Source organism: Panthera pardus, unplaced genomic scaffold (genome assembly GCF_024362965.1).
Source record: "Panthera pardus isolate Hobbes unplaced genomic scaffold, ASM2436296v1 HiC_scaffold_26, whole genome shotgun sequence".
Taxonomy (NCBI): domain Eukaryota; kingdom Metazoa; phylum Chordata; class Mammalia; order Carnivora; family Felidae; genus Panthera; species Panthera pardus.
Window position 1 is genome coordinate 14,010,325 of NW_026526832.1, and position 497,952 is coordinate 14,508,276.

At 41.3% G+C, this 497,952-nt stretch overlaps 1 protein-coding gene and 2 pseudogenes across 8 annotated transcripts; 2 read left to right on the forward strand and 1 right to left on the reverse strand.

Annotated features, from left to right (window-relative positions):
* Positions 1–38,822: 38,822 nt before the first annotated feature.
* Positions 38,823–437,752, reverse strand: LTBP1 (latent transforming growth factor beta binding protein 1). 8 transcript variants are annotated; one of them, XM_019447769.2, is made up of 34 exons: positions 437,175–437,752; positions 436,066–436,136; positions 392,351–392,648; positions 300,399–300,568; positions 273,892–274,059; positions 231,379–231,603; positions 229,721–229,995; positions 208,797–208,899; positions 203,637–203,708; positions 182,113–182,235; positions 171,423–171,590; positions 168,426–168,653; positions 166,343–166,365; positions 162,924–163,023; positions 162,325–162,423; positions 151,300–151,425; positions 149,942–150,067; positions 149,413–149,535; positions 145,592–145,711; positions 134,037–134,159; positions 129,342–129,464; positions 126,854–126,976; positions 120,584–120,706; positions 114,838–114,963; positions 87,184–87,309; positions 83,528–83,671; positions 70,416–70,592; positions 69,561–69,647; positions 67,526–67,654; positions 66,705–66,845; positions 65,324–65,494; positions 45,008–45,130; positions 40,922–41,071; positions 38,823–39,844 (listed from the first exon to the last, which is right to left on the reverse strand). In XM_019447769.2, exons 1-34 carry the CDS (start codon positions 437,660–437,662, stop codon positions 39,663–39,665), a joined length of 5,154 nt encoding a protein of 1,717 aa, XP_019303314.1. In that variant the 5' UTR covers positions 437,663–437,752; the 3' UTR covers positions 38,823–39,662. The 8 variants fall into 8 exon arrangements, with proteins under 8 accessions (XP_019303314.1, XP_019303324.1, XP_019303335.1 ...); XM_019447779.2 differs by having other exon boundaries at positions 300,450–300,568; positions 437,175–437,751; XM_019447790.2 differs by having other exon boundaries at positions 168,426–168,494; positions 437,175–437,751.
* LOC128773706 (U2 spliceosomal RNA) lies at positions 355,049–355,172 on the forward strand (annotated as a pseudogene).
* A 45,460-nt stretch (positions 437,753–483,212) lies between the features above and the next one.
* LOC109265869 (39S ribosomal protein L11, mitochondrial-like) lies at positions 483,213–484,462 on the forward strand (annotated as a pseudogene).
* Positions 484,463–497,952: the final 13,490 nt, after the last annotated feature.

Consider the following 497,952-nt stretch of genomic DNA (forward strand, 5'->3'; position numbering starts at 1 on the left):
GATGTATCATTTTCTGTATAAAATACCATCAGCAAACATGTGTCACCTCGTTCATTTCCCAAAGGAATGGCTTAAAAATAGAATTTTCTGGGGGAAATGAGGGATAGGGCAGACCACAGGAGCCACCAAACTTATTTCTTTTTATTCAAAAGTAGTTGAAATACTTTTGGAGGCAAGGTTCAACAAAAGGAAGTTATCAACAGGTGAACAAGAAAAGCACACACTTTTGCTTAAAAGAAATTATGAAGTTGAGTTTATAGACTGGTCGCCCATCTGTATTAAAGATTATCCACGGTTTTGCAACTGAAAGATGTTTAACTTCTCTCATGATTACATACAACATAAGATAAAAATTAGATATTGCTTTTCACATATCAGACGGACAGGTCAAAATTTTGGTATTGCCTAATACCATTCAAGTGTGGAGGAATAAGCATCCCCATAACAGCTGATGGAAGTATAAACTGGCACAAACTATGTGGAGGGCAGTTCTCAACTTCTTTCAAAATGTGAAATTCAGATACTCAAACAAGATACTTAAACACGGTTGATTTGGCAAAGTGGGAGTGTGGATCTGGAATGTGGGGACAGATCAGTTTGTGATATACATATTTAGTGCCCTTTTATTTTTTGTAGCGTGCACCCATGCTGTAAAACCTTATTAATTTTAACAACAGAACTTTATTGTTTTTTAATTTTTTAATGTTTATTTTATTATTATTTTTGAGAGAGCATGAGCAAGGGCAGGGCAGAGAGTGAGAAGGAGTCACAGAATCCGAAGCAGGCTCCAGGCTCCGAGCTGTCAGCACAGAGCCTGATGCAGGGCTTGAACCCACGAATCGTGAGATCACGACCCGAGCCAAAGTCAGACGCTTAATCGACTGAGCCATCCAGGCTCCCCAACGACAAAATTTTAAAAACTGTTATTACTTAAGATCCATCACATGATTCTATTAGTTACCTATTGATTATCATTTTCTGTCAGTCGTTCCACACTTACTATCAACAATTTGTTCTTTGTGTTAGGGGAACACTTTGAGAAGCAATCCAGGAGAAGCTAGAGAATCTCTTGATTGGAGAGGCTACTCGGCGTGCTGCACGTGCTGTCTAATGACCAGTAGACTCAGTAGCACAGGGATCAGACTCTCAGGGGCAGGGCCCAGCAACTATCTTAACCCCAGGTGATTCTGGTGCTCACTGAAGTATGAGAAGCAGTGGCCTATAAAATTATTCTCCTTACTAATATCCCACCTTCTAAAAAGGATTTGGTGACTATAGTTAATGACACTGTAATGTGTATTTGAAAAAAAATTTTTGAACATTTATTCATTTTTGAGAGACAGAGTGCAAGTGGGCAAGGGCAGAGAGAGAGGGAGACACAGAATCTGAAGCTGAGTTGTCAGCTCAGAGCTGGATGCGGGGTTCGAACCCACAAACTGCAAGGTCATGACCTGAGCCGAAGTCAGATGCTCACCTGCCTAAGCCATCCAGGCGCCCCTGTGATGTGTATTTGAAAGTTGCTAAAAGAGTAGAACTCGGGAGTTTTAGCAGAATAAAAACTAAAATTTTACAAATATGTTTGATGGCAGACGTTAACTCGACTTACTGTGGTGATCATTGCATAATATGTACAAATATTGAATCATTATGTGGTAACCTGAAACTGGTCCATTATACTTTGATTAAAAAAATAAAAATGAACAGGATTAGACAACTGATTTTGTTTTACCTAAGAATAAGGAAAACTTCTAAATCCTTTTTATGCTGGTGACTCCTATTTAGAAGACTAGAAGATGGAGTGCCAAAGCGTCAGACTTCGGCTCAGGTCATGATCTCATGGTTTGGGTGTTTGAGCCCCACATTGGGCTGTGCACTGACAGCCTGGAGGTTGGAGCCTGCTTCAGATTCTGTGTCTCCCTTTCTCTCTCTCTCTCTCTGCCCCTCCCCTGCTTGTGCACACGTGCATGCACTCTCTCTTAAAAATAAACATTTAAAAAACTTTTAGAAGACTCGAAGAGTTTTTACATACAATGTTAAGAAGACACATTAATTTCCCTATTGCTGTGGAGAAGCCAGCTGAAGAAGCAAAAGCAGTGAAAAAACAAGCTGATGGTATTTAAGGGAGAGACAAAAGCTCTCTCTCATTTGGGGTAGTCTTGATAAAAATGGATCAAGTCAAAGCCAACTTTACTAATATGAATGTTTGAAAATTACAAGTTGCCTGCAATAAGATGAAACCAGGGGCACGTGGGTGGCTCAGTCAGTTAAGCATCTGACTCTTGATTTTGGCTCAGGTCATGATCTCACAGTCTGTGAGATCGAGCCCTGCATTGGTCTCTGCGATGACAGCGCGGAGACTGCTTGGGATTCTCTCTCTCTCTCTCTCTCTCTCTCTCTCTCTGCCCCTCCCCACTTCAAACTAAATAAATAACCATTAAAAAAAAAAAGATGAAACCAAAGAAAACGTGAAGAAATTAAGTCTCTAGATGAAAAAAAAAAAAAGTCCCATTCCCTGCTTTTGTTTAGTGATTTATTGTTTTTGGACCCAGCCATTTCTTGTTCATTTGTAGCCTTAATGCAAAGCCCTGTATATTAGAAAGAATAGGCTAAACAATGAGCTCAGCAAGATCTGGTGAGGGAAAAGCAAGAGCATATACATTCCCAGGCAGAGAGGGGGAGGAAAAGATTTCTTTAAAAAAGAGACAGAAAGTGAGGAGTGAATGGCCCTGTTGTAATGGCAGAAAGGACGAAAGAAGTCCATGGTGGTCAGGATATAACAGCTGCAGTGTAGTGAAGCGGCTAAAGGGGACACAGGCTGACGTTGGCAAGAAATGGGCAGACACAGGGTAGTATGTTTCTAGGAGAAAACCATGCTCCCATGTGCAAAGCATGAACTCTGATTCAAACACCAAGTACATCTGCCAGGCTTCCATTGTTCACCAGAAACGTTACTTCTCTTTTTGTGAGGAAGTATTTTACTTCTCACAAAGAACAGCTTCACAGAGCTCCCCATATAGCCCATCTCTAGAAATGAAGCATTAAAACATTTTATGGGAACAGAGAGGCTCTGTGCTCCTAATCTAAAATTAATGATAGATTCTCTCAAAAGGCATTAGGGGAAAAAGTCAAAGGCCTCATGGGGAAAGGTAATGTGCGGCTTTCTTCCACTATTTGGGTTTTGCAAGTAGAAGAAAATACATTTTTTTTATTGTAGTCACCTACAAAGAATTTCAGTGTATACAATACAGAGGAATCCCAAGCCAAAGTCGTCAAACAAAATGCAACAAAGATCTGCATATTTTTGTTCAAGCTGAATGTACTGCACCTAAATGCCTTATAGATACCTTTAATAAAAGCCTGGCTTTGTTCACAACGTGTAGAAGTGCTAGGTGACGACCACACGGTGGGGAACTGTGTTCCTTGGACTTGAATTGTATCATACTAATGAAAATGAATGAGAACTCCTGGAAGGATGAATTGAAAGGACGCAGGTAAAGGATGGACCTCTGACTGTAGTAGGATGGGGTGCCTGGGTGACTCAGTTGGTTAAGTGTCTGACTATTTCAGCTCAGGTCATGATCTCATGGTTCGTGGGATCAAGCCCTGTGTCGGGTTCTGTGCTGACAGCACAGAGCCTACTTTTATTCTCTGTCTCCCTCTCTCTCTGCCTCTCCCTGCCACAAAAATAAATAATAAAATAAACTTTAACATTAAATTCTAGTTGAAACACTGAAAAGATGGTTGAAGTTTAGGAAGGAGTTCTACATTATAAAAATAAGACATAAAAGTTAACCATTCTTTGAAGGAACAAGAATACTTAGTGGGATAGAAATAAAACTTTCCCATTAAGGTCATTAAAATTGAATTGTGTTCACCAGTAGTTTATTTTTACTTAGACTATTGTCAGTAAACAATAATATCATAGTTACTTTGCGAAATTACAATAATGCTGGCAGAAATCAAACAGTTCAGACTATCTCGCAGGAGAAGCCCAGCCTTGGTGAAGTTCAGTGGGAAAATCTAAACCAGATTGCCTTCCTTCACTGGATTTGGCTTTGACCTCTATTGGTATTTTGTCACTGCCAAGCACCTAAAATAAAACAGTGCTAGTTTCCATGTAATGAAGGGGGAAATAAAGGATCCCGAGACTATCCAATAATAAATGCCTAGAGCTTTATCAGTTTTGTCAAGACTAAAATCTGATGTCATAGTAACTAAAGAAGTTATAATTGGTGCTGTGGTAAAAGTTTTCCTATTAATGTTGAAACAGGGACACTTTCTTTTTGCTGTTTCTGCCAGTTGTGTGTCCCTTTGGGCAAAGCCTTTGGACTCAACCATAAGGTAGTTTGTGAGCTAATCACTGTTGGAAGCAGGGAGAAGCAAAGCTGTCACTGGGAAGAAATATGCAGAAAAGAAAACAGATGACTGTAGGGACAGAGCATGACATACTTCTGAAGCAGCGGGGTTGGGGGGGGGGATAAGAGATTACCATAAATTCCAAGAGCATTGGTGCCCAAATATTACCTTATTTTTGTGTAACATTTGGAGAGAAGGAAGGAAGGAAGGAGGGGAAAGAACATGGCAGTGAAATTGATTTGCCAAGCAAAAATTAAAATTTATTGCTTTGATAGTCACTCTGGTCTAGTAAAGGCCAAGTGGTAGGTTGGTTGATAATTTAATAGTGCATACAATTTCCTTGCTTAAAATACAGTATGTTTGGCCTGGGTGACTCACTTGGTTAAGTGTCCAACTCTTGATTTCAACTCAGGTCATGATCTCACCACTCGTAGGATTGAGCCCCGAGTTGGGCTCCGCGCTGAGGGCACGGAGCCTGCTTGGGATGTTCTCTTTCTCCCTCTTTCTCTGCTTCTACCCACCTCAAAATAAATACATAAACTTAAAAAAACATAGTACATTTGTTTGAATTCACGATACAGTCAATATGCTCCACAATCTCCTGAACCGTATCATTATATAACTAATGAAAAAGGTTCAGAATGGGTTTACATTGATATGGTCAAGGTGAACATGATCACAAGCCTTAGAATTTAACATAAATCATGGGGTGCAAATTCACCCCAAATAGATACAGCAATTTAAAATAAGTGAGTCTTCTGGGGCACCTGGGTGGCTCAGTCGGTTAAGCGTCCAGCTCTGGCTCAGTCATGATCTCGCAGTTCATAAGATGGAGCCCCATGTTGGGCTCTGTGCTGAGAGCTCAGAGCCTGGAGCCTGCTTCAGATTCTGTGTCTCCCTCTATCTCTGCCCCTCCCCTGTTTGCTCTCTCTCTCTCTCTGTCTCTCTCAAAAATAAATAAATATTAAAAAAATTAAAATAAGTGAGTCTTCTGACCATATCCAATATGACAAAGAGTCTGTCTCTTCCTTGCTGGCTTTGAAAAAGCAAGCTGCCATGTTGTGAGCTGCCTCTGAAGAGCACCACATGGCAAGGACGTGGGGGTAGCCTCCTTCTACTGACCAGCAAGAAACTGAGGCCCTCAAACCAACAGCATGCAAGGAATGGATACTGCAAACAATCACATGTGTTTGGAAGCAGTTCCTTCCCCAGTTGAGCCTCAGATAAAACCACAGCTCTAGCCAATACCTTGACTGAAGCCTTATAAGACTCTGAGGAAGTGGACCCAGCTAAGCCATCTCTGGCCAGGCAGGCTATGGAAGAGTCTCCTATCAAGATGGTTTACAGTCATATGTAAGGTAATCTCATACATATAACCATGTATATTCCATTACCTTTGATGCATTCAGTTGGTTAGAAGCAAGTTACAGGTCTTGCCCAAACTCAGAGGGTGGAGATCAAAGGGCGTGAATATCAAGAGGTAGGGGATCATGGCAGCTGCCCTAGAGTCTGTCTGCCACAATGAATAAAACACACAGAAAGAAGAAACAAATACATGTAATGTGTGGTATGTTACTAAAGAATAGTTAGGACAATGTTACCCAAAGACAGAATAGACAAAACAACTTCTTAATTTTTCTTCATTCAAAGCAGTGGGAAGTGTACGGCCTTGAGAAAGAAGCAAGGCATCTCTCTACCATCATGCACTTGTGAGCAACTCAGTTACTTGAATGTCCTTAGGATCTATCCTTGAGGTCCTTTTAGTTCTAAGCTTCTGTGACTTTCGACCTGACCCTCCAAGTCTCTCAAGATGTTTCAGAATGCCACAAATCCTGGTTATATTCATACCAAGCATTTGGTGACCTCTGTGCTACTGTGGACATCATAATAAAATGATACAGGGAAGAAAGAGAATGTATATTAGTCCCTCAGAAAAGTTAAAAGCCAAATCGACTGGGGTGTTACTACCTGACCCAACTTTTGATTCTCCATTTGAATGTTTATAGTTCTGCCGCATGATGTCATTCTAAAAATACATGGAGATAAAACCATTATGAAATTCACTTTGCATAGGCAAATTTTGAGCTACAAACTCTGTCCTCTGTGGGGAACAAATTACATTTCATATTACATCCAAGTAATATTGAGTGCATCAAGAAATTACTCTGGCAGCATAAATTCACAGACTCTCAGGGTCAGAAAGCCTTCACAGACCACCGCCCATCTCATAGGCAAAATTCCTCTCAAGCATGAAGAAAAAATTACCTTATTAATTTCCAAGTAAAAAGCTGCCATTGAACATTTTTGTGATATCATATATGTAAATGTTCCACTAGAAACAAAATTATGAATTTTATCTAAATGAGGCAATTCCAAATTGCTTTGCTCACTAGATAAATGAACTTCTTTTTCTTCAGACAAAAAATTAAATTCTCAAGTACATGGAACTTTAAACACATATTCACAGTTATTCTTGTGTGGACAGACTACACAACGAAATACATCATAATGCTGTCTAATACTTCATTAACAACATAGATTAAAAGCTGTAAGGGGCGCCTGGGTGGCTCAGTCGGTTAAGCGTCCGACTTCGGCTCAGGTCATGATCTCGCGGTCCGTGAGTTCGAGCCCCGCGTCGGGCTCTGTGCTGACAGCTCGGAGCCTGGAGCCTGTTTCAGATTCTGTATCTCCCTCTCTCTGACCCTCCCCCATTCATGCTCTGTCTCTCTCTCAAAAATAAACAAAGGTTAAAAAAAAAATTAAAAAAAAAAAAAAAAAGCTGTAAGTCAGGTTGAAACCAGGAATGAATGCTTCATTTTCATTTAAAGGCTGAAGAGGGATAAAAAGTTCAAGAAGGAAATGACTTTTTAGAGTTATATGAGATCAGAGGATCTGAGAGCCTGGATTTCAAAACACTAAACACTAAAGCCACATATTTTGAACTTGCATCATATTATAGCTCCTTCTTATATGGCTTGCTCAAATACCAAGTATTAATGCACGATTAATTCTGAAAGAAACCACATGCTACAGATTATATTTTATTTGGACAAGGGTAGCAGATACTTTTTTTATTGTGTTTTTTTCAACCACAAGTAAGTCCCTACTAAGTACAAAGCTCTGAGCTTGAGCCATAGAAGAGAAAATAAAATTAAACATTTGGCCTTTGCCCTAAAAGCAGCATACCTTCCAAAGCAGAATTTCTCAAATCACGGTACAAGGACAGCCTGTATCAGAATAACATAGAGTTGACTGAATATGCAGACTGCTGGGCCTCAGCCTTGGAAGATTTCCAATTCAGTAAGCCTGGGGTAAGCCTTGGAATATGCATTTATAATAAGCCTGTGATTGTTAACTGCATACTGAAGTTTGAGAACCATGGATCCCATGTTTAAAACATACATTCTTTTTTTCTTAAATGTTTATTTATTTTTGAGAGAGAAACAGAGACAAAGCATGAGTGGGGGAGGGGTAGAGAGAGAGTGAGACAGAGAATCCGACGCAGGCTCCAGGCTCTGAGCTGTCAGCACAGAACCTGAAGTGGAGTTCAAACTCAAAGACCTTGAGATCATGACCTGAGCTGAAGTTGGACGCTTAACCAACTGAGCCACCCAGGCACCCCTAAAACATACAATCTTAACATACATTCTTACTAGTACAAGTACTGAGTGAATTGTTATTATAGCTGGAGCCAACATCAAGGTTCCAAACTGGAACACATGTTAAGGAGTAAACGTCCTTTAAAGTCAGCTCTAATTTGTGCATAATGGTAGCAAGGTCAGTTTGCAGCTCTTAGGAAAATACCTGAATGGAGGGAACTTCTTTTTCTGGGCACTAAAAAATTTTTTTGGTATTTTTTTCTATTGTGGTAAAAAAATACCTAACATAAAATTTCCCATCTTAACAATTTTTAAGTGCACAGTGCAGTTAAGTGTATTCGTATTGTTGTGAATCAGATCTCCAGAACTTTTTCTTGCAAAACTAAAATTCTATACCCCAGAACAGCAACTTTCCCTTTTCACCCTCCCCCAAACCCTTGGTAACCACAATTCTACTTTCTGTTTCTATGATGGGAGGACCATTTTTGAAACCCAATCCTAAGACAAAGTACCAGATCTGAGCAAGGAGAGCTGAGTCCAAACATCAAAATCAGGGGTTACATTTAAGAAATGAGATCATAAAGCAGAAGGAAGAAGCAAAGCGGACAGACCGATGTGGAACCAGAGGCATTTTCCAGAACTGAGTTGATCCAGTTTGGCCTTCTGGCTATGGGTGTTGGGTGCCATAGAAACATGCTCTTTGAAGCCACATGAACTGTAAGTCACTGTCAGCTATCAGATACTCCCCCTACATTTGGCGAACAAATGAATATGACTAAAATAGGTGGGAGGGAGGTCAGGTAATGAAGATTGGGGATTATAAAGAATATTTTCCACTTTGAAAATTTGCTGCAGACTTAGGAGATGGTCAGATCAGTGGTAAAACCCATTGTGATGGTTTGCTAGGTTTGGAGTGGTAGAATGCCCTTGGGGCATTGTGGTCTCTCTGATCTGGGCACAGTTGTCATAAGTATTATGTGTCAAAAGGCACCATTCCAAATGCAGAGCCATCAGAAGTTCTGGAGGGCCATGGTTAATGCTTTAATAGGCCTTAATGATCTAAAAGAGTTGGGGAGTTGGCCTGAGGCAAGTCAAGGACTTAGATGAAGGTGTTCCCCAATGCATTAATCTGAGGGACTAGACACCTCTTTTACTGTGTATGCTGGATGGCTCCTAATCTCATCCAAAGAAGCATGGAAAAAGTAGAAAGAACCTAGATTTTATAGTCAGACACACCTGGCTTCAAATTTGACTGCCTCTTAACATCTGGATGACCTTTAAACCCTGTCAATATTCATTTCCTCATGTATACCTCAAAGTAGAGAAATACCTACTTTTTAGAAGAGTAATTATGCAATATACTAGCACGATACCTGGCCCAAGAGCAGTCAATAAATGGTTGTAATGGTTATTGCTATTAACAATTGTGACAAGTTGTGTCCTTGCTTTTGTTATCAGAATGCCTGCAAAGTGGTTTCTGCCACCCCCTATTATTTAAATCTGCAGGATAGGAAATTTTTCTCAGCTAGTTTGGCTGTCTTGCCCATAATATAGGTGGAACTGAAAGAAAGAAAGAAAGAAAGAAAGAAAGAAAGAAAGAAAGAAAGAAAGGGAATGAAGGGAAGGGAAGGGAAGGGAAGGGAAGGGAAGGGAAGGGAAGGGAAGGAAAGGAAAGGAAAGGAAAGGAAAGGAAAGGAAAGGAAAGGAAAGGAAAGGAAGAAGGAAGGAAGAAGAATGGAGGAGGGAAGGAAGGAAGAGGGAGAGAGAGAAAAAAATGGGGTGGAGAGGGTATGAGGGAAAGGGAGAAAGGGAGAGTGTGAGAGGGAGGGAGGAGGAAGAAATGAAGGAAGGAAGGAAGGAAGGAAGGCAGACAGGCTCATTTTTGCTTTGTCTTAAATGATGTAGACCCCAACCACCAGATTTTTCATCACAGGAAGTCTGGCCCTTAAAGGTGACATATTTATATCTTAAACATGATTTTTTAAGTATTAGAATATTCCATTAAATCTGTTTTATTATCTTCTGTGCCCTTGCAAGTGAAAAAAAAAAATCCAGGTGTGTCTTGATATAGCAAGTCTAATGATGTAATGCCTGGGTGCACTGCCTGGGCCAAGGCAAGCCCCCATAGACATTTCCCATTTTTAAAAAATATTTATTTATTTTTGAGAGAGGGAGAGAGAGAGAAAGAGAGAGAACTAGCGGGGGAGAGGCACAGAGAGAGGGGGAGAGAGAATCTGAAGCAGGCTCCATGCTATCAGCACAAAGCCTGATGTGGTGCTCTAACTCACAAACTGAAATCAGTACCTGAGCCAAAGTCAGATGCTCAACTGACTGAGCCACCCAGACGCCCCATAGACATTTCCCATTTTGGAGTCAATGTTGTGGCTGGACTGGCCCATGTGGTTCTTATTATGATTGCAAGACACACCTTAGCAATGACCATTAGGGAGTTCTGGAAAAACAACAACAACAACAACAACAACAACAACAACAACAACAACAACAACGTTTACTACTCACAAGGTCTGGAGAGTTCATGTCAAACCTGGGGCCACAGAGCAAGATTATGGGTAGAGAGAGAGCATGCAAAGACCTGGGGTTCTGCTTTTATTGGAGTTAAGGGTTCTGAAAAAAGGAAACTTCATGGGTGAGATGGCCTCTTTTTCCAGTTGTCTTGCTAGCAGTATGTTTACTGGAGTTGGCTGTTTTTGAAGTAGATGGCTCTGCAATCAAAAGCCTAATGTCAGGCATGTACATTACAATAAACATTGTCAGACCTCTGCAATACCAGGGGCCTTTAGAGTGTCTGGAAACCAACCCTGGAGCATCACCATGGCTCTTTCTTTGGCTAAAATCTTTACTTCAAACTCTCGGATTGGGTTCTCCTTGAGACTAGAAATGTGGTGCTTCTGGGCTCATATCTTCACAGTGACCAGAGAGAAAAGGGGCTCCCTTCTTGCACTTCTCATGAGAGAACTTCTGTGGCAGCACTCTGACTGGCTTGAGTACCAAGCCCACTTCTTATAAAAATCACTGTGACCACAGATGAGGTCATAGGACTGGCCCAGCCTGTCTCATGACCATCCCTAGAGTCAGAGAGGTTGACTGCTGGAGAGGAAAGTGGGGAGGGATCTTGACAGGCAAAACAGTGGGGATCCAGAGCCTGCCATTCATTCCCATTCAGTACCAAAGGCATTGGCCCCAAAGACTGGGGGAAACTCTAGATCAAAGTAGACCAAAATAAAGATGACAAATTTTCAGTTCTCAGAATTCAGGCCTGATGGCTGGAATCTAAGCAAAGATAACTCTTCTCCTTCTTGGGTTGGTTAACAGGACATGAAGAGTAAGAAAGCTCAGGAATGAAGTTCTAGGTCTAGAAAAATCTGGGAATTACCTGATGGCCTGAACAGGGAGTTTCTACCAAGACTAAAATCATGAACTGCATTAGCTAAACAGAAATTAGCTTGAGAATCCCATTTCTGATCTACTGATCTGAGTCTGAATCATATACTCACAAAATTTATGTTCACCCAGAACCTCAGAATGAGGTTATTTAAAAATAAACCTTATTTTAATAGGTTTAATAACCTCAGAATGACCGTATTTAAAAATAGGGTCTTTGCAGATGTAATTTTTGGGAATCTCAAGATGAAATCATCCTGGATTTAAGACTGGACCTACATCCAATGACTGGTGTCCTTCTAAGAAGAGAACACACAGAGATAAACTCCCTATGAAGATGAAGGCAGAGACTGGTGTAATGTAGCAAGAAACAACTCAATGAACACCAAGAAACGTCTGGAGCCTCCAGAAGGTAGGAAGAGGTAAGGAAGCATTCTCCTGTAGAAACTTCAGAGGAAGCACAGCCCTGCCAACACTTTGATTTCAGATGTCTAGCCTCCAAAACAAAGAGAATAAACTTCCATTACATTAAGGTACCCAGTGTGTGGTAATTTGTTACAGCTGGCCCAGCCCAATGCCAGTTTCTATCAAGTGCACCAAGAATGGCTTTCAGGTTACCAAGCAAGAGATGCCCTCAGCCCTCTGGACAGGAAGCTGGATGGGGTTTGAGGTCAGCTGTCTCCTAGAAGAGCAGGATCTTCTGTTTGCCCCAGTAGGCCACAAGCATTATTATTTTTCAAAGAATATTTTTAATGTACAGACATGTGAAAAGTGTTGGAAGCTCCATGAAATACTTGTCTGGAAGCATGGCATCATGCAGGCCCATGAGTTCGTCTAGTATCCTGCTTACCAACGTTCAGGAAATGCCTAGGGAAATGCTTGGGGAAATGCAAAGACCACAACCATTACTTGGCACAGAGATATAATTGAGTTAATGCTCTCCAAGACCCAGACAATGTTCCCTACTTTCTAAACGTATAATTTTATGGAGATTCAGCCAGAGAGTAGGTCTCAGCGTCACTGATTAGAAAATGGATACGGGTCTGGAGAGGAATTCTCTAGAGGCAGTAGTCAGCAGGGAGGAGCTAGCATTCTTCTTCATTAAAAAGGGCATTGGTTCTTCTGCTCGGGAGGTGGAGGGTCCGAAGAATTCTCAACACAAGTTTGTGTCAGTGGAGACTCAGAAACCCAGCAGAGCCATTGGGCAAGGGCATGGGTCCTGTACTGTGTAACACAGTGAAGATGCTCTGTGAGAGTAAGGCGGTTTCTCCTCGTGAGCATGAAAGCATCCCGGTAAGAACTAGATGTGGTTAGGATCCAAAGGCTGAGAAGCATAGGGTAGGCAGGGAGATACATGGAGGTCAGAGTGGCTAAGATTGCCTTGATAAAGCAGAATGTGGCAAAAGTAACAATGCATGACCTCCCAGGTGAAATTTAAAAAAGGAAGGACGTTTTCTGCTGGCTTCTTAGGGGACAATTGCTCTAGGAACCTTCAGCTACCATGTAACAAATCTAGATACTCTAAGACCACCATGTGGAAGAACCACATGGAGACACACACACACACACACACACACACACACACACACACAGAGAGAGAGACAAAGAGAGAGACAGAAAGAGACCAAAGGAGTTCCAACTGTTCCTGCCCCCAACTATTTGAGTCTCCCCAGTCCAGGTGCCAGAATCTTTCAAGATGATACCAGCCTCAGCCACCACCTGATGACAGGGTCAGGAGACACCCCAATCCAGAATGCTCAGCCAAGTTGCTTCTACTTCTGACCCACTGAAGCCATGAGGGACAACAAGTGCTTGTTATTTTAAGCCACTCAGTTTTGGGGTGATTTATTATGCAGCATTCGATAACCAGACCAGAGCCTGAGAATAACAAACTGCTTAAGAAAACCCCCAAGATTCCGGGAAAAAAACAAGTTTCTCTGAAGAAGGGCATGGAGGTGGGTAAAAGATGCAGTAGCAGAGAGCTAGTGTCTGCCATCACCATGCTGATACGAGCTAGGAGGGTTCCTGTCTGAAGACTCTGTAAGTTACTCCTGCAGCATCACGGCACCGGGAACGGGGGTGATGCTAACAGTTTGCTCACCACTGCCCAGACAAGGGCAGAGTCTCTGAGAACCGAAGCGGGAAATGTTAAAAATGTCATTTGCCACTGGTGATAGTGGTGGGGAGGGGTTGGCGGAGGAGGAGGAGGAGCTGGCCAAGTGGTCAGGGTTAGGGCTAGGGTTCTAGAGTGAGGGTGTACAATCTTAAGTTTTTATCTTTTAAGTCCAAACGCTCTTCCATACCCTGCTTTGTGCTGCTGGCAATGAAACTACAAAAGGCATTTCTGTTTTTCCAGCTGGATTCCTTTGATGGTCTGTAGGGGGCACTCAAAGGAGCCTGCGAGGACTCGCTGCTTCCTGTCCCTACCCCTGTGATGTCACCTCAGCAGAGCTTCTCACCCCACCAGAGGCACCACCTCCCCCAGCAACAGCTGAATCCACTTTTCAATTACGTCCCACTTCCATAACCAGGGTACATAACCATACCCCTTCAGAGACACCAGCCCCTGTGGACCAATACCACATCCTCAGAGATTGTTTTAGCTCTACAGGTGATTCTTTTTTTTTTATTTTATCTTTTAAGTTTTTATTTTAATTCCAGTTACTTAACATACAGTGCAATACTAGTTTCTGGTATACAAAACAGTGAGTCACTGTTCTGTATAACACCCAGTCCTCCTCATAACGTGTACTCCTTGATCTCCATCACCTGTTTAAACCATCCCCCCTGCCCACCTCCCCTCTCATAATCACCAGTTTGTCCCCTATAGTTAAGACTCTGTTTTGGGGCGCCTGGGTGGCTCAGTCAGTTAAGTGTCTGACTTCGGCCTAGGTCATGATCTCACCGTTCCCGAGTTCAAGCCCCGCGTCTGGCTCTGTGCTGACAGCTCAGAACCTGGAGCCTGTTTCAGATTCTGTGTCTCCTGCTCTCTCTCTGCCCCTGCCCCACTCATGCTGTCTGTCTGTCTGTCTGTCTCTCTCTCTCTCAAAAATAAATAAACATTAAAAAAAAAGACTTGGTTTCTCTCTCTCTCTTTATTCCCCTTGGCTCGCTTGCTTTGTCTCTTAAATTCTACATATGAGTGAAATCATATGGTATTTGTCATTCTCTGACTTACTTCAAGTCACATTACAAAAAGCTATAGTAATCAAAACAGTATGTACAGTCTCAAAAGTAGACAAATAGATGAACAGAACAGGAAAGAAAACCCAGACATAACCCCACAACTATATGGTCAATTAATCTTCAACAAAGCAGGAAAGAACATCTAATAGGAAAAAGACAGTCTCTTCAACAAATGGTGCTGGGAAAACTGGGCAGCAATATGCAGAAGAATGGTACTGGACCATTTTCTTACACCATACACAAAAATAAATTCAAAATGGATGAAAGATCCAAATGTGAGACAGGAAACCATCAAAATCCTAGAGGAAAACACAGGGAGCAGCCTCTTTGACATTGGCCATAGCAACTTTATTCTAGATATGTCTCCTGAAGCAAGGGAAACAGAAGCAAAAATAAATTATTGGGACTACATCAAAATAGAAAGCTTCTGTACAGAGAAGGAAACAGTCAACAAAACTAAGAGGTAACCTACACAATGGGAGAAGATATTTATAAATGTCATATCGGATAAAGGGTGAGTATCCAAAATCTATAAGGAATTTATAAAACTCAACACCAAAAAATCAAATAATCCAATTAAAAAATGGACAGAAGACATGAACAGACATTTCTCCAAAGAAGACATCCAGATGGCTAACAGACACATGAAAAGATGCCCATGATCACTTATCATCAGAGAAATGCAAAACAGAACTACAGTGAGATATCACCTCACACCTATCAGAATGGCTAAAATCAAAAACATTATAAACAACACGTGTTGGCAAGGATGTGGAGAGAGGGGAACCCTCTTAACACTGTTGGTGGGAATGCCAACTAGGGCCACCACTCTGGAAAACAGTATGGAGGTTTCTCAGAAAGTTAGAAATAAAACTGCCATATAATCCAACAATTGCACTACTGGGTATTTATCCAAAGAAAATGAAAACAGTAATTCAAAGGGATACATGCATGCTTATGTTTATAGCAGCATTATTTACATGAGCCAAAGTATAGATGCAGGCAATTCTTTATATTAAAATTCCCCTGGTCACATATCTGGTGTGGTTTTTGCCTCCTCAATGGATCTTGGCTGATATAGAAGTGTTCCTTTCAAAAATAATCTGTGATAGTAACTTAACTGAGGTTTAAATACCAGGGAGACTAAGCACAAATACCAAATGTGAGGACAAGATACAGGCTTTGGAGAAGTAATAATAAAACACCAGAAGGTTGAAACTGGGCAGAGACAGAATCAAAATAACAGTAAGGCAGGAACAAGATAGAAGGTTCAGGGTAATTGCTATGAAGATGATTGATTATTAACCCACTCCACCCCCAAAGGACTACATTGCTATGGGGCATAACTCATTATCAGGGGGTAGGCTGTTGGACTGGCTTAAAAATCCCAGCAAAGTGGACATAAATTGTCTAGATTTGGGGTTGGTAACTTCCAAGGGAAGTTTGCAAAATGATTCCTAGTGTGTTTTGTCTATGATCATAGTATCAGAGAGACATGGAAAATAGTCCTTTTGGTCTCATGGCTCTTCCCTAGCCCACCACATCTACTCCAAGGACAAAAACTGCCTTGAGGCCAAAGTCGTGAGAGCACTTGATCAGTGTGTACTCAGAATTGCTATCTGAACATTGTCAGGTACTCATCACAGAGGCTTCTCAGCTTCAGACTGGTCTATGTCATGGAATCTCAACATCTCCATGTGACTGTTCCCAGGCATCTCAAACTCACCACGTCCAAGATTGGATTCCATTTCTTTTTAATTTTCCCCATGGGACGTAGGTACGAAGTACTAGCTCCCTTCGACACAGCCACCCAAACCAGAAATCTAGCATCATCCTAGAATCTTTCTTTCTTCCTTCTCTCTTCCTGGTTTCAGACCATTTGGAAAATGTGTTTGACATATCAGTGAAAAAGATGAAGTCTTGTTGCCTAGTTGGGCAGGGCGGGGGGGGGGGGGAGGGGAGGGGGGGGAAGAGAATCAGTAAAAGATAAATATGAGGAAGACTTTTTATTCAAATGTCTCTTATAGAAGGGAGTCATGAGCAAGTGATAAAATGGGAGCAGGACTGATGATTAGGAACATGGGGGGAGAGAAATCTCAAGATCTCCAGCTCTTATCTGCAGGAGGCCTATGAGAACAAAGTACTCTATGCGCTGTTTGATTTTTGCCTGATTCTGAAGTGCAGAAGTCCCCTGGCAGGAAACCCTGTGGAGACTACAGACTAACCCATCCTGCCATTGTCAGCCCCAAGAGGGGCTGAGCAACGGGAGCAAAAGGAAGTTGTTTTATTGTTTTGTTTTGGTTTTGTCTTAAAGAGATATCCTTCTTAAAATTTGTGTTAAGGCCTTGACTAAAGATGTAGAAGGTATGCAAACTTGAAAGAGACAGCAATCATACTGGATGACAGAATCAGAATCTCAAAAGATCTAGACAGGCTAAAGTAAAGGGACTAATGGGAGAGGTGAAGTTAATTGGAGCCAACGTAAATGCATCGTCCAAAACAACCACTTGCACAAGTTCAGAAAGGAGAGCTCCAACTTAACAGGAGCTCATACTCTTCAAACTTTTTACTGATGTTATGTCAATCAGGATAAGCTAATTGCTATAATTACAGTTCCCCAGCCTCTGTGGTTTTAAAATATTCTATGGAGGAAAAAGTTCCAAAGGGATGCCCATGCTGGCTTAGTCAATTGATTGCTTCTAGAATGTCTTCAGACATTTCCATTAATGTGTGCCCAGAAAGATTTTAGAAATTCTCTCATTTTACCTAAGGCAACATTCATATTGGAGAAAAATGTTTTAAAAAGATTCCTGCAGGCGAAAGAAAGATAAAATCAAAATGAATGTAAAGAAAATGGCAGAGCAAACCCGTCTACTGGGACTACAAAGACTTCATCAGCCACACTATGGGTAAATAACGCCTTCAATTACAAAACTATCAAGAAGGCCATTTGAAATACGGATTTACATCCACTGCCATTAATGGTAAAACTCTCTCTTAATTGGCTAGCATATTATGTCTTGAGATACCGAGTAATAACAGGAAGTTTGGTGATGAGCAAGACAACTAAAAGCTAAGCATCCAGAACAGGAAGACAAATTTTAGTTTTTCAGAGACGTTGAAAGTAATTTGGAACTCTGATATATAATTAACATTACATTAAATCTTAAAATCATTAAGGCTTTTCACAGAATTGCAAAAATAAAAAATAAAATAATGTGGCACAAACCCAGTTCTTGACAAAGCTCACAAAATATACAGATAATTGCTTTTCTAAAGAAGCTTCTTTTGAGGTTTTTCACTTTGTAATGAGGAACAAAAAAGCCACAAACCCTCAGGGTCCCTGGTTCATCCTGCAGGAGTTTAAGAAAAAAAAAATGCTGAAATAATTGTAAAACAAAAGACTAACAAACTAAAAGGCATTCCTTTGTCAGCAAATTTTCTGGAAAGTCACATAGAAAACACTGCTGAAGATATGAAGAAACAAATATTAAAACAGATTCCTTAGTATTGGCCATGCATTTGGGTGAAAGTGCAAATGTTTGTAACATGTCTCAGCTTATGGGATTTGTTAGATTCTGGTTTGGTTTTTTTTTTGTTTTGTTTTGTTTTGTTTTTTTTGATGGTTACATTCCCGAAGAACTGCTTCCCCTGAGGCTTTTTAAAGAAAAATCCTACCAAAGACTATCCCAATGATAAATGATTTCATAAATAAAAGCAATGATTTCTGGGAAAACTGTTGAAGTATAACCACTGAAGTCAGAAGAATGAAAGGTATTCCTGCAGAGGAAATAAAGGAAGACTTTGGGAAACCTTGATAGGGATGCTCCTCTCCGTGATTTTACCCGATGCTTCATTCTCTAGGCAGGGCAGCAAAGAAACTGATATGGGAGCCGCACATCATGCCACCTGATGTCACTGATGTTAGTTTTAAGGAAAACTTTTAAAAACAGAACTTTACAAGATCATAATGAGACAGCGAGTCTGTTGAGACTGCATTATGACTCACTTTCTTCTTCTGCCCAGTTCTGGTTCCTTTCCTTCCCTTCCATAGGCACTGGTCCCAAGAACACTCCCTAACCTAGTTCCTGTAGGCCGATCTCCATCTCAGAGTCGGCTTCCTGGGAAACGCAACTTGTAACCCTGGCAGGTCCAACAAAACAGACATTCACATGGGATTCTGAATCTGCCACCCACAGGCCAGCTTGCAGTGAGGATCCTGATCATCAGAAGGAGGAGGGTTGCTGTTACATGATGGGACAGAAAAGAAAATGATGGCATCCTGGTGATCCAATGGGATGCCTCTTGATATTTCCTTGCTCATCTTGATGATAAGTGAACAAACACAACAGTTGTGTTGAAGAAGGGCATGGAGATCAGGAGCTCAGAGGCCAACAAGTAAGCAAGCCATCTACTCAGCAAGGATGGTGGCTGAGAAGGAGGCAATCTAGAATTGGTGGTAGACGGTGGAGAGTGATTGTAGCCCCAGTTGCTTGCGCTCCAACTGCTTCTACCTGGGGCTGCCATTTACCCTGCTAACCTTCTTATCTGTTTCTTCTAGGAAAAGAGGTCCAACAGGATCCTGGAGGAACTCTTCCCAGAACTGACAGGGAGAGTTGGGTCAAAGTAGCACAAATGGTAAATCAGAGCAGAAGCTGTGATGTGCCATTCTGACTGCTTTAAGACTGAAACGAAGGGCTTATTCCTTCACCCACTGAGAGTGTGATTGGCTGACAGTCCTCAGAAATGACCCTAGGCTGGAGAGTTCTGCCTTGTGCAAAGACATGCCTCCTTCCCCAGAGCGGCTCAGATCCAATAACTGGTCAGTGTATTACTAAGTCAGATCCCTCATCTTATCTCAGGACAACACTGAGAGCTCAGCAGAGCTTCAGGGCTTCCCAAAGTTGGCCTCGTCTTTTTTGAGACTGCATCAATTTCTTCCTCTCTCCAATATTGACTGCTTCCTTCTCTTCCCTTCTACAGTGTTGATCCTAAGAGTGCTCGCTGTAAAATTCCTGCACGCTACTCTCCATCCCAGAGTCTGTTTCCTGGGATACCCATCCCTCAACAACATCATTGGGATACCTGATGAACTGTGAATATGAACTCCTTTGATAATAGGACTGTGTCAATGTTAAATTTCCTGAGTTTTGACCACATACTGAGTTAAATAAGATAATGTCCTTGTTCTTAGGAAACACACTGAAGTAAATAGGGGTAAAGATATAAGATATCTATGACTTAATTTGAAATAATTTAGAAAAAATTGTACATGAAGAGGTGGAAGGTCAGAGAGAGTTAAAGATTAAAGAAAACAGGGTAAAATGTAACATTGGGAAATGTGGGTAGAAAATACAGGGGAGTTATTTATATCCTTCTTTTCTGTAAGTTTGTTTTATATCAAAATGAAAAGTTACAAAAATAGGATGACCAGACCTTACCTAAGTCCTAGTAGTTGATTTGCTTGGTAGGGTATTGGTATTAGTGGTTTCAGTTTTTTGTTTTTGTTTTTGTTTTTTGTTTTGTTTGTTTTTCGGTTATTGTTGTTTTAACTCCCCAGGGTTTAGAACTATTACCATCATGGGAAAGGTCAACATGAAACAAATAATTTCAATAAAATAAAATGTGATGAGTGTTAATGAGAGAGGAAGTACAGAGTATCAAAAGAAAACATGCAAAGAGGGCGTAACCGGGGCGCCCGGGTGGCGCAGTCGGTTAAGCGTCCGACTTCAGCCAGGTCAGGATCTCGCGGTCCGTGAGTTCGAGCCCCGCGTCAGGCTCTGGGCTGATGGCTCGGAGCCTGGAGCCTGCTTCCGATTCTGTGTCTCCCTCTCTCTCTGCCCCTCCCCCGTTCATGCTCTGTCTCTCTCTGTCTCAAAAATAAATAAATAAATGTTAAAAAAAAAAAATTAAAAAAAAAAAAAAGAGGGCGTAACCTAGTTAGCTGGGTCAAGGAAGGTATCCTTAGAAAAGTGACAGCTGACACCTGAAGGACCACTTAGAAGAAGTATTGATAAGAAGGAGGGAGTATTCCAAGCAAGAAGAACAGGCTATGGGAAAGTCCTAAAGGAAGAAAGAGGGAGTTACCATCATGGAATTAAAATAAGTTAAGTGGGAGTGGGTAACTGCTGACTGGAGATGGCATGAGGTGAGCCTGAGGAGGTCAGCGGAGGACACGTGGAGATTTAACTGGAAGACAAAGTCAGGTCACTGAATGGTTTTCAGCAGGGGACTGACTTGATCAGGTTTATATTTTTGAAACATCTCTCTGGCTACCAGGCAGAGAATGATTGCAGGGTGGCGAGCATAGGAGCAGGCAGACCAGTCAGGATGGACTGTGAAGACGGGGAGATGGCTTAGACCATAGCAGTGCAAATGACAGAGATGGGAAGTGGATGGAATCCAGAGATAGGTAGGATGTGGAATCAATAATACCTGCTACTGGGGTGCCTGGGTGGCTCATGTGGCTGGGCCTCTGACTTTGGCTCAGGTCATGATCTCACAGTTAGTGAATTTGAGCCTTGCCATGGGCTCTCTGCTGACAGCTCGGAGCCTGGAGCCTGCTTTGGATTCTGTGTCTCCCTCCCTCTCTACCCCTCGCCTGCTCACACTCTGTCTGTCTCTCTTTCAAAAATAAACAAACCTTAAAAAAAAAAGTTTAATAATACCTGCTAATGACTGACTGTGGGGGATGGGGTGCGGGGGAGGGAAGGGTGCCTTTCAGATTGTAGGTTGGACAACCAGATAAGTCAGGGAACATGTGAGCTCCATGGAAGCAGGGGCCTTGTCCATAGTGGGTGCTGTTATATTCCCAACACTCAGCCCTACTCTGTAGATGTGTCTCTGTGAGTCCTCTTTTGAAAGCCCACTCTGGGGACAATATAACCTTTCATTTAATTCTGAAGGTAAACAGTGGAAAGATAACTCCTGTATCTTTATTTTGAGACCATCATTCTCCCTAGTATTTAGAAGTCTGAAGTCCCCATGAGACTTTGTTTAATCAATATCTCATCGCTTTGGACCTAATTTGATTTTAAAATGACATAATGACTAAATATTGACCTTAACTAATGGGGGAAATTGCCTGACTTTGTGGTCATACAAATTTCCTTATCCTGTTTTGATCACAATACACATAATTGTTTTTCCTTCTTTTTTTTTTTTTTTTTCACCTTGAACTTGAGCACAACATGTCATAGCCATTTCATATTAAGGTGTTCTGGCAAAAGTTAATTCTAAAAGCATGGCATGTTTAAGTGGACAAGCAGGACTAGTTAATGAGAAGGGGGAAAAAAGAAAGAAAAGAAAGAAAAAGAATAGAGAGAAATCCAAGGATTTTTACTGCCATCCAGTGGTGGTATCTCAGACAAATATGGTACTAAACCCATGGTTAATCTCTGTTTTGCACAAAGTCCCAAATGCCATTCATTCTAGCATAGGAATTAACCAATAGTGCTAGCTTGCCATGAAAATCGTATTATGTTTTCCTGCTTTCAAAGTAATAACTTCAATTGGTCTCTTGCGGTCCTGAAGAAGATCAGAGGATCCTTAACAACCAATTTACTTTGAGAATATACTCAATGTGGGGAGAATCTGGCTCATTAAAGCCCTCGTATTTTTATATTTTTAATGTTAATTTATTTATGTTGAGAGAGAGAGAGAGAGAGAGAGTGCACAAGTGGGAGAGAGGGAGAGAGAGAATCCCAAGCAGGCTCTGCACTGTCAGTGCAGAGCCGGACCTGGGGCTCAATCTCATGAACCTCAGCCAATATCAAGAGTTGGACGTTTAACTCAAAGAGTCACCCAGGTGCTCCAGAGCCCCCGCCTTGATGACACACCAAGCCCCTGCCCTGTTCTCCCTAGCCCACCCTGTATACAGACCCTTATGGAGAGTGATCATCACTGATTCACCTTTTAGTCCATACTAGACATTTCCAAGTCATTTGTTATCTGTGCTCTTATAATTGTGAGATCCAGGAATGACAGACTGTTTAGAGTCCGTGGAAACAAAAGAAAAAACTGGCCAAACCCCAACTCACTGATTTTAACCAAGGAAGAGCCTGGGCCAACCCACTGCGGGGGGGGTGGGGGGGTGGCGGGGAGAATATTATCATGATTTAGAATAAAAGAAAAAATTGGCCCTAGCACATCATGTAAATTTTATAGAAAGCACACTTTTTGGCCTTGACACACATTACCAAGTTCACATGAAGCTCATAAAAGTGTTAATATTTCCTACTTTTAAAACATACATATAGTGTTCTCTGTGCTCTAATGATGTGGCCTGTTAACCAAGGTCTGACCTTTCTGTGCTGTAAATCCAAGCCCACCCACCAGCTTCTCCAATAATCTTGTCATAATCTCTGGTAGTGATGTCATTCCCTGACACTGAAAACAAACACTACCCAGATTTCTGTTTCCTTTCCCCTGTAGGTTCATTGTCCATTGTAGAGGTGCTGATGGGCAGGGGATCAGGAGACCACAGGGTTTTTGCTTGTGCCCCCTGGCTTCAGCAACTGGCTTCCGAGGACTGGCCCAGACCAAAAAAACATTTCCTGAGAATGCTGTACAAGCTCTGCTTAAACCGTTCATAAGGATATGAAGACCAAAGCACAAAGCTGGCATCCAATGAAATGTCAATAAATATTGTATTCACTGGTAGCTAAGAGGCCAATTTTACAAGCAAATTTTGGAGGGAAATGTAGAGGTAAAAATTGAAATAGTTTTCATCTCACTTGTTTGTTTTTTAAAGATAGTCTGTTTAATGTTTATTCATTTTTGAGAGCGAGACAGGGCACGAGCAGGGGAGGGGAGAGAGAGAGAAGGAGCCACAGGATCCGAATCAGGCTCCGGGCTCTGAGCTGTCAGCACAGCTTAACTGATGGAGCCACCCAGCCACCCCCTCATTTCACTTGTTTTAAAGAGATTTTAATGTGGTTCTGTAGATACAGTATGCTATATACAGGAGTCCAGATGAAAATCATTGGTTATAGTTATACAATAATATTCTACTAATACTGAAAAAAAAAATCAGATGGTTAAAAAGAAACACATTAGTGACTTTTGGTACCAAGTAGGCTACAAAACAAAACAAATTTACTGGTAAATGAAATCCCACATCCCACACGGAATACTGTATAAATTAATATCAATACCACTTCCAATGAATCCTAGAAGCCAAAAGTAAGTCACAACGCGAAATGATGCCGACTATGTTTTACAAAAACTAATGCAAATCAACTAGCAAAACAAAATGCCTAAGAACAATTTCCTATACAGTAGCCAAAGGAGTCAGGAAAAACTTGGTATAAACCTTACAAGGAAATAAATGTGAAGGAATACCTATTTTATACTCATACAAAGAGTGAAGCTACTATTTCAGTGAATGTAGCATACGGTAAACAACAAAAAGAAAACGAAAGGATTCTAATACAAACAAATCTGATTCTAAGATTATAACAACGCCTCCAATGGCTCACAGATAACATTCACTTTGCTTTGATGTTGGGTGACACTATGCTCTATCACTAGGGGATCTCATAATTGGCACTGTCTTCCTGTTTTCTCTTCCTTACCCTCTCTCCATATTGTTGGGACTTGCATCTTTAATATGGGTACACTGGTGGGTGGGGTAGGGGGGATATATCCTGCCAGAGCAGATAAAGTAACTGTCCTTTCTAAATTTGAGGGTACTGCATTTGGCTGTTCTATGCCTTTGAACCAAATATTTCCTAGACAAACCTTCTGGAAATACAATATACTTGTGGTTTTAATTTTGTACCAAGGAATGCGCTTGAAGTTGTATACTGTTTAAGAGAAGTTATGATTTCCAGTAATTGGCTAACTGCCTGCTTAAAGGGGGGATAATCAAAGATTTTATCTCAATCAATCAATGAACTTTTTTTTTTTTTTTAATAATCCTAAGTGACCTGGGTTTCTTGGATGATGCACTGAGTATTCCACCCCAACAGAGGCCATTTCAGGCATATTTCAGCTTAGAGGTTTACTCTTGAGTTACATGAGATTTCTGCAGGCAACAAAACTAAAAAATTTGTCTTTAGCTGCAAATAATTCAATAAAATTCAATATTTATTTTCATATTAGGCCCACTAGCAAATCAGGAACAGGAAGGAATATCCTTCAGCAGATAAAAGCATACATAAAGACACTTTAGCATTGGGGTGCCTGGCTGGCTCAGTCAGAAGAGCTTGTGATTTTTCACCTAGGGGTCAAGAGTTCAAGCCCCACGCTGGGTTTGGAGAATGCTTAACTAAATAAAAAACTTAAAAAATAATAATAATAAGTGGGCACCTGAGTGGCTCAGTCTGTTAAGAGTCTGACTCCTGATTTCAGCTCAGGTCATGATCTCACAATTTGTTAGTTCAAGCCCAGCGTCTGGCTCCACACTGACAGTGCAGAGTCTGCTTGGGATTCTCCCTCTCTCGCTCTCTCTCTGCCCCTTCCCTGCTTGTGGGCTCTCTCTCTCTCTTTCTCTCAAAACAAATAAATAAACTTTAAAAAAATAGTTTAAAAAATAATAAAAACACTTAAGTATCATAAGTATCATATTTAATATGGCAACAATAAAAAGATTTTCTTAAAACCCACGATGCCTGCTATCACCATCACCATTCAGACAAGAAAATTAAAAATATAGACTGGAAAGGAAGAAACAAAACAATAATTATTCGTAGAAGATTCAAGAAAATCCTAAAATAATCTAAGGATCAATTGTTTGAATTAAGAAGACAATTTAGCAAGGTTATCATCAATATATAAAAGTCAACTATATTTCTAGACATCAGAAACAAACTACTAAACATAAACTTTTAAAAAATAGAACATTTCCAGAAAAATACCAACAAAAAATAAGATACTTAAGGAAAATCTACCAAAATGTTTGTAAAGCCTGAATGAAGGAAATTATACAATTTTATTGACAGACATTAAAAAAATCTAAATAAATGTCATGGACCAGAAGATTCAATACAGTAAAGCTGCCATTTCTCCCCAAAATGATCTATAGAATCAATGTAATTCTAAATTAAAATCCTAACAAGGTGTTTTTGTTTTTGTTTTAACTTGACAAAATGATTTTAAGAGAATGAAAAGAAAGCTACAGACTGGGAGCAAATCTTTGACAACACATATCCAAAATATACAGGGGTGCCTCAGTGGCTCAGTAGGTTAAGCATCTGACTTTTGGTTTCATCTCAAGTCATGATCCCAGAGCCCCACGTCAGGCTCTGAGCTGACAGCGTGGAGCCTGCTTGGGATTCTCTCCCTCTCTCTCTCTCTCTCTCTCTCTCTCTCTCTCTCTCTTTCTTCTGCTCATACACTCTCTCTCTCAAAATAAACATCAATATATATAATAATATAATATATACATAATATAATATATAATAATGTAATATTATATACATTTATATATAAGATTTCTTTGTGTGTGTGTATATATATATATATATATATACACACACACACACAAAGAAATCTTTAAAGCAAACAATAAAAAAACAACCAACCCAATTAAAAATGGATAAAAATTCTAAAGAAGAATACATAGGAAGATATATCGATCACAAATAAGCATATGAAAAAAATGTTCAATAACATATGTCATCAGAGAATTGCAAAATAAAACAACAAAATACCACTGCACACCTGTTGGGATGTGGAAAATCCCAAACACTGACAATACCTTATTGTGGCAAGAATGTGGAACAGCAGGAACTCTCGTTCACTGCTGGTGGGAATACAAAATAGTATAGCCACTTTGGAAGACACTTTGGCAGTTTCTTACAAAATTAAACATTGTTACTATATAATCTAGTAATTGCACTTCTTAAGAGAAATCAGATAAATATTCACCCACATGAGTTGAAAACTTACTATCTACCCAAAAACCTTTATAAGAAAGTTTACAGAAATTCTATTCATAGCTGGCAAAACCTGGAAGCAATCAAGATATCCTTCAGTAAGTGAATGGATAAACAAACTGTGGTGTACCCATAAAATGGAATATTATTCAGCACTAAAAAGAAATAAGTTGCCAAGCCACAAAACTTAAATGCGTGTTAGTAAGTCAAAGAAGCCAATCTTAAAAGTCTACACACTGTATGATTCCAACTAGACACTCTGGAAAAGGCAACACTACAGAGATAGTAGAAAGATCAGTGGTTTCCAAGGGTTTTAAGGGGAAAAGACAGAGGGATGGATACGTGGAGCACAGTGGGGTTTTAGGGCAGTGAAACTATTCTGCATGATACTGTAATAGAGGATACAAGTCATCATACATTGGTCGAAACTCCTAGGAAGCATAACACAAAGGGGATACTCTAATGAAACTAAGTGACTTAATGTGTCAACAGTGGCTCATCAACTGTAACAAATGTATTACACTAATGCTAGGTGTTAAAGGGGAAACTCTGGGGTAGGGGTGGAAGTCAGGGTGTATTATGGGAACTCTCCAAACTTTCCCTCAATTTTTCAATAAATGTGAAGCTGCTCAAAAAATAAAGGCTGCTGTTTTCTTAAAAAAAGGTGAGGGGTGCCTGGGTGGCTCAGTCGGTTGAGCGTCTGACTTCAGCTCAGTTCACGATCTCACGGTTCGTGAGTTCGAGCCCCGCGTCGGGCTCTGGGCTGGTGGCTCGGAGCCTGCAGCCTGCTTCCGATTCTATGTCTCCTTCTCTCTCTGCCCCTCCCCCATTCATGCTCTGTCTCTCTCTGTCTCAAAAATAAATAAACATTAAAAAAAAAAAGGTGAATATATCCCCCCCAAAAGGTGAATATATTCCCAAAAAAGAAATGTGGAAGAATTTACCTGATATCAGACATGACGGATTAAGAAAAGGCTAATAATAACGTGATACTGATGCAGAGAGAGATCAGAAGTGATAGAATTGAGCAGAGAGCTCAGAGATAGACCCCTGTGTAGGAAGAGACTTGATCTATGACAGAGCTACCTGTGCAGATCAGTGGGGGAAAGCATGAGTATTAAATAAAACAATCAGTTCCAGGGGTACCTGGGTGGCTCAGTCAGTTGAGCATCCAACTTCAGCTCAGGTCATGATCTCACAGTCTGTGGGTTTGAGCCCCGTGTCGGGCTCCGTGCTGACAGCTCAGAGCCTGGAGCTGCTTCTAATTCTGTGTCTCCCTCTCTCTCTGCCCCTCCCCCGATCGGGCTCTGTCTCTCTCAAAAATAAATAAACATTAAAACAAATTAAAAAAAAAAAGTCAGTTCCACCCAGAGGGATACACCCTGAAATAATGCTTCCCAGTGCTTTTCAAATGTTGCAAAATGCTTATTTCATATGATTCATTTGGCATCCTAGGGTAAAAGGGAGGGGATGTGAGGCTTCTAGGTAGAGCTTGATGGAAAAATTAATCAAAATTTCTTTATGTTATCTAATAATTTTAAGAAAAATAAAATAGGGAGTAGCAAGCACAAATTAAATATTGAAGAATTTTCTTGCTACTTCCTAATCAAGTATTTTTAAAGTTTCACTGAAAACTTGACCTTGTAGCTGCAAACATTTTTATGTTTTATCTTTTCTTTAAAAATGTTTTTTAATTAAAGAAATGTTTTAATGTTTATTTTTGAGAGAGAGAGAGAGAGAGCATGAGCAGGAGAGGGGCAAAGAGAGAGGGAGACACAGAATCTGAAGCAGGCTCCAGGCTCTGAGCTGACAGCACACAGCCCCAGGCGGGGTTGGAACTCACCAACCAGGAGATCATGACCTGAGCCAAAGTCGGATGCTTAACCAACTGAGCTACCCAGGTGCCCCTGTTTTATCTTTTAAATGACCTCTTGCAGCTCCTGATCCAGATTTTTAATGGCATCTCTCATATTCCTAAGCTATCAACAGTGACAAATTTGTGCAAATAAATGTTAAAACTTTAAATCTTCTAAAATCATTTAGAAATTTAAGGCATTTAAAATTGAATTCAAAGCAGCTCCTCCTGCTTCACATAGGCAAATGTAATTTTAAATGTCTTGTCATAATGCCAGTGTTTCTAGAATCTAATCGATCCTTTTCACATGAAGTCTATTCAAATGTTGAAGCTCTAACTTGCAGGAAGCCCGTGTACAGTTAGAGCAGTTACCACATGTTCTCAGGAATTTAGGGAAACGTAGGAACACCCAGCTTTTCAGAGATTCTTCCAGAGATTGGATATGCCCCCAAATAGCTTTGATAAGCCATTCTAAGGGTGAATCATTTATGTAATCACAGTTAACAGGATCTGGCTGAGAAAGAGAAGCCATTGTGACAAAATGGAAATCGAAGAATTAAATAAACAATTTTTGATGCGGTAGGGACCTCAGAGTTCACTTTACTGATGTAAAAACAAAGTTAGAAGAGAAAGAGATAGACTCGTTTGGGGCCTTAAGGCCTGCTGTGGACACAGGCAGGTGTTCTAAGACACCGTATCTCGTGCTCTTTCCATAAGACCAGATGCATGTTCTGTGACAAACAGGAAGGGGCAGTGACGTGGCTGAGTTATAGCTTTTTCTTTTCCCCTAGTGACATTTAAGACCAATAAAATTCCATTTATTTCTTCTTCTCCCTAAGGCTTCTATCCCAGCTCTTCTCCCACCCCCCATACACCCCCGCCAGGCAGAGGTAACTGGTTCCTCCTTGTTCCCATAACACTGAGTTCCAGTTTCCACGGGATTACTCACCTCATCGGAGCACGGTTAGCTGGGCTTGCATCTCTCTTCTGAGCTAGCTGTGGCATCAAACACTACAAGTTGTTCTTCTCCATATTCCCAGGGTCAAGCACAATGCCTGGTACAAAATAAGCATTTAGCACATGTTCACTGAATAAATGAGCTAAAGGCAACTCCCTTTGGCCATTAAAATCTTAACAGCGGCTACTTAGTGCCTATCCAGTTGTCCTACATGGGAAAGTTCTGTGCAAACCATTTCCCCTTTTGAACTGTTTTCCCTTCTGCTCCCTGCTCACATGTGGGAGCAGGGTGCACCTTGATGAGCACACAGCATCCCCAGGATTCCACCTGTTAGGAAATTCTCCATTTTATAGAAAAGGAGCTCAAGTGAGCATTTCTCAATGCCCACCTCCTATTTCCTTATGAGGGTCTCATTATCCTTCTTGTTTTTGGTCTTTGGTCTTCCAGGTGGTGAGAGGAGAGGACTGTTTCTCTTCCAAGAGCAGGACATCCCACCTGGGGCTGAGGAGCAACGTGACATCCTATTTTGTAGGCGCCCGGGGAGGCTCTGGGGATTTTTAGAGCTCAGAATAGTAATTAAGGCCACAAGGGAAGGAACCAGGGAGGATAATCCCTATGGAGAGGAAGAGAGAAGTCTGCTTACAAATAGTTTGCTTATTCATTGTCCAAGAACAGTTGAGTCTGGGAATGGACGGAAAAGCTGAGATGCCTAAAGATTGAAAGAAAATTTTACAACGATCTTAGGAGGTAGAAAAACTTTCTCACTCTGGCCAACAATCCTCACAGGATATGGCTTCCCTTTGACTTCTGAAGGCATCACCTACTGCTCTCCCTGGTGTTCCTTCCGCTGTAGCCACACTGGCCTCACTGGTCCTAAAGTTCCCCAGACGCTCCCACCCCAAGGTCTTGGTACCTCCTCTACTACAGAGGAACTCCTTCCCCAGAAATCTGCACGCCTTTCATACCCTCACTTCACTGCGGCCTTTGCTCCAATATTATCCCCAGAGATGCTTTCCCTGACGTCACATACCATAGCCTTCCTCCACAATCCTCCATCTATCTTCAGAGTTTTTATTAAAATAACATTAGAGTTGATATTGTCCCTTCACTACAATGGAAGGTCCATGAGGACAGAAATGTTGTTTATAGATCACTGCTGGGTCCTAGCACCTACTATGCTTCCCAGCACATATTAATATTCAGTCAATCTTCATTGAGTGAGTGAGTGAGTGAATGAATGAATGAGTGAATGAATGAAAGGGATGAGGTTCATGTACCTGAGACCGACCTTCTGTTTCAGACTCTGCGACCTGGGACTCACTATGCTAAGTAACCAGGAGCCTGATAAAGGGTTTGCCCTGAGAGACTCTACAGGAGAATCTCCTCTCCACTCATTTTTATTTTCTATTGTAAACAGAAAAGTGTGTATTTTCTTCCTAAGCAATGAGAAATTCAGGCATATTGGGTAGAAGTATGGGCTGGGAACTCAGTCAATCCCTGGGTATTATTCCTTATGAAACCCTAAGCAAGGCCCTTAACCTCCCAAATTCTATAAATATGGAGATGAAGTACAGTTCCCATGAACATTAGATGACAGGCTTGCCACAGAAGTAATAATCAATGAATAGTAGTTTTGGTGTTTGAAAAAGAAGACCAGAAGGAGGTGGCCCAGAAAGGAGTGATTAATGAACCCTGCTGGGGGTAGGGCCATGCAAATCCCAGTCCCAGGACTGTGGGGCTCTGGCCAGGGTAGGTGATCTGCTTCTTGTGGGAAGAGTTCTCACTTATAAAATGAGGGCAGAAATCGAGGGCCTCTTACAAACACATGCATGAACCTGGCATTTCCCATAAACGTGCTAGGAGAGCAAGGGGATGAAGGCTAAAGAAAAGCTTATGAGGGATTCAGCTTTCAGAGGGGATTCCATGACACTGGGGAAAACGAGAGAGCCTCCAAGGGGAAAGCACTGCTCTGTGGGTTGGCCTGGAGAAAACCATCCAGTGTTGTTGAGTGGACAAAGGCCAGAAGGACAATGCAGGCCAGGTAACTAGGGTGATTCCAATGATATTCCCAAGGAAAGACTGCCACAAGGAAAAGCGAGCTGAGGCTGTATCCCTGGGCGCCCATCAGGGCAGAAATGAAGGGTAGAAAGCTCCAGAGCTGAGTCACTCTGGGCACAGGGCCCAAAGGATGCCAGATCCACTGTCACCTACCGTTGAGAAGGGGACAACTGAGGGACCCAGCAGTTGCTTTGAGGCCCTGCCTGGTCCTTCCCAGGTCTCAGTTCTATATTGCCCTGGCTCCTAAGGACACTACTGATTAGTTAGGTTTGGCTGTTGGCATTGTGCCTCCAGGGTGAGTACATACCAACAAGAGAAAAGGTCTTCTCTTTTTAAGAGCTGGATGGACCTATAACAAGTAAAGAGACTGAATTAGTTTCCCCCAGAAAAGAGCCCATGAGCAATTTAATGAATTCTATCAACCATTTAAGGAAGAATTGAAGCCAATTCTTCACAAACTCTTTTAAAAATAAGAGAGAAGGAAATACTTCCCAACTTACTCTCTGAAGCCATTACTATTGATACCAAAAGCAGACAAAGACATCAAAAGAAAACTACAGATCAGCATTTCTCATGAACATAGACACAAAAATCCTCAACAAAATACTGGCAAATTGGATCTAGCAACATACAAAAAAGGATTATGTACAATAACCAAATGGGATTTATCTTAGGAACTCAAGATGAGTTTCACATCTGAGAATCAATTAATGTAATACTTCACATTAATAGAAAACAAAAACCACATGATCATCTCAATGGACACAAAAGAAGCATTTCACAAAGTTCAACATGGCTTTGTAATAAAAACCTTAAAAAACTAGGAATAGAAGGGAACTTCCATAACCTGATAAAAGACATCTATGGAAACCTTCAGTTAAATCAGACTTAATGTTGAAAAACCAATCAATCAAGCAATCAATCAGTCAGACAATGTTGAAAGAGGGAATACTTTCCCCCCTAAGAATCAGGAACAGCACAAAGATGTCTGTTCTTGACACTTCTAGTTAACATTGTAAAGGAGGTCCTAACTAGGGCAATTAAGGAGGAAAATGAAACAAAAGGCATCTAGATTGGAAAGGAAGAACTAAAACTATTTGTGGATGGCATAATCTTGCATATAGAAAATCCTAAGAAATTCAATGAAAACTATTAGAATTCATAAATGAGCTCAGCAAGATTGCAGAATATAAGATCAATATACAAAACACATTACAATTATTATAGTAGTAATAAGTAAACTGAAATTGAAATTAAGAAAACACGGGGGCACCTGGGTGGCTCCATCGGTTGGGTGTCCAACTTCGGCCCAGGTCACAATCCCACACTTCGTGGGTTGGAGCCCCGCATTGGGCTCTGTGCTGACAGCTCAGAGCCTGGAGCCTGCTTAGATTCTGTGTCTCCCTCTCTCTCCGCCCCTCCCCTGCTTGAACTTTGTTTTCTAAAAATAAATAAACATTAAAAAATTAAAAAAAAAAACCTTCCATTTATAGTAGCATCAAAAAGAAGAAATTACTTAAGAATAAGTTTAACAAAATAATGTAACTTTTCTATTTTGAAAACTATACTACCCCGTTGAAAGAAATTGAAGGCCTTAATACATGGAAAGACATCTCATGTTCATGGACATAATACTGTTAAAATGACATTGCTCTCTAAATTGATCTACATGTTCAATTCAATCCCTATCAAAATCCCTGTCTGTGTCTCAAGATTCTGGTGAGGGTGGGAGAATAAATCCCCAGTTAAACTTGGTATTTAAACTTGTGGGGCAGTGTGGCTGATTTTTCTAAGAAAGGAGCCACAAAAAAAAACCCTAAACATGAAAGACTGTCTTAAAGGAGAATGATTTGAGAAATTGTTAAGTCTGTCCTTGAAGGTGTGTCCTTTGTTATGTGATTAACACATCTTCCCTCACAGGGACCCCTCCTAGTCCTACCTTTTGAGACTATAGCTTTCTCTGCTGTATGCAAGGGTACTCTGAGCCTGGTGCCTTCTAGACATGGCCTATTTCTCCTATTCGGATGCTGCGTGCCCCCAGTTAATTGAAACCCAAGTATCACCAGGAAAGCCCTGTAACAAAAGAAGGCTGGCTTTGGAGTTTATAAGATCTAGGTTAAAATTCATACATATGCCAGTTTGGCCAACTCAACTTCACTGATCCTGTTTCCTTTCTTTGTAAGAAAGGATGATTCAGTGGTGCATTGGTAAATGTTTTAATAATCAGCTATTTGCCAATTTCTGTTGTGTAAATACTCTCACCACGACCAATTCCCAGCCACCAAAGTGGTTGGGAGTCGTTATGTATAGTTAGCTGTCATGAACTGGTAACAGCCAGCTCCAGCAAGACCTCTCAGTACTTAGGTTAAGGGCTGTTGTTTAAATGCACAACATACAAAAAATAGTGTTGTACTCTAATAGACCTTCAGTAAATAAAAATATCTACTGGTTAAGGTGCTCAGAAAGTCAACATTTATTTTGGGCCCACCTGGAGGAGTGAAGCTTGGGCTAGCCAACTGAGGAAAGGGTGGTACAATAGGGGAAGGAAATAGGAAAAAAGAGAATTAAACTAGGATCTTACAGAATTACCTCTGCCTAGGAGGGCATTAAAGGGTTTGGACATTCCTGAAAAAAGTATCATGATTCCTGGAGCCCAGTGAGCACCTCTTGCCCAATGAACAAATGGTTACTTAGGTGCAATCTCAAACTTTATTATGCATCAGGATTTTCTGGAGGGCTTATTAAAACACAGATTGAGGTGTGGCAACCACGGAGTTTCTGTTCCAATAGGTCTGAGATAGACCCGAGATTTTCATTTCTAACAAGTTCTCAGGTAATGCCAATGTTCCTGCTTGGTGACCACACTTGGAGAAACCTGGAGTTATGGCAAGGAAGGCCAGAGGAGCTAGACAGGAGTTTTCTCTGTCTTGGCATGTATCTCTGGCTCTTTCTCCAGAGTTTAGGTCTCCATGATCTTCCTCATGCCATTCTCTGCTACTGTGGCAAAATTGACTGATTATATATTTGGCAAAAATGAAATATGTGTGGCATCTCTGAAGACAAGACAAGTTGAGTTATGTGAATTCCCTTGTTGATCTTCTTAAACACTGACTGCACATCTGCTTTGGAGAGCACTTGTAGGAATAAAGACATTGTTTTCTTTACCACAAAAAGCTCTCTGCCTAGTAGTGCACTAGAGACCACAGGTTGGGGGAAGGGATTGGGAGAGAATGCGTCCCAGATGAAGGGCCAAAGAAAGGTGAGAACCCAGGCTGTGGTGACCAATATGGTAGTCACTAGCCACACATTGCTATTTAAATTTAATGAAAGGTAAAATAAAAACTTGGGTCCTTAGTTACACTAGCTACATATCAAGTACTCAATATCTCCATGTGGTTACTGGCTGTCACATTGGACAGCTAAGATATAGAACATTTCCAACTTCACGAAAAGTTCCATTGCACCGTGCTGATCTAGAGCACTAATGAAGAGAAGGCAGAGACTGATGATGAGGGAAGCAGTAATATCCTGCAGGAAGTGAGTTTTTGCCCCATCCATAGCAGGCTGGGGAGACTTTGGAGAACATTTAATGACTCTCCAATTTGTAGAAACCACAATATTTTTGATTCAGTGTCCATAGCTACAAGGAGTCCATGGGCTCCTGTCCCAGCCCCCAGTCCTTGCTTCCAGCTAGGTCATTGAACGAGAGGTTGAAAATCAAGAATGGCAGTTGGAAAGAAGTATTTGGCTGCTTTTATAGTCAACTCTTTATTTATCCTATAGCTTCTTAGTCCTCAAGCTCAATGTCACGGCCTTTGCTAGGAAAGCAGGTTGCGTGCTCCCAGACTGAGGTTGCCACTCTGTCAAGGCACAACCTACCCATCAGCTGAGTGTGGCTGGATGATGGTGGACAGAGCTTCTGGCCTCTTCCCACTGAGTCACCAAGGCCAAACTACTCTGATGTTAGGGCCTCCTTTCTAGGTCCCTGTGTCTCGGGATCCTGTACAAGGTTGGAAAATAAAACCTGAGGTGTACTCCATATTATGTGGGCCAGTGTGGCCATTTTTCTCCAAAAATGAGAGGATCCAAGAAAACCTTGAACTCTGAAGACTTAAAACCATTAGTCTTGAATGACACTTAAACACCTGATGGAGGTGAGGCCATTTTGTTCTCAGACCAGCAATCTTCTCTCCCACCCACTTTCTAATACTTCCTAGTCTGATCTTGCCTCCAAAATCTCCTGCCCTTTTTGCCCCAGAAGGTTTAGATGACTCCTGAATTTACATATACATTTCTTAGTCCCTCCAAAATCTTTTGCTCCATCTGATGCTCCATCACAGCAACTTCTTCCAGGAAATTATTTCAATGAACAGGCAAGAGTGTCCAGATTGTGGGGAAATGCAGAGTCTAAACCAAAGTGTATCCAAGGGAAGCCTCAGGCTTGGAGGAAAGCAGCCGGGAAGGGAATCAAGAAGGAGTCTAGACTAATTCACTGTAGCCAAAGGAGCGTGTAGAAGTGTCAAGGTTTTAAAGTGTGGTCAGTGGCACGGAGCAAAGAAGAATCATTCTTCACCTGCACACAATGAATCCTGGCTTATAAAGCTTTTTAAATGTGATCATATTTGGATCCCTTCTACACTCCTGTGGGGTATAAGGGCAGGTGTCACTGTCCCTATCTTACACATAAGGAATGCTGTTCAGAGAGTAACGAGAGAGTGTATGCAGGTTTCAGTGAATTCTTATGTATGTGGATATGTTGGGGGTGGGGGATATCAAGATAGATGACCAGTATCCTATTGGATTTTCTGTGTCTGGTCACAACAAGACAGCAAAGCCTGTCCCAGTTATACTCAGAATCATGATAAAAACAAAAATGCTCTTCATAAATGACTTGGGAGATAACTGCTCTTCCTCCAGTGATGGCCATCCTATGCTCTCAAAGAGAGAGGAAAGTTGGTGAGAGGAATCTCATACTCCTGTGATGGTTACAAACGTTTTATCCTAAGTTAAGGAAGTCTTTTCCCTGAGGTGTCTTTTGTCGTATCAGACTGTGATACCTCCCTTTAGTTTTCTCAGAATTGATTCCCCAACACTGGGATACTGATCAACGACAGCCATTGTTTTCTTCTTCTTACCAAAGATTTGAGCAACAAATCGTAGATGATCTAGTATATACATGAGTTATTCCTACTTGAAAGCTGAAGAGAATGTTAGAATCATAGTATTTTAATGCTGGTATTAAAACAATTCCTAAAGCCATGGTGACGGTTTGTTTCCACAAGAAGGAACACGTAACATACACATATTGTTTTCTTGCACTGTTGACCCAAATGAAATGTTCATGAGCCTTATTTTTAAGCATCTCAGATTCATCATTTCTGCCAATATGAAGATATTAAGATTTTCCAGGAAAATTTAAGTACAATTTAGAATAAGAAAGTCCTTTGTGTGTGAAAATACTAAAGTTAAATTACGGTATTCTTTTGATCACATAAAAAAAATTTTAAATAAAAATATGGATGGAGTTGTGTAAAACACGTTCAATATGCTTAAGGGCTTGGTTTGCTGGGTTTGTATTTAGTGCTTATTTTGACGAACATGGCAGATTGCAAGGACGTAACTTCCAATGACATAGGCTTACATCAGATAGCCAGGTCTAGTTTTTTTGGAGTAGAGTTTGACATTTATGACAAAAGAATAAAATGTTATTGTTGGTTTCAGGTACACAGACTCATTCTGTGGGTGGACGCTGGCTCAGGCAGCTGGAAAATACATGTATTAGCACACCAGATTATATAACCAGTATAACAATCCAAACGCACTGTACTATGTGCCTGCCTCTTCATGGCCAATGAATTTGAACCACTGCCACAGCATCCTATACCTGTGGGTTTAGAGGACAATAGGCACGGAAAGTAAAATCGCAGTAACTACTAAAAGGAGCTAAAAGAATTGTACGTTACAAAAACAAAATGTTTTGGGGCGAGGTGTACAAAACTAGTAAAAATAAGGGCTAGACAGACCTGGAAAGAAAGCACTGTGGAAATGCATTCAAAGCAAGCACGCCAGCTGGCCAGCAACATCCCAGAGCACATCCATTTCATCGATAGTCTTTGTGCTTTTCAAACATCCGTGACGACTCCAACTATGCTAATATTTGGAATATAATTCAAGACCTGTGCCAACAAGCCCTTTTATTCAAAATGCTGCATTGCATCTTGGGGATACAAATGCAAGTTTTTCCTATACCTAAACATCAGCTGAAAATGTTGAGAGGTCCATTTTATGATGCTTGGGTGTTGCTCGAGCTCGTCATCACCGCTACAACAAATGACCGCTCATGTCATGGTGTGCAACAACACACATTTGTTATCTTACAGTTCTGTAGGTTAGAAGTGGATCCATGTTACTGGCCTGAAATCAAGGTGTCGACAGAGTTGCGCTTTTTTCTGTAGGCTCTAGGGGAGAATGGCACCTTCCCTTTTCCAGCCTCCAGGGGCAAGCCACATTCCTCGGCTCATGCCCCCTCACCTCTTCTTCTGCCTTCCAAGCGGGCATGGCGGGGAAGTCTTTCTCACCTACATCTCTCATCTCCCCCCAGACTCTGCTTTTCTGTCTCCCTTTTCCACTCTTGTGATTACATTGGGTCTTTACGGGTTATCTCTCTATTAAGGCCACTGATTGGCAACCTTAATTCCATCTGTAACCTTAATTTCCATTTGCCGCATAATGCTCACAGGTTCTAGGGACTAGGACACGGCTATCTTCGATGTGCCATCATTCTTCCCACTGCAGGTATTCGACACCAAAAGCCTGTATTTCAGGAAAATGTTAAATGAGATTTTCGGCTGGGTATCCCTACACATGGTTCGTTGTTTTTCTTTAAACTCAGATGCTTTCCTTAAGTAAAAAGTAGGTTCTGAAACTCACTTTAACAATCACAAAACCATACAGACGTGTATAAGCAGGGACTAGAACCTCGCAAGCTGTTTTCAGGGTTCCTGTGCTATCTAGCTGTGATCTGTATCTGTGCCCTGCTTGCCAGGGTTGCCGGAACAGAGTACCACAGACTGGGTGACTTAAACCGCAAATTAATTTTCTTATCATTCTGGAGGCTAGAAGTTTGAGATCAAGGTACTGCAGGGTTGATTTCTTCTGAGGCCTTTCTCCTCGGCTTGGAGATGGTGGTCTTCTCCCCGTGTCTTCATATGGTCTTTCCCCTGTGTGTGTCTGTCCTATCTCTTCCTATAAGGACACCAGTCATATTGGGCTAGGGTCACCCCAAAGACCTCATTTAACCTTAATTACCACTTTAAAGACGCCCGTCTTCAAGGACACTCACATTCTCGGGTACTGAGGGTTAGGACACCAACATATGAATTACGCGGGTGGACGCCATTCAGTCCCTACCAACATCTAACAAATGTAATAATTAACCTGTGAAAGACTCTATGCTACTAGAGAACCGTTCATAAAAATAAATGAGGTGGGGGGAATATGACAGGTACTCATTGACAGTTACTCCCAGGTAGAATTTTTTTTTCTAAAAAAATGGTGATTTATTTTGCTTTAACATACAATGGTAAATATATCGGGATCATCAAGTTTTCAAAAAATTTTGCTGGGCTTACTTTACACATTACAATACTAACATGAGCTCATTAATTCTTCCATTTTAATGCGGGAAAGGATCCAATTGATGCCTACTAGCAGCTTGGCTAAGAATGGACATTAAAATCAGACGATACACTGTAAATATAAAGTATTTTCCTCGAAATGTGTAGAAAAGTTTTGAGACAAAATTGCTGCCTGCTCCACAGGACAGACAGTTTGGATTTTTAAAAATGCTCCAGACCGGGAATAACATAACCCTGTGTAACAATACTTATAATACAGTTTAACAATATTTTATCAAAGACTTGTGCCCTTGAGCTTGAAAAAAAAAAAATCTGAAGAAAAACAGCAGCCAAGGAACTGCACAACCAAAAAATGAAAATTATATAAAATATTTCCACCACTATTTAAATGCCAAATTTAATCAAGCAATAGTAAAAAAACAAAAACAAAAACAAAAACATCATAATACAACCTTCTGTTTAAAATAACAGCACTGTTCCGCCTCTTTTCCACTGAATTTTACATATGAACAGACTATATATACTGGTTTTTCAGAGAAATGTCCATTTGGTCTGTCACACCAGTCAGGCTCACACTGGATCCTCTCCTCTTCTTTACGAGGAGACGCAATTCTGTGATGGTTCCGTGTTTCCGACATTCTGGGGTAGGTGCAATGTCTCAAGTATAATACATTTCTCTCTTTTCCTTTACACAGTGCAGAGTATACGGGCTTAGGTTATGTAGATCCTCTTTTACTCCAGGTCGCTGTCTTTTTCTAAATTCAAGGCGGTACTCAATGGTGTGCAGTAGTTGGGCTTGTCCGAAGGCACGTAGCCAGGCAGACACACACACTTGTAGGAGCCCTCGGTGTTGATGCACTTGGCATTCTTGCAGAGAGACATCCGGTTGTTCAACTCATCACATTCGTTTACATCTGCAACAAGCCAAACCATGCAGGTGAAGACGTTCCAGTGCCACCCCAAGAGGAAACGTGGCCTACGGCTTACCTGAGGCAGCAAGGCGTCTGGCCCAAACACAGCCAGGCTGTTCTCCGCTCTCCTCACCCCCGGACCCCCACCCCAGCAAACTGTGCAGTCTTTCTCATTATCATCGGTTGCAAATACATGCAAGATAAGTAAGACTTTCTAGATCTGAAAAAGGTAGATGATCCGGAAGGCTCTAGAATTTCCTTCCCTGTATTTAACACAACAGGAACATTTTGTCAGCTTGACATCTTATAGTCAAAACTCAAGAAAGCTGGAGGAATTTTTCCACTTCTAAATTCCTTTCCACAGGTACAGAATAACAGATCTGTCTAGAGGAATACACTAAAGAAGCAAACAAGTGAGCAGAGAGCCTTCGGGACAGCCCCTGTAAAGGCTCAAGTTACCTTCTCAGATTTCTTTCCACAGGAAAGAAATGCACTCTAAACACCTGTAATAACCCAGGTTACCTATTTTCCAGACCCACCGCAGACAGAGACAAACAAAACTCAAGTGGGGAAGGGGGTTGCTACCGGAGGGAATGGAAGAGACACAGAAATAGGAAAACCCTGTAAGTCAAGGGCCAGGCCCTGGAAGATGGCATTGAGCACGTGAGGAAGAATTAATGTATGCTTACCAGTTGTTCAAAAATAGAAGCAAAGGCAATGCGAGAGACAGAGAGGAAGAGGTAGTTGTGGGAGGAACATTCTCCAAAATGATTACCATAAAAGTTTTTTTTTTCCCCAGACATCTACACTCTCTTACGCTTGTGTCAGGTACTGGGGGAAAACACTATTTGCTGCAGTCAAAAGCTAAAGTTAGAGGAGTCAAACTAATTACCTAGAATGTTCTGTCCTCTCGAAGTACATTCACACTGTTGTGAAACCATCACTGCCATCTCCAGAACTTTTCTCCTCTTCCTAAACTGAAACTGCAAATCTATCTTACATGTACTCGATTATAGGAGATCTGGCCACAGGGCACCTGGGGGAAAGAATAACTTCCGAGAGGGCACACATCATCCTTACCAACACAGGTCATCTTGGCCATATCCAAGTGATACCCATCAAAACAGTCACAGGTATAACCTTCCTGCACCCTCACACAGCGGCCATTCTCACATCCATTGAGGATGCCACATTCTTCAGCCTGCAACTCCTCGAAGCTATTTAAAAAACCTAGAAAGGAAAAGACAGGAGCCAGGTTAGAAATTTGCAACCTCTTTCACTGTCTTTTAAAACTATAGGATTACTGGGGCGCCTGGATGGCTCAGTTGGTTAAGCATCCGGCTCTTGTTATGGCTCAGGTCGTGGTCTCACAGTTCATGAGAGTGAGCCCCCTGTTGGGCTCTGCACAGACAGTGTGGAGCCTGCTTAAGATTCTCTCTCTCTCTCTCTCTCTCTCTCTCTCTCTCTCTCTCTCTCTCTCTGCCCACCCCATGAAAAAAATTAAATAAACTTAAAAAATTCTTATAAAAAAACTATACGATTATTAAGATTGTGGTTCATCATATATTCATATTTTAGACACCTATTTCAGATGCCTTAAAGTTAGCAGTAAAATTTAACACTGAATGTATCTGTACACAGCATTATGCATAAGATAGTAGAAGCTTTATATATCGTTTGTCCATTAGTAGCCCTACATCTTGAATTCTGATGTTCTAAATTAAAAGCATAAAAAGTGACTGAGTATGGTTTTTGGGTTTGCTCTTAATAAACAGAAGTGTTTATCTAAAATTCCAAATTTCCTGAGTTCTCAGTAGGGCAAATGTCAGAACAACGTTCAGGATGGAAACAATGGAAGTGACTATCACAGTTCAGCAGACATTTGCTCAGAACATCCATGAAAATTTGAGGCGGTGGTTTTTCACTTGGAGTTCCCCAAAAAGCAGTGAAAAGCTGGGCTGGTCTTGCTGTGTAACCTGTGTTTGTTTGCTCTAGCTTTGGAATGAGCCTTACAAAAGGGCTCTCAGGAGATCAAAGGATAAAGACAGTAAAAGCGACTTGAAACATCCTGATAAATGAGAAAAGTATATCATACTTGTGGTTAGAAAGTCAAAATTATTTTTTTAAGGAAACAAAGAAGTTCTTGTTTGGCTTTTTTTTATAGTTTAGGTATCTTTAAACTGATTCAGAACTAGCGTTTAGTAATATAAACACATGAAACAGGCATCAAGAGTATTTAGCTCTCTTTCTAGAAAGAAGAGTTGTAAATATAAATCCACAGTGATACAAAAACACTGTTGATGTGGGCTCCCCCTTCAGAACCTCATCACGTTATCAGCTTTAAAAGGAAAAAAAAAAAATCAAAATATGACCATAACTCTGGCCTCTGAAGTAATTCTCCAGCGGAACTGCAGGGGGCAGCAAAATAACATTGTTTAGACAGGGCTGTAAGGTTTAACTCAGTGACTAAAAATTAATACATCCATGATAGCACTTTTAAAAATTTTGAAGGGGAAAAAAAAATTACACACCATTAAGAATATGTCATCAGGGCCCCAAAGCCAGTTTGAGAAATACTTAAGAAAATAAAGTCTTAATCTATGATAGTATTTTCAAATTCCAGGTATCATGGCAAAATCGTTTTGACTTTATAACTGCTAAAAATTATTACAGAAATTAAAACATGGAATTAAATATTGAAAACTCTACACACATACATCAAGCAGACTCCGAAAAATACTTCTACACGAGTCAGCAAAGGACAGCCCCTTCTCAAAATGTGGTGGTCTCCTACTTTTGTAAATAAAGTTTTACTTGAACACAGATACCCCATTCGCTGACATGCTGTCTGTGGCTGTTTTCGTGATACCCTAGCAGGGCTGAGTAGCTGCTTCAAAGCCTAAAAAATTTATTCTCTAGTCCTTTACAAGAAAGAGCTGATTTCTGCTCTAGGAGATTCTACTTTTATAAAATACTGCCTTAACTAAAAAACTGCCTCCGGTTACCAGTCCAATTTTCTTAAATAACCAGAAGGCAGGAGATTAAGAAATCTCAGCTTTCTTTCTATGTTGCTATCTACCCAATACAGTCATTTCTTTAGAAGGGCCGGAAAGTCCTTGCTCCCGGTCTGGGAAGGAGGAGCTATTTCTCATAAATTGCAATAAGTTTAAAGGCCATTGATAGAATCAGTGCTGGAGGCCTTAAAATTGCATCTCAGCTTCTTCTGTTACTAAATAGGAAATCGATGTGACACCAACATGTTTATTTCTTAACATTTGTAGTGAATTAAAAGAGTCCTGAAGCAACGTCAGCATTAAAAAAAGAAGGTACACGAGCCAGAACACTTCAACATGAAAATTCCTGGAATCTGGACTCTATCTAATGTGCTAGAGGCTGCACATAGAAGCTATGGGATTGGGTCACTGTTGTGTAGAGACTTAACCTGTTATTTTGGATTTATGGGGCAGGCAAGCTGGGCTTTCTTTCAACCTTAATATTTCTTCTCCTTTTCTTCTTTTTAAAGGTAAATGTTTATTGACCTATAACACAGTCACAGGTAAGTGTCAAAATTGTAAGTGCCCAGTCTTATACCTGCCAGTGTATTTCGACACATTTCATGAAATAGTGCATGGATGTATGTTGTTGATTAAAAGAAATAATCCAAGGTATTAGAAGTTATGATACTCTTGGGGCAGGGGGCCCGGCTGGGAAAGGGCTTCAGGGGCCTTCTGAATGCTGGGAATGTTCTACACCTGGGGCTGGGGGGGTATACAGGGGCATGTTAATTAACTCAGCTGGACTGATACAATGCTGTTTTCACGTCATTGTGCTGAACGATCAATGTATGCATCCATCAAAAACAAGAGGAAGGAAGGAGAAAGGAAGGAAGGAAACACTCTTTGACTCAGAACTGAAGCAGTGCCAAATGTAGCCACAAAGCTTGGGTTGCCCTCAGGAACCAGGTCACGGCTAGTGCGCTTCGTTCACAGGTAACAGGGCCCCAAGAAAGAAAAGGCGTCACTGTAGTCTGTCATTCAGCAGTGTCTCCAAAGTCCTAACTCCAACCCCCTGGCCTGCAGGGATTCTCCGTCTTGAAAATCTGGTGTAGCTTCACACACTGCAAGGAGGGCCCCTCTGTGAGATTTGGACAAGGCGGCTGGAAGCCGCATTTCCCCATTGCCAGTCCTGAAGGGGACACCACCTATCCTCTACCAATACTGTGTTGTGTATTTGAAAAGCTGTGGTTTCCCCCATAGAAACCTTTAGCTTGCACGGCTTCCTCATCCAGGACACTCCCGGTTAAACACCTTCAGACATTTCTTCCTTTCTTTCTTTTTTAAAGTTTATTTATTTATTTTGAGAGAGAGAGGGAGAGAGACAGAGAGACAGACAGACAGACAGCACAGACGCAAGCAGGGGAGGGGCAGAAAGAGAGAGAGAATCCCAAGGAGGCTCTGCACTGACATCGTGAAGCCCCGCACAGGGCTTGAACCCACAGGGCCCCCGAGATCATGACCTGAGCTGAAATCAAGAGTCGGACGCTTAACCGAACGAGACACCCAGGCGCCCCACAGACATTTTTTTTCCTAAATGGGAACAGGGTTCACACAGGCACACTCCATCTCCCACAGAAAATCTCTGCCCACAAGACCAGGAGAAGCCACCATGCATCATTTCTTAATAAATCCCATCATGAGTGGATTCTAACAATTTCTGACCAGAAGAGCAATTTTTTTGACCTCCCACTCTAAAATACCTGTAAAGATCAACTTGTTACAGTTAACATGTCATTTCCTTATATGAGAAACAATGTCAATTATAATCAGGCTTTCAAGACAACCCCGACCCTTAAATTAGACCATCACGTAATGAGTAAAGAAATGATTTTGTTATGGATCTTAGAAGATGATTTTTTTTCTTTAAAGAAAGTAAAAGTAACAGCAGACCCTCCAGCATGCCAATAATTTGATCCAATATTTCTGAACTTGAACACGTATAAGGAGTATGCACAGGATGGATAAAACTGACTTTCCAATTCAGCAGGTCTTAGAGTGGGGCCTGAAAGCTTACATTTCTGACAAATTCCCAGGGGCTACCTTTTGAGAACCAATGACTAATCTTTAGTCAGTCACTTTAGTTTCAACATAACTGAAAAATTTTGCTTACGGTCCTGAATAAAATAGGGATCAGTTTCTGGAGCATACTGTTCGCTGAAGTCAACCAAGGCATCCCGTCCATATGGCCGCCGGCGTCCCGTGACGGGGATGTTACACAGCTGGGCATAGTCATCTAAGAAGGAAATGAAAAGCAATGTGAGACGTCATCACTGTTTGCTGACCCCCTAGACACACCCACTCGCAGCTCAGAGCCACAGAAACCGGCCAGGGCACTGTCCACCATACGCTCCTGTCTCGCACACATGTGCACCACTGATCTTAGACCTCGTCTCCATATTCTTTATGGGAGCTGTATCCACCCACGCACAATGAAAAGCGAAACAGCATAATTAAGATTCTACACTGAAGACCAAAAACAGTAGCTGAACAGTTGGCAGAATGTAGCCCAGGAGAGGAAGGAACTGAAAAGTGAGCCAGCGCTCAGAAAGCTACAGGCCTTTTGGAAGAATGGTTTTACCTGAAACCAACAGGTGTTACCATTTTAAAGGACTGGTCATTCTCACAGACAGGTATGTTTTCACTCAAAAGAGACAGAAAAGTTGTAACTCTGGTGATCCAAAAAAGACGTAACCAAGTGAGGATGCCAGTAGGTACCATTTTATTTTAAGAGCAACTTTTAGAACTCTAAAATCAAGGCCTGGTCTGTATGAATGTAGTATTACAGTAACAAGGACCCAGCCACCACATGGGACACTGGTTTTTCATTTGTTCCAGGGTTACTGAGTTTTCAAAGCATTTCACCGTCCCAGGCCCTTGCCTGAATTGAGGGGCAGAGTTATTTGGCAGGTCTAGAGAAGAAAGCTTTAGAAGGGATGGCTTCATGTTCTCAATACATGTTGTATGGAAATATACTGTCCAAGGATTTATCTGGCATATGGAAGAAATCCTGGGGCTCCCCAGACTTCAGTAGCTCTTCCAAAACTGTGAGATGCTAGTCCAGTGGCCCCAGGACTGGATGGACACACTCAGGACAGTCACACAAGGCAACAACCACATCTGCCTGGACCACAGACTGGGGGGGTGGGGGGTGGGGGAGGGCTTTACTCTCTTTTGTTTCCTCCTGTGACATATGAAAATAAAGAAATGCATTAGGGCTTTGGTGTGACCTCTCAAGGCTTTCTTTCACCCCCTACCCCCACTTAAAGGAGCCAGAGGTGCATGTGTGTGTGTGTGCGCACACACTCACACAATTCTCTCCTAGAATTGCACAAAGCAAGCACAAGGCCAGAAAAGACCCTGAACACTGAATGGAGGGGGAGGGGTGATGGTTGCCCCTTCCTCAAATTCTCCTTGTGTGGAAGCTTTCCAGGAACAACATACAGACCCCAGACACCCAACACTTTTGCCTGAAATCATTTCATAAGAAATATTAATTTCATTAAGGAAACAGGTGAACCTGAAAAAAAAAGATCCTTGACTTGCACCCTTCCCTCCAAAAAAACCACACACAACTGGAAGCAAAGAGAACACAAACGGTTGTCAGTTCTCCTTCAAGTTTGAAAAAGAATTAGGGATCTCCCTGTGAGAGCAAGATTGCTGAAATATTTACAAGTTTCAAGAGCTGAGGTCATTTTCTCTCATGGCTTTTTTTATATATGTTTGTTGCACATCTGAAAGGGAGACTGTTCGGTATTTTATATCCAAGCAATGGCTGTGATCAAGAGGAGATATTAAAAATAAGTTCATGTTCTTATTTTGTAAAACTAAATCCAGAGAAGGCTGAGCATGGTCCTATACACATCTGCATGTAGAGGAAACCTCGCTGAGACTCAAGGTCGGGAGCTGGTGACTGACACAGAGCTGTTGGGCGCCGTCTGGCCCTTAGGTCTGGGTCTTCCTCTTCCACCATGAAACGAGCTGGTCCCTACCCTTCAAGCTCTCACCATCTAGCAGAGCAAAAGAAAGGGCCCAAATGTGAGAGTGAGGAGGAGGAAGAGCTTCCTGGAAAAGGTGGCGTTTGACCTGAAATTCAGAAGACAAGTAGGATTTCCTTTGCTGGAAAAGGTATTTTGTATTCATTTTAAAGAGGTTACCCAAAGGCATCAAGAAAGAAGCTGTAAGCTGTGTTTGGGGACTACCAAGAGTTTCCTAAGGAAGCCTTCTGACTGGATCCAGGCTGGTAAAGGAGAGCAGACGAACGGGGGTGAAACTTCAGGGACCGCCATATCTTCTTTCCCTTCCTTTCTTCCTCAGCCATGCATTTTTAAGATTCTAGAACTTACTGTCCTTTGTTGCTTTCCTTTCTCGAACACATTAAGCATTCCCAATTTCAAAACAGCTTCGGTCAGTTTTCAAAACTGACTGATTTCTGCACGAAATGTACGCTCTTTTGTATTTGAAGATGCGCTACATTCCCATCATCACCAGGACATGCATTTTGAGTTATCTTTCTGGGAGCATGGATGGGTCTACCCTAATCCATCCATGCTGCCCCTCCTGCTGTGCACATGTGCTCTCATTCTTGGCCAGGGTCAAGGGCGAAGCGAGTGTGGGGTAATGGAAGGAACATGGGCTCTGGAGGCAAGAAGCTGGGGCTCAAGTCCTGACTGGACCACTTACTTCCCAGCTTAGCAATTTGGGGCAGACCTCAGTTTCCACACTTGTCACATGGGGGTAATAATTCTTGTTTGCCTACCTCTGTATTACTGATGTATGAAAATGAGATACTGCTACGGAACTGTTCATAAATTCTGAATCATCAAGAAAATGGAAGTTCCGATTTCTCTCATAGGTAAAAATCTCTAAGTCTCTATTGAACACTGGAAATAAATGAGGATTTTCAAAGACAGCTAAAGAAGCAATTTCAGTATTAGCAAAACGTACAGGTAGTTGTCAGCAGGCAAAGAAGTGTGCAGTACATTAAGACCAATGAAGGTCACTCTCTAGATGTTTTAAAATATTGTTTCAAGATTATTTGGAATTTTTAAATACATGGAGAGGGGCACCTGGGTGGCTCAGCCGGTTAAGGTGACTTTGGCTCCGGTCATGATCTCACAGTTGGTGAGTTCAAGCCCTGCGTCATGCTCTGTGCTGACACCTCAGAGTCTGGAGCCCACTTCAAGTTCTGTGTCTCCCTCTCTCTCTGCCCCTCCCCCGTTCATGCTCTGTCTCTCTCTCTCACAAGAATAAACATAAAAAAAAATTTTTTTAATACATGGAGAGAAACTCTTGCTCAGTAAACAGAGAAAGAGGTCTTCATGGGCTTTGTCTCAAACAACTGGGGACAAAATCATTTACTGCCTTGACAGATACAATTATTTGGTCAGGCAATGAGAGCAATAGCATATTGTGACACCAGACCAACAGAACTCAGAGTAGAAGGCACAGTGATGTCCAACAATTCTTACTGTATGCCTGAATCCTTCAGAGATATCTCAAGTAGACAGGTTTCTCATCATCTTCCAGGGGAGCAACTGGAATATCACAGAATTTTCTGAGTCTTTGGCAAGGCATCCTCCTCAGGACCTGAGCACGTGTCTATTTCTAGAACGTGCTGGGCTTCTGTGCACCCCAAGCTACAACCAGAGCCCATTCTAGCCTTGGTGATCAGCTAGTCCCGTGGCATGGTTACACTCTAGCTGAGGGACACAGTGAATCATGGTTGGCAGAGAGTACGGAACCCACTTCCCACGAGAGCGCACGAGCCTCTACTGGTTCTCCGTTTCACCTAGCTCAACATGTGGGGATGAACACATACTCTCCCTAGGGTCTTTTTCCTTCTCCACAACACCCTTAGGCACATCAACAACTATTAATCGCCTAGCTGTCTGGGGACCGATACAAAGGAATAGTTTTGCTCACCAGAGCTTGTGCTCTGGGAGGCAAATACCACGTATGAGCCACAATTTACAATGTGTTCATCCAGGATCCGGCCAAATATGAATGTGAAATGAACAGGAAATGGAAATATTCACACCTCAAAGCCTCCCCCCCCTTATGCATTCTTCACCTCCCCAACGACAAATGCTAAGCTCTTGATCAAAGCTATGAAAAGACGGTGTGGGACACCGTCACTAAGTAGTCTCAACAAGATCCAGGCCATTGATCACAGTCCTTTCCCTGGCATGGCAGATTCTTATGACAGATGGTGCTGCTTTGATTTTAATTTTAAATTGAAAAAAAAAAAAAAGTTTAAAAATTACCCCCTGGAGCCACTGGGTCTGGGGCTTCTGCTGTCAGCAGCAATGGGAAGCACAGCATTATATCCTGGCAGGAAATCTCCCTTCCTGATGACAGACACATCTGCAGGGCTGGTCTGGACAGTCACATGTCACCATGCCACTCTGGCATGTGAGGACAATGGGAGGTGAAGTTTTAGTTCTGACTGAGGCAGATTAAATTCAGCTGCTTTTAGAAATGAAGACGAGACTGCATTTCATTCTCCACACATCAAGGCTAAAAACTCAGGGCTCCAACGTTTGAAGTGCATTATTTTCAAATACAGGAGAAACAAGGACCGATTCTTATGCGTTAAGAAAAATGGGTCATGTTTTGCTCCAATGTCGAGACCAGGTGTTTTTCTTACAGACTTCCACACGTCTTATTGATTGATGATGGTGTTTGGAAAACACAGACACACAGCCAGGAAATGAAGGAAGAGGACAGGGAGAATGGAATTAGGATTTATCCTGGTGCTTGTGCAGCCAGCAGGACAATGGGCATTTGTCTTTGACTGAAAGTGGGAAAAACTAGGAGATTAGAAAAATGGGAACCATTTACAGAAAATACCATCCAGCACTGACGATAAAGGAACCTGAAAGACAGCATGCCACTGGCAGTCCACACCCTGTGGGTCGGCCACTTGTTTGAGTGCCTCTCTACTTACGCTCTTTTCAGAAAAAAACGTTTACCTACAGTGTCCAATGAACAGACAGTAGCCTGCTTCCTAGATATTAAAACTTGCTGCACTGTGAGAGGGAACAGGGTATACTAAAAAGAAAATGGACTCAGAGTCAAAGGCCTCGGGTCCTAGTGTTGTTTCTCTACTTTCTAGTTGCTTGGACTGGACGTATTTTTTTGAGTTTCATCCTCAACAGGATTAGGGTACCTGTCTTTGTGATATTAAAGGCAAGTCAATGTTTTATTCAGGGACTGACTCATTCATTCAACCAGACACAGAATATTACGGGGAGGGTGGGAGTGGGGACAGAGGAAGGTTATAATGACGCTATGACAAAGGTACATACACTGTGAGATGTACAGTAGTTTATCGGGACCACAGAGAAGGTCACCAGGAAGAGCTGGGGAAGGCTTCACCTTGGAGGTGGCATCTGTGGAGGCCAATAAGGTGAAGAGGAGGAGGGAGGTAACTCAGAGTCATGGGCATATATAATGGATAAGAAAGCTTTAGGGAAACACAGTAGCATGTAAACACTGGCTACTGTAGATCTCTGCCGAAGAACAGTGGGAAAAAAAGGAAGTTAGTGAACATGTACTACATGAAGTTCCCTCATGTCAGGTGCTGTGCGCTTTTGCGTACATTTTTTTTTTTCCTTGAAATCTCCGAACATCCTCTGAAATAATTGTAATTAGCTCCTTTTGTTTCTGACTTATAGTGTAACTTGTCCTAGTTTAGGTGAGAGATTCTAACCTGACTTAGTCTATCTGCAAAACCGTGTTTGATTCCACAGCTGCCCTTCAGAAACCCTGCAAAGAAAATTATGAAATCCATTCCCTAGACCTTAAGCACCAGGTAAGTACTTAGTTCAGCAATAAGCATTTGTGACTCAAATTCCAGGGAGAGCAATAACCATGAATGCTGATGAGCTCAGCCCCACCAGGGTCAGCTCTATCATTAGCAGGATTTATGTTTATTGAATTTGCTCGATTTATTAGGTGAAAGAGATCAAATTGCTTAATGTTCAATTAAATTGTACTTGTCGAGGACAGGGAAGTAATGAAGTCTAAAGTCTTGGCAAGGTTTACGTTCTGCAGGACTCCTGTAAATGTTAATGCTCTAAGGAAACTCATGGGCCACAGACCAACTGAGCTCCCCACCCCAGCAGTCACCTAACACTGCCCTTCCAAACCCAGTCACTCACTGCGTTTCCAACAGATTGCTGTTTATTTAGCCAGACTCTACTGGAGAGACAGATTTGTTGGGTATGAATGCCAAAAACTGGAGGCTCCCTTTGCCTTCTAAAACCTGGATTCAAAATTTATGCACTTGTAATGCCATTAAATCATGCCACACACGAAAACCCTAAAATAATGATTGATAACTTATGAACTTCTTATTAAGGATTGCGTGAAAAAGGTTTCTCCATTTCTAAATACCCAGGGCTTTGGAAATACATCGTTAAGTCTTACATTCAGGCAATCTCTGGGGAAATTGGGAATGAGGTAGCCTCTAGTGTTTGATAAGAGAGACGAGTGAACAATACAATAAACAGGCAAACAAGAGGAAAGTTCAGCGTGTTAGTTTTTCTAAACCGTTCTACTTTATCATTTTCTAACTGCCAGGGCAGATATATCAATTTATTTTCTTCTTTCCTGTTCTCTAAATATCACCCTGAAGTGATGATCCGAGAAGTCAACAATTAGAAAAAGCAGGTTACTATTATATATCAGGAATACAATGGTTTCTGTCTTTATTTTTGCATTAACCAAGTAAGAATTATTTTAAAACAGGAGCTAAGTACATCCTTAAGGGGGAGATTGTACAACATGGTGGATGTACTGAGGCCCCTGAAGTGTTCATTTGAAAATGCTTAATTTTATGTTATTTAAATGTCACTTCAAAAAAAAGTCAAAAGAGAAACAAAAATAAGACAGGAGAAAAAAATGTTTATATGTTAAGTCTAGAGTTCATCTAATCTTTCTATTTTTAACTGATAGAATGAGGAAACTACAGTAGTTGATCTCTGAGATCCTTTCTAGCTTACATATTTTATGATTCTGAAGAGAAGTTTTACTATTAGGCTGAAGGATCTAGAGAAGACAATTTGTCATGGAACTTTGTGGTGGGGAATAGGAGGTAATCACCACTAGGTGCCGCTACTGAGCTCACCTGGGTGGTTTCAGAATGATGGACAATCATGGAATTTAACACATTGTAAGCAGTCTGTCTTACATCCGTGAGGTCAGTCTCTCATTCACTTTTCTGCTGAAGAAATGGAGGTCTAGAGAAGTTCTAAAGGCAAGCCAGGATTGACTCTCAAACCGTAACATTTACTAAAACAAACTATTAAAATGTAAGGGTAAATATAATTGGGTTTTAGTGTATATTATTTTGACCTTGCTTATTTAAGTTTAGAAGCAAAGAAAGCTATATTAACATTTGTTCAAAACTCTTGATTAATATTCTGAAGTATAGATCTCAAGGTTATGAGATAAAGATACAGCTGAATCCATTATTACTTGAAGACCAGGTTCTAGGTAATAAGTAGAATATTAAACTAACACTAAACACAGTCAATATTATTATTCCACTCAATTATAGGAAATAAGACACTACAAAGGAACACTGAACTATTTTAAGATCCCTAATTCAGTTTTATGGTTTTCCCATACAATGCTATTTATCTTAATCTGAAATCACTTTTTTTACTTTCCCCTCTGGATCTATTCAGAATCAGATATAGTCTTGGTACCACTTCCTCCGGGAAGTGATTTCTTCAGCTATACTTTGTAGGTGCTCACAGATTACCATGTAAATGGTATCTTCTAGGGTTGAGCAGTGTACAACCAGCACAAATGTTCACAATAGCTCTGCTTGCCATGGAGACTTGAATCTCAGAAGGAAGCATAAAGAAGGCATGCTGTGTCCTAATCCCCCCCAGTGAGTGAATCTTTGTGAGGATACTAGCTATGGATAGGGAGCAAAAACAATGGCATCCCCAGCTTCTGCTCCCTGCCGATTTGTGTCAACACAAAGACAAGAACGTGGTAGCTTTCTAAGCACTTTCTAGATGCTTTTCTCCCATTCATCAGAGGCACAATCTGTGTGCTGCATGAAGGGACAGTAGATAAGCTTCCTCTAAATTTTGCCAAGCTTGCCTGCTCTGGCCATGAGGTCAGCATTTAAAAGGCACGGGGAGCCAGCAGCTCTGTTCTAGCCACAGCTGTCTCATAAGCTTAATTAAGAAAAGGTCAGAATAAGCACAGTGTTATTTGAATTCATAACCTCAAACATAAAACGGGGCTTTAAACAATTACGGGCAGTGATTTTCTCACAGTCCCACTCATCACAGTTCATTCTTCTTAGAGTGCATTTCAATTGTTCTTGTCACCGAAGAGGGAAAAAAAAATCCTAACAGCAAAGTTTATGTACAATATGTGAAAGTAAAATGTCCACTAAAGAGCAAATCACCTAGTAAAACCACTGGAAAGGTGCTTCTAGAAAGTGAACGTCTATGCGTGAGCTCTGATTTCAAGGGAGAAAGTGTAAACTGCTAAAACAATCTTATTTTTGAGATGAATTAAATCGCTTGTTAATTAAAAATAAAAGTGTTGTTCTCTGTCATCAGATTGTTCATTTTACACATACGTTTTAATTTCTCTACTTAGGTTCTAAATGAGAAAGCGTCTAAGAGGACATCAGTGAGACTTTAGTCAATGAAATTTACTCTCCATTCAGCACAAGTTATGTAAGAATGTGGCCAAATCCTCGGGGCGCCTGGGTGGCTCAGTTGGATAAGTGTCTGACTTCAGCTCAGGTCATGATCTCACGGTCTGTGGGTTCGAGTCCCGCGTCAGGCTCTGTGCTGACAGCTCAGAGCCTGGAGCCTGCTTCTGATTCTATGTATCCCTCTCTTTCTCTCTCTGCCCCTCTCCTGCTTGTAATCTGTCTCTCAAAAATAAAACATAAAAAAAAAAAAAAAAAAGAATGTGGCCAAATCCTTTCTTAGCACCTCAATACAGTACAGCTTTTAGGAAAAATAAGCACTGAGTACAAGTGACTCCCTGAAGTCCAAGCCATTCACAAACTAAAATTTCAGAAGTGCTCAGGACACCAACTGGCAATCTCATCCTCAAACCGTGCTCGCGTTTAACTGTTCTCTAATTGTTCTGGAGCCCTGGAGACCATGGCTTCCACCAGTTCTCGCTGTAGTTAATACTCTGGTTTGCAGTACAGCAAAGTCTCTGCAGCTGGTGTTCCAAACCCTCACTGGCTGTGACCCCAGGGAACTGGGTTTGGGAACTGCAGCTTGTTCCAGGACATGCCTCCAGAGTGCTGTCTCTGGCAATGTAGCAGGAAATGGAGTGTTCCCCTATCCTGGGGTTGGGTTTTCCCCCTCCTTTTAACTGTCCTTACTCTGAAAGCAAACCAGGTTTCTTTTGTAAAATGTTTTAAATCAGCGACTACAAAATATGATCCTAACCTGAAGGTGCCTGACTTGCCTGGGGCTCGCTTGTTGTCTAATGCACCTGCCAAAGGCAAAGTTGCTGTTTTGAAAGTTTATCTTTCTACTTTGAGAGAGAGAGAGTATGAGCAGGGGAGGGTTTGAGAGAGAGGGAGAAAGAGAATCTCAAGCTTGAAAGAATCTCAGTCTCACGAGCCGTGAGATCATGACCTGAGCAGAAATCAAGAGGCGGACACTTAACCCACTGAGCCATCCAGGAGCCCTGACAAAGTTGTTTTAAAAACTCACATTCCAGGGGGGCGCCTGGGTGGCTCAGTCAGTTAAGCGTCCAGCTTTAGTTCAGGTCACGATCTCACGGTCTGTGAGTTTGAGCCCCGCGTCAGGCTCTGTGCTGACCGCTCAGAACCTGGAGCTGCTTCTAATTCTGTTTCTCCCTCTCTCTCTGCCCCTCACCCACTCATGCTCTGTCTCTGTCTCTCTCAAAAATAAATAAAAAACGTTAAAAAAAAATTTTTTAATTAAAAAGCACATTCTAGAAAGCTTCATTTCTAGTATTCTTCCTCTGATACATTGCTATTTGTAGCAGGCTTCCCTGTCACTCATCCCTGCCTGCTTATTCCCTCTCTCAAGTCCTGTATCTTCTGCACAGCTTAGTTAAAGAGGCCCTGACCTGCTGTCATAGCCCTGTCCAGCTGGGGGCCCTGGCTAAGTGTTAAATATCCTACCTCCTCCCTGCCCTTCTCTAGCATGTGCCAGGGGAGGAGATAGAAATTAAAACCAATGTCCTTCCTTACAGTGCAGATGGCCCACAAACTGCAAATATTTAACTTTTTCACAATCTCACTTGTGATAATTTCATGCGCCAACCTGGCTAGGCCATGGGGTGCCCTGATATAGTTGGTCAAACCCTGAGTGTTTCTATGAGGGTGTTCTGGATGAAGGTAACATTTAAATTGGTGAACCTGAGTTAAAGCAAATTGCCCTCCATAATGTGGGCCTCACTCACTCATGAATTACTGATTCACTGGATCACTGAAGAGAACAGAGCATGTCTTTCCTCTGAGAGAAAATTCTCCATCCACTGTCCACTGTCTTCCGGCTTCTGCAACATCAGCTCTTCCTGCCTAAAGGCCTCTGACCTGGAGCCTTGGCTCCCCTCAAACCTTGCACGTCATCAGCCCACCCTGCAGATTTTGAATTTATCAGGTGCTATAATTATGTGAACCGATTCCTTATAATGAATGAATCAGTCAATAAATCGCTCTCTCTTTTATTGGGTCAGTTTTTCTAAAGAACCCTAACACTCCAGCCTGCCTTACAGGCACAAGGGAAGTTTATCATTGGTTCAAGCCATCGGGGTGGTAGGGAATCCTGATGGGGTGAGCACATCCCTTTGGGGAGACAGTATCTGATTCTTAAGGGGAGTCATGTGTACTTGGAGAAAAGCTTTAACATTTTTTTTTAATGTTTCTTTATTTTTGAGAGAGAGAGAGAGAGAAACGAGTTGGAGTGGGAAAGGGGCAGACAGAGAGGGAGACACAGAATCTGAAGCAGGATCCAGGTTCCGAGCTGTCAGCACAAAGCCCGATGTGGGGCTCGAACTCACAAACCGCGAGATCATGACCTGAGCCAATGTTGGACGCTCAACCGACTGAGCCACCCAGGAGTCCCAGAAAAGCTTTTATATATTAATTTTATCCGCCCTGTTACTCCCTTGAGTCCCTATAATGGAAGATACTGATTATAAAAGTAATAACATGAGGGTGACCTGGGCGGCTCAGTTGGTTAAGCGTCCAACTTCGGCTCAGATCATGATCTCACAGTTCGTGGGTTCGAGCCCCATGGTGGGCTCTGTGCTGACAGCTTAGAGTCTGGAACCTGGTTCAAATTCTGTGTCTCCCTCTCTTTCTGCCCACCCCACCCCCCCACTCGCACTCTGTCTCTCAAAAATAAACATTTAAAAAAATTTTTCAAATAAAAGTAATAACATGAGAAGCACTTGTGGTCCCCTGCTGACATGGGAGTGACGGGACGTGCCCATCATCTCATGCATGGATGTTCAGACTCACACCTGAGCACACACATCCCTGGTGTTCATTCTCCAATAACTGACCATCACAGTCATGAATTTTTCCACCCAGTGACCTCAGCTGGCCTGAGATGGAAACTCTATTAATGATGTATATTAAGTCTAGAATAGTAACTTTACTATGAAGGTTTTAGAATGAGGTTTTTGTTATTTCATATGTTTATGTTTGTAAGAACCATATCACAGGGAATTGGACAGACAGACCTTGGGATTTTACTTTGAAATAAAGCAGACTTTCGATTAGGATTTGTGTTGAATGAGTATTAAGAGGACTTGATCAGGTTGGTAAACAGTATTTGAATTTATTAAAAATTCAATTTGCTGCATCTTAAGTCTGATTTATTAAGATTTAGAAGAGCTGCTTAAGTGCTTAAGAAGAAAATGCTGAGGCGCCTGGGTGGTTCAGTCGGTTAAGTGACCAACTCTTTGATTTCAGCTCAGGTTGTGATCTCATGGTTTGTGAGATCGAGCCCCGTGTTGGGCTCTGCATTGAGTGTGGTGCCTGCTTGGGATTCTTTCCTTCCCCTGACACAGGCATGTGCATGCATGCCCTCTCTCTCTCAAAATAAATAAATAAACTTTAAAAAAAGAAGAAGAAAATACTTATTAGGACTGTGGGCTGCCCTTTCGAGTATATAGAGTGCTGGAGAGAAAATAAATACATAAAATTAATATTTTTTTTGAGAGCGAGAAAGGGCACAAGTGAGCGAGTAGCAGAGAGAGACAGCGAGAGATACAGAGAGAGGAGAGAGAGAGAATCCCACAAGGGGCAGAGAGAGAGAGAAGGGGGGAGAGAGAGAGAAGAGGGAGGGAGAGAGAGAGAGAGAGAGGGAGAGAGGGGGAGGGGGAGAGAGGGGGAGAGAGAGGGAGAGAGAGGTAGAGAGAGAGAGAGAGGTAGAGAGAGAGAGGGAGAGGGAGAGAGGGAGAGGGAGAGAGGGAGAGGGAGAGAGGGAGAGGGAGAGAGGGAGAGGGAGAGGGAGAGAGGGAGAGGGAGAGGGAGAGAGAGAGAGAGGAAGAAATGGAGAGGGGGAGAGAGAGAGGGAGAGAGAGAGAGAGAGAGAAAAGTAGGACTCCAGCTCACCTGATGTGGGGACTGAAGTCACAAATTGTAAGATCACGACCTGCGCCAAAGTCATATGCTTACGACTGAGCCACCCAGATGCCCCATAAAATTTATAAATGGAGACCAAAGTGTTCAGAGATTTAATTAATACAGTTTTGATACAGAAGTCACTCTCAAGGAAAATTTTATCTGTTCCTTGCTATATTTAAACATTCATCACAAAATAAAAATCAATATTTTATATTAAAAATATTGGACTTATAAGTAGAATGACAAAATGTGTAAGTTGGACTTAAATTCTTAGGAAAATCTCTCTTTGAACATTCATAGATTATACTCTTTATAAACATAAAATACATTATTTTGCTTTTTCTATTTAAAAAATTGATAAATTGAATACACCGAATGTTCATTTAAAAGCCAACATTAAATGGTCCTTTCCAGCCATAAAGCCCCCCTTAGCGGACACTCGTGGCTCTGGAGTCCGGAGGGGCACAGAAGAGGCAGCTTCACTCGGGGTCCTGCAGAGCTGTCTGACTCTGCGTTAGTCCCTAAACACTCTTCCACTTCTTCATTGTCTTTAACTCACGCCTCCTTTCAAAAAAGACTTCTACCATGGAATAATCATTAGCTCAACTCATTTCCTGGAACAGGATTTGATTTGCTAACACCTACAAAGCATGTACTGTAATCCAAGCATCTCACATGCATTTATCACATTTAACCCTCAAATGACCTATTGTTGCTAACTGCCATTTTACATGCGAGGAGACTAACGTAAGGACTAAATCACAAAGCTGCATGTGCATAATTCACTACTAAATTTTATTTTCCAGTTGTCCTTTTATAGTAACAAAAGTATTTTCACTGCTTTTTGGAGGGAGTAAGAGGAAGCTTTCTAAGTAAACCAATCCTTTTGATAAGAAACCACATAAATGGCTTACTTGCCATTCCGTACAGTATCCAATTCGATTTAGCTCCATGGATACGAAGAATTACATCCCAAAGCACTGGACCACTTACCACTCTACATATACACGGTATACATTACGTGTACAGGCATGGTAGCCAGACAATCTAGGAGGCCTTTTATATCTTTCCAGTGTGATTTTAATGCTCCACTATAATTTATTAACAGCTACACTTCCTTTAATCATAATATTCAGGATCTATGATCAAAATGATAAATGCTTTTGTACTCAGAGAGTATTAATTACCATAACCTCACAAGAGTTCTCAACTTTGGATAAAGGAAACTGAAGTAACTTGTCCAGTGCAATCGACAGAAGCAGTGCCAGAAACAGAACAAGATCCCTGGACTGCCTCAACCAAAGGCAGTGACCACTCACTGTGCCTCACATGTAGGATGTTCCAAAGTTATTATTAACATTCTTTGGAAACATATTTCTTGGAAAAGCCTTTAAACCATGACTGCTGAAAGGCCTTTTGCAACCACTGCCCAGTTACAATATTTTTTCAAGTTCAGTCCATGACTCAAATCCCCGTCTTCCTTCACACCTCCAAGGGTATTATGAAACTTCTTATATGGAGATATTTGGAAACATGTAAGAGCTGTGCATGGATATGGAAGAAATCACTAGCTCAACTGTTCGAACACAGATTCCAAAGCCTGTCACTTTTGCAAAACCATATGAAAATATTGGGGGTAGATAAGCTATTGCGAAGTATCAAAACATTTGCTGTTGCAACAAATAGCGCATTTATTAAATAAGGGAATCAAGGGTATCACGTGCATGTTTTAGATGCAACGATTAGGGAAAAAAACAATTCTAATTTAGTAACATAACTGTACACTATGTTAGTTTTGCAGAATCAAAATTTACATTTCATGTAAATACAACCTGTACATCTGTTCCAAAATTTGTTGGACAGTGCATAGCAGGTGTGAAGTAAATAATGGAATGAAGGAAGGAATATGTAAGTAATTTAACTAAAGCTGAAAACAGGCAAACTATAAATAATTTAAGATTGCATTTCAAACATGGTTCTTTTTCCTAATTGCATCTTGCATGTAACAGTTAACAAATTCTCTAATGACAGAATTGATTTCAAATTTTTCTTCAGCTGTAATGATTACAGTTTCCCCTTGGCACTCAAGTACAAGCATAATCCGTATCCCCAGAATCAGAATTTCTGCATCAACTGTTTCTATGTATTTGTATCTTCCAACTGTTCTCTCAGCAAAACTGAGAGGACCATTCCTCTGAATTTTGATCAATATTAGTGTTTTACAATTTTTTTTAACATGTGCCAATTTCTTTTGTGGCACTAGTTTCCTTCGAGTTTTAACTACTCTCACCTTTGTACACCTGACTTTCATTAAGAGTAACCGTAGAGGGTCCAACACTGTGGTGCAGTACATCATACCACCAATAGGTGGCACTCTCCCAACACACTAAGGGTCCTGTCGAATTTCCTCTTAACTTCAAAGTTTTAGATCAAGACTTTAAGTCTTTATGTTCAATTTACTTACAGTAGGTCTAATTATTTCAATAATTTACTTAACAGAAGTCTAATTATTTGAACAAGAAAGCCACAGACACTGGGAGCCCTGGGAATCTTAGATTCCAGTAGTCAAGTGTGTCTATTTTTCTTTCCCATGTGGGTTAGTGGGTTCTTATTTCCATGCGATAACGGCATCCTACATATCTTGTAATTCATAGGCACATTTTCCAGAAAATTGAAGCTTATGCTTTCAAGAGTAGCAATAAAAACATTAAAAGTTCATTTTACTTAAGTGCAAGGTATCACTAACTTCTATTTACCAAGAATAACTGCCCTACTTTAGTCCCTGAATTCATCAAATACATACTGTCAGTATGCCCGCCAGTGTGCTAGACTGTGATGGACAGCTGATGAGACATCAACTCTCATTTTGCTTATCTTACCATCTCGCTCTAAAGCTGTAGTTTCTCTAAGTCTTGTTTATGACACGGATAAAATGACTTGTCTTGCCTGACTTGGTTTTCCAAACACCTTTTTCTCCCAGAGTCTGGAATGATATAACATGATAAAGAGCTCAAATTCTAGGGTCCTCCCAAAGCAGTTCAGCCCCCCTGTCTCAAACCTTTGAAAAGCTGGAAGCAGCCAAGAGCACAGGAACGAGAAGGAGAGGAGGCCAGAACAGGAATATGGGAGCCGAGGCCTCCAGAGGATGAGGACGGGGAAGCTATCGGTGCACAATGGCTTCAACAAATTGTCCAATGTCATGTTGCAGGGCCTCCCTCAATCATCTGGAACCTCTACGAATGCCTGGTGTCTGGCCTCCATGACTTTAGCAGAGGATTAACATGGGATCCTAAGCAGCCCCAGAAATGTACTGGATTGCACAACTATGCAGGTCTCCTCGTGTCAAGTTGTCCTGATATAATCCGTCCCCCTCCACTTCCATCCCCTGCATGTGGTACCACTCCACAAGACGCCATCTAACTTTGGAGAACACGATTGAACAAGCCACTCCTACCTCCTCCAACTACCAGTATTCTCAGATGTAGTTGCTGCCTTAGCAAGAATTAGTGCCCATGACCTATTGCACCAGAAGTGTGAAAGCCTGTTCCAGAGCCAAAGCTTTACTTTACACTGCACTTTAATGCTCAAAGCTGATGACAAGTGCTACGATTTATTCCTCAAATTCCTCCAGCACTGTTTCCATCAGTAACTAATTGTTCCCCAAAGCATCGCTGAGCAACTAGGGAAACTGGAAGGTTCAGTGCCCGACAGGCTGGGATTCATCCAGGGCTTATATTAACCAACAGACAATGTGGTCCTTTTCAACTATCAAGATATCCATGAACGGCATATTTAAAAGGTTCAAGGACAGAAATTATGAGTAAACATGTTTTAAAATTCACACATTCTTTGTTTCCTCTTTGAAAAGTTTCTAACAGTATTAAAGTGAGCTTAACAAAATCAAGGTGGATGCTCTTAGGTGTCTTTAGAACCTTGCTGGTGTTGTCTGAGGACCAGTAGCATCCTTGCTAGGAATGCAGCATCCTTGCTGAGGACCAGTAGCATTCCTTGCTACGAATGCAGAATCCTGCCCCACCTTCTGCACTTAGAAACCAGAATCTGTTTTTTCATAAGATCTGGGGAGTACAGAGAACTGACATGCCCACTGATATTTGCAAAGCAGTTGTCTAGAAAAGCAAGGCTTATATGAGAGCAATTACTTCTGCATTTGTCTATCCTTAATTCATGCTCAGATGCTATTAGATAATTGTATGCTTTATAAGATCCTTGGATTTCAGCTACATTTGAAAATGCATTTGATCTGGGTCACTTAGCAGTAAGTAGCAATAGCTGTTGCTATCTTCCAAATGTGTCAAAGACTATTCTAGGTGTTCATGTATTAACTTATTCAAGTCTTAAAACAGCCCTGTAAGGCAGGTGAAATTACTTTCACATGAGGAAACAGAGGCACCAGGAGACAATGGAACAAGGTTGCCTAGATAGGAAGTTGCCAAGCCAGTATTCAAACTCAGGCAACCTGCCTCCAGAGCCTACACGCTGACCTCTCTGCTCTGGCTCCCCTTAGTGACTGTACTCCAGCAGAGATGCTCCATGGAAGATGGTTTGGTGTGGGTATAACTAGAATGTCAGGTGCTGATCAAGGCAATGGCAGTTGGTCAGAGGACCTCTGGAAAACCTTTGCTGTGGACCTTCTCTGTGGATTTATTCTGAACTCAGTATAGTTCTAGGCCCATAATTTTAGGGATATAACAGAAACACTCCTTCTGAGCTGCCTAACTTATTCCTATCCTCCGAGTAAAACATTTAGAACAGTAGTTTTCAATATGTGTCCCCTGGAACCCTGGGGTCCCTGAGAGATACCTGCAGAGACTAAGTAGTTATTCTCCCAACCAGTTCCCCCAGCAACTTTGAGATTAACGAATTTCTATATTAGAGGTTAAAATAACAATTCAGTTGACAAACTACCATTGTTTAAAAAACAAAAGACGGAAAACCACTGATTTTGAAGATTTGGTTGACTATATGCTAGAGATTCTTTTTGGAGATTTTATCCTAAGTACTGTGCATATGTTAACTAAAAGATTGTTGCAATGCTAACTATTGTAATTTTATAGTGCTACCATAATTAGCAATGCTAATTATTTTTTAGTTTGGCAATGGGTACCATATTTTTCCTGATATCGCATGCTCTACTAAAAATATTATATAGTATGTATTTGTTCACATGTTTGTTCAAATTTATATTTTAAAATGTTATGAAGTCTCAGCTAAAGAAAATTGATACAATATTCTAAAATTCATTTCTAACAGCAACATACTTGACTATTCTTCCAAAAGCTATGTCAATTAAACTTGACTTTCAAAGCCATTGGCCTGTCAGACTTATATGCAGTAAATACTTAAAATCATACTATTAGAACAGGGACAGAATAAAATGAAAATATGTGCAGAACCTTTATAAAGGAGTTTCTGTAACAAAAAGCATACACCATAATCCAAATGTTGGGGATGTGAACAGAATATATACAAAGCTCCTAAAAATTAATAAGACACCAAGTCCAACAAAAAATGGGTGAAGGAGGTGATAAACAATTCACTGACCAAGAAATACACATCACCTATAAACAAAGAAAAGATACTCAAATTCCCTAGGAATAAGGGAGGTGCATGTAAATATGCTTCTCACCCATCTGATAAAAACAATTTTAAAGACTGAGAATATCCAATGGTAGAAGGGTCTGAGGAAGGAGGCATTTCAAATGCTGCCATGGGGAGTGCAAATTTGCGCAATATTTTCAGAGTAATATAGTAAGTTTAAAGTGCACATACCTGCCAACCCAGCATTTTCATTTGTAGGAATTTTCTTACTAAGGCACTCCCACAGGTGTATATAAGATACATACATGAAAGTTCACTTGCAGCATTGTTTGTAGAAGGAAAGTCAAGATAGAAGCAAGCAGTGGGAGGGACAAACACCCCCAAAGTCCAGTGCTGCTGGTGACTAAATAAAAGTAGATGTATCCATAAAACAGTCTGTGCAACCACTTAAAAATTTATCATCTTTCCTCTATTCCAAGATACCATATTGTAAAATACATTCTGATATAACAGACATTATTAAAATGTAAAAAAATAGCTTGTGGCCATTGTTCAATGCCATCAATTATAAGATACCTCCCATTTCAGAGATGCTGAAGAGTGAAACAAAAAACGAAACGTGTCTTATCGACAATACGGAGTTCAGTTTTAAATAAGCTCTTTAATGTAAATATATGACAATAATATAAATATAGCTATATAACAACAATTAATGTGTAGGAAAAAGGTTTGCATGATTAAAAAAAAAAAAAAAAGCCCAACTGTTAAGAATGAACATCTCTAAGGAGGAGCAGAGTTCAATTGTGATGGGGTAGGTGGAGAGAGACAGAACCCCTTTGATTAATTCTTTAGAAGGGGTCTATTTTTGAAAAAAAATCAACCATAAAAACCACTGGCTAAGTACAATAGATCTGACATATATAAGAGCACTGTGAGAACATGTCTCAAGGCCCTGTGTACTCCCTTCCTATGGATTTTGCTTTCCTCTCCTTGTGGCATCTGCCTCTGGGGACAGAGGCCATAGTAATGCTAATAATCATTAGCATTAACTCCCTGTGTCCCTGTTCTACCTACATCCTCCCCTTCCTCAACAGCCCAACAGGATAGGCATAAACACCTCTGTTGTACCAATGAGCTGTGCTGGGTGAAGTTATTGGACAGTTCTTGATTCCAGATCCACCCTGTCTGGCCCCAGAACCCATCCTCTTTCCACTACCAGGCTACTATCATCACCATCTATTTCTTTATGTATTTGCTCTTTATCCTTTGCAAGTCTTTTCTCTTTTAAGGGATATTCAAATCATTTTCTTTTTTATGCTACATTGGTTTTAAGTTATCGCCAATCTGAAAGGCTATAAAACAGCTCAAAAGTTGCATTCTCGTGAACTGAAAGTCAATGCATTTCCTCTTTTCAAGGATTTTTTCTACTCTTGCCCATTCTGAGAATTTGTTCATTATAAACTCCCTCACTTTATGCCCACACGGTGTCTTTCTAGCTTTAACAACTCGATTTCAGAGCTAAAGACAAAATAATATACCCAACACTTTCAAGGGCTTTCCTTTCAAGAGCAGTTAAGTGGCGGCAGAGGTAAGAAGTAAGCAGTCAGTGCACAGGCCAGGAGTCACCAAATAGCCCAGACTCAGCACCTTTCAGTCTTCCCGCAACACAAGGAGAAGGGATAAACCAGGAGCCTAGCCTGCTGCATTTCCCATTTGAGCAAAGGTTTATCCTCGGAACTAAACTTGAAATGAAAGGACATTTGTTTGCATACATTTCAATTCCTTTCTACTCTCTTCCTCTATTGTTATAACTCCTTTTTGGTCTCTCTCACAAAGAGGCTGTCATAAAAACCAGGACAGACTTTCTATAGCCTCTAATACTTTTTGCTCTAAGTAGAAACTATTAGAAATGAGAAAGACTGTCGAGAAAAAGGAAGTATCGGGAAAGAGAAATTCTAAAGATCTATGTCACCAATTGCTAAGTTGCATTATGTTTCTTTGGGTCATTTATCATTCTTTGGGGAAGGGAACGAAGGTTTCAAAAATTAATGGCAGGGTCTAGACTGGAGGTAAACCAGGAGCCATATGTTTATGCAACCCTGCTCTTACACACACACACCCCTATCCCCACCCCTGATGAAAGTAAGGAATCAGGAGTGAAGATGAAGATACAGACGTGAAAGAACAGTCAGGATCCAAAGGAGGGAGGTGAACCTGTTCCCAAAGGCCTCCGGCAGAAGGAACTGGGTGAGGGCTCACCTGAATCCTTCATGGGGCAGAGGGCACACTGCATACCCCAGGCCTCTCCATACAAACAGCAGCATTCAGTGTAAGTTGTCTGCTTGCCAACAAGAGGCCGGCTACACACATACTCATCACTCAGATGTTCCCAGCACAGATCCTGGTAGACATCAGTTTCTTCTATTTGTTCTGAAAGGGAAAACATGGTTCCATGACAATTGCACTGTTATTCCTACTTCATAAACACAGCGGTGGAAGCCAGCGAGTCTCAAAGTTTCCATCTCTATTTCTCAGACTGACTTCCAAGTAAAAGTCTGAAGCCAGCCTGGTCTTTCCATGGATCAAACCTCTGTCATCTCTAACAGGGTGTCATTCCATCAGCTGAAATTCAACCTGCCCGTCATGTTCCAATTAAATCCCTCCGTCTGCAGCTTCCCATCGTTGTAGAAAGCACTGCACGCTCTTCCTTCTATAGTCCATAATCCTAAAGCACTGATCTCTGATTTCCCAATCTTTCCTTTTTTACCTTGACCCTTCTGTCAATTCCTACCATTTCTTTCTACGTAACACTTTGCAGATTCTTGCTTTCTCACTCAATTCATTCACCAAAGCCCTAGTGACACTTCATGCTACAGTACTCAATTCCAAAGTTTCTGCCCTTCAATTGACTTCATCCAAAGTGGTTACTGACAGGGATGATGGATAGCTCAATTAAGCCAATTAGGAGTGGTGCATCATCTCACTGGTGACAGAGAGGGATTCCAATCAATGGACGCCAGGGGTCCCCACCACCTTGTTGGATTCCATGGTCTGTTGGGCCCAGCCTCTTCTGTGTCCTTCAGTCCAGTCAAGCAAACCTGATTATCTTTTCCTGAACTCACATCTTCCTCAGTTGCTTTTGAGGGTGAAATGTGACGAACAGGCACAGAAGAGCTCTGCCATCGGCTCAGCCGATCTATATTCTCTTGGCGATTAAATATGTGTAGGGTACTGAATCTCCTACATACTGTTAGGCATCTTATTATTTTTCTTCTTATTCTCTCTCATTTTTAAAAACTGTTCATCTATTTTTAAGAGAGAGCCAGAGAGAGAGAGAAGGGGAGGGGCAGAGAAAGAGGGAGACAGAGGATCCAAAGCAGGCTCTGCTCAGTCAGTGCAGAGCTCCATGAGAGGCTTGAACTCACCACCTGTGAGATTATGACCTGAGCTGAAGTCAGATGCTTAACTGACTAAGCCACCCAGGCACCCCTTCTCTCTTATTATTTTTAGCATCTCATTTTAATTACTCCAAAATACCCAAGGAGTCAATTTTTCTATTTCCCAGTAGCTCACAGTTCAGTCAAAAGGAAAACCTTGACATTTATTTGGACAGAGACTTGCATCTCACATCCAAACATACCATGTGATTCAGTTGGTCGTATACATCTTTTTTCTGAAGCATCCAGGACCATTGGATGGGTACAGAAGCAGTTATAAGAGCCTTCTGTATTAACACATTGGCCATCAATACAACTATTGGGGTCCTGACATTCATCCATATCTTAAAAGAAAAAAAATTAAAGAAAATCAACAATCAGTTGTACCTCATACACTCACCAAACTTTATACACAGCTAAACTGAGTCTAGATTACAGAGGCTGCCACATTTTAATTAACTACACATCATCATCCAAAAGAGAACAGCTTTGGCTATAAAAATATTAAGTTGTATTGATTGGAACAATAATGTTTCCCTGCTGCTGCTGACATTAAAGAAAGAAAGAAAACATTTAGGAACAGGATATGCTTAGAAATTTAAGATAAAATGCCTCTTTATGATAGTTTTAAAACTATTTCCTTTTGCTATGTTTTTCTGTCTAGTGTATATGGTTTTCTGCTTAAGCCTTAAAGTCTGGGTCAGTATTTAAAAATGACTTTCACTTGCATGGTATGAGTGATGAAACAGGAGGCTCCCCAGACCGAAAGAACACTTCAGTTAAACCAGTGACCTGAATTATAATTCCACATTGAATATTAACTCTTTGCTTGAAATCTGTTCCAAAAGTAGGAAGGAGGTTTTTTTATTTTCTTAAATCTTGCTCAAAAAAAAGATCCATAAACCATTTACAGGTCTTTCCAACATGTGACTTAGATGCAAAGCAATTTTTTTGACTACACAGCATCACTTATTTTTTTCCATCTGTATATTTTCAGAGCACCCTGTATCCTCCTAATACTTACCAAAGCACTGCAATTTGACGGGATCATAGTATGTCCCCTGCTTACAGTAGCATTCATAACCAGGCTGAGTGTTCAGACAGAAGCCATTTTTGCAGATTTCTTGCCCAAAGAGCAGGCATTCATCTGCATCTATGGGGGGCAAAACGGTGAAAGAGAAGACTGAGCTTTGGTCTTTGAGTTAAAAACAGTCTAACGAATACTGGGCTTCAGTTGACTTAGATATTATAATATTCATAGTCCAAAGAATCTTCAGATACCACAGGAGAAAATTCTTAAAGTTAAGCCTAACTCACAGATGTAGAAACAGAATCTGTGACATTTGGGGAACAATGTCCAAAACATTATTGGAGGAGGTCTTTTTGTAAATATAATTTCTGGGTCACTACCTCCTATCCAATGAAATAGTTTATGAACTTCACAATGCAGCCAACAGTATTTTCTCAAGAATATACCTTTTAAGAAATGTGCCTTTCTCTAAATGTGTATGTTGGCTCATGAACTAAATGGGATGAAGAAAAATCCCCACGAAGAGTTTGATGGAACTTGATGAGTCTGTCTCGGTGATAATGACCAGCTAATGGAAGCACAAGTTCTGAAGGTCTTGGAAGGCCCATTTCTCCACAGAACGTAAAGTGCTCACCGTCTGTCTGCAAACCTCAGTTTACTGTGGTAAGTTGGGGACAATAGGAACATCTGCCTGACAGGAATGAAGCAATTAAATGACAAAATCCATGAAGAAGATTCCACAGACTCTCAAAAAGTGTTTATCCCTTGCTTTCATTGCTATTATTATTACCATCAGTTCTAGCATTTTAGAGCAAATGTCATATCATAAAAAAAAAATCATAGGCTTCATGGATGAATCACTCAAAGTTACACAGCTGGAAAATGGCAAAGTCAAGTCCATAATACATAGCTGTTTGGATCTGCAACTAATATTCCAACCATTTACAGCACTGCTAAGACAGGGTGAGGAGGAACTTATTTTTATATGAAAGAGAGGGCGACTTTATGGTAAAATCAGGGCTCTGTTCCATAATATGAAGTGAGATTTAACTATATGCCTGCAAAAACAAAGTATGATATTTGTGAACTTGAAAACTATTAAACACATACTACAAATCAAGGCTTCTTGTTATTTAATTGGACTGAATCATAGATTTATTTAAAAAGCACATATGGAATTTCTTATCCAGCTACTGAGTATCATTAAAACGGTAGTTCTCAAAAACGGATGGACAATAAAAATGTTTAGTCTGTTTTCTAGCCACTTAGCAGTTTTCAGTATTAGACTATAAAGGGAAGAAAAAAAACCCCATAGTGTATATAAGAGGTCATAATATCTCTATCATGGAAATGTCAAAAGTGAGTAGTTAACAAGGAAATACTCATAGATGTGGCTTAAATTTCACCAAAATAAAAAGATTGTGCATTTATTTCAGAATTATAGATTACCAGCATTAAATACACAAAACACATTTACTTTAGTTTTCTTCTTTTCCATTCCTTATGATGAATTGGTAGCCATTAGTCAAAGCATCTTAGCAAATAGTAGGATGAGTTCTAAAAAAAAGTCAAGAATCTTAGCTTTGTTGATGACCACAAAGACCAATATAATGATGGTCAAAATTATATGGTCTTAGCTTGTATTATTTATAATATACCTCTGGAATAAAAGCATAAATTTATTAAAATTTATTAGGCACCTCCTAGGTACAGAGTTTTAAGTATTTCTAGTATATTATCTCATTTAATCCTCACGATAACCCTTGAGACATCATTCCTATCTCCAAGATGAAGAGATGGAAACTCAGGAGGGTCACATGACATCCCAGGGCTGCGTGGTCTTAAGTATTCTAACTCCCAAGACCAAACGCTGCCCAGAGTTGACAGGTGCCTTCCCCTAGAAGAATTAAAGGCTTTCTAATCAGTTTCTATGATGAGAAGAGCTATAACTCTGTGGAGCCCAAGCCATGCTTTCACCGGAATGCTGATATGCACACGTGTTACAAATTCATTTCTGTTTGATTCTGACCTTTATAGTTCTCATCACCAGCATCATAAGAGGATTCTCCAGTGGGGACAAAGCCTTTCCCTCTAGGACACATTTCAGCGAATTCAGCTGATTTCAGGAGAGACCAAAAAAAAACAAAAAAACAAAAAAACAAACAGTTAAAAAGAGAAAAAAATAAACGTTCTCCATTAATGTGTGTTTTAAATTTTGAAATTCAGTTTTTGGTTTTTTTTCCCCCAGACTCCATTAACTTTAAGGCAACTCTTGTCATCTATTCTGGACAAATAAATTCAGTATAATTTCCAAAATTATGGATTAGGTGCGAATAGATCTAATGACTTTAAAATTTTTTACTTGTAATTAAAAAAAAAAACAAACCCTCCTAGTTCATGCACTTCTCATTTACCAACGTTTTGACTGATGTTATGACTTACTTCTCCATTACTGTGGTTTCTAGCATTTTAAAGGTTGAATAAGATTCCAGTCAGGCAAGATCTTAGCCTAAATATGCAAGCTCTAGCTACGGATAATGCGGGATCAGTTTTAGCTAAAAAAGACAGGTTTTAACTTAAAAATGGAATAAAACCGAATTGCCTTTCTGCCAAAATATCATATGGAACCATACTGTAATAGTGTATTCTGCGATGGACTGATGTTAAGTTTAAGAATTCATTTTGAGGTGGGATGAGGGGGATGGCTCCAGCTCTGAATGAAAACGTACTGTACGGTAATCTCATCTCAATGCCACTACGGCAGGTACCAGTCAATGTCATCCTTTCAAGGCTTCAATGCAGCAACCAAAATGAGAAGCTTCCAAGGCCCTGGACACCACGGGACCCAACCCAAGTGTGAACACACTGCTCAGCTGGTCCTTACCAGTCCCCACGACAGGGCAAGGGAAGATCTCACAGTTGTCTCCCCAGCCGGCACCGGAGGTACAGCAGCACTCTTGTTTGGTGACATTGGGGGCCAGCACATTATCGCAGAGACTGGCATCGTTTAGATTATAGTAGCATTCTTTCTTTTCTTCTTTGGGTTGATCATCATCTAAGTCTAAAGAGAGTGGAGAGAGTGAAAGGGGGGCCCTCTAGGACACACCAGATCAGTATCACAACAGAGCGGAAAACACAATAATGAAGAGATAGACGGGGGTGGGGGTGGGGTGGGGGGGGTGCCAGCAGCATTTCATTTACACAAAACGGCCTTCTGCTTCAGGTGTGGGTCCTTCCACTTCAAGATAAAAATGCACTGGAATCCGGAATTTTGATACATTTCTAACACACCCCAAGAGTGTAAATCTGTCAAAATCATTTTCTTTTACGTTAAACCAATTGCTATACTCCTATAAATTTGGCCGTGAGAAGAGTTTCCATATCTGCTTTCTTGCCAAACATAGGCCCATTCTATGTGAGCTATAACACCTACTTAAATCAATGAAAATTTTCCCCAACATTTGACCAGAGATGTGGGGCCACACAAAATATTTAACTCTTAGGTGGTTATTTGAATCAACAATGCCCCAATCTTTTCTGAACAGTACAAGACAGAGTATAATAACCAGGAAAACACTGCAATAACCCCAAATCTCTAAAATAACCTTTTGTTACTGAAAGTCTACTTAAAATGCTGCAAATATAGGACTTTGAATGAAACAATGAGTGCCAGCTAAGCCTTGGGGAAGAATTTCAAGGCTCGGTTCTAGTCCTGGCTCATGTGTGTTCTAGAGGAATATATTTTCCAACAGACTCAGTTTAACCCTCTGTGATAAAAGACAAAGTGATATGAGAGAATACAAACGATGAGAACAAAATTCACTTACTTTCAGATAATACTATAAATGATTTAATCCCATCAGATTTATAGCCTATGAACAAGACTGCGCTTTTAAAAGCTTTTAGAAGTACCGTATTTGGGGGCGCCTGGGTGGCTCGGTTGCTTAAGTCTGACTCTTGATTTTGGCTCAAGTCATGATCTCACAGTTCATAGGTTTGAGCCCACATCTGGTTCTGTGGTGACAGTGCAGAGTCTGCTCAGGATTGTCTCTCTCTACCTCTCTCTCTGCTCCTCCCCCACCTTCTCTCTCAAAATAAATAAATAAAACTTAAAAAAAGGTCAGTATTTTGAGAGTAGGCTTGTAAAGTGGTCTAATCTCTTCTCTACCATATGCTGCAGAGTTCAGTTACTGTGTATGATCCAGTCAGGACTTATTAATAGTTTTTATTTTATGCTATATCAAATAAAAAGCTGACTACTGCCGTGACAATTACTTAGATTAATTTCAATGAAATATTTTCATTAGAACACTTCTTAGATATGAAGGAACTACAAGGACAAAGGGAAAACATTTGCCAGTGAGGATAAGACCTGAAGGTCAACACCTACCTTTGTTTTGCAGTTGGTGCACAATTAATTAGGAAAGTTTAAGGCGTTATTTTCACAATAGTGCCCTATATACTTACTTTGGCAGGGTCAGATTGACTGTAAGGACTAGATTAATACGCCACTTAGCAAAAGTGTTCCTAAAATAGAATTCCACAAAATTCTATCAGAAAAGCAACTACCGTTTCTTTCCTCCTAGGGCAAGGAAAACAAGCAAAATGGCAAACAAAACTCTGATGTACACAGAACATCAATGAGAATGTAGAAGACCCCTTTCACACTTGATTGTGGCTGTTAGATCATTCTATCTTTGACATAATTCAGGCTGGATTCTAAGTCAGTGTCAATAGCTGATGGCAAATTCCAACCTTGAATACAGGTCCAGGAAAAAGAGGAAATGCTGATTTCTACAACAGATTATGAAGTGGTTTTAAGTCCATTTCCTTGGATGTGAAATCAGATAAAACTTGCCACAGCCCTCATCTCTTCTAGCTTTCAAGTGTGCAAAAGACAGAAATGTGTTGTGCCCACACGCAGAGAGCAGTCAACCACCGCTTCCTTCTCTTTACGAGGGGCTCCAAGCTCTTATAAACAGAATTCTTTGGGAAAAGGGCGTTTGAAGTTATTATTAAAATCCACCATGAGTCTTGCAGAAAAATTTATAAACTTTCCCCCAACACTTGTAAATTAATTGGCAGCCCATTACTAATGATTTTGCTCATTTTATTCAGTTGACCTAAAAGTACAGCTATTAATGTATGCATTTGGAAATACAAATCAAATCAGCAGCGTAATTAGCTTGTCAATCAAGTTTACAGTCTGTGCAAAGAGAGGGCTGAATAATTGTTTTCTTCTTGCGTTCCAAGTTGTAAGTATGTCATGGCATTTCTTACAACATGGAATAGTATACAGTAGGGCATCATGAAAACTGCTATATTCCTAAGTAATCAGACACCAGAGGCTTATATAGGAGATAGATATATATATATATATATATATATATATATATATATATATATATATATATATATATATATATAAACAAACAAACCTAGGCCTGTTTTCTACAATGTTTGTTATATTCATAGCACATAAACTAAGAAATAAAATTATCTTTTTCTTTTTCTTTTTTGGAAGGAAACTCACAAGTTTTTGTATAAGGGAGACAACCAGTAATATCATCCTATTATTCAGGTTTTACATCGGTTGTTACAAGTCTTGTTTTTTATCCCAGCAGTTTGAAAGCTCAATGTTTATACAGCTGAAATTGGGGGTTAGTCAGGCCCTCATCTGTGTTTGGAAAGAGATGCAAATTCTTTTCAAAAAAACCAGTCCACAAAGGTCATTTTGTGAAACAACAGCAATTTCCCTATCTTTCTAACCTTTAAATAACTAACTTCCTAGAGCATTTTTCCACTGGGGGGAAAACTCATCAGTAAACACAATGCAATGTGATTTCTTTAAAGAATCTCTATGAGTTTAGGTCACTTGCTGCCACAGGAAGAATGGTTAAATTGCCAAGCAATTTTAAAAGATCTAATCAATGGATAGTAAAGTGCCAGGCATTAAAAAGAATAAATTTTATTTTTATTAAAGATTTTATGAGTAACATGAGCCATACTACATACCTCATGCCACAGACTTCTAAGAAATATACTACCTCTCCTCCGGTATCTTTGGATTTGATTTTTCAATTTTATTAAGAGGTTGGCATCACATCTATGTATAAACAGCAATTTGCATAGTCTAATCCTAGGGGGTATGGAAGATGGTAAGAAGTGAGTTTTTTGAACTTTTACACATGTTTCTGAAACAATTTTTACAGAGGCCCTTTCTTGTGATCCACAGAGCAACTCCATGAAACAGTATGTGCAGGTTACAAAGCATCCTTACTTTCCAGAAGAGACGATTTAGGTTGGGTCCAATGTCTCATGCCTGTTGCCTTTCCGAAACCTCTTCTATGGGGCTCAGCTTCTTAGCGTCTCAACTAGCATGAGTTTGTTTTATTTATTTATTTTTTAACTTCTTTGAGACAAATGGGGAGGGGACAGCAGATAATCCTTGCTGGTGTAGAGTTTAGCCACCAGGTCACATAGAGTATAATCATGTTCCCTGGCTCTGAAGAGAAAGTCATGGATTGAGTCATATGGTGCCACTTATGAAGAGCACTTTCTAGAAACATCTTCTCTCTTGGTTCCTCAGAAAGAAGAAGATGTGGTGTTCATTTAGAGGATGGTTTCCTTCGGTCTAATCTTAGCCTTGCTGTCAGGTTGAGGAAATCTGCAACATTTTTCTAATTAAGGGAGACACGAGCATTCTAAATGGGCCCCTGTCTTTCAATTTACATTTGCAAAGTATTCTGAAGGCTTTTATGAGCTAATCTTCTTCATACCTTTCTGGGACAGTCAGGTTTACGACAATGACCAAAGACCCATGAGCAAATACCCATGAGCAAACAATGCCTCCAAGTAAAACACCTGCTAGAGTCCTAAAAAGGCATCAATTTATCTAACTCTGACCCTGGTAATGTTCAGTAAATTACTTTCAACTCAATCATTCACAAAGCTTTATTCCGTTTTTTATTTTAAAATCACCATAGGCACTAATGTTTTATACCAACTCATGTTTTTTATTGCTTTTCATTATTTTTTTTAATGTTTATTTATTTTTGAGAGGAGAGAGACAGAGCACAAGCAGGGGAGGGGCAGAGAGAGAGGGAGACCAAGGGAGACCCAGAATTCGAAGCAGGTTCCAGGTTCTGAGCTGTGAGCACAGAGCCTGATACCTGAGCTGAAATCAGACGCTTAACCCACTGAGCCACCTAGGCGCCCCAACTCCTGTTTTTTATGGGAAAAGAATTTTTAGCATAATATTCTAAGAAGGAATAAAAGAGAACTTGAAAATTCACATATTTCCTTTTTTTCCTAGTTTTCTCCAAGACTTGAAAAATAAAAAGTGTGTGTGTTTTTCAAGTTTATTTATTTTGAGAGAAAGTGAGAATGCAAGAATGAGTTTGAGAACAAGTGAAAGAGGGAGGGAGAGACAGAATCCCAAGCGGGCTCTGCACTGTCAGCACAGAGTCCCATGTGAGACTTGACCCCACGAGCCATGAGACCATCACCTGAGCCGAAATCAAGAGTCAGACGCTTAACCAACTGAGCCCTCCAGATGTCCCGAAAGTGTGTGTCTTTTAGGTGGAATTCAGGAGACAGCCATTGTTGAGTTTCAGAAAACAAGCACGGACAATAGGAGTGGGCTGAACAGGAATGAATGCAAGGAAAAAGGGAGAATGGGAACAGATGGTAACCTTGATGGTAAAGATATGGACCAAGTCAAGAGATTAGAAAGCCAAGCGTAAGAGAAAAAGCACTTGGAAGAGGACTCCTCCACCCAGTTCCTGTCCTTAAGTCAAGCAGATGGGGGAGTCAGGCTGTGACAAGGCTAAGGGAGCAAGTGTAGGGCGCCTAAGCCACACTCCACAGGGATAGGGTGGGCAGGGCTACCACAGAAGGCTGCCTGGAGAGCTAACATGTGAACCAACTTCTTCAAAAATAACTAGAGAAACTGGACAGGAGATAAGGTGGACAGGGGTGAGGAGGAATAAGAAGGACGACTGTACTCAGGTCTGGGCAGAGCGGGGTGAGGGGAGCGGTGGTCTGCGAAGGAAGTCACTGAAGGTGACAGAGAGCCCGGGAGGCGCTGTCATGCAACAAGCGACAGCCGTGTTCCTGATTTAGGCACTGGGTAGAGGACGATGCCACTGAGACTCACCTCATGGCCTCAACTTAAAAGGCAGGCAATAAATACCAGCCAGGTTGAATGAAGGTTCTTTGTTTTTGTTTCTTTTTCCAGCAAAGGAACAGAAGAGAACAGGGGAAGTGAGCCTGAGATAACAACAGGCTGGGGCTGGGCAGGGGGGAGAAAGCCTGTGATTCATGGAGACAGTACTGGACACCGGGAATGTCAGAACAAGACCGGGGTGAAAGAGGAGGCTCCTGAAAGAAGAAGGACGTTCCGTGGAGAAAGAAAAACGGGTGTGACATGCAGAGACGTGTGAGCAGGTGGCGCCCGTGGAGACAGAGAAGAGGCAGGATGTCACAACAGCAAGCGTCGTGGCAAAACGCTGTCACAGGTGCATTGTGAGGGCCTGTGAAGATGACTGGGACAGTAATGCCACATCTGAGGTGACAGGTAAAATATCAGGAAATGTTTAAAGGAAATGTACCAACCCCTCCTCATTGGGCCATATTTATAGCAAATGCCAGGGCCCCAAATGACTGCTGCCGCACCAGTATGGGCATCTCCTGTCTCAAGAACATGCAATGGCTCATATCCAGTTGGAGTCTGTCACTTGCATCAACTGCCATCAGTTCATTCAAACATGGACATCTCCTCACTTAAAAACTCAGATGTTATTTTACATCTTATATATAGCAAGTAAAAAATTTCATAAAGGTAAAAGCACAGTTTGGTAATTAGTAAATTCTTCTATGCTCTTTGAACGTGGGAAGAAACCTGATTCAACTTTTTTCCCCCCCAACAAATGAGTATGTTATCCCTAGCCTTACCTACATTTATAGTATAGATCTATTACAAATACACAGTAAGACCTCAGGAGTTTTATGGCATTTTACAATGTTTGCATTTTAAATACTATGCTCTCACTGTCTTTCATTTTTTTTCCTATCGAAGGTCTTTTTTTCTAATCAGAAATTATTTTTAAAAAACTGTCTCAACGTTAATTTATTTTACAGGTTAACTAAACACATAAAAAAAACCCTACTCCGCCAAATGTAACAGTTCAATGATATTATATGTGGTTTCCTGCCTTTAAAAAAATATGTACGTACATAAAACCTGTAGCGGACCTCTCTAGGAGGAGAACAAGGATGCTCTTTGAGTTCAATTGTCAGAATCAGGAGGATGATTTACACGTGTCCCTTGACAGCAGGGAAACGCTTTCATTCTTCTGTTCTACTTGTTATTTAACCGAAAGACATGAAGGAACCATCCGCCCTACAAGGAAGTATAAATAGATCATTCCTCATTCAACTGTGGCCTCCAATCTATCTCTGATAAAACGAATCAGTACTTAATTCTACAGAACTAGCTGGGAATGACACCATAAATACAGAGGGGATACACTCTTGAATGTCAAGACGCAGTTTGATTCAAGAGGTAGTGAGTGTCTGCCATAGGTGAGGCACTGAGCAAGGTTACAGGGGACGCAAAGATGAGTAAGGCAGAGTATAAGGGTCCTGCCGCCCTGCCAATGACTTTGGACTTCACGCTGTAGGCAGCAATAAGCAGCTAAAACTTGTGATGAGCACTGGGTGTTGTAGGTGGTGATCAATCACTACATCTTACACCTGACACTAGTGTTGCACTGAATGTTAACGAGCCGGAATTTAAATAAAACCTTGAATAAAAATAAATATAAAACCAGATTCATGTTTTGAAAACATCAATGGTGGCAACAGCAAGGAAGAGGAATCGGTGGGATGGAGGGAAGTCAGGAAGCTACCGCCATGGTCCAGGTAAGAGTTGTTGAAGGACTGGCCCAGGGCACTGGTAACACAGGAGCAGGGAGAGCTGAAGGACACTGTTGAGATAGAACTGGCAGAATGTTCTGGAGGCTTGGAGGAATGGGGAGAAAAATTAAGGTGTGATGTCAGGATTCCCAGGACTGATGTTTGGCAATTAATGAGTGAACACAGGTTGGAGAAGGGATGGTAATGAATTTGGTTTGGGGATAATTTCAGGCAGATATTCTGACAAGACACCCTGGGAGAAAGGGCCAATAATAGGCAGCTGGAAATAGGAGTGTGGCTCTGAGGACAGAGGCGGAGGCAGAAGATACTTGGCAGGCTGTATCACGTAAGTAAGAGTTGACTCAGAGAAGACGATTAAATATCCCAAGAGAAGAACAGAGAGTAAAAAGAGGCCTAAACATGCAACTCCCCGGGACATTATTATTTAAGGAATGGGCTGAGGAAAAAGAGTCTGGAAACGAGAAAGAAAAAGACCAGAGCAAGAGGGAGGAGGATGGGGGAAGGAATGTCCTAAATCAATCAGAAGGAAAGCAGGAGGAGGGAAGACGGGAAACCACGGTCAGTTGTTTCACAAGAAGGAATGAGCAGCGAGACGAATGGCTTTAGCATGTAGGTGCTCTCCACTGGCCCAAGGGAAAGGCGCTCTGCGCAGACAAGCCTGGGGGCCCTGGATCAAATGGGGGACAGTTCTGTGGAGGTAGGTGGAGCCTGGAGGTCCCCATCAAAGAATCTGGAGGCCAGCACAGTGACAGAGATTATTCCTGGGTGGTGCCACTGTGGGGGATTTTCATTTTTGATATATTTTCGTATAAGCCAATTTTCTGAGAAGAATATGCATTGTTTTAAATAAAATCACATGCATTATTTTTTTTTCAAAAAGAAAGCCAGTTTAAAAAAAAATGTTTATTTATTTATTTTTAGAGAGAGACAGAGAGTGTGAGCAGGGGAGGGGTGGAGAGAGAGGGGGAGAGAGAATCCCAAGCAGGCTTTGCACTCCTGATACAGAGCCCCACATGGGGCCTGATCCTATGAACCCAGAGATCACGACCTGAGCCAAAACTAAAGGCCGGACCAACTGAGCCACCAGGTGCCCCAGGAAGCCAATTGTTAGAGGTTGGAGTCATGGGGTCCTCGGCCTCGAGAAGGGGAATGGCAAAGTGGAAAAGATCCCGGGGTTAGGTTCCCGCACAGCCCTAGCTGTGGGACCCTAAGAAGAGCATTCAGTTTCTCCTTGGGCCTCGGCTTCCTGACAGGTAAATACAGGAGCTGGGCTAGAAAACCATGAAGGTGCTTCCTAGTTGTAGAAGCCTAGGCTCTACCTTGTGATGTGAGAATAAGCTCTCAAATACATTAGAGAAAAATGGATATTTAAGAAAATGCTGCAATAAACTGCATAAAGAACAATTCTTCTACAATGCAAATAATCACTCCAGTTTATGTTGTATAATTTCTGATCTCGTTTATTTGCTTTTCTTCAAGTGAGGAATACCTGCCTCGATTATAACATATATCTTTTTTGTGTTCTTTTCCTTATACCTTCTGTTTTAAAAATAAGCTCAGTTCCTACCCCAGAGTCTCCTCTGTGCACCAATCAAGACAGAGAGCAGCATTCTGTGGGTAAGGCTTGAAGACTGCAGTTGCCAAGACCACATATTTACTGCTTCTTTTAGAGTGCCCGAGGACATAAAGTTTTTATGGAGCAATTATCACAGGCACTGAGAAAATAAAAGCATCAGGCTGTATTTCATATCCATACCCTCTTACACGTGATGAGTGGCATGGACATTTTTTAGTTCTTTCTGTTGCAGGTGCTTTTAGGCAATGTACAACAATGTAAATCAGTGGCCAAAGGCCCAGGCAGTGAAAACCATTAGACCAGACCTAAAAAATATTAGGTGGGAGCCAAGAAGTAGTTTAGAAACAAAAACCCTAGGACATTAAAATTCAAAAGTACCATAAAGGCTACCTGGTACAATACCCTGCTGGGAAGGGGGTACCCTTCGACCAGTGGGTATCCCACTTGTTTTGGGACACGTCTAGGGAAACACCCGTAATTTCATGACCATTACCTATCCCTAGTTATTGGAAAATTCTGTGCACTGATCCGCAATCTGCTTTCCTGACATCACCCCTTGGCTCCTGTTCTGTCCTCAGTACAATACCACTGTGGATTGTGCTACTGCTCATTGGTGGGATCCCCTCCGACTGGGGAAATTTAGCAGCTTAGTAAAATTCATCTTTCTTGCAAATTCATCTTTCCTTTCCAAATTACTTTTCAGGAAGGATGAGATCTGAGCTGTTGGTCTAGAATGTATATAGTGAAATTATTCTGAATCTTTGTTAAAAACCCTCACTTAAATTTGGTATAAAAAGTTTTGTTCTGTGTAACGGCAGATCCTTTGATTAGAGTAGGATACAAACTCTTCTAGATGGCCCCCATTTAACCAACTTGTTGCGTTAACCAATGTTCTCTTGCCCTCTGAAAGGCACCCAGGCCTGTGCCCACAGCAGGTGGAATGCTCACAGCCAGGAAGCTGCTCTTGGGCAGAAGCACACATTTCCTGCTCTCACATGCTGAGCTGTACGCTGACCAAGACTCATCTGTGATTATTCTCAAACATTCTGTGCCAGTGTATTAATTACTGTAGTTATATAATTAAACAGTATATAGACCAATAAAGTATGAATTGCGAGGAGTTGTTTACAGAACGAGTTAAAGACTAAAGTTGATTCAGTAAATGGAACGCTATCAAATTAGGTGTGGATAAGACAACTGTAGGGGCACCTGGGTGGATCAGTCAGTTAAGCATCCGACTTCGGCTCAGGTCATGATCTTCCGGTTTGTGAGTTCGAGCCCTGCATCAGGCTCTGTGCTCACAGCTCAGAGCCCAGAGCCTGCTTCCGATTCTGTGTCTCCCTCTCTCTCTGCCCCTCCCCTGCTCATGCTCTGTCTCTGCCTCTCTCTCTCAAAAATAAACGTTAAAAAAAGACAACTACACAAAAATTGAGAAAAACGATAAAAATCTAGAGGAATTTTACACTCACGTACTTGGCAAAGGCCTTTAAATTCTTTCTCCCTTTAAAGTAGGTGGTGGAGATCATGCGTAATGTAGTTTATGCAAGACAAGCCATGCAGGACTCTTAAGAGTGGACTTGTACTCAAAACAAGTTCTCGGCCCTCCTTCAAAGATTGGCAAATGAATGTACATTGATACGCTTTAAGTGAAAATTTAAATATTTAGAAACTATATTATCTTTTCCAGGATTCCTAGCTTCAAATGCCTTTTCAAATGGCAGGTCAATTAAACAGCCCTGCTCAAGTCGGGCAGAGAAGTCTCCTCCTGCAGTTGACAGCTGGCCTGCCTCTCAGGACCCTGACAGAGAATTGCTCAGATGAAGATATCATCATAGACAATCTGAAGGCTGCATATAATCAGTTACAGTTCGCCAGGAACTCTGCAGATTGAGGTATGGTAGAGCTGCCAGAAACAAGATAAATTAGTCAGATTATACTGACATGGACCAATAAAAACAACTGGGTATGTATAATATTTAGCAGAAGCCAGAGAACTATGGGGAAAATATGTAAGAAACCATAAAAGAAAAGATTAGATACAAAGAGGAAGGAGAAACTATGTATCTATTGGCAGCTTTATGAAGCTGAGTATTCAAAACCAAGTTCTTTAAAAACGCAGGACAGTACTTAGTGAATTCTGACTGGAAGAACTTTCCAGAAAGAGTCAGTCAGTCGATGAGAGCAAGGACTCTAACGGAGGGAAAAAGGCAAAGCAAATGTTAGGGACTTTATTAAAGAAAAGCTTAAAAATAGGAGATGAGGAACAAAGCTTACAAAATGAATCACTGGACAGTTTTAAGCAGCAGTTAAAAAATTTTTTTTTCAAGTTTATTTATTTGAGATCTTGAAAGAGAGAGGGTAGAGAGAAAGGGAGTGAGAAAGAACCCCAAGAAAGCTCTACACCATCAGTGCAGAGCCTGATGGCGGGGCTTGAACCCACAAACCGTGAAATCATGACCTGAGCCAAAATCACGAGTCAGATGTTGAACCAACTACACCACGCAGGCGTCCCTAAGAAGCCATTTATGATGAACTACTCCAGTTCACCAAATATGATTCAGATGGTCTCACGATCCTATTAAGGTACTATTAATCTCCAAAACAAGAAATGAACAAACTTTAGGATCCCAGACATTTACCTAAACTGAATCTACGTGAAGTGAATGAACCATTCCCTGATGTTGCTGAAACATTCCAGCAAAAAAATACCTATCTAGGAAAAAACATAGTTAAAAAGGTCCACCATTTCAGAACAGATCATAAAAGGATGAGAAATAGATATCCCTTAAGTATTTGGATCATAGCTTACTATTTTAATACTTCATAGAGTACTCTGCCATTAACAAATGCCTTTTACATATAGGATTTTTTTTTTAAATCATAAAATTCTGTGAGGTAAATAAAACCTTTCTATTTTACAAGTGAGAAAACCAAACCTCATAAATGTGGAATGATATGCCCAAGCTTACACAGCTGGAAAATCGCAGACCACCATGGTTATTCCAATTTGAGGTAGTATAAGAAATTTGGAAAATAAAAGAAAAGGCTAAAATTTCCATTAATTCCAATAATTATCTATTTTATGTGTCCTCCTCTTCCCTCCTGCCACAGACTGTAATCACTGGAACAGCCCATTTTGTGACTTAACATTGTACTATATGCATTTATCTGGACTACGTAACGTTCGTAGGAATCATTTAATGAGTGTACAATATGATGATATGTGAATTATTTCAGTCAAATACTATAATACTATAATATAGTACACTATACTCTACTATAATAATGATGCTATAATACTATAATCTTTCAGTCAAATACTATAAATTCACCATCATACCATGGGTGAGGCACTCCTCTACGGAACTAAGGACAAATAGGAAAAGGCAGTTACTTAACCAATCGCATTATGGGCCAGCCAGGTTTTTAACTGTGTGTTTGTTTTTGCTATTTTAGGAACAACTAAGATGAAAAGTCTTCTCGCTACAGCTCATGTGTCACAGAGGTGGTCACTAGAACGAGGAATAACCCCTCCCTCCAGCAATACATCACCTCTTCCCCCTCACAGACAGTGTTTTTGAATTACACATTATATTGTCTTTTTGTGTAATTCTGTAATTCTGTACCCTTCCCCTCTATATCTAACAATTAAGAAGAATATGTGTATGTGAAGATATTTTTAAATTGCATTTCCTTTTACTTGCAAAGATGGTTATTTCATACAGAACAAGTGTGCCCTGTTGAGAAGAGTGAGAGCACTCTTAGACACATGGATAAAAACAACCGAGATTGAGCAAGAAAGTCAAATGGCCAATGTTTCATTTTATTTGGCTCTCAAGTAATCATTTGGTCTTTTGCTTTCGTTAAAATATAACCAGGCTATAGCTACATGGCACAAACTAAGAGAGTGATTTGGAAGTTGATTAATTTATCTGGAAAACCATCAGTTCTCCATTTCAATTCGTGCCCTGACGACACAGACTAAATCAAATTTTAAATGAACGCAAACACAGCCACTCTCTGGGCCAATTTCTGAAAAAACACCTTAAGTATTCCAAGTGGAAGTCTTTGTAGATCCTGAGAGGCCTATATGTTGCTTTTAATTTAGAGAAGTGTCAAGACACGTTTCTCCAAGGGCCAAGAAAGAAAGATTATGCAACCTAATGAGATGATGCCATATTAAACCCTGAGCTGATGGCTCTCTCTGAGTTTTAAGCAATTCCCAGTGAATGTTCTCATCATTTTGGATCCTTTACCCTACACACGGCGTCTCTGGGTTGGAAAGCACAAGAGAGGCCATCTAGCTCAGAGTTGTCACTGACCACATCCTAATTCACTGATAAGGCAGGCTCGGAAAAAGCATGGAAGCTTCCAGAGACAGCAGTGTGCCAGAACATTCGGTTATTTCTTACCTCACTCCCAGAGTGTTTGGCCCAAACCAGTGTAGGTACAAGTCCCCAGGAGGAGCCACTGTGACTTACCTCCTGAGGCCCGGGAGCGACACTCCCCGGTCATGGGGCTGTATTCCTGGTTTTCATCAGCACACACACAAAGGAAGGACCCTTCCACATTTTCACAGAAGGCTTCACCACATACCCCACTGAGCAGCTCGCACTCGTTCACATCTGGAAAAGGGAGCACAGATCAAGTCAGGTGTGTGCCTCACCCCTGACAGCTCTCTGTTTTACCAGCTGCACCAGGGCTCGTGGTGGCCACTGGTCACAAATGGTCCCCAGGGAGCAATCAAACCCTTCTAGTATTCTGGGGAAGGGGCTCCTAAAGGCCAGGCTGCACAGTTTGGTTTGTGTAAAAGGACCGTGAAAACACAAAGCAACGTTTCCAAATTCCAATTCCTCTTTAAAGGAATCAAGCATTGCATGTATACTCTGACCATGTAACTTTCTCTTCCTCAACTTTTGACATAATGAGGTCTTAAATGAAATGACAATGTACTCTGTTTTAAATTCAAGGAATATTAGCAAAACTGGCACTTCAGAAATAACATTTCATACATTCGTTAAAAAAATTGCTTTAAATCTACTCATATAACTAAAAACACAGTTCTCTAGCCGCCAAGATGTCCATAATTCTACAACCAGAATTCAGGTTGTGTATCCCTTTGGGGAATAAAGGAAAGACCCCTGTAAATATTCGCCAGCATACATTAATCATTCGCATGAAACAAAGTGTTCCAATAACTTATCACTGACCGTGCCTCTAAAAATTCTGTGGGTGTTCCACAGTGTAATTTCTATTTTGCTAAGTGTTTTTCATCTGGACTTTATACTTAATTAAAACACAGTCCAGGAATCTACTAATGAGTACATTTTATTCGATATTATACAAACACATAGCCCTAAAAAAAGGCTAATCCTAATGTCTGACCTTGCCCAATACTACCTCTTACCTGGTATCTTTCAAAGAAATTTTATTAATGAATGTCCAATTCAACAAAGTACCTGACTTGACATCTGAAATGCTCATGTATTTTATGCATTAAACATGTACAAACATCAGCTTTCGTGAGCGTGCTCTGAGATGGTTTATACAAAGTTAAATATTTGAGCAATTACCCAAATCATTCAGGGGAAAAGATCTTATTTTCACCTGCTATACCCAGTTAATTGGACAAAAAGTTTATGTATCTTGACTTATTTGGATAATTACCTCAGTTTTCCATTTCACTTTGTATATAAACAGATATTAACCTAATAAGCTGGGTTTTGCTTATGAAAAGGTATTATAACATGAAGGAAAGCAGAGAGTTGGCATATTTAATCAACCCAGACAGTCATAATTTAGACCAGAAAAATTGACTTTAGAAATGTGCCAGTTCATACTTATCAATTTGGTAAATGTCAAGTGGAACTTTCTACTTTCTAGCATGTATCATTTACACGACTATTGAGATCTCTCCCACCAGAATGAATTTACTCAATCCAAAAATATTTTCTAGTTTGTGTCGCTGGGCCAGGCACTGGGGAAATGATGGCCTGACTCCTGTCTTCATGGAGCTTACAGTCAAGTCAGGGAAGTCAACCAGATCATCTCACAGGCCACAACAGATGGAGCAGTGGACCTTACGTGAAGGGGTGGGTTAGGGAAAGGATATTGGAGCCAAGTTCCAAATGAAGGATGAGTGGGTAACAAGCAGAGCTGGTGGGGATTTGGGGGAAGTGAGGGTGCAGGAAGGATCCAAGAAGAGGAAACAGCATGGCCAAATTTTGGTCTCAGGGCTGATTCAACTCTTAAATTCTACAGAACACCCAGCATGAAGTACATATATTAGGTGCTCAGTTAATATTCTTGAGAGTGAATGAGCAAATAAAATGACACCTCTGAAGCCCAATAAAATGATAACAAATATTCCTTCTCTAACGGTGGTGTTTTGTAGGCTGAAATGACATGTCAAGATGGGTTTGGTGCACTCATCTGACTGGTTAGAAGTGAACATTAATTGGGGGCTCAGGAGCTGCGTGATGTCAGTGGCCCGACACCTAATATATCTCATCATGCAACAGTTAAAATTTACTGCGCACACACAATAGGCCAAACATTAGTCCCGGGCAGGGGAGACAGACAAGGCTCTCAACCACAGGATCTTGAGGCCTTGAGGAAGGTGGCTGAGGCAGGACACACAGACAGACAATTCCCCCTAAAGTGTGTAAATACTATGATTGCACCTGCTGAAGGTATGCTGGAAGCAGAAGGAGGGGTCAGAGCTGAGCTTGAGAGAGATGATGGAGCAGGGACAGTGTCTGGGAGAAGAGTGAAAGTATCTTCAGGAGTAAGTGGGATGAGCCCAGGCAAGCAAGGGGAGGTCGGGAGGCTCTTCCCTTCCCGGCAAAAGGAGCAAACAACAGCCCAGTGACTTCACAGTTGCATGGGCAACCACAAGTGGTTGTAAAAGGTGCAGAAGGAGGCAGTGAGGCTGAGAAGTGGGAGCCAGATCACAGGACCTGTTTAGTCAAAATATTTACACAATTTTTATGGCCCGTATTTTAGCGCAAAGGAGATTAAAGTCGGAGTTGGAACTAGCAATTATGACAGTGCTGGTTTAAAAGCCGTGACTACTCAAGTGAGCGATTTCATCACTAAACCTCCAAATCGACTTTGCTTTCCCCGTTTCATCTGCACAGGAAATGAATTAATGCTTTTAATTGCAGATGTTCAAACTAAGAAGTTGCTAACTCCTCCTCAGACGTTATCTGCTGTGAAAATGAACAGAGTAAGGGTAAAGAAAAAGTCTGATTGTCTGTGATGTTCTGAATTTAACCTATCTTCTTTCTCATTTAATGGTTCTAATTGCAAATGTTTCCCAATGAACGCTATTTAAGGAACTCAGAGCTGGGGTGGCTGGGTGGCTCACTCAGTTAAGTGTCTGACTTTGGCTCAGGCCATGATCTCACGGTTCGTGGGTTTGAGCCCTGTGTCGGGCTCTGTGCTGGCAGCTCGCAGCCTGGAGCCTGTTTCAGATTCTGTGTCTCCTCTCTCTGTCCCTCCCCTGCTCATGCTCTGTCTCACTGTCTCTCAAAAATAAATAAATCTAAAAAAAAATTTTTTTTTTAATTAAAAAAATCAGAGGTGATCAGAAAATGAAATATGAAATATGTTGTCTATCTGAGCATGGGCTGGATCCTGTTCTAGGACATCTGATGATATTCAAGATTCCTTCCAGCTCCGTCAATCCCAGACAGACCAAAGAAATATAGTTGCACAATCCGAAGCATCATTTTACGGGTGTCATTCCTGGAAAATGAAACTCTTGCCAACACTTTTCCTTAAATACACCGCCTAAGGAGGTACATCTTGAAGACAGACAAGCTACACCACACACCAGACTATTTCCTGTGCAGGAGGGACTCTTCCAGAAGGGCTCCGAACCCGCAGCTGAGTTTCAACAGATGTTCTTTTTTAATATATGTGAAATTCCAAGCCCTACTTCTCTAGTTCTTAATGTCCTGAACAATTTCAGAAGCCATCCTTCTGCGCATCCCCAAAATTGTGTGACAAAATCAAATGATGATGAATTCTGCCCAAATTACCTTGTTTATTACAACCTCTCCTGCTGTTGATTACATTTAAGTGGGGGAGAGGGGATGTGAAACACGTTGGGGAAAGAAATCTAAAAACTCACCCACACACCCTTGCCCATCCTGTGGGGCCTGAAAGCCCTGATAACAGAGGCAGCGGAAGGAGCCAGCCGTATTGTCACAAAACCCGTGACTGTCACAAACAGTGTTGTTTACACATTCATCAATATCTGCAAAAAAGACATCTGACATCAGACACAAAGCACAGACTGACAAACACCAGATATTAATGGATAGACAGAGGTGCTCAGCACACCCCGGTTAGCATGAGATGATCATGTTTACACAGAATGAACTTTTAAAACATTTTACATATCAATAAAATGTTTTGATGAAAATGTCTTCATAGACAAATGTTGGGCTCTGTGAGAAAACATTTACTTTGCCTCAGGAAATGTTTTCAAACGGAAATGACTGCTGTAATTGCCATGGTCATATTTTCTACATGTTTTCTACCCTTTATTTCCAAGGACAGTATACTCCCCTACAAGGGAAATACGTGAAAGTGTGGTCACCTTTTTGGATCGTGGCCCATGCTCACAGTTCTATCTGAGGAGGTGGGGCCAACAGAAGCCCTGACCTGCCTGGCTGTTTCTCACTCAACCCTACAGATGACCTTGGTCAAGTCTCAACAGCATTCCCAGGAAGGGAGGAGAGAAGGAGTGGGAGGAGGGCGAGGAAGACAGAGAATCTGATGAGTTCAGCAGAGTAACCAGCCGGTCTTGACTTATTCACAAGAGAATATCTGCTGTCACCAAGTTAGAGTCACTTAAGGTCCTAAGCATCAATCTGCTCCAACTAACTAGCAGTGGCCGACTTGTAAATTCACTGTGTTCCCTATAAACATGATGGTAGTGGTCCTGAGCCTTTTTTCCCCAATAAAAATGTTCTCATAAAAGTGATGTCTCAATTATAAACCTATAAACAGACTTTGAGATATACTTTTTTATCGTTACAGTGACTAATTTACTTCTCCCTTTTGTTCTCATCCCCCTTCTCCTTGTTACAGCCACACTCCACATTTCCCTCTGTTGGGTTCTGTCCTTTCTGCCTTTGGATTACATGGTCCCCAAATATAGGCTTTTGGAGAAACAATTAAGAAAATGCAATTACTGCATCCAAATGCATGGGAAGATAGCAAATGGTTAAAAAAAATGATATGCAGCCCTTGACAGAATTTAGTTTGGAGGAGTTAAAAACACTGAACTTTCCTCTTCTTCACTTTTCTTTAAAGTTTTAATTTAAGTAATCTCTACACCCAACATGGAGCTTGAATTCACGACCCTGAGATCAAGAGTTGAGCAATTTTTCCAATGAGCCAGCCAGGCACCCCTGCTCTTTCTAAATTTGTTAACTCCGAGTCAAGAAATGTTCTAGAAGAAAGAGATGAATGCAATAATTATTTGGTGGCTGTCTCATCTCCTTCCCTCACTTTCTAACATAATCAAGAGTAAGTTCAGAGACTGTATCACTTTTGAATTGTAAAAAATAAGTGACTACCCACTTTTCTTAATTTTCTCTACACAAACAAAGCTGTCCCTTCTCCTTTCAAGGCCAAAGTTCTTTCTCCCCTCCTTACCAGTCTCTCCTCCCTCTAGTCCTACCTGAAGCATCCTCAGTTACTTCTACCCTCACTGACTTCAAAAATGTTAAAATTTCAGGGGCGCCTGGGTGGCTCAGTCGGTTGAGCGTCCGACTTCGGCTCAGGTCATGATCTCACAGCTTGTGGGTTCAAGTCCCATATCAGGCTCTGTGCTGACAACTCAGAGCCCTGGAGCCTGCTTCAGATTCTGTCTCCCTCTCTCTCTGCCCCTCCCCCGCTATGCTCATTCTCTCTCTCTCTCTCTCTCTCTCTCTTTCTCTCTCAAAAATAAATAAACATTAAAAAAATGTTAAAATTAAAGAAAAACATATTAAAAGCTCTTGGAAAAGCATTAACTTACTGATGATGTCACCTACTGTGCTTTTCCATTCATTCCATTGCTGCAAAATGTCTCAAAAGAACTATCTACACGCACTGCCTTTGCTCCTCACCTATCTCATCAGTAAAAACAAGTAGTAACCATACTACTACCAGTGATATTGGGATAGTCCTAAAATTACTGTGAGGACTCAACAAAATAACATGTATAAAGTGCTTATAACATTGCCTGGCATGTGACGGGAAGCAGAAAATATAGGCCAACCGTTATTATCACTATTATTTCTCCTCCTCTTCCTTCATGACCTACAAACTCACTTTCTCCCTCTTTATTCAAAGAAGCTCCTCTGAGAAAGGCCACCAAAGGCTGACCTGTCAGTAAAGTTGATGGTCATTTTCCAGTCGGTCATCACCATCATCCTTGACCTCCAAGGCTGGCCAGCTGCCACCTTCAACTCTCTCTTTCATATCCCACAGTGAAATATTATTCTTGTTTGACTTTTAAAACTTTTTAATGTTTATTTTTGAGAGAGAGACAGAGAATGCACGGGGGAGGTGCAGAAAGAGAGGGAGACACAGAAGCCGAAGCAGGCTCCAGGCTCTGAGCTGTCAGCACAGAGTCTGACACAGAGCTCGAACTCATGAATTGCGAGATCATGATCTGAACGAAGTTGGATGCTTAACTGACTGAGCCACCTGGATGCTCCAATTCTTGTTGGACTTTTAACTGCTTTGGCTGGACCTCACCCTTTTGCAGCCTGAAGGTGGGTCTGCCAGGGCTTGGGCCTCCCTAGGACCTGCTGCTTCCTCAGTGTTGCTTTGTTCCACCCTTTCCAGACAATCTGGACTTCAATTACCATTGTCCCTGGAAGGAATTCCAAAGCTTCATCTCTAGCCAGAAGATCTTTCCTATTCTTAATCATTCCCATTTCATCTTCTGGTATAATCTCAAACTCATCAAGCCTAAAACCAAATTCACTATATTCCTCCTAAGCCACACTTCCTGAGCTTACTGACAAATCTCTCTGATTTCTATCCTTGTTTTTTTACCTCCATCTCTTACTTCAACTTAAACCAAAAACTCAATGACGTTATTTCACATCTAAAAAAATGAATCTCTCCTGCAACATCTAATACAAAGATGATATGCAGTAAGTCTGTGCTGATGGCTTTCCAATGTCAGCATAAGGCAATTTATTTACTGATCACAACAGTAAGAGTAACTACACAGTATCATCAAATTACTTAACACAGATCACTGTTAATTTTAGACTTACGGAAATGTTATTTACCTAAGAGATTATTTGCTGAGCCACAGAATTTAAGGGCTGGAAAGAAACTCAGAAATCCTTCACATTACCAATTATATACTGGTGATTCCCCAGTCTTTCTCAAAGGTTGACCTCTGTCCTTTGAAAACCATTTATTTGATACTACGGGACATTTTCATGATAAATGAACTTATTATCACCCTTCTCCTCATCTTCAGTTCTCCTACATTGTCTTTATCAGAGACTCCAACCAGTCACCCCAGCCAGAAATCTTAGGGGCATGCCTCCCTCTCTCCTCAGCCCTGTCCCTCCCCTATCATACCCTCTTATCTATCCCCCCCCCATATTTCTTATCCCCAGCTTTGCCCTCCCTCTCATCCATTCTCCACAACTGCAAACCTGTCAGTGAGACTCCCTTGCTCAGAATATTCAGTTATATCTTCTTAGCTAGAGGACACCAACCACTCTCCATGACTGAGCACAGAGGACCCTTCCTCCTTGGGCTCCTGGCTAAATATCTGGCCAGAGTTCTTAGCCCAACACTTCCTTCCCAATTTATGCTCCAGCCCTCTCAGCATACCAAAGTTTCTTGAAACCCCGTGGTCTTTCATTTCTCAATGACATGGGACCACCCCCCCGTCTTTCATTTCTCAATGACATGGGACCACCCCCCCCCTCCCCCCCAGCCATGCCCTGCCTCTACTAGAAAGTCTCTCCATTATCCGCTTTGGTCAGAAACTCCTCCAGGCTGATCAGGAATCAGCCCAAGGGACACCTCCCACACAGTAGACTCCATGGGCCCTCCTCTCTGCTCCCAGAGCATTTCGTGCAATTGCTGTGCCGATCAGGGCCACTTTTTGGGGTGGAGAACCTTCGACAGGCTCTCACCAACAACCTAGTGCCCTACTTCAATGAGACTGTAGATAGTAAAGAGGGAGGAAAGAAAACCAGTGCCTAAAAATCTGGCGGCTTTTCAGTCCAGATTCTTGAAGTAAAATCTCTTGCTTTCCCTTTTACTAATCCTGTGCAGTTACAGGAGATGATGACTTCGTGTTAATGACCACCAGCTCGGGAACTGAATAAGTGACCTTAAGGTGAACAAGTCCTGAGATGGTTGTGAATTACTGGGCGCCTTGCAGTCTCAGACTTAATGTACCAGAGATTAACACACAGAAAGTTTAGATGAGCAATATTTTGGATTTGAATGAATAGGAAAAAATAACGTGGAATGCCTGCTGGAGACGAGCTCTTCAGCAACTAATATTTTATGAAAATGATACACTCTAACTCTCCACAGTTTCATGTTTTCAACAAAGAGGTGAGGTAATAGCTTAATAAGAGGACAACATTTGTTTTACTTCTCTGATGACCTGTATAAAACAACATTATTTCATTAGAACTCTCTTTGATGATGTGAGCGCTGAGATATTTTTCCATTGTTAGCCCTGTCTGTGAACAGGAATGGCTATAATTAAGATCAACTCTATAAAAATAAAAATATGTTAGAAGAAAAGCCCTACCAAGATGCAAGTTTCATGAAATGGACAAGTGAAAGCCGTCTTGTTTTGTTGAAGTTGATTTTTGAATATGAAACTCAATTTTGAAAGATGCTAATAAGACAGGTTTTCTCTTTGCTTAATGAATGGCCATTCTATTAAATTACTGAAACCAATTTTGCTTAGACATCTGAAAAAGCCATACATGGCATTATCACCACTCATACTGTCTACCAGAGGAGTGACAAAGAAATGACTGTCCAGAAACCTCTTGACTGGCAACCCCGATGAATTAGTTATGTCCCCTGTAAGAACTGTTAATTTCTTGTGCAAGTTTTTGCTATTAATATTTTACAGAGCAAGGCAGATATAAATATTATGGATATGGATTCACGGAAGAATGACACAGACCAACGATAGTAGATCGCTGACATGAATCCTCTAATAACAACATTAATATAAATGCCAGAAAGAGAAACAGAGCATCATTCCGGATGACTGGAACTACCAGTGGTTCGTTTTTCAAGTAGCAATACTGTCAATGACTGGACAGGCCCACACTGTGAAGATCTTAACCTCTGACCCATTTGGTAGATCTATTTTCCTTGTCCATATGCTTTTTACTTGGTACATTTTATCAAAAGACCAAAGTTTTTCAAAACCTACTAATTATTATCGGGGATTTTATATGTAAGAGCAGAACTCCAACCATATTCCTCAAATTCCCAAATAAAGGTATAAATGGTGTCACCTTCCCACTTAGGTAAAGTGAACTATGAAATAAGGTCAAATAACGGAAAAGAGGCATGATTTTCTAAAAGGTAAACCTTATTTACCTACCAGAAAATTACAACTACATTCAGACTTCAACAATGAAATTCCTAATAAAACCTCAAGGATTCCATTAGACTTTCTGTACTATATCCCTCCAAGTATGGGTGTGGGGAGAAAGGAGTATTTGTGGATATTTTGTCAATGAAATGATTTGGTTTTCTTTCTCTCAAACACAGTTGTCAGCTTGTTGTGCTGCTTCTTCTTTCTTAACATGTCCTATCTTTGTTTTATTGATTTTCTCTTTCTTTATTCTGAGTAAGACACGACTACCTGTTGGAAGAAAGAGCTCACTAATGAGCCTTTTGCTGCCAGGACACTCTAGAGAGACAGATGACAGAAACAGGTCCCAGTTCTGATCATTCACTGGAAAATCTCCACAACTGCATGGTTGAGAAGAAAAAGCCTTCCTGTCATCAAACCTTTTGTATATGAATGATGGGGTTCATCTCAACTTGAAGGGACTTTGAAGATTATTCAGTTCAACCCCTTCATTTAAAGAACTAGAAAGCTGAGGCCTAGGGAGGCAAAGTAGCTTGCCTCAAAGTTACCCAGTCAGAGCTGGCAAAGGAACAGAGTCTAGTGTAGGAACAACCTTCTGAATCTACTTTTGTGGCTCTACTCACCACAGCCTCTTGTGTGGTTCTACTCATCAGAGCCTCTTGCGTCCCATCACGGTGATGGCTATAAAAGGCCAGGACAAGAGGACAAACAGAACCAAACTGTGAGTCCAACAAGCATACTGGAGTTTTTTCACTACAAAGATGGAAGTCAGGACACACTTTTTAACTTGGCCCTCACTGATCCAGTATCCTCTCCTCTTGCCCTTCAACAAGGCCTGAACACCAATTACCATCATACTTGAAACCTAAATATCCAAGGTACTGTAGGTCCTAAAGAGGTGATTTTTCTGGGAACCCTTGCAAAGAAGGCCCATCAAGCACCTAAGTTGTTCCAGCCACAGGAAATCCCATGGCCATGTCTAGCATTGCTGCTCTCTCAATTTCTTTGTAAAAAGAAATGACACACAATTTCAGTCCAGGGCTTCCTGACCAACTGCAAGTGGTTAAATATTTGGTGCCAGAATCTTAGGAAAATAAAGCCCAAAGATTTGGGGGTGGGGGGTGGCGCTCACACTGGAAAGGATGGAGGGTTCCTGCTTCAGGGGAAATGCAGACTTCATACTTCTTACTGAGAGGAACGGAAGCCGACCAGGAGACAGTAAATCCCAGCCAAGAAGTAGGATTGAACAATGTTAAACCAGCTGAATAGCTGCCCAAAGGAATTTTAAAATGGCATGGCTGCTGGCCCAAAAGAGATTAAGGTCTCTCTCACAGCAGAGGAGAGAAGCCAGGATTAAACAGAAGAGGGGTGCAAGGCCTAAAGAAAAAAATAAAATTTAGCCAATAGGAAATTAAAAACTGGATTTGGATATGGTCCAGACAATACAATAGGATATGGAAAGAGCCTTATAAAAAAAGGTCCACTGAGGTCTGGCAGCTTTGACAAGGCTGAAGAATATGGGCCTTATGTGTTATGGAAAATAACTTTGTTCTAGGAAATGGGGATGAGCCAGAAAGCAGCAAATCGATGCCCTTGTGCAGAGAGTGACTACCATGCCATTTTTCGACAGCAAAGGGTGGGCAAAAAACATGGGGCCTTGATGGTCACAAGTATGTCTTGAAAGCTAGTAGCCTAAATTAAGCAGCAAGAAATGACAGAAGTAGCAAATTATAATTCAATTCAACTTTCTAGTACATAAATTCTAGAAAACGAGACTAGCCCATGAGAGATCATTTTCTTCCTTCCCTTGAAACCCACTACTTGAAAAAAGATTTACTTAAATTATGCTTTAAAAATTACCCAGAGCAGCCTCCCATTTGATTTCTGGAAAAAGCTAGAAGTTCCAGAGAAAGTAAACCAAAATTGTGTTCTGATTTTAATCACTCATTATGTAGACAATGGATATTCACCATGCACAGTTAAAGACACCAGGAAAACCACCCTAAAATCACGAACATCATCCCAGTCCAAAAACATGGGACTCATCCTCAATTACCTCCCCACATCCAATCATCACACTCTTCTGATTTTCTCTCTTGGTTCTATCTCCATGCTCTCTACTCCTCTCAACTTTATCCAGAAGTTCCCTGCCTCCAACCTCAATTCCCACAGTGGCATTCTAATGGATTTTGTGCTTTCAGCCTCTCCAAATCCATCCTCCATAATAACAGAATAATTAACCTATTGAAACAGTCCAACAAACAATCCTCTGCTTAAACCTCTTCAGTTTTTCTCCATGGAAAACAGCATAAAGGCCCTTGACACATGCCCTCTGGAGCTCATCCACAGTTGGCTTCTCAAGACATATGCTTTTCTAGCTGACCCTCTGCCCCTGTATCTTCTATTCCTTCCCTCTTTCCCTCTCTATTGGGTCATTCCATCAGGACCAAACATTTCCAGTTATCGTCTTAAAAGTAACCAAGAGCCTCCTTGCACATAAGCCCTTTAGCTAGAATCATATTTTTTAGTCTTTTTAATAGTCAAGGTTCCAGACCTTTCTACACATGCTGTGTCTATCTACTCCATTTAGTTCTCATACATTCTTAGGTAGCTCTCATTTACACTAATCCACTGAAATGGCTGTTGATAAGCTCCCCATTCTGTAAAATCCAAAGGATTCTTCTTGACTGGTACCTTCACAGATCTCTCAGTGGTATTTAATACAAGTGACTACTGTCTTCTTCAAGTACTCTCTTTCTTTCTTCCCTTGGATTCCATGGTCCTACACGTTCCCGGGTTTCCTATTAATCCTGAGGCCACTCCCACACAACCTCTGTCTTTTACCTTACTCCTAAATGTTGGTGTTTCTCAGGGCTTAGTCCTGAATGCTCTTTTCTTCTTATTCTATGCTCTCTCTTGATGGCCTCATCCATTCTAACAGCTTGAAATACCATCTATATCTTATGACTCCCAGTTTATATCATCAGCCTAGACTTCTCTACTAAGCACTAGATCTAAATTGATCCAATTGCTTGTCTGATATACCCACATGAATATTTCATGGGCAGCTCTAATAAACTCCAATTATAACTGTGATCTTTAAAAAAAAAAAAAACTGCTTTATTTTTACCCCTGTCAGCAAATAGTACCAGCAAATACCTACTTGCTAAATCCAGAACCAGAAATGTATCCTCAATACTCCCTCTCCTTATCCTACATCCAACCCAACACTATGTTCTAACCCAATACCAGGTTCATTTCCAAAAGATTTCCTGAGTCATTCATTTCTCTCCATCATGCTGTTACTGCTCTAGACTGAGTACCAATATGTCTGGCCTGAACAACATCCTGCAAGAAACCCCCTGACCTTTCTCATGCTCCTCTAATCCCACTTCCAAACAGCACCTTGGGTGATGTGCACTTTAAATACAGTAAAACCTTGGATTGCAAGTTGTTCTGAGTGTGTCCTGAAAGATGAGTAGTACACGATGCCAAATGTCTCATGATCACAACTAAGTCAATGGTTCTTCTCTCACTCTTTCTCTCTCTCTGAGGGATGGTGGGTGATCATCTCCCATGCTTGGATGTTCAGTCTCAGGCTGTGGTGTTTGGCAGAAATCAGTGACTTTTCAGAACATTGGAAAGAGCCCACATCTGGCACTAGTAGTGTATTTTTTGTCACTTCAAAGCACCCACAGGCAGTCCTTTGCTTTTCCACACAAGAATAAAATTAGGAATGCTTTGCTTCATTCTTGGTCAGGCTGCCTGCAGATACAGACTCTTTCTTTCCTCTGGTGCCTCAGTGCCAGTTACATTAAATTCAGTATATGACAAGAGCTTATTAATACTGTACTGCAGTCAACGTCCATTAGTGATAGTGAAAGTCATCCTACACAATAGCCCTCCTCTCTCTTGTCTCCCTCACACCAGCCATGAAGGTTTTCCAAGGTAAGTGCAGGTTAATTTGTTTACTTTTCTTTATATTTTGTATTTTATTATTTTGTATTATACTACAGTACTGTAATCATTTTCACATGAATATTTTTAGGTTGTGGAATGAATCATCTGAGTTGCCATAATTTCTTATGGGGAAATTCATTCGGATATACAAATGCTTTGGATTACTAGCATGTTTCCAGAACAAATTATGCTCACAAACCAAGGTCTTACTGTATATAAATTAGAGTACTGAGTAAACTCAAATGTGTGTAAGTAAACTCAATGTGTGTTAAGAGGACACACATTGAAAAGGACACAATTATTTTATATACCTCTAGCTAATGGGGAAAAGAATTCGTCAAACTATGTTGCACTGCCTTAAAAAAAATCACACGCCTAGGGGCGCCTGGGTGGCTTAGTCGAGTAAGCATCTGACTTTGGCTCAGGTCATGAGCTCATGGTTCATGAGTTTGAGCCCCGCACCAGGCTCTGTGCTGACAGCTCAGAGCCTGCAGCCTGCTTCGGATTCTGTGTTTCTCTCTCTCTCTGCCTTCGTCAGCTAGTGCGCTGTCTCTCTCAAAAATAAATAAACATTTAAAACAAAATTTTAAAAAATCACACCTATAAGCAACATTCCAATATTACAGTATTAAAAAAAAATACGCACCTTTGAAATGATGAACTATTTCATCATTTCATAAATGTATTTAAGGACAGTGTATCACTGTCCTTAAAATTAACCAGTCTGTTTCTTTTACACCTAGAATGATATCGAAACCCAAGTTTCCTGGGAGGCTTTGTATACTCTGCCTCTTACTCTCCAGCCCATGAGTCACTGTGCCTCCTTCCCTCTCAGCACCTGACACCAGTCTTTTCCACTTCCCTGAATGTATCTATTACTTCCCTGCCTCAGTGTCCTTCCCTTCACCACAACTCCACCTGGCATGCTGCCCACCACCTGGCATCCCCACCTCACTCTTCCAGCAGGTAACTCACTCTTTAGAGCTCAGCTAAAATGCCATTCCGTAAGAGATCCTTTAGATGAAATAAATTAGCTTTCCCCCCTCCTCCTGGTCACCGACTCTTTCCTTGCCTTTATAGCAGCCGTAATGGTTTCTGGTCACATGCTGTCTGGAAAGCTTATTTGTGCATTTACTGCTTGCCCTGTGCACATGCACATCCTGGAAGTTAGAGACCATACCTGGCTTGCTCACCACCACATGCCCATAGCATGGAACCAAGCCTGGCACATAATAGGGGTGTAATGGCAATATGCAACATATTACTTGTTTAATACAAAAGCAAGCAAGGCTTCCACAATCCAGCCTGTGCCTACCTGCTTAGCTATATCTTATTCATCACTTTTCTCTTTCACATGTTCAACTGAAACTAATTTACTTAGTGTTCCTCAACCTGTTCAGTATTTTATGTCTCCAAATCTTAGCTTCCACCAGGACCCACTCCCGCCGCAGCTCCTAGGCCACATTTTTTACCTAGGGAACCTTTGTCTGTCCTCCAAGCCCTTCAAGGCTCAGCTGGAGTCTCTTGGAAGCTCGTGACCCAACTTTGTGTTGAAAAATGTGCCTAGTCACATAGCCTTCTCCTGCCCCTCACTAGACACTTAGGAAGACCCTAAAAAGATGGCACATGACATTAGCAACAAAGCCCAAAGAAAGCTGAGCCACTCACAGTGGGACAAAGAACCAATGAAGCAGTGGCACGGGGCTAGAAAAGCAGCTGGTGACACAACCATTTTCCATTCCTTCAAAAGCAACAGTCACGTTAAAGCTACGCCAAGTTTAAAAAGTTAGATTTATAATGTAGAACCTTGTATCTGAAATTTTCAGAGGCAAACATGAAAAGCTGTTCTAGGATGAAGATAAAAGAACTGAATGGTAAGAAAATGTTCATTTTCGTATCCAGGAGCATGAAGGAGTTAAATATAAAAATAGCGCCATAAAGATAAAATACTCTGAAAAACAGGAGGATACGATTGATCATAATACGGAATATGGCAAAGTAAAAAGCTGGTAAGGACATAACAGCATCATAAAATTAAAAAGGCACACTGAAGAATTGGGGAACTATCTATCAAGCATTGATAAATCAATATTATCCTTAATACACATAAGAAAAACACAAACTCCACCTCATACAGGCAAAAAATATTTCACAGAAAAGATAAATATAAAAGAAGGTAACCTCACTAAGAGAAAATGTATTATAATGAGATATTACTGGGGCACCTGGGTGGCCCAATCAGTTGAGTGTCTGACTTTGACTCAGGTCATGATCTCAAAGTTTGTGGGTTTAAGCCCTGCATCAGGTTCTCTGCTGATAGATAGGTAGATAAATAACTTTATACTTGTTAGCATTTTCTAAATTTTCTACAGTGAGCACGTTACTCTCAAAATCAGAACAATTATATAGTTGAAAACAACTATTTGAAGATACCAAAAGTAGAAAATCCGGATCCTCTGTCCCCCTCTTTCTCACTGCCCCTCCTCCATTCATGCATGCACACATCCTCTCTGTTTCAAAAATAAACATTAAAAAAATGAGATATTATTTTCTCCTTATCAAATTAACAGAAAAATAGGAACAGGAGTTTGTTGAGAGTGTCAAGAGCCAAGACTCACTGCATGGGGGTGGAAACAGAAGCCAGCAGAACATTTCTGGAAAGCAAGGTGGTCCCACGTATTGTTAAGACACACAAGATTGCCAATATCCTTTGATCTTGCATCAAGTGTCTTACAAGCTAGTCTAAGGACATGATCATTAACGAAAATAAATGTTTATATACAAGTGTATTCACAGAGCATTAAATAGCAACAACAAAGGAAACAGTCTATATCTCCACAATTAGGAAGATACTTTTACAAGTATATGGTATACTCATGTTATAAAATTATGTGGTCATCACAAATTCATTTTCAAAGGGATATAACTATCAAAAAATATAAATACTGTAATGCTAAGTGAAAACATAAAGGTAAAGACAGCCACCAGGGTGGCTCAGTTGGTTAAGCATCCGACTCTTGATTTTGGCTCAGGTCGTACCTCGCCATTCATGGGTTAGAGCCTCAAGTAAGGCTCCGCAGGGCCTGCTTGGGATTCTCTCTCTCCCTCTCCCCCTTGCATGCATGCTCTCTCTCAAATAAGTAAACTTTAAAAACTAAAGATAAAAAGTAGAAGATCTTACTTTAATACTTAAGCACTGAAAACTCTAAAAAAGAAATAGGCCAAATATTAACTGGTTGGTAGATAAATAACTTTATACTTGATAGCATTTTCTAAATTTTCTACAATGAGCACATTACTCTCAAAATCAGAACAATTATATACTTGAAAACAACTATTTGAAGATACCAAAAGTAGAAAATTCTTTTACGAGTGTATACCCAAGTATATGTTGCACTCTAACCAGAAAAAGCAAATGAGTATAATAAAACTATATACACAAAAATAGAATATTCATAACTATGCTAAAAAGAATTATAAAACTGAAAACATTAAACATGTCTTCCAATTGACAAAAAAACAGAATGTCTTATTTTACAATAAAGTATTTTGCTTGAAATGATAAAAATTACATGAGAAAAATGCTGCTGATAATTATTAACAATAGTATACACACATTCTGTTAAAAAAGCCACAGCAAACCTCAATAATTGCAACTGCAATTGAAATCAAGCAAACAAAAAAAAATTTAATGCTTTTTAATCTAGCCAAGTTTTGTTTCTTGCACACAAAGCTGTATTTGTTTAGTTTTCAAAAACTCTGGAGACTGCCCAAAAGTACAAATTTCTGAACATTAATTCAGACATTCTGTTGAATGAAAAGTAAAAACACTTTAGACCTAATCCCTTCCTTCAATACAAATGGTAAATTCCCAGCTGTAAATGTTTTCTACTGGAGACTGACTTTTCTATGGTATATAGTTAAGTATTGTATACAGTTTTACTTTTTATTATGTGAAAATAGATCTTGGACCAGTATGTTTCATATCCCAAACTTATTTTATTTTCCTTTCATCAACTGTTGAGTTAAAAATCATAGGGAAACATTCTCCAAAAAATATGCATAAAAAAAGCAGGGGAGGAAGGGATTGATATAATAATAAATACTCCAAAAGGCAGCCAAAAACAAAAACAAAGGAAAAAGAGATGAGACAAACAGAAGACAAAGAGAAAGGTATAGATTTGAACCCTCCAATACCAATAATTATGGTAAATGTATGTAAACTAAATTCTCCAATTAGAAGACAAAAATGGTCAATCTGGCTTAGAAAAAAAAAAAACTATTCTGCTTACAAGAAAAAGGCCCCTTCAAGATAAGAACATGAAAAATTGGGGAAAGACAAACCATACAAAATCTTATTGAAAGAGGCATATGTAGCTATACTGATAAAGTAGATTCAAAGACTAGATGCACAGGTAGAGACAAACATGGACCAAGGGTCAATACACCAGGAAGACACAAAAAATTCTGTATTTAATTCCATGGTCAGATACTGTATAAAACAAAACCCGGGAAACTAAAATTGTAAACAGATAAATCTCCATAATAATGGGAGATTATAAAAGACCCCTTCAGTAAATTATGTAACAAGCAGACAAAAACACAGTAGGGATACACATGATTTAAACAATTTACAAACTGAGCACTAATTAACATTTATAGATCCAACTGAAAAATAGACATTGTATTCAAGTACACAAGGAATATTACCAAAACTGACCATATTCTGCCCCACAACAAATTCCAAGGATTGAAATCACTTAAAGTATGTTTTGTGGCCAGAGAGGTATTAAGACATAAAAAACAATGTGGTGCCTGGGTGGCTCAGTCAGTTGAGCGTCCACCTTGGGCTCAGGTCATGATCTCAAGGTTCCTGACTTTCAGCCCTACAACTGGGCTCACTGCTGTCACCACAGAGTCTGCTTTGGATCCTCTGTCTCCCTCTCTCTGTGCCTCCCTCACTTGCACTTTCTCAAAAAAAAAAAAAGAAAGAAAGAAAGAAAGAAAGAAAGAAAGAAAGAAAGAAAGAAAGAAAGAAAACATTAAAAAATGTATATAAATAATAAAAGATTATTAAAAATTCCCCAAATGTCTGGTTATTAAGCAAAACATGTCTAAATAATTCACTGGCTGAAGAAAAAAAAATGACAATGGATTTGTAATACTTTTGTCTGAATAGCAAAAAATATATCAAAAGTTGAGGATGCAAAGTCATTCTTAGAAAGAAGTACATAGCCATAAATGTATATTAGAATATATATATATATATATATATATATATATATATATATATATATTACAGAAAAGAATGTTGAAAACCCAATGATCTAAGGATCTATCTCAAGAAGATATAAAGACAAATGAAGCCCAAAGAAAGAATAAACATAAAAGCAGAAATTAACATAAGAGAAAAGAGAAAAATCAACACAAGTTATTTTTTGCCAAGACTAATGCCTGTAGAAAGACTGAGAACAAAGCTGGGGCACCTGGGTGGTTCGGTCCATTAAGAATCAGATTCTTGATCATGGCTGAGGTCAAGACCTCACAGTATGTGAGTTAGAGACTGCACTGGCAGTGTGGAGCCTGCATGAGATTCTGTCTCTCCCTCTCTCTGCCCCTTCCCTGCTGCTCACTTTCTCTTTTCTTCTATCTTGAAATAAATAAATATACTTAAAGAAAAGAACAAAACAAAGAAAGCACAAATTAGTAAATAAAAAATGAAAGGCATCACTAACACATTTTACAGACATTAAAAAGAGATATAAAAAAGATATTAGGAACTACTTGGTGACAATGAATTGGAAATTTTACCTAAAATGGATAAATTCCTTAAAAAACAAAGTTAACCAAAATTCTCATGCAAAGTCAAAAAACCGAATGTTACTTTATCTTTTAAAAAATTCTTAACTGTAATTTTAAGACTTTCTTAATACCACCCTGGCCCCCAACACACACACACACACACACACACACACACACACACACACACGATAATCAAAAACTTCCAGGCCCTAATGACTTTCCTTATGAATTCGTCAAGGAATCTGAGAAAGAACTCACATCAATCTTATACATAACTTTTCCAAAAAAAAAAAACAACCCAGAGGAGGCACTTTGGAACTTATTTTATGAAACCATAACCACCTTGATTCTATAACTTCAGAGAACATCAGAAGTACATTCAAGGTCAAACTCTCTAATGATGCACATATTCTCAACAAAATGTTAGCAATATGGCTCTAGGGATATACTGTATAAGAAGGATACTAGGGGCGTCTGGGTGGCTCGGTCGGTTGAGCGTCCGACTTCAGCTCAGGTCACGATCTCATGGTTCGTGAGTTCGAGCCCCACATCGGGCTCTGGGCTGACAGCTCAGAGCCTGGAGCCTGCTTCCGATTCTGTGTCTCCCTCTCTCTGCCCCTCCCCCATTCATGCTCTGTCTCTGTCTCAAAAATAAATAAACATTAAAAAAAAAATTAAAAAAAAAAGGATACTATATCATGACTGTTGGATTTATTATAAGAACACAAAAGTCTTTTTCCCTAAAAAGGAAAATCAATATGGCTTCAATGTGTATGTGATGGTAGGCAGTGGAAATACCATCTTCAACCATGATTTACAATCATATGTCAAAGACAGCAGAACAAGATAGATGTTGCCTGGGTTCCAGCATGGTAGATATGAATCCTCAGCCCGAGATTACTTACGCTTGAACTGTTACACAGAAAAAAATAAGCTTTTATCTTGTTTAAAACAAATAAGCAAAAAAAACAAAAATAAAAACAACCAGTCCATGTAATTCACCACATTAATAGAAAAAAGGAGAAAATACAATTAAAAAAAAGAACACAATTATTTCAATAGATGCAGGAAAAGCATCTCTGATAATTCAAAACCATTCATAATAAAGACTCTCATCAAACCATAACTGAAAGGGAATCTCCAGAGAGCACATATTAAAAAAGCCTATGGCAAACATCAAAGTTAAAGAAATATTCAGTGCTTTTTCTGCTGAGATGAGGAAGGAGACAAGTAAGCTAGCTATCACTACTTTCATTGTAGTGAAGGTCCTAGACAGTATAATTAAAAAAGGCATAATTACTGAAAGAAAATAAATAAAACTAGCACTACATTATCAGTAGACAACATAGCTGTTAAGTACAAAAGCCAAAGGAATCTGCAGATAAACTAATAAAAATAACAAGTAAATTTAGCAAGCTCATAGGTCCAAGGTCAATGCACAAAAATCAAATTGTTATAAAGGTATAATACACCTTTTAAAGTTTATGTATTTATTTTGAGGGGATGGGGGAGAGGGGCAGAGAGAAGGAGAGAGAATCCCAAGCAGGCTCCACACTGTCAGCACAGAGCCCAATGTGGGGCTCGAACTCACAAACCTTGAGATGATGATCTGAGCTGAAATCAAGAACTGACTGAGCCTCCCAGGCATCCCAAGGTAAAATACATTTTAAATACCCTTCACAACAATATAAAAATACTGAAAACCTAGCAACAGCAACAACTCTGTCCAATACTACACAAAAGACTACCACAAAACACCAAAACAAATGAAAGAAAACCTAAATAGAAGGATATGTCATGTTTATGTATTAAAAGAGTCAATACTGTAAAATATCAAATCTTCCAAAATTGATCTATTGATTCAATGCAATTCCAATCAAAATCTCAGCAGATTTTTTTTTTTTTTTTTTGGTGAAAAGTGATAAGCTGATTATAAAACTTATATAGAAATGCAAAAGGCCATGAAAAAGTCTGACAATTTTGATTAAGAACAAAACTGGACAACTTAGAATTTACAGTACATACATTAGTGTCCATTATGAAGCTACTATAATTAAGACAATATGCTACTGGTACAAGGATAAACCAATCTAGGGATGGAATGAAGAAGAAAAAGAGTCCTGTATATTTACACGTGGTTCATGACAAAGTTCCCAGTGCAAATCAGCGGGAAAAGGGTACTCTTCTCAATAAAGGGTGATGATCCAATTAGAATCCATTTAGGAAATAATTAAATCTTGACCTCTATTTCACACCATACACAAAAAAAGTTTTAGTGCTATTACAGATTCCAAATTTTAAATATAAAACAATAAAGCTTTTAGAAGACAATATGAAAGAGTATCATAATGACTTTAGGGTTTGCAAAGATCATGGACACAGAATGTACTGATCTCAAATGAAATAATTAAAACACTGGCCTTCATTAAAAGAATTTTGGTTCATTTCAACTTACCATTAACACAGTTGTTGTATGGAGTACCTCATTTTGAAGAGGTCTTCTATGCAGAATTAGAGAGCTGAAATAATGCTCAAAAAGCCAACACGGTAGAAAAGTTGAACATCAACCCTCACAAAGGAAATGCAAATTGACAGGGTAGGAGAATACATTACTAAGTATGGCTAACCTTTAAAAGAACTGACAATACCAATGACTGACAAGGATGTAGGACTAAAACATGTATTAGAAGTCGGGGCAGCGGAAACTGGTACTCTGAAAACTGGCTGTATCTATGAAAGGGAGACATACACGTATTTTAGGACCTAGAGATTATACTCCTGAGTAATATTCCACAAGAAATTAGTGACTATATCCACTAAAAGCATGTTCAAGAATATTTATAAAAGCTTTATTCATAATAGTCCCAAACTGCAACAAACCAAGTGCCCATCAACAAAATATATACAGTATATTTACACAACAAAATACTATATAGCAATGAAGGTAACTGATATATTGCTACATATAACATAGGTGAAGCATACAAACAGAATGCTGAAGGTAAGAAGTCAGACACAAATGAATAACTCCTATATGATTCCACTGATAAACTGTTCAAAACCAGGTAAAACAAAGCCACAGTAATGAAGACAAAATAGTGGTTACTGCCCTAAGTGGGTAATGCGGAAGGGAATGGGGTAAAAATTAGGAAGAAGCTACATCAGGAGAGAGCAAGAGAGTGAGAGCCAGGATAAAGGGAGAGAATCCCAAGCAGGCTCCACAATGCCAGGGCAGAGCGCGACGAACAGTGAGATCACCCATGACCTGAGCCGAAATCAAGAGTCAAACACTTAACCGACTGAGTCACCCAGGCACCAGAAACCTTTTTTCTTTTTTAAGTTTATTTATTCATTTTGAGAGGGGGGGGGGGGCGATGATCTGATCCCGGCTCTTCACTGACAGCAGAGAGCTCGATGGGGGGGGCTCAAACTGAAGAACCGTGAGATCACGACCTGAGCAGAAGTCAGACACTTAACCGACTGAGCCACCCAGGTGCCCCATGAACCAAATCATTTTAGATTAACTGCTTTAAAACAAAATTCAAGAAGAGTCTTTCAGCTTTTATATTTCAAATTTCCCTGCTCATGGAGGGAAAGACCGACAGAATGGGGCAAGTGCGCTATGTCTCAGTGACTGAGGAAACTCACGAGGCTCAGGTTCTGTACGTGGAGAGGACATTTGTCATTAAACAGCTTCGAAAGCCTGCAGTTTGCACTGGGCACACATCTTCCCACTCACAGAGGGAGAGCCCGGGGTGAGGCAGAGGCAATGGGTGGGGGCCACTGCATGAGCCAGATGTTGGTTCGATTACAGTAACAATCTATTATGGGTTAAAATCCAAAACTAAGTGTCTGTGATACTTAAAGGAAAAATTCTAAATCAAGTTGAAAAACGGTACATTTTTAATGAGACATAAACCAGTCTTTTTGACAAAAGCGAAACCTGGATACAGAAGCCAACTACGCTTCTTTTAAGAAAAAGAGTATCACGGTGTATTTCTGAATTTAAAAAGCCATTTCTTCCTAGTTCCTCCACTATATGTACTGACAATGTTACAGAAAATCGGGAAAAGTGAATGAGAAGGACTTAAATTTGCTACAGGAAAGAAACATCTCTAAGACTTTCAAGGAAAGAAATGAGAAGAAAGCTTGAAAAAAAAAAACAAAAAAACTTCTCTGCCCCTGAAGATAAAGAATGAGCCTAATTTACTATTATATAACAGACTATCACAAAAAGTGAAGTATTGGAATGAATTCTCCATGGTGAATAAATTCCATGCCATTCAGAAAAGTTTCTTTAGATACAGGAAAGAGTCTGAACTCCAACCACATATTTCTAACCCAATTACTTGCAGGCACTAACGTGTGAAATGCATTTTGTGTTTCTACACTACATAAAGTTTTTTAAATGCACTATTACTTTGCACATATTTATTTATAACCAGTGGACTGTCTTTGCGTTAATTTAATAGTTGTACATTTTTACAACCAAGACTTTCTAACAAATAAACATCTTCTAACTTCAGAGTCATGGTGTACATTTTCTCTTTTCATATAGCCTTTCTCAGGCTAAGACGTGTTGCCAGCAGAGCTGGGAGAAAGCCCTAAGCACAGGCCAAACATATCAAACCCCAGATTCATCTTTTTGACACGTAGGCCCCAAAAGCAACATAAGATCAGCCAAAAAAATTCTCATTTTTTTTCACTATTCTAATTTTTCTCTTTCTATATTCAAATAGGAGGCCAAGAAAGATCAGTTATGAAACCACAGAAAATAGACAGCGTATCTCTAGAAATAACAACTCCAATATTTAAATGCAAATAGGCATCAGCATTAGCCATCGGTTTATTGGCAACTGACTCATGAAACATTTTGAAACTCGAAATACTTAGGGGGTGCCTGGAGAAAGTCAGTCATGTGGCATTCCTAGGGAAAACAAAGGGTGCAGAATTAAAGCAAACTATGTATAAATGAGTTACCCTGCTATGCTTCATATGGCTTATGTATTAATTTACATAATTAATAAATAAATTATAATAAATACATTTGGGGGTTAAAAGCACATAAAATATAACATAGCACCGTCTTTAGACCCAGACCTGATGACTCAGAACTATCAATTTAAATCACAAATACTTAGGTAATCTGTGTATTGTATATTTTGTGAGCACTGATCACTTAAAAACAAATAGATGTTAAATGCTTTAGATGTCCACATATTTAAAAAAATGGCAATAGATGGCAAAGTAACGAGGGTACCAATGTAAAAATTGCTAAAATACTAAGACTAATTCACATTCACGGAGCACGTTCTATGGGACCCGGCTCCATTCTAGGTAGATACTTACCAGCACACAACAACATATTTAATTCTTACAATGGCTCCATGTAGGTAGGAGCATCGTTTTCACTATGCACACGGGAAACCAAAGCACAGGAGCTATGGTAACTTACTCAAGTTCGCACAGCTTGGAAGCAGAGTAAGAGTCCAAGCCCACATACTCAGAACCCACAGCCTAACTGCTTAACCACTGCTGTACCCAATAATTATGCAGGGTGTGCTTTAGAGAATTAAGTCTTGAAAAAATAGGAAAGATTTCACAAAAACACACAATACGCTCGATCTGGAGTAATCTTGTTGTATCTATTTCCTGATATTCCAGGAGGAGTTACAGACTTCAGCCTTTCACTTAGTCACCATTTACCATGCTCTGATCATTCTCAATGCCATACGGGTCTGAACAAGACCCACTGCGAAGTCCCATCAGTCTTAGAGTCTAGGAGTGGGGTCTGACAATAAATAAATAAGAGAAATTAGAATAAGGTGGTTTAAAAAAAGCAAAAGGGGAATGGGAAGTTCTGGAGGTGAATGTGAGAAAGGGTGATCAGAAAAGGTTTCCTTGAGAAAGATACATTTGAATAAAGACCTCTAATAGAGAGGAGGTGACCATCTCTACACTTCTTAGTACGGTAAGTCTCTTTGTCTTAAGCTGTTCACTGCAGCCAAAAGCATTCTGATTAATACTAATCCTACCCACGGGTTTGTCATGCAGATTAAATGAGCAAATTGGTATTATGCACTTAGCACAGTGCCTGGCTCACAAAAACAATTCCGTAAATGCTAGTTATTATTATTTTTGCTATTGTTTTAATAAAGTCATGAAATCAACTGTAGGAAGAATCTCTAGTCCACTCATGTTGGGACTCCGAGACAACCACACAATATTCCATCAGCTGGATGCCTAGACAAATAACCGGTTCTGGAATCAATACATTAAGTGTTACAATTCAAGCCTAAAGTCTAGAAATACCTACCATTCACAACCACCTTCCATGACCTATAAAGAACTCCGGTTGCAGACATCAAAAGACTCACCGAAATAGATGCAGGAAGCCTGACGCCCTGGATGTGAGCTGGGTGGCAGGAAAAGGTGTTGAAGGGGCAGCTGACTATCTACAGACTTCACTTTCTGGCAGTTTCGTGTCGATTTTTTTGGCTGCAAGGAAAGTGTTTACTTCTCTGTCTATGCACGGATGATTTTCCATAGCTCTGGGGTTTTAAAAGGTCAGCAGTGATAAAAGGCTTAGGAAGAGCTCTTGAATTTCTGTGCTACTATTATGAATTTCTTTATAAAAATGTTGATATACGGAAGACAATCAAGCAATGCATGGAAAATATGTATTCCAGATCCAAAAGCAGCTTATTCCAGCAAAATTTCCTCAGCTCTCTCCCTAATGATTTAAACATCCATTTTCACTCACTTCTGCAGAAGTACATTCACAGGAGGAGTGAGCGTGAGGAACAGGAGCCTTTACAGCAGGAAGCCACTTCCCTTCTTCACCTGGAATGTTGTATGATCCCTTTCCTTTTTTTATATATGGGAGAAAAAGGATCTTATTGTTAACCTAAATTCCCTTTGTTTAGAAAAGAAACACTCAGGTTGTATTCTCACTAGATTTTTCAGTTTCTGACCATAAAGCTACTAAAAAAACAAAAAACAAAACAAAAAAAAACCCCAACAACCCTAAAAACCTTTGGGCCAACTGGCCAGATGTAATATATTATTGTGATACGGCACTTCAGTGTCTTACTTGGCTAAATCATTTAAAAAATATAGTTTCTCCTTGGTGACAGATACAAAGTTCTATCTCCACGCCACAAAGTCACCAATTGCGTGGCATACTGTCAACAATGATTTTATACTTTCCTTCTATACTATTCATAGAAAATGTACCTAAAAGTCTACAAACAAAACCATGCTTGCTCCTGATTACCTTTTATTGCTTTGATTTGGCAAGACTTTACCATATTTTCTGGCTCCAATGAACACAAAATTAGCCTAAAAGTTTGAACCTAACTTCTTTCAGGCTTTCTTTCTCACTTTTTAAAAAAATTTTTTTTAGTAATTTCTATACCCAGCGTGGGACTCAAACTCATGACGACAAGATCAAGAGAAACAGGCTCTTCCAACTGAAGCAGTTTTTCTTTTAGTTTTTCTGATACCACCAGTCTCAGTAAAGTTCAAGAAGCTAGCCATCCCCACCACTTGCCTTTGGTTACGTCTTCCTTTCAAATGAGTGAATTAGCAAGAAGTGGTTTGTAGAAGATACTCTAAAAACTTACAGGATTAGAATCTCTAGAGCTGCTGAACAACAGGACTGGATTCTCTGAATACTCTGGGATTCAGAGCTCAGGCTCCATGTTTTAAGAAGTCCCTTTCCAATCCTTAGAGTTCTCGAATTTGGATCAGTTTTAGAATTATTTTGAAAGTGGGAGAGAAGCTTCTGATTACATATTCTGTCTGAGGTATTATTTTGAAAAGCAATAACTATCCGGAGGAGGAAAATATGGGAGAATACAGAATTCATATTAAGGGTTTTGATTTTTTCCTTTCTGATGAAAAACAGGTCATTCTAGAAATGGCCTGACTTTCAAGATCAGAGGTTATTTTCGCTTAAATATTTTTTAATGTTTATTTAATTTTTGACAGAGAGAGAGAGAGAGAGAGAGAGAGAGAGAGAGAGAGAGAGAGAGACACACAGAGGATGAGTGGGGGAGGGGCAGAGAGAGGGAGACACAGAATGTGAAGCAGGCTCCAGGCTCTGAGCTGTCAGCACAAAGCCCGACGCGGGGCTCGAACTCGCAAACTGCGAGATCATGACCTGAGCCAAAGTTGGACACAACGGACTGAGACGCCCAGGTGCCCCCAGAGGTTATTTTCAAGAGCAGTTTTAGATACACAATAAAATTGCACAGAAAGTTCCCATATTCCCCCTTACCCCCTCTACCCCCTGTCCTCTCACCCAGGTGCCCTCACTATCAACATCCCTGAACATTTGTTATGGTTGATGAACACACAATGACACATCATTATCAATCCAAGTCCACAGTTTACATTAGGGTTTGCTCTTGGTGATGTTCACTGATTTCTACTCCCCAGTCTACACAACAGAATTGATGTTGGCAATAGAATAAAGGCCCTCAGCAGACAATCCCATGCCCTTTTATTTACTGATAGGCTATTATTAGCAGGTAGATGGGCAGTGTGAAAAAGGCACTTAATATGGTTTCATTTGTTACCCAGACACAATATTTTATTATTTCTCTAAGGCAAAATGGTCAAGTCAGACCTCCCCAGTTAGTATGGTTCCAGCTTTCCATTCCTTGCTCCAGGCCTCAGATCTCTCATACCCTGTTCTACTTGGTTTTCTCACAGGGTTTATCTCCTTCTAGCCTATTATGTAGTTTACTTATTAGTTAACTGCCTGTAAGCAAGTAGGAATTTTTGTTGTTCACCGATGTGGCCCCAGTACCCAGAACAGTGGCTGGCATGTAGTATTCACTGAATATTTGTCTAATGACTGAATGAATGAATGAATGAATGAGGATACCTTCTAAAAGACAGGGAGTGATTTTGGTTGTGGTTTGGAGGCCTAATTAGCCACGACTAACCAGGTTCTGCAAGCCACTGGTGCTATATTGCTGGGATCCTTCAAGGTCCCCGCTAGGCCAGTGTGACCATTCTAAGGTGTGAACAGGCTGGAAAGCACAGTGAGGTCTAGACATGTCTGATGTCCCCAACTCTACTTGTTGTATAAACTCTCATTCAACCTGGAAGCCCAATGGGGACAGCACTGTGGCCCCTGGCCAAGAGCAGCGTGGAAAGAGAGCCTTGAATGCTGTGATGCAAAGAAGCCAAGGGACGCTTCTCCACAGGGGTCAGGGGACAGGTGTGTGACACTTAGGAATCTGACCGTCCCAAGGGTCCCAATTTGCCCACTCACATACATTCTGGTGACAATAATGAAACCAAACTCTGGGTCAGTTTATAAATGGGATGGGAAATATTTTTCATGAGTTAAAACTCTACAACGACAACAACAAAAGGAAAAAAAACTAAAGGAGCAAAAGAATTGTGATTTAAAAAAAAAAAACATGAATAGGATAAATTGGGATACAGAACAGTGAACTCAGTGAAAGAGGTAAAAAGTTTTCTTTGCTTTCCTACACAAGATAAACACTCGGGCCAGAGGATGTAAAGGTGGTGGCAGGAGGAGATGAACCACAGTTCCAAGAAGAAAGCAAAGGAAAGAGGAGGAAGTCTGAACTTCTTTGACATCCATGCACGGGAAAGGAGAAAAACGACCCTTATGATATTTACAGCATGTGGCAACCTTTACTTATTTATATCCACAAAGCCTAACTACGCTATATTGTTTAAAGACAAAAACATAATTTTCTGGTAAGTATTATTTACTTACTTATCCCAGATTCTCCTCCTGGAACCTATGCTCCAAGTGGACAAGAACTATGTGTTTTGCCCTCAGAACAGTTACAGCGGGAACAGTACACAAGACAGGCTCTCTACCTCTGAGCAAATGACTACATGAATTAACAGCTCACCACATACTTCCCACTCCACTCCAGTTGAATTTCAAAAAACACTGTTGTTCTTCATGCCATGTAGGAGAATCAAGGTGTTCCTCCTTCCTCTATCAGGTACATGTTCCCAGAACACCACGTACACAAGGGAATGGAAGGATCCAGTGATGGTGTTTTTATTTCTATACTATCTGCCATGCTAATTGATAACTTGAGACAGTTTATGCTGACAGAGTATGCCTCTTCACTGTGGTTCAGTAATTGTGACCAGACGCCAACATCTCCCCTAAGCCACGGGAAATCGGGGAAGGGCCCTCCTTCCCTCAGTTCGCGGGATTCAGTTAGCCCAGCTTAGAGCATCGGGATTCAGTCAGCCCAGTTCAGAACAGGGGACGCCAGCCCTGTGTCCCCAAGGCTTCAGCTGCTTAAACCAGAAGCTCAGAAATGAGTTGGTGGATGGGCATGAAGAGAACCAGCCACTTCTCACTGTTCGCTCAAGTCCTATGTACATCAGTTCCACAGCTAAACCCTTGATCACATGGGCTGGCTTCACCCTACACCACAGCCAGGGGTAGAATCAGGACAGACTGCCACTGCCACAAGTTTCAGGCGAAGTCCAACAAAAGAAAATCTGGACTAGTTTAATGTAGTGGAGTAAGCCCATAAAAAATGAAAGCTTTGCAAAGCTTATTCTAGAAAGAGAATAACATGCCTACTAATTAGGTAGATTTTTAGTTACACCGCCATATATCAGCACCGTATTCTAAATTACCTATTTTATTACTTATAAAATTGTCCAGCTTCTGGAGTAAAAAAATATGGACCAAGGGTCAAAGAAAGTATACTAAAGTATAGTAATTTACAAAGTACTAGAGGTTTTCTAAAAACACATTTTACAATTCAAGTCTTTGCCAAGTAAATGCCTAACAAAATTAGAACTGCAAGCACATTAGAGTGATTATATAACTCTTGAGTTGCAGAAATCAGTATTTAAAAAGACACAGAATTAAAAGGAAATCACAAACTACAAAAGACAGAGTGGATGTGAATGTATTTGCTTTGGTATATTCTTCTGGAACAATAACTTTGACTAGCGAGCATGTGAAGTGACCTGCGCTGTTCTCTGAATGTAGTTTTTGCAGGGCACAATCATCGGCGGTTATAACTTGGACACTGTTCAGCGAGGGTAGCATCGGAAGCATCAAGCCTGCACCTTTCTGGAATGCAGGAAAACATGTGTCGGGTGTCATCAGTGACTCAGATAGGCTAGCACCCTGGACCCTCTGCCAGGGAACGCTGCGGTCTCTGCAGAACAATTATGTGTTCATGTGGTATATTTCTTAAGAACTCTCGTCCTAAGGTCGAAATATAAAATTAATGTAAAGCTCAAATCACTGCAGCATGGATTTCCTTGCAAACCTCTCATGGCCACCTTTAATGATGTTTTTCTCCATTTCCCAACTTTTGATGGCTTCCAAACCCCTCAAAATCTGCTCGCTCAAACCGCACCCCGCACTATCTCTCTTTTGCTTGAAGCCAAATCTGGCATCAGTGTTTTGTCTACTCAGCAGGAGAGCAATTTCAACAATCTCCTGCTTTTTATAAGATCAGTTTATTCTTCCCAATATAATAATTAGTTTCAGATGACCCTGGTCGCTGTTCCTCGGCATGACTCCACTGTGGTACCAGCAAGGAGAGCAGGCACTTCCTGTTGCGCTGTTTTTTTTTTAGGGCAAAGAATTTCGGTACTATCATGAGCCCAGCACAGAACCTTTGTAATTTATTTCTTTAAAACTTCAGCTGGGTTTTGATCACCTAGATGCTCAAAGAGACAGACCGAAATTACGATTATGGGAATCTCCTGTGTTTACTTTGAAAAAGGTTCAGATGAATTATTCCTCAATGTATCAAACTATAATAAATCATGAAGAACACACATCTTATGAATAAGAACAGTGCTGGATCCCTGCAAACACACAGAGGTGGCAAATAGGGAGCCAACATGCTTATCTCAATGTCTTATACCGCAATTAACTTTAAAGGCGATAATAAATACCCATGGGAAAGAAAATTGCCTGAGAGCTAAGGATGTTAGAGAAATACCTGGAAAATCTCTGTTAACAGTGGTAGAAAAATCATGCAAGACATGTTTACAACGATGAGGATGATCAATATGACCCCTAATCAAAACTGGCAGAGGACGGAATTCCATCAGGGAGGTTGCTCGATGTCTCCTCCAGGTGTACCTAAAATCATCATGTCCTGCACATTTCAACCAATTAATTCAGTACCAGAAAGGAATCATCTGTGAGTATTTTCACCAGCATGACCTTAGGTTATCCTACTTGTGAACCCCAGCAATCCCCGAGCCATGACTGCAGACAGGAGTCACCTTTATGCATACATACTTTGAGGCCTTCAATTATGAGTATCTCTTGGTGTCCTCCAGTCTTTGCCTGCTTAAATAGAAAGCAATCTCCTCTCTGCTTTAACATGAATTAATTGCATGACCCCTTATGGTTTATCTTACCTTCACATGTACGGCCATCTGCTGAAATTGAGAAACCCTGTTCGCAGACACAGTGAAAAGAACCATCTGTGTTTAGACACTCTCCATGAGGATCACAGAGTCCAGGCTGTTCACATTCATTAATATCTGGAATTGAAAAGAGTTCCAAATACGTGAAAAAAATTTTTCCTTTGGTTTCACATGATAGCAGACATACAGTAAGCAAATCCATCACAAAAGGGTCAGACACTTATTTTGTGGCACAACTATCCTGTCTGTATATATACCAGACCACAAATTGGATTGTTTTAAGAGAGAAACTATTTAGGTCAAATCATATGAATAAGCCAATGTTCAACCATTTTTAATCTACACAAAGAGTATTTTCGCTTTCATAGGTTCAACCTGGAGCCCCCCCCCATGTTCCCCCCCCCCGCCCCCATTTAATTTTAAGACCTGTTGGAGGCTTACAAACATTCTAACAAAAAATTTCTCTGAGAAATAGTCTTTACCAGTGAGCATGCTTTGTTCCCCTCGCCCTCCTCCATTTCCATGCACACAAATCCGTTCTAACACCAAGCACGCCACCTCCACCCCATCCTCTCCTACGATGTGAACTTTTTTTTTTTAAGTTTTTATTTTTGAGAGAGAATGCGCATGTGTGAGTGGGGGAGGGACAGAGAGAAGGAGAGACAGAGGATCCCAAGTGGGCTCCACGCTGACAGCAGAGAACCTGATCATGATCCAAGCCAAGCTGGATGCTTAACCAACTGAGCCACCCAGGCGCCCCGATGTGAACTTGAGGGCACAGATGGACACATCTTATTGACAGTGTTTGGCTCCAAGTGGCACTTTACATACGTCTGCCGAATATATAAATGAAATAGACTCCAATCTATATTTGGTTGAAAATGGATAAAAGAAATAAAAATACAAGAAAAAGAAGACCTTTCAGACCAGGGAAGTGTTCATTACCTGCACAGCTTTGTGATGATGCAATTAGGGAATGAGGATCAAATGCCTAGTGCAGAGCCTAACATACAGCTAAGGGCCAAAAAGTGGTAGCTATGATTATTTTTTTATAATGTTTATTTATTTATTTTGAGAGAGAGAGAGAGAGAGCGCAAGCATGAGCAGGGGAGGGACAGAGAGTAAAAGAGAGAGAATCCCTGATGTGGGGCTCCATCTCACGAATTACAAGATCATGACCTTAGCTGAAATCAAGAGTCAGACACTTAGCCAGATGAGTCACCCAGGTGCCCCACTGGCTATGATTATTAAGACTCATGAACAAATAATGCTATAAACTTGTGTCGGCCATCTTATACTCTGCTTGTCCTGAATGAAGAATGATTATGCTTCTCATGGCCAGGGTCATGATTCACTCCTAAACACTGATAGTACATGAAAGTGAAATGTTCATCAAACTAGTCCTAATTATTTTGGATAGCAGTGCTCACACTGACCACCTCAACAATCCTGGAGAATGGTTCACCTAATCACACTGGTACCTACACAGGCAACTACCTATTTGCACTTGTTTTAATCGTTGTTTTACTCAGCTGTGTCTCTTATTACAACGATTGCCCCTTGAAGAGAACTGCATAGTTGAATGGAGTCCCTAACTCCTACTACAGCACATTCATAGTATATTACGAATATTTGCCCACCACAAAATTTCAGTGATGTTCATTCTCTAATTAAACCATGATTGGTTGAGGAATTCTTAGTTAACTGGGGCCATGAATACTATCACAGGTTCTTGGCACCTTGCAGGCAGGAACCCTAGTAAGGCTTTTGCCCTACCTTCCTGGAGTCTCCTAAACCCTCCTTTACCTCTTGGTAAAGAGGCCCTTGATACATCTTTCTAGAAGTCCATCTCTAATTTAATTAAAAACACTTACTGAATGCTTTTTTTAAAAACAAATTTAATGTTTATTTATTTGTGAGGAAGAGATTGAGAGAGACAGAGCAAGAATGGGGGAGGGGCAGAGAGAGAGAGAGACACAGAATCCAAAGCAGGCTCCAGGCTCTGAGCTGTCAGCCCAGAGCCCGACACGGGGCTTGAACCCATGAATCGCAAAATCACGACCTGAGCCGAAGTCGGACACTTAACCAACTGAGCCACCCAGGCGCCCATCACTTACTGAATGCTTTCTATGAGAAGGCTGAACAGGCTGGGGCACTTGCCATTTTGAAGCTCACCGTGTAACGGGGGGCAGGAGCCAACACAAATAACTGCCAAGCTTAATGGGCACATGGGAAAGGTATGGATTATAAGCTCTTCCTAGTGACTTCTTGAACATGCCGAACCATCAACCCTACAGTTCTCCTCCAGAAAGTCATCCCTTTCTCTGCATCCAGGATGCAGGTGGTCTTCCTTTTACCTTCTCATCTCATTGTGTGACGGAAATGCTGGCAGTATCACTGATTTATTCACTTCTCTGAATTAATCCTTAACTCTTCACCATTCCATCCGCCATGTAATTCGCACTAGCTGGCCTAACCACCACTGAATCAAAATAAGAAACCAAGCAGGAATTACTCATGTTTTCTTAACAATACTCCCCCATTTTTATTATTGGCACTAATTTAAAAATATTTCAAGGAAGAGCAATGAATCATTTTCTATTAGACTATTTCTCAATGTGACTTCACTCTGTGAAATTCTTCACTTCTTTTATAAAATCTCTGATACCTTCTATGATTGGTCTCTACTTACTGGTAATACCTTACATTGGTCACCTCTTTTTAACTCTGACCTTCTGTGGGCTTTTAGTTGTATTCTTTCTTCCCAATCTGCTGCCCTGAGTTACTTCTATCTGTGCAACAAGGTTCAATAAAGTTCCACTGGCCTAGGGGTCAAGCCCAAGGTCCATATCCATCTGGTGAAACCCAAAAGGTTATCCATAGGCTTATTTTATCCTATGCCTCAATGTTGGCCCTTTAAACACTGCCAGCTTGCAACTCTGCACAGGGAATAATGTGCATAAAGTTCTTGCTTCAAGAGAAGTCACTGATTAACAAATAATTGTCTAAAAAGTTTGATGACAGGAACTGAAGACGAATTCCCAGACTTTTTTCCAGGAAACCGCTAAAAAAGAACAACATGAGTATCTGGAACTAGAGAAACATATGCATTCAATTTGGGTTGTACTTATTGAGGCATTTCTAAACTATGCTGCTAGTAACTCAGCTGAAAGCCAGACTATATTTAAGTTGGGTTTCTTTCATGGGTCCGAGATTCCACAGAAATTCACAGTTTGGCATGTGTAAGTCAAAACGCGAAACTGAAGTGTGTTCTGAATCTCAAATGTACGCTGTCACATTCCTACACAGACTATTAACATGGAATTTCCATGCTGTCTGTATCTCAGCATTAATTTTGCTGGGGGAAGAGACTATTACACTTCCAACTGAAAATGCCTTACTGAACATGGAACTATCTTCAGATTGTTAGGTAAAGTTTAAAGCTTACGTCTATCACACATGGTCATTCAAATATGTCCTATGGTTATTAGCACTGGCATCAATTACATTGTCAGCATTAAAACAAACTCTGAAATCTATGCCCATGTACAGAATGTGACTAGCCATGAGACTAGACAGAAGTAGACCAGTGACTTCAGGCAGAGTGAAAGATCACCAGGCTGTCTCCACTGACACAGCCAAAGGAGAGGATTTAAGACATGCCATTTAGGACATGCCATTGTAAACAGCCTCTAATCAGAGAAGGTGGGTGATGTAGCAAATTCATAGATAATATTCTTTAAACATTACTAAAACCCGTTTCAGGAATATTTTTCATTTTTGTGGATTTAAGTTTTTCAAGCACACATTGTAATTTATTCTGGAAAACAAGAATCACCAATGTGACAGAGCATGAAGTCAATTTAATAATGATTTAGAGTTCATAAAACATGTTTGGAGGAGTGACATATTTGACTTGATATCAAATCACAAATTTAATGTACTGAGAGAAGACAGTAGTGCAATTAATAAATCATATGACTAAATTACTTCCTTATGATTTGACTCTAGAAGTTTATGAAATCTGCAATATGAAATCACTATCCACTCACAGAAGGCTTGGTTTGCCTCTAGCAGGTCAAAACATTGTGGGGGAAAGGAATTAGAAAAGAACGAGGAGTTAGAAAAGAAAGTATTACTTTTAAACCCAAATGTCTATAATAAAAGCAGGATACAGTTATTTTTTAGGGGGCATCTCTTGGCATTTTTATATAAGCCAAGATCCATTTTAAGATGCAAAAGTTCCAAAATGTAAATATTCACACATAATTTTATAATTCAAATATTTCTTCTCTATTGTATTAAATCCAAGCACATTTAATTTCTGCATTGGAAATACTAAACACTTTAAATTCACCTTACTACATCAAGATGGCAAACAAATAGAGGGTATCACAGTATAGTTAAATCTTGGGATCAGTGAGTAAATTAATTTTAAAAGATCTTGAGGCCAGGGCTCATGTCTTTTGAATTTCAGTGACACACAGCTGGGTGTGTGGGTAATGGTACGGACACAGGGTAGAGTCATATTTCAGTACCACATCGTAGAGAGTACAGACCATCTACCCTGTCAAGTACTATACATCTGGGGCATGTGAAAGGAGACACAATTGATGACAATCTACAATAAGAAAGTCACTCATGTCCAGTAGCAGTAGATAAAGAGGAACTCTAACAATCCTTTACCTATATGTACTTTGGGATAGTAATGGAGGGGAGACAATGATGAAAAAAAAATTTATCCAAGGTAGCAGAAATGAATCCGTATAAAGGTAAATATAAATGAGAGCCTTCAATGGAAACAACAGGCATGGATTTATGAAGACTAATGTAAAGGAAAACTTGGGGAGGGGGTGTTTAGACAATCTGATTTTTTTAGTCGCAGCATTACTGGTAACTCATTGTGCTATACTGGGGGGAAAACACTGAATCTCACAGTCTTCTTTATTTTGGCTATAAATGAAGTAATAATCGGTAGGGCAATGTAGAGCAAAACAGCAGAAAAAGATCTTGGATTCGAATCTCAGCTCTACTACTTATTAGGGAGGAGCATGCTAATTAACTTCTCTGATCCTCAGTTACTCATGCACCAAATGGATATTTTAAAAAGCCGCCTGTTCAATTCTCTAAAAATCCCTGAGGTACCTACAGTAATCGGCACATAGTAGGTGTTTGGTTAAAGCTCTTGTGATTGGTGCTGTGTTCTTATTAGTACCTTGTCTCCTCTATACCTTTGTTTGGGAGATGAACTGTGATAGCCCTTTGAAGATAGGAAATCCTATCTTCTATACCTTTATACTTTTAACCAAATTATTAATGAGGTTTTTTAGGAAGAGGAAAAGCTGGATACTGGATAAAACAGGGATCAAGACAAGGAAAGATAAATACCAGCAATGAGACAAAATGAAATACACCCACGAAGGACATAAAAAAGCCAGACTTTATAATATAGCACCAAGATTGGCCCGTGGAAGGAACAGCAAAGTACAGGTGACCTCAGTTGCCACGAAAGCTTGCAAAGCTGGCACACAGTTCCAAAAGGCAGGAGTTTCGGTTACCATGGTGCAGTGCAAAGTGAGAACTTCTCATACTTGATGCAGACCCAAGAAAGATATTTTAATACCATTAACTGGCACAGCTCATTTATATACAAATGGGTAAAGCCACAGACTATATTCAGAAAGCATCACAGAACTGAACAGCTAGGTAAATTAGGACTTAAAAAACAGAGAAATACCTTGACATCCTTTATTGTCATTTAGCTGGAATCCATCTGGACACGTACAATCATAGGACCCTTCGGTGTTAATGCAGTCTCCTCCTTGGCAAACACTCTTGTCCTCCAAGCATTCATTGATATCTATAAGTCAATTAAAATAATTTTAAAGGTGGAATAAACTATATTTAAAAAAACTAAACATTACCCTTACACATAAAAATCACATAAATGAACATTGTTTTACATCTCACACAATACATGATTTTTAATGGAGGACAGATTTCCAACTATCAGAGTTTTTTGAAATGAAGTATTTTGAAAAGATTTTGGCTTTGAACAATAAGTAAATTAAAGTTTCAACATCAAATGAAATTTGCAAGAGGAAAAGTCAAAACTCTGTACTAAACAATTTACTTGTTTACATTCTTGGTGATAATAGGGAATAAAAAAGATTCTTCAAATACGTATTAAGAATATCTTGAGCATCTATTTATACAAGATCCTGTATTATGCATTACAAGAAAAATTTGAAAGTATTTGGCATGATTCATGCTCACAAAGAGAAATGATTGTTCAAAGAAACCCAAATTATATTAATCAAAATGAACACGAAATATCACATTGTTTTATAAGTTCAAAAAAATTCAAGCTAAGAGTTGTCAAAATATATAATCGCTTGTCAAAAGAATGGTACCAACTTCACCTGTCACATGGATTTAGAGAAGAGGTATCATAAAAAAACAAAGGTGGCTTTGCCCAACAGAAGGGATTTACTTGAGGCCCGGACAGCAGGGTGGAAAGTGGAGGAGGGGAAGAAGAGGAGATTTTGGAGGGAAAGGGAATCAGCAAGATCAAAAGCTTCACTGAAGCCACTTACTCAGCAGCTATCACCAATAGGTTTGAGGTTGACTGGATTCTTTAAATGTATGTATTTATAGCATATGTGTAACTAAACATGGTTTACGTTACCAATAATGAGTTCTGACTGTGAGCGTGTGAGACAATTAATGACCCCCCTCATGGCATGAATGCTGGGCAGATCTTTCAAGAGGGCTGTTTATTACCACATTTACTTCCAGTCAGAGCTCATTATCCCTAACACAGTCCATGACTCCCTCTTCTGTTGTCTGTGCAGGATTTCAATTATTAGCACTGCAGAAAGCTGAGGAACAAAAACGTCTTTGTTTTCTCAGAATTCTGGCATAGGATGGCATTTCTTGCAAATAATTATGATTGCTGTGAAAATGCATGAGAAGTTCCAGGAAGAAGTGAACATGGAGACCGCTGTAGTCTCAACCTCCCTCGCTGTCTCGTTCAAAATGCTGGCACACCAGCTTAAATTTTCCTCATAGAACCCAATCCACTTAACTAACTGGCTCCTGTACCATTCGTGAGTCAAATAAAAGAGAAATAAGAAAGCAGCTTATAATTTTATTCCACCAAAAGAAAAACAAGTTATACTTGTTTTATGCTTCCCCTAGATCAAAATGTTTCTGAATCCTGATCCTAAAACCCAGCCGATGTGACTTTGTCACAACTGAAGTGGGTTATCACTTCTTCTTTAGTGTGTTTTCCCGACTTCACTGACGTATAACTTATACACAATACGTGCATCTAATTTTAAGAATCCAGTTCGATGACTTTTGACAAATGTAGATACATTCTTGTGACCACGGTCGGAATCAAGGTACAGGCATTTCTGTATCGGTTTACATCTGCTGGGATCACTGTTGGATTCTTCTATCATTGCAAAATGCAATCATTTTTTAAGGAACTGTGAGAGATCTCTGTAAGAACGCTATTCTGTAGTTACAGACATAAGGCTTGTGACATTTCCCTTTGACTCTTTTGCCAGTCTGACCTTAAAATTTCCATTCATAATTAATCTAATGCCTTGGGTGTTACAACTGCCATGGAAGAGACACTAAAAGAAAATTATGCACGAGACAGGTAAGAGCATAAGTGTCCCCATGAAATGTGAATACGCCACAGAATATTTTGTTCACCAGCGAACTGACCCTTGCTAAATCAAGATTTCTAAAAGATTTCTAATTGAGAATAGGCTTTTAGATATAAATTCTATGAAAATAATTTATAAGCCCCAAATCTCTGATTTATTTTCAATAATGACTGTGCCAAATGGAGATAAATGCTAGTCTACTATGAATCTTTGCCTTAAAATATGCATTAAATGAATCAACTGGACCAGCCATAGGAAAAAAAAAAAAGGTGTAGGCATTTCCATCACCCTAAAAATTTCCTTGTGCCCTTTTTCTGTGTGGCTTCCTCTGATCAGCCCAGTGTCTTTGAGATTGATCTAAGTCACTGTGTGTACCAACAGCTCTCTCTTCTTTATTGCTTAGTACTGTGCCATATGAAGGTGCTGCAATTCGTTGACCCATTTACTTAGGATGAGTAGCTGAACTGTTTACAGTGTGGCTATTATGAATAAAGTTTTGATAAACATTCATGTGTACGTCTATGTGTAACCAGAAGCTTTCATTTTTTCCTTGAGTAAATTCCTAGGGGTAGAGTGGCTGGGTCACAGAGTAAGTTTACTTGTGATAAAACAGCCTCCTAAGGTGGCTACACCACTTTACATTCCCAAGGCAGGCGTAAGAGCTCCGGGTTTCCATATTTATCCTAACAGCTCTACAGCTATTCTAATGAGTGCTGAGTAGATGGTTGGTTTTGTGATTTACCTTTCTGTGTTCTGTAGGAAACTGAGATAACCAAGGAAAGGCATATTTGATTATCAGCATTATGTGAAAAAATCCCAATTCAAAAAAGATGAAGGAGAGTCCTGAGAACATGCATTTCATCAACAAGAGAAATACTCCATTACCTAGATGTTTGCCTTAGCATAACGGAAGCATATCAGCTTTGTTCACACTACTTTAAAATAATTTCATGTTCATGCATTTTTCAAAATCTAAGAGAAATAACATGTGAGAAAAAGAAACAATATCTCGTGTTTATAAATAACTGTATAGATTTGAAAACTCAGTGCATTAGAGTCTGATTTAATCTAAATTTTTTTCAGACCTGAATTCAGATCTTCAAAGAACAACAACAAAAAAAGTAGGTTGAATGTTAAAAGAGCCCAACACGGGATTGTCCTGCACCACCACCTAGGGTGGCATGAAAGATAGACAGAGCCCTTCTAGGATTTGGGCAACAGGCTTTAAGGAAACAAGAGTTAATCTTGATTACTCCTTCACTGCTAAATCCTAAATCCTTTGCATTGGTCAAAATCACCAGGACTCTCTACCCTGTTAAATCCCATGGTCAGTCCTGGCCTACATCTTCCCTAGCAACAATGTGTGTCAAACATTCATGTCAAAGTTCATGACTCCCTAATCTCTGAAGTGTTTTCTTCTCTTAGATTTTGATTTTCCTCTTTCCTCTCCTGCCACATGTTCTCAATCCCCTTTGCTAATTCCTATTCTCCTCTTCACTTATAAATGAGAGGCCAGGACTCCATCTTTGGACCCCTTCTCTCTTCTAGCCATACTCACTCCCTTGGTGATGTCTTCCAATTTTATGGCTTAAACACTATCTCTATACATGTTAATGATTCCAAACCCAGGACTCACCCCTGAATTCCACATGCACAGCTCCAACTGCCTTTCAGAGATCTTCATTCGGATACTCATTATAGACATCCCAAACTTAAAGTGCTCAAGTTAAACTCCTGGTCTCTTCTACAAAGCCTATTTCTCAGTGCCTTTGCATCTGCTAGTCCTTTGAACGGAATGGTCTTCCTATAAATAATCAAATGCCATTATCTCAAAGAAACTTCTGCTCGCCTCTGTAAGATCACCCCTCTCCCTCCACACTCCCTGTATACCCTCCTTTATTTTCCTCCATAGTGTTTACTGCCACTTAATGAACTATATGTTTTAGTTGTTTATCATGTGCATCATTAACTCCCTCACTAGAATGTTAGCTCCACAAAGGCAGAAATTGCCTGTTTGGTTTATTGCTGTATATCCTGTACCCAAGTCAGTACCTGGCACAAACTTGGCACTCAGGTATTTGTTGAATGAATGCATACATGAAAACATGAGTGATTCTGACTTGGAACGAAGTGTCATAGGAAACAAATACTAGCACTCCTTCTCACCTTTTTGGATTGGTCCACAAAGAGAAGACCAAGAGAGACGGGCCACAGAAAGAGTGAATCCTGTATCGTTCTCAGGTTTTGCAAGGGACTAGCATGGAGCAAACACTGTGACAGGGTAAGGAAGATGCTAAGGGAGGTATGGAAGGAGAGACTGTATCTAGAAGGGGAACATGTCCAAGGCAGAGCCTTCGATGGCTGCGATGCCAAGGCCTCTAATGACCAGGACAGCTGAGGCCACCCTTCACAGACTGAGTGGCTACCGAGCATGCTGGAGTAAGTAACACACAGAAATTAGCACAATCCTTGGGATTCTGACTCTGCGAGAAGGCCAGCAGAATTGTAGGGTAACACTGCAAGAAAACAAGGCCTTTGCCAGAGTTATTAGAGGAAAGTTACACATGTAAATACAAAAGCCAACAAGAAAGACGGTTCTTCCTCCCACAGCTGTGAGAGGGGTGTGAACAGTAACAGCTCAGTTAATTACAGCTACATAACACTGGGGAGGGTCAGAAACGCCACTAGTTGAGAATTAGCAGGCTGAAGTGCTATTATAGTTTCAAAGGGAGCACTGAATTAGTTGAATAGACTCCAGTCCTATTTATAACCTAGAACACTAGAGAAATGAGCCCTGACTTTAAGAGAAAAAGGACTGATTATATACTCCAAAAGAAACTTTCTTATTGAATATATGTTAACAATGATGAGCAAATTGACTAAAAAGCTTTTGTTTGGCTTTTCACACAACTGATGTTGATAGAATAAAAATTCCGGACTTCTGATGAGACGGTTACACATGAAAACAGCCAAAAAAAAAGGAGCATGCCTTCTACTGAGGACCAATCAATGGCCTGGTTACCCTCTTGGCCAGGTCAGAGATTTGGGCAGGAGAGATGCTGGGGGTCAATTTAGGTTTTCAATGCCTTAGCATGTGCCTTGTCACATACTTCCTTCTGGAATAGGTTGTTCATGACTAGCTCCCAGCTACACGCCCTCTTCTCCCACCTTGGAAAGCCACCATGTTGAACCACCCATATGTGCTGGAGTTCCCAATACCTGATTTCTCAAGCAAATTTCATTACTTTGGCTTATCACTTGTTTGCCTATTTATCAAGAGGTATGTTAATTATAACTTTTCACTGGAGTTATCAGCCCTTTAAAGAACACCATTATCTTAAGATCAAATCCTAGATGATTTACTGATTCAGCAGTAACAACATCTTAGGGCCTCTGAAACTGCCCCCAACTGCCCTCCGGAAAGGTTGTCCATGCTGGCACAAAGTTCTTTGGTTAGTAAAACAGCAGGCTATAAAGTATAACGGATCTTTCCCAACCAACAGGGACTGACAAATGAGAAAGCTATCATAGCCATTTTTCAATGTATGACACACTGTGCCACAAATATGTGGCATTTGTGTCACAAACCACTCACTAAAAACCTCATGTGCTTCTCTCCACAGTGGGGTTCAGACCCTCACTCACAACTCTAACTCTCCATGTGAGATACAACCCTGCCAAGCTCACATTCCTGGTTTCACAACTGACAGGGCTTACTAGCAGTACAACAGAGGATAAATTGGGAAAAAATGGTTAGTTGGGTAGACAGTGAGCAGAGACAATTCACATGTGAACAGGCTGGTGACAGACCAGCCCTGCAGCCCAGACCACCCCAGGGGTTCTGAGGCATGGCCAGGCAGTGGTGTAGTAGGTAGTTAACAATTACACCATGCTGTATACCTGGCGTATCTTTTAGACCTATTTAGGCAAAACGCTCAAAACTGAATTAAACTTTAGCTCTTAAAAACTTTTCAGGAATCTGGAAAATTAATTTGTGTTTACTTATTTGGATGCTGGACCTACATACACAAGGTGTTACCATTCAGAACTATATACCCAGGAGAAACCATCTAAAGCTGAGAGAAGCTAAGGCTAATTCAATTCTTTACTCCTTTAGTTGGCATAATTCTTCTAGAAAACAGTTCTAAGCAGTACAAGGAAAGCCTGCATTCTACCAGCTTCTTTTCATTATTTGTGTGACCATGAGGCAAATGTTTTTCCAGGGACCTAATGTCCTCAACTGTGAAGTCCAAAGGTTGGATTCAAGAAGTGAAGCCAGGATGATGTCCAGATCTCTCTAGGACTCTGCAATCAAGAGCAGTTCTCACCTTCACAGTGGTCTCCAAGGGTGGATGCTCTGTAACCCTGGTCACAAATGCAGAGGAAGGAGCCCTCTGTGTTCCTGCACTGTCCATTACTGCAGAGATGATGATGCTGACATTCATCAATATCTAGGAACCAGAGGGTAAAAAGAAACTGTAGAAGTGGTGCTTTAAAAATATTTTTAATCATGCATGTAAAAAAAGGTCTACAAACTATCTAGTTTATAATTAATTTAGCCTCTTCATTAAACTGATCTCTAATAAAAGGTCATGAATCCTCCAGTAGGGAAAATCCAGATGAACTTAAAATCTTAACCTGTGAGCTAAGAATCTGCACATATTCATCCCAATATTTACTGATGGGTGGCAAATGCTTTGCTGTTATCTATAAACCTGAATGAAGCTTCCTGAGTCTCTTGTACAGGTTCAAATAGAACACTCTTGAGTTTAAAAGCATTTATGCCTATAATAATCTAAAGCAGAGGTCAGCAAACTACAGCCCACTTCTTACTACTGTAAACAAAGTTTTACTGGAAAATAGCATCACATATTCATGTACTATAGCATCACTATATTCATGTACATATACATGTACACATATTCATGGTCTCCCGTACAGGAGAAGTTTGCCGAAGTGTCAAGTCAATGAATGTCTTCATTTCTTTTTCACGGATATACCTGTCAGCCCCCTAGCAATTAGACTTCCCTAGTTTTTCTTTCCTTTCCCTCTCTCCCTCTCTCTCTCTGAATGATTTGCTGGCCAAATCTAATGGCCCTTCCCTCCTCCCAGCCAGTCTGACATCTACATTGCCACTGAATCTCTCTCTTCCTTAACCCACATAACCTCAGCTTAGAGATGATTTGTTTTGTAACCTCAACCCTGAGCTCAGGCTAAAGCACACTCGTGTCCTATCCACACAATAGAAGACACAACGATACGTTACACGTATTCAGCTATTTTACTTCTACCCTTAGATTTTAAGTTTCTTGAGGGCAGGGACTATGTCTACCACATCCTTTATTACTTAAATGATCTAGTGTTTTACAGTGAACAAGCATTAATTCATGTTGCTGTTGACAGACTTTGTTCCTCACATCTGAGCACATTTATCTACTGCTGGCAATGTGATTCTAGAAGAGTTAACAAAAACATCAGTTTTCACAGCGACCCCTCACAACTCTGCTCTCCTCACTCTGCTTACAGCATCAATTTGATTATCATGGCATTTTGGCACCTAAAATCAGTTTTCCCCGATGGATAATCTGGTGGGTGGTTTTGCATGTGTCTGACTTATTTTTGGTACTGACATCACAGGCTCTTCAAAATAAGGGATGCTGAATAGGATAGCCTGATTATCTTATCTGTAGGCTTCTCTTATTATATATACATTTGCAGTACTTTATGCATGATGGGCATTTGATAAATGCTTGGCTAATTAACAATTAAGGTCAAAAGTCACAAAGTAAAGTATAAATACTTTGAGACAGACTTGCAGAATCCAGAACAAGTTATTTAATTTATCTGTGTACATGGATATGCTTGTGTGTGTTCTTCTCTTCTAGACTGGGTATTGTAATGTCTTTCCATGTTCAAGAAGGGGAAAATTGGGGACTGTTCTGATAATACTGGTAGATCTCGTTATAGGACCATCACATATTGTCTTTTATAATAGCATCCCAAGAGAGATTGGTACTCACTATTCAAAGTTTACATATAGACATGGATAGGATTTGTTTCCTAATAATAAACAAATTGGCCTTGTAGAGTGTATATTCTGTTCTTAAATGAAATTCAAATGATCTTTCTTTTCAAAAACTCAAGACACTTAATACTTGTCACAGGTGAAACCATAAATATCTTCAATCTCAGGAAGCATATACTTATTGAGAAGTAAAGTAACTCTGCAGAAGGTTCAATGAAATATATATACTTTTACTCTAAGGTCAACCACAGCAAGGTCCAAAATACTATCACTGGTGGGAACAGGATATATTTCACAAACCTTATCAGTGATATCAGGGGGATGCTACTTATTGCAATCTTGCTGAAAATTCTTGTTTGGTAAAATTTTTTTAAAAAGGAAAAATTGTGAAAAGCTGACTACACACAAAAACTAAGGTCATTAACATTCCACAGCCTAATACTGGGCTGATATAGTAACATTCTAATTGCTGAAATCCTAGTAGGTAAAACTTACAAATGAATTTAATGGAACTGATTTTCTGCAGTAAGGAATTACACAGAGAACAATAATTTTCCTTCCTAATATTAATGCTCAGCCACTGCTCACAAATACCCTATTTTTCAAATTTAGCCCTTTTCCATCCTGTGCTATGGACTTTTCTGACTTAAGCTGAGGTCCCTTGCTTTCTTGCACCATTAAGCAATCATCCAGGTTGTTTCTGAAAGACACACTCGCTTCACGGAGGACACTTTTTTCAGGGCAGGTGCCTCTAACTAAAATCACAGTAGGTCACGTAACCACACTCCTACCTTCACACTGGTCTTTTGCTGCTGACAGCTGGTAGCCCTGCCCACAGGTACACTGGAAGGAGCCCTCAGTGTTCTTGCACTGCCCATTTATGCACAGATTCCCCTGCTGACACTCGTCAGTATCTGTAAATATAAACAAGGACAATTTTTTTATATTAGGTCTCTATCTTAGCTAAACTCTGAGACTACAAATCAAGCTATAAGACCACATCCTAAAGATCAATGTCTAACTACTGTTTTCTTCTAAAAATATATTATTATTTTTTTAATTTTTTAAACGTTTACTTATTTATTTTTGAGAGAGAGCGAGCGAGTGCGCGCCAGAGTGCACACAAGTGGGAGAGGGGCAGAGAGGGAGGGAGACACAGAATCCAAAGCAGTCTCCAGGCTCTGAGCGGTCAGCACAGAGCCCAACACAGGGCTGGAACCCATGAACTGTGAGATCATGACTTGAGCCAAAGTCGGATGCTTAACCGATTGAGCCACCCAAGCGCCCCTAAAAATACCTTATTATTTAAAATGCATCTGAAAGTTTTTGCCAGGAGAATTCCATTTGTTGCAATCCCTCCCCTCAAGTACTACTAACAATTATCTGTTTCCTGATCAAAGTTGTATTTCTTATCCTGTCATGCAGCATTAATCTTTTGAATTATATCCTGATAGAAGTAAGGTGTCAGATTATCCCATGTTTCCTGAAATAGCTCCCAACACTATTACTGTAATAGGACCTCATGAAATCGTTTTTAATTTTTTAAGAGAAATTAACTTCACTAGCAATTTTTGTTTCACTTATTTATAAATAAAAGGCATCACAACACAGTAAGTCCTGACTGCCAACAGAGAAACAAAATAAGTGAGCTGAATTTCATTTGAAGAATTATTTTTTACCTTTCCAAATGCTCTAAGTCTATTAGCTTTAGGAGGGGTCGACAGCAAAGAACAGCCTACACCATATTTTCTTTCAGCACATTCAATTAAATACTTGAGATGTCAGCTTAAGATCTTAAGACCAACAACAGCTCGTGTAGCCTGTTGGATCTCATGTAACGTCTGACAACATTTTTAGTGCCTTGGACTCTTTCTGACTTTCTCAAAGAAGATGACAAATTAAGCATTCCCATGTGAAGATGTCTGCAGCGAAAATATACCGTCCATTCTAAGCACTGTCCAAGCAGACATCTTACATAAGTTACTCATTTATGTTGGGAATACTGTCAGAAGTAATTCATTTTAAGTAATGACACACACATTTGGAACAACTTGAGGTAATCCAGTTATCTTGAATAAGGTGATCTTTGGGTCTTTAAGATGACCAAAGGGGAACCCCTTTTTCTTTTCTGATGAGGCACAAAATTCCTATGACAAAAGAACGCTTTCTAATAAAATAGGCATGCAGGACAAAAGTCTTCTCTCTCTTGTGCCAAAAGATAAATAGAAAGTATCATTTTCACCAAGCATGATTTCTTTAAGGGGCTTTTTAAACATATTATTATGACAAATCCAGCCCAGAGTTAAAACAGAGACTATCCCTAGGTATTTATAAATTTAGGACATACAGTGCTAAAATGTATAAAGAGATAACAAAGACACAGATATACAAAAGATATAAAGAAACAAATACTGATTTAATATACTAGATGATATGCTTACAACCTGAAAAAAAGTTTTCAGGACCTTTAGCGACATGAAAACAAAGTTAATATTTAGCACTAAGGTGAAATTGGCAGTTGTTGCAATATTGGAAAAGGGGCAGATTTTTAATTTTTTTAATATTTATCTATTTTGAGAGACAGAGTGAAAGAGAAAGAGAGAGAGCAAGAGAGCACAGGCAGGGGAGGGGCAGAGAGAGGCGGTGACACAGAATCCGAAGCAGGCTCCAGGCTCCAAGCTGTCAGCACAGAGCCCAATGTGGGGCTCGAACCCACAAACCATGAGATCATGACCTGAGCCGAAGTCAGACACCTAACCAACTGAGCCACCCAGGCACCCCGGAAAAAGGATAGATTTAAGATCTGGGAAGAATTTACATCTTTGAGCTGATGTAGTTTGGGAAAGACTATGAAATTATTAGAGGAAAAAGGATGTTATACGATTTATTATTATAAAAAGGGTAGGCTTTTACTGGGAGTAAGGAAAATAATTAGTCCGTATGCAGGTTTCCAGAGCAGAAGATGGGGATCTTGCCTGATCCTATCCCAGACCATAATGCAAAGGAAAACTGGAATAGGGGCCAAGGTTAAATGCCACGTGGAGAGAATAGCCCTTTCACACCTCCAACCTTTGATTATGTGTTGCTTTCTCTTCCTCCTAAGTTCTTCTCCCCTCCATATTCAAAATTTTCAGACCAAGGTTAAACAGCAGCACCTCCGTGAAGCCTTCCCAGAAGTGTGCACACAGGATTAGCCACAGACTTCTTGGCTTTAACAGAGCCTTGTACACACCTTTAATGTGGTGCATAACAACGTCACTCTCTGTCCCGACATAATCTCCTTCTCCCCATATGAGCTCTGTTTCTGTATTACCACACGCAATCCTCACATCACCTGAGTAGGTACCATTATTGTTGCCTTTTTGCAGATGAGTAAGGAAGCCTTAGCAAATTAAGAAAACTTATCCAAGCCCACACAGCTTCTGAGTGACTGAATGAGGGTTTGATATACTACACTCCTCCTTTTTAAACTAAGCTCCAGACTTCATTTGGATTTCACAGGGTTTTTTTTGTAATACATCACCGATAACGTTAACTTCATCATGTGGTCCTCTATCTATAATTATAGTAGTAGGTTTGCGTCTTTTCCAGCCAATAAAAGTGCTTTGAGAGATTAAAACCTCTCAGCATCTGCATTTGAACACAGTGCCTGGAACATGCAGGTTCCTTGATATACCCGGAAGGAAAGAAGGGAAGGATGAAGAGAAGCTTTTGCAGCAGCCCAGGAGAGCGCCACACAGAGCGGAAAATGAGTGTTTCTATGGCTGCCACCAGCCGATGGTGGGAATTCTGGGGCGCTGGGAAGCCTTACTAGAGTGGGGCAGGATCATCTGGGATGACAGCAGCCAAGCGTAAGAAAGTGGTAATGAGTCATTCACCCAACATGTGTCTCCTTGGAGCGTTATTCCTCTAAAAAACCCAATCCCCGAATTTTAGAGATGATATGAGACCTGGAAATCCAAGTTTAATGTATCCAAGGCTGCAGAGCAAATCACCAGAAGAACTTGGTAGGAAGACTGTGGACATGGGCCAGCAGGAAAAGGACCTGGAGGGAAGGGAGATGAGGCCCCCCTACATGCTCCACTGGGGGTGACTGGTGTTCCCCTGCATGTAAGGGGTCAGCCACCCAATCCAGAGGTCTGGGAATCTGCTCCTGCCAGCGGGAGAGGCTACAATTCTTACAAGAGAGTAAGATACCTGTTTACTACTAGCTACCATAGTGAGAAATTAATTCCCACCCCACATCCTTCACTCTCAGTGAGACACTTCAGAAAGAAGTAAAACTTCACGTATTTCTTCCTTTCCTCCCCTTGAAAGAGCATGCTTGTAGGTATAAAGCAGAAGCAGAAGGAAACCATCCACAGATTTGACCACAGAAAAAAATTAAACTTAAAAAAAGAATTATGCAGAGGAAATTAGAGAAACTTTGGACAAATTACAACAATATGCCATAAAAAAGTGTATTTGTAATACAAAGACACAGGTACGTAGGTTTACACACGTGCTTTATATAAAGTGTTCATATATGGTGATTTAAAAACCTGATAAGTAGGAACAGATAGTAACATAAATTTACACAAGAAAAAATGTGCAAAATACATGTTGCAATATGAAATAAATGTTGTAATAATTAGAAGTCTCCAGGAAATTAATAGAAATAAGCATATATAATAAATATTCAATCTTTTAGAATTAAAAAATATATTTTTAAAATTAGAAATTAGCATTCTATCAAAATAATAAAAAAACATTAAAGATGTTTTATCCAATTATTCCACATTTATAAATAAAGAAATGATCCTTTTTTTTTTTTACACAATGAGAAGATGGAAAAAAATTATGGTTGTTCAACACATAAGCAGCAAGAAAATGCTGAAATAGTAATACACTGCACTATTAAGCAGCTTTTAAAAATAATGTCTGTAAAGTTATTAATGATATATAAAATGCTCATGATGTATATACTATTAAGTGACAAAACTTACAAAATTGCACATTAAAAATAAAGTGATAGAAAATATCTGTGAGATAGGACTAAGCATGAATGAGACTGAGAAAATTTTTTTTTACTTTTCTCTTTGCTAGATTTTCTACAATGAAGGTTTTCAATGGCAATTTTATTGAGATATAATTCACCACCACATAATTCATCTAAAGTGTACAATTCAATGGTTTTTAGTATATTCACAGAAATGTGCAACTGTAGTTTTTATAACCACAAGAAATGAAAAATTGACCTGTGGTTTATAGATGCTCTCTAAAACTATGCTGTTTTCCTTTATCTAAGTACGTATGGTCTGTATGTAACCACAGCGAAGAGTCACTTTCAAAGATACCAACAAAAATGTGCTCCAAGTAGCTCACTTAAAATACATGACAGGCAGCATAATTCATTTTTTTTTTGGTTCCCTTTTCTCAGCTAGTTACTCGAACAGATTCTTAAATGCAGTTCAAATAAAAGTAAGAAATTCGATCAGAGTATTTACCTTTACAGTGCTTGTGGTCTGGGGTTGGGCTGTAGCCCTTGTGGCATGAACACATATAGGAGCCTTCGAGGTTCGAGCAAGTACCATTTGTGCAGATCTGTGGGTCCAGACACTCATCCACATCTGAAGAATGTTGCATAAGGGGGGAGGAAAAACCACAAAGAGAGAAAAAAAGAAATAAAACATAAATAAAGTTGAATTTGGCTAAAAATAGAAATAGTCCATCTTCAAAGAAAGGACAGATTCTTTAAGACAAGCTTTCAAATTAGCCCAAAGGAGGAAAGGCAGCTCCGGTGTGAACAACATGTGGGATAGGTCCATGCCTTAATTTACTTTCTGCAAAGTAACTCAAAAAAGGAACTGAAGATGTCTATGAATGAATTCAGTGAAAGCTTGCTGTACAGGGGAGGAAAGAAGAGAGGGAGGTTCTAGAGCAGCATCCTCTACAAAATGAAATATTCCAAAGAATCAAAGATGTATCAAGGTCTAGTAAGGGAACTGATGAGTTCTGCAGGAAGGGAGGGTTCATTGAAGAAAGGATAGGACTCATGACCTAGAGAAACCACAGGAGCTGTTAACAGAAAGGAGGAAAAAAACCTCTGATACAATTTTCAAAGATGGCATTGAATCAGTATTATAAAAATCAATCTAGAGGACCAACAAGCCTACTGGGCAATTTGAAGGTAGGGTACAGACTGCAGAGGCAGATAAAATAATGGCTAATCTTTACCAAACACTTACTGCACAAAAGCACTAAAGGCTTTATGCTTATTTAATCCTCACAAAAGCCATCCAAGCTAACCATTTCACTGACAAAAGAACCAAGTCTCAGAGAAATTCAAACAGACTGTCCAAGGCCACATGGTTAGAAACTGGGGGCTCATATTTGAATCCAGTTAGCCTGACTCCAAAGATCATCCTTTTAACCTGTTTCTAAAGTTTATTTTTTTATTTTGAGAGAGCGAGCGAGCAAGCGAGCGTGTGCACGTGAGCCACCAAGTGGGGGGTGGGGCAGAGGAAAAAGGAAGAGAGAGAAAATCCCAAGCAGGCTCTGCACCATCAGTGCAGGGCCCAATGTGGGGCTCAAACTCACAGACCGTAAGATCACCACCCAAGCCAAAGTTGGACGCTTATCCGACTGAGCCACTCAGGTATCCCTTAACCTGTTTCTATTAACACAAGTTAAGTGTAGTGCTAGAAACCGCTGAAGAATTAGGAGTATGTTTGTTTTTATTGTTTGCTAACATAGCATTTATATAGAAAAGAATCATCTACGTGTTCATTGATTTCATTCAGCATTCATTAATCTCCTACTAGAATATTGTTATTTCATAAAGAAAAACTTGAGCTCTATGCCGCATTTGAGCACCTCTGGTAAGTCCACCGTAAGTCCCAGTAAGAAGACACACAGTGTAGCATGGACAACAAAAACCTTAAGAAGAACAATTTAAACCACTTAAGTGCTAAAATTACACACCACATCATGATTTAGGCTTAATTTTACAGCGGTCAATAACGCACAGCATCTTAATCTAAGGCAGACAAACAATAAGAAGGAAAATGCTCTTGATTCCATCCATTGCATTTTGCAATGCTCACCCTGAGAGCAGTAAAGCTTTCCACCCTCTTAAAAGGCAAAGAGTCACAAACACATTAACAAAGATCTCGTTCTAATTCAGCATTTCACAGTTCAGACTGCATTTGTTCGCATGACATTCCATTAAAACTGGGTTACGGCTTTCTGACAATGATATCGAGAAACAGAGTACAGTGAAACCTTGGATTGCAAGTAACTCGTTCTGCGAGCGTTCTGCAAGACAAGCAAACATTTCTAGCACAATTTAACTCGATAAAACGAACGAGGTCTTGCAATATGAGTAGGACGTGATGCTGAATGTTACATGATCACGACTGAGCTACCGTTTCTTGAAATTTGCTTTGATATACTTTGGTATGCTTTGGATTACAAGCATGTTTCTGGAATGAATCGTGCGCGCAAATCAAGGTTTTACTGTATTATCAAAATAAGGCAAAAGTGTGTGAGCAACCAAGCACACAGGCATACGTCTCACATGCAAACAGAGAACAGCCGGCGAATTAGCACTGCGTGAGTACTCTACCTGGCCTTCACAAAATCACTTACTACTACTGAACTGACCCTACTCTCTATGACAACAAAAATAGCACTTCCAAACTGTCTCATTGTCCATCTTTTTCTTGGTTGTCGGAGTCCACTTTTATGAACACTGAATACAAACAACTTGAAAGAAGCCAAACACTGGAGCCAAAGTAAATAATGGGACAGAAGGAGCCTAGACAGTAGGCATGTAAATTCCAGACAGTAACGTTAAAATGTCCCATCGAGGATCTGGATTGGCTTCAAAAATGTTAACAAGTTGAAAAATGTATGGACTGTTCTCTTTAGTTATTCATGCATCAGGAAATGTGACTTACAGGACTGCAGAATATAACAACAAAATCAGTTTCTAAGACCATTATTTTCTCTAGTCAAAGCAAATTAAGAGTGCAGATTATTGTTGATGAAATACTTATAAAATACTTGCAACTTTTAAGATACTTGAGTCAGTAGTACTGCATTGCATAGTTAAGAGTTAAGACAGTTGATCTTAAAAGTCCTCATCACAAGAAAAACAATGTTTTAATGCCATAACTATAAATGGTGATGGACTTTCACTAGAATTATGATCATTTTGTTATATACACAAATACTAAATCCTTATGTTGTATACCTGAAATGAATCTAATGTTACAGATTATACCTCAATTTAAAAAAAAGAATCTCCATAGAGTAGGAAGGTGTGGCCTCACTTGATGGACATAAAAGGAGTGAAATAAAGTCACCATTTTATCTTTTGCCCACACCTCTCTTAAACTGCAGACCCCCACAACCTCGTTGGTCAGTCTCCTGACACCTCCACTTGATATATCACAGGCACTTCTGAGTGTTCAGACCCAAACCTGATCTTCCCCATGTTTTCTTTATGCTGCTTTCCACATCAATACATTATGCCACTATCCAAATGCCCAAGTCAAAAATTGAAGTCATCCTATCCAGATTCCTTATTCTCCCTCTTTCCCCACATTCAATTTATTACCAGTCTTATCAATTCTACCTTCCAAATATCTCTCAAATACCCCTGCTTTATTTCTTTCTTACTACCATCATTTTCTCTCACATGGGTTACCATCACAGTCTGTTTCTCCACTTGGAGTCTTGCCCTCTCTAATCCACTATCCAGCAGGTAGCCAGAGTGACCTAAAATACAAATATGATCAATGGTGTTGCTCCTGGGATGCCTGGGTGGCTCATTCGGTTAAGCATCTGACTCTTGATTTTGGCTCAGGTCATGATCTCATAGTTACTGTCAGCGCAGAGCCTCCTTGGGATTCTCTCTCTCCCTCTCACTGCCCCTCTCCTGCTCACGCTATATCTCTGCCTCTCTCAAAATAAACCTTTTTAAAAAATGGTGTTGCTCCTTTAAAAACTGTCAATGGTTTCCAGTGTTCTTCCATTCAGTCAAGGACACAAACTTGTGGGGCCCTGAGTGTTATTGACAGAAAGCCTGCCACCTGCCCCCCCCCCCCCAGTTCTTACCCTGAACCTTCTAGAAGATCAATGCTATGGGAAACAAGGTAGTCCCTATTCAGTCCACCATCCAAGACCCACACCCCCTAATCCCTGCTACAGAGAGAGATGGTTAGGCCTTTGGTTTCTAAATTAGAGTTCAAGGGGCACTTGGGGGGCTCAGTCGGTTCAGTGTACGACTTTGGCTCAGGTCATCATCTCACAGCTTCTGAGTTCAAGCGCCACATCGGGCTCTGTGCTAACAGCTCAGAGCCTGGAGCCTGCTTCAGATTCTGTGTCTCCCTCTCTCTCTGCCCCTCCCCTGCTCACACTCTATGTCTCTCAATAATAAATAAACATTAAAAAAATTTTTTTTTAATTAGAGTTCGAAACTCATCTTACTCTGAGATTAGGATCATGGTTTTGTAGAAGTCACATTACCAAATTCTTATGAGGCATATACATAATGAGCTTAAAAGGGAAACATCATGAAAAGTATGGTGTCTGTAGAAAAATGTCTTCTGATCTCCCCAAGTACAATTTACCAATGGGCTTTTGGGACATAATTTGACATTTTCTATTCAATGAATTAATTAAAACTCCCATAGTAAGGGAATTACTAGGGGTTTATGCGGTCAGCACTTCATGGATATGATCATTCAAAAGTTTATGAATCCATCCCAGTATACTATCACCCAATCCAAATTCATCATTCTCATCTACAATACCCTGAGAGACTGTAACAGAGGCCTGTTGAAAACTAAATATGCCGTGCCTATAGGATTTCATGACCTGCTCCTCTGAGAAGCCCATCAGAAGAGGCGGTCAGAATAGCCACACATGATTTGTCCTTAGTGAGCCCTGGCTGATTCTTACGATCATCTTTTTCTTTTAAAATGTTTTACCTTATCATTTGCATCCTGCAGCCTACAGTTCTTTGTCAAGGTTAAGATGAAGTTCAGTGGTCATTAGTTCCTGAACTGCACCTTCTTTCTTCTTTGAGGGGGAAGTGAGGACATTAATCTCTTTCCAGATCTCTGGCAACTTTCCATTCTCCACAATTTGACAAAGACAACTTTCCACTGGCCAGCAAACCCACCTGCAAAGCCTCTCATTGCCTTTGGATGTAATTCCTCTGGGTCAGGAACCCTTTTGAAATTTCCCTTCCTCATGTCCTGGGAACACACCAGACAGCCTGAAGCCCCTCTCTGGGAAGCCTAACCTCTGGAGGTATAGAGGGTATTCAGTGGCTGACCTCACACAAGTCAGTCCAAGGCTGTGGTGCCACTTTCTACTTCACCTATCAGCTCCTTGAGGCTGGTCAGAGTTGATTCCAGAGCAAGAGTGCACCTGCATTACTTCCTGTACTTTCCAGGAAATGAATCTCTCAACACTGCAAGCCAGTCATTTTTCAGAGGCCATTCAGTCTCGTTTAATTCCTTAGTGGTCAACACAAACTTCAATGAATGAGCATCGTTTGATAAGGGAAGTAAACATATTCCATCACTATGGCTACCTGAAAGTATGAGATTATTCCCTACCCCAACCATGATATTAATTTGGTTATCCCTCAACTATTCGTTATACACAGTCTTTTAGAGTAAAGACGATGGCAGAGCATATTTGACAGAAAAGCAAGCATGGCAAAGTAAGGTACAGAAGCCAGTTAGGCAAGTGTTTTGAACAACCTGCACTCGAGGTACAGTAAATCCTCAGGATCTCAGACGCCCTCTGTCAAGTCTGACCAAGATATGCAGTAGCACTGCAGCCTACAAAAATATGTTACACATCCCCCAAAGACTCATCACTGCTGTTTAGGACTGGAAAAGAGCCAATGCTATATACATCCCAGATAAAGAGACAAAGATGATCTCAGAAAACCAATCCATTAATCGTACCGAATCACTGCTTTCCTACTTCACCTTTCCAAAAGAATATTTTGTCTTTCAGCAAAACTCAATTGGGGCTATCCGTGGTGCAGCCTGCCATCTCAGAGTCAAGAATCCCTGAGCCGTTATTATTGCTGCTCGCAAGGGAGGATTCGCACCCACATGGATCTCTCCTTTCTATGAACGTTTTTGTCTTCCTCGTTACCTTCATATTGTTTTGTTCTCTAATTTTCCTGGGTAAACAGGAGAGAGATATGAGGTAGTGTATAGAACAGAACACTAGTTTGGGAAATAAAAGACCTGGGATCATGTCCTAGATCTGCCATTTATTACCTATAACCTTAGGCAAGCCCATTACCCTCTCTGGGAATCAATTTCTGTATGTGTACTACAGGGAAGACTACCCTGAGGACCAAAAAAAACCCCCAAAAAACAAAAAAAAAAAACCAACAAAAAAAACCCACAACGAAGTCAAAGCCCTTTGTAACAATGTAAGAGAGGTTTGTTGTTATTAAAATAATTAGTCTCCCCACACAGCATGTTTCCTGCCTTCAAAAGTAGTTTCTTGTTTGCTTTCTTTTTTCTTTTTAAATGAGAAAGAGAGAGTGTGAGCAGGGGAGGAGCAGAGAGAGGGAGACCAAGAATCTGAAGCAGGCTCCAGGCTCTGAGCTGTCAGCACAGAGCCCAATGTGGGGCTCAAACTCTCAAGCTGTGAGATCATGACCTGAGCTGAAGTTGGACGCTTAACCCACTGAGCCACCCAGGCGCCTCTCTTGTTTGCATTTTTAATTTAGGTATAATTGACATAACATTGTGTCAGTTTAAGTGATGATTTGATATACTTATATATTGCAAGATGACTAACAATGTAAGCTAAGACCTCTATTATGTCCCATAATTATTTCCTTTTTTTGTGAACATAATCATGATCTAACCTCTTAGCAGCTTTGAAGTTTATAACACAGCATTGTTGACTATAATCACTGTAACACAGCACTGTTGTAATCATCAGTAACCTATGCAATAGATCCCCAGGGCTTACCTACCTGCCAGTTCCAAGCTTCCATCCTTAAACAACATCTTCCCAATTCTACCAGCTCCCATCCCCTGAGAAGCACCGTTTTATTCTGTTTTTTTTTTTTTTGTTTTTTTTTTTTTTGCTCGTTTACAACTCCAAATCTTCTCTGGAATCAAGCACATAATTAGGTGTTCGATAATAACGTAGTGACTAATTAGAAGACTTCTTTAGCATACAGTGGGATTAGGGATTAGGCTGGTGTTTGCACATTTAATAATATCTGCAAAAGGTGGATGTTCAGTTCTGTTGCCATCTTATACAAAATAAATAAATGTAGGATGAAAGTCTCCAATTTCATACAAGTCTATGAATATTCATGTATTCCATAAAGGTTAACAATGATTCCTCAAAATCTGAAAATAAATCCTAGTGTGAAAAGAACTCCTAGAACAAGGAGCTTTCCATGTTTACCGTGTAAGTTCTCTGCACCTGGTTTTCGTTAAGACTAAGGCTAACCCGTTGTCGAGTGGATCAAATAACACAGAGTTCTTCAAATGCCTAGGACCCATTACGTTTAGAAAACGTAAATCGGAGTCACAGAGTCACCATTAACTTAATTACGGTTTGACAGAGAAGGATTACTATGATAAAAATCTCAGAAATTTGTGTTCCCAGGTCACATGGTTTTTCACAGACTCAATTCTAAAGTAAGACAATAAAGTAAACTCAGCGCTGCCTGCATACAACCACCAGGTGATAGATACTGTATCTTATGAAGGTGAGCAAAGAAAGTGAAGTAGAAGGATGGAAATGGCAGTATTGCAGAAGGCGAAACATTTGTTAGGGATGATCAGTGATCCTACAGAAAAGCATGAGGATTCTTAAGCAATATATCCCAGCTAAACAAAAATGTCCAGAAGTTGAAAGGAAACTCTAAGATTAAGATTACTTAGATTCATAAACGAAGGCTCCGATGACACAGGGAGAGGGAAGAACTACAGGAAATGAGCTTATGAAAAGCCAAGGATAGTTACACACAGAAACTTGACATAGAATTTATTGGATAGGTATCAGTTATTACTGCCCTTCTTATATTTCAGGATTAAGGAGGTAAACGGGAGGATAACAGAGTTGGGGGAAGAAGGGTTATAACATTTATTGGGTTCTACATTGTGTCGCATGCCTTTCTACATGCTTTATATTGCTTATTTAATTCTGACAGTAAATCCAATGAAGAAGAGTATCTCAATACCCATTTTAAAGCTATTGAGACCAAGCTTCAGAGAGGTCATATAGCTCAAAATCTGTCTAAGTTCAAGGAAATATGATCTTTACAGAAGAGTTGCCAAATGTACCTTTACACAATTAAATATCAGAGAATCTCCTTTGAAGGATGGCTCTAGCAGGGTTTGAATCAGGCCTGTTCTTCATGAGTGAAGAGAAACCTGTTAATTGACTACCTGACAGGCTGGCTTCCCTCAAAAAAGGTCCTGGTTGAAGCAGCCAGTTGGAACTCGCCAGAACCCAGGGTGAAGAAATAATCATTAGAGGTGGGGATCAAGTGGGCAACAACTCCAGGCTGAATGTGAGGTCCAAGGAATACAATGTTGAATGATGAAAGTGGCTTTCAAGAGAGGACTGAAATCCACAACTTGAAAGAAGAAGCTACATTAACAGAGGAGCCAACAAGAGTTGCCAAAAAGAACCAAGGGATAGATATTTTGAAAGTGGGCAATAAACGACTGAGAATGAAGGATCATATGCCCTGAACTCAACACTAGGAAACAGCATGGTCTTCCAGACAACACCTGCTAACATCTGACCTGTTTCGGCCCCAGATGATTTCTGCTCTAATTCATAAATCAAGGAGAAGCATCAATCAGTGAGCCAGCTTACATGGCAGGAATACAAGGCCATTAATGGTTTCAGCAAGTTCACTGTTAAGTCAGGAAAAGAAGGAGAAAGTCTAACTGGCACCAAATCCCTGCAGAATATGAGTCAAAATAGCAATTCTCAATTCCTAATGAATCCATGTAACAGGAAAAAGAGCCAAATCAATATACAGATCAACAGGCTTTAGAAAAAACCATAAGCATAACGCCACACGATAGTAGTATTACATATGACCCTGTACAACTTTAATTGTAATAATTTAAAAACATTCAGTCAGCGGGAGCAGAGTGGTAGAAAAAGGAGGACATGAAGACTTATGGAACAGAGAACCCTGTGACGTAGGGATTATCGTCTCTACAGATGGCAACTAACAAATACCAAGTGTAAGACTTTCCTTCAAATGGTGAAATTTGGAATACTTTTAAGTCTTTAATGTTCTCATACACTTAAAATTGGGGGAAAACAGTCTCATCAATGCACCCTAAATTATCTGGACTAAAATGATATTAAAAAGCCACAAACCCATCACAAATAACCAATAGAGAAAAAAACAAATAGAAAGGAACACTGTATAAATAACTTATCATTTGATGTCTTCTCTGACCACCATAGAATCTGACACTCTCTGTATCCCTTAGGCAGATTTATTTTATTTTTTTCCCCTTCATGGCACTGAAAACACATCTGACATACGACATACTTTACTTGCTGACTTGTTTATCTGCAAACACAATGTAAGCTCTAGAGTACACAGGCAAAGAGGGGAAGGCATTTTTTTTATTTTCCCTTAATCTCCGGGGTCTTGAAAACTGCCTGGCTCTTGGTAGGCACTCAGCTGTTAAATTGAAAATAAATATATAATCAAATTGTTGCTGATTAGCTCAACTCAATGATCAGCTTAAGTAATGACTGCACCTTGGAAAAGTATTTTAGAGTAGCAGAAGTATAAAGGTGAGAACTAAAATGTAGGAGCCATCACTGGGTACTCATTAGCATTGTCAGAGCTGAGCAGAAGAATCTCATTCATTCATTAGTTCAGTAAGAATAGAAAGGCATGTTGCGACATCGACTTTTTGTCACACTCAACTTTTTAATGTGTGAAAGCTCTACTGCCATAAAAAATTAACACGGATCCGTTTTGATACAATCTGCAAAAGCCCTCCTGAGAATCTAAGAAGAGCTCTAAGTCCAGCTCTGAACAACGAATGGAACTGAAACATCATCATGGAGGAGAAGCCTGATCTGTAGATAAAGGCAGAAGGAAAAAAAGTACACGGTCTACTTGTCATAGGAATTGCATGACCTTAGCAATGCAAAACCGAAAAGTAGTGCTTGGAACAAGTGGCTAAGTGTATGACTTTGGGTGACTGACATGGTGACCTAGGATTTCTGCTTAGGATTCCACTAAGTCTGGTTGGCAAAGTCAAGTTACTTTTAAATGAGGTGCTGTGTTTCTGTCATTAAACTGGAGCAAAGTTGTCATGATTAGATTGACTGCACACATCCAGGTATGAGAACTCATTTCTTATGATTGCCCAATCTAGATAAATGCATTTGTATTGAAGAACGATCACTTGCCAATTTGGTCAGTCATATTTCATTAGCAAGTTCATGCATCAGGGCTGTGTTTATACCACTATGATGAATTTTAGTTATTGAAGGTAAAATTCAGGCTCTGCTCTTGGATTATAATATGCCTCAGTATGTGAAAATGAGAACACAAATGGAATCCTGACAGGCAAGTATGAAATTTATGCCAAACGGGAAAATTAAAACCAAACATAATGTTCTGACCAGTACCGATCACATCAACAAATGCAAATCAAATAAGCAATTAATGAACCCAAATCTTCCCTTCTCCCAAAGATCAACATCTCAATTCCAATGACAGAAGGAGACGGCCATGTACAGAGGCGTAGCTTATGCAACCTGGTGATGAGTCCAAAGCTTTGAAATTGGGACTCTTTCTGCCGAGCCTACTCATCCTGTCTGCTCTGCAACACCTAAACATCTTCCCAGAGGTGTACGAGTAAAGATGAGCATCTTAAGTAAGACTGAGAGGGTCCATCTAGCGTGTTCTGCCTCCTCATCCTGCGGCCAATCTTCCCTTGTTCTCTGTCTAGCCCTTCAGCTAGTGACTGAAAGGTGAACCTGACTGCTTCCTCCTTCCACAAGCGCCCTGCACAGGCTGTTTCCTCTGTCCAAACTTATCTCCTTCCCCTCCCCTTCCTCAGTGTAACCTCGATCAGGAATTTTCCCAGGGGCAACTCGTTCTATCGCACACTCTTAGAGCAGCAGAGAACCCTACTTCCCAGCACTGTCTTATTGGTGCCTTTGCATTTACTTATGAGATACTTATGAGTCTTCCTCGCCAGACAGTTCCACGAGGAAGGCACTTTTTTTGTACCTCAACGTATCCCAGCACACAGCACAACCCTGGGTATATACAGTAAGCTCTTCAGCCCTTGTGGAAGAAGGAAGGAAGGTATGAAGAAATGAGAAGTTTAACACACATGGTCAGAGTCTGGCATTGAGTGTAAAAGAGCTCAGCTTCTAAGGAAAATATTAGAGACAGAGACAGAAACACAGAGGAAAACCATTAAGGGGGAAAGCTAAGTGGAGCACAGCTAAAGAGACTGAAAGCAAATTTGATGCTTCTCCTCCTCAGTGCCTAATGTTGGTATGAAGTATTTAGTAAAGACTTCAGTGAATACACGTCAGAGACAAGCCATCAAGATTTCTCTTCTGCTTCATGTTTGTGCTGTATGCTTCCAAATTCTATTAGTGTGTGGTAAGCGGCCTCTTCTTAGGCCTTTTCTCTCTTTTTTAGCCTGTTGCCTCCACCTCTCCCTCCCTGTGGTGATTACTGTTTTATTTGGTCTTGGTTATTTATCACATCAAAGGCCATAATTTGCTTCACTCAGAATTATTTCTCCCAGGTAAAATCTCCCATTCTTTCTACCAACTTGTTTTCCCATTTTCTCCATGGTTAAAAGTGACTTTGAACTTTTCTCAGAAGTTTTCTGAGAATGACACAACTTTGTCATATTCCATTTTTTCTCTTTTTTTTCCATTTTGAACGAGGGATCACTTGGCATTACATCACTCTGTCAGAAAATGCACTAGGCAGAAAAAAACAAGACTTTGATAAGAACACTCTAGTACCTACCAAGACATTGCCCATTCCAGCCTCGAAACCCTTCTGTGCAGGGAACACACTGGTAAGATCCAGGAGAATTCACGCACTGCTCATCTGGACAAGTGCTTGGAGTTAAACATTCATCAATATCTGAAAAATTGGAAAAGTAGGTCACAAGCATTTATCAGAATACGGAAGCAAACATTCACTTTTCTGATGAAGCCGGGGGGAAAAAAGGTATGTTGTATCTACATTTTGGTGGAGAAAACCATAACTAGGTAAGTCAAACACTGTGCCTACACTTAACCACCACAACAATAATGCAAGGCCAGGTAGACCTTGTATAAAATATTTACACACATCCAAAGGAAAAACTTGGCTCCAGTTTTCCAACTGGCAGGGTTAGACCTCTCCATTGCTGGGAGCTGGCAGCTTCTTGGGGGCCATTTTCTGAACACCAAACCTTTGAAGGAATACTGCAGCTTGCCAGAAAGAAATATAATAAACAGGCATGAGAGTGACAAAGCCACATATCCACCTGGCCAGAGGTTCTCTCTGCAGGCAATGGATGCTCTAGGGAAATCCTTGCTTTGGCTTCATGGGCCTAAGAACACCCAAGGTTTGAATAATTTAAAACCTTTCACAGGCTGTGAACTCCTTGGAGGTGGAAACAGAACATTAGGAGAAAATGAACTCATCAAATATTTGCCAGACTTTCCAAAAAACATGGTGATATGATCGTATGCTAATATTTTCTAATAAAAATATACCTTATTATTCACATTCACAGCTAACTGGAGTTATTCATCACTGTTCTTTTCAATGTGAGGAGAAAAACAACACCTTAAATATGCTTGGGGCTGTGGCGGACGTAACTACTACAGAGGCTCTAGGCATTTTGAAGAATGGTAGAACAACAGAAGGGGGAAGCAGGATACAGGAAGTGGTTCAGGAGTTTAACAAGAGTGGGAACACCTTGGGTACCAGCCCCATTTGAAAAGATCATTTTTTTCTGGGATTGGAGTCGGAATTCAAATGAGTGTATTTACTGTCTAAGTGTTCCAATATAAGATACATATAGGACCTCCAATCATATGCAAAATATAAAGACAATTTTCAGGACATAAGCAAAAAGTGAAAGAAATATATAACGGATACATTCATCCATTCTGGGAAATTCTCAAAAATTATCTCTCATTATCACCAGACAAGTGTGAAAATACGCTTCAAGTAAAAAAGATGCTCAAAGGAAAAATGTTGAAGATGTTATTAATAGAATAAGCACCAAGTCAGTGTGGTAATTTTTTTTTCCTATCAGCAAAAAATCCTTGCCAACAGACAATGACACATAGTGGTGTGTGTGTGTGTGTGTGTGTGTGTGTGTGTGTTTTAGGTCAGATGTTCTGGGACTTCTTGTTCTACAGAAAGATGACGCCTGCCAGTTTCATTTTCCAAACAGCATTACGTTCTTCTCTGGAAGGATTTTTTTTTAAATAGAACTACAACTGTTAAGTCAGAGAAGGTTTTAAGGAAAGCTGGCCCAATAAATAAGATGCAATGCAGAGCAAGACAAGACAACATCCCTACATTTCCGGCCACTCTCACCTCTGTCTGCTCGTTCCCTCATCTATAAATTAGGTACTACCTGCCTGGTAATACCTCAGCAGGACAAAGTAAGGACGCATGAGATAATGTCTGTGAACTACAATAGACTCCTTGGAGACTGGGGCTGTTTGAAAGCAACTTTGTTAGTGGCAGCTGAGAAAATCTTTGGTGAGCCAGGAGCCTGGGGACCTTTGGTTCTGGTCCATGACGAAATTAGAAAACAGCCATGTTATTTGGCTCCTTCTTCTTTTCAAGCCATTTCATGGGGATAGAATTATGTATTATTTACTCAGGGAACCCTGGTAGTATTTCTGTGAAATAATTTCCATACACCAAATATTACTGAACAGTCTCCATCGGTTTCCTGTTTACGTACAGAATTTTCAAATTTCTACTCCTTCCCACTTTCCATCCTCGCACCATAGTTACTACTTAAATGTCTCAACTCCCCATCCTGAAACTGTAAGTATGACTTAACAATCAGCATGTGACTTCAATCAGTTAAGTATCTGACTTCAGCTCAGGTCATGATCTCATGGCTCATGGGTTCAAGATCCACGTGGGGCTCTGTGCGGACAGCTCAGAGCCTGGAGCCTGCTTCGGATTCTGTGTCTCCCTCTCTCTCTGCTTCTCCCCTACTTGGTCACATGTGCATTCTCTCTCTCTCAAAAATAAATAAACATTGAAAAAAATTTTAGAATCAGCATTTGACTTTTTCGGGGAGTGTTGTTTTACACATAAAGGCCTGTCAGGTAAACCACGCCATTTCTTTAAAAGCATTTCCAAAGCTATAGATGTACCAAGAAGGCCCATGCAAAAACAAAGTCATCAGGAAAGGGGGGAGGTTTCTAGAGAATGGTTCTTGAGAACTAATAAGGTGAAAGGCACCACACAAGATACCACAACACGCATTTATTCTCAGGACAGCCCTGAAAGTTAACTTTGTGGCTCCCAAGTTAACAATCCAAAGGGGCCAAGTCGCTGACTCCAAGCCATAAAGTGACTAAGCGCAGAAGTCAGGAGCTGATGCCACAGCCGTGCCCCCTCCCAAGGGGGCATGCTGCCTCTCCAGGGCAGAGTGAGGGTCCCCTATAAAAGGAGAGTGGGCACACTTCACCCCTGTTGTCTCATGGCCCTCAGCTGCCAGGGAAGAGACCTTATAGTTCTGTTGTGATCCTAGTTGATCAGAGATTCAGGAATGTAAAATGCTCCCGCGTCTCTCCAGATCAGAATGCAAGGGGCCTGGGGGAGAGGCAGGGACAGACTGCCAAAACACCGAATTAGCTCTCCCTCCAGGACCAGGTCATTAGATCCATGTAGAAAACCAATGCAGAGGAGGCAGGGACAGCTGAGGGCAGCCTGCCCCAACCTGTCTGTCCCTCCCTTGGTCTGGAAGTCGAGCCATATTAGAAAATGGGCTGATCTTCAGGCGGCCACAGGCAAAGAACCCCCGTGGAACCAGGACCATCCACATGGCCTGGCCCCTCAGAAAAGTGTTCAGAGACCCCTCTTCCCTTCCCCGGCACATATCCATGGCAGCATTCAAGCAGAAGTGCAACATATTTCTTCATGAAAATAATTATTTAAAAAGCACCATGGTGGTTTCAAAAAGAACCTGTATAACTGGGATACAAACATGAGCAGAAATATTAAATGGTTAAGCATTCTGGCCATACTCTAAAAGCTTCTCAGAACTTTTTTTTTTTTTTAATATAATACTAGCAAACTCATTGCCACAATCAATAATAAAGAAATTTTATCTAGCGTGGCTAGAATGCAACCTGGAGTTAGTCAGAGGGAGCTTTGGTACAGAAGGGTTTGTAACCAAGTCCCAGAACACATGTAAGACAAGCTGCGAGAAAGGAATGTAACAGGGCAAGAAGGGTGGAAACTAAAAATCAACAGCGGGTAAATCTGCACCATGTTCCCAGATGAATGATCCAGACGCTGTAATTAAGTCTGGGCTTACGCTACGATGCTCCGCAATCAATTGTTCTACAGCGATTCACTCAAACTACCAGGGAAGGCAGATGCTGAGGTGGACAAGGGGAGAGCAAAAATGGAAGACAATGGAAAACAATCCAAAGTCCCTGAAGCAAGTCCAAGAGGCTGTGACTGCAGAAGGTAGGAAGAGCTTCGATGAGCTGATATCATGCACAGGCTGGGGGAGGAAAGTCTCAGGTGTGGACCCAGCCCTGCATTTCACCATCATGTGTGCTCCACACTTCAAGGTGGCACTGACTCACCCTCACAACGGCCGCCCCGGGTCATGCGGTACCCGCTGTCGCAGTATTCACACCGGAAGGCCCCCATGGTATTGATGCAGTGTCCTTCCCCACACACATCTGGCCTCAGGCACTCGTCAACATCTATACGAGGCAGAAAACACGGTCGAGTTTTATTTCTCAAAACAGAATTTCAAACCTCTCCCATCTCCCAGGTCAGTTTGAAGTCAAGAATCAAACAACCGATTCCCACTACCATCCCTTTGATTTGTTTGACGTGTTTCAAAATTGAGTGGTTTTGATTTATGTGGGACCCAACACATTTAACATCTTGGGTCTCTGCACACACTTGACACTCTTCATTCCATAGCGTTGGAGAAAAAAACTTCCATATTTATATCCTTCAGTGTCTAGCAGATGACTATGTCATAAAAGGTGTTCAGTGATAAATTCTGGGTTGCCAGAATAAGCAGTTAAGATTGATGGGATCTTAGGGGAGCTAACAACCCAGATCTGGGAATTTATGCATCAGGAAGAACACAGCCATTACCTATGCAGTTAGGACCCTCCTCACTGGCCATAAATCCTGCTGGACAAATACACAAGAAACTTCCCTCGGTGTTTTCACAGTGTCCCTGGGAACAGAGCTGTTGGACCTGAGTGCATTCATCAATATCTGTTAACAAAAATACAGATAAAAGTATCAGTGTCGTGTAGCATGAAATTCTCAGTCTCCCTGTTCATAAAATACCAGCACACTATTCCCTGTGCACCACATCCTTATAACCGAGGAGACTAGGAAAAGGAGACATGATCACACGCCTCAGATACTTGAAGGATGGTTACTGGGAACAGGGAATACACTTATGGTATATTGTTTGAAAAGCTAAAACTACAACCCTCACATTGGTGTTTGTGAGAGACAGATTTAGGTCAACACAGAAGGACCCCTCTGATACATGGAATCACCTAAGCACTGAAATTCATGTGCAACTCCCAGGCCAGCTCAGCAGAGAGTGCCAGAAATACTGTAAAAGGGACTCTCCCACTGTGCACGTGGGCAAAGCTAGACTAGATCATCTCAAATGCCCTGTTATATTCTACGATTCCAAACAGAATACATACAATGTATGCAAATTCAAGAGAAATAGCCACGGTACAGAGTAGGTGGATACTCCCCTCATCCCACTCCACATATACATATACAAAACAAAATAACGTCAAGTCACACATCTTATGGACACTTAGCATATCAAAGTCATATTAACTGGGTATATGCCTTGTTGCTTTATATTTGCCTTCTAACTCTTAGTGCTGAATTTCCTTTTTCTAAAAAAGAGAGCAATTAAATTTAGTGTTAATGCACTGAAATGATTTCCATAATGCCATCATACGTCTTTCTGAGATACATTTTTTTCCAAAGAACCACATATGAGAGGCTGGATTTGTAAATTCATTAATAGCTTTGTGTTAGTCTACTGATTTTCAGTTTAGAAATTGCTTTTAGAAATCAGATTTTGAGCAATTACATGAATATAATTCTTTATTGCAGTATATAGTATTATTATTTTGGTTTTGCTAAATACATGCTTATAGGTAGTTATTTCTATTACTTCATATATTACATATTTTATTATATTATTATACCTAGAAATCTTTGGAAATTAGTTTACCTTTTTCCCCCTTTTATCTAATTGTATTACATTTGGAAAGGTAGGTAGCACTGAACCAGGAGGTAAGAGCAACCCAGGAGATGAACAAACCTCTTTTTGAGCTCTTTTAGTGCAGGGACAGAAATTTTTAAAAATTAAACACAGTAACATTTCCCATGATAATCACAGGGAAAATGTTCTTAATGTGGAAATGTTTTATCTTCAATAATTTCATCCATGAAAAAGTGTCTCTTACCAACACATTTCCTCTGTTGCTCACTGAACTTGTAGCCCTCATAGCATATACATGTATACCTCACAGGCAGGTTAATGCAGTGTCCTGCTCCACAGATGTCAGGGTTCACAGTACATTCATTTATTTCTTAATAAATAAGAGAGAAAAAAAAGACATCAACAAAGATTTCACTGTCGCTTGCAAACCATTCCTGTGTATTTCCTGATTAGCTTATCGTCAGGTATGCAATTAGAAGACACAGGTCACTTCTCATTTATCTAAAGAAAATAAAAACACTCATTCAAAAAGGTACAGGCACCCATATGTTTCTTGCAGCATTGTTTACAACATCCAAGATATGGAAGCAACCCAAGTGTCCACTGACAGATGAGTAGATAAGGAGGATGTGGTGTATATATACACAGTGGACTATTACTCAGCCATAAACAAGAGTGAGATCTTGCTATTTGTGACAGTGTGGATGTACCTAGAGGGTATAATGCTAAGTATCTGAAATAAGTCAGAGAAAGACAAATACCACATGATTTCACTTACATATGGAATCTAAAAAAAAATGAGCAAAGAAATAAAAAAAAAAAACAGAAACAGACCTATAAATACCCAGAACAAACTGATGGTTGCCAGAATGGGGGGAGGATGGGCAAATGGGTCAAGTGGAATGTGAGGTACAGGCTTTCCTTATGGAATGATGCTGCCACTGGGATGAAAGGCACAGCACAGGGCACCTAGTCCATGGTACTGGAATAGTGTTGTATGGGGACAGATCGTAGCTACACTTGTGGTGAGCACAGCATAACAAACAGACCTGCCGAAAGACTAACCTATACACCTGAATCTAATGCAACATTGTGTCAACTTGAGTTCAATAAAAAAGGTATGGTGACTTCTAAAATCAAGTATAAATTCATTTGATTACTTCATAATTGCTCAGTTAGTCACACCCAAGATCATCAATAATTCCTAATGAAACAACTTCTAACATGAACTGGAGTGGATAGCAAGTCAGAAAAAGGCCACCTTGGTGGGCGCCTGGGTGGCTGAGTCGGTTAAGCGTCCGACTTCAGCTCAGGACATTATCTCACAGTTCTCATGGGTTCGAGCCCTGTGTCGGGCTGTGTGCTGACAGCTCAGAGCCTGGAGCCTGCTTTGGATTCTGTGTCTCCCTCTCTCCCTGCCCTTCCCCCGCTTGCACTCTGTCTCTGTCTCCTTCAAAAATATGTAAACATTAAATAATAATAATAAAAGAGGCCACCTTGGGAATTTTAAGACAATCAAATCTTTTCAACTTCTAAGATGGCCCACAAGGAGTTTCTACCCATTCCAGTTCATTTGACATGATGGACTTTGAACCAACATGTGAGTTCTACTGATAAAATATATAGTAACTTTTTATTCATTAGCAGGCCAAATTCAGTTTCTAACAACTATGTCCAACCTCCTCCAAAATCTGTCATTAGTTCCCAAGAAAGATCTACCACTCCTAATCAAAGCAAAACTTCTGGGTGTAACTTACTCTTAATTTGCCAATTTCAACATCATTATATTTAGAGTGATAAAGTAGAATCTTCTTCCCAATCTTCTCTGCTAAATTCCCCCTTGTGCTCCTACTGACTGGTGCTTGAGACCTGCTTCTTCTATAAGGCCTGAGCAGACTGGCCTCATTCCATGTGGGTACACACTGTGGTAGAGACAGGGTCTCGGGAGTCTATGTTGGGTAAAGGCCATCAAAATGTGCTTACTTACCAAAAGGACATAAAATGGCCTTAATTACCTGAGGACTCAAAAGTGGCCTTCTGAGAGGAATTCCATCCCTTATATGATCTATTTTCAGTGAACTTTGTAATAAGGTATCATGGCATTGTCAGGCAGGGACAGTCTAGTTGGTAGAAGCCCAGGCTTCTAGACACTGAAAACACAAATCTGGCTACCCTTTCTAAGCTCTGTAACACAGGGGCAAGTTACTCAAGCATGCTAGCCCTCACTTTTCTGCAGGTGAAATAAATGGGAATAATCAGAGCATGAACTTGAGTACCAGGTTCAAAGAAGATAAATAACGCACATGGCCCAATGCCTGGCATATTGTACGTGTTCAGTAAAAGCCATTAAAGACCTAAAAGTGAGACCTGAAACCATAAAAATCATACAAGAGAGCACAAACAGTAATTGCTCTGACATTGGCCATAGCAATAGTTTTCTAGATATGTTCCCCGAGTCAAGGGAAATAAAAGCAAAAATAAACCATTGGGACCATGTCCTTCTACACAGCAAAGGAAACAATAAAACTAAAAGACAACTAACTGAATGGGAGAAAACATTTGTAAATGATATATCCTGATAAGGGGTTAGTATCCAAAATACATAAAGCTTTTATACACCTCAACACCAAAAACAACCCAAATGATCCAATTAAAAATAAGTAGATGACGTGAACAAACATTTCTTCAAAGACCTACAGATGACTGTTGGCCATGAAAAGATGTTCAGCATCACTCATCATCAGGGAAATGCAAATCAAACCACAATGAGATATCACCTCACACCTGTCAGAATGGCTAAAATCAACAACACAAGAAATGACAAGTGTTGGAGAGGGTGTTTTTGTTCCTCAAAAAGTTAAAAACAGAAATACAATATGATCTAATAATTCCATTATTGGGTATTTACCCAAAGAATATGAAAATACTAATTCAAAGGGATACATGCACCCCTATGTTTATTGCAGCATTATTTACAACAGCCAAACTATGGAGGCAGCCCAAGTGTCCATCAATAGATGAATGGATAAAGATGATTTGGTATTTATACAATGGCATATTATTCAGCTGTAAAAAAGAATGAAACCTTGCCATCTGCAATGGCATGGATGGATCTACAGGATATAATGCTAAGCGAAATAAATCAGTCAGAGAAAGACAAATACAGTATGATTTCACTAATATGTGGAACTGAGGAAACAAAACAAACGAACAAAGTGGGAAAAAAAGACAAACCAAGACACAGACTCTTAGCTATAGAGAACAAGTTGATGGTTACCAGAGGGGAGGTGGGTGGGGGCATGGGTGAAATAGATGGGGATTAAGGATACATTTGTCATGAGGAGCACTGAGTAATGTATAGAATACATGAATCACTATATTGTATACCTAATGTAACACTGTACATTAATTATACTGATATTTAAAATTAAAAAATAATTTTGGGGCGCCTGGGTGGCTCAGTTGGTTCAGTGTCCAACTTTAGCTCAGGTCACCATCTCATGGTTTGTGAGTTTGAGCCCCGCGTTGGGCTCTGTACTGTCAGTTCAGAGCCTGGAGCCTGCTTCGGATTCTGTATCTCCCTCTCTCTCTGCTCCTCCCCCACTCATGCTCTGTCTCTCTCTGTCTCTCAAAAAATGAATAAACGTTAAAAATAATTCTTAAAAAATTAAATTAAATTAAAAAATATTTTTACAAATAAGCAAAAATTTAAAAATGAAATAAGGGGGAAGAATTCTTGTAAGTAATCCATATACCTGAATTTTTTTAATTTGTAGATTTAAAAGTGAATTGTAAATGAATTAACAAAATACCTTTATGTATTAAAAAAAAAAAAGCTAGCCATTATATTATTAACAGCATTGTAAATGTTGTTCCTTTGGAAATCATTTAAGAATATGTAACAAAGAAGCTGCACATTAAAACAAGGTTGTCCTGGGCTATTACCTCATTGTCAACACAAAGTCAACAAGGCTTAAAATGCATGCTGCCAGGAGCCCATGCAGTCCAGTGTGAGAAGACGGTGGTCTCAGGCAGGGTAAGCTACATCAACCGCCTTGTTGGAAGCGTCTTTGGTTTGAGATGAGAAACAGGTGTGCTACCATTACCAATAACCTACCATGCATTCTGCAGGAGGATGTGACCATCAGAGCTTTAACAAACACTATGGAAATGACCTAAACGAGGGCTGCGGGCTGCGGCTGTGGTAGCTTTCCAAAACCCAAACCACATTCTTCATTTTTCATCAAGTGTTAGGCACTATGCTGTGACTTTGAGACAATTGGTGCAAATCATCTGGAAAGTCCCTGGACTTTACAAGGAAGCATATGAATACAGACCTGCGGTATCTACTTGGATGGCACACATCGCATTTACAAACTACTTATACCTTTTGTGAGCCCACATGTGCTAATTAATTCACTATCAGAAAAATAGAGTGCTTTAGTCCGTATAATGTAAAATGATGGAAAAAATAAAGTAACCCAGAAGGCTAAAAACATTAGTAATTAACATGATGGCTTAAACTTAAGTGGCAGTATACAAAAAATGAATTATAAAACATATATAGCATAATTATATAATCACTGGCATGATAGGAAAATGTTTATTCGTTAAAAGATATAATTGGTTACAAATATAGAATATGATCTAAATTATAAACTACACAAAAGACAAGAAAATAAATCTCAGGTTATGATTATGGGGATTGGTATTTTCTTTAGATTTTTCTGCATTTTTCAAAATTTCTACAATGAGCATTTGAATTACTTTTATAATCCGAAGCCTTCCTTAACAAAAATTATCCTTTCTTGGGGCACCTGGATGGCCCAGTCAGTTAAGCGACTGACTTCAGCTCAGGTCATGATCTCATGGTTCATGAATTTGAGCCCTGCATTGGGCTCTGTGCTGACAGCTCACAGCCTGGAGCCTGCTTCAGATTCTGTGTCTCCCTCTTTCACTGCCCCTCCCCAACTCATGCTCTGTCTCTCTCTCCCTCTCTCTCAAAAATGAAAAACATTTAAAAAAAATTTTTTTTAATTATCCTTTCTATGCCACAAAAATCTGAAAGGAAAAGGTCACCTTCTCCTGATTATAATCCTAGATACTCAGGTAAGATTTTTTTTTCTCTATGATAGGAATTCTTTAGAAGAACAGTGTGAAAATCACATCTCTAACCCTCTATTCCATACTGTAGGTAGATGCCTGCTCTGAAAATTACTGGTATTTACTTCTCTCGATTTTCTTTGTAATGACTAATCTTCCTTTAGAGTCTACTTTGCTATTTTCTTAAAACAAGAGACATATTGATCAGTTTGCAAAGAGAAAAGTTAGAAGATGAGTTAATATATTAGGGACAAGGATTCAGAACAAGTTCAAAGGCTATAAATCTGGGGTTTTCATATAATGCTTGAGCAGAACTCAGTGTCCCAAAGCCCACACACACCAATTTGTTGATAACCGAGTATTTGTAACTTTTCAAGCACAGCTTTAGAATGGAATATTTATAAGTGCGACCAAAAACCATCAAAAGTATGTGATGTTTAATTCAAATACGATACATTCCTATGCCATGGTGTGCCAACATATTTAAATTGTTTCTTCTGACAGCTCTAAAACAGGAGAAATACTTAAGAATTATACTCTTTAGTTTTAGGATGAAACCTTAGGAAATGGCCTTTCTTCCACTGTAGAATCTAAAATAGAGGCTCTGGGGATATTTATGAGGCATGTTTGAGAATCTTTAGCTGATTACCTCATAGATAAACTATATAGAGACACAGCTTGATAGTGTTGATCCCAGCTGGCAGGACACTAACATATATAAGAAAATGTTACTCTGACACCACTAGAGGGTACTAAGAGATACATCAAAGGAGTGGAGGGATATTTACTAAAATGTATTTGATTTCTACCCTGTTTGTCCCATTTTTTAATACAAGCAATGAATTAATGCAACTTTCATCAGTGCGGCCTCAGAGCTCCCTTCCGCCCATGTGCTAAGCAGGACTCCACCCTTCCAAACAGAGAGTCAGAACACCTCCAAAACACCTTAGAACTTTTAACACAAGTCTCCTAACTACCTCTTCCCATGCTTTCCCCTCTTATGAGATTTTCATTCTCTAGCAAGTACTGTTATACCAAAAGGCCGTCTTGAAAAACAACTGGCAAGTTCTTCTAATTTTTCCGAAGACAAAAGACAGGTCTTTTTATTTTTCCAAGAGGTCAGTCACACTTAGATATGTGACCCTCTTCCCACAGAATGAAGCAGTTTCTGTTGAAACATACAGTTCTTTGAGCAGATTGTATGTAGACATAAGCATAAGAATTACGGCAAAGCCTCACACAGGCAGCACTAATTATTGGTCTCTGGGGTACTCTAGGCTAATGAAAAGGTCTTGCCTTCTTTAGCCAGTTTGGCTTCCCAGAGAGATCAAGAGATTCTTCCCAGGAGACTCTTCCCTAACACCCATCACATGCCCCCGGGTCCTCAGGACCACCTGATCCTTCTCTACTATAAGTGCCTCTGAAGCAACTTCACTTTCTCCAAGTCAAGAACCATATTCTGCTTCTTTCACTAGAATTCCATTTAGAATCTTGGGAAAAGAGCTATGACCAAAAGCCAAGGGAAAACCAAATACTCTATTTATCCCACCACCAAGGCCAACAGTGGATTTAGGAGTTTGGTATCTTTATTATGTTTTTTTAATTAAACGAAAAATAAAGTTTTTTTGGCAAAATATGAAAATGAGTATGTTGATCTTGCATGTTTTTCCTCATCATATGATTACTCAAGTAAGTAAGTAAATAAATAAATAAATCCTGGAGATATTAAAGCATGATGATTTTATATGAAAAAAAGGAGTTCATTTTCCAACAGCATACATAGTTTATAGAAGCTGTAATGACACCAGTAATACGCTTTAGGGACAAACGTTTTTTTTAAAGGGGTCAGTTCTGAGTTCTGGAAAAGATCTGATGAGCCAATAGTTTTTATAATGTTTGGGCCACGATAATTACAAAGGTCTCCACAAAGCAGTCATGGAAGTCAAAAGAATAATTTCTGGCTGGTATGCAAGGGCTACGGAGGAAGTTTGGGAAGAGTAGGAGGAAGGCATCAAATGTTAGCTCATGGAAAGGTTTACAAAAATGCCCTGGCTTCCTAACTGCCCCACAATGAGCATAAACTGTCCCACAACAATTGAAACAGATGTTTCCACTTTGTAGATATTTGCCAGAGGTTTGATTTTCTAACCTATCCTTGAGCTATTAAGACACTATGTTAAATCAAGAATTTATATGCTGAAATGTATAATTTATTTGGAAACAGTATACCAGTAATGTTGCAAGCCACCAAATCAGCTGTTAAGAGTGGAAAATATCACACTTATTTCTTGCAAGTATGTGGCTCACTTTATTACATGTCAAAGTGTGTCTGAAGAAATCTGAAAAGGCTACTTCTAATTTCACAATCACAAATGTATCATCACTAAGCCATATGAAGCGGATTTTATTTATTTTAGACTCCTACGTATTATTCTATTCCTTTCCTCAATTTATGAGACAAACTAATAAATAGTGACAAACATGAGTTACCTCCTCTGTGTTTTAGGGGAAAGAGCCATTGTATAATACTCCTGACAGAACTGATCAGATTGCTCCCTCAATCTATGTGTCTGGCTCTCACATAAAGCCAATGGGAACATCTATAGTTTGATTTAAATTAAAATTGATACAAAACAGTCTTCTTGTTCTAGTGTAGATTACAGATTACAGTGTAGCTCTAAAGTTGCAAGCCATTTTAATTCAAATGCTCTAATATTCTCCCCATGGGCTGTTTCAGAAAGATTCTTCTACTATAGGAAGTAGGAACACCTACAAATGTTGCATAAAATTTTAACATCACTTTTTTCCTGGAAGGAAATATTCATGCTTCAAACATGTGATAGCAGATGTCGGGCCTGTATCTCTGCCAAACTCAAATTAAGCTGTCTTCTAACAACTTCTTAAAGCACAGCTACTTTCATTTTTTTTTTAAACCAGCTCTGTAGTTCAGTTGAAGCTAAGTAACTTCAATTTGTTATTCCTCACACAGCTGCATTTAAATGACGAAACACATTTATCTAGCCAGACTTAATTAACCTCTGCAGAGCTAGTTTGCAAGAAGTCTATCCATTGAAGTCAGCCATTGTTAAAAAGGCACAAAGCTGTACGTTCACATGGGAAAATACAAATATAGAGAAACACAGTATTTGGACCTAGTGAATTGTCCATGTATTGTCACACTGCAATTTTCCTTTTTAATAATGAGATCAACAGTGAAAAGATCCTTGTTGACCAAGATGTGCCAAGGTGCAGTCTCTTATAGATGTGTTTAATAAAGTGAGCAGACACATAAATGACTTCAGAATAGAGTAACTGTTTTAGCCATGGCCATTTAAAAAAAAAAAAAAAACACTATCACTTCATTTTATCATTCTAGAAGTGATTAGAAGAGCTGTTATTTCTCTACAACTTAACACAGTATGAAGAGGAAAAGCAAAAAGCAGTTGGCATCCAGTAAGTGGACAAGGCTGTGGCTCCGGGTGCAGGTGCCTTGAATGACAGAAAAATGCACTGCAGACCCTGATGTGACTGCACATCTCTGTGAAGTGCATTTCATCCTCGGACACAAAGATGCTTTTTATTTTTTATTTTTTACTTTTTTAAAAAAATATTTTAATGTCTATTTTTGAGCTACAGAGAGAGAAAGAGAGGGAGGAAGAGAGAGAGAGGGAGAGAGAGAGAGAGAGAGAAAATGAGCACGAGCAAGTCGCGAGAGGCAGAGAGACAGGCAGACAGAAGATCCGAAGAGGGCTCCACACTGATAGCGGGGCTTGAACTCATGAACAGTGAGATTGTGACCCGAGCTGCAGTCAGACGCTTAACCTAAGGAGCCACGCAGGCACCCCCAAAGGTGCTTTTTAAAAACACTTTTCAGTCTGATGTCTGAATTCAAATATCTAAGAGAACTCACATCCACATTTTTGAGAAAATGGACCAAGTTTTTAATATAAAAATTATATATATTTTATATAATTGTACCATCGTTTTTAACATAAAACCCTTATATATATAAGATTATAACCTGATGCTTTGATATAGGCAGGCACTGTGAAATGCTCACTATAATTCATCTAATTAACACACGAAGTACAATTTTTACTTGCAAATTCATTCGTGTCATGTTTCTGAGGAAGGATTATCTTAAGAGAGGCTGCACACTCCTTCCTCTATTAGCTTCTCTTGTTATACCCTGCCAACCTCATCCTGACCTTACTCTGGCATGATGCATTTTAGCGATCTCTTTCTGACTATATAAAAATATTTGTCCACTATAGAGTATATGGAAAACAGAAAATATTCTACAACACCCCAAACCTCTTGGATCCTACTATAAAAATAATCACTGCTAATATCTGGCATATTTTCTTCCAGTATGTTCTCAATATGTAAGTCTTTTTTATATAATTGGCAAAGTGCTCTTTCCTTCATTTTTCCATACTTCATTTTGTGTTTAACAGTATTGTGACCATTTTCTGCTAGATTTTAATAAAAATACTTCAAAAATACTGTATGTGATGGCAGCATAATGTTCCAATGTATAGATGTAACATAATTATCTATTTCCCTATAGTTAAATGTTTAGATTATTTCCACTTTTTCTCTATTATACCTGATGCTGTGGTAAGTATCCATTCATATAAATCATTGTCTCAGTCTTTGGGGACATTATTTCCTCACACTAGATATTTTAACATAAGATTACTGGGTCAAAAGTTCTGAACTTTTTTAAAATTCTTTTTTTTCTTAATTTTATTTAAATCCGAGCTAGTTAACATATAGTGCAGTAATCGTTTCAAGAATAGAAGTTAGTGATTCATCACTTAAATGTAACACCCAGTGCTCATCCCAATAAGTGCCCTCCTTAATGCCCATCCCCCATTTAACCCATTCCCCCTCACCCACCTCCCCACCAGCAACCCTGTTTGTTCTCTGTATTTAAGAGTCTCTTATACATTTTGCCAGTTTGTGCTTTCTAGAAGAGTTAAACCAGTTTACATTTCTTTCAGCCATGTGTTTTACCTCAATTTTTAAAAATATATATATTTTTAATTTTTAATGTTTATTTATTTTTGAGAGACAGAGTGTGAGCAGGGGAGGGGCAGAGAGACAGGGAGACCCAGAATCTGAAGCAGGCTCCATGCTGAGCTGTCAGCACAGAACCCGATGCGGGGCTCAAGCTCACAAACCGCGAGATCATGACCTGAGCCAAAGTCGGACGCTTAATCGACTGAGCCACCCAGGCGCCCCTGACCTCAATTTTACTCTAGTAAAAATTAAATGCTATTTTGATAATTATTTTAATTTGCATTTATTTGATTACTAGTTGACATTGCCTATTATATGTTTCTTGGTAATTTTTTTTCTATAAATTATCTGATTATATTATTTCCCCACTTTTCTATTATTTTTTATTGCTGATTTGTAAGAGCTCGCTTTACATTAAGGGTATTAACATATATGCTGTTGATCTGTTTCACATTATAAATTTTTATAATGTTTACTAGTGATTCAAGTTATTATAAAGAATTTTGAAAATACATAAAAATATATGGAAGAACAGATGACCCACGATCCCAGTAACTGGTGATGGTTGAGCACTTTGATGTGCTTTTTGTATCTTTTTCTGTGTTTGTAAACATTTAAAAAATAAAGCCAGAATCATACTGTGTTCTGTATTTCTTATTATGCCACAGGCATCTCTTTATAACATTAAATATTCTTTTAAAACATTAATAGCCGGAGCACCCAGGTGGCTCAGTCGGTTGAGCGTTTGACTCTTAATTTTGGCTCAGGTCACGATCTGGTGGTTTGTGAGTTCAAGCCCCACATCGGGCTCTGCAATGACAGTGTGGACCTGCTCAGGATTCTCTCTCCCTCTCTCTCTGCCCCTCTCCCACTTTCCAAATAAATAAGCTGAAAAAAAAAATTAAAAAAAAAAAAAAACATTAATAGCTATGGGATATTTCACTGTTTATGTGTACCACAAATTATTTAAAGATTCCTCCTTTTTAACAGTATTTAGATTATTTCCAAATATTTGCTATGATGACTAACACTGCCATGAGCAACTTCATACATTTGACATAATTTTGATACCCCATTTAAAAGGAGGCTCAGACCCACATCTCCTGCACAGGCTATGTAACATAAGGAACAGCACACCTACCCGTTACTTGAGTAGGTGCAATCACTTGGCTGGCACTTGATGTAGAAGCCTCAGGAGCTACTTCCACAGGCACAGGAGGTGATGTTTTTTCAATCACCACTATATGAGGAAGGAGGGATGAAAAAATTAAAGCCTGTTAGGTGCACCGAGATCCTATTTCAAAACGCAAGCATAATTTAGTCTCATAACATACCACAGTAGTGCTTGGATAATTAAGAACTGATATCGATCCCTAAAGCTCATGGTATTAATACATAGCCCCACTTTCAACATGTAGCAAGAATATATGTGAACAATTCAAAAGCCAAGAAAAATGACCCATCAAACAATGACCCTCAATAACGTTCCACATATAGAGCTACTCTTGGCCACAGAAAATACTGGAAAAACTTATCTTCCTCTTACCATTATAAAACTTACAAGACCATCCTCACACTAATATTATGAGTATATTAACATACTTAAGTATATGTCTCACACTGCACATCATTTATGAGTTCTAATGATTTATTATAGTTTAAAAACAAAGACAAAAGAATTCTTATCTCACTTTTTTATCCCAAGTACTCTTACAAATTGCACAGATCAACAGAGGTTACCTGGAAACTGTGGATGCAGGTGAATCGTTGAGATGCCTGGAGAGAGCTGGGGTTGCCCAGGCTCAAGTTTGGTTTTCTCTTGATCCAATGAAGGTATTTCCTGGGTGGATGTATTAAAAAGAAAAGAAAAGAAAAGAAAAGAAAAGAAAAGAAAAGAAAAGAAAAGAAAAGAAAAGAAAAGAAAAGAAAAGAAAAGAACTAAAAATAAGAATTATTTTTATTTTTCACATATTACTATATTTAGTTCTACTCTTAGAAAGGCAACAAATATCACAGGACATTGGACAAAAAAAGTGTGCAATTGTGTGAAAAAAATACATGTATGAACTGTAGCTATGCCCGCTACTCTAGCAAGTCTTTGGTTTCCCCAGCAATGCTGATCCATCCATACATCCTCACCCACTTCCTAGGGCCCAAAGCAAAAGGTCCCCTCAGGCATCTTACATGCCTTGGCTCGGGGAACCACATCTGGTCTCACACACGGCACAATAAACCTCAACAGACAACTAAACCGTCATCTCACTGACATGTGGCTCTGCCTTGGGAAGATGGCCAGCCACGCTTTGCAGGTTGCATAATGGGTACAGCACTCGTGTCATTAACTCGCAGCTAGTAACTCTGCACCTCCAGCTCTCAGCATAGTGATAGGCGGGCAGAGCATCAGAAAAACGGGGACCTGGAGGAGCACCTGGGACTTCCATATGCGGCCTGTTGCCCACTGCTGTCCTCCAGACCGGAGGTGAAGAAACAGACTGACGCCTGTGGCTCAGCTTCCAGTTACAGCTGCTCGGGCTACTGCAGACAGACCCATCAGGCCAATAGGGACAGCAGTGCGGGGTCAGTGGGCCCACGCCTTCACTTCCTTATAAGTATTCATCAGGTGACTTGGTCACAGCTGCCCTGTGCATCCCCTCCCTCGCTCCCTCCCTCTGCCATCTTCCAGAAAGCTCACTCCCCTAGTCTGTTTCCCTTTTAACTGCTCTCTTAACTTCAGTTATCTCCTCTGCTTTTTATAACCTAGATATCCTACCTGAGTAGCTCATCAAAGATCTTATTTTGTCGGCATGAGTGTTCATCTAACTCCGTTTAGATATCCCACCAGTACCTCAAATCCATCCCCTCCAAAACCATTCAGGCTCTCAATCCAAGGTGTCTATTTCTATGCTATGTCACAGCCATTAAACCATCCAGGTTTAAAGTCACTTTGCAATCCTCGCTGTCTGTCTCATTCCTCCTTCCAAGCCCTGCCCATCTGCACTGCCTATTATATTTGTTCATCTTTCCATACCCACTGTGCCCACTGCTGCAGTCCAGACTCTCTCTCATCATGCTTACTGTAGTAATCTAATTGGTCCCTTAAGCTCCCTGTCTCCCTGTCTCAGTTAATCCTGGGGCAATTCATCTTCTAGAAATAACAAACACTGAACTACCTTTTCCCACATTTTCTCTTCTGCTTAAGAATACAGACTAATTTTCTATTACCTATTAAATGTGACCTCAATCAGTCTCCATAGTTCCCCATTCCCTGCAGCTCATGGCCTATGCTAACAAGGAGCAGACCACAGTCAGCTGTTTATGCACTCCTGCAACTTGCAGACAGAATTTCCCCCAGTGGCACAGGGCAGCAGACTTTCTAACCAATGCCAGTTCTCCCCTTGACAAGTAGAGTCTGAGAGAGGAGAGCAAGGTAATCCACCACGGATTACAACTACGGTTCGGATTCCAAGCTTTCCAAAGCAGCCCCAAATTCTCTTCCTAACATGCCTCTCAGGCTCCCCTAACTGACCTCCTGCCGTCCCCTCCACTGCACCTTTGTGCATATCATTTCCCACCCCTGGGCGACCCCGCTTTCTCTTCATCAATCTTCAACATCATGGGACCTCTGCAAGAAGCCAAGACCACAAAGACTAGGACTGCATGTTTCCCACTGGCGCATCTCCAAAAAAATTACAGTGTACGTATACAAGAAAACATTGAGGCCCTCTTTAAGACCCTTCAGGAGAGTTACCATACACTCAATTATCAACAGCACAGAAAACAGCGATTATTCAATAAGATGAGGTTATCAGAGAGCTGGCTCCTCTGCTCACACAGTGAATGATTCCTTCCACGTATCTACCAGAACTGAATTCAAAATCAACAACATGCAAATGACTGTACACTGACCTTTAGAGACCCTATCCGGGAGTTGCAAATGTGCATATCAAATATGCCTATGTGTTGTCCCTCTTCTCGGGTCAATATAACAACATTCTTCTTTCTTGGGTGCTATCACTCCAAAATCCTACTTTCTCCTTGTCTGGATTCTTTCAGCACTTATGTTAGAGCATTTAAAGCTATTCTGTCCCATGTTTATAAGCTAAAGGTTTTTAAAATTATTTATAATAATTTACATATGTGTTCATGCTCCCTAAATTCTAATACTGCATTCTTGTCAACTGAGTGATATATAAATGTATGAACATTTAATACTGATCGAATTTTCATGTTATTAAAGAATCACAGCTAGATTCAGATGGGGAACAATATTATATAGATAGGACTTAGATCCAGCAATTATTTTTTTAGTTCATTTATTTATTTTGAGAGAGAGAGAATAGGGGAGGGACAGAGAGATAGGGAGGAAGAGAGATAGAATTCCAAGCAGGATCCACAGTGTCAGTGGAGAGTCTGATGCGGGACTTGAAGTCACGAACCAGGGGATTGTGACCTGAGCTGAAGTCAGACGCTTAACTGACTGAGCCACCCAGGCGCCAACCCCCCACACGCGCCCCGCAGCAAATTTCCATATTTTCTATTAATAAATCTCACAGTTAATAGTCCCATTTTATGCCAAAAAAAACCCCAGCAAGTTGATTAAATATTTCCCTGAAATTTCTAGGAACCAATATTCTAATATTGGATGGAAATTTCTAAGAACCAATACTCTAGTATTGGATTGGATTATTACCTAACAAGGGTAAGTTCTGGTCTTATTCTAATTTAATCAAACACGCATGTTAAATTTTAGTTGAATTAAGAAGTACTTCGCTTAGCATATATGTGCTCTGAGAATACACAGTTGCATGAACATGTCAGAACACCTTCTTTCCATCCATAGTCCAGGCCATGAGTTGATCTGAATTCTGTGTAATCCTCTGATTCCATTGGTCCCACCTTCTTCTCTTACTAGAATTTAAGTTCCATGAGAACAAGGAGTTTTGTCTGCTTTGTTCTCTATTGTTTTCCTAACACTCAGGATAGTGCCAGTTATATAGTCGGTGTTCAATAAATGTTTCATGAATGAATGCTAGATTTCCTCAAACCAAATAATGAATAATAGACATGTTATTACATTTAAGTCTAAAAAGAATCCATACATATTCTAAAAGAAAATCATTTTGATGGTAAAAAAGACTTGAAAACAATGAATAAATTACCTTCTCAGGGGGTGCAGTTGCCACTAAAACCAGAAAAGAAAGAAGGACATTAGTACAGTTTAAGTCAATCTACCACATAACAGTTACATTTTTAAAAAGCAATAGAAGTCCACTATCACCCCAAAAGGATTAAGAATCAAACTCAATAAAATGCAGAATTATGGTCACTGTGGAGAATTTTACACACAACCAACAGAAAAACTATCCATGTTATATCATTCCTTAACTACAGGAGTTCAGGTAGATGCAATGAAATTCTTTCCAACTCCTTCATTAACTGAAAAAGTTAAAGGAAACAACACTTTCTGGCACATTATTTTATGCCTAATCTGACTTTTATGGAATATCCCATATCACAAAAACAAAACAAAACAAACATTTTCATTAATTGGCCACATACTTATCCTTAATGTAATAAATAATGTTTAAAATACTTTCTGATGTTTATGTTAAAAAAGAAAGCCACTTATTTCAATAAGAGATCTAAGAATGGGTACTGTCCTCCTAATCTTTATTGAAGTAAGAGAACTTCCAGTAAGATAAGCTAACTAAATTAGGAGGAAAGAAATCACAGGCCAATTAAATCTAATTAGAGATTAACATTAATATGTTGAACAAATTCCATATTAAACAGTCATGACATTGTTGTGAGGTAGTAGTTGTGTCTTTGTATTTAGAAAACTTACGTCCCATTAATCAGTCCTTAGTATTACTCCTCAAGCCTGTGATCAACGATTACTGGGGTTTTTCCTCACTGATCAGTGTCTCCATAAACATAAGTGTACAATTTCGGTAGATGCTTAACTCCCCAAAGCAATCAGGGTACCTGATAGCTTATCGCTGCTGCTTTATTCTTGTGGTTGGAAAAGTCAACTAACTGTCCATCCTGCCTAACCCACCAAGAAAGTCATGAGGCAGCATCTGGGACCAGAGGCCATTTCCTCCTGCCTGTGCAAAGGATGAGTAGTTGCAAACATGTGGCCAGGAGACCCCTACTGTGTAGAAGTAAATGGGTCAATACTGTCAAATCTCGGTGAGGTCCTACCTGCTCTACCTAGCCAAAGAAGTACAACAGAGTGAAAGAGTGAAATGAAACAGACCGAGAACACAGAAAGACTCAGAGCCCTGAAGAAAGCTCTCTCTAGAACCTAGGTACCTTCTCTCCTCACAAAATCCATTCCTAAATTCTGACCTAATAAACTGTGAAAAGCCAACAGAAGCTTCATTAGAGACAATGTACATGTCATACAAATCTAAAATTTTTATTCCTTCTATCTGGGGTGAGAATTTTTATAATAAAGATACTCAAGGTATTGAACATGCTGGCTTTTATAAAGAGATACAATCAAAGTTAATTGTCTCTAGACTCCTTCTAAAATATAAAGCCTTACCTGCCTTCTTGGAAAACTGTGCTCGTTGGCCCCATTATATACTCGTCACATGACATCTGACAAGCCATGTCCCTCCCCTCTCTAGGTCTCAGTTTTCTCAGAAGGCCAATGGAAGGACTGCATGAGGCAATTTCCAAGATCCCTTCAATGGACTTTCCTGTCTTCCTTCACTTGCCTCCCATTATCCCTGATTGCCTGCTGCCCTCTATTTCCTGGAAGCTCAGTCAATGCTTTAACTTCTTTAAATCCGTGGATTCCACTTTGCAAAGTAAATAAATATTTATTAAATGGCCTTCTAGACAAAGAAATGAATTATGACTATTCCCTCAAAGATCTAAATTACCCTTCAGGAATAAACACCAAGAAAAAGTGGCCCCAGCAGGTCCTGAGATCACCCTGGAAAATTGTTACCTGCTATGAACATATTACCCTATGGCCGTGGTCCTCAGTCACAGGTCATTTTGGCCTGCAGGGACGTTTGGCTGGGCTGGACAGTTTCTGGCTCTAACAACCGGAGGGGAGGGTGCTAGTAGCGTATCTAAAAGTTAGAGGCCAAGGAGTTTACTCACTGAAAATTATCCTGAAGTACCAATAGTACTGAGGTTAAAAACCCTGTTCGAGAAGAGTGTTAACAGGGAAACCAAACACACACAAGACAGACGGTTGGGTCCATGATCTATTTCCACTCTCACCTTCTGGCTCCGCCACTCCTGGCCCGTGTTCCCGGGAGAAGGTCAGGGCCTCCACTGGCTCTTCCTTGGCTGGGAGAGGTGGAGGATGAGTACTTTTAGCAACAGGTTGAGTGTTCTTTGGCTTGACAAATACAGGTCCTTTACCTACATGGTGATGGATTGGCCTGCGTCTATGAACGCCAGAAACCGTATAACCCATTCCACCAGGACAGATTTCCTTAAAAGCAGCTAGATTTGGGATGGGAAAATATTCCTTTTAAAAATCTAAAAGTGCAAACTTATACAGAGGAAAATATCATGATGAGTATTTTTTAAATAAACCATCATTAATATAGTTACATTCAAAAACTTCAAAAACAGATGCATAATGCTTGAATTTGTTAAATTTGCATATTTACAGAAAAAACCCAACCCTTTGTTTTACTCAGTATTTCTCCATCTGTTAATTCCTTATCAGAGTTATATATATATATATATATATATATATATATATATATATATATATACACACACACACACATATATATATATATATGGCATATACAGCATATAGGAAGCATATATTCATATATATTATATAGATCAGTGACTAATTAGGAGATATTATATATGCATATTATATATGTAATTTTCTGTATCATGTATCATATATATGTGATATATCAGGAGATTTTTATGTATCAAAGATTTTAATATATATTATATATATATATATATCATGGGGTGTGTGTGTAAGATCAGCAAAAACCAGGCTTTCTTCTTTTCCTCCTGCTTTGGTGTAATTTCATTAGTTATTAACAAGGAACTCAGTAATGTCTAAGCTAGATGATTAGCAAGAAGGTTAAAAAAGAAAAATACATCACTAGTCAGGGAAATGAGGCGCTGGAATCTTTCATAACTTGTTTCCAAATCACAGACTCAGCCAGAATGGAGCATATCAGCTGATATGGTGAGGTTGGTTAAGAAGGACTGAAAAGGGGAAGTGGTTTTGAACAGTGAGTCTCAGGATAGTGACAAGGAATCCAGCAAAGTTAAAACACACTAAAGAGATGATGGAAAGAAGTCAAGAACAACAGAACATGCCAAGTCAGAAAATGGAGTTATTTTCAAAAAAAGAGACGAGTGGGCAACAGCCTGACTTTGACCAGCTGGCTTAATTATCCAGAGGACAAGGCGATGTTCTGTGCTCTGGGACTGCTATCCTTGCCAGGAAAGTGGTCTTGTCTACTCAGAAAAAAAAAAAAAAAAAAAGGTAGACTGGGCACATAGGATTTGCTAACCTCCACTGCATCACCTCCAGGAATAAGTAAAAGAGAAAGACGGGGGTGGCGAGGCAGTGTGTGGCCTGAGGAGGAAAATCCACCTAATCCCTTTGGTGTTGGTGTTGGAGGCAAGTTACCAAACCCAGACACTAAGGAGCTTATGGTCAACTTTTATATTTCTACTTTTCAAATTGAAAGTAAAGTCAGTCATTTCTCACTTCTACTAAACAAGAGATCTCCTATTGAATGTTCTGGACCTAAAATTAGTTCTCAATAAAAAGGAAACTCTAAAATACTCCTTGAAGTCTGCTAAAACATTGTTTTTCTAAGGATCACACATTAAATGGCAGAACTTCATTCTTAAATTTAACTATGAAATACAATTCTTACTTGAAAGAACAGATGTTTCCAGAAGAAGACATGTTTTCTGATCAAATATTTTCAGTATTAATGAACTAAATGTTGTGAAAATCACCAAATTAACCAAAAATTGGTTAAGTACAAAAAGTTTGTCTTTAATGCTATTTTCAAATTTAGTTGCTGGATGTTATCAAAGAGTCTTCCTGTGTTCTATTCACCATCTTGATTTACACTTCATGTAAGAGTCACAAAGCTATTAAAACCGAACTTGAAGAGAAATGGGTCTATAAATTACAAAGATAGTTTATTTCATGGATTATTATTTTATAATAATCAGTAGTTCAGATCCCAAAGGGAGAATACTAGGCTATTTTGTGGGTGTCTAAAATTATACAGGCTATCAAAATACGATCAACATTATACTATCCTCTGCCTTACCAATTCTTTCCGATCCTAATCACCAACAAAGGTGGACCATGAGATTTAAATTTATATTTAAACCCTGTCTGCTGCTGTGTAAGCAACAGCTTTGAGACATAGTCCTGTGAGAGTTTCTCCACTTCCCTAGGTGGGAAGCATCTTGCCAAATAAGCACTTGACTAGACTTTTTTTATGGTCACCATGTGCCAATGAACTAGGTGCCACTCCTCCCTTGATAATACCATGCCCGGATTTGCAGGGTGTGTTTCTTTCTCTTCCATTTAATCCTACTTGATCTTGCTTGAGAAGGTGAGGATTCCTTGGCATAAGCAAGACACTGAGAGAAATATACTTACTCTTTCAGGATATTGGGCAAATATGCACCAAACTAAAGTATAAAGAATTAATCAATTTCTATTAATATTCTGACTCAGAAATTCCTAGGTGCACTGGCAGGATCTGCCCTTGAGTTATTAATTCTCAGAGCACAAATTCAATCATGGTTATAATTCCCTCCATTTCCAACTGGAGAAACTGACAAGCACATGTTCAATAAATGAGCAAGTGAGTCAACCCGTACAAGGTCTCGTTTCCATGCACGTGACATGCGGTCAGGCATTACGACAGTGCATGGCCCAGCAGGGCCTCTGGTCTCTTTGTACTTTTGAACAGCAGACTTTGGGTCCGAGAAGATGAGGATAGAAAGTAATGGCTTTTCTTAACATTCAAAAGGAAGTCTAATGTTACAAAGAAACAGGAAAATCACTTTGCATGTCATTTTTTCCCACTGATTCAACCTTCTATGGTCATGGTTTGTACAAACTGATAGAAACCCATTGTATTATTAAAAAGTAAATTAAAAGTCAGAAACCAAAAATAAACCAAGTTGCCAAAGTCCTCCTGTGTCCTTGCGTGGCTGGGAAGGAATATGAGCGTACAGATGGACATGACTTACCTGTGCCTGGAAGGGGACATTTCTCACAGTGTGGGCCCCAGGCTTTGCCCACACTACAACAGCAGAGCTGCTTGGTGAGGTGAACAGACAGAGGGTGCATACACTGCCTTCCGGAACTGACAAGTCGGTAACAGGGCCCTTTCTCTTCAGAGATCACAGGGGTATCCGCTGAAGCAGAGAGATAAGGCCTGATGTCACCCAAGAAACGACAAAGACTAGATTGACTTTTCTTGACACAGTAAATTGAACCTTAAGTTCTGGATTAGAAACCGTATTTCAGAATAAATTTGTGTAGATTTAGGGCATCACCTTTCCTGATTTAGAGTCAGCTTACCAAACAAGTTTTAGAATCAGGGCCCCGAGTGTCCCTCTTCTTATCTGGTCCCTTTTTCCAATTTAGCAAGCATTAGATCAGGTATGTGTGCATGAAGTAGAAAGAAACCACTTTGGCCAAAATCAGCTGCCCAACTAAATCTAAGTAACTATTATCAAAATCACTTGTTTTCCTGTATTTAGCCATAACAGAGGTAGTTCTAGGGCAGAATCTGGCAAACAGCCAGGCATTGTGAAAATCAGGAACTGAACATAGTTGATGCTGAAAAAGACAGCTGTTGCCCTTCTCACTTTGAGGGCAGGGAGAGCTTGTGAGGCCTCATCAGGTGTCACTGTAAGCCAGTCAACAGCATATAAGAGGCAGGGAGCAGCTTCTGACCTGCCATACTACACAAGACAGCACACCAGAGAAGGCAACGATGGGTGCAGTCCCTTAGAAAACACTGCAAAAGCACACCGGCCCATAATCATCCAATACCTGAATCCTATTCCTGAATCTTCTACTCTCAGTTTATTGATCAAACTGCATTAATCCAAATCCAACAGCTAGACACTCAAGTGAGCACAGAAGGCAAAGATGAGGATAAGATACAATATTGCCTTCGAGAAGTTCATTTTCTAATGTAAATGTGGATGGAGTATGTTCTTCAGAGTCAGCTCCAGGCCAAGTCAATGGGCTGAACAGACCAAGCTTGATTGTCCTCCCTTTGATCCCTCCCCCATCCCAACCAAAGTTCTTCTCTACTGTATCCCTGTCCAGATGAGGTTTTTCCCATGTACCTTTCCTTTAACTAACTCCTCTAGCACCTGGAGCTTCCAGATCACCTTCCTCTCCTGCTCAGATCTCAATTTTCAATCATTCCAAAAGGACTGACATCTCTGTTAAGATGCTGTAAGAAACAACCTGATCAAATTAAGGTACTACAGCACAGTGAAAAGAGCAAAGGTTTTTAGAGCCAGACAGACCTGGATTCTCATGGCATTTCTTGCCAGGAATACAACCTATAGAAGTCACTGGGGTTGTGATGGTTAATTGGATCTTTTGGCTCAGTTGGCCACAGCAGGCAGGTATTCAGTCAAAACACAGGTCTGAAAGTTGCTGGGAAGGTATGTTATACATGAGACTAACAATTATGTTGGTAGACTTTGAGTAAAACAGATTATCTCCAGAATGTGGTTGGCCTCATCCTAACAGGTGAAGGTCTTAAGAGGAAAAAGACTGAACTCTCCAGACGAAGGGATTTTGCCAGCGACTATCTTCAGAATCAAGCTATAACACTAACTCTTCCCTTGGTCTCCAGTCTACCAGCCTACCCTGAAGATTTTGGACTTGCTGGTCTCCAAAATCATGTGAATCAATTCCTCTGAAATCGCTCTCTTTATACACACACATGCATACACACACACACACACATACACACACACACACACACAGCCCTATTGGTTCTGTTTCTCTGGAAAGAACCCTAATCCACTGGTGAGCTTCAATAACCCTCACTTATAGACGATAGGCTCAGTGTGCAGATTAGAAATATCATATGCTAATAAACCTTTAGTACAGAGTAGACACAAGGCACTTGTCAGCCACTCTTTTGAAAATAAAAGTAGGTATCTCCATTCTCTCAAGGGCATTTGTACATTGCTTAGTGGTAGAATATGAACAAAGTAAAGACACTTAAAAATAGCAATACTGGAGAATTGGAATATGGGAACAGGTGACTGAAGGGAGCAGAGGAGACCTTCCTGAAGCTTCAGAACTTAACACAGTAATTTAGTCTAGTCAGGCCAGTTTTGTCCAGGTTACTAAAAAAGTGCTAAGAGGGAGAACTTTGAGTCTTTTCCTCTCCCTTCTCCTACTTACTTTCTGGAGTCTGTGCAAGACTGATAAAAGATCACAGAGAAAAATAAAAGACAGTTTAAGTATGGTTATCATCCCCAAAAGGATAATAAATCCCTAGAATGACTGAACATCACTAATGTTATCGTGTGTGTGTGTGTGTGTGTGTGTGTGTGTGTGTGTGTATACACCTATAGGTCATAGTTCTAGTATAATCAGTTCCTAAGAGATTCTACTAAAAAAAATCCTCTCCAAATTATTTCAAAGTTACAACACATGTTTTCAGAGAAACAATGTCAGGCCGTCTCACAGGAGCCTAGTTTACATATGGTAGGGCTTACTTATAATACTAATTGCATTAATGTTAGTTCTAGATCCTGGGAACAAGGGCCATTCAGGACACGGCAGAGAGTTTCCTCAAATCCATGATGCTGGCTAATGGTGACATGGACTCCCTTCCACTTAGTTCTCCACACTCACGTCCTTGTATCCACCTCACCCGCACCTCTGAGGTAGTTAATACCAGATTAGGTGTCATCCTTGTTACCCTCAAAGTGTCTCCCCTAAAGTCTCCAAGGACTTTACTTTTTTTTAATGTTTATTTATTTATTTTTCTTTTTAATAGGAAATTTTATTGTCAAATTGGTTTCCATACAACACCCAGTGCTCATCCCAACAGGTGCCCTCCTCAATGCCCATCACCCACTTTCCCCTCCCTCCCACCCTCCATCAACCCTCAGTTTAGTCTCAGTTTTTTAAGTCTCTTATGGTTTGCCTCCTTCCCTCTCTGTAACTTTTTTTTTCCCCTTCCCCTCTCCCGTGGTCTTCTGTTAAGTTTCTCAGGATCCACATATGAGTGAAAACATATGGTATCTTTCTCTGTATGACTTACTTTACTTAGCATAACACTCTCCAGTTCCATCCACATTGCGACAAAAGGCCATATTTCATTCTTTCTCATTGCCAAGTAGTATTCTATTGTGTATATAAACCACAATTTCTTTATCCATTCGTCAGTTGATGGACATTTAGGCTCTTCCATAATGTGGCTATTGTTGAAAGTGTGGCTATAAACATTGGGGTACAAGTGCCCCTATGCATCAGCACTCCTGTATCCCTTGGGTAAATTCCTAGCAGTGCTATTGCTGGGTCCAGAGTTGATGTAGTTTTAATTTTTTGAGAACCTCCACACTGTTTTCCAGAGTGGCTGCACCAGTTTGCATTCCCACCAACAGTGCAAGAGGGTTCCAGTTTCTCCACATCCTCTCCAGCATCTATAGTCTCCTAATTTGTTTTTTTTTTTTTTTTAAATTTTTTTTTTCAACGTTTTTTATTTATTTTTGGGACAGAGAGAGACAGAGCATGAATGGGGGAGGGGCAGAGAGAGAGGGAGACACAGAATCGGAAACAGGCTCCAGGCTCCGAGCCATCAGCCCAGAGCCTGACGCGGGGCTCGAACTCACGGACCACGAGATCGTGACCTGGCTGAAGTCGGACGCTTAACCGACTGCGCCACCCAGGCGCCCCTCCTAATTTGTTCTTTTTAGCCACTCTGACCGGCGTGAGGTGATATCTCAGGGTGGTTTTGATACGTATTTCCCTGATAAGGAGTGACACTGAGCAACTTTTCATGTGCCTGCTGGCCATCTGGATGTCTTTTTTAGAGAAGTTTATTTTCAGAGAGAGTGGGGGAGGCGAGGCAGAGGGAGAGAGAGAATCCCAAGCAGGCTCCACTATCAGCATGGAGCCTGATGTGGGACTTGATCTCACCACCATGAGATCATGACCTGAGCTGAAATCAAAAGTGAGATGCTTAACCGACTAAGCCCCCCAGGTGTCCCCCAGGGACTCTACTCTGAAGGAACCTACTACCATGTCTGTCCGCCAAATTAAAGTAAAACTCCACATCAACAATTTAGTTTTTTACAGATTATTAGGTGTGCATGACTATGAATTGTAAGACATTGTTTGTTAAGCAAAGTGAGGTGATAGTTGTTGAGGTCTCTTGCACTACACACACACACACACACACACACACACACACACACACCACAAACTTTAGGCATTTTATCATCTGGAGTATAAAGACAGAAGTCCAGTGAACTAATTCTTTCTAAACATTTCACACCAAAAATCATCTATAGACTTTTGTCCTCCCATCAGACAGCTTCCAAAGCATTTCAAGTGGGGGTTGTTAGGGAAGTAAGAGAAATCACTGGCTTATGGTCATCGCAGCAATTGTCGGTGAGCATGGGTGTGCAGACCATGTTCTAACTAGACATTCTGGCTCATCCCAACTACATATAAGAATAAGAAACTAATGAAAAAAATTATTCCTTCAGAGCTGGAAGAAAACCAAGAAACGGTCCAGCTTCCATACATCAATTTCACTGAGGCTCCCATGATTCAAATTTTCTTTGATCTTCAACTATATGGACCAAAAAGTGTTCATTTATGCCTCAGATTTGTAACAGAGTATGCCTTTTCAAACCACTCCTATTTTAACACCTAGATTACCTGTCATTCTTTTATCATTTCCGATCTCTCATATGGCAATTCCACTTATTTTGTTAGATCGCTAGCATTTTCACATTCTAGTCTACGTGACAGCATTAATCCATAGACAGTGTGCTCTGAATTACGAAGCTGAGTCCCTTTCATTACAGATTGGAAGACTAATCATAAAGGAGAATTCATTACATACACTTATTTTAACATATGGTACACGTGATCATATATTCTCGAGTCATAAAGTTTTAGGCTACACTAAAAAAAATCGGCAATGCCCAAAGATTTCTAAAGAATAAGTGGAAACGGGTATGGGAACGGATACGGAGTAGCAGTAACAAACATGCCGACAGGTTCCAAAACGCAGACACGCTCCAACAGTGGTTTTTGCAGGTTATATTCTTCCAAGATGGGTTGCTAAGATAAAGGTGGAAAAACTCAGGTACTCCAAATAGATGGAAACCCTTCAGGCATGTAAAACCTACTGGAAATGCCACATCAATCAGTCAAGAAGATGTATCTTTTTTTTGTTAGCTAGAGATCTAGAAATCTTCAAAAGTAATATACACATACAGCCCCATACCTTAGTCACCAACCATCACCAAACAGCCAGTGCTGATGGTGAAAGTCACACAACACACTATGACAGAAAGATGGTACGTTTCTCTCACTTGGATTCCCCAGTGGCATACCAAGCAACTTAATTACAGGGCTATACGATAAATTCTGATCCTACTTTCAAAGACATGCTTCCACAGATGAATGGTAAGTATCCTAAAGCAGACATAAACTAATCTGCCACTTAGAGGAAGCTGAAAAATATAAAAGACTCGGAAAGATGGCATGTATATTGGTTGTTCCCCTCTCCCTCAACACCCCTGATATCCTCATTCGTCTCTTGGATGAAATTTCACATTAGAGTTTCATCCCGTTAAAGCTTAAAACCCTACAGAGGATGAGGGCTGAGAGGCAGGTAAAGTGTCATGAGGAGTCTGAGAGATGAATTTGCTGAAATAAGAACCACCGGGCACCCTTGTGGGAAAATGTGCTATTAAATTCTGGGAGAACCAAAATAAAAGAAACCATGATTCCAGAGACAGGGCAGAGTTACAGCATCTATTCTACGGTGTGGCAAGTGAGACTAAATAACAGCTCTCCTTAAATAAAGGACTTGCTCCTGTCAATTCAGACTGGTTTCTTCTGCCTGATTAGAGGCTCGGCTTGTGGAGTAAGATCCAGTTTCCAGCGTGGGCTCTACCACTTAAAGGTTGTGTGACTTTTCTCAAGATCCTTAACCCCTCCGAGCCTCCATTTCTTTATTTCTAAAATAGAGAGAATAGTGACAGAAACCTCACGGACATCTGGTAAGTATTTTATCTATCATAGTATTATAATCTGTATCAAGTGTTCATCACAGTGCCTGGCACTTATTAAGTGCACAATAAAGATGCTGATATTACTGCTCTGGTTTTTGGTTTTTGTTGTTACTGTTATCATGTGGGGGCAAACACTTTGCACAGACATGTTTGTCTAACCCCCAGAACACAGTGGTACGAGATCACTAAGTGAGGGAAGGGAGAGACCTGAGCTAGGACGGCCACAGAAGAGATGGAAAGAAAAGACAGGGGCACCTGGGTGGCTCAGTTGAAGTGTCCGACTCTTGTTTTTGGCTCAGGTCATGATCTCACAGATCACAGGGTTGAGCCCTACATTGGGCTCTGCACTGACAGCACGGAGCCTGCATAAGAAGTTTCTTTTTCCCTTTCTCTCTGTCCCTTCCCTGCGTGCTCTCTCTCTCCCTTACTCTCTCTCTCTCAAAATAAATAAATAAACTTAAAAAAAGAAAAGACAGATTACAAAGATTAACAACTTTCTTGGAGACCAAAGGAGAGGACAGAGTCAAAACTGGCAGAGAAGCTCCCAGCCCGACTGCCTGGAAAACAATGCCACATGGCCAAAACCACTAAGTCAGGAAGGAAAGGCCATTTCAGGGGGAAAGGAGGGGATCTAGCAGTCATTTACTCAATCAGCTGTGTAAAACAATGATCTAGAACTATGCAGTCTGAGACATTAATGCCTCACTACTTCAATAAAATGTACATGAATTATAATTTAAAATTTAATTCTTCGGTCACACTGGCCACATGTGACTAGCATCTGCTATACCAGACGGCACAGATACAGAACATTCCCCATCATCACAGAAAGTTCTCTTAGACAGTGTTGATACAGCCCAAGAATAAGCAAACTCCTTGTGTAAAAGGCAAAATAATAAACACTTTCGACCCTGTGGGCCCTACTGGCTCTGCTCCAACTTCCCAACTCTGCCGTCACCACATGAAAGCAACATTAGACAGTACGTAAATGAATGGGCATGGCTGTGTTCCAATAAAACTTTAATTACCAAAACAAACAGTGGAACACATTTGGCCCATGGGCTATGGCTTGCCCACCCCTGATCTAGAACTAGGTTTGGGTGCTTAGAGGCCCAAAACCCACTGTTAAATCTCAAGAGTCCCTTACTAGCTGTAGGATCTTCAGAAGTTATGTAAACTCTCGTGGCTTCAATTACCTAATATGTAAAATGAGAATAATACATCCCTCATTAAGATGTTGGGGAAGTAAAAAGATATCATGGGCATAAACATGACCGGCTTTTAGAAGGAATGTGGCTTCATCTGAGCATCTCTCTCCAACCCTCCATTTCTGTGTATTGGCATCAAGGCCATGGGGCAAAAAGACTATCAAACAGCAAATATCCGGGCTCAGAGTTCTTTCATCTGGGCATTTTTCTATTAAACCTATAGGGGATACCCACCACAGCCCTCATCCCGCAGCTCCCGAATTCCCAAGAAAATTGCAGCTGAGCAAGTCAGGAAGCTTATTATACTGCAAAGGTTATTATACTTTTCTTGGATTTGCTCTGACAAATCCTGAAATTTCACCTTTCCCCATCCCTAGAGAGGAGGAGGTCCAAAGAATGCTGCTGTAGCAGCCTAAGGCACAGACACAGAGGTCTGAGGCAGCAGAAGCCAGGTCCACTGGCTCTCCTTCTGTGAGCTTTGCTAAGGCGAGGACAGAGAGCAGGCAAGGAGGAAAAGCGAGACGGTTGCAACCTTAGGCCAGAATCAAGGAGATCTGAGGGTGTTCACTTCAGTGCATTGGAGAACAGGGCGGGCAAACCCTGGCCATGGCCAAGTGCCTTCCTTTGCGCTCACAGAGTCAGCCACAGCTTTGACAGCCTGGATAGGCCCAAAGTTCACGCTGCCTGAGCAAATGTGGTCAATCTCTTCCTTGTGCTTGGCCTGCTCTATCCACAGCTGTTTTTATAATACCTCTCAAAAACATACATTCCAAACATTAAGCAACGGCTTTGCTCGGTGCCTTTGTGTGTCTGGTGTGTGCGTGTATATGTATGTGTGCATGTAAACATACGTGCGAGCCCCAGTCTCTTCCTGCTATCTCCCCATTACTATTAAGGGCACCACCATCTCCTCAATATTTTTCCCCTTACACTGTAAACATCACCTTCTTTCCTGATTCTTTTCAACGGTCTTCAGACTTCCCCCACTGATTTCTTCAAAATATAGTTCACAAACCAATCAGGCTGGACTGACCCAAGTCACAAATCCTGAGGAACTCCACACATCTGTGAGGTTACATGTGGTAAATCCAGAGAAGAGGGAAATAAATCTGCCCGTTCAATGCTGGTGTAGAGCCCAGGTTTTAACTTCAAACTCTAAACTGGAGCATTTAACCAGCAACAAACCTCTCTTAATACTTATCATTTCAGCTGTTGTAGCTGAACCATAAAATTGAATTATTTATTTTTCAAATAAGAATGGATGGTTGTTTAATAAGTTCAGTATTATTGGGGCAATGACAGGGAAAATAAATGCTAAGGAAATGTGTAAGTGTTTCAAAAATCTCATTGGCAGATTTCTACAATCTTATTAAAACCTGGACATCTGCCCTTAACTCTAGACATCAGATCTAGTCAAAATTTAATAAAACACTTTGCGACCAGTTTTCCAACTTCACCTAATCTTCAATCTTCAGTCTGGTAATTTTAACCAGACTACAAGTTAAATTAAGAGGAAAAAAAAACAAACATTCAAAGCAAATTCTATATCCAAACTCTGTAAAATCTTTTACACTTAAAATTATGAAACTATTTAAAATATTTACTCATGTAATTCAAATCAGCCAGAAATGATCCCTAAATTATCTGGATATTGTCAACAATGTGAGTTTTGGCCTGAAATTTCCAGATCCCTGCATTAGTTTTCAAATGTACCTTGTATGAAACATCATCTTACAGTCTAATTTTACCACTCACCAAAAAAGCCCTGTAATTAAGTGTCTGCTTCGTGATCAGAACTGTCTGTGAAAGAATACAGAAGAAGGAACTTACGTGTGAAATTTCCTAATCTGCATTTGACACTTTTTAAAAGAAAATAGTAGTGATTAGTAACAATTATCCAGAAGACTCAATGAACTCTCAGAATTCTGAAAGTAATGAATGAGACTGTCATTTTTACTTTACTACATTTGCCCATATTTCATTGTATCTATGTGTCTCAGGGAGAGGTGCACAATTAAAAAGAACAGATGATACTGTCCATCAAGAACATGTCTTGACCAAATTCCAAGTTAACAGTGGAGGTCAGAAGGATGCAGCTTAACACATACAAAAGCCACATTAAAAAACAGGTAATAACAACAAAAACCTAGCAGGACAGAAATACAGAATGCTCTTAAAATTATCCTATTTTCTGCCATGCAGTAATTTAAAGTGTTTAAACTTCGGGGACACTTGGGTGGCTCAGTCAGTTGAGTGTCTGACTCTTGATTTCAGCTCAGGTCATGACCCAGGGTCATGGGATCAAGCCCCGGCTCAGTGCAGAGCCTGCTTGGGATTTTCTTTCTTCCTCCTTTCTTCTTTCCTTCCTTTCTTTCTTTTTTGCTTTCTCTTTCTCCCTTTCTTTCTTTCTCCCTCCCTCTCTCTCTCTCTCTCCCCTTCTGCACCTGTCCCCCACCCATAGTGTCTCACTCATAACTAACTAAATAAATAAACAAATAAAATGCTTAAACTTTAATTGGATACAGCTTTTAAAAAATCTGCAGTATTCACCTACTTTGTAATAAGGGACTTTAGTTCTTTTAAAAGTAATGTTACCTTGAAAACAAAAAAGTAAGATAACCTTAAAAAATTTGCACTTGAGAACTTTATATGTAAATGCACCCATCCTAAATGCATAAGGTGATCTGTAGTGATTACATTGGATTAGGTTTTGTGGTAAGAGAGTTTCTTTGGAAAAACTATATTTTCTCTATCAATATTGGAACATGTGGTTTAATGAGTAATTTTTATCCTTGCCAGGCACAAGAGAGAAGCTTAGAGACAACATTTGGAAGGCAAACAGTCTAACTCTGGGGACACATTTTGGTGGTTTTTGAGGACAACAGAGAAGAATCTTTGAAATAGGAACTGAATAGAAAATCTGAAATGCAGGGCCTTCATAACTATTTCCCAGACTCTTCCAATGAAGCAAATACGGTGAAACCTCATTAAATCCAACACCAGTGACTCAGAATTTGGATTAATTAAAGACAGAAGCTGGGACAAAGTTTAACACAGTCTAAATAATGCTGAAAATGCTCATGAAAGACAAAACTGCTTTCATCTTTCAGGTATGAAAATTTTAAATAACTGGTTTATCAAAGTTTGTTTTCTCAGTGTGCTTGTCCTCTACATTGATTTTTAGCTGTTATATTTTTCTGATTGCAATAAAAATTTATTTTGGAGAAAGTTCTAAAACATAGATGTTAGCATATCAGATCCGCCTCCTCCTCACTGTCATTTTTAATGAGATTTTCCTGCATGTTTACAATATTCAGCTGACCACTGAGTATATTTATCTATTTATCTTCTTCTGGATAGCCCCCCTCCTTAAAAAAAAAAAAAAAAAAAAAGATCCAAAATAGGAATAAAAAGTGATCATTACTTACGAACACAACTTGAAAAGGTAGGATCCGGGCCAAATCCCATTTTGCAGGTACATCTATAGCTGCCCATGGTATTCAAACACTCACCATTTGGGCACACACCCTGTAGCTGGCATTCATTAATATCTGCAGGAAAACACAAGCCTTTTAGAAGAAGTCGTCAAGCCCAGTTGAACAGATCCTGGCTGTAAAGAGCATGCACTTTATTTTCACTACAATTGTCTCTTCGAATAAATAGATGTTAGCTTTCAACACAACTGGTGCGAGTAACCTAAAATCAAATCAAACATTCACTGAACACCTCCAACTTATCTAACAACTATTTAGTATGCACCTACCCTTCCCCTGATTAGAGATTGGTCAGTGGGCAAAACTGACGAGATTCCTGCCTTCACAGAGTTTGCACATGAGTGGGTATTAGGTCTTAAACATCATACAGGTAAGGCAAAGACTCTTACCCTGTAGACACCTGCAGTCTAGCTGGACATACAACTACCTACAAATTAAAGAAAGGGAAAGCAGTTGAACTTATCACAATTAGAAGAAAGGTCATCAACTTGAAGAAGTCAAATTATGAAAGTGCCTGTGTAGGCAGCAAGTCCCAGTGGAGTTAATTGGAGGAAGGGGAGATTAGAGCCCTGGGGCGGGGCGGGGAGATGGTCAAGACTTCATCAGGCATCAAAGGTGGGGACAGGTAGATGGATGGGGAGGAAGGGATGAGGGACCTACAAGAGTGACCCCAGAGCGTGGGCACAGAGACTGCAGAAGGGAAGGGGAATCAGGAAACCCTTAGTCAAACTGTTGGCTAGAAAAGTAGTTTCAGAAGGTAAACAGTTGGAAAGGGAGCTTGTTAAAGCCAGGCTAAGTTTGGATTCACTTTTACTGAGAAGAGGGAGCAATCCTAAAGGTTTCTGAGCATGAGGAAGATATAACCAAAGCCAGGCTCCAGGGAAATTCATCTGGCCAACACATGGCTTGATAAGAGGAGACCAGAAGCTGAGGACTGAAGGAGTAACCCAAGTATGAGATGTGACAAGCCAGGTTGGGGACGGTGAGAATAATCAGGAAGGAAGGAATGTTTCTTTTGAAAAGAACAATGGGCAGTGCATAGAGTTTGGCCAGCACAACACTGGAAAGGAACAGAAAGGAGTCAAAAATGCCTGGGAGGCATCTAATCTGAGAGAAGGGGAAAAGACATTGTTGGTTTTGTGGAAAGTTCTGAGGAAAAAAGAGGCAGATGAAGAGATTAGTTTAATATTTGAAGGTCACATGAGGATACTCAAACATAAAATTCGGCAGCAGTGGCATATTCAGGAATAAACTAAAAAGACGCCATGGCTAGAAATAGACTTGAGGTCGGCCACATATGGTGATTTCTATGGTCTGAATGTTTGCGTCTCCTCCAAATTCAGGTGCTGAAATCCTAACCTCTAAAGGTAATGGTATGGCGGGGGTGGCAGGAGGTGGGGATTTGCTTAAATCATGAGGAAGATCCTTAGCCCCTTCCATCATTTGAGGACACAACAGAGAAGTTTGAAACCAGAAGAGGGCCCTCAGTGAAAGTGATCATGCTGGCACCTTGATCTTGGACTTCCCAGGAGTCTCCAGACCTGTGGCTTATGAGCTACCCAGGTGGTGGTATTGTTAAGGCAGCCTAAACAGGCTATGACAGTGATCCAAAGGGAAATCCAAAGAATTTGCAAGAAGAGAGATAAAAACGTAGTACTTTAAAAAAAAAAAAAAAAGATTATAGTGTCATTTGCAAAGGTAATTAATTAAAAATAAAAAAAAGAATGGACAAGTTAAAAGTGAAGAATGAGTAGTCATTTATATTTTTATTCAGGATGGCTTACGAAGCTTAACATTAATGGATATGGTTATTAGCATTTCTATTTCCAATCATGTTAGCTTCCTTCAATCATCAGTTCTAATAAAACTTTTATTAACTATACAATTAATTTTCTAAATTAAAATTACACGATTGGCAGAAAAATATTACTAGCAGAATTGCCACATAAAAAGGCAAGTAGAGACCTCAGTAAATGATTATTTGCTTATATTTCATATTCTAAATAGCCATTGATATCTATAATGGACTTATTTTATCAGACACCTGCAGTTTTTCATTTCAGTGATAAAATACATTTTCAATGACACCCAAATGACAAGTTATCATTCTATCTGTTGTAGAAACTGTACAGCATTCTAACTTGGGTCCAGCTGAAAACTGGCACAGCAAGATTACACCTGGCACAACAGATGGTCTAGCACCTGATCATCTGATTCTTTGCCAGAGTGTACATTGTGCTGTAACACACAGTTATGCACAGCATGTAACTGAAAAGATTTCCAGGATCACTCATTCTCCTTAAGAAAACCACCATGAAGGACCAGGAAGAATGCCAAGTCCAGTTGGGGCTACATGGTACAACTAAAGCCCTTATCACATGTCCCAACTTAAACCTCAAACTTGAAGAATCAGCCAGTTGTGGTCAAAAAGGCTAGACACAATCTGTACTCTTCTGTTTTCCCTCATGTCCCCACTAGGGAGTGATTTATTAGCCTTCCTCTTTCCCTGAATGGCCTGCACTTCTGTTCACTGGATGTACCACTACACATTCCCTGTTCACCTCCTGGAATGCCAAACCTCCCTGCGACTGGAGTTTTCTAAGAAGTGGTGTACCAGCCTCACTGCTGGCTGCCAGGTTAAGGTGGAGGTTTTGTCTTTCAATGGATAAATACCTGACGTCCAATAACTTCCTTGTGCCCACTTCCAATGTCCTCTCTTCGACTCTCCTCAACATTGCCCACTGCCCTCAACAATGATGCCATGGGGATGGAGGTCAGGAATTAGGACTTCAAAAAACCCACTACGGCTACAGACAGGAATAGGAAAATGTCATAAAGAAGGGGAATCATGCATTTCCTACTGTCTTGATCCTTATCAGCTCATGCCAAAAGCACCAGAAACACCGCCTCCCCTAAGTTTGGCACCCCCCAGAAGCATGCAACTTTCTTCATGACACACTCTCTTGGCTTCCAAAAAAACTCCTGCTTCCATTAACTGCCTCAATTTATTTTTTAACCTATTCTCCAAAATACCATAAAATATAGATTAAAGCCCCAGGTTCTTTTTTAATTTACACACAGCAAAATATATCTTAAATATACAGCTACATGAACTTTTACATATACGTATGCATACATATATTCACGTGTGCACACGTACATACTGAATAACCACCATACAGACTGTGATTTAGAACATTTCCATCACCTCAGAAAGCTCCTTTACTCCCTCTTCCCAGTTAACATCTGTGCCCCCACAGCTAAGTACTATTATCCATTAGTGTGGCCTGTTCTTCTACTGCATATAAGGGAATCCTATTGTGTATGTTCTTTTGCTTGACTTTTATTCATTTTAATGCCTGTGAGAATTCATTCTTTTTTTTTTTAATGTTTATTTATCTTTGAGACAGAGAGAGACAGAGCATGAACGGGGGAGGGTCAGAGAGAGACGGAAACACAGAATCCGAAGCAGGCTCCAGGCTCTGAGCTGTCAGCACAAAGCCCGACACGGGGCTCGGACTCACAGACCGTGAGATCATGACCTGAGCTGAAGTCGGATGCTTAACCGACGGAGCCACCCAGGCGCCCCGAGAATTCATTCTTTTACTGATGTTGTATTTTTATTGTGTGAGGGTATCAAAATTAATTTGTCCATTCAACTATTGATTGACATTTGGGTTATTTCCAATTTTTGGCTATCAGTAACAATGCTCCTGTGAACATTCTGTGTGTGTGTGTGTGTGTGTGTGTGTGTGTGTGTGAGAGAGAGAGAGAGTGTGTGCAGTCTTATATAATAGATGTCTTTTGGTAGGCCAAGGTAGTCATTACTCTCAGATTTATTTCTAGGAGTTTCTAGTTCATTACAGAAGACTCATGTTTACTTTAATAAATAATCATGGTGTTGTCCAAAGTGGTTATGCCCATGTCCAGCCCAGAACCCACTGCTCCACATCCTCACCAATTACTGCCAGTCTTTTTCATTTTAGTTATTCTGGTGGGAGTGTAGTGTTGTTTCACTGTGGTTTTAATTTGTACTTGCAATATATTTATTGGTCATTTGGATATAAAAACATTCTCCTCTAAAATGCAAATATCTATGGGGGTGCCTGGGTGGCTCAGTGAGTCAAGCACCCGACTTCAATTCAGGTCATGATCTCACAGTTTATGGGTTTGAGCCCCACTTCAGGCTCTGTGCTGACAGCTCAGAGCCTGGAGCCTGCTTCAGATTCTGTGCCTCCTTCTCTGTCCCTTCCCCACTCATGCTCTGTCTCTGCCTCAAAAATAAATTAAAAAAAAAAAACATTAAAAAGCAATTATCTATGGAATGTTGTAGGTAAGACTACTTCCTTCTTAGTAGTCAGGGAGAGGGGCTGGTGATTCCCATAGTGGGAAGGGTGTGTGCTCACCTGCAGGACATTCTGGGTTGTTACAAGAACTGGAGAACACACGGTGGGTAGGTACTAGGGAGCTCAGCATTCTAAAAGCGTGGTCAGTCCCCCTTGACGAAGAATTGTTCAGCCAAAAAGGTCCACAATGCCCTCGCTGGGAAATTCACACAGAGATGGTGAAAATCTTAGTTTGTAAGTACAGAGGGGACCATTTTCAAGGCAGGCTGAGGAATGAGGGAGTGAAAGTAGGTGCTGGCTACACAGAAGACCTGAAAGGTTTCATTCACTTGACTCAGTATCCGTATCTTCCCCGTCTGACAATCTCCCACTGTCGTGGAGACTGCTATGGTCTTAGCTAAAAGCACAAGAGACAGGGTCCCCCAAATCCCTGAGCTGGGGACTGTGTGGTTTGTGACCTAGAAGACTACCATCCTGTAGCACTACTGAGTCTGATCAGGTCTCTGACAAGATTCATGAGACTTCACTGTCATCTGCTGAGAGCCCTGGGTACCTGTTACACCTGTTTTAAGCACTCCCAGAGCCCTGGGTACCTGTTACACCTGTTTTAAGCAAGGCAGTTGTCTTTCATTTGCTTCAAGTACTGAGCTTCTATAATAAGAGGATGCTTGTCGAGAAAATGTTTTAAAGTTTTGAATCCTGACCTTTTATTTCTGTGACAAATCATATTGCAGGTTTCAACAACTTGCTCACAAATGAAACCTTCAAAAGCATTCCATTCATAAAGTGTTAATTCCTAATATACAAAATTTTACACCTAAACTTAGATCAAAAAATTTTTTTTGCTACTTCCTTCTTCCGTCCCCTGCTTTGCTCCCGAGAAGACTTACTAGGTGCTAGTTTATATTCTCTGTACTTAAAAAACAAAAACAAAAAGGTAAAAAATCAAAACTCCCATACTTTTTAATTTAGAACCTCAGAAATTAATATGAAATATGAACAATTAATGATCCAAATGACTTTCTCAGGTAGCCAAGCTCTTTAAGATCTTTCTAAATAAACTGATAAAAATCACAAATGCTTTAAGAACGTATTTAACTGAACACGTTATATCTGGACATGAGAAGTTTAAGGAGGACACTAAGAGAAGATGTTATCAGGCAAAAGTTTAACAATTATATGAAACATGATGGGCAAATTATGAATTTTAATTCTATTTAGACTTCAATTCCTACGGCTATTTTTTAAATCAAATAAAAGTTTCTAACTTGATTATCATTTTCATAAGTAACTTATATCTGACAAACATAACTGTTTCAGATCAGAAGTATCATATTTTATAAGGGTCAGCCAATTTCCCTTAATGCATTTTGATTAAATTGAAAGTATTTCAGTTTTTAAACAAACAGATCAACAAATGAATTTGTTCATTGTTCTCCCTCTGTACAGCACTGATTTTTTTCTGGCCAACTATGGAAATCTATCCTTTCAAGGAATGGTATAACCACTGGAGACCTCACAGTTTTCAGAGTTAAAGAGTAAAGATCCAAGGGAATGGCTGAAGGGAGTTGGTCCTCTTATACAGCCAATCTTCATACCTTCCAATCTGAGCTGCTTGGTTAAGTCTAAGAAGTTGACAGAGGCAGAAACAAGAGGAGAAACTCATACAGCCTCATGAGCAACTTTCCAGTAGGCAAAAATCCATAGGGATACAGGTAACACAGAGGAGACTAGCTTGAAACCTTTATAGAGGGTCTCTGCCCACAATAGCCTACCATGGCTTCTAGCCATAACAAATTCAGTAATACAAAACTGGTCTTCTTGTAAGTCTAAAATGGTTGAATATTAGTAATGTCACATGGTTCAACCCAATACAACTGAAATTGAAGGCATCTATTACCCAGAGAGCAGAAAAATACAGAGTAGTTGGAAAATATGCTTAATGAGAGACCCTTTAAACAACCTCATATAACACAGCTTTAGTATTTGAGTAGTAGGCAATGATACAATCTTCTAGTACTATGACACAAGGATCCTCATGTGCCTTTACATTTGTATTACTCACCTCCTCTCATGGGAACTTCATGACAATTCTGGATGGTGAGCAACAGTCATTCGCATTTTATAAGCATAATTTTGTCCAAGATCTTTTTTTTTTAAAAGGGTTAATTAAAATACATGAAGGGTTAACAATCTAATCAGAGGCATATCCCATTAATACCTAGTTTTACTGTAATGAGGATGCTAAATTATGTTACCTAGAGCAAGCCATTTTGTTTCTCTTGATCTCACGTTCCTTTCCTGTAACACAAAAGGGCTGAGCCAGATAATTCCCAAGGTTACTTTTAGCTTAAATATTCAGACTTTAAAACAATCTGCCAGGACTTAAAATACCAAGGAATAAATAATGACAGTTAATGCATAATATATTATGAATAGCATAAGTGTCCTTATGGGAAATAAACACACTTTTATGTATCCATTCTCCTAAAGGAAAGTATGTATGTTTAACAAAGTAATAATTTACTGCCTTTTTAGTGACGCAAGTTTATACAGGAAATGAGGCATGTCTAATAACCAAAAGGAATTAAGTCCAAGGTGAGAAAAGGGCATGAAGATCTTCACATTGTGTGAAAATATGAAGCCTTCTACAGATTCTGCTGTGTATATTCAGGTTTTGCTGATGGAAAGAAATTCCAGCATATAAGTTGGCAATATAACTTCCAATTGAAAGCAGAAAAAAATTCCTCTCAAGGTAAATAAATACTTTCCCTTGCCACACAGACCATTTGGCTATTTTGCATGCGTTAGACACAGAATGCATCCTCTAAGAGGACATACGTATCCTTAAACTCCCACAGAAGCAGGTTCACTGGGGGTACACATATCCCTAAAGGCATGTGACAATATATCACAGGTACACACAGGCTTGGATCCTTTTATTTAAAGGAATCGGTTTCTTGGGGCGCCTGGGTGGCTCAGTCGGTTAAGCGGCCGACTTCGGCTCAGGTCATGATCTCACGGTCTGTGAGTTCGAGCCCTGCGTCAGGCTCTGTGCTGACAGCTCAGAGCCTGGAGCCTGTTTCAGATTCTGGGTCTCCCTCTCTCTCTGCCCCTCCCCTGTTCACGCTCTGTCTCTCTCTGTCTCAAAAATAAATAAACGTTAAAAAAAAAATTTTTAAAGGAATCGGTTTCTAGATCTTGAGCCTTCATACATTTTCTTCTCTCAAAGTGATCTAAGAACACACATGCCCAGTCTCTTTTCCTATCCTTCCTTCACTCAGTGCCTTTGTCTTCTTTACAAAGTCAAGGCGTATCTCTTGCTCATCTGGAATCTTTCTATGCTTTCTAAGTACACTGCCCTACACGATGGAAAATTCTCAAAGACACCAAACATTTGAACATTTCACAAATATATCCCTCCTGAGGACGAGTCACAGGAAAAGTGATAAAGTCTGGTTTGCTCAAGAGGGCCCAGCTTTCACCAATTAGGTTAGATGGCAACATTATTCATAAGTTGAATGAGTCAACTCTGAAGCTCCGAAGTTTGAAAAAAGAAATTTTTTTTTAAGCTTACTCATTTTTGAGAAAGAGACAGAGTATGAGCAGGGGAGGGGCAGAGAGAGAGAGAAAGAGAGGGAGACAAAGAATCTGAGGCAGGCTCCAGGCCCTTAGCTGTCAGCATAGAGCCCAACACAGGGCTTGAACTCATGAACCGCAAGGTCATGACCTGAGCCGAAGTGGGATGCTTAACCGACTGAGCCACCAGGCACCTCTGAAGCTCCCAAGTTTTGATAACACTATGTTCAGGGGTGCCTGGGTGGTTCAGTAGGTTAAGCGTCCGACTTCAGCTCAGGTCATGATCTCACGGTTCATGAGCTGTCAGCACAGAGCCTGGAACCTGCTTCAGATTCTGTGTATCCCCCTCTCCCTGTCGCTCCCCTGCTCGCGCTCGGTCTCTCTCTCTCCCTTTCTCTCAAAAAATAAACAAACATTAAAAAAATATGTTTAAACCACATATCTAAAATAAATGCCCAAGAAATGATTCTACTGCATCCACTTAATTTTAATGGGAAAAAATGTAGATGTAAGCTTGAAAATGTGTGACCACATAACTTTTTCCAAATTATTTTAGGAGATAAGTGAACCAAAAAAATGTTTGAAGGTCAATGTTCCAGAGCAATTTTACCCAAGGTACGTTATGTAAAACAAGCTTTATGAGCCTATAAAAGGGTCCTGTGGCCAAAGATGTTTGAGAAACACTGCAGTTGTACATGCACAAGCACATTACAAACCCCAAGAAGTCCTTTGGAAAAAACTCTGGGTTTTCTTTAACTTGGTGGGTTTTTTTACACCTTCGGCCATGGAGCCTTTTTGCACACCCCGTCTATTTACATCCCTCCGAACTGACGGTCCGTGAAGCACATTTTGTGAAATGTTGCTCTCTGTGGCTAGTCTGTTTCAACCCAGGCCTCACCGCCACCATACCCTTCCCTCCTGACCTGTAACTGTCCTCCACTTTGTAAATGATAATCCAGCACAAGATAGATTTGATCACTAGACTCACTGAGAGGAGGTAAACCACTGGGAGGGCACTCCCTTCCTTCCAATTCTTCTGTCTTCAGGGTAACATGATAAAAGAATTATCAGAGCCCAGAGAACAGCTTGTATTTATTTCTTGATACATGTGTGCTACACATGCAAGATGCTAATCACATACGCATCTCTGTGGGTCTTGGATCTCTGACTCTAGTCTACAGACACTACATTAATTTCTCCTTGAAACATTCACAGTAACATGAATCCATCATGGGCTTTCCTCATCGCTCCTGATGCAACAGGCATCTTCCCATTGATTTTATAGCCCCAGAGATTAAGGTCAAAGAGCTATTGGAAAATACAATGTGCTAATGACTCACTTCACCACTGTCTTTCCTGAAGAAAAGTGAATAAAATAAACAGACATTTCCTTTTTGAATCCTATCCCAGTGATATAAGCACGGTAAGAAGACACATTAGGGAAAGACTCTCAAATGGAGAGGAATGGGTCCCAAATTGACTTTTAAATGCTGAAATAGGATGCTCAGGACCAGACCAAAATGGTTTCAATTCTTCCTAAAAACTCTGTGCCTATTTAAAATACAAACTGTGGCAGGAGTTCCAGGAAAATGCCTAGGACGGTAGAATAACCCCTTCCAATCAGTAACACATCTATCAATTCCCTCCTAGTCGGTGACTATCATAAAACTTGATTCAGAATCACATTAAGTACCCCACAATTTCTGGGATTAAATCACTAAATACAGCCGAGTGTTGTGATGAATTTCTGGCAGGCTAAATAAAAAGAACTTTAGGGGCGCCTGGGTGGCTCATTCGGTTAAGCATCAGGTTCTTGATTTCGGCTCAGGTCAAGATCTCATAGTCACGAGATCACACCCCACGTCAGGCTCTGCACTGGGTGTGGAGCCTGCTTAAGATTCTTTCTCCCTCTCCCTCTGTCCCTCCCGCATGTGCATCTGCACATGCGCTCTCTCACTCTTTTTCTCTCTCAAAAGAAAAAAAAAAAAGAATTTTAAAAATTTGTGAGTATTTTGAAGAACTTATTTATCAGGTCTGGTGGGCTCTAGCCTTAACTTCTACCTACTGATTTTCTACTATAACTTCCCAAACATATACCAAGAACAAGGGATTCTAAATTTCATACTTATACATACATTATTCTCATATCCCTATTTCCCATTTCTTCCTACTAAGAAGTAAACATCACAACAATCAAGTCCTTTCTGATAGTGGAACTGAAAGCAACTTTAGAGACCATGCTAACTGTAGGAAATACTACGTAGACAGAAAAGTCCAAGAAGAACATGTTGAAGGTAGGGGAAAAAGTATTTTCAAGATTTTAAATGAAAGCATCAATGGATATTATCACTTCACTAGCCAGAATTTCTAATATTAGGAAATGGTACTGGCCACATGCTGTTGAATGGAAGAAGCCAGACACAAAAGAACACATACTGGATCATTTGAAAGTTCATAAAAAAACCAAAACTGATCTATTCTTGTAAGAGTAAGCTACTGATTATTCTGGAAGAAAAATACATTGTTCTACACATAGGCTATATACAGATACAAAGTTTTTTAAATAATATAACGGACATTGGGGTGCCCGGGTGGCTCAGTTTGCTGAATATCCGGCTTTGGCTCAGGTCATGATCTCATGGTTCACAAGTTCAGGCCCCACATTGGGCTCCATACTGACAGCTCAGAGCCTGCAGCTCAGAGCTGTGTCTGTGTCTCCCTCTCTCTCTGCCCCTCCCCCACTTGTGCTCTGTCTCCCTCTCTCTCACTCAAAACTAAACATTAACAAAAATTTTTAAATAAATAAATTGTATATATATACATATATATTGTATATGTATATATGTATAATGTATGTATAGACATATATTATGTACATATATATACATGTATGTATATATATATATGGGGGGTGCCTGGGTGGCTTAGTCAGTTGAGTGTCGACTTCAGCTCAGGTCATGATCTCATGGTTCATGAGGTGGAGCCCCATGTTGGGCTCTTTGTTGACAGCTCAGAGCTTAGGGCCTGGAGCCCACTTGGGATCCTGTGTTTCCCTTTCTCTCTGCCCCACCCCACTCATGCTGTGTGTGTGTGTGTGTGTGTGTGTGTGTGCGTGTGTGTCTAAAATAAAATTTAAAAAATCAAAAAGTTTATATATATATACATGTATATATATATATATATGTATATATATATAACAAATGATATAGTTTCCAGTATAATCCACCAGAATTTTTTTCCCACCAATACTTTGTCAATATGGCTTTATGAGCAGATGTAAAGTGACCTCACATAACACACAAAAAAAATCTTCATTTCCTTTTTTCCCAGAAAAAACGCACTTCTACTTGCTGAGTCAGGGTAATCCATCAGGGTGTTATAGACTGACTTTCAAAATGACCCCAATTCTCCACCTCTCCATGTATCCATGCCTCTTGCTATGTCCTCACCTGAATGTGGGCTGCCCTTATTACTTCAGTCTTTCAACCACAGGACAAAGTTGAAGTGACAATGTGTCAGTTCTAAGCCTAAGACTATAAAGCTTTGTGTGCTTTCACTCTCTTGAACCCTGGCACCAGCCTGCGAACAGCCCGTGTTAGCTGCCCAGAAGATGAGTGACTGTGTGTAAGACAGCAGATTCATCCTAGCCGAGACCATCCTGGACCATCTAGCCCCAGGCACCCAGCAGCAGATCACAGATGCAAGAATGAGCCTGGCTGAGATCATCCGCCCCTGGCCTGGGTCAGCAAACCTGCCCAGTTGCACCTAGAAGTGTGGCAACTACATGATTATTTTATTTAATTGTTAACTGACAGCGGAAAGGAGAAGAGACGATCCTGGAAAAGGAATGCCTCAGAATCTAAATGAACTATAGCCTAAATAACAGTACAGAAGCATCAACGCAAAACAAAAGCACACAAATAAAAACAAGAGTATTTAGAAGCATAAATATTCTGCTTCTTAAAAACTTCACGCTAAAACTGAAGAGGTACAGGGAAGCCTGGGTGGCTCAGTTCGTTAAGCGTCCAACTTCGGCTCAGGTCATGATCTCATTGGTTCGTGGGTTCGAGCCCCATGTTGGGCTCTGTACTGACAGCTCAGAGTCGGGAGCTGCTTCAGATTCTGTGTCTCCCTCTCTCTCTGCCCCTTCCCTGCTCATGCTCTGACACTCTCTCTCTGTCTCTCTTTCTCAAAAATAAATATATATTAGCAAAAATTTTAAACTGAGGGGGTACGACTTACATGATGTGATAAATAATGTGATAAAAAAAACTTTACACACCAGATACATTTACAAGGCAACTTGCTATAAAATTAGACAATGAAGTTTGGACAACTCTATGATTTCTAAACCAATTTCAAACCAGTAAAGAGCTTAAGAGCTAAACATAGAATGTGAAAGTATCAGCGGGCATCCACTATCATTCTCAGCTCTACCATTTGCTGAGCAAGGCTTTAGATCATGGTTTCCCCACCTGCAACAAGTAGGTGGGGTCAGTGTCAAGACCTTAGAGATGAGAAAACACATTAAAAGTACTTTCATAAACTGCACACTGCTATATAAATGTTAAGAGCACAGGGAGGAGTACTCAGGCTGCAGAGGTAAATTCCACCACTCTCCAGCTACATGACCTTCCATTGCTTAATTTTCTGGAGTCAGAAGACTCAGTTTCATTACCAGTTTAAAAGAAAAAAAAAAAAAAAAAGGTAACAGTACTTATTTCCCAGGGTTGTTCAATTATGACACACCTAAGCATCCGACACAATGGCTCCACCAAATAGGCACTGAATAAATGCTAGCAAAATATATAAATGGGCAGATACAAAATATGCAAGCAATGATGACCAGAAAGGAAATCTATTTTATGAGAAAAAAGAAATCAAGTTATTCTCGTGTAAGTAATATCATAAGGAGACGAGCCTCACGTTAACAAAATCAACAGTAATGAGAAATGGAGCAGTAGCTGGTCTAGCTAGTTCCAAAAAGTTGGGTAAGAACTAAAGAGTATTAGAGGAAGAACTTAGGTTATATACAAAAGGCTTATTAAACTGGGCCTGAGGAGCGCCTGGGTGGCTCAGTCGGTTGAGTTTCCAACTTCAGCTCAGGTCATGATTTTACAGTCTGTGAGTTCGAGCCCCGCGTCGGGCTCTGTGCTGACAGCTCAGAGCCTGGAGGCTGCTTCAGATTCTGTGTCTCCCTCTCTCTCTGCCCCTCCCCGACTCATGCTCTGTCTCTCTGTCTCAAAAATAAAATAAAAAACATTAAAAAAAAATTTAAACTGGGCCTCAGTGCTAGTGAACTTAGGATCACAAACCATGAAGTCACCTGCTGTCAGGATCACCATCACTAAAAACATCTTTATGTCTGTACATGGTCATTGTCTCCCTTGTACCTTGTTCCAAACGCCACAAGAAGGCAGCCCTGCACAGGCTGGGTGGGCGGACCTTGAGTGAGAGGGAGTAAGGATGCAAGAGAGGGAGAGCACAAAACTCTCACTACTAAGTTAAAGCCATTTATTTTCACTCTTTGGAAATTCTCACCAAAACCTTTGAAAGAAACCACAAATGTCAAGGACATAATATATATAACAAACTATATCAATGTTCCTCTATTTAAATATAAACTTAAAAGAAGCTTACAGTCACTAGCCACTATATCAAACAAATTTTGCATTCAGCCTGCCCCCTCCCCATACCGTAATAATTAATTCATCCACCTTCACCTACACCTGTGGGATTCAGCAGGCACAGCATAGCACATACTCTCCCATGCCCGTGTCTTAATCTCCTCTGGTCCCGATGACTTTCCCAACTCCGATACCATCTTTCCCAAACTGCAATTATTTTAAGGTAAAATTATTCTTACGTAGAAAACTCAGAGGAAATTATTAAAACCACCAAGAGTTAGTTCCAATAAAACAGTGAATATTAAATTACAATCTTGCTCACAGCCATATTCAATATAAAGTGCCTGGGGAGAGCCTAAACAGGGAGGCAAGGGAGGAGAGGAGGGACCTATGGTCAGTGGGCTCTCTAAGGCTAGTGAGAAGGGAAATGCACATCCTCTCCAAAAGTCATGTGTACAGGATAAATCACAGCTTGGAACCAGTCATTTATCTTGTAAAAAGAACCATGGATTCGCTGAAGCTTTACGTTCAAGTACACTCATGACAGTATATGTATTAAGAAAAAATAGAAACTAATCTGAAAATAGCACTTTAGAATAATTAAATGAATTCTCCAGTATCCATTAACTAGGATACTACGTCTGCATTAAAATAATTCTTAATAGATTTAATAACATGAGAAAGTATTATCTATTAAGTAAAAACAGTTTTCACACTTATCTGTGAAATATGATGTAAATATCTATCTATCTATAGATATCTATAGATATATAGCAGGAACTACAGCAAAATTCACCAATTTTTGAAGGTGATAAAGGTAATTTCTTTTCTTTTTTACATTTTTTTACCATTTATTCACTTTTGAGGGAGACAGAGTGTAAGTGGGGGAGGGGCAGAGAGAGGGAGACACAGAATCAGAAGCAGGCTTCAGGCTCTGAGCTGTCAGCACACAGCCCAACACGGGGCTCAAACTCACGAGCTATGAGATCATGTCCTGAACTGCAGTTGGACGTTTAACCAACTGAGCCACTCAGGCACCCCAGGTAATTTCTACTTTTTATACATTTCTCTAGTTTCTAAGTTTTAAACACTAGGTATGAATTATTTTATAAATAAAAAAGACAATGTGTTTGTTTTAAAGATTAGGTTTTTAAGTGCTATCCAATTTGCTAACTAAATGGGAACTTTCTCTCTGAAATTGCAGTGTTCGGTTCATTCCTTAAGCACTTACCACCTGCCGCCTTGATATTTGAGTTGTAAGTAAGAACAGGGATCTTCATGAGGGCGGGAATTGAGTCTTATTATATTCTAATATTTCTCAGAGTATCCCCATTTAAATCATCATTAAATATCTATAAAGCAAGTGAGCTAATGAATGGCAGATATTGATGCAGATGGGCTGCTTAATTCAACAGGGAAAAAAGACTACCTGTGGATAACAATTATATAAGTTGGAGCTTTGTTTTCTCAAAGCCTTTTCCACATCCTCAAAGAAAATTTATAATACATACATACATTAAATATCACACTCCAATACTGATATGTTGGATTTTAAAAAGCTCAATTCTGATATGGATATATGTTAAAGAAATGTAACACAGTAAAACTCGTGCTTTGGCAGTCTCCCAGGCTCCAAACGCTTAGCAACTGAAAACGAACTATTAAAAGAAGATTAAAAAGCAAAAGAAACATCTCAGTAAATCTGAAACGGCATAGAAATACATGGTAGTGGGTGGAGCTACTGAATTTCTGTGTCTACCGCCCAGAAGGAAACAGGGGCAGCCAGGATTTAGCAACGGAAGGTAAGAATCCAAAAGAACCTGTGCAGAAGCATTCTTCCTCAGCAACTGAAATCTAGCAAAACTTGTCAGCATGCTTAAAAAGTTAAATGAATGAATATATTTAAACGGAAAGAAACAAGACCAGGCAGCTATGAAAAATTATTAGAAACCTCAGAAATGGAAAACAATCTTAAAACTACAAGTCTAATGGATCGGACAGAGTCCAGATAGGCTTAATAAAACAAGACTGAGAAAACTTTAAGATGGAACTGAGATATTCATTCAAAATGCAACCAAAAAAAAAAAAAAAAAAAAAAAAGACTAAAGGATACAAGCACAAAAGACTTGCTCAGAGACATGAAAATTAAAGACATCTCCAACACTAGTCAATAGGAGTTTCAGCTGAGAAACATGGTAGAAAAACAATATTTGAAGAGATAAGAGTTTATCATTTTTCAAATTTGAAGACAGACATGACTGTTCAGATGGACAATGCACTCTGTCCACTGAGCAAAATCAAAATAAATGCAAATATTAACACATCATGATAAAACTACAGAAAACAAAGAATTCAAAGATCTCAAAAGAGAGAAAGAGAGATTACCTACAAAGGAAGAAAGTATCAAAAAGAAGTCAGAAGACACTAGCACAATGTGGTCAAATGTATTGCTGGCAAACAACCTGGAACTGAACACCTGACCAGTGTCCTTACAGAATGAGCTCCAAGCAAAGATATTCTCAGACATATAAAGTATATACTTCTCAGTGACCCTCACTTAAAGAACTGTCAAAGAATATAATCTTAAAATACAGACTGGCAAATAAAAATACAGGACACACAATTAAATTTGGACTTTAGACAAACAAGTACTTGTTAGTATATATGTTCCAACCAAATTATTTGCTATTTATCTGAGATTCAAATTTAACTGGCTATCCTGTATCTTATCTGGCAAACCTACCTCAAAAACAAAAACAAAACAAAACAAAAAACTCATGAGCCCACAAAACAAGCACAGGATACAAGAAACAATGCTGAATGAAAAACCTGATAAAATGCCAGTACATTCATTTAACTATTAACTGGATTAAAAAAAAAACTTCGATGTCCATTAACTATACCTTTGAAAATAACTATAAAATGGTGACTCATTCTGTTACCCAGCGCTATGCCAGAGACCACGTTTTCTACAACCAAATATGTTTTCTTGAGGGTCTCACCTGCACTTTCGAGTTTTCCCAAAGTACTCAAAGACCAGCCTTCTTCTATATCCTTACCATAATACAGTCACAGTATTTTGTAATCATTAAGGTGTCTGAAATAGATGCTATTGCCCAGCCAAGCTCTTCATAACCCCAAATCCCCCAAGTATGGCTTACTGATACACAGTATTAAGATTGTGAGTTTCATTTAATCACAGAGATATGCCCCTGAAGAAAAAAAAAAAAAAAAAAAGTCCATTATCTTTTCTATGTTCCAAACAAACTGTGGTTTCAAATGCACTTTGGGGCACCACCTTAAAGGAATCCCACACTTGGGACTGTCCATGGTAATGGATACAATGATGCCCTATCGTATCTGTTTTGTAAATCTATTTTATTGAAGCAGAATAACTGGGGTAAAAAAAAATTGAGGTGGAAAGTTACGTGGACAGCTCTGTCATAGCTGCTGTAATGGGCTCATCTCGAGTCAGCTAAAATTTAGCTAGCTGGGAGAGTGAACAAAGCAAACTGAGTCCTGCTGATTTCCAACTGACTTAATTACACTGAGCCCAAGGTCCAGAGGGATGCCTTATTCACCAGGCCTCTCCTCAGTCTGTAGCTTAGGGGAACCCTGCCAATTAATGTTTATGGATTACTGAATATTCGTTAATGTTTGAGATTATCTATGAAAAAGGAGTATACATACACTGGATTATGAAAGTGCAGACATCTCACTTACATATCGTGGCGTTGCCCACAGCACCTCTCAGCACATGCTAACACAAAATGTATAGAATAATACTAGGTTGATTTCATACCTACAGCTCATGAAATGAATGATTTCTGTGTATCCAAAGAGGTATTTGCTTTTAACAAAAGACTTCACTAAATAGATTGGTCCCCAAGTGATTTCAGAACCAAATTGCATTTTATTGGATTTACGCCTAATTTTTAAGAGCTCATTTATCTCATGACAAAGTTATGGGCAAGTGAGAATACTCAAAATGCAGGGAACAAGTGAGCTCCAGAGTCAAGGAGTATGAAAGCAGGCGCTCCTATTACCATATTCATGGGGTATTATTCCATTTAATTCTAGCTCTACATCAAACCTTAGCATAATAATCAAATGACAAATGTTGTTCTAGATCTACCAGGAAATATGCTTGTATTGTTTGTTATGATAAATGAAGCAAATTATAACAATTCCATAATGTTAAGGGTAGTGAGGGCAGGTTTGAGAGCTCCATGTGTGTGTGTGCAATAAATCATTCCTTTGAAAAGATAATCGCAGCACCGCTAGAGAGGAGAAAAAAACCCAACTTGGAGGGCAATTATTTGAAAGCTCCTCAAATTAACTTGTGCACAGTTGGTTCTTTGTTACTGAGCCCACATTACTAAACGTTGTTTCAGGACATTAGTTCGCCTAGGTGAAGGAAATAATGTAATTCTAGTTATTAATCACTTTAATTTTAAATGTGCTTTGTAAACTGAGAAGACATTAAACTCTAAGAACAATGTGGAACGCACAAGTAATTAGTGGTTAATGGGCTCCTTTTGAAAAACTCTGGGATAACAAAATCTAAAGCTTCGAGCTCTAGGAAAAAGGAGTGTACATATGTAATGTGAGAAAGTTCTATTTCATTTTACTGACCAATAGTGTCACAAAGGGAGTGAAATTAAGCCCTTCTCTCAAAAGTAATTTTAATAGATTATGATGAATGAAATCATATTATTTTATGAGTCAATCTTCTCTGCAGTATAATTTAGCGGTGCCTTTTTGAGGCACCATGAAATAGAATTTTCTGTGATACTTCACTCCAGATTCCCTGCCAAAAAGTCTGACACTGTTTTGCAAATATCCTCCTGAGACAAACGTAAGCCAGGATTTGGTGTTACTGACTGTCAGGGCAAAGAACGAGATGGAACCATTTCCTGTGCTCAGTGTGAACAAAACTTGCAAAAGGTCACTCCATACCATTCATACCAGAAGAGATAAATACAAAAATAACAACAAAAATCAAGCAATTATTTAAAGGATCCTTCATTCTCTTTTGCTAAGATATGTGGCCGATGTTTACTTCTACTTCCATCGTGGTATTTTTACAAACACTGTTAGAACCTTGAACCAGCTAGAAGAAGGAATATGTTGGATAACCATCCTTTCTTATTACAATAAATCTTATTAATATTGATTGCATTACCTTCTAATACTCCTCACAACAGATGGCGTACCTTCTAACAGCACGGCTAGTTCTAAAGAGCTGGTATCTACATTAGTTATACCTTAGATACATGTAAAATCAGTAAAGGAGGCCATGTTGCCCACAGAAACAGAGGTGGTTTGGGAGCTTAATCCTGGCTGAGCCTCTCATTCTCTGTGCGATCTTGGTAAAGTGACTTACTCTGTGTCTTGGTTTCAATTGGGATTAATAATGTCTAAAGCCCACCCCACCCCTTCTTACCCCACAAAAACATGCACATTCTTCATAATTTGACATCAGGAAATTAGGAGCACCCGACATTCTGGAGCATCTCTGAATATTAGTTACAGCAGGTTTGCAACGTGGAAGGATAAACAAGGATCCTCCTTCTGAGAGGAGGCAGACACACCTCATCACAGGGCACACTTCAGGAAACTTCCTATCGCGGAGCTAAAATGTGTATGACAGACCCAGCTGTCATTTCTTTCTTCTCATCCATAGCATCTATCCCAGGCAACAGAGTAATGATAGCCATCAGACACCTGGAATGTACCTACAAAGTCTCCCAACCTCATGGACTGTGCAGGACAGAAATTCCCTGGAGCACCCCATGGCCAGTTGTTTTTAAGGGTCTACTGAATTATGCCCAATGCAGGAAGCTCACTACTTGCAAAGGCATTTCAGTACAGTGTTGGGGAATGCTGTTCCACAGAAAAAGTTTGCTCTGAGTTGTCAATATGCCTCCTTTTAACTCCATTCTATTATTGACTGGTTTTTGAAGCAACTCATAAAGACTTATTTTGCGATGCCTGGGTGGCTGAGTTGGTCAAGCATCCAACTCTTGATTTTGGCTCAGGTCATGATCTCACAGTTCATGAGTTCAAGCCCCGCATCAGGCTCTGCACGGACAGTGCGGAGCCTGCTTGGGATTCTCCTTCCCTCCCTCTCTCTCTGCTCCTCCCCCACTCACATTCTCTCACTCTCTCTCAAAATAAATAAATAAACTTAAAAAAAAAAAAAATCAAAGACTTGTTTTGTAGAATAGTGGATCCAACATTTAAAGGCATGTTTATAAGGCAGCCATTCTATTTCTCTGTACTCTGCTCTTCTCCAGGGCTAAACACCCTCAGGATTCCAGGCCCCTCATAAGCTCTGTTGACTTTATTAGCCAAAAGACAACGAATACCAAACACCCAAACCCCAAATTCAGTCTGACTAGCAGAGGACAAGATTGTTACTTCCAAACCCCTGCTCATCTGCTTCTACTAATGCATTCTAAAAATGGGCTAGGGCTTGTCATATAGATTTTCATCCAAATCTGTGAAGCAATCACTTCATTTATGCTGTAGAATATATATTTAGCTATCTGTCCATTCAACATCTTCATTCTTCCATCCATTTCAATTTTCCATCCATTTAATACAATCTCTTAAGGATATCTTAAATTCTACTGATTCCTACGTAATATTGATTAATCCATTATTCCCACGTTACTAAGATGTTTCTTACACAGTGTCTTGGGTGCCCTCTCCTTGAGCAGTTAAATATAACTTTCAGGAGGATTACCATATTTTAAGGCAACACTTTTTTAAAATGCATGGTACACCTATGTACATTTCAAAAGAAAATTCTTTTCTTGCTAGAGCTCTACAGATCATAAAAGTTAGATAGATGCAATATGGAACAACCTGAGAAAATTCTCAGGTAATTAAGACAGTCCACTGACATGACCCTTTTAATAGGAATTAATCTAGACTTCGTAACATTACCTTAATCTACCCTGTCCTATATAAACACATACTGGTCAAGGATACAGAGCCCCAGACAACAAGTTGGAAAACATGTGCTGTGTTCTTAATGTGGATTTTGGTTCACTAATGGAGGCTCTTTCTCCATTTTAATATACACACATTTCCAAGTTACTAATAACACTTTTACCCAGACATTTAAGGGGAAACTAGGAGCATTAATTGGACAAATCACAGAGTAAATGAAACAAAATTTGATATCATATGTGGGTACTAAACTAGGTACTCGTAAACCTGAGTTACAACCCCAGCTCTATTTAGCCTCAGGAAAGTCACTACACCAGTCTGGGCTTGAATGTCCTGGTCTGTAAAGTACAGACACTGGGCTACGGGATCTCTGAGGTTCCCCCTGCTTGTTCAAATCTGCTATAAGGTGCAAAATAAACTGAGCAAAAGCACTCAGGACATTTCACATTTAGCTACAGAGCTTTACCTATTGCCTAGGAAATGTGTATGCACCCTGACATTTAATACTTAAATACTTTGAGGTGGCTAGCAATATTCTGATGAGAGGGAAATAAAGGAACTCTACTACCCAATCCTGTGTCAGCAAGGAAGGCACACTGCTAGGTACACATGCATACTTATATGCATGCACATGCACCCACGCATGGAAAGGGAGCGACCAGCATGGAGACCATACGGTGCTCTGTAATATAATCCAATCTCCTGTGGATTTCATCACAAATTAACATAGGGGGAAAAAAGTTCCATGACGTTTAAATGCTATTAATTCTAGCAACCATACACTATAACTCTTTGCTTCCTTATAGATAATTTGAGTGAGCGAGAGGCAGTTCATTGTTGTGACTTTCTCATATGGGGCTAATGAGAAAATTGTGGTCAAATAACTTAAGATTCCTAAAAAGCCAAAGCAACGGAAATCCACACCAATGAACTCAGTTAAACTTACCTTGACAAAAGGTGTTGTTGACCCGCTTATAACCTTGCAGACATTCCATCATTTGGTTATATCCATGATACGCTGTAAGGAAGAAAGAATGCGTTGTTACACGCTTAAATTCTTACAGTCCTAAACTGCCTGTTGTGATAACCTAATCCATGGAAGTCATCAGTGGTCTGTATTATTCATTTCTAAGATACCCAATTCAATGTATATCAGTTTCTTTTACATTATACTCAGTTATAAATATACCACTTATTTTGCAATGTATATAGTCCCAAGTAGTTGTCAGCAAACCTTGATAACATTAATCAAAAGAATCATAAGAGGGGAGCCTGGGTGGCTCAGTCGGTTGGGCGTCCGACTTCGGCTCAGGTCATGATCTCATGGTCCATGAGTTCGAGCCCCGCGTCGGGCTCTGTGCTGACAGCTCAGAGCCTGGATCCTGTTTCAGATTCTTTGTCTCCCTCTCTTTCTGACCCTCCCCCGTTCATGCTGTCTCTCCCTGTCTCAAAATAAATACATGTTAAAAAAGAAAAAAAAAAAAAAGAATCATAAGAAGGTTTAATATGTTCTACCAGTTAGTGATCATTTACATTACAAAGACTCTCTCCCTGCCCAGTAATTTGCTCCAGGCATTTGAATTTTCTTATAAGTAGGGTAAACATACATCCTAGTCTGTCTGGAACAGTCCTGGCTTATGCCAGTTGTACTAGCAAAGTGCATTAATAACAGCACTCCACTCCCAAAAGTGTCCCACTTTCAACAATAAATAATATGCTCGCCTAAATACTGGCTCACATATCTTGGTAATGAGTGATTCTTCCTACTATGAACCTGAGAAGAACAGGAAATGATGAGAGGAAGCTAGGAGATGAGAAAGGCCTCTGTGATCAGTGGTATGGTTCATTGCCCAGAAATTTCACCAGCAATATAATGTTGCAATTACCAAATTATCAACAAACCCTAGTCACTGAAACTGATGCTCTTAAGTGAGGCCAAAATGATTTCCTGGCATATGGATACAGCATAGGCTCAGGGACCAAGCAGACCTAAGTTCAAATCATGGCTCTGGCTATCCATAGCTCTGCAACTTTGGGAGACAAGCTTTCTGGGATTCAAATGGTGATTCTGTACAATGGGAGTATTCCCATCTACTGAGCAGGTCTGGGTCGCTGTGGATTTTAGACATAATTTATACAGATGCCTACCACAGTGCCTGACAAAAACCACTCACAAGATGACAGATGCCATTATTTCCTGCCATAAGGTAGTCTTTCATTACGATCATGAACAACAGATAAAGGGCAATAATCAAAACAGGATGGATGGTTAGAACACTATAAAGACCTGAACAAAGAGTAAAGAGGAAAAATTCAAAATAAAAAGGAAATTTTCTTTTGGAAAATAAAATTATTTTGCCCCTAACACATGCTGTTTATTCTCACCACTAATGGAACAGGGTGAATATGTACGAGTGGTGTTCCTCTCTCCTCCTTCACTTCCTTTCTTTGTCATATGTCCCATCTCTTCAGATCTTTCTAAAAGCTAGGAAAAGGTTACAGTGAGCAGTCTTGGAATAGCGAGTTATAGGAGGGCAGAAATTGGCATGTGGGGAATCACCCCAATTCAAGCTCCTTGGCCACACAGCTAGTCTTGCCCCACAGAATGAAGACCCTGGCTGCCTACACAGATTCTGGGATCTCTGTCTGTGAACTGTTCAAAGGCAAAAGAGATGGTATCTTGTTTTAAAAGTTTCCACAGTCATCAACCTCAAGGCAGAGAGCCAGACCAGATGATCTCTTCAGGTCTCCCTCAGCTTAGGATTCGATGTTTCAGATTCTAAATTTTCTTCTAAAAACTTCTAAAGGACAAGTGACTTGTTCATGCTAAGTACATTTTTAATAGATTACAGGGTATTTAATGAAATCGTTTACAGATTTAAAATTAAGTTTTTGCAGTAAAAACTAAACAATGAAAGGTCTTTCTGTATGCGGCTAAACAAAAACTTCAAACATTAAACAAAAGTCATTTGAAAACTGAAGTTTGAACTACTTTAAAGTGAAAAAAAAAGGTGGGGGGAAGGCATGGAACACAAAACCATAGCATATAAAGCCAAGGAAAGTCTGCTGCCTTCCAAAATGAATATGATTTAGAGAGTAGTACCAACCAAGGAAAGGAAAGTTTTTAAATGACACAGGAAGAATGTGACCCTGAGTGTGTTTCTTGGGAGTGAGTCACTTAGGACAGCACAAAGTAAATGTCAAGATGTTAATGGTTTACTTCAGTCATAATCCACATTGCCCTTCCTGAAATGAAATCAATCTCTTCAATTTTATACATTACATGAGCCAACCTATGAATTTATTTTCATCAGCATTTAGTAAGAAGTGATAGCAACTTTGTACTTTCACATTTAGCTTAAATTATTACTAACACTAAAATGGAGAGTTAACAAGACCATTTAAAGCAGGGAATTTATGCTCAGATAACACAACTATAAGTAAAAACAACACAAAGTCAGGAGTAGAAGTCAGGGATTAAAAAAACAACAAGAATGGAAGATTCTCTGTACCCCTAACTTCTGTCCCTATCTTGCAACTTTGGGGCTGGGAAAAACGGAGGAAAGAGAAGCAGTTAAGCAAAAGACACAGAGAGAAGGAGAGATAAGAAAAAGGCATAAGATAAGAGAGAAGATGCAGCAAGTATGACAGAACATGAACTTGGCCCCAGAATGAAGCTGTAAGAACTGAACTTCTCTTTCTGCAGTCCTTAGACTTAGAGGTGGGAAACACACCGCCCCCTTCACAATGTTCCCACAGACAAACTTACACAGTACGTGAGGGAAAGGCCATGAAAAAAAATGAAAAGTTGGGGCGCCTTGGTGGCTTGGTCAGTTAATCGTCTGACTCTTGATTTCAGCTCAGGTCACGATCTCACAATTAATGAGTTTGAGCCTGCATTGGGCTCTGTGCTGACAGCATGGAGCCTGCTTGGGATTCTGTGTCATGTCTCTTTCTCTCAATCTCTCTCTGCTCCTCCCCTGCTTGTGTTCTCTCCTTCTGTCTCCCTCTCCCCACCCCCCCAAAAGTAAACATCTAAAAAAAAAGTAATCTTTTTTCAACATTTTAGATATAGACACTTGCCTCATAAGACTCAACAGCAAACGACTCAAGCTGGGACTCAAACTCAAGTCTACCTAGCTCCAAACTCCATGCTCTTTTAAATCATACCATATCTCTCCTGGATATCCCTTTGGTCACGTTGCCAGAATCATTTTGGCACATGGATCTTTCAGTGAGGAGGAACTATCACACTCAGCCCACTTGTTGGAAATCCACATTACCAATCATTATCAAATCAGCATAGAAAGTCCACAGGGGACATTCTTAGTAATGAAGGTCTCATTTATTTGATTCATTCCCTAACTAAAGAATTCATTATTTACTGGAAACTTTAGTGGGTGTTTTCACAAGTTAGTCCTCCAAAAGAAAAGAAAACAGAAGCAGTATCAATGAAATAAACAAAAGTTTAGGCATCAAAAGATTTAGAGAACAGGTAAGTTTGAGAGACAAGGAGGTCCAAATGAGAGACAATGAGACAATTATTTGTAACCAATTATAATGATCATAGAACAAATAGTACATAAGTCCTACCTGTAGAGCAAGGATTCCAAGATGACAGATTCTAGACTGAACATAGGTGTGAAAGGCAGATGAGAATATCAAATCAACTTAAGAAGAGTAAATAAAAATTATCCAATTGAAGCAAATGAGAAATTTCTTGCAACATGAAGTGTAAAAACCTACTATAAAAATCTTCAGTTATAGCAGACAAAGGAAGATAATGGAGGAAAAATATCACTTGCTTTCTTGGGGAAAATGTGATGAGTTAAGTGTATTACAAAAAAACAAGTTACTTCTGTCTTTCAAAAAAATCTCTATTAGAAATCAGCCAAAGTTAATGCTACATTCAAAAACTAAAAATAGGGGCACCTGGGTGGCTCAGTTGGTTAAACATCTGACTCCGGTCAGGTCATGATCTCACCATTCATGAGTTTGAGCCCTGTGTCGGGCTCTGTGCTAACAGCTTGGAGCCTGGAGCCTGCTTAGGATTCTGGGTCTCCCTTTCTCTCTGTCCCTCCCCTGCACATGCGCGCGCTCTCGCTCTCTCTCTCTCTCTCTCTCTCTCTCTCAAAAATAAATACACATTAAAAAAAATTTTTTTAACTAAAAATACTGGCATAATTGGGAAAAAAGTAACAGAGGAACATAAACCTGGATTTATTCAAATCAATAGGTTCTAAAAACTACGATTTATAGACTAACCAGAAGATGGGGTATCAGTGTAGATTCATGTCACAGAGAACTGTGATGGTATAAAAGTGGTGACTAAGAAAAGGCAGGGAAAGTACTGTGTTCTAGAGACTGTAGACCTGTCTTGTCCAGATCAGCAACCAATCATTTCTCCATTTTAGCCTTTTTTCAGGGAAATCTGAACATTTATGGTATACCAAATGGCTGTTGTGGCTATTGATAAAAGTTTTGATAAAAATTTCACTTAAGGAATTTAACCTAAGGAACAGCAGCTTCATTAACTTTTTGTCAGTTTTTGAAACACGAATTTTAATTTTTTTTTAAAGTTTATTTATTTTTGAGACAGAGAGAGACAGAGCATGAACGGGGGAGGGTCACAGAGCGGGAGACACAGAATCTGAAACAGGCTCCAGGCTCTGAGCTGTCAGCACAGAGCCCGACGCGGGGCTCGAACTCATGGACCGCGAGATCATGACCTGAGCTGAAGTCGGCCACTTAACCGACTGACCCAACCAGGCGCCCCGAAACACTTATGAATTTTAAAGACAGCTTCTTTTCTCTTTGCTTGAGGAAAAAGAACCTCGTTTAGCTTACTGCTCTCTTAAAATGCTTTTTTAGAAATAAGTGATCAAACTGGAGAAGGCAACTGATACCTGCTTTTTATAACACAGAATTGACAGTAAAGCTTTCGTGGGCCAGCAGCAAGGTTTCTGGACATGCAAATTGCAGCACTATGTTCTAGAATTCTCTAAGAGTTCTTTGAAAGTCGAAGGCTGTCTCACCAATGAACAGTTATCGTAAGGAAAGCGATATGCTACATTAACCTTCAAAGGAATAACGAAACGTCACTTACACGGCTTCTTGGGGCATTTCTGGCATTTGTTAAAGCCCCACGAGGTACCCACAGTTCCACAGCAATCCTCCTGCTTCGAAAGGCCAGGGAGCGCCTTGCCACACTGCAGTGATGAGATGTGAAATTCGAAGGTTAATTGAGTGCAGGATGTCCCAGCTCTAGAACACTGCTGTGCTTCACCGTCACATTATAAAACAGTTCCCTTCTTATTGACACAATTAGAGAGGGGAAAAGAAAAAAAAAAAAAAAAAAGAAAGAAAACACAAAAAACTCAAACTTTGAACCAAAACACCAGAACAGAATCCATACAACACTAATGAACAAGCATATTTCTAAGAGCTTCTTGGCATTTTAGAGTCTTAGGAGAATCTGTCACTGCTCAGAGCACTTTATAAAATGCCTATTTCCAATGCTACCTCCCCCACCCCCCCCCACCCCCGCTTGATTTTCCTTTGAGAAGAACCTCAACTCACAAGTTCAACATAAACTTTTAAAATTTAGTTTAACTGTCTGTTGGAACCTCTGGTGTGGATCATTGGGAAGCAGAGCTCTGAGGGTGTGGCATGTGTGCAAACGTGGAAAATATGGCACAGGTCCCATCTACAAGAGTCTTCAGGGCTTCCTATAATACCAAGCCTTGGCAGGAAAGGACAGTACAAGAAATGATCATTGGCTGTGCCAGATCAGCTTTGGCAGACATGAAAGCTCCAGACAGCCAAGTAGTCTGACCCAGGGAGGTCAGCCAAGCAAGGAAGGTGCTGGCAGGTTTCAGCAAGGACAGTAGGTAGAAGAGCAGGGCTAGAGTTGTCAAATATCAAGACGCATCTCATCTCCTGGTTAATCACACAATGTCTGAAGAGGCTGAGAGGCAAGGGTCTGAAGTCAGACTAACTCAATGGGGTCAGGAAGGGCCAAGGCAAACAGATCCTACTCTCTGTACCCATTCTGAGGCCACTCAGGCAAGAAGGGCCACCTGGCTCTCCACCGATACTCTGTAGGCTAAGCCCAGACCCCGCATCTGAGAAGTTACTCTGCCTTCCTCTGCCTCAACCTCTAAAAAGTCCTCCCGACAGGTTCCAGTGTCATTTTTCCAAAAACGAATCTGATGACATCACTCTACTGATTCAAACCCCTCAATGAATCCCACAGTCGGAAGACTGCAAACTCCCTGGGATGGTACACAAGGGTCCTCCCTACCCTGCTTCAGAACATACGACTTTCTCTGTGTCCCCCTGTACCTCCCCACATCTAGCCTTCAGACACCCTAAAAGATTGTTTATTTTCTGAACAAATGTCTTTCCAAGAGCAGTTTCCTTTCCTTGGCATATACCCTATAGCCATCCTTTTCCCTTTGGCTGGAGAACCTTTACCGTGACCCACAGCTCTGAAGAACTGGCACCATGAAGCATCCAGTCTCCTCAGTTTCAGCGAGTGCGTCCTCTCTCCGTACCCCAAAGCACATCCCACACGGCTCCACTGCCTCCGCTATGCTTGTGAATTAAACACAGATGTATATTATGTCTCTTTATACCCCAGTACACAGTGCCCATGCTCGATCACTTCTGAGGGATGGAAGGTGCAAACAATCTAAGGAACTATCAAACAACCTAGCTACAGGCCACCAAGCAGTGGCTCTCTGCAGACCAAGAAAAGTTAGCAGTTGCACCCAGGCTGGTTGAGCACAACATGGTGACAAGAACGTCCGGGCAGGTGGCGGCCCTCAGAAGGGCAGCGGGTCACAGACACCATTCACTCAGCAGACTTCTGGGTCCAGGCAGATAGCATTCTGCCCGAGGCTCTAAGTGACTACCTGTTCGAATTGTAAAACCAAACCAGGGAAGGCCTGGCACAGGGAATGATAGTGTTCAAGTCCTCAGGCTTTTGTGGTTTTTTAGGGATTTCAACAGGATGTTATGTGCTCTCAACAGCAGACAATGATGGGGGTTGGGGTGAGGGAAGGGCAGGGAGATGGCAGTGGGGGGGGGGGGGGTGTGTGAACACTCCAACAAAGGAGAACATGACAGAAGAGAAGCAACCATGGCTGGATTCGGGTAGTTTCCAGACTCCTTCAGCTCAGTCACAGGAAGCTTACATCCAGAAATGTTTATTTCCAGTTTTATCAAAGAGGTTTATGTGAGACACCAGTGTGCTTCGGATATGGACCATTCTTGCACCAGACTCTCCAGGCTCTTCCCTTTAATCAGGCAGAACTTTCAGCACTTGCTGATTTTATATGCGCAAAATTTTAGCAGCAGTTAAAATCCAATTTTCACCTCAGATTCCTAGAATGTTTTATTTGGTAGGGTAAAAATAAATTCCCTCTCTCTCTCTCCTCTCTTTCTCTCTAACAGGCTTCAGAAAAGGTACGAGGTTTTCATTACAGGATTCGGGCTGCTTTATCCCATGGCTTTGTTTTTGCAGGTCCACAGCCAAAAGCAGCACAAACCATCCAAATCGATTAAATAAATGACGGTGTAGGTGGTACCACAAAACTGTGTGTTCCTCTCAAAATTGGGTCTACACAGGATAATAACAGGCTGCAAGGGATGAAGTCAGGCTTACAGCAAGGCACAAAGTCTCACACATGCTGCTTGAGGTAGTTAATTATGAAGAGGCTTCAACGTGAGCCAGAAACAAGGCCTGAGAGACCTTTGAGGCCACAGGCAAGGCTCTCACACAGGAGACTACCCAACACGGTGAGGTCTTATTTGGATGGAGGAAGCGCCTAGAGGAAAAGAAGGAGGAAGAGGATGCTCTCTCCTCCACAGTGAAGGTCACATTGGAGAGAATTACGTAGAATAGGATGAGGTTTGCATTCAGAATGTTCTTCTCTCAGAGTGGTAGACTCTGCTTCTTCATGAGACACCATCCCAAGGACCCATGACTGGCTCTGCCGAACTGAGTTTTCATGCCCAGACTGAGGTGATTTTTACAAGTGAAAAACACAAATGGAATTTCTCCTATGTGACTCACTCACCACATTTTCAGAGAAAGCCTGTCTCTCATTTCAAGGCGTATCTTATGTGTGAGGAATCCAGAAGAAACGTGCTAAAAAATTTACAACCAATATTTAGCCATTTCAAGCCAGAAAGAAAAATCTATCCTGTCAAATGAGCATCGAGCTGCAGCTCCTCAAAAAGCTCACCACCTCAGGTTGCACACTGGGGGGACACAGAAGTCCACACGTCCATGCCAGCATTCAGCAAATGCACGACCCACCTAGAGCAGCAAGCAGAACGATGCCGGGTCTGGCAACCAGGTCCTGTGGGCATCCAGTGAAGAAAGGAGAATAAGACTATGTCCGACCGTGATGGCACAGTACAGATATGTTAAAGAAGGCTAGCTGCGTGATGAAGGTATTAGTAGGACTAAAGAGAGGACTTCTGTCATTCAGGAGGAAACCTTTTCAACAGCAAATGCTCCTCAACAACAGAAGACGCTGACATCTTCACTGGGAGCAGAAGCTGGAGGACCATCTGCCAGGAATGCCCAGGATTCAAAGCAGATGGCTTCAATGGTTTCTGCCAGGGCGAGGGTTCTGTGTTCGATACATACTGACAGGTCGTACGACGTGATTTAGGAAATACAAATTACTAGACACTAAAGCCAACCTGGAGGACTTCTGTTGCTCTCATGTCTACCTCAGGAGTGTGTCTGGGTGGGTGCACTCCTAACCATCTCTTCTGTCTCACCTCCTTCCTCATATCAGTAGCTCCAGAGACGCTCACCGCAGGCGGAGCTTCCTTCTACGAGACTTACGCAAACTAGACAGAAAAGAGAAGAACAAACAGACCTACTTCCAGCCCCACTTCACCAGTGCACTGACCATGGTTCTTAGAAGAGTGAGTGCAAGAAAATAATTCACTGACCTTTCCTACCTTCCTGTGTTACCAGAACGTCCGAGAAAGTAAAGCTATGCAAGAATCGTTACGATTATTCCATGAATACCCATGTTTTAACTTTTACAACACAAAATTATTGCAAGCAATGGTGCAAAAACCTTTAATTTTTAAATTAGTTGCTAAGAATAAACAGACTGTGGGATCATGTACTTTTTAAAATCTTGACCTAGTTGAGAACACTTCTGACTTCAACTCAGTTTTGAGGTACTACCGTGGCGCTTTCCTGACACTCAAAGTTAAGCTGTGATTGCATTTTTTACATCCCCCTATAAATATATGAGCAGGAATGACAGTTCAAAACTTAGCATTTGGCAACCAAGGCCCATAATTTTTGTCACCTAAAAACTCACCACTGGAAATGTTCTAGAGATGAACAATAATTTAAAGAGATTATGATAAATATTGGAGTGTGGTTTCATAAGATCTCATTTTCCTATGTTAAAATTACTAGTACCTATAATATCCTCATTCTAAGAGTGTTGACTGTGTTGTGCCAGGTTCTGAGGAAGGAAGGTCCAGTAGGGAGTAAAAGAAGAGAGTGCTGGGCTGTAGTCAGTAAACCTGGATCTAAATTCCTACTCTCTTGTGAGTAGAGATGTTCACCAGATTGTCCAGCCTCTCTGGGCTGGTAATGGGACAGTGGGACAATAATCCCAACTACAAAGGACTGTGGTGAGATCAAACTATGCATGTCCAAAAAGGGCCGCCCTATCCCTTCTGCCCCTCTCTGGGGATTAGAAAAATGTGACCCTTAAGATGTGTTCTGCATCAGGACACAGCACTCAGTAAACAGAGCATTGGCTGGATCCCCATCTGCCCTCTCAGCTGAGTCTCGTGTGAGTACAACCCATAAAATGTTCAAATGCCGGCCATTTGTTAGCCTCTTATCATAAATTTGTTAAAGGCATTCAGATATTTCAGTAGTAAAAGGGCCACTCCACAAAGATGGCCACCATGTCACGGCCACTACTTAGCCTTCCTATTAAAGAAAGACATTTAAGGGGCACCTGGGTGGTTCAGTCAGTTCAGCATCTGACTCTTGGTTTTGACTCAGGTCATGATCTCAAGGTTCTGAGCCCTGCATCGGGCTCCTTGCAGACAGTGCGGAACCTGCTTGGGATTCTTTCTCTCCCCTCTCTCTTGCCCCTCCCTGACTTGTGCTTGCTCACTCTCTCAAAATAAACTTAAAAAAATTTTAAGACATTTAAAAACAATAATATCAAAATACTCTTAAGAATTATCCCTATTACATCTGTAGAACTCATTTTACTTTGTTATCAGGAACCATTGCATACATACTGCATAAAGTACTGAGTTTAAACAAAGAACGTTTCCTCAAAGAGAAAAAGGCACTGGAGCCAAAGACACAAACAGAACTTAAAAAGTTAAAGTAATGCAGATTTTTAAGATTCACTGAAGTAAAACATGAAAGAACAGAGAAGGCTGACTCACTGCAGCTCCTGCAAGAGTGCTGCAGGGCTGTGTTGGGCAGGGGCTCAAACAGGCGGTGACTCAACGGCTGGACTGGAGAGCCAGATTCCAAAGAGATGGAACAGCGCTGGCTAAGCCCAAGACTGACCACCAACTGGGAGAGGACCCAGGCACAGGTGGGTGGGAGGCGAAGGGCAGAGGAAGGCAGGCCAAGGACGAAGGAACAGAGACAGTGGGTGGGGAAAGTCAGAGAATGAGGTAGAGCTAAGCCATGGAGAGTTTTCCAAATCGGGGATTTCATTTGTAGTTAGATACCAAAATTAATCAGGAGAGAGGGAAAAGGAAACAGCATAGTTCATTTTCCCAAAGCAAAGTGTTTTGGATGGTGTCCACTGAAATATTTGGCATCTTTGAAGTAATGGCAAACACAGAAATATTGATAAAGAGGAAGAAAAAGAGGGGGAAAAGATTGTTTTTATGAAAGTACAGTTTTCCACATCTGATACCCCCTCTCAAGAGTAAAAGAGAATTAACAGCAAAGAGTATATCATTTATGGGGGAAAAAAATGAAGAAATTACATTTAAGGTCAACATGAACAGTTATCAGAGGACCAAAAAACCCAAAATTGGCTAATTATTAAAAGCCCATTAGCTATACTACTCCTCAAAGAAAGAGTAGGAGGGAGGTTTTAAGTTAAGCACAGAACAAGATCTTTCCCCAACAAATGCTATCCCCAACAAAAGATGTCCTACCACAAAGCAAATACCCAGGCATCTCCACGTCCATTAGAATTAAGGCTATCTGAATGTGAAACTGATCTTTCCACACAATCACCTTCCCTGTGGACCAAATGAGAAGTAGTGTAATAAAGATGACCCATAACTGAGTAAATGCTAAGAGCATATCTTCTGATGTTGGACCAAGATGGGTCCTCACTTTACCAATTAACCATGTATTTTACTATAGGCAAAACATTCAAACCCTATAAAACGTAACTAAAAATGCCCATTTCCAGAGAGCTCTCAAGAGGACTGAGACAATACGTATAAGACAGTCAGATAGCCAGCATGTACCAGGCTCACAATCAATATTAGACCCTTTTGTCCAGGCCCCTCACCTAGAAACTTGGGTTTATTTAACAAAGGACTAAGTAACCCAACAATTATTCAGTATCCCACATGCCAGATTCAATTTGTCAAGAAAGGATACATGAAGTAATTTAGATATAGAAATATGAAAAGAGGGGCACCTGGGTAGCGTCAGTTAAGCGTCTGACTTCGGCGCAGGTCATAATCTCGTGGTCCATGGGTTTGAGTTCCACATTGGGGTCTGGCCTGCCTGGAGCCTGAGATTCTGTGTCTCCTTCTTTCTCTGCCCCTCCTCTGCTCATACTCACTCACTCACTCTCTCTCTCTCTCTCTCTCTCTCTCTCCCAAAAATAAACACTTTTAAAAATTTTTAAGAAATATGAAAAGAAAAAGAAGGTATTATGTTTTTCCTAAAAATGTTCAGGTTTTCACAAAATTGCTCAGGCTAGTGAAAAGTGCTCAGAGAATTAATGCTGTAGAAAGATGTGTAATCATGTGGATTTCATTTTAATTCTCCTCGAGAAACACAACATGATGTCACTGAATGACAATAATTCAACCAGTTAATACCAATGTTCAAGCAGCAAATTTCACTTTGGGGACATCCAGATCTTTTTGGTCACCCACCACGTCTTGGTAAGAAGACCAAGACCACGAAGCCAAAATAACAGAGCCCACTCTGCACCTCTTGACCATAAGCAGCCATGGCTTAATCATAAAACCCTGCAGAATGTGGAACTCACTAAGACAGGTCCCAGGAAATACAGCTGTCTTTTCACACTAAGCTAGTGTTACAGACGGAATGTGTGCCTCATCCCCCAAATCCCTAAGTTGAAGCGTTGACCTCGAACGTGATGGTACAGAGAGCAGGGCCTTTGGGAAGTAATTAGGTTTAGATGAAGTCATAAGAGTGTGGCTCCCGGGTGGGATTAGTGTATTTACAAGGAAGGGAATAAAGACCACAGCATAAACCACTGACTGACTGACAGGGACACACACACTCTCACTCTCTCTCTGTCTCTCTCTGTCTCTCTCTCTCTCTCTGTCACGTGAGCACATCAAGAAGGTGGGTGTCTGAAAACAGGAAAAGAGCTCCACCAGGAACTTAATCTGTGAGCACCTTGATCTCAGATTTCCTATCTCCCAAACTGCAGAAAGTAAGTTTGGATAGCTTAAGCTACCCAGACTATGGTATTTTGCTATGGCAGCCTGAGCCTACTTACACAGATAGCAACAGTTCCTTGTGAACACCCCGGGACCACAAGAGATGGGCTAAACCAGGATGGAATAGTAGAAAGAACACTGGAGTAGCAACCAGAAAGGCTCAGTTTCAGTCCTCACCAACCAGAGATACGAGATGTGAAGCAACTAATTCACTTCTCTAGACTTTAGCTTCCTCATCAATTAAGTTTTACGTACAGACTAATTACTAATACTCATTGATGTGCCTAAATTCTATGATTTTATAAAGGCTCCAGTGCAGGGGTAGAAGATAACCGGAGGTTGTAAGTGGAATGGTTTCCTGTGTCAGGGAAATCCTATGAAGGGCAAGGTTCCTTAAATGTCTCCTGCCTGCCAGACTGATACAGTACATTCCATGATGATGCAGACTTCCTAGGCCTAGCATCACACCCTGACCTAGATCAGTGTGATCAGTGATACTAGGATGGGCCTCCTCCTCTTGACCCTACCCTCCCAGCTCACCCCTCTTCTGCTAATCAGTGCTCACAAAAAAGCAGCTCTATCTTCCTGAAAACAGTCATGGCTTTTCAACAGCCACTCTCTAGATTAATTACAATGAATCATATATGATTATCAAATAGGCAAACTATCAGAAATTACTCAAGATGGTCATGGAAATGCAAATTTTGCCTATCCTGAGCTGGGACCCATTGCAAGGTCACATTGTGATTGATCAACCTACACGGCATGGGTGTCCCATAAATTACTCCAAGCATGCATCTGACACGTTCACCCCCACCCAGACCCAGAAAACTTTACCCCAACATTCTGGTACAAACTGAGGTTTTCTGGCAAACAGAAGCTATACCCTCAGTACTCTATATCTGGTTGAAGAATGGGAACCCCTTTTTTGGAAATCTTGGACTTCTTTTCATAAGAACCAGAATGAGGTCCCTTATGGGAAAAGTTCCAAGTACACGCAATGGGGTGGATGAATCCAAACTTCTATCACAGCTCTTTATTCCTATCATCAATCTTTTCGCTATGATATAAACATATCTCCACTCCGGCAAAGTGACTTCTGTCCGTCTTCTGACTAAAACGGTGTTCTTATGGCCTCTGGGCCAACCATGGCTCCAAACTAAACTGGAAAACCTCAGGAAAGCTCTTCAATGTCCATGCACTAGAACATTAAATATGTTTATTTCTATGCGCCAGTAAGAAAGAGGGTCCAAATATCTAAGCCTATCATTAATGCAACTAGAACAACATATTTGATCAACTTGTCCTAAGGCCTGTTGTCATAAAAGGGAATATTGTACGACAGAGCACTGGCGGGGTAACAGGCATTGTCTCATAAGAAGAGGAAAGCGCTTAAATACTTCCAGATTTTTTAAAGAACTTGTAAAAAATTTGCTTTGGCTTGAGCAGAACATTCTTTATAAGCAAGGTTTTTTTTTTTTGCTTTTTTTTTTTAATCCACCCAGCTTTCTTTTATTAGAGTAATTAAAACAATGTTAGGCATTTGGGGTATCTGATACAACCATAATCCTCTGATATTTCAGGCTATTGATTTTACAAAATATCTACTATGACTAGGGCATTAACTGCTGGAAACGTATCCACGTTGATTTCTGACAGTGTATTTGTTTAAAGCCCGCTGAAGCCAAACCATAGGCTTCAAGGAATTCCAGACAACTACTTTAGTTTATGAAACGATATTTTAAAAGTTACGCTAAGGCAAAAATGGTTTTAAAAAGTAACATACAAAGGGAAAAAAAATTCTTAAGCATGAAACTTACGATTCGACTTGACATCTTTTCTAAAGAAACAATTAAATTTGGGCTATTTTCTCCATCTCTACAATGATTTAATAAGCATTTCATCAGTTGTGATATATGTGTGTTGCTATTTTTACACCGTAAAAAGAATAAGTATTGTCATGATTATATTCTGACATCATAATTCCCGTTACCCTGTCCTTACAGCAAAACAACACAAATCACATCATAAATCCTAGCCTTAGATGGTGAGAACATGAAATTTATTCAAAGTTCCATTACCGAGGATGTGACTAAAAAGACAGACTCATGCTCAGGAGGAAATCAAGATGGGCATACAGGGAGGGTTGTTATTACTATGGCAACTGGATCACTCCCAAAATGATGAACATAAAGGCTTCTTTCCCCAGTGCTTACTTCTACAACTGTACTGAAGGAAATTTTCTATATTAAGCTCCGGTGCTTCTCAGTTTCTTTTCTTTTCTTTCTTTTTTTTTTTTTTCTATGTAGAGATACTGCAAGGAACAAAAAACATTTCAGGCCTCATACCGCTGTGTAAATTGCAACACGTGCCTCATCTGGTTAAGCTTTCAGTTTTTCTGTGTTTTATCCAAGTACACAGAACTCAAAACTAATAATTACCTGTGGTTTGGTTGCAAATAGTGTAGAAAAACTGAACGCCACAAATCATATTAATAGGTTTCTTGAGTTCCCCGGGAGCAGGAAACCAGGTCTGTCTTGACCACATTCTGCCACTTGTGGCAGGAACATTCACTGCTCACCAAAGAACCACTTGTCCCAGCTTCCCGGCATGTGCCAGCTTCCTAACTGCATCGGTCAGCTCCGACTACTGTAACAAAATATCACAGACCGGGGGGCTTGAAGAACAGACATCCATTTTCTCTCCGTTCTGCTTAAAATGCAAGATCAGAGCACCATCACCGTCAGCTCTAGTGAGGTCTTTCTTCCTGGCTTGCAGGACGCTGCCATCTTGCTGTGTCCACACAGGGCAGAGAGAGTGAGCTCTCAGGGGTCACTTCTTAGACGGACACAAATCCTATCACATCAAGGCCCCACCCTTACAAACTCATTTCATCTTAATTACCTCCTTATTGACTCTATCTCCAAATATAGTCACACTGGAGATTAAGGTTTCAACATATGTTTTGGGAGGGCCACGATGGAGTCCATAGCCCTGACAGGCGGGGCCAAGTGACTCACTCTGAACAAGGGTTGTGGGAAAAGCAATGTCCCTTGCAGCACCTCTCTCCCCGTGCTGTAGGAATTAAAGAGGCCACATATTCCGGATAGCACAGTCTTAACACAGTGGAAACCCATCAGCCTGACAGAGAGCGATGGCACAGAGCTCCTGGCTTACCCCTTACACACCTAGCACAAGCAAAATGCAAGCTTTTGTCATGTTAATTTATTACTACAGCACAATCTATTCTGCCGCCAGCACTGAGCTCAATTCCTAAATGGCCCTGCCCTCGTGAAAAGCATAGCCTTGTGGGGAAAAGAGGTTCATAATCAACAATTTTGAGATAATTAAATTCAAAATGGTCTGACGGGATTCCAAATGCAGTAAGTAGAGTTCAGACAGAAGACAGTACATGTGGGTGAAGGACTTCAGAAGACTTTTTGGAGGTACCAATACAGGCTGGATTTGAGAAATCACTGTAGGTATTTTTTTTAAGTTTCTTTATTTAGAGAGCACGAGAGCGCAAGCAGGGGAGGGGCAGAGAGGGAGAGACAGAGAATCCCAAGCAGGGATTGTCAGCTCAGAGCCCGATATGGGGCTTGAAATCATGAACCGTGAGATCACGACCTGAGATGAAATCAAGAGTCAGACACTTAACCGACTGAGCCACCCAAGCGTCCCTAGTAGGTCTTGACGTATCTCATTTTTGTGCAGTTTGCTCTGTCCATAGGCCCTGTGCATATGTAACTATTGGTGGCACATAAGATGGAAAAGAAGAAAGATGTCAAACGTACCAGTCAGAGGACTGCAGGGCTAAAAGTGGCCTTGGTAGTCTTCTCAGGCAAACCAGTTATTTGAAAAATGAAAACACACACACACACACACACACACACACACACACACACACACAAAACTGAGGGCCAGAGAGACAGGGAGCTTGCAAAAACGGAAAAAGATTATGGACATGGAAACATCACCTCCATCTCTGAGTCTCAGGCTTCACATAAGTAAATGGGAGACAAGAATACCAACTTTTCCCTATTTTTAAGGTCAAGTAAGGTCATAAATGTCAGTGTTCTCTATCAGCTATCAATTTTATAAAAACACAGCATCTTACCAGGATGCCTGCCCCTAAGCCACAGAATGTTCAAACCATTTTCTTAACAGCTCCATTAAGGCCTGCACATTCTAAACCAGACCTCTTCAAAGTGTCATCTTGAAAGCATTGCTGTTTTTATTCAAAATATTTAGAACTCCTCTGCGTGGATTTCAGAATTCTCTTCAGGGATGAAGACATGCTACTTCAAATATCCAATGGTACAAATCCTTGCTTTCTGGAGGCTGAACTGACCCCTGGAAGCCTTCAAGCCACTGAGAATATAGCAAATGAGGGAGCTGCACAAGATCACAGACAGACAAATTTTCTCATGCAGCTCCATTAACTAGTTCTGAAAAATCCCTTCGAAACGGAAATTTCCAATCTGTTGGCCCAACAGCCATTGCTAGAATAAATGCACAGTCTCATAAAGGGCCTCACTGAAAAGAATATTCCATTTGATACATTGATATGTAAATTTTTTGATTCACAAAAGAAGACAAGAGGAGAAAGAAAAAATGGAAGGATGAGAAAGAAAAAGAAACCTGTACTATCTGTCCTCAATGTGGGAGAAGGGGCAGGGCAGGGCAATGGAGTCATTGTCATCTCTCAACATCAGTGTTGCTTTTTCTCCACAAATTTATGGGTCAGATTCCAGAGGACTGGGGTTTATTTTGGTTTTTCTGTACGTGTGTGTGTGTGTGTGTGTGTGTGTGTGTTTAAGTAAACCAGAATGATTCTACTTTGTTTTAGCAAATCTCAATTCTAAGGGACCATGTTGGCAAGGCCAAGAAACAACAGACCCAAGAATACCAGCTGAGTCTTTAAACATTTTTGTAATGTATAGAGCCTAACTCAAACATCAATTCAAACCTTGGGCTTTTTTAAGTTAATTTATTTTTGAGAGAGACAATGAGTATAAGTGGGGGAGGGGCAGAGAGAGAGGGACAGAAGATTTGAAGTGGGCTCCCTGCTGACAGCAGAGAGCTTGACATGGGGCTCAAACCCATGAACTGTGCGACCATGACCTGAACCAAAGTCAGACGCTTAACCAACTGAGCCACCGAGGAGCTCCATACCTTGGGCTCTTAAAACTACTTCCGGCATATTGCCATCTTCAAATGGAATGACCACAAAACCATATCACTTTGCCAAATTCAGAAGTGACATAACATGCTTCCACTCCAAACTGCCCTATAATTAATCTCAAGGCCTGTTCCTCAGCAAAAACAGGAATCTAATTATTAATAGGGGTATTGAGTGAGCCCTAGAGGCATAAAACATGGAAATTTGATATTTCCAGTCATGATAAAGGCACTGTCACTGCCAATAAAATGAAAAACATCTGAGAGGAGGTGCTTGAGGAGGACCAAGAAAGCATAAACTTGGCTATTTAAGAGATTAGGGTGAGGGAACAGCCAAAGCTGACGTGCATAGGTGCAGACATTGGCCTAGGTAAAGACCGGAATCAGGCAGTAGGAAGGGTAATGCGTCTAGGTCATCATCCATTCTCTCAAGTAGCCTACTTCAGTTCTAAGAATCTATATTTTAATTATCCTAATGTCTTAGTCCCACATTCCCCAAGTAAAGCTAGCAGTTTCCCTGGCCACTGGCAGAAGCCCAGAGACATGCAGACACATTCTCTTCACATACAGCTCCTTCTCCCTTTGGGTCTTTACTGATCTTTTAAACTCGAAGGAAGAGAGTCCCTGAACGAAGTCTGTCTGGCAAAGGCTGCTGGAACCAGACCAGCCAACACTGGAGAGCTCCAGGCACCCATCGCTGACACGTGTGTGACACCTTCGGTGATACCTCCGCAGTTGACACAGGTAAGGTTTGGCAAGGGTGGCCATTTGAGAGCCACTGGAGACAACCAGACTCACTAACACTCAATTAAATATTTCTTAGATTATGTCAAAGGAGTATTTGAGTGGGACACTGAAGAAAAACCCAGATGTCATAGGAAGTGCCTGGTGTTAATGGTTTATTCCACCTGAAGGAGGCCAAACTTCAGTAAATGCAATCAGCATACCCCATTGGGGCTCTCTGCTCACAGAGAAGGCAGATGTCTGGTAGCCCTGGCCCTGCCTTTCCCACTCACTGCCCCGCAGTACTTCTGCAAGAAGATGAAGGCCAAGTTCACCAGGGACAGACCTGCCCCCAAAAGCATGTGGCTGGGGAAATGGGTAAGGGGTGAGGGCCACATACACACCTGTACCCAATGCTGACCCAGTTCTCCTTCCCACATAAGGGATGATATGTAAGTGAGAGGCCAAGCGACTTTGGTAAAATCTCTTATAGTTATTCCTTCTTAAACGTTTTACTTATATTTTGAGAGAGAGAGAGAGAAGCAGAGAGACAGGGGGACAGAGGATCTGAAGCAGGCTCTGCACTGTCAGCCAAGAGGCTGAGATGGGGCTCGAACTCACAAGCCAGGAGATCATGACCTGAGCTGAAGTCAGACATTCAACCTACTGAGCCAACCAGGCGCTCCTAGTTATTCCTTCTTTAGAAGTCTCATCGATTTATGTAGCTTGTAAAGGGAAATAGCCAATGTGAAGAGTGTCACAATGACTCTAGCATCACCCCTGTCAGAATATCCTAAACCACGTCTTTTACCCTACTTTTAGGCCTCATCCTCGCAATGCTCTTAGGTCACAGCAGAGGGGACTTTGTGGAAATTAAAGAATAGATTTCTAAGCAGAACATACTCTCCCAGCTCCTTTAATTGAGTCCTGAATTCTCATCCTCACTGCAAACAGATTTGCAAAGTCTACAGTCTGTCTGTGGTATCAATCCACATCAGTATCTATCCATATGCATCTTTTCTGCCTTGTGGAACTGACAGGCCAAGCATCTGCTTCCCTACTTTCTCACTGGCTGTTGTGTGGTAGAAACCAAGAAATATTCTTCTTCAAAGTCCTGTCACAGAAAATTGAGACTTAAAAAAATTTTTTTTAATATTTATTTTTGCGAGAGAGAGACAAACAGACAGAGCATGAACAGGGGAGGAGGAGATAGAGAGGGAGATACAGAATCCGAAGCAGGTTCTAGGCTCCAAGCTATCAGTACAGAGCCGGATGCAGACCTTGAACTCAAGAACTGCGAGAACATGACCTCGGCCGAAGTTGGATGCTTAACCGACTGAGCCACCCAGGTGCCCTGAGACTTTTTTAAAAAGTACTTTCAGGGGCACCTGGGTGGCTCAGTCAGTTAAGCGCCTGACTCTTGATTATGGCTCAGGTCATGTTCTCACGGTTGGTGAGATCGAGTGAGCCAGGGACTGGGCTCTGCGCTGACAGCATGGAACCAGAGCCTGCTTAGGATTCTTATCCTCCCTCCCTCTCACTGTCTCTGCGCCTTTCTCCACTGGCACTGTCTCTCACTCTCAACAGAAATAAATAAATTTAAAAAAAAAAAAAGAAAGAAAGAAAGATAAAAAGTACTTTCAGCCGTGTAATTAGGAGAGTTCCCACTTTGATGAGATCACAGTTTCTTGTTAATTTCTCCATGATGGTTACTTTAAAAAAAGTTTTTTTTAAACAAAAGTCAAGTCCATTTGTTTGGCCCTTCAAAAATTGTGTGTGTGTGTGTGTGTGTGTGTGTGTGTGTGTGTGTGTGTGTTAGGACTAAGATTTAGAGCCTGAGGATGTTATGGAATTTATCTGCCAAAAGAGACCTATCTCCAATTATATAAACTTTTTCCTCCAATGGCCCATCCAGTTTCCATTTTTCCTGTCTAAAGAGAACTGTTGGAACAACTTCTAGAACCTCTAGGAGGACCCCTAAATAATTCTCAAGTCATCTTAACTCAGTTTTGCTCCTGCTCTTATTTGTATGACCGGGAAGGAAAGGAAATAAAGGCTTTTCCAGTAATTTCAGGATTTCACAAGTACTGCTCTCTTCTCTCCTTAATCCACATAAGGATTTTTTTTTTTTTGTAGCGAATACATATTAGAGAATTTAAATGAAAACACAGAGTTTGTTTCTTACGGTTTTGTTTTGTTTTATTTTTTTAACTGTTATGGCCATTTTATGGTTGCAAGCAGGTTTGGGTGTTGCTTGAGCATCTTTATCTGTGCTAAAGCACTGTACTAAAAATATCTTTTCTGTTTAGACCTACTTCAGGTTTTCCAGTATTTCTGTTCTTCGTTAACTCAGGTGTTTATATGCAGAATTTTCTGCTCTTTTGGCATGTGCAAAAGGAAGGTCTTGAAGCATTTGGACTTTTTGTCTCATCTTGTACGTCTGTGTCTAATTAAGGGGCATGTTCCCACATTTAAAACAGCACATGATTGCACAACCAGGCAAAGGCAGACCCAAGCGTGGACATTGGACCCCAAGCCCTACCTCGTGATTCTAAACACTTCTCAGACAGGGTCTTTTCATACCATCTGGCATCATTAGGTCACTGCAAATGTTTGTTGCCGGCAACTGGGCAACAAATAAAACCTGCGTAAAACAGACACTCAAATGCCAAGTAAGTTTCAAATTTGGGTCACTATTAAGAGAACCAACTTAAAACAAAGGAAACCCTTGTACAACAGAAAAAGTATACATATTCAATGTCCCTGTGATGCAAAAAGAAATTGAGGGGGTATTTTCTGAAATTTGGCCTCTCCTTAGAGATGAAAACCAGCACGGAAATGTTCACATTTCCAGCATGTGAAATAACACAAGATTTTCCTAAAAATAGTTGGTAATTTTAACCATCGGAAATTGTAATTCTAACTTCATCTATACAGTGAGTAGACTTTCCAAAATGTTTTCAAATATATACAGAGAACACCCCCCACCCACAACTACTTCAGGTAGCACAGAGAGATAACTGCCAAAATTATGACTTGTTAACTGCTTCAGATTCGACTTACATTCAAGAAATCCATCCTCTTAGCCACACCATGCATTCTATTAATTTCTACTCTTTTAATACTTGAATATGAATTTAGCAATGCCTGTATCCAGCTCAATTCACACAGAAATCAATACTCTATGTGATCTAAAGAAGAAATTATTTTTAGGACTTAAAAGATGGAACATCACTTTCTCCAACAGTAAAACGATAGGCCTGATTCCTCCCCCAGCTCTACCCCCCCATACCTTGTCACACTCTGTCAAGTGTGTGACATTATAAATTCCCAATCCCATTATTCCTGCTCTTTTCTCTTCATAATACAAGCCAAAGAAATGTCCACTGTTCTCACGAATTTATCACCACTAGAGCTATTTGCTGCTCAATGAATCTTCTCCACTCATCTACTCTCGCTCCATCTCTGAAACAGCATTAGACTTCCTGACTGATAATCAAGAACGCACCATTCTTGATGTCAGTCAAGGATGGGGCTGCTTAAAACAAAGATGTAGCTACTCATCTTCATCTTACAACCTCCCCCAGGGTTAATCAATCATTGTGAGCATTTATCTGATTTCTGAAGCAAGGAAGTTCAGAACGGTCCAACTTATCACATTCTTTTTTTTTTTTTTAAATCCCCCACAACAGCCAATAATCAAATCCTGATGCTTGATTCTTTACAAAAGCTCAGGAATTCATCTTTATTTTCAAGTTAACTTCTTAGACTGGACCCTGGTCAATTCACAAATGGACTGAAGCCAACGTCTCCTCCATGGCCTCCTCATGTCTACCGTCCCCACATCCACCCACCCCATTCTTTCCTAAGTTGAAACTTTTAAAATTACTCTCTAAAAATTCATAAAATGTATCAAAGTTACAGCTTTCAAGTTCAACTTAAAATTTGATTATTCTAAGACTAGACAGTTATCATTTTTGTTTCTTTTCCTCAAGAAACTTTCACATATTCTGAGACAGTCACTTGAATACCTACCTCTCGGGGTCAACAACTATTACAATTTTGTCTTATTTGTGTATGAGATGCATTTGAAAATAAACCATAACCATCATGGCGTTTTACCCCTAAAACTTTGAACATTCATCTCTCAAGAATAAGGAATGGTCCTACATAACCCCCACATCATTATCCTACCTAAATAATAGTAATTCCAGAATATCATCTAATATCCAGCCCTATTTAGATTTCTCCAATATCCTTTGGAGCCGGGTGTTGTGTGTATGTGTGTGTGTGTGTGTGTGTGTGTGTGTGTATTTCTAGCTAAGAGTTGATTAAGGTTCATATGTTATATTTGTCATTGGGTCTCATTTGTCTCTTTCTAGAAAAGTCACTCTGCTTTTCTTGTTTTCCCTCATGAGAAGATTTTTTCTTTGAAGAAGCCAGGTTATAATATCCTACATTATGAATCTGTCTGCTGGAGGAGATATGCGTGTGATGTTTTTAGTTTGTTTCCCCTTTGCCTATGAGCTAGATAGGTTAGGTGTAAAGGCTTTATTAGATTCAGGTTAAATATTTTTGGCAAGAATACTTCAAGGATGATGTGGAAACTCCATACTGTGTCACATCAGGAGGCACATAATATCGGTTGTCCCACTTGAAACAATTCTGAATTTGACTGCATGGTGAAGGGGGGCTTCATGAAAGTGTTACCTTGATACTAAGTCATTTATATCACACTATGCCTCAGGTGTAAGGGGCTTGTTATCTGTACAAATACATGCCAGGAATCCCAAGCTATTTTGCTTCTCTGGTCTTTCCTAACACTCCCTTCTCCATTTCTTGCCATGTTCTCTTTCCTTTAATTCTTCTCCCCCACTTCTGTGGGAGCTTGCCTTCCTAACCAATCATGCATTTTCCTCTACCACTGAAGCAATTCCTGACATTCCACTATACAAAGATGCCCTGAATTTAAATACATGATCATAGCTCATGTTCAACTTTCAACCCCAAGTTTACTAACTATTAGAATGTGCCATAGACACAAAAGCAGTTTCTGCCAAATTTGTTTCGTATGTGACCTCTCATGGTAACACATAAACACAGTTACTGATAACTCTAAGGCATTCGAAGTCTCAAGAGCCAAAATCTGCAGCTAATGAAAGTGTTCCCACTAAGCAACGCAATGCACACCGAAGGAGCATTTACACAGTTGTTTCTGCAATTCATTTAAAAATCTACCTACACCACCTCGTGGAGCTTTGTTTGCAAACTAACTATAGCTAGAAAGCACACATATTTTCCAGCACCTCTGTAGGGACACGTCTTATATACTATTGACTATTTGCCAGAAATGTATTTTTTAATGTCTCGATCATCCTAATTACACAAATTACTGGACAATCATAGGCATGCAGCAACATTTCTCAGTAACAGTAAGAGTGTTTTCTTGAAAACAGGTCTTATTTTGAAGCTGGGTATTAGTGACTACACATGCAAAATAAATTAAGAACTGAGATAATTGTCTGGATCATTCTGACCAGAAGTCAGAAGAGTATCCAGATAAGGCAAAAGTATTCCACGGAGTTTGAATTATTTGGGGGAACTCTACCAATTATCCAGCTCGCTTTGACTGTACTGTCCAGCTTACGCTTGAAAGTAAATAGTTTGTTTTTATCCTTTCTAGTTCGCAATCCTCAGCCTACTATTATACAAAACTGGTAAGTTTGTTAATACCTCATTTTCTTGCTTTTTAGGCTCTGTGTCCAACTTGGAAATTAGGGAGAAAGATACTGGGCACAGAGTTTTAAAAGGACCTGCCTTTTCCTTTCTCATGACCAATCTAAGCTGGAATGGCTAAACAATGCAAATGGCACCAATATCACCCTCTCTCTCCAAGGCTACTCTGGGGCAACATTGTGAAGTATGAAGTTTATCTTCAGCCCCACTGTCCCTACCGAAACCTGACCTTAGCACAAAATCCAGTCTTTACTTCTAAGCTAAATTTAAATTGATGATGTTCCTTCTCCAAGAAGCATTTGCTTAAACCTGGTCTTCAACTGAGGAATGAAAAGGTTCCCTTCAGTGAGCATTTCAGGTATCTGTAGGCAGACAACAAAGGTGGTGTTTGGGGGATCAAGCCTTCCTTGCTTTACTAAAATTACAGGACATAAGCAATCACCTACTCTATTTTTAAGTTTGACTATCTGGATAGATAAGTACCTTCTAAGCTAATATTTGCAGAGTTCTACAACATTTGCAAAGCAGACACATTACATGTCTCATCTTGACAAACCCCCATATTCTTATCTCTACCTTACAGATAAGGAAGCTGGTCTCCTAGCACCTACTGCTGGGGCCATAGCTCTAGCCAAGACCTTTAACTCTATTCACATGGGTTCTCTTTTCTAGCTGGGTCTAGAAACCAATTTTGTTTTACTGCCCCAGAAGAAAGATTACAACCCTACCGTACACTTGTCTAGTACCTAAAAAGCATTTTCTAGGTTTCTAAAGCAGTAACAACTGACTCTATTACCTACAAATACTTCACACACACACTAATTTTCTAATAATCAGGTAACAACAGAGGAATAATAATACATTTATCTCACCGACTCTTCTCATGGGGGATCCAAACCATATGAAATGACAAGAGCAGAACCACAGGAAAAAGCCACAACATTATCATGTGATCCCAAAGCAAGTAGCACAACATGGTTGAGGTAGAGGAACCAATATATTTATATTGTCTTTGCTATGTATATTCAACAGTGAGTTTTAAAGAAAACTCAGCCTTTCTCTCACTTTATGGTATAAATATAGGCCTAAAGTGACGTGCAAATTCAATATTAAAATGCACGTCAAACAATTCCTGCATTGCCATGGTAGTTACGAATTTTTATTAGCAGAAAGAAGATGCCAAGTTATCACTGCACAAAGGGGTCAAAATTCCTCTGTACCTACAACCTACAAACTGTTGCAAAAAGGCATAAATGTTTTCAAACATCTTTGCAGAATACATCTCACATACCATATCTCATGCCTGACTTATTTTATTCACAGATCACCTTAAGTAAAAAAATATATAAACAGGCAATCATGGACTTCTGGAAGCATTTCTGGAAGATCACTACTTAATATTATAGACTGAGTTCAGCAAAGTTTTTCTGTCAAGAGCTTTACAGGCCTTATTTCAGGATTTGGGGACCCCATGATCTCACCAACGCTACATAACTGTTGCCAACAGCATGGAAGGACAGACAGTATGTAAATGAATGGATGTGGCTATGTTCCAATAAACCTGTATTTACAAAAAATGGGCCCAGGGGTCAGTCTGTCAACCCCATCTATTGAAAACCATTTTGCCAAGTCTGGCTTTCCTATTAAAATGCCATATCTATAATGCATTACCCAAATGGGCAGGGCAATGTTGCTTACCTGTGACCCAATGGTTTCCTGGAAGCACCGGCCAAGCTGCGTCTTAGCAGCCACAGGGTAGACGTGGGGAATGACCTGCTGGTGAGAGTACGTGGAATGTACGGTCTGGGTCTTCTGGACAGGAAGCCCTTGGTAAGAGATTTGGGATTGGCCCGCTTGAGCTTCTTTTGTCTTCTGGCCTGTTGGGCCATCAATTCTTGAAACCTGATGTATCTGAACTGAAGCCTCCGGAGGGTGTTTCACATGGATATTGACTATGTTGGGAGGAAATTTCACTAAAAAAGATTAGGAGAAAATTTTAGTCGTGAATAATTAACAAGTGAGTCAGCATGAGAGCAAATACAGACACCCACATAAACTTTATAGTACCCTAGTATGTATGTATTTTTGCTGCACAGCCATCAATTCTGGAGGATAAAAGGGTACACTCAAAACACAAATTAAACCTGGATTTGTGTCTTTTAAAGAGTAAAACTGGACATGTAAAGAGACATTAAAACCTTTCACAGTAACACATTCACGAGACAAGAATATTCTTAGGGGGGTAGGGGGCGCTGCGTGGCTCAGGCAGTTAAGCATCTAACTCTTGACCTCGGCTCAGGTCATGATCTCGATGTTCATGGGTTTGAGCCCTACATCGGGCTCTGCGCTGATGGTGCAGAGTCTAGCGGGATTCTGTCTCTCCTTCTCTCTGCCCCTCCCCTGCTTGTGCACGCACACGCATGCGCTCTCTCTCTCTCTCCATCTCAAAATAAATAAACTTCATGCTGCCTGTGGTCACAGGTGGGTACACTTTATCAAAGGACAGTAGTAAAGGCTCAAGAGTTTACTTTTGCATTTCTCAGTGTTTCTACTGCCAAACTTGTAAGATTTACCTTTCCACGTCAAAAGAGGAAATACAGTTCCACAAGGCATAATTCCCTTATCCTGAATGTTATGGCATGTCCATACCTGTGGGACTCCTGAACTATGGAAAATACTTACACGTGATATTTTATATCTGTATTTACTTTCTGCAACTTCCAAATAAAATTTCATCTTCTGATGCTAACTAACATTCAAGTTTTAAAGACTAAAGGCCTTAACACTTCTCTGACCCCTTTTCAAAAATTGTTCATGTGTAAGAGATGCCAGGTTTGAAAGAATGAGTTAGTCATAGAATTTCTAAGCTCCAAGTGACCTACTTTACCTTCCTCTACAGATGAATAAATTGAAGCCCAGTGAGGTTAACTGATTGTTTATAACTAAAACCAAGCGCTCTTCAACTACAAAATAAACTCGATACTCACCAGCAGGTACTAGGCAATCCACTAGCTCATTAGTCCTATATGAGTCTGAACACTGCCTTGCTCATCTTTCTATTTCCTAGGCCCTGCCAGAAACATGAATGTAACAGCTCTTGGTGCTAAGAGCCAGCATAAAAGGATGGGCTCCTTTTTACTTTATTTCCTAGATACTAAATCTCTATGGCCTAGAAAGTACTGCAGCCACATACCTGAGCCCATACTCTGTCCCTGCCACCATTTCCCAGGCCACAGATCACATACTTCTCTCTGTTTCAATACCAGTCCCGCCATCTGCAGATACGTGCTTCCACATGAGTTAGGTAGGTTAACAGACATCTGATGAATGGGCAAAAAGAAAATAAATAACCTTACCTTTGACTCCTTGTTGGCTAGTCATGGTCAGAGGCAAGGTATGTGTAGAGTGGACAACATGCGTTCCCAATGTCTTGCCTGACTGCTGAGAATGCTGGTAAAGTTTAGGCACACTGGCACCATGGACCGGAATCTGACAAAGCTTCCCTGTGAAATTTGGAGGGCACTGGCATTTGTCTCTTGAACTGCACTGGCCACCATTCATACATGGAAGATGGCAAATTACTACAAGGGAAAAGAGAAAATGGGGAGAGGTGGGTAGTTTCTGAAATGCTAAGTAACAACCAATCAACAGAATCCCCAAAACCCACAGCCCATGATAATCATCATATTCCTGATGACTTTAGTAACAGTCAACAAAGAAGTCACTACACTATGAAAACAATGGACTATTACTATCTTTTTCTTCCCACCTAAAGCCATTTAACTCTCCAATTGCTTGTGGTTGTTCTCCCTGACAAGGGAAAGAATTCAAAGTAGCCACTCAGGATTATTATCTATCACAGTGTCCTTTTCAGTATCTGTTGCATCCTATAATTACCTTGATTTTGTAGTGTATTACTTGTTTGTTAACTGTCTCCCTAGACTATAAAGTCCTTGGGAAAAAGTGATCTGTCTAGCTTAGTGATTTTTATATCCTCAGCACCTAGAATAATTCCTGGCACACAGCAGACATTATTTCCTCAAAGAATAAACAAAGAAACAAATGAGTGTTTAAAGCATCTCTTGATACAGGTATTCTCTTCGTAAGACATGGAACTAAGTGCTACCCAGAATCAGGGAGGAGAAGAGCCTGAATCCTGCTTTATAGGAATATGCAATCTCCTTGGGATAGACCACAGTGAAACTGAGAAGTACCAGAGTGATTAGTAGTATGGGCTTTAACAGATTAAGAATAAAGATAAAAGGACACGTGGAGTAAAGAATTTTAAGAAGAGTTTTAAATTCTGGCTAACTTCAGCTTTTAGTCAACCTCCTAATTAACTAAAATTCTTCCTATCAGCCTCTTAACATAATCTGACTCCTACCAACTTGAACAGTAAAAGTGCCTCAACTCCATTTCCTTCCAGCTTCTACTCTAAGTCTTCTCCTCTTTTAAGACCAACCTTTCAAAAGAACTGCCTCGACACACTACCATCTAGCTTGGACCAGGCTGTGCTTCCCTCTCCCTACCTCTCTTCTACATGACACTACTCTTACCAAGATCACTCATGGGCTCCATGTTGCTAAACCCAATAGATGGATTTCATTTTTCCCTTGGTTTCCATCACATCTCACTCATCTATTTGTGCTCCTTCCTCTCAGACCATTGCAGAAATATTCTTTGCAGACTCCATTTCTATGCCTTTTAAGTACTGGTATGCTTTAAGGCTTGTTCTTAACCTCTCACCCTTACTAATTCTACACACGCTGTTTCTATGATTTTACTGTGTTAGATGGTAATGTCATCCAAATTGGTATTTCCTAACCAAAGCTTTCTGCTGAGTTCCAAACTGTCTACTACAATGTATCTTCGTGTAGATATTCCACACGTGACTCAAACTGGAAAGGTCCAAAATCGAACTCCTCACCTTCCCCCAATACTTCCATTCACCAAGTGGTCCTTAACAGAAACCAGACTGCTGCTCCCCCATTTCACCCATCCAAACGTCCAGGCCTAGAACTCCTCCCTTGTCAACATTCATCAAGTATGTCCATTTCTCTCTCATCACAGGACCTCTGTTCCTTGTGAAGCTTTATCACTTATAAATCTCACCTCATTCTCTTTTACTCCACTACATTGACTTTCATTCATTTCTTCAGTTTGCAGAGAACCTCTTGTGCTTTATCCACCCTGTGTCCTTGGCTTGAACCCTCTTTCCCTTCTGTCCCCCTCAGCTACCTAACTCCTACTTATCTTTTAGACTCTGTTTAACCCTTACCTCTTCTAGAAGCATTCCCAATTGTCCTTCATCTGGGTTTGGTACCCCTCCTCTGGACCTCCATGGGTTCTCATTGGCTACTCATCACAAGTAAGCTCACTGAGCTTACTACTGCATGAGTTAGTTGTCTGACTACCTTTCTGTATGCCTCATTCAACTAGAGTTCTGCGATCACGGGTTTCCTCTTGGTATGTTTTACTTCCAGCATGTAGTTCAGCTTTTAGAAGAAAGCTGGAGAGGCACCTGGGAGGCTCAGTCAATTAAGCATCCAACTCTTGATTTCGGCTCAGGTCATGATCTGACGGTTCGTGAGACTGAAACCATGTCCACCTCTGTGCTGACAGTGTAGAGCCTGCTGGCGATTCTCTCTCCCCCTCTCTCTCTGCCCCTCCCCTGCTCTCTAAATAAATAAACAAACATTAAAAAAAAAAGAAGAAAGCTGGAGATCAATAAAATACTGGATGAAGCAATGAAACAATTCATGCCTACCACTTTGGCAAATACCATTCTAGGTGCCACAGAAGATTCAGTCCCTGCCCTTCAAGAACAAAAAAAAACTGAGGAGCTAATACATGGTAACTATCAGTACAGATCAGCATATAAGTGACAATCGGAAAATACAAAATGTAAATCCTGTGGAATATCAGAGAAGAGAAAACTCATTTCTGGGAAAGTCATAATAGACTTTACAGGGATAAGTCTTTGGGACTTTGGGATAAGTCTTTGAAACTGGGCAAGATTCATAAACACAGAAGTGCCTTTTGGGAAAATAATGTGTGTAAAGAAGGAGGCAGGCATATTTGGGAGATAATGAGTATGGCTGTCTTGTTAAAACCTTGGGTTCCTGAGGCAAGGGGTCAAGTGATAAAATGGGTTGAGTCAAGTCAGACAATGAAAGCTCTTAAAGTCCTCCTGGTAAGAAGTGTGGGTTTTATTCTACAATCAGTAAGGGAGCTCAGAAGCTTCAAGGAGAGAATTCAGGAAGACTCAAGGACTGTTCCAGAAAGACTCCTCTTGTGATGGCATGTGAGAGTAGTTGGAACAGTGAGTGAAGGTGGGGAATTCAGTTAGGACACTACTTGAAATACAAGTTGACAAACACCCAGATTAGGATCACAGCAATGAGAACAGAGTCATACACAAATACAATGATAGAAGGAGAAATCAGTACAGCATGGAGATGGGACACAGGAAGTGACAAACGGGCTGCAGAAGAGAGGAGACAGCGGAGGAGGAAGGAAAGAACCAGGAAAATGACCACCATAGCTGCCCAGAAACTGTGTCCGGGGCCTGCCCATGCTGGATGGAATGTGACATATGCTTTCTCCAGTGCCTGAGGTGCTAGGGAAGAGGAGTCAAAGCTGACTCCATGTTGAGTCAAACACTTGATTAGTCCTAGTTCACTTCCGATTTCAATTTCTAAAACACTTGGCTACAGTGGGTGTGCTCAACATGTAATGGGCAAGGAGAGCCAGGCCAAGATTTAAATGTACTACAAACAATTGACCGGAATAAGGCACTCTTCACTTTGCATAGTTCCAGTACTCTTGGATCTCAGTGACCACAGTTTAGTTACATAACACCAGTCTCCCCAATGACACAGTTCCAACTTTAGTTGTCTCAGTGTATTAATGATGAATTACATAAAGCACAAACTTTACTGCTAACTTTTTCCTGCGTGAATGACACTCGTGGAGCACGAGCTCTCATCAGTCGTGCTTCTTCCAAGTCTGTCGGCAACTGGTCCCGGCACATATATTGTTCAATTCGTGCACAGACAGCAAACAGGGAGGTGCGTTGCCCCCTCATCTCAGGGTAATAAACTCATAGGACATTTTTACACAAGTGCATAATCAAAAGAGGGTATGGGGCCAACACAAAATCAAAGTGTAACGAAAAAATAAAAAGTGGTAACAGTGGAACTGAAATTGGAAAGTGGTGATGAGGGAAAAAAATGAAGATGTCCCAGAGGAAGTGACATGGAAGGAACGCTCAGTTCACAGCTGTGAAAGCACCAAAGATAACATGTTGGGAGTGGATCCAAACTCAGGAAGGACCAGGACAAGTCACTGTGGCAGAGAAAAGATACTCCACGTCGTAAGTTATACAACGAGATGAAAGCAAACTATTCAAACTACTCTTGATAAGTTCTACTCAAAGAAATGAAACACTGATTCTTAGTGTTTCTAACATTTTAAATTAGAGGGCATTAACATTAGTTGCACTTCTTTTTTTGCATTCCCCTATACATTTATAACTTACAATGAGGAAGCTTTCGTGTTTTGACAAAAAAAATTTTAAAGGTCACGGAACTGGTCATTTTCCTACTGAATATTAAGGTCATTTTGCACAGTTTCAGTCTGCAGATCCTTTATTTGGTCCCACAGTAGCATGTAAGGTAGATTCCCTAGGATCTATACTAAAATAACTTCATCTCTGTCTGTAACCATCTTTTCTCTTCAAAGAAACGTTAACCAATTCACTTCCGTGAGACATTTCTCATATCAACAGATTTTGAAATCTAATATGAATTTAATTAGTTTTGTTTAAATCTACCTTTAAAACCCTGAGGCAGGTTTCACATAAGTGTTTCAAGGATGCACCAGTCTAAGAGGATACAGCAATAATCCAGAATAGAGGTCTAGTAACCTTGTGTGTCTCTCTCTGTTCATAAAGGAAAGTTTCTGCCTGACTTATTCTAACCAGTGAGAGGGCACTATTTATAACTATTTATGATTGAGAGGTAAACTATCTATTAGCCTGTTCCAGCATTTTCTAAAATCTAAATTACAATATCAAGTTCTTTGCCTCAATTCAGTAACTACACATTCAGTGCTTTGTGGCAGGCACTCTTTTTATAGTTCAATACTCTTTTATGTCAAAGAAAACAAATTTAAAAATCAATCTACAACTTCAGGATTTAACTATGAATGGTTTCTTTCTGTCTACAAATTCACACCGCTCTCAAAACAATCATCTAGTGATATACAGTCTGTGCTGCCAGTTTCTAGAAAAATCTCAACACATGAAGAGGAAAAAGAGTAAGTTATCTTTAAGGCTGACTTGAGAAGGCTGGTTGTAAGTCTAGCTATGGCACATATATTTTAGAACGTGTAACCAGTAGGCGTAACGCAGAATGCTAAGAAATCCCATCTCCGTGGCAGCCTGACATTTTGCCGGCTATCACCATAATTCACGATACTGCATCACATGGCCACCTAGGACCTACTGCAAAGAACAAGAGGTATATGGGTCCTCGGCCTGTTATTCCAAAATGTGTGATTTCATGACAACCACTCAATGTATCTCACAGTACTACTATACCAGGTCAAAATGAGCCAAAGGCTCCATGTTGGAGGAACAGGAAGTTGGAGGTTTTAAATTTGTCAAGTATTTGAGTGTGTTCCACCATTCCCTCTGGTCTAGAAAACAACTTGCAGTACTCAAAAAATCGGGATGACACAACAGTCACATTTTGCGCCACAAAGTGGAAGTTCAATGGATAGATATTAATGATTTGTATACAAATATGCACCAAATGGGTTTTCTCAAGACGCATACTAAAAAAGCCATATTCTCTCTTTCCTGTTATCTCAGTTGACTATAAAAATCCTTGAGCTGCTTGTCCCCAAAAGGCGCCCTAGGAATGTACTTGACTTTCCTGCAGCAACGTCCAGGCCCCTCCACCCACCCCCTTGATTCTCGTGCCAGCAGACAGACCGTTTCAAGTTATTGCGGCTAAGGCGGGACAGGGAAAACAAACCTCTATCTGAAGAAAAACCTACACATGTCAATTCACAGAACAGACACACACATGACTGATTTGAAGAACTACTTAAAGTTTCCCACTTGTCTCTGATTAGAAGAATAATGTTCCCTTAAAGGGTTTCAGCATTTTTGTTGATATCCCTTGGAGTATTTAAAACACACACACACACACACACACACACACACACACACACAATATTTTTAGAAAGTAAAAGTTATCACTTTATTTCTTCCCCCAAACATGCCTACACTGCCAGAAAGTGGGTGAACAGTGTAGTTGTTTAAAGCTTTTGGGTAACAAACATTAGATGATAATTAGATGCTACAAACTACACTTTAAGAACCTAGTCCACTGTTTTATTTATATATATAAATAAACAACTTGAATGTTTGCCTTTTAATTCAGTAGGCAGCACTAGAAAACAAAACAAAAACAAACAAAACCAAACCTGGAGCTGAAAGCAAAGATGCTGGTCACATCCTTCTGATGCCAGAAAGATGGCGAACTGAGGGGGCCTACCCCAACACAGGAGCCAAGGGAGAAAGCACAGAGATTGGTGGGCATTTACTAAAATCTAAGTGTGGGTTTTATTTACGGAACATAGAGATTTACAATTGTTGTGTTCTAAAATTGCCTACAGCCAGTTCTTGATTATCTGTCCACTAACTTCTACTGACTCCCAGACTCCACCAAGAATACATGTGAGATACAGTGGCCAGAACAACCTGTCCAAGGAGGTGGCCTTTAAGCCTAAGAGGAGAAGAATCCAGTGATGTAACAAGTTGGCAGAAGAGTGTTTGCAAAAAGAAGAAATAACAGGAGCCAAGATCCTGAGGGCTTAGAAAGGCCTAGAACCCAAAAGGAGACTGATGTGGCACAAGTGTGGAAGACCAGGACAAAGTGAGAATATCTGGGCGGGAAGGACCAATACAGGTCAACTTCCGGTCTCTTCTCACAAGGATATAGGGCAACCAATAAAAGTAGATACAGTGAAACAGAAAAAGTATAAATAAAAACTTACAGCTCAGGGCCAGGGCGAATAGCAATTACAGGAGTCTGAACCAGGCAAAAAGAAAGAGGAAGGGTTAAGTCACAAAAAGTAGGATCTTCTATTGTATACACGTGAAATGTGCACTGTAAATGTGCATTGAGTTCCTGGATCTCACTTTACATTTTTCAGTAACTATTTAGCTAGATTGAAGTTAAATTCCAGAAGGTTTAATTTAAAACTCATTAAATATAGAATCATTCCGTTAGTAAGAGGACTTTTTTTTAACATGTGAGAGAAGAGATCCGTGCTCTTGGTAATACGTGCAAACGGGAAAAACAGAGTCCAAGGAAACCTTAGGCAAAAGGGCAAAGCTCTTGTTAAAAACGCGGCCACCACACTCTCCCCACCAGAGGGAATCTCTTTGTTTCACCTGCTTCGGTAATTAGGAAGACCATATGCATCCCATCCCCACTTATCAAATACTGGCGTATGTTACTGGGCTCCAGTTAAAGGCAATGCAGATCTCAACAAATGCAAAATATCAACCTTTAAACAAACAAGAATTCCAAGAATGTCATTAGTTTTTAATGCTGTGTGCATTAGCAAATGCTTCAGTACCCTGTTCTGTTTATAATCCAGGAGATTCGAAGCCGTGCCACACACATGCACTCTAGAGCTTCCAATTTGGGATGAAGCCATTCATCATCTCAGCTTTGTTTATGGCTTTCTGTTCCTTTATCATCAACCTCACCAAAGCAGCGAGCTATCAAATGTGATCTGCTCTAATACTCAGCATAACCTAAAGAGCTCCACTTATCGAGGATATCACAAAATTCTATTTCATACCCTTCACACACAGAAGCTGTCAGTGTAGCTATCTCCTAAAAATTCCCAAACACCAGGGCTCTTTAATCCTTGGTGGGGGGGGGGGGGGGGGGGCGGGAAACACAGCAGCATTTGCAGACTGCAAAGTAAACACAAGAATCCTAGACACCTTGGGGTGGGTGGGTATCCTATAGAAACAATCTTGAAAACTGAAGCAGATTTTTTCATTTTGTGGGTTACGGTGTCCCCATCTGCAAAAAGGGACAGCTCCATGATCCAATCTACAGGGGTTTTTTCCACTTCTGAAATTCTGGTTCTCAAAAGTCTAACCAAGTTAGTTAACACAGTGCCATCCAGATCTCCTCATCTCATCTCCTGGGAATGGCAGGACTTAAATTTTAAAATGGGAAGAACGTGTATCCAGACCCTTGCAATTTGTGTAGACGTGACTGAGGTTATTCTGTTAAGTGGTGTATTTTACTGAATTATAATGCATAATCAGACACCAATACAAATGTAACTTTCATTCTTATTGCCAAAGCAGTTAATAAAATGCTCATGGAGTTAAGAAAAGCAGACTTCATTTGGGAGAATTATATAAACATACCTTTGGGGAAATGGTAATCCTGCCCCCCTAATGGACAGTGAAACAGGGTTCATAAACACGGTAACAGGCTTCATCCTCCGAGACCCTATATTCTACAACAGTACCGCTGCAAAAATCTGCAAAGAACCAATCCCACCTTAATTACTGAAGCCTGGCATTGTCTTTGATATCATCGCAAAATGCTTTCCCAAGAACCAAGCAAAACCACTTAAGCCTTGTAGCAAGTACTACTGCTGAAGCTACATACAACAGCATTACAAACAAAGGTTAAAACCTCTTTCATTTATTTTATGCTAATTTGCAAGCTCTGTGGTGTCTCAAGAGACCAAATTCGTACTCTCAGTAAGTTCAGTACTACCTGCTTGTTATTTGCCTATTCCTGAACCTCAGGAAAGGACTTAAATTAAATCTGAATTTAGAGTTTTAAAATATTTGCAAAGTCAAAGCCTTGACAATACATATTGGTCTTGAGGACACGAAGTTGCATTAAAACCTCTGACATCACAGCAAATCCAAATTCTTGCAGCCCTGGAAAGTCTGGTTCAAATATGGCCTCCAAAAAGGGAATGGTCCTCCAAAGAAAGGAGCATGGTGCCTAAGAAGAAAGAATTCTAGAGCCATTTGCCAATTCACGGGAGCACCTAACAACTTGTGTCACTTATCACTCTGCCTTGTATTAGAATCATTTTTTGTTCTTCCTTCTTGTACTTGATTTTGAAAATGGTAGGCAAGAGGCCATGGTGTTCTCATCTTTGCATCCCCTGTATCTCATTGCATGGTATTTTACAGATAAGAACTCATAAAAAAGAAAATGCACATCAATACCCTAAAAATTCCAAATGTAAAAGAACACAATATGTATACATCTCTTTAGACACTCTCTTTCTTTTTTCTTGATACACGATAACTTTAGCATCCCCTGTAGTTTCCATCTTGGTTCCAGGAAGTGCAGAGGTTTCCACAGAGGTGCTAGAAATTATCTCCCAAATAATCTAATCCAACCACTTTATCCTACAGATAGTGAGCTACAGAGACTGAGTGTCCTTAGGACATCATGGCTGGGTAGTCACAGAAATGAACCAAGAATGCAGGTGTCCTAAATCCTGGTCCTGTGCTCTTGCCACACAGCCCTTAGGAGGGAAGACCCAAGAGATGTCCCTCAAATCTCACCACACAACACAGTCTTATCTCAAGCCCTTTTAAATTCTTCTTCCAGGGGTGCCCTAGGTGGCTCAGTCAGTTAAGTGACCAACTTCTGCTCAAGGTATGATCTCATGGTTTGTGGGTTCAAGCCCCGCGTTGCGTTCTCTGACAGCTCAAAGCCTGCAGCCTGCTTCAGATTCTGTTTCTCCCTCTCTTTCTGCCCTTCTCCCACTTGTGCTGTGTCTCCCTCTCTCAAAAATAAATAAACGTTAAAAAAAATGTTTTATAAATAAATAAATTCTGCTTCCAGAGGCTTGTTTCTCATAATTGATCATAATAGGGTTTGCTAATAAAGCCTTAACACAGATGGGAGGGTTTATCTTGTTGCAGATGAGGCAGACTCATGAACTTTTCCAGGGATCTAAATACATAGGTTGAATCACACCAGGGATCCTTGTTCTTTTAATAGATACACGGGTTTTCGGGGACATCAGAGGACAGACATCAGAGGAAGACTACGGGCAGATTCAAGAACACTGAAATGAAAAGGGAAATGAACAGGACTCGCTGCACAGCATTAGACAATTTCCATCACTGAGAAAGTTCAATTGCCCAGTGCTGCTCGATCACTTGTCCCCAATGAGCTCAGAAGTGAAGGCTAGAAGGTCAAAAACTAATGTCTGCTCATTCAATGAGGATTTAATGTAGATCTACCAGTGGCCATGTCCTATTCCAAGCGCTTGGCAAACGTAAGTCAACAACACAAATTCCCTGCCCTCCTGGCACTTAGCTTCTGTCATCTATGGTCCTTGTGAGAATCTGGACATAAGCAGAATTGCTTTAGGGCCCAGGAGCCAATCAGCAGGACAGGGTCGGAGAAAGAGCTGCTCTCCCAGTTCTGCAGGCTACTACCACCTGTCTGGCTCTTTCATGGCATGTGAAGAGGCGTCAGGCAGGGCAGAGAGCTGGGAGTTCTGGAGAAGGGGAAGGGTAGGGTTCTCTCCTGGGGCTCCAGCTGGAGTGGACCTCGAAGGGTCCAGACAGGAAAACCTGAAGGGATGCTATGTGGTGAATGCAGCCACCTGCACTAGGTGATAAGTGGGGCACCTTCAGGGATTTTCAGATATACTCTCAGGGAGAATGGGGGCAGAGGGGATAAAGTTTCTGTGTCAGGAGGTAAGGGATTTGGGCTAGCATACTCTGGGTTTTTCACAATCACTATATTATCTATACCATGAGCAGGTGAAATCCACAGGGACATCCAGGTGACAGGTATCATGACTATAGTTCACATTTGCAATCTTTTGTTACTACACAGCCATATTGTTCCCTGCTATATATTGCTATACAGCTTTAACATTTTTAGGAGCTACGTAATATTCTATTAAGTTGACAGATGATAAATAACATAGCCATTCCTCTGTTGGTTTAGACTGCATTTCTTTTTAACTATCACAGATAAAGCTGCAAGGAACATCATCAATGATATCTTAGTATTTATTGTCTCATGCATTAAATTAGTATTTATTGACTGTTTAGTATACACAAGGTAATGCGCTAGGTGATACAGTGAACAAGAAACACATTGATGAGCCAATTATACCACTGTATCTGCTTCAGCATGACAAGGACAAAAGAGCATAGGCATTAAGAGGAAGGGACTGGAACCAGACCTCCAGGGGGTACAAATCCCAGCTTCATCATCATTAGGGGTATGATCCTGGGCAATTTATTTAACACTTCTCTGTCCCCCACGTCTTCACCTATGAAGTGGCAATAAAAACTGTACCAGCTTGGCTGGGTTCTTGGCTTGAATGAGGTCATATATTCCAGGCACTTAGAAGGGAGCACACAGTAAGCACTGAGTGAACGTGGGCCTCTGCAAATGAGAATCAACTTTATGAATAGGGTGCAATGGGAATCATACAAAAGGGGAAACTAAACTAGCATTATGAAAAGGAAGAGACATGCACATCCTTATAAGTAATCAGGTTATGCACTAAACTGTGTATTATTTCATTTGCTACTTTGTTTGTAGAATCTAGTGGAGTTGAATTGCTGAGTATATCAACAGATGAATCTTCCAGAAAAAACATATTATTAACATCAACAGCACCTATCATTGAGATATCAAATTTTCATCTATCTTGTCAAAATTGGATTTCACTTCTAAATATTTCTACTACTTTAATAGTTTCCAAATGCTCACTTCAGAGCTGTAACAATTTACCTGTGATCGGATTATACTATCACAATGCTAATTTTGCGTGTCTTTGGTAAGGATTTTTGACATTTCCCCTACATATTTGTTTACTGTTTTTATTTCCTCTTGCTTGACCTGTTTATTTGTGTTTATATATTTTCTGTATCCCTTAGAGTCTTAATGATTTTAATTACTTTCATGTTTTATGGACAATAGATTTCAAGATCTTGTTTGTCCTTTGATGAAATAATCTTTATAAATACATTTCCTGTTCCTTTTAGCTTAGTATTTTTTGGACACACATACTCTATTTTTTTCATACAATTAAGTTATTAAGCTCATTTCTCTCTGTTTCTCGGTTTCATTCCTTTAAAAGCTACTATACCTCCAAGTATCTGATAAATAACCTATTTCATGCTAGCTTGTTAGATTATTTTCGTCTCTTTTTTGCTTAATTGTATAACTCATTCCATCTGGAGTTTTTACCCAGGGGATAAATATGGATTATAACTGATTTTGCTTCAAACTGCAATCTAAATATCTTAATATTTGTTATTACATGAAACTTGCTTTCCCACTTTTTAAAGATAAGCAGTTATTTTGAATAGAAGGTTTCAAAATCCGGAAAACATAATGTGGTGGGGGGGGGGGGGGGAAGAAAAGAAATGTGGCAGTTTAGGGTGGAGTTGGGGCTGGGAGACCAGGGAAGAATGGGGAAGAATGCAGAATAAACAGCAGTCGAGGCACAGGACTAACACAAGAGCAGAGAAACACTCCCTGTGAAACATGAAAGAAGAAACACACTGGGTAATAAAATGAAATGGGGTCTGTAAAAATCCAGGCAGATGCCAAAAGGGATAAATTCTGGGTAGACAATGTTTGGGAACCACTACTATAAACACAAATCTACATGGGCCATCTACGGCTTCCTTTTATCCCCCACCCTCCATGGATCATTACTTTCCCATGGCTTCCACCTAACTATAGGGCCACAGGGAGGATATGCCACAGTGAGGCTTATTTCTGTAGCCTCGTCTTGTTTCTTTTAAGGAGCAGGGAACCCTTTCAGCCTTCTCCTTCTGAGTAGTAAGCAGTCATCGACAAGCCTCAAGGTCGAGATGCAGCACCAAGAGTCAAAATCACCACAATGAAGAAATTATCCATTCCAAAGATGGTCGAATTACTCTGTGAAGCTGTTGAAGGGACAGATATTTGAGAAGCTCAGTGTCAGATCATTCTAGATCTGAACAGAAAACCCTCAGGTGAGACAAACGGCTCCCAGTGGCTTCTTTACATACTAAAGAGCCCAGATAGATTGTGGCCCTTAAGCCGAGATGTAACACAAAATTGCCAGAGAAAAACCAGTTTAGAGGCCTCTCTAGACTGGTGGGTATGCTATCCCAAACACTGGTGGTCTCAAAGTTTTTACAAACAGGTCACAGGCTGTAGACATAGGTATAGACAGAGATTACCTACACTCAGAGTCAAAATGGGCTGAACAACCACCTGACCACGACCACTGCCGTCATGATTACACAGGGAGTTGCGACTTCAGTTAGTAAGGAAACTGTTTGACCTCCTTGACTCTTAGACTCACAGGCCTTGTTTGAGGCTACTAAAGTGAGAGATAAAAGAATGGGTTTTTACAAATAATAACTTTCAATTTTATAACCTGTTATATTGAAAAAAAATTTACCCAGGTTTTGTATCTTACACAGCATCCCATTTTTTTTGTTTTGTACCTGTGTTCAGAGAAGAATGAGAGCATCTAACAGAAACTAGAAGGTGATCTACGGACATTATTATTTACACGAATGATACAAAAAAAAAGTTCTCAGGTAGTTTCTCCTAGATCATTCCTACTGAGATATAGACTCATTTGAGCTAAAAGCTGAACACATCAATAGCCTGTATATTTCAGAGATTCTGAGGATCCCCTGCAGAAGACCTCAAAATCTAATCATGGCAGAAGGGCTGTTCTTGATCTAGCTCTTGCTACCTGTCTAGTCTATTTGCACAATGTTGCTGTCATGTTCTCTGAAGTTCCATTTATAAACCCATGCTCCCTCTCACATGTCTGGTTCCATCGAAGCTCTTTCCTCTCCCCTTCCCAACTTACCATCCCAACCCTAATACCTCAACCCAAGCCTCTAACTCTACCCCATCACTGAGGCCTCCCATGATGACACGAGACAAGACTGATAGATCCCACTCCCTGCCACATGGTGACAGCAATGAATGTATGTATACAGCAGCCTGGCACAGACAGCAATGAACTGTACTGCCCAAGGGGGTGTCTGACTTCTCCAAAAGGTCATGAGCTCCCAGAGGGAAGAAATCCTGTCATGAGGACCGTTCCTCTCTCAGCAGCCCATCCCTAGAGCTTAGCAAATTGCTAGTCTCATGGTCAGTACCTGATATTTTTTGAATGAATAAATGAGCAAATGGAAATTTTTACAAAACATTTTTTGATTGTGAAGCCAAATGAATGCCAAATTCTAGATTTTTTAATAGTTTACTTTCCAATTTCTTAACTTTGCCTTAAACTGACCACCAATAATATTATATTAGTCATTTGCTTTTATGGTCTTTCCAAATCATTCGATTTAATTTTCATAAAAACAACTCCCTTTTTTGCACTCATTTTGACTGGTTTATATAATATTTCATTAAATGATGTAATTTCTAGTCAGAAACAAAAGAACTGACCCTTTGTAGCCATTCAACTCAGACCTGGGAGGTAAAGTGTGTGGGGTGAATCATCAGGTAGGAAAATTCAGCATGTCATGGGCATCGGTCAGTATATTTTTAAAAAGGAGTAAAGGGAGTTGGTTGATTTGGAAGGTTAGTTAGATGGTGGTAGTTTTAGAGAGCTTCTACCACAGACTGCTTAAAATCGCAGAGCAGAACTTTCCAGAGTCAAATGCTAAAGCTATTCAAAGCCACGTGATTCATTACTGACTGATGAGATGAGCCAAGATGTCTCCTTCCATTTAAGTTAAATAACCTGATATGTCAAGTTCAGGTTATTAAAATATGCCTATTCATTCCTCAGGGCTCCATATATATATACTTCCTGGATCTGGAACATTCCATTAAATCAAGACAATATGTATCAAAACTGACTTCCTGAAGATAATTCTTTCTAATCCCCAGTATTGGCCCATGGGTATGTTTCTAATTAACTCTCCTGAGATGTAGCTCAGTCTCAGGCTAAGTTAACTTCTGAAACATCTTAGTGTACACACTAATACTCAGTTACCACAATAAAACAATTGGAGGTCTAGATTTTGTACAGGATAAGAATCAGAGACATGGAAGAAAAGTAAATTAAAACTACCATCATTAATCAGGACTAGAAAAATTTCCAAATCCTCCTGGCAACTTTCCTAAATAAACCAAGTATCATCAGGGAAACTACTTGGGTATACGAAGAAGAATTTCAGAAACTTTTCCCTAATATTCCTCCTGTTTCTCGTTTCCTTTTATGGCCTGTCAGACACTGAAGTTAAGGAAACTATATAAGGATGTTTTAATTCGGAATCAAAATGCACCACACAACAACTTTTACTGACAGACAATGAAATACTTCCACAAACTACAATCATTTCTCTGTAGTTCTGATAAACTAAAGCATTTACTAAAGTGATTTCAACATGAAGGTGAATAGCATATAACAGATCCAATCCAAACAGTAAGAAAAAGTCCACACGTTACTCTTAGAGGTGTACTTACTTTTAGCGTTATGCTGTTCAGGTAGAAGTTGTTTCCACAACTGAACTGGTAACGTGAAAAGGCTAATGGGGAAAGAGGGAAGCATTTCACACCTTTTATACCTATGAATAGGTTAAATACCATTGGAGCGTGAAACCTATCAGATGCCAAAGATGTTATTTTCACAAACAAGCCATTTGGAACAAACACTTTCACCTTTAAAATTCTGTTAATTCTTGGGGTGCCTGGGGTGGCTCAGTTGGTTAAGCATCTGACTCTGGATTTTGGCTCAGGTCATAATCTCACGGTTCATGAGGTCTAACCCTGTGTCAGGCTCCACACTGACAGTATGGAGCCCGCTTGGAATTCATTCTCTCTCTCTCTCTCTCTCTCTCTCTCTCTCTCTCTCTCTCTCTCTCTGCCCCTCTCCAGCTCACTCGCTCCGCCCCGTCTCAAAGTAAATAAATAAACTTAAAAAAAATTCTGTTAATTCTCTACCTGGAGCTGATGTATTAAGAAACTTTACCACATGATGTAAGCATTTTCCACAGGATTCACTTTTTTTTTGGTCCATTACTTTTATCAGGAAATAGATCCAGATATTATTATTATTATTATTATTATTATTATTATTACTCCTGGATGTAATAAAATCACCTTCACTACAGAGATTTTTTCTGCAAGTTGAAAGTCTACTGTATCAGAAGATCTCTCTCACTACTGGGAGCCAAGAGACATGAGTTCCAGGCCTAGGTCTGTATCACACAGCTAAATGACCTTCAGCAATTCAATCCAGCGCTCTGGAACTTGGTTCTCTAATAAGTGAAACAACAGATCTAACTGATATATGCATTTCCTTCTTGGTGCTAAACTTTTGTGGTCTTATAAGCTACAAAATGTTAAAGAATACTGCTTCTGAGCCACAAACACAAGAGTCCCTTTCTTCTCTGTCCTATAACCTGCACATTGTGACCAAGTCCTACTGCTTCTCTCTCTTCATCTTTAATAACTCTCCTATTTACTTTTTTCTCTACATTCCCCAAGCTCAGACTACTCTGTCTCGTGTAGACTATGGCAAAGCCGTCTTGATTTTTCTTACCTCTCTCCATACTATGTCCAGAATGTACTTTCTGACATATATACTCAGCTCACTACCCTACATGGTTTTTCTGTGGCTCTCTATCACCTACAAGAAAGAAAAAATTGTTTTCTCAATGGAATTCAGGCAAAAACCCCAGGGGGGTAAGTGCCTCATGGGGGTTGTGGTAAAAATTAATGACTCTACTCATGGTAATAGTGCATTGAGTACCAAGTGCTGCTGTCTTATCTCCAACAAGTCCTGCTTTGAGCATTTTTGACCACAAAATCAATCTACTTGTGATTTCTTGGAACACAGCACTCTCTCTTTTTCACCCATACCAATGCACCTGGCCAAATTCTGGAAGAATTTACCCCTTCCCTTCTTCTTCGGTTGTTGGACCTCACCTCCATTTCATGTCCTCTCCTTCCGTGAAGGCTCCCTTGATTGCCCCCTGCAGGCCTAGGAGATCCTGCCTGTGCATCTAGAATGCCAAGGTAGGTGCCCAATAATTGTCAGTGGTTTAAATGAACTTCAGTGGAGTCAGCTCTCTAGCTGTCTGACAGAAGGCCAGAAGCCCCCTAGTTAAACTCTTTCTGGGTGTATGCATGAACCAATTAAGAATTCTTCCCAGTGCAGCTTTTTGTGATTCCTTTTATTCCAAATGACACCAAAATAAGTAGAGTAAGAACGCTTGAAGGGAAGAGAGAGTTTCCGCCAGCATTCCATGATATTTTAGACCACCTCCAGTGCTTCTTCCACGATTTAGAAAGCAGCAATCCTGGAAAGATTGAACAATTGTGCTCCCTTGGTCACAAGGCTCAAATAGGATCAGAACTTTTAATATTATACCCAGAATATTTTTAAACTTCATTTTGTATTCTTTCCATAATTTTTAACATAGTGGAATATTTCCAATGTTAAGTGATGATTCCAGGTCTTTTAAAGCTTCCTATCTCTTAGGTCTAAAAGGAACACTCCCTCACTCTCTTCTCCAAAGCCTTTTGCCTTTGCTTCTCACATACATTTGTGCCACATCTGTGAATCTTGAGTCTAACGACAATAGATAGCACTTGTCTGTATCTAGCAGGTCTCTTCTGAACCCTTCCTACAAAATTCAACTAATTGCTCCCTTACACTGTTCTCCTTATAGGAAGCTTCTACTACCACGCAATATGTGTGGACAAACTTACAGCTTGTTCCTAATCTTCATGAGTGATTTAGGATGAGATCTCTTCCAGCTTCTAGCAAGCTGATCGACAGCCACACAGAGGAAAAAGACAGTGAATCTTATTTGTCAACTACATGTATAACCAATATGGTCCAGATTAGGAAAGCTTACACTTGATTTGAAGAACAAAATTGCTGCTTTCACTATTTGCATAAAACTGTACAGACTTCTTACAATTAAAATGGAAGATTCTAGTTTTCACAGCCCAGTACTCCATGGAAAACACAAAGAACAGAGATTGACAGAATTTTCCAATTATTATATATATAATCATGACATCTAGCCACAATTCCTACAAGAAAAAGAATGTGTAAGGACTCATTTTGATTTTAAAATGTTGTCTGACCACTATCTTTATGCACTCTTTTGCATCAATCTATTGACATACATATGAACAGATACAAATCGATTTAATAAACAAGCAGGAATGATAAACCTCATTCACCCTTTATTCTGACACCTTAAATTCAACACAACAGCCACAAAAGGTACAGAGGAATAATACAATTCTCTCCCTCCAAATTTGCTCTTCTGAGCTTGACAAAACAAATTCACCCGTGGCTGTCACTCTATTCTAAAATTGATGAGTATCCAGTAAGTTCTTCCACATGTGTTTCTCAGACGCCTGTGAAACTGTCAGGGACTGCTAGCAAGCATGCTCACTGTTACCAAGTCACTTCATTTCCATTTGAAAGGAGTAATTCAAAAGTCATGGGAGATACAGAACAAAGGAAGATTGAAAGAGGACCGTCTAGAAGTACAGAAGAGATTATATAGTAACTAACCAAATGATCCAAAATTTCTAAGATTGATCAGTAAAAGCTCTCATATGAATGTTTAGTCTAAGATGTAAGCTCTTCAATATGTCCAACATAAACCTGTTAGAAGGTCTCCACTTTGTTTATTAAAATATATTAACGCTTTTCAGCTAACACATCTAGTACATAAAAATGATGGCAATAATAGGTCTATCTTAAAATGCTTTTAGGCCAATATTGACATCATCTAATCTTTCACATGAAAATGTTTGCAGAAGGCAAGGACAATGAAGTTTCAATAAGGAAATGGCTATTTGCCCTCTATTTAAGGGAAAGATACTAACAATTGTTGGTCTTCTACTCCTTTTAGGGTATTAAATTCATTATGTCATTTACTCCTTACAGCAACCCTGCGAGTGACATAGTTTCACACCAAACCATAGAAGAGATAACAGAGATTCTAAGACCTTTAATATTCTTCTCAAGGCACACCATTAATAAATGGCAGAATCAATATTCATAGCTTACCGTGCTATCTCCAAAGTGTGCACATTGTCCTAAAACATTTTGGAGCAATCAAGAGGTGATAGAAAGGCTCAGTCATCATTGTTATGACTAGTGGCTGCTGCAAACACCCACGGAAGCAGCTGAATCCTTCTTAACACACTGCAGGGATCAGCCATAGGTAATTAGATAAAATCCACTTTCTAGCCCTGAGTACTGCAAGGATCAATAATAATGAGGCAGAAATAGTTGCTACTAATCACAAGGGCCCAACATCTAATTATCAGTGTTGCCTATAATATGTAGTGACTCTCAAGAGAGCTGGAAAGGCCTATTTCTATCATAGGTCAACCACTGTACTGAATTCCCATCCTTTTAATAATGATTAGTATAATAAATTGAAAAGAACAAATGAAAACGGTGTGCCTCATCTGTAAAAGCTTAGAAGCTAGCTAGAGGAAACCAAATTTACACAGGCATTCAAGCTCTTGGGAGGCCCACCCAAGGACACTGACACAATCAATCAAAATATCTTCTTGGAAGGAGCAATGCCCAAACCACATGAATGACCCACTCCAAAGAATTCCGAGGCGCTTGGATTCCATTAAGTTCAAATTCTACTATTCATCTACCAACAATTAAAACAGGCAGGTCTCTTCAAGACCCTAATAAATTTTCTCCTTGTGGCTATAGAAATGGAAATTGTCCACAACTGTTATTTTTACAGTTGGATTGAATATTATAATTCTCTGGGTTGGGTACTTAAACTTGCAAGGCTTCACTTTTCTAATCAGTGAATGAGAATAATACACCTACTGTTCTGAGGAAGAAGAGATTACGTGACAAATGCTTACAACTATCCTACGTGCACAGAGGGTACTTGATAAACGTTAGTTCTCCTTTCCTTCCAACTCTGGACCAGATCTTACCCCAGAGTTGTAAGTCCAGGAAGTTTTCTTCTGCAGCATGCTACTGAATTATCACACCAGAAGCCAAAGAAGCCTAAATTGGATCTGTGCATAGATCCAGGAAGCAGAGTCAGCACGTAGCTTCAGCAGAGACCTCCAAACATGAGCACGAACTGGAGCTCCTGTCTTCCTATTATTTAAACGTACTATTAAATGAGTTAAATAATCAGACACAAAGATAAAAAAATAGAAGAGATGAGGAGACGTTCTTTCCCTAGAAACGGAACCAGGGATGCTGTCTTTTAAAGGCGGATGGGGGTGCTGGCTACGGTGGCTTTTTGGCAACTCAAACACAATCTCTTGGTTAAGTGGCTGCTGAATTGGCTAAGCCCGCACTTAGTAGCAAGCACAAGGTTCAGAGAAACTATTACCATTCCTTTAGCTGTAGCTCACAAGGACCCATATTTTTCCACTACTTGTGACAGGAAGCCCCTGAGTTGTAGCGTACATGGTGTCAGCAGGCTGCTCCTCTCTGTGAGGACTAGCAGGGCTCAGTCAAGGCCAAGGGGAGGGAGCCAAGCTAAATGCAGCTGTTGCTATATGGCCACAGCTCACCAGGCTGCAGCTTTGTTCCCTCTCTCAAGAGAGGCACACTCGGGGCTAGGATTAGGCAGACCCAAGCCCCCCACATTCCCATCTCATTGCATTCTGTCTGGCCGTGAGACAGAGCAGCACAATAGACATTCCATCTTACCTTAACGGAGCTCTCCAAAGAAATGTGTTTCCTGCCTCATTACATGATGTGCTACACTAAGTCTGTGTCATCAGTTTCATAAAAAAAAAAGGTAACACTGTGTATTTCTACCATTTTGAAGACCAATAGATTTTTTTTTTTGTCTTCACAGCTACCCAGCATTTAGGTACAGATGGTACATTTGAAGGATCAGGGTTACAGGGGAGGGGAGAAGGGGAGAGAGGAGAAGAGAGGGGTAAGGAAAGAGAGAGAAAGAGAGAGGGGAGAGGAGAGACAAGTGGAAAATTCATTGATCTGTGATATCAAAAAGTTATTGCCAGGGGATTTTAGTTTATATCTTAAGTTCCAGGAAGCCAAAATGTTCTGGGTAATACATGTGAATCACTGGAAAGAAATCTTCCATTTTCTGGCTAAAAGGTGACTCCTTTGATAACCACAAAGTCATGAATCATAGATACTTTATTACTCGACTTCCTTTCAATGAGCTAAGAAAAAGTTACTCAAGACCCCCTCTAGGAATTAGTTAAGGAAAAGTGAGTCTCCTAGGCTTGAGCTCATCTGGGATGTCCTCTCTGAATTTCTCCCCTGGGTTCATTTCAGAAGATGGCATATAGCTGTGGCATCCAGTCTTAAGCGGGCCCTGCAGAAGGTGGTGTGGGCAGGAAGCTGCCTTCTGTGGCTGGGACAGGAAGGCCTGTCTGCCAATGTGCTGGGTTATTTCTTCAGCATGACTGCTTGCATTTTTAATTCTTAATCCTGGGATATCTGGGTTTGGTATTCCAAACATCAATCTCTATCTGAAGTTTACACAGCGTAATCTACTCACTGTTTTGTTGAGCAGAGTTTACATAATGATGGGGGAATATTCTGTTTTTGCACATATATATATTATATATATTAGATATATATTAGATATATTAGATATATTAGATATATATTATATATATATTATATATATTAGATATATATTAGATATATATTAGATATATATTAGATATATTAGATATATATTAGATATATATTAGATATATTAGATATATATTAGATATATATTAGATATATTAGATATATATTAGATATATATTTATATATATAATATATATATTATATATATATTATATATTTATAATATATATTAGATATATATTTATATATATATTATATATTTATAATATATATTATATATATATTTATATATATATTTATAATATATATTATATATATAATATATAATATATTATATATATATTATATATATATTTATATATATATTATATATTATATATATAATATATATTATATATATATTTATATATTATATATATATTTATATATATATAATATATATTATATATATATTATATTATATATAAATATATATATAATAATATATATATTGTTTTTTGCGTATGGACATCCTGGCTTCCCTGAGGGCCTCTCATCTTGTTTGGATGGGAATGGGGTTCACAGGAAGGACGAGAGCAGAATCCATCTCTGATACTCCCTCCTCACATACACAAACCACATCCGAAGTCACCAGCCACGCCATGCCGTCCTTCGACAGAAGGCCACTTTAAGAAATCCCCAGACAGAAAACCTTAAACCTCAAAATCTCATTAAGCAATGCACTGAGAGTCCTAAATACGAGTCTGAACCAGAGCTCCCTCACTAGCTGTGACCTTGAGGCAGCCCCCTTCTGTCTCTGGGCACCAGTTTTCTGATGGATAAAGCAAAAAGGGTGAACTAGATGCTGTCAGCTCTAAGGCTATCCCACTCATAGGACCATGTGGTACAAGTGTATGATCACTGGCTCTCGACTTTTCAGAAACACACCAATGAGAGTAAAGAAGCCACCTCTGGAATGCCATTTTCCTTCCTTGGCTGCTGACGGTTTTCACAGCTCTTCACTCCCATACATGTAATAGCCACAGTTTAGTTCTTTCTGCAGTAACAACTTCTTAAATAAACCAAGACAATAACAAGTCTCTGGAATCCAAACACCTTTGATGTCTGACTTATAAATTTTTCAGCCTCTATAATTTTAAGGTTAAATTATATATTAAATTTCAAAGGCCAAGTACTTCAGAAGAGAAGGAAAGATTCCATGTGCTTCCCATGCATGCCCGGAGTCCAAATAAAAAATCTGCTCTTTAGTCACCAATGGCGTGCCCATCGGCTGTGTAAAATCTGTCATTTGTGGAACTGTGATATGTATAAATTATTTATGAAAACCCCAAATAGCAAATTACATTGAATCAAAGTTCTTCGGATTGTTCTAACATTTATTAAAGCTATTTACAGAAGACAATTTTTTTTGTATCAGACTTAAAACTGCAGCTAAGTGACATAAAAATATAGACACACTAGGCAATGCAACCAATTTAGGATGTTTTAAATTTTAATTATGTACACAAGAAATTGCATATTAAATTGGTTCCATTTGCTAATGCCAATCTCATATCTTACAGCATATTAAAAAATGCTTGGTGTTACAGTTAATGAATCACATTTGACTTAATCAAAGTGTGCCGTATGGTAATCAAGCAACTAATAACAACATATGGACATTGCTCTGATCAGAAAGCATTCTTAAAAACCATGCTTCATTTAACCCTCTGAACAACTTATGAGGTGGGCATCATCCTTCCCATTCTACAAATGGGGAAAGAGGTTCACACACACATGTGACAGCACTTCAACCAAGGCTCAAGATTCAGTGAACAGCTGGAGTCAGACGCAATGGACGAAAGTAGTATGTGGGTCTGTCCAAGCTCAGCAGAAAGAAGATGGGTCAGAGCCATTGAATGCACTCTTTCCTCTGAACACTCCCAAGGCTTCATGCCAATGCTGACACAGAGGGGACTGAGATACCACCATGCACAGGGCAGGGCAAGGCCCTGGGTGTCAGAGGGAAGCCTAGCTGTGCTTACTCACTTGCTCTGTGGCCTTGGGCAAATTACTTAACTTCTCAGTACCTTAGTTTCCTCATCGAGAAAGTGAGAATAATGACCTGATGTTTCAGGGCCGTTGTAAGGTAAAGACAGAAGACATATAAAATGTCTAACACAGCAATGGACATACAGAAGGTACTCAATAAGTGGTAATTTAAAATTTCTGATCCACTCCAAAATATTTATATGCCCCTCATCAACAAAATTCAGGCAGAGTTTGCTGTCTAGTACTGAAGAGGGGTCACAGCAATTAAAGAAGAATAATTCAGTACTTTGATTTAACAAAATCTTTATCAAAAACAAATTTCTCTATCAATTATACGTAAGGAAGAAGAAGCACACTGATAACTCTGATTACATAAAAAATCCTAAGTTTCTTCATGGCCTAAAAAGAAAAAAAAATACCATAAATATAAGTTAAAACACCAACAATTCAGTGGGGAAGAAAAACAGCAAAGGAGAAAAAATTTTGGACCAGTGGGTTCTCAACCAGGAGCAATTTTTGACCCCAGGGACATTTGGTAATGACTGGAGACATTTTTCGTTGCCACATTTGGGGAGGGAGGGGGAGCTACTTGAATCTAATGGTTAGACACTTGAGATGCTGTTAAACATCCTACAACGCATAAAACAACCCCTTGAAACAAAGAACCGTCCAGCCTAAATGTGAATAAGACTGAGGCTGAGAAACCTACTACAGACACATGAAAAGACTCAGAGTTAGGGGTGTCTGGGTGGCTCAGTCAGTTAAGTATCCAACTTCAGCTCAGGTCATGATCTCATGGTTCATGGGTTCAAGCCCCATGCTGGGCTCTGTCGTGACAGCCTGGAGCCTGAAGGCTGCTTCAGATTCTCTGTCACTCTCTGTCTCTCTGTCTCTCTCTCTCTCTCTGCTCCTCCCCTTGCTCATGCTCTCTCTCTCTCTCAAAAATAAATAAACATTAAAAAAAATTTTTTAAAGACTCAGAGTTCAAATTGCTTAATAATCTGTATTGGAAAGAATGTGGTCAGACAATCTGCATTATTGGGAGATGCAAACCAGGGTTCTAAATCCAAATTTATATCCTCTGTACTGGAATGTAAGAGTTCAACTTTTATAGCAGATAATTTGGTAAATGCCCATTAAAATTAAGCTAGAACATGGCCTTTGATGCAGCAATGTTGTTTCTAAAAATTGATAAATTCTTGGATATTCTTGGATATTCACACATGTATACTAAGAATTCATTACTCACTACAAATACTTAATAAGACGGTCAAAAACTGAGTAACAGGCAAATACTGAATCATACGGTCAGTTTAAATATGCTACAGTACATGCCAAGGTAAAATATTACGCAGTCTTTAAAAAAAACAAGGTAGATTTGTTTGTGCTGATATTAATTGTTAAGCAAATAAATTAGACTGGCTTTCACTCTAGAGTAGGCCCTGTTGTGTCTTTTAAATTTTGTACCATATGTTATGTAATCAAAACAACGCACTAAACTTTTTTTTTAAAGAAGATGCCAGGCATATCAACTGTTTTAAAAATCTGCCCTCAGGTCTTTAATTGGAATTTTAGTATCAGTCAAGAAGCAGTCAAGAAAAAAGGCACATTAAAATGTGGCAAAACTGAAGACAGTCTAATAAAGAGACTCTTGACGTAGGTATATAGGAACTCAACAGAGTTCTGGGAAAACCACAGTGTGAACAGTACCCTGCCACTGCAGAAGAGAGCTCCTCATGACAGAGGCGTGGCCTCAGGTGGAAAAACACAAAGACCCCCAGGGACCCTGCAGGCAGCAGTTGGGAATAAATACCCCAACCTCTCTCCCCTTCAGCCCTCCAATCTCCTGCAGAAGGAAGCCCACTGATGCCTCCAGGGACACAGCGCAGGGCAGGGGAATCCCAGCAGAAGCATTATTAAACTCTGCATTTTACTGCTGAAGAATGCTCACGCATCTGGCCTTTTCTTTAAATCCACACACAAAAAAAAATTCAAGGAGCTGTTAATCCAAGTAAATTAAGATAACCAGGGGAATTGGCAAGAGATAAATGAAGCCAAACAAGCATCAGATGGAAAAAACTACCTCTTCAATTACTATAAAAACTGTGATCCTTATGTTTAAAATGAGCTTTTGATTTTATCCCCACCCCCCACACCCCGTAAGGTAATTTAAATCCTTGCAGCTCAGATTTTTAATCCTAAACCATACAACTGTTACAGTTTGTAGAAGGACACTAGCACATTCTAAGGCATGAAGGCCTTTATATCAGTTTTCTGAAAAAAAAAAAGAAAAAAAAAGGAAGGGAAGGGGAATGGGAATGGGGAAAGGAAAGGGGGAAAAGGGGAAGGGGAGGAGAAAAAAGAAAATGAGCCCTTTACCACCTGACTGACCCCACCTGAATCCACACCCTCTTGTCCCACTCTACATGAGCTGTGTGTCCTTCAGGCCACCATGGAGCCATTCTGTTTCTGGCCAAACTCTGAGCACTCTGATTTTAAAAAAACTAAGCAAGAAAAAAAAAAGTCATTTATAAGCTTGTCAAATATTTCAGGTCTCTCATTTTCTGTTTAAACCTGTCAAGGACAATGACATATCACCACACAATAGATCACTGCACTTACAGAAAATCATTCCTTTGATTTAAAGTGGAAAGCAGAGCCAGAAAACTCCAAAAGGCAACATGCTATATATGCTAAGAAATTACAGTAAATATTTCCTGAATAAAACATACTAAAGAAAGCCTAATCCCATTTATATTCCAGCATTTTTTTTTTCCTAACGCAGGCTTTATAGACCAGATAATAGCATTTCAGGGCTCCAAGGGATTTTGAACACCTACTCCCTAAACTCTTCCTTCTCCTCCCACACATGAAACAATTAAAACTTAAGAATGAGTCTTGTTCAAGTGGCAGGACCAGGACGAGAACGTCCATCTCTCAAAAGATTAGTAGTCAGTACTGATTGTTGATTACACTGTAATTCAGGACACAGCCAAGTGGAAATCTCAGTTTTTAAAAAACCATTTTCAATGAACCAATTCAAAATTGGGCAAAGGGACTTGAATAGGGCATTTCCCAAAGAAGATATACAAATGAGCGATAAGGCCGTGAAAAGGGACTCGACTCGGTTAGTAATTAGGAAAACGCAAATCGAAACCACAGTGAGGTACCACTACTTATCTATCAGGACAGCTAGCACAAAAAGAGGCAGGGGAGAACAGTAAGTATTGGCGAGGACATTGTAAAATTAGAACCTAGCATGCCCCTCGTGGGAATGTAAAATGGTGCAGCCACTGTGGAAAATAGTTTGACAATTTCTCCTCAATTAAACGGAATTACCCTATGATCCAGTAATTCCACTCCTGTGTAGGTTTCCCCCAAAGAAATGAAAGCAGGGCCCCCAACAAACACTTGTGCACCAATATTCATAGCAGCATGATGCACAGCAGATGGAAACCTAAGCGTCCATCAACAGATGAATGAATAAACAATATATGGTCTATACATACAATGGAATATTATTCAGTCTTAAAAAGGAAGGAAATTCTGATACATGCTGCAGCAGGGATGAACCTTGAAAACATCAGGCTAAGTGAAACAAGCCAGACACAAAATGACAAATACTGTACGATTCCACTTAGATGAAATACCGCAAATGTGCTAGATCATAGAGACAGAAAGTGGAACGAAGTTTGCCAGGGGCAGGGTGAGGGGACAGAGGAATGGGAAATTATTGTTTAATGGGCATACAGTTTATGTGAAATAATGACAAGTTCTGGAAATGGTTAGTGGTCATGGCTGCACATCACTGTGAATATACTCAATGCCACTGAAGTATATAGTTAAAAATGGTTAACATGCCCAATTTTATGTTATGTGTATTTTACCACAACTAAAAAAACAAGAAAAAAAGACACAATTCAAAAAAAAAAAAATCAGCCATGTGAATTATGGGCTGAGGGTCTCATGAAAAGAAGCAATAAAATACTGCTATACTGGTGGAATTAAGAACAGACATTTCATTCAGTAAAGGAAAAAAAAAAGTGCAAAACAAGTGAAAATTCCAAGCTTCCTGGGCAAGATGACCAAAACATAAGGGAAAGCTGTGTAAGAGGTTACATGCAGGTGAGAGTGAGGTCTTACTTGCTCTCTGGGGCTGCTTCTCAGGCCAAAAGTGAATGCCTTCAAAACATGATATACCTCGTTGTCCAGCTGACCTGGAGTGTTTTGGCCACAAAGAGGCTTTTCTTTTTTCAACAAGTTAAATAATATGTCAGACTCTTAATGCTTGGATAGTTTCTTCTTTTAAACTTGGCAAAATGACCCTTCAAAAGGCATGTGTAAAGACATTTGGGTTAGAAATAACAAACCTGTAACCCTCCCAAGGTGCTATGTTTATTTGAACATGTGATGATGCTATTGTTCAAATAAACACACTCCGCTTTCTCTCCCTTTCCAACAGCCATAGCACAGACACTTCACAAATGAATATCCACAGTAGCAATGCTTAGTGTTGAAAAGTGGTTTCTATTATAGTCACTTCTGAGATGTGCAAAAAAAATGCCTCCCGTGCTAAGCATTTTCCCATTTGTTATTTCTTCAGTTTGCAAAGAATCCCCATAAAGGCCAATCAAGCCCACGTGAGTCATCCTGAGACACCTCAAATCATCTCAATCCTCTGGAATCCAACACGATCATCAGGTATAAATTATCAAATGCAAATTTGGCCTCCGGGAGCCTGGGTCCCATTTATTAGTTAATACATGTACAAGAAGGGCTGAAAGAACTAGCGGTCAGCTCCAGCCCCGCTGTGACAAAAACACTGAAGGTTTTACCTAGAGAACAATCTTGAGATTTAAGAGGGCGACTTCTCCAGGGACCTGGACAAAATACCAGAGATGGTCTGTGATACCGTCCAATAGGGGAAAATAGCAATGCCCAGAGCAGCATTGCTCAACTTGGGCACTGCTGATATTTTGGACCAAGTAATTCTTTGTTGTAGGGGTGGGCGGTCCTGTGCACCACAGGATGTTTAGGGGCCTCCTTGGCATCTGTCCACTACATGCCAGGACAACTGGCCAGCATGGTCAATTAATAAATGCCTGAAATTGCCAAATGTCTCTTGGAGGGGGTGCTGTGGAGGACAAAACTTCCCCATGTTGAGAACCATTACACAAACTCAACTTTCCCTTTCCCATCTGCATAATGGATGTGAACCAGAGACTGCACAGTACCAGAGGAAATGGAGCATGGACCACCTGGGATATGCCTGCTGCACGCATGTGAAGAAAAACAAGAGTCCAGAGTGAGGGGAATGGGACTGCGGTGGAAGAAGGGAGAGTTTTAGCTTTGCCCTCCCAGCGAATGCATTCATGGTGACTCTATTTTATTTCTCATTAATTCAACTTGTCTATTGCATGGTAGGTGCTCTTGAATATCATCTTCATTAGTCCAAAACTAGGCACTAGGGGGCCTAGAGAAGCTTAGGTGTAATGAAGTTCAGGACAGAGATTATGTTACCAGAAACTCAGGATGATGGTTGTGTGAAGGGTTTGAACAGCTTAATATCACTCAAGTATACCTTCTCTTGAAGACTGCATTCTCAAATCCTTTCGGAATGCTCAATATTAATCACAAGTAGAACTTAACTAGAATCAGGATGGATCTGTGCAAATATATCTCCCAGTTCACTTCATCTAGAAAAACAACTCAAATTTATGTCCTATTACTAGTAGGCAAAAAGTACAGTCCTTGCATATAGTTGTGCAGACTATGGAATGGAACTTTTGTGGAGTGATTTGCACTGCATTCCAAAGCTGACAAAGGTCAGTAACAGTCACCTTACTGCCTGGGGTGCTGGCTGCCCCGCAGAAACCGGCTTGCTGCCGTAGGGTAGAGAAGGTGAAGATTTGGGGCGCCTGGGTGGCTCAGTCCATAGAATGCCCAACTTCGGTTCAGGTCATGATCTCATGGTTTGTGAGTTCAGGCCCTGCGTCAGGCTCTGTGAGGACAGCTCAGAGCCTGGAGCCTGCTTCGGATGCTTTGTCTCCCTCTCTTTGCCCTCCCCTGCTTGCACTCAGTCTCTCTTTTGAAGGAAGGAAGGAAGGAAGGAAGGAAGGAAGGAAGGAAGGAAGGAAGGAAGGAAGGAAGGAAGGAAGGAAGGAAGGAAGGGGAGAGAACATTCTTTGAGAGTTTGACACATATCCCTTGAAATTCAGGGGACATGGTGAACAAAGACACTTTCTGACTGTCCCCTGGAAAATTCTGAAGGCAGGAGGCATGGCAGAGCAGGAGGAAACGATAGGGTAAGGAGAGAAGGCGGCCTGCCACACCAGCATTTGATGTCTTTGCGGCCCTGGCCAAGAGGCTGTCGGGAGATGAGGAAACCTCAGCTCTACGAAGAAAGGAACTGAGGTAGGAAAGTTGCAAAGGGTTAACCTATTTCGATTATATGGCATTTATAAATCATTTACTAATGCAGTGTCAGACTCATTCAAGAACTCAACAAGTATCATTAATGATAACATATCTTTTTGAAACCTTTTTTCTTATGAACTAGTAACACCTTAGATCTTTGCTACTCTATGGGTGATCCATGGCCCAGCAGGATCCCATCCCCAGGAGCTGGCTAGGAATGCAGAATCTCAGGCCCACCCCAGAACTACTGAATGAGAACCTACATGATGTCAAGATTCACGGTGATTCCTGAGCATGGAAGGGTGATGGGCCCTGGCTTAGACGTCAGGTTCTCTATCAGAGCTGTATCCAACAATCGTCAGCATCGTTTGTTTTGAAAATACACATACACAAAACACACCCAGGCATTGTGATCCAAGAAGCTGGGGTATGGTCTTTTAAGTAATCCATGGGACAATCTGTTGTAGAACCGGGACTGAGAGCCACTGATTCAGGGTTTGGAAAAAGGCAGACATTTGAAGTTGGGTTTCAGCCAGAGCTCCTAACTACTATCCCTATTCCCCTAACCCCCATAAACATTTTTATACAGGTGAATCCACTTCTCCTTCTAGAGGCTTCATTAAGTCACTGCCAACCTCTAACAAAACCTACAATTAGCTACAATTTTGTCTCATAACTGATGAGGAATCCCATTCAAAATGATCCAACAGGACAAAAATGGCAACCCAATGGAGACATGCAAAGCAAGACAGGTTGAAAAGATACTGGAGGCCTCCAACTTGAACCCTGTCCACAGCTGCCTGGGATGTGTCAGTTTGACTCAGCACTGACTTGTCATGAGGGCTTGTTATTTGTGAACGAAGATGAAAGGAACCATTCACCAGCCACCAGCAAATTGTTAGGTTTTCTTGTCTAGATTTTGTCTTGAGGGAAGAGACAACAGGACCTGATTTAAATCAGAACCCGACTTAGCCACTGTTGCGGCATTCCCAAATATTCAAACTCAGCCACCACTGGAGAAGATCAAATTTCAAGTAACTAGCTAAAATAGAGCCCAAGCTCTTGAATCCCACCCTGATTTCTAGGATAGACTATTAGGCAAATTGGACACTATTAGTCCCTGGTGCAGTATGTTTCTAAGAGTTAATTTCCTTAAATGAGATCCCTCAGAATTTTGAAGTTTTCAAGTAACTGCCAGGTAAAAAGGAGAAATACTTCTGGCAGAAAATGGTCCATAATATGATGAAGTTTGACAGAAGGGAAATGATAACTACTGTATGAACGGTCAGAAGTCTTTTACCAAATAAGGTTATGATTTCTGCAGTGAATGTGTTTCAAAAAGAAGATATTTTCAGCCTGGAGAGTTAGCTTCTTTTTCAAAACGGGTATAATACAGAGTAAATTCTGTTTGATACTAATTCATCTATTTACCAAATACACAACTTTGGCAAGAATGTTATTTTTTTTTCTTTTCCATACAACGTCATGGTTTTCTGGGCACATTACGGGACTCTCAGATGTTTCTAATTACCCTCTGTGTACACCCAATAAAACAGCTGGCTCAAAATGTTATTAATACCACAAGAAGATCCAGAGGGCTCATAAATCACCCTTTCTTCAGAAAGGGACAATGCAGTGGCAAAAAGTGACATATTCTAATCTTGCTAAATAAGACTAGTTAAGAACGTTCCAGGGCACTTCCTAATTTGTCAGAAAAAGGGCAGTGGTCTGTTTTCCTTGCTGCAAAAAAAAAAAAAAATCTTAATGTCAAGTTTCCCTTTTACCTCTTCTAAGGAAAATTTGATGAAAATCAGGTTGAGTTTTTGCACTAGGAAAGCTCAGAAACTCTTCAGAATCCAGAACAAATTTTTATTGAATCTGATGGGCATCTGAAGTTTGGTCTCAGAGTGAAGAAATCTCTCATTTCTGCCGAAAGTTTTTCTTTTTCCCACCAAATCTTACAAAAGCCAACACTGAAGCCATGCCAGGTTTTTGGTAATTATTGCGTGAGTCTAAATGCAAGATAATGGTGTCGAGCAGGAAACCATTCCTTAAAACCCATACTCTTCAACTAAATAGAAAATCAAGTTTTAATAAGTGTATCAATGACAGCATTACATCAAATTGGCAAAGGAAGGGCATCTGGCTCTTCTCATTTTATTTGTGATATATCTTTGGAGAATAAATCTCAAACTTCCTAACTAACTTTATCCTTCCCCATTTGGTAGTTATTTTATTTTCCTGGACTGTGTTACATGAAGATGACTGTGTGGCTGCCCTCAAAAACATTTTCATATCATCTGTGATGTTAGTTCCAGGAGGTTTTTCCAACAATATACAAATACATTATTCCTCCTCCACTTGGGGAAAAAAAATACACACACACACACACACACACACACACACACACACACACACACCTTGCTACTAAAAGCTGATATAAATGTTTGACTCTAAGACTAAAGATGCAAAATTAAGCCCGACTTGTATGCCAATAAATTCTGTAGGTACATACTGTATCTCATAAACGTGATTTCAGTATTTATGTCCAACTTCCTTAAATTTAGTATAACCTAGGAGCCCGGAGGTAAATTACACAATGACAGCAAAGTGAGTAGCACAAAACTGCATCAAATGTTGTAATCATACATCACAGGAGATGCCCCCCATCTATGCAAGATGATTACTTTTCCTCCTGACCATAGCTTTCTGTTCCAAAATGTGCTACAGTATTTAAATGCTTTTGCTCTTGCCAGCAGGCTTGGCAACAGGCAAGAGCTTCCTGGGTTAGCAAGTGAACCTCTCAAGGAGGAGCAGGATCCAAGACAGAGGAAACATGGTGCTACCACACTGTCTCCATGATATGATGATGCCCAACATTATTTTGTACCTAAAGTGCCCAGAGTTAGCCTAAATGCGACTAAGTACAGAGTCTTCTGTGCAGTAGGAGCAGAGGACCAAAGTGAAAGAATAATACAAACATCCTTCTATGCCTTTCTAGAAGCTATTGTGCCATCAGGATTGGTAAATGAAGGAACCACAGTTCTGTGGTTAGGCAGGGAATATACCCTATCTAAACTCCAGGAGCTGTAAGTCCACAATGCCCCCATCACAGGACACAGAGGTTGTGAATTAAGAGAAGGATGTGTTGGGGCACCTGGATCGCTCAGTTGGTTAAGTGTCCAGCTCTTGACTTTGGCTCAGGTCATGACCTCATGGTTCATGAGATCAAGCCCCACATTGGATTGGGATTCTTGGGATTCTCTCTCTCTATCCTTCCCCTTCTCTCCCTCTCCCTCCCTCCCTCTCTCTGTCTCTCTCTCTCTCCCTCCCTCCCTCTCTCTCTCTCTCAAAATGAATGAACAAACTCTTTTTAAAAGAAGAGAGAAGGATGTGTTATTTTGGGGAAAAGAAAGGTCTTTTTGAAATCAATCCAAGGAACCCATGAGTACCCTCAGCTGGCTCCTTCTCATAAGCCTGAAAAGCACTGTAAAAAAGTCAGCTCATTATTGGATTCATTCGACTAGTGTGGAATCAGACAGGTTACATCACCAGCCCAGGGGTGCAGAGCCATCAATAGTATACCAGAGCTAGACCACCAGGGTCAAGTGACAAGGTAGTCACTAGAAGCAGAATAGGAAAGAGGAAAAGCAGCAAAGGAAGAAACCTTTGAAACAGAGCTTGAAGCTGTTCCTTAACAGACTCTGAGTATTTAGACAAAGGCAAGAGTGGGGAGTGGGAATTCATGCAGCAAGAATAGCTAAAGATGTAGGAATCTGGGGCGGCCGGGTGGCTTAGTCAGTTGCACGTCTAACTCGTGATGTCGGCTCAGGTCATGATCTCACGGTTTGTGAGTTCGAGTCCCGCATCGGGCTCTGTGCTGACAGTGCACAGCCCGCTTGGGATTTTCTCTCTCTCCCTCTCTCTTCCCCCTCCTCGCTCGCTCACTCTCTCTCTCTCTCTCACTGGCTAAGAAAAAACAGATACGTTTTTAAAAAATAAACAAAGGTTTGCCACGAGTAACAAGTACACCACAGTGTTAAAAAGCGTCTTTTTTATGCATCTTGTAGTCAATGCAGTATGTTCTCCTATTCTGTGTCCCCAAACTCTATAAAGACTGCTCCAATGGTTATTTTACTCCTGCAACATCAGCTGCCTGAGGATTCACGATGAAGCGGTGTCGGGTAAAATCTGTGTGCCACCATTACACAGGCACCTGCGTAGACAATTTGCTCTGCCAACTGAGATGCATTAAGCATTTCTAAAGTAAGGCTGGCACCTTACGGTGCATGCTGGCACCGGGGAGACGAACAAAAAGCACACAGGTCCCTGTCCCCAAGCAGTGTAGAATGTAGTGGAATAAACAGGTATAACAAAATTAGGGAAATGAGGCTCCGTGGCACAAGCAGCCCTCGGCTGACTCCTGACAAAGCAGTAGGTGATTTGCTCAAGAACACGGGCTGGAGAAGTGCACCTGCCAGGCAGACAGCAGTGTGAACAGAGGCACAGCAGCACAGAAGGCTTGGTGAATCTGGGGACCTTTGGTAACCTGGAGCCTCGGATGGGCTGAAGCAGAGATTAAGGCTGAGTTAAGGCCGTCCTGGAAGGCCCAACATGCTACACTAAGCAGTCTAGTTTTCCAAAGATCATCCCCTGTGCTCAAGCAGAGCAATTAGGAAAGAACATGTGCTTTGACACACTGTGGTACAGACTCCAAAGAACTCTGAAAGGTCATTTATTCTAGGCTAGCCAGGACAACACCGTTAAGGAGTCCCAGCCACCCCCATGAAATAGGCCAGGCATGGCTTACCAGGAACAATCGATCACACATGCATTTCTCACAGAGCTAGCAAACTGCTGAAATCTTTTACCTATGGTTGTTTCTTTTCTTTCTTCTTTTTTTTTTTTTTTTGTTTAACTGTCCTGACTACAGACATATTTCTTTTTTTTTTTTTTTTAATGTTTATCTATTTTTGAGAGTGGGGGGAGAGGCAGAGAGAGAGGGGGTCAGAGGATCCAAAGCGGGCTCTGCACAGAGCATGATGCAGGCCTTAAATCCCTCAACTGTAAGACCATGACCTGAGCCAAAATCAGAGGCTTAACTGACTGAGCCACCCAGGCACCTCTACATACATACTTTCTTTTTTTTTTTTTTTAATTTTTTTTTTTTAACGTTTATTTATTTTTGGGACAGAGAGAGACAGAGCATGAACAGGGGAGGGGCAGAGAGAGAGGGAGACACAGAATTGGAAGCAGGCTCCAGGCTCTGAGCCATCAGCCCAGAGCCTGATGTGGGGCTCGAACTCACAGACCGCGAGATCATGACCTGAGCTGAAGTCGGACGCTTAACCGACTAAGCCACCCAGGTGCCCGCATACATACTTTCTTATACAACCGCTCTGTGCCCCATACCTTCTCAGCTTCCAAGATCTTCCTTTTCAACCAACAGGACCTCATTCTCTCCTGGTTTGGGCTCTTAACATCAACAACTTATTGCCTCTCCTTGGTCCAACTAACCCCTTGGAATTACCTTTCCATGCAGCGCTCCTCCACACGGGACCCTCTCCCTAAACACAATCACACACACACACACACACACACACACACACACACCCTCATAATCAGTTTTATTTCCATTTAAAAAAGCTCCATACCAAAATCATGTGACCTGTCTTACCTAAGATATTGGAGAAAAAGGCAATGCTGCTTCTTTGGTAAATTTTTTCTATATCAAAGACCCTGTACTTTTTATTATAAATAACCAGATTCCTTCTGCAATAATTCTAGGACCATGTTTTCACCCAGAGACTTGCTTGCTCCCATGCTCTGTGAATGAGGCTCTTTATCTAAAGATGTTATTAACAGGATTCCTTGATACAATGTGTGTGTGTGTGTGTGTGTGTGTGTGTGTGTGTGTGTGTGTGTGTGTGTGTGTGTGTGTATGTAATATATACAGATCAATATACATATCAATAAAACCTAATCCAACAACACATATAGGACAAATTTGCCTGAACGCTCCTAACACCAGCCTTCTGGAGATGTGCCACAGTTGAAATAAAATGATAAACACAGTGATAGAGTTAGGTTACTCTATCTGCGAAGTTTGTGATGTTCTGTCCCAGAGCTCACTACTCACTCCGTTCAGGTCTCTGCTCAAACGTCCCCTCACCAGACAGCCCTTCCCGACTGGCCTAAAATAGCCATCCATACCTTCCACCCACACCCCCACCTCCACCTCCCCTCCCAAGATGCTATTTCTTCATAGCATTCATCACTACCTGGCATTAGGTCAAATTTTTCTTACATATCGTATATTTTGGTAGTACCCATGTGACAGTACTGTATACTCACACTATAGCTTGGTTTTATTTCTCAATTGTGGTCAAATATATGCAACATAAGATTTATGGTCTTAACCATTTCTAACTGTACAGGTCTGTAGTGCTAGATGCATTCATATTGTTGAGTATTCAATCTCCGGAACTTTTTATCTCGCAAAACTGAAACCCCATACCCATAAAACAGCAGTTTCCTATTACCTTTTTTCCCCCAATCCTGAAAACCACCATTCTCTCTCCCTCTAAGAAGCTGACTACCTAGATAATTCATACATGCAGAATCACACACCCCGTGTTAGTCTGTGACTGGCCCATTTCATGTAGCATAGTATCATCAAGGTTCACCCATATTATTTAGCCATGCTGTATTTTTTTAGTGTTGCAGGGGCAAGGACTTTGCCTGTTTTGCTAACCACTGTATTCTTAATACCTATACTAATCCTCAACACACAATAGGTGCTCAATAAAGACGTTAAATAAATTAATATTCCTAATACCACTTCCAAAGCTCAAATAAAATGAACAACAAAATGCTTTACATGATGGCATGTATTCACTATTGGAAAATATTCTGAAAAGATTAAATATATGTGGGAGTAGTTTGATAAATTCTTTGGCATTCTGAATTGCCCAAACGAAAGCAACCACTTTCTTTTAGTATTATACTAGATCATGTTTAGAAACATAAATCTGTACAATGCATCAAGGGGAAAATATATCCACCACTTAATCAAAGAGTGATATGTTGGCATTTCACTGGTTTTTGTGCTGGATAAACATCAAGGGATCCAAACAATGACAACTGGCAGAGGACGAAAGACTCTGAACTAAGTTGCCAGAAAAAAATCTAAATGCTTCCCCCTCCTTGAGCAGTTACTGGTTTATTAATTGCCTGGATGAGAGCGAACTGTCTTCCCTCGTTACGAAGAGACCCTACATAATGAGTGTAACAAAACAAACTGCTTCCATTCCTCAAAAACACTTCAGTACAAGGTTGGTTTCGTGAGATATACGGGGGAAATTCCCAACACAGAGCAGCAAACCAAACTCAACAGTTAAAAGTGGCTAGAGACTGTCATCTATTATGAGCTGATCAAAAGCTTATTTTAGACTAATAAAATGCTAGTTTCCAGCCTTAAAAAAAAACTGAGAAAACTTCCTCCTTTTTTTCAAAATGAGAAATCTCTATGTCCCCTTTTCAGAGAACTTTAGTAAGTTCTGGAAAAGTCCAAATTCCTACACTTGGAATTCAAGGTACTCTACAACCATGCCCCAACCTACCTACCCAGACTTATCATGTATTATCATTATCTTTCATGCTTTCTGCATTTAAGTGAAACTACTCCCAATTCTCAGAAACTACCTATGCACGTTCTTGTCTCCCTGCCTAATTCCAACAGGTAAATTCTTCCTTCCCATATCAACCAGACCTCCCTTCCCTCTACTTCCCTTCCATCTGTATTTTGGAACTTAACCAACGTTTCAAGTTCCACTGCCCCCATCAGTCTACAATCAGGCAAACATGCATTTAGCCACCTCCGGCTACAAGCCAACCCCTACAAGGGTTAGCGCTGGGATAGCATGGTGACAGAAAAGTCACACGCCATTCCTTTCCCTCCTCAGCTAGACGTGGTATCTCCTTCTTGGAGATCCTCATTCAGGCTCAGGCAAAGCACTTTCTACTTTGATTTAGGTTTATGTATGCACGCTCCTCGTCTCAAAGCACAAGCTCTCAGGGAACAGCTTTAGGATTTGTCTCGGAAAATCTAGCACAGTGTTTTATACATACTCACCTGGCAACAGGGTGAGAAGGAGGTATGTGGACGCTGGGAAGGCAAACCTGACTGCGAGTCACCTTTAATCAAACCCACCAGGGCTATGGTACTCATATCCACAGAATATGAATCCTGATATTTACCTCCCTCAGAGGAAATAAGCATCAAATGAAATAACATGGGAACATACTTTTTAAATTATCAAATAATTTTTGTAATTATTCAGCTGATGCTGATCGAAACTGAGTCCCCTGTAACTCTTCAGAGAAAGCAGCATCATATAAACCAAATGTGTTATTTTAGCAGTCATGATTGCTTTTCAGTGGCTCTACAAATAAGCTATGTCATGGGATAGTATTATTTTATTTCAAACATTCTAGTTGTGACAACATGAATTCCTGTGTTCTTATTAAGAGAACTTATGACTCTATAAACAACTTTAAAAATACCAGAAGGTCGTCTTCATGATATCCCTATGAATGGAAAGAATCCATTAAAACAACAATGGTTAACCTGCTGGCCCACCCAACTAGGAATATGTTTCCATTTTTTAAAAAGGCAAAGGTGGGGAGAGCCAAGAGGCAAAGCTCAGAATGTGACAAAAAAGGTGTTATAATTAGAAATCTGCTTTAAAGGAAATGCCACTTGATGGAAATACTCTGCTATATCATATCAATATCATGTTCATAAAAATGAGTTTATTCTAGAATCTCAGAGTACTTGCCTTGGATATCATCCTCATTCAGGCCTCACAGTAAGTGGAAGTTATACTTAAGATGTCTCTAACTGAATACTCAAGAGCAGAGACTATATGCTTAATAGTCATGAAAACAATACACCTGCCTCTCACATCTGAAAAGCCCAGACTCCCCATCACCAAAGACCAGAAAGACTGGCACAGAAGCAGCACAAAACAGGAAGAAACCAGTATCACCCCTGTGTCTGCTAAAGAACCATCCTTTGTATCTTTTTTAAAAAATTTCTTAATGCTTATTTATTTTTGAAAGAGAGAGAGAGAGAGAGAGAGAGAGAGAGACAGTGTGAGCAAGGGAGGGGCAAAGAGGGAGACACAGAGTCTGAAGCAGGCTCCAGGTTCTTTTTTTTTTTTTTTTTTTTTTTTTAATTTTTTTTTTTTTTAATGTTTTTATTTATTTTTGAGACAGGGAGAGACAGAGCATGAAAGGGGGAGGGTCAGAGAGAGGGAGACACAGAATTGAAACAGGCTCCGGGCTCTGAGCTGTCAGCACAGGGGCCCGATGCGGGGCTCGAACTCACGGACCGCGAGATCGTGACCTGAGCCGAAGTCGGCGCTCAACCGACTGAGCCACCCAGGCGCCCCAGGCTCCAGGTTCTGAGTGGTCAGCACAGAGCCCAACACAGGCCTGGAACTTGTGGACCCTGAGATCATCACCTGAGCTGAAGTTGGACGCTTAACCAACTGAGCCACCCAGGTGCCCCTCTGTATATTTATTATTATCTCTTCTGTGTGGTCAGTGACCTGAGCCCAAGAGGATCTAAAGCCAGAATATGGCCAGTGGCCATGGTGAAGCCAGGACTCCAATCCAGGGCTACAGGTCTCTCAGGTGCCTATTCTCTATTAAACCATCCGTCCTTCCCACAAAACCCAACTCCATGAGGTTCTTCACCTTGTCCCTCCTACCCATCGTGGTCAGACCCCACGCAATCAAGTAAACAGATGACCTAAAGAGATCTAAGTTCTAGTCCTAGCTAACAGACTTGCTATGTAACTAAGTCAAGCTCACTTACACCACTGCCTAAGTTTCCCTATCAAGAAAATGTTAATAATAGTATGTGTTCCACTTCCTTCAAAAAAACCAAAAAACAAAAAACCTGTAAATCACTATGGAAATGTTCAAATTCATTTCTGCAGTTCTGATGATCAAAATGGACTATTTAATTAAGCTCCCTTGACCTTGAAGTCCATATGGTTTTCCCAGTAGTATTTTGACTTCTGGGAGCAGGGGTCAGCAGACTGTGCCACTGAAGTCAAATTTGGCACACCCAAGGTTTTTGTAATGCGGCCACACCCATTCTTGTACATACTGCCTACACTGCTTTCATGGCCACAGCAGAGTTGAGTAGTTGCAGACCACATGTTTGTGTTGCAGTGTCTCAAGTATTTACTATCTAGCCCTTTACAGAACAAGTGTGTGAGTCCCCACACCTTACATAGCAGAGGCCAAAGAGAGCAGCTAACAAATTTAATGAATTTTGAATTTTCCCCAAGCTGTTCTATTTTCCATATACATGTCTTATGTGCAAAAGATTTAACATATTATAAGCAAATATAAATAGAAAAACAGCCAGCTACTTTTTGTAAGTAATAAAGCTATATTAAACCAGTCAAGTCCACAAAGATACTTATGTCTAAAAAAAGAACTTCTAAAATTTTCTGTATTTCTGAAGAATCATAATCTATAAGTTCTACAAAATTACCATTCTTCAATTTAAAAAATTTAAAACTGGTCCCTCAGATTATCCAGTCTTTTAATTAAAATAAAGAGAAGAGGAAAATAGCTCAGGATAGAAATTAAATATTTCCCAGGACTTCCAATGTGAAACTTTATTACCATGCCTTTTCTGCCTGCCTGCCTGTCTCTCTCTCTCTCTCTCTCTCTCTCTCTCTCTCTCTCTCTTTCTCTCCCTCCCTCTCTCTCTCTCGTGAACTACTCTGCCAATCCTTTTGTGGCAGAGTTGAGCTCTGGTTTTGAAATTTTTTTGTGTAAATAAGTTTGCTCCGTTTTACATTTTGAATAGGCTACGTGTATCCTGTTCCTAAACAGCTGCTTAAATGCCAGACAGGAAAGTGTGCAGCGTGTTTTAACAAGTAGACTTCCTCTGTTTCTCAAAGCCTTCAAATATGTAGTTTCAAAATGAATACACTGTAAGCCAAAAAATTACCACCCATCCGATTGCTTTGTCATTCTTACTGTAAAGATTTATGAAAACTGAGAGGAGGAGGAGAAGCAGTGATTGCTGCTGCTGATGGAGCTGAGAAAGCCATGAGAGCAAGGCAGGCAATCAAGAAAAGTAAAAGTGGGAAAAAGCCATTAAGCATGTAATAACCTACTGGGAACTGCCTTTTCTCTTCCCCTCATTGTCTATAACCCTCCGGAAAATGATATTACTTGTTGCTCATAAAAAGCCCTAAGAGTTTAAAGGAAGACTGAATTTCAGAGGTCACTAAACATAAGCCATTTATTTTCTGTATGAGACAAAACTGAGGTCCAGAAACAGTAACTGTCACACCCTGTGGATTAGGTAGGTAGTGGCAGGACCCGGACCAGAATCTAGTTTCCCGATCATCAGTTCAACACACTTCCCATTAGACTCGGCGCTCTGCCCTGCTAAGCGTAACTTGGCATCCACCAACTAAATTCTTTTTTAAAATATGCCCAAACACCCCTATCATAGCCAGGAAATTCACAACACCCTTTTAAATAGTATCTATGGGCATACGTTTTTTTCCATGTACAGACTCTCCAGAATAATGCTTTGACCTCATCAGGATTAGGAGTCACGATAAAGCAGAGAATAATCAAAAGAGCTAATAAGGACTTCAGGCTGCTCCCTTGTATTTTGTCTTGATGATAATCAGTTTGAAAGAGACACCCTCTCTCCTACCCCCCAGACACACACGCTCAAGACTAAACAGCAATATTCCATAAAAAGACCAGATCTAGCCAGTGTTATTATCTGTCTGACATTTGGGTTATTCTTGTGAGTAACTCATAAAGTAATGTGGGTGTCTGTGATTATTTGAGTACACATGGCAAACCATAATTGGTCAAAAAATAATAAAAGACATTTTTCCGTGACAAAAATACTGTATTGCATGACAACATGGCAGCGTGACAGCATTCGGTGGACCGCAAAACTTTCGCCCTTTACGAAAAAGTAAAAACAACACAAAAATTTTTTAAGTAAAAAGCTTTCTTTTCAGGGACCACCGTAGTTCATATTTAAATTAGTTAAGAGAGATTAAAAGGTTTTGAGTGCTGACAGCAAGCCACTAGTATTTCTTCCCCTAAATCCATGTCATGTATCAATGTATAATTCAGCCTTCTGAATCAGAGCAGAAATGTGGTGAAGGATGCAAGTCTGTATCCCTTTCTACAACCAAAATGCAGTTTTTGACAATTCTTAGATTTTTTTTTTTTTTTTTTTTAAAACATGACTATCCGTAAAGTAAAAAATTTAAACTTAAGCAACACTATCCAAATTTTGTAACGGGAGTCAGATCTAGGACAAATTCTTATTACTGAGCAGATTAAACGTGAAGCTGATCAATGCGAACTGTGCATTAGGGTCTCAATGTAAAAGCTATCCCTTTCTGTCCTATTGATACCCCCCCCCCCCCCCATCACCACAGGCTGCGTCCATGATAAGCAATCAGGGGCAACATTCTAGTTGCCATCTCTCTGAGAAGCCAGAAAAGCAGGGTAAAAATTATTCTGAAAGTGATTTAAAAGATCTCCTGGAAGAAGCGTATTCGTGCTCATAGACAGAAACCCATTCAGGCAGAGAGCAGTGTGAGTGGAAGAGGATGTCTACATGCTACGATCTCAGAAAACTCAATTCAGGAAGGACAGTGAGGGACCGTGGAGGAACTCACCCACTCGGAAGTTCGTGGCCGTCAGGGTGTCGGCAGCGTGACCATTCTCACTAATGAGAGTGGTGGTGTTCCCCTTCTCACAGCTGTTCTGACAGCTGCCCTTGGTGCAGGTCACTTTACAGATGCTCGGAGTAAAGACCACCTTGATGCGGCCAGTGTGGTTACTCACTAGGATCGGAGGCAAGGAGAAAAAGAACAACAAACACATCAGCTTAGTATCCATGAAAGTGCCTTGGAAGGTTTAAAAAAAAAAAAAAAACAAGGGGAAAAAAGCAAGGAGAGGAGAGGGGGAACGAGAGAGCCCACAACCCGACAGGTTTAAGGAAAGAGGGAAGCCTTCAGTGCTCGCTGCTCTGTATCCAGTGGTGTCTCTGAAACAGGAGTAGGAAGCTTAGCAAACAGAACTCTGGGATGCACTCCAAAACCACATTTGAAGTCGAGTCACTGGAGTGGGATTACTAACCACAATGCTGCACTTTATTCACGGGCAGACAAAGAGCAATACGGAGGGCACGACATGAAAGAGCCAACCCTGACAGGCAGATGTAATGCAAAGAGGTTGGCCATGCACCTTGTGGTGAATAAACTCTTGTGTCCTCAACTTGCATACTTTCCCTGTTTCTCCACTTATTAAGTCACTATTTGCAGTCCGACCCCTGGAAATGTTTTAGGCATGCGGCATGTCTGAAAACATCTGTCTCAAATCTCCTGGCACTCTCGGCTGAAGTGATCAAATCCTGTGACGCAGCTGTGGGAGCCCGTTTCTTTTTCACAACTCCGGGGCATTATTTCCCCATGTTAATTTATGCAACCTGTATTTGTGCCTTACTGTCAACAGGGACCATCTAAGAAAAAGGGAGGCCAGGTCACGAGGCTAAAGGGTTGCCTCTGTTAAAATACCATCCCGGAGCCCTCACTGCTGCCATTCACAGGCCACTAAGGCACGTATTTCCTGCACTCACGTGGCCCTCTCCTTAAAACCAAATGCTATAACCTGAGTGCACAGCAGAGGCAGCAAAGTATTACAAAATGGGCACTAATCTAAAAGTCAGATGCTGGGTTATAAGCCTGCCTCGACCACGGTGTGACGTTGGACATGTCATTTCACTTTTTCTACAAAACATGAGAGACATGCAGTTCATGTTTTCTAGCTAGTTCTGACGTCCAGGGTCTGTAGTAGGGGTCAGAAAACTGTAGCCCAGGGATCAAATATGGCCCATGGCCTGCTTTTGTAAATAAAGTTTTATTGGAACACAGCCACACATACTCACTTACATAGTATCTATGGCTGCTTTTGTGCCACAATAGCAGAGCTACAAAGAGCATGTATGACTTCACCCAGAACTGCCATTCATGACCAAGTCCCAATGTAGACTCTAGGGCAAAGTGCAATACAGAAACTCTAGTGCAATCTCTGCATCTGTGATACACCCCTGTCTAGGTCCTTTCGTCTTTCCAGGAGCCTAGGCAGGGAAGCAAAGATGGTAGCCGCAGCTGGAGACCAGATGGCTCAGCTCTGAGACTAAGGATGATAGAAAGCAGTGCCCTGCCTATTGTCACTGTGTTACTTCAGGGGCCAAAGGAGAGACTAGCTCTGGGCCAGCCTTTCTGCTGCCATCCTCTGCCTACCAGAGGCAATTCTGTCCCCCTCATACTGCCTTGGTTTGACCAGGACTAGATTTTTAGGAAATCATCCAAGAGGCCTCCATAGGCCCTCAACAAAAAAAATCATGGTCAAACCTGAGCTTGGAGACAAAGAACCTTAACCAAAAAAAAGTTAGAATTTCAAAGCTGGACCCCAAAGGTCCTCTGACACAACCTTTACTTAAACATCTCTAGTGACAGGGAGCTCATAATCTACTAAGATGGCGCGTGCTGGTTTCTAAGCTGTTCCTAGCAAGTGCACTTCCTTCTGGAGCTCAAGTGTGCCAGTTGCACCCATTAACCCTAACTCAGCTCCCCAGGGTCTCACAACCTAGTAACGCCTCTTCCACAAGACAGCCCTTCACCTCCTCAAAGATAACTACCGAGTAAGTAACGAAAGCTCAAGTCAGAAGGAACTTGAAGAGATCAGCTTGTGTTGGCCCCTTCACTTAACACAAGAAAATGATTCTTGCAGAAGAGAAACAGCCTCAGATCTTTTCAAATGTTTTTTCAAGACCGTTTCCCATTTTCACTCAGTGGTTCCAACACAAGAGATCAGGACACACAGTGTGAAGTGGGGAGATGTCCTAGGGCTCAACCAAATCTTCGAGCACCTTGCAAAACAGGACTCAGAGTCCTGTTCTATAATGGGCCAAATAATAAACATTTGAAGGCTAGCGGCCTAAAGGACTCTGTTGGCAATTATTCAACTCTGTTGTGGTAGCCTGAGAGCAGCCTGTCGAAAACAATATATATGTAGATGAATGGTGTGGCTGTGTTCCGATAAAACTTTATTTGAAGAGGCAATTTGCCAAATACTGCTTTGAATGCTTATACAACATTTAAAATTTTTGAGTATACCTCAGAAATTTAAAAAACTACAATAGAACGTTGATTCCAGAGACAAAATTCACATAGTTCGACTTTTTTTACAGTAGTGCGCACGTGCGCGCGCGCGCACACACACACACACACACACACACACACACACACACACACACAAACCAGCTCGCGCTCTAAGTTGTCAGACCATGCTTACAAATATCTTGAGAATACTCTGTGAATCTAAGTGTGTGAAGCCCATTTAAAAAAAAGAAGGGAGAGACAACACTGTCCCACTTCAAAAGAATATAAACTTCTATTTTTTCTGGCTCTTGGTACAATAATGAAATTAGAAATGGTGTGCCAACTATTTTGTCTTCTCTGGCATTAACTCGTGGCCCGGGCGGCTGCCATGCAGATGCTCATACCGTCACCTAAATTCTGCTCACTTAGGCGAAGAGAGACATCCAAAGAAAGCAAGCACTTAATCATTATTCCCGTTTCACCTCGCAGCTACAGTAGTCACTTTATAGGCACTTGAGAGTCTCCAGGCCTATTGTTTTTAAAAACTTATTCTATTTCTTTGCCAAAAGAAAAAATTTTTTGGCCTGGAATCATCTGGATTTTCAAAAGGCAGAGACAGTTTCATATGACTTAATTCTGATTTTTACAGTGTTCACATCTTCTTGGAAGAAGACACATTTTATTTCATATTTCCCTTTGCATTTTACTAACATTCTGCTATAAAAGCAGTCTAATTCTAAAGCAGACACATAATCTCAGCGAGTCCTCTTGTCTTCATGAAGCATTGATTTCATTATAATTAGCGTTAGCTTACCAAATCAATCTCAAAATCAGTATTAAAAAATTCATAGCTGCTTTTCACACTAGACTGTCATGTGTAAAAGCTCTAATAGGATCTCTGTAAATATTACAGGATTAGAAAATACACTCTCCGATTCCCCTTGTAAAATCATTTCTAGGTAGCCGAGGGTATCATGTAAAGTTTAACTTTCAAAGAACCCAAAAGTAAGGTAAACTGCTCTGAGTTTCAAATTCCTCAAATGTGACAAGCTGAAGAGCACACCATTCATCTGTCAAGAGTTAAGTGGGAATTCAGTAAGAGTGGCAGCGAACTTTCCTCCACAGACCACTTGGGTCCGTGACAGGCATCTTCCTCGAATGCTTTGAGTAAACTAAAACTCAAAAACCCCACAGGCTTGCCTACTAGGAGGCCCCTAATGAAGGTAAAATATACCCCAAGGAAAGACTGTCGAACCCCACAGAGATTGGGGGTTCTGAGGATGCTGGAGGCCATTCCGGTCTAAGGCCCTGCATCCCCCATGAGGATAAGGAAACCCTTGGCGAAATCAGTGGTCAAAGACCGCCCCTGGAGTACCTAATAGCTGATGAACAATTACAAAGCTGAGGAGGAAAACTCAGGCCAATCAGAAGTACACAGGCGCAACTGCTGGCTCAGCTTTCATGCTTGGTCCCTCTGATGACAAAAATGTAACTTTCAGATCCCCTGTAGATAAATCAGCCCCACATATCTGAAGGAAGCGCTTTCAGATCTTGCGTTGTAGAGGCTTTGGCTAGAAGGATAGATTGCCTGGAGCCATGTAGCACCTCCACTGGGCCTCCTAGTCAGTCAGTCAGTCAAGACACTCAAGAGTCAACATCCTGTCTGCAGCTTCTGCCAGACCCTGTGCAAACTGAAACCTCCATGAAGAGGCACTGGCACATGGTTTAAAACAAACCACAGATATTCAGAGTGGATGGTGAATGGGATGGAAGAGAAGCCGATATCCTCCCAATAGGAAAAGCTTTCATTTCTATTCCCCGATCATTAATGATGGAGAAAAATTCAAAAATGCAAAAATTGTTCTTGACAAATGGATTTTAGTCTAGAAAAGAGCACAGTAGCCCATCCTCCAGTCATTAGCCTAGGATGGAACCGAAAGCCGAGGCAGCCAAAGAAACAAATATAATAAGTGCGAGACTCACATCAAACGTCAAGAACAAATACAGGGTCCTCCGCATGCATCCAGAATGCTGTGACATCTTCACCCGACTTCAACAACAGGGACCAACTAGCACAGGCAGTATCCTCTGGGAAGGGGAAGCACCTCCTGGGTGGTTACAAGCCATCACCCTGCCCATTAAGTGAAGCTGTCCAAACGGATTTCGGAACCAATTCAATACACAGGTCGTGTGTGAGAAACAAGCAAAGGGCTCCTTCGCCTGCTGCAGTCCACTGCTTGCCCGAAGGCCAAAAATTCTTTGAAGGACAAATCATGAAACTATTAAATAATGCTTAGAATAACAGGACTTCATTGTTCTGCTCTCCAGGCTTGCTTAACTCCTCATGGACTCTTAAAAGAATTCCCACAGAATACTCTCTGTTCCTCGAGAAAGATGCCGTGTGAACAAACTAATATCAAACCTATGATTACTAATCAGGTTGCTCCAGTCCCAGAACACCCTCCAAGAGGGAGGGGAAACCTAGACGAGATTTCTAGATGTGATGTGAGCACCTCCTCAGATAAGAATCAAGGAATATTCCAGCACTATCTCTTGAATTTTTTTTTTCTGGGTAGCTGTTAACTAAATGAAGAAATAGAGGAAGAAAGAGTTGCTACACAGATGATACACATGAAAGGAAAGACTATGTGAGTTTCCTCTCCCTTTCAATTCTCCATTAATATCCTCTGAAGGAAACTATGCCAGTTACTTATCTCACTCACACATATATACAAGATTTCTTTTCCTTTTTATGCATTTAAGGAGATGTACTCTTCTTTGCCTTTCTGTAGGTCTATGAAATCATTTAATGTAAGAGTAAGTTTCTGGATATATTCTGAGTTCCTTACAGAATTGCTTACAGCTCATCAAAAAGCAGGTATCAAATGGACACCACATTTGAAAATGTGCATATGGTCCCAAAAATATCGTTTTGGGCAGAAATGCAGAGCAACCTAGTCACACACTCTTCGGTATGACCTCACTCTCTGATACACTGAGAAAATAAAAGCTGTTAAGACTCAGGCCGACCTAGATCTTACCTAGATCTAGGTAGACCCAGAACTTACCTAGATCTGGATCTGTCCTGCCTTCCTCCTGAAGAAGGATGGGGTTCTAGGTAAAGCCAGCCCCACCCCTGCCTGCGGGCTAAAGTAATGGACCTCTTCTTCTCTTACAGACTCAAAGACTTACTCTCTTCATCCTCATTCCCACACAAACAAGTTGCACCCTTGTCCCAATCTCAAGAATACTGCTCTTCTTATTGTCTCCATTCCTCTCTCCTGCAGGTAACGCTCTATTTCTCTACTCTCCTTACAGCAAAACTCCTCAAAAGAGCTGCTCTCCTGGCTGTATCCCCTGCCTCCCCAACCATTCTCTCGAATCTGCTGCAGTCAAGCTGTTGTTGTCCATACTTCACCAAAACTGCCCTTGTGAAGGGTCACCAGGATCTCCACATTGCCAAATGCAATGGCAAATTTTGTGTCTTTCTTCCACAAATGTTTAGCCCCTCTGACACATAAGGACTGCTTCATGATACACCTTCTCCAAAGGGCTTCTAGGTTACACTACTCTTTTGTGGTTCTCTCCTACCTTGTTGGCCACTGTTCCACATGACCCTACTCAGCGGAGGGCCCCAAAGTTCAGTCTCTGTAGCCTTCTCTTTTCTATACTGACTTCCTAGATGATATCATCCTGTCCCATCGCATGGATTTAAAGACTACCTACACACCTACATATAGAAAATGTTGAACTATGGCCTGGACCACCTCTACCTTGTATGTGTGTATACCCAAGCAACCAACGATTCACGATGATGGGCCTTTCTTAGGTAAATAGCTAATGTCTCACAGACACCTCAAGGAAAATGTATTCAAAAGCAAGCTTTAATTCCTTCCTGTACTCAAAGCCAAACCTGCTCCTATTCAAGTCTTCCCCATCTCAGAAAACAGCAAGTCTATTTTTGACTAGGTAGCGGGCGGGCGGTGTCCATCTGGGACTCAATACAACAGCAAATCCTGTGAGCTCTATTTCCAGAAGGTAGGTAACAATTTCTCACCACTTCCATGACAAACACTCTGGTACAATCCACCACCATCTTGTGTCTGGATTATTTCAACAGTCTCCTAAACCAGACTCCTTGCTTCCACCTTTGCCCTCTTGCAGTTTATTCGGGAGAATAAATAGCTCGCAGGGTATCTTTTTTTTTTTTTTTAATGTTTGTTTATTTTTGAGAGAGTGAAAGCGTGATTGGGGAGGGGCAGAGAGGGGGGGTGGGGGAAGAGGATCCAAAGCAGACTCTGCATTGACAGCAGTGAGCCGATGCAGGGCTCGAACCTATGAACCACGAGATCATGACCCGAGCCGAAGTCAGACGCTCAACCAACTAAGCCACCCAGGCGCCCCTCACGGTATCATTTTGTAATTTATGTTCATCAATTCATAGCACCCCCACCCCCTTCAGTGGCTTCCCATCACAATCAGAACACAAGCCAAAGGCCTCACAATGGCCTACTGGGGCCTCCACGGCTGCAAACCCCTGACCTCATCTGCCACAACCCTCCTTAACCCATTCACTCTGGCTTCCTTGCTTCCATCTCAAGCCTTTTGCACTTGCTGTTCCCTCTGCCTACAACACTCTTCCTCTGATCCATGCAGCTTCCTCCCTCACTTCCTTCAAGACTTCTCCAGAAGGTCAGATTATCAGGGAGGCCTTTCCTGACTACCTGACATAAAACTGCAACACCTCACACATTACCTATCCCCCATACCTTGCCCTACATTTCCTATTCATTATAAACACATTTATATATTTACTGTTTGATTATCACCATGGGAACACAAACTCCATCAGGGCAGGAATGTGTCTGGTCACTGTTAGATGTCCAACATGTGTCTCATACTAACTGCTCGAGAAAAATAACTGAATGAACAAACTTCACTGAAAGAAACTAAATAAATAATATTTACCAATGGGCTAATTGCCAGTAGTGTTAAAGCAGTAAAGAACACTCTTACTAAGTCTTTAGCCTCAAAACATACTTAACAGATGCTGCATTTGTCAAAGACAAATGAAATGTTTTAGCCATAAAACAAGGGAAAACACAGTTGTTATTCAGGAAACTCTGCAATCATTACAAAACACGTTTTTCCCAAAACCATTAAAACATTACCCAAAAATGGCCAATGACATAAAAAGTGAAAATTTTCAATTAAACATGTCAATGAGAGAATAACTGAATAAACAGGAAATAGAAATTTCTCAAACACTTTTTCTAAAGAAAAACAATTATTTGCTCCCAAAGTTTCACAACATATTACGCAGAAACCAAACCCACACATGATAGAAACTTCCTTTAACTGTATAAATAAGAGTTACAATGATGTGTAAGGAGTTGTTTTTTTCTTTTTTACGATTATTCACTTTTTTTTTTTTTTTTGAGAGAGATAAAGAGAGTACATAGTGAGGGAGGGGCAGAGACAGAATCCCAAGCAGGCTTCAAACTGTCAGCCCAGAGCCCGACATGGGGCTCGAACTCACAAACCATGAGATCATGACCTGAGCCAAAATCAAGAGTCAGACATTTAAGTGACTGAGCCACTCAGGCACCCCAATGTATAAGGAGTTTTTAAGCCAATTTTTCATTTACTAAGCATCAATTCCCCTTGTCAGGCAATGAATGAGGAAATTGAAAATACTACTTACCAAGATTCTGTGAGTCTCATATGAATTACCACTAGGCCATAAAACCTACCCAATCATAGAAATACATGTTGGTTTCTAGCTCAGGGAGATTGGCCAAGAGACTAGCCAGAGATCTAGCACAAAGACAGTAGATTTCATCCCAAATTTCCACGCATTTGAGGAGTCAGGTCTAATTTCCTATTTCATTCATTCAGTCTTTGTTTTATCTTGACTCAAGGTATAAAAACTCAAATTGTCACCTATAATCACATTTTCTCAACCTTCAATCTTACCCTGCCACCCGGACTCCAATGCCCTAAAAGGACTCTAACAGCACACCTTGAGACTATGGGATTTTTTTTTTTTTCATAGTTCCTTTTTCTCCTTGGAGTTTCTACTCTTCAAACACCAATCATAAGCTCTCTTCTCTAAAAATATTTTTTAAAAGATCCTATTTTTATCTCTGGAACAAAATCAAGTATGTTTGAAAGTGCAATATATTTTATAGTCAAAAGACTAACTTTTACCCAACAAGTACTTTGCTCACCCAGCAGGACCTGACCCAGTGTTTGGGGAAAGAAATACAGTCAGTACTAAAAGTGGAAAACTAGCAAAACAAACCAATGGCTTTCTGACATTTTCATATTCTGACCTTTTTTGTAAAGTATTTTCTTTAACATCCCGAGGGGATTCAACTATCCAGGCATACCTCAGCTAACAGATAAGGAACGCCTAGAAAAGTTCAGGATAGGCTCCAGACTGCAGTCCAGGGAAAGAGGTGACCACACTCAAAGGCACCACAACCAATTAGAAATAGTGCTGGGGCACCTCAGTCCTGGTGTCCTGCAATTGCAGCAGGCTGTTCCACGGGGGTTCCTTTGACACAACTTTAAAAACTCACCTGTCTAGAACATATCCAGAAATCTCTGCTCCTAATCTTAAATACCAGGGAACCTACTGCCCCCATCCTATACAGAAGGGACAGTGGCATCTGAAATGTTACGACACAGGGTTGAAGAAACATATCCCAAGGTGACAGTACTTAACTCAGTTCATAACATAAAATGAAGCAAAGAAGAAAATGAGGGAGGAGCGGGGGTTCGGGGCAGCTCAGTGTAGGCATGTTCTCAATTCAATTCTGACAACCATGGGAACCACACTTGAGAAAGACTGAGTGAGTTTGTCCAGGAATTTTCTTCTTTTTTGGCATCAACATTCAAGATGCTACTCTTTCTAAGTGGTTGTCTCCCAAGGGAGAAATACCATTTAAAAGATGCATTTTTGCATGTGAAAATCTCTACCTCCTTTCAAGAACCCGGGTCTTAGCAGCTCTCGCCTTTAGATCCCACCCACGGCCACAGGAGGAGGGGCTTTGGTGCCACTGACAAGAGAGGCCTTCACTGCTGTTCCTGAACCCAGTGAACGAGGGGCAGAGCGGGGAACACTTTCAGGTCTTCTAGCCCTAGTACTCACACAATCGGGCTAGTTTGTATAGCTTCCTTACAGAAACCATGGGTTAGGTATGCTCCACATGATTCAAATTTTCTGTGCCTTAATTTGGAACAGAATTAGGTTTTATTTGTCCCCACATTTGTTGTTTTTCCAAAGAAAGTAAATGGAGGCATTTGTTATCAGTCTATCACTCACCATTTCCATAAATAACATCTGTTTGTTTGTATGTGGAAAAGCAAGTCTGACTCAAAGGACAGATTATCTGCTGAGCTATTTGTTTACCAAGGAACAAATTTCATGACTTATCCACCAGCTTGATTAAGTGGGGGCCACTTCTCATGAGGGTCCCAGATTATATCTACCATGCAATTTCAAAGTTAGAATTCCATATAATTTACACACTGGTTATGACAAATATTTCTGACAAAATCAAACTCCCTAAAAAAAAGTTGAGACCCTTCCCCACAGACACTGAATCTAGCCTCACATCCTACAACATCCCACAAAGAGTCCAGGCATTAGCTGAACCAAACTGTCCAATGGTCCTCATTCACATGCCACATTGCTTCACGTGACATTTTTCTCCCTCTAGAAAACCTTTCCTCCTTTCTTTCCACCTTTCATCCTCCTGAACCAACCCACCTACCCACTCCCTACACAATTTTAAGCAACCTAGGCATGCCTGTTTGAACAGTGCATCTCTCCATTTTCCCCTAGCTGTTTGCACATAATCCTGTTTATGTGTACTTCCTTACTTTTCCAATCTTCCTTTGGCCTCGATCAAGCCCAAGGAAACAGTCTGTATTTTTATCCTCCCCCTCTATTTATAACAAAAGTCCACCTAGTGGCTCTCCCTCTTTGAGAACAAGAAAAGATTATATGGTCAGAGGGGAGTGCATAGCAAAGAACACAAGGGTAGTAAATGAAGATAAAGGAATCGAAGGCAGTATGAACTCAGACAAGGAATACTCAGGAATTCCATTGTCCATGGCAAAGGCAAAGAAGCAACTTTTACTCAAACTAATAACTGAAAGTCACAAAACTTTAAAGGAGCCAAATGCCATCAGGGTTCCATTGCCTTTGTAAGGGGGCTTGGAAACTTCACTCTTACACTAAAGGCAGACACTAAGAAGAAAATGACCTATCACACATTACAAAATCTACATTTGGCCTGAAAGAAGGAAGAACTCAAAAGACAGAGCAAAGAGGGAAACCAAAACTTCCTGTACCTTGTGCAGGTATTCTGAATCACTGCAACTGCCAGGCCAGAAGCAGGCACCTTGATGTGCCTCTGGGGGAGTCCAATTCTATCACACAGGCAAGAAGAATCCAGAGCAAACAGATACTACAATATGAATGCATTTTATTTTAAGAAATACTAAGGAAGGTGAAGATATGAACATTTTTCTAACTGCTGAATTTTGATGGGCTCAGGTGAAAGAAAAATCTGTTGAAGCAACTGGCTATATAGGAGAAAACTGGTATTCTTAAATCTCTGAATTTAGGGACTCCTGGGTGACTCAGTTCGTTGAGCATTCAACTCTTGATTTCAGCTCAAGTCATGATCCTAGTGTTGTGGGATCAAGCCCTACAATCCCATTGCTTAGGATTCTCTCTCTCTTTCTCTTTCTCTTTCTCTCTCTCTCTCTCTCTCTCTCCCCCTCTGCCCTTGTTGGCCCTCTATCATCATATATCTCAAATAATTCTCTTCATAGAATCAGAGGTATCCAAGCTTGCAGAACACAGATTCTATCATTCACTTTTTGTTCTCTTCCCTGAAGCACAAACTTCTTTCTGCTCAGTTTTTAAATGACTCCATCAAATGGCCCCAACTACTTTCTCCAAGGGATTACTGCCAAGTTCAATAGAACTCATCATTATAAAAGATTTCTGCCTAAATATCCCTTTTCTCAAAGTTGTATTCCATCTTTTATTTATCATGTAATAAACAAAACTGAAAAATGATTAGTTGCCAATTAAAAATGAATTACTGATGTGTAGTCACACATTGTCACTTTTCCAGCTTTCAGTTAATTCTTTTTAGGTTACTCATGCTCAAATTCCTCTCTCCATCAAGACAGTGCCTCTCCTGTTGAACAGTGTGATGGTTTTAAAATCTATCCACAAATCCTTTGATACTTTCTTCAAGAGGTGAAATCTAATTCCACTTCCCTTGAGCATGGGCTGGTCTTAGCAATTGATGTCTAAAGCAAAAAATAAAACAGAAGTGATTATTTCAACTTCAGAGACTAGATCATAAAAGGCACTGCAGCTTCTGTCTTGAGCTCTCTCTGTCCAATCACTCACTCTGGGGGAAAGCCAGCTCCCAGGCCACGAGAATACTTAGAGAGCCCACAGAGAGGCCCACATGGCAAAGAACCAAAGTCTCCTGCCAAAAGCCAGGTGAGTGAACAAACCTGAGAGTGGATCTTCCAGCCCCAGTCAAGCCTTCAGATGATGGCAGCCCCTGCTGATACCCTGACTGCAACTTCATGACAGAATCTGAGACAAAACCAACCAGCTAACCAACCAGCTTCTGAATTTATCAGCCAAAACCAACTAGCTAAACAACCAGCTTCTGAATTTCTGAGGCAGAGAAACTGTAAGATAACGTTTGTTGCTTTAAGCCACTAAGGTTTGGGTTAATTTATTATATAGTAAAATATAAATACCCACACTCCTCTGTTCTTTTCCCCTACACACACACACACACACACACACACACACATTTCTCTGCTTTTCTTTTTCCCTAGATTCTGAGAACACAGAAACAGACTTTATGGACCTTTCTAAATGTACAGAGCACTGTAAGACTCATGAAACATGTACTGAGTACCTAATGAAGCTTCAGAGCTCACATGCACCCCACAATCATTTAAGTGACATTCCTATCCCTTCAGAAACTAGGAAACTACAGAGATATTCATCAGGAACCTGACCAAGGTCATTTTGCTAGGAAATGGCAGGGCTGGGATTTCAACACAAGCCTTCACACTCTCCCCTAATGCCTCTCCTACACTTCTAGTAGGTGCTTAAGATACTAGGCACCTGGGAAGTTTGGAGCAAGGGAAGGAAACAGACTGAGCACATCCTAGGTGTTTGACAGTATGTCAGGTGTCATCTCATTTCCTTCTTATGACAGAGTAAGTGCTAAGATTTTTATTTGACAAAGAAACTAATATTCAGAGGTTCAATGGAATAGAATACAGTAAAATGACTCACAGGCACCACTCTTCAGCATCTTGAAAACTAGGGTGGGAAAAAAAAGACACTGAGAATACTACTCATACAGCTCATCTACCTCACAAGATTGTGGTAGGGGCCATTTGAAATAATTTGTACGGATATAATTCATAAGCTGTTAACTACTATGCAAATCCAAGAGGTATCATTACGTGTGGTCAGCTCTTAGCAGAGTAACTGTGAGGTAAAGCTCAAGCTAGTAGTGACACTTACCCCATGATATATTATACAGCAAAAGCCACAAGAACGTCTAAATATGGAAAATTTCATCTCAAGATGTTTGCATTACAATCTTAATTATTATTTAAGACTCTACGATAAAGGAAAATTGCAGGGTGGACTTTGGTTCCTACAAAATTTCCAGGTAAGAGCTGATGGCTTGACTTGGTTTGAAAGGCATCTAAATGGATTTCCGCAAATAATTAGAATGGCTTATTTTGCATCTGACTAAGTTAAACAATTCTTGCCAGAAACTCTAAGTTCAGATAATTTTTAAGTGTTATTGTCATAAAAGCCCTACAAATCATGAAGCTGACAGGTTTTTTTAACGTAGTCAAACTTAGCTTTGCACCCACGTAAAAATAACAGAGAAAGCTCAAGTAGCACTCTTTTTTTCCACCTTTTTTACTGAAATATAGTTGAAACACAATGTTACATTCATTTCAGGTGTACAACGCAGTGTTTCAATAACTATGTCCATGGTACTGTGCTCATCTCATGTATAGCTACCATTGGTCACCATATCGGGTAAAGTGGCACTCCTCCCAATGAGTAAGATCAGTTTAGGCAATTTTTTAAAATATTTTTTTTAATGTTTGTTTTTGAAAAAGAGAGAGAGAGAGAGAGAGAGAGCGTGTGCACAAGTGGGGGAGGGGCAGAGAGACGGGGACAGAGAATCCGAAGCAGGCTCTGCCCTGACAGTAGCAAGCCCAATGGAGGGCTCGAACTCATGAACATGAGATCATGACCCTAGCCAAAGTTGGACGCTTAACCGACTGAGCCACCCAGGCATCCTGGTTTGGGCAATTTTTAACTCATTGTATTTTTGTTCCCAAGAAACTTATACGAATACATGTAGGATAAATTTTAAATAGTCCATATACTAATATCATGATGTAACATACTGGCTTAATTTAACAGCAAGCACTCAGTACAGTGGTTGGCACACAGTAAGTACCCAATAGATGAGAAAAATGCAATCTATGGAGTGTCACTGGTGGAGACAAATAGCTTATGTCCAAATTTCCTAATTATCTGATGCTCAGAGACAAGAATATAGTTTCTAGTACCTTTAGCAGGTTTTTAAAACATACATATTATATGTTCTTGAGGTATATTAAGGTGTGGTTTGGAAACTGGGATCTCTGACAAGAAACATTATGAATCACTTTCTCCACTAAGAGTCTTTTTTAAAACTTTAAAAAGAGGCATCTAATTTTGCTCCATTTCCACGCTGGAGACATGGCAGAGCACGCCTGACAGGTATTTACACGCATGCCCCACCGTGGCTGCCCGAAAACCCATACCAGAAAAAGAGGAGGAGGAGGCATAATGGGATTTCAGGGGTCTTCTAAAAAGGTTTCTGTCCACACTCACTCATGAACTGAAACTGGACATTTTCCATTCGATGTAATCAAGAATCCGAGACCTGAAAACATTTCTATTAAAAATCCAAATGGGCACTGAGGCATAAATATGGTTAACGCAGCAGGCCCTATGAAAGCCCAGGCCACGAGGACAATTCTGAGTGCTGCAGTGGTCTTGGGGAAAATATGGAACCGGCCCCACTTACTTCTCTGTGCATCTACCAACCTACCCCAAGCTTTCTCAGACAGAAGATGTAGACAGGATTAAGGGGGTAAAGAGGGGTAAAGCAGCTGGGTTTTCCTGCTCTAAATGACAGTCTTTGGTGCTCTGAGACATCAAGACACGCCGCTCTTAGAGGGAAGGTTCACACAGAATGAGTGCTCGCTGGGGTCTCCGCCTACAATACAATGCAGGGGGGTGCACCCTTTCTCAAGGGAGATGGGACTGAACAGGGAAGCTCTGCACAGCAATGCAGAAGATGCAAGTCCCAAGACAACCCAGGAACAGCTGGCCACATAAGCCTGACCTTATGGAGACTTGAATATGCTTCAATAACTGGGATGACGTTAAGAATCCACAGTACTTTCACCAACCCATTATATGTTGCCCTATGGCCAGTCCTTTTCAGAAAATGCTATTGAAGCTGATATGAACATGGCAGCTGTTTCATGACGGCTGTTTCTGCTTCTACTTGGTATTCTACTTCTGTTCCAGTTTCTTACTGTTCAACTCTAACTTAACTTACAAATTCCTTGAAAAATTCTGATTGATCTTATTTCATCAGATCATCCCTCTTAGGGAATGCTCTTCTGGGAGGCCACCTTACAGCAGCTTACAGCACCTTACAGCAGATTGGTTTTCTTGGGTCAAGTGCCTACCCTTCTTCTGGTTCACTGTGGCAAGAAGGTGTAGTCCCCCAGAGTAGCATTTTTACCTATATGTATCCTGTCTGATTAAAACAGCATCACCAGCTCTAAGACTAACAATTATCCAGATTGTTTTACAAAGTAAATCTTCTGGGGTGCCTCGGTGGTTTAGTGGGTTGAGCATCCAACTTCAGCTCAGATCATGATCTCGTGGTTTCATGAGTTCGAGCCCCGCATCAGGCTCTGTGCTGACAGCTCAGAGCCTGGAGCCTGCTTCAGATTCTGTGTCTCCCTCTCTCTCTGCTCCTCCCCCACTCATGCTCTATCTCTCTCTCAAATAAATAAACATTAAATAAATTAATAAATAGTAAATCTTCCCTGTTAAGGTAAACTAAGAAAAGCAGATGTCAAAGGAACTGGCATGTGAGCAGACCAGGTACATGCCTTTTTTATGGTATAAGGAAGAGTGGAACCATACAACTTAAAGCTCAGAGCTGGCACACTGTCTTTCTGCCTGCAGTCCATTAGTAAAAGCAGGTCACCCAGGCAAGCTCAATGTCAACGGGGTGGAAAAGTCCACTATACCCACAAGGAAGCCATGGCAAGAAGGAGGAAGGAAGAATTACATGTACGTAAGATCTACATTTTTATTAGTTATTCTGGTATGAAAAAAATTTCATGAAAAAAGTTAAGCTGGTCAGGGAAATATTATCAAAATATAGGTGCCTCCCTCTTTCCCTATAAAAACAAACTAAAGCACACTTAAATAGTGCTCTGTTTTTGTTAAATATCTACAGTTACAAAAACCTAAGAAAAAGACCTTTGGACCAGAAAGCATCTACTTAACTGAATCAACAAAGGCAGCATAATATCTCTGAATGGCCAGTAAAGGGAAAAAAATACCGAAAGATTTTGTTTGGGGAGTGTTCCTCTGTAACCAACCCTCCAAAGTAAAGCAGAGCCTGCTTCAGTGGCCCTGGAAGGAATGTAAACTGAACGCGTGGGAGGAAGAGCTGCAGTTTCTTCGGGATCTGAGGCAGGCAGTGGTGATCGTGCGATGCACCTGTAGTCATTAAATGGCGTTCATTACAACAAGGAGCACAGCCGCCTGGTGTGTGAGGTTCCAGACATCGTTAGCAGAGAGCACTCAATCCCACGCAAGCAGCCCCGGGTCATCTACCAAAGGGAACCACCCCACTGACCACCACCGACCGCCCTCCCACCTGCTGTCTAGATTGTTTTTCTTCCCCAAAGCTCTCTAAGTCTGTTTCTAGGATACAGGGGTTTTTTAAATAACTATGATGTTTTTCACAAGAGCAATCACTGCCTGTTTCAAGTTATCATTTAGTTTAAAAAGCTGGGACCTTGGAAGAGCCAACATGTGAAACACAGTTAGGGCTACAAGAATTTTTTTTTAATGAATACTTGCAATATGTATAATGTAGGCAGCTGCAAAAAATAACTCTTTAAATAACACACATTTATATATGTGATTAAATATAAATGTGTATATATACATATACATACATCATGTGTACACATTTCATGGTTTAATGTTTTCCTGTCAGAAGAAGTACTCAAATATAACCATATTGCAATTACCTTTTTTAGGGAAGAAAGGTTTCCCTCCCATTCCAGCCATGTGTCAACTCGTACTTCCTCTGTATGGGAACACAGCCCTTGGGCAGCTGGGTTTCAGTAGAGATACATTTCAATTTCACAAGGGGCTAATACTTAGTAAATATCAAAAAAAAAAAAAAAAACCATGCAGAACTGCAGAAAAGTACAACACAAGCTCTTTAAGAAAGGTCATAAAATGTAAGGAAGGTAGGGAAGTCTTTACCTCCAAGTGGGGACACACAGACTCACCATAAGGCACTAATTTTCAATGCTAAGAGGACCCCTCTTTAAAGAGGCTAAACCAAGCAAATACAAATTCTATTTCAATTCCCTTTGGAACATCTCATTAGCAGTATTTTGTACAATCCTGTTTATGTCAAATCAAAACTATCACTTCAACTCTAACAATGATTGTTCCCTAGAAACTAATTTTCTTATTCAGAAATAAAATCAAAGTAAAGCCCTCAATTTCTGGCAAAGAGATCCAAAGACTGAGAAGGCATCACCTCTTCTTTTTCAAATGCAGGTTTTCTCCTCCCAAAATGCTGCTTTGTACTTTCCAGGCAATCTATATATTCATCCGTGGTTATTTTCCCCCACCAATATCACAGTTTGATCATAGAGTATTCTGGAATCATACAGTATCTATTTCTCAATATCTTGAACTCGGTCTCAACACCCAGAAATATCCTTGGATTACTTTGTTTATTTATTTTGAAATCTTGGGCCCTTGGGATTGAAACCTCCTTCTCTGGCATGAAAGGCTGCCCATTGGGGAACTGAGATTACATAACCCTTCACTCTAGGTTTTCCTCCACTGTTGTTTTTAACATCACTGGATAAGTTTCTTGGAAGTGTTTATAATCCGTCTATGTCTACTATTTCCCAGCGCTCTTCCTCTGTGTGTAAGGAATCAAGAAGCAAAGAGAACGTTCATGTTCACCTACATGCCTGGACTGAGATGTGATCAAACAACTCCTGGATAAAACATACCAACCCGCCCTCACCACCCCCAAATAAGACACAGCGGCCAAGGCAAGACTGCACATGGAACTTTATGTACAACAAGTAATACCTGCCCTTCAATGGAATATAGATTCTTAAGGGCATCAGCTCAGCAAAACGCTGGTCCTTCATCCACATTCCCTGGAATGCTTTCTCAAGCATCAGTTTGTACCTATTTATGCTGTTGCTTTTCTGTCTAGGCTTTGAAACCAACAAGGATTTTGTCGGAAATAACTGAAGAATGGATGATTTTCTTCTATCCACCTACAGTGCTAACATCCACACTGACATACAGCTGGAAAGTGGCTCAAGGTTCCTTATTCCCACACAAAGTGTGGTATGGGGTGACCAAGCAGCCCAATCAGGAGTTTGATTTCACAAGGGAAAAAGCATGGAGCTTTACCATAAGTCCTTCCTCAAAGCAGTCTTTTTTTTCACACCTGGTATTTTAAATGCTAAATCATTTCTTTGTTCGTTTTCATCAGCTTCTTGTAAGATCTAGTTTCTGGCTGGTCCCACTTCCACTGCCACTTAGTACCCACTGGATTGGCGTGGGGTCAATCCTACAGACATTTATCTGCACATGACAAGCCAAAGGTGGTCTCCATGCAAGGAAGGCTTCCAGGGCTGCAGAACACATGCCCACAGAACTCCCCTTCCCGGGAGGTGCACACCATCCATTGGCAGAGCTTTGCCCCAGTGGGGCTCCCATCAATCAGTAACTGTCAGTGAGGGCACCACGGAGACCTGGAGTTGCCAGCACAGGCAGTTTCTCCTTCTGCTGTTGCTTTTCTCTCCTCTCAGGCGTGTCCTGGAGTAAGGCTAGGCTGCTTCTCAGGACCAGACTCTCCTTTCCAAAGGAGTTGCCTTTCCAAACTGTTCCTCCTCTGAAGATCTCCCTCTCACACTTCACCACACACAGAAGAATCTGGCTCTGATTTCCTCACCTCTACTGATTCCATCTACATTTGCCTTTATCTGATTGCCGGTCCAGGGTTTCTCCTCCTCTTCTGTGAGGAGGTGGAGGACGACAGGTGGAGGACGAATTTGGTCTTTCTTCCTCAAACCACCTTCTGTCCCCTGGTAGGTGCTGTCAACCACACCACGGGCTCTCTCCCTGCGATGACTCGAACCGGCACTGGGCATCCAGAGCCTTTAAGCAGTGTTCTTATCCACCTCCTGGAAGTGGCTGGGACAAGCAGAACTGTCCCAGCCAACGGCTGCCTGTCTCCTAGTCTTTGGATTTGTTCTGCCAAAGAAAACCCCTTGTTGGCTGTGAGCCTTTGCACAACCACTATCGTCTCACAATAACAACCAGGAAGTGCACAGTTTCGCTGGTAACCTCTTCGCTGCACCAGTCTGCAACCGCACACAGTCTTCACTCCAGATGTACGAACTTACTTTTTCAAGGAGGACACAGAACCATCAAACCTGAGATGCTTCCATGTTTATTAGGCTTCTCGATGTCACTGTGGACACAACCTGAGGGCTCACGCCAGCACATCCAACCACAGCGTCACCTTAAGTACAAACAGCAGGTCTCGGGTGCCCAGAGAGTCTGTGCTCTTCATTGCCTGAGACTGTGGCCTGCCATCAGGCCAGAACTGAGATGCTGGGGCTCGGGCAGGAAGGCTGCTACTGTGAGAACAACCAAGTCTTTGCCTCCCCTTCTCAGACCTGAAACCTGGTGGCTGTTCTATCTTCAAATGGGGGAGCCAGGAATTCCAGTTAGCCTGTGACCGACTGCTGGGCAGTTGCTGGGCTGGCTGGTCTATTTCAAGGACCGAGAGAAGTCAGTACAGACCACAGGATCCGGGACTAAGAAGTCTCCTGTGGTCCCAGCACAGAAAGGATTACATTTTCTTCTGTCAAAAGGGGCCCGATGGGGGCTGTGGACCTGCTTCCTGCACCACCATGACTGCTTATTCAAACAGAAAGGCTATGCTCAACACTAAAAATAGTGGACCTGTCCTGAGATCTTCTGTAGCAGTACCATGTGTCTGAAATGCCAGTAATCAATCTCTCCCCCATATTTCAGCACATCAGAAGATAAACTGGAAATTCTTTTAATAATCTGACCTGTATCTGCTTTTATTTTTAAGTTTATTTATTTTGAGAGAGAGAGAGAGAGAGAGAGAGAGAGAGAGAGAGCAAGCAATTAGATGAGAGGGGCAGAGAGAGAGGGAGAGAGAGAATCCCAAGCAGGCTCTGCACTCTTAGTGCAGAGCCTCACGTGGGGCTTGAACCCACAAACTGCAAGATCATGACCTGAGCCAAAATCAAGAGTCAGATGCTTAACTGACTGAGCCACCCAGGCACCCCTGAAATGCCAGTAATCAATCTCTCCCCTACATTGCAGCACATCACAAGATAAACTGACAATTCTTTTAATAGTCTGACTTATATCTGCTTTTAAATCTTGAAGGAAGGTAGTATATAAAACAGGACACCTGTCTTTCCTGAAATTTAAAGTTTTGCTATGAACTTAAAGAACTAAAATTTTAGGTGACTTTAAAATACAAATAGCTGTTTACAGGGTGCCTGGGTGGCTCAGTCAGATGAGCATCCGACTTTGGCTCACGTCATAATGTCACATTTCATGAGTTCGAGCCCCGCGTCGGGCTCTGTGCTGACAGCTTAAAGCCTGGAGCCTGCTTCAGATTCTATGTCTCCCTCTCTCTCTCTGCCCCTCTCCTGCTCATGCTCTGTCTCTCAAAAATAAATAAATGTTTTAAAAAAATTTTTTTAATATAAATAGCTCTTTAAAAGCTAAGTCCACCTTGGGGCATCTGGGTGGCTCAGTCGGTTGAGCATCTGACTTCAGCTCAGGTCATGATCTCGTGGTCTGTGAGTTCAAGCCCCACATCAGGGTCTGTGCTCAGACCCTAGAGCCTGCTTGGGATTCTGTGTCTCCCTCTCTCTCTGCCCCTCCCCCACTCATGCTCTGTCTCTCTCTCTCTCTCTCTCTCTCTGTCAAAAATAAACAAACATTACAAAAAAAAAAATTTAAAGCTAAGTCCACCTTGATAGGAAAACCATTGGAATGGGCAATGGAAAATCTGATTTAGAGAAGTTTACATTTCTAAAAATTTCCAAACACGCTAAGATACAGTAGAAGAGACTAAGTAGCTGTACCGTTAAACCAGAGAGTGATTGTCCCATCTTTTAGCTCTTTGGACTCTTTGTACAACCTACAAACCATTTCAATTACAGGGGTATTTCAGCTCATCCTCAAGATCTCCTTTTGAAGGAAGTCTACTACCTGTCTACCTATCTTCACAACCCCAAAGATAAAAAACGGCCTTCCACCACAGACTCTAACAGAAATATTCTCTGCTTTTACCATTATCCAGCATCCCATGGGGTTTTCACTACAACCGCGGTCTGGTGTGGATACTCATCTTACCTTCAAAGGGCTTTTTCTAGAGAGTTAAGTCAAACTAATCTCTTTTTGCACAAATTATTTGGGTTTCCTCCTGAACATATGCTATACTAATAATCTGGATGGTTTTTATGAGGTGGTATTGCAAATGTTACCATGTCATTTTAACTTTTCTTCCCTTGGGTTACAAATACTACCAAAATCAACACAACAGAATCTTATTTCCATACTCGATTCTTTCCTAGAAGTCACCAAGGAAGACCCCCCTCACCCCAGACCATCTCTAGAGAGAGCCAATGAGCTCTACTCCCAGGACTTGTAACTACTTCTGTGGTGCAAAAAAAAAAAGAAAAAAAAAAGTTATATTAATGTTTTTAACATAACATGGCTTTTAATATATTCAGATTGTACAATCATCATGACCATCTAATTCCACAGTATGTATTGACCCAAAAAAACTCCTTATCCATAAACAATCACGACCCATTCCCCCTCCCCGCAACCCCTAGCAATCACTCATCTACTTTCTGTCCATGTGAAGTTGCCTCTTTGGGACACTTCATATAATGGAATTTTGTGTGATCTGAATCCTTTCGTGTCTGGATTCCTTCACTCCACATGTTTTCAAGGTTCATTCACGTTGTGGCATGTATCAGTATCCCATTCCTTCTTTATGGCTGAACAACCCATTGTAAGATCTACCGCATTTTGTTTATCCATTCATCAGATGATAGACATTTTGGTTGTTCGCGCTTCTTGGCTGTTATGAATGATGCTGCTATGAACATGTGTATACAAGTTTTTGTGTGAACATATGTTTTCAATTCTCTTGAGTATATACCTAGAAGTGGAAATGCTGGGTCATATAGCAACTATGTTTAACTTTTGGAGGAACTCAGGTGATAGCTTAATGTGATTCAGTCTAGCCAGATGGGGGTTACTGGTTCATCCAATAAAAATGTTATTTCTGTCAATATTAAAAGGCTTTCTTTAAACAGCCAGGAGTAACATCCATTATTTTCCCAATTGCTGTGTGGCCTGTCACTCTAACATGAAAGGAAACTAGACTTATCAGAAAAGAGTGGTTTCCTGGTAGTTCATGCTTTTCTGGCTGTCTTCAAACCAGTGGCGATTTATCTGAGAATCATCACAGTGAAGAGGGTGGGTTGCTGAGGACAGTGACAATGAAGGACAGCTGCTTATAGGCAGCACCTCTTGGACAGCTTTTGATTCAATGGCTATATTCTAGCACCTACAGGTCCAAAATCTAGATGTTTTCAGTACACTGTAAGAGTGAGCCACTAGATCAACACCCAGAAAACTATAGCCCATGAGACCAATCTAGTCAGCCACTCAGTTTTGTGGGTTTTTTTTAAACAATCTGCCAGCTAAGAATTATTTTTCACATTTTTAAACGCTCACATTTTTAACAGTTATGTAAGAACCTATATATAACATCCTCAATTACGTATCTTGGCTCATCAAGCCTGAAGGATTTATTATCAGATCCTTTAAGAAAAAAGTTTACAGACCCGAGCTCTAGCTGATACTCATGCAAATTAAATTCTCTTAAGACCAATGAAGGAAGCATAGCACCATTATTAATTTGTCACTGGAGATATCCAGTAAGCAGCCAATGTCCAACGCAGGATGTAGAGTGGAGTAACCTAGGAAGTGGCTCAGAAGGATGGGAAATGCACAGAATCAAAATGGGAAAAGCAGTGTGGACACAGTGGTTAGGGAAGGAGAGTTAGGCCATCAAACCTCTGTGAAACTCTAATAAAATCTTCATTCGTCACAGCAGAGAACACCTCCCTAGCAACTTGATAGTTTGTTTCTCCCTATCTACCTTGTTTTATCTAGAGAGTGCTAGACTTAACACATTAACACATTCTGCTTCACTGAACCCATCACCCCCCATTGTCATCCCTTTCCTGCTTACTCTGACCATTTCGCTCTTGGCCTACCAGGTGTCAAATGCACATCCTTATTCCCTTGGTCTTGCAGGGCTGCGGCCACCCCTTATTAGGAGGTGATTAATCTACACCATGCTCAGAGCTCTAGATAAACATCATTACTGCTGTTTGCAAGATACTATTAAAACTACCAACTGGTCATTGCAGTAGACAACCTTCTTTATCCCAATGAAACAGAAAAACAACACTTGTCTTTTGCCAACCTCAGTGTTTTCACTAGTCCCCCAAGCTTCTTGAAAGTAATGGCAGTGGACTGTTTTGACACACTGGTCCCTCAGACTCTTCCCAAGAAAGATGATCTCTACCTGCTCGGAATATGTTCTGTTTTTCTCATAAGTCAGAATTTCAGAATGATCTGCTCCTACAACTGGACCTTCAAATTCTTCAGCAAATTGAGAGGTTCATATGTTTGCACTTGATCTCTTCTACAAAGATGAAATTAAAGACACTAGAAGTCCCTGCTTTTTCTCAGACTTCCCTTACTAATGTCTCTTCCTTTCTCCTACATGTAAGGTTTTCTTGGGGGTTCCTTTCACCTAATACAAAGCTGGATGTGGGGAGACATCACTTTTAGGTTCTTATTATGACTCGTTCCTCCTTTCTAGTTTTAATCTTTCTATTGTTGTTCTTACTCGATTTTGCTATTTCCATATCCTCATGGTCCTGCCAAATTACCTCTTTTTAAAACTTTCCCATTAGCCTTCCAACTCTCAATAGAGTTCTGGTCTCAGCAAAAAATAGCCACATCTCCCTTCCTGGCCTGCTTCAGTTAGTTCCTGGGCTTCTTTTTTGAACAGTCATTAAATCCTAGGGAGTTTGAGCAAAGAACTCCATCACTGTGATTACGTGTTAGTCTGAATTCGTTTACTAGCTCCCAGCTATGGAGAAACTACATTTTTTATAATTTGTTTTTATTTTAGAGAGAAAGAGCACAAGCAGGGAGAGAGGCAGAGAAAGAAGAGAGAGAAAGAGAGAGAGACAGAATCTTAAACAGGCTCCACTCTCAGCACGGAGCCCGATGCAGGGCTCGATTTCACGACCCAGGGATCATGACCTGAGCCAAAATCAAGATTTGGACACTCAACCGACTGAGCCACCCAGATGCCCCAGAGAAACTACCTTTAAACAGAATGAGTGGCCAATTTATGGACAATACAGATCTTCCTGTTTTTCTAAATTATAATTTCATCTTCCAGAAGACCCTTCAGCAAAGGTTTGAGCATTTAAAATACACACAACAGGGGTGCCTGGGTGGCTCAGTCAGTTAAGTGTCCAACTCTTGCTCAGGTCAGGTCATAATCTCATGGTTCGTGAGATGGAGTCCCCATATCGGTTCTGCAGTGTGGAGCCTGCTTGGGAGTCATTCAATCATTCATTCATTCATATTCTCTTTCTCCCTCTCTCTCTCCCTAAATAAATAAATAAATAAATAATCATTTAAAATAAAATAAATTACACACAACACATGGTGGGACCAGTCATTCCAATAATGAATCATCGACAAACCAAAACCGGTCTCATCTCTAGTCTTAATACCAGAGAGTTCAGACCACCTTTTCCTGACACTTTCATATAGTTCAAAATTCTCTTCCTTACCAGTATGACTATAAGCTTTCAAAAACTCTCCTCCCATCACATTCTAATTCTGGAGAACATCTAAGAAATACATGATCTATATAATAACCCAAGGAAACAACATTGGGGTTATTTTTCAAATAAGATTAGAAAAATATTATATACTCAGCAATATTCACACAGAATAGGTTATCAAGCACTTACCCCAAAGGACCTTTTTTTTTTTTTTAAGGTTTATTTATTTTTGAGAGAGAGAGAGCATGAGCAGGGGAGAGGCAGAGAAAGAGCAGGATAAAGGATCTGAAGCTGGCTTTGTGCTGAGAGCGGAGAGCCCAGGTTGGGGCTCTAACTCTCAAACCATGAGATCATGATCTGAGCTGAAGTCGGATGTTCAACCAACTGAGCCACCCAGCTGCCCCTCACCTGAGGACCTTTAAAACAAGATGCACACCCTGTCTTGCAAATGACTAGGAATTATCACACCTAAAGGATGAGGAGATGATCTATATGACTGCTCCATTCTTCCCTCTTGAAAATCCCCAGGACTTGCTTTCCTCATCAGCCCAATAAACCTCATCCAACTATTACTCTGGGGATCCAGGCTCAGGTCACGGAGCAGAATTTTCCCAAAAGATGAAAAACGCAATGTACAAACCTTGTATTAGATACTCTTTCTGTTAAGCAACCAATTGTAAGGGAAGAGTCAATCACTCCAGAAGAGTGACCAACTTAGGGAGGTGGGGGTGGGCCCGGGGAATCAAAGCCACAAAGATACAGACTCCTAAAGGGCCAAACAGTAGTAAAAACTCCCTCTCAGCTATTTTGCACTCCTCTTGGTGGTGAAAGACAGTCCTTTTCAACCTCACAACTGGCATTCTTTTTCATTACTTGTGGCGCAGGCAATCAGTCAACGTGAGACAGAGCAGGAAGCTGCTGGAACGAGCGTGTGCGTCTAGCTCTCGGCTCTGAATGGTCTGCGCCTCACTCCAGAACGTTTCCTCCAGATGCTGCCAGCAGACACTCTGTAATACCTAAACCACAAATCATCACATTCCCCACCCTTTGAGCCAGGCCTTGTCCTTGAGAGCTTCCCACATAGTGAGATATTAACCAAGCTGGCCACTGATACAATAGCTCTTTACAAATTCGGAGTAAAACCTGCCACACCATCTGCTCGATCTACTAAAAAGTGGACTCGTATCATAAAAATATCCATGGTAGGTGAACCTCAGAGAGTAATGCAGGACATTTCAGACATTTCACACGGAATGAATCCTGGCTAGCTTGCTAAAGAAAATATTTTATCAATGTAAACATGTCAGGCATACAAGTGTATCTAAAATTAGAGCAAGTATGTGTCAGAAATGGAGCCATCTTGCAGAAACAGAATTACAGGCAGGTCACTCCAGATTCTTTGCCAATATCCAAGGAAACCGCCTTTCCTCAAAATAAAGAAACCGTGCTGCTATCTGGTTGTTCTGGGAACCAGGGAGGGTTTGTTGTTGTTTTCTTTTAAAGGACTCTTAAGTTTTATCTACTGTGACACGTTAAAGCCCTCTAAACCAAACAAAATGTTTCCAAACTATGATGCTGTAACTTAGAAAAACCATTGACTGGACTATACTCACACTGAAAAGGCGCCATAACTTGACCCCGCTTGAATGTCAAAGGGAACGAACCTTCAGTGGACTGCTCTCCCGAGATCACCTTCTGGGCCGCGAAGTACTTGGGCTTCAGCACATACTCCTGGGTCTGGCCATGATGTATCATCACATTCTGTGAGGAAAGTGGTGTCACTCTGGGAAGAAACAAAGTGGGGAGAGGGAAATTAGTTATGGACTTTTGAAACCAAGAAGGAGAAAAGAAGACGTTCAATTTAGAAAGGAACGTAGATTCCATGTGAGGCTCGATTTTTCTCTTCAAATACTGTAGTGGACCTCTTATAACACAAGGAACTAACCACTTACACTTAGAAACGTTAATATAAAAGAGACTCCCCTCATCTAGTCAAGAAGCATAGGCTATCTAGGCCACCACAGGTGGATTCTATCAGAAGATCTGGAGCACACAGCCTTTACGCAGAGCACAGGCCATTTATATGTAAGACAGACAAAGACACATACAGAAGGCACCAACATTTACAAAGTGTATTTTCCATATACTGATAAGTAGGCAGTATTGGAAATACAAGGAAAGGAAAGGAGGAAGAAAATACAGAAAGAGGATTATGCAAGAAGTCCCCGGCTTGATCAGTCACGCAAAATTAACTGTCAACAATCAGAGCCTGTAGAGTAACCAGTGGGACCTTCCTAATGACAGAAGAAGAGAAGGTCAATCTCTTCGAGCCTCACCTTCCTGAGCTGTAACCACAGAATCACTGTCAGACAGGCCAAAGAAAAAAATGCTTGTAAAAAAAGTCGGAACACACAAAAACTGGGAAAATTTTGAATTATCTTTTGAAATTGTAATTATGGTAAGAAACACATTCAACTTTTTCTAGTTAACCTTTAAATTTTTTATGCTGTATCTCTTAACAATTAAAACTGTACTATTCAGGTTAAATGTGTTGTAATTATTCACTCCTAAGAAGGGGAACAATGGTAAGAATAACGGATCACAATCTCATTTCTTCAAGACCCCACGTGAAGAACTCCAAGGACTCCCGAACACAATTACTGTGTATTCACCCTCTGGTCTGACCGTTTTCTATGGCAGTTCTCTTTTGTTGCATGTAATGGAAACTGTGCTTTTTTTAAGTAGTTTTTTTAATTTAAATTCCAGTATAGTTAACATACAGTGTTACATTGGTTCTGAGAATTTTATCCAAAAAATACAAAAACACTAATTCAAAGGGATACACGCACCCCTATGTTTATAGCAGCATTATTTACAACAGCCAAATTATGGAAACAGACCAAGTGCCCATCGACAGATGAATGGATAAAGAAGATGTGGTGTATATACACAATGGAATATCATTCAGCATGTAATGTAAACTTTAAAATAACAAGTCTTTGCCCACGTTTGATAATTCCCTGAAGGACAGAACTAAAATCATTAGCTAAGTAAGACTAATAAATAATCAGACAATGTAAAGAAGATACACCAACTCATTCCAGAAAATGCTTAATTGTACCAAAACTGCTGGGATCAGAGCACTGTAGCAGCAAACGGAGTCTTTGGAAGGAGACATCTCTGATGTCATCTTGAATTTTATCACCTGGGGCATATTAAAGCCGCCTACACCAAACAAAATATTTCTAAACTATGATACTCTAACTCAGGAAATGGTTGCCTGGGATATAATCACACTGATAAGGTACCCCCAAACCCCAAAGACTCTCCCTAATAAGGGACTGTACTAAACAAGAAAAAGAAATGACATTGTGACAGGTGAGTACGTAAGGTCAGTTGCCAAGACACCAAAAACACCACTACACAGTGTCTTGTCAAAAGCAGTAACAGTCTTGAATAAAGTCAGTCTATTTGAGTCTAACAATGAATGAGGTATTCTGTGGGACAAGGCAACCATGAGAAAGGAAGGAAGAGGCTGGGATTAACGATGCTTCCCTCTTACCTAGTCAGTGATCTCTATCCACCACTTTAAACCTCAGAGTTGCAGGAAAGCCTAGGAAAATCCACTTTGGACCTTAGTTTTCCCAGACACAACTCCATGGAAGGGCGCTCCCTCTATCACCAGACTAATGACTTAAATTACTAAAAGCCTAAGTAAGGCTTAATGTTGTAAACACTTTTGTTTTGATGATGTAAGTGTTGGTCTGAACTTGAAGTATGTTTGGTTGGAATACAGTAGAAAGTATAACAGCTGGACACATCTGGTGGTGAATGGTAAGAACCACAAGTCTACTCTATCAGCCTCAAGAAAAGGGGAAGCCCTTCTTCTCATCTCCGGGGCAACCCACTCCCCAGCTGTGCTGTCATCCTGTCACTACACTGTTGACACCTGCTGGCAAAAGTACAGGCTTGCTCCTATTCAGAAGAGGACAGCCTAGCATTCCAGCTGCGACCACTGCCAGCTAGGTACGACTGGGGTCTGCCTTCTAGTGGAGTTCCTCCCTTCTCTCCCCTCTGAATCAAGGAAGTGAGAGGCGGCAAGAAATCAGCAAGAAAGAAGCTGAGAGCTTATATACGGGCTCCTTTTCTCTAAACCTAACTGGAAAGTACAGAATAAACAAATAAGATGAGCTTACCGGGTCTAGAACTTGAGCAACAACCCTCAGCCATCACTGACTTGAGGAAATGAGTAATGGTAGTTAAGTCTGACTACATTGTAAGTATTCACCATGTCACAAATTGCAAATATGGAGCTACCCCTGAACCGTGCTTCCCCATTTTCCAGCTCCTTTCCTCTTTCCCAGTGCAAGTGTGTAAACACACAAGAAGAGACTGAAGCCACTCTGCACGACAGCCTCACGGAGAAGGAAGCAAAGCCATGGACAGTGATACCATGTGGGGAGAACAGAGAAAACTGTGCGCTCACTTCACAAATACACGATTGCCATCTTTTTCTCTCTTCCCTTCTTCCTCCTTTGCAGTTCATGTTCACTTTCCCCTCTAATTTCATCACTCAGTTATTTCCACTCTGGACCACTTCTAAGCCCTACAAATATATATTCTCTTTAACTCTCCTTTTTTTACCCAAGTATTTCAGGAATAATCTTTCTCCCTTCATTTCAGTTGAGATATTTTCCATTCTTTCCTTCCCTCCTCCGAGGGGGAGGGGGAGAGCTTAACTATCACTAGTGAACATCAAATTTGTCAGAGCATTACAATTTTTCTAAGAGAATACTAAAATATTTGAGAAAACTAAAAATGAAAACTACAGGATCTCTGGCTCAAATGGTTTTTAAGAAAAAAAATGGTTTTTAGGTATCTATCTTATCTTCCTCCAAAGATGCCCTTAAAATTATAAGGAATAAGAAAAAAGAAAAGAAAAGAAAAGATTCAGGGCACCTAGATAGCTCAGTCCGTTAAGTGTCTGACTTCGGCTCAGGTCATGATCTCACGGTTCGTGAGTTCAAGCTCTGCATCGGACTCTGTACTGACAGCTTGGAGCCTAGAGCCTGCTTCCGATTCGGTGTCTCCCTCTCTTTCTGCCCCTCCTCCCCTCAAAAATAAATAAACGTTAAAAAAAAAAAAAGGAAATATTTAAATCTAGAGTTGACATGTGGCTGTTACACAATAGCACAGCTACACTAGTCACTAAAATATTGAAATATTCTCTTCTGATAGATACCTACTATCCCAAGACCCTTAGCACCCCTCCCTACTCCCTCCACCAGGCCCCCACAAGACATCCCTTCAATCCTGTAAATAAGGAGTTAACATTCAGCAGAAATGGATCTCTGCGTGTCTGTTCCAGCATCCCTTCTGATTAATCAATACCTGTGCCACACAGGGTACTAAATATGGTCCGTGTCACCCATTAATAAACACACGAGATATTTCAACAAATCTGTGGGATTCAAAGTGGGATGAGAAACACTGCCTGTTGTAGCAGCATGTAGTTCAACGTGTAGTAAGAAGAACATTTTACTTAGAGACCATACACATCTACACAGGGATTGTGCTTTTATGTAACTAAAACAACCTTATAAAATATTTACCCTTACCATGTGTAGAATACTGATATTTTGTCCTCCAATCTATTTTTTGAACCACTACATTGATTTCATGACTTTGTGACACCCTAATGGCTTGCAACCAGTAGGTGTAAGGGCACTGCTCAAGAACCACTGTGTGACGGCACAGGCACAAAGGAAGCAATCTTCGCAAGGAAACACAGAGGATCTCTGGACCCGAAACCAAGTAAAGCAAAGGGTGATTTTAAAAAGTAGGGCTGTACCCTGGTGTCTTCACTAGAAATCTGTATATAAAGTCAACTGTTCCCCAACTCTAGCAAACAGAGCGTCCGAGTCACATTTCTACTCTTCTCAGGGAAAAAAAAAAAATATAGGAGTATTTTCATCTAAAAGAATGGAACTATGTGGTGTAAACCACAAAACTTACTCCGCCCCTCACTCCCAGAGTAAGACCTTCTCGTTCTGGATTCTGGCCTCCCCTAGCTCAAACACTGGTCTCCTATTTCTCCCCCTAAAAAGGAGCTTGCTGGGCAACCCAGAAAACAGGGAGTTCCAGAATGATCCCAGGGTGCGGTGGGGGTGCTGGGTGGAGGGAAGGAACCACGAGAATGGAAAACAGGACTGCAATTTTGGAGACACCTGACTATATGGTATAAATGCAATTGGTAGAAAGAAAAACGGGAGAATACATTCATATCTGATGCTAGGAATACTCTCCTTCAAGAACCATGCATGAAAGCAAAGGACACATACAGAGAGAGAAATCCAAGCATCGAGTTGTACATCCATGGACAGAATATTACAAATGTTGTAACTGTCAGAAACAACCATGTTACCAACTGTGCTGATATTAGTGTACAGAATTAGCTAGAGAAGGCAGGAAAATTCTTAAAGAATAGGAGAAACGGAGGGAAGACTGGAAGAGCCACTGCCCTCGCCTTATAAAATGGAGGGTCTTCAGATAACATTCATGACCTTGATAGAGAACACTGACACAAGAAAAGAGAAGTATAAATATGCTGTCGGGATATACATGAACTATGCAAATGAAATAATGATTTTGAGAGAAAGGGTGGGGAGAAGAGAGAAAGTAAAGCAAGCTAAATCTTCACCTCCTACAGCAAGAAGTATTTAGACAACATCTAAAAGGAATAAATCAAGAAGCAATGGCTGGATGGAGCTAACCACCAGAAGGACCAATAGGGCCTGAGGATTAAATGTGGAAGAGTTGGAGACAAAAGGAAAAGGATTAAGTGATAATGAAGGTTTCAAGCCTGGTTGACTGGACAGGTACTTCTGTTCAAGGCCAAGGGGAAAAGTAAGAGCAAAGAAGCAGGCTGAGTTATGGCAGTCGGAAGAAAGGGTCAGTCAGTGAGGACGAGAGTTATATTAGAGACAGACTATGGAGCAAGTCTCTGAGGGATGATTAGGGAAAGCCTCCAAGATGAGGAAAAGTGATGTTCTCGGAGGAGCCAACTTCTTCAAAGGCAAAAATGTTTTAGAAAAAGGAACACAGAACCACACAGTCTGGAGGATATCCATGCTCAGGGGTAGGGATATAAAGAGAAAATGGGGGGGGGGGGGGAGGGAACTGGAGAAAAACAAGAATAACATAGGTCCAGAAATGATAAATGGAAGAAAGTTTCTAGGAGGAACAGAGAGGGGACCACCTGCCAACTGCAGCACAAAAGGCAGAGAAAGGAACTGGGGAAGGCCACGCCTGGGGTGGGTAGGTCACTGGCACCACCCACAGTGTGGGTTCAGTAGTGACAGGAGTGTGGCTACAGCAGGCAATACATTAGGTAGGGGGCAGGCCGTGACACATGGACAAGACGGCCCAGGAAAAACAGGCTGGAGCTTAGAGGCAGGGCTGGCCATCTGAGGACCTGAATCTGTGGAAACCTCTCTATCTTTATAAGCAGAAAGGAAACAATTGCATACAACTTCTTTCCTTAAAAGAAAGGATTAGTCACATACTGTTTATACTGCTGCCTTCATAGTGGCAATTTTTGGCACCCGTATAGACTAAGCTTTTCCATATTTCTACTAAATTCATTATTTGACCTGTGGAATGGGTGGGAGAATCTGGCAAAACACAAGCCCCTTTCCACTTAAGGAAAGCGCTCTGGACCTCACAGAAGGAAACCCCCAACAGGCCATAAAATGTTTCCCACAGAAGGCCAGTCTAACACAATCCAAGCCTTTCCCCTATGTTTAGCGTACTCAGGTTTATAATCAAGACTAAGAGAAACCAGAAGGGGAAAAAAACAGAGCTACAGGAGGAAGCCACTATAAGGATCAACCTCCAGACTTTCAGGGCTAGTTTCTCGTTACAAAATTCAAGGGCTCCTATGTGCCTCGCATGGGTGACAAGCTGTTCAAAAGCATGGGTGTGTGCTACTCACAGAAAAGGCAGTGCACTCAAGTATATAAGACGTGCCAACTACAGCTGGATGGAGGAAACATCTTTCCTACAGAGTTCTCAAGGATGATAGGCACAGAGGGAAGGTCCAAGAAAAGACATACGGCTAGGAAGATGTCACAAGGCAGCAAAACACACATGTGAGGGGAGACTGAAGTCTGTGGCCACCCCACTCCTACAGAATTACTTTCAGACCAAAAAAGAATTAGGAGGTAAAAGGTTGCTGATGAAGAGATCAAAGGACAGCACAGACTGTCGGTATCAGGATAAGGGAGAGCCAGGGTATTCCAGAATACACACAGTTGAAGTAAAAGGAAACAAGCAAAAACAAAGTCCCAAGAATGGGAGGAAAGAAAAGAGTACCCTGAAAATTTAAGTGTGGGGACAGACCATTAGGGGATTGAGACGATGAAATTAAAGAAGGTAGATATTGCAGAGGGATGGAAAATGCGTGGAAATTAAGGAAACCTTGGTGGTCATCATCAATAAACATGGAAAGCACAACCAAGTAGCTTAGGAACCAATTTTCTTTTGCCAGTGGTTCTTCACTGGGTGTGATTTGGCAATATAGGAGACATTGTCAAATGTTAAGATTCAGAGGTAAGGTGCTCACATCCCATGGGTAGAAGCCAGGGAGCTACTGAACATCCTGTAACACCCAGGACAGTCCTCTACCAGAAAGAATTATCTGGCCCTAAATGTCAACAGTACCGAAGCTGAAAAACCCTGTTTTCAACACATGCTACTATCATCAAACAAATTTAGTAGACGTGAGTAAAGACTAAATGGCCCATTGAAATGGCAACGACAAGGTGTAGGGAAGGTAAAAACTGCACGACTTGTCACGTGTGCTGTAAGCCCCATCAGGCCAGGGAAGGGGCTCTGGAGTCAAGTTGCCTGGGTGGCAATCTGCAAGGGGAGTTAGCGTATCGCTGAAAATGTAATGGGATAACAATAAAAAAAAAATCATTTAGTAGAACCCCATTAGGAGCAGTACAACATACAGATGGAAGTAACTTTTTGGTAAACAGCTTAGCATGGAAAGGGAGTGTGCCATAAAGAGATCGTGGAAAGATAGCTGCCAAACTGCTTCCTAAGGCAGGGGAGTCCAATCAACCAGCCATGTTTAGTTATACTAAGAAGATCATGTATGCTAGGGGCTTGACGCAAACTGTCGGGGTAAGAGACAAAAGTGAGCACTGCACCTACGATTCCCTACATCTGCCCTTTCTCCAAACGGTCCTCCACATCTGCTCTAAAGAAACATCTAACCTGAGGTGTCTCACAGTTGGCCCGAGAGCCAACCCGTGTCTCCACACAGCCGTGCTTAGGAGATATTCTTCTGAACATGACTGCTATAGGAAAACATCCAAGGAATTCTCAACTCATCTAATCCCAAGTTCCTAGAGGAGACAAAATATAATCAATGGGCTGTAATGAAGAGGAGACTTTAAGAAGGGAGGAAAAGGCCTCCTCTTGGAAGGTTTAATGAAATAATCCCAACACTTCGGAAACAAAACATGAAGTGGGTCGAAACCAAATGCTTGAAGAAAACGTAAATGGTCTAAACAACTCAAGTAAAAGTCAGAGGTTGTCAGACTGGTTAAAAAGCAAGACCCAACTACATGCTGCCTACAACAGACCCACTTTCAGTGTGAAGACAGACACGTTAAAAACAAAAGAATGAAAAAGATTTAACAGGTTAACAGGAATCAGAACGAGGTTGGAGTGGCTGTTAGTATTAGGCAGGGTAGATTTCACAGAAAAGAATATTATTAAGGATAAAAAGGATCATTTCATAAGGATAAAGGGTCAATTCATCAAGAGGACACATGAATCCTAAACAGCTGTGCACTTGATAACAGAGCTTCAAAATATGAGAAGCAAAAACTGATTTTTAAAAAAATCCATGAGAAGCAGATAACTTTGTTGTTTTAGTTCCTGTTTTCAACACCCGTTTAAAAAACTGACAGCACAAGTATACAGAAAATCAGTCAGGATACAGAAGACTTAAACAACACTATCAACCAGCTTAACCTAATTGACATTCATAGAACACTCCACCCAACAACAGCTGGACACATATTTTTCAAGTGCATACAGAGTATCTACCAAGATAGACCATAATCTGGGCATATAAAAAGTGTCAGTAATTTTTAAAGGAGTTGACTCATACGAACTATATTCTCTGCCATCATGAAATTAAATTAGAAATCAGTAACAAAAAGATCTCTGGAAAATCCTCTTCATATTTGTAAACTAAAAACCAAACTAGATTTGTAAACTTCAAAATAACCAAAGGATTCACAGAACTAGGAGAAACAATCCTAAAATTTGAATGGAACCACCAAAGACCCCAAATAGCCAAAGCAACCTTGAACAAGAAAAGCAAAGCTGGAGGCATTAGACACAGTTGTATCACAAAGCTGTACTGATCAAGACAGTATGCTACTGGCACAAAAATAAACACATAGATCAACGCAACAGAATAGAAAACCCAGAAATGAACCCACAACCTATATACGGTCAATTAATCTTTGACAAAGCAGGAGAGAATATCCAATGGGAAAAAAAAACAGTCTCTTCAACAAATGGTGCTGGGATAACTGGACAGTAATATGCAAAAGAATAAAAATGGGCCACTTTCTTATTCCATACACAAAAATAAATTCAAAATGGATTAAAGACCTAAACGTGAGACAAGAAACCGTCAAAATCCTAGAGAACACAGGTAGTAACCTCTTTGACATCGGCTACAGCAACTTCTTAATAGACACGTCTCTGGAGGCAAGGGAAACAAAAGCAAAAATAAACTATTGGGACTTCATCAAAATAAAAAGCTTCTGCCCAGTGAAGGAAACAATCACCAAAACTAAAAGACAACGTACACAATGGCAGAACATATTTGCAAATGACGTATCTGATAAAGGGTTAGTATCCAAAATCTATAAAGAACTTCAAACCCAATACCCCAAAAAAATCCAATTAAAAAATGGACAAAAAACATGAATCGATATTTTTCCAAAGAAGACACACCCATGGACAACAGACACATGAAAAGATGCTCCACGTCACTCATCATCAGGGAAATACAAATCAAAACTACAATGAGATATCACCTCACAACTGTCAGAATGGCTAAAATTAAAAATCCAAGAAACACCAGGTGTTGGTGAGGATGCGGAGAAGGGGGAACCCTCTTGGACTGTTCGTGGAAATGTAAACTGGTACAGTCATTGTGGACAACAGTGTGGAGGTTCCATAAAAAATTAAAAACAGAACTACCCTATAATCTAGCGATTGCATGACTGGGTATTTACCCAAAGGATACAAAAATACAGATTCGAAGGGGTACATACATCCTGATGTTTATAGCAACATTATCAACAATACCCAAACTATGAAGAGGGCCCAAATGTCCATCAACTAATGAATAGGTAAAGAGGATGTGGTACAGGGACACCTGGGTGACTCAGTTGGTTAAGCATCCAACCATTCATTTCGGCTCAGGCCAGTGATCTCATGGTCACGAGATCAAGTCCCATGTCAGGCTCAGTGTCTGTCTGTCTCTCTCTCTCTGCCACCACCCCACCCCGTGCTTGTGCTGTCTCTCAAAATAAACAAACTTTAAAAAAAAAAAAAAGATGTGGTATACACACACACACACACACACACACACACACACACACACAATGGAAGATTACTTTGTCATAGAAAAGAATGAAATCTTGCCTTTTGCAACAACTTGGATGGAGCTAGCAATTATGCTAAGCCAAATCAGTCAGAGAAAGACAAATACCTTATGATTTCACTCATATGTGGAGTTTAAGAAACAGAACAAATGATCACAGGAGGGGAAAAAAGAAAGACAAACCAAGAAGCAGACTTACCTATAGAGAACAAACTGATGGCTACCAGAGGGAAGGTGGGTGGGGGGGATGGGTGAAATAGGTGATGGGGATCAAGGAGTGTACTTGCTGTGATGAACACTGGGTCATACATGGAACTGTTGAATCACTATGTTGTACGCCTGAAACTAATATTACATTGTATGATAACTAACTGGAATTTAAATAACTTAAAAAAAAAAAAGATTAACAAATCCTAGGAAATCTAACATACAGCATGGTGGCTATAGTTAATATTATGGTATTTAATGGTTTAAATTTCCTAAGATGGCAAGTGTTCTCACCATAATAAAAGGTAACTTGTGAGTTAATAGATGTTAATTAGCTTGACTGTATAATTATTTCACAACATGTGAGCATATAAAACCATCACATTACAGACCTTAAGTATATATAACTTTTGTCAACTGTAAAAAAAAAAAAAAATAACCAAAGAATCAAACAAGAAATCAAAAGGAAAATTAAACGTTATTTTGAACTGGAAAATGAAACACAACATATGGGATGCTGCTAAACCACTATCAAGGAGTAAATCTGTAGGGCTAAATACCTGTATTAGAAATGAAGGTCTCCAATCAATGACTCACCTTCCACATAGAGAGAAACTAGGAAAAAAATGAAGCTCATAATGGAAAGGAAATGAAATAAAGAACAGGTCAGAAATTAATGAAACACAAAAATAGAAATCATTAAGACCAAAAGCTGTTTCTTTGAGATCAGTGAAACCGATAAAACTCTAGCTAGATGGATTTAAAAAAACAAAAAAAGACACAAATTGTCACTATCAGAAATGGGAAGGGTGATATCACTATAGACCCAGAAGGTCAAAGGACTAATGCCACAATCTGAAGAAGCCCTCATTACCCAAAGATGAAACAATTTTAGCACTGGTAAGAAAAAGAGATGATTTGAAATATTTCATATACTATATGTTTATCCATTCATTAAAAAAAAATCATACATCACCTTTGGAAAATGCTAATCAACTCATTTCAAAACTACTCAATGAAATGCTAGAATCAAGTATATTATATTATGCCCTCATGTGAAGGGTAATTTTATGTATCAACGTGGAGGGTATTTTTGGATGAGATTAATGCTTAAGTCACTGAGTAAACAGATGGCCCTTCAAAATGTGGGTAAGTTGAAGGCCTCCGTGGCTAAAAGCAAACTCTTAGCAGCAGATGGTCTTTGAATTTTATCTGCACCACTGGTTCTCCTGGGTCCACACCTGCTGACCCACGCCAAACATCTGGATTCACCAGCCCCCGTAATCACGTATGTCAATTCCTCATAAATAAATCTCTGTTATACATACACACAGCTTATTGGGTCTTTTCCTCTGGAGAAGCCTAATATACTCACCACCTTTGCTATACAAACCTCAACCAAGTAACTGAGGAAAGGAAATAAAAAAGGAACAGAATTAAAACACCAATGTTTGCAACCCCTTATTAAAAGGAGGCTCTGATCATCAATGGCTGCTAACATCACAAAGAGAGACAACATATAACCCTTGATGGAAGAGCATGACCCTACTCATGAAGTAGTCCAATCAAAAATCAAACTTGGGGAGGGGGGAGAGGCGCCTGGGTGGCTCAGTCGGTTAAGTGTCTTCATGGTCTTCAGCTCATGTCATGATCTCACGGTTCATGAGTTCGAGCCCTGAGTTGGGCTCTGTGCTGACAGCTCAGAGCCTGGAGCCTGTTTCGGATTCTGTGTCTCCCTCTCTCTGCCCTCCCTGACTCATGGTCTGTCTCTGTCAAAAATAAATAAACATTAAAAAAAAAAAATCAAACTCGGGCTATCTGGGTGGCTCAGTCAGTTGAGGGTCCAACTTTGGTTCAGGTCATGATCTCACAGTTTGTTAGTTCAAGACCCACATCAGGCTCACTGCTGTCAGTGCACAGCCTGCTTCAGATCCTCTGTCCCCCTCTCTCTGCCCCCACCATGCTTGTGCACTCTCTCAAAACTAAACACTAAAAAAAAAGCAAACAAAAATCAAACTCAAATCTGACCAAGTCTCTAGATCTACATTCACAGGAAATTCAGCAGGACAGAGTACATGTTAATATCACAGGGGTAAAAACCAGCAAAATCTATAGTTTCTGCAAGAAATTTTAAGGAAAAAGAAGGGAAAGGTACTCAGAGATTAAAAGATTTGAGACATATGAGCCTGTGTTGGAATGGATGAACACTATTTTGATCCTGATTTGAACAAGTAAGAAGTTAAGCATTTATGAAACATTTAAGGAAATTTAGATACCTGGATTTTTAATGATATTATTTGTTTTGGGTAGGCTAATAGTCTTGTGGCAATTTATTTATTTTTTTTTAATTGTTTTTAACGTTTATTTACTTTTGAGACAGAGAGAGACAGAGCATGAACGGGGGAGGGTCAGAGAGAGAGAGAGGGAGACACAGAATCTGAAACAGGCTCCAGGCTCTGAGCTGTCAGCACAGAGCCTGACGCAGGGCTCGAACTCATGAGCCGTGAGATCAGGACCTGAGCCGAAGTCGGACGCTTAACCGACTGAGCCACCCAGGCGCCCCATCTTGTGGCAATTTATTAAGAGCCTGTATCTCTTACAGATACATGCTGAAACATTTATAGACTGGTTTCAAAATAATCAGAGGGAGGTAAAGAAGCAGATTTGAGTATAAACAAAACAAATGACTTTGAGTTTTAAGCATGAAAGCTAGTGGAGGGATATTTTGAGGTTTCTTTATACTATTTTCTCTATTTTTTTGTGATTAAGCTATTCTATAAAAGTTTACAAAATACAAATATCCTACAACAATCTTTTGTGATTTTTTTTTAAACCTGCATCAAATCACGTGTTTATAAGTACTCTGAAAAGGAGAAACACTATATGGGTAAGATAGCATTATTACTTACTCACAAAAAGAGAAAAGGAAACTGATAAACAGCAAGAGGAAAAAAGGACGAAAAAGAAAATTCCAGCAATGCACATCCTCTCTTTCTTTCTATTGTTAACTACTGAAGCTACATGCTAATGAGACAGATACCCATCTGCCAAGAATGAGGTAACTACTCAACAGCCCTGAAAACCCAGAAGACTAAAATCATCAAAACCTTGAACTAGAGTAAGTTATTTAGCAAGTAACCATGGAAGGAAATATTGTTAATAACTAAAGTCCTTGGTTTTGTCAAAAAATGAGCTACTATATTTGGTTACTTGGGACAGTGTCCCTGAACACAAACTAAAAAGGAATTGCAGTCATCCATTTATCTCAACTGAAAGAGGCCAGAGGAAACCTAACTAAATACAATCCCCAAAAAACTCCAAAATATAAACAAAAATTAAGGCTTCTACCCTACTGGGGACTGCCAACTCCAAGTCTTTTAAATCAAATTTTAGGAACCAAATCCTGACTCTACCACTTACCATAGGAAAGAAGAGGAAAATTACCTCAACTTCCTCAATGCAATCTAAGGGGAATAATACGCACCTCATAAAGTTAATGTGAAGACAAACACGAAATGTGGTTTCTTCTGAAATGTGTGGAAATACCTAGCACAGTACCCAATGCACACACAAGGACGTTTGATTCCTTCTCCTCCACCAAAAAGGAGGACAGCACAAAAACAGAATTTCACCCCTCCGATAATATTAGAGTTCATGTTCAGAAATTACACAAATGTATAGTTAAGAGAAAAGCAGTATTTGTTTCAAAGTTTTATTGTAAGTAACTTCAGAATTTTTTTTTTCAGTTTTTTTTTTTTTTTTTTTTTAAGAGTTTGGAACATATAGTTCCATTCACAGCAACCAGAGGGTCAAGGTTTCATACTGATACACTCACACAAAGGAAAGCTTTCCAGGAGTTTGCAACAGTCAAGAAATCCAGGACTAGATCTGCTGTGAAATACAGTTTGGCCACTGCTCAAAAAAAAAAAAAAAAAAGTACTAAACACTGAATTACTGTATGACCTAGCAATTCCGCTCCCAGGTGTAAACCCAAAACAACTGAAGGCAAGGACTCAAACAGGTAATTGTACACCAATGTTCATTCATTATAATCAAGTACTCGTCATTCATAAAAGTCAAAAGGGTAAAACCAACCCAAGACATGTCCTATGACAGATGAATGGATAAACAAATCATGATGAATACATACAATGGAATGTAATCCAACTCTTCAAAGGAATTAAGTTCTGATACATGCTATAATGTGGATGAACCTGGAAAATGTTATGCTAAGTGAAATAAGTCAGATTTCAAAAAAGGACACATTTTGTGCAATTCCACTTTTATTAGGTACCTAGAATGGGCAAATTTATAGTCACAGAATGAACAGGGGTAGGGATGGAAGTCTTTAATAGGTATAAAGTTTCTGGCTTGGGGTAATGGAAGTTTTGGAAACAGTGGTGATGGTTGCACAACACTGTGAACATAATTAATGCTAATGAACTGCACACTTAAAATGACTGAACTGGTAAATTTTACTATCTGTTTTACAATTTAAAAATCTACATAACAAAGATCCTAGATCCATTTAAAACACACACACACACACACACACACACACACACACACACACACACAAATAGCACTTCCTTTAGAGAGAAAGGGAGAAGGCAGGTTTCTTAGCCCCTGACCTCCAACCTCCAGGATTTCTGGATAATACAGAGTAAGGTTTGTTCATATCACCAAATTCCAAGTATGTGTTCTGTCTTCTTTTAGCCAACTATTTAAGACACCAATTCTAAAGGTGCCTGGGTGGCTCGGTTGGTTGAGCATCTAACTCTTAATTTCAGGTCAGGTCACAATCTCACAGTTCATGAGATCAAGCCCCAAGTTGGGGATTCTCTCCTCCCTCCCCCTCTGCCCCTCCCCTACTCATGTGTGCATGTGCTCTCTCTTAAAGTAAATAAATAACCTTAAAAAGAAAAAAACACTAATTCTATAGTCATGACTAGGTACATGGTTCTATCCCCCATATTATCACTTCTATCTATTTTCCCTCCTTTTTAACACTCTTCACTTGGACAGCCACTCCTTGAACCACATGGAGATTTCAGTCTCTTCAGACCTTAACGCCTTATAGTCTCCAATGACCCTCTCTTTACAGCAATGAAGGAATCAACATCCCTTTTGCCCGACATGAGAAATACCCACATCCACTTGCCTGGGAAGCCTTTCATACCCAATTAAGCTCATTCTCCAAATTCTTCCCCCCAGCATTCTTGTATCTGTTATATTTATGTGAATTCTTTAGTCAACTCTCCGTCATGGGCCCTAATGGCAGCAAGAACAGACATTCATGGTTTTTGGTTTCGGATGCTAACTTCATACACTCCCTCTCATTACCTGTAAACCTAGAAAACCACAACAGATAGTGGGAACATGTCAAACAACACTGTTCTTTCACTATTTCCCACCTTCCTAACCAACATCTTCCTTACGTTGAGCTCTGATAGGCATCTAGAGAGTGTCAAGGATGGATACAATGGGTACAAGGATCCAAGAGCTCACCTCAGTGTTTAAGATGGAGGATGGATCAACAGCACTGAATCAGATTTGGGAAATTAAAATCATACTTCTGCCTGTGCCACTGAATCTCTGCGAGCCAAGAGTCAATCAGGGTCCTGTCTCGGTTTCCTCATCCATAAAACAGAGGGATCTAGGAGTCAACCTCCCAAGTCCCCCAGCTCTGAAATTCAGTTATAAACACATCAACAACTTTAATTCCAAAACTGTTCTCTAGTCACATTAAGAACTATTTCATATGGGATATATTTGTTTTTAACGTAGTATGCATTTAGGTATCTGTTCAACTAGGATGAGAATCTCTCGAGGTTTTATTTCCCCATTCAAGTTACATAAAAAAGAAAATTCTTTCAATTTTTAAGGTGAATGCAATAAATTCTGTTTTCCCCAAATGGCCTTGTTTTTTTCTATTACAATTGCTGCTAAACTAGGTCACCTAAGTAATAAATATTGAAAGCATTTAACCAAATTCAAACATCTGTTCCAATCCACTTTTAGGGCTTGATCCAGCTGAAACAAAATATCCACTGCCCTACAGGACCTGCAAGATCCACACTGTTGGAAATGTTGTGGTTTTTCTCCTAAAGCCAATATACCTGGTGAAAAAAAATATATATATGACTATTTCAACATGTCTGGAGAGTACGACAGTACATGAGAAGCAGCAAAATCCCACCAAGTAAATCATGCCACAATGGATCTTCCTGTGCTGGGACAAAAGAACTCCTAAACTTCAGTTGGTAGGTATCCAACTGAAGGCTTGGCTTGGTTAGGTCTATTCAGAGAATGTGGTGAAGGAAGTACCTCTCCAGCTCCTGTATACACTACGAGAGCTTTGCTCTGAAGTAGCTGCCTCATTTTCCATTGGAAATTGTAAGCCAGTAACTCAAATTTGACTTTGGGTTTATAAAATAAAATTCGTTTGTATATAAAAAAGACACTTTTATAAAGTTATTAAATACATGATCAGAAAAAGTTATCTGCAACGCACATATAAAATAAGGGTATTAGATGCACAAGTCTCTTTTAAAGTAATGACAAAACAAATTTGTCCCAACAGGAACGAAACAAAACCCAGGAGGAAAATGGACAAAGGACATGAACAGGCAATTTACTGAAGAGTGAATCTAAAACATTGTGGCATCCCAACCACACCAGTGATATAAACTTAAAATTGCTTTTGACATCTACTTGGCTGCTGACAGGCCAATAAATTCCTGCTGACAGGACTATAAAGTGGGAAGAGGATACTCTGCACATCACTGGTAGAAATATGAATTGTAACAGAATTTGGGAATCAATCTAGAAGAACCTAAATTCAAAATGAACATTCCTTCATCATCTAAAAATGCCTGAATCGTATGAGAGAGCTCAGAAGAACCAGGAAAAAAAAAAAAAAAGAACATTCCCAGTGACCTAGTAATCACATTCTTTATGATTTACTTAAAGGAAATAAAAACCTACTATGTAAGGATATACTTAACATGTTTACTGAATCATAAATAAAGAAAAATAGCAAAAAAAAAAAAAATACTAGAAACAAACTGCCCATTAGTTGAACAGTCTAATAAATCAGCACATTAATAACATGGAATATTATAACCATTAAAAGGACTTATATCCATGTTATGGAAGAGTTTCTATGATCTCTCTTAAGAAGATCAAAATTCAGAAACATTTATGTATTATATCCCTATTGTTTATTAAGCAATAAAAAAAAGCTACACATGACTCTATGGGCATAAATAAACATAGAAGGTTGGGGTGCCTAGGTGGCTCAGTCGGTTAAGCCTCTGGCTCTTGATTTTGGCTCAGATGGTGATGTCACAGTTGTGAGATCGAGCCCCATGTTGGGCTCTGTGCTGACAGCACAGAGCCTGCTTTGGACTCTCTCTCTCCTCTCTCTCTCTCTCTGCCTCTCTCTCTCAAAATTAAAAAAAAAAAAAAAAAGGAAAGAAACATATCTGTCCTCTGTATTATTATTAGTTATTTGTGGAAAGGGAGTGGGTACTGTTAAAGTGGGGATAATTTTTAACATCAAAACTCCATCAGACAGATTTTGATCACCTCCGTACTTACAGATTGCAAAGAATCATAAATCTGCAGAATCTATGGACATATAGATTAGCTCTGGCCATTGCTTCCACTAGGACTGGGTTATCAGCACTTTCCTCTCACCCTCCTACCCTCTCAGAGTCACCAAGTTATAAAATGTAATTTTCAGAAGTTAACTTTTTTGTTTTTATTTAAATCCCAGTTAGTTACTACACATGTAATATCAGTTTCAGGTACATATCATACTGATTCAACTTCCGTACATCACCCGGTGCTCATCACAAGTACAATCGGACAGATCAATGAAACCAGGAGCTGGTTCTTTGAAAAAATTAAAATTTTTTAAAATCCGCTCCTGCAGCTGCTTCCTGTCCTTTTAATATATGATCAATCTATACGCACTATCACCACTTTCTTCTCTTTCTTAATTTGACTTTCATATCATCTTCTAAATGCCTGCTCCCAAACAATCTTGTGAGCATGATCCTGTGACTATACAACATATTTAAAAAACTCTGAAAAGTAAGAGCACCATGAAATTGCCATCAGTGACTCTTTCAACCTTGTAAAAATAAACTTCATGGATCTCGCTACCTTTGAAATCTTGACAGCACTTGTAACATATGTAAAAACAGAAGAATTTAACATCTATATATGTAATAAATCCCCATGATATTATACTCAGTGCCCATCTGGTGTCATTTCCTTTCAGCCAGAAGAACCTCCTTCAGAATTTTTTGACATACCAATCTATAGCAAGCAGTCTCCATTTTCATTTTTCTGAAAATACCTTTATTTCAACTTCATCTGTGAAGGATTTTTCTTTGAACACAGAAGTCCAAGTAGATAATTGGATTTTTCAGCACATGAAAAACAGTTCACCATTTGATAACCTCCCTTGTTCCTGATGAAAAGTGACCAATCATTTATATCATTGTTCCACTGTATATATCTTTTTACCTGCTTTTGAGATTATCTCTTTATCTTTGATTTTTCAGCTGTTTTACTTTGAGGTGGCTAGGTGTGGTTTTCTTTGTATTCACCTTTCTTGAGGCATTTTTTATTCAAACGTCTTTCCTGCCACATGCTCTCCGTTCTTGTCTTCTGAGATTACAAATACATATGTATTAATTGCTTTGATCCCAACAGTACTGAGACTTTCCATTTTTCTTTTATCATTTTTCTGTTTTCTCCAGATGGGGTAATGTCTTTTAATCTTTGACCTTTATCCTATTTCCACTTTTTATGTTTTCTATTTTTCTATTAAAACTCCCCATCTGTTGTCTCATGAGGACATTTGAAATTGAGAATATTTACAGTAGCAGCTTTGAAAGTCCTTGTGCATGAATTCCAACATCTCTGTCATCTTGGGGTTGTTTTCTACTGACTGCTTCTTCTCTTGATTGAATCGTATTTCCTTTTCTTCTCATGACTGTTATTATGGAAAGGATATTATAAGTATTATGGTGTAGAGACTATCTTATTCTGAAGAATTCTGGCCAGAAAGTTATTCAGCTAGATTCAAACTCCAAATTCTATTTCCCTATGGTGTGCAGTGCCCGGAACTACTCAGTTCCTTCAGCTTTCCAGTTTTTGCATTTCACTGGAAACTGGAGAGTCTCCCCATGGATCAGCCAAGAATTTGGGCCGAGTTTATATACAGATGTTGGGGCTTCCCCTTCTGTGGCTCCCTCCTTCCCTGGATATGTCTCACTTTTCAGTCACTCTGGCAGCCACAAATGCCATTCGTCTCCTAAAGCAAGTCAGGAATTGCCACTTTCTGCTCTAGTCCAGCCACCCCACTCTACACAGACTGGGAAATGCCATCGGGCAAAAACAAAACTTATAAATGTTAACTTTATCCAACTGCAATTCACTTCTTTTAAGAATCAACTCCCGTCCAATCTGTCTACTTTCAGTTGCTCTTTGGTATCTGCAAGTAATTGATTTTATATTTTATCTAGAGTTTACAAATGTTATCTGCAGGAGGCTTAGCCTAATAAAAGCCTATCACTATTAAAACTGCCAGAAGAGAAACCTTCTCATCTGTACTTTAAAAACATGTTTCTTTCCAACAAGATCAGTAACATTTTATATTGGTATGCTTTGTTTAAAAAAAAAAAAAAACAGAAAAATTTCCCGTTATTTTGTAAATAATCAGATTACGTAAGGAATAAAGATCTGAGTTTTCAGGTTCATAGCAACCATTTGCCTACACTAGTACAAAAGCATAGGGTATCAATTTGGAAATGATCACACGTTATGTTTACGTTTGGTAATGGAATTATTCTTAAAGTGGGGGGAAAAATATGTCCTCTTTAGAGAGAAGAACAGATGCCATTTTTTTCCCATTTGGAAGATAGCATTACCTCGCACATTAGCTCAGAAAACCACCGGGTTTATTATCCCGTGCGATGCAAGTCAGGAAAGCAGTCTGCTTGCCAAGGCCAGCAGGATTCATCACATTCTGGCAACTGGGGAATTTGTCAAATTGAACTCACTGAACAATAAAATAACATCATTATGTGGTACTCACTGAGCAATACAAGCCAATTATAGTAAGTGGCTTTAGGGGCACCTGGGTGGCTTGGTCGGTTCAGTGTCCGACTTTGGCTCAGGTCATGATCTCACAGTCCGTGAGTTCGAGCCCCGCGTCGGGCTCTGTGCTGACAGGTCAGAGCCTGGAGCCTGTCTCAGATTCTGTGTCTCCCTCTCTGTGTGACCCTCCCCCGTTCATGCTCTGTCTCTCTCTGTCTCAAAAATAAATAAAAAAACGTTTAAAAAAAAAAAATAGTAAGTGGCTTTATGTAATTCCCCAGACTGAATCTACGATTCGCGTGATAATGGTGTGGTATGTTACATTCTCCAAGAAGGCCAGTTAGAACGTCATTGATGAAAAGCAGTATTCAGACAGCTAAAAGAGACTTGGATGTCATGGAGTCCCATCATGTCCTTCTACAGATGGGGAAACTGAGGGCCAGAGGAATTAACTTACTCAAAATCAAAAAATTAACTCTCAACAATGGCAGAAACAAGTCTAGAGCCAACTGCTTGTTTCAATATCTTCCACTATTTGTCCTAGATCCAGCAAAAAAAAAAAAAAAAGCAAAACAATTTTTTTTTTTTTAAATATGGGAGATACAGAGGTAGAAAGTTTTAGGAGAAGAACAACAAAACCTCCAAATTTTTGCTCTCTTACTGCTTGGTGAGATCAGGTCTTTAACCTTCTTAGATCTTAAAAGAATCCAAACAGCCAAATAAACTTACCCCAGAACGGTTGTCTTACAGAAACACCAATAAAATAACTGCAAATAGCTTGTAAATATGAGTAACTGTAAAAGCTCCTTTGCAAATTGTTGGTCATTAACTTACATCAGTAACCTCACTACCTTTTATCCCCAGAACCCACTCATCCTGCGACAATCTCTTTTACATCTTTCAGTTCCACATTAAACTACCCACATGGGATCTAGGAGATGCTAGGTTCTAAGCCCTAACTTGGTGATATGGCAAAAAAAATAAAAAGGACTGGTGATTCCCTCATTTCCACAAATGCCAAGTCCTATGAGATCATCACCATCACTGTCGCTTTCACTGTAACAATGCCTTCTGTCAGGTGCCTTCCAATAACTGCTGCTTCACCATCATTTCTCCTCCACAGAAATAAGTGCATTTTTAACACCAAAAGAACAAAAGGAATCTGTGTGTTTGTGTGTGTGTGTGCGCATTTATACCAGTTGCCTGGGTTCTTAAGAAAGAAATCAAGAGAACAATTTGGAAACATTTACACTGGCAAACACAGAGCCCACGAAGGTAAAACATTTTTTAAAAAATAATTTCAGCAGGCCTATCTTAGCCCAAAAAAAAAAAAAAAAAAAAAACTGCCAAGAAACTGTTTCAAAATACTTGGATTGTTCTGCCTTTTTTCCCCCTCCCAACTGTTTCCACCAGGCAGTAAATAAAATCCCAGAGTCCTTAAGCAACAGTCTATCTCCCTGAATAGGGGGGAGAGCAGGAGCAGAAGAATATGGAGGGGAAAGACGGGCAAGCCAAAAACGTTTGCATTTAACCACCTTAACTGCCGCAAACCAAATATTTGATTTTGCTCACTTATTTCCCTTTGAAAATACATGCACATGCAACAAAGGTTTGATTCAAATATATGAGGGACCAGTGAGAACCTTATGAGCAAAATGCTAGTTTGTTGAAAGGTATGTTCCACTTCACAGAATGTCGCTGGAGTGAATGTGGGTACCCCGTGGTCTTCTAAGGCTTTGGATGCCTTGTGGGGTGGTCTCTTTCTCTTACATCTCAGGTTTCCTACCCTCCGCCCCTGACAGGAGTCAAGGAAGTAAGAAATTAGAAGTGAGTGAAATCTTCCCACTAGGAAGGAGGAGCCTAGGTCTCCAAAGCAGCCCCATAAAGTGTGTGGGGCGGGGGGACACAAGGAACAACAGAATGCACTGGCAGCAAACAGCCCACAAAACAGGAGAGAAATGACAAGAGTTTGAGAGTTTAGGGTGGTGGGAATGGAGGCTCTTCAGGGGTAATTCTTGTGTGCAGAGAGCAGGAGTCATGTCAATAGAGGATTTCAAGCTTTCCTGTGGCACCCAGGAGCTCCTCAAATACTTCATCAAGTACTCAAACAAAAATTAACAATAAATTACTTACATTCCTCTAAGGCTAAAACTCCACCCAGGAGACATCTCTCCACTATTTATTCCTCTAAGGAAAACACATTTTTCCCACTGTTTGTATATAATACAGATGAGGAGAGCATGGAGTAAAAAGTCAGAAGGAATCATCCCAAAGTCTTAAAGTCTGGAGCTGTCAAACACCTAACAGATAGGAGCCTACACTTCAACACTAAATCTTTTGTTTTTGTTTTTGGGGTTTTTTTGGAGTTTTTTTGGTTTTTTTGCTTCAAAGCCCAGGCTGTAAGGTTTATGAATTTTACAAATTCAAGTTCTAATACAAGACCATCTTTTCCATAAATTTGCTTAAAACAAAACCAAAACCCCACATTATCCTGGCATGCCATACACTGTGAGCGACAGAACCCAGTAAAGATTCCATCCGTTCCATGGGATAACTGGCTGATGGACGGGCTTTGGGCAAGGGGAGTCTGAGTCCCACGGAATTGCACAACAAATTATGTATGTGTATGCTTTTGTGTTTGTGTAAGTTTAAGAGGTGAATAATTTCAAACACACACACACACACACACACACACACACACACACAACCTGGTGCAAAACTACCGAAACAGTTCACTGACCACTTCAAGTCCACGATGTTACAGAAGAGACACCTGAGGTGCATGGAGCGCACAGAGAATGACGACCTCTGTCCATAGTCACGCAGCTAGAGGCACCCCTCCCCCACACCCCTCCCCCGCCTGGCCAGTGTGGGTCTGGGGAGCTCAGGGTGGCATGACAACTTCCTTCTCACAGCAACAGGGTGCGGGGGTGGGCGGAGATCAGGGCACATCAGAATTAAGAATCACACTGAAAATCAACATCCAAACAGCATCAAGGAAAGTTTGGAAAGCTTTTCCGGCCAGGACTCTGGAAGCAGATTCAAAAACTAGACTGAATCTGCTAGACTGACTGAAAAATCCAGACCTGTGGAGACATGGACGGGGCGGAGACTCTTGAGAACACAGAGCTTCCTTCTGGTGCCGGTCAGGCTCACAACACCCGGGGCTCTCGCCACTCAGTCCTGTATGTTTTCCTACCCTGCATTATGCTTGGGTGAGAGCAATGGTTAGCTTCCACCTAGAAGCATCCACGGGCACTATTCATTCAACATTTATTAAATACCACGCGCCCGAAATGCAAAGAGGAAAAAAAAAGATGAAAAAACAGATTCAGACAAGATGCAAGCAAGAGGGGATGAGCGCAGAGATGCTCACATCAGACAGACCTGCATGAGGATCCCAGCTCCTCCATCCACTGGCTGAGCAACCTCAGGCAGTTCTAAGACTCCCTTCCTTTGTCAATGAAAAGCAACAGAGCCTAGAAACACAAACGGCCTCTGTTAATACCAGTAGCAACACAGTACCTGTCCTGAAGGAGCTCAGAGACCAGAAAGGAGGAGGAAGAATTAACTAGTTACAATCCCATAGCACACAAGTTCTATCACCAAGTGTTGAGGGAGCAGTCCACACCTTCCCCATCACTGCCAACAGGAGTCACGCATGAGGCATATTCATGTACACGCACACAGTGCAAACCTCAATTCATACCGCTTCCAGGACAAGGAGGCTCCATAAAAGGGCTGCTACCCAGTGGTGCAGCAATCCTCAACGGTAATTAGGCACAACTCGAGTCTCATGTGGGATGCAGAGGTCTGTCCAGACTGAAGACAACAAGCCTGACTCAAGCAGGCTTCTCCTCAGGTCACATGTGTTAATACTGTGTCTATACATCCATATTCTGCCCCAACAGCAAACAAAAGGGACCAAAACTGACTTCATGAGGTAATTCTCTTTGAATCCCCCTTCTTCCGCCAACAAGTACCTTCCCTGACCCTGCAAAGCTGTATGAAATGGTACCGAGTTACACTTCACCAATGCTTTGTTATTGTTGCAATTGAGAGTTAAGGGCAGATTTCTATCTATTATCCCACTGGAAGTACCACCACCACCCTGACCCTTCCTTTCAAGACAGCAAAGACCATTAGCAGGGTGGCTTGGCCTATTCTGGCCCCATCACCCTCTAGTTATACAACTGTGGATAAGTCAGTTAACCTTGCCTCAGTCCTCTGATGTCTGAAACGGGAATCATAATAGTAGCTACCTAAAGTAATTGTGATGAGGGCAAAACAGTCTTTCGTGAGGAGAGTTTTGCACTGTACCTGAAACAAACGAAGTACTCAGTAAGTGTCACCCATTTGTCACAATAAACTAGAGTTGATGCAGCATCCAGGAGTTGAACACAAGGGTCACAAGCAAGAAAACAGATTCATCATACATCAGAACCCCTTGAGGGGAAATATCATACCACCCAAGACAATTCTTGTTACTCTACCAAATGAGTAACTGATATGTCATGAAACATCCAGAGAAAAGCGTCAACTTTGAAGACAATGATAATGAAAAATATCTTCAACGTCTTTTTTCCCTCCACGCAATCCTCGAACATGATACATTGCACAATATCTAAATGAGAAAGCAAATGAAACAATGGAATTACCCAAATTTTCCAACTTTCTTTTCCTGTCTTGGAAATTCACAATATTCTTCCACCAGGAAACAGAAAAACACTTTCAGATTTAAAAAGCAGGCTGTTATCAACACATGAAGCACATGCGGTCAATTAAATTTCAGTTCAATCAACATCACCAAGTTGATTAAAGGCACTTTGATCAAATGTAACTTAATCAAACTTTTAACAAGTTTCAGTCTTTTGTGACTGTAACAAATAATAACATTTGCTAAGCTAAGCAGTGATTATAAGTTTATTCTACTGTTTGGGAAGCAAATAACTTTTTAAGATATATAAATATGTTGATGAAAAAAATCCAATACTGACAGAAACTACTTTGAGTCTGGAAACAAAGTACCACAACTTGAAAAAAAATTACTTGCTACATATGAACAGGCTTTAGTAAATAAGTAATACCGGGGCTAACACAGGACACTCACAGTGACACACACTTTTCATCTTTCTCAATATTTTAATGTTATACTTTCGTGCATGACTAGGACCTCGGCACCACTGATGCTCTGTGCTGGATAATTATTGCGGGGGCTTGTATTGTGCACTGGGGGGCAGTTAGTAGCACTCCTGGCCTCTGGGCACAGAAGCCCATAGTGCCCTTCCCCAAACCATGACAATCAGCCATATCTCCAGACATTGCCAGAGGTCCCTTGGGGGGCAAGAATGCCCTGGTTGCAAACCACTGATTTAAGACATGACTGTTTCCTTCCCAGTCTTATTCCAAAAAAACACTCGTGAGATCAGGAAGCAACTGTTCTATGCAGTTATTCTGTAACAGGGACTCTGCAACACGTTCTATGTACATCCTCTCCCATCCCACAATCCTGTTTTGTCCCCATCAAACAAAGATATGCTCAGAGCAGTCTTTCAAGGTCTGAAGCCCAAAATTTGCCCATTTTGTCATTCATTTATAATACAGTTATTTTTCAATGAGGTATTATTTTCAATGCCATGTTCAAGGCACCATGGTCATCACCATTACGTAGCATACAAGAAAGAGCCTTCTTTTACTTCCACTTGTCCCTAATAAAAATCTACCTCAATTCTTGCTTCCTTTATACACTCATTCATTGAGTCACTCGACAAACACACAAGTCTCTACCGTGCACTGTCCTAGCCAAGGAACTTAGCAATGAGCAAAACTGACAGAGTCCTTGCCCTCATGGGGCTCAGAGTCTAGTGAGGTGTTTCCAAAAACCAGGTAGCACGTGAAGGCATTTGCACAGGCAAATCAAATATCTGCCATAGCATTTCTGCTTCTAATCCCAATCTCCAGGAATTAGTGAGAGATTTATCTATTGTATTATTCTGTAGAATGAAGGTAACTGCCTTAACTATCCTATTTGTAAAAGCTTTTACAGTTTATATGCCCAGTATTATCTAGGAATTTAATCAAAATAAGTGCCTAAAGGCTGAAATTTACTATTTTAACAACAAAAAATTTTAATTCATTGTGACTATACTTAAAAGAACTTTCTGCATACCAGACAAAATCACTCCAAGTCCGAAGTCTGTTCTTCTGTACCATATACTCTATCCAAAAGCACATCCATTTTTTAAGTTCTCTAACTTCATACAGTAGTAATCGGAACATTATGGTACAGCTTATAAAATCAACTCATTTTAATTCCTGCAAATTGGTGAAATCTACTTAAATCATTAAGGCAAAGGATATTCTGTGTGGATAAAGTCCACTGACAGTTCATAAACAAAATGACTTGTATTTGTGGCCAGCTTGCTGAAAGATGATCTCAGACACTATTATCACATAAATTCTGCTTTCTTCCATGCTTGAAGGGGGGTGAGGGCGGGGAGTGGAGGTGGCTAAGTGATGTGCAGAAAGAGAGGGAGAGATTTCTGACCTGAGACTGAATACTGACTTATTGTTACATTATCTCAATTCTCTTATCTAGAATACGTAGCCTAGTCCTTAAGACCACCTGGAGGAGCAAATGAAACCATCATTTTGAGAGAACTTCGGAAACGGGCTAAGTATCAGTGTAAAGAAACAGCATAAATCAGACGATCTGGAATCCAACAAGACAGCAAAAACAATGGAGACCACAGAACAATCTCTAGGATCAAGTGCCCAGACAGGTGAGTTTCTACACAAATAACCACAAGATGGGGACAGTCTCCCATTTAAAAAAAAAAAAAAAAAAAAAAAAAAACAACGCCTTTTTCCTTTGCCACAACTTAACAAAGATGGAACAGGGCCCAATGAGACAAGGAAGTTAAAAATTATCGTGTTGCTGAGTCAACAGAAACTGTTCGTAATGCTTCTGATGAATTAAAAGACATTAACAAAGGCTGTAAAGATAATTTTACTAAAAATAAAACTTAAAATATTACATCATGAAGTTCACAGAAACTCCAGAAACGGGCAGCTGAACCCTCTTTCCCCTAACAATACTGAAGAGATAAATGAGAACGAGCCGCAGTGATATCAAGGGCTTCTTCAAAGTTTCAGGCCTAATAGAGATCAGCATCCCCATGGGATCCTAACCCTGGGGGTCTCACCATCAAGCTCTACCTATTTCCCATCATCAGCCTGCTGCTGCCACACTCCCTGCCCTGACTGCCACCTGACTGCTAGACTTGGTGTCCATCACTTCCGGGGAGTGTGGACCTCTGGCTATGGGCCCAAGTTCCATGTCTCTGGATATGGGATTCCCATATTGCAATTCCCTTAACTGGATACCCATCTTACAGTCCAAGCTGACAGTTCCTTCTTAGGAACCTATTATGTACCTGAGTTCCTCAAGACTAAAGCCCATCTTGTTCTGCCATGGCCTCACTGAGGAACGTCTCTGTACCTGAACTCCAGCAGCTGTTTATAGGTAGTCCTCCCAGGCTCATATAACACCTGCTTCATAATGAACTAACGCATGCAAAGCACTTACAGCAATGCCTGGCATATCACAAGAATGATGGATAACCTAAAGTTTGTCATTATTAGTGTTTTAACTCCTAGATTTTCACTGCACCTGCTGAGACCTCATTACTCCAATGCCTAGTGCTATTTCAGACTCCCCATGCCCTTTGGATCCCACCTTCTGCCTGCAAGACCACACTTCTTCCCAGTTGCACCTGAACCTGTCACCAACCAGAACCCACCACACCCAGTGGCCAGGCCATGTCCATATAACATGGTACCCAGGCATTTAAAATGCAGTTTATATTTTCCATCTAGTATCATGGATAAAAACACAGAATTTGAAGTTAGATAAGAGGTCAGTTTGAATCCTGGCCCTGCCTCCTACTTACATATGATCATGTGCAATTGACTTCGATACTCTAAACCGCAGTCTGTTTATAGGGCTGTTTTAAGACACCTGTAGACACCATGCACAACACACATGGAGTACTCAGCACCCAGTAGTTGCTAGCTATTCACATTATTCCTAAGGCAAGGATGCGTGTATTACAGCTGAGGGGGAAACCATTATCAGGACTGAGAACCACAATTCTTACAGATGCACTTTAGCAGTTGCACATAGATGAGTCTGGAGAAGGTGTTCAGGAGATGACTTCAGGTAGTGTATTAGCTTCTTAGGGCTGCCCTAACAAATCACCACAAACTGGGAGGCTTAAAACAACAGCAACACATTCTCAGAGTTACCGAATCTCAAACCAAGGTGCTAACAAAGCCGCTCACCCGCTGAGCTCTAAGGGAGAATCCCTCCTTGCCTCATGCTTCTGAGCAGGAGGCATGTCCTGGCTCATGGCCACATTACTCCATCTGTTCCTCCCTCTCTACACATGGCCGTCACTTCCTCGCCCTGTGCTTTTTCCTCTTCTAAGGGCATGTGATTAAATTAGGTCCTACCTGCTTAACCCAGAAGGATCTCATCTTAAGTTTCTTCAGTTAAATGCATCTGCTAAGACTCTTTCCAAATAAGGTCACACTCTCAGGTTCCAGGGCTGGTGGTATGGACTCTCCTTTCCGAAGGCAACATTCAACACAGTAAAGGTGAGAAGGCAGGGACAGCAGAGGTGCTTCTCACAAAGACCTGGTTGTACCAACTGAGGAACACGGTAGAATACTCCTGGCCGTGGGCGGGGCTGAGAGGGACAGACCCGCAGAAGGCACGTGAGAGCATCCTTGGTAGTGGTGCACAGGACAGCAACGTCTGTTAGGTGGTACCATTTGAAAAATGGGGAAAACATTTTTTTAAATGTGTACCTGATTGTGCATAGGGTTTTTTGTTTGTTTTTTACAGGAATAAACAGGAAAGTTCCTCAGTGGCAGCTTCTAGAGAGCAGGATGCAGCGAGGAGGGAGGCTGCCAGGATGGGGATCCTTTTTATGTTACACCCTTCCAAACAGCTGGAGTTTCTCTCCGCTTGCCCCATGCTCCGATACATCTATGCACTACAAACAGAGGTTCATCAAGTTTCACCAAGAAAGTTTCCATCTTCACCCTATAAAAGCCTTCTTTGTCTGCTATTTTCTCAAGAGTCACAAAGAGCCTTGGATATCCACAGCTCACTCCCCTCTCTTAGTGGAATGAGAAAGCATTTCCAGACCTCAGATCCCTCCACCTGTAATGCAAATTTAATGAACATTCAGCAAGTCCTCCCCAGGTTAATGAACTATTTGCCTATCAGGGGAGCCTCCCAAGCACAAGTAGCTTCCTCTGTTTGAGCATCAAAACCCCTTTCAGGTCAAGCAGCCGGTTAGCAATTTTAGCTTCCTCCCATTTTACAGTGCATCAGGAGGTCAGGTCAACAACATTTCCTTCATCAATGACCTTATGGAACTTCCTTTTTCAGTGGCTGTTTCTTGACCTTGCTCAAGTTCCGCATTCAAATAGGGACATTCTGCAATACAACAGGCCTGCCTTGGGGTCACACACAGATCGGAGTTAATACAAGCCCTTTCTGAGAGAGCTGCAGGAACTATAGCCTTGGCTGAGGCCCCTAGGACCTGAGCTGTACTTTGTTAGGGAAATTCACTGGGGCACAAGAAATCACAACTACCTTGCTCACTGCAGAAGCCAAGGTCCCTGAATACCTAGACTCCCCCCTCTCCCATTTGCAGACTCTGCCATCAGGTGAATCTCCCTAAACCACAACCCTGGTCTTGTGTCATGTGGGCATCCTATGACCTCCCCAAGGGAATCTGGACTCTAGTAGATATTTAAGTCTCTCCTCAATATTGAGACCCATCCTACCATGGGGGGAGGGGGGACAGTTAATATTTTGCAACTTGAACCAGTTTTTCTCCTGGTATATCCCCCTTTTCTCCCCATTCAGGCTAGGTCTTTATGTTCATCATACTGGGAGAGGGATGTGGCTAGGAAAAAGCAGAATTACCTTGCTAATGTTTCTTTTATGTCCAAAAACCTAAGCCCATAGATGGAAAGATGGCTCTCATGTGTAGAGCATGCAACCCATCCAGAACTACAAAAGAGGGTATTTCCAGAAACTAGAAGGAGACTTCATCAGGTGGGAGGGAGAAAAGGTTGATTTCAGGATTCAGAAGCAGAGCTTCTGGGGAGGGAGTAGGACTCCAACAAAGGAGGAGCATGGTGGTGGGTCTCAGCCCTTAGCAACCTCACAAAGATTCCTATGTGAAAGAGAACCGGAGGGCCGTAAGGACTAAGATGTTTCATGTTTCTACAATAAATTATATGAGCCAACAACGAGGACCAGATGCCCACAATCACTTGGCAAATCTAAGATTCCAGAACCAGGAATATTACAGGGTAGTTCTGCACTTTCCTAGCCACATCCCTCTCCCGAGATGATGAACATAAGGACTTAGCCTGAATGGGGAGAAAAGGGGGATATACCAGGAGAAAAACTGGTTCATATCACTGGGCAGGGAGGCCTCAAAACGGACTAAGGAGATGTTTCCCACAGCACAATCAGGGATGAGCTTGAAAAGTAAGCGGAGTTATAATTAATAATACTTCCACCAGAAAAAAACTTTATGAACTGAGATGCATTCCTATTCTGTTACTTTTCCAACTGCTCCCAGCACAGCAACAAACTCAAGTCCTTTTGGCATTACACATCCTGAGATGCCCTACCCAGCACATAAGACTGTGATATTCCTCCCACTTTGAATGCCCTTCCCACATTTTCATCCACTTACCCTTAACCATCCTTCAATTCCTGTCTCAATATCACTGTACATTCATATGTGTGTGTGTGTATAACGTGTTAAGCGTGTCTATTAAATGTGTCGAGTACATGAATGTGTGTGTATGCACCCATGTGTAAACTTTAACCCAGAACAAAATCTGTAAAGGCATATCCTTTTTAGCTGAAATACCAGGGCTGTATAACAGGTACAGTGCTCAATAACTATTCACTGAAGAAAGAAAGAAATGAATAAAAAGAACTGACTGTTTTCAAGGGTTAATTCCTGTCAGTTAAATGAAACAAAATACCCCTAAAAAGTGTGTTATACATAATATACAATATATAATAATGTAAATGTATCATTTTTTAAAGATTGTATATTAAGACAGAAATTAGAGTCTGTATCTTGAACACAGACATATTATAAACAGAAGAACTTTAAGTAGGTGGTGGACAAACAGATAAAGATGTGAAGGTTTTCACTAGAACTTCTTGGATTTTTCAAGGGCTTAAGCAAACACAGACTTATGTTCTACTTCAAAACTCTTGGCCTGTCTTCTCCCTAACATAGCAATACTGTTTGTATTATTACTGTTATTATTATTGTTGTTAGTCAGGATTAAGACTGCTTTGGTCTACATTCACAACAGAAAGAAAGGGTAGCAGGTCAAAAAAAAAAAGAAAGAAAGAAAGAAAAAGCATCATATGGATTTAAAAGAACATATGAAAAAAAGGCAGTCACCTGGAAAACTAACTGCATGGCAAGTGGTTAAAGCAAGAGAAGAGCTCACAGTGAAGAGGTTGTAGACAGGGCAGTCCCTGTGACAGGCCCTAGGTGGTGCCAGTGGTCTAGGACAGCCTGGTTGCCTGTTAGAGGGACCTGGGACTAGAAATGGGAGGGGCAAGCCTGTCAGAACCAGAGAGAGTGCACTAGGGAGTTTCAAAAAAAAAAAAAAAAAGGGATCCTACTTCAGTTAGATATTCACAAAGGACATGTTTCTACTACTATCACAAACCTCACTCAAGATTCAGATTTTTACCTGGCAGAAATTTTTACCTGCCCACCACTTACTCATCTCACACATTTCCCTTCTATTAACATTGGGTTTCCTGACATAATATGAATACAGTTTTAATTCTCTAAATTGCCTGATTTCCCTAATTTAAGATGTGATCGATTTAAGATGCAGGACTAGTATGACTAAATGAATTACCATTTTCCCCACCTGCTGTTTATATTGCTTTAGTGCAATACAACTGGACCCTTCCAGAATGCCTCCTTTAACCCTACGTTTATGCTCCCATTACACTGATTGTGATCATCTCCATCACAGCACATATTGTACTGACCTGTGATTCTGGTTTATTCATCAATTTCCTCCACTAGAATGTTTCATCCCTCAGAACAGAGACCCTCACATTCATTTTTGTATCTCCTGCACCAGATGCCAAGTAAGGGCTCAAATGATGTTGATTATTCTAATACTACTCAGGTATATACATAGAAAAGACAAAATTAACACGTAAAATGACAATATAATTTCATGTCAATACCACAGGAGAGCAAATTACTCACCTTGATGAATTGATTATATTATGCACAGTAGACCCTGAACAGCACTGAAACTAGGGCCACTGATCCCCAGTGCAGTCAAAAACCTGCACAGAACTTTGGACTCACCAGACACTTAACTACTAATAGCCTACTGTGGATGGAAGCCTTACCAAGATCAATTAACATATTTTGTATGTCATGTGTATTATATACTGTATCCTTCCAATGAAGGAAGCTAGAGAAAATAAAATGTTACAAAAAATCATGAAATACATTTACAGTACTGTACCACTGTATGTATTGGGGGAAAAAATCCACCTAAGTAGACTTGTGCAGTTCAATCCCATGGTGTTCAAGGTCAATTGTATAGTCCAGTTAGTGATTAACTACTTTTGCATTTCTATTTTTGAAAATATTAAAACTTTGATGGAAATAAACTCATGTTCAACTATAGTTAAATTTTGACTATAAAATCTGATTACAGATAATGCTATTGTGTTGTTTGCTTTCAATTAAAAATCATCATCCATATAAAGAGCATTTATTATTCCCCCAATTTTTCTTCACATAATTACTCCCACAATTATGCACCTCACAACAAAAATATGTGTAATCAAAATAAGCATCACTGCCCATGTCCACCAAAACATAATCAGGTTTAAAATAGAACACGATTTATCAGTACTACCCATATTATAATTTTAACAGGTTTCGAAAGCAACACTATCTCTGAGCATTTTGGTTTTTAAATGAAACTTGAGAGTATGAATAATGCTTTCCCATAAGCAAATAAACAAATGGAAGAAGCCTTGAACCACCCTTAGTAATTCTTTGGAGTACAAGTAAAGTTGAGCTCAAGGAAAGAACTGTAATCTAGCAATGCAACAACTTTCCCAGGGGGTAGAAGAACTTCGGCCGGGCCACTGATTTACAAAGTGTATATGGAATATCGCTTAACCATGTGATCTTGAGTCATGGCTTAAAATTCATAGCTTAGGGGCACCTGGGTGGCTCAGCTGGTTAAGCGTCCGACTCTTGGTTTTGGCTCAGGTCGTGACCTCACGGTCCGGGAGATAGAGACTGGCATCGGGCTCCGCGCTGACAGTGTGGAGCCTGCTTGGGATTCTCTGCCCACCCCCCACCCCCACCCCGCGCGCGCTCTCTCTCTCTCTCTCTCTCTCTCTGCCCCTTCCCTGCTTGCACTCTGTATCTCTTGATCTCTCTCAAAATTAATTAATTAATAATATATTAATAAATAAATTAGCCTGAAAAGAGAATAATTCACAGCTTACCTTTCCTAAGTAACAGAGAGCAGTACGACCTCCCTAGCTCTACAGATTTACCTTCACCGGCACAGTGGTACACACACAAATCTCTCCCAACCACTCATGCTCAAAATACTGACAACCCCAAACAGATACGCCTTTTTCACTGGTGGTGCACTGGCATAGAGGACGAGCAATCATTTCAACAACTGAAAGAGGTTTAATTTATTAGTGAGAAATCAGAAAGCTTTGGTCACTTAACACTACTAATTCGATATAATCACTTGGGGAAAAAAAGGCCCAATGTCCAGAAAAATAAGCAAGTGCATTTATATTAATTAGTAAAAAATGGCCCTTTGAAGGATGTTTGCTAAAGCATTTCACTTGAAACACCTGGAAATGACTTTTTATCAGAATACCATCATATTCTAAGCAATATGGGTTAAATCACTTGCTTAGAGTATTAAATTTAATAGCCCCCCCATTGAAAAAAAAATAACACCCAGTAAAACAGGTAAATTGGTAACAGGCAGCTGGGTAACTTCAAAGTCAGATGTTGGTTCAAAGACACCTAAGGCCATTATGAAGGTACAATTTTATAGTCCATGATTCTTGCATCTTGCCAAGAAGGGTGGAAGGAATTTTTCATGAACATAATTCCAGGGTAACTCTCATATAGTTGAATAATGTCAAGTCCTTTGATAGGACCAACAAATAAATGTTTCTTGCAGATTTCTCAAGGTCATTATTTAAAATTATGCTAGCAACTTCACTGCATTTCAAATTTTGAAGTTTAAAAATCACAATGCCAACTTAGTAAGAAGTCAGAACATACTCAATGCTCACTGTTTAAGAAGCTTTATCCCCCAAATGTTTTCTAATCATTCACAGATCAAATCTCAATTATCCACAGGTCACTGAAAACCTGCCATGGGGGGATGATTCACATTATTTGGGTCCAAGGTAATACTTGACATCCTAAGCCATTCTGTGTGTTAAGGGCAGCCTCCTAAGGAAATAGAACTGCAGGTGTTTTGGAAATTTTAGGGATGCTCAGAAGTCCACTCTCACCACCTTCCTTCCTCTTACTTCAAACCCTACTGCCACAACATCCTTTTTGATCCCTGAGGGCAGACTCACTCCGTTATCTCCACTTTTTGCAGAGCTGAGAGGGAATAACTGAATCAAGATAAGGTGCAGCAGGAAGAAATATCATGGTAAGGAGACTAGTGACAAGCAGTGAGGAAAAAAAGAAAAAGAAAAAGAAAAAGAAAAAGACAAAGAAAAAGACAAAGAAAAAGACAAAGGAAAGGAAAAGAAATCACGGCGGCCTGTGGGCTAATCAGACCTGGTCTGCAGCCAGCCGGGAAAGTCTGTATGTTCATGAAGTACCAACTTACTGAAATACTTAGTTCAGAACAACACCCTGTGTGTTAAACCTACTTTTTAAAATTCTGCGAAATCAAATATAATTGATGCCTCAGCTACCAGCGGCAGATCGCTGCCTCTTGACTTCAGTTCACAACAGGAAAATGTGCACTCTATTACTTCTCAACCACCAAAAATTAATGGCATCAGTGGCAACAAAAGCTTGTGTCCGTACCACTCCGCAAGTTCCCGAGAACTTTCATATATCCTTCTTGAAATCCTGAACTCAGCTAAAATGGAAAACTGATGTTTTGGAGCAAATTTGGAGATTGTATCAGATTTTATTATAACCAAACTTCCAAATCCAGTTAATAAAAAAATAAAAAGGCAGTATCAAGAACAACAGACGTTAAGTAAGTTTCCTCAAAAAGCTTGGCAACTTTGCCCCACCGGAAAACTATTAAAAGGAGCAATTTCTTATTTAAATGCAGCACTGAAAGGGCACACGGTGTTCAGTCAACTCCCACTGGTCACTTCTGAGATTATCATCAAAGGCTAAGGACAGAGCAGAACTCCACAGTTAGAAGGAATCTGCCTCCACGTATCTGATACACATTACAAAAACCCACCATGATGCCAGTCAGTGATAACGAAGAAGAATGCAGGAAGGCTAGTGACTGGAGCTTCTTTTCTGCTGGAAAAAAAGCAGTTTCTAACTATTTCTTCCTACTAGCTCTCTCCACTTTCTCATCTCCCATTCATGCCTCAGCCCACTGCCATGAGGGTATGCCTCATCTCCCCACAACACTACCCAGGCCAACACGAACAACAGTGACATCCCTGCCAATGCCAATACCACGTTCAGACATGCTGTCCTCTCTGTGGAGAGTGACACTCATGATCCTTCCCTCCAGGGTTGTCATGGTGCAAATTACCAAATGTCTCTGAACCCCCACTCTCTAGATACATCACAGGAAGTGAGGAAGACCACAGGACCATATGTGGCCAGTGAGATGTGAAAGGAGCAACATGGGTTCAAGTCCTGAGAGCTGACGCATGGTTCCCCCTCAACATCCCTTGTCTGCCAAGGCAACCGGCATCGATTCAGATGGTGGTAATTTCCCCAGTTCTGTCAGCTTAGGTCCCATAGTAAAAATGACAGGAAGAAACCCTAGACGACCCTAATGGACATGTCCTGGGGATGATTATGTGGGTGCAGAGCCCAAAGCAACCTGTAGTGAATATCTGCAAGAGCAAGAAACAAATTCTTTTTGTTAAGCCCAAGATCATGAATTTTTTTAACCGAATCATAACCTAGGCTGTATTTGAATTTCTTTCCTCCTTCCATTGCAGGTGAGACCACACCCTCCTGAGTCTTCACTTGCCCTTCCCACTGTTACTGCTGCTGCTCCGTTACCCATCCATCAGCTCACCTTTTGAATGTTGTGCTACACAGCCTCTAAGATGTTTCTCATGTCCTGGGATTCAGGCTCTTGAGTAATCCATTCCCCTTGAGCATGAGGCAGACCAAGTGACTCATTTCTAGTGAATATGGCAAAGTGTGGTCACTTCTAATTCTGAGATTAGGTTACAGAAAGACTGCAGCTTCCATGTTGCCCACACTCTTGCTCACTCTGAGGGAAGCTAGCTGCCTACCATGTTGTGAGACACTGTTCAGAGAGGCCCAAGTGGTGAAACACAAATGAGCTTAAACCAACAGCCAGCAAGGAATCGAGACCTACCCCCAATCACTTGAGTGACCTCGGAAGTGTATCCTTTCCCAAGTCAATCCTTCAGATAAGACCACAGCTCCAACCAATAACTTGGCTACAGCCTTACAAGATCTTGAAACAGAGACTCCCAGTTAAGCTGTTCCTGGAATCCTGACCTACACAAACTATGAGATAATAGATGCTTGTGGTTTTAAGCCACTAAGTGACATCACTTGGGATAATTGTGTTACACAGCAATAGCTAACTAATACAGATTTAGGTGTTTCTTGGTTTCCCCACTTTCCAGAAGTAGAACAATTTTATTATTTGATCGCTCCTGAATCTATTATTTTGGGCACAGACGCTTCTCCAATGCTCACCAGATATTTTTGTCTAAAGGTCCACATACCCCTTCAACCTCTCAACTAATAACTCTGCTTTCTGCTCCCTGCAATGCGTATGTCAAAAGGTGTCAAGACCTTCCATTTATCACCCAAGCCAAAATCCTAAGAAACAGCCTCTACTCTTCCTCTTCCTTACTCTCAACACTCAATTAACAAGCTTTACCAATTTGACTTCAGCCGGCCACCGTCTAGTTAGTCATTCTGACCTCTCTAAACAGCAGACCTAACCTGGGCCATCCCCCACTTACTATATTTCAAAATTCTAGGATACGAAACTCAAATCTCCAAGTCTGGAACCCAAAGCCCATGAAGTTGAGCCTGGTCTTCTGATGCTCTACTTCACAAGCAAGTAACACCTGTAGTCCCTGGAGCTCACCTTGTTGGGTCATGCTGCTGCACCTGTAACCCCATGGACCCTGTTTCTTCCACCATACAGACCCACCCACCCCAGGCTTCCAAGTCAAGTCCGGCATCACTTCTTCTGTGAAGCCCTCCCTGATGGCTTCACACTCCCAAAATTATTCCTGCATACTCACAAATGACTACCACTTAGCAGATGGCATTCTAGTTACTTTTTCATAATCTTGTCTCCCTCTTTTGAGCTTCTCATCTTCTGAGAACTTCCAGCATGTAGGGCACGGCCCACAAGAAGATAGAACACACTGTATTAAACACAGTTTTATTAGATTGCATAGGAATACCCCTCAGTGTCTAACCCAGTGATGTGAAAATCAAGAGTGTAAGAACTACCTTCAGCCTTGACAGAAAGCAGAAATTCCAACCCTGTGCTCAGGCACCCATCTGCCATCTCTTTTGCTACCATCCCTAAGCTTTAGTCCCATCTTCCCTGTCCCCTGGCCTCAGCATTCTTCCATGTCACTCAGAATGGGATGCTCCACATGCCAGAGTACAAAACAATCCTGAGGTTTCTATTAAGGCTAAATAAATAAATAAATAATATTTCACCTCACTCCATTTTCAGTAGTTTTTAAGCCTGCCCAAAGGTCCTACTTAAGACATATTAACACACCTCATGTGAAGTATCTTTAACTGGTCAGTCTTTGCTCCTATTACCTATTTAGTTACTTCTTTAATTTATTCATAATGGATAGACGTGACTACAGGCAGTGGTCCTCAAACCTGGCCCTGAGAAATCCTGGAAAAATATTCACTCCCAGGCTCTACCCAGACCTACTGAACTCACCTCGGAGGTGGCCCCAATCATGTGTATCCATGGGATAAGGAGTCCACAGGTGTTTCTGATGCATAGCAAGGATGAGAGCCACTGCATTAGACAACCTCTCACTCAACCCAGCAATTAAATAACAAGGAGATACCCAGAGATATGGAATGGTCTGAGATCTTACAGCTACTGGCCAACCTGGAATGCTGATCTGGTTTCCCCATACCACACTGCCTTCTCTACTAGGGTCCGCTGTGAGCTGACACTATGGACAAACACAGGAGCAAGGCCCCAACTTTCAAGGGGCTGCATGCAACAGCATCTATACATTAACAGTGAGTCTGTGAGAACATGCCTCTTCCATGAGCTGTAAAGAATGAAGAAAGAAGTTGGAGCTCCTTTTCTTGTAAATTAGGTGTGGTCCTTGGGCTTCTGGGAAGTTCCCACTGTGGGCTGGGAAATTCTCAGTGTGGGCTAGCAAGGCTGGGCATTCTCTGGGCACAAAACCACGCAACAGTGAGGAAGTATCCACTTCTGGGAGCAACGGGGCAGGCATCACTTAAAGGGCTTCTTTAAGCGAATCCCAGCCACACTTGAAGCGAGGACCCATGGCCACCGGCCATGGCTAGCCACCCACCACCTAACGTCAGCCGTGAGGTTTCACCTTCCCAGACAGGCACGCTGCCCCAGTTTATTTTACCCTTCACTTAGGGCCACAGTCACCTTGCCATGGCCCTAAGCAAACCATTGCTGGCACAGCAACAACAAACATCTCCAGATGGAGAAATGACCAACTATTCCAACAAACTTTTCAAAGGAAAAAAAAAAAAAAGATATTTCTGAGTTTGTTTTTTGTGGGCAGCTGGAAAAAAAAATAAATCTACCAAATACCAACACCTCTCCAAAAGGTTTCTTGCCAGGACCATGATGACTGGCGTTAAGAATGTGCGTTTCCGGCAGAGAGAATGTGACACATCGCTTAGTCAAAGGCAAGCCCGGCCCTGGCTGAAAATCTTTGTCAGAATTAGGTTATGCTTCCCCTGTAAGAAGTTTAAAATAAGGGCAATGGTGAAGTCACACCACTGAGTCATTTTCCCACATGCTACGCTCACTTTCGACATGATCAATAGACCAAGGTCTCAAAGAGCTTCCTTTGCATCATGGGCTGTACCCAGCACTGTGGAGGAGTGTTTGACATTCTCAGTCTGTCAGGAGCGCTACACCCATCCACCCCCTCATAAATAACCCAGATAAGTTAAAACTGCACAAAAGAGTAATGGCAGTGGGCCTCTGGGGACAGGAAGGAAGAAAAAAGGAAACTGAGAGGCAAACACTGAAACACTGATGACCACAGTCACCCCTGATCTGTTTTGTTTGTGAGCAAAAAAGCGGTCTGTGAGCAGGTGCCTATGCTACGGGGGTCCTAGGTCTGCCAAGCTTGAAAAGAATCCCAACCCAGGACTTCCAGACGATGCACATGTGGACGTGCATGGGTGCACACACACATTCACACTCACCAGGGGTGTCAAGGGTAGAAGGGTCACTGTTACCCACTTCCTCTCCCCTCTTCTTCCCAAGGAAGCTTTAGAGAACAGCAACAACTCTGGAGTAGGCAGCTCATCGTCCAGACCTTCAAGGAAATCTTCCAAATCAAAAGGGATGACCCAGAGGGAATAGCAAGAATGGGTGCTGGACCTCTGAGAGATGAAAGATGTGTTTCCTTGAACGCAAGGAGGAAGAGAGGCAGACAGGGGTGGGGGCCAAAGGAGCGGTGGAGAGAAATCAGTACATGGAGCCGGCACCACCCCCCTCCTCATTCCAAGCTCTCAGAAACGAGGCCTTGAGTGGAGCCATCTCTCAGGGGAGAAGGACACCTAAAAGGGACCAGGAAAGGGAATCTCATGCTCTGTTTTGTGCTCTGCCCTCTGATAGACAACCTACTACTACGTAAGAACAAGAGTAAAGTCTAAGTGAGCGTAGCATCTAGAGCCAAAGGACAAAATCTCCCTTACCACTATTGGTTTTGGATACGGACCTTTATCAGGACACAAAAACATTCATTCCCTGAAGATAGATACAGAAGAAATAGACACATACAAATGAGAGGTTAGCAGAATTTTTCAGTTTAGGGCCACATAATAAACATTTTAGTTTTTGTGGGCCAAGAGGGAATTTCAACACGTATACTTTAAAAAAAAAAAAAAGAGCTTCCCGCAAATTTTATACTGACAAAGTTCAAAACATAATAAAATGCAGTTATTTGTCATAGAAGCCTCCTACTGTGAAGAATGATATTCCATTTGGGAGATGACAATTTGCTTATCTGGGGTTCAAAGTTAGCATTCTCTATCCTCAAAATCAATTGCACATGTTTACCTATTAATACTGATCTGTAATGTGATTTTACGTATTTCATCTTCAAAATTTCTTTTCACACAAATATGTAGTACTAATCCAGGAGTGTGATTTTAATTAACTACATTCAGCACACGGATGGCATTCTAAGAAATTCTATTAGAGTCTTCAGCTAATATTTTCCTTTTAGGATTTCACATTGCAGATTCCCACCGAAATTAGGTGAAAGCTCCTCATTTGCACAGTTAAATGGATTCGGACGCAGGGAAACTTCCTCTGGACTTGCACTGAGGTCTGAAAAGCACTGCCAGTATTTCAACTGAGCTAAGAAAAATTAACTACTACCAACTGGATTGAGAAGAGAGATCCCATTCCTTATTTTAACTTGACAACAAAGGAAGACATGAAAGAGCGTAACATTCTAGTGATTTGAACGGTGTCTGTTGTCTCAATAAACTATTTAAGTATTAAGTTTCACATAGAAGCACTGTTTCGAGTTGCAGTTCCATGTTAGCTCGTTATCAAGTCTGAAACAAAAGCTAATTTCCAAAGCCACTCAGCGTCCGCTATTAGTGGCTAAAGGCAGTACTTTCTGTTCAGAAGAATTTTCATCTTGGCCCTCAAGTTTAAAACTTCACAAAAAACACATATACTCTTCCCAGAGCAAAGCCATCCAAGTGCTGTGTGGTAGGGCAAATCAGGATATTCAGTTTTTATTTCTGACAAAAATTCACAGAAGTCACTAACTTAGTTTAAGAGAACAAATTAAGTCTACCATTGGCACTTGTTCAATAACACATGACAAATTCAAGTACTTCCAACGTACCTGCTGATAAAATCAATAGCCATAGACTTTCAACACCCTGTATTTTCACAAGCTTTGTAAACTTATCCCACTAAGCCTTTTTCTGATCCACACATTTTTTTTTTTACAATTTTTAAGTAATCTCCATACCCAACATGGGACTCAAACTCATAACCCTGGGATCAAGAGTCACATGCTCTACTCACCGAGCCAGCCAGGCATCCCTGAGCCACACATCTTTATCACCAGTCATTAACCACGTTGAATTCAGTACAATCTGAAGTAGAATCTATGTTTTGTTTCTTTGAGAACATTCCCTCCTGTATGTAGCTGTTCTGTACAGACTATCCATAGACACTAACTTTTCCATCACTTCAAACTCTACATCGATCCAAGCAACCAACAACTGAGCAGAGTTAGTATTTGTGGACTCATCAAGAAGCAAGGAAAACCATCTGCCTCACTGCTTGAGTACAGACATCGAGCGCAGTATCCTTGAATAGTGGTTCTTGTCGAGAGAATAATAAGTTTGAGGAATTTTGTTTTCTCTTAACCTATTTCTTCAACTGCGGTGATGAAACAAGATTGCATTAATTCACCACCAACAACTAGCTTTTCTGACCGGGCTAACAAGCCACTTGAAAACTTACTTTGGTCGCAACTTCACTTCATTTTGGGGCGTCGGGGAGAGAAACTCTACCATAATGGGATACTGGTTTTACATTCTAACTTTTCTCAGCTGCTCTCCCGTGCGCACGGTGTGCCGTGTTGAGCGCCTGGCCCGCAGAAGGAAAAGCAGATGGTGGGTTCTTTGAGCACGGCCTTATCCTGCTCTACCACTTCCTTCAACAACAGAGGGGTGCAGAGGCTATAAAGGCATACATGTGGCACTCAAAACACTGTCAAGTTACACCTGCGCCACCGTGAATCGCAGCACAAAGTGACGCGGGAGCTCTGTACGGCCTCTGTCGCCACTCAAGCTTGAGGGTGTATGGAGAAAGCAGCTGTAGACAACATGTAAACCACTGAGCGGGGCTGTGCTCCAGTAAAACTTGACTCATGGCACTGAAATCTGCTTTCATATGTTATGTGTCACAAATTATTCTTCTTTTGATTTGTTTCCAACATTTAAAAATGCAAACAAAAAAATAAAATAAAAAAATAAACCTTCTTTGCTTCTGGGCCAAACAAAGGCAGCTTGATTGCCAATCTCTTATTTGCGTGACATTTGGTTCCAACAGCACAGCGATACCAGGATCAGACTCTTAACCTTTTCCATTTGAGGAAGGCAGTCAGAAAACCGAATGCCACTGGGTCCAGGAAGGAGGAAAGGAGAGGTCAATGGAGAATGAAGAAAAGAGGAATTAGAGATGCCACAGATAAGCCTTCCCACTTCATACTTTTGCCTAGGTGAAGTCCATTTACCTTCACAGAAGTCTCAGATGACAAATTCTCTGATGCCTGATTACAAGTATGATTATGACAACCACCACAATCTATAGATGGACAACTGATGTCCCAGGTAATGACCTCAGAGCTCTACATTTAATCCTATTACATGACATAGCCACCTATGTATTATTCCTCACTCAGAAAACTAAAGTTCCCACAGGTTACATGACTGCCCATTAGTCCTACTGCTGGTAAAAAGCAGAGCAACAACTTGAATTCAGGTCTGTCTGATCCTTAACCAATGCTTTAAACAGTTCAAGGTAAGGCACCTGGGCCATCAGAGAAGTGAGCTCCCGAAAACAGCAAACGAGGCTAGAGAAAAAAATAAGTCCTTTAGCAAAGCACACCCCTTCTCCCTGGGAAGGTCATTCTCTCTCACCAAGACTGAAGCTTACTACGGGCAGACATGGGTTAGAGAGAAGAATCGGACTGTCATCAAACCAGCTGCAACTGCTAAGAGCAAATACAGAACAGCAGAGCACAATCACCTTTTCCTGGTAAGAATGGCAAGTGTGGGCCCCATGCAGAGACACCTGGCTTTGGAGAAGCATGATTTCCATGCTTCCTGTGCGCCTGCTCCAGGCATATAGGAGATGGAGAGCTGGAGGGGAAAGCGTTTATCCAAGTTGATTCCCACCCCATCCCATTCCTGGCCCCTTCCATCTTTACGAACAGACTGGCCTTACTCAAAAATGGCCTTGGAGCCTGCCAGTAACATGAGGTTTCAGAGTACCCAAATCTCTCCAGTAGCTCCACGTGAATGGATCAAGGAGGCCCTGATGAGAATGCTAGAGCTTATCAAGGAACAGATCAGGAGCCACTGTCAGCCATTAATACGTTGCTAGCCTTCCAAACTCTGATTTCTGGTCCCCTTAAAAAGTAACAACTTTGCAAAGGCCCCCTCCCTTTCATGTCTACTCACAAACCCCTCCGAAGTCTCCACCACATTTTTCCAGATGATCCAAGAACCTATGAGTAAGTCCATTAATTTTTAATAGCAGTCTGTATTCCAACATGCCTCCTCCTAGCCCAGTATTTCTCCAACCCTTAATTATTACAGGGTGTTTATACTTCGGGAAGTAGACACAACATTGTTATTAACCATAATATTACTAAAGGTAAAAGTAGATAGGTGACCGGACTTCCCTCACATGACATACATTCAACAGTACAACTAAAAAGAATAGAATTAAAATACTGCAGCTCTAATTCATTTTTCAATTTCCTGCTCTTTTACTCTCCCTCAAAAGTATGCTTAATACTGACAACATAAGAATTTTGGTCATTTTGTAATGTAATCAAACTACCATGTTGCATACCTGCAGATAATACTGTATGTTAATTCTTCAATTAAAAATTTTCAAGTTTTTACTTTTGTACATCCTACAGGTCAAATCCCATTCCCCATAGAACTAAGTTTTAGAACTCATTCTTGAGGTTACAATATAAAGACTTCATAAATATTTAGGTGTTGAATTCATGACTAAAGCATCTACCACGTTCCCAACACCATGCCGGGCACTGAAAACACACAAGGCATAAAAATCAATCCATTCATGCACTCATACATTTTTTGGGAGAACAAAATTAGCACAGAGAGCCACCATACCAGTGTTGTCTAGTCAAAGAAACATAAAATGGTTAACCTCTGCCTTTCTCTACACAGTAATATTCTGTAATTAAGCAAGTGCAATTGACTATGTACGTATTCATTTACGTATGGCTGTTAATTCGTGCCCTAGGTGATGAGAAGAGAGAAAGATTAACGGTCGTGGGAAGAGTGAACAGGTTGGGGAAGTATGGAACAGTGGTGGGGTTTGATCTATGTTTGGATCTCTGTAACAGTGGTAGGGTTGGGAGAAGCAGAAGGGACAGACCAACATGGCAGGGAAGAGAACTGCCTCAAGAAAAGTCCTCGACTGAAGGTGAGCATCAGGGTTGCGGATGGGAGTATGAGAAAAGAGGCTGGGTCAACAGAGCAGGACTAAGGCATCAAAGGACCATAAACTCAAAGGCTAGAGAACTAAGCCCCCAATAAGTAGCGAAGTGATACTTCAAAACAAGATCTGGGGAACTACCAGACTGAGCATCTGTATAAAAGATAAAGTTTAAGGGGTAGAATCAGGACAAACTGAAAAAAAAAAAAACCAAAAACCTACAGTGGTAATCACAAGGAGAACCATTGCTGTGTTTTTGCAGGTCTTATATCAGCTTTTGATCTGGATAATCTTTTCAAGGATGTTTGGAAAGTCCACAGCCTTGGACAACAGAGATAGTGTCTCCCTCTGGAGCAAAAAGATTTGTTTGCTGTCCAGGAAAATGAAAAAACAAAACAACAACAACAACAACAAAAAAAAAACAGGTCTCTCTGGGGCAAAGGTTAGGCAAAATCTGTTAGCAGCTCCTTGCAGAGAATGGATTTTGCTAAGCTCGGGGCTCCCTGCCTGTGATACAAACCCACGAAGTTAGCAGCCCTACGGGACTAAGGAGCTATGGGAAGAAACGTAAACATGAAGTTCATACTGCCTGATGTGCCATGAGTAATCAAGTCTCCTGTCTCTGAGGATTCTCTTATCTTCTGTCAGCATCTATAAAACTGTGGGAGGCTAAATGGTTAGCCTGCAACCAGGAAAACAGCTGAAACTCTTCACAATTCTTGACATGGAACTACCAGAATGAGGTCTGAATTTCACAAATTTGCAGAATACAAGGTCAGCCAGTATAACTCAAATATATTTGTATAAGTTAGCAAGCCATCAGAAAATTTACATAGCATCACAAAGCATAGAATACTTAAGGATACATTTACCAAAAGGTATCTCTGAAGGTCTATACTGAAAACTACAAAATGTAAATAAATGTAGAGATACACCATGTTCACGGATTCGAAGAATGAATATTGTTAACATGTTAATTATCCCAAATTTGATCTACAGCAGCAAGCTTCCAAATTCCTTTTCTCAGGACTCCTTGACACTCTTAAAAACTATGGAGGATCCAAAAAGTTTTAATTTCTGTGGATGAGATATCTGTCACATTTACCATGAGAAATAAAACAAAATTATGTTACAATAGTTCATTTAAAATTAACATTCATTATGGGGCGCCTGGGTGGCTCAGTCGGTTAAGCGTCCGACTTCAGCTCAGGTCACGATCTCATGGTCCGCGAGTTCGAGCCCCGCATCGGGCTCTGGGCTGATGGCTCAGAGCCTGGAGCCTGCTTCCTATTCTGTGTCTCCCTCTCTCTCTGCCCCTCCCCCGTTCATGCTGTGTCTCTCTCTGTCTCAAAAAATAAATAAACGTTAAAAAAAATAAAATAAAAAAAAATTAACATTCATTAGACATTAACACAAATTTTTATGAAAAGTCTTCCTAAAAGCATAAAATTGAGAATATTTGCATTGTTTTACATTTTTGCCAATATCCTTCGTATTTAGAATAGAAGGCAGCTAAATTTTCCAATCTGCTTCTGCATTCAATCTATTACAAGATCACACATTATGTAGCCTCTCAAAGACTAAAGTACACGTGAAAGAAAATGAGAGTGTGAAAGCAAGCAATGTCTCCCTATAATTATGAAAACAGTTTGATCTGGTAAACACCAAGGAATCCAGCATCAAGACAATGCAAATCACAGTCTCACCACAATTCCTATTTTGTTTAAAAAAAAAAAAAAATGACAAGCTGATTCTATAATTTATATAGAAACATGAAGGTCCTACAAATATCAATCACCAAAAAAGGAAACAAAATTGGAAGACTTAACACAACTTCATGTGAAGACTTGCTTTTGAAGCTACAAGACTCAAGACAGTGTGGTTCTGGCTCAACAATCAACAAGTAGGTCAATAAAATAGACTAGAACCTACCAAATAGACTCATACAGATATAGTTGACTGATTTTTTTTTTATATATATTTTTTTAGCGTTTATTTATTTTTGAGTGAGAGAGAGAGAGAGAGAGAGCATGAATGGGGGAGGGTCAGAGAGAAGGAGACACAGAATCTCAAACAGGCTCCAGACTCTGAGCCGTCAGCACAGAGCCCGACGCGGGGCTTGAACTCATGGACCACGAGATCATGACCTGAGCCGATGTCGGCCGCTTAACCGACCGAGCCACCCAGGCACCCCATAGTTGACTGATTTTTGACAGAAGGCACCCAAAGGCGGAAAATTTTTTTCCAACAAATGATGCCAAAACAAGTGGTATCAGTATGGAAAAAATGAACCTGGATCCTTGTCTTATACTACACACAAATATTAACTCTAAATTAACCACAGGCCCAAATTTAAAGATTAAAACTGCAATTCTTCTCATCCAGAAAGAGGTATTGGTAGGTAACAGGATGATCTCAGAAGTCCACTCTAGCTCTAAAATTCCATTATTTTAATTCTGGACTATAAAATGCCAACATTGACCCAAGTCAATAAACATCGAGACTGAAATAAAAAAATAATAATAATTTTTTAAAAACACTGTAATGCTACTAAAGAAATCAAAGGAAAGTATACAATTTAGGCATAGGCAAAGATTTCTTAAATGGCACAAATCAACCATATAAAAAAATGAATTAGACTTCAAAATTATTACCTTCTGCTTATCAACAAACAGAAAGAAAATTAAAAGGCTAGCCACAGACTGGGAGAAAAAAAATGCATTGTGCATGTGATAAAAAAGATTGGTATCCAGGATAATGAATTCCAACTCAGAGAAAAAACAATTAGTAAGTGTGCAAAAGAATGAACAGACATTTCACGAGATGACCAAAGTGTACATTCAAAGTCATTCACCACCATTAGTCATCAGGGAAATGCAAATTAAAAACATAATGAGATACCACTACACATTAAGAAAAATCAATATGAAAACGACTGACAATACCATATGTTGGTGTATATATGGAGCAAACAGAATGCTCATTCTTTCTCTGCGGGAGAGTAAAACAGTAAAACCACTCTGGGAAAAGATCATTAGTTTCTTATAAAACTAAGCATATGCCTACCTTACAACACAGAAATTCCACGCCTAAGTATTTACCCAAAAGAATTGAAAGCATATGTCCACAAAAAGACTAACACAACAATGGTCATAGCAGCTTTAGTCACAACAGCACCAAATTAGAAACATCCTAGGTATCCATCAACAAATGACCAGCTGACCAAACTGTTTTACTTGTACAACGGAATACTACTCAACAACAAAAAGGCATGAACTACTTACTCAGATGGTAATATGAGTGCATCTCCAAAAAAATATGGTGAGTAAAAGAAACTGTACCCAAGAGGGCACGCCGTATAAATTCATTTACATGAAGTTTGCAAACAGGGAAAACTAACCTATAGTGAAAAGATCAGAACAGTCAAGGTCTCTAGGGCAGAGGGTAGGAATGAGTAGAAAAAGGCGGACAGGACTCTTAGGTAAGGTTAAAAAGCTCTCCACCCAATTGAATCTGGGTTCCATGAGTGTATACATTTCTCAAAATTCAATGGGTACAGGTAAGACTTGTTCATTTCAGTGCATGTAATTGGAAACACAGAAAACGATAAATACTGAGCTCTAGGTAATAATATGTATGCTCGAGTGTTTATGGGTAAAATGTAGTGCTAACAGCTGCATCTCAGTCTGAAAACAATCAAGTAAACAAAAGGGACTTGAAAACACACAGTGAGTACCACCATGAGATACTTGGTTAGGAAAATGAAGTCTTTCATAAATACAGATTAAATTACATTCCATAACCACTTTGATCACTTTATCCCTCATTATCCCCCTAAGTGAAAGGAACAGCCCTACTAACACCTTCCTCCACCTCAGGACCAGGCAAAACACCCTTACTGTTCTACAATCTGATGTGATATAATCAAGTACAAGGCTACAGTTAATTCTGTTTCAACGTCTACAAGAGCCATTTCAGAGAAGCACTTTAAGTAATGTCATTTTTAGTCTAAAAAGAAAGAAAGAAAGAAAGAAAGAAAGAAAGAAAGAAAGAAAGAGAAAACCTGCCAAGCAAGAAATTCCAATAGCTATAAAACTTGAGTCTTAAAAAATACATAAACATTGTGCTTTTCATTTCAAAACCAGAAGGCTTTCTGATTTTGAATTTTCTTTTGAATATGAAAATAATCCATTCTCTCTGATTGCTTTGTTTTTAATGACCACAAATATTTCAATTTTAGCCATCATAGTATTTCTAAAAAAAACAAAAAACAAAAAACACCTAGAATTTTAAATTCAGTGTAAGCAATTTAAAAGCCACCCCAACCCCGGCCTGCTCCTATACATAGAATATACATACACATACACACACACACACACACACACACACACACACACACACCCTTTAAGATGATTTACACACAGCCCAAATCAAAATATAAACTTTTATGGCAAAATAATTGTGCCATTACACCTTGTAGTTAAATGGTTCCCAGTAACGATCAAAGACAACACATTACTAAAATCCACAGAAACCTACCTACTATGCAAATAGTCCTACAGTTATTAGAATTAAGTACCTTCATGTGCTCTAGGATTCCAGTGCGTTTTCAAGGGGGAAATTAAACAAAAAGGATCCCTAGGACACTGTCATTTCTTCTCAGCTCACTTCTAACACCACTTTGGAGTCCTAAACTCTCATCCCATCATGCACCGGCACATAGACGTGACCAGTACCAGGGTGAAATACATGGGAGTGGAGTCTGCATTTCAAATATGTCTATGTATACGGTCCAAAGTCAGCTTGCAAGAGAAGAGCTAAGAGTTTCTGACACTGACTGAACCAACAACATCTAGAAACCTTGGATCTTTTATTCCAAATGTCTCTTGCCTATTTTCTTTGTTTTTAAGAACACAGTGAGTGACCAGTCTCCTCTGCCAGAGGCCTAGAAATAGCTTGTTTTCATATTTGCCACAGATGTACCTGAAGTCTAAAAGGCATTTCTCTGTTCTTTTAGGGAGGTGTCCAATGTATTCTCTAAAGTTCAGGCTCCTTCCTTTTGTCTCAAAAAGCTTTTATGCTCCAAATTTATCGCAGCAGAGTTAGCTTCAGAAGCCCACTATAATGATACACTGAAAGGAAAATGCTCTCCCTCTTGCAGTCATGTTATGATTTCTCAGATAATCTATGTTTGGAACATGAATACCAATACCGAAAACTCTTCCACTCCTTCAGGCCCAGACCTCCTAATAACCCCAAGCCTGTCCAATCCGAAGGGTAAGAGAGTATGTGGCCCAGCTGCTTTCTTCCTACAGAAGTTCTCCACTTTATACCCAGATTTTTCAGCTCAGCCATTACCCTAAGGCACTATGGTCCCAGCAAGTCTGAACCCAAGAAAAGGAGTCCTAACTTTAAGGTGTTTGAAATTAGATCTCAAGGCTCCCTGAAGTTTCCATGTTCATTCTGTTGATTTATGGGTCTCATTAGTGGGGAAGGCTGGAATAGCCCTCTTCTTTTTCTCTGCTAGTGGCTTCAAAGCATTGTACGCTTGATTACCCAAGTGCATTAAAACTAATTTAAATCATCGTCTTAAGCACCGGTGTGCTCAACAAACCAGAAAAGAAGCTGGAATCCAAAATATATGGTCACATTTTATACTTAATAGGACACAAAGTAGCAAATCCATCAACATAATGGTATAGCTTTTTACTGGCATAGGCAAAACACTTCTTAAATGTTGTACTAACCAATGCTGCCTTTTAAAACGAAATTCACGTCATCCTTCCCCTCCTGGAAGACCAAGTTAATGTAATGGTAATCACTCATAAGGATAACACCCAGTGGCAGTGAATGTGTACGGCTGTGAAAATAAGATAAACACCTACCTCTGAATTAACCGCAGGTAAAATTAACACGTTGGTTCCACACATTCTCCATCTTCTTCTAACACTGTCATTTCAATGCACACACGCCATGTCACTTTCTGAGCATAAAAGGAAATGCTTTTTCTCCTGCTACATTTATACTAAAGTGGACATGGCTCAAAATAAAATCAGGGCAATTGAATTAGTACCAGTTAAACAGAAATTCTGACATCAAAGTATATCCAAAAGACCCAGAACACTGGTTTTCTGTGCTGAAAACCTTATCAAAATATGAAATTCAATAAATTGTTTTTAAGGTGCTCTTTAGTACAAGCTATCAACTTGATATGCCTATGTAAAACATGCAAAATTCTTCCTCCAGTAGTATTTATCATTACGTAGCAACTACGTTTCTATATCTGCAAAATATTCCAGAGTATTCATGTTTGAAAAACAAAAACAGGAGGACGACTAACTGCTTGATTCAGTGGAAAGAACTAGCTTTATAAGGCCCTGGAAGTAAGTTTTAGTCCTGGCTTTGTGTAGGCAAATCACTTAAACTTTGGAAGCTTTCATTTCTCATCTATAAAACAGAGGAGGTAGGGTGGTTTCTTCTAATTTCCTCTAAGCCCCTAAGAATCTTGTATCAAGGGTCTTTTGCAGGGATTAGTCTCTGAAATAGCTTGTAATGCTAATTATATTACTAAATGCTTATGACTTTCATAAACACTGCCAAGTTTCTATATACTTTCTTATAGACGGGTATTATTGATCTACAAAGATCATAACATGCTTCTCATGTAACAGTTACCACTGAGGAAGTGGAGAAGCCCCTATTTATCCAGGTCCAAGTAACTGGAAACATTCCTAGGTTTCTTTGTACCCAACAGTCAACTTGAAAGAGCTCTCAATGGCCAAAGGTGGAATAATTTGAACAATTATCATATAACCTAAAGAATAAGTATCAAGCTAAACTAATATAAATAAGAGACTAAATCATTAAATGGGGGAAACAAGACAAGTATTCACTGCAAAAGAATTCCAAATAAAATACAAAGATACCCCCCCCCCCCCCGCCACAGCCCCAGAGGTAGAGCTTAATTCCCCACCTCTTGTGTGTGGATGGTACTTGGTGACTTATAAGAAAGGATGGAATGGGAAAATAATAATTTTCCAGTAGCAAAACCTGGGAGACACAACCTTAGCAAGTGGTCAATATTATTATCACCAGTGATACCATGGTCTCTATCATCTACCTCCTCATTTGAAGAGATGAGAAAGGCACTTCACCGTTGCAGTATTTTTCTCCCAAACCCATAAGTCCATCTCATCGTGAAAAAACACTGATAAACCCAAATTGGGTGACATACCACAAAACACTTTCAGAAGTGTCAAGGTTTAGAAAAAACAAAAGAAAAATGAAAAACTGTAACATATTACAGGATATTGAGGAAACAGGACAACCAAGTGCCAAGTGATAATATCCTGGACCAGATTTGGACCAGAAAAAGGACATTAGTGAAAAAAGTGGTGAAATCAGAATAAAAGCTATAGTTTAGTTAACAGCAGTTCACCAATGTTAATTTCTTAGTTTTGACAAATTTAACATGGTTGTCCAATATATGAACATTAAGAGAAACTCTTAATCAGTACATGAAAATGAACTTAAATCATCTTAAGCACCAGTGTGAAAGGTATATGCAAAGTCCCTAGATTATCCTTGCAACTTTTCTGTCCCTAGATTATCCTTGCAACTTTTCTGTAAATCTAAAGTTATTCCAAAATAAAGCTTGTATAATATTAATAAATCAAAATACCTGCATCAAATTTACTACAGGGTGACTCATACTCTGTATTAACTCACTGAAATAAAATATGCCAATAATACAAGGAATTTTGAAATATACTGAATAAACATTTTAGCATCTTGTAGATATTCCCAGAAGAAAAATCATTTGAAGAGATTCAGAATTGTTACCTGTTTCTATGGTAACTCATGATTTTGTGGAATTATAAAGAAAATCCTCTGCAAGGATTTTCTATAAAAGAAACCCCACTCCCCTATGCAAGAGGTATCTACTAGGCACACCTTCCCCACCTGCAACTCCAAGCCCAAACTGTAAAGGAGAGGAGAAAAGGATACAGAAGAGAATAAGCACGTCAACAGTCTTGTGGGGAACTGGGTCTTTCTGAAGGTCAAACAAGGAAAGACAGTTCCATTGAACCTCTTGTTGAATTCGGGATTTCCCACCACACAGGGAGATTGGCGACTGTTCCCCAGACAGGTGTCTGCTTACACAATGCACTGAGGGATCTGCGCCCCTTCCCCCACACCTGTTGGAACAGGAGAGAAGAAAACACACAACTGGGCAGAATGGAGATGGTGGCTATAAGGCAAACAGCCTGCTTGTCCATCAGTGTGGGCCAAAGTAGCGTGAGCTTCCCATGAGTCAAGGGGAGGTCACAGAAACTCAGTGGAGCAGTGACAAAGTATTATGTTTGCCCGTGTTTTGTTTTGTTTTGTTTTTTTCCTTACTGGACCCATAGACTCCATTTCCCAGCCTTCCTTAGATTTAGGTTAGGACAACTAAGTTCTCCCCATGAGAATGTGAGTGAAAGAACTACTCAACTTCCTGTCACAGGAATATTGTATGGCATATTATTAGATCTCAAAAAAAAAAAAAATCATCAAAAAAAAAAAAAAAAGCATGGATGTGAATCTCCAAGAGCTCTCTTTCTCCATCCCTCTCCCCGCTCTTTCCTACTTTCTCCTCAACTCAGAGTTCGAAATGAAGAACCACAAGATGAGGAGTCACAAAATGGAATCCACTGGGCCTTTGATTCACTATTGGAGAAGAGCTGCCATAGTGAGTCATTTGTTCCACACTAGACTGTGATATAAATACATTAAGTTATTGAGATTATTACAGCAAAACTTAGCCTCACCTAAAGATAATTAAGGATTAAATCCTAATTAAAGACAGCTTGAGCTCTCTTGTGAGTATCCTACCCAAGATGGTTGCCCATTGACATCACCACTGGACATGTGCCTCTTGTACCCATCCTCGAAAAAGTAGACCATGTACCACTTCCTTCTTCTAGTCCTTCTGGCCCAACAGTAAGGCGGAAAATGGAGGAGGAGGAGTAATTCAATAGGAGACTGGAATTTCAAAAGTGAAAGCAATCCAAAAAATCATGGAATCCATTAACAAAGCTGTTTTCTAAAATAACACTTAGAAAAAAAGACATTTATTGTTAGTATCTCAATAAGCTAATTTCCCTTAGTATGTCGTTTCTGTTTTGTCCTACAACTTGGCTCTACATAAGACAACATAAGTTTATTGTCAAAAAACTGGCTTGACAGGGGCACCTGGGTGGCTCAGTCAGTTAGTGTCTGACTTTGGCTCAGGTCTTGATCTTGTGGTTGGTGAGTCCAAGCCCCACATCGGGCTCTGTGTTGACAGCTCAGAGCCTGGAGCATGCTCTGGATTCTGTGTCTCCCTCTCTTTCTCTGCCCCTCCCCAGCTCATGCTCCGTCTCTGTCTCTCAAAAATAAATATTAATCGCTTTTCGGCCTTTTGGCTAAGATCAAGTGTAGTGTCTGTTCTTATCAGTTCAAAAATAAATATTAAAAAAAAAATTTTTTAACTGGTCTGACAAATGGTAAATCAGGTTTTTGACTTTCTCACATAATATTAGACATTAGCTATTTGGGGTTTTTTAAACCCATTTCTCCCAGATTTCAATAAGGGGGGGGGGGTTTTGCTTATTTTTGCCAAAATTTTCCCATTCACTCTTAGACAATGTTTAAATATGCTTAAAGACCCTAGTTTAATTTTAGCTAGATAATACAAACATTAAAAATAGTTCACAGAAGTGAACAGTAGCAAACACCTCTTTCAAAGAATCAACGTTACTAAAGCTTTGTCACCTTAAGTTTTCCCAAATACCACACGTGCATGTATCAGTCAGTTTTGAAATGGGAGAGCTCATGTATCAGAGTTCCAATAGTACAGCCCTCTAGTGCACACCCAGAGACCTGCCGTGTTCCTGGCTGAAGTTTCATGGTTCTTGACAGACAAGCACAAGGAAGTCCTCACCAGCCTGGCACACAGGTGTGAGACCAGGCTGCACCCCTAACAATCACTTGGGTAAAATTGGAACTCCAAGATTTTCACACACACATTTAAAATTCAAACAGCTTATGCAAACCATGAATCGATATTCAAGTAAAACTTGAATAGAGACTGTATCATTTAAAAAGGAAATGGAAATATGTGCCCAATTCTTTGGGTTCTGCATTTCCTGGGGAGAGTTGATAGCTTTCTAGGATTGAGATTGTTGGAAGCCTAAGAGATGGAGCAAGAAGTGGGAGCAGAAATCAACTGCCTTTTTTTTTTTTTCTTCTTAAGTTTAAGCACATGCATGGGGAGGGGCAGAGAGAGGAAAAACAGAATCCCAAGTAGGCTCCACGCCGACAGCATGAACCCAACACAGGGCTCGATCTGACAAACCATGAGCCAAAATCGAGAGTCGGATGCTTCACGCCAGAGCCACCCAGGTGCCCCTCGACTGCCGTTTTATTACAAGGCACCAGCTATCCAGGCCCCGTTGCACACCATGCACAAGGCCAAGGCTGCAAACCCACCACAGCCTTGCCCACGTCACACAACTTGGCAACACAAGCTTTGAAAACCCGGGCACAGTCTAGCTGGCAAATGAATCATCACAACACCCAGCTCTGAACGGTACAGTTATTTTACAGGCCCATTCTAGAAAATTCCCAGAGAGGGCAGGACCACCACAGTTAGGATGGGACGGCTCCCCCAACTGCCTCTCCATTCTCAGAAGGTTTTTGAAGTTGTTTTATTTTTTATAATGTTTATTCATTTTTTGAGAGAGACAGAGTGTGAGCAGGGGAGGGACAGAGAGAGAGGGAGACATAGAATCCGAAGCAGGCTCCAGGCTCTGAGCTGTCAGCCCAGAGCTGGACTCAGGGCTTGAACTCTTAAACTGTGAGATCATGACCTGAGATGAAGTCATGGGCACTCAACCAATGAGCCACCCAGGTGCCCCAAGAGCTTTGCGGTTTCTAACAGCACTTTTTCCAGCACTCCCCCATCCTTAACTCAGACTTGACCATCACACCATGACGAATGACCACGCTCACTTTCCAGCTGAGGAAACCTCACCAAGAAGCCTAAGGATTTGCCCATATGATAAAGCTGGTGTGGAACAAAGTAGAAACCTGAAGCCAAATCTTCTTTCTGAGTCTAGGGCCTTCCCTCCAGGACGTAAGCTCTGCCACATCACCTGGACAACAGTCAGGTGACAATATAGGTTCAGAGACATCATCTCCATCACCTTATATGCAGGACAACCTCTCTTCGTTGAGTCCCTGTCAAAAGGTAAAAGGTAGCATCTCAGTCTTTCCCCACCCGACCTGGAATAAAATAGGAGATTCCAGAAGCCACAGACAAGTCACCTGCACACTGGCTATCCACAAGTGTTCAAATCCCTTAACCATTACATGTACTCTAAAAATATACAGGACTCCAACTGTTAAAAAATGGAGGGTGGATAAGGTAGGACAGGCGTCTGGCTGGCTCAGTCAGTAGAGCATGCAACTCTTGATCTCAGGGTTGTGAGTTCAAGCCCCATGTTGGGCACAGACCTTACTGCAAAAAAAAAAAATGGGGGATAAGAGAAAATCCTGAAGCCAGCCAGGCCTCCAAACCCACAAGCTAGATGATGTGCAGATTTCTTCTAACTTTGCTGTAACATTTCTGATCGATGTTCTAAAGCTGCACCAGCACTGGCTAATGAGCACTGAACACATGGTTAATCCCAACCGAGGCATTGTAAGTATAAACCAAACAGTCATTTTTAAAACTCAGCATGGGAGGAAAAAAAATCTCATTAATATTTTATATTGATTACACAATGAAATGGTATTTGGGTATTTTTAGTTAAATAATGTTATTGAATAACTTCATCTGTTTTACCTTTCAGTGTAACTACTAGAAAATTTAAAATTAGACATGTGGCTCACATTCTATTACTATTGGACAGTGCTGTTCTGAAGACAGAATTCATGATCAAAACCGTTTCTGCCAGAGATGGAAACCCAAACAGGCCAGGCAGAGAGCCTCTGCAAGGCATTTCCTCCCGTCCTCCAGGGTGCCAGGACCTCGCCAGCAGGACACGGTCCTGCCTCCTTCAGTAGGACCACACCCTCCCCACAGCCCAACTCAGGCAGTGCAAATGAACAGACCCCCCCCCCACCTCAGTCCCCCAGGAATGCCGCCAGTCCTTCTTCCTCCCCCACCACTGAGGCTACCATTCCAGGGAGCAAGAGACTCGAATCCCTGAAACAGCCCCCAATCCCACAGAGACCAGGATGATTTCGTAAGAAAGATCCCAGCGGGTCTCCTTCTGTGAACCACTGGCCTCCCAACTTGCAGAATCATGTACCCTATCAGGGGCACCTGGGTGGCTCAGTTGGTTCAGCATCCGACTTCAGCTCAGGTCATGATCTCATGGTTCATAAATTTGAGCCCCGCATCAGGGTCTGTGCTGACAGCTCAGAGCCTGGAATCTGCTTCAGATTCTGTGTCTCCCTCGCTCTCTGCCCCTCCCCCACACTCTCTCTCTCTCTCTCTCTCTCTCTCTCTCTCTCTCTCAAAAATAAACATTTTTAAAAAATTAAGAATCATATACCTACCAGAAGGAAAAAAAAAAAACTTCAGTCCAACCCCCAATACACACTTCCTACTGCATTTACAGGCACATTTAACACATACTCAAAAATATAAATTTAGAAGGCAGAGATAAAGATGAAATTAAGAAATTCAAAACTAATTCTGTTATTCTTAATCCTTTTTTTTCCACTAAAAACACTTCTTCTTTCAATGACTCTGCCACCAAATGTGTTTCGTTTGGTTTTTTTGTTTTGTTTTGTTTTCTTAAATCTCAGTTTAACACCTTATCGTAGAATCAAACCTTTGAAACGCTCTAAGGACAGTGTATTTCAATATCTACCTCCACTACCTGGTCTAGCTTAAAAAAGACACCTCACATAGACACCTGGGTCCAAACAGCAGAACTATTCTTAAAGTCTTAATTCTCCAGTTTCAGTCTCCTACACTAATTATTCAAAGGCTTCTTTACTAAAATTAGGAACTTTCCATTTTCCCTTTCAGTCAGTTGGTCTTGCAAACTAATTGGAAAATGTTCCATTTTGACAAAAATCTTCACTGAGTTTGAAACCCTTTGCATGATTTTAGTTGAAGATTTTCAAGTATAAAGGAATGAGTTTACACGACAAAACAGCTACCACTTTCCACAATGAAAATCGTTTAGCAATCAAAGTGTGTCCACACACTTATTTTCTAGATGTCCTTTCTGTAGCACATGATCGTTAAAAGAAAACACCTACTTCCTTATTCATTAACTTATCATCTCTATTTTGGAAGCAGATTATGTGCATTAGTTTTTCAAGTATCTGCGGGGCAGCAATACGACAGCCAAGTATCACTTGAAAGGCCAAAATGCCTGCCTTTACAAGAACAATTCCTAATCCATCTTCAACAACTCCTTTAGGTAATCTGCTCCCATTAGTTTTTGTGGTACCAAAGATTATAAGGATCACTCCCCATGCCACTGTAACGTGCTGTAAGATTTTCTGACTACTTAAGATGCTGTAATCTGGAAATCTACTTAATCGGGTAGAGATAAACCTCCATACAGAGTCAGTCGCCCTTGTCAGCAGAACCCACGCTCTTCTCTTGAAATACCCTGGGGCTGCTGACCTTCAGGCACCGAAGGAACCAGGGCAATGTGCAGACAGACTATTATGTAAAGTACAGTTCCTACCGTTAGACAGAAGTAAATATAAGCAGAACGTCTACTGCTTTGTTTTCTTGCATCCCAGTGGAATATCTTCTACAGGTCTGGAGTGTGAGCACCTTACTTTTAGAAAGTGCTGCTACAGACATCAATGGGTCAGGCCAAGATTTTCACTGTCAAAGCTACTTCTAACCCAGTTACTCGTAGAACCGACAATATTGTTCTTCTCCAGGAGGATTCTGGAAGACAGGTATTGCACTGCAAAATCTTTTCATGGTTCTGGTTCTGTCTTTCCTGCCAGCACTTGGCTGTACCCTAAGGAATGGGTTCAATTACGGTCATACACCTCCTTCTGCTGAATAAATGCTCAATCTCTTTCCACCAACACCACTCGCCACCTGCAATCCTCAGCTGCTTCTCAATTCCTGACTGCTTTTTTGTTCTCTTTACCACCTTTCTGAATCCACCACTCCCTAGTGGTGCCTAGTAACTACGGTCCGTAACTTATTCAGGGTTCACTCCTTGTAGTTTAAAAACAGAAAATTGTTTTTTTTCCTTTAACAATCCTACTTAATAAGAAGTCAAAGCACACCTTTCCTTCTGAACATTTAGAAAATTATTTCTAAGAAATGCAGCAAAAATTTATACATTGAATCCAGAGTCTATGAATCAGTGGAATCACGTGACCTTTACCCCTTTGCCTGCTCTACAACACACCTGGCCATCCACTTCCAGATACATTTTCCAAACCAGCATTTCACCCATGCTGCATTTTCAACGCCACTTACATCTATCCCCCCCCCCCACCCGCCCCCCGACAGGAATACTCCAGGTGAAGCATGCTCGGCCCAATTTCTCCTTATACTTCCTCCCCTTTTGGCCTATCAATTACTACTCACCCATCCACAGCCAACACCTGCCACCCCAGCCTGAGCAGCTGTCTTGCTTCATGCTCTGCTTAAAGGGCCCTTATCTTCCAGCAATGTTTTACCCTGTTTTGTCTTCTCCAACAAACAGCATGGTACAGTGCATAAATTCAGCCCACCCTAGTAGCTGGGTTTATTTTCTAATAAACAGTATAGCTTTATATACATGTATATACACACACATATATATATACACATATACATATACACATATATGTGCATACATATATACATAAATAATTATAATGACACAATCGGGAACACACATTATCTGGGGTACTTTTAATACATGAAAAAAGTTTTTTCTTGACCAATGGCTAATTATGTCAGGAAGGGAATCAAAGCTGCTCCTCCAAGAGCAGAAAAGACTCTGGGCTCAATCCCACTACTTTAATGTATACCTAGTATCATCAGACGCAGGACTTCCTGCCATAATATTTTCAAGCTGAGACAAGGAGCGTCGGCAATGCCATTCCCACAGCCAATGTGCCAACAAGCATGCCCTCTGGAACAGAGATTCACTGCCACTGGGAATTATAAGCTTTCCGCGAGCCTCAAAGAAGCCATGTCACCACTCCCCTCAAAAATACACACACCACAATGTGTAGACAACACTGGGGGCTGAGGTCCAAAGCCTTGATGGCCTTGAAACCCTAGGACAAGACACCTGGTTGGTTTTTCCAATGTCACAGGGCTTGCAGGTCAGGTGACAAGCAATGAGTGCTTCAGCCTCACAGATTCCTTCCCAGAAGTTCACATATAAGCCAAAGGGTAGTTTTGTTTAAAGAAAAAACCATTAACATACCAGTACAGATGCTGAAAATACATACCTATTGTCACTATCTAGGGGTAAATTCTTACCCTTCCTTAAAGTATTCAGTATTTGCTCACTCTGTTACAAAATAATGTGACCTCATTGCCCAGTGGTAGCAACCTCTCACTGGTTCAGCCTCACCCAGTTCTGGGCAGAAAAGGATGGACAGTTCTTCTTGTTGTTCAACCGCTTTTTTCAGAGTGAACCATCCCTTTGGCATTTCTAACCCTCCCAGCTTCGACTGGCAGCCAAACAAACCCCTGTTTGCCTTTTAAGACCGAGGATCAAAATCCCTCCTGTGCATTCTGGCTCTTTCCTCTCTCTCCCTTTTTTCTGTCCTCCTGTTTCAAAACCACACTGAGGAAAGCACATCCTCACTGCTCCTGCCCCCGTCGGAACCAAAGTCCATCATAGTTTTCCTTGGCAACCACTCCTAGAGCATCTTCTTTGAAGCACTTTATAAAGTGTTTATATCAAATGCCCTGAAAAACCTAATTAACAAATCCCTGAAAAGGAAGTCCTGTTAAAGGGGGAAAAAAAAACAAAAAAGAAGTCATAACAAGAAAGCAAACAGCCCAATTAAAAACATGCCAAAAGAACCAAAGACACTTCAAAGGAAATCTACAGATGGCAAATAAGCACGTGAAAACATCCTCAGCATTTTTAATCCAGCGAAGTTTGTCATAAAACCACAGTGAGCTACTGCTATACGTCCATTAGAATTGCAAAGAAAAACCTGACACTACTAAGTGCTGGTAAGGATGTACAGTTATTAGAACTTTCACACACTACTGGGAAGAATACAAAATGGGGTGGTTGCCGTGAAAAACAGTCTGGCGGCTTCTTACACAGTAAAACATGCACTTGCCAAACGACCCTCAGCCAGCTATCATCGGAGAGCCATCTAGCTAGATCAGACTAGATCCAGAGGAAACGGTGAATGCACGACTCCGAATGACAACCTACCAGCTGTGTGAAGTGGCCTGGTGGTCACAAACTCATGATCATTTTTTAAGGTCAGACAGGTTTGTGTTCAAGGTCTGATTCTCACTTACTAGCTGTCACTGTGGCAGGCTATGTTTCTAAAACTAGTTTTCCTACATTCAACAAAACTAAAAGGCAACCAATGGAATGGGAAAAGATATTTGCAAATGACATATCGGACAAAGGGCTAGAATCCAAAATCTATAAAGAGCTCACCAAACTCCACACCCAAAAAACAAAAAATCCAGTGAAGAAATGGGCAGAAAACATGAATAGACACTTCTCTAAAGAAGACATCCGGATGGCCAACAGGCACATGAAAAGATGCTCAACATCGCTCATCAGGGAAATACAAATCAAAACCACACTCAGATATCACCTCACGCCAGTCAGAGTGGCCAAAATGAACAAATCAGGAGACTATAGATGCTGGGGAGGATGTGGAGAAACAGGAACCCCCTTGCACTGTTGGTGGGAATGCAAACTGGTACAGCCACTCTGGCAAACAGTGTGGAGGTTCCTCAAAAAATTAAAAATAGACCTACCCTATGACCCAGCAATAGCACTGTTAGGAATTTACCCAAGGGATACAGGAGTACTGATGCATAGGGGCACTTGTACCCCAATGTTTATAGGAGCACTCTCAACAATAGCCAAATTGTAGAAAAAGCCTAAATGTCCATCAACTGATGAATGGATAAAGAAATTGTGGTTTATATACACAATGGAGTACTATGTGGCAATGAGAAAGAATGAAATATGGCCCTTTGTAGCAAGGTGGATGGAACTGGAGAGTGTGATGCTAAGTGAAATAAGCCATACAGAGAAAGACAGATACCATATGGTTTCACTCTTATGTGGACCCTGAGAAACTTGACAGAAGACCATGGGGGAGGGGAAGGGAAAAAAAAAAAAAAAGAGGTTAGAGTGGGAGAGAGCCAAAGCATAAGAGACTCTTAAAAACTGAGAACAAACTGAGGGTTGATGGGGGGTGAGGGGAAGGGGAGGGTGGGTGATGGGTACTGAGGAGGGCACCTTTTGAGATGAGCACTGGGTGTTGTATTGGAAACCAATTTGACAATAAACTTCATATATTAATAAATAAATAAATAAATAAATAAATAAATATAAAACTAGTTTTCCTAGTTTGTACAAAAAAGGTGTTAATGATGGGGCTGCTGCAAGGCAGCCTGACAGCCAACTGGGAGGTACCACCAGTACAGTGTTTTCTCCATAAAACTGCTCATATTCTTATAGAGCAGATGGCAGAGACACAGTTCTGGGCACCCTCACCTCCCCTGCTAAGTGCAGCTCTACCCAGTAACCCCTCGACAATTCAGCACTAAAAGAATAACCTCCAGGGACACCTGGGTGGCTCAGTCATTTAAATGTCTGATTCTTGATTTCGGCTCAGGTCATGTTCTCACCATTTGTGAATTCAAGTCACACATCGGACTCTGAGCCAACAGTGCAGAGCCTGCTTGGGATTCTCATTCATTCTCTCTCTCTCTCTCTCTCTCTCTCTCCCTCTCCCTCTCCCTCTCCCTCTCCCTCTCCCTCCCTGCCCCTCCCCCACTCATGCTGTCTCTGTCTCTCTGAAAATAAATAAATAATCTTGAAAATTAAAAAGAATAACCTCCAGGACAGCAGGCAACCTTGCCCTACACTACAGCTGGCTCTGACTGCTCCGTGTCTCTGCTATACCATCACGGTTTGAACATCGCCCCTGTCACAAGAGCATGTGTGCAGAACACCTGACATGTTGTGAACACTGCATGTTATGAATAAATGCTCGCTATCATCAGAGTTCTTGGGAAGCTCTTAGAAAAATGAATTGCATCCCACAATTCTAGGGAGGATCTGTCAGGTGGAGGTGAGAGAAAATAAGTGTGGAGCTGAGAAAGAGCCTGGGAGAGGTCAGGTGAGGAAACTGGCCCACATGGTGGGGGAGGCATCAGCCGGAGAAGAGTGAAGAACAGGGCTGAGCAAGTAGTGGATAGGTCCCTATCATGGAGGGTCTTAACAAAGAGTTTAGGTTTGATGGAGAAGGAAATGGTAAATCATTCTTCTTTCAACTCCCAGAGCACCTGCAAAACCTCTCCCATTATCTTTATCACAAGGAAATAGTACCCTGTGTGTGTGTGTGTGTGTGTGTGTGTGTGCGCACGCGCGCAGGCCTTCTACTGAACTGTGAGCTCCTTAACAGCACGTAAAGGTCTCTGGTTCCTAAACATGTGACCAGGAAGCACTCCCTGGAGCTGGAGTTCACAATACCCACCGCTCCAAACCTCAGTCTACACCCATCCTCCAATCCCCTGTGAACCCCCTCTGCCTGACAGGCCCCATCCTGCTTGCAGATCCTCAAGGATTCCTGACTAGCACCTCCTGTAATCAGTACTCATGATCACAAACCCAAGTCGAGCCTTGAGGTAACCCACAGCTCATTTTCTTCCAAAAAATGAAAGAGAGGAGAGGACAACTCTTTAGATCTGTCTTCTACTCTAGCTGCACTTCAGCCACTGCTTCTGTACTCCAAAACCTGTCTTGTTAGATCTCTTATCTGATCTCTCCTTGAGAACACAACAGAAGAGAGAATAAGAGTATAGAGCTTTTCCAATCTAAAAGCTCAACTTCAAGAAACCATAGTCTGTCTTTCCTCACCCCAGAATCTGCCCTTCCAAGCTTATTATCACTCCAGGTTTGATACTGACATACTAAACTAATGGTTATCTAATTCCAACCCAGATTCCCGAAAAAGAAATAATATGGGACAAAAAAAAAAAAAAAGTAATTTCATTCACTTCCTCAATTCAATTTAATTGCCTATGATTATATTATTATACCCCCCCACATACACACACAAACATAACATGTAATTTCTCAATGACTTAGACAAGTCTGGGATTAGCAATGGTCAGCCAAAGATATACTTGATCTCAATTTCGGTTAGAAGATGTTTTATTTGGTGTCCTGATATTTTTGGCAATACTCTAAAGGCTGCCAAGTTTACAGGTGGCCACTACAACAGAAGACTCTGAAACAGCATTAAAAGATCGCAATTTAAACCCAAGACAACAGCATGCTCAAAACAGATATATCATTTCCATTACTAGGCAGGTATACTAATTCAGGAGTTTTAATGGCTTAAGAAAATATGTATTGATGGGGCTTCCACTCTCCCTTTCTAACAGCAGCTATGTTTTGCTTTCCGCCACAGGAGAAGCAACAAGTATGTATCTACCCTTTTCCTACCCGAAATCACTATCCCTCTCCACCTCTCTTGAAATGAAGAGAACTTCAATTTACTCTCAAACCCTAAAGGAGACAAGTGAGATTAGAAGACACAAAAGCCAATTTAATTTCTGCATATACTCATCAGTACTCTCCAAGTGCACGTTTGCTAAAGCTGAAGAATGCCCAGGTGAAACTAGTGAGCAAAACGAAGCAAGAGGAAACCAGGTTTAATAATGAGGATGGGCACAAAAAGACAAAGGGCAGGAGGCAAAGCCCAGAGCAGGGTATCGCGGTCAGGATGCCAAGGAAAAATATGGGGAAAGCTGCCTAAGAGTAGAATCCTGCTGATCCCTCGGGCTCACTGGCCATCTAGTTAGTTGAAAGAGCTCCCCAAAAAGAGGGTTTTCATAAGACTTCTCATGCTCCAAATGACAAGGAGAAGAAAGCATGAATCTCTCCAAAGACCTGAAGTCTAGTTACTCAGCTGTGACATGAGCTCCTCGCAGCACAAGGAACCTTATGCTTTATCCTCCAACTATGAGGTTTCTAATTTCTCAGAATGAAAAGTCTTTAAAATAAATTACTTCTGGCAAAACAAAGGGTTAGATGTGCAGAGAAAATCTGCCAGTACCACACAACTAAATTGCTGGACAAAATATCAAACTATGGTCGAGCTGGCATGCGAGTACAAGAAACTCTCAGGGGCCAGGAACAACCAGAGAGCATGAATCCAGGGAAATGAGTTGGCACCAGAACAGGAATGTGCCCTGGAGGGGCATCTGCCATTTCTGGATGCCTCAATTCCAGGTTTCAGCGTGCTGCATGGGGCACAGGGACACACTTGGAAACTGTACAAGGTAACAGATTCCACGTAAAGACCAGAGAGAAATATTTCTAGAAAATGAACCCTACAGAAAAGAAAGAAAAGCACCCTACAGTGGAAACGTGAAGATATGTGGCTACCTCAGCTAGGGCTTTGGTTGAGCGTGAAAAGCTATGGTAACAACAAATATGATCTCAGGTGAGAATCACAAGTCCAGCTGTGTGCAAGTTCGGCAGTCAGTGACAAAATACCTGAGTGACCAAAACAAAATCAACTCCACTTTAGTTACAAGCTGGCCTGGATGGGTGGTAGGTACCTCCATGAACTTCCCAAAATCGAACACAAAGAACCTCTGTAAGAACATACCTGAAAACTCAGATGTAAGGAATTCTAGTGATAAAATTCCATTGAACATTTACTCGCAACAGAGTAATCACAACAGAAATCACAACATGCACTAGGGGCACTTGTACCCCAATGTTTATAGCAGCACTTTCAACAATAGCCAAATTATGGAAGGAGCCGAAATGTCCATCAACTGATGAATGGATAAAGAAATTGTGGTTTATATACACAATGGAGTACTACGTGGCAATGAGAAAGCATGAAATATGGCCCTTTGTAGCAACGTGGACGGAACTGGAGAGTGTTATGCTAAGTGAAATAAGTCATACAGATAAAGATACCATATGTTTTCAGTCTTATGTGGATCCTGAAAAACTTAACAGAAGACCACGGGAGAGGGGAAGGGGGAAAAAAAAAGTTACAGAGAGGGAAGGAGGCAAACCATAACAGCCTCTTAAAAAACTGAGACTAAACTGAGGGTTGATGGAGGGTGGGAGGGAGGGGAAAGTGGGTGATGGGCATTGAGGAGGGCACCTGTTGGGATGAGCACTGGGTGTTGTATGGAAACCAATCTGACAATAAATTTCATATATTAGAAAGAAAGAAAAAAGAAATCACAACATGCACAAGGAAATAAGAGAATCAACACACACACACACACACACACACACACACACACACACAACATACACACACACAAATCAAACTGTGGGATCAGCTCAGTAACAACTGCCAATTATTCAACTGGGATTTTAGGATACAGAATGTAACTATATTTAATATACACAGAGACGACGTTTAAATTATGACTAACTGACAAAAGATTAATATAGATTAATAAATCTCTCTAGTCTTGAGAGATTTGAAAAACAAACAGAACTTTCAGACATAAAAAAATAGCAAACATTTGAAAAGGGGAATCCAAAGGGTCACAGCAGGTATAGCAGGACACAGTTGAGAATTAGTGAACTAGAAGAAATAAATGTCCATGCAGCACAGAGACCAGGAAACACAGGAGATATTAAAAGATACAGGGAACAGAATGAGGTGTAATAGCTGCCTAATCACACTTGTAAAAGGAGGAAACAGGGGAGAAACAGTGAGTTAAAGAATAAAAATGACTAAGGGACGCCTGAGTGTCTCAGTTGGTTAACCATATGACTCGTTTCAGCTCAGGTCATGATCTCATGGTTCAGGAGTTCGAGTTCCACACTGTCAGTACAGAGCTTGCTTGGGATTTTCTCTCTCTCTCCCTCTCCCTCTCTCTCTCTCTCTCTCTCTCTCTCTCTGCCCCTCCTGCACGTGCACACATGTTCTTGCTCTCTTTCTCTCTCTTTCCATCCCTCCCTCTCTCTCTCTCTCTCTCTCTCTCAAAATAAGTAAATAAACTTTTTAAAAAATGATTTAGGGAGCTCCTGGGTGGCTCAGTCGGTTGAGCATCAGACTTCGGCTCAGGTCATGATCTCATAGTTTGTGAGTTCGAGTCCCGTGTCCAGCTCTGTGTTGACAGCTCAGAGCCTGGAGCTGCTTCGGATTCTGTGTCTCCCTGTCTCTCTGCCCCTCCCCTGCTCATGCTCTGTCTCTCTCTGTCTCTCAATAATAAATAAATGTTAAAAAAAAAAATGACTGAGAATTTTGCAGAAGTATAAACATGAATCCTCACATGGATTCTAGTAAATTCCAAGCAAGACAAATTTTTAAAATCTAAACAGAAAAGCGATTACCCATAAAGGAACAAGAATCAGAATGACCATCAGCAGATTCATCCACAGTTAACAAGGGAAGCCACAAGACCGTGGCAAAATGGCTTCAAAATAGAAAAAAAAGTAACTGACAAGCTACAACTGCACACCCAGAAAGATTCAATGAAATAAAAAGACACTCGCCACAAGAATTTCTAAAGGAGGCACTCTAAGAAAAACTGTCCCAAAGAGAATGTCTAAAATGCAAGTAGGAATGGAGAACAGCAGTAACAAAAAAAAGGCAAATACATGGGAAAATCTAAAATAAGCATTGACTATATAAAGCAATGATAGATTATCTAATTTTTAGAATTAAAAAAAAAATTTTTTTTACTTGAAAGTTTAAAAAACAACAGCACAGACTATTATCCTAAGGCCTGATGTTATTTGGTAGGAGGGTAAAAATACTGAATATCTTTGCCTTTGTTAATTTCAATACAAATTGTTTATTTGAGGTAAACATCTGTGATAATCACTAAGCAGAGAAAGAGAGTATATAATCCAAAATAGTTTGTGGGGAGGGAGGAAAGAATGAGGAGAGGAAGACTAATCAATCTAAAAGAACACACACAAAAAAAAATTTTTAGTACAAATAAAAAGTACAAAATGACACAGTAAAAAATGATCCCCTACATGGAAACTACCCAAGTGGTTTTATATGCGAGTTCGACCAAACATCCCATCTTACACAAAATTTTCAAGAACAGACCAGGAAGGAACGCTCCCCAGCTCATCCTGTTAGGCCAACATAACTTAATACCAAAATCTTATCAAAGCAACATGAGAAAGCAGAATTCCACGCCAGCCTCACTCATGAATACAGATGCCAACTGAAAGTAATGACAGATTTAAAAAAAGACATCAGTGAAGCTTATTATATAAATGCAAGGTTGTTCCAACATTAGCAATTCGTTCAATCTCCGCATTAAAGAGAAAAGGAAACCGTATGATCAAACCAACAGATCAAATTCAACACGGTAACAGATACCCTCAGCAATCTAGCAATAAAGGGGTGGTCCTTAACTCGATCAAGGTATCTACAAAAAACCTACGGCAAATGGGGTCCCCAGTGATGAACAGCTAATGGAACGCCCTTTAAATAAGGGACCACACCCACTACCACGGCTTCTGTGTCACAATGAACTGAAGGCCCCCGCCAGTGCCACAAGGCACAAAAATTAGATGTAAAGATCAGGAAAAGAAATTCATCATCATACATGATGTAATCTCTATGGAAAACTCAAAATATCAGACAATGTACCCTAGTAAGTTTAGCAAATTTCAGTGCACAGAAAAACATGAAACCTCATTTCTATAGGAAAGCATGTTTGAAGATGAAGTTTTAGAAAAGATTCCTTACAACAGCAGGCAGGAATACTGGAGCAGTAAGATGTCATAAAAGATGTGAAAGATCATGAAAATTATTTAATAAGTAGTCAAGAACATTTCAGATGACCTAAATAAAATGAAAGGACATTGCATTTATGGATAGGAAGAGTCAGTATCAAAAAGAGGCATATTCATCTCAAAATTATATACAGGCTCAATCAATTTCAATCAAAATGCTAGCCAGCTTTTGTTGGTTTTTTTGTTGTTGTTGTTTCTTAAGTGACAAGCCGATTCTACATTCATGTGGAAACATAGCTAAAGAACGAAGAGGAAGGATTTGCCTACCAAATCTTGTTATACAATTATCATACTTCAAGTATTGGCTGAAGGACAGAGATGAATGTACGAGAATAGAGAATCCAGAAACAGCCACACATCTATTTAGAGGTCTGCATAGCAAAGTGTTCATTTTGACAACACATAGATGAGGAGTCTGCATATGACAGCAAAGGTATCAGTTTTGGGGGACAGGGAGGAATTAGTCAATAAGTAAGACAGTCAGTTATCCACATGGAAAATAAACTAAATCACAGCACGCTCAATTCCAGGTGTGTTAAACAAATGTGAAAGGAAAATAAGAAAACTACCTGAGGACAATGCAGTAGGGAAGGATGATTCTAGAACAAGATAACACAGTAAGAGAAAAACATTGATCGGTTTGCCCAAGATGAGTGGTTTTGATCTTTGACAAGAGCTCACTGTAAAAAAGGTTTCTCATCTCTCTCTTCCAGCCATCCAAGATGCGGAAAGAAAGAAGGTGGCTGGGGCACCAGCTGTTGTAAACAAGTAAGAGGCCAAGAAAGTGGTCATTCCCTTGTTTGAGAAAAGGCCCAAGAATTCCGGCATCAGACAGGACACGCAGCCCAAAGGGGACCTCACCTGGTTTGTCAAATGACCCTGCTACATCCAGCTGCAGCAGCAAAGGGCTATTCTCTTGAAGGGTCTAAATGTGCTGCTCGCCACTCACCAGTTCACCCAGGCCTTGGACCACCAAACAGCTACTCAACCACTTATGCTGGCCCACAAATACAGACCAGAGAGACCAAGCAGGAGAAGCAACAGAGATTATTGGCCCGGGAAGAGAAGAAAGCTGCCAGCAAAGGGGATGTCCCCACTAACAGGCTGTCTGTCCTGCAAGGTGGAGTTAATATGGTCACCATCATGATGGAAAACAAGAAGGCACAGCGGGTAGCAATAGCACATGCTGCGGATCCGACAAACTGGGTTTGTCTCCCTGGCTGCCCTGTGTCCTAAGATGGGGGTTCCCTACTGCATCATCAAGCGGAAGGCCAGGCTGGGGCATCTGGTCCACAGGAAGACCAGCGGCACTGTCAACTTCACAGAGGCTAACTTGGAAGACAAAGAAGCTCTGGCTAAACTGGAGGAAGCCATCAGGGTCGATTTCAAAGACAGATATGATGAGACCCACCGTCACTAGGGAGGTAACGTCCTGGGCCCAAAGTCGGTGGCTCTCATGGCCAAGTTGGGAAAGGCAAAGGCTGAAGAACCGGCCACCAAAGTGGACTGCGTGTGTGCTGTTCTATTTTCTGTACAGAGAATCAGTTCTTTTTTAGACAATGTCTGCCACATAGCAGAGTGTGTCTTGAAAACAAAAGTCTTCTGAAGCAAAACTTACCCTTAATATTGATATTTTATTCCTTTGTGTAAAAACTCTTAAAAATGATTCACAGAAGACTTATACAAAAATGGTCATTGCAACACTGGAATAGCAAAACCCTGGAAACTCATGCCCTACATCAGGAGAGTGGATATATAAATTGTGGTATATTCATATAACGAGACACTATAAAAAGAAAAGTAAATGAAGCCCAGGTACAAAGCATCAGGATCATCCTTGGTTCTCAAAGCATGGCTCCAAGACCAACAGCATTAGCATCACCCTTAAGTTTGTTAACCAAGCAAACTCTCCTTCCCGAGACAAAGGTGGGGGGTAGAGGGTGGGGGACCAGCAAGTCAGGTTTTAGAAGTCATCCGGGTGACTCAGACGAGTTTGAGAGCCACTATTATGGATGAAGGTAACAAGTGAGCAAGGAAAGCTAGTCTCAGAAGAATACAAACAATAGATTTATTGAAAAGTGAAAAACTGGCTAACCAAAATAACAGTGTTCAGAAGTACTGAAAAATATAATAAAGCTATTTTTTAAAAAGCAGAAAATGGGGCACCTGGGTGGCTCAGGCATTAAAGCTTCTGACTTTTGATTTTGGCTCAGGTCATGGTCTCACAGTTGGTGAGTGCGAGCCCTGCATCAGGCTCTGCACTACTGGTGTGGAGCCTGCTTGGGATTCATATTCATTCATTCATTCATTCTCTCCCCCCCCCCCCCCCGCCTCTCCCAAGTGCACTCATTCACACTCGCTCAGTTTTTCTCTGTCAAAAGAAACAAACTTTAAAAAAAAGTTTTATAAATTAATAAAAAATTAAAAAGCAGAAAACGATTAATACAGGTTACTTTGTGGAAGAAAGAGGGTAAAGTATGGAGAAGGGTCACAGAGAAAGCCTCTAACGACGACAGTGTTTTGTTTCTTCCGTTAGGCAGTGGGTATGAGAATCTGGGTTTGCCATCATTCGCCTTGATGCATGTGTTGAAAATTATAGCCTTTTGTATGCAATACACTTTCTAAAAAAAATTTTTAAGTAGCATCAGAAAAGGGGAAAACTTAAGAACATATAAAAAATTATGAACATAAAGTAGCATAGCCCATATGAACTCATTTCTAACAACAGGCATAGGAAAACTAGCGTGCATAGCAAGTGTTAAATATTTGTAGACTATTAAATGCTTAAATGTTTACAACGATTCAGTCTTCTTCATTTTTCTGTTCCCTCAAATTTTTCCACACTGCATAACAATCCAAAAAGAAAAGTTTTATGTAAAGAGTATAACAATTCCCAAATTAATTCAGTGTCCACCTTACTATCACTCCCATCTTTAAACTGAGTCTCTTTACCAGACTTGAAATCCAAATCTTGACTAAACACCCAGTACAGTCTAGGAGAAGACAATGGTTTTCAATTCTGGTCTCAAGAAGAATTTTTCTTGTCCAATTTTCCACAAATTCTTTCATGAAACTCTATTCAATTTTGTGCATTTGTCAGACCTCTGCATCGTTTTCTAGTCAAAAGTGATTTTTTTTTTAATGTTTATTTTTGAGAGAGACAGAGTGTAAAAGGGGAGGGGCAGAGAGAGAGGGAGACACAGAGTCCGAAGCAGGCTCCAGGCTCTGAGCTGTCAGCACAGAGCCAGCTGCGGGCCTCAGACTCATGAACTGTAAGATCATGACCTGAGTTGAAGTCAGACACTTCACCAACTGAGCCACCCAGGTGACCCAGAAGTGATTTTTTTTTAAGTGGAAACAAAATAAGTTATATATATGTGTCAGTATTAAGTCCATACAACAAAACCTCTTATAAACCATGCAGGGACTGCCTCAAAAAACTCATTTGTTTTTCATTTATTTTCTTCACTAGCAGTGTGCTGCTAAAATCACGGGAATAAAAGCGTTGCTTATGTGAATTAATCCCTATCCATCTGCAACAAGGTGGGGGGAACCAAAGGGTCGGCTTCGGCATCCAAAGAAAGGCAATTATGCACGATGAGCAAAGGAGGTGGTTCAAGGCCGTACTGCCAAGAAATGACGTATTCCAGTGGATGCAAACCACCCTCTTCAAATTTTGGCATCCTGTGGTATAAAAATAAAACCGGAGTTCATTGAAAAGCAAAGCTTGCCACCTGCTGCCCAATGGCATAATCGTAAAAGTTCAAACTGCATTCGCATTTTCAAATGAAATCCATTTATGAATTGATTGGTGTGGGTGTTTGCATTGTCTAGATTCATTCATTAGGTTGGTGTTTTTTAAAGAAAGAGTATCAGCCCCCAAGTTTTTAAACCAGGCACTATTTCAAACCTTTTATATAATCAACTGTAGCCAGTGTGCTTAAAACCAAAAGAAAAAAAGGGAAAAAGGAAAAAAACCCACTTTCAGACTATTATGCATGTTGTGTATATAATAAATTGAACAAACCGCATTTGCGTCTATGATAGTATCCAGACCAGGGAAGAATGCCTTTGAAAACGCGCCAGCACCGTCCTATACTTCCCTGTCATCATTCTAGAGGATGTGAAATGCTAAATCCATTTTCTGATCCATGCAGACTTTCAAATGCAAACATTAATACTTTAACGGAGTTTAAATGTGTATAAACATAATAGTTTATAACTACTATGTTTATACACATTTCAATTACACAATTTTAAGCAGCAGTCCAGCTAACCGAAAAGGAAAAACTTGCCAGCATGTCACCATTGTTTTGTCAACCCCAAACATTGAAGCTTTCAAAGATCTTAATTATTAACAGTGATGAGTGTTTTTATCGCTTAAATGTTTCTAGTATTCTTTTTCACTTGAATTGATTCTAAAAAAAATCTGAGAAGTAAAAGCATTTTTAGCCTTTTTTTTTTTCCTTAAGAGCCAAACCTTCAAATTTTGCCTCATTTTCCAACTCTATAGATTCGTGTATCTGCGTCATCATCCCCTTGAAAACAAACTCAAGGGGCGCCTGGGTGGCACAGTCAGTTGAGCATCCAACTTGATTTTGGCTCGGCACACGATCCCACAGTCATGGGATGGAGCCCTGCATCAGGCTCCATGCTGAGTGTGGAGCCTGCTTGGGATTCTCTCTCTCTTTCCCTCTGCCCCTCTCCCTCACTTGTTCTCTCTACCTCTCTCTAAAAAAAAATAAATAAAATAAAAAGAAACTCAAAACACTCATAGGAAAAAGAATACCATCTGAGAGGAAGATGTCCCATCCCAAGCTGAAACAGGAGACAGAAGGTGTAGTGACTGTTCCATACGCTCTTCTGCCCAGGAAGCTAGGCAAGTGTGCAATCCTTGGGAGCTTTATGGCAAAAGCCTCATCACATCACAGTGGTAACTCCCGATGTGAGTACCCTTTGAAATAAAGCTTTAAAGGCTTTCACCAGCAGGAACCGGTCCATACACAAAATAGCACCAGACCCTAGCTGAAGTTTCTCTGTTGTCTGGGAACTACTATAACGCAGACAATAAAAGAATAACTCATTTTCAAGACAGATGGCACCACAATATTGCACTATATTCTAAGGAGTGTTTTCTTCCCCAACACTAGAGGCAGCGTTTCCATACAAAAGGAAGCCTGTCCAGCTGCAGCCAGCCAGCTTTCAGATACTACTGTTTCTGTGAAATATCACACACACACACACACACACAAAATGCTCTTTTTTTTCTTCAAAAACTCTACAGGAGCTATGAATTCAGACACTATTACTGCTCAGTGTTCCTGATCAGGCAAAAATCTCTTTCCCAGCTCTCATGTAGGTGCCCACAACTGAAATGTTTTGCATGTGTAAGGCTGGTTAGGGTTTGGTTAGATCTTCCTGAGCACTATGCCTACAAGTCAGAATGGTGCCTGGTGCGAGGATACAGCACGCAAATCATGTGATAAATTAATTTTAGGCCTGTTAACACCAGAACTGGACTTCGAAGGAACAGGACAAATATCACTTAACACCAGTAGAAGGAATAGCCTTACATATGCTTTGTCCTAAAAAATACAGCTCTCTACTAAAAAAACCACAAAATGCAACTACTCACTCTAGAAATCAGAGAAAAGGAGGAAAGAAACAGAACAGGTACAGGCTATTTGCTGAAATTAAAGAATTATTTCCTTGAGCCACCAACACAGTTACCTGGCCCATAGTAAGCACTCAATAAATACCTGTGAGATTGAAGGTTCCAAGTCCTTTCTTTTGGTTTCTTGTCAAAGACTTCCTAGTAAACTGGATTGAAAATCCTTATGGGTTTTTTCCCCAAATTTTTATTTAAATTCCTGTTTGGTAACATACAGTGTAATATTAGTTTCAAGTGTAGAATTTAGTGATTCATCACTTCCATACGTCACCCTGTGCTCATCGCAAGTGCCCTCCTTAATGCCCATCACTTATTTCACCCATCCCCCACCCACCTCCCCCCTCTTTCTCTGGTAACCACCAATTTGTCCTCTATAGTTAAGAGTTTGGTTTTTTTGGTCTCTCTTTTTTTTTCCCCTTTGTTCATTTGTTTTGTTTCTGAAAGTCTACCTATAAGTGTAAGCCAATGGTGCTTGTCTATGACCTGACTTTTTCACTTAGCATAATAGTCCCTAGCTCCATCCACATTGTTACAAATGGCAAGATTTTGTTTTCCTTTATGGATGAGAAGTATTCTATTGTTTATATCTACCATCCCCTCTTTATCCATTCATCAGTCGATGGACATTTGGGCTCTTTCCATCCATAATTTGGCTAGTGTTGATAATGCTGCTATAAACATCAGGGTGCATGTATCCATTCAAATCAGGAACAAATCCTTGTGTTTTAATGAACGTCCTAAATTAATATGAACATAAAGGTGATATAGGAGCTTTTTTAAAAAAAAAAGCACAGCATTTCTTCACTGGGTTTGGAAAGTATTTCTGATTTTGTGAAACACAAATAACTACCAGTACTATCAAATAGTCTGGGGTTGGATTGATTACTTCACAGAGCAAATCACAAAACTTTCCTAGCAACCCCTAGGCCTCAACAGCTATGTTAAACAACAAATGTACATGAAGTCTGAAATAAAATTGATGATTTAACATTACACAGTAAATTATGAAATTTTTGTTTCAAATTTTCTTTTTTTTACATTGTTTTCAATAACTGAGAACGCAATCCAACTAGAAACCAGATAATGCAATCTAACTAGAAAGATATCCAGAACTCATCAACATGTAAGTTGTTATCACCTGTGTGTGCACACGTGCCCAAATGTCCCAGGCTCACTTGCAGCTCTCAGCAATGACATCATAAACAAGGTGGGACTCCAGTCACCTACTAGACGAGGACTACAGGCGAGTTGAGCACTCCTAGTGTAGTAGGAAAACCACACAAAGCAGATGCACAGAGATTTATACTGGAAGGGGCAAAGATAACACACAATGGCTATGGCAAAAGCCGTAAAGCCAACAAAGGTAAGGGTAGAAAAGGAGTCTGAGAACACCTGAAAAAGAAAAAAGAGACCTTGATTTTTCTACAGAGTATGATGAATGGCTACCAAATGCATTTTGAAGAGAGTTAGTTTGATCAACACAGAAGGAAATAGAATCTGCTTCTGATTATGCGTCCGTGAGCTTGAATCCAAGGACAGAGTGGAATAGAGGAAAAAGAAAGCCTTCAAAGACAGCCTCCATTTTCCACTTCTAAAGTGGGTAAGAGGACCTATCCTTTGACTCCACATTATCTAGAGGTAGAGATAAACATCAGACCATACATAACTCCTTCATCTGGATCCAAAGGAAGGATTTTCTGGACTGCCCGTCTTCATCCCCCTCTATTTTTAAAGAAAATTAGATTTCCTCCCCAGAAGTTACTGTGAGAGGTAGGTGGGTGACAAGGCCAGCTCCTTAAGGCACCTTTCTCTCATGTGTGCATCAATCACCTGGGTGCTCCTCACATTTTCACAGCACTGGCTAAGCTGGCTCCCCACAGGTAAATCTTTTCCTTCTTGAGTGGCATCACTCCATTTCTCACAGCCCCACTCAAAGACACTCTCCCCGTTTGTCAAGGCCTTCCATAATCTGGATCTACACACTCAATCTCACCTCCTACTACTCTTCCATATCCCCGAAATAAATCAATCTCCCACCTGTCCTATGGAAACGGGAGACTCGCTCCCACCCTATCTCCCATCCTGTCATCTCCTTTACTTAAAGGCCGGCCTCTCTCCTTCACAAAGTCCTCCACATTCTGGCAAGTCTTCCTTTTACTCTAGTCCCTACTGATTGCCCCCTTCCTTATACTCCGCTAGAATTTATAATAGGCACCACCTAAATCACCAGTCACTATGGTATTATCCCATATTATTAACTATCTTGCAAGCATGTTTAGCCTGATCCTCCAACTGGAATGCCTAGAACAGTCCTTGGCATGTGGCCGGTACTCAGTATTTGTTGACAGACTAAGTTAATCAACTATAGTAAGCTGAAAATTTGAATTGCAGAGATGGGGAGAACAGAGTTTCTACCCTCATTTTGGTGAACCTTAGATAAGTCAACCAGGTTAGAAATGCACTAAGAACTATTCAAGCTTAGAATGTTAAGATGGTTCAACAATACCTAATTATGTTTATGTCAACCAACAAGCCTCAGCAGAACAGAAGAATTCTGAAATACATTACCCAATGAGTTGTTGATTAGTATTCTTGTCCTCAAAGGTGAGTGGGGACTTTTTTTTTAATATTTATTTATTTTTGAGAGAGAGAGAGAGAGACAAAGCATGAGTGGAGGAGGGGCAGAGAGAGAGGGAGACACAGAATCTGAATCAGGCTCCAAGCTCTGAGCTATCAGCACAGAGCCTGATGCGGGACTCGAACCCACACACCTTGAGAGCATGACCTGAATGAAGTTGAACGCCCAACCAACTGAACCACCTAGGAGCAGGAATTTTCAAAAATTCAATTTAAGAAGTTTCTTTCAAGTTGGGGGATTAAAAAGAACCCAAATTGGTGGATAAAAAATTCAGTAGGTACTAATAACATTCTTTGTATATAAGGGCCGCCCCCAACGTTGAGAGCTCTTAAAATGTTTAACAAAGAGATCTTTACTACGAAAAGAGCTCTTACAAATAAAAAATGTATAGAAATTTCATAGAAATTCTACTGTAACAGAAATTTAAATGGGATAAAGAATGTTAATAGATTATTCATATAAAAATATGAATAACTAATAAACATTTGGAAGCTGTTCAATCTCTAAAAAGTTTTTAAAAACTGTAATTAATCTGTGAGCGATAAAATCACACTTCATAGGAATATTCAAAACCACTAATGCTTTAGAGACTATAACTCATTTATCAAAGTCTTATTTGACAGTGACCATATGTACTTTGCTCAAAATACTAAGGATCTGAAATGATCTAATACACACGTCACTAACATACTTATTCTCACTACTTTAGGGGCACCAGGGTGGCTCAGTCGGTTAAGCAATCCAACTTCAGCTCAAGTCATGATCTCACAGTTTGTGAGTTTGAATCCCGAATCAGGCTCTGTGCTGACAGCCCAGAGCTTGCTTTAGGTCCTGTCTCCCTCTCTCTGCTCCTCTCCTACTCCCATGCACATACGCACGCGTGCACACACACACACACACACACACTCTCTCTCTCTCTCTCTCTCTCAAAAATAAACATTTAAAAAAAATCCCTACCTTAAATTAACACAAAGCAACACGGCATCAAAGAAATCAATCAGGGAGACTGCCAAGTGCTTCAACCTTACAAAGTATTTCTAATACACACAATGAATCTCCCACTATTTACATTTACAGGTGACCTTTCAAGACATGAAGGCAATTAAGTTGTGAAACGCTTGCCTCATTCATGGAAATGGGTTTGGTAGGATTTTTTTTTTCTCCTTCAAAACAGCTTCTTAAAACCAGGAGATAAACAGGGGCCACAGCAACAGAAAAGGAACAGAGAGAGAAAAGTTTCACGAAGGGCCTCAAAGGCCACTGGGTCTTTGTACTCCCTGAGTGAGGTAGGGGAAACAGAAAGCACTTCCTTTCAAATTCCTTTTCTCAGAGTGCAGTGCATCCTAATCGTCTCAAAATGTCTATGTCGTCTTCCTGCGGGAGTTAAGAACATCCTTCCTAGAAATATAATTAGGAAGGATTAGCTGCTGCATTAAGAGGCTTTGAACAAATTAAGGAAGAATGATGTCTCACTTTAGACTCTGTCCATCAAATCTCCAAATACCAGCACTTGGCAAAACCCCAACATCCGGCAAAGAAATAAGGCAGTGCATTTCACAAGCAGTAAAAGTGATGCCCATGTCAAGAAAGCCCCAAGATGAGAATTGTTTAAAAATAAACTCCCTGTCCATGGCAGACAGTCCAATTAATTTTTAAAGATGTGAGAACGGCATCTACACTGGTAACTAACAATAAAGAAATAACTGTCACATTTTCTCCTTGAGACAGAATACATTTTGATAAGTGAATTTTGATCATTTTGAAAATAAAAAACATTTCATCAAACAACAGTGTTTTACTTGAAAACTCGAGAAATGACTCAAGTTTTTCATCTCTCCTCTATCTTTCTTAGGTTTGGGGCTTCAAAAATACCGTGCAAGTTTTTTCATTAATTTTGATAACAGAGAGTCAGACAGACGATGACATATAAAAAACAGCAAGGAGATCATAGTATAAGAGGTCGGGTTCAAGTCACAGCTCTACTACTACCCATGTGACTCTAGGCAAGACATTCATCCCTTTAAGTGATAAAATTTTATGATCTGTGCTGGATGAAGATACTGGAAGATGGAAACAAGATCGTACCTAATACATTCTCATTCTAGTTCCCATTACACTCAGCTCTCAAAAGGGACAAATACCCAGGATTAACTCTTTACAAAGACAGTGATATTGATAAAATATTTCTTTGTGTTTTGTTGAGAGCTAACTTGGTCAATTATAGAACTCTGGAATCCTATGAACTCTAAGTGAAAAATGATTTCACGCTAAGTGAAAAATAACTCTCAATGAAAAATAATTAAACTTTGCCTGCACATCCCGGTTTGCTGTCTGAAAACTGAGCCAATCTTGCGTCAAGGTGCAAATCACTTAATATTTAATTAAATACTCATGAGTACTAACGAGTCTTCAAGCTCATAAAATGCGATTTTCAGTGTCAGTTTCAGTAATTTTCCCAAGAGACTGGCTGCCTGGGCTTTGCTGCCATATTTTTTTTCTTGCTAATGTGCCTCACATCTATCACAGGCATCCTAGGAAGTGCTAGGAGCAAGAAGACTTGGAAGTGAAAAGGTCAAGAAGAGAAGATCCAGAGAACTAGAGCCTGACCAAAGAAAAACAGCCAGAGATACACAGCAAGCGAGTCCTACTGCCGCCTGAAAGTGCCAGAGAAGGACAGGATGCCAGGGCTGACTACTGCCCCAGAATGGAGTGCATTAAGACTGAGAAAACTTTTGACTACTCTCATCAGTGACTCATTCAACTGGTCCCTTCTGATTACTTTCAGGAAACTGAGGCAGCTTAGCTGATGGGCTAGTATTTGCATTCCTGCATGGTCAGACTTTCGGATCCAGAGCAGTCATAATATACATTTGCATTCACCAAGGAAGCACTGCACCAAGAAGAGTAAATCACACGAAATGAAATGAATGTTATGAAGGGAGCAGATGGGGAAATAGGGGTCATGAGAGCACCTTTGAGGGAGTAACAGGTGTCAGGGAATGTTTCCCAGAGGAAACTGAAATCAATAAAAGAAACAGGTGTTAACAGGGAAGAGGAGCGTGTGCAAGGGGAGGCAGTAGGTTGCAGACGGACAAAATGTGTCAGGAAGGAGCTGGACAGGGTTAAGGAGCTGCCTGGGACATGGTGACAGGTTGGTACCTGTGTATGATGACAATCAGAGGATAAGAGTCTGATGTCCCAGGAGAGGAGAACTCATCTCTATCCTCAGAGCACTGAGAAGCCACTGAAGGCTCTTATGCAGAGCAGGGCAAGATGAGATTTATGTTTTGAAAAGATCCCTCCAGTTGTGGACTGGACTTCATACTCAATAAAATCCGAAGCACCGAGGATACAAGGGACAGTCAGAGTTTTTCCACTTTCCACCCCACTCATGGGAGAACCCACCTAACTCTGGTGGGCATAGGACCATTCACCAACCCACTACTAATTTCCATCCAGTCTTCCCAGTCCCTCCTGCTATCCTGCATAAACACATCAACAGCTTGTCCAGAAATAGCAGTCCTGAAAAATGAGAGACATTTTTTCCTGGATTAGTAAATTTAGGGTTTCTTTTCTCCATAGTGTACAAGTAGACATTCTTTCCCCTTAGAAGTTCCTGCCTCTGGGAGCATAGGATTGGCTATTTCTGCCAGGACATCTCTAAGGCATTTGAGGAACAGATAAAAGAATAAAAAATACACTCGACATTGAGAACCATAGTGAAAACATACAAACCCTAAGCATGTTTACAAGTTAACTTTGTGTTTTATTTCCTTAAGCATATTTTGCATAATATGAGCTGTACTGTCTCCTCCCTCACGTAGGACTCACATCTTCTAAGTTATTTATTCTGATCCCAGGCAACTCTGGGGCAGAGGGCCACTATAAAAATATAGTCTTAAAATTAAGTCTACACTTGCTTGAACATAAACTAAATGTTAAGCCAAGGAAAACAAGGAAAGAGGATTTAGTGCAACCCTAGGGGCACCTTGGAAGGATTCAAGGGCGGTATCCATGGAATGCCAAACATATCCAAATGCAAAGAGGAATTTTTCCTATAATCTACACAACACCCAAAGTCAGGCTCTAAAAAGTATTCTTGGGTTTGGAATGAACCATGCAGGCCAGGGCTCAAGTACATGGTCCCATGCGTCCACCACGTTGCATTCTATCCCAACTGCTTATCAGTGGATTCATGTGTGTTTCCATTCCAGTTCCATCACCAGTTTGCAGGAGGTCCTCTGACAACTAATTCATTTCCGGGGCACAAATTTATTTCAACAGAGAATAGTCATACGGGAAATACATTATCAGGCTCAAGAACCCCAATCTAACTATTGAAGGAAGAGACATTTCTAGCCCTCTCCCCACTCCAAGTCTGCCCACCCCTTCCCAACTCCCCCCAGGAGAACTGCAATCAGAGCCCCAAGGCCACTTTGTCTAGTGGTTGGGGCCATTGGATGTCAAAAAATACTTGTTTATGAGTGGTGTTGACTTTTCAATCCCTAGCTCCATGAGACTAAGGGCATAAAGACAGCCAGGGCCCCTCCTACTGCCTGGCCATCTCTAGGCTCTTGGTTTTCCCCTCTTCCAGCCACCACAAGTGCTTGAGGGTGCTGGTCCCAAGATTGCAAAGAACAGTGGGGGCACATTTAGACCTTCAATCTACGTGAAGCGCTTAAATCTAACTTTTATCAGAGTTATAAGGACTGGCTATACTATTAATTGAAGGGTACTCTGACGATTATTTACTATCCCTTGCGATTATAGCTCACTCTTGAGTATCAGAAAAGATCAGCAAAACAAGATTGGGTACTTGATAAAATGCTCTAATAGCCAGAATAATGGCCCCTCGAAGACATCCACATCCAGAACCTATGAATATGTTAGGTTGCCAGGCAAAGGGAAATTAAAGTTGCAGATGAAATTAAGGTTGCTCATCAGCTGACCTTGAGATGGGGAAAGTACCCTGAATTATCCAGATGTGCCCAATTACAAGTGTCCTTAAAAGTGGAAGAGAGGGGCACCTGGGTGGCTCAGTTGGTTGAGCATCCGACTTCAGCTCAGGTCATGATCTCACAGCCCACATCACGCTGGGCTCTGTGCTGACAGCTCAGAGCGTGAAGCCTGCTTCAGATTCTGCGTCTCCTCTCTCTGCCCCCTCTCTGCCCCTCCCCTGCTCATACTCTGTCTCTCTCTCAAAAATAAATAAACATGAAAAAAAAAATTTAAGTGGAAGAGAAAAGAAGAGGAAGAAGAGAACTGGCATTGAATAAACACTCAGTAAATATTAGCTACTATTATAATTATTACACAACACCAAAACAGCAGCCTAATTGCTAGCAATTAAATGGGGAGCAAACTCTAGCCCAGCAGCTGCCCTTTTTAATTGCACACTTTGAGTTTCCAATTCCTGATGTTATCTTTCACCAGAACTTAAGCCCAGTCAGCTCTCTCAAAACTCTTGGTCAAGCCTTCCCCGTGGTACTCTGCAGGGTACACACACGGAAACACACAAGTGAGCTCCCCTACCCTCCCCTACCTCCCCCACCCCCATCCAGCGTACTCTTCCTGCCAAGTCCCACTCAGGAGAAAAGGTTCCTTGCTCCCGGCTCCTCAAACACCATCTCACCCCACTATCTTCCCTACGTGCATGTTTTTTTTAAAGCAACAGAACAGCGCTGACCAACAAATACTAGTATGATCAAACTTTGCACAATGGATTATGAAGTCCCTCTCAAACCTTGACATTGCCATGTCCAATTGGGCTTGGTTTTCTGATGAATTCGCAAAGGTCTTCTTCTGGAATTCCCACACATGCCTACCTACAGCATTTTTCCTAAGAACCAAAAACTAGAAAAATTCCAAACATCCATCAAAAGCGGAACAAATAATAAATTGTGGTATACTCGTATGATGAAATGATCTTTGGAAACGTAAATGTGAACAACAGTCACACACAACCACATACGTCAACCTCAGACATAACAATGAGTGAAAAAATACACGTTATGGGATTCATTTATACATACATTGTTGAGAAACTGACTTCTGGTGTAAGAAGTCAAGACAGCAGCTTGGGAAGGAGGAAGAGGTCCGATCTGGAAACAAGGGGTCTTTGTCGTGCTGTCAGTGTTCCACTCTTTGACGTGTACGGTCCATGCAGGAGTGTGTTATCACTTCGGGATCGTCATGAGGCTGTGTGCACTTTAGTATACTCTTCGGTATGTAATTTTAATTGCACTTCAATTGTTTTTAAAAGTTTAAAGTATGCATATAAAATGATAAAAATCAGTCACTAGTTCCAATTGTGAGTTCTCACCCATCCCTCAAGTGTCATAAAGTGAACACTAAAATCCTTGGACTGAGTTCCTTTTCTTCAATTTTCTGCCACTTTGCCTTTTTTTTCCACATCATCAAGTAGCATCAAAACCTTCATCGTATAGACATGTTAGGTCAATCAGACACAACAGGAATACGAAGTATTCTGCAAAACTGTGCAGGGCTTTACAAAGGCAGACAGTATATTCCAAGAGAAAAAGGTAACTTCTTGCAACATAAGTAGGTATTCATGAAAGAATACTCAGACAAGGATTTAGGCTTTTTTCTCTAGAAAAACCTCAAAAAATGTATTAAACATTTATCGTAGCCCTTCTGTGTACCTATGTCAATAAAGAGACAAAAGACTGTGAAGTAAGTGTTGTGACAATGGGGAGCGGAGGAAGCATAGAAAGAACCCCGTAGGAAGATCAGCGGTGGGGGGGCAGGGGGGGTGGGGATGGGGGTCAATACTGCAAGGTCCCCCCTCTACTCTGAGAGATCCAAACTGAGAGATCCTTTGGGGAAAATGCCCATTCGAGTCCTGATCACTTCCTTGCTTTTTAAATAAGTTCAACAAAGATCCCAATCTCAACTATCATGTACAAAAAGCCTGAAACTTCTCCCAAGTTTTAACTACTGGTGTAGTTTTTATAATGAGTTGGGGTTTTTCCCACCTATTGGGATAGTATGAGAAAGTCCAAATAAAGGGAATGAGCTTACATTTTATTGTTGCTGTTGCTGTTAATTAGGAGAGAATATTACACCAAGCTTCCCACCCCTGTAGATATCACAGCATATAGCTTGTGGGTTTTTTTAAAGACTCACAACCACAGCGCCCGGAAGCTAAGAGCGGGGCAGAGATAAAGGACAGGGGAGCACCCTCTCCTCCACAGCATAAACATCACTCAACACTGCTTCCTATCAACCAACCCATAGTAAATGCAGAGCATTCAGTTCTCAAGAACTTTGAAAATGGACCCCATCATCCCAATGTGGATTCTAAAGAGTCTTGCCTATATTTAGAAAATATCTGGCATACTATGAGCTCACTTGATAAATATAGAATGCATGTGAATTACTCCTGTCTTTTAAAAGAACATTTGCTCACTTGCTTCTTTTCTCTTCACCGCATCCCTGGGACGAAGAGAATGAAGGAGAGGGATAAGTCGGTGCCATCACATAAATGCAGTCCCCTCACCTGGTCTGAGACAGGACAAAACTGATTTTTCCAGAGAAACTAAGCACCATCCTTTCTAACATCAGGACACCATAAGATGATGAAAAGAGCCATCACCAGGGAAGACAAAAGACAGGACACATGTGAGCTCCCTAGATAGATTTGACATCCATATCCTGAGTAAAACCAGACTTCCTTCTCAAGCTCAAAGACAAGGGACTGGGGTCCAGTGTCTCTGGCAAAAGCGCTTCCTCCTTATACCACACAGATAACAGCTCCCCATTTGGCAAAGCAGTGGTCATTTGTACCAACATTCTCTAGTGACCAACAGACATTAAGAGCTCAAGAATGCCTCTCATGACCTCCACCTTGTGGTCCCATGGTCAGTGCCTATAGCATCCATCATGACGAACAAGGATAAAGACAGACCTTTCACACAAGTCAAAACAGTCTCAGTGAGCAGCACTAGGGGCTGACGACAAACTTTTATGGGCAACTTCAATATATGTGTGAATGATGACACTGACAGGTGGTGAGAAAGCTCTGGAAAGCTGAACCGTTTTTGAATTTTGCTCCTTAGTGGAGTCTCCCAGCTAGGAGTTATAAGCATTAACACCTTTTTGCATATAGGACTAAAGACAGACAGTGGAGATACATCTGCGACCTAACAGTGGCAATTCTTCCACAAATACACGTACAGCTGCATGTGAGTAACATCTACAGGATGCAATTTGAGAGTAACCTGAAGGGTTAATACAGACCTTCTAGACTCCATTATTATCAAGTAAAAGTTCAAAGCATCAGAAGTGACTGCCAAGATCTGTATACAAGATAAGGCATCACGTGGTGTTCTCGTTAGCTCATGGAGAATCTGTGATGCGACCCACAAAACTGGAAAAAGGAACACCTCAGTAATAAACCTTCCATGAAAAGCATGAATGAAACTACCAACTACAGCGATGAGTACTGCCAGAATGCCCCAGCCAGGTCTTTTCAAACCAGTACCTGACCAAGTGCCCAGCTGTTAGCCACTGACACCCACTAATGGGGTACAGAGGATAATCCTGGCAATTCATCCACAAAGCTGTGTCAGAAAGACCCCCATGCCCCTCCTTTCTCCCACAGTCCCAAGTCTGGATCACACCTCATTCTCTCTACCTTTGCCTCCCACATTCCATGAGGTGCCAAGGCTTTTAATTTATAGTCACTCCTGAGTTCACTTCCTTCCTCTACATTACCAGCACTGCTACACCTGTTACAGAGTCATCTAATTACCTCTAAGTCTAACCCACTGCAGATACTACAGCCAGATGAATCTTCATTCCAAGGCAGGAAAACACCACAGCATTCCTCCCACTTGAAATTTTATTTTGGTTTGTTGTTGTTGTTCTTGTAGTTACTCTTCCTTACAGAAAATATCAAAAATAGAGTTCTGGGGGTGCCTGGGTGGCTCAGTTGGTTAAGCATCCGACTCTTTCTTGATTTCAGCTCAGGTCATGATCTCATGGTTTGTGAGATTGAGCCCTGCATTGGGATTCTCTCTCTGCCCCTCCACTGTGCAAGTACTCGCACTCTCTCAAAATAAATAAACTAAAAATAAAACAAAATAGAGTTCTGTACCTCCATGTACCCATCATCCAGCTTCAGTAATTATCCCCTCAGAGCCAATCTTGTTACCTCTGTACCTCAACTCGCTGAATAATTTCAAAGCTCATACATCAAACAATTTCATCTGCAAATACTTTAATATCATTCTCCTTACATAACTAGAAGTCCTTCACCACAGCCCCCCAAAATCAACAATCATTTCTTGTATCATTAAATTTCCAATGTCTAGATTTTCATGATTCTCCTATACATCATCATCATCTTTTACTTTTATTTACAGTTTGTTTGAATCAGGATAGACACAGTCCAAACATTGTGATTAGTCAGTTCCTTAAAAGCCTCTTCTAAACTATAGTTTCCCTCTCTATTCCTTTTTTTTTTTTTTTTTCTATCTTGCTTTGTTGTCTCTTTTTGGAATGGTTTTGTGGAAATCTTAAGTGTTTACCTTGGTTTTTAACCAATCCTTACAACCTTTTATTACCACTAGTCTGCATCTATATTAAGTTCCAATCAAATCGTATCCTAAATGTGGTCTTTTTAAAATATGTCTAAAAACTCTTTGATATTCACACCTTCAAACAGAGCAGCTTAATTTCATTCCCTTTGAAAGCGTGCATTTGACTTAGTGACTCACTTCTAATGAGTAGAATAAGGTGGAAGTAAACGTGTGTATCTTTAAGACTGACCACCACAAAGGCACTGTGGCATTCTCCTTGCTCTCTCCAGTGTGGGATCACTGGCTCCAGGAGAAGCCAGTAGCCGGCCATGTTATGAGAACTCTCAGGCAGTTCTGCAGAGAGATCCATGAGTAATCTCTTTCCAGGAGGGAAGCCTCCTGCCAATAGCCATGGACTTGAGTGAACTTGGCAGTGGGTTCTCCAGCCCTAGTGGAGTGGCCCCTGCTGACTGCAACCTCATGAGAGATGCTGAGGCACATCTCCCAGCTAAGCACCTCCTAGGTTCCCCACCTGCAGAGAATGTCAGACAATAAATGTTTGTTTCAGGCTGCTGAGTTTTGGGTGATCTGTTACACAGCAGTAGGTAACCAATATGCCATGCTTTCTTTTTTTTTTTAATGTTTATTTTCTAATGTGAATTTATTTTTTAAAAAGAGACAGAGCACAAGTGTGGGAGGGGCAGAGAGAGAGGGAGACAGAGACTCTGACACGGGCTCCAGGCTCTGAGCTTTCAGCACAGAGCCCGAAGCGGGGCTCAAACTCACAAACCATGAGACCATGACCTGAGCCAAAGTCAGACGCTTAACCGACGGAGCCACCCAGGCGCCCCACTAATATGCCATATTTTCTGATGTCACATCATTGCCATTCCTGGAAATGCCCTTCCCATCCAGTTCTTTGTGTCCAAATTTAACCATCTTTTCAAGCTCGCCATCTCCAGAGCCATCCCTGGAACCTCCACTTCCCCAACACTCCAAAATCTGGAAACAATTGCTCCTTCCTTTGATGTCCTCAAGAGCTCTGTATCTGGTTCTAAATCAAGCTGTCTAAAACTAACCTGGCCAAAGGTAAAACCAATTCAACTACTACTCACGTACCTAAAATGTGTAGTTTTAACATCACAGTCTTCCTAAATTAACTGTTGCTTCAAACGTGCCAGGCACGCACTCGTCTTCACGGTTCATGCTCTCACATCCTTCAAGCCTTTGCTTACATGTGACCTTCCCAGTTGGGTCCTCCCTGACAGCCTATTAAAACCACCAGAGATCTCATGCCTTCCCACCCTGCACCCACCCAGCACTCTCCATCCATTCCCGCAGGTTTACTTTCTCCTACAGCACTTCTCACAGTGTTCTCATCGTGCCACTTCCACCTGTCTCCCACTTTGCAGGCTGTAAGCTCCAGGGAGGCTGGCATTTTGTGTATTCATTCAGTGCTCCAGCCTGAGGCCCTAGACAGTGCGTGCCCGGGACACGGAGTGTGCTCCACAACACCTTGCTGGATAAGAGATCAATATGGCTTCATACACCACATAAGAGATGTAATGCTCAATACACAATTTGAGGGGCACCTGGGGGGCTCCAGCAGCTGAGCCTCCAACACTTGGTCTCGGCTCAGGTCATGATCGCGCAGTTTGTGAGATCAAGCCCCGCGTCGGGCTCTGTGCTGACAGTATGGAACTTCTTTGGGATTCTCTCTCTCCTTCTCTCTCTGCTCCTCCCCTGTTCTCTCTCTCTCAAAATACATAAAAAACATTTAAAAAAATAAACATTTTGATATCTTAGGTATCTTTGTGTCTACAAGCACTTTAAGGAGGCTTAACCAATCTCCTTCTTCAATAGATAAAAACAAAGCAAAACAAAACCTTGAAACTCAATCTCCTTCTTCGATAGATAAAAACAAAACAAAACCTTGAAACATCCCAAAGCAGTCAATCTTAAAAAAAGATGACTTAAGAATTATTACATTTCTTAAAAGTAGCCAAAATAGTCCTATCATGTATGTTCCTTGGCAGTTTGATTAAGTAGGATTTCAGGTGATTATAGATCATTACCTAAATTCACCTGTGGGCCAACTGCACCCCTCCTGCCTTTGTGTCCCTCACATGTTACAGCTCATCTATCATCTCAAAACCTCCTTAAATGCAGAAGTGGATCTTTTACATCTTCATACTCCAGATAACAGGGCAACCTATAAGCGCTCATTAAGAAAGTATCAAGATCGGGATGCCTGAATGGCTCAGTCCATCAAGCATCGGACTCTTGATTTCAGCTCACAGCCGTGAGAACGAGCCCCAGGTCGGACTCCATGCTGAGCGTGAAGCTTGCTTAAGACTCTCTCTCTCCCTCTGCCCCTCTCCCTCACTTGCCTTCTCTACAATAAAAAATAAAATAAAATAATCATTTAAGAAATGGTCAGAATTGTTAGCACCTTGGGCCACCCCTTCTCCTTACCCAAAAGCACATCACAGGCACACCCACACACACATGCCCTGTAACAATGCCATGGCGAAAACTATCTTCATTCAGAAGATGAAGCCTCTGAAGCAAATATATCCACGGACTTATTTTTCCAAAGCAATGTTAGAACTGAAACCTTAGCCACCTCTTTGACTCACAACATTCTTGTCTAAATTATACTGCTGCTACCAAAAAAAGAAAAAAAAAAGTTGAATCATTTATCTGACTTCTGACATATGGTTCCTACTAACAAGCCATACACACACACACACACACACACACACACACACACACACCACAGAGGGTCAAATTCTAACAGTAGATGGTGATATTCAAGATGAAGGATGTCGCTTGTAAATTACTTCACAGTTTATGTAAGTAATAACGCTAGAAAAAAATCGTTGCAATGCACAGTAACCTGACTCTTGATTGCCGAGGCAAAGTTCAACACAGAATTGCTCTTTGTTTTTAAGATCCAGAACAATGCTGGAAAAGAGATGTCTAGCTATGATGTAATCAAAGCTTTGTGTCATTTCAAGGATACACAGTTACATTCATGTTCTGGCACAAAAAAGCACCACTATATTTTAGAGAAAGGGTCAGCAAACTGCAGAGCTCAAGGGCCAAAGGTGGCCCATCGCCTGTTTTAGTACAACCGACAAGCTACGAATTTTTATATTTTTACATTTTTTAATGGTTGGGGGAGAAACCAAAAGAAGAAGAAGAAGTCGTCACATGGGTGACGTGTGAAATTTATACGAAATTCAAATTTCAGGGTCCGTCAATAAAATTTTACTGGATCAGTCACACTCATTCATTTATGCATCATCTATGGCTGCTTTTGTGCTACAACGGCACAAGTGAGAAGCTGCAACAGAAACCCTATGTCCCACAAAGCTGAAAATACTTATTACCTGGCCCTTTACAGAAAAAGTTACCACCCTTCAGGGCATGGAAGCTGAATCCTGACCGCCTCTATTTAAAGCCTAACGTTTGTTAATATTACTCACTTATTAACTGTGTTGTGTGACCTTGACCAAATTACTTAACCACTCTGCCAAAAACCTCAGTTTCCATAGCTGTAAAATGAGGTCAATAACAGCACCCACCTTACGGGGTCACCGCGAGTTGTGAATTAATAATACATGCAAAGCACCTGAAACAGTCCTGGGCACAGAGTGAGCCACTGTTGAACACCGGCTGGAACCATCATCCCTTCTTGCTCCGGAACGTGTTTTCCAAACACGTGCCACCAAGGTGCTTAGACTTCAAACTAGCCCCACAAACCTACTCACCAAGGTAGAAGTGAAGAATGAGACAACAAGAAAGGAAAGAAAAAGCAGAATGAAGAGGGGGGAGCAGGGGATAAGAAGTGAAAGGAAAAAGCAGGCAGACCCCACTCAGCAGGGACAGTAGGTGGCCTACTCGAAGGGGAAGTATAAATTAGGATAATTTCATCTACACTAGCAGATTAAATAACTTCTGTGGGCTGACTGGATACTAATCACCATGTGGAAGCTGTCTCTAGGGGGGAAAAGTATTCACAATTCCCAGCAAGTGACTTACAAATGAACCGCTGGGTCAAGCCCATTTCCAAGTGGAGAACTTCCTGTATTTTACATTCCTAGACAAATGACAAGTGAGAGTTGTGGCACACTCTGCATCTTGTGATCCATGTCTAGTAGCTATTTAAAAGGAAACCATGTGTGTAAGGACCCTGTGCAGCCCAGGAGCCCCTCCTCGGGCCCCTCGGAGGAGGCCAGGGGTAAGCAGTCTTAGCCAGGAGTCCTCATTGTGTTCAGAATGGCGCTTACTTCCAAACGCTAAGAAAAAACCCTGTTCCCATAAATAGAACACGAGCTCATTCACCAAAAATGGACGTGCGTGGCAACTGGGAGGTAAACATGGTGTTAATAGAAGAGACACTTAACCTGCTACCGAGGTTGGGAAACGCTCTTTCCCAGGGCTCTCATCTGGAATATCTTCTCTACGCAAAGCTGAGTTCCTGCTGTTTCCATGTATCTTTACAAATTGCACTGTTTCCTTTCTTCAATTATTATTTCAAAACCCTAGACACTTCCCCCACCCCCAAAAGAATTGTTGTAACACTCACAACTGCACCAGAAACAACTCTCTTTATTCTTCCAGTCCAACCTTGATCCCTCTAACCCTCACTACTGCTTTGGTTCATGCTTACAGTCAATCTTCCCTGCAGAGGCTAAACACACATACCAAATATGTTCAAAAGACGTGATGGAGAAGCATGACATGTAAAACCTTAAAGAAAGAAGAGACATTATTACCCAAGTGATCTCTACCAATTGTGCAGGAAAGGCAGAGTGATTGAAAGCAATCACCCAGGACAGCAATTAAGATGCTCCTGAGTAGAGGCAAGGTGAAAACACTCACTGAGAATGAATCTGCTGGGACAGTCCTACGGAAGGCTTCGGCTTGAGGGTCAAGGTCATCTGGGCCACAGGACTGACTCTTGGAAGAGTGTCTGCCTTCTTAGACGAAGTGTGCTTTGCTGCTTGCTCAGGAGGGACCCAGGAGGAAGCAGCCGCAAGACTCTGCCCTCCAAAGCCTGGGGATGAGGTGTCCTGGGCAGCTGCTGTCTCACAGGCTTTGCCCTTGGTCCCCGGTTTACACACACAGAGTTGAGGCCGGAGACACATCCCTCCATTCTGGCATGGTGGAACACAGCTTGCTGCAGGGAGACAACAGAAGACACAACTCTGAAGAAAAGCATTGGAGACTTAACAAGTCCTTCCAAGGGCTTTTAACATCAGCACCAGAATGCTCTCCAATAAAATAAAACCTTACTTAAAGACATGATGACAAGGACAACAATGATGACGATGATAGCTAATATTTATTAATGGCTTCCCAGGTGCCAGGCAGTTCTAATACGTATCGACAAATTGAACGCCACCCCCCTCCCCAGCAACCGCGGTAAGGAGAGGTTTTATTTTGCCTGTTTTACTGATGAGGAAATAGACACAAGGGTTATGTAATTTGCCAAAGGTCACACAACTATGAGTAAATAGAAGAGCTGGGACTTGAATCCAAGTGAACTGGCTCCAACATCATCTTTCTTTTGTTTTTGCTTTTGTGTGTGTGTTTTTCAACGTCATCATTCTTAACCACTTCATTAGAGCTGCCTCTCAGAAATGCACCAGAAATGCATCAGCAATGGAAAACTTAAGAAAATCCTTTGCCTTTCTTTTTAAATTGTGCTCAGTGGCTTAAGTTTAAATTTCAGGTACCCAAATAAGATGTGATAAGCCCAAGTCCAATCCCCAACCCCAAAAAAGTGCTACAAATTTCATCTTGCATAAGCTATCGGAGCCTGGAGTGACTGACTCAGAAATGCAGACTAACTCACTTTTTTGTTTTTACATGACAGAAGGATACAGAGGTTGAAAATCATCCAGATACACTTTTATACTTCTGTTTTCAAAAAGCCAGTGCCCTGTACACCATTCCTAATCTTACAGTGAAAGGCAACCAAGAAGAAGCAAGCCCTTTATCTCCTATTTGCTAGGATGCACGTACTCGGAATCACAAGACTTGTGGCCAGAGTTTCAAAGTTAGCGGGGCTACGGGTCATGGGTAAGTGGGTTTCATCACAGGCAAGGTCCCAGAGAAGTTGAGATGTTATCAACTTAAATTTCATTAGGTTAATGTTATATAGGTTGATGGACAGGATTCCTTCAGTTTATGTGTCCAAATGCACTCATTTACACCAACTGATTTTGTTATCAGTCCACTTTTGACTTAAACTAAACCCTTGGTCCTCAAGCAGATCATACTACTACAACACCCATAAAATGAAATGCCAGATTCAGTCCATAAACATTTACAAAATAGATGAGGGATATGAACAAGAGGAAGCTTAACTATGGATGAGCCAAATGACCAAGACCTAAAAGCCCTTTAACCTCCTGATTTTCTATAAAAGAGAGAAGCAGCTTTCCCATCTTCCTACAATATGATTCCGATTAGTTATAGAAAATAATGGTAAGAAATGACTGTCAAGTGTCAGAATAGGCTGACAAATTTTCCAAAAGTGGGAAGGGATTCTTAAAAAGCAAAGAAAAATGCAACCAGCTCCCTACGTGACCTTAGCTTGTTATTTAACCTTAACCTCTGTACCTATACATGTTTGGGGGCAGGAGGGCAGTAACTGCTTGTTCTAAAACGGTCCCCAAGAGCTCTTCCCAAATTAGGCTTCTAGAATTCTAAGTCCAAAACTATGCACTTCCAGGGTTCAGGATTCTAATTTATCAGCATTTTCCAGGCCAACCAATGATCATTGGGTCCCTACTCGGCCATGGTTATTTATGGAATGTCACAGAAATGGAAATGGGCTCCACCCAGAGAGAACAGAAGTGGCCACGAGGGAGGACAGGACGGGGCTTTCAGAGCTGAGCCTCTGCCAAAGATCACCCCCCCAGGCACTTTCATGTATACATTCTCTTCATGCTTTCAATTAGAAACATGTTTCATTTTAACATCTGAGAATGATTTCCCCTTCTTCTCCCTCCCAAGGTGTGCTGCAAATGTCCCCTCATCTACCAGGAAGGCTGCACAGAGCAGCGTACGAAAGTTGGTACCCAGATGGGGGCCAATCATGAAATTTTCCAAAATACCACTGAGGATATACAACCAGAACCTGTCTTTAGGAGGACAAAGAGGGATTCGAAGTGTCAAAGGGTAGAGATTTTTTAACTCTACAAATTTGGTAGCATGTGAGAGGCAGGGACCTTAAACTTATAAAAACTTTCTACCATAAGAGAAAGAACATGTTATAGAGTAGTGTGACTATATATGATACCACCCTTCTGCAGTAAATGTTGAGAGAACAATAACACGGGGGCACCTGGGTAGCTCAGTCGGTTAAGCATACGACTTTGGCTCAGGTCATGATCTCACGGTTCCTGAGTTCGAGCCCTGGTGGAGCTCTGTGCTGACAGCCTGGAGCCTGCTTCGGATTCTGTGTCTCCCTCCTTTTCTGCCTCTTTCCCACCTGTGGTCTCTATCCGTCTGTCTCTCTCTCTCAAAAATGAATAACATTAAAAAAAAAAAAAAAGAATTAAAAACAAAAAGAATAAGGAGAATGACAATTTTCCCTTCCACCTAACCCCCCATAGGCTCTGACAGCAGCTTCCTGGAGCATGCAGACAGGAGGGGCTGGCTGGACCTGGGTCAGGGAAGGGAGGGGTGGGACAGAGTCCCTCAATGCCAAGGTAAGCCCCTCACCTGCCATGAAAAGAAAAGCAAACCTCACGTCCTGCAACCACATTTTATCAAGCCGTTTCTCCTAGGAAACTGGGACTCCATGTCGTTGTGGTTCTTGTGTGGCACTTGCTAAAGTGTGGTGCTTGGACCAGTGGCGGCAGCCGCCAGAAGCGCTTCAGAAGGGCACAATCTTCCATTGCCCCAGGTCTGTTAAATCCCAGACTGGAGTTCAGCAAACTGACCACCCTCTAGAGGAGTCAGATGCACACCCAGCTCTGAAAACCGCGGACATACGATGTTTGGAAACAGGCACTCTTCCACCAGCAAGTGTTTTGAGAATTTTTCTTCAACTCATTTTTTCTAAGTCCAGTATAATTAACATACAGTGTTATGTTAGTTTCAGGTGTACAACATCGTGATTCAACAATTCCACAAATTAGGATTTACATTTTTATAACTGCAAATTTGGTGTTTTCACCCCTACAATTGCATTTATTTTATTGAATTCTTGCTGTGATAAATGTGCTTGTTTTATGTCGCTGCCCTTTTATTTTTAATGCATAAAAAAAAAACCTTCCCATGTGACCAAATTCTCAAGATTATTATGGGTCCCTTCCAAAAGTTTATATATTGTCATCATCTACTTCATGGCCAATGCAAAAATTTGTAAGCACTTATGAGAAAACTGTTATTCTAACCAAGGCAATGAACTATGTGGAAAATTATAAATAAATGTTACAGAAGTATTTTAAAACCACTTTTTCCACCAGTCAATTCTGCATTTGCCCAGCCACAAGTAGTTCAACACAATAAGTAAACACTACATCAAGATATTATCAGTGGGGTGGGCAGTGGTTCTCAGGCTTTGCCACACATTAGAATCACTTGGGGAGCTTTTAAAACTCTCAAAACCCAGGGCTGACACCAGCCTCTGAATCAGAATCTCTGGGGGAGGGGATCAGACATCAGTTTAGGTTGCTTTTGTTTTTGTTGTTGTTGTTGTTTTTCTTAAACTCTCCAGGTGATTGCAACATGCAGCCAAACTTGAACAAAATCCTAATCCAGACTTGCTGACAGATTGGGTTTCATAAAATGCAGCTCTTTGGATTTTTTTTCCTCCTTTGTTCAAAAACTTTCAACCCAAGTTAGCTGCCTGTGAGATACATTAAAGACCCCCTGCACCTGGCCCAAGCCCCCCTTCCACCCTCACTGCCCCCTGCCCATCCCTACAGAAGCCCACCACTCCCCACCTCTGCACATGGTGCCCTGTCCCGAAACATGTCTCCCAAGCTCGTGCTCATGTGAAACCACCTCCTTCTCCATGAAGTCCTTCTCAAATGCCCACCAGCCCCACCGTGATCTGTTGGACACCTGAACTCCTGTCCCCTTTTATCTTTCACATCACAGTCCCTATACTCTGCCACATGTCATTAATGATCTCAACAAGTTCTCTTATGTCCCGAATGAGATTATAAACTCAGGTCCATTAATTGGCTTACGCAGAATTTCCAGTACCCTAGGATGGGAGCTTTAACCTCATCTTGGTCCACTAACTGGTGTGAAAGCAGAGCCACACCTTTCCAAAGGATGCTGGGAGTTGACGACATCTGAAAAGGGAATACAATCAGTGGGCTCCTAATCCGCTCCATGATGACGTCTAAACCTCCAGGCTTCATTTGCAAGTTGCATCTTCGATCAAATCTCCAATCCTCCAAAGATGTTTTTAAACACAAATTAATATTAAAATATACTCTGCTAATGTAGAAGATCTGTAGTGGCATTAAACAATCTGCAGTTAAAGAAACCATCTCAGAAGCCCAGATCCGATGTATTCTAGAAGAAGTTTGAAGGGATAGGACACTCTGAATCAAGCTGGTCAAGAATGAACAGAAGAGAATATCACAGGGCGCCTGGGTGGCTCAGTAGGCTAAACATATGACTTCATTCGGCGCAGGTCACGATTTTGTGGTCCTTGAGTTCAAACCCCACACTGGGCTCTGCTCTCACAACTCAGAGCCTGGAGCCTGCTTCAGATTCTGTATCTCCCTCTCTCTCTGGCCCTCCCCGACTCATGCTCTGTATCTCTCTCAAAAATAAACATCAAGAAAAAAAGAAAGAAAAAGAAAAGAAAAATCACAATGCACTGGTAGAAACTGTGACAAGTTACTAAACTTCCAGGGCAAAAGCATGTTAAGGAGATTAGCCTAAGACGTTCAGATGCAGCGGAAACAAAAAAAGAGCTTCTGCAAGGTGCCTGCACACAGAGATAGCTCAGAGAACTGCAGACTGTTCCCTGAGCATTCACCTGATACCAAGCTGAACAGGGCAGAACACCATGAGGCCAAACTCCCCAGGACCTGTAAGGTGCAAATTCCCAATCCTGACCTGCCAAAGTCAAGACATTCAGTACAGCCCCCAGAATTAAACTCCTTTTGTTTATTAAAGTTTATTAATTTTGAGAGAGAGAGAGGGAGAGGCAGAGAGAAAATCCCAAGCAGGCTCCACACCATCTGTGCAGAACCCAGTATGTCAGATGCTTAACCAACTGAGCCACCCAGGTGCCCCCAGAATCAAAGCCCTTTAAAGAGAATAGCAAACCTGGATATCAAAATCAGGCAAGAAGAGTACATGAAAAGAAAGCTAACACACAAATCAGTTAAGGATACAGGTACAAAATACCTAAGTAAAATATTATTTCAGAAACAGAAAAGCAAGCAGAACTAATTCCAAAAATATAAGGATGGCTTTAATGTCAACAAATCTGTCTACGGAATTTCCCATGTTAGAACATTAAATGAGAATTTATCTCAATGAATGCAAAACAACTTCCAATAAAATTCATCACTTACTCCTAGTAACAAACAAAACTTTAGCCAACTAGAAATACAAGGGGATTTCCTTGTTCTGGTAAATAGGACCTACAGCAAATCCCACAACAAACAGCATACCAAAACATACAGCAAATACTACGAGGAAACTGTAGAAGCATTCCTATCAAAGTCAGAAACAAGTCTAAATGCCTATAATAGCCTCTAATAATTGATGTGGTATTGTAGTGTGCAGCTAATAGGACAAAACAAGAAAAAGAAATAAAAGGTCTAAGAACTGGAAGGAAGAAACAAATCTATCATTATTTTCAATTCAAGTAAGTGTCTACATAAATGATTGAAAAGACTGTACAAACTATTTTAAGTGATAATGTGGCACTGGTTTAGAGACAGAGAAACAGATCAATACAATATAACATAAAACTTACAAACAGACTAAAATATGGAGTTGTGCAAGGTGATGGAGGAGATATAATAAACGGGTACAGAAACAATGGACTACTTAGTGGTGTTGGAAAATAGGCATTTAACTAAAAGAATTAAAATTAGATCCCTCCAGGTGCCTGGGTGGCTCAGGTGGTTAAATGTCTGACTCTTGATTTCGGCTTAGGTCATGATCTCACATCTTGTGAGTTCGAGCCTGGGGTTAGGCTCTGTGCTGGAGGTGCAAGTGTTAGCAAAGATTTAGGGAAATGGGAACTCAATTAAATACTACTATGTACTGCTCACAGGATATATTTTATACTCACCTCTGTAAAAAGCAATTCGGCAATAGTTAGTAAGGTTCTAATGTGAAAACCCTAATACCCAGCGATTTTACTTCTCTGCTGTCATGTGCTCAAGGAGACACATACAGGTATGTTCATGGCACACCAGTAACAGTAGGAAAATACTGATATCGATAAACTGTATTATATTCATACAATGAAATATTACACAGCAGTTAAAATCATGACCCACATCTGCATCTAGCTCCATGGAGGGATCATGAAAATAACATTCACTGAAAAAGTAAATTACATGATGATACTTTGGAATACTGTTTTTTGTATGATTGTAATAACTGTCCGTGTAATCTTTTAAACATATAAAACAATGCCAGTCATTTTTAATAGACCTATGAAATCAACAAAAGCATAAAAAATTATGTACCACATTCACACGAAATTCACGACAGCGATCACCTCTTGGAAAGAAGTAGAACACTGTAAGAGAAGAAAATAAATCACTTTACTGGCCCTTTTTTTTTTTTTTCCTTAGAAGACAGATGGGCAGGAGACAGACAACAAGGCTACTCAGCTCAGCTGTGCACAGTACCTACACAGGGATTTACTACTCCACCCTTTGTACTTTTCCGTGTATTTTTCTATTTTTTCAAAATCGAACTAATTTTTAAAAGCAATCCCGCAAAGGCAATTGAGAATTGAAGGCAGCTAAAACATGTTCCTTAATCACAGTGGTGCCAACAGGTGGTTCTAACAGGTATGAGGCAGGTCAGTGTCAGAAAGCACCACCATGACCAGGATGAACTCAGTCCACAAACCCTGAGCTTGCAGAAAGCCGACGTCAAGACGTGGGTGAGTAGGATACACAGAGAAATCCTACTCTGTCCTGGCTGCCAGGTCGGTCTTCTGAAAAACCCCTTTCATCATTTGAAACAAATTCTCAGATTTCACCCCAAACAAATACTCTCTGATTTCTTCCATATTTGAATCCAACTCCAGTTGACAAGCTGATCCTTAAGTTCTTTAAAAGTTTGGTGATTGTATTTTTAGGAAGTAACCCATGCCCTGAAGCTCAGCCTCTATTGCTTTTAATTCTAAAAAAGTAACTCTTAGTTATATTTAAAACCCATCCCAGCCCACACAGGGCCAACAGTGTGACTATCTCTGCCCCTTGCTTTTCTCTCCAAACAAGTTGTAGCATGTCGACCACATGTGTCCCGCGGAGAAATGTGAGTCTAACTGTGTCTTCTGTGATCAGAGACAGCAGGTGAGAAATGGCTTTGCTGTGTGTGTCTTCACAGTAATTCCCAGCTGCCCTTTGAAGTTATTCAATAACACTAAGTGATATCAGATCACAAGAAACATAGCATGAGGTCACACATCTTGGTCTAACTCTGTCTGCTCCTTGTACCAAACCCAAATAAATGCTGGGCTTGCCTCGCAAATGTCTCCAGGTCAGCTTCCTCCAAAATCCCTAATGAGCAAAAAATATTAGCATAGCATCCCCATGCCTTTTCTATCCAGCCTTATGCAATAATGAAGAATTCCACATCACCGAATTTTGTACACAGGTGAACCAAGCACCAACACGTATAGTAACCCTTAGGGGGTTTGATCGTTAGGAAAAGCCACGTGAAATACTTTAGGGCTGGGTGTGTGTGTGTGTGTGTTCATGTTCTCTCTCCAAGTCAGGCTATCAAGTAGCATAGGCTTTCTCCCCACTCTCTCCTACCGGGTTTGCTTTTGTAATCTACCCCCGATCCCAAGTGACAACTTAACCAAGCAGATAGTCAGATGGTTGTGCAGACAGTCTGCACCAATTATATGGAATGCAAGTCACAAAGGTTGTGTGTGGAATTTCCTGGCTTTTTTCAGGAGTTTAATGCCTTTGTGTCAAGTACGGAGCTGCCATCTGCCTAATTCCCCAGGAGCTGTGTTCTGCAAGGTTGAGGTTCTGGAAGCCTGAGCTCAGCAGGAGTAGCTTGTTACTATGTGATTTAATTTAAAATAGGTCGTCAACTGAGGCCAAACACACTCCTCCCAATGCCATCAATAACTGTGAAATCACTCATGGAATAGAACATAATTAAGTCGTAAGTCATGTAATGAAAAACCACCAGCAGTTTTTCTGGGTTCTGTTTCTGGTCTTATTACTGTCGTTTTATTAACATTTCTTAACTTTTTTTTTTTTTTAAGTCCGTGAGAAAAGAAAAGAAAACAAAGTTAAAGAACTACAGTTTAGACTATATAAACATTTAATTAAAAATAGCAAAAGGAAGAGAAAAACCAGAAAAATATTTTCAGAAAATGCTATTATATAGAAAGAATAAAAGTCTTTAACAAGTTAAAGCCAAAAACTGAAGAAAAAAAAAAAGGACAAAAATAGACAATAAAACAGAAGAAAATGCAATTAGTAAAAAAACTTGTGGGTAATATCCAAATTAATCAAGTCATCAAAAGAAATGCAAACTAGGGGCGCTCAGGTGGCTCAGTTGGTCAAGCATCCGTCTCTGATTTTGGCTCAGGTCACTGTTCAGGAAGTTCGAGTCCCGCATCAGGCTCTGCGCTGACAACATGGAGTCTGCTTGGGATTCTCTCTCTCCCTCTCTGCCTCTCTCTGCCTCTCTCATACGTAAATAAATGAACTTAAAAAAAAAAAATAAATGCCAACTAAAACAAGGAGATACAATATTTGGCTAGAAGTCACATAAAAGTATTAATACAAAGTACCACAAAGGTGGTAATAAAATGGCACAAGCCTTTTAAAAAGCAGTTTAACACCATGTTCCAAATATTTCAGTAGCCTCATTTCTAGAAATTTATTCTAACAGTAGTCAAAGAAGGAAATCACTATGCACATACATATGTCAGCTGTCCACAGCCGTGTCATGTATGCTAACGAAAAATTCAAAAGAAGCATCCAGGTTGAGTCAAGTACAGTATTACAACCATTCAAAATTAGAATTGTAATGTGACACTAAGTTTTTTTAAATGTTAATACTGTTCATGTGAATTAAAACAGGGTTTTGTTAGTTATCAATCACCTTCTCTAATAGTATAATTTTATTTTGTGCACTAACGCTAGCACGTATGTATGATAAATACAAGTTTGCGACAAATCTTTGGTTTTACAGATGAAACTATTATGCACATACAGAGTACGATTATAATTGACACCTTTAGGTTCACTGGAAGACCATCTATTTCTAAATAATAAATCTATAATGTGTTTTAATCCTATCATATTATCTTTTTCACTCATTCACACAGTAAGACCTCCCCCCTTCTATGCTAATGTTATGCTAAAAACTGGATAAAAAGATGGAGGAAACAAACCTCCTGCTCTCAAGGAGATCAGAGTCCAGGAGGAAAGACATTAAAAAAAAAAAAAAAAAAAAGTCATTGTACCGTTATGTGCTAGAACAAAGGCATAGAAGGCATGAGAAATGAGGGGTCCTCAATGGGTAAATGACAAATATTTTGATTTATCATATCCAAGGGACTACAAAGGATACAAAGAATTCTTAGAATGGTTTGTTTCCTTGAGGACCAATGAAATCCGCCTGCCCAAGCTCACCTACTGATGGAAAGCAGATGAAGCTTGGCTCTGGAGTCACACTGATCTGAGTCCGGACCACCCCAACCCCACGCCCTTGCTGTGTGCCCTTGGGCCCGTTGCCAAGTTTGACCTGCACTTTGGTCTTTCACTGAAACAAATACTGAGTAACAATTTCTGCATTATTTTGCACCAGGCACTGTCATATGCCCTGTGACTAGGACTGCACACAAGAAAATGCCATCTGTGCCCCATGAGACTCATTGCCCAGACAGAAGACTGACAGGAACAGTGATTATTATTATAAGCATTGTGGAAAGAGCATGGTGCACAGTGGGGGCCAGCCCATATGGGATTTAGGTTATTAGGAAAGACTTCCCTGAGATCATGAAGTTAGGATCAGACCTGAAAGCTGAGAGAAATAAGTAACACAGAGGCCTGGACCTGGAGGGTGGGGCCAAATGTTAGCAATGAAACCTGGCCACAAAGCCATTAAGAAGCAAAACGCAGGATGCCTGGGTGGCTCAATCAGTTGAGCGTACAACTCGACTTCAACTCGGGTCAAGATCTCATAATTGTGAGACGCAGCCCTGAGTCATGCTCTGCACGGACAGCATGGAGCCTGCTTGGGATTCTCTGTCCCCCTCTTTTTATGCCCCCCCCCCCCTCCGCTTGTATGCGGGCTCGTGCACACTCTCTCAAAACAAATAAACATTTTAAAAAAGCAAAATGCAAATGGACTCTACTAACTCAGGAAGGGCTTTTCGTCAGAGATAATAAGTTCAGCGGGGTGAGGAAGGAATTACAACATATTCTTAAATGTATATGTCCAGTATGCCAATCAGTACAATTGAATGGGACCAGCAAAGACCTTATCCTGTAGATGAGGAACACAACACCGAGGCCCATCGTCACCAGTGTAACTTGATGCTGCTCTAGAGGTTCTCATCAATTCAGTAAGAGGCAGAAGAGAGGTGTGCAGTGAGACAGGCTAGCTCCTACACTGCCAGCAAGACTGTCTGCGGGTACAGACTTTCTTTACCACAGTCGGCCATATTTTAGGATTAAGACTTAGAAACACTCATGTCTGTTTTATCATTCCTTTTTTTTTTTTTAATGTTTATTTACTTTTGAGAGAGACAGAGACAGAATGCGAGTGGGTTGGGACAGAGAGAGGAAGACACAGAATCTGAAACAGGCTCCAGGCTCTGAGCTGTCAGCACAGAGCCCGACACGGGGCTCGAACTCACAAGCTGTGAGATCATGACCTGAGCTGAAGTCAGACGCTCAACCGACTGAGCCACCCAGGCGCCCCAGTTTTATCATTCCTAACCTAGGAAATGCAATACCCAAACAAATCCACGGCAGGACTACAAGCAATACAGTAGCAAAAAACAGAAACATCCTACCCATAAAACAACAAATGGATAAAAGTCACGGAATGTGGTAAGTCATTAAAAACAAGGTTTCCAAGACCTTTTTAATGATATGGAATAATGCTAATGATGCTAGGCCAAATGAAAAATAAATAAAAAGCTCCTCATCGCCCTAGAACTCGCTCCAATCAGCTTCGCCCCTCTATCTGTCCACTGAATTGGATCCTGTCAGAGTCACCTGTGACCTCTGGGCTACCAAGCTAGGGTCCTTCTCCTTTTCTTGGCCAAGAACAGCAGTGGCCATAGTTGATCAGTTTCTTCTTCCTCATCACCGTCTTCCTTAGCTAAGATGTCACATGCCGCCAGCCCCTCTATGTCTCCCTTTGTCTCTTCCTTCCTTTCTTGACCTCTGTTGAAAGTTTCCAAGGCTTGCTTGGTCCTTGGACCCTTCTCCTGGTGATCTCATCCAGTCCTAAGGCTTTGATTTCCACGGAGACTGTGCCCAAAGTTAGACCTACGCTTCATCCTCCTACATGAACTCCAGATTTCCATGTTCAACTGCCTCAAGAATAGCTCCACATGGAGATCAAACAGACTTCTGAAATTTAGCATAGCTCGATTCCCCTCCCCCCACCCCAAACTCCACATCAGGATCTTCCTTAGCATTCATCTCCTTAGAAGGCAGCGCCATTCGCCAAGTGGCTCACCGCGTGTATTAGTTTGCTGGGGCTGCCCTCACAAACTACCACAAATCAGATGCCTTGAACAACAGAAAGTCATCGTCTCACAGTTCTGGAGACAGGCAGTCTGAAATCAAGGTGGTGGAGGGGTTGGTTTCTTGAGTGATGTGAGAGAATCTGTCCCATTTCATTCCCCTAGCTCCTGGTGGCGTCAGGCGTTCCCTGGCTTGTAGAAGCTGCTATCCCTCTCTGGGTCCTCATGCCTCCCCCCTCTATGTCTGTCTGTGTGTTTCCTAAGGACACCAGTTCCACTGGATTAGCCACCCCCCTGCACTCCAGTATGACGTCCAATGACAATTTTCGCAAAGAAGGTCACATTCTGAGAAACTGGGGGGTTAGCACTTCAACAAAGGAATTGGGGCAGGGTAGTATTTCAACCCCTAACATGCAATTGTCATACGTGACTCTTCTCTTTCTCTCATACCACACATCCAAATCCATCTCAAGTCCTGTTAGCCCTGCCTTGAAATACATCCTGAGGGGCGCCTGGGTGGCTCAGTTGGTTAAGCGGCCGACTTCGGCTCAGGTCATGATTTCACGGTCCGTGAGTTCAAGCCCTACGTCAGGCTCTGTGCTGACAGCTCAGAGCCTGGAGCCTGTTGCAGATTCTGTGTCTCCCTCTCTCTGACCCTCCCCTCTGTCTCAAAAATAAATAAACATTAAAAAAATTTAAAAAAAAAGAAATACATCCTGAATCTAACCATCTCTCACCACCTTCCCTCAAACCCTTCCTTGGGCCACCTTATCCCCTGCACTCTGTGCTCCCCAGGACAGCCACATGACTCCTCTGCTCCAAACCCTCCAAGACTTCCATCTCACTCATACTAAGCCCATTTTTCTATGTCTGCACATCTCTGCCACCTTTCCCACATCATTTCCTAGAGCTCCTCAAGCACCACACTCCCGTCACACTGGCTTCCCTGTTAGTCCCCACACACGTTTCCACTTGCCCTGGGTGCACCCCACCTGTAAAGTTCGTTCTTCCCCAGATAGTCACGGATGCTCCCCACCTGTGTTCGTTCTTCCCCAGACAGAGGCTGCCTTTCCCCGTCACTCAGTCTCCCTTGTGATCAGATGCTCCAACACAGCAGCCTCTGGGCCTCTATTCCCATGCTCTGCCTGTTTCTTCAGAGCATTCATCCTGACCTGACATTTAGCTATTCATTGTCTGCCCTCCCACTAAAAGATCAGCTCTACAGGGAGCTGGGCCTAGAAAAAAAGTCTGGCTTACAGATGATAATCAATAAACAATTGCTGAATGAATGAACACATGAATGAAGGCTGGAAGAAAACTATACCTAAATGCAAACATGAATTATTTACCTATGATTGGTGAAATTATGTACGTCATTAATTTTTTGTTTATACCACATTACGCGTTCCAGATTTTCTAAAGTGGCCTGTTATTGTATGGCAAAAAGCAACAATACTTATTTGAAAAGAAATGTTAATTCACTTAAGGGCTTGTTTAAACATGCTTAAAATTTTAAGGGCTGTAATTTCTACAATCTAAACAATATGTGAGACAGAATACCATACACTAGACTTTATGATAACTGTACTATATTGCAACTTACGTTTTTACTTTGAAACTTATTCTTAGCACACTACAATTGGGCAATGTGTCTCGTACTATTATTAACACGTGTAATCTGTTTGAAAAGCTGACTTTTTATTTTCATCAACCAAAAATGTTAAACCAGAGAAGATTTTTGCATATCAGAGCAATAAAAAATAAGATTTATGAGGCCAAAACAACTGCCAAATTGGGAACTGAGTATCTGAAACTTGGATCAACATAAAGGGGGAAAAGACTAAGACAAAAAACATTACTCTGATTAGGGAGTGTCACCCAGTGATAAAGAGGCCACTGAAGCCAGACAACCGAAACCAAGCCCCAGCTCAGACAGCAACTAGCTGTGTGTCTTTGGGTAGATTTCTATTACCTTTTTGCATCTCAGTCTTCCTATCTGTAAAATGGGAGTGATAACAAAGAGGGGAGGGGTTTCCTTAGGGATTAATGACTATATTCAAACCACTTAAAACAAGCCTGGTTCAGAGCAGCCCTAAACAGGTGTCAGCTATTGTTATTACCCCATGTACCAAATTCATCCCACATGTGCCCCCAAAATAACCTTTAAGAAAGCTTTTGAGAAGCAGATCTTCTCTCTGGGATATAATCTTACTCCTACCCTTAGAATTTTACATTTACCGAAAACAGCCTTTCCCACTGAATTAAAAATAAGCAGCTACCTTTGTTTTCTTTCTTTCCCACACTTCATCATCCAGAGTAAAGCTGCGGTGGCCACAGCAACAGCATCATTAAGCTAAAATATTATATAACCGTTCTCCTATTTACAAACCGATTTTCTGAAGTGAATACAAAATAATAGCTACGTGACTGACACCAAGCCTTTCAGCATTACCATTTATTTTGACAGCATTCCTGAAGGTAAATTGAGAGGATTATGTGACCAGGATGGGAACACCCAGGAGGACACATACTCCAAGCCATGCCCAGAGCCTCTCCCTGCTAAAATAAAAACGCTCGCAAATGTCACTAATGCCTGAGCGTCACTGCAGAACACAGACATTTGACAGGCTGTGGACATAGTCCCTGCTACAGAGACCACAACCATTAGGCTCTCCCACCCTGAAGAGAACGACAGTTGAAGCCTCACCGTGAACACAAGGCCATTCCTCCCAATGGAAGGAAGCTGCACGGAAGATAATGCTCTTTGTAAACAATCAGTCCCCGGGCCACTAGCTCTCTTATGGTGAAATGGGATAGATGTATTTTAGAATTGAAGATGAAATGGAACCATGGACTCCAACGGTTCAGCGAGCAGCTGAAAGGAATACCCAAAGCTCTCTTTTCAAAACCTTAATATATAAAATTAAAAACTGCTTAAAGAGCATGCTCATTTGCAACATCCTTCAAATGGAGAAATTAGTCTAGCAGCTCCTTTTACCCATAGAGTAGGCCTACCTTTCTAAATGCATTTAAATTGTCTTTTAATGTAATTGATCTCTAAAATCTCTTCTATAAACGGTAACCTCTGATCTCAAGTAAAAACTGCATCATCAGTAAACAAAATGACATTTAAATAATTATTAAAAGCAAGGAGTATTTTTCTGTTAGAAGTTGTCAGCTCTATTTCCTTCTAAAACACTACACAAACTTATTAAGTGCATGATGATAATTGGGTGTTACTCTTCCCAAATTCTTAATGCTTTTGTTTTTCAGAAAGTAAATGGTCACAGAAGTTTTTAAAGATTTAATCCAAGTAATTCTTTTCATTGTTCAAAATACGCCATGAATAACCAACTTATATCAATAATCATTTGTCTCTGTTTTCTTAAAAAGTAGAACTGCTAAACTTTCTAATCAATTCTGGAAAAACAGAATGAGAATAAGGCAATTTTCCACAATTCTGGAGTCAGATTTTAATAAAGCCATGAAAAATATAATAATCATGAATTTCGCACAACTGCATGTTTAACAAATGGACCACGGAGTCATTTATTCTTAAACCACAATCCCCCTAGAAATAGCGCATTCCTAGTACCCATTTTTTGTCTTTTTCTTAGATTTCTTTCCATTGGTCGTCACCAGCTCATACTGCGATTAACAGCAGGCTTCTGTGGAGTGGGCGTGAGGAAGAGAAAAAAAGACTATTGTGTTCTTGATGATAGTCTCTACAGAGGGTCCCCAATAATTCCATCCCGCCACAGCAGCAAACGCAGCTCCTCCCCTTAAATCTGAGCTGGGTCTGTGACTGTTCCATCAAAGAAATGCAGAAGTACCATTCTAAGACCTCTGAGCCCAAGCATGAAAAATGTCAGGAAGCAACATTTCTTCCCTCTTGGAACCCAGCCACCATTTATGGGGAAACCCAAGCAACCACATGGAGAGACCCATATGGAAGAGAACTGAGGCCCCCAACCAACAGCCCCTGCTGAGCTCCCAACCACCACAGCCAGCATCCAACATCATCTTGCCAGCCACGTGAGTATTCTATCTTGGAAGCAAAGCCACTTGCAACCACCCAAGCTGATGTTACATGGTACAGAGACAAACTGTCCCTACTGAGCCCTACCAGATTGGAAAATCATGAGTCAATAAATGTTTGTTTTAAACCACATAGTATGAAATGTTTGTTCAAAAACCCTAGTTGGGTAATTGGTCTTGCAAAAATACACTGGAGAAACAGTCTTCCTTAAGAAGAGTCACCCTATCTCATTCCAGGGCTTCTGTTAATTCGACCATGCTCAATTACCCTGCATGAACGCTTAAAACTGTGCTTGTGTGATCAAGTCTTCTTAGTAAAAACTAGCACAGATGTGATTAATAATCCCATGAATCCTACAAAGCAGGGAAAAAGTCCAGCATAGACCTCCATATCTACACATTCTCAAGCACTGCATAGGATCAAATAAATACAAAGCCAGCTTTTAATGTCTGCCTGACCAAGTTACCAGGTACAAAAAAAAAAAAAAAAATCGTCCTTGATAATAATTGCCACAACTGAGTACTATTTCACAAATTGTGTTATATTTTATCACCATTTTATAAATAATGTAATAAATAAAAAACAAAAAAACATTGAATTGTATACTTCAAATGGGTGGACTATATGGTATATTACATCTCAATAAAGTTGTGTAAAACAAAATCTCCATCCCCATATAAGGCAATTCCCTTAAACAATTTATAAAGCTCAAGGAAATCTATGACAACAGATAAACTGGCCCAGCTGTAGCCAAAGCTTAAGTCATAGACTCTCAGAGTAAGGGGGAACTTCATCCAAGGATTAAAATTCCCCTACAATCTCTCTGCCTAAGTCAAGCACCTCCAATAAAGATCTCCACCCTGCCAACATCCCAGGGCTTCTTTGTACATTCTATCTTACAAAGACTTTTCCTCATATTGATTTAAAACCTATCTTCCCGTAGCTTCCATTCATTGACTCCTCCTTCCCCAGTATTTGAAGAAAGCTCTACCATACTGCCTGTGAACTCCTTCCTCCTGACTCCATATACTCATTCCTGCCACTACTCCTCGTGTGGGCACTGTTTCAAGTTTCTCCATCAGCTGGTTATAGCAGGTTATAGCAGGTCTCAGTATCGAAGAGCATGAGCTTTGAAGTCAGAATCCCTTGGTGTAAATCTGAGTTCCATCTCCTACAAGCCAGATGACCTTTAGCCAGTTACTTAACCCTTTTAAGCTTCAAGTTCAACATCTGTAAAATGGGGATAGTAGAAAGAAGTCTCATCTTTTGGGGATGAGCCAGGACGGGAGTGAGTACCTAAGATAAAAATCATATATAGTCAGAATCACCCTTGCATATCTATTTATGATGGCCAACATACAGTCTCTCAAAATGTCTTTCTGCATTTGAACAGGTCTCCATTTCTTCATTTAAACACCATCTCTCTCCCTCTGCCAAGTTCATGCAACAAGTCAAGCTCATCAAGTACATGAATAGTGCAACTCCACTATAAATATAGAAGCCACCTCAATGTTAAGCAGCCAGCACAGGGTCTGGAACCCAAGAAGCCAACAAAATTCTTAGCTTTTACTATTCTATCTATTGTGACTCTAGGAGGAAAGGACAAAATCTAATCTGGTGTTTCTGAAGTGGAGAACAGGGCAGACCTACAAGTGGGCCAGTGCTAAGGCTGTTTTGTGTTTGTTTGGTTTTTTGTTTTTTTTTTTTTTTAATGTCATGCCCAGGATCTCTTTTTCTGTTTTCAATTATCTCTACTTCCTTCAGTGGGCAAGATGAAGAGGGAAAACCCACAAGAGCACCTGGAGAAGAGAGCCTGGTCCTACCCTTCCAGGTACCCCCACCTAGTGCCTATCGGCAGCTGTGTTCGCCATTCAGCTGGAAGTACTCATCCTAATTCCCAGACAGCTCTGACTCATCCTCGGAGGGCAGAAAAGGAGAAGGTGGTTTTGCTGGCTCCACCCCGCTGAATGTTAAACACACACATTTTCTATTCACCACTCACAGATGCCTGCCCTATCACCTGCACAAATGTAATTACCTTATTAACTAAAGCTCTGCATTTGTTCAAGACTAGTTAGTGGAGTCACCCAGGTGCACTGTTGAAAACTAAAATTAAATATATCCCACCACACAGCTGTATCACTACACGGTTAAAAAGCTGAAGGGCTATTTCTTTTTTTACGTAACAATTATAGTCATTTGCCTGGTCAAACCATTCAACGACCGAGGGGGATTTCCCACCTGTGACTGATGACAACCTCTGACCAGATGGCAGGGACCACAAGCCACTGGGAGGACACGTCTCTCTGCCATACCGCCATACCCAGCTCTGCACAAACGTCTGAGGCTGTAGGAGGAAACGCCTTAAAAAGACCATTAATACAAGACACTTTTTTCCTTTCACTACTTATTTCAGGGAGGAGAAAATATCTGCATTTCTGATAACCAGTGTTCGGTGGCGTTCTGCCACACAGTCACCTGACCAAGCCCTGGGTGACACAAAGCTATCACCAGATCGGTGTCACTGCCTCAACCGCTTCTAGCAAAGTCTACATGACGAGTGGCAAGGGAACACACGGTGCAGTGCACTTTCGCAGAAACCATGAAGTAGACTGTTGTCAGCTTGGTGGCTGAGCCCAGTCAAACCTACTGAGTACATACGGGACTGAGCCAGATCCTAATTTACACTGAGTTCTTCATTCCACTTACTGGTTACTCTTTAGGCAAGACATTTCCTCTCCTCATATTTTAACACCAAAGGAAGGACAACCCAATGAAAAAATACATGTAGCAGGAGAATTAGACCCCACCTGTATCAACATTATATAACCTTAGGCAAGGGCTGTAAGTGTGGTCCATGGACTTAGTGGCATACATCACCTGGGATCTTACTAGAAATACAAGCTCTCATGCCCTGCCTCAGACATGTGGAACCCAACAATCTGCTCTACCAGGCACTCCAGGTGATTCTGACGCACGAAAAAGTTTGAGAGCCACAGCCATATTTGAGAGTCACTTGTCTTAAGGTACCATGAGCTGTGCAAAAGGCATCTCTGGGGTGACCAGCATTCCATTAGCTGCCAAGTAGTATGGTACTTGGGGCAAAAGGCAGAATCTGGCAATCCCATAATATCACCAGGGTCATGGACATTCTGCATAGTAAGCATCACGGGCCAAGTACAAGGCAGCTCAGGGATTGAAGGTCAAGTGACAGGAAGGATGGGTGGTCATAAAGCACAGATACTGTCCTGACCTGTGGCTTGAAAGGTAATAACACTGCCAACTTCAGAATAGTCTGCACCAATGGGCAGCTATGACTTGTTCTCAAAATTGTATAGAAGGTTAAATCCTCCCTTCAAATGCAATTTTACAATGAAAGTATATGAAACAGAAAGCAGGGGTGAGTGTTTGAGCACCCCTCCTCCCTCACCTTGCTTCTCCTCTCACCTCTTCCCCTTGGCAGCCCCTGACATACTTCAGGAGAAACCTGAGGGCTTCTGAGAGCAGTCTGAAAGGCAGAGTCTACTTATTAAACACACTGATTCCTGAGCCCCACCGGACCCACTGAATTAGAAGAGCTGGGGATGAGCCCTGAGGACCTGTATTTTGCAGTTTCTCCGGGTAATCCTGATGACCAGCCCATTAGAACCTCTGAGCAGTATGTGTCTCAGATGAGGGCCCTGAGGTTTTATATCAGAATCATTTGGGGGAGCTTGTTAACCCTGCATATTTTTGGGCCCTTTCCAAGCCCTAGTGACACTGGCTCTCCAGAGCCCAGGCATCTGCAGAGTCAGGGTGGTTCGTATGTGCATCAGGTGTGAGAAGCCCTGTAGCCTGAAGCCAGAGAACAGACTCCATCCCTCTTATTTCCTCAGCCCGCACCAAAGGGTATGGTCTATCCATCTCCCCCACCCAATCTCTTTCAATCTCTCATGCTCTTACCTGAAAATATCAAGAGAACTTATCCTTCCTGATCTCTTCAGGCACGGAGTCCTCTTGGCCAGTCCCTGCGCCTTGACTTCCAGAGCCTGGATGTCCAGTCACATTCTGGGAGCAGGAAGGAGGCATGCTTGGGGCCCTCACTCCTTTTCAGTCTTATCCCTTAAGTATGAGAACGGGACTGCAGACAACTAGGCACCAGTGAAATGCCACCACCACAATGGTGGGCCGTGGCTGCTCCATTAGAATCACCTGAGAAATTTTATGAACTACATATCTAGGCCCCACCCAACCTCACAGATTCTGCCTCAACTGCCTTGGGTGGGGATAGGGCATTGGTATGTTTTAAAGGCCTCTTGGATTATGATGCACAATCAGGGAAGAAAACCCCTATCCAGAGCAGGGCTTCCCAAATGTGACTATGTACAGATCTCATCAAAATGAAGATTTTGATTCGGTTGGTGAAGGTAGAGCCTGGGGCCCCAGATTTCCAGCAGACTCACCAATGATGCTGGGCCATGGATCACATCTTGAGGACAAGGATCACGTGGTTCTCAAACTTTAAAATCACCTGGAGGACTTGTTAAAACAGACTACCAGACCCACCACTCTCATTTCTAATTCCATTTGTCTGGAGTAGGGCCCCAAAGTTTGCATTTCTAACGAGTTCTCAGGTGATGCTTATGCTGATAGCCCAGAAACCCCATTTTGAGAACCATGAAGACCATGGTTTTAAATATCAGTGTACATCAAAACAGTCTGGGGAACTTTCAAAAACAGGTCACCAGGCCTAATCCATAGGAATCTGAGGAAGGAGCTCAAGAAATACAGTTCAACAAGCTTCCCAAGGGCCTAGTGTGGTTCACTAGGCCAGGGACCACACTCAGGTCTAGAATTTGCATCTTGCAAATGCAATAAGCATTTCTGGGACTGACGGCAAACTTTACTGGAAACAGAGTCTGAACGTCACTTCATAATAAAGTACCACCACTGCACACCTAAGATGCTTTCTCATAAGCCACTACCAGGCCCACTACAAGGAAAAAAGAGCAAGGCGCTTGGAACCAGAAAAGTTCCCAGTAACTAGTCTCCTGGAAGCCTTTCCACGGGGTTAGAAAAGAAAATGCCATAGAAGCTCTTCTTGGGAACAACATCTATACATATAAGGGAAAGCAACATAACATGGTAGTTAATCACACAGGTATTAGATTCAGAAGACTCAAATTAGGATTCCGGCTAAACTCAATAGGCCTCAATTTCCTCATCTCCGAAAATGAGATCTCCTTTAGAGGCTGTGGAGAGGACAGGAGATAATGTGTACAATATACTTAGCAGAGGGCTGACACTCAGTAGGATCACAAACACATGACAGTTCTGGCAGCAGAGCCACAAGATCCTAGAGCTGGAAGGGACCTCAGCCAATAAAGGAAACTCAAAGAGCAGTAAGAGAGCATCACCTAGGCACCTGTAAGAAATGCTGTATCTCAGGCCCACCTCAGACTTTCTGGATCACAGTCTGCATTTTAACACGACCTCCAGGAGATTCCTACACATGTTAATTTGAAAAGCATTGCCCTACACTAACTTGACCAGCTATGGCATCCATCAGTGGTTCTCAACCTTGCCCAGTTGAAATCATCTGCAGAGCTTTAAAAAAAAAAAAAAAAAAAAAAAAAAAAGTACTCATGGGGCAACTGGGTGGCTTAGTCGGTTAAGCATCCGACTTTGCCTCAGATCATGATCTCACAGTACAAGAGTTTGCACCCCACCTTGGGCTTTCAGCATGGAGCCTGCTTCAGATTCTCTGTCCCCCTCTCTTTCTACCCTTCCCCCGCTCTTTCGTGCACTTTCTCTCAAAAAAATAAACATTAAAAAAAATACTAATGCGGGCCCTGGTTTTCTACATTACCTGCAAAATCCCCACTCCTGCCTGCCCACCTAGGCTGGCAGGCAGATTTTGTATGGTACGTTGATACTGAGACGGATGTAAAACATTGAATGTGAAAAAAAAAAAAATACTCATGCAAGGTGTTACCCCTCAGAGAATCTGATTCAACTAACATGGGAGGTAGCCAGAGAACTGGGATTTTTAAAATCTTCCCAAGATACTCTAATGTGCAACAAAGGCTGAGAACCACTAGCACAGAATAAGTATGCAGGCTCTGGACCCAAATACATGGGGGTAATCCTACTCTACCACTCACTGGCTGTGTCACCTTGGGCAGGTTACCTACACTCTCTCTGGCCTCACTTTTCTAATCTATAAAATCAGTATCGTGATTGTACCTGTCTCATAAAGACACGAAGAGCATAACATGAGATAAAATCTCTAGAATACAAGCAGACCTGTGCCAGGCACACAGTCAGTTCTCAGTGAATGTTGACTATTGTTAACTCGAGCAGGTGGATATTAGCTTCTACTGAAAGACTTCCAAAGACAAGTTCTCACTTCATGTTTAGCACTTTCCTCCATGGAATACTTGTTAGAAAGCTCTTCTAACAATTATGAGGGCATAGCCACAATCATTCGTGAAAGCCCACTGTCCTTTCCCACAATCCAGCTGTTAAGCACTGTAGTTGAACAGTCCCTGGATAACCCCATACACCCCCCCCCCCCCCACACACACACACACACTCCTCATTGAAGACCCCTGTGTCGGGGCCACCCACTTAGGACTGTGGCCCAAAGGTCCTGGCCTGGGAAGAATGGGTTACTTCAAGCAGCAGGATCGCTTAGCATCAGGCTGCAGGCTCTGCCTCGAATGAGCTGTGTGACCCTGGACCAGTCACAATGCTCTGGGCGTCAGTTTCCTCCCCCTTACACAAGGGGGCCCCTGTGGCCCCTGCCAGTGCCACCCTTCTTGGGTTCCATGGGGTCACAAAAGACTGAGTCATGTTTTCACTTCACAGTCCTCAACAGAACAAAAAAGGCAGCTTTCTTCCCACTGCCCACTCTGTATAGCCGTGTGATTTACATTTCTACAGTCTCTTAGTGATTAGCCAGTAAACGAAAATTTAACAATAGGCTTTCTCTAAAAGTCTTCTAAATATAGACACATTCTCTAGGAGAGCAGAGGATTTCCTGAAAGGTTTTTCTGAGGAAACTAACAGGCCTAAATAATAGATGGTGTTTGGATTGAACTGTGTGTGTGTGTGTGTGTAAAAACAATGTGACAATTGTGTTGGGTTTTCCCTGAGAACTCTTAAGACACCGGGAATCATCTATCAGACTGTCTCCGCCAATTTTCCTTTCACTGTGTCCCTTCAATTCATTCCTTTCTCTGCTTTCAAATTAGCCCCCTTTAGGTTCTGGATCCTCTTGTGCAGGACTGGACTGACTCTCCCCACTGCTCAGCTCACCCCTCGGGCCCAGACTCTCTCCACCTGGAGGGATCCTCCACTGCAGCACACCCAACACCCAACGCAGCCTTCCTGCCTACCTCCTTCCCCGACAAAAACCTGAAGAGACTTCTCTCCCGCCCAAAACATGAAATCTGACTCTTCCCCCTCAATCCATGCCTGTGCTCCCTCTGCTTCATTTACACCTTTCTTTCTAACCTGGAGCACTGCCCCTGAAGTGGCTTCCCCCACCCCAACTCCGCCCTGCACCCCACGGCGTCCACCCCCAGCTTCTCTAAGACTGTCAAATTCAGAAACCCTAACAGCTGCTGTTTACCAAGACTCTGCTGTGTACCAGGCAAGGTGAAATCTTCACTTACATTTTGTGCAGTCCTTATAATGGGCAGAGACCCCCGTTTGGGGATCAGCAGCTGAGGCTGAACTCCCAGATTCAAACCCAGGTCTGTGCCTCACAGCGGAATCATAGGGCTGCAGGACAAACAAGTGAGGTGGCGAATCAAGCTTCTCCCGGCTCTTGGCTCAACCTACCATTTCACGCCTGCCTTCCTTAGGCATCCCGTAACCTGAGCAAATAGAAACCCTCCCCCACTTTGGGGCACAACCTATGGTTCCCACCCCTGGGCTTTTGTTCACACTGGTCTCTGCCTGTAATGACCTACTCCCAGACTCAGCCTCCAAAACCAACTTACGCCTATCTTAATTCCCTCCAGATCCCACTCTGGAACTTTTCTAACACAGCTCAGTTTGAGATCAGTCACTCTCCTTTAGACCCTCTCTTGTATCCAACCACGTGCTTTTCTGATCCATTTCACACCATAGCATACTCTTGAAAGGTAGGAACCAAGTTATCTCTGTGCCCCACAAAGGTCTTCCACCCCAGCACTGATGGAGCTTCACATAATGACTGACACTCGACCAGTACTTGCTAAATTGAGCAGATGTTCTACGATGTTATCAAGATTGATAGCATCAACTGAGATATCACGAACTGAGAAAGCATTAAGAGTCGTAAACAAGACACAACCATCTTACCTCTTCCAAAATTTATACACGTGAGGACTCTGTCATCTACAAGGAAAAAAACTAACTCTAGCAAATGAACGGAAGTTATAAGGAAGCATGTTTCAGCTCCACAAAATCAATTTTATTCTTCACATTTGAAGTGGTCTGTAAAATAAAAGGGGTGGTCAGGAAGGAGTGAGCTTCCTGTCTCTAGGGTTCAATTACAGGCTAAATGGCCTGCGCTAGAAGTGCCTGGAAGATTCCTGGGTTAGAACAGGGATGGGGTAGCTGAATTAGATGTCTGACTTCCTAGATCATTTCCAAATATGAGTCTTAGCCACCCCATTCCTGTTGTCAGGACGCCCACTGGAGAGGACGAGCACACACGGTCATGTTGTAACAACTGAAAACAGTTCCCTGAAACCTTACCCCATGTCACTCAGCCAAGCATCAATGTCACTTAACCCTGAAGTTGTGCAACAATAAAAAGTCAAAGAAGCCAATGAGTTCATCCTCTGATCCCAAGCCCTTATTTTTCTCATTTTCCTTTTACGGGTGATTTTAAAACATTTTCGAGATCCACCAAAAGCCAGCCTAATATTTACACAGTTCAGGTGGCGACTGCTTTGCGCACTTTAATGAAAAGTTAAATTATACAGCCACAAGTCAAGAAAGAATAGTTAAGCCATTAGAGTCATAAAGGTTTGTCTGCAAGTAATAATGATAATGTGTGATGAACCAAAGGATATGTGGTTCATGCAATTCCTGACACCTGAGGTCCATTTAGAAAACGTACTGGCTTGAATCCTCTGTGGTTGCAGGTACTGATGTGGGCAAGTATTTAAAAACAAAGATAAGCTAATATGAGGTCACCTTTGTTTTGTAACTTTCAGCCACAAGTTCTGTGACAGGAGATAAAAAGCGGAATAAATAACAAATTCAAGCAAAAGAAAATAAACACTTTCTTCTTCTCAAGTCAAAAGCTTGTCATCACACTTTCAAAAATCTGCTACAGCTATCTTTCTTAACTGTGTAATCCCACTTTGAGCCAGGGGGAGTATCTATTATAATCTCCGAAAATAAACTGTTTATCTGTGAGGGATGAGCCGTCCACTGAGAAGAATGAACAAAGGCCCGTGCTTCCTGACAGAAAGGACAGTGCCTGACAGCCTTCCACAGTTCCAGGGGTGACTGAGCTCTCTGTGGAAAACTCTTACATGCACCTGGATGTGTCACCCAAAAGCTTACTTTAAACTGTCTCCCACCTAGATGAAAATACTGCACAGACAGGTAGAATCGTAAGAGCAAAGTGAGTCATAAAATTTACTAATGAAACAGAACTTGACCCACACAGCCATTCTGCAGTGCTGTGCTATGAATCAGAGCAGGTAACCTGTGGATCCCTCCCACACACACCTCCAGTTATGTAACAGTTTCTACAACGGTCCTCAGAAAGGGTATTCAAGCATCCAGATCTATGAAAATGTGGTTAATGACCCAGATACCGGTCTTTGTGTAAACATGTAAGTAAATAGTAAAGGATAATATGACTCCAACCCAAAAGCGTTAAGCTTTGGGAAACTCACTTGATCTGTTTCTAAGTGACATTTTTAAATGGAACTCGGTGAGAACTTTATAGAAAGGTTAATGAAACTAAAATCACACTACAAAAAATGTATTTTTTGTCTCCATATGATCTGATACAAATAGTCATCAGTGGGTTGAAATCTGAAAATTCAGGGTGAGCTCTAGAAGCACTCTGGTCCCATAGAATACCATGAGATCATACAACCCAACAGACAGAAGAGACGGTGAGTTAACTGGCCAGACCTCTGTCAACTGCATGTGAATAGAATATTGGTGGGCATAATAACTATTGGATCAACACAGCAGTTCCCAAAATGGTCAAATGTAGGACTTACACTTTGTTATGATTATTCTTGCTTGGAAACTATTAATAGGTAATACTTAACCTAATGCTATTTTTTTTTAATTTTTTTTTAACATTTATTTATCCTTGAGACAGAGAGAGACAGAGCATGAACAGGGGAAGGGCAGAGAGAGAGGGAGACACAGAATCAGAAGCAGGCTCCAGGCTCCGAGCCATCAGCCCAGAGCCCGACGCGGGGCTCGAACTCAGACCGCGAGATCGTGACCTGAGCCAAAGTCGGACGCTCAACCGACTGAGCCACCCAGGCGCCCCAACCTAATGCTATTTTTTAACAATGGTTCCCACATTTTAATTTTGCACCTGCAAATGATGTACCAGTACCACTGGTTTGGTCCTGATTTAATGATTCAAACCCCTGAGTCCAATGAGGACTGAAGCCAGCATAAACCTTAGGACCCCCGGTTATCTGGCAGTAAACAGCTTTTCCTGTAGCCGGTCTGTGTATCTTTAAAGCACTTACAGCCAAAGGGTCCTGCCTAAAATGACTTCTGGTCCACCTTCTCTCCTACCACATCCTACAGACACCCACTCTATTTGACCTTGGCCGCCTCTGCACTATCCTCCAGTCAATCCATCGCCTCCCCAACATCATCCTAAAAGCCCTAGCTAATCCTCTGCCCCGGCTGCTGAGAGTCTGGAATCCCCTCAAAGGTATGGATGAATGATTCAATCTTCCATGTTTACAAGACTCACCTATCTGACCCAACAAGGTAAGATGGGCAAGATTCACTCATTAATTAATTCAAAAAATATTTGAGTGCCTACCATGTACTAGTCAGAGGAAATAAGAGGGCATCTTTCTGCACCTGCAACTAATAGTGGAAAATGCCCTCAGAAAGTCTCAAATTAGCTATTTCTTTCAGAAACAGACGGGTAGAGAAGCTTAGAGGTGTGGGAAGGAGAAAAGAATCCAATCAGAAGCAGGCATCGAAGGGCTGGAAAAGAGAATACCTAGATCTTCCCTGAGATTTCCAGAAAAGAAACAAGAAATATCCCTGGAGGGTTACACAGGATGTCCCCCAAACATCTCCACACCCGTGTACAGTGCCCCAGCCACCCCACTGAGGCCTGGAGCCTAGAGAGAAAGAAGCCTCCCCCCAGGGCATTTAACCATGAACAAGAAGGCCAGCTCTTAAGAAAGTTCTTCATGTTTCTGGGGACAACTATACATGTTTGCTTAAAGGAAGGAAGCCTCGCTCAACTCCATGAGAAAGGAAGAACGTGTAACCCTATAATCCCAGTGAAAACCCATAGCACATTTCCCAGAGAAATGTCTCTAGGCATGGCAGGGTCTCTAAACTAGGCCAAGCGCCATCCATGGCCTTTAGACTGAAGGCCTCTCTGAGGCAGAGAAGAGGGGCTCCATCTAGGTCTGAGACCTGCCACAAGAACCTAACCCTTCCAAACCTGTTTTCTCATCTGCAAAAATGGAGGTTAAATGGTAGCTCATCACTGGCTTGCTGTGGGGGTTACCCGAAGTAATCTGTAATCTGTGCAGCCATCATGTGTCAGCCTTGTGAAGCACCTCAAGGCCTCATTGCATGGCCCTGTGTCACCTGGGACTGGAAGACCCAAAGATCCGCAGGGGACACCACTTGTACAAAAAGAGGGGCACTCTGAGATCCAGCTGAAAACAGCTTTGTGTTTAACACCAAAACTTAAATCAGTGCTATTTTCACAACACTGGTTTAACACCAATACTTAAATCAGTGCTATTTTCACAACATTCAAGTGATTTCTCCTCTCCAAAATACAGGACTAATTATTGTCAATATTTGCATAGCACTGTTCTTTCAAGTAGGTTTAAAATGTGCCCTACACGTTATTATCAAACCCTAAGGAATACTAGGCAGAATTTTTTAAAGCCCTTTTTGTAAAGGCAGGCCATCAACGTCCACAGAGCCTGGGAAAGTCGGTTCCTCACTTGGCCCTTACCACCCTCCTACAAAACGAAAGGCTCAGAAAACTTGACGTGACTGCGGAAGTCCCTTCCATTCTCTCTCCCTGGCCCCACAAGTGAGGACCACTGCTACAGGTGAAGCTGAGCCATGTGCCAGTCTCCTCTCCTTCTAAAAACCCATGAGGAGGGAAGATTCCACAAGATCACAAAATCAGAAGGCCCTTCAAAGCCATGCTTTCTACTACCAAGCTGAGTGATGAGAAATGTCAAGAGAGATGGAAGGAGGAAGTGAAATGTATTCCAATCTCCCAAAAAAAGACTCAACAAAACCACTTGTGATATCAGCACAATGAGATGATCAATAGTAATAGCACTGAAGCAGACAGTTCTGTGCCTGTCCGGGTACACAGGACACAAGGTACACCAGCCCTCTTTAGACTGACATCTTTAGGAACTCACAGCTGTGTATGGAGCCACCTATCACTGACACTGCCCTGAAACACGGTAAGTACTTGCTGTAAATGGCATCCTTGGGGAGGGTCTTTGATGGACCTCCCTTGAGTGCCCTCAGCTAAAAGCTAAAAACAGAACATCCGTTACCCTCAAATCCTCCTCGAAAGGAAAAACCACCATAGAACAAATGCCTTAGAAGAAAATTATTCAGGACTACCTTGACAATGTGGTTTTACGATCCAATGATACAACTGAATTAAGGGAAAGAATTATCAGAGACGTTATGATCAGTAATTTTATTGTTCTTAAAATTTGATGTTGTCTACTTTGGCCACAGAGCTTACCACTTTAATCCATGTTGTACCTTATCATTCTTTTACCTTCAGTAAAGCTTTGTGGTTAAAGCAAATCCAAGCCCTCCAAACTGGAGAACACCTTTTCTAACCACACTATGAAGTCAGCACCATCCATTACCTGAATGGCCTTGCCACCAGATTCCCAAGTCCAAATTGTATCTGTACTCAAAATCCATTTCAAACAATTCCTACTCTAATTTCTCCCCAAGAGAGAGCCGTGTCCCTCCTTTGAACCCCAACTGCTCCAGACAGGGAGCTACCAGAAGATACAACTGTGTTTTATTCCTATCTCCTACTTCCGGGGCTCGGAAAGCGTCCAACACACAGAATGGTTTCACTAGGTGCTTGTTAGAATGGATGGATAAGGCTTGGGTCTGAGCCACCCTTCTAGGATCTACACATTCTTCCTTGTATTGATTTCCTTTTCATGTCTAAGAAGTCATCACCATCTTAAGAGATTAGAACAACACACATTTGGGGTGCCTGGGTGGCTTAATCGGTTGAGCATCCGATTCTTGTTTTGGCTCACAGTTCATGGGATCAAGCCCTGCATCGGGCTGTGTGCTGACAGCATGGAGCCTGCTTGGGATATTCTCTCTCTCTCTCTCTCTCTCTCTCTCTCTCTCTCTCTCTCTCTCTCTCCCCCCTTTGCCCCTCTCCCCTGCTCACATGCACCTTCTCTCTCTCAAAAAAAAAAAAAAAAAATTAAAACGAACAACATACATTTATTACCTCACAGATTCTATGAGTCAACAGTCTGAGCACAGAATAGGTGAGTCCTCTACTTCAGGGTCTCGAGCAGCTACAATCAAGGATCCACCGGGCTGCAGTTTCATCTGGGGCTCAGCTCAGTAAGACTCTACTTCCAAAGTCATTCAGGCTGTTGGCGGAATTCATTTCCTTGTCGCTGTAGGACTGAGGGCTCCAGCTTCATCCTGCCTACCAGTGACAGACTGCCCACAGTTTCCTGCCACGTGGCTCGGTCCACAGGCAAGCCACAAATACAATGGGCAGTTGCTTTTTCCAAGCCAGCAAGATGTCTCACTCCAGTCGGCTAAGAGGGAGTCTTATACAACGTAACATAACCAAGGAGGTGACATCCCAACACTTTCGTCATATTCTGTTCACTAGAAGTTACGGGTTCTGCCCTCACTCAATGGGAGAGGATTAGACAAAGGCATATCAGCCACAATCCTAGTGCTGTAGTCCTATTGGCCTTCCACTGGACCGTGAGCTCCACAGAGCAGCATCCAATAGTGGCTTTGTCTACAGGATAAACATTTGGGTGTTTTATCAAAAGTAGCACGCAAAAAATTTGCTTGCATTGGGAAAAGATAAAATATTTACTTTTAAGCAGGTAGAACTATTACCACAAAAACAGATGATTTAACTAAGCCTTACTCCTCACCCCTTCCCAAAAAATCTTTCTACTTGGAAAGGAAATAGGTATTTTTTAAACACCTACTTTTTCTTCAATATTCAGGTAAAGTATCTTTGTGTTCATTTATTTTGCAGAAAGAAAAAAGATACGTAATGGGGAAAAAATTCCCTATTTCACAGGACAACCAAAGCAACTCCTTCTTCAGCTCTTTCTACAAAGGTTTCTAGTCTTGTAACAGGCAATTCCTTTCCTAAAACACATCTAATAAAGTGTGGGTCATTGCTGAAATTCTTAACTGGGCTGTTTCCAAACATCTGATGCATTCCTTCAGCAACGTGCAGGATTGAGTCAGCAGGACCCCAAGGAATGGCCAAGCAACACCACCTCATCCCTTCTCCATCTGAACTTCCTCATCCTCACACAAGAAAGCATTGTCCCTGCCAACGCTGAGGGCATGTTCTGGACAAGAGCTTCTCTTTGTTTCACTTTTGCACTATTTTGGAAACGAGTAATGGCACCTGCCTCCAAAACAAAATGTCACATTCACTCCTGTTACTTTTATTAATTGGGTAATACGTTTCTCATCATTCCTGGCCTGTCACATCTTTTGTCCCAGTATACCCACCTTAAACCCAGCGTCCTCAAGCCTCCGTGTGGATCAGTTGCTAGGTGCTTGTGAAAACCAGGGCCACGGGGTCACCCCTGGGAGTTCCAGCTTGTGAAGGCTTCCACATTAGAACAGGACAGAACTAGAAAGTCCCAAGGGTACAAAACTCACATTCACTGAATGGCAAAATGGCTTCCCTGGGTCTCCTCAGCACTCAGAATGTGTGCACACAGAAAGTGTGGTAACGTGCACGGCTCAGATTACAACGTTCCCATCTGAGCCTAGGGGACTGCTCCATGCCCTCAGGAAGTAGGAGAAAACAAGCTTCTAGCCCCTAATGCCTGGAACTGAAGGGAACCAATTTCCCTCCACCCCTCCTCTCTCTACATGTGATGTGTGGCAGCATACTGAAAAGGAGGAGGGGTGGGTTTAGCTACAGCGATGATTCCCAAACAATACCTGCATCAGCACTGCCTAGAAGGCTCATTAAAATGCAGAATGCTGGGGGGGGGGGGGGGGGACACCCAGGTGGCTCAGTCGGTTAAGCGTTGGGCTTTGGCTCAGGTCATGATCTCATAATTCATGACTTCAGGCCCCCCATCAGGGTCTTCAGTGACAGTGCGGAGCCTGCCTAAGACTGTCTCATCCTCTCTCTCTGCTCCTCCCCTACTTGCGCACTCTGTCTCTAAATAAATAAATATACCTTAAAAAAAAAAAAAGAGTGATGGATTCCATGCCTAGTTTCTGATTCAGCAGGTCTAGGATAGGGCCTGAGAATCTGCATTTCTAGTAAGTTCCCAGGTGATGCTGCAATCCCTGATTTAGGGACCACACTTTGAGAGCCTCTAGGTTTATGAAGTGCCATTCAAGCAGTCTATACTGTTGGACAGAATGAGGCAACTGTGCCAAAGAAAGAGCCTCTAACGCCCAAAATGAGCATTAAAAATGGTTCCACCGGAAGATGTGCTGCAATATACATTCTCTCATACAAAAGGAAGTGCTTAATAACATCATCCCAGTAGCCACTGATTTAAATGAATTTCAGCTGGTCTTTCCCTCAGAAACAAATGTGACTTGTAATGCTTATTAATCAGGAAACCTTACTGAGGGGTCTACTGTATACAGAGAACTGATGTGTATGCCAACTTCCTAATGGATAAAAAGTAAAACAAAACCAGGGTCCCTGCCTTTAATTTACTTACTGTCTGTATTATTTCACCTCCAATTACTAGGAAATTTTAGACTAACTTAACATAACCTTTTCACTATCACAGTTAAGAAAGAAACATAGCCCTCTTGGAAGGATTCTGGTCTTTGCCTACCCTCTACTTTTAGGAGGATAAACCAAGTCACCTGTGGGGGGTAGGGGGCAGGGATTAAAGTGGGGATTTAGGTATTTTTGTTTACTTTCAGACCAACTTGCAGGCCATTCCCCCAGAGACCATAAACCAAAGGCATAATGGCACCAGCCATATAAAGACCTGAGACACAGACCTGTAATCATCAAAACCCACTGGAATACATTAAGCATTTTACTTTTCAAGACAAGAAATATACCAACACATTATAGAAGGAAATTCGCCCGCTGAAAACATTTCACAAAACCTTATTAATAAATCAACACGTTTTTTATAGCTCTTTTGAGAAGCATCTTCATGAACCTCATTTTATTGGATATGTACCACAAAATGGGAGGTATAGCCAATGAGTGCTATTAACCTTGTTTACAAACGGGAACAAAATCACACAGAGTCACTGAGTGACTGCCCAAAAGGCCCAGAAGATGTGGCCTTTGTGCCTACCTCAGGCTCACCCCACAATCTGTGAAATTAGATGGGGTGGCAGGGGGTGGAGTTGAACAAAACCTCAGAACAGCATTCAGGTGTATTCCAAAAGTTTTATGCTCTGAATTTAACATTTCCTAACTGCTCTCTGGAATTTTCCATGGTGACCAGAGAGGGATTCTTAGCTTTCATTTTTAAAGGATTTAACATTTTATTTTTTATTTAGAACCATATGAGGGTCCCCGCTAATCTGCCTCTTAACACAGCAGCAACCAGAGGCTTTTCTTTTTTTAACCCTCAAGCTTTCATCCTAAGTCTTGGCCTGTGGCTCTGGGGAAAGCGTCTGTCACCTTTGTCTACCAGAACACAGGGCTGGTCTGGCAATCTGGGCACGGTGCAGGCGGACAGGCTACAATGATCATTTGTGTACCTGGCCTTGGATACTTCATTGTTGTATGTGCAGTTTTTCTCATCAATAAAAAAAAAAAAAAAACAGCAATAAAGGTGACTGAATTTTCAATCGAAACCATTCTTTGTCCATGCCTTCAAAGAAGGCCTGCAGAAAACAAATCTGTCTTGTGTTTCATTCCTGAACAATAAAATCCACTTGCATTTATAAGTCCCCTGTGTTATCTGTGGCCTTACACAGCCTACGAGACCTGACTGGGATAGAGCTGTAGCCCCCTGATGGCCTATCATTCTGGCCCTCACTCACTCCTAGGTCCCTGTACCAGGCCAGATCTATCCCCTAGGGTCTCTGTGCTAGCTGTTCTCACCTCTGAGGAACTATCTCCTCTGTGAGGAATTTCTCTTCATTCATCACCAAAATACATCCTTCCAGGTAGTTCTCACCTGTGAATAACTGATTCTATCAGCTCAGCAAAGTGGACCACGTCAGCTCTGGATCAGCAACACTTTCTGCAAATTCATCTTCCCATCCATCCACCACACTCATCTCTCTTCTGGTCCAGCAGAACCAACAGCATGTATTCCAAACCCAGCCCATCCATCTCCTAATTTACAAAACACGACATTTCGCAAACTGTTTACTTACACCCGTGCCAACAATATTACTCAAATGTGGTGCAGTGAAAAAGCCACAGGGAATAGAGTAGCTGGCCAAGAGCAGTATTCAGGGATCTAAAATTACAGGGAAAATCATACAACATTCATTTTACTTGGGCCCAAATCTCTATCAGATGATGTTGAGCAGAAAGATTCTAAAATTGGCAGGGAGAAAGGAAAAGTTGTCTTAAAGTTTGGGCCATGCCAGGGCGGCCTTCAGAAAGAGAGCTGGCAGAAACAGAATAAGGTGGTGTGCCCTTGAAAGGCTGTCATAATAAGCAGTGTCTGTTGAGCAAGGATAAGCACAAGGGGAAAGAGAACCGAATGGAAATTAGTGCCAAAAAGTACGAGTAAACAAAGAAGACAGAATTCTCTATATAGTATTTAGAGGACAGTATTTGCAACACAACAACATCAGAGATGCTAGTGCAATTCAACTCTATTCAATTCAGGCAGCGTCTGCACTGTGGCTGTATTGGGCTCCTCCTGGGTGGCTCCGTCAGTTGAGCGTCCAATTCTTGGTTTTAGCTCAGGCCATGATCTCAGTTTTGTGAGTTCGAACCCCAAGTTGGGCTCTGTGCTGCCAATGTGGAACCTGCTTGGGATCCTCTCTCTCTCCCTCTCTCTGCCCCTCCCCCATTGGTGCTGTCACTGTCTCTTCCAAAATAAATGAATAAACTTTTTAAAAAGAGAGAGAGAGAGAGAGAGAGAGAGAGAGAGAGAACACAAAGAAAATCCTGCTCCATGCTGACAGGGAGACAGACACCTCTCCCATCGGGTCCACTCATACCCAGAGCCAAGAAAGAGTGAAATGACAGTGCTCTGGGAGAGGGGAAGAGGGAGCCATGGTTTTCACCAGGGGACCTGAGAAGCACACACAAAAGTGTATGAAAGGCTGGGACACCCAGGAGGGGGTGGGCAGAAGCAGAATGAGAGCCCCTGAGAACGTGAATATGGCTGGGCAGGAGTCCTGCTCTGCATGCGCTATTCACATATTACTTCATGTGGCCCCCAACAAGCCTCTGAATGATGGTTCTGTTATCATACCTGTGCCATGAATGCTGTGAACACCCAGCCTTCTCCCCACCCCACCCCCCCTGGTGTCACCATGAGGAGGTGTTACCATCCAGACAGGAGCCCTGTATCCTAACTCCAAAGACTGAACTTCTAACCACTGACCTACACTGCCTTCTTGTTCAGAACAAGCAAAATATAGACCCAGTAAGGGGAGAAAAAGGAGTAAGGCAAAAAAGGCAGGTAGGCTGGGGAGGGGAGTAGGGGGAAGGGTAACAGGTAGCATTTCCTTCTTGAAACCACATTGTCTTAGGTACACAGATTCTGCATATCCAATGCACTTTGCCTATATGAAACACTCAATATCCTTGATAAGCAAGGCAAATTAATAGGCAGATATGAGCATATACAAATACATTCACCTCTGATGTGTTTTTCCACAAGTACCAAAGCAACTAATTTGTGCCACACTAGCAAATTATGGATTATTTTCTCTCCACTAACAAGAAACATCATTAGTAAAACACACATTTAGCACAAGATAAGACCACAGTCCCTCCCTTATCTGTAATCATTGCACTCAATGACCACATCAGGGAGTTTTTAAAAACATGACCCTGATGAGTAGCTGTTGGATATATTATTATTCTAGGTTTTTGTGTATTTAAAATATTTTATCATTAAAAATAGAATATTTAGTGGGAAAAAACATCCAGTGTGTTTGAAAGTTTTTAAGCCTTTTTAAAAAACACTTCATTTAAGCACACCTACATATCATTCATAATTTTACATATTTCTGACTCTTATAACAATGTATATTTATCAAACATTCAACCAACTGAAGAAAAACTGGATGGAATAACCCTATAGGCAGCAATTTTTGTATGTACTATTCAAAATTGAGCTAAACCGGGGCACCTGTGTGGCTCAGTCATTTAAGCCTCCGACTTCAGCTCAGGTCACGATCTCACTGGTTGTGAGTTTGAGCCCCGCGTCGGGCCCTGTGCTGACACCTCAGAGCCTGGAGCCTGCTTCTGTGTCTCCCTCTCTCTCTGCCCCTCCCCCCCCACCACTCGTGCTCGCTCTCTCTCTCAAAAATAAAACATTAAAAAAAAAATTGAGCTAAACCAATATCCAGAGGGCTCTTGCCTTGATAAGTTTCTAAACTGTTCAGTGTTGGGCTTGGTCTTTAAGGTCCCACACAGTCATAAATCATGCCCAGGAGAGGGTTCTTTCTGGGTCACCGTTTCTCAAAATGTGACCCACCTTCATCAGCATCACCTGGGGTGCCTATTAAGAACCCAAGAGATGCTGATTCAATAAAAAAAGTTTCACAAATTCCTCCTGGGATCAGCTGCACATTCACACTTGGGAACCACCACTCTAGAATCTTTTTAAACAGACCAAGTAAAAATGGCCACAGCCATAACCAAAATCACAAGGGGCCAATTCCCTAGCTCTCCCACTCCCTGGAGCAGCCAGGGCGCCTGCGTTAAGGAAGAAGCCAAAATAGACCCACAGTCCCAGACTGTACGGGAGGGACCCAAGTCAGCTTCTGCCTACCCATGCTTCCATCTGTGGGTCCTTACGAGGGATGCCCAGAGTCCCCAGGGGTGACCCAACCCTTGAGTAGCCCACCTCTCAAGCCCATGTGCACTGCATCTTTAGGCTTACTTATGAGTTGACTGTAGCCTCCCACCCCCTAAAAAAAATGTGGAGTCCAGATCCCCAGTATCTTAGCATGTGACCTTACTTGCACCCTATTTGGACTCAGAGTCATCACAGAGGGAATCCGGTTAAAATGAGGTCATTAGGGGATCCTGGTGTCCTAATAAAAAGAGGACATTTGACACAAAGACAGACACAGAAGGAAGATGATGTGAAGGGGCAAAGGGAGAAGGAGGCCTTCAAGCCAAGGAGAGAAGCTTGGAACAGACCCTTCCCACACAGCCCCTGAAGAACGAACCAATGCCGCCCACGCCTTGATTTTGGACTTCCGGTCTCCAGAACTCTGACACCATAATGTTCTGTTGTTCTAAGCCACCAGTCTGTGGTACTTTGTTATGGCCTGCCCTAGCAAACTAACACAGCTGGAGAACTCACAAAGTGAATTCAGGCTGTAAGAGCCAATCGCTAACCCAGCTGTCAGGAGGGGCTGCAGCACGGGATGTCCAGGCAGCCTAGGGCGGTAAAGAACAAGGAATTGAGAGCCCACAAGGGGCGTCCGGGTGGCTCAGTCGGTTAAGCATCCGACTTCAGCTCAGGTCATGAGCCTGCGGTTCATGAGTTCGAGCCCTGGGTCAGGCTCCATGCTGACAGCTCAGACAGAGCCTGGAGGCTGCTTCAGATTCTGTGTCTCCCTCTCTCTCTGTCTGCCCCTCCCCTGATCACACACGCTCGCTTGCTCTCTCAAATATAAAATAACACTTTAAGGAAAAAAAAAAAGCCACAAGATCTGGGATGGGATCCAAGCAGGGGCAGTGCCCCCTGCCTGTAAAGGTGGTAATAAACCATGCCTGTCTCCCCAGCCCACATGGTACGAAGATCAGGAATAAGCTCCCGGCCCACTAGAAAGCACCATGCTGTGGCCTTCACCCCCTCAGCGGCTCCTCAGCGTGCGCTCCGATCCTGGTCAGTATTAAGAGTGAGGACACAGCCCCAGCACTCCAAGTCATTCTCTTCATTGCTAGGAAGGCCTTGGAAACAAAATCTGCATTTCAGGAAAATTCAATTCGAGCTCCCCAAACATGTTTGAGTATGTTTGGAATATCCAAGACAACAAATAACAGGGTCAGAAACAGCAAACTCCCGACACTGCCAAAGGTCCTTTCAACAAGTCAGGCTTCCTAAGGGCCAAGGGTTCACTGGGCAGAGAAACACTCCACTAAAGCAGGCCAGGCAGGAGCAGGCGGTGTGTTCGGGCCAGCCCACGGGCTGGAGGAGGGCTTCATGATGAAGGTTTAAGTACTATCGCAACACAGAATTTATGGTTCCTAAATGTTTGTTTTAACTAGTGTTGAGAACACATATTTGACCCAGTGTGAACTTGACCTCTGGGTCCCTCTCCCTTTTCACGGGGCTGTCTATGCCACATGACGAGATTTTCCAGCCGGCCCTCCCACCCGTGCTCCCAGCAGCTGCCATGGTAAACCTCACTGCGGATCTATTGGCAAAGCAGCTGTCAATGGCCATAGCAGGCATACGAAAAATGTGTAATCATTCTGGGCCCGACTCCCAAGCTTGGCTAGGGCCACACGGAGCCAAAAGGGACAAGAGACAGCCTGAAAAGCCCTCTTGGCCATCTGAACTCCGGCCACATTATTCCCTCCTGGACGATGCCATCTACTGCATCTCTGAACACCAAGGGTACACAGAGCTGTCTCCTCTGCCTATCATTAAGGAACACTTCTAGGTTTGGTTTTGTCGGGGGTTTTTTTCCAAAGCAGTGTGGGCTGAATGCCAATGGAAAAGCAATGGAATATCGATTTTTCTGTTTCTTGCTAAGGAGAGAACAAGTCATTTGATGTGCCATGAGTTAAGTGAGTAAAAACAGACCCTGTACTCCCTACAGCTGGCTGTGTCTCTCCTCTATTCATAGAACCTGGCACATGTTAAAGCTAAACAGATATCCGTTAAAGAAATGAAAGAACCATCCATGCATTTACGGAGGGGCTTCAGTGTGCCAGGCACCAGCACCCGACTCCAATCTGCCCTCTTTCCTCTTCCGTCCTCCTCATTCTGCCAACCTGGCCTTGCCCGCATCTCGCCCAGACTCCTTTAGGTCCTCTGCTCCCAGTCCAGTCTCCTCTTTAAAGTGGAGCCCACGGACTGGGTCTTTCTGTAGCCCGCACTTCCCCTGAGCAGGGGACAAAAAGACTGCAAGAACCAAGAAGAGGTAGGTTCTGTTTGGACAGAGGAAGAAAATGTGAAAGTGAAAAGAGGCAAAAACAGAACACAGGAGGCACTGAATGCCCGAAGCACAAGACAAGGTTTCTAGGCTGCACAGCTCTCCTATAAATGCAAACTCTTTGGAAAGAGAACAAATGTGGTGCCATCTCCTTTGCACAAAACAGACACTCGCTATCAATGGTCACTCAGTGTTAAGAACTAAAGTGACCTATCCCGTGCTACGCTTTCAACTTCTAGAGATGCACACACACAGGCTGTCTAGCAAAGCAGCATTAACACACAACTGGGCATCTCTAGACTAGAGCCCCCCAAGGCCACCTTTACGGGTGCACATACGCGTTCCTTGCCCCAACAAAGGCATGCCTGTTGCGTATATGATATGCAACAGAAGGCTTACAAAATCTCCAGTCTTCAGAAGCATTTGCCTGTGCCCCATTTAAATTAAATGTCAATCAACTAAAAACAACGGAGTCTGGCTGGAAGGGCATCTTATTTTCTTCACTGGATTAAGCGAATGGAACACGATAAACACAACTGATCTCTTATGCAGAAATATTTTTGGTAACAACTGGACATGATCTATATAAATTGAAATTCTTCAGCTAAACCCTATCGATTATCCTCAAAATATAATGACAATTAGGAGACAATCTGGGTGGTACATTTAAATGTGCACTTGCATTTTATGACTACTACCTTAAGGGAGAACTTCATATAGATATATCATTGGTATTTGTGTTCATAAGTAAAATAAAGCATACTCAAGAGCAATTGTTCAATCTCAGCAAATAAGTAGAGAGGAAAAAAGACTACAAATCAATTTTTTTGCAATCCAGAGTTCACTAGTATTTACTGAAGTAGTTACAGTCACAAAATGGGTATCAGCAATTTTTCCATTTATATATACCTTGAAGGAGTATTTTTACTTCTACATAGCATGTTTTATCCTAACAGAACTAGAGGCACGCAAATAATCTAATACTTAGTATATTTTAAAGTTCTATTAAAATAAATCATTCAGGGGGCACCTGGGTGGCTCATTCAGTTAAGCACCTGACTGACTCCTGATTTCAGCTCAGGTCATGATCTCATAGTTTGTGGGTTCGAGCCCCACACCTGGCTCTATGCTGACAATGCAGAGCCTGCTTGGGATTCTCTCTCTCTCTGCCTCTCCCCTGTGCACTCTCTCTCTCTCAAAACAAGTAAATAAACTTTTTTAAAATAATAAATAAATAATTAATTAATTAATTAAGAACAACACAAACTACTTTCTTTTTTCTTGGTAATCAAAGGCAGGACAGCATGGGAGTGACTGGCTTTTTCATGCATTCTCTGTCCACTCTCATCTTTATTGAGGAACTGACAAAAATTGTACATACTTATGATATATGAGGATGTTTTGATATACACATACATTGTGAAATAATCACCACAATCAAGCTAATTAATATAGCTATCACTTCACATAGTTGACACTGTATAGGGAGTAAGAACACTTTAAGATCTACTCTCTGAGCAAATTTCAAGTAGACGACACAGTACTCTTAACTACAGTCACCTTGCTGTACATTAGATCCCCAGAACTTACTAATCTTGTGTGACTGACACTTTGTACCCCTTGATCAACATCTCCCCATTCTCCCTCTCCCCAACCCTAAACTACTTTAAAGTTATAATATAAAAAGGGATCCAGGGGCACCTGGGTGGCTCAGTCAGTTAAGCGTCCAACTTTGGCTCAGATCATGACCTCGCGGCTCATGAGTTAGAGCCCCGAGTCGAGCTCTGTGCTGACAACTCAGAGCCTGGAGCCTGCTTCAGATTCTGTGTCTCCCTCTCTCTCTGTCCCTCCCCCACTTGTGCTCTGTCTCTCTGCCTCTCAAAAATGAATAAATGTCAAAAAAAAAATTTTTTTTAAAGGGGATCCAAATTACGTTATTTAAAAAGGAGACTGACAACAGCAGCTGGGGAAACACATAGGAAAAAAAGAAAACCAAGTAACAGATAAATGAGACAAAATTTACTTGACTTAATCCAATAATAAACTAAGAATCTCTCTGGTTTTATCAAGGCTTTTACACCCATTCTTTTTCACCTTGACACCTGAAATAATCTGACAAAGTGGGCAAGGGTTTAGCACATTCGTTTCTGGATCGGAAAATATAGGGTCAGAGAGGTCAAGTGAATCCCTCAAGGCCCCACATCTAGTCAAGGCTTCAGGATTTGAACTCAGGGTCAGGGGCTTTTCCAGTAGCCCACTGCTCAGCCATGGACACAAATTTCACAGCACAATGGTAACTCTAGTCATCCCATCTGAATGAGGAAGGCTCCTTCATCTCTCTGGCTCTCCCACATACACAAAACAAGTCTCCCATTGGAACATATCCACCTAATGCATACATGACTTTGGGCTGGACACTGGCCCACCCCAGCATCACTTTTAAAATTATTCCTGAGGGGCGCCTGGGTGGCTCAGTCGGTTAAGCGTCCGACTTCAGCCCGGGTCACGATCTCGCAGTCCGTGAGTTTGAGCCCCGTGTCGGGCTCTGCGCTGATGGCTCAGAGCCTGGAGCCTGCTTCCGATTCTGTCTCCCTCTCTCTCTGCCCCTCCCCCGTTCATGCTCTGTCTCTCTCTGTCTCAAAAATAAATAAACGTTATAAATAAATAAATAAATAAATAAATAATTCCTGAAAGGAGTCATTAAGTTTCCAGCACTTGGGCATGAATTCATTTGTCAGATCGGGCAGTTTAGGAAGGCCAGTTTTTCGAATGCTGAACCATCATCAAAAAAGAAAGTGATGCTGCCTTGCTTAGACTCCTGGTGCTGTTCCTCTAGGAACTGGAAAGAGAACTGGAACCAAAAGCCAGAGGTATTTGTTATGTGTATTGTGAGACTAAATCAATGTAGCAACCTCCTCTAGGACCCTGCAGTCACTGCTCTGACCCAGAGCCTTCTGTAACTTCTCTCTTTCTGGGTGACCAAAGGGCAAACCCGGTCAAACCTAGGCACAAACATATTCTTGCCTCACTTGCCTGGACAAGCAGGAAGTTCATGAAGTGCTTCCTCAAGATTTCCTGCTTGAGCATCTTTGCACATTCCAGAACATCTCTGGATCCCCAAACCCTCAGACAACCTTTCCAGAAAAGGCACCATATGGCATCATTTGCCAACTAAACATCTTCCAATCTTGGTGCATGCTCTTTAACAGGCATCAAGGCGGAGCACCCGCCCACTATCTATAAAATCCTGCCCTGTATTTTTAATCTTTACACAGCAACATCCCACTATAACAGTGCCGTCATGGATGGGTTATCTCCATGTTATAGGCAAACCGTATCATACCAGGTTTTGAGCGGAAGGAGGTACCGAAGGGAGGAAAGGGTGTAAAATCTGACCTGAGTCATCATAAATTCAGGAAAACGCTGACACACTATTGTCAAGTGTAATCTAAGAAGTGAAAAATTATGACAGTCTGAATGCCTACAACCCTGAGCATTTCTGAGCCAGTAGTTTGCGTTCAGTAATCAAGAGGCGGACAGTCAGTTCCTACCTGCCATTACTCCTTGATCACAGTCGAATCATAACCTATCCAGACATTCCTTTCTAGAAAATCCAAGCCACCATGCCAGAGTCCTCCTGTTTCTTTCAAGGAGTAAAAGTATTTTTTAATAAGCAAGGTCACTGGAATGACCATACTAGAAATTTTTTCCAATATTTTAAAATCCAAACTGACTTTATTTTTAATATAAATTATTTACAAGAGTAAATCAGGATTTTAATATCCAAACTGTACACAAAACAAATTGCTAAACTTGACTTATGATGCCGAATACCAAGAAGCAGCTAAAATTGGGGATGATTCCAATCCACAACGTTTATGGCTCAAGCTCCATGCAGAGAAACCTAAGAAGGATATACGCTGAGTGGAAGATTTTTTTTTTTTTTTAATTTCCAGTTAGCAACAGAATGAGGCAACTCGTCCAGAGGAGCCTCGAAATACATTTTAACTGAGTCCTCAACTTTACAGCACATCGGGGAAATGTGTTCTGGTGTTCTCAAACCTGCATGTAACAATAATGGGTGTTTCTAAAACATTGCTAAGATGTGTATTAATTGGTGGGGGCGCCTGGGTGTCTCAGTCGGTTAAATGTCCCTCCCATTTCAGCTCAGGTCTGATCTCATGGTTCGTGAGTTCAAGCCCTAAGCCCTGCATCCGGCTGGCTCTGTGTTGACAGCTCGAATTCTGGAACCTGCTTCCAATTCTGTGTCTCCCTCCCTCTCTGCCCCCTCCCCCATTCGTACTCTCTCTCTCAAAAATAAACAAACATTTAAAAAATTAAAAAAAAAAAAAAGATGTGTATTAATTGAAGGGGCACTGAAGGAGACCACACCTGTCAGTTCTGAAGAACTGTGAAGACACTGCCTCCTGGAAAACAATCAGGCCTCAAAGATGGGAGGATTCTTGTTGCTGCTTTCAGAAAGCTTTAGAAACTGCTAATGTTTTATTTCAGAACAAGGCCACCTATCTCCCATCCCCCTCTGGCCATCAACCAAAAAATGTTTTTCATCTGTCAATATCCAAGCTTGAGTTAACAGTACTGGTTTGGCAAATAGCACATTCTCCAATGGAATTTTTTTCCTAGCTCCTGATCCATAGGTGTGACAGTGATTAATACTGAGTCGTTTGGGTGCAGGGGAACCTTGGATGCACGGCAGAGTTCTCTACAATACATTGCCGCTGGCACTGATACACTATCATTACTGTGACTCATGATTGGTAATGAAGGCTGCAGATAATGTCTTGCATACATAACGTCTCGAGGGCAGCAAGAGCCCCTTCGTGTGACCCCTGGGGGAGCCTCCCTCCCCATGTGGACAGCCCCCCTTTGCCCACTGTGCCAGCCACAGCCAGCATGGAAACTTACGTTTGGTGCACCTCTGGGAGCCAGGGGCCTTACTCCAGCCATGGCAGCACTGCCCTCCACAGACATTGACCCTGAAACAAAGCAAGACCCCTGAGTCCACAGTAGCAGTGTACTCTTCCAGAAAACCCAAGTTCATATGGGTCCCTGCAAGCTCAGCCTCCTGTGTCCACACTCCCCTGGCTTGCAGAGTCCTAAGCCATTCGCAGCATGCCCAAGCCAAAGCTGCCCGGGTAGAAGAGTAAAGACCGTGTATCAGGGTAAGGTGGGAGAACCAAAAAGCCTGCATAACATAGAATTACACAGGAAGGGAGAACAGAGTCCACATAAATGAACTTCTTAACCCCCAAAGTAGAGCCAAGTGTATTTTGTATATTATCTGGCCCACAATTTAAACCGAATCTGAGTTTTAGGGAGAAGTGTCCGAACACAGGGGAGATCACAATGCCTGGAAAGTACCCCTGAAGAAAAGAACCAGATAGGCAAAACAAGTTATCCCCCACACCCCCAACCTGTGATTAAATGGGGAAAGGGGCAGGAAGGATGTTTATGAGCGCCCAGTAACAGAAACTTTCCAACCGAAAATTCTGTCAATGCACAGACACCCTGCCCTGGGGAAAGGCGACCCCACAGGTGCACGGAAGCCCAAGCCCACAATCTAGGATGCTGAAAAGTTTTGGGCCGCAGAACAGGAGCTGTATCTTCACAGCCGGCCCTTCCACCACTTTTTTTTTTTTTTTCTTCTCTAGCTGGAAAAAAGAGTTAAAACTGAGTTGCAAAGAGCAGTTTAATTGATGCTAAGGGAGTGAGCAGTAGTGACTTCATGTATACGCCCGTCTTCTAGGAGTAGTTGGGTTCGCGCACAGGAGGTTACGCCCCAGGCAGAAATGCCTTTTGTGTTTACCCGCAGCCGAGAAACAATGCACACGGAGTTTCTCCTCAAAGTCTCCGGGCTCCCCGCATTCGCCTCTGCCTGCGGCGCGGGCGGGCGGGGGGGAGGAGAAGGCGGCCCCACGGCGCACGACGCCCGCGGCCGGGCTCCGAGGGACCCTGACCCCGCGGGTCCCGGCGCGGGCGGCGCGCGCGCGCGCGTAGGGAGGGTGTGGGCTTACCCCTGCAGCTGCTGCTTCTGCTGAACCTGCAGCCTCGAGCCCCCGCCGCTCTGGCTCTCCGGCGGCACTTTGGAGCGCACGACTTGCCTGCCTTGTTTGGCGAACGGGGCGGCCGCCGGGTGAGCGCCGGGCTTGGGGTGGAGCTGCCCGCCGGGGGCCCCGGGCCGCGCCGGCTCGGGCGGCGGAGGCGGCCGGAGCCCCTGCAGGGCCGCGCCGCCTGGCTGGCTCGTGCGGCGCGTCCGCTCCGAGGGGGCCCCCGGAGAGGCGCGGCTGGGAGCCCCGGCGCCCGCCGAGCCGCGGCTGTACCTGGCGTCGAGCGCGACGTTGAAGGTCCGCGGGCGCGGAGGCCCGCCCAGGGGCAAGGCGCCCGCCGCCAGGCCGGGGCCCGGGCGCACCACGTACGTGATCCTCCGCACCCGGCCGTGCGCCGACGACGCGAGCAGCCCTGCCCAGAGCAGCAGCCCCCACCTGAGCCAGGGCCCCGCCATCGCGGGCCCGAGCCGGCGCCCCCGGCGCCCGCCCCCGGCCGTGCGGCTCGCCCGGTGCGGCCGCCCGCGCGCGCTCCGGCTGCCCGAGAGCCCGGGAGGCGGGACGAGGAGAACTCGGCTGCAGGAGAGGAAGTTCTGCGGGCGGCCGAGCGGCCCCAGACCCCAGCCGAAAGCGGCGGGGAGGAGGGGGCGGGCGTGGGGGTGGGGTGGGGAGCCGAGCCCGGGAAGGGAGGGGAGGGGCGAGGGGAGCGGACTCCGCAAGGTGAGGGTCCGCTCGCGCAGCCGCGGGTGCAGGGGGCGCCGCGCCCGGGCCCGGGGCAGAGCGGGCGAGCGCGGGCGTGAGCGCGCGGGACGCTCGGAGGCAACCCGGGCTGCAAAGTCTTTAAAAAGTTGCTCTCGCCGTGGAACCGAGTGTCAGATCTGAACAGCCAATCTCCGGCAGACGTGACGTCAGGCAGTAAATCCTAATTGGGGAAAGCGTGAGATGAGCCCGAGAACGCGCCGCCACCCTCCACATCCACATAGATTGTTACTGTGGGGCGGCAAGGCAGAGGTCCCCGCTCCCCGGTCCCGGGTCCCGGAGAGGGACAAAGGATTCTGCAGAATCACTGACTGGTCCTCTCCTTCCAGAACCCTCACGGGATTCGTTTGATATCGTTTGGAAGGCATATTCTTATCTGTGTTTGCTGGGATACATGCCGGGGGTTGGATGAAAATACCAGATCGGGCCCCAGAAAGGACTGCTCGGGATTTGCCTAGCTGTCCATCCGAAAGCGTTTAGATGGTTCTCTTTGAGATTGTAAACCCCGCGTGGCTGTGCCTCGGTCTGCAGCCTCTGGTACCCTACTCCTAGTTACGCGAGTTTGAGAGTGCAGGGCGGGCAGCAGGGGGCGCCCGCGTGGACTGGGAAAAGGGCGGCAGGCACCAACCCCAGAAGCAGCCCGCTCTTGGTAAAAAGGCCTTTAAGATGGGAATACAAAGTTTAGGATCCATTACAACCCCAGGCCATTTAGAATTAAAAAAAAAAAACAAACAAACAAAAAACTCAGTTCCTTGGACCCCTATCTGAAAGGAAAGGATCACTCACTGGAGATGACCCAAAATCACATCAAGGGAAATGCAGGATGTTCCCAGGACAGTCCCTGGAGCTCATAGTGCTCTTTGGGAAAAACCATGAAATAATGTTATAGTCTAGCATTTGAATTTAAAACAGTGTCTCCAGAATGCACGATTTTATTGTATGAATGCAATATAAAACTCATGGTCTTAACAGTGTTTTTTAAAAAGCCATTTAACAAAAAATGATACTTGGTTTCCAAGGCTTTGGTTGTTCTTGTTCATATTTATTTGTGGCTAATCTTTGTTCCGTTGTCTGCCAGCATTGGCTAGTAGGCAATTGGTAGCAGGTGATGGTGGCTTAAGAATTAATGGAAAGTAATTTAAGGTTGAAGAGAATTCATTAATCTCTTTTTTCTGTACATTGGAGAAAGACCTCCAATATTGGATTTTGGCAGGAGGGGACCTCAGTCCATCTGCCTGAGCACCAGCTTCATGTGAGAACACACACGAGAGCCACTGTTGAAGATTAAATAGCACTGGGCTGGAGGGAGAGACCACAGTTCAGTCAGAACACTGTAGCTAATTAGCCAAAAGACCACAGGCAGTTCACCCCTTATCCCTGAACCTCCACTTCCTCCTCCGTAACAGAAAAGTTGGATTAAATGTACCTTCCAGCACTAACAGTCTGTGACTCTAAGAACATCCGGGGTCCCTGTGGACAGGATCAGTGAGGTCATTCAAGGTCAGTCTCTGAACCAAGCCAAAGAGAACCAGCTGAGATGATTGAGGAAGGAGGGTGGGTCAAGAAACTGCCTCCCAGCTCTGGGTTCTGTAAAAAGGACACAATAGAAGCTAGTAAATATCCACCCAGTGCCTACCCAGGCCAGCACAGAGGCGGACCCTCTGCACACACACAGTGTCCCAAGATACAACCCCTTTGTCTTAGAGGAATTTCCTATCTGGTTAGGGAGACAAGATATAAATAAATGAAAGCTTAAAAAAAAAAAAAAAGATAAGTAACAACTGAATTAAGCAACACTTGGAGATAATAAAACCCTCACAGGGCAGGATCTGATTTGTATGAGGCCAGTGTCACAGTGCAATCCATAATTCTTTGTCAACTCATGGAAAATTCACAATGTGTAGGGGAAATCTTGCCTACCTTCAATTCAAATCAGCCAGGAGAGATTTTACAGTAGGGATTATATAGCAGCAGTGGAAACGGATGGAGGGGGAAAGAGGCATCTAAAAGCACTAACTCTGTTCTGAAGAAGCAGGTCAGAAGAGGAGAGATGTCAGGCAGCGAAAGCTCAGGAAATAGTGAAGGATAGTGTCCTCAAAGGACTAGAGTTTAGTATGCTGGTTTTGTTGGGACACTCACAGGACCCAGATGGATGAGCCTGCTTCAGTCAGTAAGAGGCAGCCGCCTGCAGAGGGCAGAGCCTAGACAGGGAGCCAGAGCTCTGGGCTCTATCACTGCCCTGCTTCTCTTCCCGTGGGAGCCTGAGCAAGTCATTTCACCCCTCTGAGCTGTTTCCTGAGGGTCTTGGGGTCAACCGGAAGTCCTTGCATTTGGGGAGAGCAATGACTTTGACCACTCTCTATGGCTCTGCAGAAAAATGGTCCCTACCATCAAGAAGATACAATGCAGGGGTGCCTGCTAAGTGTTTGCTAAGCGTCCAACTCTTGATTTCGGCTCAGGTCAGGGTGTCATGGTTCATGAGTTCAAGTCCCAGATCAGGCTCCATGCTGACAATGCAGAGCCTGCTTGGGATTTTCTCTCCCTCTTTTTCTGCCTCTCTCTCTCTCTCTCGGTAAATAAATAAACTTTTTAAAAAAAGATACAATGCAGTCTTCCTTTCTCTTTACCCAAAGCAATGAAAAGTGGGTATTTCAACCACTCTTCAGCTGGATTACAAACGGCTTTCTGACAGATTTGGGTATCTCATAGTGAGATCAACTCTGAAATGCAACCAAAGAAAGAATCTCGCATGATTGTCTGTCTCATCCCTAAAGGACCCACACACGTGTGAGTATACATGTCTGCATTCACAACCATTAATGAAGTGATATACACATAAGTAAGTGGCCTCACCGTAGTCAGGAAATACCAGCAAAGTCTCAGTTTTGCACATCAGTCTCTTGCGATCTGCATAACTAGCAAGATGATCATTGAGAAAAGTGCTGTGCACCCTGAGATGGTTACTCACCTTAACATTCAAGTCAGTATTATTCTGAAAGTGAAAGCCCAGTTCCTGTCAGGCATGGGGACCAGCCTTTGCCAATTCTAGACCCAGTTTAATGCCATGGTTTCTGGACCCACGCCCCCTACGTTTCAAGGTCCATTTATATTGGCAGTATGAAACTTCCTCGTTCAAAAAAAAAAAAAAAAAGTCTTTAAAGATCTCATAAAACTTCTTGGACTTTAGATGGTTTTTACAAAACAATACTCAGATGAGCTAAGTGTAAATGAATCAGAAAAGAGGATTATGTTTCCCATAAAAGCTCATGGGTTTGAGGATTAGGGGAAGAAAGGAAGGCTGGCAAATGCCAAACTCTTTAAAGCACTTTGAAACCATTAGTCAAACTCCAAATGCAGCCAGGTTCCCTTATCCTCACACTTTATGAGTTGCATAATTGAAAATCATTTAAGATCAACTACAAATCAAATTTAGTGGCTGCCTGTGATCAGAGCTGCTTCCACCCATGTTTCCTTCTAGCCAAAGACTTCATGGAGCCCCTTTCCTGTCGTTTCATGGACAAATTCTTAGAGAAAAAGGAAGAGAGCAACAGCAAGTCAGTGGGTAGCAGGTAAAAGGAAGAGAAAGAAAGAGAGCTGGAGAAAGAGACTGAGGACCAGAGAAGTAAGGGAGCTGAGAAAACAGGAGAGAAAGAGCATGAAGACAGAAAGTGGGGACACAGTGGAGGAGGGACAGCAAAGTTGGGCAGAGGAAAGGAAGGGTGCAGAAGGAATGGGGAACAGGCCATGGTGGAGGAATCAATGAGTAGAGAAGGGAACACACAAGAGTAAGGGGAGTAGGGGAAAAGAAAAGCTTACAAATGAAATGAAGGTGGTGAAGAATTCTACCCGGAACCTGTAAGCTAATTTTCTCAGGCTGCCCACTAGGATTCTGGCAGACAAACATCTGCCAGTTCTGACCGGAACATCAGCTTGTCCAGGTTTGAGCTAGAATTAAACCTGAGACCTTAGAAGGTGCTAGTGGGTGTGACTGGTCAACTGCCCCACCCCTCACTTGAGGCCGGAGGGTCCCAGAAGCCCCATTTCCTCCCACCCAGCAGGTGGCCAAAGACCACAGCTCCAGCTAAGATCCCTGCAATTGCAGTCTCCCTTGTTCTTTCAACCATTTCATCAGAAAGCAGTGGTTGAGGGACATTACAAATGTGTGACCTCCTCCACATTTCACTCCGCTTCCAGGAAAAGGCCCATGAAGCTTTCCAAATGAAGAATTACAGCAAAGTTTCATCTGATGAAGATGTCAGTGTGTCTGCCAGCTGTGGGAGCAACATGGAGTTGGATTTGCCGAGAAAGATGAGCCGCCCCGGGAACTGAGTAACAAGTGGAACCAAGGTTTCTCCCTGCGTTTCGCTTTAAAGCTTCAGGTTTGAAATGTAAGCATCTTTAGCTGTCATTCAATAAACGCTCACTGAACAACCTTGGGGCCTTCAGCTAGCCTATGTGGACCCTTAAAACAAAATCAAAGCAGACTTCTGTTTCGAGGGGAGACATTAAAATGATGCCTGGTTGGATTACATACAGCCCAGAGATGCCCCTGGGCCAGTGAGTGCCTTTGTGCCTGGCCCTGGCAACCGAGACCCTGTCCACACGGAGCACACAGTCTAATGGGGTCAACTGTCCTGAGACAGATAAGTACATGTATGGTGAGTATTGAAAAAGGACTGTCAGAGTGAGAAGTGAGACCGAGTAGAGGAAAAAAGGTCAAGGGTATGGGCTGCCTTGCTACAAATTGAGAAGAGCCAATCAACAAAAGCAAACTCACCGAAGGTGTAGTTTTGTGTGCATTAAATTTCCCTAATTATTCTGGTCGCCTTCTCACTTGCCTTAGTATATAATTAAGGATGAGTATCATACGATAGCGGCTTCAGAAGACAACGAAATGCCTCCCTACAGCTAACTAAAACCTGCTTATAAATTTAGCTTTCACTGAAGTTTTTCATACCCATTTATTCAGAACTTTGGAATATAAAACATGCAACTACATGATAATTAAATAGTATCAATACAATTGTATTGACACTTGTCATTCACACCATCCAAACCTCACTGGAAGGTCAACATTCAGGGGAGCACAAAGGAATTACACCCTTGGTCTCAAGGAGTTTGCATGTTGGAAAACATTGGATGCGCGCTAAACTGAGGGGCACCTTCTACAAAGCAGTCTATGAAACACTTGCCTTTTGATCACAAATAGGTCCCCAATTACTTGCATTGCAACACTCCTTTGACCTTCCATTCAGTCAATGGAAACTTTCCTAGTTTCCCTGCTTAAATTTACATTCCAAGATGCCCAGACACCTGCAAGGTTGGTAGAGTGCCAGGTGAGCAAACAGAGCAATGTTCTCTCCACTCAGATACAACTACTTCTAAATCGTGATCCAATTTTAAAGGGAACCTTCCTGCTTTACATCAGCTTCAAAGCTTCCCAGGTTGTTGAGTTGCTGGAATTTAAATTTCAGGACATTCGTAATTGTTATTTCTCTTGTCTACTTAGAATTTTCACCCAGTGGCACTAGAACCTGATGCTGGATTTAACACTTGATCCTAACTTTTTTTTCATAATATTCTCTCTGCATCCCATCAAATTGATGATCATATAGTGAATAAAGCAACCTAGGAAAAAGAAGAAAATGTACTAAACTACCTCTTCATACCAATTCCTAGCCAGCCTTTCTGTTTTCGAAGACCCAACGTCCTTCATAGATTGCCTCCGTCTCACTTTTTCTTTTCTTTTTTTTTAATGTTTACTTATTTTTTGAAGGAGAGAAAGAGACAGAGCATGAGCTGGGGAGGGGCAGAAAGAGAGGGAGACACAGAACCTAAAGCAGGCTCCAGGCTCTGAGCTGTCAGCACAGAGCCCGACACGGGGCTCAAACTCACAGAACTCTGATATCATAACCTGAGCAGAAACCAAGAGGTGGATGTTTAACTGACAGAGCCACTCAGGCGTCTCCCTCTTCACTTTTTCAACCTCATCTTGGGCTACTCCCCCAAATGAACTCTCTGTTCCAACTACATTTATCTACATAGTTTTTTTTCTTTTCTTTGAAAAGAAAAAAGAAAAAAAACCTCTGGTCAGCTGCTAGTCCGCAGAAACAGGACACTCCTGCCCCTGCTCCTGAAACACTCTCATGACCTCAACCAAGTCCTTCTCCTCCTTCAAAATAGAACTGAAGACCCTTTATTTTCATGAAGCTCCTGGAACCACCTTAGTCCTCAGTTTTTTCTAACCCTTGGAGCATCTAGTGTCCATTCCCAGGTATTAAACACCCCAGGTATTAAACACGTAACACATGCTTTGTAATAGACATAGAACATTTCCTGCCGGGGAAGCTTGTTTCGATTCTTGGTCCTAGTAAAATAAACCAGAACTAAGGCAGGTCGTGGTTAATAATTGTCAAGGTTTGGTTCTGATGTAGGGACTTGCCTTTAGATGTTGCAGGCAGGGTTCTGCTGAGCAGTGGGGTTTGCCCAAATTTTCCCCCAACTAAAATTAAGTTGCTCTAACTGAATCAAGCACTGGCCCTCTATAGAAAGACAAAGTTTCCTACCTCTGAATTAATGGTTTGGAAAGCTCTGTAGAAAGAATTTTGTCCTATTTGTGTCTGAAAACTGTTACGTTGCCAGGGTTATGTCATTAAAACAGTCAGTGATTTTATAACATCTCTCTTTTGTTGCCCTCTCGACTTACCCTATTACTGGAGACCCGGACATACCCTGAGAATTTCAACTAGTAAAAAGCCACAGAACATGGATGCACTGAGCAACACCCAGGAGTAACTCATGCCACCAGAGAAACACCAGCTCTGCAAGGAAAGGCCTGGCTTTCTAAACAGTGAGGGGAGACCAGTAAAACCAGCCCAGTGTCTGTGATTCCTCCAGGTTTCCAGGTTTTAAAGCCCAGGCTACTGCTGAGAGGGATCAGGTTACATCTGCCAGCTGCGCCAGAACTTTCCTCTTAACCCTTTCCAACCCACTACCTGGATGTGAAACTTCATTTCACTGACTAGAAAGAGCATCTTCAGTCTTTGCGTCACCGCCCCGCCAACCCCACCCCCGTTTTCTTCCTGCATGCAAGTTACTGGCCAATGCCCACACTGACTTTCATGCCTCCACCTTATCTCCAGAAGTCTGTGTTGAAGGCAGAGACCTTGTGTGTCACATCTCCAATGCCCAACACGCTGTTCGAGTCATAGTAAATGCTTATAGAAGTGTTTGTTCAGTAAATGGCCATCTCTTGGGACACCTAATTGCAGGGGGTGGTCCATAATAACAAAACTATCTTTTTTTTTTCATCATGAGCACAGACCTTGTCCAAGATCCTTAAGTTGTCAAAGACCTGGAGATTGATTCATTCAGTCAGTCATTGACATTTACTCATTCATTCACTAGACATTTTTGATAATGAACTTTTTTTTTTTAGATAACAAAAATGGGAAACGGGTTTCAGAAATTTCTGCTTAGGGATCTAATATTCCTCACTAGATTCAGGACTCTCTCTAAAAGTTGGGGAAATTCTTTAGAGGGCATGGGATAAAGAGATGGATAGGTGGAATCTCTTCCTACAGTCCTTCCGCAGCTAAATGCTAGAAAATCGTTAGCAGAAAATCTATCCGAGCACACAGAACAGCAGCTGTATAATGTAGATACATAATCCTGGATATTTGCATGCCAGGAGGGAATAGAATGTATGGTTAAGAGGACAAACTTTGGTGCCAAACAACCTGAGCTCAGTTTTTAGTTCTGCCTCTAAGTATGGGAACGAATTTGGAGGCTGAGCCCCTTGTTCTGGGTGAATGTGGGAAGCAGCTGACTGGGCATTAAGGAACTAAACCCTTGCATCCCCCTTGAACAATCACTTTTATGAGGGAATGTTTTTGAGTTTACCCAGTGCTGTCCTGGGAACCGCTTCTCAGCTGGAGGCAGTTGGAAATAGATAATTTCAGCCTTAGATTCTAAGGCCATCAAGGCTGCCGCTTTATTTTATCACTTTATGGTTCAGCACACATGATCATGAAGTGACTCCTGGCAGTCCGCTCAGCCTCTACACATTTACTGCCCTCTTTCCAGTAGAAGGAAGGCATTCTGGAACAGTGGAGCTTTCTCCAGGGGTTGTAGAGTCACAGGTACCAAAACCTGATGAGTCCCTTGTGCTCTTCACCTGGTAGAGAGAGGTCACAGGGTTACTATTTCAGGGGCACTTGCCTGAAGAGGACACAATCAGTCCAGGAGAAGATCAAAAACAGAAATGGAAAAGGAGACCTCAATTTACAAAGGTGGGTGGTGGAAGGAAGTAAAGGGAAGAGAATCATTCATATTCATTCACTGAGCACTTACAAAGGCCCATAAATGGCATAAGAGGGTTCTGCACCTGCCATCACAGGAGGGGGTCTTTCTGTAGCCGGTTGCTTCTGTAACTAAAAAAATGGCATTCCGTGATAAAGAAATCATGTACATGCCTACGCTTCTGTTTTCTTATCTATAAAATGGAAGCAATTCCTATATAGAGTTCAGCAAGCTTTTTCTCAAAAGGGCCAGATATTAAATATTTTCAACATTGCAGGCCATACAGTCTCCGTTGCAACGACTCAACTTTGCTATTACGGCATGCAAGACATTACATAAAGGAACGGGCAGGGGCCGATTTGGTCTGTGGGCCAAAGTTTGCCATCTCCTGATCTAATCCACCCAATGCATAGGGTGTTGTGAAGATTAATGAGCTAATCCAAGTAACATTTTTTAGTACATAATATGGCAGGTCAATGGTCAGTAAACATTAGCTATTATCAATGCTCAGATTTTAGACTCTCCCAGCTGTATGTGCTGACTTTGCTCACTTTAGTGAGTGGTATAGTCCTCAGAGCTCCCCAGGAGATATTTCCAGCCCTCCCCTCTTGGGCATGTGGTGGGTGTCATGGGTTGGATTCTCTGAGAACCCTGAGATGGAGTTTCATGTACAGGGGATTTATTCAGGAGTGTCCTTGGGAGCAACACCTATGGAGAGGAGGGAAGGAAGCAAGATTGGGCAGAGACAGAAGTCAAGTTGCCCAGCAGGCTGAGCCAAATCCATAGGGATCTCTGGGGCTAAAATGGCTGTTGGAATTGCCCTACATTGGGTTAAAGTAGCTGGGCCTCGTAACCTTACCTGGAACAGTCACCGCATGTGGGCTGCCCTAGCAAGGGGGTAAGCCTTGGGTAAGGCAGCTCTGCAGCTCAGGTTTCCTGGAGGGTTCAATAGGTGATACCTGTCTGTGACAGCATGCCCAGCAACTAGGGGGACATGGGAGGGAGGGGAAGATGTGACCAATTCTGACCATGAAATGTGGATAGAAATGACAGTCACTTGCAGACCAAGCATTTAATTATTGCTGCAAGACCCTCCAGAGCCCCTTGTCTCTATAGTGACCAGCAGTTTCAAGATGGTGGCAGCTCCATCAGTCTGGATCCCTGGCAGGACAACAGTGAACAAAATCCCCTATCAACCTGTAATGGAAACACAGTGTAAGTAAGACTCAAATCTGAGTTGAATGTTTTGAAGTGAAGATGCCCTTATAATCTTGAAAATTCAGGGAACTGGTTTGAAATCATCATTATCTTGCCAACATCATCATCTCAGCTAACACTAGCATTTACATGAATTCACTAACATAATGTTCGTAATCTATGTACAACACAGTAGTATTATTATATTTATTTCTAGAGATGAGGAAACTGATGCTTATAGAGGTTCATTAGCTTCCAGCTCAGTGCCCTTCTTTCTAAATAAAGTATTATTGGAACACAGCCATGCCCATTCATTACATAGTATGTAATTATGGCTGCTTTCCTGATACTGTGGCAGGGTTGAGTAGTTGAGTATAACCTTCAAATAACTTTCCAGAAAAAGTATTGTACCCCCCCCCCCGCCACTCTACACAAAGCCTGGTTCCAGACCCACATTTTCTGACTCCAGAGACACCGTGCATAATTCAGATATAAGTAAACCCTAGGTAGGCTTGGAATCTGTACAGGTGTTATAAAACCTTCCCATTTCCATTATCCTAACTGGACATTTTTTAATTTAAAACTTTCATGACATTTATTTCTAGCAACATGACAGACTCTGTATCCTAAAAATCCTTCCCTGAAAAACACCTATAAAATGTTGGATAAAATGAATAGCTGACTTGGCAAGAAATTAAGGTATATCCTCAGAGGCAAAAAATGAAGTAGAAGCCAGAATCCACAGTGAGCTGGTAAATGCTCACTCAAGCAGGCCTTAAGGCCTCAAGACCCCTGAGATCCTTTGCCTTCTGGGGTGGGGGTGGGGGACAGAGATACAACAAGGCAGTAGAGTGTCAGCATAAAGCCTGTGGAATAAATCCCCCAAAAGCCCCCATTTCCAGTGAGAGAGCAGTCTAGAAAGTATTTGCCTTGCAAAGGGGTACAGCAAAGAAAAGCTTTGTGTCTCAGCTTTGATTTTAGTTGAAAGAAGAAAAAGTCCTCTCCCCCCCCCACCTCAGTCCCCCGGTTGAACCTCAGCCTGTGGTTCAAATTCACACTACTTGCCTATTCCGAAACTATTTTAGGCCAAAGAAGCTAATTAAAATAGTCCTGGATTAGTAGTTCCCAGGCACTTGGCAAACTAAACACAAATAGAAGGAATATTCTCTCAAGTTAAGTCTCATAAAATTCTCACAGATAAAGCCCCAACAAAAATGAGCTCCCAGTAAAAAAATCACAAGACTACTCACAGAGCAAGACATCATGAGACAGAGTTAGCAGAAACATCAAGCAGCAGAATCAGATACCCAAGGTCTTTAGGGTGAATTATCATGTGTAGTGGGACCTGGCCAACGTTTTCTCCAAAGGGCCAGGTAGTATATATTTTAAGTTTTGCGAGCTATACCATCTGCATCAAAAAGACTCAACTTAAAAACAAAAACAAAAGCAAACACAAAATGAAAAATAAAAAAGGACTCAACTTTGCTTTTTAGAGTGAAAGCAGACACAGGTGTTATGTAAACTAATGGGCTTAGCTGTGTTCTAATAAACCTTTATTTACAAAGATAGTGAGTGTGACAGATTTGGCCAGCAGGTCATAGTTTATAAAACAAATATGTTTTCTAAAATTTTTTAATTTAATATACGAGCAAAAAATAAAACATTATCATGAGTGTCAAGGCAGATTCTTAACTTCTGGAAGTAGAAGGTGTGGTTGAACTTTTAAGATTCAATATACGAGTTAACCAACAGATTAGAACAACTGAAAAAACATAATTATTAAGCTGAAAGCTGGACATGACAAAATTACTTAAGATATAGTACAGAGAGACAAAGAGGAGGAAATTATTTAAAAAGATTAATAAATGTGGAAGTCTGAGTGAGTAGGGAAAAATGGGAGAGAGACAATATTCAAGAATTTTCATGGACCCCTAAAGTTAGGACATACAAGATATTCCAAAAAAAATTATAGCCAGAGTCATCCTGGTGCAACTGCAGAACATTAAAGACAAATTGACTAGTTTAAAAAGAGCCCAAACAACAAGAGAGCTTAACCTGCTTGATATCTGATTTCTCACCAACAACAAGAGACACCAAAATACTGTAAGATAATGTCTTCAAGGTGCTGAAAAATAACTGTCAATCTATGATTGTATATCCAGCAAAATTTATGTTTCAAGAAGGAGGACAAAACAGAGATGGGTTTAGATGAACAAAAGCTAATTTACTATCAACAGATCCTTAGTGCAGAAGGGGGATAGACAGATACTTGACGTAAGAAGGATGGCAACCAAGTGACCAAGAAAATGGGGATCAGGTGGATACATACAAACAAACATCAACACTAACGGTAACACCTGATTGTTGAAATTAAAAATATTGAGGGAGGGGGTGGCACATGGGCTTCTAAAATAGAAGTAATACTCTGTTTCTTAAAATAGTAGATACATAAGTGTTCAAGAGTGTGTGTGTGTGTGTGTGTGTGTGTGTGTGTGTGCGCGCGCGCACGTGTGCACATACACTCTATGCATGATACATTTTGCAAAACATTTTTAACAGAAATAAAATACTGGACAATGATAGCCTATAAACTGGAAAGGGTTAAAACACTAAGTTTTAGGACAAGGGTAAATATAACAACCCTAGCCATTAAAAATAAAAAACAGATTCTATAAGTTCCCAACTAGGAGAGGAGGAAAAAAAAAATAGAATGATAACTTCTGAAGACAAGTAGAAAGCATGAAAAAGGTGGTAAAAATAAACTCAGATGCATCAATGATCACTAATGAATTAACTACTAATGAATTAAACTTTACAGTTAAAAGTTCATTTTTTAAAAATCCAGCTATATTCTTCTTACAAGAAACACTTAAAACATAAGTACAACAAACGTTTGAAAGTCAAATAATTGAAAAAGCCCTATATGGCAAATGAATTTTTCCAGCAAACAAAGACGACTTTCTATTTGCTTTCTGGAGTAACCTTTGAATCCTCATAGAAAGTGATGTTAAAATAAAACAAAGAAAAGAAATTAAAGGTGAAGAGAGAAATGAGAAAAAAGTAGATTCAAAATTAATATTCTCTGACAAACCTAAAAATATGGAAAAATAGTTCAACCAGTACTATCCCTGTGGAATTCAAGCAAGTATTGGTGGAAACCTGGGGTAGTTTCACTACCGGTAGTAGTGAGTCAGAAAGAAATGCAATCTGTCAACTAGACTTCAATTAAAAAATAAATTGATTTTGGGGAGCCTGGGTGGCTTGGTCGGTTGTGTCCAACTTTGGCTCAGGTCGTGATCTCATGGTTCGTGAGTTCAAGCCCCACGTCAGGCTCTGTGCTGACAGCTCAGAGCCTGGAGCCTGCTTCCAATTCTGTGTCTCACTCTCTCTCTTCCCCTCCCCTGCTCACACTCTCTGTGTGTGTGTCTCTCTCTCAAAAATAAATAAACATTAAAAAAGATTTTTTTAATAAATTGATTTTAAAATAAATGCAACTTATCACTACTCCAGTTTGGGTCAGATTTCTTGACTTAAAAATGAAGTTTACAGAATAATCAGATAATGAGACCAAGGATGATATATAGTCATTTTTCATTGTACTCACAACTCTGAAATCTCTGAGAGATTATTCATTTAAATATAAGGATGCTAGGAAAAATTACCTAATAAATCACTTAGAAGTGAGAATGGCTTTCAAAATCAGAGTCAAAAATCTATGTATGAAGGTAGAGGGTTGTGCCATCAAATTGAGAAAGATTAGGAGGAATCTCAATGAATAACATAGGAATGGTTAAAGAATGAAGCACATGTAGAATAAAATGTTTTTATAACTATTTTAGTGGCATTTGGAAATACCCATGCTATAGTTAGTGAATGAAATAATATTCAAAACTCTAAATACAAAATGACCATAAATGTGTTCGAATTTGTAAAATGCATCTAGAAACAGGACTGGGGGGAAAACCAGGATATTAAGAGTGATGGGATATGAATAATTTGGACCTTCTACTTTATACTCTATTTCTGAAGATTTTTACAATGAGCACTTTTATAATCAGAGAACAGAATAATTTTATTCTACATCTTTAACACTCTGTTAGCTTATATGCATAATGGTTCAGAATCCTTGTGAATGAAAAAGTATGGGAAAAATGAGTCCTGCAAAGAGAAAACACCCCAAGCCTTTAAGAGGACATTTTAAGAGACAGAGAAATTGCTGTATTTCTAATTTGTACGTAACTTGATATAAAGTCACTTCCTCACTTCAAGTTTCAAGAATGTGCAACAAAACCACACCCAGAAGTTGCTATGGCTACAGAGGTAAACCTGATTAGGCCAGCATTCACTGTGCTTCAGAGGTGAGGCCAGAGAAAGAATGCAGGGTTGGCCTTTGTGCGTCCCTCTCTCCTCTGCCAACTGTCCCCTTTCCGTCTCTTCCACGCCACCTCTTAGCCACCAGTGTCATCAACACTGTCAGACCCTGCCCTTCCCACTTCTCTCCTCTCTGAACCTCTACAGAGTGCTGCGCTTTTCTGAGCACCTCCCTTACCATAAGCTCTGGAAGGCAGGATTTGTTTCCTGCCCAGGACCTGCCCATGGTAAGTGCCCAATAAATATTTGCTGACCAAAGGAATGAATGAAAGAAATGAAATGAATGGAGGTACATCCTTTGCCTCCTTTGTGGGCTCATCATCTCTTCATCCTTCAGTAGGGCCATTCTCCAAGATTCCAGGCTCCATTACTTTTTCTTTTCTTCTATACCTTTCTCCTAGATGATCTGTCTTTGCTTTCCCTAACACTCAGGAAAACGAGCCCGACTGTTCAACTCTACCTCACCTTTTGGTCCATCTGCTTTCACTTGGACCTACAGACATTCCTTATTCTCTTCCCCAACTCATCATTTTCTCTCCATTCTTCTTCCTAAGAGCTGCAGCTCAGTTAACATCACCACCATCCCCACAACAGTCTAGATTGAAACTTTTACTCTCCTGTAACCCTCCCTGATGAGTGCTGCTGTCTCTCTGGGATCCTATCCCTCTCATCTAGTCCATTCCCACTGCCCCTGTTCTGCTTCTCACCAAGGTCTTCACCAAACCCCCAAGGAATTTCCTGACTTTGACTCTGCATTTCCCGTGCCTGCTGGGTTCTTTTTCCAAACCACAGAACTCATAAAGTTCCCAACTTGCCCCACCACCTTCAGAATAAAACCCAAGCACACAAGGCCCCTCCCGGTCTGATTTGGTCTCTTTCCTGTTCCATCTCCTGTCATTCATCCCCATAGCCACCACTCCGCCATCCTCAGTGTCCTTCGGTCTCCTTCTGCCTCCCCACACTTCTGGACAGTCAGCGCTGCCTTCAAGCCCCCTCTGGGACTGCTCACATTTCCCGGACTGCCTGGATGCCATTCTCCCCACCACTCGGCCTCTCAAATTGCCCTGCCTCCTCTGAAGCCCAGATCAAGTGTCACCTCTGCTGAGAAGCCCTTTTCCAAACCTTCAGTCAGGATTAAGGGCACTCTCTTCCGTGGTCAGATAGCATCTCAATTATGCCTCCATTAGAGCACGGCTCAAGGTTGCCGGCTACAGGTGGCTGGACAGAGGGGGACAGTGAAGTGCCCTCCAGAACCTGAGCGTGGAGATGTGTGGTTTCCCTCCTAGAGTGAGCCCATGAAGACAACACATTACAGAAAGGACCAAAGAGCCGGCTAGGCTTACAGGAATTGCTCGTTTTACTAGAACAGCTGTAGCTTTTAGCCAGTGATGTTAATGTAGTTGCAGAAAGGCTGTATTAACAGTAGCAGGGGCTGTCAGAGAAGGTGGGTTCCATAGCAGCACATCCTGGTGTTTTCCCAACCTTCTCCAGGAGGGATGATGCTAATGGATGATGGTGGGGTGGATGCAGTGGGCAGGGATGAGCATTAGATTCCAGACACTGGAATGATGTTGTGTGGTGAGGGACAGGGCTAGTTTCTTCTTCTGGTCTCACCTTGACCTGAACTAGCTATCCTGGAGGTCTACACCCAATTTGGTCATGCTTATCAGGAAAGCTCGAGAAAGCTAGTGTCACAGTTGGGTAAGTGCCACAGTATGCAGAAAGGGCAGCCCCCTAGAAATCAATCCAGTCCCTGAGTGGCTTTTGCTTGTTTTTAGCCTGTACGTCCCACACATTTTGTTTTTAGCCTGTACACCAGTCTTTGCTTTTGGTGCCTTGTCAAGTCCATCATGAACTCCGTTGTCATATTAGGTGAACTTACAGAGTCCAGTTTCTGGACCTGTAAGGTTGAGGACAGGTCCACCAATCATGGCAATGACCCTGGGCAGCAGCCAGCCAACCAGCCATCTCTGCCCCTCACCACCATCACTCAAAGCTAAGAATTAGAGTTAACTGGGCGTGGCTGTGTTTCTCCAACAAGAACAGGGATTGACAAATATTCCTGTAGAGTTAGAGGCTCATACAGTCAATATTTTAGGTTATGTGGACCATAAGGCCTCCGTGGCAACTACTCAATTTTGCTGTTATAATGAGTGCTAAGACAGATGTAGACAATATAAAAGTGAATGGGTGTGTCTGATTCCAATAAAATATTACTTACAAAAATAGTCAGCAAACCAGATTCAGCCCACAGGCCACAGTTTGCCAAACCCCTCAGCAGACTGTGAGTTCTTCTTTTTAAATTGAGATGCAATTGACATACGACATTATATTAGTTTCAGGTGTACAACATAATGATTTGATATTTGTACATCCTGTGAAATGATCACCACAGTAAGGCTAATTAACATCCATGACCAAACTTTCTTCTTGTGACCAGAACTCTTCAGATCTATCCTCTAAGCAACTTTCAAATATACAATGTGGTATTATTAACTACAGTCACTATGCAGTTCATTATATCCTCATGACTTACTGATTTTATAACTGAAAGTTTGTACCTTTTGACACCCTTCACCCATTTCGCTCACCCAGATTGTGAGTTTTTGATGGCAGCAATGGTGTGGTTCCTCTGTGGGGCCGCCTGTGTATGCATACATATGACATACTCACTGGGTCTGTAGAGCGGGACTAACGATCTTCCCCTTCATCCTGGACCTTTGAATAGTAGTGTTCATGGTCAACACAGAACCATGCTGTCTGGAAGGAATCCTAGAGGTGCCTCATCAGTGAAGAAATCCTTGTATAGTTTCGTTGACTCGTGACATCTACTCACTTACACTCCTGTGATGCCTCTGCTTTAGTGCAATAATCTGTTCACCCGCCTGATGGCTGCTGGGGACTTCATTCTTACGGTTACTTCCGAGAGCTACACAGTAAATTGTTGCTGTACAGTTGACACTTTGGAGGCAGAAGAGACAAATTGTCTGTTGAAAGCCTATAGTCATCTTCTTGGCTGTAAACTCAGCTGTGAAGTCACCTGCCTTCTGCTGATTGGGATGGAGGCTGCTGCCCCTGCAGTGGGCAAATGCAGTCCTCGTGCCGTGGGCACTCGGACCGGGGGGTCACTGCAGCCGGGACCCTGGCAAAGATGAAGGCTCCAAGGAGGCTGAACAAGTTCTTTCAGGTGCTCATATCCACTCCACAAACAGAGACCGTCTTTGGATTCTGAGCTCTTGAAAAGCATCATCTTTGAATCCTAACTAAGCAGAGAGAAAAATACTTGGCAAATGGCAGGTGCTCAGTAAAACTCCCGTGGGTTGCCTCAGGAGGCATTTCTGTAGCCTGGTTACCCGAATCTGTATCCGACCTGCATCTGACCTTGGCAGAGCCTCCAGTGACCTCCTAACAGGGGCGCCCAGATACTACAAAGTCTTACCCATCATACCAATTCTACAGCACTTCAAAATTTACAAAGTGCTTTCACATGGCCCTTCTCTCTTTTAATCAACACTGAAACCCTACAAGGTATAGGTATCTCCAATGTCCCCAGGCCTCACCAACTTGTGAGGTCCCATTAAAAGAAGGCTCTGTCAGTAGGACTCTAAGCCCTCAACAGCCGCCTGACTGCCCCACCCAACACCTTCAACTAAAACATCTTCCAGTGGCTTCTGGGTGTCCTAGAAGATGTCACAGATTAGCTCATGAATAAGTGTGTGACACCCCTCTGCTCGTCCTTCCTCATGGTCACACACCCACAGCCCACAAGCCACTGGAGAGCCACACTTCGATGCTGATGTTTGCTGTGAGCCCTTGGGCTGCTGCAGGTGCCCAGTGGGATGGGAAGAGTCATTCTGCCCCATCTTCAGGTGAGGCTTTATCACCTGGGCCCCACGGCCCTGCTCCACTCCAAGCCCCCTGCACTGGGCTGGGGGTGGGGGTCAGAGACAGAGAAATTCATACCCTAGATGGGGTTTGAGAGCACAGGACACAGATGCCATACTGACCTTCCATTGTCCTCCTGTCACCTTTGGGCCTCCCACATTCAAGGACACCCAGAAACCCCCGATCTTCTTGAGCCAAGAAGAGGGAAATCCTCGTGTATACTGTCTCATCCATGCAAATGGCTCCAGAGAAATGTCACTTGTACTGCCATGTCATTCCTGCTAAGCCTCAGCCAGCTCTACTATCTAAGTGTCATCTCCCCACTTGATGGTCAATACCACAAAGGTTCACATCTCATTTAAAGAAGAGGAGAAATGGAGCTTAAAACCCATGTGTTTGACTTTGAACCCTTCCTCCTGTCACCTTACGGCAACCAAACACTTAACGTTCTACCTCATCTTCTCATTGAACAAAATCTGGTTCATTTTCTACACTGAAAAATGTCTGTGCTAAAGTCTACCCATTCCGGATTCCTCCTTCCTCTTCCCATGTGTGGTTATTTAGCAGCACCAAGAAGTGGGAGGGAGGGTCACTGGCTCCAAGAAAAAGTCACTGCCATAGGCAGCTAATGCCACAGAATATTTTCTTTATGGAAGTAATTTTGGCAGGACCTGGTTGTTTTCTGTAGACATTTCAAGCAACCGAAATAAGGATCATGATTGCACTGTATTTCTAAACAAGTGAAAGCTGCCTCTGTTTAGCTGATGCTTCCCCCTACCCTCTAAGAAGTGGGAAATTTACAATAAAAGTAATTCACCTAATTTTTTCATCCTCCTCACAATGCAACCTCTGACCTTTGGAGCCTCCACCAAGAGCCAGAGTGTAGACTACTAAATAGGAAAAAGAAATGTGGACCACAGGAAAGGAAGAGTTCATCATATAAAGTGTTACATTAAAGCCATTGTCTCAGATGTTTTGGATACTCTACTTTTCAGTTTAGGAAAGCAAATCTGAAACAGAACAATTACATCACAAATGGAACATTTATATAGTTACTGGGATAGGAAAACGTTCGGCAGAGAAAGGCTGCACGATTTCAATGAGATCCAGGTGGAGCAGCCCTTTCAGCAAATGTCTACGCATCAGCCCATAAAAATGATGGAAAAGGCATAAGAATAAAAGCAACAAAGTGCCAGGTGCTCATCCTCACATCCCTCTGAGCTCGTCCTTTCCAGCTGCTTCTATGGCCCACTCTCCCCTTCTCACGTGCCTCCTGGGGTCTTTCTGCACATTGTCCTCCTTCCTTCCCTGACCTACCAGGTAACCAGAGTCTCTCCTGACCCAGGGCTGGGGAGGGCAGCAGGGAGAAAAAAATGATCAAGAAGACCAGTAAAAGTAACAACAACAGCTTCTAGATTCCTTGCTAAGCACCACGCACTGGGTCAGGTGTTTTGCATGGATGGTCTCGTGTAATCACAACAGCCCTAGATAGTGAGTTCTATAACTGATCCCATCTTATAGTGGAGGAAAATGAGGCTTAGAAAGGTTAAATATCCTTGGGAATGCAAGCTGGTGCAGCCACTCTGGAAAACAGTATGGAGGTTCCTCAAAAAACTAAAAATAGAACTACCCTACAACCCAGCAATTGTACTACTCAGTATTTGTCCAAAGGATACAGATGTCCTGTTTCAAAGGGGCACATGCACCCCAATGTTTACAGCAGCACTATCAACAATAGCCAAAGTATGGAAAGAGCCCAAATGTCCATCGATAGATGAATGGATAAAGAAGATGTGGTGTGTGTATGTATGTATATATATACATACATACATACACACACACACACACACACACACACACACACACACACCATGGAGTATTACTCAGCAATCAAAAAGAGTGAAATGTTGCCATTCACAGCTACATGGATGGAACTAGAGGGTATGATGCTAAGCGAAATTAGTCAGAGAAAGATATCATATGACTTCACTCATATGAGGACTTTAAGACACAACAGATGAACATAAAGGAAGGGAAGCAAAAATAATATAAAAACAGGGAGGGGGACAAAACATAAGAGACTCTTAAATATGGAGAACAAACAGAGGGTTACTGGAGGGGTTGTGGGAGGGTGGATGGGCTAAGTGGGTAAGGGGCATTAAGGAATCTACTCCTGAAATCATTGTTGCACTATATGCTAACTAATTTGGATGTAAATTTTAAAAAGTTAAAAATAAAATTAAAAAAATAAAAATAAGGAAAGAAAGAAAGAAAGAAAGAAAGAAAGGTTAAATATCTTGTCCAGCATCACGCAGCTAGCTAGTGGCAGAACCAGGCCTCATACTTAATCTGACTCCAATAACCCTAACCAGTAGCTTACATATCTCTCCACAATAAGTGTTAATTATAGGTACTATTTAATTTCCTTATTTATCTTCCATCAAAATAAATGCAAAACATCGATGCTATGTTATCCATTTTATAGAAGGAAACAGTGATATATGTGGTGAGCACCCGTTCCGTGTGTGTATACATAGGTGTGTGCATAGTTAGGATTATTATCCATATCTTACACAGGGACTCTGAGACTCAGAATGATTTCCTGGTTGGAAGATGGCAAAATGTGGATTTAGAACCCAAGTCCGTATCTAGTTTCGACTGCATACCCCACATGGCCTACCGGTGGGCTGTTCAATAAGCCTCCAACTGCCATCTGGAAGTCCATGCCCCTTGCCAGGGCTCCAGCAGCAGGTGCAGTGCAGGAGGCCAGGTGGAGAAAGCATGGATGCAGAGACAGCAACCTGGGGGGTGAAAGACATGGGGGTGGAGGCAGTGGGGGATAACTTGGGGACCGAGCAGCCTGCTCCCTTGAGATCCTGGGGGGAAGCTGCCAGGGCAGGCAGTGCAGGAAGTGGGATGTGTATGGGCGGGACACGATCCTGGCAGGAAGAGGAGAGGCCATGTTAGAGCAGGATGGGGAAGGACTCTCCTCCCAGCCCCATGGCAGCCAGAAGGACAGTGTGGTTTATCTGCTGGAAAGGAGGGCAGAGGAGGCCACATCCTGTGGGCCGCTGCCCTGCCAAAGCCTGCTCTCCCTCTGCCAGTCCCACCTCCTTCCTTGAATCTCGTCTTCACCCAAGCACGGCCCCTTCCCCTACTCCAGAAACAAAGAGAAAGCTGCCTCGGGGGCCACAAAGAGAGCCACCCTGCAATCTACCCGGGGCCACTTCTACAAGTTGTGTTCCTGTGTCTGCACTTCTCATATGGTTCTTGAGCAAAATCACACTGTCAGCAAAATGAAGATCTTGCCTCTTCTCTCTGCCAGTTTGTGCAGAGTGTGTTCTATTTTTGTTCCTGGGTGATCACCAGTAACTTTGGTTGTGATCAGAGGAGCTTTCCATACACAAGACTATTAACAAAGATGGACCAAGGAGAACGAAGTAGTAGGAACTCAGAGGGAAAGCCTGATCAAGGGATGATGAAGATAGGATCAAGCGTGAGAAGAACAGGACAACTGGGAGAAATTGCTGGACCAGATTAACTGGTACTCAACTCTTAGCTGAAAATAGAAACTCATCAGGAAAAAATCCCTTATGTGCCAAAATGTCTCTGGCTTTGATTCACAGCAGATGAAATGCAAAGAAAGAGAAATGGGGGCGCCTGGGTGGCTCCGATGGTTAAAGGTCCAACTTCAGCTCAGGTCAGAATCTTGCAGTTCATGAGTCCAAGCCCAGCATCAGGCTCTCTGCTGTCAGCACAGAGCCCGTTTCAGATCTTCTCTCTCTCTCTCTCTCTCTCTCTCTCTCTCTGTGCCCTTCTCCCTTTTTTTCCCTCTCTCTCTCTCAAAATAAATAAACAAACATAAAAAAAGAGAGAGAGCTTGGAGTGTTCACACAAGCATGGCAATTCTCACAGACGTGAGATGAGACACCTGCCCCAAATGCAGCCCCAGGAGGAAATGGTTGGTGCTAGAGAAACAGGAAGAAGTAGGTCCTGTACATGGTCCTGTACAGAAAGGCACTGAATAAGGGGAGAGGCAGGATAGAATTACAGCACAAAATATAAACAAGAGTCCTTCTAGGGTGGATGTTTACAGCAGGTGGCGCAGGTAAGGATGAGGCTTTCTGAAGGCAACCCCACAACTACAAGCGAGTAATCACATCGACGGGGACTTGACCTATCTTTGTGTCTGTTGGCAGTCACATTTTGCTAAAACAGAGTCACTAATAAAAATTTTTTGCGTTTGTAACTAACAATTTCGGCTCTCTCAGAAGGAGACACTGCCATCCTGGATATAATTTTAACGACTAGGAACAACCTGGTTTCTGTACAGAAATTAGAGGGACCCTGAGAGAACATGACCATGTCCCATTTGGGCAAGGAAGGGGAATGTTACATAAATTCTAAGGCAATGCAATAATGAACAATTCCAGGGGAAAAGAAAAAGATAAGTAACATCTTCAGCCAGGGTAGTCACACAGAAAGTTTCGCATCAACTCATATGTTTTAAAGGACACTTTCACGAAAGAAAATGAGAGACACATACCCAAGAACCAATGTAAAAGTAAAGGTTTTTAGGAAGGCTAAATCCTCAGCTAATGGGACAGGCAAAAAACATGAGAGATGTCACCAGAGAAACATGAGAAAAGATGTCCCATGACAGGTTCAGTTCAGAGACAGAGAATGGGATGGGAGAAGAAGGAAGGAGGGCAGGAAGAGGGGGGAATGAGGGAGGAAGAGGAGGAGGGGAGAACAAAGGGAGAACGATAAAAGAAGGAAAAAAGAACGATAGGAAGTGACACGTTCAAGAAGATGCTGTAGTGTTAACAGGTGACAAAAAGTCCAACTTTACCAAATCCTCAAATTCAGTCTTCTGGAACAATGAGAACAGATTCTGAATTCTAAACGTGTGGCAAAGGAGACCATGCAAAGTCTTCCACACACAGTTAGTGAGGGAATGAGAAAAATCTAATAAATGATTTCAAACCTCTAACTCCAGACAAATTATATTCCAGAGTCTAAAAAGAATGTGAAGATATATCCTCAGTGCCACTGAAAGTAACTTTGAGTAATCATGGAGAATGAGCAAGATGCCAGGAACCTTGGGAAATGTTCTATTTTGCAATACGTTGTTGGGGGAAAAAAATAGACCCTGAAAATTAAAGATCCATAAGCAGGATGTGATTCTCATCAAGTCCAAAAGGATTATGTGTGGTCAGAACACAATATTAAAAAAAAATTTTTTTTAACGTTTTATTCATTTTTGAGAGACAGAGTGCAAGTGGAGAAGGGGAGAGAGAAGGAGACACAATCCAAAGCAAGCTCCAGGCTCTGAGCTGTCAGCACACAGCTCAACACAGGGCTTGAACTCACAAACCGTGAGATCATGACCTGAGCTGAGGTCGGATGCTTAACCGACTGAGCCACCCAGGCAACCCACATTTTTTTTTTTAAATGAAGGCTGTTGTCAAATTAGAGTCTTCCAAAAGAGAATGATCATTATGACAAGAAGTGACAACCGTGTCATACGAGGAAAGTTAAAAGTAGCATATAGCACAGAAATCATAGATGAATAAGAAAGCTAGCAAAGATTTCAAATGTGATCACGTACAAGGAGCTGTGGAATCATTTTATGTTTCCTTAGAAAACATAATTAGAACCAACAGTAAACATTTTAAGTAGGTGGATTTTTTCCCTTCACATGTAAAAGTATTTTCTGTCCATTCATTCATTCATTCAACAAGTATTTATTGAGCACATACTTTGTGCCAGATTCCATGCTAAGCACTGAGGATACACGAAAAATGGAAAATATTAAAATATTTTCAAAACATTGTATTATCCTGTTCAAGAAAAAAATAGGTAGTTCCTATCTTCATTGGATTTAGAGTCTTCTGGAGGAAAACCCACAATAAGCAAAACCAACAATAAGGAACTTACAGATCACAGCAAATGCAGATCATAGCAAAAGCCAGGAAGGAAGAATAAGGAATGAATAGAGAGTAACAGTACCTACTTGAAAGATGGTTTTAGGGAAAGCTTCTTTGGGGAGGTGACATCTGTGCTGAGACCCCTATGACAAGGGTAGTGTTCTGTGAACACTTTGGGGCAGACAGAACAGTGGGTACAAAGGCCCTAAGACTGGAATGAGCTTGACTCATTCCCAGAATTGAAGGGAGCCTGGATGGGAAATGTGGTGCTCAGGAGAGAGGAAAACAGGAAATTGTGAGATAAGGCTAAAGAGAGCGACAGCCATCAGAGAATAAGATTCCATCTTAAGGAATTTAAAATGTATTCGAAGACATAAGGGAAGCCACTGAAAGTTTTGAGCAGGAAAGTCACATGATCTGACTGATGTATGTGTTCTGATGCATACACATTGCACATTATTCCAGCATTTCTGTGTTTCATGAGTCAGCCCCGGGCCAGGGTGGAAGCAGAGAGAGCATCTAGGAGGCTACTGGAGCATTTAGATGAGGCAGCAATGTGAATTGAGGGTGTGGAGTCAGGTTGGGAAGAAGTTCATTCAAAAAATTTTGGAGGTACTGGAGACAGAATCTACTAATGAATTAAATATGGAGTTTGAAGACCAATGGCTAGAAAAATCCAAAAATGGACTTGGGTGGCAGGCATTGAATGGCCATCAGAAAGGGTGCAAGATGGGACCTGTAAGTGGGCTGACAGGAAGGACTGGATACACTAAGGCTGCATTTGATTCGATGATGATAACAGAACTCCTAAAAACATGCAAAGGTACCTGTTTCCCCCTGCAAGTCTACCAAAAGCTCCAGAAAATGGGCGTTAGTTGCAACCAGTTAGAACTTTCCATCACAAGCACTAATAAATCATTTCTATGGGAACTTACAGTGCTCCCGGGAAAACCAATACAAATACCAGCAAAATGGAATGTAAGCTTTTATTGTATGTACATGTATATATGTATATGATATATGCTCATAGCTTATAAAACTGTAGACTTTTGCTCACAAGTTAAAATATAGAAGGCACCCATGCGTTCAATGCACATGATATATACATCGATACGCACCAGAGACAAATACCACAAATGTTACCAAAGGCAGCACTACGTTCTCCTCTTGTTACAGCATCAGGAGAAATTCTCTCTTGAAAAGAGAGGTTTTGACATTTAATAGCTTTAGGAGTTTTTCATGTCAACATGGATCTCCAAAAATGAAACCTCTCATCCCTGTTTTGTTCCAAATAATCCCACCTTCCACCTATGAAAAATTCCTACTTTCAAGCGTCATAAATATTCGGGTATGAACAGCAGTGTCTGTGAGAATTCAATGGTGGCAAGGATGCTTTTCTAGAGAACATCAATCTTTACACAATAACCAGGACCAAACTACAGATAACTGTTGAGACTGGATCTGCCCCATGGTCAGCCACTTATGCTCCATCCAGTGGCCGGCAACAATGAGAACATCAAGGTTTAAACTCCAAATCGCAACTTGACCTCAGCCACACCACTCACGCCATCTATAGTTACGCCACCTAATGAATCACTAACTGAATTAAGTTTCTGTGGGAGCCTCACCCCGGGTCCTTAACATTAGATTCATTTAATGTTGACTTTTCTTTGTCAGAAAGGAAAAAAAAAAAAAAATAGAGGCGGAAAACACAAGCTGCAATGGGGGCCAGCAGGTGTGACTTTGCATGTTTCTGGTTGAGGGGTCCAGAGTGCAGTTTCAGTCCAACGGGGTGTTTTGTCTAACTGTCTGGGTTGTAATGCGTATGGTCCCACAAACAATTTGTCACACCGCGGGAGTTGCATCTCTGGGGACAGAGATAGCTCATACCGTGTGGCAAAAATGAGCTGCCCTTGTCAATTAGTTTTCTTGGTGGCAGGTACTTCCTTAGGCAAGACGTCACGAACTCGTCAGAATTGTATGTCTATTGAGTGCTGGGTGATAACCTCTATCAGACAAAGACATGCCTGTTAAAAACCACAAAGTATAAACGGTTAAAGAGCTTTCTTTCACACAGTAGCCACTTCTGGATGGTTCTTTGGAGAAAACAATGTTTGAAAAAGAAAGATTTTACTACCAGATGCAGGTTTTGGCATAGATATCCTTAATGATGTTAGGGTCGGTCTGAAAGTATCTACTTTTGATTTTGTTCCCATTCAACATTTGTTTCATCCAGCTGTACTGGTGAACCGTCTTCAGAGAAAAGTGCACAACGTAAAAGATAATGGAGTCCACCCGTTGAACAAAACGCGGAAAAACAATGCAGTGCCAGTTAAGCACGCTCTCGTAGGAAGGATTCCGCCAAACCTGGAGCAGGCCTGTGGAGAGCTTCTCTTTTTAAAAATCATCCTACTGGCTTTCTGCTCATTTTTATCCACAAGAAAAAAATAATTATGAGCTTCTAAGTAAATGAGAGCGAGAAGCCCAGGCAAAAAATTTGGGCCTGCCAATGTAGGGAAGCAAGAGAACACAGAAAAATGACTTGGAGAAGAGGGTGCTGGGACCAGAAAGAGAAGTCTGGAAACGTGGAGGGTCAGGTTGAGAGGCTTTTTAAAAAAAAAAAAATCAAGAAGAGATTCAGAGAATGCAAAAGGGAAAGAAAAACAGCCGGGTCCCTCTGGGAGCTCGCTTTTCCTGAGTCATAAAATCCTTCTGGTTTTCCTTGTCTGGAATCACTGTCCACAGTGCTAGAAACAAAGTGTTCTTATTTTCAGTTTTGAAAAGATAAACTGCAAAAACAATTTCAGGGTAGTTTTTGTACAGAGGAGAGAAATTTTTCTCTGCACCAAATTAATTAGGATATCAGGGAAGGGGATGAACTCTAGGGGAGGAAACCAGTGGTGAGGATTGTTCCCAAGGCTTTCGGTCATGGCTGTCATTCCACCAGCTTTCATCTTCCCAGGGAAACGGTTAAGAATATGTTCACTTTTTGGAGCACCTGGGTGACTCAGTCGGTTAAGCGTCCAACTTCGGCTCAGGTCATGATTTCACCGTTTTGTGAGTTCGAGCCCCGCATGGGTCTAGCTGCTGTCAGCACACAGCCCACTTTGGATCCTTTGTGTTCCCCCTCTGCTCCGCCCCCAGTTGTGCTCGCTCTCTCTCAAAATAAATAAATAAAATTTTTAAAAAAGAATATGTTCACTTTTGTCAATAATGTAATACACTTACCCTGGTCAGCATTTTGTAACATATATAATTGTTGAATCACTATGCTGTATGCCTGAAACTCATTCATTCTAGGTCAACTATACCTCAACTAAATTTTTAAAAATCGAAAAAATTCAGAGTATGCTTGCTTTAGAGTTGATTCGACTGAATGGATCTGTAGTGAATATTTATGACTGCCTTCCTGCAGATCCAGAGGACTACTTGGCCCAGGCAAATTTTCTAAGGCAGAGCCGGCACTTTGATCTTCCGGGGGCTCTGACATCTGTTCTTGTCGGCCCCACATTCCTATGCTCACAGCAAGGCTTGTAGCAAGACCACGGAACAGCAATCTGAGGCCCCAAAACTTGTCCAAATCTAACAGAGCTGATATTTACACTTACTGAGATAATAGCATCTCACTAATGCAAGTGAAGAGGTGATCAGCCCATTTGGATTATAAAATATTCTTGGGGCACCCGGGTGGCCCAGTCGGTTAAGCGTCCCACTCTTGGTTTCAGCTCAGGTCATGATCTCATGGTTCGTGGGTTCAAGCCCCATGTTGGGTTCTGTGCCGACAGCCTGCTTAGAGCCTGGAGCCTGCTTTGGATTCTGTGTCTTCCTCTCTCTCTCTGCCCCTCCCCCACTTGCACTCAGTCTCTCTCTAAATGTTAAAAAAATAATAAAATATTCTACGTGCTGTGGAACAGAGAATTCTGTTTTAGACATGAATCCTACATTTCTCAGGCTTGCTGGCCCTTGGATACAGTATTACAGCCCAAGTTATGATGGCACTTGGCCCCCACATGGGACTTTAGCTACCAGCTCCTCCAAAGTTCGCTCCAGTTAGCAAACTGGTGCCGGGTAGTAGCATCTCATGGTGCCCTGTGAGAAGCCCACCCTTGGTCACTAGTTCATCTTAGGCAACTGTGAGGTGCTGGTGCCCACTTTGAGGGCCCACTCTGAAAGGCCTGCCTTCCTCTGCAGTGGTATCTCAGAGCCCTCGGAATGCCAGAGCCAATCCATTGATCAGGGAGGCTAGTGTGACCCACACGCGAAATCTGACAGCCTGGGGCCAGAAGCCACCTGCCGGACTCCAAGCCTCCAAGATCTTTCATGAGAAACAGCACCAGCGGCCGCTGTCCTGAGCTCCTGCATGCGGGGATGCGTTTGGAAGCACCAGGACCACAGCAAGTTGCAGAGAGTGGGGACTGTTTGGGGGAGGTAGGGAGGCCTCCCCCCCAATGCAGTTGGGAGATATGACTCCGTGCCTGTCTCAGTCACCCACAGGCTGGCTGACCCGTACTGGTCACCTTGCCTCTCTAGGCCTCGTCAATGAAACCAGAATCTAACTGAGCAGGTACCTTAGGTCCCTTAGAACTCTACATGCTCTAACAATTTTCTACCTTTTGATGAGAAAGCTTTATACATGTGAGGAAGGGAATGACAATTTTCTAAATTTATACAGCTTTAAAAAAAATCTTCTTAATGTTTATTTATTTTTGAAAGAGAGAGAAAGAGACAGAGCACAAGTAGGAGAGGGGCAGAGAGGGAGATACAGAGTCTGAAGCAGGCTCCAGGCTCTGAGCTGTCAGCACAGAGCCTGACATGGGGCTGGAACCCATGAATCGTGAGACCATGACTGGAGCCGAAGTCGGACGCTTAGAAGACTAAAGCACTCCTGCACAGCTTTTAAAATATACACAAAACCTCAAGAGGAATGAAACCATGACCACACAAAAACTTGTGCACGAATGATCACAGCAGCGTTCTTCATAAGAGCCAAAACAAGTGGAAACAACCCAAATGTCAACTGATGAATGTGTAAACAAAACACAACATATCCATTCAATGGAGTATCATTTGGCAGTGCAAAGTAATGAAGGGGGCGCATGGATGGCTCAATCAGTTAGGCGTCCAATTCTTGATTTCTGCACAGGTCATGATCCCAGGGTCATGGGACTGAGCCCCACATCGGGCTCTGTGCTCAGTATGGAGTCTGCTGAAGATTCTCTCTCTCTCTCTCTCTTAGTACCTTCAGAAGTACTGCAACATGAATGAGCATGGCTAAGTGAAAGAAGCCAGCACGCACACACGCACAAAAAAGCTAGAAACAAAAGGCCACATATTGTACAATTCTATTTATATAAAATGTCCGGAATAAGCAAAATCAAAGGAGACAAAGTGGGTTAGTGGTTGTCAGGGGGTGCCTGGAAGCAGAGCATGGGGAATAAAGGCTAACGTGTCAGGGATCCCTTTTGTTTAATTGTTTCCTACAAATATACCACATTTTGCCTATCATCAATTCAGGGACATTTGAGTTGTTTCTGCCTTGAGGCTATTACTAATAACACTGCTATTATCATCCATCTAAAAGTTTTTGTATGAACATACATCTCCAATTCTTGGGTACATACCTATGAGTGAAATTTCTGAGTCATACGGTAACTTTATATTTAACTTTTTAAGGAACTGCCAAACTGTTTTCCATGGTGACTGTACCATTTTATATTCCTAGCAATACATGAAGGTTCCAGGCCAACATCCATGCCAACAGTTACTTTCCATTAAAATTTCTTTATTGTAGTGTCTTAGTAGATGTGAAGTGGTATATCATGCAGTTTGACTTAAATTTCCTTGATGACCAATGATGTAGAGCATCTTTCCATGTGCTTATGGACCACCTGTATACTGGAGAAGCATACATTCACATCTTTGCACATCTTTAAATTGGGTTATTTTTCTCTTTGTTTTCCTTAAGGTTTTAAGTAATCTCTATACCCAATGTGGGGACTGAACTCACAACCCCAAGATCAAGAGTCACATGCTCACCAACTGAGCTAGCCAGGCCCCCTTTCTCTTTATTGTTAAACTGTAAGAGCCTTTCATATGTTCTCAATATTGGACCCTTATCAGAGATAGGATTTGCAAATATTTTCTCCCATTTGGTAGATTATCTTTTCACTTTCCTGATAATCTTTTTTATTTAATGTTTATTTTTGAGAGATAGACAGAGACAGAGACAGAGACTGAGTGGGAGAGGGGCAGAAAGAGGGAGACACAGAATCTGAAGCAGGCTCCAGGCTCTGAGCTGTCAGCACAGAGCCCCAACGCAGGGCTCAAAACCACGGGCTGTGAGATCATGACCTGAGTCAAAGTCAGACACTTAACTGACCGAGCCACCCAGGCGCCCTATAATCTTCTGACATGCACAAGTTTTTCATTTTGATGAAGTTCAATTCATCTTTTCTCCCTGGTTATTTGTGCTCTTGGTCTCATAGGGGAGAAACTATTGTCAAATCCAAGGTCACAAAATTTATACTTATGATTTCTTCTAAAAGTTTCATAGTTTCAGCTCTTCCATTTAGAGCTTTGATCAGTTTTGAATTGATTTCCATGTATGGTGTGAAGTAGGGTTCCAGATTCATTTGTTCGCATGTAGATAAGCAGTTATCCCAGCACCATCTGTTGAGAAAACTATTCTTTCCCCCATCGAATGGTCTTGACTATATGGCTGAAAATCAACTAGCCATAGATGTATGGGTCTATTCTCAACTCCCAGTTCTATTCCATTGGCCCATATGCCTATCCTATGCCAGGACTGTACTCTCTTGCTTCCTGCAGCTTTGTAGTGGATTTTGAAATCAGGGTGTATGAGTCTCCAACTTTGTTCTTTTTCAAGATTGTTCTGGCTATTCTGTGTTAAAAAATTTCAATACATCTTCCATCCACATTGTGAAACTGTTCTCTTTCTGAGAGGTGCCCCACAGAGAGAAGTAAAAAGAGCAAACAATGTTTTAATACCTTTACCTTTAGGCTCTCACTTGTCTCATTTGGCTATACTACTTGGTCTTAAAATGCAAAGGGATCTTTCTCTTTCTCCACATTTCACTTCATTATCCCCATGGACTTGTACAATATTTCTCTATTTGTAAAACCCAGAATCCACATCCATATAAACATGGTAAAAGTTACCTATGGTCCCTTTCTGCCAATGTCCTGCTTCCTGGGCAAATTGTGTGAGGATTCCAAAGGGCTGGAATCCCTTAGAGTCTTATATTTCTCATAAAGAACAAGTTTAGGTCTTTGGCCAATTATTTCCATTGGATCAGTGTCTATAAGAAGTTTAACTCTTTCTAGAGGATTAAAACAAACAGCAAACAACAGTTACAAAGTGAAAGCAAGTAAAAATTGGAGGGGTGTCTATTTTAAGAGCCAGAGGCAATGTACATTTCTGAAAATTAAATATGTTTCTTTTTATTTGAAATCAAACAGAAATAAAATTTTTCAACTACCCAGCCTTCACAGGTAACATGTTATATGGCCATAGACCCTGGAAACAAGTGGTGTGTTTGGCAAAATAGAAATGTGTGTTTTTCTCTGTGAACCGATCTTACAGTCTATACTCCTGCCCTTTTTGTTTCTGATAAAGATGTTCATCTACAGATAAATATATAAGTATAACAAGGGATTTCAAGAATGTTACAGAAAAGCAGTAGGTAGTTCGCTGATCTGCTATAGGGGCACACAAAGCACTGAGTGCTTTCTGAAAGTTGTAAGTTTAACAGCTATATTGGGGGCAATAGAAGTGGTTCTAAGGGGCTTTTCTGCTTTAATTGGCTTTTTTAGAACTTGCCGGAAGGCCCACAGAACAGCAGCCACACAAGAGCGGAGCAGAAGCCCAGGGAAAACCTGCTGCTTCAACTGCTCCCTAAATCCTTCCATCCTTGAGTGCAGAACTCACCCTCACCCCATTAAAGGAAGAAATCAAGTTCTGGATGCAAGGCCTGTATTTATTGATTTTATTTATTTATTTATTTTTATTTTATTTTTATTTTTTGAGAGAGAGAGAGAGAGAGAGCAGGGGCGGGGCAGAGAGAAAGGGAGAGAGAGAGAATCCCAAGCAAGCTCTGCACTGTCAGCACGGAGCCCAACATGGAACTTGATCTCACAAACTAGGAGATCATGACCTGAGCCGCAAAGTAAGAGTCAGATGCTCAACCAACTGAGCCACCCAGGCTCCCCACAAGGCCTGTATTTAAAGAGGCTCTGAGTTTGGTCAGCTGTGAATCCTTTATTCCTTTATCCTCCATAATGGAAAGAGCTCTCAAGAAATTCTCAGAGATGAGGGGCTCCTGGGTGGCTCAGTCTGGTTGAGTGTTGGACTCTTGGTTTCAGCTCAGGTCATGATCTCACGGTTTTGTGAGTTTGAGCCCCACATCGGGCTCTACGCTGACGGTGCAGAGCCTGCTTGGGATTCTCTTTCTCTCCTTCTCTCTACCCCTCCCTCACTCACACTATCTCTGTCTCTCTCAAAATCAACTTAAAAAAATTAAAGAAATTCTCAGAAATGAAAATCACTTTAGCTGAGGAACTTCAGTTGGGGGAGACGGGATGTATTCGGTTTAAAACAGAAAACATTATGAGAGACCACAAATCTGTAAACCCATAACCTCATGGGACAATTGCACGGGATAAAACATAGCACAGCCTTAGTTTATAAATATATGCTTCAAATACCAAGTCAAGTGCAAACAGACTAGCATGAGCTGGGGGAATTTAATATTATTACCTAATCCTTGAGAGTAAAAAAATAGGCAAAGTGTTGTAGTTGCTACCCCAGTTGTAAGGTTAGGACTGATTTAGAGGGAAAAAGGTGTATTTTTAGATTCTGTTTCATAGGATATCCAATAATATGGCAAACATTGGGATCAGATTTGATGACAATAATACTGGCCACGAGAGAGCAGCAGATGGTGTGATGCTAAACATGTTTTGGGTGTGTCTCATTATTAACATATTCTGGAATAGCAAAGAGAGGTCAATAGAGGTACTGACCACGTACTATTTCATAGTAGCTGTAGACCTTGGTTTGCTGCTCTGTGGCCATTTAAACTCTTCGGCTTGAAATTTTTTAAGGTCCTTTTTCATCCTTCCAACTTTGACCATATCACACTTGCAGGTGTAGGGGTTGAGCTCTCTCAGAGATGGGAGCCCCTCCAGCCTTCCATCCTGATTGCCCATTGGCTGCAGACTGACACTCACCCAAGAAATTTTTCCTCAGGGGTTTGTCTTTCTGAATTCTTTCGAAAACCACACTCCTAGAAACAAAGTCAAAGGAGACCAGAAAAACCAGCCTGCTTGGGAATAACCTTCAATTGTGGATGGCAATCACTACAGGGCCCAAAATAGCATATTATTCTTCATCTCCACAGGAAAATGTCAGACTGAAATGCGCTAACACCATAGGAAGTTTTTACATTAAACATAAACCAAAACCTTCCTAACAACCACCACAGGTTTGCTCTGATGTCACACAGAGAAGGTTCTAGAACTTCTCTTCAAACCACTGACACATGATGATGGGGTCTGTGAGGTTTATAGAGGCCTGTTAAATCACATGGAAGGCCTAGAACTGTGCTGTCCCATATAGTTGCCATTCCACATGTGGCTGTGGAACCCTTCAAATGTGGCCAGGGTGATGGAAGCATTGGGTTTTCCATTATACATCACTTCAATTAATTTAAATTCTTTTTTAGATTTTTCAGTGTTTATTTTTGAGAGAGACAGAGTGTGTGTGGGAGAGGGGCAGAGAGAGAAGGAGACACAGAATCCAAATCAGGCTCCAGGCTCTGAGCTGTCATCACAGAGCCCAGCATGGGGCTCGAACCTATGAACTGTGAGATCATGACCTGAGCCAAAGCCCGATACTTAACCGGCTGAGTCACCCAGGTGCCCTGAGGGAAAAAGTGTTACATTCTTATTGGACAGTGCTAGTCTATAGGACAAGTGAAGATCTACAAATGCAGGAACAGCAAAGCTGCGGCAGGCCCAGATGGGAGAAGTGTTTGGGGCAGGAGTTAGAGAGCCCATTATTTCTTTGGGTTTTGTCCAAGGGCCTAATTTCTTTCCAACAACTGTGAAAACTGAAGATGTTTAACGTTTGAATTTTTTATTGTGCAACAATGTGTAAAATGTTCATATTTTGCCAACTGGCCTTCCACCCCTGAAATAAATTCTTCAACTAGGGAACAGAATAACTTTCATGCACAAAGGTCTGGGGCAGCTTTGCTTATCCTGCAGGCCCAGAATCTTGGGCAAACTTGGAGTTACTGCCCTCGCTAGTCCACAAGTCCATACGGGCCAAGTGCTGTCTGCAGGCTGAATGAATAACCTCTGGTTTATACTGGCACTACAATTTTTCAAGTGTAGATGTAGCCGTGATTAATGAAATGTAAGTTCATTTTAACGTGTTACTGATTTCGGAGTAGTTCAGCGGTCATTGTGTATTTTCCCAATCAAAAGAATCTCACAGCCAGCTGCTCACACCTGGGGCCCGCGGAGCGTTGGGTCTTTGCTAGCTCATTTGGTGTGCTTGTGCAAATTAGAGCAAGGCACGCCAGGGGCTTCAACCCTGACGCATCCCCACGGTCTGACCTGCAGGGCAGCTCGCCGCAGCCCTGATACATTTTACATTCAAAAGTTCTTTACATTTGAAAAGGCTTCACTATATCCTGAAGAATACCCAACAACTAGCAAATAAGAAATGGATGCTCCCTCTCCACCCACCCTCGCCATCGTCCAGGGCTTTTGCCCTGGAGGCTGGTGACGTATGCTCCCGCGGGTCCTGGCCAGGTCCCAGGGCTTCGGTGGGCGCACCATTGGCACTCACACCGTCCATCCCCATGGGCACCACAGTTCCGTTGCCCGAAACGTTCTGCAAGGAGCAAAGTTGGAAGGAAATTGGATTCGGGATCCCTTGACCTTTGACCTAGGAATTCACAGAGGAATTTTAAAAGTTGCTATTTCTTCAGAATGCATTAGAATTATTTAAATTTAGACCAGGGCTTTTTTTTTTTTTAATGTTTATTTATTTTTGAGAAAGCGCAAGCAGGGTCAGAGAGAGGGGTACAAAGGATCTGAAGCAGACTTGGCACGGACAGCAGTGAGCCCGATGCGGGGCTCGAACTCATGAACTGTGAGATCACGACCTGAGCCAAAGTCGGATGCTCAGGCGACTGAGCCACCCAGGTGCCCCTAGACCAGGGCGTATTAACCTTGCCATTATTGACATTTTGGTAATTCTTTGCTGTGGGGCTGTCCTGTGCATTATAGGATCCCTGGCAGAATGTCTGGTCTCAACCCATCAGATGCCAGTAGCACCCCCCCCTCCCAGTTGTGAATCAAAACTGTTTCCAGACATGGTCAAATGTCCCCTCGAGGGTGAACTTGCCCCCATGGAGAACCACTGATTTAGAATATGAGAACGTCATCTGTGACATTATCTTAATTTTACACTTTACATACGACTGCTGCAAGCATGCGGACTTTGCCGTCTGACATACCTGACTTCAAATTCTGACCCACACGTTACTAGCTGTGTGACCTGGACCAGGTTGCTTAACATCTCTGTACCTCAATGCCATCACCTGTAAGATGGGGCAGTACTATGCTGTCCTCATAGGTAGGCTGAGAGGATTAATGAGCTAAAGCTCCTAACAGATGGTCAATAAAGAGCAGCTACTGCACTCCAAAGCCCCCCTTTGCACTGGCCGAACACCAGATATCTGTGGATTTACCCATCATCAAGCCTATTTCCGGTCTCTGTGTTAGTATAGCAACGAAGCACCAGACTCTCAAGTCAGGATACTAGGGTTTGAAAGGGCGGGCCTACACCGGCCGACTCCATCTTGTTCTGTGTCCTTCACCTTGACCACGCCTCCTCCCCTTGAGTAACCTCCCGCACACCCGTTCAAAACACGCCCGGCGACCCGACCCTTCCCCAGCCAATTGGCTGAGGCCACAGCCATTACCTCACCAACTGCCCCTAGACCCCTATAAAACCTTTGTGCTTCTGAAACTCGCTCTCTCTCCCTGGTATCTCACTGCAGGTAGGGGATTGAGCTCGAGCTAGCTCGAATAAAGGCTCTTTTGCTTTTGCATCAGACTCGGCTCCCTGGTGGTCTTTGGGGATCACGAATTCTGGGCATAACAGGTTCACACTCCAGTTGCAATCTGGAATGAGTCACTTAACCTCTGAAGCCACAGTTTTCAAAAGAGAGAGAGAATCACTCCCTCATGAGGTTGCGAGAGGACAAAGTCACACGTTCAGAGGCTGAGCGTATTAATCGCCGTCAGGTGCTGCTAGCCTGCACCCGACTACTGGTAAAAACAAAGGAAGATGTTTTATAAAATTGCAACGAAATCACAGTCTTTCTCAACCTCCTTCCTCTGCTGCTGCCCCACCCCACGCCACCCGACCCCGCCCTGGGGAAATCCGCTGGAACCCCAAAGCCCTCACACCTCATTTTGGGATCACATCAGTTCCTCATGGGTACCTCTTGGAAACGATCTTCTCGTTTCTGGAAGTTCTCCTCAGTCTCCGCTGCCTGAGCTGTTCCCAGGCCCACTCTGAGGACCCCCAGGCTCGTGCGGTGGGGAAGCCCGATTTCCTAACGCTGCAGTCTGCCCCGCAGCTCCAGGGTCTGCCGTTTCAGTGACCCCACCTGTGAAATTGGAGCAACGCGAGCATCCGTCCCTCCAGGAAGCTTTGAGTCACTTGGGACTGCAGGTGCTCCTTATTTGTACTCCGCTGGGCATTTCTCTAATCGTTGTAATTCCACCGCGCTTTATTTATTTTTTAATGTTTTATCAACTTTTGAGAGACAGAGTGCGAACAGGGGAGGAGCTGAAGCCGGCACTGCGCTGACAGTAGCAAACTCAGTGCTGGGCTTGAACTCACAACCGTGAGCTTATGACGTGAGCCGAAGTCAGACATTCAACCGACTGAGCCACCCAGGTGCCCCTAATTCTACCTCACTTTAAAATAAACCTGCTTCGGGGCACCCGGGGGGGGCTCAGTCGGTTAAGCATCCGACTTGGGCTCAGGTCATGATCTCACGGTCTGTGAGCTTGAGCCCCGCATTGGGCTCTGTGCTGACAGCTCAGAGCCTGGAGCCTGCTTCAGATTCTGTGTCTCCCTCTCTCTCTGCCCCCTCCCCCACTCATGTTCTGTCTCTGTCTCAGAAATAAATAAGCATTAAAAAAAATTTTTTTTAAATAAACCTGTTTTTTCTTTTAATTTTTTTTGAACGCTTATTTATTTTTGAGACAGAGACAGACAGAGCATGAATGGGGGAAAGGGTAGAGAGAGAGGGAGACACAGAATCCAAAGCAGGATCCAGGCTCTGAGCTGTGGGCACAGAGCCCGACGCGAGGCTCGAACTCACCGACCGTGAGATCACGGATCACGACCTGAGCTGAAGTTGAAGGCTCAACCGACTGAGCCACCCAGGCGCCCCAACATGCTTCTTTTTCTAAACCATGAACTCCCTTAGGTCAAGGACTGTAGCCCATAGATATGTATATCCCATGTCATAATTCTTGCCACAAGGCAAATCCTCAAGGAACATGTTTTGAACAAATGAGTTGGGGAGTGTGGGGCATGCGATCACTTGGAAAGCTCTAAGTGTGACAGGGTGGGGTTTCTTCCCTCCTCATTCTCCTCTTGCCTCCACTCCCATTCTCTGCTGGGAAAATATCTGTCGTAAGAAGATGCAGAGAATGAAACTCTGTTCATGTAATAACTCATGGATACTGTGCAGCAAAGAAGCTAATATTTGCACAATAAACATGATTTGATCGGGGCGGGGGGGATCTGGTTTCTCTAGGAAGAACCTAACGTATCTGCTACTGCCCCTTCGGGCTGAATATATGTGACTCAAGACAGAGGGCCCTGGGAAGGGTGGGTCCAAAAGGCAGAGGGGACTGTGGGGTGATAGGGCCACAGGGAGAAGGGAAATCCCAGGTATCCTCCAGGATGGACTTCGATATGGACTGGCAGGCAGCGCCCTGATAGGAAAGGAAACCAGTATCTGGCACCATCCCCTAGGCTCTGTGAGTCTTCATGCATAAGCACCTAAAAGTAAGATTTTTCTTTCTAGAAATCACCAAGCCTGAAGCTTACCACCGTCACTTAAATAACCAAACAACCTGACATGAGTAAGAGATTGCAGTCAGAAAACAAAGTTGGTATTGTGGTTTATTTGATGTGGTTCAGAACCGCCAGGGTGTCCTTTTGGGTTATATTTAGAGAGTGATGGTTTTGTTGATATCTCCAATCCACAAGACCACAGTCACAGCCCTCTTGCCACAATTTATAGCCAAGTCAAAACTTAGATGCCTAGTCCCAGTCTCCTTCCTCCCCACTTGCAAAAATGAGAAAGTTTGTAATTTTACTGGAGGTCAGGTAGATGAACCAAAAAGTTTCATGGCATCGTGGCAAGGACGGCGGAGTAAGAAACAAGTCCTCAATGAACTCTGCCAAGAATTTGCAGTGTGACCTTCCTAACGTCACAACTCTTCCAGACTTCAATTTTCTAAACACGTTCAATGGAGCTATTATTACTTATATGGAGTTCACAGGGATGTTATAAACTGTTAGATTCAAAAACATATCAAATGGTTAGGTGCTATGCACTTTCAAGATACTTCTGCTACCAGTTTGGTAAATAACTAATGTGTGAAGGCTCCTATTCATTCTGTGGACTATATATTAAGTGCTTAATTACAGCAGTTGCTAAAGTATTGGTGGAGAGCCAATGGTGGGGGTGGGGGGAGCGTCATGGGGGTGGGCAAGAGGAAGGAATATGAAAATGAGAATGAGATGTTCCTTTGCTTCAAGGATCCCCTCTCCCAGGCGAGACAGAAGCGCTAAGTTTCAGGCAGAATGAGTCGAACACCAAAGCAAACAGACGAAGTGCTTCTGGAGCGAGCGCCCTTCTCCCACGCGTATGGCTGCCATTCCCACGCCGGCAGATACCGAACTCTTGGGAAGCCAGTGGAGGTACATGGATTTGGGAGAGTAAACTCTATTCACTACAGTTCTTCTTTTGATGTAAGTTGTATCCAGAGTTAGACTAGTTAAGCAAGATGGTTTTGCAGCTATATGGAGAACCTTATGGTCAGTAGGTCTGATTCAGAAAAAAAAAAAAACCCCAAAACCCATTTCTTCTCAAGCAGAGATGAAAGTGATCAGCAACAAGCCCATCAGGGATGCACGAGGCATTATCTACCTGGTGGCTTGCAGCAACATTTTTGCAGGATGGACTCAGGCACCTGTGTGAACAACGACAACAAAATACAGAATGTGTTCAAAGACTGGGAAACCAGAGGGAACAAAGAAAGGCCATTTGGGAAAAGTGCTACAGGTCTTTGCGAAACAGTCTGAGCTCTCCTTGGAGGCCCAGGGAAGATGGTAGACAAGGTGAATCTGGTCTTCTCCACTGCCTAGCACTCGCTGGGCCTCAACAGCATCTGCAGTCCTTGGGACTAACCCAAAGCTTCAGTGGAGGGAGTGGTGAAAGACACCCCCCCCCCCCCCATCATCTGCCCACAAATACTTGTCACATCCCAGTCATTTCAGATCCAGGGCTCCTCACCATCTCCCAGTGATCAAAAGATGACTCCAAGCTCAGACATTTTGGTTGGGAACATCTGTTCCCAAACCTCTCTGAGTTTTCATTTGCTCCATTTCAACTTGTAATTTTGATCTGGTCTCTGAAGCTTGCCCTAAAGCTCCCTCTTGGGTGTGCTCAGGACCATTTATAGATGGAAGTCCTGTGCAGCTCTTGATTGTCTGTCAGTCAAGCTCTTAGCAGGGACTGATAGGTCATAAATGTCTGCTGTGGGAATAAAGCTTAACACATATGTAGTCCTTTCCAGCATTCCTTCAGTTATTTTCAGGGAACACCCTTTTGTTCTAAAGTAGTACATCAGCTGGGACCCAGCCTTCCACACTGCTTTAGAAGCATGCCCTTTGGTCTGTGTCATTCTCTTCCTCCTTCTCATGTACATTGCCAATTCCGCAGTCCTTGTCTCTAGAATAGCATCTAGAAAACTGGTAGTGGTTGCACACGCACACCAAAACCCCAGGCTTTTAATTCAGATTGAAAGGAAGAGCCTCAGTGTTTGCTGTATTAGATTCCTATGCCTACTCTAACAAATTATCACACACTTGGTGGCCAAAAGGTCAGAATCTACAATCAGGTTACTGAGCCGAAATCAAAGTATTAAGAGGGCTGCACACCCTTTGAAGGCTCAAGGGGAGAATCCTTTCCCTGTCTTCTCCAGCTTTTAGAACTGTGTTCCTTGCATTCCCTGGCTTTGGGCTCCTTACTCCATCTTCAAAGCCAGTAGTGTAACGTCATTGTTCAATGCCCTGTTTCCTTCTTCTGAGTCAAATCTCCTTTCACTTCCCTCTTACAAGGACACTTGTGATTGCATTTAAGGGCCACCTACTCTGGCCCCTGGCCCCTCCTCTTCCCACCTCTTCACCAGCACATTCAAGGGCTCACATTCACATGTGGACACAGACCCATGCCTCCCTCCTAAGCTCCATCCTCCCTCCCCTACAAAGAGCTGCCCCTCGGCCACCCTCAGGCCTAGGGTTAGTGTGAGGAAGTAGGTTTTACTTCCATAAATGGGTTAGAAAAATCTTAGGGCGAAAAGCTGCCACCACAGGGCAAAAACGCTAGCGAGATATCGTAATGGAATCACGAGTAACTCGTTATATCACTTGCAGGAAATTACTTTCCATCTGATGCCAATATCACAAACTCCACTTGCCCCCCAGACCCTTTGCTTCTTACACACACAAGTTAACGATTACTATCTGGCTGTTTTCTCCATGTTCACGTGTGTAAGATCTTGTTTTCTTCACATTCACCACACGGGTAATATCTTGTGAGCTCAATAAATACGGAGACGAAACTGCTGTTTGGGGCTCTTGTCTCCTCCTGGACATTAGTCTCTCTCATTTTCATTTCTTTTTTTTTTTTTTTTTTAATTTTTTTTAATGTTTATTTATTCTTGAGACAGAGACAGAGCGTGAACAGGGGAGGGGCAGAGAGAGAAGGAGACACAGAATCCGAAACAGGCTCCAGGCTCCAAGCTGTCAGCACAGAGCCCGACACGGGGCTAGAACCCACGAACTGTGAGATCATGACCTGAGCCAAAGTCGGACGCCTAACCAACTGAGCCACCCAGGTGCCCCTCTCATTTTCATTTCTGCGTCCACTCTCTTGCTGGACAAGAGAGAACTTCAGACTCACAGTCTGCGACAGGTTAGTTCATCAGCAGCACTACTTGACAGGCAGACTAGAGAAAGGACTGGGCAGGCCCTTTGAGCTGGCTTGTGATCATTTGTGCAGGGAACGCAGGCTTCTGGATACCCAGATCATAAACAAGAAACCCGGATTCTCTGGTGACGAGCTACTTTTAGTTGGGTTTTAAGATTGTCCACTCTGGCACACCTGGGTGGCTCAGTTGGTTGAGCATCTCTTGATCTCGGCTCAGGTCATGATCTCACCAATGAGCCCCACGTTGGGCTCTGTGCTGATAACGTGGACCCTTCTTGGGATTCTCTCCCTTTCTCTCTCCCTCTCTCTCTCTCTCTCTCTCTTACTCTCTCTTTACCTCCCCTGCTCACATGCTCACCCTCTCTTTCTCTCTCAAAATAGACGTTTCAAAAATTGTCCACTCTACTGGGGACCTATATTTTCGGTTAAATGGTAAAATACCATTAAAATGTTTGAGAAGTATCAAATCGCCATAGAAAGTACTGAAAATTTACTCTTACTTTCTGTATTTAGTTCACCATGGACCAGTAGTACACAGGCCATACTTTGTGTACCACTAACTAGAAGATGAATGTGGGTGAACCAGTGTTCTGTGCTGTAACGGCAGGTATTTATTATTTGGTGTTTCCAGGGGACAAGAGTCTGTGCATGGGTTAGCTTGGTCTTCAGCTCAGGCTCTCACCAGGCTGTAATCAAGATGTCAGCCAGGGCTGGGAGACTCATCTGAGGCTCAGGGTCCTCTTCCAAGCTCACTGGTTGGTGGCAGAATTCAGTTCTGTGAGGCTGCAGAACTAATGGCAACTTGCTTCTTCAAGGCCAGGAGGAAAATTTCTCATTAGGAAGGGCTCAGTCCCCTTTTTAAGGGATTTCACCTGATTAGGTCAGACCCACCCAGGACAGTCTCTCTCTTGATTGATAGGAATCTTGAGTACCGTCTTAGAATTCTTCCTACCACATTGGACTTAAAGTGGCACATCCTTTGTCTCTAGGACTCTTTCCCTCATGAAGAGAGGAAGGCCACAGTATGACCCTCAAAAGCTCAGGGCCCAGGGCAGGGGCCCCCCCCATGACCCAGTTTCATAGGATTAGAATTGTGTCAGCAACCCCTTCAAAAGTCCAGATGCCAATGCAGAAAGACACTCCTCCCAAGGACTATTTGGTTGCTTTCCTTTCAATATTTCTTGCTTCTCCATAATGACAGTAGTTGTTTATGGACAATACAGGATTTTTCACAGCTGTATGAAATCTGTATTTCACAATTCTGAAGTTGCCAATAGTTGGTTGCTTAGAGACTAACATTATCAATAAGAACTGCAGAGTTCTAATTCCATCTCTATCAGAGGCTGGGAATTCACTTGGGCGCCTTGTTTACATCACTGTGCCTTCCTAGAGATTACTGCAGGAGTAGCCTCTGAGCATCATTCTGATTCAATACATGGTAATATTGCTATACACACCATGGGTGTATGATGCAAAATGACTGGTTTATTAAACAGGCAGTTACACATTCAAGTGAATTTTGGCCTTCAATGTAATACTGTTAGAAGACCATATTCAGGGTGCCTGGGTGGCTCAGTCCGTTGGGCGTCCAGCTTCGGCTCAGGTCGTGATCTCATGGCTCATGAGTTTGAGCCCCGCGTTGGGCTCTATGCTGACAGCTCAGAGCCTGGAGCCTATTTTGGATTCTGTGTCTCCCTCTCTCTCTGTTCCTTCCCTGCTTGCGCTCTGTCTCTTTCTGTCTCAAAAATAAATAAACATTGGGGCGCCTGGGTGGCTCAGTCGGTTAAGCATCTGACTTCAGCTCAGGTCACGATCTTACGGTCCGTGAGTTCGAGCCCCGCGTCGGGCCCTGGGCTGATGGCTTGGAGCCTGGAGCCTGCTTCCGATTCTGTGTCTCCCTCTCTCTGCCCCTCCCCCATTCATGCTCTGTCTCTCTCTATCTCAAAAATAAATAAACGTTAAAAAAAATTTTAAAAAAATAAACATTAAAAACAATTTTTTTAATTATTAAAAAAAAAAAGATCATACTCTTACACTAATGAGGCTGCCATTGCACAAATCATTTTAGGAATTCCTCTTTGTGAAGAATCTCCAAAAGCCCGTGGCATACCCTATTTAATAATTCAGGGGTACCAAATCTTCATCCATTGATAGTGAATTTTATTTTGGGGAAGAACCATGTCATTTGGATCCAAAGGTCGTGATCAATTTGTCAGTGATCTGGCTGAATTATAAAAACAAGGTACATATAAAAGTCCTTTTTCCAAGTTGCTCAAACTGTTTGTCAATCCACTCCCAAAGTATTACGTGCAATGACCAAATTATTGTGAATAAGACCACAGCCCACCAAAGTGACTTTGAATAACTTATGACTATTTCTTTATAAATTATAAAGGGGCTATCACATACATATCTATGAAAGAGACAGTGGAAATATTGTTTAGGACTAATTGCCATTAAATTAAAGAAACTGAGGCTCACAAAATGTGTTTTCAAAAATCTCACAGCTGGTAAATGGTAGAACCAAGATTCAAGTTCAGATCCTCAAACCCCTAATCCAGAGATCTTACTATTAAACCAGCAAGGTAGTTATACAGTCTGTGTGTTCCCACTGTCCCCTACCATGCTCATGGCTGATCTTGCTAGTAGATGAAAGCACTCTTTCCTACTGAGCCAGATCCAGCTTTTTGGGGCACCAAACCAATGAATTGATATTGATACTCAACTTATTTGTCTTTGTCCTTCTGCATTACATACCCTGTTGAAGAGGACAGCACTCATTTGAATGTACAGTTTCTGGTATGTTTGCTTAAAAATTAGCTACATAATATGCCAGTTAATGTCTTTGGCTCTTGGTATTTGTTTCAGGCCTTAAAACCTTATATTTCTCTCTAGAGACCCTCAAGAATTGCACCAGCCCACCAACACAAATGAACAGATCTATGAAAATCTTGTTTCCCCAAGTTGTCTATGTCTCCAGTTGGCTTACTAAAGAGCCACAGTCCAACGTGAAATCAATACCATCTGAAATGAAGCAACTTCCTGGCTTTCGACAATTTTAGGCTGTGTCTATTTCCATGTGTACCCATTTGTTTAAATTAGTTTGTTTTGTTTTTAAATTTGGGCTTAGTAAAGCAATCTGATAGCTTTGTTGATGGTCTTAGGTCTCAATTTATGCTGATTTGCCTTTTCCAACTGCCAACTAGATATTGACTTTACGCTTTTAACAAATGAGAGTTTTTCAAAGGGTTCCTGGGGACTCCTGCATCAGAACCATCTGGAGGATTTTTTAGTACCCTAGATATTGGCTGGTGTCTGATGGCATTTCTTTTTTTTTTTTTTTTAATTTTCTTAACGTTTATTTTTGAGACAGAGAGAGACAGAGCATGAATGGGGGAGGGTCAGAGAGAGAGGGAGACACAGAATCTGAAACAGGCTCCAGGCTCTGAGCTGTCAGCACAGAGCCCGACACGGGGCTCGAACTCACGGACCGCGAGATCATGACCTGAGCCGAAGTCGGACACTTAACCGACTGAACCACCCAGGCGCCCTTCTGATGGCATTTCTTAGGAATATGAATTTTTAACAAGTTCCCTGGATGACTTAAGATTGTTTAACAACCACTCCAATGTAGACAATTATGAAAGACTGATGCTCTTTCCAAGGGAAAATTTATATCTACATCAACATCTATATCTGTGTATTTAATTCTTTAAAGCTAGTGAATAGTGAAGAGCTGTGGACACAACAAAGGGTAAAAGAATTAAATTGCTCAGAATACGGGACACAGGGGAAAAAAGCATTGGAGAATTTGAAGATAGGTCAATATAAATGATCCAAAGAGAAGCACAGAGAAATTTTAAAAATATTAAAAACAAAAATATTAGAAACTCAGGGGACTATATCAAATAGTCTTACATGCATAGAATTGGAGTCCCAGAAAGCAAGGAGAGAGAAAACTGGGTAAAAGAAATATTTGAAGATAAAACAGTCAGGAATTTTCTAAACTGATAAAAGACATGAAACCGCATATGCAAGAAACTCACCAAACTGCAAACAGGATGAATAGAAAGAAGATTGCTCCCAGGCACATTACAGTCACTGAAAATCAAAGATAGAAGACAAATTCTTTAAAAATAGCCAGAGGGGAATCCAGGGTGGCAGTGCCGAAGTTGCTGCTCTTACTACTGCTTCGAAGTGAGCTAAGGACCGAACCCCTCATCATGTTGAAGCCAAGCTGGGCCACTCAGGCCCTCAGGAAGCCTAAGGCCAGCAGCATGATTCAGACTATCATGTGGGCAGCCCAGACCATGTCCAGGTGCCCCGGAGGCCCCATCCTAAGTGAGCGAGGCGTCTTCATCAACCAGTTCTGCAAGAAGTTCAATGAGAAAGCAAAGGGCATCAGGGCACCTGGGTGGCTGAGTCACTTAAAAATCTGACTTAGCTCAGGTCATGATCTCACAGCTTGTGGGTTCAAGCCCCATGCTGGGCTCTGTGCCGACAGCTCGGAGTCTGGAACCTGCTTCAGATTCTGTGTCTCCCTCTCTGCTCCTCCCCCACTCACACTGTGTCTCACTCTCCTTCAAAAATAAATAAACATTAGGGGTGCCTGGGTGGCTCAGTCGGTTAAGCATCCGACTTCGGCTCAGGTCATGATCTCGCAGTCTGTGGGTTCGAGCCCCGCATCGGGCTCTGTGCTGACAGCTCAGAGCCTGGAGCCTGCTTCCGATTCTGTGTGTCCCTCTCTCTCTGTCCCTCCCCTGCTCATGCTCTGTCTCTCTCTGTCGCAAAAATAAATAAAAACATTAAAAAAAATTTTTTTTAATAAATAAATAAATAAACATTAAAAAAAAAGAAGAAGAAGAAGACAAAGGACATCAAAGAAGGCATTCCTGGGACACCTAAGTGGCTTAGTTGGTTGAGCATCGGACTTCGGCTCAAGTCATGATCTCACAGTTTGTGAGTTCAAGCCCTGCATCAGGCTCTGCGCTCTCAGCACAGATATTCTGTCTCCCTCTCTCTCTGCCCCTTCCCTGCTCATGCTCACTCTCTCTCTCTCTTTCTGAAAAACAAATAAACATTAAAAAAAGAAGAAGATATTCCTTTGCCCACCAAGAGCTTTGTGAAGCCTGACAGGACGTGTGAAATCAAAATTGGATAACTCACTGTTTCCTATTTTCTGAAGGCAGCTGCTGGGATTGAGAAGGGGGGCCTGGCAGACAGGGAAGAAGGTGCCAGGCTTGGTGTATGTGTATGAGATCACCTGAGTTAAAGCACAGGATGATGCCTTTGCCTTGCAGGATGTGCCCCTGTTGTCTATTGTTCACTGGCTCTTCCCATTCCCTGGGCCTTCGTGTGGCAAAGGACCTCAGTTCAGGAGAGTTGGCAGCTTTCCAGAAGAAGTGGGCCACATTCCTGGCTGCTCAGAAAGCAGCAGATTTTGGCAGCTCAAGTGGAAGCTGCCAAGAAGTGACCCCTGCCCCTCACACTCCAGGATTTTGAAGGAAGAAGCTAGAAAGGAAGCCAGTTGGAAAAGCTGTGCCAAAGGGGAGGAAGGGAGGTAACACTGACCTGATTATTATTTCCCTGACTTTAAATTATATATTTTTACATGTATGGCAATATCAAGGGATCAGGCCTCTGTCATACCCCCTCCCCAAAAAAAGCCAGAGGAGAAAAAGAGACACTTTATTTGGGTGGGGGAATTGGGAGGAGAAACACAGATGACAACTGACTTACACACAGAAATAATAGAATCTGGAAGATAATGGAATACCACTGTTAAAGTGGCAAATGAAAAAAAATAACAAATAAAATGATTACAAATAACAAAAAAAGCAAATAATAACAAAAAAAATTTTTAATATCAACCTAGAATTATACATCCTATGAAAATATACTTCAGAAAAAGGGAGGAAATAAAGACATTTTCAAACAAACAAGATCTGACAGAATGTGTTATTAACAGATCTTACGTATTATAAATGGGCCATTTTGTTTATATCACTACAGTAACTAGAGATTTTTGTGAATTAAAGGGAAGTTATGCCAGATGGAAGCCTGAATCTACAGGAAGGAATGGAAAGTACTGGAAAAAAGTAAACATGTGGGTAAATAGAAAAGACTATCTTTCATTTTTTGAATCTTTAAAAGATGTTTGAATGTTTAGATAAAAATAATAGCAAGCCTTGTGGGATTTATATGTAAAACACATAAAAAAATGGTGCTAAGGAACGAAGGGGTAAAATGGAATAAAAGTGTTTTAGGGGTATGACTTCATCCATGAAGTGCCATAATATTTATTTAATATAGACAAGGATATATTAAAGTTGCATATTGAGGTCACTAGAGCCACCATTCAAAAAATAATAAAGGCATAGCTAAGAGCTAGTAGAGGGGATAAAATATTATTATAAAAATAATAATCAGTCTAAGAGAAGGCAAGAAAGAAGAAATAAGGAATATGTGAGACAAATAGAAAGATGACTTATCTCTGCTGATGTGAACTTTGATCACCTGGCTAGGGTCGTGTTTGTCAGGTTTCTGCACTGCAAGCGTACTCTCTTCTTCCCACATTCCATCCTGGACTCTTTGAAAGGAAGTCATCATATGTACTCCACACTTAAGGGGTAAGGAGTTATGTTCCATCTCCTTCAGTGTGGAGTATCCACACAAATTATTTTGAATTCTTCTGCAGGGAAAATTTGTCTCTTTTCCCCCATTTATTTTTCAATCATTTATTCATATTAGTATGGATTCATAGGTATTTATTTACACTTTAGGTTATAATCTGATACTAAGATTTGTTTTGTTGTTAATATTGTTCTAGCTTTGGTCGCTGGGAGCCTTTTCAATTGGTTCCTGGCTCCCTTTAACATACCCCTCACCTTTTTTTGTTCGTTTGTTGGTTTTAGCACTCCCTTATTTTCTGACACTATAGACCCCTCTTCTATATTACCTGCCCAGGGCTAGAAGCCTTCCAAGGAGCCATGGTTCCTTCCATTGGAGAAAGGTTATAGAAACCAAGATCTGGGTGGTGGGTGTGCTTGTTGCTATTGGGATGTTGTTGGTTCTAAGCCCTCTCAGCTGACAGAGCAAGGAAATGTATGTGGCATGCAGTATACTAACCAGTGTATTTATACACAGCTGCAAATTTTCTACATGTAATCCATGTGTGCCTGTATTAAGCTAAACATGAATTCATACTGATGTCTCCAATTCTCATCCAGTATCACATGGATCATTCTAACCTTGCCTCCTTAAAAGCACCTCTTTTAAAATGTCATTTCCTCTTCTGGTCCCTTCCTCCATCTTTCCCCTAAATTATTCCATTTAGAGATGTTTTACCTTATACAGTTGCTCAATAAAGTCACTCTCTAGCCCTGAAAAGTCTGCTTAGACATTTAACATGTGGGAGATCTACACAGCAATACATCCAACAAGTGCTGTGTAAGCTTTTGGCTCTACCATTTGCCTTCTGAGTAAGTCTTTAGAGGTATAATTTAATTGCTCGGTACCTCTAGTTGTCTGACCTATAAAAGGGCATAATATTTGACCTGTTCTCTCAGTAATTTGTTGTGAGGACCAAATATATAATGGGGAAAAGTTACTTTATAAAATAAAAAGCACTGAGAACAGACATAGAATTAGAGTGACTTTGGCCAAGCTCCTAACACCATATCTGACACCATGAGGAAGAAACAGGCACCATCTTATTTAATCCTCAAAATGGGATACCTTTCATCATCCCCATTTTACTAATAAGGAAACTGAAAAAATTAAGAACTTAGTAGTGGTAGTGATAATAAATAGTTAGCACTTCCTGAGGACTACTGTTCCAAGTGCTTTACATGTATTAATTCATTCCATCTTTAAAAACAAATGGTTTATTTATTTATTTATTTTGAGAGAGAGAGTGTGTGCTGGGGGTAGGAGCAGAGAGAGACAGAGAATCCCAAGCAGGCTCCACACCACCAGCATGGAGCCCGACACAGGGCTTGAATTCATGAACTGAGATTTTGACCTGAGCCGAATATCAAGAGTCGGACAACAACTCAGTTAACCATACGAGCTACCCAGCCATCCCTAATTCATTTAATCTTCACAACAACCTGAGAAAGCAATTTTCTATTAGCCACATTTTACAGAAGAAGAAACTGAAGCCCAGAAAGGATTCCACAGCTGGTAACTTACAGGGTTGACATTCGAACCCAGTTCTTTCTCTCTCTCTCTCTCTCCCTCTCCCACTTTTTTCCAGGTCTCTCTTTTTTTTTTAAACGTTTTTTTAAACGTTTTTTTTTTTTTTTTTATTCTTGAGACAGAGAGAGACAGAGCATGAACGGGGGAGGGTCACAGAGAGAGGGAGACAGAGAACCTGAAATAGGCTCCAGGCTCTGAGCTGTCAGCACAGAGCCCGACACGGGGCTCGAACTCACGGACCGTGAGATCATGACCTGAGCCGAAGTCAGACACTCAACCGACCAAGCCACCCAGGCGCCCCCAGGTGTCTCTTAACTAGCAAATGAAAATCCCTCTACCATTGCTCATTCTTTTGACAAAAATTTGAGAACCTACTATGTGCTGTTCATTGGCTTAGGCACTGCTGATCCAGTACTAAATAACACAAAACCCAGGCTCTTATGATGCTTCTATTACACAAATATAAGCCAATGTTATTGTGTGAACATGCAAAAAATTATGTTTCTACTTAGAGTAGCCTCGTTCGTTTATGGTCACTTTTGAGAAGACATTTTGTCCTCAAGGCTTTATGCCAATAGTATTGTATGGAGCACAGTATGGTTTTTACTTGATTTGCTGTCTTATCTCAGAAGTCAGGAAACGGTGACTGCAGGTGACTCCTCAAGAACTGGGGTTGTTCTATTCACAATTACACATCTCTTTCTTACTTTTACAGCACCTCTCAGCCTTTTCAACCTCAACTGTCCTCAGTGGCACTGCTTTTAGCACCTCCTCACTGAGAAGAGTTGGTCTCCAGGACTCCCTAATCAATATATACTTGTCCAGGGGTGCCTGGGTGGCTCTGTTGGTTAAGCCTCTGACTCTTGACCTCAGCTCAGGTCATGATCTCATAATGGTGAAATTATGGCTCCACGCTGGGCTTGGAACCTGCTTCCGACTCTTTCCCTCTCCCTCTCCCTCTGCTCCTCCCCCTGCTCACGCATGTGGGGTGTGTGTGTGTGTGTGTGTGTGTGCTGTCTCTCTGTCAAAAAAAAATCCATCAATAAAAGAAAAGAAAAAGAAGTTCTAAAATATATATTAATATATTTAACATAATATATAAATATATATTTATATATACATATATATTTATCCAGCCAAGGCTGGGGCTAAGCATAACACAAGACTCTGTTGTGACTGGATGTGATGCTCAGAACTGCTGCTGGATGAAGCCAACACAGAAATGGGGAAATCCAGAAAGCCACAGAGAAGTGGGGCCAGCGTCCCTGTGTACATTCGGTGGAGCTTGCCTAGTTTAGGGCTTGTTATGCAGAGCATGAATCCCCTCAGGGCTACGCTGTCCTCAGTTGGGTCTGTGGTTACTTGCAGCTAAAAGCATCCTCACCAAGACAGCATCGCAAAGGCCTCTTTGTTATTAAGAACTTGTATGCCTGGGAATCTTCGCTATAAACTACCCCATTTCCCAGAGGTACTAGCCAAGGAATTCTCCCACAAACCAATGAAATTCTCAGTCTTTGTGGTCAAATGCCCTCTGTCTGCCCTCTTCTTTTCCTTAGCTTTATTCCCTTAGACAACTACTCAAAGACACTTGGTACATTGAAATCACTCTAGCATTACCAAAAGCTATGTGATGCTGATTGGAGACACTTGAAGAGAAATAATGCTTTGAACCAAAGCATGTTTCCTAGTGTTATTGAACAACACAAAAATAGGACCTACTTAGCCATATACCCCCACTGTGTTATTCATCGTGTGGCAGCTTTGGTGAGTGCCAAAGTGCTTTTGGGGGCCTCCTGAGCGCGTCTTTCCTTCCCATTCCTTTCCTTGATTGCATTCAAAAGAACTAAAAACAAACAAGGCATTTAATTACTAAGGGTTATTCATTATTTTGTTCAAAGCCTAAAAGCTTGAAAGAGTCAGAACAATTCATTTTCTGAATTCACTCATCACAGTTTCCAAAACTGCCAACATGAGCCAATCTTTAGTACTTGTGGAGAATGTTCTTTCACGGTAGTGAAAGAGCCGTAGTACCCTTGGACCAGTGTCATGAGATGAGCCTGTAGGCTGGATCCAACAATTAAGTCTTTTTCAAAAGATGTGCAGATAAGACTGCTTGGGAGTTTGGAAGCAACCTTACTCTAGGAAGGCGGGTCGGTTCCAAATTAGCATAATGTTGAAATTTCCTTTGCCTACAAGAGAAAGATGATGTCCCTTGCTTTGTCAATTCCATAAATTGTATTTATTCACTTTTGTCATAGTAGGTCCAGAAAAGTACAGAGAATAATAGAACCAGCAGTTATAAAATAACTATACTGATTTAACAAATGTAATATTTTGCCATATTTGGGTCATATATCAATATAATGATGGGTATCTCTATTTGACCCATGGAATAAATTGTTAAGTTAAACCAACAGTCCCATTTCTATTTCTCTCTTTAAGGAACACTTAAAAATAAACCTTTCACTTCTGAGCCTTTTGCAATCATGATTTCAAAACAGAAGAGACAGGTTCCAGAAAAGACCGTAAATATTTCCAATAGGACTTCAGTGAGTTTTGCTGCTGCCTGGAGGTGGGCTATGGCTGGCAAGGGAGTCTGTGTGAACATTAATATAGGACACTGAGGAAAGATAAATGTCCTGTAAGCAGGAGAATGGCTAGATCTGAAGGTCATGAGCTTTAGGGAGATGGAATATCTAAAGTCACTTTTACTTTATTGATTTCCTTTAATGCAAACCTATTCTGAGACTTCATTTTATAAATGTCTTCATTTAAAATAAAATCAATATGCAATTTGAATTGCAGAAGTTTAGAAACTACGTTCCTATCTGTCCCCCTATTTAGTTAACACACACTGTCACATCTAACCATTATGGGGCTTGAATGACTTTCCTTTCCTCCAAATAAGAACATAATAAAGTTTCCCCTCAGCTCCCATGCCAGCCATATTGTCCTGGAATTTCTTTTTAGAGCGTTTACAGATTTTTGTAGCTTTTCCCTGGTTTACAACCCTCTTAGAATAAAAGCAGAGTTCAAAACAGGGTTAAACACAATATGTTGACAGATACAGACCTACTTAACAAGAGCTGTCTCAGGAGCAGTCTACATTCGCAGGCAGGAAGAAAACAATCACTTGTTGATCTCACTTTAAAGAAAAATCATGCTTTTTCCCCTCTTAATGTTTAAGCATCATATCTTGGTGAAGCTTTAAAAATAAAAAATCAAGTTCTGGAAATAGATAGTCGTGCCAGTTACACAACATTGTGTACGTACTTAATGCCACCGTATCGTACACTTGAATATGATTAAAATGGTAAATGTTATGTATGTTTTACAACAATAACAACTTTGTAAATTAGGAATCATAAAACATTTAAAGAATAGTTGGATAATAGGTCAAATAAAGTGTAAAAAACTAGCCTTTTTCATGACTTCTAGGCAAACAGAAAGACTTTCTAAGTTGATAAGATACAAGTTCAGGTAGAGTTTACAAGCATCAGCTGTAGTTCTATTTCTTACACATTCTGTGGATTGAAGTCCATTCATGCTTTTAGGTTTCTAAACCAGGAAAAGAGCAGCATATCTTACAATTAAAACTATAAGCAACTCCAAATTCAAAATACGGTTTTATTCGGCTTTTGGACAGCACCCTCTCTGCTGTTTTCTCCTATCTGGACAGCCCCAGTCACAGTCATCCGGTCACCCAAGTTCCTTTGGCATTACTTGACATGTTAAAAATTACAGTTTTAGGGGAGCCTGGGTGGCTCAGTCGGTTAAGCGTCCGACTTTGGCTCAGGTCATGATCTCACAGTTCATGAGTTTGAGCCCCACGTCGGGCTCTGGGCTGACAGCTCAGAGCCTGGAGCCTGCTTCGGATTCTGTGTCTCCCTCTCTCTGTCCCTCCCCTGCTCACACTCTGTCTCCCTGTCTCTTAAAAATAAATAAACATGAAAAAAAAATTTTAATTACAGTTTTAATCTGTGTTAGGTCATACTTGTTTGCTTTGTTATGTTTCTTCTATGGGCACCTTGTGTAGATCGGTTTACCGTGGAAAAGCCCTAACAAAGCTGTGTATGGATTTTGTTAAACATTTAGCATCTGTTTCCCAAAATCCACTAGTAAAGAACTTGAGAAAGGTAATAAGGTGACCCGGTTCATTTTATTCTAATGACCTGTCGCCTGGGAAATGTGCACCTTGTGTGCGCCAGAAATATGTGACAATAACCAAATAGAAAAACAAGCCTTTAGAATTTCTCCCTGACATGGCCTTAGTTTACAACCAGCCAGTATATGATGAAAGTTTATGCTCCTTTTCCACATAAGTTATTTTTCCAACTGAAAATTGTTCCCAGCTGTCCTGACCCAGCTGTGTTGGCAGCCCGTGCTGTGAGGGCCATTTTACAGGTGATGAAGCCCGCGGACAATAAAGTTTACACAACTTGTATACAGCTGGCCTCCAATACAATGTTGGACTTCTAACACCACCCCCACCCCCACTCCCCAAAAAAGGCAGTGGTTTCCTGACACTTCACTTGGGGCACAGTTAAAAGTGGATTTCAGTGTTACAGACCCAAAGTTATGCAGGCCCTGGGTTTACGAAGCAAGAGTAAGATAAATTACCTAGCTTTCCCCTTCTCCTCCAGAAATCAGTCTGCCTTCACTAAAAAATAGCTCCAGACCAGTAAGAAAATAATCAGAAATTGTCTCTGGGATTTGGCTCCCAGAAGAGGTAAGTCACGATATCCAAATGTACCCACTGAGTTGTCATTCACCTTTAGCTCTACACTGTCCTGTTCTAGACCGTACCAACTTCACTCTTTCCTTCACATTTAAATGAAAGGTCATTTTTCCGATGTAGAAGTGGGTGGTAAAATTAGAGTAATATTATGTCTCATCAGGAAGCCATAGAATAACCAAAGCAGTCGTTGATAGGGTGGCTACGTGCCCAGGTTTCCTAGGATAGTGCCAGACAGTCTAACATATATCAGATGCTTCATTTGAAAACAATTTTTTAATGTTAATTTTTGAGGGTGGGGGAGGGATGAGAGAGAGGGAGACCTAGAATCCGAAGCAGGCTCGAAGCTCTGAGCTGTCAGCACAGAGCCTGGTGTGATGTGAGGCTCGAACCCATGAACTGCAAGATCATGACTTGAGCTGAAGTCGGATGCTTAACTATCTGAGCCACCCAGGCACCCCAGATGCTTCATTTTAGAACACATTATTAACAATACTGGAATTAAACACACTGGATGGGCTCAGTAGACCCACATTGGGCATTCTCAGCCTCTGCCAGTCTTTTCTTAATTTTTAAAAATTTCTTTAATGTTTTATTTAGTTTTGAGAGAGAGAGAGAGAGACAGAGTGTGAGCGGAGGAGGAGTAGTGAGAAAGAGAGGGGGAGACACAGAATCCAAAGCAGGCTCCAGGCTCTGAGCTATCAGCACGGGGCCTGATGCGGGACTTGACCTCATGAACTGCGAGATCATGACCTGAGCCAAAACCGGATGATTAACCGACTGAGCCACCCAGGCACCCCAGCCTCTTCCAGTCTTGAACAGTAGTGTTGAGCCACAAGTGTGATAAACTGAGTTCTCACTTTTTCTCCTGGTAAAGTCTGAAAGATGACGGCAGTACCCTTTTCTCTTTCCCTAACCATTTCCTGACAAGGTGCAACTTACACCCCCTTTGAAGGACAGCATGGTAAAATGCAGTGTGCTCAGCCACCAGTTCTTAGGGACTCCGTGGTGGTGAGTGATCCAGCTGCTCACCAGCCCTCACTAGTCCCCCTGCCATGGGCTGGGAGGTCCATGAAGATGCCAGGCCACAGAGCAGCAGGGTCAGTGGGAAATGTGCAAAAGCACAGGACAGCTGTAAGTGACACGTGTGCAGGAAGTGGAAACTGACCAGCCCCGTCATAGAGCATAGACCGTAGCTTGAATACTCTTGCTTACAGTAGTTTTGTCATTACTATACAGTGACGCTACAACCATTATTTATTACATTGTTGGATAACATCTTTTCCTTTTGCAATAAACTCTTTGGGCAGCAATCAGCTTGAAAAGATCAAAGTACATATTTAGGGAAAAATTAAAACGTTAAAGTTGGAGAGAAATGAGTAACTTGAATAAAATACTGACATCTTGATTCTACCGTGGGGATATCATCATGATATCACTGGACACATGAAAACCAGCAAACACAATTTTGCTGAAGAAACATCAGCTTTTACCTCAAAAGTTAACTGGATAAGTAGATGATGTGCAAAGATGGCAACCTAACACAGGCAGATGCACAGGTGTGTTTGCGTATCAGTCTGCAAAGCTTAGCTTTTATTGAGATGCAACGACTGTTCTTCTAAACTCATTTCAGTCATTTTCAATCCTAATGTTTTTTGTGCCTGACTGAAAAATGGAGTATTATCTGCTAATGCCTTTAGCAGAAGTCGCACTACACAAATAGTAAAATGACCCAAGCTTTCTATCAGTCATTAGCTACCTCACATGAGAAATCTGTTAATTCCAATGATGATTCATTTTAAAAATAAATAAATAAAACCTAATTCAGGGAATAAAATTAAACCTTTGGAAAGTGCATTCTGTCACGGGTGAAAAATCTGACATTATTCTGATTGCTATACTAAATCCAAGTTAAAAGTTCATCATTGAAGGGAAACTTTGTTTTTGAGGTGACAAATTTTGATGGCTAGAATCCTGGTAGAAACAGTATTCTTGCTAACGTAAGAACCCGTGGAACCCAATGTACTTCGACTAGGTAGTGGAACATATAGGATTAGTGCTTTGGTCCAAACAGGCTGTGGTGGTCGACCAATGGAAATGGAAGCTAAGTTGACAAATTTTACACACACACACAAAGTAACCAGATCACAAAATTCTCCTTTGTGTCTACCAAATGACAGAATATCCGAGTCTTTGTGATAAATGATTTTCATAAAATCACCCTAAGTGTCTTACAATGCTCTGAATTTGGGGCTGCATTTTGTTCAAAATCATTGGGAAGTCTTCAAAGTATTGAGTGAATGGAATTTTTTTTTTTTTTTAATTCAGCTTTTGAGCTTGAAGCTTTTGGAGAACTGTAATTATTGAAAACCAAGACAAATAAGCAGGACAGCTACATAATTTGTAGGACCTAGCACAAAAAAGAAAATGCCTGTTAAAAAATTAAGAATTTTAGGGGGTGCCTCGATGGTTTAGTTGGTTAAGCGTCCAACTTCAGCTCAGGTCATGATCTCGCGGTTCGTGGGTTTGGGCCCCACGTCGGGCTCTGTGCTGACAGCTCAGAGCCTGGAGCCTGCTTTGGATTCTGTGTCTCCCTCTCTCTCTGCCCCTCCCCTGTTTTCATTCTGTCTCTCTCTCTCCCTCTCTCATACATAAACATTAAAAAATTTAATAAAAAATTAAGAATTTTAGGATGGCAACAGCAGAACAGTAAACCAAGTGTGGAGCCCTTCTAAGGAATGGCTTCTGTGTGACTGCACAAGTCATGAGGCCATGAAACCAGCTCTCCATGCAGGAAGACACTGAAATATATCCTGCAAAAGTGGGGTGGGGGCCACAAGGAGTGCTCTAATGAAGTATTTTGAAATTCTATAATTGTGCACTGGATGATCTCAACCTATGAGAAGAATATTTTGATGGAGCTCCTATTTTTATTTGGATAAATTTAAATTCTATCCCAGAATAGAATGCAATTGAGAAGGCCTACAATTTTGAATCATCTAAATTTGGTGAACCATTCAAAAGAATCATAGAGACAACTTACTCAACAAGTTGCATCATAAAAACATTTGTCAAAAAAGAAGGAACTCTGAATAAAGGCCAAAATTACCTGAGAAAATATTCAGATTGAATTATTTACACTTTTCAATATTTTAAAAAGTTAGAATTGATAATAGCCTTTGCTTAGCAGAATTGCTCTTGGCTTACCAGGCACTTTAACAGCTGTAAAGAAAATATTTTCCCAATTAAATACATTATGATCTACAGAGAAGCCAATGTAAACATCAGCAATTTCAAATTCCTTAAGCCACAAATGCAGACAATTTTGTAGAAAAAGTTAAAAATAATAAAGCTTTAAAAATACACTCTGCAAAGAAAATACCATGACAGTTAGGCTAAGAATTGATTAAAGTACCTAAATACATACCAAGAATAATTATTCTGCTGAAAATAAAATTTTTAAAAATTTTTATTTTTAAGTAATTGCTCCACCCAATGTGGGGCTCGAACCCAAGACCCCAAGATCAAGAATTGCACGCTCCACCACCTGAGCCAGCCAGGTGCCCTCTGCTGAAAAATCTTTCAGTGTTCAGATCAATATAGAGAAAATTTGCTTTAATGTACACAGATACATGTTCTTTCATTTCTTCAAAAGAACTTTGAATTTGAGAAGAGTCCCTAAATAGAATCAATAGGTCCACCAGTGTAAGAAACCAATCTGTTGAGGGGCGCCTAGGTGGCTCAGTCAGTTAAGCGTCTGACTTTGGCTCAGGTCACGGTCTCACAGCTCGTGAGTTTGAGCCCCATGTCGGGCTCTGTGCTGACAGCTTGGAGCCTGGAGCCTGCTTTGGATTCTGTCTTGCTCTGTCTCTCCCTCTCTCTCAAAAATAAATAAACATTTTAAAAAAAGAAACAGAAGAAACCAATCTGTCGGTCAGTAAGTAAATCTTTCAGAAAAGTTATTCTAATTGTTTTTATGCTCCCCCTTTGCTTCCAAAGCCTTGATTTGATGACATAATGCCATTACCCCAGTTGTGATAATAATGGCCACCACGTATTAAGCATTGGGGGGAAGCCGAGGCTTTGTAGGCATTACCTAATCTGACCTATAAAACAAGCCTGTGACAGGTAGTGTGGGATCAACCAACTTAACCTCGGAGGAAACTGTGCCTTAAGGTGGTTCGGCCACTTCGGTAAGGTCGCGCAGCTGGGAAAAGATCTGAGCTCTGGCCTCCTCCGACTCACAGACCGTGCATGACCAGCCATCCCTCAGATGAGTTCACCACAGATTCTGATTTAAGAGGACAATTGCCCAGTGAGTTTCTAGGAATGAACCCAGATCTCTGATGTAATTGTCAAAATGCTGCTGCCTCTAATCATGACTAATTTGTGGAGCTCATCACTGCTGATTAGTTCATATCTTCACTTTCTGGCACTGTTAATAGGGAATAACAGAAAAGGCCACTCAGTCTCCAACATTTGTTAATCACCAACTATATCTGTGCAAGGCCCTGTGAGGAACCAAAGGGAAATCAGATCTGGCTCCTGCCCCCTAGACCTTTCCCTCAAGCCAGGAGAGGGGTGACATGTGCCATTTAAGTCCCCTGGGGTGACAGGCCTTCACATGGCTCAATCCTACAGGAGCTCTCCTCTCTCATTCTTGGACCCTCCAGGGCACTGACCTGGCTTCTGCTCTTCTTCCTCCTCCACACTAAGTGGGCCACAGCTGTCTGTAAGCTCCTGGTTTGGAAAGAGGCAGAGAAAGAGGGAGACAGAGACAGAGACCGAGAGTAGTGGAAGACAGTGACCAGCAGGGCTGGGCTCACCCTTTCCCAGCTTGGAGGAGTGTGAGCACTGGTACGTTTGTCACAGATGTGAAAGTTTCTAGGTCAGTCTCTACTGTGTGTTAGCAGAAACACTTCCCCCAAAATACCCAGCATGGATGTCAGAGAAAGACAAAAAAGTGTTTATCGAGTTTTCTGGCAGAAAAATCCCCCTAATTTATGAAAATTCTTCATGTTATCATTTCACCATTATTGTGTGCAGTGAGCTGTATCTTTATTGAAATTGTCTACCCCAAAATTTACAGTATTGCACCAAATAGATGTGCTTTACCTTAACATATGTGATCTTTCCCTTCTAACAGGGGACATGATATCATGATGCTTATAGACCAAAGCATACTAATCAAGTTTAGATATGAGCTGGATCTTAATCCACATCCACTGAGGACTTAGAACCATATTGTGCTACTTTATCTCTGAGCGGTTGTGCAGAGAGAAAAGGCATAAAATGGAATCTTTCTAGCTGGCGACTCTGTATCTCTTCTGTGGTATCCCCCATGGGCCTTACCTCAGCGTCAGGCTTCCAGCTATGACTAAACAAATACAATTATTGTATGATAGCACTGATACCAACCCGTCCTTGGCAGACTGAGAGGGAGTTCTTGAAAAATTGTTAGAAGTCGGCCTCCAAAACCTGCTTTAAGGTAATCCTCACAGAGGGCCGGAATGCACAAGAGGTGGTTCTTTTGTGGGGAAGGCAAAGAGAATTTTAAGAAATTCCCTTTCACAGCTATAAAGGAGATTAAGATCTGTTGCTTTTTTCTCTCCCAAATTAGCTCTTCCTGAAAATGTAAACAGATCTCCTTCAATGGCTTAAAACAAAAAAGGAAACAGCTTTTTCTGGAGTTATCAAGCCATTCACATATGCCTGGGTCTAATGTGGCTCACATGTGGGGAGGGTGAAAAACCTAGGACCGTCCCCTCTTCTTTTTTTTTTTTTTTTTTTTTTAATGTTTTTATTTATTTTTGAGACAGAGAGAGACAGAGCATGAACGGGGGAGGGTCAGAGAGAGGGAGACACAGAATCTGAAACAGGCTCCAGGCTCTGAGCTGTCAGCACAGAGCCCGATGCGGGGCTCGAACTCACAGACCGCAAGATCATGACCTGAGCCGAAGTCGGCCGCTTAACCGACTGAGCCATCCAGGCGCCCCACCGTCCCCTCTTCTGATGTCCCCTTCCCCAGA

Excerpts from the sequence above, each read along its gene's own strand:
- LTBP1 (XM_019447769.2), bottom strand. The coding sequence starts at position 437,662 with ATGGCGGGGCCCTGGCTCAGGTGGGGGCTGCTGCTCTGGGCAGGGCTG. Across the intron at positions 182,236-203,636 it reads CAACAACACCTTTTGTCAAG|ATATTAATGAATGCCAGCTA; the intron begins GTAAGTTTAACT and ends GTTTTCCTGCAG. Across the intron at positions 168,654-171,422 it reads ATGTCCCCTTCCAGGCACAG|CTGCTTTTAAGGAAATCTGT; the intron begins GTAAGTCATGTC and ends TCCCAAATCTAG.